The sequence below is a fragment of the Arvicola amphibius genome, chromosome 12 (assembly GCF_903992535.2).
Source record: "Arvicola amphibius chromosome 12, mArvAmp1.2, whole genome shotgun sequence".
Classification (NCBI taxonomy): Eukaryota; Metazoa; Chordata; class Mammalia; order Rodentia; family Cricetidae; genus Arvicola; species Arvicola amphibius.
The window spans coordinates 123,298,324-123,869,390 of record NC_052058.2 but is presented as its reverse complement, the minus strand read 5'-3'; the positions used below and the strand labels follow the sequence as shown (position 1 = coordinate 123,869,390).

Here is a 571,067-nt window from a genome sequence, read left to right as displayed (position 1 = left end):
GAGGAAATATTTAGAACCTTCAGTTAGGTCCTTCCATGTGTACAGTTGACAAATGTGTACAGACGTACTAAAGCTGTATGGGCTGGGATTTTTTTTATTCTTTACAGTAAAAATAGCATGTTTTTTACATGATTAATCATTTCATGTATTAGAGGTGAAATAAAAATTATCCCAAAAACAATTACATTTATACTCAAACAACTTGTTAGAGATTAACCATGTAGGCAAGCAAGATATTCTTCTCAGTCAGGTCTGTATTGACAGGCTGTATTTTGCAGTTACAAAGAAAGGACAAATCACTTTGTTGCTTATTTTGAAAGGTAATCTTTTAAGAACAATTTAAAAAAAAATCACAAATCTAAACTTTTTTTAAAAATTATTTTTAAAAGCTGCCTTTTTCATTTTACGTGTGAAATCCATCCCTCACTCCCTCCCCTTCTCCTGCTACTTCACCTCCCCCACCTTCCATCCCACCCACCATCCAATCCTCAGAGAGATTAAGACTTCCCATGGGGAATCAACAAAGTCTAGCACATTGCCTTGAGACAGAAACAAGGCCCTCCCCCTATGTCTAGGCTGAACAAGGTATCCCTCCAGAGAGAATGGTTTCCAAAAAGCCAGAACAAATGGTAGAGATAAATCCTGGTCTCAGTGCCAGTGGCCCCACAGTCTGCCCTGGGCTGGTGAGTTTTAAATTTTAAATTTACATAACCTAGAATTACCCGAAATGGGATTCTCAACTGAAGATTGCTAGATCTGATTGGCTTGTGGGCTTGTCTGTGGGGGTTGTCTTGATTGGTAAACGAGGTGGGAAGACCGGCCCTGACAATGAGTTGTTCCCTTTCATGTGCTGGGTCCTTCCTAACTGTGTAAGAAAGAAGAAAGCTAACCAAGAGCCACAGCAAGCAGACAGCACGAGTGCATTCATTTCTCTCTGCCCTTGACCAGCTGTGGTGTAGTGAGCTGTCTACCCTGCTACTGCTGCGACTCCCTGCAGTCATGGACTGCAACCTAGTTTGTGAGCCAGATAAACCCGCTCCTCCTCTGTGTCTCTCTTCATCGGGGTGTTTATCCTGGTCACAGAAATGAAACTAGAGGCTGGGTGGGCACTGTATAGGTAACAGGGATTCCTTGTAAGCAACTACAGTGACCAAGCCCTTGACCTTTAGGAGTCTGGCCTTTCAGAACTGTGTCCATGTTTAGTAGGGTTTCTATTGGTGTGAGAAAACATAACCCAAAACAAATTGGGGAAGAAAGGGTTCATTTCAGTTTACAGCTTGCAGTGTGTCATCAGGGTAGTTGGGGCAAGGAGGTAGGAATTAAGAAAATGAGTCAAAAGACAAACATTTTGGTGTAATTCAGAAAAACTCTATTATGAACACGGCAGCTCTTGACTCAATACGCTAACTTTTCTTCCTTTCTGCTGCTGGATCCTGAGTTCAGGGCCTCACACATGCTAGACAAGCACTCTACCACTGAACTGTCGTCCCAGCCTGTGGCTGTTTATTTACAGGAATGATTGAGCAAGAGGAATTCTGCCAAGCTGGATTTAACAGGGCTCTTCTTATCACTGTTGGAGCCAGGAGAGAGCGCAGCTGCTCCATGGCCGCTTGGTCCTAGCGCCCTATGTCCTCTGGAACTTCAGCTAGGGAAAGGGACTTAGCTGGCACTCCTTTCCAGGGAACGTTGCTCTTGTGCTCCTGAGAACAACTTCATATAAAGTTGGTAAGTTCTAATTGGGAACAATTATGTTTTCTGGTGACTTTCCCCCTGGAGATAGGGTCTAATGAGGCCCATGCTGGCTTGGAACCAGTTTCATAGCTGTGGATGGACTTAGGCTTCTGATCCTTCTGCCTCCACCTCCCGAGTGCTGGGAACAAAGGCCTGTGCTGCTGGAATTGCTTTGTGTGGTGAGGCTGGGGATGGAAGTGTGGGCCTCAGACATCCTAGGAACACAGGCTATGGACTGACAACTGCATGGAGTGCATTTCTGTGTCACTGAGGTCTCAGCGGAAGAGGGACTCTGGAAAGGCTGTTGATCAGCTTTAGTCAGCTTCACTACGTTCAAGTGGACTGCAAGCCAACAATTCCCTGAAACTCTCGTTTATTCAATCAGTAACCTGGAAGAGAGTCCTAAAGTCCATTATTCTCATCCTTGCAGCAAGGATTCAGAGATGAAAAATAAAAATGCAGGTTAGATTGTTTTTACTGCTGAAAGTACGGATCTATCTGTCTTTCTTTGAGACAAGGTGTCACGGTGTAGCTCCAGCTGGCCTAGTACTTGCCTAGAAGACCAGGCTGGCCTTAGAGTCTGAGAGCCACGTGTCTCTGCCTTGGGAGTTCTGACTACAGGTGTGTGCACCATCAGTCTGTAGGTCTGTTCTCACGACACTGCAGCACCATGAGGCTTGCCACAGTCCTTGTCTTCTGCTCTTTGTTCATGGGAGTCAGTGGTGATGGCTGCTATTCGTTCTTCAAGGAGGCCATACAAGGTAAGAAGGAAGAGGTGATGGGCACAATTAACTGTTCCAGGACGCACGCTGAGCAGAGGCCACATTGCTGTCCAGTGCAGGTACGCATTTAAAACCTAGAGCAGAGTCAGGGAAGGACTGTGGCTTTATGTGGCTTCTTGACTCTACACTGGTCACTTGGCACCATCTGAGGGATCTTCAGACAGGGCCAAAAGGTCCATTCTGTGTTGCTGATACTGATCCAGAGGAGTCGGGACTTCCAGAGAGTGTCTTCCACAGAGCAAAGTTACAGACAGCAAATTTACCAGTGTTGGAGTGCAAGTGAACACTCAGTATGTCCTAGAGACACGAGCTTAGTAAATGTGCACACACCTGCAGATAGTTATTTCTACACAATTCCTCCCCTAGTCTAACAACAGCCAAGAACAAGGAAGTAGGAGTCCTGGAAACTCAACATTGCAAGTTCTCATGCATTTCAATACCACAGTTTACTAATGTATTCTACACTGGTCACCCTGCCATGTGTTCTCCTCAAACTGTGAGACAAAATACAGCCCACTTCCCTAAGTTGCTTGTCAGAGATTTCATCACCACCATGAGAAAAGTAGTTAATACACACTATTGGTTGTGTTTTTCTTAGTGGCCATGGTTAAAATGCACTCTCCATCTCTTCTCGTGCACAATCTTGTCCCTGACTCTCATGCCTGGGATGTCAATGTCACCTCTTGGTTCTCTTATGTGACAGGTCCACCCTTCATTGTGTAGCGTGCACACAGGTCCATATGACACCCAGCCAGGACTCATCATCTCTCAATCAGTCCAGGCCAAAATAATCCTTGGAGGAGTGCCCTGCTTATGAACACCATGGAAGACATCCCAAGGCACATACACTCGCCTCCATGGACATTTCAAAGGATTATGCTGTCAAGGGGTGAAATATGAAAATCCACAGAAAGTTTGCATTCCTCCACTTCTCCAATGACCCCAGGCTGACCTTTGTAATTTTCCTTCCTTCACAGGAACTTGGGACTTGTGGAGAGCCTATCAGGACAATCTAGAAGCCAATTACCCAAACTCAGACAGATACTTTTCTGCTCGGGGGAAATTTTGAGGCTCAACAGAGGGGAGCTGGAGGCATCTGGGCTGCTAAAATAATCAGGTAATGGTCCTGCTGCTTCCTGCCTCTAACTGTTCCTACCCGTGGCCTCTCCCACTGTCTGTGCTTGCAGGGTCTGGGTGGTCTGGAGAGCAAGAAAAGGAGGGAAAGGATGGGGAGTGGGGATGGAAACACCCACAATGACACAGTGAAGACCAAGATGCGGTCTCAAATCCATCTTGTCACAGGGCGTGAAAAGGACAAACAGGCTGAGGACCTTCCCCAAGGGACTGATATTTCCTCTTTCCTGTGGCTAAGTTTTTACTCCTCCAGTATTTTCTGGGTCATTTCCTGATAGGTGAGGAGGAGGGACCTTTGAGGTGGGACTGTCTCACTCTGGCATTCATATCCTGCCTCCCTTCCTTGGATTTCAGCACTAGCAAGAAATACATTCAAGGGCTCCTAAACCGGTATTATTTTGGAATGAGAAACTTTGGACTGGAAAGCCTGGAGTCTACCAAGAAAGCCGAGGAATGGGGCCGAAGTGGCAAGAACCCTAATTACTTCAGACCCAATGGCCTCCCGGAGAAGTTCTGAGCCTCCTACACAGGCTGCACTGAGAAGACTAGGCCATAAGATGTATTCCCCTACCCATGACAGTATGTCCTTGTTCTCAGTGTCCACAGGAACCGCAGAGAAGCTAGAGATAGCCAACAAATACTTTGCGGATCGAATGGAATTTGTTAATGGAAATTGGGAACTCTCAGAAATATTTTCTGCGAAGAATTGCTATGTATCATCACATAGAAGATTAGTAGAGGAAGAGCTGTGAACACTGGGCACCTGCCTAAAGCCATGCAGGCCCCTTACACAGCCCCACCCAATCTGCTCCAGCCATTAGCCCTATCAGCAGGCCCCTTACATAGCCCTACCCAATCTGCTCTAGCCATTAGCCCTATCAGCAGGCCCCTTACACAGCCCCACCCAATCTGCTCCAGCCATTAGCCCTATCAGCTTCCCCTGTCAAGCACTGCCAACATTGTCAGGCTCCTCGGCAAGTAGAGTTTGCTCTGAGATGAGCCCTGGTCTGCTGACCATCAGTTTCCTCTTTGATATAGATCAGATGTGTGTCCCAACCCCCAACATCTTCTGGTCATACCCAGGCCTCTCTGATTTTGTCATTGTTGTTCCCAGGCTTTTCTGTGTAGTGAGGCCACTCTGCCTCATCAGTCACGACCTGTGGGCAGTCTGACTCCAGACCTTGTCATCTGTGGTCTCTTCTCCTATAGAGAAGAGCACTGCTTTGAGAAAGCCTCATCCTACCCTAGGAATCCTAACCTAGACACTGCACTGGGGACCACAGGTAGATCCCAGTTTACGAGCGCCTGCATAGTGCGCATGCATCCCTAGAGGTGTCCCCAGAGCCGTACAAACCTGGTAATTGTGCACACTTACATTCCTGGCACTGGGGTTGGTAGAGGCTGACAGACCAGAAGCTCAAGGCCAGCCCTGGTTGTATTGTAAGTTGAGGCTAGCCTGGGATATACGATACCCTGTGTCACAATAAGACAGGCGCGCGCGTGCGCGCGCGCGCGCGCGCGCACACACACACACACACACATGCTGTTTTCTCACAGGGAAGGTTATCAGAAACATAGCATGTAGGGGTGGCACACTGTATTTCCTTAAAGTGTGAAAAATCGAAGCCTGAAAGATTCACACTTATACACACACTGGCAAGAAAAACGTGGTTCCTATTAAACTAAGATAATGGGCTCTTATCATTCAGATCCTTTATATTATACTCAATAAAATATATCTTATTAATATAATGAGTCTGTCTTAGTTGTTTTTGAGTATGTTCAAAAAGAAAGTGTGTGTGTGAGCATGTGTGTATGTACGTGTGTGCGTGTGTGTGTGCATGTGTGTGTGTGTGCGTGTGTGTATGTGTGCGTGTGTGCCTGTGTGTGTTCATGTGTGTCTGTGTGTGTGTGTATGTGTGTGAAAGCATGCCTGACAAAGCTAGAGGAGCAGACTGAAATTTAGTTCTCTTTCCCCTCACTGTTTATTATTTCTTTGAGAATTTCCAATAATTTACTTTATCCTATCTTTCCATCCTGACTGACCTTTTCTCAATTGAAACAAGCTAGAATTTCCTGGGAAGTAGTTCAATTGAGAATTAAGTTCTCTCTCTCTCTCTCTCTCTCTCTCTCTCTCTCTCTCTCTCTCTCTCTCTCTGTCTCTTTCACTTTTTCTTTATTTTAAAGCAAATTCTCACTATGTAACCGTGGTTGGCTTAGGACTGACTATATAGATTACGTTGTCTCCAAACTCACAAATATTCTCTGAATGCTGGGATTAAAGTGCAGGTCACTTTGCCTTGCATTGTAGGGCATTCTCTTGATTATTGGTTGGTGTCAGAGGTCATAGGCCCCTGGGACAGTGTTGTCCTTTGGCAGGCCATACTGGGTTGTATAGGAAAGCGGGGCTGAGCAGGGCAGTGGTGCTGCATGCATTTAGTCCCAGCCCCCAGGAGGTAGCAGCAGGTGGATCTCTGTGTCCAAGGCCAGAATGGTCTACAGAGTGAGTTCTAGGACAGCTAGGTCTCCACAGAGAAACCCTATCTTAAAAAAAAAAAAAAAAAACAAAGACAGACAGAAAGAAAGTGGGCTGAAGACGCCATGGAGAATAATCTGGTAAGCAGCATTTCTCCATGGCCCCTGATGCCAAGTTACTACCTCAAGTTCTTGCCTTAGTTTCCCCTGAGGATAAAATGTATGTAACCTACAAGCCATATAAACTCTCTCCACCACAAACTACTTTTGGTCATTGTTTTAGTTACTTTTCTATTGCTGTGAGAAACACCGTAACATATAAGACAAATTATAGAAGAAAGCATTTAACTGGGGACTCACAGTTCAGAGGGTGAGTCTATCACAATGTGGAACCTGTTGCAGGCTGACCATCATGGTGTTGGAGAAGTAGCCTAGAGCTTACATATTAAGATAACAAGAGAGAGAGAGAGAGAGAGAGAGAGAGAGAGAGAGAGAGAGAGAGAGAGAACAGAGTGTACTCACTGGGAATCGTGTGTGGGCTTTTGAAATCTCAAAGCCCACCCCACACCTTGTCCAACAAGGCCACATCTCCTGGCACTTCCCAAACAGTTCTACCAACTGTGGACCAAGCATTCAGGTGTATGACCCTGTGGGACCGATTTCATTCAGGCCACCCCAGTCATGGTGTTTATTACAGGGACAGCAAACACAATAATTCTCTTCCCCCAACTCCTCCCAGGCCCACCCAGCCTTCTCTACCAACCCACCTTTGTGTTCTCTTGGATTATTTTAATCCACTAAGCCCAATTTGTTCTGCTCATATACACTTGAGTGTGTGGCCGTTCACCACAGCATGGCTGACTTAGTAGGACCTGAATCCTTAAAGAAAAGCCACTCTTTCTCTCCCAGCGCCTATCAGTTGCCATTAGCTCCTCGGCTGGGGTGACTTTGTGTCTATCTCCCCTCTCCACACGGAGATTTTGTCTGGCCTGAGCGCGTGCCGATACTGAGCATGCTGTCACTCTCGCTACTCTGTGAGTCCGTACGTGCAAGCAGGGGCTGTGTCTGGAAAAGAGCTTCCTTGCAGTCAGGCACCATGTGTGGATCTTGCAGTCTTTCTGTCTCCTCTTTTGCAATGGTCTCTGTGTCTTGGGGGAAGTGGTGTGATACAGATGTACCAAGTGCAAAGGAACGTAGTTTGAAGAATGGCTACCATAACAGAGCCAGCTCAGGAGGCTTCACCACCATGTGCGTTTGTTTTCCCAACACTAGTTTGACTGTGAAGGTAAAATTCTCTTCTCTGTTCATAACACTGGGTCACGAGTGGCTATGGAAAGTCCCTGCAGTCCCCTGCAGTCCTGTTTCAGCTCCAGTGGCAGGCCTGCTGTAAGATGCCCCCCAACATTATGAGCTAGTTGGCTGTTGGGACACTTGGGGGAGTGAGGGCTCTGGGCCTCCCATGCAAGGGACTTGGAGGTATCTTGCCACCAGGCCTCCCAGTCATAGGACTTAGGGAGGGGAATGTCATAGAGAGGGAGTATTGCCAGGGCCTCGGTGGAGAGTGGGGTACTCCTATTCACGCTGACATTCTCGGCTGACCTGTGAGTCTCTGCAGGAATGGCGTGCATGGCTGCTCCTGAGAGGAATTTCACCTTCCCACCAGTGCCCTCAGCAATGGAGGTCATTCCTGGAAAGAGAAGCAGCTGCATCCGCTGCTCCTGGGATAAGGTGTCGATCCCTTCACCTCGCCAGTGTCTTCACTGGAAACTTAGTGGTCTTCCAACCCGAGTGAACAAGTGGCAGAGGTGAACAGAGCATCGCCCTATAGCCTGGCGTACTGCTATCCCCCTCACCACACTCCTGTGTGTCGGGCAGGGCATGGCGTCTGCTAGCAGGCTGCTGTGCAACCTCTATACAACCTCCTGGGGGCTGAGGACATTTATCCTTCTTTTCTGGGCACATGAACGTATATGAAGAGATCTAGCTCCACAAATACCTTTTTCCTCACAGAAGGACAACTCTGCTCCTGTCAGCTACTGAAAATCCCTGCAGTCTCAGTTCAACTCGAAAATGGAATGGCAGGTCCGTCTAAGGCGCCCCTCAAGCATTGTGGGCTAGATCCCCCTCCACTCCCTCAGTCCTTTCCATATGCACAAAACAGGAGTGAGAGGTGAGGAGAGGCTGGGCCTGAGAGCCTGTGCTCCTGCCTCCTCACAGACCTTGGGGCTCTGGGGTCTGGCTCAACTTCTTGTATTAACTCTCCAGGATGTGGACCAATCAGAGCCTCTTTGTCCTCTCAGCTGCAGGCAACAAGGAAAGGGGCTCATCAGCAGAACTACAAACTTGGCTGCTAAAGAAGACATTGCATAATTCTTAAATTTCCCAGGTTCACATTTTGAAATTTCTAGTGAGGAAGAATTCAGGCTCACACTCAGAGGACATTTTGTGCTACATCTAGACACAAGTTCATTATCTATGGAGTCCTTCCAAACTTGCAGGCAATAACTCAATGCTGTGGAGTACTCCGTGGGAAATGCAGGTTGCGCCCACTTACAGTAAGTTGGTGTTGGGTCTGATGTGGGATGCTCCTGCATGTGCTGGAGTGATGCAATGCACTGTGCGCCCATCTGTGTTTATTCCAAAACGGCATGCTTCTCTCAAACATTTGCAGTCCTTTAAAATTCCCTTCCAGTTTCACCTTTAAGTAAATAAGCTTGCAGAATGCACTCATCTCTCCATATTTATTTACCAACTGCTAAAGGAACCAAGCGAGGTGTCTGGATGATAGCAATACAAGGCAGACAGCGGCCTTCTCCTGAGATCCCATCCCATGGAGACACATTATAAATGAACAAAAGGCAACTGTGTGTGATAATAAAATGAACAATAAAGAAAAGTATCCCTGGACATACCCATACACCCATCCCCCAACACCAGGCATCTCTTGGAATAGGGGCCAAAAGAAAGGGAGAAGTGAAGGTGGTGGATGACTTGACAGACAGAGTGGTTTCCACACGTGACAGGGCGGTTGCCCAGGAGAACTCACAGCCATTGTGGCAGTGTTAACAAGACCAGTGCAAGCTCTAAGCAGACAAAATCCCAGGACGGAGGGGGCTAGGTGGACACAAAATCCATCCCTTGCTCAGAACCCATTGGCATTTGATTGCTTCTAGAAGAGGAAGGTTGTAATGTTGTGACCCCTTGTTGACCAACCTCTAGGGAGACCCCATTCCCCAAGAGTAGTTGTCTAATAAGAACTGGACTTGATGAAGGGGGAAAGAAGAGATCTTTAAGTCAGGTGGGTAGGGAGGTGAGCGTGGAGTTGTGGATGAAGAGTGAATGCGATAAGAACACACTGGATAAAATCCTCAGAGAGTTAGTTAAACTGTTCATAAAGAACAAGTTCATACGAAGAGCTCTTCTTACTAACAAAGTCAGCTAGGGTTCCTGGATTGGGGGAACACTAAGGCTAAGGAAATATCAGATGAAAGGAACTGAGACAGAAACACAGGATAGAATCGGGAGGTCTGATTGGTCATGCTGAAACCGCCAAACAGCCCAGAGTTTATTCCAGGACTAGCTTATAAGCAAAGGCAGAAAATTGCGCAGCACAGACGGTCAGTCAGTAGCTAAGACCATTCTTGTCCTTGAGTGAGCAGCCTCCTCTCTAACATGAGCTTGCTGCTCAGAAGCAGCCTTACTTTCTATACTGATGTTCCTGAGGTTTGGTGTCAGCCGTATTCTTTCTAGTAGATAGAATGTTCTTTTCTCATGGGCAAAATGCTCTTTCCCATGGGCTAAATCAGGAGTCTCTCACAACCCTCTAGATTATTGGAAGAAGCAGAGCAGGCAAGCTTGAAGTCGAATGCCTCATAAGTCAGAATCGACTCCAGATGGAAACTGGAGTGAACTATGTGAACTACCACAAACACCTAGAGCTGCTTCTTCATCTCCAACAGCTGTTTCCTGATGTTTTCTCCCAGCATTCCTGTTCTGTGCCACTTTCTGCCTGAACCCACTGTAGCATAGTTAACAACCTGTGGGCCTGCTTATGGTGTCTTAGTTCTTCATGACTTTGAAGCAAATTCCTGTATTATTGTTTTGTGTTCCTGGCTTATTACAATATCCAAATTAATCTGTTTTATTATCTCTCTTAGCGACTGCTCATGAATAAACACTTGAGTCTGGAGAAGTCCTTTCCCAGTGCTGAGTTCACCATGTGGATGCCAGAAGTCAATTTCTTCTGTTCTTTCTCCTATTTAACAGCTTAATTTTGAACTATGGTTTGAAAGGACATAATCTTAGGCTTTGGATTTGACATGTACCGCCATGATTATTATATATTCAGATTTCCTTAGACACTGGCCTTGCATGATTTGACGGAAAGTCCTTACCTTGATTATTCCCAGTCAGGATGGGGAAAACTCTGGAAGCTCCACATGCCACATTCCTGAGCATAGGTAGATTGCACAATCTGGGGAAAGCCGAACTGTGTCAAAAGAAATCTTTATATTCTGAAAGATAAGTATGGCCAAGTAGGATTATGCAAGATCAAACAGGGGATTTCCTCACTAGTCAAAGGACAGTATATATAGGTAGCCCCGGCCACATCTCCTCAGCCAGTAACACAAGCGGCTCACCCGAGGTCTCAGCAGGAACTGACAGCCCCAGGTGAGGACCAGTCAGAACTTTCCAGCATTTGCTCTTTGCAGACTCTGTTCCTGTCAGCATTCACTGGCTGTGTTTTCATGCTTAGTCTCTCTCCTGAATCTACTAGATGCATTAGAATCCACAGGAGGCAGTACTGTTGCCATGGGGATTTGTTGTCTGCTTCTGTGTGAATTCAGGAAGGGTGGAGTCAGCCTTCTACAAATAGACTGCAGAGACCTATGATGTCTATAAAGTCCCCACATCCCTCTCCAGAAGCTTCCTATACAGTTGGGTTTTGGCTGGCAAGATCGGAATGCAAAGTGCTCTATACTAGGGGTCCATTTGCAAACTCTCAGGCACCGGGAGTCAAATGAAACTTGTAGAAATGGGGAGCTAGAATCTCCCTGGAATCCACTTACATCATGTCTCTACATGCGTGTGGATTTCTGTATAAAATCCAGTGGAATTTGGTGCTGGCATACAAGAACAGCTCAACATTATAGAAGCATCCTTCACCCCATGAAATGGCGTGTTCATCCTTGTGTTTCCCTGACCCTACAGCAGGATGAAGCCTTCCATTGCCATCGTTTTGTGTCTCTTGGTCCTGGGAGTTGACAGCCAAAGATGGTTAGAGTTCATCAAAGAAGCTGGTCAAGGTAAGAGCAAAGGATGGGGGCAGGAGGTTGTATTTGTGGATTCCAAGTATTTACCAGAGCAGGGACCATAAAATTCAGGGCAAACATTCTTGTGAAGTATCCTGGATAGGGGAGCATTGTCGCTCTTCCTATGTAGTTCTGAACTTTTATGGTCAGTGTTGACCTCTTTCTGTGAGGATCCCAGGCCTGAGAGCACATAATGTGTGTACAGCAGCTTTTTCACAGGAATGTAGGAGCAATCTGTCCTTGAAAGATGCAGATTCGCCAACAGGAGAGGGGATCTGCTGCCCCCTTGTGGAAGGTGATGAACAGCTCACCTCTGTCTGGTGGCTTGAAATGAAGAACATCCCAAGTGTACAGTGTTCCTGGGGAGGAAGAGGAGAACCAGTAGAGTCCCCAGACACAGTAACAGCAGCGAAGGCTAACTGAACTCTTCACAAATGAAAAGGCATTTAAAAATTAAAATTTTAATTTAACCTTGTGGTGTAAGAGCCCCATCTATCTTTTAAGAAAACTGAGGCCAAAAGCAGACATAAACTAACAAAAACCCAACAAGGAGGGGGCTGGAGAGACAGCTCAGAGGTTAAGAGCATTGCCTGCTCTTCCAAACGTCCTGAGTTCAATTCCCAGCAACCACATGGTGGCTCACAACCATCTATAATGGGGTCTAGTGCCCTCTTCTGAACTGCAGGCATACACACAGACAGAATACTGTATACATAATAAATAAACAAATATTTTTTAAAAAAAAAACAACAAAGAGCAGACGTTATCCCAGGTTGGCCAGCTTCTCAGAGTCCACTAGACAGCTCCCAGAACAGAGTGAGGACTTCATGAGCACACACTCACTCTTTACCTGAGAGCGGCAGGTCATGGGTTGGGGAAGGCAGCTGCCTTTAAAGGAAGCTTCAGATCCTCCACCACCGGCAGGAGACCATGACTTATTTACCTGGATACAGGTCTGCTGGGGCCGAGACACGGGCAGGGAACTATCACCAAGTGAAAGACATCCCACCAGCCACAGCACAATAAAAGTTAAATCAACCTAGATATTGGCCTTGCCCTTTTTCCTTAACTTGTTACTTACGAAGATGTTCCCCATTTAATGTCAGCTGGATCTGATTCCTTCACTGCGCAGCTCACCACTCCTGTCCTTGCTTTAGACCTTTTGCTCTTTGTGGCACCTTCTTGGGGAGCAGGGAAGTGAGAAGACGATACTAGATGGAGTATCTTCCATGAACACCCCACGTGCATTTTCTCGGTTTTTCTATGTAACCACCAAGGTGGCTAATACTCTTCCCTGTTCTTGGAGAGGATGTAGAAGTTTTAAGCCTAGGTGTCCTTTGCCACCTGGAGTTTCTGGTGACCCAGCTTGTTTCAGTCTGTCAGAGATCGCCCTGCTGTCTCCTGCTGATGGAGTGCTGGGAACTGCTCAGGCCACAGGAGATCCTGGGCATCCGTGGACTCACAGCAGAACTGCACTCACTCTGCCTGGAGAGCAGGTTCTCCTGCTGCCTGTGCTGGGAGAGAGCTGTGGCTGCAGTGGTGATTGTAGCATTTGGGAGGCTGAGGCAGAAGGATTGTGGGTTTCAGGTCATCCAGGGTCATATAGAGATGCATGCTGTCTCTAAAGGAAGAGAACATAAAGAAAGGAAAGGAATGGAGAAAGGAGAGAGGAGAGATGAAGAAGAGAAGAGGCCTCATGTGCTCACACCATATATAGAAGTTTCCCTGGATCATTTCAGAGAGGGCTTCATTATCGTATGGTGAAACACCCCCTAGAGATCATCTCTCCCCTATATGCTTTCTTGAGCAGCCAAAGATCAGTAACAGCAGAGCTAAGACAGGAATCCCTCAGAATAAAACTCGCTCCAAATATGCTTCCTCACAGACATGGGGAAGTAAGAACTATTCATGTCAAGCCATAGTGCTCTGGGCTTGTGAAAGGCTGAAGTCATTGGGATGAGTTGGACAGTAGTTTTCACCCTGCTTTGCCTAAACACAATCTTCCTTGCCATTCTCTTCCCTCTCCAGGAACTAGAGACGTGTGGTGAGCTTACTCTGACATGAGAGAGGCCAACTGGAAAGACGCAGACAAATACTTCCATGCTAGAGGGAACTATGATGCTGCCCAAAGGGGACCAGGAGGAGCCTGGGCTGCTAAAGTGATCAGGTAACGGAGGTCTCAGTGAGCAGAGCTTGACTGCTTTGGACATTGAGGAGGGGCTCTCCTCTGCATCCTGTGCACACTGCCTGTTATCCTTCCTCTTCTCTGTGTAGAGTACTGGGAACGGTTGGCAGTGATATATGAACCCCACCCTCTCTCCCTTGGTGCTGCTCGTCCAGCATGAGGGTGGAATCCTGGGCTGAGTAGGTGCTTACTCAGGCAGGATCAGTACCATCCTCTCCTTCTCTGGTGTTCCCGGGCTTCTAGTACAGCTATCTCTTGGAGTCCAGAGTGTGGAGCTATTGTCATCAGCTTGTATGGATCTTCTTGTCTGTCTTGATGCAGTGACGCCAGAGAGGGCATTCAGAGGTTCACGGGACGTGGAGCAGCAGACTCAAGCTTTGACCAGTTTGCCAACATATGGGGCCGGAGTGGTAGAGACCCCAACCACTTCCGACCTGTTGGCCTGCCTAGTAAATACTGAGTTTTCTCTTCATGTTCCCAGCCGTGCAGACCCCAAGGAAAGAGGCAATTACTGAATTGAATTAGTTCCTAAAGTCTGGATCCCTAAGCACCCCCAAAATGTTGAATAAATACTTGTGAAATGCATCTTGTCACTGTCATTTTGAAATCGCACAGGAGTGTGGGACATGGGAATGACCAAGAAACACCACACCAGCCCAGCTCTCCCGTCGTCGGGAGCATCCACCCTCTGAAGTTGTAGCAGTCGCCGGCCAGGCTGCTCCGTGGGCGGTCGGTGGGCGTGCGGGGGAGAGCGAGGGCGACGCTGCAAGGATCCGGGCGCGAGTGGTCGGCGGCGGCTCGCTAGGCCCCGCGATGGGAGCGCCCCGGAAGGAGGCTCCCGGCCCTGAGGACAGCGCGGCAGAGACCGCTGTGACGACTCCGGGGCTCTGCGCTCAGGGAACGTGAGGCGCGCCCAGGGGACCGCAGCCGCACTCCCTCGTCCCAGCCGTCCAAACTTCGGGCTCCCTCCGCCCGCCCGCCCGCCCTAGGCGCCAGGGTCAGCGACTTGAGCGGCCCCAGCCTCCCCTCTGCCAGCCCCGGAAGGCGGGGATGCGGCCGTGAGATGCTGTCGGGGGAGGGAGAAGCAGCTCGCGGAGCGCGGGGGCGGCGCGGTCGGGGCCCGGGGCGCAGGGGTGCAGCCTCGCCTCGCCAGTCCCTCTCCGATTTCCCGGACCAGCCGCGGCGGGAGGCGCCGGGCGCCGCCGGGGTCGCAAAGATGTCGTTGCGGTCTCTGCCCGCGCCGGTTGCCATCTCGGCCTCGGAGAAAGTGAACGACTTCCCCCGGGAATCGGTGCTCGCGAGCCCAAGGCGCAGAGGCAGAAGTGCTCGCAGGGCTGGTCGCAGTTCCCAGTCAGGGTAGCCAGGCAGAGCTGCACCCCTGCCCCAGCTCAAAATGCCACTTCAAAAGAACAAGAGCCTTTCGGTCAGAAGCTACAGCGGTGCTGTGTACTGTTTGATTTCAGTGACTGTTTCAGACTTGAAGAGCGAAGAAATTAAAAGAGCAACACTGAATCAACTGGTTGAGTGTGTTTCAACTAGTAGTGGTGTAATTGTTGAATCAGCGTACTCTGCTATAGTAAAGATGATCAGTGCTCACATCCCCCGTATCAAATGATAATCCAGATTTTGATACAGAAGACGACGAGTCCACTCTTGAGGCCTCTTGGCCTCACATACAGTTGGTGTATGAATTCTTCTTGAGATTCACGGAGAGTCTTGATTTCCAGCCCAGCATTGCAAATCGATACATTCACCAGAAGTTTGTACAACAGTTCCTGGAGCCTTTTGGTAGTGAAAACCAGAGAGAAAGAGACTTCCTGAAGACGGTTCCACATCATATATATGGGAAGTTTCTTGGGCTGAGAGCGTTCATCAGAAAGCAAGTTAACAACATTTTCCCCAGGTTAATATATGGAACAGAACGTTTCAACGCTGTGGCTGAACTCCTTGAGATCTTAGGAAGTATCATAAGTGGCTGGGCATCGCCACTGAAAGCAGAACACAAGCAGTTTCTAATGAAGGTCCTTATTCCTATGCATACTGCTTTGTTTCATGCTCAGCTGTCACACTGTGTCGTACAGTTCCTGGAGAAAGGGCTGCATGGCTTCTCACTGACTCTGCCTTCTTTCTTCCAGCATTCAGTTTAGTTTTCCTGCTTAGCTCTATTCTGCTAAGCCACTGGCCAAATAGACAGAACTTCTCCCACACCGGCCCCAAACACTTGCCTTCTGAGGCCACGCTGCAGAGATTAACATAGCCAGAAAAAGACAGAGAGGCCCTAGCAGAAGAATCCAGTTTCACCTTGTCCAGCAGTCCTTTGAAGGCGGCAGAAGAGAGTTTCCTGATCTGTCATGGTCTGTAGCGCCCATGTGCAGATGCAGGCGGCATCCACACTTTGATGAGCAGAGCATGCAAAGCATGGATGGCAGCCCCACCAGGAGAGCAGCCATCATCCTTGAGCTGCCAGTGATGCTGAGTCTAGTGTATCTTTGCTGTCGCCAGGAGGGCCTGGGCCTCCACCAGATTGTCAGGTGCCTTGAAAGCCCCATTTCACACCAACATCTGCCAGAGTGTTCAGGATTCGAGAGCATAGCCAGGTTCACTACCACTGAGCCCTGTGACAGCATGGATCACATCTTCCTCCACCTCTGGAGGAAATGAGCCGCTCTGTGAGCCTGACATCCTCCCCCTGAACATGAGTGCACGTAGCATATGCAGTAACCCCATCTCGCACATGGCTGGGGTGTTGGTCGTACAGTGGATGACTTTGGAAGCTGTCATCTTCTTTTTAATGGAGTTGATGATGGCCCTGCCACAGAGGACACCGCAGTGTGCCTGACCTCAGTGTTAGGACCAGTTTCATCCAGGATGAAGGGATTGTGTGTGGCATCACTGCCAAGAAATGTACATTACTATGGCACACTGTCTCTTTGTTGTGGGGTGTCAAGTTAACCCCTGTCCTCCAAAGGGCAGAGACTGTGACTTGGTCCATGCCTGGGGAGCTGGCCATTATCTTGTGAGCAGCAAGAACACCTGCTGCTGTGAAGCCCTCTGCATTTTTCTTTTTCAATTTTTGTTTTCTAGTTTTGTTATGTAGACCAGGTTATATTTGAACTCGTTATTATTATTATTATTATTATTATTATTATTATTATTATTATTACTGAGCTCTACATTTTTCTCTGCTCTCCTCCCTACCTCTCCCCTCCCCTTCAACCCTCTCCCAAGTTCCCCATGCTCTCAGTGTACTCAGGAGATCTTGTCTTTTCTACTTCCCATGTAGATTAGATCCATGTACGTCTCTCTTGGTGTCCTCACTGCTGTCTAGGTTCTCCAGGATTGTCATTTGTGAGCTGTTTTCCTTGAACTCTTTATCTTCCATTCCAGCTTCTCAAGTGCGGGGATTATGGGTGAATCTCAGCATGCCAGGTTCCGTTTTTTAAGACAGTGGCTTGATATGTTGCCCAGACAGACTTTAACTTTCAGGTTTCCCTCCACCCCCCAGTCCCTTGTCACCCCCTCATGAACACGCCACCAGGCTGGTGCAGTTCTCCACTTTCTTCTCTTCCTGCTTGAGGTTTCTACCCTGGGACTTTCGATCTCAATACACACTGCATATCCCCATAGAAGGCCTTTGCCCACAGCCGGTCAGCCTGAGGGTTAGCCAGGAAGGGGAGCATCACTTACAGCTGGGGGCCTTTATGCATCCTCAGGCACCCAGCCCCAAACAGGGTGGATTCTCAGACCTCCACCCTCCAGCTTCCTCTGGAGCTGCAGCTTGTGTTGCCTTCACTCTCCCTGGTTCCAAAGTCAGTTGGCTTAGCAATGGCCCCTTTCCTGTGACCCTGTCCTTTCTGTGGGGATCATTACTCCCAGACATCCTGTGCCTCCTTCCAGTCACTTAATCCTCTCCCAATGATCCCACTGGGCATTTGGGGAAAGGACTTCTCAGGCAGCTGACGGGACTCCAGTTTGTTCCTGACCTGGCTCACCAAACACTGGTGCTACTTGTCCTTGCCTTTCAGTTGAATAAAAAAGTCTTCCCTGCCCCCAAAATATTTCAAAGCTATCTCTCTTCGCTCTTTCCTCTCTCCCTGCTCTAGATTAGGAGAGAATCTTACCTGCAGCATAGTAGGTCTACAGCCTAAATCTTCTGTCCCCATAGCACTCTGTCCAGGCCTTCTTCAAAATCTGTTTTCCTATGTCAGAGTTTGTACTGAGTGTATCTGACCTCCTGCTCTAACACTAGACAACAGCTGAATGACTTGACTGGCTGTTCCCATTCCTGTCTAGATGACCACTGTTCTTTATTTTCCTATTCCATAGAATTCTTACACTTTAATTACCCCCCATTGGCAACTTTGGACATAAACAGCTTACATCACAAATCCAAGTCACACAGCTAGTTTGAAGCTAGACACAACATTCTTAATGATTTGCTAGAACTATCAATTGTATTGCAGTTGACATTTTATAAACCACTTTCATAGGCTGGGAGTGTATCTCAGCAGTTGAGGCATTGCCTACCATGCCCCAGGTTCAATTTCTAGCACCTTGGAGAAAAATAACAGGGAATGCACACAGGCAAACACACACACACACACACACACACACACACACACACGAAGTAGGGGAGGGTGTCAGCTAAAATGACTGTTAGGCCCAGAGAACACAGAACCATCTTCTGAAATTTTCATAGGTTTGGCTTTTTCTCCCTTTCCCATCTCACTTCTGCCTGCCCCTTCTCCTTCCAGGAGGGGTCAGAAAGTGCAGCTGGCTATCTGTGCGAAGAAGAACAAGGAATGGAAACAAATCACTGCCCCTACCTACAGAGCCTATCCAGAATGAGCTAAATTAGGAAGGGGGAGAGAAAATGCAGTGTAAGTGAACAGGAAATCCCAGTCACATGACCCCGTGGTGCAGTCATCATGGTTAATTAACATAAGTTTTCAATGTTATGGTTTAAACTCAGGCGAGATGGTTGACTTCCTACGAGTGACTGGAGAGGCAAGAATTGACTTGCGTTTTCATTCAAGGTCAACAGAAAAGGGTATTGGGGAAAAGAAAAGAGATAAAATAGCTACTTTCTGGTTATAGAAAGTAATTCTGAGAGAGAAGGACCAGGAAAGCTTGGTTGGATAATGGCAAATCAGAAGATACTATAAACAAGAGTCATAATTAATTCCATTTCCTGCCCCTGAGATTCTAAAAGAAAAGAAAATTCACAAAGCATGTTTGCAAAATCAGTGTAGTAGTATGACCCACAGAGAAAAGAATTTAAAAAAAAAAAAACAAAAACGAAACCTAACTTGAATTTTCTGGCATGGTGGCACCTGCCTATAATTCTGGCTGCTGGAGGTGGTGGCAAGAGGATGGCGAGCACCAGGCTTTCCTAGACTGTATAGCTTGACCCTATTCAAAGAAAGAAGCAAACAAAGGTAAAACCCACAAGTGGATGCTGAAATTTAAGGTGATGTAATATATATAAACTACTAATGAATGGTTGATATACCTCAACATGGCAGTTGTTAAATAGATCCCTCCTCCAATCTGGTATGTGTGTGTGCACAGTTTTGTATAATATGTGCGTTTGCTCTGTGTGTGTGTGCAGTGTTTGTGTGTGGTGTGATGTGTGTACAGTGTATGTGTGTGTGGTGTATGTGTGTGTGATGTATGTGTGGTGTGTGTGGTGTATGTGTGGTTCCGTGTGTGTGTGGTGTATGTGTGATGTATGTGTATGTATATAGTTATGTGTGTGGCATATGTGAGTGGTATATATGTGTGTGTGATGTGTGTGTGATATATATGTGTGTGATGTGTGTGTAGTGTGATGTGTGTGTAGTGTGATGTGTGTGGTGTGTGTATGTGTGGTGTGTGTATGTGTGGTGTGTGTATGTGTGTGTGTTTGTGGTGTATCCATGAGTGATGTATGTGTGTGGTGTGCATGTGGTGTATGTGTGTGGTGTATGTGTGTGTGATGTATGTGTGTGGTGTGTATGTAGCAAGACAGAAGCTCTATGAAACACCTGCATTCTGTGTGCCACAGAAATGAAAGTTTCATGAAACAACGCTAAGATTTGGTGTGTATAATGGCCTCTGGTATATTTCATTTTGGCCTAGTCTTGTCTGCATTCTTAACAATGTGCAAGCAGGACGCACTTCACACCTTCCAAAAAGGTCACCAGTCTTGAAATGAAGTAGTTGATCATCCTGTCCTGAAAAGTAATTGTGCTAAGGTGAAGTCTCTCTTCAGTGTGGAAGTTCTCCCTTCTCCACTGTCCTGTTTACACTCAGAGTGGTCAGATTTCAACCGTGTGAATGCAAAGCAGTAGCTTATACTAATAAATTTACATTTCCATGGGATTTTCTTATCTTTGTAAATGGTGATTGAAGCTAGGGCCTTGCGCATTGTTGGCAGACATGTGTTCCTCCACTAAGCTCCATCCCCAGACCTTCATCCATGTTAAATAAATCAGACTTGGAGATCCTGTTAATAGTCCCTTCAGCTTTGTTTCCTGTTTTGTGAACTGTTCTTCCTTTGTTCTGTCTGTTTTCTTAATGAGTTGTCTCTTTCTTACTGGTTTATTTGTTATTTATAAGATTTATTATTTTTGATATAGAGCCTACATTTTTACAGATTAATTTTTTTCTCAATTTGAAGACATACAGATCACCATTAGACAGGGTCTTGTTGTGAAGCATAGACTGTCTTAAATTTGTGACAATCCCCTTCCTTAGCCTCGCAGGTACTAAGGTCACAGGTGTGAGCTACCATGTCCAGCTGAGGCTTTTACATCTTATCTGTCTTACATAGAACAATAGTGAGAAGTGTAACAATTAATTTTTATGTATTTTACCTGTATGTGTGTCTGTGCATGTCTGGTGCTCAAAGAGGGCAGAAGAAAGTGTCGGATCCCCTGGAACTGGAGTTACAGAGGGATGTGAGCTGCCATGTGTGTGCTGGGAACTAGAACCAGATCATTGGTAAGACCAGTGAGTGCTCTTAACCACCGAGCCATCTCCGAAGTCTGAGAAACATGGCTGTTTCTCACAAAGGCGTTGTGCGTTTTAAGAAAGCCCCCATTCTCTGAGGTCATAAAAGGTCCTTTACAGTTTTTTCTACATCTAAAACCTTTAAAAGTTTTGTTTTATACATTCAGTTCTTTATTCAGATTCAGCTTGTATTGAAGTCCCACATACAAGCCATCTCCGTCCTCCTCCTCCTCCTCCCTGGCTGAGAATCTTTTCTGACTCTCTCTCTCTTCCCTGACCCCTCTTCATTCCAGACAAAGATAATACTGACGTGTGTTTCATGCTCACTGCTGGCCCTAGGTGGACACTTTCTGGGAGTTCCCACCTGTTCCACAGGTTCCTGGACCATTCCGGAGCCTGACAGCAGGGGGAGCTGTGGGGAACGGCGAGCTGGGCCCATCGGGCTCTCTGGCACATCCTCTCGCCTTCTCCGGGGCTTCCGGCGCCTCTCTCGGGCGCCAGCATGGACCGTAACCCGTCCCCTCCTCCGCCTAGCTGCAATCAGGAGGACGAGGAGGACCTGGCAGGGGGAGACTGCATTGGGAGCACGGTCTACAGCAAGCACTGGCTCTTCGGAGTACTCAGCGGACTCATTCAGGTGGGGAGACTCGTGCAGGCGTCCTCCGAACCAAGGGAGCGGATAGGATGCTGGAGGGTCGGGGTGCCAGTTTCCTAACTCTTCCCGGAACACCACCGCACACATACTTTACTCGGATTTTGCTCTGCAAGTCATTGTCACTTTTGAAATCAATTTCTGTTTCGTGGGCTCTCGTCACAGTGAAGCGCATAGTTCGGAGTCAGACAGCCGTGATCTCCATCCCATGCTGGAAGTGTGATTCGTTAACCCAGAACCTCGATTTCTTTCACAGTTTCTATAAAATAGGATAACCAGTATTATCGTACACACGGTTTTTGTGTAGATTGAGATGATAATGATAGTAGAGTGTTTGAAATAGTGTTTGTTTTATAGGAGGCTATCAGATTTTTCTGCCTACTGCCTTCCATGCCGCCAATTCCTGTTTTTGTTTTGTTTTGTTTTGTTTTGTTTTCAGAGACAGTTTCTACACAGTGACCAAAACAGTCTTCCTTTTTTATTATTTTTAAAGGGTGTTTTTGTTGCTATAAATGAACACTTTCTACTTCCTAACTGGGGATCCAAGGCTGGTTAGCTCAACCTCACTTAACGATTCTTAACCTACACTTAAGGATAGCTACGTTATGCTCCGTGACCAGTAGACTGGTGGCCATCTCCAGTCATGCACTATGCTTTGTAAACTCTTGTACTCACCTCTGAATGCTCGAGTCCTACCCTTCCCATGAGATTTCACTTTCCTCTTTTAAGAAAAATGTCTTTCTCCTCCCAGGGATAGGTCAAAGTCCTTCATCTTTCTACCATAGCTCTTTTCACCAGCTCAGCAAAGTCAGCCTTTTCTATTGTGACTGTCTGTTTACATGGCTTTCCTATACTATCTTAAATCATTTGAAAGCAAAAGTTCATATTGTTGTCATTCCTGTTTTTTCTCTTGCAGTGCCTGCAGACAGTGTTTCCTCTAAGAATGCTGACTGTAAATCATCCAAGGCACTGCAAGGCAGTTTTTAGAAACTCTTTTGCCAGAGGAAAAGTACTTTAGGGATATTCTCTTGGAGACATCTCTGTGGTATATTACTTGAAGAACTCTGAGTATTTTAACTGATAATTTTTTCTCCATGTGTCTGAAGATTGTCACACCTGAAAGTGCCAAGTCCGGCTCGGATTATGATGAGCAGCAACAGATGGAGCTCGCTGAGGAAACGGAGAATGAAATCTGCAGAGTCTGGGATATGTCCATGGATGAGGTATGAGGAATCTGCACAGTCTGGGATATGTCCTTGGATGAGGTACGGGGAATCTGCAGAGTCTGGGATATGTCCTTGGATCAGGTATGGGGACTCTACACAGTCTGGGATATGTCCTTGGATGAGGTACGGGGAATCTGCAGAGTCTGGGATATGTCCCTGGATGAGGTATGGGGAATCTGCAGAGTCTGGGATATGTCCCTGGATGAGGTACGGGGAATCTGCAGTCTGGGATATGTCCATGGATGAGGTACGGGGAATCTGCAGAGTCTGGGATATGTCCATGGATAAGGTATGAGGAATCTGCAGAGTCTGGGATATGTCCCTGGATGAGGTATGGGGAATCTACACAGTCTGGGATATGTCCTTGGATGAGGTACGGGGAATCTGCAGAGTCTGGGATATGTCCTTGGATGAGGTACGGGGAATCTGCAGAGTCTGGGATATGTCCTTGGATGAGGTACGGGGAATCTGCAGAGTCTGGGATATGTCCATGGATGAGGTATGGGGAATCTGCAGAGTCTGGGATATGTCCCTGGATGAGGTATGAGGATGGAAGTGAAATTCTGGAAAGACTCTAGAGTGAGAAGGCGTTTGAAAAGATTCATTCCAGATCTCTGGCTAGCCTCATAATGGCTCCCTCGATCAAGATATTCTTTCCGTGCTCTCTGTCTCTGTCCTTGCCCCATCTTGACTATGCCATTCCCTCAAGTTCTTCTCCCCACTCCCCTTTTCCTCTCCTCCTCTCCTTCTGCCCTCCCTTTCCCCCAACCCCATGCTCCCAATTTTCTCAAGAGATCTTGTCTACTTCCCCTTCCCAGGGGGATCTGTATATGTTTCTCTTAGGGTTCTCCTTGTTGCTTCTCTGGGGTCATGGTCTATAGGCTCGTTATCCTTTGCTTTACAGCTAGTATCCACCTATGAGCGAGTACATACCATGTTCATCTTTCTGGGTTTGAGTTACCTCACTCAGAATGTTTTTTTGTCTAGTTCCATCCATTTGCATGCAATTTCAAGCTGTCATTGTTTTTTACCCCTGAGTAGTACTCTAACGTGTAAATGTGCCACATTTTCTTTATCCATTCTTTAGGTGAGGGGCATCTAGGTTGTTTCCAGGTTCTGGCTATTACAGATAATACTGCTATGAACATAGTTAGAAAAAAATCCCAGGAATCCACAAGGATGACCCGAACTAAGACCCTAAGCAATAATGGAAAGGGTGCCTGAACTGACCTTGCCCTGTAGTCAGATTGATGACTATCTTAAATGTCACCATAGAACCTTCATTCAGCAACTGAGGGAAACAGGCAGAGAGTCATAGCAGAGCACTGGGCTGAGTTCCCAAAGTCCAGTTGAAGAGTGGGCAGAATGAGAATATGAACAAAGAGGTCAAGGCTGTGATAGGGATACCCACTGAAACCTGAGCTAATGGGAGCTCACCATATCCAGCCAGACAGGGAAGAAACCAGCATGGGACCAAACTAGGCCCTCAGAATGTGGGTGATAGTTGTATAGCTGGGGCAGACTTCGAGGCCACTGGCAGTGGCACCAGGATTTATCCCTACTGCTTGTACTGACTTTTTGGAACCCATTCTCTTTGGAGGCATACCTGATTCAACCTAGATATAGTAGGGAGGGCTTTGGTCCTTCCTCAAAGCAACGTGCCTTACCCTCTCTGGGGAGGGGAGAAAAGTGAAGAAAACAGGAGGAGGGGAGGGACTGGGAACTGGGATTGGTATGTAAAATAAAAAAAGATAGTTTTTTTTTTTTTTTTAAATAAAAGAAAAAAAGGCTCATTCCTTCTGGCAAGGCCTTATTGGGTGACTGTAGCCCGTCCAGTTTGTGGTTCAGGGTATGAAGATCCAGGAGCTATTAATGTTAAACTCATGCCTTGAACACAATACAGTTTCATCCTATGAGCCCCATAGTGTATTTAACATAAATGTGAGCTAAGATAGGTATGACATCACTAGGGAACATAATTTCATAGGACTGTTGACATACATACGTACATACATACATACACACACATATATTTAGTCATCATTGACTAAAGCTTTATTTAGTTTGTTTAGTTTTAGATGTGTGTTTTTTAATAGGCATATCCCACAGCTAACAGATTTAGCTTTTGTACCTTACACTCCTATGTGAGAACCCTCTTTCTGCGGCCGCATGTCCACTCAAGGTTCACCTGTGTGGTGTGCCCCCTTAGGTGATGTGGGTGGAAGAAAATCTCTAGGGAGAAAGTTCCAGACTGTTGTAGTTACACTGTGATCGGAATTCTTTTTGTACTAATTGAAGCCCAAGTCCCAATATCGAATGTAACCCAGTAGCATTTATCTCAGTTTTAAGTTCTTACAGGGTAGGATTTAGGAGTTGACTCTTCCCCCAGCTTCTAACTTAGTATCTGGCAGTCAGCAAACGTGTTTGGGTAAGTTATGAGCATTCCAGGTTCGTGCCGAATAGAAGGAGGGCTAGCCTCTGGTGTGTCACTGTCAGGGTCAGATTGACTTATGGGATCGTTCTACTGTCTTGGTACCAGGTACCCCAAAGACTCTTATGTTACTTTTGTCTTTTTGTTTGGTTGGGTTTTGTTTTGTTTTGCTTCTTCAAGACAGGGTTTCCCTGTGTAGCTCTGGCTGTCCCGGAACTCACTCTGTAGACCAGGCTAGCCTCAAATTTACAGATATCACCTGCCTCTGTCTCCCAAATGCTGGGATTATAGGCCTGTGCCACCACTGCTTGACTTACTTTTGTCTTTTTGATACAGTTCCTGATCTTTGATTTTTCTGTTATGGATGAAAGGAAGTAAACATGAAATTAAACTTTTAGGGTTATCTGAGCTATAGAGCTTGAGCAGTATGCAGCATCTAAATTGCTCATCATTTTTGTTTATAGGATGTGGCTTTATTTCTACAAGAATTTAAGGCTCCTGATATATTCATGGGAGTGCTGGCCAAATCCAGGTGTCCTCGATTAAGAGTAAGTATATACAGTTCTGCTCTTCTCTTGTTTTGCTTACTGACTATAAGCAAATAAATTGGTGTACATATGCTATTGGACATTCTTAGGTAACACACTCCGTGAAATAATTAGATACGTAGAATTTTAGGTTTGGATTAGATTTGGGAGATCAATAATATCTGGAAGCCAGATAAACATAGCCATGCTAGGCTGCTGCTCTGTGGCAGGACAAGAAGTAGTGCCTAGACCTGCAGTTTATCTCTCTGTTCACTGTGCCCACAGGCTGACCATGAGAACCCTCCACTCCAAAATCTCCCCATATGCTCCTCCTGGTCATGTCTCCCTTGCTGGCCTTCCCTTCTCTTTCTCTTACTCAGTGCGGCACTTTCCTGCCTGTGGTCACTGCCGAGAGCAAGCTCCCAGGAACAGCAGGTGGAACCCAGGAGCAGTGCAGTGTCCTGAGTTTTACTGCCATTCAGGTCTCTGCAGTGCACATGATATAGGACTGTTAATATTGCTGAAGGATGGCAGTTTATGAATATCTACTCTCTACTGTTTGCCTTCCTCCTCCTTTGAGACACACGTAATAGATAAAAGAACTGAGTCTCAGACTAAGATAATATGTCCAAAGTCACACAGCTTGTAAAGATGGAGCCGGAGTTTGAGCTTATGCCCAGCTCTATCATAACCCTGTCGTTGCTTCTTTTTCTTTGAGATAAAGTGGAAAATTCCATAGAGTGTATTACAAATTGAATGTTGAATTAAGGTTTTTATAAATATGTTTATGTATTTCTGTCTATGGATGCTTTGTCTGCATGTCTGTCACACACCAGAAGAGGGCACTGGATCTCATAGATGGTTGAGAACCACCATGTGAGTGCTAGGAAGAGCAGTCAGTGCTCTTGACTGCTGAGCCATCTCTCAGCCCCTTGAATTAAGATTTTTATTTAGGGGAATGCTCCGCCCATATTGGGTCCTTATATTTACATAAAGTGTTGGTGATTTTATGGCATTCCTTCCTTGATGTTACTATTTTTTTATATTAGTCATGATAAGTTCAGGAATTAGGCACACTGCTGTAAATGTGTCCTGGTCACAGCCTGCTACAGCCATGGTTCTCAACCTTGGCCTTATGAGGAATCACTAGTCTAAATGTCAGCATGGCTCAGATCACTGGTGCTGAGCCCTCCTCAAGAGCGTCCGGTCCAGTAGGCTGGAGCAGGACCTAGGTGTCTGCTGTGGTCCCAGGTGATGTCAATACTTTAAATCAGGGCCATACTGTTTTCAAAAACTTTGTCCTGGAGGACTTTCCAAAGTCATGCGACATCTCCATATGCGGCATCCTAAGCAGTTTTCCCCTCTACCAGGGGTTCTCCTATGCAGCCTACACAGGAAGTTGGTCTTCCACGAAAGTTCACTCCCTCTTATAAGAGAACGTGTGTTTTCTGCCCCGAATCGCTTGCTCTTCTGCCAGTGTTTGAACCATCTGCACTTTACTGAAGCTCTCTTTAGTTCCTCTCTAACTTTCCTCAGCTTTTATCCCTTCCTATTTCTTCCTGTGCCTGAGTCTGGACTCTGTCCAGAGTGAACACCCCTGTTCTCTTTACAGCCAATTTCTTAGTGAGTCCCAGCATACTTATTGTGGGGATTTGAGCTTGCGGTTTCTGTCTCAACCTTCAAAGTGCTGGGGTTACAGGCATGTGCCACCACAGCCAGCTTGGTGCCACCACAGCCAGCTTAGCTCCCTTTCTTACTCGCAGAAGCCACAGCTCTATTCCTGCAATGGCGTAAGCCCCGACTCCCCTGTTGGTATCTGGTGTCACTTCCAACTTTCTTCATGAGTTTTCAGCCTGTGTATTTTCTAATCCTATATCCATCCTCTGTTCTAATTCAGTAATTATCACCCTGATCATAAGAACTCCTGTGTACTTGGTAAACACTAGCTACTGAGGCTATATGTAGCCTGGAGATTCTGATTCAGTGGAGTTGATGGGGCTTGGACACTGTCGACAATCTCCGGGTGCTGAATCCCAGCAAGTTTGGAATCCCTGTTCTGTGTAAATGTGCCATGCCCTTCCATCTTATTTTTTCCTGTTGATATGACTAATACTTCTGCCTTACACTCCCTCTTCACGTTCTCACAGATGGTTTGCCATCCCCTTTAGTGCCTCAGTCCTTTTCCATGCCTGCCGTTACCCCTCATTGATAATAGCAGCCATGTCTTCTTGGGCGAGTACCCTGGAACATGACAGCTCTGGGTTGCTGCTGTCTTCCAGTTGAAGATCTCAGGCAGCTTGCTGGACTTCCCTCAGTTCAGAAGTGGGGACAATACAGTCCCATCTTGTAAATACTGTGTAAAATGATGCGTGGACAAATGTTTCAGTGTGTTGTGTTCCCTCTTTGAGAACCTCCGTGGCTCCAGACACCATCCCATATTAAGTCTAAACCCTTTGACACGACAGTCAAATCCTTTCCCTCTGCTCCGTTTCTCTTGTGCTTTCTTATGGTTCCTGCATTCTCTCCCTTAGTCGCCTGTGTTAAGGATCCTTCCACGCATAACGCTTCTTCATCTATGACTTTTGTTTTGTGTCTTCTATTCCTTCTCAACTGTGTGAGTTGTATAAGCCGAGTATGTAAATCTGGATGCCAGCTATAAACGTCCGTATCCTCCCCTCAAACTTGGTTCAGTAGAAGTTTTTGTTCAAGTTGTTATTCTTCATGGCTTTTACCTCACAGCCAGTGTGACCTGTGTTACTTGGTTTGACAGGAAATCTGTGTGGGAATTTTAGGGAATATGGCTTGTTTCCGGGAGATATGTGTGTCCATCAGCAGCTGCGAAGATCATGGGTAAGTCCTACTACCTAATAGCTGTGTTTCTCTGGATGGGTTCCAAGTTTCTATTCCAAAGGAACCCTTGAACCTAGGAGAGGTGGAAGTGTGAGGTGTGCTGTTTCATTGTCTCAGGACACCTTGGGTGCTGATGTGACTGAGACTTCTGTACTAGCTAGGGACTTGACTTAGGACTGAGCCTTTGCATCCACGGTAAAGCATGAGTTATCACAGTGAGTAAGTGGATTAGGCAAAGAATATGTAGAGCCTAAATTGGAGCTAGGGTCCGCTGGTCAGAATCCAGAACAATTTAAGCATGGAGAATCCAAGGATTCAGAACTAGTCTGGGAAACTCAATTGCTGAACAGTTTTGCTCTGAGAACTTTGACTTAAATAGGAGACTGGGACTTGCCTACGGACCAGAAGATAAAGAGTTGCCTCTAGGATTAAAAGGCTGTCAGACTTTTAATTAGAGGCTAGTTCTTTTCTAAAGCCAGAAAACTTTGGACAGAGGGCTTTTTAATAGTGGAGTCTCAGGTGGTCGGTTACCATAGTAGATCTGAGAACGTGGTAAATTTGATGGGCATATTCATTTTCTTGGAGATGGTTCATGGCTGTTGACTTAATGATCTAAAGAAGTCTGTGTCCAGCGTACATTAAAGTGATTGTTCTTATTAAGGGTTTATCCCTGTCTTCAAGGGCCTGGGCCTCTTGAATTGTTTCTGTTACATTCACACACAAGGTGTTCCATGACGAATTGAAGAACACGTGAACAGTGATATGTGTCACACAAAGCAGATAAAAAGATGCTCAGATAACTAAAGCATATTTTAAGGAAAAACTATAGCTGCTTTTATATAAAATTAAATGCAAAATCAGAAATCTATTAACAAAACTATAGAGCAGAGCAAGGAGATGATCTCTGGGGAAGTCAGGGCCACCTTTCTAGGTGGGAGAGGAACACGGTGGGCAAAGGCAGCTACAGGTGGTCAGCTCTGCTCTGTACCTTAGAAACATGAGTTCTCAACCTTTAGGTCATGACCCCTTCTGTGGGGGGGGGTCATAAATCAGATATTTACATTACAATTCATAGCATTTATAAAGTTGCAGTTACAAAGTAGCGATGAAACAATTTTATGGCTGGGGGGTCCCCACATGAGGAACTGTAGGAAAGGGTTGCAGCGTTAGGAAGGCTGAGAACCACTGCTCTAGAATTTATGAAATGCATTTATGCTTTGTCTCACAGTAGAAACTGTCTAAAGTGAAATGAAAACTGGTTATTTGCAATGATTCTCATGGCTCACGGTGTCTCGGCAGGCAGGTGCTTCTGCAGTGTTTGTGCGACTCAGACCCACCCACTCTGCTAGAAACCAGCAGGTAAGCCCAGAGATCACTCATCAGAAGCCCTGGGAAAGCAGAGTGGACTCTTGACTGTGGTGGCCCTTGCTGTTGCCCACGCAGATATTGAGCTCACATTTGTCATGTAGGTTGTTGCTTACTTGCCTTTCCCAGGCAGAAGTGGCCAGTGTCTGGGTTGAAAGGATCCGGGAACATCCGTCCATTTACACTAGCGTCTGCTTCATCATGTCAAGTTCAACAAATGGTAAGTTACCATGCACTCTAGGGAGAAACATTGGTGCATATCCTGGGAAGCCACTTTAGACTTTTCATTTTAAAAATTTTATACTTTCATTTTTTAAATTTATGGGTGTTTTCCTGCATGTAAATCTGTGTATCTCTTGCATGTTGGTATGTGCCTGCTACCCACAGAGGCCAGCAGAGAGTGTCAGATCCCCTAGGACTGGAGTTCCAGACAGTTGTGAGCTATTTTCTGTGTGGGTGCTGGGACTCAAACCTGGGTGCTCTTAATGACTGGGCCATCTCTTCAGCCCCAGAAAGCCACTTTGCACTGAAGGAAGATCAGCCAATTTAAATAGGCTCCTGCAGACACCTGGGAGGAAGCGGCACCTTGGCAGATTTGGCTCTTAGAGGAGCTTGAGGAGTTTGGCTCCCCCTTGTGGCTTCAGACGCTTGGGTTCTCAGTTGAACACCTGTCTTGACTGCAGTTGACTTGTTGGTGAAGGTGGGGGAGGTCGTGGACAAGCTCTTTGACTTGGATGAAAAACTCATGTTGGAGTGGATTAGAAATGGGACTGCCCGGCTTCCGGACCAACCCCAGGAGGACTCTGAAGAGCAGCCAGTATTTTCTTTTGTACCCAGTATACTGGAAGCTGCCAGACAAATACGGTAGGTGAACTGTTGTACAGAATGGTCTGGAAAAATTCAGTTGTTCTAAACATCCTTAGATGGGAGAGTCTTAGTTTCAGTAAGCAACCAGTCTCTCTTAGGTTTGTGGTGGCAGAGTATTTCCTCTGCAAGAATAGTATGGGTTCATAGCATTTGCTCCAGTATGGCTTGTCATAGCTTGCTATGGTAACTGACAGCAATTTTATGTATTTTAAATAATCAAGGAGAAAAGATTATCTTGTTTTATTTTACATTGAATGTGAAACAACTCATTGAGCATATTTGTTTTCTCCCTGCTTCCTCCTTGTGTGTGCACACCAGTCTGTATAGATGATCGGCTTGTGTGTGCACACCAGTCTGTGTAGATGATCAGCTTGTGTGTGCACACCAGTCTGTGTAGGTGATCGGCTTGTGTGTGCACACCAGTCTGTGTAGATGATCGGCTTGGGGGCTTTGATGTCTTGTCATGAGAGGCGGTTGTTTATGAGTTGTTAAAACAATGTAGCACTGATAACTGCAAGATTAATGTTTGATTGATCTGCTTAGTTGTTAACAGCATATTCTCAGAACTTATTGGGCTATGTTAAAAGTTATTAATTTTATACCTTTTATCAAGTGAAGATTAAGCCACACACATCTCTGCCTCTTCAGTGTTTCCAGCAGTGAATGATGTTGCCAGTGTCCCATCTAGAGAAGGTGGGAGAACTGGAAAGTCCCTCCTGACTTCCCTGTCCAGCTCCTTCCTCATGGCCAGTCGACTCTTACTGTGATCCCATCCTGGCAGCCAGACCTCTTCTCCCTTGCTTGGGCAAGTGCCACACTGTCTGCCTTCTGGGCTGCCTGTCTTCTGGCTTGCTTCTCCCGAGCCTTGCAGCTGCTTCCGTGGTGTACACCATCCTGCTTCCGTGGTGTACACCATCCTGCTTCCGTGGTGTACACCATCCTGCTTCCGTGGCGTACACCCATCCTGCTTCCGTGGCGTACACCCATCCTGCTTTCATGCTCCTGGCTTTTCAGTGACCTTCCACAGGAAATAGTTCAGATTTTTAAAACAAACAAAACTGGCACACAGTTCTCTACACAAGGCCTATCCATCCTTGTTCTTGCTTTGTCTATATATAATTCCATTCTGCGGATGAACCAGGCTTTCTTGTTTCCCTGCCTTTGCTCAGGGTGTCTCTCCAACGCCACAAACACCTGCCTCTTCAGGTTCCTGTGGAAACACCATTTCTCTCAAGATCTCTTCCCTGACCAAATTCCCTGACCAAAGTGCCTGGGCCTTCTAGTGTTGAATTCATTTTGCTTTATGGTTATGGCCCTTTAATTACTTCTTTCCTCTTAGACTGTTATAATCTGTGAAGGTGGGTGTAACATCTTAATACCATCAGTCTTTCCAGCCCCCAGCAGTAAGTGCCCCAAAATGATAGATACTTCAGTAAATATAGCTGGGCCATTTAATTGTTCATGTTTTTCACTTAACTGTCTGGTTGAAGAAACAGTATTTTGAGTTCTATGAATACAAACTGTTGAACAAAAGAATTAGGTTTTTATGTTTCTGCTTTCTCAGATAGGGATCTAGGATGGTCTGTGAACTCTAACAGCATCAGGATCGTGATGTCTGTGCTGTAGACCTCACATCCCTCTCATAGAAGTATCAGTAGCATACATGTGTAGACTCACACATGCACATACATGTGCATATACTCACATACTCCTTCACTTACATGCACTCACACTCATGTACACATACATACACACTCACATTCACACACTTCATATATATGCTCACACACACTAATTCACACACAAACATATGTCCACCTGTACACATCTATACATTCACATACATATATACTCAAACTCGTTCACACACTCATAATACATAAACACCTTTTCTTCAGTTTTCCCATATCAATGTCAGTGCTAGTGAGCAGGGTGTACTTGGCTGGCCATTTCACGTTCTGCACATTAGTACAAGGTAATAAACCCCTGCAGAGCTAGTGAGCATTGCTGTTCTCTAACAGTGAAGTTAAGAGTGCTGTGCCATTTCTGTCTGCTTAGTTCTGAAAACCTGGAAGGGCTGGATGTCTACATGCACATCCTACAGCTGCTCACCACAGCGGACGATGGGATTCAAGCAATTGGTAAGGCGGGTTCTTGGGGCACGCTGTCGTTGCTTGTTAAGTGTTCACATTTTTAAATTACTATTTGTAAAAAATATTTCTTAAGTACAGTGTCCTGATACTGGAAAAGACACATGGAATTTACTTTTTGACCTGGTTTGCCATGAATTCTGCCAAGTTGGTGACCCGCCCATCATACTGCAGGAGCAGAAAACAGTGCTGGCCTCTGTCTTCTCCGTGATGTCTGCCATCCGTGCTTCATGGGCTGCACAGGAACACCCCAAGAGGGAAGAAGGCAAGTGCAGTTCCCTTCCACCAATTAAACTGGCACCCACAGATCGTAAGTGCCAGGCCTGTGTCTGCTCTTCATTGGGTTTCTTTTTCAATTTTTCTCCATTTAAAAAGAAAATATCCTCATTCCCCTAGTAACATAAAATGTTAAATGCTTAATACAAAAATATTACAAAGTTTCTAAGAGGCGTCAAGGGTACAGCTCAGTAATGGGGTGCTTGCTTATTAGCATGAGGGCCCCCTGGTTCAGTTCCTAGGACCAAAAAAGGAAGCAGCACCAAACAATGTGGCTCTGCCCAGAAGAACCACCCCACTTTTATCAGAAATACTCCCTAAAGTCCTCTGTGTTCTGCTGACTCCATTGCACTCACAGCTCATCCCCAGAGAAACCAGTAAGGTTTCTGTCTCAGTACCCAGTGAGGATGGTCTCTATTCAGTCTGATGTCTCAGTATCTCTGACTGTTCGACTTGTTCAGTGCTGAATTAGGGTGAAAAGGTCAAAGGGTCAAAGCCCCATGCGCTTCCCGATGCTTTCATTGTGATTGTGTTGAATGTGTGGTGTGTCTAGGAATGCATTGTGTGGGTCTGTTTCAGAAGTGCCTTGAGGTTTTTTAGTGTACAGATCCTGCATTCTTATTAAGTTTATTCCTGCGCGTTTTAATTTTCAAGTCCTAGTCTCTGTTACATGCTTTCTTCTACTGATGATTGTTAGACTTTATGGAGGCTGTGGATTGTTAACTTTGATTGTGGGACCTTTACTGACTTGCCTGTAGTTTGTTTTTGCTGTGCGTGAGGTGGGACTCAGGGCCATGCACCTATAGGTAGGAATCCTCTTGCCATATCCACATTCCTGTCTTACTGTTCTTAAATCTTGTCTGATGTCTGTCTATCTCTCTATCTAATGTGTATGGGTGTTTTGCCTGTGTGCACACATGTACAACAGATGTCTGGTGCCTGTGGAGATGAGAAGAAGGTGTTGGATGCCCTGGGTGGGGATTATAATGGGCTCTGAGCCAACATAGGGGTGGTGGGATTTGAACCAAGGTCCTTTGGAAGAGCAGCTGGTTCTTTTAACTGTTGAGCCATCTCTCCAGCTTTTGTCTTACCGTGTTCAGTAGTAGTTCCCATGATAATCTTTAACTTTGTCTGCTATCAAGTCACATCTACTTTTGTCATTTTCTATCTCTGACTTCTTTTTCCTATCTAAGTGGATTGCTTAGTGCCTGCTGGAGACATCTTTATCTTCTTCCCGACTGTTGAAAATGGCACTAGAGTTTTGCCATTTAGTGTAACTGTGCATACGGTGCTTGTTTTTGCCTCTCAAGGATATTTTTTTGTTTTTGTTTTTTGTTTTGTTTTGTTTTGTTTTGTTTTGTCCTGAGACAGGGTTTCTCTGTAGCTTTGGAGCCTGTCCTGGAACTAGCTCTTGTAGACCAGGCTCTCACGGAGATCCGCTGACCTCTGCCTCCCGAGTGCTAGGATTAAAGGCGTGCACCACCACCACCTGGCTCAAGGATGTTTCAATCTCTCCGTTTTAAGCTTTTTGTTTTGTTTTATAAATAAGCACTGTTTCTAAGTGCCAATTCTATATTTCTGGAGATGTTATGTCACTGACCAAAGGAACCCCGAGTACCTGCTGAGGGAGCTGGTGGAGGCCGTCGTGTGAATACTCCAGAGGAAGCACGGCAGATGGAGACAGGCATGCGTGAAAACACTGGGCACTGTGCTGGAGGAGCAGGGCTGAGGCTCTGTGTGGCGAGGGTGGCTTGAGAGTAAAAGGAAGGAAAGCAGCGCAGCTGCCAGGCAGTGGAGTGTGGAGGGCAGGACCTGCTAGGAGGGAGGTCCTACCTGGGTAGGTGTGGCTGTGATAGACAGCCAGGGGCTGATAAAGGTCGGGAGCCGTGCGTAAAATGGGGGTAGAGTAGGCAGGCTGTGCGGCATTGAGGACAGCAGTGCTCCGGCCTTGCTCAAGGCAGGAACAGTAGAAATGCGGAAGGATAATACCAGGCTGTTCCCTGTAGAGATTGGGAGGGTGAATGGGTAAAGCAGCTGCCACTCACTGAGACAAGGATGACTGGCTTTGAGTGTGCTGCCTCAAGGGGTCTGAGTGCGTGCTAAGGGACAGTTTAAGTCAGCAGTTGGGGGAGGTGTCATGGTGTCTGCTAAACCTCAGAGATTTCTTGGACTTGCTCTGACGTGAGAAGCGAGGGAGTCCTTACCACAGACATGTTTGTCTTGTTCTCGGTCGTCATGCAGTTTGTCCATGAGTGCCATCATGCTGTTGTGGGTGGTATCTTTCTAGAAACCTGTGGGGAGCTTTTCCGTGAGACCAGGAGCATCCCACTTGTTGCTGCAGCAGGACTAGGCGTTTGTTCATACTGCTGCCTGCTGTGCCACCCAACTTCATGTAGTTTGTATGTTTACGCAGAGCATGGACATCCACGTTAACTCCTTCACAGTTAGCTCTCTCCTTTCCTCACTGTTAACTCTCTGCTTGCCTGCTTCAAGCCTTTCAGAGAAGCTCTGTGGAGTTGGGGTTATTCCAGTTTTGTGTGATGCTATGATACAACACTGACCATGATCAACTTGGATGCAGGGAGGCAGTCTATTTGAGCTTATAAGTTACAGACCATCATCGGTGGAATCAAAGCAGGAACCACTCTACCTATCTGTGGTCGTGAAAACATATGTGGCACTAGTTCAGGGTGAGTGGATGGACAAATGAGTGAATGGGTGAATGAATGAACAAATGAAGGAATACTTACCTGGCTGGTTTCATTCTCTTATTCGGTGCAGTGGATCTTCCTCTAATTGACAGCCTGATTCGGGTGTTACAAAATATGGAACATTGTCAGAAGAAACCAGAGAACTCCACAGAGTCCGACCCAGAGGAGCCTACAAACTGTGATTCAACCCAGGATGAGTTCCATATGAAGATCCTGAAGGATATTTCGTGTGAATTCCTTTCTAATATTTTTCAGGAGTTAACAAAGGTAGGAAAGAAGTATTGGTGGCTTCTTATATAGGCGTGGGTTACTAGACGTGCTGAACTTTAGGCTGCTGTGCTCTGACGGAACTGAGACCCCAGCCGTGATGGAGAGAGGACCTGGGCTTAGTGGCTGGGCAAACTCTGTTCCACTTGTTGTGTTCTCAGCTCCATTATTATTTTTTGTGATATTGAAAAAGATTTCTTTTCTCCTCCCTTCTCCTCTGCCGCTGTGATGCTGGGACCTGGGCCTCATACATGATAGGCGAGTGCTGTGCCTCTGAGCTGCAGCCTCAGCCCTGCTCCCGTTTGTTTTCATGGGGGAAGGTGCACATGTGTAGAAGTCAGAGCACAACCTGCAAGAGCTGATTCTTCCCTTCCACCAGATATACATATATACATATAAAAGTAGTAAGATTATTTGACTCAAAAGTATTGGGGAAATTTCATTATTTTTAGTCTTAACTGGTCTTGTATGCGTGTGTACACACTTATGACACTAGGCATATCAACAGACTATATTACTAAAATTTATATTGATAATTTCTGATGTGTAAAAATGTTAGTTTTGTTTGATTCTTATTAGTGGATATTGTAATTTTATATTAATTCAACAGGTGAAAATTTGTGTTCTGTTATGATTTACATGTTTTATTATTAGTGAGCTGGATTATCTTTCCATATATTTGTATATTATTTGTGTTTACTTTTTATAAAGATCTAACTTTTAAAGTTTCATATTTTTGTGATGCTTAGAGTCCACCCCAGGGCTTCTCACATGCTAGGCAGGTGTTTCCCCTTTGAGCTCCATCCCTAGACAGATGTATTCATTTTGTGGTTTATATGAATTTCTCCAGTGATACTTAATGTCTCAGTTGCTATTCTGTCAATGTGAAGAGATGCCGTGACCAAGGCCACTCTTAAAAAGAACGCATTTAATCGAGGACTTGCTAACAGTTTCAGAGGTTAGTCCATTGTCATCATGGAAGGGAGCAGGCAGGAGAGGTGCTGGAGAAGGAGCTGAGAGCTACATCCTCGTCTTCAGAGAGGAGGAGACATTGGCTCTTGCTTGGGTTTTTGAAACCTCAAAAACCTCACAGTGACACACTTCCAGCAAAGCCACCTCCTCCGGCAAGGCCATTCCTTCTAATCCTAATCCTTTCAAATAGAGCCACTTCCTGGTGACTAATCATTCAAATATGTGTGCCTGTAAGCGCCAGCCCCATTCAAACCACCACAGCGTCTTTTTTATTTTGCTTTCAGATATGTTTTCGATTGTTTGTCATTGCTTTAGGTTTGGGAGGAAAAGACAAGCCTGTTCCTTTGTCTTTAAGATACAGGCAAATAGCAGGAAGGTGTGTTGATTAAAGACCCGATGGCATGTCATGAGACTCTTAGGTTCCACTTCAGGGAATTTGGGTTTAATCTTGAGGAAACTGGGGTGCAGCTGAAGTTTTCTTTCTTTTTATAAGCAAGTGATAAGATCAGTTTGGAAAGATTCTTCCAAACACAGCAGGCATAAAGAAACTGAGTTGAGGGCTGGAGGCCAGGAACCAGCCAGTAGGTTTATAGGCAGTAATCTTCAGGAATAGCCTGGAAATGAGAGCCTGGGATGAGGGGAGGTGCACGGGAGGGGCCAGCAGGCAGGCTTTCGTGGGTGGCATCTTTCACTGAGGTTAGCCGTGTTCGGGGTACTCAAGGCTCTTCATGGCAGCTCAGCTGAGGGTTTTAAATGCCAGTGGGACCAGTTGTGATTGTGTACACTGATGTTTATCTGTTTGCCAGATGCAGCGTTGGACATTTTCCTTTTCTTTTGTTTGTTGTAGGAAACTGTGGCTCAGGGACTGAAGGAGGGCCAGTTAAGCAAACAGAAATGTTCCTGTGTGTTTCAGAGCCTCCTGCCCCTGTACAGCCCTGTGGTGAGTAGGATGAATGCACGGGGGCTGATGCTCTGTCAGAGATGGTGGTGTACCTTACAGGATTCAATGTCTTGTGCCTTGAGATTAATTATAATCTCAAGAGGAAGGAATCAACATGGGTTCATAGTGCCCCTTCCTATTATGAAGTAGACAGCCTGTATAGTAAATGAAAGTCTAAATTTTTTAATTAAAATTTTTTGAGATTTATTTGTGAGCGTGTGTTTTCCCCTGAGTATATATCTGTGCAGCATATGTGTACAGTTGGCTAGAAAGGCCAAAAGAGGGTATTGGAACCCCTGCAACTGGAGTTACAGATGGTTGGGAGCTGCCCTGTGGGTGCTGGGAATTACATCCAGGTCCTCTAGAAGAATAACCAGTTCTCTGAACTCAGGAGCTAAATTGTTCTTCTCTCTCTCTTCCCTGCCGTTCCCCCACCACCACCTTGTGAGATTGGGTTTCACTGTTTAGCATAGACTGGTTGTAACTCTATAGTCCAGGTTAGCCTTGAACTCATAGAGATCTGCCTGCCTCTGCCTCCTGAGTTCTGGGATTAAAAGCATGTGCCACCATGCCTGCCCCCAAAGCTAATTTTTATGCTTTTTCACACAACACTATTTATTACCATTGAAGGCAATTTCAAAATAAGAATTTTTAGGAAAATGAGCTGTGGAAAATGAAAGCATAAGGGACTTGTCAGCAGAGAGGGTTATGATAGAGTGTGTGCAGAGAGGGTTATGATAGAGTGTGTGCAGAGAGGGTTATGATAGAGTGTGTGCAGAGAGGGTTATGATAGAGTGTGTGCAGAGAGGGTTATGATAGAGTGTGTGCAGAGAGGGTTATGATAGAGTGTGTGCAGAGAGGGTTAATAGAGTGTGTACAGAGAGGGTTATGATAGAGTGTGTGCAGAGAGGGTTATGATAGAGTGTGTGCAGAGAGGGTTATGATAGAGTGTGTGCAGAGAGGGTTATGATAGAGTGTGTGCAGAGAGGGTTATGATAGAGTGTGTGCAGAGAGGGTTATGATAGAGTGTGTGCAGAGAGGGTTATGATAGAGTGTCACTGGGGTCTGTTATAGCTCATGGGGGAAGAAGCTGGTCAGGGCTGGCACTTCTAGAGTCACTACTAGAGTATTGTCGGTGACTGCAGGAAGTCCCGTGGCTGTCACCTGTGAATCTGCTACATGCTTCTGTCGGCTTCAAAAGTCCCTGGAGGAGCATTTCCATAATTAACCATGAATGTCTGTAAAACTGCTTGTTCCTCCACTACAGTTACTTGGTTCTTTGTGTGGTTCACAGGTGGAAGACTTCATTAAAGTCCTACGCGAGGTTGATAAGGCTCTTGCTGAGGACCTGGAAGAAAGCTTCCCCAGTGTGAAGGCTCAGACTTGAGACCCAAGTTGGAGTTCCTGCTCTCTAAGGAATAAACTGTTTCCTATGGTTTGAAGTTGGCATTTGGAAGATTTGTACGAATGTTGTATCAGACCGTGTACTTCCTGATGTCCCTCCTCCCCATTGATCCCACTTTCGTTCACGCCCATCACTAGAGTTTCTCCACTGTCACCTCCCTCCCTTTGCTCTGTTTGTTATAGCTGTGTAGTTGATAAAGAGGAGATCCAAGCTTGTCAAAGCAGAGGTTCTTTTTCAAATAGAGTAGGTAAAGATTGTCTTCATAAGTATTAGTTTGTGTCCTTTAGAAGTATTTTTAGCTGCAGCAACAGAAGCCCTCGTATGACAGCTTCTCCGGTATCTGTGTGTATCTCATGCATGAGTACAGAGACCATCAGCGCAGACCGTCCCCTTTCCCAGTCCCAGTGGCCCACCGTGCAGATCTTTGCACTTATTCATAACCATGAGGGCTGTGCTGTTCCATCCAGGGATGAAAAGGAAGAGGCATTCTAGAAAGTTCTGGCAGCTTCCCCTGACCCCTGTTCTGTGTTATATTTAACGTCCCGATCCTCCCCGCACTCTGTAAGAGGTAAGGTGTGACTGGCTTAGAGAGCTAACCTTCTAATACACTGTAGTGGTTCTGTGAGCATTTAACAAGCTGTGTAGACTTCTCCAGATTGTTAGTGACAACTTGGAAGCATTAGTTACGGTTTTAGTTTGGCTATCTATTGCTGTACAGAGACACCATGCCCATGGAACTCTTATGAAGGAAAACATTTTATTGTGGCGGTTCACTTACAGTTCAGAGTTTAGTCCATTGTCATGGTGGGACATGGCAGCGTGCAGGCAGACATGGTGCTGGAGAAGGAGCTGAGAGTTCTACATCTTACAGGCAACAGGAAGTTGACTGAAACACTGGAGTAGCTTGAACATAGGTGAGACCTCAAAGTCCACCCCCACAGTGACACACATCCTTTGGGAGCCATTTTCTTTTTCCTTCCTTCCTTCCTTCCTTCCTTCCTTCCTTCCTTCCTTTCTTTTTTGTTTTTTTGAGACAGGGTTTCTTTGTGTAACAGTCCTGGCTGTCCTGAAACTTGCTTTGTAGACCAGACTGTCCTCAAACTCATTGAGATCTGTCTGCCTCCCAAGTGCTGGGATTAAAGGTGTGTGCCACCACCACCTGGCTGACACCACAGTTACTTTGCCTTTGTTCCCCTGAGACTCACTGTGGTTCGCAGCTGGAGGTGGAAATGCATGGTTTTGTTTCAGAGAGTGATTTACTGGAGCAGATTGTAGATGATATTGAGGGAACATAACAGCCTCTGCAGTCTGTCTCCCTGGTGCTTCGTCCCTCCGACCGGGGCTTCCTGATGAGGATACTAGCACAGCCAACCAGGTGCTTAGGATTCAGCCCGCATCACTTCAGGTACTAACTGGAGTTCTTCATTGGCTTTTTAAAAGTCTCAGTTATACACAATAAGGGCAGCTTTATGAATCCATCTCAGTTCTCCTCAGAACCTTTGAATTTAAGGGGATGTTCTTTGTGCTCCTTGAAGGATTTGTGTTTATAAAATGTATAAAAATTATCTTTATTATCCCAGCTAAACTGTATGGAGACTCTTGCCCTGAGGAGTGTCGGTGTCTTCTCATTATGAAAACTGAGTATGTGGTTTGGCACTAACACAGTCTTGTTGGAGGTCTTTAGTGGTTTTGTTGTATAGTAGGTAGGGAAAGAAACGATCGGAATCTCAAACATGAAAAGTTTTTAAGATATTGCTATTCTCAGTGCTTATTCATTGGGTTAGTCAAACCTACAAGCTGGTCAGACATTGTCCTTGTGGCCAGGTGTAACACAAATTCTAGTTGGTCTTATTAATAAAAACCCGGAGTCTGATATGGGGTTAATGCTGAAAGATCAGAGAAGCAGAGCGGCCAGCCACTAGTTCTTACCTCTACTGAATCCTCAGACCAAAGGGGCGATCCTGTCCCTACAGATCATCAGACTGAATGCCCTGAGCTCTTGTCTCCTCCCACCTTATATTCCTCTCTCCACCCTGCCATGTCACTCCTGTCTCCACCTCCTTAATGCTGGGTTTAAAGAGATGTGATCGGAAGTGCTGGGATCAAAGGTGTGAGCTCTGTTTTTCTTTTAGACTAATTCAATCTCATGTAGCCCTTGAACTCACAGAGATCCATCTGCCTCTGTCTCCCAAGTGCTGGGGTTAAAGGTGTGTACCACCATTGCCTGGCCTCCATGGCTAGCTAGTGTGACTAGCTCCACACTCTGATCTTCAGGCAAGTGTTGTTACAGCACTGTTGACCAAGGTTGTTGTCCCACCTGGTCCCCCAGCCATTCAGTTCCAAGAAATCCCACAGAGGTCTAATTTAGTTATAAGCTGATTGGCCTAGTAGCTCAGACTTCTTATTAACTTTTATAACTTATATTAACCCATTATTCTTGTCTGTGTTAGCCACGTGGCTCAGTACCTTATTTGGCAAGGCAATCACATCTTGCTTCTTCTGTGGCTGGGTCACAACTGCAGAGAGAACTTTCCTCTTCCCAGAATTCTTGTTGCCCCACTTCTACTTCCTGTCTGGTCACCATGCCTATACTTCCTACCTGGCTACTGACCAATCAGCATTTATTTAAGATATAATTGACAGGGTACAGACCATTGTCCCACAGCACTTCCCCCCTTTAAAAAAAAAAGCAACAAGAACTCTGAATCTAATATCCTTTGTTTAGCTTTTCTCCTGACCATTATCCATAACAACTTGTAACCAACATTCTAAACAAAGGAAAATATCCATAGTCCATTTTTTGGGAATGTGGGCATAGTTTTCCAGGCTACTTCCTGCTGATTGGGGGTGCTGATAATCTTATGGGGACCTAAAGAAAATTTAGAGTTATGATCAAGTAATGACTGGACTATCCTGTGAGGCTTGATCATCTCAGGCGGCAGTCTTAGATCTATTCTGGATGTAGAACTCAGACATCTGGGTCACCTGTTCCTACCAGAGATCTCAGGTGGTCTTCCTTGGTCAAACCTGATTTGTTTAACTCAGAATAAATCTACAGCCTCTCATTTTCTGTGGAATCAAAAGTAAAACCTCTTCTCCAAAGTAACATACCTTTTGACTTCAATTTTGAAGTCAAGGTATTTTCAAAATACTTATCTTGGATTAATTCAGCAGCATTTATAAACAGATATCTTTTAGCAGCTGTTGCTCCTTCCTTATCATTTAAACAATTCAAAGAGAACATAATAACATACAGTATCCAGATTCTCTTTTTGTTTTTTTATCTTTACATGGCTTTATTTTAACCTCTATTTTATTTTTATTTTTAAATTTTTGGCTTTTTGAGACAGAGTTTCTTTGTGTATATTTGACTGTCCTGGAATTCACAGAGATCTGCCTGCCTCTGCCTCCCAAGTGCTGGGATTAAAGGTGTGTGCCACCACACCTTGAATTCACAGTTGTTGCAAGGAGGGGCTGCTTGTTCTTCCTGGCTGCTCGGCTAGCCCCGAAATAACCACACAGAAACTGTATTAATTAAATCACTGCCTTGCCCATTAGCTCTAGCTTCTTATTGGCTAACTCTTATATTAATTTAACCCATTTTTGTTAATCTGTGTATTGCCACATGGCAATGGCTTACCTGGCAAAATTCCCAGCGTCTGTCTCTGATGGATCCATGGCATATCTCTCCTGACTCTACATTTTCCCTCCCAGAATTCAGTTCTGTCTTCCCCGCCTACCTAAGTTCTGCCGTATCAACTAGGTCAAGGCAGTTTCTTTATTAACCAATAAAAGCAACACAAAGACAGAAGGACCTTCTACACCACAGAGGTCTGTCTGCCTCTGCCTCCCAAGTGCTGGGATTAAAGGTGTATGCAACCACACCTTGAATTCACAGAGGTCTGCCTGCCTCTGTCTCCAAAGTGTTGGGATTGAAGGTGTTTGCCACCACACCCAACTACTCTCTTTTTTATTTTAAGGACTTTAACTGTTTTCTTTTCTCTCCCAAGCCTGTATATATTTTAAACACACTGCAAACCATGTAGAGGTTTTCTTCTTCTTTGAATCTCTTCTTACTGTATATCTTTCTCTTTTTGTGACTACATGAGTCTTTAATTTGCTAAACAATATGACTAGGATTAAAGCCATGACTTTGACAGCTGGATCTAGCCCATTTCTTAGCTTTCTGAGATTCCAGCCTCATGGCAGAGGTACCACCGGAGCCTTGTTTATTGCCACTACTCAATGGCGTTTCAAGGTCCCTGCCACCACCAAAAAGCATGCAGTCATCTTTTCATCAACACCATTTAAGTGTTTTGTTAAAAGCTGCAGGGTTTTGCAGCTAAAGCTGAGTCAGGAAGCCTCTCTTAAATGAGGGCGCTTGCCTCTAGCAAGTGGAGTCCATCCAAAAATGTGCTCTCATCAATAAGCCGTGCTTTACTTTTTTTTTTTTTGTCTAGAATTATTTCCCAATCTCTCTCAGGCTTTATGTGGATGCAGCTGTCCATGTGGGCACCATTCTGTTGACTGAGGTTTCTGTCCTACCTGGTCCCTGTAGACCTCAATCCCAGATATCCACCTGCCTCTGCCTCCCAAGTGCTGGGATTAAAGGTGTGTGCCACCACACCTTGAATTCACAGAGGTCTGCCTGCCCCTCAGTCAACATAGCACAAACAAAATCTCACCACAGCTATTCCTGACTTAGAGTAGTGGGAACCATGGGAAAACAGTAGACCCTTTGTGGAGATGGTGCTAGCTTTTGTTCTGTGGTTCATTTTTTATCCTGTCTGTGCTGCATATCTGCAGAGAATACAAAGCCTGCATTGATAAAATTGTGTAGTATACCTTAGTTTAATTTGTATGAAGTCAAATTTGCTTAGATCCCATCTTGGACAGCCCAGGGAGCATCTGTGAAATATAAGGAATCTAGATTTCTAGTGCATTTCACAGCCAGAGGTATGGGTAGACCTCCGTGACCGAGCAGCACCACAGAGCAACAGGTTCACCCTGACTGTTTATACCTCAGGGTTCTGGCAAGGAGCACAGTTCTAGGAAAGGCTGTGTGACTCTGGACCCAGACCTGGAGGAGTCTGTACTCATCAACAGCAGCTACTTTGGACTAAGTATGTACTTCAAGTACAATCCACTAAACAGAACTTAATTGAGCCTGATACAGAATATATGTAAGGGTGAAGAAGAATGTGGCACACACAGGACCTAAGATTCGTGATAGAAATGATCCCCATTGGTTCAGGCTTTACCATGTGGCATCCACTGTACTAACATATTTATGTTATTCTATAATGATTCCCGAAGGCAACACTCGTTATTTTATAGATGGGAAAAGGCTAATTCAGAGTGTCTGCACACGTGCCTAGTATCACACAGTTGGCAAATAAGGCCTTGGAATCTACTCTAGGTTTGCCTGGCCCTAAAGCCAGCCTTCTTCATCATATGATACTAGCAGCCTATACGTAAACATGGATTAGATTGTGAAGGGTTTCTAAAGGAATCTACCTATCTGCGTCCCCTTCTCTGTCACTGAGCTGCCTGCATTCTTCCTTGTTACCATGTCTGACAGAAGGGGAATGATGTCTGAATAAAGCTTGGCAAATGAGGTTGGCTCAGGGGTACCAGACTCAACTTGTAACTTGTAAGGCTGGGGATATGGTCTGGGGCAGCCAGTCAGCCATTGAAGACAGATGAACAAAACCCAGAGGCAGCATTCTGAAAAGACCACAGTGGACAGAGCAGACAGAAGTCTTGCCCAGTGAGGGCTCATACTCTAGATGTATAAAGATTCAGGCAGATGCTGCAGACTGCACAGGGGACAGACGAGGTAGACAGCTGTGGGCAGATCCTTTCAGCTTACCTCTGTATCTGTCCTCGCTATGCCTCCCTGGTGAATGAAGCATGCTTTCCTGTCCCTTGACTTTGAGCTGACCCAGGTCACTAAGCAATAGAATGTTAGGATGCTTCTGCGCATTCAGCCTCCTGCATTTCTGCCATTTGCTGGGAGGAGAACATGTCCTGGGTAACTGTTAGTCCCTGCAGGACAAGAAATGAATGGAGTAAGTACATGCTCGGTCTGTGACCAGAAGTCTGTAGATGAGTGGTTCTCAGCCTTTTTAATGCTGCAGCCCTTTAATATAGCTCCTCAAGTTGTGACCCCAACCATAAAATTATTCCATTACTACTTCATAACTGTAATTTTGCTACTGATATGAATAAATATGTGAAAATCTAATATGCAGGATATCTGATATTCAACCCCCATCCAAACGGATCCTGGCCCACAGGTTGAGAACCATGGCTGTAGTCTACTACCCTGACACACATGCAAATGAGTAGGAACTAAAATGCTTGTTTTGAGCCAGTAAGTTTTGGAGTGGCTTCTTACTCAGTGCTAATGAAGTAGCTTTCTGAAACAGCCCAAGGGAGCCACTGCCTTGGTGTTCAGGTGCTCTCTGGCTTCATATTCCATCTTAGGTCTTCAGAGTAGTTCCTGATTCAAGTCTGTGAGTATGACTGCTCCCTGTTGTAAAGTACCCTGGGCGTGAGTCCTCTTCTAGACAGTCATTTGCATTCTAGTCTTTTTTTTTCATTAGTCTGAACTGTAGCACAAGGCTGGAGGCTGAGGCAGAAGGGTCATGAGTTCAAGTCGAACCGGGTTGTAAAACAAGATTCTCTCTCAAACGCAGTATTAACACACACCTATATGTATTTATAAGGTGTAACACAGTTGTAATACATTTACATAAGCCACAGAACAGTCAGAGAAATTGTTCTGTCTCCTGTTTATCATTGCTTTTTCTTGAGAATTTAAGAAAGAAATCCTTTTGGTTAGCTAATTTGAAATATGCAGCTAAGTAGTTACCTGGCTGTGTCACAGAACATTAGACGTGCGTTCCGCCCAACTGCGCTCACCCCTGAGCCCCTCTACTCTGCACCCAGCTTCCACCACCTCTGGGCACCATTATCTCCTTTATTATGAAATCATTTTTTCTTCCATGTCACCTTTGAGAGCTTGTGGTGTTTGCTTTTCTGTGTCTCATTTTTAACAGCCTACATTCCATTCTTGATAGATGTAGGGAATAGCAGGCACAAGAAACCGCCTTGGCAGTGGGAAGGCAGGCGAGGAAAAGATGCTACCAGACCCTGATTCTGGTTCTGAAGAGCCACCACAGGACTCCTCAGGATGCCCCTGTCCTCAGTGATACATCACTTCAGTGGGTTTGACCAAAGGCAGTGAGAAGCCTGGCATCTCATCACAGGCCAGAAGCTTTGGTGACAGACAAGGGGACTAATGTGAGCAAGTATACATCAAGAATCAACAGGATTCGGTCACTGACTTGAGGCGAGGCAGACTGGAGAGTATGTCATGCTCTCTATTTCTCCGTGAGCCATGTTTGTAGCAAAACTTTCAGAGCTCCTTGGTTGCAGCCTCAATGTATTCCTCCGGCCTCTAAACACCTTGCCTTGTGAGACTCTTTGAAGGAACCTTAAATACCAGCTTCCTCTTCCACTGCTCAGTATATGTTCATGAAAACTCCCTTGCTTGCTAGGCACCTGTTAATTACTTACCAGCCTTGTATCAATATTGGGCCTGTTGACCTGCAGGCTCTTTGCAAGTGGAAGACCATCTGCCCAATGCTGTCATTGGGAAGGCTTTCCCTCCAGCCATAATGAAATCACTAAGATCATTTCCTGTTCCCAGCCCTTGTTCAGGGCTTCTATCTACTGTCAATACGAGGTTATTAAAATGCTTCAGTAAAGTCCACATGTCCCTTTCATCCTGTCCCACAAAGATTTGTGTTCTAGTGATGGAAACAATAAGTAACAGGTGACGTCAAGCCTATTGTAATAAAGAAGGCTGTTTATTAAAGTGGCTGCCCCAACTGTTTTTCCTTTGACATCATGGGGTCTGTTTATAATGGCTTTTGTGGTTTTCCCCACAGCATCCAACACTCATGATTGCAGGAGACACCGAGGTTTGGAAACAAGTCTCTTCAATACGAATGGTACTTTCCTGCTCAGGTCCAGTTGCACACAGGCTTCAAGGATAGAATATGGGAAGAAAGTTCAGAAAGGATGGAGAGGTTGTATATTTTGAAGGAATTTGACTTCCTCAAGTATAGGCTTTCTGCCTGCAGGGAGGGTGCATTGAAAGCTCAGAGCGTGGGTGGGGTGGGTACTGCATGTGCAGCCACAGTGGACAAGTCCAGCACCATGACTTTATTGTGCCAGTCACCGTCTCCATTAGAACCAATCAGCACTAGATCCTAATGCTGCCTATGGACACCTCAACATCTGAAGAATTAGCATCTCTGGGGAGCCACTCTTCCCTGAGCCTGTATTTGGGAAAGGTGTGTGAGGATGTCCCTCTTCCTTTGAGTCTCTATTTGGAAATGCTGGGGAATTTGCAAATCCAGAAGCATGCTTTTTTCAGACTGTGGCTGCTGTCCGACTTCTGCTTGTAACCAGGGACAGTTTGCAATTAGAAAGCAATTCAGCAATTCTCCGGAGGAAAAAAATTCTCTAACTTCCCCCAACAGAGAAGGGAAGAGAAACCCACTGACATGGATCCCCAGAACCAACTCTCTAGATGAAACTCATTTCTTTTCATATCTGTTTTAGGTTTGAATAAAATAGATGACTTGTTTTAAATGACCTCAATTACTTTCATTTTTTTTTTTTTTTTCGAGACAAGGTTTCTCTGCAGCTTTAGAGCCTGTCCTGGAGCTAGCTCTTGTAGACCGGGCTGGCCTCGAACTCAGAAATCCACCTGCCTCTGCCTCCCAAGTGCTGGGATTAAAGGCGTGCGCCACCACTGCCCGGCTACTTTCACTTTTTTAATTGTAGTATTCAATTTACAAAGAAATATAGACGGCTTGCCCCAAATATATTCTATGACAATGAACAGGCTTGAACAATGGAAAATTCACATTTTCATTTGAGTTCCCAGTGATATGAAAGCATTGGTAGTCAGAGTTCCTGTTTGAACCTGTTTTCACGGGGCCTGGCTGTTCCTTTAGAACAGTGGAGGGGAAGTACACGGAGCAAATACCAAGTCCTGGAGATGCGTTTTGCTTTTAGGATGTTGCTGGCCTCTTGGAAGGGTGTTCTCTGAGTATTGTAAGCCCTTTGGAAGAATATGCCAGCTGCTCTGTAACCATAAGCCGCCTCTCCTTAGATGGGGAGATTAATACATCCCATAATCATATCATCCTGCTTACTCTGGGCCTAGAGTTTACTCAGCCTTGAAAGGAATGGAAATTAATTAAAGAGAGAAAAAAATATTTCTTATTTCCTCTCTGAATTCATCTAGAAAAGTGATTGAGAAAGAAACTCAAGGGCCTGTTGCTGACAGGAGCTAAGAGACTTGCTTCCCTTTGCAGTTCTGGAAATTTTAAAAACTAGAAGAAAGCCATTCGATGGCTGCTGAAAGGTAGGCATGGGAAGAGCTGAGCTCACGTGGTCCCCCCAGAGCAGAAACTCCGAGGGATACACAGGGAGTGCCGTCCTAGGGAGGACAGACTTACGGCCCTGGGGATCCATGTGGCAGGAGCAGAAAGCAGGTGGCAGCTGATGCCCATCACCAGAGGAACTGCATTGTCCAGAGCTGTCCTCAGTCTGTCTCTCCCACAACACATCTAAGTTTATTTGCCATGTGCTGGAGTTTGGGGAAACCTAACTTTGGTGTTAGTTTTTCATCTTATTCTAAAATTTAAACTCAAGGATTTTTTGTTTTTGTTTTGTTAGGGTTTTTTTGTTTTTTGTTTGTTTGTTTGGTTGGTTTTGGTTTTTGTTTGTTTGTTTGTTTTGGTTTTTGTTTTTGTTTTTTTGAGACAGGGTTTCTTTGTAGCTTCAGAGCCCGTCCTGGAACGAGCTCTTGTAGACCAGGCTGGCCTTGAACCCACAAAGATCTGCCTGCCTCTGCCTCCCGAGTGCTGGGATTAAAGGCGTGCGCCACCACCGCCAGGCATGTTTTTTTTTTTTTTTTTAAAAAAAAAAAAAAAAACCTCCTATCACCAGCTTTTGGGGGAGGTGAGACAAAGCCTTGCTACATGCCCAGGCTAAATGGAACCCCAAATCCCGTCTCCATGCACTGCGTGTGTACTGCCAGCCCTGTTTCTTCATTCTTGTGTTGTTCTCTCCAGCTGCACTCTAGCACTGGTTTCCACGTGGCTTCACGAGCTTCTGTGGGCAGAGGGCTGGTCCACTGTGGAAGAACTTGTATATTAGCATGGATTCTGTTAAGATGCCATCTCTTCAGAGACCTTTGGGGTGTTATCCCTAAGTGCTTTGTTGATGTTTATAAAAGAGGTAAGATGGAAACCGAGCTGTAAGGGACGCTTACTCATTCATTCCATAGTCTGTAATGACCTGAAATTGACCTTGTGTAAAGTATTGTGCTGTTTGTGGGACTAAAGAGGTGGGAATTCAAGATAGGAGAGAAACAAGGTGCTAGTTAGCACCTCCTCCGTCATTGAAAACCACGGTCCATGCCACTGCCTCTGATCAGTCCTCCAGGTTGAATGTCCGGGGCTCCAAGAGGTCCACAAGTCCTTCTTCCTGCAACTTCTGTGCAGCCCTAACACCATCCCACTGCCTTCCATCTTCGTGACAAGATCAGCAGCTAAATGTCTGTCCCCACTCATCTAGCACAGAGACGACTCTCTAGATGCTTGGGGCTCAGCTCTATCGTCTGCAAAGGGAAGCTCCCAGTTAGCTTTCCAGAAGTTCTCAAATTGAGATGTGGGCGATGCCAACAAGCCTGCCACAGCAGAGGTGGGAGGGGAAAAGCCAATCCAGGTTGTGTGCAGGGGACTCAAGGGGCCTAAGCGGGGAAAGAAATCAGAATCTGGAATTTATCTTAACTGTAGAGCACAGCCTTAAGTGAGCAGAACCCTCAAAGCCATGAGGGGGTTAAGGAGAGCACAGTGGGTCTCATGAGGTGGGCCTCGTAGCTACCCTTCTGCACCTGACCCTATCATAGGAAAAAGCCATTTAAAATGTGAAGTTCTTTTCAAATTAAACACAAGGCTGTTCTTAAAGGGTATTTTTAAATTCAATAGGCAAATTAAAATCAATAGGGATCTCTGTTTTATTACTTCAGGGATGGGGGTGTGTGGGCGATTCAAAAGAAATATCTAATGTGTTGTGGACAAAATGCAGCTGTTCCCTTCCACCCCCACATTTGAGAGTAGTGCATGGAGTGCTGAGACCCTGTGACATGGGTGCAGGTAGATGGAGTTGCCAGCGTTGCAGCTGTGAGGTGAGAATATCCAGGCATCTTCTGGATTCTCCGTAGGAAGGTACACTTACCATCCCTCCACACACAGATTCACTCCCCAGGAAAAGAGAGATCAAAGACAGACCAATATGTCAAGAGGCTTGTTGGCCTCTCCCTTCTCCTTCCCCCCTCTCCTCACTTTTTTCTAGTCCCCAGAACTTGCGACAGACTGGCTTCCTGTATCCCTCTAACAAACGTTTATTGATTGCTGGCTGTATGTACTTAATTCTGGGAGTACGGTGTTTGGTATATGGCATTCTCTGGTGTTAGCTATATAAATGAATGAGCACCATGCCTCCCTTTTGAAACTAATGAAGCTAAGCTTATAGCAGATTCCCAGACTCCTAATAGGCCTGGAACCAAGCCCACTAGGGGGATTTCTAAGACCTGATGCCAGTTCTACCCTAGACCTACCAATTTAGTTGGCAATGAGACACAAACTGGACCTTTATACTTTTGTAGGACAGTCTTTAAACTTGCTGAGTAGCTAAGGTTGGCCTTGAACTACCAAACCTACTGCCTCCACCCCTGGGAGTTGTTATTATAAATGTGGGTCACCCTCTCTGGCCATGCATTAGGTTCTGGGTGTTTGTTTGTTTGTTTGTTTGTTTGTTTTTAACAAAGCTCCCTGAGTGTTTAGCAAAGTTTGGGGATCACTGATTTAAGAGCCTCTTACTTGCTGGAGCCCCTAAGACTCTGGGAAGTGCCTTGTCATTTTGAATTTGTAAGCTTACATTATTTTTTTCTAACAGGGCACCTACACTGAATAAGCTTCAGGTGGCACAAGTGGCTCTGACCTTCCCTGTCCTTGAATGCTTAGTCCAGAAACTGGTGGCTGAGCCAGAATGAGCTTTTCAGAAGTGTGGCTTGGCTTACGACACAGATTTACATCCTCTTATGGTGCTACCATGCCAAGCTAAGCCTTTGCAAGCTACAGCTGACCCCTCTTGCATCCTTGACTCTGTCTTTGGTTGATGACCTTGACCGTGGTTTTTGCAGTACTTTCAGGAGGAACTGAACTGCACTAGAAGACTCGGTTGACTGCAGGTAACAGGGTTTTACTACATGTTATGTTACATGAATTGGATTGTGTGGTCAAACAGATTTGTTTCTCATAGCATTTCCCATACAAAGTTTTAGGGAGTGACACTATGGTCCCTTCCTGTGTTCCTGCAGTTCTGTTCCTTACTCAACCACCCCCCTACACACACACACACACACACACCTTTTCTGGGGGAGTTGCATAAAGACACATATAAGGCTGGTTTACAACACTGCAAAATGTATTTCAGTGACTTTATTCCACAGGCAAGCAGCCATCCCCACTACCCTTGTGGGTGGGTTTCAGACAAGCTGACCAGGTGTGAAGCTTCTTCTTCTGTGCCTTTGGCCAAGTGAATTGCACTCAGGTGTGTGTCTCGGGGTGCATTGCACTTGGGTGTGTGTCTCGGGGTGCATTGCACTTGGGTGTGTGTCTCGGGGTGCATTGCACTTGGGTGTGTGTATCGGGATGCATTGCACTTGGGTGTGTGTCTCGGGGTGCATTGCACTTGGGTGTGTGTCTCTGGATGCATGACACTTGGGTGTGTCTCAGAGTGCATTGCACTTGGGTGTGTGTCTCGGGGTGCATTGCACTCAGATGTGTGTCTCGGGGTGCATTGCACTTGGGTGTGTGTCTGGGTGCATTACCTGGCTTCAGCGGAGGGAGCATGACATCGGCTGAAGGGGGAGAAATTGGAGCTCGTGGTCTGGGAGATCACAGGGGCTCTCAATGGCTCTGAACTCACTGAGTGGCTGTGTGTTTACTCTTGTCACCTATAAAGCACAAAGGCCAGTCTGGGGTACCCTCAGGCTTCCTTTCTTGGCTACACCTGGCTGAGAGTCCCCTTGGCCCATTCTGCATAAGAAGCGCTAACTTGGCAAGTCAGATTCATTATGTGTGTGTGTGTGATTTCTAGTGATTGTTGTCTAGTATGCCTCTTAGAGAGCCATGCGCTAGAAATGCTGCAAAGGAAGCCAAAACAAACCCCAACTGTGTAGAACATGAAGTCCAGTCAGTATGCAAAACCCTATGAGCTAGAATCCTGTCATGTATACCAGGCAATTCTAGGCACATTGGCTTCCCTCCTGAAAGCATTACAAATGTCTCATCATAAATAGTTAGTATCCTTCTCTAGAGAAGAATAAAGGCCAATTAAGGGCTTGGCTACTACCCTCTGTAGGGAATGGCTGGGGCTGTATTGATTTATTTTCCCCACACTGGAGTCTATAGAGCATCCCTACATCTGGCACATCTGGGAAAGTACCTCATGAGACTCTTCCAGGTGGGGTCTGGGGCACTGTAGACTGCATTTCCTGGAGATGAGAGGAGAACCCTTTTCTGTTCTGAGACTAGCCATCCTTGTCCCCACAGGCACATTTTCTTCTCTTGGTCCTTCCATACGGTCACATTTTCTTCTCTTGGAGTCTTCCTGACTGCTGTGGAAGGCAGGCTGCTCCACCAAGCTCAATTACAGAAACAATGAAGAGAGGCTAATCATGTTGGCTAACTTCCCCTGATGCAGACTCAGTGAAACCCTTTTATAAAAGGTTCTCTTCAGAGATCATTAAATTAGACAAATGGTCCAGGCTTTGTGTTCAATGGTCCCAACAAACCCTGTTTGACTTGCTGCTTGGAAAAAGGATTGGCAGCCATGAATGAGACAGTGATAATGCCTCTGTACACAGCACAAGCAAACAAGACAGCAGACATGGTGGGCAGCGGTGTCCAAGCTCAGGGCCCGTCTCCTTCATCACAATGGATACTCATAGGATAATCTCTCCATCTTAAAAGCCCGAACAACCACTCTCCTGGTGATTCCCAACGATTCTGAGCACTGTGCTTCCACAGGCAGAGGCCCTTTCTCCATTTGCTTGGTTGTCTGAGCAGAAAGGCGCATCTTGAGCACCCTTCTTGTCCCCTTTCATCTAAAGGGGACACCATAAGCTACAGTCTAGGTTCTTCCAAGTGTAACTGAGTACTTAAAGTTTGTTAAAAGACGTATTTTTATTTTCTGTTTATGTGTTTTACTTGTATGTATATCTGTGCACTATATGCCCTGTACCTAAGGAGATTAGAAGTGGATGTTGACTCCCCTGAAACTGGAATTACAGATGTTGCAAGCTGCCATGTGGATGCTGGGAATTTAATTCAGTCCTCTAGAAGAGGAGCCAGTGCTTTCAACTGTGAAGCCTTCCTTCTTTTAGCCCCTTGAGTACCTGTAAAACTATCTTGGGAATTTTAGGAGGGATCTGTAAGATTCAGAACACAAAGTTAACAAAGCCTACACACCCTACAAAACTAAAAATGAAGCAATCATTGTATTCTTTAGTCTGAATTTTGAAAACTCTGCAGCACACTGAGACAAATGTTTTCTGGGCTACAGAGAAGCCTTGTAAGCCTCCCCATTCATGTGTTTTTAGGCCACCGCAATACACAGTGAATGGGAGGCCTTATCATGACTAATTTAGGCTAATTTCTCAATGAGTTTGGAATGAGCATCGTTTGGGGGAGGGGTGATGTGATGGAGCAAAAATGCTCACATGAAAAACATGGTTTTCAGTATCATTGTTTTAAAACTACTAAAAAATGAATTGTTTTTGAAATAAAGCATGCATTATATTTAAGCAAGTTTGTCCCCAACTCTTCTCAGTAAAGCCATGAGATGTTATCTGCCATGGGAACTTACTGAAGACATCATGTGAAGGTTATTGTACTCGCTTGTGTGTGACAGTGGGGAGTAGATTTAGATCTGAACTCTGGTGTATAGATTTGTGCCTAGATCTTCCCACAAAACCTCTGGGTGTTATCAGACGCAAGCACTTGCCTGGAACATCATGTGAGGATGATAGTCCTTCTAGGGTGGGGATTTTTATAGATCTGGATCTTGTGGACTCCAGAAAATTTGTCTCAGCCCGACCTCTCCCATCACCCATTTGTCCCTCTTCTGATTAAATCTGACATGGGTTCTAGTATCTTGTGGTGTTTTCTATAAACATGTGTTTTGTGCCCAAACCTCCCTGGTGAAGAACAAAAAAGAATGTCTTGCCTCATCGTCCCTTCATTTCTCCCAAGTCCACCTGTGCTTTTTTGTATTCCTTCTGAACAAACACGTGCGGTATTATGTTGGTTTGAGAGCGGTCTCTCACATGACTGTGCTGGAACCTACGCTGTCTCTATAAAGCACACAGTTCTTTCCCTGAAGGAGTTTGTAGCATTGAGAAAAGCAAGGAAGCCAATACTATGTCAGAGCCAGAAGAAGCTGAAAGAACACAGCATACAGCTATGGTTTCTGGGGGTGGTGGGCTGGCATGGCTTGTTTCCAGTCTCCCTCAGTTAAATGAAGAAATTTAAACTGAGCACCTATAACTCAAATGCCCTTTAGTCTTAGAAGAAGTAACACAAAGGGTAAATACAGAGCTAAGGGGCAGCAGCTGCTTCCAGCTTCCGTCCTGATGTAGAGCCTTGGAAGGTCACTCAGCCATTCTCAGTCTCTGTTAGTTTAAGAACCAATGTAAACAATACGAAGATACTTTGCTAAATGAAAAACACTAAATAGATTTTAGAGATTACCAAGCCCATTTATTTACTCGCTAGGCTGTGTGTGCCCAGGAGTCTACTGTGTAGATGAAGAGTACACTGTTTTACTTTAGACCTTTTGTTTGTTTTGTTTTCAAAACACATTTTTATCTAAATGGATTTTTTCCTTAATGGCCAACAATATTTAATATATATTAAATAATATTAAGTATTAAATAATATTAAAAATAATTTTCTTTGACCCAAATCTCAAGACTCAAAACAATATGGACATTGGACTCTCAGTCTCTGTGTAACATGGAATTAAATTCTCATGGGGAGCTGCAGGGTGCCTCAGATTAAGAGCACTGCACTGCACTGGCTGCTCTTGCGGAGGACCCAGGTTTGGTTCCCAGCACCCACATAGTTGTTCACAATCATCTCTAACTCCAGTTCCAGGGGATCCTTTGACCTCCAAGGGCACCAGGCACGCACATGGCGTACAGACAAAAATGTAGACTTTTCTTTTAAGGAAATTCTGAATAGACCAGCCTGAGAGTGACCTCACTGTAGTGCTTCGTCTGGGTCTGAGTGCTGCATGATGAAGGGACACCCTGTGCTATCTGTACACCTGCGTTTTACTATTTAATGATTCAACACTTAAAATTCAGCAGGAATTTTGCTGTCTTTCTGGTGAAAAATTCCAGCATAAATGGGGGAGGAGCTCCTAGACCCTATCCTGGATGAGGAGCTTTTGCCAGTTGCTGGCTCTAGGGGAGGGAAAGTCAGTCTTCTTTAGGGGTGTGGCCCATGGCGGGTTGCCTGTGTCCCAGTGAATGGGTCCGCAACCACGTATGTATGGACAGCCCTAACAGGTGATGTTTAAAAAGAAGACAGGCACGAGTTGGAAGATGTGTTGGGATGGAGGGAATCTGAGGGAATGGATGGTGGCTATGATCAAGATAGACCACATACATGTAAGAAACTAAAAATAAACAAGCAAATAAAAAGTCCAAACAGGAATGGGGATTTTCCTCATTAGTTGGAACTTTCCCGGAAAGTGTGAGGCCCTGGGTTTAATCCTTAATTCACAATGAAACAAAAAGATAAATAACAACAAAGTCAAATATAATGTCTTGTTGATAACGTAAAACTTACTGTACAAAATAATGGGCCTTTTTATAATATGTTCATGTGAGTATATAATGTACTTTGGTCATTTGTATGCCCTCCTCCCATTCCCTGTACCTTTTCTTTTTCTTAATTAATTAAAACAATTAATCATTAATATTGGTCTACTTGATTGGATTGAAAAATGCCCAGGAGATTAGGAAGAGCTCGGAGTGTGGCTGCAAATGTGCCCAGACGCGATTAGATCAGGGGCTCTGTCCTGGTCAGTGGTTTACTGCGTCAATAGATTAAAAGTCTGAATTTACTTTGGGGAAGTAATAGAACTGTGCAGGGTGGGGCCTACTTGGAGACAGCTGGGTCACTGGGTCACTTTGATGAGTATGTGTTGGCCTTGGTTCCTTCCTGTTGCTTTTTGCTTCCCAGCCCACCATATTGAGCACCTTGGCTCTCTTACTTCTTCCATTGTGATATTCTATCTCTGTGATCCAGAAACAATAACAGCCAGTGCTAGACTTGACGCCTCTGAATCCGTGAGCCGAGGGAAACACTTGCACCTTGAAGTTCTTTCCCTCTGGTGTTTGTCTTTTGGAGTTAAACTGTGCAGCTCTTGGTATGGGTGAACTAATTTCCATTACTAAAAGATGAATGTTTTCCTTCATAGTTTTATGATCATCACAAAAGAAACCATTAATGCACACTGTGAGAAGGCGCCTGACAGGGAGAGAAATAAAGGCATGGAAAGCTAAGCTGCCTGCTGTCTCACAGCTAATGAAGTGGCTGTGTTGGGCCCCAGGGTCTTCTTGGAGTCCTTATGCTGTCAGTGCACATGGGGAAAGACCTTTACTTCCTATGGAGATGATTCTGAACTTTGCATATTTGCTCCTCATCTTCTTCTTCTTGGCTTATGGGAAGACACTTTATACTTCTACAGTAAGAGAGGGCAATGTGACTAAGTGGAGCCAGGGGATGTCGGAGCATCTAAAATCTGATATTACATCCCAAAATTACTATCCGTTTTGGTGATGCCTCTATTCAGATGACACAACCCTAAGGTGGAAGTTTACAAAATCCCTGAGCAACCACACAGATCACACAGAGAAGAACAGCTGGAGAGTCACTCAAAGACTGTTGAACAAGAGTGAGAGAGGAATACACTTTTATGGTGTTGACATACCAAAGAGACAATTGAATGCTGCCTTCGCTGTCCTTACCACATATTAGTCAAATGGAAAAATTTACCTTGTTTTATATTTAAATGGGACACCCATAAGACAGGTGATTCAGAGCCCCACCCCAGAAATCATATGTGCATGTTCTCTACCTCCTTTGCAATAAAGCAGAGAAACACATACACACACACACACACACACACACACTCATGCATGCATACAAATACTTTCTTTTCCTCTCTCTCTGTCTCCCTCTTTACCCCCTCCCCTATTTGGGTTGTTCAGACAGGCCTTGAGTGACCAGGAAAAGATACCTTTCATCAATTTCTCAAGTAACTACGACTACAGATATGTCCTACCACACCTGGTGTGTAGACCACACACAGTTTAGAAGTATGACCAGAGGGAGAGAGGAAGGAAGGAATGAGGGAAGGGAGGGAAGAAGAGAACCTCATGAAAAATTTCAATCACTCTCTGGGAAAATAGTAGCTGTAGAAAGGCCACCTCATCTTCATCTGTAGGCAGAGGATGCTTGTTCATTCCCGGCTCCCCAGACTCAAAATAACCACTTAGAAACTATATTATTTAAACCACCGCTTGGCCAATCACTTAAGCATATTTCTGGCTTTCTCTTATATCTTAAATTAGCCCATTTCTATTAGTTTGTATTATACCATGAGGCTCATGGCCTACCAGCAAGGTTCCAGCTAGCAGCTCGTGTCTTTCCCCTCTGGCGGCTCCATGGCGTCTCTTGACTCTACCTTCTTTCTCCCAGCATTCAGTTTAATTTTCGCTGCCTAGCTCTACTCTACCCTATCACAGGCCAAGGTAGTTTCTTTATTCATTAACCAATGAAAACAACACATATACAGAAGGACCTCCCATACCGTTTCCCCTTTTCTGTTTAAAATAAAAGGAAGGTTTTAACTTTAACATAGTAAAATTACATACAACAAAACAGGTATCAAGCGAGAATTACAGTTACAATATTTATATCTACTTTATCTTTTATCATAACTAAGGAAACTATAACTATTTTTCAACTCCATCAAAGACTCCAGAAGGATATAATATTACCAAAGTTAATAGGAAGTGCATTGTAAGCAACTTCCAAAACTCTAGAATTGACAGAGACATCTCTCTGCCTGGACAGTCACCCAAAGTTCTTATGTACTTTTGGGGCATCCATCTTCAGCCCACAGGCCCATAGTATCCAGAAGACTTTTCCACGAAGCAGGAAATTTCAAAGACAGTTCCACCTATATTAGTAGTTTGTCAGTCACATTTTTCTGTGTCCTGCAGAATGTCTAGCAGACTCTTTCATGAAGCGGGAACCCCGAAGGACTGTCTCACCCTTTGGCAAGTTCAGCATTCATTTCTCTGTGGGTCCTGCATGTCTAGTTCATACACATAGCTAACATCAAGCTATCCAGGCAAGAGCAGTTTCTTGCCCAAATGGAGCCATAAGGAGCCTCTTCAGTGACCATCATTCTCTTGAAATAGATTGGTGCCGCCAGGAGCACAGATGTTCTCATTGTCATGAAAAATCCTAAGTTTTTAAAACATCTTAAAAATCCATATTCTGAAAGTCTCTGAAAGATTTAAAAAATACCTTTCTAACTGAAATATATCTCTATATATTTAGAAAACCTAACTACCACATGACTACACACTTGACTATTATAGATGATTATCTATTAACCTATATTTCTTAATTATACATTGTATTTTAAAATGAATTGCACAATCACAATACCCTAATCAAGAGCAGAAACATACATATAACAATATTGACCCAAAACCTGCATCAATAGAACAAAATTCATACCAATGCAAATCATTCGTTTCTATATATTATTCATATCCCCCTTTAAATGTAAACAAACATTTATAAACAATCATTTAGGGAATTTGGGTGTAGTTCTCTCCAAATTGCTTCCTTCTTTATGTTGGGCAGAGTAATTTTTTTGGGGGGGGAGGTGTTCAAAATGACTTTTGGGGGGGGTCTTGGTTCATCAAACAACATTAGTCTGGAATTAATCCACAGGTTCTCATCTTCTGTGAAAAAAAAAAACAGAAAAAGCAGAACCTGTTTTCCAAAACAACAAATCCTTAGACCCAAATTTCGGAATGAATATACCTTTAAAATATATAGGTTGGTTTAGCTTAGCAGCCCATACAATAAAATGCCTCTCTGTACTCTCCTTCACAGTGAAAAAATTAAAAGAAAACACAATAATATACATAATTCAGACTCTCTGTGTATTTTCCATTTTTACGTGGCTTATTTTTATTACTCTATTACTTCTTTTACAAGTTTAATATTTATTTTATTATCTTTACTCCTTTAATCTATGACCGTAATCTTTTATATCACATTTAATGTCTCTTTACTCTTTTTTTTCTCTCTCCCAAGCCTACATACACTTTTTAAACACACTGTGTCTTGTTTAGAGTTCTTTTACGTCTGAATCTGTCCTATTGTGTATCTGTAATCCTTTTCTGTCCAGGAGCGCTTCTTAAAATGCTAAGCCACAGCCTGACTAGGACTAAGGCTGCTTTGACTTTTGGCTCCACCCAGTTCAACATGTCTGAGGGGACATCTGTTCATTGTCTCTGAGAGTCATTCTCTCTGCCTCAGATCCAGAGTCAGGTCGCAGCAGGTCTGTGTTGCCATTAAGCAAGTTGTAGTACTCTGTTCACAAACCCCATTTAAATGCTCTTTTCCTCCCGAAAGAGTCAGAGTTCATTCTAGCAGCATGGCCCAGGAAGCCACTGTTTCAAAACTGCGCATTTTTTTTTGCTACCACTGAATAAGGAAGACCTCTCTTAAAGGAGCTGCAGCACATTGCCAGCCAGCAAACAGAGCAAGAAGCTGTGTTAAAGTCTGGTGTGTGTGTGTGTGTGTGTGTGTGTGTGTGTGTGTGTGTGTGTGTGTGTCTAGAATTCCTTTTTAAGCTTTCTTGAGTTTTACGTGGATATAGTCTACCATGTTGGTGTACCATCTGTTGGGGGAAGGCCGCTTGTTTTTTCCCAGCAGCTCAGTTCTGAAATAACCACACAGAAACTGTATTAATTAAATCACTGCTTGGCCAATAACTAAAGTGTATTTCTGACTTACTCTTATATCTTAACCCATTTCTTTTAGTTTATATTTTACTTTGAGGTTCATGGCCTACCAGCAAGGTTCCAGCTAACAGCTCACATCTTTCCCCTCTGGCGGCTCCATAGTGTCTCTTGACTCCACCTTCTTTCTTCCAGCATTCAGTTTAGTTCCCCCCTCCTGCAAGCTCTACTCTGCTCTATCACAGGCCAAGGCATTTTCTTTATTCATTAGCCAATAAAAACAACACATATACAAAAGGACCTCCCACACCATTCATCCCAAGGCAAGAAAAAAGGTGGGAGAACTTTTAAAACCATTTTTTAATCTTCTAACAATTACACACACACACACACACACACAAACACACACGTCTTGACCATATCCACCCCTACACCCCATTCTCACTGATCTTAACTTCTCCACATGCCCCTCCGGAGTGGGACATTGTGAACTCATTCCACACCAAGATAAATCTTATCCAGAAAGGCAAAGTGATTTACAAATGAAAGAGAACTATGCAACCATTCCAGGGAATGGCAGTAGCTCATTCAATAAAAATTAGTGTGTATTTCTGCAAAGAAAGAGAGAGCCTCCTTTTTAGACTGGTGAAAAAGAAAATCTAGTTAATATGATACTTATAGCAGACATGGTTCTTTTAAATTAAAAAAAGATTTAATTTTAATTGTGTGTGTGTTGTCAGAGGATAAAAAAATAGTTTTATGTTTTAAAAGTGATCAGGAGTTACAGGTAGAGCTGCCTGATGTAGGTGCTAGAAACTAAACTCGGGTGCAAGAACAGCAAGAACAGCAAGTGCTCTGATCTGATGAGCTATTTGTGCAGCCCCCAGGGGACATGGGGGCTGTTAACAGAAACATTAGAAATACTCCCACAAAAAGCTGGAATAGATGTCTATGAATCCGTGGAACATGTTCCCAACAGCCCTAACACACACTCTATTTTCAATTCTCCTCTGTGTTTCTCGGTCACAGCCCCTGCCTTACCTAGGAGCCACTGTCTTGATGTTCCTCAATGTCACTTGCCTGAAGAGCTGTGATGTCCTCAAGTGTGTTTCAGGTGGTCTGATTTACAAAGTTAGGGGGCTTTCCAGCTGACCCATCAGAACTGATGAGGGCACCCCCTCTGTTTCCTCTACCATCACCTCCTCTTGGTGGAGTGTTCCAGCTCCACTCTATGTTATCTTTAAGAAACATCAATTTTTAAAATCCTCCTTTACCCTGGAATCATCCCAATCTGTTCCTGTGTTTTTCTGCTTCCTATTTGTATCTCTGGAAGCAGCAGCCATCAATCAGTGGCCTAATCAGAAGGTTGCTTTGACTAAGAAACAATAAAAAATAAGTTGTGAGGAACAAAAGGCTTTAAGTGAATTTAAAGACAAGCAGAAGGTTTTGGTGGTGGCAACCAAGATCCATAATTCCTAGAGCCCATGTGCATGCCACCCAGGGGGCACAGCTCCTTAGTCCAGGGCTCATGAGTCTGAAGCTCCCGGGGCCCCAAAGTATGACAGACCTGCTCAGGTGACATAAGGAGAAACAACTTGAGCTGCACATGTGAAGGTGAGGGTGAGACCTCAGCTCAGCTAGTGATGACGAAGGGCTGCTGAATTGCGAGTCCTCTGCTGGCCACACGGCAGGCACTGAGGAGAGCATCCACATTGTTAAGGCTGGAAGGGCCGTAGACCCTGTCCAGTGGGAATATAAGCTGGTGTAATACTTCAGAAGGCAAGTGGGCCTTCCACATCTGGAATCCACTCTTCAAAAACGGTGTGATAAAAGTATTTGTTTTTGAGGCAGACTTTCACTGTGGAGACCAGGTTGGCCTGGAACTTGAGATCTTCTGCTTCTTCTTTCAGTGTGCTAAGATGACAGTGCCGTCATGCCCGGCATATCTGCTTTTATCGAAACTTAAGGTCTATCATTTATTTGTAATTCATTTTATGTATTTACTTATATGTATGTACAAGTAAGTGTGTGTGTGTGTGTGTGTGTGTGTGTGTGTGTGTAAGGTATGTATGGTATGTGCATGTGGCATGTGTGTGTACAGGTATGTATGATCTGTGTGTATGCTTATGTGTGTATAGGTTTGTATAGTGTGTATGCACGTGTGTGTACAGGTTTGTATGGTATGTGTATGTGTGTGTAGGAGTGCATACACCACAGCACATATGGAGGTCAGAGGACATCCTGGGGTGCTGGTGTACCTCTCCCCTTTGCTTGATGCAAGGGGAGTCTCTGTGTTGTTTATTGCTGGGTCCGTACACCAGGGTAGGGGCCTATGAGCTTTCAGGACTCTTTGGTCTCTGCCTCCCATCTGCCGCAAGAGCACTGTGATTACGGTACAGCTTTCCCACTCAGCCATCTCCTCAGCCTGCCACAGTGTTTTTTTTTTTTTTTCCTGAAACAGAATCTATTTATTTATTTGCTTGTTTATTTATTTATTTTGTGGTTTGGAACCCCAGGGATCTTCCTGATTCTCCCTCCTCTGAGCTGGGATGATGAGCAGGTGCCCGAACACTTGGGTTTTTCCTTGAGTTCTGGAACCTGAACGTAGGTTCCCATACTTGCAGGGTAAGTGCTTTTCTGAGTGACCCATCTTCCCAGCCTGTCATTGAGATGGAGGTCTTGATAGGTTGTAAAGATTGGTCTTGAATTACTGGAGTCAGATGCCTCAGTGTCCCAGGTTGCTGTGACTACAGATGCATACCCTGTGCCCAACCTCCCACAGACAAGTACTGAGAAAAAAACTGCATGTCTCTGTGCCAGGCACTGGGCTAGTTAGTGAAGATTTAGCATAAAAACCATTCTTTCCTGTGTGGGAGATTTGAGTAATAATCATATAAAGAAATCTGTAATGACATAATTATGTGTCTTCTATGGGAGAGGGTGAGCTCTTCCAAGTAAAGAACAAGGGGCCCTGAATCTAACAGGCCAGTTTGTGCAAAAATGTTCCCAGCCAGTAGGTTTCTCCCAATGTGTCTTGAAGTTCAAAGCCAGCCTGGGTTACAGAGCCAGAAAGACCTTGCCTGGCCTCTCACACAGACTCTGCAATATACACACAATCAGCCATGCAACTGATAATATATGCAACATGAAGTTCAAAAGCATTGTTATATGTGCCTGGAACAAAAGCCAAGTTAGACTGTATAATACATTTTTCTCATTCCAGAGAAGATAAAATAATAGGGACAGAATCAAATCAGTGATTGTCCCTGGGAAGTGGGTGCAGGTGGTGAGAAGTTTGAGGCAAGCAAAGACTTTTTGGAGATGAAAATATTCTATATTTGATTGTTTGCATGGTGGTTGCATACTGTTTGTCAAGACTCAGAATTGTACACCTCAAAAAAAGTGGATATTCAACCATACATGCTGGCTTATGCTTGTAGTGTCAGCTCTTGAGAGGGAGAGGCAGGAGCATTGCCAGAACTCTAGGCTAATTTGAGCTATGTAGGGAGTTCCAGGCCAGCCTCAGATACAGCATAAGACCTTGTCTCAAAAAAAAAAAAAAATCCCTCCCCTCAGAAGAGTGGATATGTCTTTGCTTAGTTTATGCACTGAACATTTAACTTAGATTTCCAAAATCTGGGGAGGAGAATACCCTATAATACTAAGTGTTGTGTATACACCTGCCTCTCCTCTTCCAGGAGAATACCCTATGATACGAAGTGTTGTGTATACAGCTGGCCCTCTTCCAGGAGAATACCCTATAATACTAAGTGTTGTGTATACAGCTGGCCCTCTTCCAGGAGAATACCCTATGATACGAAGTGTTGCGTATACACTGCCCCTCCTCATCCAGGAGAATACCCTATGATACGAAGTGTTGCATATACACTGCCCCTCCTCATCCAGGAGTCACACATCAACTCTTACCCTGCATTGAAAGAGATGGTTGTGTGGAGGCTGGGGGTTGCTTCTGCAGACTTTGTTTCCTTGTCCTTAGTCAATGCAACACTATTATATTTACATAGCCGCAAAATTGTGTTGGGTACTGTAAATAACCTAAAGATGATTAAAGCCTACAGAATACACACATGCTATAGCACATTCCTTATAAGACTGGAACATCCCCCAGACACTGGAGTCTGTAAGCGTCCTGGGAACAGTCCCCCAGGATACAGAGGGCCCACGGTTTGGAGCTGTAGTATAGCGCCTAATAATGGATTATCAACAGATACATGCTATGTGGATTCTGTGCCATGTTCATATAGCGGGGAGAGTGATATTTCAGTAAACACAGTATCTTTATCTGTGTGCATCCTAAACTTCTTTTTTAATTGCAGGAGTACTGAGCACTTCTAAAAAGTTCAGTGGCTGTTCTCTCTAAAGGAATAAGGTTCTACACTAGGACAAAGATGAGGCAGGCGCAGGTTGTTAACCTAGAAGCTCAGGGATAAGCCAGACACGGGGTGGGGGGAAAGGGGGGAGTCCTGCACTGGTTTCTAATCTTGGAGCCTGGGTCCAAGCCCGCGGGAGGTCACTGTGTCAATAACAGGTGTGATGCTGGTTTGGAGGGAAGTTCTAAACGGATTGTTTGATCTTACTCAGACTTTTGTGGCTGAGGATGAGTCAACATTAACTTAATTAAAACTCCTGGAGAATAGCTGCGAATGAGAGGTCCGCCTGGGCTGTGGCCAGAGACTCGAGGTCAGCGCTGGCCGCTCCCGCCCACATTCGCACTGCTCCATCCTCATTAGCCGCTGGCCCGTGCGCCCGGCACCCATTGGCTGTTCAGACAATGTGCTTCTCCTATAAGAGGCGGCTCCTCTGGTCTACCAGCGACCCTCTGAACTCTGGTGCCTCTGAGGTGAGTGGAGTGAGTGGGGTGGCTCCTTCTCGGGAACCCGTTGATGAGGTCTCCGGGTAAGGACAGGTCTAGCCTCCAGTAGGAGCCTGGTGGAAGTCCTACCCCTGTTGGGTTCCCTCTTCTTTCCTTGTAGCTTTTTTGGGGACAGCAGATCCTATTCTTTAGGACCTTCTTCTATGTGCCAGGAGCAGACTCTTTCCCATGTCAGATTTGGGCTTTACAGGGAACCCTGTGAAGTAAATGCATATTGCATTTTATAAATAAGGATGGATCTGGGGGTTCCGAATGGGAACCCAAGTCTGTGTGACTCCTTGCTAGCAGAAACAAACACATTAACCTTTCTTTTCCATTTAAGTGTAGCTCTCTTTTCTTTCTCTCTCTTTGAAGGGAATCCTTCCTTATACTCCACCAAAGGGGAGTCTCAGATGCTAGGCCTCTCAGCACCACACCTGCACTTGGTACCCCGTCCCAGGTAACAGCTGGCAGAGGCATAGGTCCTTCCTTGAGACTCAGGGCTTGTTTATAGTGCAGGTAAACTTAACCATGAGGAAATGTAACTGTCTGATTTTCAGAGGTGTGAAGTGAACCCCACTGATGTGTGTCCTGGCCATCTTGGAGTGGAGGTGGAGGGGACAAGCCCCAGGTGTGCCTGTGGCATGACTGTTCCAGGGTCACACACTTGGTCACTGGAGTTCCCCTGTGCATGTGTTGTAGCTACTGCCCTATATCACTGCAACCATCTGGAGGGAGGCAGTTCCGCCTTGCCTTTCTGGACGGTTCTTTTATCTTCAGTGTGCTTGCTTAAGCCTATTTGTTTGTATTCCATCTCCACTTCTTTCCCATCTGGAGAAGAAAATCAACATCCCTGGGGATTCTTTCCAAACCATTTCTCCATCTTAACTTAATCTTAACTTCAAATTGCCCACACTTTCGAAATCCTCAGCTGTGCTTCCTTGATAAGTCATGTACTGCTGATGAAGCTAAGGAAGCAGAGTTGGTGTGTGCACACCCTTCGCTATGCTCTGCTGAGGCCCCTGGTCAGCTGACCTCCTTCTTGGCAGGTCTTATTTCCAGTGCTGGGTCCTGCACACTGGGGCATCTTCATTCAGATGAACAGGGTCCCTGTCGTTGAAACTGACTCCTTACCTTCCAGGGTGATCTTCTGCCCTTGAGGGCAAACCTCTCCCTTTGTGGGTGACCCTCCCTTTTATTTTACGTAGCTGCAAAGGGGCTTGAAGGGGAGTAGAAGGCTAAACCTGGAAAGAAATACCAGAGAAAATGATAAGGTTCTGGCAAGGGCTTTGGGATTGCTGAATGAATGCCCTTAGGCTAGGCAGATCAGCAGTGCTGTGGGAATGTGGCTGTCAGCACAGCCACCTGAATACACTAGGTCAGGCCTCAAGTGTTCAGGATAGGAGAGGGATGTGTGCTGTCAAAGACCCAGTGTCAACATGCGTCCTCACCTCCTACAGCTGTGTGACCATAGCTATGTTAGTCTTTCAAAGCTCTAGTTGAGTTTACACATAAACAGAAGGCCTGGTCCCCACTTTGAAGGAACTTTACTTCATTTTTGGGTGCAAGACATATATGTATGAAGCAGGTGGGGAAGCCACCCAAATTCTGATGGGAGACGAGATAGACCTTCACAGAGGATTTAGTTTGAAGCTTGAAATAACCAAGGAGACTGCCAGAGGCTGGAGGGATTGATCAGTGCCCTCCGAGGTCAGAAAGAAGAAAATGGAAGGTTCTGACACCCATCAGGTGCCCTTGCCTTTCTGGGCACTCTGCTAGGGGGTGTCTCACTTTCTGGCCCCACTGCTCCCTCAAACAGCCTGTCAGATCCATGGGTTTTGCAGGTGAAAAAATGGGAGCAGGGAGGTGGATGAAGTCTCTGCTGCTGCCCTGCTGCTCACCGCTGTGCTCAAGCCTCATCTGAACTGTCCCTGTCCAGACACACCATGATTGAAGACAAGGAGAACAAAGACCGTTCCTCGGAAAGGAGCAGAGTGACTCTCATTTTGTCCCTAAAGAATGAAGTTGGAGGACTCATAAAAGCACTGAAAATCTTCCAGGTATGGCTTTCCCATAAACCCCATCTGAAAACCAGTCTCGGAAATACTATTGAGAGTGTAAGGTACTCCCAGTCAATTCCTCAGAGATGGCCTTCAGAAGTCTCTTTTTTTAAAATTGATTTTTATTGAGCTCTACATTTTTCTCTGCTCCCTCCCTGCCTCTCCCCTCCCCCCCCTTCAACCCTCTCCAAAGATCCCCATGCTCCCAATTTACTCAGGGGATTTTGTATTTTTCTACTTTCTACTTCCCATGTATATTAGATCTGTGTAAGTCTCTCTTAGTGTCTTCATTGTTGCCTAAGTTCTCTGGGATTGTGATTTGTAGGCTATTTTTCGTTGCTTTATGTTTAAAAACCACCTATGAGTGAGTACATGTGATAATTGTCTTTCTGTGTCTAGGTCACCTCACTCAAAATAATCTTTTCTAGCTCCATCCATTTTCCTGCAAAATTCAAGCTGTCATTATTTTTTCTGCTGTGTAGTACTCCATTGTGTAAATGTACCACATTTTTCTTATCCATTCTTCGGTCAAGGGCATTTAGGTTGTTTCCAGGTTCTGGCTATGACAAACAAAGCTGCTATGAACATAGTTGAGCACATGTCCTTGTGGCACAATTGAGCATCCTTTGGATATATACACAAAAGTGGTATTGCTGTGTCTTGAGGAAGGTTGTTTCCTAATTTTCTGAGAAATCGCCACACTGACATCCAAAGGGGTTGTACCAGCTTGCATTCCCACCAGCAATGCAGAAGTGTTCCCTGTTCCCCACAACCTCTCCAGTATAAATTGTCATCAGTGTTTTTGATCTTGGCCATTCTTACAGGTGTAAGATGGAATCTCAGAGTTGTTTTGATTTGCATTTCCTTAAGTGTCTTTCGGCCATTTTAGATTCCTCTGTTGAGAGTTCTCTGTTTGGGTCTGTACTCAATTTTTTTTATTAACCACTTACTTTACCTAAGTGTTGTTCAGGGAATGGAGACACAGCTCAACAGGTAAAATTGCTTTCTGTTCTTGTGGAAGACACAGGTTTAGTTCCTAGCACCCACACCAGACATCTCACAGCTGTCTCTAACTCTAGTTCCAGGGGATCTGATGTCCTCTTCTGGACACTGCACACCGCTGATGCACAGCACTCAGAGCAATATATAAAATAGATGAAATATTGTGCAGTTCTAAGAAATGGGTAAGAAATACAACAGCCTAGGAAAGAAGAGACAGAGCTAAGAAGGAGATCGGGGGAGGAGTCACTGCATAAATTTGAGAGCTTTCAACTAAATAAACTGTTTTACACCTAACAAAATGCCTAACCATGTAATATTGATATTATTTAATGATATGTTAAATATTTTCAGGTGACAAAGTAGCAAGAATTCTGCAATTGTCATTTCCTACTTTCAGAGCCTTAGTACATATTGTCCTCAAATATGTTTTTAATGCAGCATAGGGAGACTGAGGGCTAATGTGTTTTTATGATCCTTAAAATGTTCCTATTTAAAGTTTTCTTTTTATTTTCTGTGCATGTGTGTGTGTGTGTGTGTGTGTGTGTGTGTGTGTGTGTGTGTGTGGTATAGGTGTGTGTGGTGTATATACACATGTGCAGAGGCCAGTGGAGGATGTCAGGTGTCATTCTTTGTCATTCTCTGCCTTATGCCTTTGAGACAGGGTCTCTCATTGAGCCTGAATCTAGGCTGGCAGCCAGCAAGCCCCAGAGACTCCTGTCTGAAACCCCATAGTGTGGGGGGTGTTGGCAAGTGACTGCGCCAAGCTTTTTATGTGGGTGTTGGGGATTCAAACTTGGATCCTCATGCTTGTGCAGCAGACACCTTCACCCACTGGGCCATCACCCAGCCCCTCTCCTACAATTCTCCTGATGAAATATGTGTGAATCAGGCAGAGCACACATGTTTATGGAGCACTTGCTATGCGCAGGGTACTGGAGATAACACTAAGCATGTGGATCTGAAGAAAACAGACATGCTACCTTTCTTCACAGAGAGTATGATCTTGAAAAAGAGGCAGACATTAAACACTTTAGTAAGTACAACACACTCACATACTTACACACAGAAAGAGAGATACCAGGTACAGTAACTTCACTGACACTGGAGACTCTAACACAGTTTAAGGACAGAGGAACACAAAAATTGATTTCTTTTTTTTTCAAAAATTGATTTTTAACAAACTGTGTGAAGAGGCTATGTTATGGTGCTTGCACACCACATGGCTGGGCAGGTTCTAGAACAGACTGTGTGTATACAAAGCCCTTATGAGCTGGGTGGTCATTGACGTTAATCTCTCTGCATGTCTTGATAAAATAAGAGAGAACACTGCCTACCTCATGTCATTAAGAATTGATAGTTAAAGTGTTCAAAGTAAACGGTCAATAAATGCTGACTAGCATTATAGAACAGGGTTGTCTCCATGACTATCAGTTAGCCATTCAAAGACTAAACATGGACATGCAGACACTGCTCTAGAAGAGCATGAGAGAAGGATCCTGCCACACGGCAGAGCCTCAGCCACCTCTTCAACCTGTTGCTCTCTTCCTTCTTTAGTAATGAACTATGAAAGACCAGCTTTGCTACTGTTCCCTCCTTGCACTGTGAATTAACTTTTTCTCAGTGTGAGCAATGATATTGATACCATCTCCCTTTGTTCTTTTACCCCTTCCTCCCCAAATTCAGTACTGTATTATTATTATTATTATTATTATTATTATTATTATTAATTATTGACATACTAGGAGTTAAACTGAGGGCTTTGAGCATGCTGGGCGAGGGTTCTGTCTCTCAGGTGTATCCTCAGCTCTGTTTACTTATTATTTTGAAAGAAAGTCTAATTATTCTCATCATTCAGGCTACCCTCAAGCCCATGATTCTCCTGCCTCAGTCTTCCAAGTAGCTAGGCTTACATTGTTATTTGTGTTGCAATTACCTCTGGACCTCTGAAGTCTATACCTTTATTTCTTCTTCTATCACTTTTCATTTTTATTTATTGTTAGGGTTTCTTACATGATTAAAAATTCAACATACTATATTATAAAGAAAGTACCAGTCTTTTGCTCTGTAGTTTAGACTGGCCTGGAACTTCTTCAGGCTCCTGAGTTCAGTGCCTGCAGGTGGGAGCCACCACATCTGGCTCATTCTTAAATGTTGCCCAATTTCTCAGAGAGCCTCGGATGTAGAGCATGGCAGACGCTTTCTGCATGGAGTCTTCTCCCCAGCCCCACATGGTTTCCTCGCTTGGCCTGCCCTCCCCTCCTGCCGTCTTTATTTCCGTTTCATCCTAAGGTGCACTGCCACTCCTGTTCCCTTGGACCCACGCTTTTGTCTCTTCGATGGGTATCTGTGCATCTAAACCTGCTGCTTGTGTTTCCTTGTGCTCTCCAACTAGACGCTAGATGGTGATTGTTCCCCATGTTTGGCTTTTGTGTCTGAAGTGCTTTTTCCTCAGATACTCAAATGTTGTCCCCTGAGGCTTGCACATGTGGTACTCAGATCTCAGACTGACAGGGAAAGGGATGGAAAGAAGCAGTCTGCCTCACCAGTTACCGTGGCTGTCCATATCATTTTGACATTTTGACATACATGACATTTTCAAAGAAAACTTCTGTTTTTAAAAGTAACAATAACATCACATTCTGAAAACTAATTTTATTGAATTTCTCCAAGATTCTTTCATCTCGGCAATTTGATGTTTGAAATTTTTTTAAATTTTTTATTTATTCTTAAATGTTTATTCTCTCTCCCTCCTTCCCTTTCTCCCTCCCTCCCTCCCTCCTCCCTCCCTCCTTCCCTCCCTCCCTCCCTCTCTCATGTGTGGGGAGCTGTGTGTGTGAATGTGGAGGTTGGTGTGAGGAGTCAGTTCTCACCTTCCACTTTGTGGGGTCCTGGGTTTGAACTCAGGTCCTCAGGCTTGGTGGCAAACACATTGACTCACTGAGTCATTTTGTTGGCCCATGTTTTAAGTTTTTTTGAGAAAGAGACTATGGGAGCTAGGAATTTAGTTTAGTGGTAGAGTGTAAAATGTACAAGGTCCTGGGTTCAGTACTTAGCTCTGACTGAACACACATATGCACAGGAACACACACACACACACACACACAGAGAGAGAGAGAGAGAGAGAGAGAGAGAGAGAGAGAGAGAGAGAGAGAGAGAGAGAGAGAGAGAGAGAGAGAGAGAGAGAGAGACTGTAGCCAGGGTAGCCTCAAAACCACTATGTTTGAAGTTGAAGAAGACCTTGAACTCAGGACTCTTCTACTTCTTGAGTGTTGGAACTCTAGGCATGCACCATCACAGCTCAGCACTTGATGCTTAGATCTGAGTCCTAACCAACCCTGTCCATTTGGGGGGGGGGGGGCTCCTGTGGTTGTCACTTCACTGGTTTTTAAAGGGTATGATGAGTTTTCACACTTTCATCTAATTTTACAGGTTGCAGCAGGGAATTATTTTGCCATTAGTAGCACTAAACCCACCTTCATCCCCCAGTTGGGCTAATTCTGATAAATGTTACATTGTTTTTGTGCTAATGAAAGTATTCTCCTCGGGCTGGAGAGATGGCTCAGCGGTTAAGAGCATTGCCTGCTCTTCCAAACGTTCTGAGTTCAGTTCTCAGCAACCACATGGTAGCTTCTGTACTACATACTACATACTACATCTGTAGTAAGGTCTGGTGCCCTCTTCTGGCCTGCAGGCATACACACAGATGGAATATTGTATACATAATCAATCAATCAATCAATCAATCAATATTTTTTTAAAAAGATTGCCCAGATGTTATAAAAAAAAAAGAAAGTATTCTCCTCAACAATCATTAGCAACCCAGGTGTGTCCACTCAGTCTTTACCCTCTATTTTACATAGGAGAAGCATGTGAACCTGTTACATATCGAGTCCCGGAAATCAAATCGAAGGAATTCAGAGTTGGAGATTTTTGTTGACTGCGACATCAGCAGAGAACAGCTGAATGACATCTTTCCCCTGCTGAAGTCCCACACCACTATCCTCTCTGTGGATTCCCCAGATCAGCTCACTGGGAAGGAAGATGGTATGTTTGAAAGGGCAAGCTCTCGATGTCTGTCCAGCCTCCTCTTCATCTTGAGGACACGGAGACAAAGACAACTCTGTCTTTTTAAAGTCCTCATAGTGCGGTAGTGAAGGAAACACAATGACAACCGATCAGAATTCTAGGGGGAAATCCTGAGGCAGCATTTTACGGAGGATGGAGGATAAAGGAGCCTTGAACACGAGAAGGGTGGGTTGGAGGTTGATGCTCTCTCTTAGCTCCTCAAGCACTCCCAGATTCCACAGCCCTGGTCTGCCTCTCCCCTCACTCTTCATAGGTCTCTCGAGTGCCTTAATTGTCTTTAGTGCCAGACAATTAAGCGGATATTTGAATTTGGGGGAACATTGGCAATGTTTGACATCTGAGATCTGAAACTTACTATAGACCAGGTTCCCACCAAAAACCTGCTCAGAGATAGAGCCTTCTGAGATTTCAGATGGAAAACATGGAGGTGAAGTTCTTCATTTCTGACAAGAAATTATTATAATTTAGTTAAAACAAGAGACAAATGGATTCATTTTGTTACTTTGGATTCAGTAGTCTCTTCAAATTACGTCACAATCTTCGGAGTGTGACCAGGGCTGCTGTTCATATGCCTTCATGTTCTTGTTGAATTGGATTCACCTCCATTTCTGGCTGGCAGGGAGCAACTTCCCTGAGTCCCTGAGCTCTCTTCTTAAACAGAAAGGACAAAGCACTGAAGAAGGGCTGACTTCCATGTTCCTCCTCCACTGGCCATGCTTACCTTCGGTAGGCTGCCTTGGCATCTGCAATCTGCTGACCTCACCTACACAGCAAAGAGTTTTCTAGAATGCTAGATGGTTCCTTTGATATTAATGTACATCAACTCAGGTCAGATCACAGACAGACAGACACACGCACACACATACACACACATACACCTGGTAACTTATGACTCCAGTTCCAGAGGATCCTACACCTCGGCCTTCTTAGCACCAAATACTCATATGTATGCATGCATGCACACACATATACTGAATTAAAAATAGTTAAATAAAAACTTTTCAAGACAGGGCTTCTTTGTGTAGCCATGACTGTCCTGTAACTCGCTCTGTAGACCAGACTGGCCTCAAACTCACAGAGATCTGCCTGCCTCTGGATCCGGACTGCTGGGTTTAAAGGCGTGCACCACCACCTCTGCCAATTTTTTTTAAATCTAGAAATTAGATATTTGGACATGACACCCTGCTTCAAACAAACACTGCTATTAAAAGCCTTTCCTGGACTTGCACGCTGGTCTGTAGAGTCCTCGTCTGCCTTCATAGGACAATTATATATGCGAGTTAAAAATGTAAACTTTAGCACTTGGGAAATCAACCTGAAGATTAATTTTTTAAGAAAGTAAAGCTGATGATTTTAATTAAAATATAATTCCTGGAAATAGAGCAGTTCACTTGTCTTATATACGAGTCCCACCCAGCTGCACTTTCCTGAACGTCTCTTTATTTAGATCATCTCCTCAAACCTCAGTGGCTTTGGGGTTTTATTTTGCAGTTATGGAGACTGTTCCTTGGTTCCCAAAGAAGATTTCTGACCTGGACTTCTGTGCCAACAGAGTGCTGATGTACGGCTCCGAGCTCGATGCAGACCATCCTGTAAGTTATCTTTTTAAAACACCTCCGTAAAAATACTTTAAGGCAAACTAAAACATTAAGGACAATTTAAAAACTTTTAAACATTGATTTATTTATTATAGTTTTATGTGTGTGGGGGGGCGGTGTTTTCCCCTACATGTATGTATGTGCCTGAAGTGTCCTCGGAAGCCAGAAGAGGGCACTGAATCCTCTGGAACTTGAGTTACACATGGTTGTCAGATACCATGTGTGTGCTGGGAACCAACTCTGGATCCTCGAGAACAGTCAGTGCTCTTAAAGGCCAAGTCATCTCCCTAGCACTAGGGGTAACTAGTGTTTTTCAGACAAGTTAATAGCATATATTAACTATACAAAATACTGAGTTTCATTGTGATATTTCATACATATATAAGATATCTTGACTATACTCACTTCAATTGCCCTGTTTTGTTCCTTACCCCAAATAACAAGGGCAACTTGATTGTGGGAAAATCCTTTTTCTGAACTAAGTAGAATTTGTTGGAATTGGGATTTCAGGTAGCAGAGCAGTTCTCCCCAGAGGTAGAAGTGAGCCAGCAGAGAGGAAAGTATCTAGTTCACTGGCTCCAAGATCTGCCCTGTTTCTAGCATTCCGTCATAAAGCTATGCCCAGAGCCGCACAGCTGAGTGTGTTTGTAGTCAGTTCCTGCTAAAATGGGCCTGGGTGTTTGAAATGCACTAAAGGGAGTCAGAAAACCCCTACCACCATGCTGCCCAGTTTGACCGATTAGGCGGTTGGTGACCCAAGAAGTTGTTTCCTTGGAGAACTTTATAGCACAGCCGTGAGCTCAAGAGCTGGAACCCAGAGCACTGGACTTGTGTTTGATTCTCTGGGTTCTAGGGAGGGAAGAAGAGAGAATGCAATTGTGGAGTCTCACAGATCTGGCCTGCACATTAGCGCCTCCTGCTTTCTAAGCTGCATGAATGTGGCCACGTAGCATCACTTTAGATAGCCTCCAGAGGCCCCATCTGTTTGCCAGATAATCTTACCAAGTAGCTATTGGCAGTGAAATGGGCTGCTCACCCTCAAGAAGCTGCAGCCTAGTTGAGGACGAGCATGTCTTAACATATTGCAAGATAAAATGTACAAAATGTGCCAGAGGACATTAGCAAGTCGAACATACACCAGAGAGCAAATGCTTCTGACTGAAGGCATCAGAGAAAGGTGACATTTCAACTGGATCCCAAAAGATTTCAGCAGGTGAGAGATGGAAAGAAAAGACAGTGGGGTGGGGGCAGGGCACAATGTGAGCAATGGTTCTGAGGTGAGAACCCCCGGGGCATGTCAATAGAAAGGTGAGTACCAGTTTTACACGTGTCTACGGCTAAGGATGTTCACCTCCTTCATAGTTTAAAATTTGTTTCTAATTTATCATGATTGCCACATCTCTTAGTAGTTCCCCTGCCTCCATCCTTGACACCTTCACACCCATGATTGAAATCATTAGACTGGAAGCCTCAATATGACCATTTTCTCTCCTCTTCCACACATCACCAGTGGTTGGTCCACATAGCATGCTAGACACAGTCCAGTGTCCATCAAACTGAGGAGCAGACAGACAATGAACGATCGGCAGAGCTAGGCGTGGACTATTAGTGGCCGTACAAAGGCACAACAGATGGTAACTTGGGGAATCTGAGGCAGGATGAGTACCACTAGTTTTAGGTCAGCCTGGGAAACATAGAATATGTCTCACAAAACAAAATGAAACAGGCATGGAATACCATGCTACAACATGGGTGAGCCTTGAGTGAAGCCAGCTACAAAAGGCCTCATGTTTATGATTCCATTTACCTGAAGTGTCTAGAAGAGGTAATTAACAGAGGCAGAGACTAGATCCCTGGCTGGCAAAGGATGGGTTTGGGAGGGGGATGAGGAAGAGATAGCTAGTATGATGTTTCTTTTGGGGGGTGACACAATTTTTCTGAAGTTGCTATAGTCTATGACCACACCACCCTGAATACAGCCATGAAATCAGAGGGTAAGGATGGACACAGTGACAGATGCCTGTTGTCTCAGCTACTTCCAAGCCTGAGAATTGCAAGTTTCAAGGTTAGCCTGGACAACACGGTGAGATGTTGTCTAAAAATATAAAAAAAAAAAACAGGCCAAAAATATGATCATGGCTTTGAGTTTCTATGAATGGCTGTTTCATGGCATCTGAGCTGTATCTCGGTATAGCTGTTAGTTTGAGAGAACACCAACATAGCCCTGAGGTCAAATCTAAATCCCCGAACAGCCCTGTAATCTGAAGGCCCTGAACTAGTCATCAGCACCATCCGTGCATCATACAAGTGCCAGAAGCAGGGTGTGGCTTGCATTTTTTGTATCCTGAGCATGTTTTCCTTCTCTGTGAAAGTTCTGGTGACCCCTCTGTCCTCCACGTTGCTCATGTCTCCACATGACAGACACAGCTTGGGGGTCACTGCTGGGAAGTTTAGTTCAGTTAAGTCACTATTTTAAGTATTCATTTTGATTTTAGTATTATTTACAGAGTTCTAGGCAGACTCTCTATTGCCAAATTACACCTCAGTCTTTTTATTGCCAATTCTGACCATAGGTAAATATAACTGAAGGTCCAGTCAAATGGTTAAGGAGAACAAAGTAAGAGAAGAGCTATGTACCTAACTAAGATGGCATTCTCTAGTCAGCCTTCATCTTTGTACTCACTGTGGCATCTTTGTATAAAAAGTATTATTTCTTTTTATCCATGAGATGATAAAACTGTCACAGAACTACTGACATCAAAATTAAAATGCTCACGTATCTCTAAGCATTGTTTGCGTGTGGTAACAATTGTGCTGTTCTTTGATATCTCCACTCAAAACAATGAATTGCTTCCTAAGTGTCATTTTCAAGTATTTTTGGTTTTAATATTTAATTACTTTTGATTATCAGGGCTTCAAAGACAATGTCTACCGTAGAAGACGAAAGTATTTTGCAGACTTGGCTATGAACTACAAACAGTAAGTATATTACAAGCCAACATATCTAACTTTGAGATAACAAAATAATGGAATAAGGTGTGTTTGCATAGTAAGTAGAAAGTCAAGTAAGTGTAACTACCTAACTACAATGCAGAATTCCCTCATCTTGATCTCATTAGTGGGGACCCCATTCCCAAGATTGAATTCACGGAAGAAGAGATTAAGACCTGGGGAACCATCTTCCGAGAGCTGAACAAACTCTACCCGACCCACGCCTGCAGGGAGTACCTCAGAAACCTTCCTCTGCTCTCGAAATGCTGTGGCTATCGGGAAGACAACATCCCACAACTGGAAGATGTCTCCAACTTTTTAAAAGGTAGTAGCCAGCAGATCTGTGTAAGAGGGTGTTGATCTGCTTCAGCAGGAACAGTGTTGTCTGTGAGGAGTGAATTCTAGTTACGTGGAAGGGCCAGAGTCTTCTAAACTCATCCTGGAGGACTGGATACTTTAGTGGTAACTTGGAGATGTAGAGACTGTTTACTAAATGTTTAAACATTTGACATATTAGAATCTGTTTCATATAATAGAGAGATTACTATACATATGTATATATTACTATATACTATATTACTCCTTTTTAAATAAAAAGAAGACCTTATTAGAAGAGTCATGTGAAAACAGCCTTGCAAAGTGTTTAGATCTCATTAACGAGGATGTCTGTACCAGACCTCTGTACCTGCCTTCAGGGTTGTATAGAGGAGACAAGGGCATCTGTGCACTCTCTGACACTGGGTGGTCTCTGACGCTGGATGGTCTCTGACGCTGGGTGGTTTCTGACGCTGGGTGGTCTCTGACGCTGGGTGGTCTCTGACGCTGGGTTGTCTCTGATGCTGGGTGGTCTCTGACACTGGGTGGTCTCTGATACTGAGTGGTCTCTGACGCTGGGTGGTCTCTGACGCTGGGTGGTCTCTGATACTAGGTGATCTCTGATGCTGGGTGGTCTCTGATACTGGGTGATCTCTGACGCTGGGTGGTCTCTGACGCTGGGTGGTCTCTGATACTGGGGGGGTCTCTGATGCTGGGTGATCTCTGATACTGGGTGGTCTCTGACGCTGGGTGGTCTCTGATACGGGGGGGGGGTCTCTGATGCTGGGTGGTCTCTGATGTTGGATGGTCACTAATGTTGGGTGGTCTCTGATGTTGGTGGGAGTCTCTGGTGACTGAAGGATTTCTTGAGCCTTTTTCCAGACTAAGATTCTATGATTTTTTAGAACAAAGAAGTGTGTGAAACTAGAATAAACGAAAGGTAAGGACAGTTTTGTTTGATTCAGGCCTCTTTAATTTTTCTAGCTTATGTAGAGAGTAAAACAATCATGGATCATGATCCAGACTCTGCTGTGCATAAGAAAAATCAGTATCTCCGTGTCTCAGCAAATCAGAGACCATGGTGAGAAATGCTGCTTTGTAGTGTTGGGAACTCAGTGCAGGGTCTGTGGGATGCTAGGCAAGAGCTCGTCTCTGAGCTGCACCCCTCAGCCCAGAAGTTATGTTTTTGGTTCATATTGTTAATATTTTTTTTCCTGGCATAAAGTGTTGTCTGAGTTTCTTAAACAGTTAACAAACACCTTCCCATTTATTCAACCCTTTAATTCTCCTTATTTAAAAACCATGCATAAAAGCCTAAAGGAACTGAGCAGGGAAGCACAGAATGTTTCATGAGGACAGGAATAATGTATGTGTTTCTGATGAAAAGCTAAGGTTTGAAACATGGCACAAAAGCACTGCAGGGGTCCTTGCTGGACTCATGCAACCGCGTGAGTCTGTGTCACAGGCGTCGTTCACTCAGGCTTGCAGGAAGCATTTTGTAGATATGAAACTGAGGGCTGCTCGCTTGGGGTCTGGAGAGGGACTGGCCAGAGAGCCATTTACTGTTTGAAAGGCAAGTGTCAAAGAAAACAAAATTAGAGGACAGTTCAAAATCTCAGGTAAGGACACCAATACCACCCATCATAGTGGTCATTGGACACACATTGCTTTTTACATAGTAAACAATTAAATTGTACTTGATCAAAATATTAGGGTCTTGGCCACACCAGCCATGTATTAAGTGCTCAGTAGTGACAGATGGCTGTTGACCTATTGGGCAGGACAATAGGGAGCATTTCCATCAAGAAATGTAGAAGATTCCATTGGATGCCTTTCTGCCTATCAGAGTGGGGGCGAACTTGCAGAGCAACTGGATGGATCTGGAGTGCCAGTGTTGGAGGGTTTAGGGTTAGGTACAAGACAATGATCTCCTGAGCTGCTGGAGCCCAGCAGCCACTTTTCTATACCCAGAAGACAACCTTGGCATTTGGGTGAAAGAACCAGCCAGCTTATCTGAAATAAAAAAGAACTATGGAAGATAAAAATCACTTGAATAAAAATGACTATGATTGAAAAAAATACTTTTAAAGTGAATTTCTCAAGCATCACACTAAGTAATAGACTTTATTATGGTATTTTATGCTTATGTGCCATATGTCTGGAGCCATTGTCCTCTACTGCCCCTTTCTTCTGAATGGTGCTGATTCTGCTTTCATGCCACATGCATCCCATTATACTCTCTTCCCCCTCTTCCCCTTCCCTAAGACCCCTTCTCCTTCCTCATAATCCCCTTTCAGTTTCATGATCTACACATACACACATCCACACACACACATAGACACACACATATGGGGATTTCAATTTAGGTTCCGCATATAAGAGAAAACATTCAGTATTTGTCTTTCTGAGTTTGGCTCACTCTTACTACGATGAACTCCAGTTACATCCATTTTCCTGCAAATGCTATGACGTCATTTTTCTTTATGCTGGGATGCGATCCCACTGTGTGTATGTACTGCCGATGGCCGTCTAGGCTGACTCCGTGTGACTAGCGCAGCAGTCAACACAGATGCACTGTATCTCTGCAGTGCGTGGTCTTAGTGCCCTTTGGAAATATGCCCACGCGTGGTCTGCCTGGGTCATGTGGTCATTCTATTTTTAGTTTTGTTTTGTTTCTTTTTGAGAAACTTCCACAATAACTGCCCCAGTAAAATTTCTACTGTCAGTGTGTAAGAGTTAAACTGCCCTGCACATTTGAAGGAGGGCACCAAGTGTAAGCTAAGGCCTACTGAATTCGTGTTTCACCGTTATCATCTCCTGTGCTCTTTGAGCACATTATTAAGTGTTTTATACCTTTTACAACAAAGAGAAAAATCCTTTTATAAGCGTGCAAGAAGGTGTGGTATGTAAAAGGATCACTGCCTGTTCCTGGGATGTGCTTAATAATGCTTAGCTTACCATAGTAGACACAGGCTACGTTTTCGTTTCCACACCCCTTGGAAGTGCTGCCTGGTGCCACTGGCCAGTGTCAGTGGTCTGTGGCTGAGGTAGACATTTTCCATTTTCTACTTTGTTTTGCAGAATGTACAGGGTTTTCCATCCGCCCTGTGGCTGGTTACCTCTCACCAAGAGACTTCCTGTCAGGGTTAGCCTTTCGAGTCTTTCACTGCACTCAGTATGTGAGGCACAGTTCAGATCCGCTCTATACTCCAGAGCCGTAAGTACTCAGGTCATTCATTCATCAAGTAGTTGCTTATAGTGATGGCACCCACTTCACAAAGCATCTTGTAAGTGCTCATTGAAGCAGCATATGTCAAGCCTTTAGGGGAATGACTGGCATCATAGCATACTCCATAACAATAAGTTATTAGTAATATTAATAATTGTTATGTTAATTGTCAACTTGTTAGATGCCAGGTACAGTTCTGTGCACAAGGGGTGTAAAAATCAGATAAAATTATTGTCTTCATAAAGTTTTATTTTGGGGAATATATAAATGATAAACAAGTAAATGCAGTATGTTTCATGTCAGATGATGGTATGTGCCATGGGGAAAAAATAAAACTAGGAAAGAAAGGATACAGGCATGTATATGGGAGTTGCTTTGGGAAGTGTGATCAGATAAGGCCTTTTTGAGGAAGCGTGGCAGGAGAGACTAGAGTTAAGTGGGGGACTTGGGATATCAGCGGAAGCGTGTTGAGAAGACAAGATTTGGAACCAATGGTATTTCTGTATTCAGTTAATATCCCTTATGACCTATCACTCCTGATCAACTAGAGTAAGAGCAAGGTTGACCTTGGGTTGGATTCAACAGTAGTTGATGCATTTGTGCCAAGCATCAGAGCGTGACAGATTGTGTCTCCGTTTCAGAGATACCTGCCATGAACTCTTAGGTCATGTTCCTCTCTTGGCTGAACCCAGTTTTGCTCAATTCTCCCAAGAAATTGGCCTGGCTTCGCTTGGAGCTTCAGAGGAAACTGTTCAAAAACTGGCAACGGTATATATCTGGAAAGAGCTGTATAGTCCAGTATTCTCCACTGGGTGTGGTTGGGAGTATTTGGGTAGTTTGAAGTCCATGTTCAAGGTAGCCATTAGAAAATTTGTTTCTACTTTAAATGTTTATTAATTTAATAATGTTAAATGAAGTTATAAAAATTTAAGGTTTCTCCAAAAGAAACACAACATTAAAACAACACAGAAACGCACAAGATTGATTTAATATACTAATTTTTAGATTTAAAAAATGAGTGATGTCTTATGAACCAGGGAAGGAAGGAAGGACATATTAGGATGAGGCTTAAGACAGGTGAATATAGGCTTGGTACCACTGGGAGCTGCTCAAGGGTGGAGAAGGGTTGAAAATAGACTCACTGGTTATGAAGTTGTGGTTTAGGGATGTTAGGCATCCCTGAGACCTTTTGTGGAGTCCTTGAGGACAAAATTATTCATAAGTAAAAGACACATAGTGTATTTATAATGTGACAGACAGGGCTCAGATGCCACATTGAGTCTGAACTTTAAGTGACCACCATATGCTGAGTGAGGCAGTTAAATAATATGCACATTTCTTTGAAGAGGGGAGCCAAATGCCTGCCCTTTTCTAACTGCATAACCGCATAAAGCTGAGTTTTCTTCATATACTTGAACCAAGTACAGTAGCAGATATGGCAATCCATCTGCCTCCCCAACAGACATTAAATACTGTCTAGCTAGACAAGATGTGAACAGTGTGGGATTAGCTGACTCAGTCCCTCCACACTATGAATGCATAGGATTGTAATTGTTGAAAATTAAAATCAGCATCAGCAAGAGGCTCAGTGCCCCCAAGCCTGATGACCTGAGCCCCACAGGTGTCCTCTGACCTTTCACAGGCGTGTGTGTGCATGTATGCACATGCACATACACACATACATACACACACACATGCAAATAAATGTAATAGAAATTAAATTAAAGTTAAAAAGATGCTGGCACATAGTTGGGAGCATTCTTCCTGCTCTTCCAGAGGACTCAGGTTTGGTTCCTCTAACTCCAGCTCCAGGGGATCCCATGCCCTCTTCTGGCCTTTGTAGGTGCCCACATACATACACATAAGTAAAAATGATCAAAATAAATTTAAAAGATGAATAATAATTTAAAACAATGCTAGTCTTTTGTTACTTTTTGTTTTGTAAAATATACTTTCATTAAGTGCTACTTATGTAGCCATACAATGGGTTTACCACATTTAAAATAGATTTTTAAACACCTTTATTGTTTCTTGGTTTTAACTTTAATATGGTCAGTATAACTATGGGTAACACATACACACAGAGAGATCTTTGAACTCCTAAGTAATTTTCAACCCTGTATTAGAGTCTTTACCCCAAGTTTAGAAAGTCCTGGTGCACAACAGGGCCAGATTGTAGAAAGACTTGGGGCCTAGACTTGAAGTCCTGGGCTTAATGCTGGGTGTACTTTGGGCTGGTGACTAAGAACTGGAATTTCTTTAAAGTGAGATGTTCAGGTTGTGAACATGACATTGGCATCCTTTTGCAGTGCTACTTTTTCACTGTGGAGTTTGGTCTGTGCAAACAAGATGGACAGCTGAGAGTCTTTGGCGCTGGCTTGCTTTCTTCCATCAGCGAGCTCAAAGTAAGAGACATCAGACTTTGCACACAACTGTGTCCACCAACACATTCAACATGTGTGGAGGCAGAGCTTGCATCTGACAAGCCTTTACTGTGGCAAATTTCTAGAAAAAAATGTGTCTTTTAAGTAGAAAGTGTTTTAAAGCTTTAAATAAATTTCTGGGATGCAAGCAGTAAATTCTGAACCAAGTAGGGAAGTGAGACCTGGTTGCCTAAGAGAACAATGAGAGAGCTCTGTGCAGTGAGCCTTGCAACAAGCGCTGTCCAAGGTACTGTCCAGTGCTAAAGGAGGCTGCTCTGTGGTGGTGGGTAGAAGCGTGCAAGTGACCAGTGGAGGTAGACGGTAGGTGTCGTAATGCATACATAAATAAATGAATAAATAAAGATACTTGGGTTCCTCCTATGTGGTGAAGAAAGTTAAAATAAAACCCTTGAGATGGTTTTGAGTCATTTGTGGGGGACAGCAAGCCTCTTTTGGGCTAGACTGGGTGAAGCAGCAATGTAGTGAGTCAGTCTGGGGTTGCAGACAGGTCTCTTGCATAACTCAGATCAGAGGTGTGTCAGTTGCTGCAGTCATGAATTCTGTGAAGATAGAGGCAGTATTTGGTCACCATGCTTTGTCCCCCAGCATGCGCTTTCTGGACATGCCAAAGTTAAGCCCTTCGATCCCAAGGTTGCCTGCAAGCAGGAGTGTCTCATCACAACCTTCCAGGATGTCTACTTTGTATCTGAGAGCTTTGAAGACGCAAAGGAGAAGATGAGGTAAAAATCTCTCTCCCTCAAGCTTCCATTTACTGAAAAAATAATGTCCAAAGATACAACAGTCACAGGTATAAGCAAGTAGGTAATTGGATGCCCACCAGGAGCTTTCTACCTAAGGCATATCTGTTGTTTCTGTTGTTTAGAATAGGTGAATATCATATATTAAGCAGTTGCATATGGGAATGGGATACATTGAGAGATTGGCTCCTTCCCATTCCTTCCCAGCAGAATTTATAGTTTAGCATGGAAAAGTGACTATAGACACAATACTGTAGTAATAGGGAAGTGATGAGAATGGAGACAGAGAGGAAACACTGTCTTGCCTCCATTGGTCTCCTCTCCAGCTGGAGAAGCACAGAAATCTTGGAGGCAAGTGAGACAGATGGAAGACTAGCTAGAACTGAGACGCATCAAGTTTTGGGCTGAAATGGCATGGAGAAAGAAAGAGTGATAGAAAGGCATGGGGATATTTCAGTGCAGTCAGATCTCCTGCTTTGTCACCAGGTAAGCATGCTGTCAGGTGGGGACAGCTGGAACACAGCCACTTCAGATACTTTTGAACTCCAGGTGAAAGTAAAATCTGGACTAAGATAGAGGTAGCAGGGAGGAAGTGACTGTGGAAGCAGGATCCAGAAAATAGCATGCAATGGAGGAAGTCAGGAAGCCACACTGTGAGGACAGGGGGTTGCAGGGTTGAAGATAATGCTTATCTTCCAGGAGCTTGTTATGCACAAAATCAAATAGCAATAGCAGCTGTGCTTCCTCCAGCACAGATGGCGTCCTTAGGCAAAGCTGCAGTGGTCCCCACTGAGGAGACAAGATGGATGGGAGCCTGGATTCTAGTACCCAAGCATGTACACTGGTTCCAAGCTGTGCAGTTATCCTTTGGGGTTTTGAGCATGATTGTTCTGTAGGGTACCAAGTAAGAGGTTCAAATGTTGAGTTGATAAAGGAGACAGATTTTAAACCATGAGGAAAGGGTGGGGGGATTAAAGTTACTTGAGAAGAAGCTAGAAACCTAAGCTGAAAAAAATTACACAAGTATGGGAAGCTAGGTCTCTCTTCTCTCTCTCGCCCCTCCCCATCCTGTCCCCTCTTTTTATTATGTAAAACATAGCTGAGGAGTGTCTTACTTTGTGGCTCAGTACTGCCATTATCTTCTGACATACTGACAGATCAAGCTACTGTGGGTGATGCCCTTAGTGAAGTCAAGAGGTCAAAAGATGGGCTGTAGATCACTTCCATGACATAAGACATGGGATTAGTGCTCAGTATGGGAGAATGGAGAGGGGGAAGAGGGAGAGGGAGAAGGAGGGATTGATATTTCCCTCCAAGGCCACAGTAGATGGTGTTGAGGTCACTAATGTCAGGACAGAGAAAGCAGGTGTGTGTGTGTGTGTGTGTGTGTGTGTGTGTGTGTGTGTGTGACCAGGTCTTCTGTCCTTTGTTAGGGTTTTGTAACTTACACTCATATAAATTAACACTCCTTTACTTGTTGTCTTAAATAGAGAATTTACCAAAACCATGAAGCGCCCATTTGGAGTGAAGTACAATCCGTATACTCAGAGTGTTCAGGTTCTGAGAGACGCCAAGAGCATAACCAGCGCTGTGAATGAGTTGCGGTATGACCTCGATGTCATCAGCGATGCCCTTGCTAGGGTCAGCAGGCGGCCCAGTGTGTGATTGTCTCCAGTCCGAATCCAGAAAGTCAGTGAACTTCAGTTCAGAGCCAGGGCCATCTCTTGCTTCCCCCGAAGACCTGCTTGAGGAGGACACCAGCTCCCAGCTTAACAAAATTTCTCATCTCTCTAATAAATCAGCCACTGTCTCTGAAAATGCACACCTGGATGCTTTAGCCACCGCTAACAATAACAACTTCTTCTTCTTCTTCTTCTTCTTCTTCTTCTTCTTCTTCTTCTTCTTCTTCTTCTTCTTCTTCTTCTTCTTCTTCTTCTTCTTCTTCTCCTCCTCCTCCTCCTCCTCCTCCTCCTCCTCCTCCTCCTCCTCCTCCTCCTCCTCCTCCTCCTCCTTCTTTTCTTGTCTTTTGGCACTTGCTTAGGGAAATATAATTCACATACCATGTGATTCACCAAATGCCCATTTAAAATATTTTATTTCATTAAAATATAGTTAAATCTTCTTCCCCTTCCATTTCTTTCCTCCAACTGCATCTCCCAGTATCACGGCCTTTCTTACTGAATACCCACTTTTGATGAGCAAGTTGTTTGACACTGGTCAGAGTTGGTCTTACCTTGATGCTGTTTCCACCAGTTCATCATCAGCAAATGGTCACTTTGAATGCCCTGACAAGTGTATCTGTAGCTGTTACTTGTCACCAACTTTGTCACAGCTTAGGCACATTCACAGACCAGCTGTCCCCACTGCTAGCATGGACAGACGTGCAGACAACTTGGCCCTCGAGCATGACTAGTAGAGCAAGTTGGCTTCAAGTGCAGTGTCAGACGAGGGTATAGAAGTCACCAACTCAGCCAGGCATGGCAGTGCCTGCACTTCCAGGTCTCCCTGGTGCCTTATTTCAAGGTGTCACACAGAACATAAGAACATGAGAAGGCAGTGAGGGAAGAGGGTAGGAAACGGGGAAAGAAACAGAGAAGGGCCAGGGAGAGCAGTCTGGTCTGAGAGTGTTGTGTGGGGACTGTGAGGATGGAGGGTAGTGATGTCAGATGTGGAGCATGAGCAGAAGCAGCTGTCTGAACTCTTCACTACTGTAACAGAATGCAGAGGTAACCAATGTATAGAGAGGAAAAGTTTATCTTTGCTCATAGGTTTGGATGCTCTGGTCCATTAGAAGTTGTTCCTGTGTTCTAAGTCTGTAATGAAGCAAGGCATTGTGGGAGAATGTGGCAGAGCAAAACTATAAACTTCAAAAAAGATAGAAAAAAGAGAGGGAAGACTTGAGATAAGGAAGAAGGTAGAAAGAGAGGGAAAGAGAGAGGGATAAGGAGAGAGAGACAGAGAGATCCTATAGTACAATTTAGGAGTTCAATACTCCCAGGGTAGGACAGTGGGCTCAACAGTTAAGAACACTAGCCACTCTTCTAGAGGGCCTGGGGTTGATTCCCAGTGCGCACATGGTGGCCCACAACCATCTGTAACTCCAGTTTTAGGGGATCCAATGTCTTCTCCTGGCCTCCATGAATAGCAGGCAGGCATGCAAATGGTGCACAGACACACATGCAGGCAGAGCGTCCATACACATAAAATAAAGAAATTAAAAACCTCTATTTTTCACACTAATAGTGAAATCAAATACCATTGAACATGCTTCATTTCAAGCCCACTAGATTTTTTACACTGGATTTTTTTTTTCAGCCTTTTAGGACATCAGAGGAAATTGTTAACAGCTGCACTGTTGTCTCTTTCTTCCTGGACTTTGTTTGGCACCGCCAGCCCCCAAATAATGACAGGAAGACTTATTATTAATTACGAAGACTTGGCCTTTGCCTTAGGCTTGTTCCTAACTAGCTCTTATAACTTAAACACCCATATCCATTAATCTACACTCTGTCACATAACTTTTTACCTCTCCTCCATTCTGTTCCTACAATTTGCTCCATGTTTTGGTGGCATCTTCTGTCTGTCTAGATGCACCCCCTGAGTTCTCTCTCTGCCCAGAAGTTCCACCTAACCTCTCCTGCTTAGTTATTGGATGTTCAGGTTTTTATTAAAACGAATCACAACAACACATCGTCACACAGTGTACAAATGTCCCACAATGCTGTATTCCATCCCGTGCTCTTCGAGGAAGCAGACTGAGGAAGGGTGACTCAGCCGTCTCAGCTCTTTATAAACTGTCGCTTTCACAGCTACTGAGCATCTATATGATGATGATATGTGAGCCCGTCTGAAATCATTTGAAGTGCAGACCAGCTAGTCTGCTTAGTCACCAGGAAAAGCACTATAAAGAAATCATAACAGACAGCATAGAGATCCCATCTGCTGCGTCTGCTTATTTTCACAAGACTTCGATGATGCTGGAGAATCACAGTTGGTGGGTTTTTAAATGACGGTGCTTAATATTTGCTCTGACTAATGCACTTTAAAATAAATAGCAAAGCCACAACCTTAACATTAGTAGCTTCAAGATAGTGGAAATATTTAGTGGCGGCCTTGACTTTGTCTAACCTCTGGATCATGATATTTGACAAATCAGGGATCCAAGAGTTTTAGAGTTTTCAAAATACCTAAAAAAATTAAATAATTATCCAAACATCAGGACAGAATAAAATCAAAAGTATGGCTTGCAGTTCTTTACCAGAGACTTATTCCTGACCACAGTAGCATGTTTGACTTTTCAAAGAAAAGAGAAATATAAATCATCAGAATGCCTGTGTTCATTAACTTCATGCTTTGGCATTTGGAGTTACATAAGTTGCAAGGTACAGTAAAATGTGCGGAATCATTGATAATTTGTTAGTTGGCTTCCAGAGAAAGAAAAAAGCCAGGACTTCACAGGAGCAATAAATAGCAGAGACCACATGCTAATGTCTATGAAGTGGATAAAGAAAATTGTGATCCATTTCACTCTTGTCTTCATCACACTGTGTAATGTACATTTATAATTTAAAAGTTTGCTATTCTACTATATAATAAACTCAAAGTTCATGTTCTTAAAAAGTGTTCTTTTAAGTACATTTTATTATTTTATTTTGTGTATATGTATGTGGGCCCCGGGAATCAAATTCCAGTTATCAGTCTTAGCCATAAGCACCTTTAACTGCTGAGCCATTTGCCCCTCAACAACTATTTTCTTTTTTGTCCATCATACATTAAAACAGATTCAATTTTATATTCACAATCATTTAGTTTAGAGACCCTAGCAGTGGTGATGGTTGGTACAAAGAATTAGCCATGGGGGAGGACAATGAATTAGAACAAAGAATAAAAATGCCACAATGGAACCCATTACTTTGTATACCAACTCCAAACACTTTTTAAGAAAGGGCAAAACATAAAATAAAGACCTGGAGAAAATTACCTCACATGAGGCTTTGTAAGAAGCAGATTTATGGTTCCAAAGAGATGGCTTCTCATCAGTTAAGAGCACTCACTTCTCTTACAGAGTACCTGAGATTGTCTCAGCACCCACATCTGCCAGCCCACAGCTGCCTATAACTCCAGCTCCAGGGGCTCTGATGCCCTCTTCTGGTCTTCACCATATTATTTTCTTCATGTAAAGAAGCATTAGCAATAACTGTTTTGAGCAGGATTCCCTCACATCTTCTGGATGATTCTGCCTTCCTCCAGAGAGAATAACTGCTATTTCTAGCAGTCAGTGCATTTATTATGGCATGGGACAATCTTGGTCCACTTAGGGATGGAGCCAACGAGAAGCTGAGCTTCAGCTTGGTTAGGCTGGTCTACTCCCAGGTCACCTCTGCTCTCAGTCTGTAGCGAAGCACGACTAATTAAAACTCAGAGACAGATACTGGGGTTCAACCTGAAGGTCAGAAAAGCAAAACATTCAGCCACTGCCTCTACCTCAGTCCAAAATGGCGATCCTGCCTCCAAAATTCTCAGAATAAGACTGAGACTGAGAGCTGTCTCCTCCTGGATTATAATCCTCTCTAGTTCTGGGGTTAAAGACATGCACCACTACTGCCTGGTTTCTATGGCAAGCTAGTGTGGCTACTGGGATTAAAGGTGTGTGTTACTGCTGCCTGATCTGTAAGGCTGGCCAGTGTGGCTGTTTTATTTCTCTTATCCTCAGGTAAGTTTTATTTAATAAAGAACAAATGAAATGCCACTACAGTGTAGCCCTTTAGGGGTCCCACTAAGTGTACATCGGGGGACCTGGCTCCCTCATTGCTCTTCCTACCCCCTCCCCAGTACTATAAAATCATGGCTCAATTTCTCAACTGCTACTCTCACCTCAGATTCTCAGACTCCAAGCCATTGCTTGCTTGCTCTCTTAGTAAGGCTTCTAACAGAGCATGACCTCTCCCTGGTGCTTAGCTGGCTTTTGGTAACCTGTTCCTCACGCGCATGCGTGCACATGTGCACACCTGACCCTGCCTCAAGAGTAGGAGCTCTGGTCCTGCTTCAACTTCACAGGCTATGCTTTGTGCAAGCCCATGGGAGGCCTGCCCCTTTATGAATGGAGATGGAGGAGGAGTGGATGGGGAGGGGTAGATAGAAAAAGGGAGGGGGTGAGAGGAGAGAAGGGAGGGGAAACTGGTAGTATGTAAAATAAATGAAAAAATGTTATTTAAATTAAAAAGAAAAGAAAAATAATGTTTAAATGTATTTTTTTAAAAAAGAAAGAAAGAAAGAAAAGTGGGAGAAACCAAACTTGAACTTGTGAAGCAGATCTCGAGAAATCTCGATGGATTCCTGCCTAAGAGATGAGAGAGGCTGAAAGAGATCCCAACCGATATCTGGCTACTGGCTGAGAGTGTGATGTGAACCCCACCCATTTCAGCTCCAAGGAAAGATGCTGCAATGATACAAAAAAATCTGAATTGGGGAAAGTCTGGCTCATGATGAGAAATGCAATAGCTAGCCACCAGACCAGGACTGATGGTTCAGAGATCCTGAGACTGGGGAGGAGAGGGGTCTCTGCCAAAGTCAGCACTACCTGAGTCTTAGACTCTGATGGAGAGCTTTTAGAGGGATAAAATGATACCCATGGGACAGTTGGCCACTAGATCCCCAGAGACTGATAGAGATGAAGCTAATAGTCCCTTAGTCAGAGACACCAACATCAAGAGATACACAGTTGTCACACACATGCAGAGATCCTAGGCTGGTTCCATGTAGGTTCCTGGACTGTTGGTCCAGTGTCCATGAGCTCCTAGAAGCTTAGGTCAGCTGTCTCTGTGGGTTCCCCCATCATGCATGACTCCCTGGCTGGTACAATCCTTCCTTCCTTTTCTTCTTCAAGATTCTTACCCTGTGCTTGTCTGTGGATCTCTGCCTCTGCTTCTATTAGTTAATGGATAGAGTATCTCTGATGGCAATTAAGGAAGTCACCAATCTGCTTACAGTAGATGGCTAGTTCACGCACCTCTCCATTATTGCTGGGAGTCTTAGTTGGGGCCATCCTTGTGGGTCCCTGGGGTTTCCTTGGCACCAGGTTTCTCCCCAACCCTGAAATGGACCCCCCCATCAAGGTGTCTCTTTTGTTACTCTCCCCTCCATCCTGCTTCCAACCCACCTCCTGTTCCCTGCCTGCCCAACCTGCTTCTTCTAGTTCCCATCCCTCCATCTTCCCAACCCCTGCCCCCAGTTTACTCAGGAGATCTTTTCTACTTCCCCTTCGCAGGGAAATCCATGCATCCCTCTTTGGGTTTTCCTTGTTATCTAGCCTCTCTGGGGCTGTGGATTGTAGGTTGGTTATTCTATGCTTTACTCCTAATAACCACCTATAAGTGAGTACATATTATGTTTGTCTTTCTTGGTCTGGGTTACCTTGCTCAGAATGATTTTTTTCTAGTTCCATCCACTTGCCTGCAAATTTCATGAGAGTATCTTTTACAGCTGAGTAGTACTCCCATTGTGTAAATGTACCACATTTTCCTTATCCATTCTTTGGTTGAGGGGCATTTAAATTGTTTCCAGGTTCTGGCTATGATAAATAATGTTGTTATGAACTTAGTTGAGAAAGTATCCTTGTGTTATGATTGCACATCCTTTGGGTATATGCCTAAAATTTGTATAGCTGTGTTTTGAGGTAGATTGACTCCCAGTCTTCTAAGAAATAGCCATACTGATTTTTAAAGTAGCTGTACAAGTTTGCACTCCCACCAGCAGTGGAGGAATGTTCCTTTACTCCACATTCTCTCTAGCATAAGCTGTCATCAGTATTTTTGATATTAGCCATTCTGACAGGTGTAAGATGGAATCTCAGAATCATTTTGATTTGCATTTCCCTGATGACTAAAGATGTTCTTTAAGTATTGTTTGGCCATGTGAGATTTTTCTGTTGAGAATTCTCTGTTTAGATTTGTACCCCATTTTAATTGGATTATTTGATATTTTAATGTTTAGTTTCTTGAGTTCTTTATATATTTTGTAGATCAGCCCTGTCAGATGTGGGGTTGGTGAGGATCTTTTCCCACTCGGAGGCTGCCATTTTGTCTTATGACAGTGTCCTTTGCCTTACAGAAGCTTCTCAGTTTCAGGAGGTCCCATTTATTAATTGCCAATCTCAGTGTCTGTGCTATTAGTGTTATATTTAGGAAGTGTTCTACTGTGCCAAGACACTTGAGATTAACTCCACTTTCTATTCTATCAGGTTCAGTGTGGTTGGATTTGTCTTTGATCCACTTGAACTTGAGTTTTGTGAAGGGCAATAGATATGGATTTATTTGTTTTCCCTACATGTTGGCATCCAGTTATGCCAGCACCATTTGTTGAAGATGCTTTCTTTTTTTCATTGTATAATTTTGGCTTCTTTGTCAAAAATCAGGTATTAATAGCTTGTGAATTTATGTCAAGATCTTTGATTTGATTCCATTGATCCACATATCTGTTTTTATGCCAATATCAAGTTGTTTCTTTTATTACTATAGCTCTATAGTAGAGCTTGAAGTCAGGGATGGTGATGCCTCTAGAAATTCCTGTATTGTACAAGATTGTTAAACATTATTTAAAAAATTTATACAATATATTTTGATTATATTCTTTTCCCTCCCTCAAGTCCTCCAGGTCCCCTTCACCTCTCTCTTATTTCCTTTCAACACCCCCAACAAGAAAAACTAAAACCCAAAGGTCAACCATCAAGCCATACCACCACCACCACCAAACAACAACAACAACAACAAAAAAAACACACATGAAACATGAAGTCTGTTTTTGTTGGTCAACTGCTCCTGCCCAGGAGTTCGGTTGATACATCCAGTCCATTCTGTTGGAGAAAACCGATTTTTTCTTTCCTATGTATCAGCTGCAAATAGCTTCTTAGTTAGGGGTGGGACTTTTGTGCCCACTTCTCCTCGGAGCACAGAGACTGTGACAAACATGTTATGAGACCTGATCAGATCCACCTTAGTTTGTAATATGTGAGTTATTGTCATGTATTGCTTTGGGAACTGCTGAAAAGGAGAGAGAATGGTCCGGCTACACCCAACTGTGACATTCTGTAACAACATGCTGGAAAGGAAAGCTGCAACAGAAAAGCAGTAAATACTGCCCTGGATCTCTCAGGACTTCAGGAGCAGAGCAGCTGTGCCTGGCTTGCCTGTGTGCTCTAGGCAGCACCATCCACCTTCTCAAGATTTCACAGTTTTGGGGAGAAAAGACCAGGGGCTGTCTTCACAAGGTCCAGCAGGCAGTAACAAGCAAGGAGTTGGAAACGTGAACAGGTGAGACCTGGATAGTAACTTCCCGGAGACACTTTCCAATGTGAGGGCCAGGCAGGCAGGATGAAGTCCCTGAGACCTGTCTGCAGAGAGGCCAGAGCTGTGAATGTAGATCATTGCCTTAAATGTGACCCTATCTCCCCCGACTCCAGGTTCTGAATGCCACTTTCCCAGTGCGCAATTGTACGTTGTACTATTTAATTCCCTCCAACGTCTTGACATCGTCGATAAAAGCCATATTATATCAAAATCTATCTTGGATGAGAATTATTCATACTGATGATCAGAATTAGGGCAGGCAGTTGCGGAGGGTGGGGACAGCGCAGGGACACAACAGACAATAGCCAGTACTAGGGGTGTTACCAGGGGCGCATTCCCGTCATGAGGCTAGGCTTAGAATGCGACCACCGCCACCCAATACTCTCAGGTTCCCACATGCACAGAGAAGAGGGCTAAGGCAGCTCCCGGAGGACTCTGCACTGGACCCTTCTCTCCTCCGGGCACAGCTCCCTTCCCCACCACGCTGTGTTATCCTTGTCAGGTCTGCCCTCTGGGCAGCATGAGGTACGAAGAGAGCTTTCTGAATGACTGAGTGTGATGCGGAATTACCAGCGTGGGTGCAGAACACATTCCCACACGGGTGTGTTGTTGCCTGGAGGCCTCGAGGTCCGGTCTGACAGCGTTTTGGCTGAGTTCCTTCGTGCTCGGGGGGGTGGGGGGGTGGGGGGGGGAAAGAGAACTGGCCCCAGCATCCTCCCATTCCAAGCCCACTGGCCCCGCCTAGTCCCTCGATTCCTCCCGCAGGCCGCGCCCAGCTACCCCCGCCCCCTGACGTCCGCGGCCCCGCCCCGTGCCGGCCCCTCCCGGAAGTGCCGGTGGAGCGTGTGCATGGCGCGCGAGTCCTGTGTCTCGGAGGCTGGCTCTGCAGCGGCCGCGCTCTTCGGCTGGGTACGTGACTCCGCCCCCGGGCTCGGGAAGCGACTGAGGGGCGCGGAGACCTGGAGCGCCCGGCGTCTGCGTGGGTGACGGGGTAGCTGAGAGGCAGAGGCCCAAGCCAGGGTCCTGGGTTGAGCACTCCGGGCTGCGGCCGGAAGGAAAGGGTTCGGAGGGAGGGTCTCCCCGCGGTGCCTGAGGGGCCTGCTGCTAACTGGGGCTTGAGGACTGGAGGGACTGAGGCTCTTCGGGTAGACCCTACCTTCAGGGCAGAGCATCCATTCTGGGAAAGCTCTTGGCTGCCTGAGCGCCTGGGAAGACAGCGTGGAGGCTGGACAGAGAGAAGACCGCTTGGTGCCAGAGCTGGTAGGGCCACCTGTGTCATCGAATCTTTCTTTTGCCTGGAGGATGGGAGGCTCCTTCCAGCGTCATCACCCTGGGGAGCATCCTGTGGATGTGAGGCCTGTGGAGTGTGGCCGCGCGAGGCGCAGACCCTGCGTATTTGCTGTTACTCTGCTCCGACCGGATCTTACCTTTTCTGGGGTCGTGGAAGTCTTGGCTGCTTAGGTTTGACACTGAACTTTTGAGAGAATCCTTATGCGTGACTGGAGAGAAGGCTTTATGCTCGTGAATGTGGGGGACATGCGTGGCAGGAAGCATATGTTGGGTGTTGCAGTTCTTAATATTAAATGCCAAAATTGTAATAGGATGCATGATTTGTTAACGGCAGTCTCCTTGGCTACAGTGGAGGTGTTCTGAGAGTGAGTACTGAGCTAGTGGTGTTCACATTGGCTCTCTTGGTGCCTGGCATCTTGTAGACTCCAGGGAAATATTTGTTGACTAAAGAATGAATGAATGAACAAATGGATGAAACAAATGACTACCTGTGTGCACAGCCATGTGTAAGGTTTGGGAAATGCCTATATGTAAAGGTGTTCCAGTTCCTCTGCTAGAGGAGGCTATAGCACCTATGTTTCTGCCAAGATTAGTATTTATTGACATACCTTTCACTTGTTGAGTGTAAGGCTGTTTGAAGGGAGATCTTGGCATGGCCTAACTGACTCAGCTCCCTGAGGTAGCCCTTGAGGTGGGGGCGGGGTTAATAACTGAATGTGTTGCTGCCTGTCATTTTCCAGCCAGGAGACTATTGTCTTTCTGGCAGAGGAGAAACATCTGACAGAAAAAGCCTTTCAGATGCGGCCTTAAATGGACAGAGGCAGAACAGGGTTGAACCTCACTTTTCTAGTGTGCTTGGAGGCTTGCTGGCATAGTCTTCCTGTTGCGTATTCAGGGTGCGTGTATTATTTGGCTTCTGCTGCCGTGACAAAACACCTCAGGCTGGGTTCTTGAGCAATAGAAATTGATTTTCTCATAGAGCTGGAGGCTGCAAGTTCAAGATTGAGGTGTGGACGGTTTTGGTTTCTCTGAGGCCTCAGGTGGCTGTTTGTGGGTGGGAATCCTTGGTGTCTTAGGAAGAGACTAGATGGATGCACTAGGGCCCCACCCTTACGGTCTCATCAGTTAACCTTAGTTACCTCTTTAAAGTTTGCGGCTCCAAATAAAGCCATATTGGGATATTTAAAAGGTTAGGGCTTTAACGTAGAAATTTTAGTGGAACACAATTCATCTCTCACAAGGGTGTGCGCATGAGCTCTCTGGATCCTTTGTAAAGAGGGAAGGTATACATAGTTGTCATAAAGTATATTAAAATTTCCTTTATCCAGCTTGGGTTTAAGGCCTCTTGATGCGCTAGAGACTGGTACATAACGTGAACCTGGGGTTGTTCCTGCCTGTCTTTTCCCTCCAGTATTTCTCATCCTGCAAGGCTGGTGATGGGGCAACCCGATTGGATAGAGACCCCAGCACATGCTCTCTGCTTCACTCTGCAACAGTGTTGCATTTGACCTTTCCAGGGTAGAGCCTTGGACCTGACGTGGCCAATGCAGTTTCAGGTTTAGGGGAGTAGCTATGAGCAAGACCAAGTCCCTGCCTTCATGGTCTATCTCTAGGAGAGGAGGTAGACTAGTCAAGTAGGCAAGACTCACTGTAGTGCCGAGGAAGGATACAAAGAAGAGAAAGGTGCTGAAGTGCTGGAGGTGAGCAGCAGTCCAGAGTCTGGCTTACCCTCTGGGCTGCCTCGAAGTACATCCTCATTAGACATGGTAAGAGCTAATGAAAGAAGCGGACTCCTGACTTGGTTGTGTAACTATGGATCATTACTTGAGCCTCCCTAGGCCTCAGTTTCCTCATCTGTAAAATGAATGCTAATGCTCCTTAGTTGTGAGGATTGAAGGTGTCTGTCGTGTCTGCAGAGAACACTTAGTAGGAGCTGTATTGTTCCCAAGGGTCTCTTGACCTGTGCCCTTCCCATAGCTCATTCTTCATCTTGGAGCCCTGCTGCTCAGGGTGACTGGAAATACCCAACAGACAGGAGGGTTTTACACGTGTGTTTGCATTCATGCCTTGGGAGTTGTTTCCAGTCACATGTTCTCATTCAGGGGTCCTCAGAAGATGGATTTTAAAGGCTCCACAACTCACCTCCAAAAGAACCAGCTTGGGAGTAGATACTTGAAGAGAGGAATTTCTGAAGTATTAAGAACTGTAGGTTTACAGTTCCTCTTCTTTAAGTGAATATGGCAAGCTCTAAAAACTTAGAACATTTTGGGCCTTCGGCTCCTTACAGTGTGTATTCACTATTGTATTTATATCTTTTGTTGCAGAGATGTTACTGTTTCACTTAATGGACATTGCCCTCTCTTTACAGCATCTTTGTGATATGTATTTGTATATATACTGAATTTTATTTCGGTAACCAAGCTGTAAACATTTCAGATTAGAGACTTTTTTCCTCCAGTGTTGGCGATTGAACCTAGGAACATGCTAGGTAAGCACTCTGTTGCTCTGCTGTACCCCTAGACCTGAGCTATGTATGCAGTGGATAGTGTAGATCTACAAGGGAGATCTGAATCTTGGAGTCGTCAAATGCTATACTTGAAAAGGTCCTTTAGAGATCCCTACCTAGGTCTTGTACCGGACAGGTGAAATGATGATGCTTCCTGCTAGGGATACAGCATCCTTAGCTAACTGAATAAATACAGAAAGTAATTGCCTGCTTCCCACTGAGGATGTGGGGAGGGGAACACAAACCTAACTCCGGAGTGTTTTCTGCTAACTTTTTCTTTATCTCTCCCTCCCCACCAACTCTTTTTCTTTTCCCAGCTTTCCTGGATAATTAGCTTTTATCAGAGGGCTTCCTTGGTCTGATTCCCAAAGGCAGTTTAGTCTTGATTGGGTTTTATTGCCCGTGTGATGCTACATAGAATTGCCTAGGAAGAGAAATGTCAATGGAAGGCCTCAATCAGATTGACCTGTGAGCACGTCTGTGAAGAGACTATCTTGGTTGATGATTGATGTGGAAGATCCAGTCCACCATGGGTGGTACCATCCATTGGTCGATGGGCCTGGGCTTTCTAAGAGAGTCAGTGGAGAGAGGCAGAGAGTGAGTCACAGGCAGTGTTCTCCATGGCTTCTGCTTGAGGTCCTGCCCTTTCCTTCCCTAAATCAATCTCGGTCTTCTCTTCTCCCAGCAGCAAACTAGAACAGTGTTGTATTCATGAAGGGAAAGATGAGCCACATGGTTGGCTAAGTTGTGGATGCCAAAGATGCCTCTGAAATAGGAATCACAGTGCTCACAGATGGGCCTGGTTTCTCCATGTAGATTGGCAAGACAGCCTCCTAAGAATAGGTGTGTGAAATGTCATGGGCTCTGAGAGGTGTGTTGGGGCGAGGGACACTGATGGCTGGATGGGTGCTGACAGTTGGGCCTTCAAATTGCTTTTCTTCTGTGTTGTATTTTATCCCCAGGGTGCAAATAGCTACGGGCAGCTTGGCCTTGGCCACAAGGAAGATGTGCTTCTTCCCCAGCGACTGAGCAACTTCTGTGAGCCTGGGTGCATCAGGAGTGTCACAGGAGGTGGGGGCCATTCTGCAGCTGTCACAGGTAGCTCTCTTCACAAATGGATAACCACTCACTTTTGTATTGAGGTGTTTCCCCCTTGGAAATAAAAACCTTGCCATCTTTTAGTCTTTTGTACTTCTCAGAGAGCGGCATTTGTTTTTGTGAAAGAGCCAAATAACCATTAAGGGAATTCTAGCTTGCCAGAGCTTGAACTTCTGAGTTCCTTACTTTCCCTTTCCCTACCCCCTTATACAAATAAGGCTCAGAGAGGAAGGCTTAAGGTCATAAGGCAAGTTGGTGAACGTGTTACAACTTGTTTGAGTTTTACTTTGAAACCTTTGTAAGTAGGTGAAATATCCCTTGAGATCAAGAACCTTACCTTGTCCTTAATTTTCTGTCCTAGTGCCGAGAGAGTACCAGGGGCCACACATACTTCAGCTTAGCAAAGGCAGTGTATGGCATCTGATTAGGAATGGGAGCTGTGGCTCAAACTCCCGGGGCTCAGGTGCTTGTTCTGTGGTTCATTAGCTCTACGGCTCTGGCAAGCATCTCCCTATACAGCAATGGTCTACTCTTTCTTCTGTTGTAGTGATAAAATGCCTGCCCACAAACCTCTGAAGGGGAAAGGATTCTATTTGACTTAATATAGGTAATGTGTCTTTATTGCAGGGAGTCAAGGCAAGAACTTAAAGCATCACCTACACAGTCGAGAGTAGAGGGAAATAAAGGCATCTTTGCCCGCTTGCTGCTTGGACTCTTTATTCTAACACAGTTAAGGGCTCAGCCCATGGAATGGTGCTGCCCACATTCAGATCAGTTAGAAGTCAAGACAGTCCCACAGACGTCCACCTGCCAGCCTGGTCTGGATAATTCCTTATTAGTACTCCCCTTCCAGGCGACTGTAGGTTGTGTACATTGATAGTAAATGCTAACTAGCACACTCAGTTTTCTCTCTGTCCTGTGCGGATAATAACAGTAGATAAACTTAGGGTATTTCCAGCGCTGTTTTAGGGCTTTTACAGGCCTTTGGTGCTCCTGTCATCGTGGATTCCTCCCTTCCTTTGTAAAGAAATGCTAGAAATTATATTTTACAACTGTAACTATACCTAAGAATGATGGCATTTGTACTATATATGAATTATTGTTACATTAAAATCAACTAAGAACAATGTGAAATTAAGACAGCTTAATTAAAGGCCTACGGTCCTTTCGAAGTATTATGGGGCCTAGGTAGGTGTGGAAAGGACTTCTGTGCTCAGCTCATAGGACAGCTCCTGGCACATTCTGAGTGTTGAGTTGATGTTGGCGTTCCTGTGATCATAGATGCTCCATTTGGCGATCTTGGCACTTGTTACAGAACTGGGAGTTTCCATTCATCCATTAGATTTGAGGCCCTTGGCCTGATTCTTTGGTTCCAGAACACATTAGCATGCATCAGTTAATAGCATTAATATGGCCAAGAAGTCTATGTCTGTGGCTCCAAATAATACATGGTAACCCTTTCTTACGTTGGGAGTCGTGGCTCTCTCCCTGGCATCCTGGAGCTTTGTTGCTTTAACTTGGTCAGAGTGGCTGTGCCTTAATCTACTGCTCTTATTTCCGCCAGCACTTTCCTCTCCGCAGTTGCGGCCTGCTTCTTTGGAAGCGGTCTGGCCACTCCGCCCACAGCGTGGTGGGAATTTTGTTCCTGTGGATGCCACTAACTGGAGCTTTAACTAAATCTCTGTTGTTCTATTTCTAAATAAGACTTGAGATACGAAGGCTAGGGTGAAAACCTGTGAGCTCAAAGAGGTGAAGTAACAACTAGCTAGCCCTCTCTCCTTGCTGGTGTCACCCAAAGAGAATGTCCATATGCTCAGCTGCACCACTCCAATCCCTCCCAGCTACTTCCTGTGTGTCTCTCTAACTCTTCCAAATGCCCTCTGATGCACCATGAATACTTTCTGTCAACTGCTTGCTTCCTCAGCCTCCTGTCTCAAGGTTAATTTTATTTAATTAATGCAAATGCAGACTTGGGGTTCACAGTGTGATCAAATATCTCACATCACAGTTTTCTGTTTTGCAGATAGAGGAGGACTTTTTGTTTGTGGCCTAAATAAAGATGGGCAGTTGGGGCTTGGCCACACAGAAGATGTTCTTTCTTTTACCATCTGCAAGCCTCTTCTTGGTTGTCCAATCAAACAGGTGGCCTGTGGCTGGGATTTTACCATTATGCTCACAGGTAAGTTCTCTCTTGAATAAATATCACCACTAAGGTTTTTGGGTGATAGCAGTGTAGTGTGTGTGGGGGGGGGTGGGGAGGTGGGGGATGATTAAATAAGAGCCTCTGTACTTTTGAAGAAAAACAAAACAAACAAACAACAACAACAACAAAAAACCCACCCCCTGAACCAGTAAGTGTTCTCTATTAGGGAAATTGCAGGGTACCTTTTATAAGGAGAATTTTAACTATAAAGGAGATCAGGCCGGAATATACATTTACCAGAGACTGGAGGATGAACCGGATCTCGTTAGGTGGTCATTTCTAGTCCCAAACGCTCATGAGAGCTGTGTGCCTGGTCTAGCTGACCAGGAGTGCCATTAAGAGTTATTTATTATGTGCTCATCGTCTTAGTTAGCATGTCTACTGCTGTGATGACACGCCATGACCCAAAGCAACTTGGTGAGGAAAGGGTTTGTTTGACTTACACATCACTGTTCATCATTAAAGGAAGTCAGGACAGGAACTCAAGCAGGCCGGCAACCTGGAGGCAGGAGATGATGCAGAGATCATGGAGGAATACTGCTTATTGACTTGCTCAGCCTGCTTTCTTATAGAATCCGGACCACCTGACCAAGGATGGACCCACCCAAAATGTGCTGGATCCTTTTCCGTCAGTCACTGATTAAGAAAATGCTCTATAGCCATATCTTAGGGAGGCATTTTCTCAGTTGGGTTGATGTAAAACTAGCCGTCACTATAGAATAATGAGGGAGTAGGGACCTCACGGCAGTAGAAGCAGGTCTTTTCCACCAAGAGGCTTCCATGGTGACATTACTGAGGCTCAAACCCAGGGCTTCACATGTGCTAGGCAAAGGCTCTACCACTGAGTTATTTCTCCATCTCCCCTTCAAAACATCTAGTCTCTACGAAGACAGGTAACAGAATGAGTTATGGCTGAAGGGTGCTAGAATAATTCTTTTGGAAGCAGTTGGTTTGTTACTCTATTAATTGATTTCTCTGTTAACTTTGTCCTTTCTAGCTGGCTGGTCTGGGTTTAAAGGACACCTGTAGTTTCTGTCTCTTCATGCTTGTGGATCCTTAGATGTGTAGTGAAAGTCCCAGGCCTTTGCACACAGCCTTCTACAGAGGCTCCTGTGTCTGCTGCCTTCTTCTTACTTGCCAGACTCCCTATACTTTTCTTTGTTGCAATGCCCAGTGGTCCCTGCTTCAGAACATGCCCTGTTGTGCGCTCACGAACCATCGTCCAGTATTTCAGTCTTCCTCGGCTGTCACCATTTCTCTTTTGCAGAGGAGTTCCATATGTATCCAGTTTGACAGTAATCATCAGACTCCAGATGGGCTATAGAGGCAGCTTGCTGAGCATACAAGGGCCTGACTAGATTAGCTCTGAAAAAGAACCTCTTTCCATATGAAGAATTTCAATGCAAGATGTTACTTTGTGAAGTACTTATTATGGGCCACGTTAGGGTCATAAGAGGCAGAAGGGAGCACTGTTTCCAACACATTGCAGTAAGTTGTGAGAAAGGCACCAAGCAGTCACAGCCGGAGAGCAGACGATCATATTTTTATGGATGAAGGTTAAGTTGGAAGACAGGGTTAATTATGAAGACAGGTGTTTCTAACATTCCTCTGGGACAAATTTGCCCTCCAAACTTTAGACTTGTCTCCAGGGGAAACCCTTACTTTGCCAGCCATACATGTCTTGTCCTTTCCCCCAGACTCTTCAGGTGAGTGATCAGGGAAGGGCAGGGAGGAGAAAGGCCCAGAGCATCACAGTGTGCAGAATTTGTTGGCTGGAGACATGGGAAGTGGGAAACATGAAGAGGGAGTCAGTCACTTCAGTACTGGGCCCTGAGTTAAGTGCTCTGCACAGGTAATCAGCCATTAGGGCTACAGGTGGCAGATAATCTTTAGTGTGGAGTATCTAAAGAAGGACAGTGGCCAGAAGGCTTTGAGGCACAGGATGCCTGCTGTATCCTCTCATCCCTGCTTCCCGGTTGGTCACAGGTATCTCACTTCTTAGATTTGTAATCTGAATGCTTATGTTTTGCAGAAATAGGTCAAGTTCTGTCATGTGGATCCAATGCCTTTGGCCAGTTAGGTGTGCCGCACAGCCCTCGCAGATGTATGGTTCCACAGACCATTGAGGTGAGGACATCCCAGTTTTAGTTTGTTCTATCTTGCTATTTCTAGGCTGTTTCTTTTATCCTCACTCATATGAAAGACTAGGTAGGTCCTTGAAAGCCCATGGAGTAATAGAACTTGAGTTGAAAATAAGTTCTTCTGTTAAAAATCAGTTTTAGGGGAATCAATGCTGGGTGGAAATTTTTTTCATCTTCATGCACGTTATAAGATTTTACAAACTGGAACAGCAGAAATGCATCTCGTATGCTCATTGTTAATATGGGAACTGTGTTACAGACAGGTCCGAGTAGAAGTGACCTGCCTCATGACATTAAGTCAGGGTCTGGGAAGATGGCGTAGTGAGGAGAGCACCTGCTGTGCAGCCATGAAGATCAGAGTGTGGATCCCAGAATCAGTGTAAAGCTGGGTGCAGTAGCACAATCTGTAACCCTGGTGCTCCAATAGGAAGGTAGGAAGCTGAGACAGGAGATTGCCTGAGAGCTCCCAGGCCAGCTAGCCTAGCATATGAAGTGGCAAACAGCAAAGACCCTGTCTAAAGCAAAGTGAAAGGGGTGGAACAGCCCTGAAGGCATCCTCTGACCTCCTTATGCTTGTGATGGTGTGTGTCTGCATTCACAGGCATATGCGTACACACACATACACACACACATGCATGCACGCACGCACGCACGCACGCACGCACGCACGCACTCACGCACACAAAGTAGATTCAGCAAATGGTAGTCCAGTGCTGTCCTGCAGAAGTATCAAATGATTGAAAATTTTCTGAAAGCTCCATTTAAAAACAAATAAAAGCTGAGATTGATTTTTAATAATAACTTTATTGAGATATGATTCAGATACCATTGAATTTGCCCCTTTGAAATGTATACTTCAGTGTTTTTCAGTATGTTCTCAGTATCTTCAGTATGTTCTGCCATTGTCATTATCGAATTCTAGAACATTTGTGTTATGGCTAAAAGGAATTCTACACTCAGTAGTAGTGGCTTCCTGTCTTCCCCTCCTCTAGCCCCTGGTGGCTGCTAGTCTACCTTCTCTGTGGATTTATGTGTTCTAGCCATTTCATATAAATGTAATTTTACAACATGTGGCCTTTTGTGCCTTTTGTGTGTCTCTCTTCATGCACTACTTTCAAGTTTTATGTGTGCAGTGTGTGTGTATACATACATACATACATATATATACACATATATATGGAGTTTTAATGACATTTTAAAAAGATTATTTTTATTTTATGCACATGTATGTTTTACCTTCATGTGTCTCTGTGCACTACGAAGACCAGAACAGTGTATGGGCTTTAGTGTTATGATTGAGCATCCTTTTTGTTTATATACCCAAAAGTGGTATTTTTGGGTCTTGAGGTAGATTGTTTCCTAATTTTCTGAAAAAATGCCATACTGATATCCAAAGCAGCTGTACCAGTTTGTACTCCCACCAGCAATGCAGGAGTGTTCCCTTTATCCCACATCCTCTCCAACATAAGTTGTCATCAGTGTTTTTTGATCTTGGCCATTCTAACAGGTGTAAGATGGAATCTCAGAGTTGTTTTGATTTGCATTTCTCTGATGGCTAAGAATGTTGAACATTTTCTTGGGTGTATTTTGTCCATTTTAGATCCATCTGTTGAGAGTTCTTTATTTAGGTCTATACCCCATTTTTTTATTGGATTATTTGTTCTTTTGATGACCAATTTCTTGAGTTCTTTGTATATTTTGGAGATCATTTCTCTGTCTGATGTGGGTTTGGTGAAGATCTTTCCCCATTCTGTAGGCTACTGTTTTGTCTTGTTGACCGTGTCCTTTGTTTTACAGAAACATCTCAGTTTCAGGAGGTCCCATTTATTAATTGTTGCTCTCAGTGTCTGTGCTTCTGGGGTTATATTTAGGAAGTGGTGTCCTGTGCCAATGTGTTTGAGTGTTCTTCCCACTTTCTTTTCTATGAGGTTTGGCGTGGTTGGTTTTATATTGAGGTCTTTGATCCATTTGGACTTGAGTTTTGTGCATGGGGATAGATATGGATCTATTTTCATTCTTCTACATGGTAATATCCAACACCATTTGTTAAATATGCTTTCTTTTTTCCATTTGATATTTTTTGCTTCTTTGTCAAAAATCAGGTATTCAAAGGTGTGTGGATTAATATCTGGTTCTTCAGTTTGGTTCCATTGGTCCTCTTGTCTGTTTTTATGCCAATACCAGTCTGTTTTCATTACTGTAGCCCTGTAATAAATAGAGTTTGAAGTCAGGGATTGTGATGCCTCCAGAAGTTCCTTTATTGTACAGGATTATTTTGGCTATCCTGGGTTTTTGCTTTCCCATATGAAGTTGAGTACTGTTCTTGCAAGGTCTGTGAAGAATTTGCTTGGATTTTGATGGGCATTGCATTGAATCTGTAGATTGCCTTTGGTAAGATTGCAATTTTTACTGTGTTAATTCTGCCTACCCAAGAGCATGGGAGATCTTTCCACTTTCTGGTGTCTTTTTGAATTTCTTTCTTCAAAGATTTAAAGTTCTTATCATAGTAGTCTTCTACTTGTTTGTTTAGAATTAGTCCAAGATATTTATGTTCTTTGTTGCTATTGTGAAGGGTGTTGATTCTCTGATTTCTTTATCAACCCATTTATCATCTGTGTACAGGAGGGTTACTGATTTTTTTATTTAATCTTGTATCCTGCTACATTACTGAAAGTGTCTATGAATCTTAGAAGTTCCTTGGTAGAATTTTTGGTATCACATATATAAACTATCATCTCATCAACAAACAGTGAGAGTTTGATTTCTTTTCCGATTTGTATCCCCCTAATCTTCTTTTGGTGTCTTATTGCTCTAGCTAGGACCTCAAGTACTATATTGAATAGATATGGAGAGAGTGGACAACCTTGTTTTGTTCCTGATTTCAGTGGGATGCCTTTGAGTTTCTTGCCATCTAGTTTGATATTGGCTGTTGGCAGTCGGTGCTTTTAACTATCTCTCTAGCTCCTTGGCTTTTTTTTAAAGTATAGCATGTCATATAGCACAGGCTGCACTCAGACATATTACATAATTGAAGCTAGACTTGAACCCCTGCTCCTCCTGCCTCTACCTGCCATGGCTTTGATAACAGATGCATCACCACACCCAGCATATCTTTAGAAACTTGAAAGCTAATTTAATCTATTCAAGCTGTTGTCATTTATATAAACATAAATGTAGCATTTGTGAGTCAGGTATTTTTCTTTCCTTTTTTTGTACTGAGCCTCTGAACTCTGTGTGCATGTTTTACTGGTTACTTTGAATCTAATCATATGCAAAGGTTCAATGTCCACATGTAGCAGTGACCATGGTAGAGAGTGGGTAGGAAGCAGTACATTTGGCTTTTTTTAAAGACCTTTTTCTTATTGACTTTTTGTGGATTTTACATCATGCATCCAGATCCCATTCATTTCCCTGTCCTTTCATATCCATCCTCTGCCCTTGCAAACCATGCCCCCCTCAATAAAATAAAATTTAAAATAAAACCAAAACAAACTAAAATACAAAAGAAAGAAAGCAAGAAAGAAAGCAAGAAAAAAAGAAAAAAAGAAAGAAAGAAAGAAAGAAAGAAAGAAAGAAGAAAGGTCAGTCAGTCTCAGTGTAGAAGCTGTAGTGAGACACAGTGAGTCACACAAAATACCCTTTAGTCTGTACATCTTTACTTGCAAGTGTTCACTGCAATGAGTTATAGATCTGGTTCGAGGGCTCTGGCTTCTGCTACACCGTTTATACTGTTCTCACCGGGACTCCTCTTGGATATCCTGTCCTTGCTCCATGTCATGGAGATCCTGCAGCTTTGGATCTGCAGGCCTGTCCCCTTCACATGCTCCAGCAGTTTATTGATAAGGTAGATGTTGGGGTGGACCAACTCATAACCCGGGTTCTGGGCCTGGGTGGTAGTTGGGTTGGTCAGCCTGCCAGCTTTCCCTCATCAACAGTATCTACACTATCAAGGTGAGCTCTCCAGCACTGCCCTGGCTAGCTCATCCATTGCAGTAGGCAGCAAGGAACCGGGCCAGTTCTGCTCACTCGTTTGGGGCTGGCTCACCCACACCCACAGGGACAGCTCTACTGTTTGCCTCAGTCGAGGTGCAGGGCCTGGGCATTTGGCTTTTGTTAAGAGCTCTTTTTATGATATCCCACATTACAGGTTTGTGAAATTTATGTGTATCTTACTTTGCTTTGTATCCCTGTGATTAGCATCATGATCAAAAACAATTTAGGGAGGAAAGGGTTTATTTCATCTTACACCTCTCCACTTCATCACCCAGGACTGAGGCAGGACAAAGTGGGGACTTAAAGCAGGAACCTGGTGGCAGGAACACTGCTTTCTGGCCTGCATTCAGCTTCATGTTCAGTTGCCTTTCTTCTACTTCCCAGGACTCACTGCCCAGGAGTAGCCACTCACATTGACCAGGCCCTCCCGCATCAATCGATAATCAAGAAAATGACCCACAGACTTGCCTACAGGCCAGTCTTATGGAGGCGTTTTCTCAGACGTGGTTCCCTTATCCTATATATCCTAGTTTGTGTCAAGTGGGAATAAAAAGTAAAAAGCATAATCCTGTAAATGGTCGTGATGAGAATAGGAACAATTTCAGGAATACACAGAAATCAAGAACAAGTTTTACTGCCTCGACTTCCCTTCTGCCACGTTACCTCTGATTAGAAGTGGAAGATGCATTTTCATTGGAGGGTTCAGATCAGCGTCTGTCATCTTGTGGAGTTCAGTTGCTGCCCTGCGGTCTGTTATTTGGGGGTAATGGTTCTGAAGGGCTGCACTGAAGTCTAGTTCTACAGAGCTCTGGGTCCCCCCTGTAACTCCCAGGAGCAAATAGGTGGCCTTTAAGAACCTCCATATGTTATAATTAATTTAACTTAATTATAGTTGATATAATTAAAGTATACAGGAAGGGACAATGGTTAAAATATGTTGGATGACAGAGTCAGTAACTAAGAACATTTTGATGGGCTGTGTCCCATGTGGCAATGGGAGGGATATACCAGAATGAGAACTGTTGGAGACTCTATTTATGGATGGCGCTGCAATGTCTGGGCACTGGATTTGGTCGTGAGTACAGCCTGAGAGGTTTGTAATTTAGTGGCACATGATAAATACATGCAGTGTCATTGTCATGCCAGAGTCACGACAGATGCTCATATAGTCCCAAGGGAGAAGGATTGGACTCTTATCTAATGGGAAGTTTACCTAAGTCCTAAAGTTGAGTTAGGTTTCCCTGGCTTGGGCTAACAGGATACAGAACATGTGCCAAAGAAGAACATTCTAGGCCAAAGGAACAGTGTGGATGATGATGCCAGCAGGTGGTCAGGCTGGCATATGGGGAAAAGTGGAAGTACTGAGGTGGAGTGGGTACACATAGGTAGTAGTAGCACATAAGATAAAAGCATAGAGAGATGAGCCTGGCCTGTTGGTTATTTTTAGGAAAAAGAAAGGAAGGCAGGAAAGAAGATGCGTTTAAAGAACCATCTACTCAAATTGTTTTGGCAGTCAGATTTTATTTTGCCCGAGGCTAATGTGATTGGAGACACCAATGTCAGAAGTATAGTCTCCAGAAAGGAGCCAGAGCCTTGCTCTTTGTGCCAGTCAGATTGATCTGGTGTGATCTCTTGTGCACTGGAACACAGATTCTAGGCATAGTGGTCCTTAAGACTTGTTCTTAGCCTTTACACTGTTCTTGGAAAGAGAATGACTGAGGGACAGGGACACAGCTCAGGTGGCAGAGTGTTTGCTCAGCATGCAGAAAGCCCTGTGCTTAATCTCCAGCATTGCCTGAACTGGACATGGTGGCACATGCATTTAATCCCAGCACTTGGGAGGCAGAGGTAGGAGGATCAGAAGTTCAGTGCTTTCTTTGGCTACATAGCGAGTTTGAGGCCACCCTGGGATATATGAGGCTACAGGGGAAGGAGAAATCCAGAACCTATACAGAGGAGGGAAACATAGTGATGGCTGCTGCAGCTGGGAAGTTTGTCTAAAGGATTCTTCATTAGTTATCTACTGCAGTGAGACAGTAGCTAAAACAAACATTATGCCACCATTTTTGAGGGTCTGGAATGGGACCTCTGAGCTGATTTTTCACAAAGTAGCAGTGAAGACATAGCTAGGTCTATACATACCTCCATGGGCTGAACTGGGGTACAGACCCATTGCCAAACTCTTACGATGCTTCTGGTGGGAGTCACAGTTCCTGCTCCGTGGACCGTTTTGTACAACTGTTCAGACCTGGCAGGTGGCTTTCTTAAGAGGAGGCCTCGGTGCCTCTGACTCACTCTGCTCCTTTATTCTTTCCATTAGAAGTGTGTCAGTAAGCCCAGCCCACACAGGGGAGGGGAATCAAGCTCTGTGACTTGAAGGGAGTAGTATCAAAGAAATTGAGGACCTATTTTTAAAACCGCCACATGATGTATTAGAGAGGACATGACAACTGTCTTCAAATATTTGGAAAGCTTTGTCAGAAGCTAAAGGCAGCTGGGTTTGGCTCCATCTAAAGAGATACATGGAGAGGTGCAAGGATGGAGCAGGTGCCTAGGGAGGTGGCGAGTCCCATGTTACTGGAGGCAGATTCTGGGCAGGGGTTGCATGACCATTTAAGGAAGAGCTTCTAGCCTTGGCTAAGGATCAAACTGGGTCAGGAGGGAACAGTGAAGCCCTTGCTATTTAAGTCTTATTGGAGCACAGCCATGCTTTCTCATATATAGCTGTTTGATGTTACAGAGCTGAGCTGTGTGGCAGGAGCCATATGGTATTTGGCTGTTTTGGGGAAATGTTTACTGGATGACTTTGGAGGTCCCACCCCGCTACCCTTGAGAGGCAGTGCAAGGTGGTACTATGATACGATATTTTTAAAAAGTTATTTTTCAGGGTTAGGAAGATGGCTTAATGGTAAGAGTGCTTGTTATACAAGCATGAGAACTTGGATTTCAGTCTTCAGAACTCATGCAAAAAATGCCAAAGCAAGGGCAAGAGAGATGTTTCAACCATTAAGAGTAGTTGTGGCTCTTGCTGAGGACCTAGATTCAGTTTGTAGTACCCACAATCGTATGTAACTCAAGTTCCATGGTATCTGATATTCTCTTCTGACCATCACAGGCATTAGGCATGCATATGGTACACATTTAGGAAGAACAGACATACACATAAAATAAAATACATATTTAGAAAAAGCCAGGCATGACTGTGTATGCCTATAACTCTAGCACTGAGGGAGTTCAATAGCCACTGAGCCTCGCTGAAACAGGGAACTTCCAGTTTAGTGAGAGACCCTGATTCAAGGCAGTAAGGCAGAGAGTGATAGTAGAAGATACTCAGTGTCTTCCTATGGCCTCCTTGTACCCACACACTCATGTGCATGCGACACACACACTCAAGTGCATGCAACACACACACACACTCATGTACATGCAACAGACATACAAACACTTGAGTGCATGTAACACACAAACACACATGTGCATGCAATGCATACACACACAACTACACTCAAGTACATGCAACACACACTCATATGCATACAACACACACTCATGTGCATGCAACACATACATTTTCATCTGTCATAAATAAAGAAGCATTTCTGAGTGAGCATATTGGGTGGGGTTGCTTCAGGCTGAATTGAGTTTGTGCGAGTTACAGGATATTTTGTAAATGAATGATTCTGAGAGTAAATCCTGTTCTTTCTTTTGGACAGCTCCTGAGAGAGAAGGTTGTTTGTGTCGCTGCTGGACTGAGGCATGCGTTAGCCACTACAGGTAGACCACTCAGCCTTTATTTCTCAAGTGAGCCCATTCTGAGCAGTAAGAAACTTTGTAAAGAGTGTCGGCAAGGGGCCAGCTGTGCTGTAGCTCCAGCTGAGAGACCACAAAGTAGAAGTTATTGGAGAGTCTTCGTCAGGGCAGGAAGGGAGTGAGCTGTCTGACTCTCTTTGTTGCAGACATGCTGCTAGGTTTTTCGTAACTTTATTCTCTTGTTCAGTACAGCCATGGAGTGGTGTGAGTTAAAGTCTCACCCACAAGAGTTTGTGGAAGCATGTGTGAGGGAGGGAGAAAGAGCTAGAGACCGTCAGTGTGGACTCTGCAGCCAACTGTGTTGCCTTCCTGCTGGATTTTAACATTGGTTGATGGACAAGCTTTAAGTGCATTGTCTTCTGTACATGAGTGGGCAGCATGTATAGGGCCACTGGAGGGCAGGTGACATTAAGGTAAATAGGACCCTGGCCTTGATTTGAAGATCCTAAAGGTTAGAAAACAATTGATACATAGATAGCTCTTTTTAAAAAGAAGGTAAGGTGGGGAGATGGGTCAATAGTGACTATGATTGCCTTAAAAGCATGAGGATCTGAGTTTAAATCTATAGAACCCATGTAAAAAGCTGGACTGGGTGATGTTAATGTTAGCAAGTGTGAAACAGAGGCAGGCAGATCCCTGAAGCTCGCTGGCAAGCTAGCCTAGCTTACTTGATAAAGTTCCAGACCAGTGAGAGACCTTGTCTCAGTTAAAATTGAAGATACTTGAGGAACACTACCAAGGTTGAACCCTGACTTCTACATGCACCTGCACATACATGCACACATAAATATACATGAGAGGGAACAGATGCTTGGGAGAAAAGGGAGAGGGAGAGAAGCTAGGGTATAATCAGAGGAGAGAAACTAGGAAGGGGAGGAACTAGAAACCCAGGGATGGGTGGAGACGCTTCACCCTTCAGATTCTGCCCTTGCTCCTCTTGTGATGTCACTGTGTTTTTCTCCTGTGACTGGTAACTCCCCATGCCATGTGAGTCCAGGTGTGGGTGGGTGAGGGCAGAGAGGAGAGGCAAGGAGGAGGCAGTGAAACTTCGTGCTTGCTCCAGTCCTGCGGCTTACTGCTGCTCAAACCTTCTCTTAAAGGGAGATATCAGTTAGGAGCACCAGCTGCTCTTCCAGAAAACACAGGTTTGGTTCCCAGCACCCACACGACAGCTTATAATAGTCTGTAACTCCAGTGCTAGGGGATCTGACACTCTTTTCTGGCCCTCATGGGATCAGGCATGCGTGTGGAGAACAGACAAACATGCAGACAAAACATTCATACACAAAAAATTTTTAAAATGTGAAATCTTGTGTTTTGAGAGAATTATAAACCCACATGAAATTGCTAAAAACAAACTAGATCCCTACAAGTTCTTTTTCCAGCTTCCTTCAGTGGTAATACCTTGCAGAATTAACAGTGCAGTAGCTCTCCCAGGATGCTGATGCTGATACAGTGAGGATGCAGAGGAATTTATCACCACGCGTTTTCTCCTGCTGGTGTTGATGGCCATACTCACTCCCTGCTGCTCCCAGCCTTTTCTTAGCCCTCAACAACCGTTCCTGTTTCCCATGTTTGTGATGTCACCTCTGAAATGCCCTAAGATGCTCCCATACAGTACATGACCTTTAGGGGTTGGTGTTCCTGCACAGCATAGTTCCCTGGGTATCTGTCTGAGCCATGTGTGTCCATAACGGATTCCTTTTCATGACGAGTGGCGTGGTATGGACGTGGCACTAGATGAGCCTGCTAGAGCTGTTGTGGCACAGTACTGTAGCCCACATGGCTTAATCGCCACACCCTCACTTTCTCCCTGTTCTAGAGACGGGGGCTCAGGATGAGTGTCTTTAGGATTGTTTCCTTGGCTTGTAGATGCCCGCTTCTCACTGTGGCCTAACGGGCTCTTCCTCTGAGCATCTGTGCAAAGACAGCTCTCTCATGACTCATACGTACAGGTGCTAGTCATATTGGACTAACCCCACTTCCCATAGGTACCACTCTGCTTTCCTAACCTCTGTAATGCCCTGTTTCCAAACAAAGCCACACTAGAAATTAGGGATTCCACACCTGGATGTTGGGGAGTGTGGCACAGGACAGTTTATAAGAGCCAGTTTGTTTAACTAGTTATCCACTGAGGAATGTCAAACTTGTTTCTAGTTTTGGCCTATTTTCAGTAAACATTCATGGACAGTTTTTTTTATAAGAATGTAGATTTCATTTCTTTGGATTAAGTGGGTTAAGGAGGGTGACTCCTGAGCTGTGTGGTAGTGACTACTTGTTTATAGATGGCTCTTCTCTTAGAAATCTGCTTGGCAGTGGTGGTGCACACCTTTAATCCCAGCACTTGGGAGGCAGAGGCAGGTGGATCTCTGTGAGTTTGAGGCCAACCTGGTCTACAGGAGCAAGTTCCAGGACAGGCTCCAAAGCTACAGAGGAAAAACCAAAAAAAAAAAAAAAAAAAAAAAGAAAGGAAGGAAGGAAGGAAGGAAGACAGACAGACAGACAGACAGACAGAAAGAAAGAAAGAAAGAAAGAAAGAAAGAAAGAAGGAAAGACAGACAGACACAGGGCAGTGCGGCTAGAGAGAGGGCTCAGTGGGCAAAAGCACTTTCTGCACTAGTATGAGGATCTAAGTTCAGTTCTCCAGCACCCTACTAGAGCAAGATATGGTTGTGTGTATCTATAATTCTTGTGTTTCTATGCATGAAGTGGCCAGAATCCCCAGAAGCTGACAGGCAGTGAACCTTGTGTATGCAGCCAGTAGACAAAAGACCCTGTCTTAAGCAGGGTGGGGAGGGACATAGTTTGAGGTTGTTCCTGATCCCCCTGTTAATTCTTCATATAGAATGTAGAGGTTCAGTTGCTATGGAAAGCAGTATAGTAGTGCCACTTAACTAACTGTAGCTTTTTTTTGTTTTTTGTAGGTGAGTCTAACAATATAGCCCTGGCTGGCCTAGAACTCACTATGTAGACCAGGCTGGACTTCAGCTCACAGAGATCTACCTGCCTCTGCCTCTGCCTCTGCAGTGCTGGGATTAAAGATGTGTGCCACTACTCCCAACTTGACAAATAAATTTTATAAAAGGGAAAAAGGAGGGAGGGGTAACAAGATCAACAGTGTATAGAATGAAAGACACCAGCTATAACTGACACATGCAACAGCTGAGACAGAAACAGTTCCTCGGGTGCCCATTAACAGGTGAATGGGCAAGCACAATGGGGCGCGCACACATGTATAGACCCCCATCCCTCCCCCAGGGGTAGTATGACCTTTAAAAGATACAGAACTGTTGAGAGGCTTCTCCCTAGATGAACATGGTGCTGTCCTGTCATAGGCAGGACAAATGCTGGCATTCTCTTCATATGAGTAGTCAAAATTAGAGATGCTGAATGGCAGCCCCATGGCAGGGGACCAAGATAGGGAGTGAGTTGGGGCAGTCCACTTCACTGTTGCAGGATGAAGCAATTTGGAGCTGGAAGGATAATGGTTGCACACCACGGTGACTGTGTGGTACACTGGGTTAGACACTTAAAATGGTGAAGGTGATATGTTTTACGCTGTACATATTTTACAATAAAATATTTCAAGGAGAAGCTGGAGAGACCACTCATTGGTTAAGAGCACTGACTGCTCTTGTAGAGGACCCCACATGATGGCTCACAGTGGTCTGTAAGTCCAGTTCAAGGGAATTGACATCCTCTTCTGGCCTCTGTAGAGATCAGGCACACGTGGTGCAGTTGTTATACATGAAGGCCAAACTCTCATACATATAAAATAAAAACTAATATCTGGGGAAATTTTCAAAGGGAATAATTCATTCTTTGAGACATCGTGGACATATCAACCAGTTGTATGCAGGGAAATTCTGCTCTTGGAGATTATCTGCTGGTTGTAGTCTTGGTTTATTTCAGGCCTCTCCTATGCATTGTTCCCAGTGAGCATAGCTGCTGCTTCATAAAACAGGCTTGTCTTGTTGCAGTCTGAGAGTGCTGGCTGTAGAATGGTTCAGAGGAGCAGACCTTGATGTTGGTGTTAGCTGGTGGATCCATGCTGTGCACATCTGACTAGCTGCCAAATGCATAGGAATTTATCTGTGCATTTCTATGGGGTTTGGGATGTGGGTACATAGGTTCAAGCGGCCATTCTACTGAAATAATGACTGCTGTGCTGTCTTGAAGCCCCAGATACACTTGTATTTTACAATAGAAAATCCGAATTCACCTTGGGATAGAAAGGCACTACCTTGAGTGTCAGCTGAACCCCAATGTTTTTTCTGCTATTGATTCCCCATGCAACCATGGCCAAATCACAGTCTCTTTTCTGGATCCTCGATTTCTCATGTAGTGAATGTGGGGTGTGGACTCACTGGCCTTCAAGCTTCCTTTCAGGTTAGCCATGAGCAAGTTAGCATTCCAGGGGCATAGCTGTGGCAGTGCCTGGGACTTTGAGAGGAAGTTTTACTACATTGGAGTTTTCTCGTGGTCTTAGATTGTCTGAAAAGCTGCATTTGTGTTTGGCTCAGAGGTAATTCCTGTGGCAGGTCACAGGCCCTTGAAGCAGCCCCTGTGTAGCACTCACCATGGCTGTGGCTCCATTGTGAATTTCCTGTGGCGATGAGGGTCTAACAGCAGTGCAGTTTAACCTGACACACATTTTCTCTTTTCCTTTCGGCTCTGCTGGGAAGTGAGTGGCAGCGTGTTCCAGTGGGGGACTGGCTTGGCATCTTCTGGACAGCGCTTGTGTCCTGGGCAGACTCTGCCATTGTTTTTGACAGCAAAGGAACCAAGCAGAGTGACAGGTGAGCTCCTTATTTCTTTATAGTCTTTGATTACTCTTTGTGAGGAAGGAAGTAGACCTTCAGAAAATGGGTAAGTGGAGTTTCCTTCTCTCATTATTTTTCTTTTTTTAAAAAAATATTTATTTATTTACGTATGCAATATTCTGTCTGTGTGTATGCCTGAAGGCCAGAAGAGGGCACCAGACCTCATTACAGATGGTTGTGAGCCACCATGTGGTTGCTGGGAATTGAACTCAGGACCTCTGGAAGAGCAGGCAATGCTCTTAACCTCTGAGCCATCTCTCCAGCCCCCTCATTATTTTTCTAAACATTGACTTTATTTTGTATGGCTATCTTGCCTGCTTGTATGTCTGTGCATCACTTGCATGCCAGGTGCCCGGTGGCCAGAAGAGGGTGTTACATCCCCTGGAATTGGGGTTAAATATGGTTGTAAGTTGCCATGTTGGTGCTGAGAACCAAATTCGGGTCCAGACAGTACTCTTAACTGCTGAGCCATCTCCTTTGGTATTTCTTGATCTTTCTAATGCTCTCTGTTGGTTGGGATGTCAGTATTTTTGTAATTTTTGTGGCCCTAGGAAACTTGCTATCTTTGCCACCAGAGTCTGGGACCTATTGATTGATAGATGCCTGGCAGGTAAGTGGAGACCAGCAAGGAACTTCTAGACTGGGTCATAGCTACTTGGAAATGATGTAGGAGTTTGGAAACAGGATGTAATTATCTAGTGAGTCTGTGCAAGTCCTGAATCCTAGGTGCAAGTTACCCACAAGGCATCTGGGTGAGTGCTCAGAATCAGCCCTGCTGAGTTTCCTGCATGGCCAAGAGGACAGAAATGACCTCTCAGCGCAGGCAGTTATACTCCACAGAGAGGACTATTGGCTGTGCCTCTGTGCCATTCCCTTCTGCCATAAGGGAAGCAGGAATGTAGAGCAGGCATGGGGTGTCTCCGTATGGAAACACAGTAGGTGATTTGCACTCTGCTCATGGGTCTGCTGGTGGGTCTTATTTTGATTAGTTGATCTATATGTACCACCCCCTCCTTTCTTTTCTCTTCTTTGTTTTCCACTCTCAGGTCCTCTTCAGCTCTTTGTCTCTGTCCTCCACTCTCTTTGTAGGCCTTTCTGATTTGTATATGGTACCACGTCTACTCTTCTCTTCTCTGTAACTCTGACTCTAGGGCCCAATTCGCTGATGGTTGGCTATAGGAAAACCCTGTATGAAGACCTCCAACTCTTCCCGAGCTCTAAACAAGAGAGGCTGGGGGGATGGGTGTCGGGGAAGGATGGGACAGAATAGAGACTGTAGTGATAGTGAGGCACATGTGCGTTGGGATCATTCTGGTTGTGTGTGCATATATTTATGTATGTACATGTATGCATGTGAGTATGGAGGCCAGAGGACAGCCTTGGCTCTTGTTCCTTTGGCACTGTCCACTTGTTTTATAAGGCAGGGTCTTTTACAAGCCTGCAGCCCACTGAGTTGCTCATCTGCTCCACCTCCTAACACTGGGATTATAAGTGTGCTACCATGTCTGCCTTGAAAAGGCTTGAAAATCACAGCCTTTCTAACCTCCCTCCCTCCCTCCCTCCCTCCCTCCCTCCCTCCTTCCTTCCTTCCTTTCTCTTTCTGTGTGTGCTTGTATCATGAATACAAGTGTGTGTGTGCGCGTGCGCGTGCGTGTGTGTCACAGGTCTCACTTCCCAGATCTCCTTATTTCAGCAGGATGGTCAGCCCAGCTGATTTGCCTTGTACCTGTAGACAGACTCTCAGCTCTGCTGGAAGTGCTCTTCTTTCTCTTTCTTTGGAAAGCCCTGGGGTTTCCTCAAGGTCTGACTCAGATGTGACTCTCTCAGTGAAGACTCCCCACCTGGCCTGCATTGCCTTCCCTTTGTGGATAGCACTGTTTTGCTATGTGTTAATGGTTACCAGTGTCCTCCTATGCTAGTTCAGGGCCAGTAACTGGAAGGCATAACAAAACACTTCAACTTAAACTGCCAGTGTGGGATCTGGAACGACAGCCCAGGTTGTCTGGGGAGTTTTTGGATGGCCCTGAATGACTCATCAGCTTTCTGCCCTCGTAGTCCAAGTCCGTCATTTTGTGTTCTTCTGTCTTCACTTTGCTACCCTGGTACCCCTAAGGCCCAGGACCCCTTGCTGGTAGATATGGCTGATAACATCTGCTTTGTTCTGTTTATTCCACAAGGCACTTAAAAATGTGAGATGCCTTTTAATTAGTTAGTAAAACAGAAGTTTCTGGAAACAGTTGCAAACTTGACTGTGTTTTCTGCAGGCTAGACCATAAATTACCACAGGCTGTCCCAATTTTTAACAGGATGGGTTGGGATTCTGCCATAGTGGTGGAAGAGATGTAGCTCAGGGAGGTAAATGACTGGGCTTGGAGGCCAGAAGTGGGTTCAGAGAACTCTGCTGTGTGCTTTTCCAAGGCCTGGTTTGTGCTTGAGTCCTGCACACAATAGGAGCTGAGGGCTTGAATTCTTTTGCCTTCAGCCTTCCTCAGCAGGTAGAGCTCAGAAATACATACATACATTTCACATGAATTTTCTCATGTCTGTGCGTCTGTTTCTCTCAGAAACCTGAATTTACACTTACTTGTTTGGTTCCAACTCATTACTGCATGATTCTGCTGGCTTTCCTGCCGTTCATGTTTGTACCTTTCCTTTGTGATAGTGAGGACTGTGCTACTTTATCCTTAGTCCATCGACTTGTTCAAACTCCTTTACGTCACTGTCTCCATCATGCCAACCAGCCTGCCAGTACTGTTGCTCACATTTGCCTGCACTGGGTGGTTTTTCCCTGTGCCTAGGTAATGCTGGGCCCTGGAGTCCACTCTCCATGCAATGTGTTCTAGCCTAAATATAGCTCAGAACAAACATATTTCCTTTCCAGGCCTTGAAAATTCCACAGCAGTATGTGTCGTTGCCGGATCTGACCACTCAGCCGCATTAACAGGTAGGTACCAGCTCTTCAGAGCTGAACGTGCCATTCAGCGTCCTGCATCCTGTGGTCTCTGAGTGAACATGAGACAGCCAGGGAAGATATAAATTTTGGAGTGACAGTTTTGATACCATTCTTGACATAATTTTAGGGAAATTATCTTTTGAGACCATCTCCTCATCTGCTAAGTACTTATGGGCAGGTGTAAAGGCTGAATTTGATATAAAGCTCTTCCTTCAAGCTGAGGCTCATCGCTCATCGTCTGAGTTTTTTCAGTTATACAGGGTGGAAATCATCTTCCCTTTGGGGGAGTTGTGATGGGCAAATCATGATATCAACAGTATGTTTATATATCGCTGTGTATTGCTCAGTGATGGGGGTGTCATTGCCTGAGCATCAGGGAGATACAATCTACTGCACACCTAGGCTGTATGATATGGCTACCATTGTGTCTGTAGCTCATTGTTGACCAAGTGTCAGGGAGCAAGTACTTGATCATATAGCATACCGCTCTTTTATTTTGTTTAGCTTTTGAGATAGTCTCACTCTGCAGCCCAGGCTGGGTTGGTATTCGCTATGTAACCCAGGATGGTGTCAAACTTACTGAAATTCTTTTGCCTGAGTTACATGAGGAAAAGCACGCACGCACGCACGCACGCACGCACGGCTGGCTTTAGAACTCCTGATTCTCTTGCTCTCATCTCCAAGTGTGCTCCACCATGCTCAGCTCTTACATCGTAGTTTTCTGACTCACCATCTGTGCTAATGCAATGTAAGTTATCCAGTGGCCTTTCTTCAGGAAGCCATGCCTCATGCAGGATGACCTGGATTGTCATGCTAAGGCAGGGTAGACTTCAGCCTGTACCTCTGAGGAGCTTATCCTTATTAGACCTCTCACATGGAGTCGAATGCCTTTCATTTTAAGCAGTAAGTGAGGACTGTCATACTGCTATGTTTTGTGTGGAAATTCATGTGTGTACATGTCTGTAAACTCACAGCCTAGCATGGTCCAACAGAGCTGACAACTAACTGTTGGCATTTACAGAGTACCGGAGACAGTGTGAAAGTTTAAATACTTAACAAATTCTGAGCTGCCAATAAACTATTGTTCAGTGAGTCTAAAACAACTAACCAGCTGACAAGAGAGACATTATTTGTAGCCTGCGTTTCACTTTGGTGATTGGTGAAAGTGTTGAGTTGAATGCTGGCTTTTGAGTGACTCCCTGCACAGAGTCCCCCTCTTCTCTGGAGACACAGGATTGTAGGTGCTTTGTGCAGCCCACAGCTAGTGATAGCAACTTTATACTTGTTGGAGTAAAACACATTTATTTTCTGCCCTAATTGATGTGAGATGGCTGATGGTGTACAAGCTTAGAAATTTTTGAATTAACTGCTAACGTCAAGTTTTTAAAAAGAACAAAGATATGCGATTACTAAATGTATTATTTCCTACATGGCCACTTTTTCCTGTGGTGCCTTTTATACCCAGACTGGATTTTCTTTTCTTTTCTTTTTTTTTTTTTGGTGGAGCTATAATTTATATATGATATTCACCATTTTAAAGTGTCCATTTAATCATTTTTAGTATAGTCACAAAGTGAATTGGCTTTTGATATTTCGAAAGTGAGTTAAAATTGTCAAGATTAATAGCCCTCCTTTCTCATCTTGCTTGGACTGTTAGCACACTGGGTTTTGTTCAGTGTTCTTTAGGCCTCTTCTCTGGAGTCCTTGTAGATTATGTAGCCATCTGGCATTGCAGCAGAATTTAATTTTACCTGCTGATGCAACAGTGTAACTATCCCCATGTGGAAGACAGTCTGCCTTTCAAAAAGATGGCTTAGATATTCTGAGTCACATCGGCCCCACACTCCTGGGGCCTCTGTGGCTCTCCAGCATGTACTGGGCTGATGTTGTGTGGGATAAGGTATTGTCTCTGCCCTCCTGTAAGGGATTCTTAGACCTCTGAACTCTGACGAAAGCCCATTGCGCATCATAGACCTGTAGGGTGTCAGTGTTTCAGGGCCACCTGTGATGGGAACTGTGTCATAAACATCCTCACCTTAGAGGTAAGAGATGGTGTCATAGTGTGCTGTGTCCTGTGTCCCACATCCAGTGAGTGTCAGGTGGAACTTAGAAATTCCTGAGCTATGGCTGTAATGATCCTATTTGACCTTTGATCAGTTTTGGGGACTATGAGACCACTGTAGGGCAAGCAGTGCTGTAAACTTTATAGGGAACTCACTAAATGAAACAGGCCTGATTCCTTGTCCTTTCACTGGCTGTGAGTCCTTGTTAGCCAGGTGATCTGAAAGAATCTTTAACATTTCCCAGGCTTGATTAGCTTATCTTTTGGGACAGTTCTGTGAGCCATATTCCAAAAAATGAAACAGATAAAATTAATCTTATTAATGCCTTTTCTTTAGAATATCCAAAATATTATTTAATATAATGGAACATTACTAATGAAGTATGCTTTTTGGTGATAGCTCTGCAGTCTGTTGCATAGTCTCATGTGTGCCAGCCACACTGCAGGTGTTGGTGGCTAGTGCTGTTGTTTAGTGCACGTGGAGACTGTCACACTGCCAGGACTGGGGAAGCTTATGGAGGGCTGCCGACTGATGTCTTACAGGCTGAATTACAGCCTTGGCTTCATTTTATTTGGTTTTTATCTAAAAATTATCTTTGAACTTGAGCACCTTTTAGACAGGCGTGCGTTCTTTGCTTGTCATGCTCACCCACCAGTTGTTTTCTGGTCAGCAGTGATGTTGGTTGTATCTTCCACCCTTTTGTGCCAGCAGCCCTCCCTTCCCATATTCAGCTGGTGAAAGCAAGGCTTGGAAAGGAAGTGATTTGTCCAAGGTCAATAGCTAGTTAGCAGATCCAGGAATAGCAGCGGAGTCACTTGACTCTGCTTGGCTTCCTTCTCCTGTTACATCACTGCCAGTCACTTCTGCCTCAATCACAGGAGTACAGATGAGCTCAGGGGCTGCCCAGATGGGCAGTGATAGCTCACTCTTTTCTGATGGACGGTGCAACTATTTTATTTTAAAAGGTTTATGCTTAAATAGCACATAATTTTTTAGCAGTGTCTTCTGTAGTCCAGGCTGGCCTTGAGCTAACTATGTAGCCAAGAATGACCTCAAACTCCTAATCCTTCTGCTTCTGCTTCCGGAGTTCTGGGATTGTAAGTGTGCACTATCACACCCAGTTTATGCAGTGCTGGAGATTGTGTGTGCCAGTCAATCACTCTGCCAACTGAGCCACATCCCCAGTCCCCAAGTAGTGTATCTTCTGACCTGTTATCTTAAAAGTTTAAGGATGTCCCACGTAACAGAAGGTAATATATATATATATATATATATATATATATAGTTTTACATTGAAAAAATACAGACAATTGGCTGATGAGACTCAGTAAGAGTGTTTGCTGTGCAAGCATGAGGACCCCAGTTTGAATCCCAGCATCTCCATAAAAAGCTGTGTTATGTCCACACCTATAACCCTAATGTTGTGTGGAGCAGAGACTTGGAGATTGCTGTGGCTTCCTGGCCAACAGCCAACTCCAGCTGCAGTGAGAGAACGCCTCGAAGGAATAAGACAGAAAGCAATAGAACAGGACATCTAATGTTTTCTTTCAGGCTCTCTACTCATGGATACATGCAACTCCTCCATCCTCCAACTTGTGCATATACCACTCCCCATGATTTATTATGTGCGCATGCATGTGAGCGCGCGTGCGCACACACACACACACACACACAGATATTATATACACTAGACCTTGCATTATGTACAGAATTTTGTAAGTTTTATATTTGATTATGTTCTACATAAATTTTGTATTGTGCATGGCACACTAAATCCTGTGGTGTAAGTAGGAAACCATTCCGCTTTACCCATTTCTTTTTCAGAGTTGTCTCCCACACTTGTGGGCCATGTTCCTCACCTCCCGTTCTCCTCTGTTTCAGATACAGGAGAACTGTATGTCTGGGGCCGGAACAAGCATGGGCAACTGGCTTCCTTGGCTGCATTCCTTCTTCTGCCCCAGAGAATAGATGCATGTTGCTTTCAGAATGAAAAGCTCACTACTGTCTGGAGTGGATGGACACACCTGGTAGTTCAGACAGGTGAGGGTGTGGCATAAAATTTGGGGTTGGGAAGGGCAGTTGTCCAGAACCTCATGAGTTAAAGAGGGGGTGAGGGACTTTAAATACTGGAAAGTGGAGGACTTGGTATCTCCCGCCATCAGCCAGATGTGGCTTTTCCTCTCTGGATTACATCTGGAAATGCAAGACTGGATTGGTGAGCTCATTCTGCTCCTAAGAGACCTGGATGTTTTGAGAGGACATCCATAACAGCCAACACAGCCCAAAGGTTGGTCCAGGTACTGGTGAGTTCTTGCCTGGCCATGGCTGAAGAGATGGCTTTATTTTTATTTCCAGCTGATCTGAGTTAAAACATCAGAAAGTATTGGTAAATATTTCAAATTGAGTTGGTAGCCGGTGCGGCATTCTGATTTAAACCCCAGTTTGACTCTGATGCACTGTGTACATTGATTGAGTCCTTGTGTTCCTCAGGACCACCACATGCCTGGCAATTCTGGGCATCTTCGCCTTTCCTTGAGTTGGTTTTCATCTCTTCCTTAGGTCAGATCTTTCTTGGCTATTATATTCCTTTCTTCTTGGATTTTGGTTTTTCATGGCCTCTCACTCCTGCTATCTAGCAGTCCCCACTGATCTACAGTTTCTCAGACAGTTTGATACCATGTCAAGGCCTTCTAAACTTCAGGGCTTCTCAGGAGTTCTCTGGCTTTGCTTGCTCCATCTCAGGCCCCAAATCCCTGTTGACCATTTTTCTAGAACTTTCCGGCTCTCAGGTTTTTCTCATAGCTTCAGCTCTCTTCAGTAAGTCACATATGCCATGTGCATTTGTACTTACGTTTTTGTGAGTACTCGTGTCTGTGATGCTTTTAGTTGATCTTTTCAAAATGTTAGTAATCATTTGGAAATGGTGGCCTGCCTAAGGAAGACACACAGTAACCTTCATGTTGCCAGGTGAGGGGATGCTCTTAGGAAGATTATCCATTTGAAAGAAAGTTGTTTTTTCCTCAAAGAGCTTCAGGTTTCTTAAACATAGCAATAGAAAACTTCATCTGCCTTTCCATCTGTTCATCTATCCATCCATCCCTATTTGTCCATTATCCAACCATCCACCCATAAATGTCTGTTTACGTGCCCTTAAGGAGCCCTTTAGGAGAGGCAGACCCATATCAGAGAATTCAGCACCGTTACAGTATGGGGCACGCAAGCACAGAGCCAAGTATGCAAGACAGTGAGTGATTAGGTGTTAACAGGTGGGCAGCTCACGAGTAGTCATCAAACGGTACAGTGCAGCAAAACACTCTTGCTACCATGCAGGAGTGAGTCTGTGAGTAATCCCTGTACCTGGTTAAGTGGCTGACTCTGAGAGACAGAAGTGGTGCTTCTTTGAAGCACTGTAGTGGAGTGGACCTCAGGCCGGGCCTGGAGCCCAGCCCTGGGGTGGGAGTTGGCAGCTGCATTCTTGCTAACACTGAGTCACTCCAGCTGCTTGGAATCTCAGCTTTATGATTCCACCTCCACTTGAGCATGATTTTTTTTTGGAAAGGTTCAGCTGTTTAATTAAGTTGCTAATTCAGCTTTCTTGTATATATGTACCTCACTCTGTTCCCCTTTCCCCCAAGTCAAGAATAGTTAAAAGCTGGGGTGTTTGGATATCTGGGTATTATATTGAATTGGGGGTGAATGGGAGGATCCTGATTCACCACTCTGTGCTCCTTGTAGCAGCCATGACAGTCTTTGGTCCGGCTCGATGTCATTGAGAAGAAGCATCCGGAGCTTCCATTTAACCAGACTCAGCTGCTCACAGTTATAGGATCAAGTTTTCCTTGCGGGGTCTCAAGCGGCTCATGAGTGCAAGACAGAGTTTGTTTGACTGTGTTCCTGAAGCTGCAGTGGAGGACCACAACAGCGCACAGCTGCTTGTGGGGAGGCATTTGTTGTGTGATACTGATCCAAGAGTGTGTATAGTGTATATGACATGGAACAGAACAGGGCACTTTGCCTTTCTCCTCCATAGTCTCAATATTGAAGCTTCCCCCAAAGGTGACTTTGGTCCTGCTGTGGACGTTTGCGATGGCTGGGGACACTATGGGCTATGACAACTGGGGGTTGTTACTGACATCCCAGTGGGTGGAGGTCAAAGAAGCAGCTGAATATTCTAACCTTGCAAGATGCCAAGGTGCCCCCTACTTGGTACAAGAGAAATAGGCAGTTCAGGTACTTGTATTGTCCAGGTGGAGACACAGTGCCTGGGACCGACGTTCCCATTGGCAGGTGTGTGGCCAGGGCAGTTTGGATGGCACCCGAATAAGTTCCCAGATGGTTTGTACAGAAGTGGGGATGCACTCTCTGCACTCCTGGGGTTTACTGCCCGCCTGCAGGTTTGCAGTGGAAAAATACTTTTCTGTGTTAGTCAGAGGCACTTGAAAAGAGGCCAGGAGGACCTGTTCTAATCTGGGAGAGTTGGCAAGGGTACCTGTGTCTCAGGCTGGTGAAACTGCATTCTAGAAACCTTTTCTGAGCTTCTTAATGTCCCCACCATCATTGTTCTCAGGAACTTCATGGGACTCCTGGGTGACTTTACCCAGCCCCGGTGACCTGCAGCTGTCTCAGAGATGTTCCGTTTCCTGACTGGAGATGTTAGACAAAGCTGGGTGGCAGAGTTGGGTGTTTCCTCATTTGGTGACCTTGTCTCAGCTGTTTCACACATCCTTACTCAAGTAGGATAGTAAACCTTGTCTGCTACATAGTGTGATTGTGTGGTTGAGAAAACCAATCTGTGAATGGTCGCAGTTAGCTATGAAGTGTCTGCACTAGTGGAGCTCCCTTGAGGCTGGACTGTGTAAGCTGATTCACTGCTTGGTCTTGTTTTAGAAGAGCTTCTGCTCCAGCAGGTCTGTGGCAAGATAGAAATATGCTGTCTTCTACACCGAGGACTCCTTGGCTGGCCAGGCCTGTGCCGCTCCCTGACAGGCTCTGTTCCCTCAAGTCTTTCACTCACGTACAGTAGGCTAGAGGCTTTATTGGATTTTCAAGGCTCTAGAAGTCCTCTGACCTCGTAGGTAATTTACCTGTTGAATTTGACCCATTATGGTTCTCTTCCCAGTCTGCCATTGCATACATCTATTTGTCTTATATGTTTAATGTCTAGGCTATAGATTCCATGAGAACTCGTTTAACTCATGGCTGTACCCTGGCACAGGGCTGCCACACAGTAGATGTTGAGTAGCTAATTACCTAGAGAATAAGTAAATGGTAAGAGGCACAAAGACATGATTTTGTTGTCACATGAACCTAGGTTTGTGCCTTGCTCCTGCTTCTCCCCTCCTGTATCCATTGGGTCACCACCATGGTTGCCTTGATACTTTTGTCCTCATGGTACTGTGGCCCTCCCTTTGTTTTGTTTATTTATGTGACAGGGTCACCTGACCTTGAACTTGTGATCCTCTTGCCTTCTCCTAGATGCCAAGATTACACCGTTCACAGTTTATGGGGTTCTGGGGATTGAACTCACAGCTTCATGCATGCTAGTCAGGTTCTTTACCAACTTAGCTATCGATTTACTTCTCCCATGATGAGAGCAGGTGAGTGCTTATCTTCGCCTGCCACTGTCTCTTCAGTTCTTAGCCCAGCACTTGTCATTCAGGAGGTCGTTAGTTGATACGTGTACAAATGAACAAGCCAAACTCCTACAAATACTTTCCCACATACATGTACAAATGAACAAGCCAAACTCCTACAAACACTTTCCCACATTAGAACAATGGAAAATTGCCAACCTGGCTTAGGATTAAATGAGTGGCACGGTAAAGCATAGGTCTGGACCCACATCTCCAACCACTCAGTCACACCAGCTTTCTCTGCTCTTTTGGAAAGCCCAGAGCTCCCTGGACTAGCATGCTGTGTTTTTCTTCATGAGCAGAGGTCTCTGTAAGTGCTCTGCATAGCTGATTCCACATTGTCCTGAGATGTGTGGAGACATCAGTGCTTACAAATGCCAAGTGCTGGCTGCTGCCAATTTGTTAGACTTTCAAGGGAATGCTCTTCACAGGTTTCAAATGTTATTGTGGGGTGGTCAGAATGTCTACAGTTCTTTGCTTTCCGGAGGCTGGAAGCTTTCCCTGAACCATGCGACATCCTAAAAGTAGCTTTGTGGTCTCCAAGGGATATGGATTGAAAACGTGAAGCCAAATGCAGAGAGCTCTTTGACTTTCTTTACTTTTCTGTGTCACCCAAGAAAGGCTTGGAGTATTGGATGCTATAGAGAATTAGAGATGGAGGAAGCATCTTCCTCACCTGAAAGGTGAGAAAACTAAAACCAAACAGAGAAAGAAGATTGGAAGCAGCCTTGGAAGCCCAGATCAGTTCTGCTGCCTAGGCAGTCTCATCTCTTCCCTTGCTGTCCTTCCCTTAGCATTTACCCTGGAACTTCTAGCTTGCCCACCAGAGATGGGAATGCAGACTCTTAAAAGGCGAGGCTGAGGAACCAGGAAGGGGAGTACAGGGAATGGGTGAAGCAGGATCAGAACTCAAGCCTCATGACTCTCAGTCAAGCACTCCTTTGACCCCATCCTTCTCTTTCCAGAGATAGTGAGATGTGCGTGATGGAAATCCAAGGGCCTGGCTAGACTTGACTCTTTTCATACAGGAACCTGTACTTCCAGAAGGCCCTGCTTCCCCCCAAATGGATATGTGTGTGGAAAAGAGCCTGGGGACAAGGTGCAGGAAGCTATACTGGGGATCTCAGAGGCAGTGTTGTTCCCTTCCTGATGGTTCAGCAGCAATTCCATGGGCGGCTGTCATTGTGATCACTATAAAGTGTGTGCACAGACACTTTCCCATAGAAGTTGTCAGCTGAGTATTCTTTTATTTATTTATTTATTTATTTATTTATTTATTTATTATGTATACAATATTCTGTCTGTGTGTATGCCTGCTGGCCAGAAGATGGCACCAGACCTCATTACAGATGGTTGTGAGCCACCATGTGGTTGCTGGGAATTGAACTCAGGACCTTTGGAAGAGCAGGCAATGCTCTTAACCTTTGAGCCATCTCTCCAGCCCCCAGCTGAGTATTCTTATCCTAACTTCACAGGTGAGTCCCCAGTTGATCGCATCGCTCTGGTCCATGTGGACGGACAGATCTTAAGCTTGAACTCACTCTTTTTGTTCTCATATGTCTCAGAGTATCTAGCTCCATACCTAAGCTGCTTTTATTCTTCAAAACAGAGCCATTCTCTAACTGTGGCCAATGGTATTTCATTGTCCCGGACTCTGAAGAAGGACGTTTAGCTATCTTGGATCCTTTAGCATTTGTCTATAGGATGTTGACTGTAGGTTGCACTCTGCTACGGAATGAAGGGAACACTGAAGCCCATAACTACCTTCAGGAAGCTTGTGGTTGGATGTACAAATTAAATATTTAGTAGAAGAATAAAGAGAGTGTGGCAGGAGGCCAGAGGAGTGGTCAAGACCTCAGGGGCTCTAGGGTTTCAGGAGAGATGGTGTCCAGAGGGAAGGACAAGCAATTGTGGTTGGGCTTTTGGAAGGTCACATTTTAATAGGTGGAGTGTGTACAAGTTGGTTCTTTTGCTTTTTCCTTCCCTCTGGTAAGACTCTCAAGCCTTCTGGCTCCTTTTTTACCATGTGCCAATAGGAGGTCTCAGACAGGATGACCTTTTAAAAAGTTTTTTTTTTGTTGTTTGTTTGTTTTTGTTTTTCAAGACAGGGTTTTGCTGTAGTTTTAGAGCCTGTCCTGGAACTAGCTCTTGTAGACCTTTTTTTTTTCTTTTTTTTTTTTTTTTTTTACTATACTTTATTATATGTGTTGCAGGACAGCTGCAGGGACTGCACATGTCATGGCATCAGTGTAAAGGCCAGAGGACGACTTGCAGGACTCAGTTCTCTCCTTCCACCACGTGGAACCTTGGGATTGACCTCAGGTTGTCAGATATGGTTTGAGGGACCTTTACCTACTGAACCATTTTGCTAGACCTGTTATTTTTATGGCCATCCTGGCTCCATAATTATATTCTGTGAGACATAACACTTGCTTAAGGAAATAATCAGCATAGAGAGATATGTTCAGACAATGATTATCATGCCATGCCCAGCAGCCTAATGTCTAATGAGCAAACACGTGAAACGAAGGGAAGTCGGTTAAAGACCTATGCTGTATACCAGGACAACATACTTACTGTCCTTTAGAGAAGGAGGCTGAATGTCAAAGGATAACCTTATACTGTCGTTCCTAATTCTTAACTCATGTTTTAAAGAGACTAGGAAGAAATATACCAGGTTATTATCTCTCATGGGCTAGAATAAAGTGCATATTGTTTTCTATGCTAGCAAGACTCTTATTCTCTCTGGTTCCTCCTCTTCTGTGGCTGGTAAGAGGTTGCAAATATTGGGATTCTTTTTTAAAAAATTCTTAATTATACTTTATTTATTTATACTTTATTATGTGTGTTGAGGGTGGGGGAGTGCACACATGGATGGAGAGATCGTACAATCTGACTGTATCCTCATAAACACTATTTCAAAGTTAAAATGAAAATGGCTCCCTCCTCAGTCCATGGGACTATCCTCTTACAGTGCAGTATGAATGTCCTTGGCAAGTTTTTCTTGTGGACCTCGGTTGAGAGGACTATCCCCTTACAGTGCAGTATGAATGTCCTTGGCAAGTCTCTCCCCATGGACCTTGGTTGAGAGGTCACATGGAAAAGAGGCAAGAGGCTGTAGCAGGAGGCGGGAAAAGTGGCCTCTATTTTTGGCTCAGTCATGAGTCAGCTTGATCAGCTTGGGCACTTTTGGACATCCGTGAGCCTTTGTTTCCTCATCTGCAGAGGGGAGCTGAAAGTCATAAAAGGTCTCAGTGCTCCAAAGTACATTTGTTCCTAAGGACAGATTTCCTTCACTCCTGTGGAGCCAGCTGAGGGCTTGAGCTGGTTCCTGGGCTTGGTCTTCTTTGGGGTTGGGCACCTTTGACTGGTGGCCAGCGCAGGGTGGGATAATGGGAGCCTAACTAGCCTTCTAATCTGGGAGGATGTAGAGACTGCATCTAGTCACTAGAGGGAAGCATTGTTTGATTTCATTCCCTGAGGAGCCTTGGTCTTTGTGTGGGACCCAGAGTCTAGTATTTTTAAAACACTTTGGAAATCACTCTACAAAATGTAACTAGATTGTAGATGTGAGCTGATAGAGGAAAGGGTAGCCAAGTGGTCTATGTAAAGTTACACATTGCTTTTTTTAGCCTGCTTATAAAACACAGAAAATGGCTGCAGACAGCCAAGAGTTTGAGAAGCAGGTCCTCTAAAGAGCAGGCGTGACCTGTGAACCCAAGGGATTTAGCAGCACAACATTGCAGAGCTCCTCTGGCCAGGTGCAGCAAGGCCTGGAGTCAGAGAAGAATAGATGTCGTCCTGACCAGAGCAGCTCATGTCTTGAGTGTGTGATGGAGTGCAGGAACTATGCATGCATACATGGCTGCTCCTGTCTTTCTTCTCCCATCTGATGTCTGCCTAGGCTGGGACTCAGCTTGTGGTGGGGCCCTGGTACTGCCCCAGGAAACCCCTGCAAGATGTTCTTGCCATCTTCCTCTCAAGGTCCAAGGACAGCAGTAGTTCCCAGTTATTTTTCTAGGTAGTACCCATGCTATCTATGTTCCTATTTTTCAGGGTTTGCAAGGAGTCCTGACAGTTTGCTTCCTACCTTCCAAAGGCTTTGTTTCCCCAGCCTCAGGCTAACTTCAGTTTTGATTTGCAAATGCCCACTCACACTAAACAGTGCAGTGAAGTGGAATTGTGTACTGTCCTGGGAGCCAGGCAGCCGGGGACCCTTGGGCAGGCCACCTCGTCTCTCCTCAGAAAGATCAGTTACTAGCTGCTGCTGTGTCATCTCTCCTAGAGGGGAAAACAGGCCATTGTTTCTGATTTGTGTTTAGCAAGGGTTACCCATTGATCTGTGACCTGGAACAGTGCAGGGTGTGTCCACCTGAGCCACCTTTGGAGTAGGTACATTCATTCAAGGGGCTTCAGTGCTTAGCTAATGCCAAGGGCAGCAGGGCCTGCAGGCCACCAGATGGCAGCAGTGGGCAGGCAGACAGCCTTGGAGACAGGTAGGTGGGGACAGTATTCAGAGTCAGAATTAGCAAGGTCAGAGCTGATGGGACCTCAAGTTCTTGCTAATCTTTGCTTATGAAAGGAACTGAGGTTGGGGTGGCCTCTTTAGCTGGCTGCTCTGTAGGAGAGTCAGAGATTGGGATCTGAGGCAGGAACAGGGTGGGGGCAGATGCAGAGTTCTTTGGCTCTCTTGATTCCTACTCTCCTACCCACAAGGGCAAGACTCTCCTCTCTTCTGACTAGTCCTTTGCTCATTAGTTCTCCTCCCAGCAGGCTGTGTTGTGGATGAACTTTGGGGCTGTCCTTTAGCCCCCAATACCCAAGAAACAGCTAGTTGGCATGGCCTTGCTGGAGACACACTGCAGAGAGTAACACTCAAGAGGGCAAGGCTGAGGCACAGAACCAGTGTCTGCCAGGTGCCCTTCATACACTGCTACTCTGCCCAGTTCTACTTTGCCGCTTGCAGGTTTCTCAGTCTCCTGAGCAAGGATCCAGATGCAGTCAGGGCTTAGTGGGGTTGAATGCCTTTTCTACAGTAGCACCGTTGCTTAAGAAACAGAGAGGACCTGTGAGTCCTGCTGTCTGAGGTCACTTCAGGCCATGTTATCCCCCTAACTGTGACCTCTCTGGGTGGGTAGCAGGTGCTTGTTTTCACTTAGGTAACTGGATGGCTTAGAAATAGCTTATTTCCCACAGTCCAGATCTCAAAAGTCTTACCAAGTGCTGGCAGATTCCCCTCTGAGTCTATTTTCCTGGTTTCCCCTGATGTGTCAGAGGAAAGAGCACTGATTCTCTTCATGACCTGGTTGCCTTCCACAGGCCATCCTCCCTTACGTCAGTACATTAGGGCCAGGATTTCAGCTGTTTCAGGGGGATGCTGACATCCAGGCTCTCACAGTTTCCTCGATCTTAGGGTGGGGAGGAGCGAAGGCAAAGCCAATGGAAAAAGCAGAGTTGTGGCAAGGCTGTCAGCCCTGCTTAGACTCGCAGATGGCCTGGAAGGCCCAGAGGTCACCGGCAGAGGGTTTGGGAGCCATTCAAGGAACTCTCCTCTTTCCTGGTGAGGATTGATTTGTTCCAGGAGCTTTCAAAGTGAGCATTAAGTGGCCAGGCTGTAATTTTGTCATCATTTTTAGGTTCTTGACACATGACACCATGCTTTACCCTTTCTTGGAGACCTTGCCTGTCCCCGTGGAGCGCGCTGTAATCAGTGACAGCCAGTTCCTTGAAGCGTTCTCAGTGTGTGCCAAGAAGACAGTGGTCCATTTGGAGGAATCTTGGAGGAATCAGCTCTTTTACAATCTGAGAAAGATTTTACCTTAGGAAGCTCTGAGGAGCAAGCTCCAAGTTCCAGTTTGCAGTTGCTGGCACCCTGGAAAAGCCATTTAACCTCCCTGGGCCTGTATTTCTCTGCTTGTGAAATGAGAGCCATGATCACGAACTTCTCTGCCTCACAGGGATGTGCTGTTCACTTAGTCATAGTTCCTTCCTGCATCCCTTCACACAAATATTTGGATTGACTTAGGCTAGGGAGGGCATTCCAGGCAGGGGGAAGACTGCCTGGTGTGGCCAGGCAAGGTGAGAAGTCCTTGGACACTTGTGGGTGTGGTGGAGTGTGTTCTCATTCTGTGAGGAGACAGTGGGGGTTTCTGTGAGGGACGGGATGGATGGTTATCAGAAATCACACAAGGACTCTTACAGGCTTCTCTGCCCAGGCCTCAGACTTGCTCTCTGCTTCAGGTCTTAGGTGCACTGGACTCTGAGGAGAGCCCTTTCCTCCAATCGGGGGTAGCTGTTAATATCCACGACACAGGCTGAGACTGGAATCACCTGACTCCCTGGTCTGTTTGTTTGACCTCTGGTCATTTAGCAAGCCATCACGTTACCTCCCATTTCAGAAATTATGTTTTATTTTGCGTGTGCTCTGTAAGTGCATGCGTGTGTGCAGGTGTCACAGCAAACATGACTCATGCAGAAGTCAGAGGACAACTTTCAGGAGTCAGTTCTTTCCTTCTACAATATGACTGCCTGGGATCAAACTCAGGTTGTTAGGCATGGCAGCAGGTACTTTTACCCGCTGAGCCCTCTCACTGGGGCCTTTGAAGCGTCTAGTAAGGACTTGAAAATGGCCATCTCTAGGGCTTCTCCCAGCAGCTCCCTGAAGAGGTAGAGGTGTGTGAAGAAAGGACCCCTCATTTATCAAGGTTAGTCATACTGTTAGGATTTATATACAACATTTCTTTAATTCCTATGGAAATATTGTCAAGGCCTGCTCTCATCTGTCATGTGAGGGACTGGAAAGAGGGTAGGAGAAAGGGTCACCTGTCCTGGTTACTGGGCCTGGTTTTGCTCAGTGTCAGCTATGAGGGAAACCATCATCTTTACAACTGTGAGGGTCAGACAAGGTGCTGGGTGTGAAGGGCCCATGTGCTTGCCAGTGCTATGTGTATAGGCAGGGCCTTATGTTCCTATTCCCAGCCACACTCTAACCTTGATTCCGTGGGGGCCTCCCTCCTAGTTGATGGAAGGCCCCGACCTTTAGTTCCATCTCTGCATATCCATCTTCCCATTTGCCACTGCACAAGGGGCAAACTTGTTTGTTTGCCATTTTGGTGAAAATACTATAGAATTTTAATGCTCCAAGGAGCCCTCTCTCTCTCTCTCTCTCTCTCTCTCTCTCTCTCTCTCTCTCTCTCTCTGTTTTAATTGAAAAAAGCAGAAGCCTAGGGGAAGGATGGCTTGTCCCCACGTTCCCACAGCTAAGGAACAGCAGAGCCAGGATTAGCACTCAGTGGGCCCTTGTCCAGCACCTCTCTACTCTCCACATTGCCCCTTTACAGGGAGCTTTCAAATGCGTTGTCTCCTTTCTGGCGGAAGAATCTAGTTTAATAAACTTCATTATCCCAGGCCCTTATGTAACAATGCTGTTTCCGGGTCCTGGCAGATGGCCCGTAGTAATAGCACCTCACTGATTCGGTTGGAGCTGAGCCTGTGACAGGAAAACTCCAGATAGTAGGTGTCTCTCTCAGTCTGCAGTAATGGAGAAGTCACCCTCTCTGAGGGAGCCACCACAGCTCTGCTGCTAATGGTTTCTGCTGGGACCAAATGTGACTGCCAGGTGAGGTAGTCTGAACCCGTGCCCAGGTTTTACACACGTTGCACCAGTGATTTGGAGGTTCTTGGCAGGTGGGCTGCTGGTAATGGAGGCTTGTTCTGGGGCTTGAGGGGCAGATGGGAACAGAGAGCAGAGCAGATTGAGAACGGAGGGCAGGCTGCCCACCGTGGACCTTCAGACAAGCCCTGTGCATTTAAGAACTGTGCTGGTCACACTGTCCACCAGCTCACGGTGGGCCTCTATCCCAGCCTCTCCCAAGCCCTTCTTTGAAATGACTGAGGTTCTGAGGCTTCTAGTTGGTATTATACACAATGAGTTCTCAGTGGCTCCTTGTGGTGATGCTCATTGCTGCCTCCTGCCCCATGTGGCAAGTCCTCAAGCCACTGACAGTACATCACCTGACTGCCTTGCTGCTCAGCTTTGTTAGGCCTCTACTGCATCTTTATGCTCATCTCTCTTAGAGAACCAAGGGCAGTTTTCCAGGGTTGGGGTTAGAATAACTTAAAGAGGTATCATATGAAGTCATGTCCACAGAGGTTCTCAGTGGTTGATCACAAATTGGCATCCCAAGGTGGGCTCCTGACCCTCTCTGTTCTTGTCTTGGTTTTTTTTTTTTTTTTTTTTTTGCCCACTTAAACACTGGTCACAACCATTGTCTTCCCAATAGGAAGATTCTAATTAGATCTCTCTCATTTATAAAAAGCCAGTCCTTGGGGAAGCTGAGGGGATAGATAATGTATTGAGGAGGAATCTCTTGAGTTTTCAGAAGTAAGATGCTCCCTTCCTCACACAGTGGGTATGTATGCTCTATAGCCTTCTCTGGCGCTAGCCTGTTCTTCCCTTGTACAGACTGAGGCCTCAGGCTGGGCTGTGTGAAGAGCTGTACAGTTTTTGCTGGAGGATCACCAGCTCTTTCTGCATGCCCAGGCTGCAATTTTCTACCTCTAGCCTTCGGCTGTGGCACTGTAAGTCCCTGTCATTAGTGGAGACAACGGCATCCCTGGCAGCAGGGCATAGTTCTTGGTCATTTTTCTTTCCTTTTCTCTCACTTTTTTTTTTTTAATTTCAGAAATAAAAACTGCTGATAAGGTATTTCTAATGGACAAAAACTGAAGGTGATGCCCAGGGCTGCAGGCATGCCTAGGTGTGGAGAGGGGAATTTGGAAAGGATTAAGGGGGAGGGTATGTGTTTGTCCACTGTGCAGTCTCTGGGCCTCCTAAGTATCCATTCTTAGAACATGGGCAGTGAGTAGGGACACACAGATTTCACTTCCCTGCTCTTTCCTGCTAAGAAGCTTCCAGGGAAAGGACTGAGGTAGGTAGTGATGGCGTGAGACTGACTGGTAGTTTTCTCTGAAGCTGTGGACAGCGTGTGCCAGGATCAGGGCAGCCCGGGCTCTTCTCTTAGATTTGCCCTGCTTGACCTTGGGGAAACTAATGGACTTTCTTTCTGGACTGACTGCATACGGAGTACTTAAGGTCCCTTCTTGTCTGGTGCTGGTGAGGCTGCACTAAGGGTGAAGAACTTTGAAGAACTTTCATGAGTGCTTAAGAATTACAAACCAATAGCTCTTTGTCCAGATAAGCAGGGTTCTGTTCTTGGGGTGGGCTCCCTCACATGGGCTCCATGCCTGTTCTCTGAAGCCCTCTTCCAGTCTGTTTTCCTACTTGGTGGAGGGCCACTGGGAAGTAGCAGACTGGAGTCCTGGCCCAGGCTCTGCCAGCGCATCCTGTGTCCTTGGAGGATCCTTCCCTTCCTTAGCCTCAGCTTTATTTTCTCTAAAAGCAAGTACTGAGACTTGCTTCTTGCCTTCATTGCACGGTATGCCCCTCCCCCACCTCGAGCCTCCTACCAGCTTTGTTCAGGGTGTGATTCTTAGCTGCAGAAGCCCTAAGGGTATAGTTTCCTTTCATGCTGGGAGGGAGAGAAGCAAGATTATTTTTTTTAATTACACAGCTAAGATTAGGCAGCAATCTACATTTTAAAGTGTTATTAATAAGAATCTAAAAGTGTTGGAAGAAGCTGTGGCGTTTGAATATGGAATGAGTTGGGAAACATCTGCAGAGGCACTGGCCTCAACCAGGGCATTTTCTTCCTAGCCAAGTGTCTTTTAGGTTGATTGGCAGGCTCAGGTACTGTTGGACCTCAACCTTGATCCTAAGGATCAGGAAGCCCGAGGGCCCAGTAAAGACTTCTCAAAGCCTGAAGACATGCATTCATCAGAGCAGGGTCTCATCATGGCTATTTAGAGAATAAAAGTTACAATGTTACTAACACTTAGTTTGTATTTAGATGTTGCTAAGTGCTTTAGTGTTTATTGGCTTTTATCATGGGCCTGAGAGTTAACTGTTACTGCTATGTGGATTGGCTAAGACTTTTAAGTTAGGGTTCTTCCTTAAAGAAGGGTGGCATTTGAACACTACAGAATATGTATATGTATGTATATATCATATGTATATATGCATATATGTACCAAACATAACGTGATACCCTACCAACATTCGCAATTTTTATGTCAGCTAGATAAGCAATTTTTAAAGAAGAGAGGAGGAGGGAGAGGGAAAGCAGAAAATGTGGTTTGCTATAGGGAAGTCCAAGCACATGGCCAGAAGTCGGTGCTGATCCTGGGGCTCCTCATGCTGCCTGTTCACTGTTCCTACTTTATTTCTTAGTAATTCATAAAAAAACCCCATATGTATGTTTTGTAGGTTTAACTGTCTTCCATTGGAATGGACTCTCCATGAGGGGAGGGAGTTGGTGTGTGTTCAGTGCAGTACTAGGTATGGAAGAAGTGCCTGTTCTGTAGACCTGGCTGGCCTTGAACTCATACAGAACTGCCTATCCCCCCCCCCCCCCCCCCATCCCTGTGCTGGAATTAAAGGCCTGCGCTACCACTGGTGGTCCAGAAGTGTTTATTGTGTATCATCCTCCAGAGGATACAGTCCATCATGGTGGGGAATGGCATGGTAGCTGAAATGCCTGGGTCTATTCTGTGGGATGCTTTCAGCGCAATTACATCTCTGTAGACCAGGAAACAGGAGAGCTCAGGCCAAGATTCAGGTAGTGCTTTACCCCTCAAAGCCTGTAGTTCAGTGACTCATTTCTTTCAGCTCAGTCAAATCTTCTAAAGTGCCACAACCTTCCAAGACACCAAAGATCAAGTGTTCAAACACACGAGTCTTTGGGGACATTGCACGTTGCCTGACCAGAAGGCAAGCTACTAAATGAGTTAGGATTGGGGATCCTTGGAGGCCTTCCATCGGCCTGGAGCTTTGTTCTTTCCTGTTTTTGTTTGGGACTCTGCATGTTGCAGTCAGATCTGCAGCCCCGTCTGGCCCATCCTGATTTCTGATTTGGTGGCTGTTGAATGGAGTAGCTTTCTGTAACGTCTGTGTCTTGTAGGACTCTGATCTTTGCCGTATGGTAAGAATGAAGATCACCCCTGGCCTGGCTCCCTTTGTGCCTCTGACCCAGGTCTGTGTCTTTGTGACTGTGAACACCCTGAGAAGAGGCAGTGTGCCTAAATGAACAATGACTAAGGGATGCTGCCTTTGCTGCCAGGTGACTAGGTCTCTTCCTCACATTGCCATGATAGCTGCTGGCTCTGTGTCCAAGACCAAACCTCTCTCTGGGTATTTATTTTCTCATCTCAGATGTGAGGGTCAGCCGACTCATTGGGTGCTTCTGTGGGTTAATTGTGACAGTATGCATAAGGATGGCATGGATTAAGTGCCTTCAGAGTACTTGCTTTAATATTACCGATGCTTTCCCATTTGCAAGCTCTGTGGTTTTGATCAGGTCATTTAACTTGTGTGACCTGTTTGTGAAGTGGGAGTGACACCTATCACCAAAGCAGTGTTCCAGAGTCAGCATCTCATGTAGCTCAGGCTGACCTCGAACTGTTGTGTAAGCTAGAATGGTTTGAATTTCTGCTCCTTTTACCTTCACCTGCCTTGTGCTGGGATTACAGGCATGCCTCATTTTTATGGGATACAGGGATCAAACTCAGGGCTTTATGCATGCTAGACAAGCACTTGACCGACAGCTCCCTCCCCAACCGAACAGTCCATTCTTGATAAGTAAATTCCCACCATGCTCTCACCTTTTCAGGTAGTCTCTTTGCAAGATTGTCTTTCCTTTGAAGTTGAGAAAAGCACAAAGGAAAGTTGTATTCCTGTATTAACCTTTCCTATGTGAGATTGTTCATAATGTGACTTTGGAAATTTGGGAAATTTTACTAAAATTAGAATTTATCATCGAATCTCAATTTTTATTTGAATTATCAACTATATAGGTGGCCTTCGAAATTAGAGTGAATGTCTCATTTTATGACAGACTGAAGATTCTCAAGGTGTCAATAAAATTAAATAGCACATCACTCATTTGACCCTGAAGAATTTGAGCCACCATTATTGAAGTTTTATATTTGCATATGTCTGAGAAGTTATCTATTTGAGCCTCTTCATTTTATGGATGGGAAAGTCGGACTTTAGAGAGAAGGGCTTTTTCCAGGCAATGCAACCTGGGATGAGGATCTGGTCTCATGAGCGTCTCATGAGCCGTTGGCCAAAGCTTCCTCCCTTCCCTCCTGTCCTGTTCCTCTGCTCCCCCTCCATTCCCCTTTGGCCTCATTCCTCTTTCCCTTTCTTTCTCCTTCCCTCTTCTCTCCAGTTCACCTTGCTTTATATCTCTTCTGTTTTCCCAGCTTTAGTTGATCTGTATCAGAGGCTTCTGGTGTGCCACTATGTTGAATCTGGGGCAAGGGGTGGGAGGGAAAGAAAGGAAGAAAGGGAGGGAGGGAGGAAACATATATGCAGACAAAACACCCAAACATATAAAAGTAACTTTTAAAGAAACAAAGGAAGGCGGTCCTGAATCCTGTGGTGAAGCCTTCATTTCTACTCTTCGTGGTAGTGCCTTTGACTCTAAGACTGTGCTTGGGGATGGGGTTGGCTGAGAAGATTTGCTGAATTGCTAGCAACTGTGGGTATGATCATGGGCATCCTTGATCAGGCTGTGTTACTTACTTTAGGAAGCTAATACTGACATTGGCTCATATTGCCATATATATATATATATATTTTTTTTTTTTTTTGGTTTTTTTTCGAGACAGGTTTTCTCTGCAGCCTTTTAGAGCCTGTCCTGGAACTAGCTCTTGTAGACCAGGCTGGCCTCGAACTCACAGAGATCCGCCTGCCTCTGCCTCCCGAGTGCTGGGATTAAAGGCGTGCGCCACCACCGCCCGGCTCATATTGCCATATTATCGCTGCCTTAGTCACTGTTCTATTGCTGTAAAGAGACACTATGACCTTGACAACTACTACAAGAGAAAGTATTTAATTGGGGGCTCGCTTACAGTTTCAGAGGTTTAGTCCATCATGGCTGGGAGCATGGTGGCAGGCAGGTAGGTACTGGAGCAGTATCCTGCTAGATACTGAGTGCTGCATCCCTACCTGGCAGGCAGAGAGAGATGCTGGGCTTGACATAGCCTTTTGAAACCTCACAGTAACACCCTCCACCCCCACCCTTACTCTCCCAGTGACACACTTTCTCCATCAAGACCCCAGCTTTTAATCCTTTTAAAAAGTTCTGCTCCCTGGTGACTAAGCATTCAAATATATGAGCCTATGGGGACCATTCTTCTTCAAACCACTGTCTGATTCATGCAAAAGTACCCTTGAAGTAGCCCTTCAAGGGCCATGTTGTTATTATAATTCTGCAGATGAGACTTAGGGATAACATGTAAAGTTGGAAAGCTCAGTAGATGTAAAGGAGAGGATGATTAGATTCCTCTAGGAAACAGGTACTTCTTGAGTACCAACTCTGTGCCAATCTCTATTATCATGGAGCTGGCTTTCTAGAGGAGACAAACATTAACCTAACAGTTCTTCCAATGCATATATATTTCTTTGTTAAGATAAATGCTCTCAAAGCCTTGAGCGGGGATTCTCTAGGTTATTGCACAGACACATCTGGTTTGGGTTAAGGGGTGAAGGTGAGTAGGAGTTGACCAGGTTAGTGGGCTTTATATATAACCTGAGTGACAAGAGGAGCATAGAGGATGGGGGCCTATGGGAAGTATTGGGGCACATAGGATGGAAGCTGTTTGGCTTGCTTGCTGGCACCTGAAACCCTCTTCCCTATGCCTATATCAGTGGGTGATGCTGGGTGACTTAGTTTCCCTCCTGCTTGCTGTGATAAAGTGCTGTTATAAAAGCAACTCAAGGGAGTTTGCTTTAGCTCACAGTTCAAATTCCAGACCATCATGGGGAAGTCAAGGCAACAGGTGCTTGAAGCAGCTGGTCACATGACATCCACCATCAGGAAACAGATAAATGTGCACTAAAACTCAGTTTGCTTTCCCCATTTGATATAAACCAGGTTTTGAAAGGCTGTGCTCACAGTTAAGATGAAAGAGCAGAGAATGAGTTTAACAAGGTCACCCTTACCTTCCTTCCAAGGGCGCAAAGCACATGTCACCAGAAAATGGCTAACTACAACCAGAACAAATTCACAAGCTGACAGTGACTTTTCTTATGTGCACTTTCCAGAAGGACTCATAGCTCCCTGGGGAGCTGGATTGGGAGGACTGAAGAGAGAGTCTTGCCTCTGTCTGACCCATGGATTTCCGTTTGGCTAATGTCAAATTGTTATCATCAATGATGGTCTGCTTCCTTTTTGAACAGTCTTTTAAGAAAATATGGATGTTCCTCTCACCCATCTTTCTGTCACTTTAAGACCCCTTCTCTGGAAGGAGTGCCTCTTTGCCAGGAGCTCCTGGTAGCAGCCACAGCACCTGCTGTGACCGCAGGGCAGACAGTCCTGGATGGGTGGGGTAGGGTGGTGAGGACAGAGCTTTACCACCTTCTTCTGACTGCAGAGGGCTCCCTATCCCTGATTGTTTGCTTTGAGACAGGGTCTCATTGGGTAGTCCTGGCTGGCCTAGAACTCATTATGTAGACTGGACTGGCCTCAGACTCACAGATCTGCCTGCCTCTGCCATCTGAGTGCTGGATTTAAAAGGAGTGCACCACCACTCCTCGCTACCACCTTCCAGCTTTGTGCCTGGTTATCTTTCTCCCACTTAGGAGCATGTGATATTTGGTGAAATGTTTGCCAAAGCTCTCAGAACAGTTAAATAACTTGATAATGAGATCATTTTTATGACTTATATGAGTGAGACCCTTGTTCTTGCAACTCTGCTCTACCACCTCCCACCAGTCATGAAATGGTGAAATCTGAGTGTGCTGTTCATCTCCTCTTTCTCATCTAATGTGGGGTCAAGATGTGACCGTTTTTCCTCTTTTCCCCTTTTTCCCTAGGAATTCCATCCTGGTAGGCCCCGGCATATCCTAGGCTCTGTTTCTAGGCTGGTTCCCTTCTTTAACTTAAAACTTCTGAGGTTTGGGTGCCATGTCCCTGTCAGTACATCTCTGCCTCCTTCTCATGCCTGGGTGGAGGACCAAACACTGTGCATTCAGCATATAGAGACGATGTGCTTAGAGCAGTGCCCAGTGTGCTGTCAGTGCTACAGAAGTGCTGGATGCCAACTGCCTCCTCAGGACGTGGGCAGTCCTTGGTCGGAGGATGGCCACCCAGGCATTCTTTCAGGAGGCCCCATACTTGCTTTAGGCCCGCAGCCTTCCCAGGTCTAGCTGCAGCGGTTTCTGCAGGGAGTGTGAGGGACCAGGGTGTGATGTGAATTCTGCCACTTCTTTTCTAGTTTTCTCATGTTCTTTTAAATTTTCTGAGTTTTGGGTAAATTTTATTCTCTCTATATACATATTCTACACAGGGTCTCACACTGTAGTTCAGGTGAGCCTGGAACTTCCTGTGTAGTCCACCAAAGCTTGCCTCTTAGATCAATCCTCCTGACTGCAGATACAGTGTCAGTCACTGTGCTGGGGTTATCTTGTATATTTTTAAATAAGGATACATAGCCACAATTTATAAATGGTGAAACACAAGTGTACATTGTAATAAAATAACTGAAAGTACATATATTGGCTAACAAACCTTATCACTAATAAAGGATGGCAAGCAACTGAGTTTAGGGACCACTTGGTCTTTTCCTGTGGCCAAGTGAGCCTGTCAGTCCTGAAGCCCAGACTTCATCCTGGGAACCTGCTCCTGCTCCACATGGGGCTATGAATTTCTCTGCATTGCTTATCTCTTTCTTGTTCTTTCCTCCTCTTTTCTAGTTTCTTTTCTTCCTCAGAAGTTCATCTTAAATGGCATTTATCCCATCACCAGAGACATTTCCAAGTTCCAGCTTGAGTGGAGTCCTCCCTGAATGTTCTCTGTAGTCCTTACTGCTCACTCAGCCCTGCTGTTTTCTGTGTCTCTTTCCCATGTATCATCTCACATGGTCATGCCTTTACACCAGGTCTCACCCTCTGACTTCTCTTTGAGCTCCTTTGGCATTTCTCTCTCATGTATCTTTTATTTGTAGACACATACCTAAACTTTGTGGATGATCCTAATAGACTTATTTTTTTTAGCCACATTAATACATAATTCTTCACTCTGAGGAAAAGGGTCATTTGTTAGCTCCATGACCCGACCTCAGCTTAGGGCACATGTCTGTCTGCTGCACACTAATGATATATATATATATATTTTTGGTATAGAGATTATTTTTCTTTGGCTCTGGGTGACATAAAGACATAGTCTAAGTGTTGAGTACAGCTAGAGTTCTGAATTCTTCATGGCCCTCTGGAAGTGTCTTGCTAGTAGGAGAAGCTGTGGAGCACACAGAGCATGGCACTGCCTCCTTGCACGTGGATATCATTGTTGTATACTCCATCAGACTCTGGGTCAGTGTGTGTGTGCATGTGTAAGTGCTATGTAGTGCAGGTGCCTCTTGAGGTCAGAAGAGAGCATTAGATCATTTGGAGCTGAATTTACAGGTAGTTGTTAGTCACTTGATGTGGGTACTAGCAACCAGATACTTGTAACCACTGAACAATCTCTGCCTGCCCCATTGTTTTAAACCTTGATCCTATAACCTGCTGTTGGAATTCTACTGAGCTATTTAACTTCTCAAGTCATTTAATTATCTTAGTAATCTATGTCAGAGTTATGAGACTTCTTTAGACTGGTGTCTTAGGACAGTACTGTCTCCCTAGGAGGCGCCCTTTACTTTCTCTTTAAAAGAGGAGTCCTCTTCTTCCCTTGTGAGCCCTCTACTCTACAGTGTTTTTAGTATAAACAGACTCAGAAGAGGGTATTCTAAGCTTAGATTTGAGGCTGTTGGGTTGGCCTGCTTTCTGCCTGTCTCTTCCAGAATGTCTGTGGCTTCCCCAGAGAGTATGAAGATTAATTAGTTAATGTTTGTAAAGTGCTTTAGGTGGAAAGTGCTATGTAAGTGGAATAACAGTTGAGTTGCCATTGGAGATGAAATGATGATGGCTCCATAGTCTGCCAGTCTTGCCTGTCTCAAACATCAGTAATCAATAGCAGAAAGTTTTAAGATAATTTGCTTGATTTGAAAGAAAGGATTCAGTTTGCCATTTATGATAATACAGTTCTTTCTATGGTCCTGCAGATAGCAGTTTGCTACTTCTTCCCAGCCAAGAATGTTGGAGTCCTTAGGAAGCAGTGGTTGAGCTCAGTCAGTAAGAGGCTTGCTGTATGAACATGAGGACCTAAGTTTGATCCTCATTCAAAAAAGCCAGGCACAATGGTGTGTGCCTGTAATTCCAGTGCTGGAGAGGCAGAGATAGGAGGATACTAGCCAGTCTAGCCAAAGTGGCAAACCCCAGGTTTAGTGGGAGACTCTGACTCAAAAAAATTAGGTGGAGAACAATTGAGAAAGATGCTATCCAACATACACACATGTATGCACTCGCGTGCGCACGCACACACACACACACACACACACACACACACACACACACACACACACTGGTCATCTTCAAGACTCTCCTACTAAAGCAGTCTGATTATAAATTCTGACCAGCGTAGATAGAGGGACAGCTGGCCAACTGGGCACCAGCTATTTTCAGTCTAATCCACATAAGTGAGGGAGGAGGGTCTCATGATTGTTCAGTGACTTGAACCATAACAGATGCAGCATAGGCAGCTTATCTGTGTGCCCCTATGCAGGTCACTTCTGAGCTTAATTTTCTTAACTGTTCCATGGCAGTGTGGCAGTTAGAGAACACAAAGGTGGTGAGTTTAATCTTTTCTGGGAAAGTTGAGGGACCAGGAAAGGTTCTTGGGACCAACAGTATATACGTAGACTCAGTAGGCTGCAATTGCCAGGTTATGAAGGGCAACTGGAATAGAAGTTCTCTCGGTTAGGAAATGGTAGCTGCAGCAAAAGGAACAGCATGTGGCTGTGCAGGGTCCAGTGCTCCCAGTGTCCCATTCCCAATTGCATAATGTTTCCAGTACCCTGTGGGCTGTACAGACTTGGTTCTTGTCATGGTCAGTGTTCTATTGCTGTGAAGAGAGACCAGGACCATGGCAATTCTTATAAAGGAAAGCGTTTAATTGGGACTGGCTTCTAGTTCAGAGGCTTAGTAGACTCATGGTCATCATGGTGGGAAACCTGGTGGCACACAGGCAGATATGGTGCTGGAGAAGTAGCTGATAGTTCTACATCTGGATGAGCAAGAAGCAGGAAGCAGGAAGCAGGAAGAGAAAGATACCGGGCCTGGCTTAGACATCTGACACCCCAAAACCTGCCTCCACTGACATTCTTCCAACAAGGCCATACCTACTAATATTGCCATTCCCTGGTGACCAAGCTTTCAACTATAAGAACCTTTGAGGGCCATTCCTATTCAAACCACTACAGTCCCCTATCGTAGGAAGCCTGGAAGATTTCTGTGTATCTGTCTTAGTGCCTGCTACTAGGCTGAACCTGAGAACTCATCCCTACAGCATCCCATATGTCTGTGGTCTCCTGACTCTTCTGCTATCATCTTGGGCTGTTTCTTAGCTGACACTGGAAGCCATATGTTTTGTGTGGGGCCAGATGAAGCTTTGATACCAAACACAGTAGCTTTGTCTTGGATTTAATATGCATTACTCGGTGTTTTGTTTCTTAAGCAGAATTTTCTTTGTTAAAATAAACACAGATAAAGAATTTATATGGCGCACATGGTTATGCATATTTATTGCAGAGAATCTGTTAATAATCTATGCCTTGTCGGATTTTGAAATTCTGTTGAAATAACAAAGGCAGCACTTGGTACAACTGAATGAATTTGGTGAAATCTCTCTTATCTGGGGAATGAGAGGCCGTTGCTCCTTTTCCAAACCTCATTTTCTTCTGTCATCTGCAGTGCTGGCTGGCTTCCCACATGGTGCTGGGGAACTGAATGCATTTCTGGCTCCAAATAGCTCTTTACAATTTTCTCTCTTGCTCCCTTTATTCCAGCACACAGATATGCTTGCCTTGGACTGTTAGGATTGCTCCTTTGGGTAAAGGAGGAGTCCTTATGTTGCTAGGAGGGGCAAACATGAAACCAGCATTGAGTTGGGGGAAAGCTCTGAGAGATTTGAGGAATGGGAAACTTCAGTCAGGATACAAGGCCCTGGATTGCTTAGGAGGGAGGAAAGTTGAGACCAGACATCTGGGCAAAGCAGAAGGAGGGGTGGTGGGTCTGGGAGAGAGTGGGTGGGCCACCAGCATGGCTGGCATTTACCCATGAAGCCATCTCTGTGCAGGAGCATCATAGGCCTGAGACTCTTCCTCTGAGTCTGACTGTGGTCCTCTCTACATGTTTGTTTTTGGGAGAATTCTTTAGTTTCTCTGAACTTTAGTTCCCACTTATATGAACAGATAAATATTCAAGACTTCTTTTTTTTTTAAAAAAAAAAAAATCTCTACCTGTGTGTATATGCATGTGTGCTCATATGCACGCACCTGCATGTTTGCGAGAGTGTGGGCCATGTGCCATGGTTACAGGCCTATCTTGGGTGGTCTTCCCCTTTTCCCTGGTTTGAGACAGTCTCTTGTTTACTGTTGTGTGTGCCAGGCTGCCTAGCCTGTAGGCTCCCGAGCATTCTCCATTACCTCCTTCCATCTCTCCATAGGAGTGCTGGGATTGCAGATGTGAACTACCTCATCTGATTCTTGACAGAACCTAGGTCCTCATGCCTACATGGCAAGAAATCTGAGCTACCCCCCAACCCAATGCTTGTAGATGGAAATTTCTGTCCCGCCGATCCACAGCCATTCAGTCTCAAAGAAACACACAAAGGCTTACATCAATTATAAACTGTTTGGCCTATTAATTCAGGCTTATTATTAACTATCTCTTACAACTTAAATTAACCCATAATTCTTGTCGATGTTTAGACACGTGGCTTGGTACCTCATTCTCATCTTGCTTCCTCTGCATCTGTTTAGTGGCTGACTGTCTCTCTCTGCCTTTCCTCTTTCCCAGAATTCTTTTAGTCTGGTTTCCCTGCCATACTTCTGCTTGGCTACTGGCCAATCAGCCTTTTGTTAAGCCAATACAAGTGACAAATCTTTGCAGTATACAAGAGCATCTCACAGCAATGCTCACGGTCTTTATGGAACATGATGAATAAACATTCACATTTTCCCAGTGACCCTTCGCTTACCCTGGAGAGCATCTGGAGAATGTAACCTTCATTCAAATTGTGTTTGTTTGTAGAAACTGGCAAGGTGTTTACCTGGGGTCGAGCAGACTATGGTCAGCTAGGGCGGAAGTTTGAGTCTCCTGATGGCCACAAACCCGACAAACTAGATTCATCGCTTGCCTTTTGGAGGCAGCAAAGCAGTGTGCCTTTGCCTCTGCACTGCCTGACAGGAGCAGCCAAGGTAAGTGGTGTCTTCCTGCAGAGGCAGTGTGGTGCTTTTCTTGTCTCACAGTGAAGGGTTTCCTGGGGGCCCACTCTACATCAGGTGTTATCATCTGTTCATACAGGAATCTGAAGGGGTTCTTGCTCACAAGAAGCTAATGGTTTAATATAGTAGAAAAGTTGGGTTTTGGTTACTTAGGTATCACTCACTATAAGGCAGACTGTGTAACTCATTTAATGAGGTTCAGAATCCAGTATTCCAGGTACACTGGCAGGAGAAGTTGGATTCAATTGGAGGGATTGACTTAAGTTTGAGAATGGCATGGGTTTGAAGTAATCCTTGGGGGATGGATGGGACTTAAGCAAGCACTTGGAAGAGAGAGGAGGACTTTTAGGGACATAACAGCTTGAACAGTGATGCAGGGTAGGGTGTGAGGAAAATGTATGAGGCCTCTAACAGTTAAATTGGCTAGGGCATGGAGCCCTGAGAAGGTAATATCTAGAGTTGGGGAGTGGCTGAAACCCAACCTAGGAGGCCTTAAAGACAAGCTAAATATTCTACACTTCTGTTTATCCTAGAGAAGAAACCATTGTAGTCCACTTGCTTATTCAAGCTGCTTTGATTCTCTGAAGCATCCTCAAGTTCTACATTTAAGGCAGGAATCTTAATTTCTCCAGGTTGTATGTTTCTGGCTCTTAATTTTACTTTACTGGTGTCTTTTTGTTTGTTTGTTTGTTTTCAAACATAATATTTTTATTGATTTGGGGGGGGATTTCACATCATGCACCCCGATGACTCACTTCCCAGTCCTCTCAGGTCTGCCCCTCTTCCTTGTGACATACCCTCCAAAAAAAGAAGAAAAACAACAAGAACAACAGAAAACAAGCCCAATTTGTGCTACTCATATACTCACTGGAGCATGGCCAAACTCCCAGTGGCCAGACCCTTAAAGAAATCTGAGTCCAAAACTGAGTCCTAGGTGATTAGAAGAATGGGCATCAAGAACTGTTGTCTCTGAACTGGAATTAGTTTAATGAAGGAATTTAGTCTTCACTCAGAGTCTGTCAGAAAAATTAATAATCTAGTAAGATTTCTGAAATTAGCATAAGGCTAATTACAACCTTCTCTACACCTGGAGGGCTTCCCTTCCCCAGGGCCACCTGGCTTGAGATGGACTCTTGGGTTTGTCAGATGGTTCCATTTATTCTTCGCATTCTAGCCTTCATTCTCCTTAGCCTTTCGTAAGTGCAAGCTTGAGGTTTTCCTTTTCTTTCTTCCTCTCTCTTTGACTAATAATGCACTAAAAAGACAGTATGTATATAGCAATAGCAATAACCCCACTTGCAATCTTCTACCCTAATAAAGCACCTTCTTCTCACATGTACACCAGTGAGTACTTGTTAAAGATCACATAGATAGTATTTGTTATTCACTCCAGCCTTTGTTATTACAAATACTGTTTAATTTCCTTGCGGTCTTAGAATGATTATTTAAAACAATTACAGAGAGCCAGTGAGGTGGCTCTGTAGGTAAAGAAGCTTGGGGCTGGAGAGATGGCTGAATGGTTAAGCGCACTGACTGCTTTTCTAAAGGTCCTGAGTTCAATTCCCAGCACCCATATGGTGGCTCACAACCATGTGTAATGAGATTTGGTGCCCTCCTCTGGCCTGCAGGCAGATATGCAGGCAAAACACTGTATTAAAAACAAAAAAGAAGCTTACCACCAAGCCTTGCTGACCTGGGAGACCCACATAGTGGGAGGAGAGAACTGCTCTGACATACAGGTCAACACATACATACACACAAAATAAATAAACATTTAAAAAGTTTTTATAAAGGGATATCTTACATTACTGACTGGAAGGTTCTGAGACTTTCTAAACCATTCTTTGTTTATTTGCTTGCTATTTTTTTGAGACAGGGTTTCTCTGTGTAGCCTTGGCTGTCCTGGAACTCACTCTGTCTACCAAGCTGGCCTTGAACCCACAGAGATCCTCCTGCTTCTGCCTCCTGAGTGCTGGGATTAAAGGCGTGCACCCACCACCACCTGGCTCTAAACCAATCTTTAGACAGATAATTTCCTTTTTTATTTTATTTATTTATTCACATCACCACCGTTGAACTGTGCTGTGAAAGCCGGTTGAACTGCTCGCTTGAGATGGACTCTTGGGGGTGAAATTCAAGGGCAGCAGCCTTGAGTATCTCTGTGATGCCTACTGTATCTCTCTAGGTTCTGTTTGGTTCTACTAGTGAGTGAGTGAGGGACTGGAGTATTTAATCTCTTCTGCATACTGCAGTCAGCTGCAGAGAGCCTGGTACATAGTGTGGTAGCATTTATCATTCCTTGTCCTTCCCATATCACTTGAAACTTTGGGTGGCATAGTAGGAAAGGCACTGGGGCCTCATCATTTTCTCTGTGTTTGGTTCTGTTGGCAAGATGAAAGTCATAATTCCTAAGGTGGACCTTGTGTAATCCACAGTGTGTTGGTGAGGATAGCGTGCATAGTTTGTGGCAGGCAGTGAAGATTTGGTAACTGTTGGTTACCCTGTCTTCTGCAAGAAGCCTTCAGTGACCTGTGTTGGCCCAGTATGCCACCTGCTGCAGACACAGGCAGTACAAACATGGCCCCTGTGAACTTGGTGTGACTTGACTAGGTACAAGTACTGAGGTTGAACCTAGGGCCTTGTTGTGCTTGTACTTGCTAGGCAGGTACCCTACCACTGAGATATATCTCCAGTCCTTTTTATACTTTTTATTTTGGAATGGGTTCTCACTAAGTTGCCCAGACGGGCCTTGAACTCATGGTTCTTCTGCTTTGGCCTCTTAAAGAGCTGATATTATAGGCCTGCGCCACCAGGCACAGCAAGATAAGGAATTGGCTTGAATCTCCTTTCTTTCCCTTAGCAGCTACATTTGAAGTTTTCTTCTCCTTCTTTGTTCCAGGCTCTGGGGTTGGTATGCACCCTGGGGGTTTCTATGCAGGTTCAGACTCCAGGCCACCAGATGTTAATAAACTGTTTGTGTGTTGTCTCCTGTCAATACCTGTATCTGGCTTTAGCATCTGTTTGCCAGAGGCCCATGGAGAGTGAGGCTGGTGGGCTGTTAGAAATTGGTAGGTTTTGGTGGGTTTGTTTTAGAGGAGATAAAAGCCATATTAAGCTAGGTGCTACCATGGCCAGGGATTTGGATGGATATAGGGACATCTGGAGAGGCATGATCACCCTGGAGTAAGCTGACAGTTCCTGACCTTTAGGGGCCTAAGTGTGACATACACAGCCGACCACTTGATTTAATTTCCATAAATTATTTTTCATGTCCAAGGGATAAGAGGAAGGAATGAGCTGTCTGTGTTGAAGCTGCATAGGACATCTGCAGAGAAGGGTCTAGAACAAGAGCCCAGTCAGGAGGGAAATCATAGGCAGGTAGAGCTGAACTACAGTATAACTTTCTTTTCTGGTGAGCAAGGACAAGTAAACATAGATGAGACTGTGCACGCTAGTCAAAGCTTTGTGAGTAAGGAGTGCAAGACCCAGGATGGGGCTTCAAAAGTGGGCCAGGACTCAAGGTCCCAGTGACACTTGCATCCCTTCTCTTTAAGTGAAGCGCATCCTTTTAAAATGTGCCTTTCCTGGATGAAAGTCTCAGAAGTGTGGGTGACAGAGCCTCTAATGCCCTGAAAATCTAGATTCTCTCATTCTAAGCAATGTCTCATCTGGGGATGGAGCTTACTTGAGATTATAGTCTGGGTGGTTTTCCTTTAACATGGTGAGGTTGTGTGTCTCCCACACGATCTGTTTTTACATGCTGGGTCTCTAGCCTCCCTTGGGCAGTTCCCGGTGTCACGCAGTAGTCAGGACTCACCTCTGAGCACATGTCAGCACAGTGTGTGAGAGGCTTTGTGTAGAAGGAGCTGCGGGCAGGCCTGTTTTTCGTCCTACTCGGCTCCTGCAAGGCTAGCTTAGCCCCGGAGATAATAACACGGAAACTGTATTCATTTAAACACTGCCTGGCCCATTATTTCTAGCCTCTTATTGGCTAACTCTCACATCTTGATTAACCCATTTCTAATAATCTGTGTAGCACCACAAAGTGGTGGATTACCGGGAAGATTCTAACCTGCGTCCATCTCTGAGAGGAGAGCTATGGCATCTGCCTCATTGCCTTCTTCCTCCCAGCATTCTGTTCTGTCTACTCCACCTATCTAAATCCTGCCCTATCAAAAAGCCAAGGCAGTTTCTTTATTAACCAATGAAAGTAACACATAGACAGAAGACCCACCTACATCAGCTTTGTGTGTTTGTGACTGTGAGCACACATCACAGTAGCCTTTTGCTTCCTAACCTCCAAGTGGGCTGTTGCACATTTCCCATGGGCACTGGCTCTAACTTGTACCCCAAGGTGGAGCCCTGCATTTCACAGTTGAGGAGAAGTACTTGGACTCACTTAGTGGGATCATAGGGGCCTCCGCAGCTGGAGCTGATAACCTGGCTTGCCTTTGGGGTTCTGGGGTAAGAACCAAGCTGTGAATTAGTGTTGGGTCTCACTCTGATTCTTCCCTGATGGTGAATTTGGGTAAGCTCTTCTTCTCCTGTGTTCTTAGTGTCCCAGGATGCAGGTTGGTCCAGATGATTCTGACTGAGTCTCTTTTATCTCCCTCTTTTATTTCTTGGTCATGATACTCCTGAAGCTCATGACAACTTTGGCTTCTGGGGCTCCTAGTTTGAAGTCAGCTTGACCCTGACAGACCTGGGAATGTTAGTCACTCCAGAAGCTCTGGGCTTCAGTGCCATGTTGGTTTGCTTTGTCTCTTTGTCCTCTCTCCTTGTTTCTGATCCACTTATGTTGAAGGACCTAAGATGATGCCCTGTTGCCAGTGTGGGCTTCAGAAGGACACCTGCTCTGTTCTGTTTGATGCCCTCTCTCTCTGCATGGTCTACCCAGAGCTCCACTGTGGGCTTCAGAAGGACACCTGCTCTGTTCTGTTTGATGCCCCCCCCTCTCTGCATGGTCTACCCAGAGCTCGCCGTTCAGCTTTGGCTCTTAGGCCTGTAGTTTGTTGGTACCCCCTGTGCAGACCTCGGGACCCTGCCCTTTTGTTTGTTTTTAGTTTTTATATGTTCTACCTTTCCCATTCATCTGGATTTCTCTGACATTTATCTCTTTCTGGACTTTGATATCTTGTCCTTTCCCTTGTCAACTCTATAAGCATTAGTGCTCAAAGAACTCCCCAGTACCTGAGTAAGCATGGCACTGTACAGGGTTAAAAGTGTCGTAGAGATAGGTGCAAGGAAACAGTGAAGACAGGTTGACCAGTTCTGAGGACACCAGCAAAAAGGAATTGTTGTTTGACCTAGGTTCTCTAAACCAAGTTGGTGTGTAGCAAAGACACTGCATGCTGAGGTGAGCGTGAGCTACAGCATGCACTGCTGTACCGTCCCGTGCCTGAGCCTAGTTCTACTTTGTGACTGCCTGTCAGACCTGTCCCACTCCCCGGCACAGCAGCAAAGACAATGCAGAGTCACCCATTGTCACACTTGATCCCAGCATGGTGCTGTGAAATAGACCTTATGAGGAATGATTATTTCCACTTACAATCAAGGACACTGGGGCCCAAAGAGGCTTGCTAGGAGGTAGGAGAGGACCCAAGACAAACGACCTGATTGCCAGTGTTTCTGAGGGCTTGCCTGGGCTCAGCCTGCACTCACAGCCCTGAGTCATGTTCCTGGTTTAAATTCTGCCCACGTTGGGTTGAGGAGCACCAAATCTCAGCACATACAAGCACATGTGTTTACACATGGGAATAGGAGCCATGGAATTAAACAAGAGTTGGGACAGAGAGTAGGCCGCTGAGAAGCTCAGGTACCACCAGCCCTCATTTTGCTGCAGGACAAAAGCTGCAGAGGATCAACCTGTGCACAGGGTCGAAGTGAAATCTGTCAGAGCGAGTGGGAAAGGAGCTATTTTTAGTTTGCCGAGTCACTCACTCAGCTGTGTTAGCTGAGGATTGAGCCTGTCCCCTATGCTTTCCACTGTGTTATTTCTGAAGGAGAAATACCACTTGAATGCTGTGTAAAACCTATTAATGAACCTGGAAGTTTCCAGGGCGCCTTTGTCCTGCAGCTCTCCCAGAAGACTGCCTTTCCTGAATGACCTTCCTCCTTTCCTATATTTAATGCATTTCTAATTTTAAGTTTGTGTCAAGACCGTGGGACTTCAGTGCCCCAAATAACACAGAAATCTACCACCAGCAATCAGCTGAGTCCAGAGGGCTCTGACAGAATTGAACACAACCTGAAAAAAAGCATCCCCGAGTGACTCCCTGGCAGAAACCCCTTAGCATTCATGCTGTTGCCAGAGGAACCTGAGGTCGTAGACTCTAGGGACCTGACAGCCCTAAATCTTTCCCAGAAAAGGGCCTTTGGTGCCCTCTGCAAGACCATAACAACCAAGCAAAGCTTGTTCTGTTGGGGATTAGAAATTAACACATGGGTGCTGGGCATTGCAGGGAGAGATAGAGCAAACTGCACAGCGGTGGATCTGCCCATGGGAACATGCAGGAGGGAGCCACTGGACAGCACAGCCATGCTGGAGAGAGAATAGGGAAAGAGCTACTAGGATGCAGCCACTGCCTGCTTTTTTTTTCCTTTAGCATCTTGCTTTTTTTTCACTAGAATGCAAAGGAGAACAAAGGCCTTGTCTTTCATGTTGAAAGTTGCAGTCTCAGTATCTAGACTATTCCCTGTACCTTTGATGTGCTTAGTGGATGTCCTAGTTTCCTTTCTGTTGCTGTGATAAAACTCTGGCAAAAAGCAACTTTGAGTCAAGGGGAGGAAAGGGTTTATTTCATCTCACACTTCCAGGTCACCATCTATCACTGAGGGAAGTGAGGCAGGAAACTGAAGGCGGGAATATTTGCTATTCCACAGTGTTATTTCCTACCAAGGATCTCACTCACAATGAAGGTACAGCAGAAACTATCGACTCATACAGGTTCATGCTCTGCTTGCTTCTTTACATGGTGCAGGACCACCTGCCGAGGCATGGTACTGCTAGCACTGTTACTAATAGATTGGTCCCTTCTCCATCAATTAATAATCAAGGCAATCCCTCACAGACATGTCCACAGGCCAGTCTGATGTAGGCAGCTTCTTATTCATAGCTTTCATCTCTCCTGACTCTAGGCTGTGTCAAGTTAACAGCTAAAGCTAACTAGAGCAGTGCTGTTTACTGGTTGACCAGATGGAAAATGAATGGATTAGAGGTATGTGCCCCTCCTTACCTCTCCTGTCTGCTAGTCTGTGCTCTTCAGCTCAGAAAGTTGGGAAAGCGTGGTTCCTCATTTTGAGGCATTTGGTCATCCAGTGGCCTGCAGAGCACAAGAGAGGCTTTGCCTACACAGGCACTCGTCCCTTCTGGGGCTTCATGTGAAGAGGCTCACAGTGTGTTAACACTTTATCATTTACACCTGTTTAACACGCCTGTCTCTGAACTCCATGGTAGCAGGTGGGTGCAGGTGAGTGGAGCAGCTCCTGTGTTGGGAGCTTGTGAGTGAATAGGAGGCTCAAGTTCATGGCAGGGCAGGCAGAATGTGACAAAAGCTATGGAGTCTGAGGGTGAAAATATGATTGTCCTGCCCCATATCCATGGGGACCTTTTCTTTCCTGACATTTCAGTCCCTGTGGTTTTGTTGGATGCTGAAGGGTTAGGGTGAGGCTGGTGCCTGGAAAGGCTTCCTGAGTTGGAAGTCTTGACGTTAAATTAGTTCTCAAGGGAGCTAATGTAAGTAGCAGGGGAATATCTTGGCAAGAACTTGTATTTTGGAGGCAAGCGGAGGAAGAGCAGCAGCCAGCCAGACTGAGTATTGATAGGAGAGAGGAAAGTGTCACAGCAGTGTCCCAGAAGCTGGGAGGTCAGGGAGGTTGAGTATAGAGAAAAAGGCCACTAGCTTTGGTGATGGTGAGGGTACCAGAGCATGGCAACTGGTGGATGATGGTATGTGGGGGTTTAGGCTTCAAGTGTGTGTGCCCCTTGCAGAGATGGATAAAGTAGTTACTGGAGACAGGAACAGACTCAGCATCCCGACAGGAAGCCTGGCTCTCATAAGTTAGAACAGGGAAGCCAAAGTATGCCTGAAGGGAGGGAGAGAAAGCTTGTGCCCAGAGATGTATAAGGGAGGGAAGTCAGAGCCCAGCCACCATCACTGTGAAAGGATCAGTTCCAGGAGGAGAGGTGTTCTTTCAATTTAGTAGTAGACCACAGGGGATCTGAAGACAGAAGCTTTGACACAGAGAAGAGAACGCCTTGGTAAACTCTATTTTCTGAGCTCTTGCTGCATGGTGTATTTATTTACTTCAGAATGTTTATCATGTCCTACTGGGTTATATCAAAATAAAAGATGAAGTTGATACCAGTTCTACAGAGCAGTATTTACTAGTACTATAGAAGTTAGTATGTCTTTTCTTAAATTAAACTTGGGTTCTTTAAGGAAAGGAATGGCCCTGTTGATTTTTGTATAATTAGGGCCAGTCTGGGAACAGTGTATGTAGGTGGTAGATTGTGTGCCAACAAGAGTAGGAACTCATGGTGGGTGGCTTAGATCTTCTTCATTAGATCAAACACCAGGAGTGAGGAGCTCAAGGCATAAGCTCAAGCCACTAGAAGGATCAACTGACCTTATTCTGTAGTGGGTTCATCTAGCACAGTCTAGTGGCTCTCTAGAGATTATTAGTGCTGAATGGTGGCAAGGCCACAGCCAGTCTAGAGCTTAGGAAACTGCAGTCCTGAGAGAAAGCTCACACTCATTTGCAGTCACAAAGTAGTTAATAGACTGGGGACTTGGCTTTCCCTTTCTACACATTCTTGTCCTGTTCCTCAGCAGCTTCCTTTTTGACTGTCTTTGTTTTAACTGGGTGGTAGGTAGTCCTGGTGGCCCTCTCCTGGCTTTGGATTGCATTTTCTGAGGAAGAGAGCTAGGACAAAGATAGTCTCAGTAAGGGCTGCAACATTAACTCATGAATATCGCAAAGCATTTTGCTGGCTGGAGTTGGAGGTGAGATCTGATACACAGTATCTTGAATGTGGAACAAGATCTAGGTTGGACTTTCTTCTCCATACCTGTCAATCACATAACTTTGTATCTATCCAAGTCTTTCTCAGACTTAGTTTTCTCAACTGCAGAGTAACTATATTATTTACCTTGCTCATAGGATTTTGGAAAGATGCAAATAAAACGTTCACTGTAAAATACTATATAAAAGTGCCTTTATTGGGTCAAAGCCACTGTATGTTTCAGATATGGGTTTTCTTAAGTGTGGATCCAAACTGCCCTTTTGTCTTAATCACTGGGAATTTTAGGTATAATCTGCTATCTCATGGTGAATGCATTGTGAGAACAATGGGGCCTGGATAGTCAGTAATCCACAATCAGTTTCTACACAAGTCCGGACAGTGTAACACTGTTGAGGGAGCCAAGCCATCAGTGTCTGTACCCAGGGTGTCTCTAGCTTGCTTTCTCAGCAGCAAAGAAAACTTGTCAGCGCTGATTTAAAGCCTCTGTGACCTCATTTGTCCCCAGCACACTCTGCAAAAGTGTGAGTGGCCCAGGTCACCCTGGAGCTGACCAACCATCTTTTGTTGTATTTGACCTTGAAAACTGGGCTGGCCCAGGGTGAAAGTGAATCTTATAAAAGTTTAGGGAGGGTTTGAAGGAGGCAGCTAAGTGGGTTGTGTAAGAGTTGGCTGGCCAAGGGCTGACACTGTTGTCTCCCAGTGCTTCTACTGCCTCACCTTGGTTACAGTGCTGTAGTTGGTAACCTGTTGTTTCTAGTTTCTCCTCACTTAGCTAGCCCCACCTTGTTGCCAAAGTGGAGACTAAAAATAAAAATTTTGTCTGTTCTATTTGTTTAATATCCTTATTAAAGAGAGAGAACAGGATTGGAGATACAGCTTGGTGGCAGAGTACTTGCCCATGATGCACAAGGCCCTGGGTTTAATCATTAGCGATAAAAACAGAAAGAAGCTAACAGAACTCAAAATACCTCCAAACGTAAGACCCACAAACCCTTTATTCCCCCACCCCCTCAAAAGACCATCAACAAAAAATACAAATTTCTGTAAGGAACATTTGCTGGATGTTTAATGAAGACTGTTGGAGACTATGGGGGAGGGAGGGGAGGGAGAAGGAGAGCGGGAGGGAGAGGGAGATGGAGAGAGAGAGAGAGAGGAGAGAGAGAGAAGGAGAGAGAGAGAGGAGAGCGCGCGCGCGCAGCGCGCTCGCAGAGGGAGGAGAGTTAGTTCTGGCTCCTGCTTCAGAAGGTGCCAAGCACAGTCCACAGCCTCAGCCATGTGCGTTGAACTAGGGTGCCAGGATTGTGGTTGATCTTGCTCACTACTGTGTCCCCATCACCTTGATTACTGCTCTGCACACAATATTACAGGGATGTCCTTGATTTCCAATGGTTTCCATTCTGGGTGAAGTTCAAATTTTCAGGCCTGTCATAAGAAGCCTTCTGGACTCAGTCCTGTCAAAGCACCCTACTGGACTGATGATGTCATTCATAGCAAACCAGAGCAGGTGCCATGCCATTCAATATTTCTGGTGCTTCCTTTCTTTTATCCATGGCTGCTTGGATGACTCCTCCAGTTCTACACACTTACCTTTGCACCTGCCAGCCACCAGACACATGGCTCTTGTTCCCTACTGAGGTCTGTTGTTTGATTACTGGTCTTACCTATTCCCACACTTCCTCTGTCTCTTCTGTCTTTGGTCCTTTTATAGAGTTTTGGTCTAGAATTTGTTCAACTTAGAGCTAGTATCTTATTTCTAGACTGTGATGACCCCTAACCTCTCTTTTGCCCTTACCAAATACCTTCTTTGGTCACATCAGCCCAGTCTGTAGAAGTGGACCTCCCCAACTGTTTTCAGCTGTTTGCACAGAATCCCTAACCAAAGCAGTGGTCTGTAGTCTGTCAGTTCATTGCCCCGGGATTGAATTCTGTTCTGAGTGCTTAACCACTGTTTGGAACCTTGTTCTCAGTGATTGGTTATTCAGTTATCAAGCTATCATCATGGATCTGGTGGTTACTGCTGCTTGGAGCTTCTTGCTTGAAGGCTTTTCTACCAGTGGAACCTTTCTCTTCTTGGCACTGGCCTGAATCAAGTCTTTCTGTGCCAGGCTTTTGGGGTACTTTTTATTGGAGGCTACCTTAGGAGCCAGACCTACATTCACTTTTCTTCTCCAAATGTGTTCACCTTCTGTTCTTGCCTCTGCTTTGCAGTGTCCTGAGCATTAGGAGAGGCCTGAGTGTACTCTCAAGGGCAGCTAAAGTGAAAAACCTGCTCTTATCACTTCAAAGGAAGCACAACCAAACCCTACCTCTTTCTATCTCTCCCTTTCTTTCTTTCCTTCCTCCCTCCCTCCCTCCCTCCCTTCCTCCCTTCCTTTTTTCCTTTTTCTACTTATCCCTCACTGTCCTGAACTCACTATGTAGACCAGGTTGGCCTTGAATTCATAGAGATCCACATGCTTCTGCCTCTGGAGTGCTGGGATTAAAGGCATGCACTACTATGCCAGGCCAGGCCCGGCCCATGTGCAGCCATCAGAACCACAAGGCCCCACGTCAGTTGTATGGGCCACTGAGTAGAGACTGGAAGGGAAAGGTTAAAATTTGCCTGGTTCCATGTTTGCATAATTCCATTCTGTGCTGCAGTGGTTCCCTGTGTGAACACTGTCAGTGCTGATGGCCATCTCCTGTAGCTGCAGATTGCTGTCTGGAAGAAAGCCTTCTTATTGGCTGTTTGTTGTCATCCAAGTGGGGAACTGGATGTAGGGTAAGGAAACCAGCCTTGGGTAGCAGGAATGGAAGCAATCAGAGATACCTTAGCAAATGAACAGCTGCTATGCAGTTGATCACAAAGCCTCTGGCTATTCAGAGGGACCAGATGTTTGGGGGTGTGGAGGGCAAAGCAGAAGACAGAGCTGGGGGAGTGTTGACCACAGATGCAGGGAGGCCATGTAGGGACATCTTCTATGGACCACATTAGGAAATCCAGCTGGCTTGGAAATGTTGCTCATGGTTGCTGAGCAAAATATATGTGTTTCTATAGCCAGCAAAATGAGACTGAATAAGGAAAGTTCTTTACCAGGAAAAGTTAAGGTGGTCATTCTGAGCATCTTCTCCATGGCTGTGCTTCCTTGCAGTCCCTGTTGACTACCAGTGTGAACATACACACAGCAGCATTTGGGTGAGAAAGGACAGGATGGGGCGAGGACTATAAGCGGAGCCTGCATGTTTGTTTCCTGGCTTCCCAAACCTAAATAACCACACAGAAATTATATTAATTACAACACTATTTGGCTATCGGCTCAGGCATATTTTTAGCTAGCTCTTACATCTTAAATTAACCTATTTCTATTATTTTATATTTTACCATGAGGCTCGTGGTTTGTTACCTCTTGCTTCTTGGGCAGCTATATGGTGTCTCTTCCACTCCACCTTCTTTCACTCTATATATCTCTGTTCGGATTTCCCACCAGGTTTTATTTTGCTCTGCAATAGGCCAAAGTAATTTCTTTATTAACCAACGGCAATAAAACATATTCACAGAATACAGATGGAATCTCACATCAGAGAACTTAAAGATCTTTATACTGTGGGGGTAATGCAAGCTAGTTGGTGTGCATGCACAATCCCCGGCTTTGATTTCTAGCACCTCATAAGCCAGGTGTGGTGGTGTATGCATTCCATTCTAGCACTTGGTAAGTGTTCGTGGTCATCCTAGGCTATGTAATGAGTATGAGGCTAGCCTGTGATATGTGAAATACTGTCTCAAAAAAAAAAATCCTTCCCAAATCCCCCAAAATGTTTATACTCTGGCTTGATCCTTGGCAGTCTACATCTGTCAAATAAATATAATGTCATTTACTGGGTTTACTGCCCAGGTTGTTGTCAGGTGATTCCATGAATGTAAGAATGTTTTATAAACCATGAAGCAATAAACAAATATCCAAGTGTACATTTTGTTACTAGATTGCCTCAGGTTGCAGGGAACTTTAATTTCTATGGTTCTTGGGGAAATACAGTTAGCTCTCACAGCGCTGGAGCTGGCTGTGGCTCTCTTATACAGTTAGCTATCATCACAGCGCTGGAGCTGGCTGTGAATCTCTTGGGGAAATACAGTTAGCTCTCACAGCACTGGAGCTGCTGGCTGTGGATCACTCCCATGGCTCTTGTGTTCTTCTCAGTCATTCATACTCAGATGCTCAGGGGCAGTGGTTATGTAAGGCTCTTGAACTTGGCATGGGATAGTGAGAACACAGAGCCCTAGCATTTCCCAAAGGAGCGGAACTTGTAGAGAAAAGCCCTTTAAGAGAGAGGACACAGGTTGAACTTGGTGGAATGGAGAGGCGATTGTGGAGCAGTGCTTGTCTCAGCTCTGACATTGGATGGTTCCAGATGAGTCGAGCCCCAGCACAGATCCTGCCTCTCTCCCTGACACACACTGTAGGTCTGAGAAGAGCCACCTTAGGCTTTCTTCTTCCCTGGAGACACTGCAGTAAAGCTGGGACAGCAAAGGTGAGTTGGAGACTCAGGAGGTTCTTCATTGTCTTGTTACTGGGAGAAACCCTGACAGAAGCAGCACAAGAGAAGGGCTTCCTTGGGGCCACAGTTCCAGAAGAGATGCAATGCATCATGCTTGGGGCATGGCAGCCAGAGTCTCAAACTGCCTGTCACTTTGCATCATGGATCCAGGAGCTGAGGGAAAAAGGAAATAGGGTCAGGCTCAGAAGCCTTCAGGCCCAGCCTCAAGGAGCTGCTTCCTCTAGCAGAGCTCCACCTCCTGAAAGCTCCACAGCCTTTTACTCCGCACCATCCGCTCAGCTGGGAACCAAGTGCTGAAACATCGGAGCCTATGGAGGCCACTTCACTTTCTAACCACATTGTAGAAAGCAGGCTTTTGAGGTCATGGTGAATTAGCAAAAATCTCTGCTCAGAGTGTGCTTCCCCTGTTAGTGTCTCATTGTACTGTCTCATCTGTCTATTTCATGCATGGTGGCTTTCAGGGTTCCTCAGAGTAAGTGGTTGCTATATTTTATGAATGTCATACCTGTGAGGCACAAGGTCAGGGGCTCAGTCACACAGTAGGTACTCAGAGAAGCCATGGCGACTTCAGAGCCCTCATCTGAAATAGGCTTAGATGAGTCTCTCTTGGGGTAGCTGTGTGAGGTGCTGACAGAACTATGATCAGGCTTCTGAGGTAGACTCCACATGAGGGTCGTAGAATGCAAACATCTTTTCCATTCCTCAGACATCTACTGAGATATAAGAGCACACAGACACATACATGGTACAATTCCCTTTGCATATCTTAAGGTAGAGTTTCTTCTGCTGTGTGGGATTATGGGAGCTCTTCTACCCTTACAGCTGTACACTGTGTTCCTCATTCTCCTCCCATGGCACTCTTTACTAAGCTGTTCCTTCCTATACTTACCAGCTCTGTGACAATAATGCTTGTGGTGGCCACAGTCTCCCCAGTCAGGGTTTGTGGTGTGGTGTAAGCAATGTATTTGCTGTTAACAGCAACAGGTAGCATTCTCCCTGGTTGGCAGGTGCCCTGCTGAGTACTTTGTAGATGCCATTATCTCTTCAATTCTCATGACAGTAATGGCAGAGTTGGGATAATTGTTCCTTACTTTGCAGATAGGAAGAGTGAGACTCAGAGATGGTGGCTAGTGACAGAACTCCTATTGAAAGTCATGTCCTGCTGCAAAGCCAGTATTATTAAACGCCAGGATTCCCCTTGGTGCCAGCTCCATCGGTGGGACTTTTACTTTCTCTTGGCTGCAGTTTCCTCAACCTGTAATAATAAGCAATACTGAGAAGCAATATTAGTTCTTCCTAAATTTCTCAACTGACGGCGTTCTGCTTTGGACAGAGCCCATGCCCTCCTTGAGACTGGTTCCTTTTCCACTCTGAGATGTTTTTGTTTGGTTTGGTTTCAAGGGGTCATGTTGAGTGTTTAGGGTTTTTTTTTGTTTGTTTTTTTTCCAGTAGCGACACTGTCAGGTAGCAACAGGAGCACTGGTATAAAATACTGCTGTTAGTGCTGTCCATACAGCTGTCTGTGGTCATCTGGATCATTCCAGCATAGCAGCCAAGACCCTGTGTGTCTGATGAGAATGGAGTTAGTGTGACCCATGAAATGGATTTTAATGTCAGGAGCCACATAAGGCTGATAGCTATCATACTGGGCAGTGCACATACAGAGAATAGAGTCTTCTGTTCTTACCTTGTTTTTTCTCTTGCATTCCCACCAAGGCTTCTGATTCCTATGGTTTCAGATGTTTTCCTGAAGTTCTGTTGTTCTTCTAGATTCCAGCACATCCAAACATATATTGTTACGTATTTTCCTGACCATGGTGCATAGAGAAAGGATGAGTAGAGTTGTGTATGCCTCTCAGGTAAGGAAACTGCGGTACACAGAAGTTAAATCTGGGGGGATTAGAGGAGAACCTTCCTGCATGAGTAAGTGACTTATCAAGGCCAATTTTGGAGCAGGAAAACCAGGACTAGAGACTTCCATATTCTGATGTTCAGCCAGTATTTCTTCTGCTTTCCCTGTCATTGGTGTGCCAAGCCTTGCACAGAGAGGCTGCTCATTTGGATGATTTTTTTAATGTTAGGCAGGGAGCTTTTTCTTTTCACTGTAACCCTTTCTTACTACATATACTTTTAATTCTATGGCTGTCACCCTAAGCATAATCAAATAGGTTCTTGGAAGGACTTTGTGAAGTGTTATAAGGCCCCATAACGGATCTAGTCCCAGTTTATAGATGCCAGAAGCATCGTGCCAATCAAACAGATGGGCAGGATTTCCATCTGGCTCTGGTCAGGAGAGACTGGGTCTCCTTCCTTCATTCCTGATGCCTGCTGGAACAGTTGCTGTCAGACCACCCCCACCCCCCAACAGGTGAAAACTCACAGGCAAATAAAAAGCCTTCTAAGGAATGACTCAAAACATTCTTCACTGGAGTCACGAAAGTCAGAAAAAGAAGGTGCTGTCCTGTTGTCTTTTGTGAATGCTGACAAGAGAAAAAAGTATGATTTTTAAAAAATTTGAGATTCCCTCCCTAATTTTTAGTACTGGGACCTGAACCTAGAGCCTTAATTATACTAGGCAAGCACTCTACCACTGAGTGACATCCCCAGCCCCTTTTTATGTTTAAGACTGGATCTTGCGAAGCAGCCTGGCAAGGCCTTGAGTTTGTGACCTTAGCCTCCCAAGATCATATGTAGGTGGTCTTTCTTTGGACTATCAGCTCCCAAATAATGACACATAGACTTCTTATTAATTATGAAAGCTTGTTCTTAGCTTAGGCTTGTTTCCAACTAGGTCTTGTAATTTAAATTAACCCGTTTATATTAGTTAGCCTACATTCTGCAACATAGCTTGTTGCCTCTCCTCAGTACCATGAATCCCATTTCCTCCATGTCTGGCTAGTGAATCCCATCTTTCTTCTTCCCAGAATTCCTATCTCTCTCCAGAAGTCCTGCCTATCCTTCTTGCCTAGCTATTGGCTGTTCACCTCTTTATTAAACCAATCAGAAGGTACCTAGGCAGGCAAGGTAAAACAGCAGCACATCTTCAAAGTGTACGAAAGGATTATCTCATATCAGTCACATACCTGGCTCTGGTGGTGGGTAGGCTTATATTTTAACACTTTTGACCCAGGATTGGTTGTATCTACAAATACAGAGCCCATAGGTGCTGAGGGTCCTTGGAGGTGAAGGTGTTTAGTTTTGATGGTTAAATTCCTAGGTGGTATGCTGTTGATGTTAGTGACAAGCACACCCATGGCGGATGGTGAGGTGCTGGATCGCTCAGAGGTCAGAATGAAGAACAGTGAGAAAAGGAGGTCGATGAAATGGAATGCTCAGATCTGGGTGTGAATGAAGGTGGGCAATATTTTGTATACTTTTGCAGCTTTTTTTTGAAGTGACTTAAAAATTTCAAAACAGGGCTGGAAAGTTAGCTCTAGTGGTTGCTGTTCATTCAGCACCCACATTGGGCAGGTCATGATCTCTGTAACTCTAATTCCAGGGCCCTGATACCATCTTCTGGCCTCTATGGATTGCTCACATGTCACTCACATACACACATGCACATATACACACATTCACATGATAAAATATATCTTTGTAAATATTAATTTTATGTGCATGAATGCTCACATGTATGTCTGTGTATTATATGAACTCTGAAACTGAAGATATGTACACCTGTATAAACTGCCGTGTGCCTCTGGAAGCTGAGTCCACACACTCTGATGGATAAACAAGTGCTCTTAACCACTAAGCCATCTCTAGCCCCAGTACCCTTTTAAAAAAATCTTTGAGGGCTCCAAATTGAGGAGCAGTTAAAGCAGCACGTTCCATTTGCAGCCTGCAGCTAGAGCAGCATTTCAGACATCATCCTAGAGAAGGGAGGAGCAGAAACTGGCATTGAAACACCAAGGAAAACAATCTGAAGGAGCCAGAAGGAACTGGCTAATGAAGGGAAAAGCAAAACTTAGTGAAATAACATAAAGTAAAAGCCAAAAACAGTTCTTTGAAAATCAGCAGCATTGATGAAGCTCCAGCTGACTTCTAAAGGGAATAGAGGAAGGGACACAAAATCCTAATCTTAGGATGAAAGTCATTATAAACTACAGATTAACTACTTATTAAAGGATGGTAAGGAAATGATACAGTCTTATGGTGAAAATTCATTGACTTAGATTCAGCAGGCTAGTATGCGAAAAGGAAAATATACCAAAACTGATACAAATGAAAGACTGATTTTATGTGTATATATGTATCATCCTTATATATACACACATATTATATAATATATATTTATATTTGATACAAAACTGATACAAATAACAGACTGACTTTGTGTGTGTGTGTGTGTGTGTGTGTGTGTGTGTATCATCCCTATATACACACACATATATATTATATAATATATATTTTGTTTGGGACAGCACCACTCTATTCAGCCAAGACTTGTTTTGAACTCTTAATCCTCCTATCTCAACTTCTGAACTGCTCTGATTACAGTGGGTGGAATCACACCCTTTAAATATCACCATATCTAATAAGGAAATCATTTACCTATCAAAATCATTGCCTATAAAGAAATTATCAAGGTTGGAGAGTTGGCACAGTAGTTAAGAGCACTTGCTGCTCTTTTGGAGAGCCCAAGTTTGGTTTTCAAAATTCACATCAGGTGGCTTATTATCACCTATAATTCCAGGTCTCTCATGGACTCTTATAAATATGCAGCATGCATGCATGCACACAAACAAACTAAATAAATAAATAATTAAATCTTTAGAAAATATTCTCCTTTGTGGCGTGCCTTTAATTCCAGCACTCAGGAGGCAGAAGCAGACAGATCTGAGTTCAAGGTCATCCTCGGCTACAGAGCTAGTTCCAGGATAGTGAGAGCTACACAGAGAAATCAATAATAATAATGATAACAACAATAATAAAAATTTCCCGTAGAGAGCTCTGTAGTCTAGCTGTTTCATTGATAAGTTTTACAAAACATTTAAGGGAGGAGACTTAATATTAATCTTTTCAGAGGATAGAGGACACTTCTTACCTTAGTTGAGTTAGTGTCATTCTGATATGAAACCCCATTGAAGACATTACAGGAAAAGAAAATTATAATATCTCTCATAAGCATAATCAGGAAATCTTTAACAAAGCACTTAAAAATATAGCTGAGGGAGGAGGTAACTTAGTGGTAGGCTCCTAATCAGCATGAGGTCTGAGATTCCATTTCCATACACATTCCCCTCACCACACACACACACACACACACACACACACACACACACACACACACACACACCAAGCCTTTTTATCTGAGGAAGGAATCCTAACTTTTACATGTGAAAGTCTGTGTAATTTATGTATTAACAAGATGAAGCAGAAAGACTTGAGTAATGATGTCAGCTGATGCATGAAGATCTTGGACAGCACTTAACACCCATTTGTGACAAATCTTTAGCAGATTAGAAACATTAAGGAACATAATGCAGTTTAACAAAGAGCATTTGTAAAATGCTGTCATCATAGTTAAAAGAAGCAATGTAATTGAATACGCGAGTGAGTCTTCTCTCATTGTTTTCCAGTACTAACACTGGTTTCAGGTTCTGTCCAGTGTTGGAGAACAGGAAAAAACTTATGAGAGGCCTGAAATCAAAGATGGGGGGAAAGCTGCTCATGGATTGACCTGACTGTCAAGGAAGAAAACCTGGATATGTGAAATACATATTAAGACCAAGAAAGCAATTTAATTTAGTAGTATCTAAAACCAGGACTGAAAGGTCATTTTTAAAATATATAGTAGCATCAAAGAATTAAAAACAAAGCTTTAAAGCAATGTCTTTTATACTTATCTCAAAAATTGTAAGCTATTTAGAGCATAAACTTGAATAAAAATGTACAACCTAGAGATGACCTTGGACTGGAGGATCAGCTCTGTGGGTAGATGACACCTGAGTTTGCATTCTCCAGAGCCATATCACCTCGCCCCCAACAGAGGCTGAGGCAGGAGAATCAAGGGGGCCTGTGGACCAGTTAGCTTGGCTTGTGCAGCAGTGGAGAAACTACCTCAGTCAGGGTAGAAAGGTGAAGGCTGACATCTGAAAGATGTCTTCTGGCCTCCACACATGCTCTGTGGCATTTGCATGCCTGTACCTACAGACCAGAATATGTTTGCACACTTGTCCCCTCAGACCTGGCCTAAATAAATACATGCACACGTTCCCAATGAGGAGGGTGGTGTGTGGTAGTGCTGCTAGACTGTCAGAGCCCACTGAAGAACTGGAAGAGGGCCTGTGATGGAGACAGCTGTCATATCCCTGAGTGGTGGCACAGTGCTGCTGAGGTTTTATCTTTCCCCAAGTTGATTTGTGGATGTGATGCAGTCCTAATTAAAGTGCCACAAGGCTTTTGGGGACATAGAAGTTGACAAGCTGGCTCTAACATACATGTGGGAATGTAAAGGACCATGTATCCACGGTGGTTTTAGAAAAGAGAAATTGGGGGCTGGAGAGATGGCTCAGAGGTTAAGAGCATTGCCTGCTCTTCCAAAGGTCCTGAGTTCAATTCCCAGCAACCACATGGTGGCTCACAACCATCTGTAAAGGGGTCTGGTGCCCTCTTCTGGCCTGCAGGCATACACACAGACAGAGTATTGTATACATAATAAATAAATAAATATTTTTAAAAAAAGAGGAATAGATTTGATGCAAGCTGCTGGGATCACATCATATGACTTCGTCATTGCTATAAGACTCTGGTGTGTCAGCAACAATTATAGAAACAGCCTGACTTTTGAAAAGGCAGAGACATTTTCCCACATGACTAAAGAGCCTAGGAAAAGATGTGCAGAGCGAGCGCCCTGGAAATGAAACTGAGATGAGATAGCTAATGCCTGTTTGCCTGTGACCTAGTGCCTCCTCTCTGTCCTTCTCCAGCGTGAGGCTGAAGGTAAAGCAGAAACCAGATGCAAATGTGTACGACTGGGCAGACTGAGCGCTGGTGAGACTCCTAAGTAGCACTTACTGTGTGTGCTGTCTCATTTATTTCTGTTAATCATATTAAATGCCTGTTAGTGTCTCTGTCATACTCATGGGAGCCTTAGAACTCAGAAGCTTAGCACCTGGCCCCAGTTGCACAGTGGTCAGCAGGCAGAACTGGGCTACCACCCAGACATCTTGCCTTGATTTGTCTTTTCTGACCCTAGGTGGCCCTGTTAGCATCAGGGACATTGGAGGGAAATGCTGAGGGCACAGATCAGCTTGAGTTTCCTTTGATACCTCTTTATGGTCTGAAAAATGTAATTCCAACATTCCTGTTGAACCTTCTAGAGTGGACCTTGCTGGGTTGCTAGAGCCTTCTAATTCAGCTTTTGTCCTCTTTGCTAGCCTGAAAGTGGAAATGGGAGCCAGACAAGGGAGTGCACTTCTTAATTAGAAAGATTTTTCTGGGGCCTGGGGATATAGCTCATTTAGTTAGGTACTTAGAGTACAACAAGCAGACTGAGTTCGATCCCCAGAACACACATGAAGAGCTGGGCATGGTGGTACATGCTTAGAACCTCAGCACTCAGGAGGTGAAGACTGGCAAATCCTAGGACTCAGTGACCAACCAGCCTAACCTATTCAGTGAGTCCTAGACAAAAATGAGAGGATTTGCCTCAAAAAATCAAGGTGGACCACCCCTGAGGCATGATACCTGAGCTTGACCTTTGACCCTCTCCCCATTTTCCTGTGACTTCCTTGCAGTTAATGTAGGACCCAGCCATGACAAGTTCAGTAGAGGCCCGAGCCTCAGTAGTTTACCCTCAGGCAGTACCTGGTTCCAAGAAAGACCATTTAAACTGAGACTACCCAGGCACCACCCAGGAAGAGACCATCCTAAGGAAATTCCTAACATTCCAAACATTGTAGATAGGATCACTTGCCAGCACACACCTATCATTTTTCACCAGGACACCCCTAGACAAATATCAGCCAGTCAGGGGTCCTGAACCTTAGAAGTCCCTCAACCCTACCTTTGCTACTATAAAAACCCAACCATAACTGAGTTCGAGGCTCTCTGATTACTCCAATATGTTGGACACACGGAGAGTCTGAGTTTGCAAACTTGTGTAAGATTAAAGGCTCTTTGCTTTTACATACAGGACTCGGTCTCCTAATTGGTTTTGGGGGGGAGTCTGTGATCTGGGCATTTCAAGCAATTAAATATAAAGAAAGTAGGCCCATGAATCTGGGCCTTTGTCATTTCTTTTTGGGGATCCAGAAACTTTCCAGTGTCCCCCACAGGGGCCCCCTCCTGGGGTCAAGCCCTTTCTAAACCTCATCTCCAGCCCGTTCTGCCCCAGCCAGCCCACTTACCCTGGTGCTCAGCCCTTCTGTTGGGAGCAGATTGGGGCAGGAGGGCTAGTATTGCTGTTCATACTTTTTATTCCACTGGCTTTGCTCTGTAGAGCTTAACTTCATTCTTCCAGATTCTTCCCTTCTGTAAAGTGGACATTGCCAACTCTGTGTGTGTGTGTGTGTGTGTGTGTGTGTGTGTGTGTGTGTGTGTAAATATGCAAATGAATATGCATATATTTACTATATTATTTTTGCCTTTATGTGTTCAGGCAAGACAAAAAATAATCTTTTAAAGATTAAAAACTAAAACAGATTACGGCTCCTTCTTTTCAAATGCTGAGACTTCAGCTCTTGTTTGCATACCCTGGCTGTATCTGAGCATGAGGTGTGATTTGAGAACAAGGCTGACAGCACCATTACGGAAGGGGTTTTCTCCAGGGGAATGGCCAGGTCTAGAATAGAACAGCCATCTGCTGCCAGATGGCCAGCATTCCACCGCACTGTGGGTTTGACCCAGAGGCTGGCCTTTCCTTTATGTTGGCATCATTGGAGTATATATACCCCCACGCCTTTGCTCCCTCCTGGCTCTTGGACTCTCCTGGCCCCTAAGGTCACCTCTTCTCTTAGAGGTCACACTTGCTTGTGATGGCCTGATGCTGGGGACACCTGGATGATCCAGAGGAAGCCAGCAGCACACTGTATTCATGCAGTGAGGTGGCACCTCAACATCACAATACCCAAATTAGTTCGCCGTCATTAGCAGCCCTCCCAGCTGAGAAGCCCTAGCAGGCAGTTAGGAGTGTTCCAGGAGGGCAGCTGGGGAGAAGTGGACGCTTCTCCCATGGTAGTCTCCTGTCTGATTCACCTTGATACTTCATTATTTTGGAAGCTGGCAGGCTTGGGAGGAAGGTGGAGATGGGTGGGTGGGTGCATAGAGAGGTCAGTGTAATGAAGGAAAGGGTGAAGGAGGTACGGATGCTCTCAGCTGCTGTCCTTGCTCACTACTGAAAGACTTCCCTCTACCTTGATTTTCCTTCCCCCTCCTGCCCGTTTCCTCTCCTACACTATGGTCTTTTCCCATCATTTTGAAAGATGGAATGGTAAGAAAAAGACGGCATAGCAGACCTCTGCTTTGGTGCTAAAGTCACCACCAAAGAGGAAGTGTGCCCTCCCCTCACTGAATTATTGGAGTGTGAGGACAGGCTACATTCAAGCCAAGCAGCAGCAAGAAACCAAGATAGGAGTACCACCTCCGCAACCACTACCTCTTCAGCATCCTCTCTTTTCTTTCTTTTTCTTTTTTTCTTCTTTCATTTTTTGAGGGTCTCACTTTGTAGCCTTGGCAGGTCTGGAACTCACACTGGAGACTAGGCTGGCCTTGAACTCCGAGTGATCCTCCTGCCTCTGCCGTCCGAGTGCTAGGATTAAAGGTCTGTGCTATATTTATATCATTTCTCACCTCCTTCCCTACTCCCCAAATTTATGGATTTCTTTTCTGTAATTATTATTTAAAATATATATATATATACACACATATACACTATATATACATATATATGTACACATACATATCCATCCGTCTGCTGAGTTCATTTAGTGTTGCTTATATGTATATGCATGCTTTAGGCCTGACACTTTTACTCTAGTGCCTATTTTTTGCTCTGGCCTCCTCTGATCCCTGTGACGTATCCGTACTTTGTTTGGTGAACCCTATGGACAATCACTTTATTCATGTACTTATATAACATCATTTCCTATTTATCTGCTTGTCTCCTCTCCCTGCCCTTTCCCTTTTCTTTCTTTTCTTGACAGGATCATGCTACATAGCCTAAGATAACCTCCACTTATGATCCTTCTGCCTCAGCCTCCTGGGTGCTGGGATTATAGGTGTGTATCACTACTGCAGCTGCCACTTTGTTTATACAAGATTGGTTCTGCATCACCCAGCATCCTTACGTATTCTTAGGATGCCCTTTCTTTCTCTGCTCACTGTCAAATACGCATGACTCCCCACTGTGCGCTTCATGTCTTCATGTCTCTGTTACTGACAACTTAATCCTTGGCAAAGGTACACATAGGAGGCGTAAGAGCCTGGAACCGCTCCTGGTGTCAGGTGCTCGAGTCCTTGGAGAACCAGAGACCCCACAAGGTAATACATTGAAAGTGGGTACACTGGGTTCTATCTTCAGGTAACCGACAACTGTCCTCCTGGCTTTTGGCGAGCCTCTTTCCTCCTTTGCTCTCATTTTTCTGTGTTAAACTTAGGTGCCTGTAAGTTTATTATTATTAGGTGCCTGTAGGGATATTAATGTGCTTAAATCGAGACCAAGCCTACCTAAGTATATTCTTTTTGGGGGGAACAAGATACTGGGTCTCAGTATGTAGTCCTCCTGGCTGTTCTGAAAGGGTATGTTGTTCTTTAAAACAATGGGCCAAACCAATGATGGGGCAAACAAAATGTTTGGGGGTTATTTCAACAGCCTCCCCTCCTTTCTTGTATTATGGTGGCATAGTGAGATTTAGGATCAGTATGTGGTCTCAGGGCCAGCACTACAAACACAGGGCCTGGCTCGGAGCCTGTGGCAGAGATCCAAGTATCATGTTTTCTGGGCAGAATGGCCTTTGGCACTTAGAGGATGGGAGCTGGTGAAGGCAAAGCAGCCGTTAGCTACTCAGGCTTGTCCCCCATTTCTTCTCTGCCTGTGAACTTCTTGCTTTACCCCAATCAGGTGTGTCGTTGAGCAGAATGGCGGCTATAACCAGTCCTACCTTTTCAGGACACATCCGGAGGCAGAACTTCAGGCAGAACAGAAGTCTCTAAACCCCAGGTCCCTGAAGGCTAACCCAGAGACCTAGGGATTTCATTTTAGGGTAAAAACAAGCTTATTCTTTTATTAGCTTTTATTATTGCTTTGTGAGGTAGGCAGAATAAGGATTATTTTTTAAAAATAATTTAAGTTTCTTTTCTAAAAATAGTATGTGCTGGTTGTAGAGCTGCATATACTTTAACCACCCCAGAGAAAACTGCTAATAATATTCTAATATATCTTTCTACGTTTTCTATAGTATTTCTAAAAATACGAGGCATTGCCTTGTGTATCGTTACCTTATAATCTAGATTTTCCTACTTACAATAATATTGGTATCATTTCCCCATATTAGATAGCCTTTAAAACAGTTATTTAACATTTTAAAAACAATATTACTATTTGAATATGTCACAATTTATGGGATTGTTTTTAGAAATTTAGGTTGTTTATGTATGAGGTTTTGCTATTAGAAGTTAGGCAGTTTAATCCTGAAATGTTTGTTCAATTATAATTATTTTCACTGTACTTTTAAATTTTATTTTTAAAAGATTTATATATAGGTATTTTGCCTGCATGTATGTCTGTATGCCACATACATGCCTGGTGTCCTTGTAAGTCAGTAAAAGGCTTCAGATCCCCTTTGACTGAAGTCACAGACAGTTGTGCGCTGCCATTGGTGCCAGGTCCTCTGTAAGAACAGCCAGTGCTCTTAACCATTGAGCCATCTCTTCAGCCCACACTGTGCTTTCATGTGTATGGGTATTTTGCTTATATGTCTGTACACTATGTGCATGCAGTGCTCTGAGGGTTCAGAAGAGGGCATCAGATCCCTGGGGAGTACAGTTATGGAGTAACCTGTTACTTGGGTCCTTTGGAAAAGCAGCCAATGCTCTCAACCACTGAACCATCTCTCCGGCCCCAAAGAATAATTTCTGGAAATAAAATAAAATAGCTTAGGAATTCTTTTTTTTTTTTCTCCAGACAGGGTCTCATGTAGCCTAGGCTAGTCTTGAACTCAGTGTGTAGCTGAGAATGATCCTAAGCTTCTAATCTTCCTTAGCGCTGGAATTGTAGGCCTGTTCCAGCACACTGGCCAAGCATACAGACTTTTAAAAAGCCCTTGGCAATATGTTTGGTATAGCAGAATCTTTCAGAGTTGTGTGCTAGTCCTGGATTCCTCTGCTTATGACTGGTACAGCTGCAGGTGTCTGAGCATGCTAAGCATCTCACTTGGAAAGCCCATGCCCTTAAATGGGGGCATGGGTTTTAAAGGCTCTTGCTAGCCTCATCTTTTGAATAGCACCCCTACTTCTGCTGGTCCCTTTGTGAGGTTCTTGCTTGTTTCCTTGGCCAGAGTCTGGGTAGAGTAGACCACACAGAGCAAGAAACTTGAGGGCCCAGCCTTCCTTATTAGGGCATGGAAAGAATGCCAGTCTATGGTCTGGTCTCAGATGGGGACAATGCATTGTGATAGCATTGCGAACACCAGGAACCAGAGGTGCCACAACTCCTTCTCGTTCATACCCTGGAGTCAAACAGTATGTGCACATGATTACTCTTAGTGCTTTGGGAATACCTGAGGGCTTTCATAGTCAGATGGCACATGAAATCTCAGAGAACATCCAGCCTTGGCTCCTTATTCTACAGGTTCAGAGACAGAAGAAACTCAGAGACTCTAATGCTGCTCCTGTCAATCAGCAGACTAAGCCTGGCAAGTGGATCTCCGTGCTCCTGTCTCTGATCCACATTATTGCTCATGTGTTTCTCCAGTTCTGCTTCATAGATTTGCCCAATAGTTTTAGAATCCTGCTTGTTGTATTATGATAATTTGGTTTTCATGGCATTAAAAGCAAACAAATGGAGTCCTGGGAAATTACAGTTGCTCGACTGGATAGTTTCAGCGTCTGAGTTAGTAAGCCTGGATCTTGGGAGAGGCAGCACATACACATGTCCTCATCAGGCAAATAAGTACCTCATGACAGTGGACTTTGTGGAAATTCACCGCTGGACACCTTGAAGCCCAAACCCTGGTGTCCACACATCCTGGCTTCCTTATCTTCTAGTACACCGCTCAAATCCTTGCTGTGCATTCTGCTTACGTTCCTCTAGCCTTCAAGCACCATGAAGCCTGGATTACTTAAAACTTTATTTTTAGCTGTTCTTGCGGGAGCGATTGTCTCTACATCTGTATGTGCACTACGTGTGTGCCTGATGCCCTGAGAGGGCATTGGGTCCCCTGGAGCTTGAGTTACAGGTGGTTGGGAGCTGCCATCTGGGCGTTAGTATCTGAACCTGGGCCTTCTGCAAGGACAGCCATTGACCTTGACCACTGAGCCACCTCTCCAGCTCCTACAACTTCTCAACCATCTTCTCTATCAGTGCCTGCACAGAATAGTATTTGATGATAATTACTGAATGAATGAATAGTTTCTGAACTAGGAATAGTAGGGATGCAGGACTGAAATCTAACCCTATTTTTAATTGCCTGTGGAAGCTTGGGCAAGTCTCTCTTATGCTTTCCTCTTAGCATTGACTAATATTCTTTCTGGTTCCAACATTGCATAAGTCTATTCTTGATTTTTAAGTATTTGGCAGAAGTAGAGCCTTTTTTAAATTTTTAAATAAAAATTTGTACAGAACCTCAAAATTCAAACTATAACTTCTCTGATTGAATTACGAATAGGGCTAACAGGGCTAGACTCCAGTTCTAGGGAATCCAGTGCCTCTTGGCCTTTGAGGGTTCCAGGCATGCATATGACACATAGACATATTAGATCAGGATGGTCTTAAACTCACAGAAACTCACTTGCCTCTTTCCTGCGTGCTGGAGTTAAAAGCATTTGCCATTGCTATTGGAGGTCACATAGGAATTTGAAGGAAATACTGACTATTGGAAAAGATATGATGTGGCAAGATGATAGGTGAGTTTTTCTTTCTTTAGATTCTTTTGCTTACTATTATACAAAAAAATCAGGCTAATTTTTTCTTGTGTAATTTTATTAGCAATTCATTTGGTCAAGGTTAACCAGTATACTTAAACTATTCTTCTAGTCACATTTTTAATCATTCTATATATGTTTGGGGTGAGTGCATGGGATGGGGCTGCACTGTGGCATATGTATGAAGGCCAAAGACAGCTTTGGGGCATTAGATCTCCCCTTCCACACAGATGGTCAGGCATGGAGGTTTACTGCCTATCCATCTGGCTAGCCCCACCTAGTATGCTTTTGTCTATAGTTTTTTTTTCATGAATACAGATGTCACATGACCTGAAGATCTGCTTGCTCTGGAATTAGCAGGGAGAAAGACCCCTTTACAGTTGGCTCCTGTATTCAGGCTCATCACTGCTCCATCGCACTGAAGTGGACCTTTGTTGAGGTGAATAGGGAGCTTCAATCTATGTGAAGCCATGGGTCTTATTAGAGGAGGTTGTCAGATACGGGAGTTCAGTAGGTCAGTGAGTTAAAATTCAAGGTGAGTGACACTGCATTTTCTTTCTTCTGAGTGTGTAGCCACACTGAATTCTGGGTTAGCAGCTGGGAGGCAGGCTAAGCTAATATTTACCCAGCTCTGTAATCTGAACTGTTTGAGGAATGGTTTAGCTCGTTTGAATTCGAATATCCAATAATAATCAAGAGAGATGGAAAGCTTTTGTTTTGTCAAACACATATTTACCGTGTATTACATTATTTTTTATTAATACAGCAGCTAAGGAAACATTCAAATGAAATTGTCCTTCTCTTGTTTGGATTTACGGGCCTTCCTGGATGACAGCTGCAGGACCCATGTGATAACTTTTCTTTAAGGCTTTCAATACTTAGAAGAACATCATTATGGTTTGTTTTGTTTTGTTTTAGTTGTTTTATTGAGCTATACATGTTTCTCTGCTCCCCTCCCTTTCCCCCCCCCCTCCCCTTCTACTGTCTGTCATGCCCTCCAGGCTCCCAATTTACTCAGGAGATCTTGTCTTTTTCTCCTTCTATGTAGATCCATGTATGTCTCTCTTAGGTCCTCTTTGTTGTCTAGATTCTTTGAGGTTGTGGACTGAATGCTGGTTTTTCTTTGCTTTATGTCTAAAAGCCACTTATGAGTGAGTAGATATTTTATTTGTCTTTCTGGGTCTGGGTTACCTCACTCAGTATGTTTTTTCTAGATCCATACATTTGCCTGCAAATTTCAAGATGTCATTCTTTCTTTTTTTTTTTTTACAGCTGAGTAGTACTCCATTGTGCAATTGTACCAATTTCTTTATCCATTCCTCAATTGAGGGGCATCTAGGTTGTTTCCAGGTTCTGGCTATGACAAATAATCCTGCTATGAACATAGTTGAGCACATGTCCTTGTGTTATGATTGAGCATCCTTTGGGTATATACCCAAAAGTGGTATTGCTGAGTCTTGAGGAAGGGTGTTTCCTAATTTTCTGAGAAATGGCCATACTGATTTCCAAAGGGGATGTTTGCACTCCCACCAGCAATAGAGGAGTGTTCCCTTTACCCCACATCCTCTCCAGCATAAGTTGTCATCAGTGTTTTTGATCTTGCCCATTCTGTCAGATGTAAGATAGAATCTCAGAGTTGTTTTGATTTGCATTTCCCTGATGGCTAAGGATGCTGAGCATTTCCATAGGTGTCTTTCAGCCATTTGAGATTCGTCTGTTTTAGAGTTCTCTGTACCCCATGCTTTATTGGATTATTTGTTCTTTTGATGTCAAGTTCCTTGAGTTCTTTGTATATTTTGGAGATCAGGTCCCTGTCCAATGTGGTGTTGGTAAAGATCTTTTCCCATTCTGTAGGCTGCCGTTTTGTCTTGATGACTGTGTCCTTTGCTTTACAGAAGCTTCTCAGTCTCAGGAGGTCCCATTTATTAATTGTTGCTTTCAGTGTATGTGCTACTGGGGTTATATTTATTAAGTGGTCTCCTGTGCCAATTCATCAAGTGTATTTCTCACTTTATCTTCTATGAGATTCAGTGTAGCTGGCTTTATGTTGAGGTCTTTGATCCATTTGGACTTCAGGGTTTTTGTTTTTTGTTTTGTTTTGTTTCATTTTGGTTTTTGAAGACAGGGTTTTTCTGTGTTACTTTGGAGCCTATCCTGGAACTAGCTCATGTAGACTAGGCTGGCCTTGAACTCACAGAGATCCGCCTGCCTCTGCCTCCCATGTGCTGAGATTAAAGCCATATACCACCACTGCCTGGCTGGACTTGAGTTTTGTGCATGGTGATAGATATGGATTTATTTTCATTCTTCTACAGGTTGACATCCATTTATGCCAGCACCATTTGTTGAAGATGCTTTCTTTTTTCCATTTTATAATTTTAGCTTCTTTATCAAAAATCAGGTGTTCATAGGTGTGTGGATTGATATCCAGATATTTGATTCTATTCCATTGGTCGTCATGCCTGTTTTTATGCCAGTATCAGGCTGTTTTCATTACTGTAGCTTAATAGTAGAGTTTGAAGTCAGGGATGATGATTCCTTCAGAAGTTCCTTTATTTGTACAGGATTGTTTTGACTATCCTGGTTTTTTTTTCCTTTTCCATATGAAGTTGAAAATTGTTCTTTTGAGGTCTGTGGAGAATTTTGCTGGAATTTTGATGGGCATTGCATTGAATCTGTAGATTGCTTTTTGTAAAATTGCCTTTTTTATTGTGTTACTTCTACTTACCCACAAGCATGGGAGATCTTTCCATTTTCTGGTGTCTTCTTGAGTTTCTTTCTTCAAAGATTTGAAGTTCTTATCATTTCACTTTTTGGTTAGAGTTACCCCAAGATATTTTATGTTATTTGTGGCTATTGTGCAGGGTGATATTTCTCTGATTTGTTACTCAGTCCATTTATCATCTGTATAAAGGAGTACTATTATTTTTTTGAGTTAATATTGTATCCTGCTACATTACTGAAGGTGTTTATGAGTTGTAGGAGTTCCCTGATAGAATTTTTGGAGTCACTTATGTATACTATCATGTCATCAGCAAATAGCGAGAGTTTAACTTCTTCTTTTCCAGTATGTATCCCCTTGATCTCCTTTTGTTGTTTTATTTCTCTAGCTAGAACTTCAAGTACTGTATTAAATAGATATGGAGAGTGTACAGCCTTGTGTTGTTCCTGATTTCAGTGGGATCGCTTTGGGTTTCTCTCCATTTAATTTGATGTTGGCTATTGGCTTGCGGTATATTATATTTTTAATGTTTATTTTTGCTTTATTATGTTTAGCTATGTTCCTGTATCACTTTTTTCTCCAAGAATTTTATTATGGAGTGTTGAATTTTGTCAAAGGCTTTTTCAGCATCTAATGTTTTTTTTTTCTTTCAGTTTGTTCTGTTTGTTTATATGGTGGATTACATTGACAGAGTTTCGTATATTCAACCATCCCAACATCTCTGAGATGAAGCCTACTTGGTCATGGTGGATGATTTTTCTACTGTGTTCTTGAGATTTGGTTTGCCAGTATTTTATTGAGTTGTCTTTTTTTTCATCAGTGTTCATGAGGGAGATTGGTCTGTATTTCTTAGTAATGTCTCTGTGTGGTTTGGGTATCAGGGTAACTATAAAAACAGTTTGGCAATATTCTTTCTATTTCTATTGTGTGGAACATTTGAGGAGTATTGGTATTAGTTTTTCTTTGAAAATCTGGTAGAATTCTGCACTAAAATCATCTGGCCTTGGGCTGTTTTTGGTTGGGAGACTTTTGATGACTGTATCTCCTTAGTGGTTATAGGTCTGTTTAATATGCTTACCTGGTCTTGATTTAATTTTGGTGATACTTATCTGGGTAATTGTGCATTTCCTTTAAGTTTTCCGATTTTATGGAGTACAGATTTTTGAAATATGACATGATGATTCTCTGGATTTCCTATGTGTCTTCTGTTGTTATGTCCCTGCCCCCCCCCCCTTTTTTGTTTTCGTTTTTGTTTTTCGAGACAGGGTTTCTCTGTAGCTTTGGAGCCTGTCCTGGAACTAGCTCTTGTAGCCCAGGCTAGCCTCGAACTCCCAGAGATCCGCCTGCCTCTGCCTCCCGAGTGCTGGGATTAAAGGCATGCACCACCACCGCCTGACACTTTTTTTGTTTGTTTATGTTCTCCTTTTCATTTCTGATTTTTTAATTTGAATATTCTATCTCTGCTTTTTGGTTAGTTTGGATGAAGGTTTGTCTATTTTGTTGATTTTCTTGAAGAACCAACTCTTGGTCTCATTGATTCTTTGTATTGTTTCTTTGTTTGTATTTTGTTGATTTCAGTTCTCAGTTTGATTATTTGCTGTTGTCTAGTTCTCCTTAGAGAGTTTGCTTCTTTTTGTTCTAGAACTTTCACGTTTTGTTAACTTGCTAGTGTGGGTTTTTTTTTTTTTTTCAGCTTCTTTATGTAGACATTTAGAGCTGTGAACTTTTCTCTTAACACTGCTTTCATTGTGTCCCATAAGTTTGGGTCTGTTGTGCTGTCATTTTCATTGAATTTTAGGAAGTCTTTAATTTCTGTCTTTATTTCTTCTTTGAATTTTCACTGGTGATTCAGGTGAGCATTGTTCAATTTCTATGTGTTTGTGGGCTTTCTGAAATTAGTGTTGCTGTTGAATTCAACTTTAAGCCATGGTGATCCAATAAGATACATGGGGTTATTCCAATTTTTTTGTATCTATTGAAGTTTACTTTGTTACCAAGTATGTGTCCAGTTTTTGAGAAGGTTCCATGAGGTGCTGAGAAGATATATTTTTTTATGTTTGAATGGAATGTTCTATAGATGTCTGTTAAATTCATTTGAGTCATATCTGTTAGTTCCCTTGTTTCTCTGTTGTTTCTCTCTGGCAGACCCGTCCAGTGGTGATATGGGGTGTTGAAAGTCTCCCACTATTAATGTAAGGGGCTTAATGTGTAATTTAATCTTTAGCAATGTTTCTTTTATTTATGTGGGTGCTGTTGTATTTGGGACATAGATCTTTAGAATTAAGATTTCCTCTTGATGGATTTTTTCCTGTGACAAATATGAAATGTCCTTGTTTGTTTTGACTGATTTTAGTTTGAAGTCTATTTTGTTAGATATTAGGATAGCTACACCTGCTTGTTTCTTAGGTTCATTTCATTGGAAAAATTTTTCCCAACCTAAGGTGATGTATGTCTTTGTGGTTGAGGTGTGTTTCTTGTATGCAGCAGAATGATGGATTCTGTTTTCATATCCAATCTGTTAGCTGCTGTCTTTTTGTAGGTGAGTTGAGTTCATTTATATTAAGGGATATTAGTGACCAGTGATTGCTAGTTCCTGTTACTTTAGTTTTTGTTGTTGCTGATTATATTGTGCGTGATTTTCCCTTCTTTGGGATTTGCTTTTTTGAGATTATCCATTGTCTGTGTTTTATTGGGGTTTTCCTTCCAATACTTTCTTTAGGGTTGGATTTGTGGATAGCTATTGTTTAATTCTGGTTCTGTTGTGAAATATCTTTTTTTTTCTCCATCTATGGTGGTTGAAAGTTTTGCTGGTTATAGTATTCTGGGCTGGCATCTGTGGTCTCTTAATGTCTACATGATGCTTAACCAGGACCTTCTGACTTTCATTGTTTCCATTGAGAAGTCAGGAGTAATTCTGATAGGTCTGCCTTCATATGTTACTTGGCCTTTTTCCTTTGCAGCTCTTAATAGTCTTTCTTTATTCTGTATGTTTAGTGTTTTGGTTATTATGTGGTGAGGGGCCTTATTTTTTGTCCAGTCTATTTGGTGTTCTGTAAATGGAGAAGGGGGATGCAAACTAGTGCTTAGCTCATCTGATTCTGTGCAGTTCAGCACTCTCACTCAGGCCGTGGTCCCAAGAGACCCATCTCCTGTGAGCATTTTTGTTACATGGTTCTTCATATATTTAAAAACAGAATCAAACTCTTATGCTGTGGCTACTGATTGAATTAATATTCGTATAACAACTCATTGCCCTATATGCATAAGCAACCTTGTTTGTCAGTGCCCCACATCTCCAGTTGCTCTGCATCTCCATTCTTGCTCTGGCCAGTATGAAACCCAGAAAGGCCGTCTCAGTTCTCTGATGGACACCAGGCTGTGTTGACTTCCTCTTACTCCCTGTTGGTAGAGGTCAAGAAATGCCTGGATAATTCTCCACCAACCCTTTTCTCCTTAAACTCTTTAATTTATTATTCAGGGCTCAGCAAATCCCACCTTGAGCAATCTCCTATGTGTCCCCACATAGTTATTTCATCTTCCTTAAAAATCTCTCTCCAGTTTTTGAATTTAGTGACTGAAGTGGTTTATCTCCATTGTTAACTAACTGGAAAGGACTTGAAATCACCTAGAAAAGCCCCCCCGCCCTGTGTGTGTGTGTGTGTGTGTATGTGTGTGTGTGCACATCCATTTGCAGAGAGGTTAACAGGAGTGAAGACCCACCCCAAGTAAGAGTGGCACAATCCCATGGGCTGGAGTTCTAGGGTAAATAAAAAGGAAAAGTGAACCTTCATCTCTGGCTTCCTGACTTAGGGACTCACTCTGGACGGGTGCTCATGTTCAACCCCCAGTGTACCTCCCAGCATGGTGAACTGTATTTCTTTAAGCCAAACTTCAGCCAAAATAAACCCATCCTCACATTGTTCTTGTCAAGTATTTGGTCTCACCAGTAAGATAATAACTAAGTCAGGAACCTCATGTACATTCATTGCTCCATCTGCTATTTAGAGTGCCTTCTCCAAGGAAGAGAAAGGAGACTGGAAGGTGTTGTGTGCAGGCCTGAGAAATGCATGTGAGGGGAACACCTTCTGAAGTGATGGGCACTTAGCCTCAAGGGCTTCTGAGCGCAGCACCCCCGCTGCACAAGAACCAGCATTTCTGTCTGTCTTCTCTACCCAGTAAACTTGCCTTTCTAGAATACCAGCATCTAGGATCCAGTTTATGTGTTGGAGGAGAAACTGGGGGTGTAGCTCAGTTGGTAGATTGCTTGCCTAGCATGGATGAACCATGGCTTCCATCTGCAGCAATGTGTAACCCAGAACGGCGGTACATTCCTGTAATCCTAACAGTTGAAGGGTAGAAGTTCAGAAGTTCAAGTTCATCCTTGGGTTTGAGGCCAGCTTGAGATACATGAGATCCTATCTCAAAATAATGCTTGTTTGTCTGTCTTTCCCAATGTTATTCTTTTTTACTTGCTTTTATTTTATGTTTGTGGATGTTTTGCCTGCATGTATGTCTATGTACCATATGCATGCAGGGCCTGCAGAGGCCAGTAGAAGGTGTTGGGTCATCTGGAACTGGAATTATAGACTATAGTAAGCCACCATGTGGGTGCTGGAAATTGAAACCAGGTCCTCTGGAAGAGCAACCAGTACTCTTAACTACTGAGCCATCTCTCCAGCCCACCAATGTTGTTGATAGATTTATGTAGAAGGAGCAGCGGGCTGCGTCCTGTCATCCGGCTAGCTTTACACGCAAAATAATTACATGGAAACTGTATTTTTTTAAACTTTGTCTGGCCCATTATCTGTAGCCTCTTATTGGCTAATTCTCATATCTTGCTTTAACCCATATTTAGTAATCTGTGTAGCACCACGAGGTGATGGCTTACCAGGAGAGATCTTAACCTGCGTCTGTCTTGGAGAGGAGAGGCATGGCGACTGCCTCACTGCCTTCTTCCTCCCAGAATTCTGTTCTGTCCACTCCACCTACCTATGTTCTGACCTATCATCAGGCCAAGCAGTTTTCTTTATTGATTAACCAATGAAAGCAACAGATAAACAGATGGCCCTCCTACATCAGATTTAGTTGACAGTAAGTTCTCTGTTGGTTTTATTACTATTCACATAGAAGTTTAAATGTTCTAGAGCAGGGATTCTTGAACATCAGCATGTATGAGGATTTGTTAAAATGAAGATTGCTTGAATCCCAGACTTTCTGTTTTGTTACGATGGAGCCTGTGAATTTGGTATCTATCAAGTTCCAGGTGCTACTGGTACTGCTGGCCTGAGCTCCATGTTGACATCCCTGCCTCAGGATTATGTGATCTTCTGCAGTGGGGCTCCTGGGCAGTGTTTTCCCCAGTCTGCTCTTTGGTTCAGGTGTACATAAGAGTTTCCTGGACTGTGAACTGAGTTTCAGGGTGCTACTTCTTTCACTGATTGGGCTGTTTGGGCTTTAAAACCAGACTTTGTTTAAAGACTGTAATCTTATTTTATTACTTGGTTTCTCTAGCTCTCCAAATTAAGTAGGGTGTATGAACTGGATGTTGGGTGTGTGTTTCAATGAGGGTGGGTTGTATTGCAAGCCTGGCATATTGGACATAATTTCTAGGCCTTTCATAAAAACAAGGCCCTGGCTTACGAGTAGAATACATTATTCTACATGACACTGTTTGTGAAGTAAGCCTAATATTTTACCCCCAGGTCCCTTCTAGTAGTAGCCTGATCTTCCTTGTAGGTCAGCAATTCATTAAAAGTATTACTTTTATTGCAGTGGAAAGCAAGGAAAAGGGAGAATTATTTTCTTGGTAAATTTTACTTGGCAGTATTACTGATTGGTCTTTATAGTACCTGAGCTAGTCTTAGAACAAATAACTGAATCACTGGGCAGGTAGCAAATGCTTGCTGCTTCTGGGCGCACAGTGATGGTGTTATCTAGTAAACTGCAGAAACAGATGGAGCAGGCACAGTGTTGAACCAGGAGACTGAACAGAGTGAGGAAACACTTTGTAAATCCTTCCTTGAGACTGTTTTATCTGCTCTGTGAAACAATGCCACAGACATCACCGTGGTGGGGCTGACGGGCTGTATCTATCACCCTTTAAGGGCCCTTAGCTGTCATCATCCTTTAATCCTTTCAATTTACGGACGGTAAACTGACACTCTGATAAGGGAAACACTTGCTTCTGAATTGCACACCTAGCAGGTGGTCTGGCTTTGCATTGAGTCCTGAACTCTGCCTGGATTTGGCCTCATTGCGCAGTGTAGCCTTCCCTGACTGGTACTACTTCAACTGTGTGTGATCTGTAGCTCCCTCCTGAGTTACTTCTGGGCAGTAGAGTTAAGAACAAACTTTGTATGAATTGTCTGTGCTTTTCAAATACCATGTTCTGACATGAGGAATGGATTCTGTTTGAGTCTTCTTCCCACGACTGCAGCTGTTGTTTTCCATCTTTAGGGCAGGGCCGGGCCAAGTCTTCTTTGGTCAAACAAATTAAATGATGCAAGAGCTTTATCTGGGCTGTTGTCCTTGTCTGCCATCCCCAAGTTCCATGCTGTCACTAATGTCTGATTCCTGTCCTAATGAGTTCCTGTAAGGTTGAGTCCTGTTCTAATGCTATTGATCCTTTCTTAATGGTGGGGGAGTTTGGGGTTCAGGTGAGGACAGGAGGGTAACATCTGTTAGGGTCTACTCTGTGCCAGTCACTTCCTCCATACCCTGTTGTTTGATCTGCACCGTATCTCTGTGAGCATTACTTGCTATGCTGACAGGACTTGATTGTTATAGGGACACAGGTAGTAAGTGGTGGTATTGTACTCTGGTTAGGGTTTACTTAAACTCTAATCCCGTACATATTTCACTGTACTAAGGGCTTAGAGTTTGCCCTGTAAGCTTTATTTCCAGGGTATTTATTAACCATTACTAGTCATAGGTGAGACAGTCCCCATCCACATGGTTTTCCCTATCTGACAGAGAAGAGAAATCATGAGTATATAAAATGTTGGAGAAATGATACAGGGCTGCTGAGATGGCTCAGTGATTAAAAGCACTTGCTCTTAATCTCAAATAGCTGTATTTGAGCCCTGGGACTCACCTAGTGGAAGGAGTGAACTGATCCTCTCGTGTTGTACACACACACACACAGAGAGAGAGAAAGAGAGAGAGAGAGAGAGAGAGAGAGAGAGAGAGAGAGAGAGAGAGAGGAGTGATGGTATGACCAGGCCAGCCTGATTTAGTCCAGGTAGGGTGCCAGTTGTGGGAGACTTCATGGTAGGGGAAGCATTTAAACCAGATGCAAGACAATGGAGCGTGAAAGATCCACACAGACAGGACAGGGCCACTGTGGGAGTGGCCAGTGTTCTGCTGCCTGCCTGTCACAGTGCCTGGCACATAATGGGTTTCCCATGGATGTTTGCTGAATGAATGCATGAGCAGGGTGATGGAAAGCTCATTTGCTTCTTACATAATAACTTACGTTGTCTTAGAACACGTCACCATTCCAAATAGTCCCCCAGCTCCTCCTTTTAGTCCATTGTTTTAGGTTTCCTTGCTATATTTTGAATGTCCACATATGTGTCCCATCTTTCCTTTATGCCATGGGAGGGGGTCTTTCTGCTTCAAAGAGATCAGAAATGGAGCTGTCCTATTGTCTTCAGAGTGCCTGTGTGGAGCATGAGGTTCAACATAAAGGCAGTGATTTGATTTTTCCCCTCTGGGGATCTGACAATTGAAAACAAATGTAGAAAAAGCCCCAAAGGAGGTTTTTTTTTTCTCCCCTCAGGGCCATGTGAGATGACAGCCCTGGTTATTGGTATGCTTTGATGCAGTTATGTAAGTGAGTAGAAAATACAGGCTATTCCACTGGAGTCAACTTGCCTTACTTAAGTGATTTTACACTCCCCAAAGTGGGTGGCCCAGAGAGGCTCTAGAACTTTTCCTTTGCAAAAGTCCTAGTTCCTGGCATAGAATTCTGTAGATTGGAGTTCAGCTAATGTTAATTCACACAATGAAGCAACAGAAACATAAACACCATTCAGTTTCTCAAAAGTAAGTTCTGTTCTGAAAATTCTGCTAAGCACACATTACAGGGCCTGATAGGTACCGAGCCAGCTTGTTAATATATACTTTGATCCAGGAAATATTCCAAGGCTGTGAGCCCCAATTTTCCCACATTGCAGTCTTCTAATCCCCTGGGATCTTCTCCTTCCTTTCATGTCCAGCTCACAATAGATTGAAGTACAGTCTTGACAGCTGTCAGTGAAACTGAGTAAATAACCACTGACTTTCCGTTGCTGCTTGGGTTTGCACATTGGTCACTTCATAAGAATTTCTTGAAGAACTTCTGTGTGCATATGTGTAGGCCATCATAGTTGGAGACTGGCTCTGTCACCCTTTCGTCACAGAGTTTTACAGTATGGGTGGGACAGATGGAAGTGTGCAGCACAAGACAGTGTGCCTGTTGACAGGGATGCCTGACAAACCCAACATGTCACAGATCTCATTCTAGAGACAGTGAATCTCAGACCTCTGCCAGGGTCAGCTCTTAACATTGACTCCCGAGGGCAAGCATCCCCCCTGTAAGTGGCAGTCCCTGACGCCTAATGATGATGCTCATAGTGATCTTCTCATACCCTACTGCACAGTAAGAGAGCAGCAGTGATCAGTTCTGTCTCCTCTTTCTTTCTTAGATTCTACATAGAGCTGGGAGATTTTGGAGATGGATTGGGGGAAGCTGAGTAGAGCTGTGACTAATGACTTACAAAGGACCTCACAGTCTCTGTGAGGTCTCTACTTGTGGTTTCCAGGAAAGTTGGTAAGAAAATCAGGTCCTACACAATCATGTGATCCTGAAGCTATGAGCTAGAGGGGAGGCTTCAGTATGTACAAAGGGATTTCCGGAGCCTGACTTTCAGGCTTGTTAGGTTGTGTGTGTGTGTGTGTGTGTGTGTGTGTGTGTGTGTGTGCGTGTGTATTTCCATCCTATAATATAATAAAATAATATAATAACACCTATTATACATATGTGTATACACACACACACACACACACACACACACATTACTACCCCTTTCTTACATGCTGGAAACTTGCATGGTCAGCAAGCCCCAGCCTCCTTTCCTCACATTGCTGAGAAGTGGGGCATTTAAACTGTGCCCTCACGTAGGGGATCATGTGGCTATGGTGAGCAATTCTAAGCATATAGTAGAACTCAGGTCAGGATTCATGGTAACAGAGCAAATAGCCACCTCTCATCTGCCGGGACAGGGAGAATCCAGGAGGCTGCTGCCCAGCGTCCCAGAGTACCTTAGTGAGCCAAGGATAGACTCCTGGCCTGTCTCCACATCTTATTGGCTGAGTGAGTCTTTCTCAGCTAAAGGTTCACCAAGCCAAAAACAAGGTCTGCTTTGTAAAGCTGTTTGGTGGGGCTTCTTCCCTGCTTTCCTTTCTTTTTCACAGGACTGGCTTCAGTGGGTTGTGGCCCCTACCTATGCTGGCCACCCAGACCTCGCCTTTCTGTAGTAGCCTGCCAGAGGGTCCTATGGAGAGTGGTCTTGTCCATTGGATCCCAGTTGAGACTGAGGTTCTGGCAGGGGAAAGCTGACCTGTGACCAGGGTGGCGGTCGGTAAGAGAACTGTGGTTTCTGAGGTGACCTCTTAGCTGATTTTAGAGCTGCTCATGCCAGCAGGCAGAGTTCCAGGACAGAAGGAGCTCTAGAGTCACTAATACTTGCCTCGTGGTTAGACTTCTGTGCATAATTAGTATTTCTAAGCCTATTTTAGCTAAAGATTTCAAATTTAGAGACGGTTAAGTCATTGATGATACTTTCTGGACAGCAGCTGTGTTTCAAAGGTTCGTGCAGTATTTCAAACAGCCATTCCACCATGATCATCAGTTACTAGTCACTCAGTGAATGCCTGTGGCATGTATCCCTTCTTCAGCTTCAGCTCCTTGTAGAGATATCATAATCTCCCAGGCTCAGCCTAGGTCATTCTAGAGGCTCTGTTACATACAGAGCATGATCTATTATATTTTCATTTTGGATGAGTGTGTTTATTAAAGAACAAACCAAAGTAAAAGAATTGAAGCAGAAGATAGGTGGCAAAATACCATCAAATCACAGTTCCAGGTGTCTTTCAGAATCTAATGGGAAAACCCCTTTAAGACAGCCAGGTAGAGTTCCAGTTGAGCAAGAACTAAGCAAAGCAGTGTCTCTAGAACAAGACTTCTATGTAAAATAACAAATAGAAATCACACTATGAAATTGGGTGCTTGTGACATCTGTCGGAAGCTGACAGGGAAGCTGAGGCAGTCAGCAGAGTTCTCGATTGATCTCTCTCTCAGTGGTTGAGAGTCCTGCTTGGCTGAACTCTGCACTGTATACTCTTACCTCATGGGATAAACAATAGTAACATCTGCTAGAAACAGTTCACCTTCCAGCTGTTCTCCAGAGCATGGTGCTTTTATACTTGGGCAGATTTGCTGTTCTCCCTCTGTGTCATGGGGCGGGAGGTGGAGGGTTCTGGCCTAATCCAGACAAGGGCCTTGGAGGACACTTGAATCTGAAATGGGGCTGGGGGTCTGCTTCTAGGTTCAGTTCCTTGGTAAGCTTGAACAGCTCATGACAGTTTACAGTATAATTACATTATAGTGTAGACTAGTAATATTCAAACATGAGTGCTAAGTTCATATTGACTCTTATTAAAATGTGGCTCTACACTACTAATATGCTTTCAGCAGAGCTGGTGCTATGGCCTGAGATTTGTGCTTGGGTAGAGGGACAGTTGCTGAACATCAGGCTTAGAAGGGATCTTACATATGGTCCTCCTAGTCTGTGCCTATGGTTCCAGAAGGAGACAGCAATTCAGAGCAAGACACCAACTTGGCTGAGCTCACACACTGAATTAGCAGAGGAGATCACAACTGAATCTTAGGTTATCAGTTTCCCTTTGTGTTGTGTGTATGCTTTTCCTTTGCTGACCTGATTTCTTTGAGACAGGTCTTGGTTTGTAGTCTAGGTTGGCCTTGAACTTGTGATCTTTCCTCCTAAGCCTGTAGGCATTTCCCACCCATGCCCGCTCCTCTGCTGAGCTGGAAGATGAAAGGAGCAGAAATGAGGTTTCCTAGGTTCAGGGCAGCCTCACAGAACCGAGGGCTGTATCTGGGTATGCCTGGGGTCCTTCCTACTTGACTTCTCTGTGTGGATCTCTGAGTGCCCTCATGCCAGGCTTGATGTTCAACAGTGCATGTTGATGAGGACTTTAGTTTCCTCCTCACTGAACAAGGGGAAGTGGGTGGTGCCAAAAGATACCAGATGGCTAAGTATCGAGATTGCACTGACTCTCAGATTCTAGGAACTAATGGGGTCTAGGCCACCAAGCCAGTCACTAGACTTCAGAACATGGTCAGCAAATCTAAATAGATTCTCAGAAAAAAAGTACTGAATGGCAAAGGGGGCATCTCGAGAATGGGACTGGTGAGTTTGATTTAGATCAATGTGGCTAGGGACCTGGAGCATCAGGCAGTAGTTCATTCATCAGGAAGCGAGTGTGATTGGAGGGAGGAGCTTAAGAGTAGACTCTGCATTATTTTAGGCACATAAGCAGACTCCACTCCATACATATTTCTTGTGGGTTTACTGTTCGCTAGATGTTAAATTGTGCTGGGGGACATAGAAAGGAAGCCCTAGGTGAGCTCTGCTCTCAGTAGGCTCTAGGGCAGATTCTGCACTTAGGTCCTCTTTAGAAGTAGAGGCAAAACAGAACTTTGGTCTTACAGGATTGAGATATGTAGAGATTCAGAGAGGAAGCAACTCAAAGGTCATACTTTCTCAGCCCAAGACTGGATCTGGATTCCTCAGTGAGACAGATGTATCTTGATAAAAACCAAGGAATAAGGGCAGCACAGGGATGGAAGCATCTGAGACTTAAGGATTCTGTCTCTCTGTGAAGGTCAGGGATGGGCCTGTAGAATGGCCACCTACTATGCTCATGAAAACAGGCACTAGGTTGCAAGGGGGAAGGCTTGCACTTGCTTACGTGCTTACCCTTTTATTTTTGACCCTGCTTGTGAACCTACCTTGTTCTGGAAGTTTCTAGAAGCTACTGGAGCAATAGAGATGGCACATAGCCCGTCCTATCATCATCTGTACCAGTATGTCCTGGAACCTCCTAGGGTTGATATGTCATTAGGTATTTTCTTATGCAGGCTGATGACTAATATAGTAACTGGGGAGGGGAAAAAAAAGAACTGTAATGCACTTCAAACCTCAGACCAGCCAGAACTGGAATAGACACCTCAAGGCCAAACTGGGAGAATTGCAGTACCGGGAATGCTATTAACAGTTGAGGGGAACAATGCCAGACACTTAGTAGGCCTGCAGTAAATGTTTGGTGTCTGAGTAGTGTTAGGAATATTCCTAATGTGAGCTCTCTGCTGACGCAAAAATCCCAATCAAGCTAAATCACAACAAGCCAAATTAAAGGATATCCAGGTTTAATGGGATTCCTGCGCTCTCAGGTAGCCCCGAGGGAAACCAGGAAGCCATGAAAGCAATGGGGTACAGGGACAGGACCTGCAAAGATGGAGGCCAGAGACTGGGACTTATAAGTAGATCTTAGCAAAGTCCTTTCCAGTCTGCTGAAGACTTTCAGACTCACTGTGTTCCTAGCCATTGGAGTCTGGAGGCACTTTGCACCTCCACATAGCACAGCAACCAGGAAGAATGTCCCCTCTTTGCCCAAGAGCACATGGCTGGAAGTGTGCGGCTGCCACAGTAGCTCAGGTTCTGGCCTCCTGCTCCCTCTCAGACAGCTCATGAAAATGTAGGCAAGATGCTGCCTGAGACCTTTCTGTTGCACACCGGAGTCTCGGCTCTTTGTAAACAGATACTGTTTTGAAGAGTGTGTGTGTGTGTGTGTGTGTTAATGCAAAACTTTTTAAAAAGGGAAATGTTCCTCTCTGTGTGCATTTTTGTCAGATTGAACCCATGGGTCTCTTTATTTTTAATACAGAAGAAACACTGGGGTCTGAACAGCTGAACCAAGGTACCACTGCTGCCTACTCATTAGTTCATTCTGTCTAATTAGACTGAAAGCAGGGAAGGAAGCAGTGGCGGCAACCATTTCATGTGGAGCAGGCACAGGCACGTGCAATCTTAAACCTGCATCTTCCTCCCTCCCTCCTTCACCCCACTTTCCCTGCACAGGGCCACAAAAGTAAGGCTTTTTTTCCAGTAGGCAGTGCTGTTTCTTCTGCCAGGAGTGTGTGTCTGATGAACAGCTGTCGGGCACATTTCTGGGATTTTAGCGACATTGTGAATTACTCTCCTACAGTTTTGTAGGACAAAGAGGGCATTCCTTTATCTTTGAGAAGAGATTAAATGCAAACATTTTTCTGGAGTACCCAGAGGACCTTGGGTTCCTGTAAACGGCTTTAAAAAGAAGTACACCTGAAAGGTTTTGTTGCTGCAGCAGCTTGTGCTCTGAGTTTGCATGTAAGTGGAAAACTGCTGGCCCTGATTCCAGCCTGGCCTGTTGGAGGTGGTTCTGTCCACTCATCGGTGGTGACTGTGAACTCTGGGATCCCTCACTTTGGTGAGCTCTTTCTGCTGGAATTTTCTATATTCACTCTACTCTGTGGCTACTCTAATGGGAAGGGAACAAGCATGGAGAATGGAGCTACACTGGACATGAAGGTGCAACTCCCAGGGTCAGCTGTGGTTTCTCTGGGATGCTTTCTGCTCTTGGAGCTGCCTTGCTTCATTCTTCCTGTTTCTTCATTGCTTTTTCCTTAGCCCAAATGCAGTTCCTTTATTACTGTTTGCCTCTGTTTATTCACACAACCCCCAAGTGTCTGTGCTGTTGGTAGAACCCTATAGGGGTTCTCAGCATCACAGGGAGAAATTAAGGATCCCAGGCAAAACAAGAAGGGCTTGGCTCCTTCTGGTCTCCTTCCCTATAGTAGGACAGATCCTCTCGTAACTGGAAACACAGTTCCCAAACATGAAGTTGTAGTGCTGGCCTCTGCAACTGCCACATGTGCCCTTCCTTAGACCCCATTTAGTTCTTAAGATTCTATTTCTTCCTCTCTGATATTTTTCATTTATGCCAAGGGGAAACTTGGTGCTTGCTTTCCACTGTGTTCTGACTGTAATTGAGATGCATTTCCGCTAAATTATTTATCACATAATTCTGCAGTCATTTCCTTGAACGTTTATCACATTCTCCTACCTCAAATTCATTATGTCAGCTCCATTCACTTGCTAACTGTTGTTGAGTGGCACATTGTCTCTTACACTAGGCTAAGTAAAGGCTTCCCATATGCTTGCTCATCCTCCTTGAGTGTAGAGGTTGTTATCATCTACACGTCACTCACCAGGAAACAGGCTTGGAGGTTTGAGGGCAGAGCTGGGTACCGGGGTATGCTAGCGCCATGTGAGAGTCTGAAGGCCAGTGTGGCACAGCCTTCTTCAAGGAGCTTGCTGTCCAACATCCTAGGATGCCAAGTTCATGCTGAGTATTTTGTGAACCTTTCTTGGGGAGACACAAACATTCACTTACCTAAGTCAGGACACCGGCAACAGAAAAGACTCATAGCGGGCCAGAGAGTTTAACTGGGGTTTCTTCCTTAAGTATGGGCTACTTACAAGTGCTGTACCACTGAAGGAAAAAAAGTCTCTCCCGGAAAGCATTAACTGCCTGTGAATGCTCAGGGGGGAAAGTAGGGCTTCGGGAGCCTTGGGCCAGAGTTGCAGGTCTCCTGCAGGTGGTGACAACTGAGACAGTTGCGTCCATCGTGCTCTGAAGACTCTCACAATGAGGCTGTTTCGGGTACTGTGGAGGCAGGAGAGGCTGGGGCTTACTTTGTGCACATGCATCGCTCAGCACTGTATTAGACTGGAAATGTTAGCCATTTTTGCTCACTTTCCAAAGCCTCCCTGGCCCATGGACAGCAGCACCTCCTTTCCCACCTCTGCCCTGCCCCATAGACCCACCCTTGGTGTGAGAAATGTATATGAGGGTATGAAGGTGTCTAGAGTGCTGGACGTCTCTGGAGATTGCCCTTCTTCAGCTCATTAGTCATTGTCTAGGCTTCCTGGAGTGTGTCCATCCTAGGGAATTTTTTCTTGGCCTCAGGACAGAACTTCTAAGAACATGTCTCAGTACCGGGCCCTCTGGCACTGTGTCCCTCTCACCCTACTAGTGCTGGCCAACCTCTGGTGTGCTGGATCCTGCCCTGCTAGTGGAACAGAGGGCACTGAGGCATGGCCCCTGCTCTCTAGGGATGGCTTAAACTAGGCCAGGGACAGAATCCCAACTAAGCCTAGAGGTGATCCTTGGGCCCGTTGCAGAGTTAACCCAGTGAGTGTACAACAGTCAGTAGACAAAAGGAGAAAGAAAACAGCAAAATGCCAGCTGTTTGTCTCACATTCTAAATACTCACATGTCCATACATAACCTCTGCCTTCCCAGGAGTCTGGACTACCTCTACCCTAGTTCACAGATCCACTGTCAGCCAAAGGAATATGTCTGAGAGTGTGGATCAGCCAGAGAGAAGCACAAATAGTATTGGGAAGGGTAGGATGTTTGAGATGGGATCCAGGAGAGGTGTGAAAGAGCCATCTGTGGACTCATTAGCCCTTCCTTGTCATTAGAAAAAATACCACAGCCAAAGTGTTAAGCCAGGAAGAGGCCCCACAGGATAAGGGTTTTATTCTGTACTCAAAAAGAAAAAGAATCAGCTTGGTCGATCACCTTCCTGGACCTGGGGGGAGTTGGGAGGACCTTGGACTTAGCATAGAGTGGGGAACCCTGATGGCTCCTTGGCCTTGAGAGGGAGGGAGGGGAGGTATGGGTGGAGGGAAGGGGAGGGAAGGGGGAGGAGGAGCGGAGGGAGGGGGGAGGAGGAGGGAATGAGATGGAAATTTTTAAATATAAAAAAAATAAACCATGAGGAAAAAAAAAAAGAAAAAGAAAAAGAAAAAAAAGGTGAAGGGCTAGGGAGGTGGCTCAGCTAGTAAGGGGCCTGCCTTCTGTTGCTGGCATCAGAAGAGCCTAGCATGCTAGTGCACATCTGATCTGTAGCCCTAGCATTAGAGGGCTGGAGACAGGTGGATCCCTGGAGCTTACTGACCAGGCCTAGGGAATTATTGAGCTACAGGTTTAGCGACTCTCTCAAAAACAGATGAAGGGCTGAGAAGATAGCTCTGTAGGTAAAGTGCTTGCCATGCATGAGAACCTAAGATTGCACCTCCAGAACCCACATGAAAAGCTGGTCATGACCACAGACATCTGTGACCTCAGTTCAGGGAGGCAAGAAGAAAGAGGTGTGCTACGCCCACGGCTGGTTCCTATAGCTCGCTGGTCAGCCAGCCTACGCTGAAATAGCTCCAGGTTCAGAAGACACCCAGCATCAACCCCTGGCCTCCACATGCATGTGCAAACATGTGCACACATGTGCACATATACCTGCATCACACACACACACATACACACACACACACACACACACACACACACACACACGATAAACCTGGGTCCTAGTTAGGAAACTTCTAATTTTCTGGGACACAAAAGGAAGGAATAAAGAGGATGAAGGACAGAGTATAACAAGGAGTCTCATAAACACATTATACCCAGTGCCCAATGGATTATTATTTAATTTTCACAGCCCTGTGAAGGAACATTTATTGGTGGGGAAACTGAGGCTATAGAGCTAGTGAATAGGAAAGCAGAATTTGAAACCAGACAAGTCCAGACCTTGTCCTAGTTTGTGCTGCTTCCAAGATCTACAGGTCGAGAACTAGGGAAACTCCTGAGGGCCAGGTGCCCACCAAGGAGCAAAGTTAGTGAGGTGTTTTCCAGCCACACTGTGTTATGCCCAGGATACAGCCAGTGCTCTGCAGAGAACCAAGTTCTTTTACTTTCTTGTCCTTGCTCTGAGCATGGCTGTCTCTTTTATAGAGGATCTGCAAAAGCTCTTGTCATAGTCTGATCCTGAGACCCCCAGAAGATTCCTCCATCTTCCTCTGTCTAGTGACGATGGGGATAAATAAACCAAAGACCATTTAGACCAGGCTGCCAGGGCCCAATCTGAGCAGGTGATCGGTCTTCTTGTCACAGCTCATTTGGACTACTTTAATAATTGAAGGCCCGTGTTAAATGGTTCAGTTTATCCTTCGTAGACAGGAGCAGTTCCGTGTGTAAGCAATACTGCTGCTTCCCAAGGACACACTTTCCTGAAGTACAGATGATTCAGCATGACCCAGTAGCTTGGCTTTCATTGAGTTTTCTGTTAAAGCCAGCTCCCCGTCTCATCATTGAGACTAGCTGCTTGGAGCTTGGTGTCTATGGCTAGAGTTCCTTGGCTGGGACTTCTTTAGGTGAGGGAGAGGGGGCTGTAGAGACATTTGGCCACTTAGTGTTATACGAAGGAGTCTACATTTTGTCCCCTTAGCACAAAAAAGAGGGGCCATGGCTATTCTGAGTGCCATATCTCTTCCATGGGACTGTCATCCTCGGCTGGTTCTAATTGGTTTCCCAGAGTCCCTTGTCCTTTCTACTTTCCCAGCCTTTGCTTGAACTGGTGTCTCTGTCTCGTTTTTATCTCTCCTCACTCTGCTGACCTCTGCTTGTCCTGCCCAGTGCAGTTCAGGTCTTGCTCTCTGCAACCCCGTACCCTCTGTCTCTCTATCTCTTGGCATTTATCCCCTGTGTGGGAATTGTCTGCATATGTGCCTCTTCCTCTAGTGGACTGAAGATTCCTGTCTCGAGGAGTGAGGAGACTGTAGAAAGAAGAAACAAGTGAACGATTTGAGATGCTTGGAGACTTTGCTACCAGGAAAAGAACACTACTAATTAAGGCAGAAAATAGACCTTTCTTATTCTGCCCAAGCACTGGCCTTGATGCTTGCTTAGGCTATTTCACCTTCACAGTGACCTTGGCTTGCAGATGTCAGAGGTCACATGAAGATGGTGGGTTTCTTGCAGCCTTTCATGCCTGCCTTCTGGTTTTTTTTTTTACTGACTCATCACAAATGACCAACTTTATAATTTAATAATGAGTAGGTTTGAATTTTTAAAGATTTCTTTTAAATTTTGCAGATTCACAGTTTAGCATTGAGTACAATAATGTATCAGATGTCTGTCAAAATGTAGAACCAACTCTTTTGCTGGAAATAATTACATTTTGCCAAACCCATTTATTCTGAGAAACTCCAGTGTATTAATGTAAGACACTATAAATGCACGCCTTGTGATGTGTGGTTTCAGAGAGGGAGGGTTGGAATGGCAATTAAACCAAGTCAGAGGCACTGGATGGGTGGTAAAAAGGGAAATAGAACATGTCCCTTTGTTAGATACATTCCCCCAAAGATAAGTTTGTAATTTGACAATCTAGGCAGCTGGAGAAATTAGCAGCCGCTTCGCTGGAGAAGCTGGCCTGATTCACCAAACTTGCATTTAGAAAATGGAACTGTTTGTTCTCTTTGTGATCTCTGGTTAGAAAGCTTGTTTTTCAGACCACAGGCAGGACTTAAACAAATAGTGTCAACTCCTAGCCAGGACAAGTGCACTGTCTTTGAGGATGGTTGCTGTTGGCTATATCTGACATCATCTCAACTCTTGGTCAGTCTCAGGTGAACTTAACCTTTATGCCACAAAGTTGGACAGATCTACTTGAACACTGGCTCTATGCAAGGAACCCTCGTTTCCTTTCTGTATGTCAGTGTGTTCATGTGAACATAAAATGGACATTAAACAGTCTTAAACTGAAGCACCCAACTGACACCCATGGGTGTTCAGCAACATGAAATGCTGGACAATGGTTTAGGCAATTGAAAACTAGACAGAAATCCCTCCCCTCAAAAAGCTTACATTTTAACGAGAGAAGACCTCTATAAAATCTATATATGATAAATAGTGTTATACTATGTTGGAGACAGTAAAAGAAAAAGATGGGTTAAGGGTTTAGTACAATTGGTAGAGGGCTTGCCTACCGTGCAGGAAGCCCTAGATCTGCTCCCCAGGGCCACATAAAACTGGGCATGGTGGTGTATGCCTGTAATTTTAGCATTCAGGGGATCAAAGTTCAAAGTTATCCTCTGCTACTTACTAAGTTTTAGGACAGCCTGGGCTATGTGAGATTTTATCTCAAAAACAAAAAACACAAAATGAAGAATTAAAAAGAGAGTAAGATAAGGAATCTGGGTACTTCTGAGAGCAACCTGGGAAGTATGGGTTGTAGTTTTGCTGGTGCTTACTGAGCTGGCGACAACAGGGAGTTGCAAGGGACCTAGATGTGTAGGTATCTGGGTAAAGCCCCAAAGGGGAGCAACCTGAAATATTATAGAACAGCCAGAAACCAGTAAGACTCCAGCAATCACAGGACAGAACAGTGGAGGGGAGAAAAGCAATTCAGTCAAGATATGATGGTGTTGAGATCCTCAAGTTCTTGAGAATTTGATGAACTGACATCTATAAAGCACCTTGTTTTCTGTTGGGCTTTTCATTTTCTGATCTCTGTCACATTCCTAGACACAGCCTCCAAACCCCTTTCTCCTGGCCCTGCTGTCAGTCAGTTCTTGTCATCTCTTCCACCCCTCCCTTTTCTCTCGTTTCCTTTTTCTTTAACCTACTTGGTGGCTTCTCACCTGCTCAGTCACACCAGCCTCCTAAGCCTTATGCCTGCCTCCCATCACCACCCTACTCTCACCCCCTTCCTTTCCCGCCATGATGCAATGTGAGGCATTTCTCTCTTGCTCATCACCCCCAGCTGCGAGGCTGTACTCATTTATTCCTTCCTTTGTTCACACATTCAGCATCTTCTGAGCATCTACTAATGCTCAAAATCATATGAATCCTCTCTAAGGGAGGAAGCAGACTTGGAAATAATTTTAGTACCAATTCAGAAATGTTTGTTTTTGCCCCAGATCGTCTCTAAAAGGGCTTGGGGCTTAGCGGTTTGTTATGTATTCTGATGAGTAATCCAGAGCAGCTGTCTGTAGATGTCAGCGTAGAGCCCTACTGTCACCCCAGCAGGGGCAGTCCTGTGGTGGGACCTTCTCCATCACACCTTCATGTGTCCCTGCAGCAACACTCATGTTGCTTGCTCATCTGTGTTCTGCCTCCCAGGTTCAGCTTAACATGTTGAGCCCCGGTCCCAAATAATTTCTCCCTTCCCTAAACTTCCTTCACCTCTGCCTTTTGTCCGCTGCTTGAATTTAAGATAGGTGAGCATGGAGGGAAAAGGGAGAGAGCTTTCTTGTTGATTTCTCTTATGAATTCCTTGAGGCAGGGATTAGGTCCATCTTTACCACATGGTACCACTCAGCAAGGCACCTTTCCCAGAGGACACACTCAGTAATCTTTGAGCAAAGAAGTGAATGGGGGTCGGGTGTTCCTAGCATCAGGGGACAGGGTTTCACTGTGTAGTCCTTGCTGTCCTGAAACTTACTCTATAGACCAAGCTGGCCTTGAACTCACAGGGACCCACCTGCCTCTGCCTCCCAGGTGCTGGGATCAAAGGCATGTGCCACCCTTGCCCAGCAGGGGACAGATTTTCTTTGCAGCAGTTTCTCTTATAAATAAAGGTACTGAGTTCCTGAGGTCCTGCTGGGAACTGCTGCCTTCCAGTCCTTCTTGTGCTATAACCTGGGTTCCAGATGCATCTTCACAGCCACAATACAGTCCTTTATACGAGAAGTTCCAGACTGGCACTGATGACTTAGAAACATGTTTTTTTGCATACTTATTCATTCAAAAGTTGGAGATTGCCTTTAAAAACAAAAACACAAAACCTTCCTGAGACAAGCCCTCCTGCAGTTCAGGCTGGCCTTCAACTTGTGATCCTCCTGCCAGCCTCTGGAGTGCTGAGATTATGGTAGTATGCTGCTGTACTCTATTCACACCCCAGGGCAGACGGTGAGTGCTTAACCCACAAGTCATCCAATACTACCACAGGCAACCAGAGGCTGTATGGCTAGGTGACCTTCAGCAAGTTTTTAAAGCTGTAAGATAAGAATAAAATACCAGACTGGAGAGACGGCTCAGAGGTTAAGAGCACTGACTGCTCTTCCAGAGGACCCTAGTTCAATTTCCAGCAACCACATGTCAACTCACAACTGTCTCTAATTCCAAGATCTGACACCCTCACACAGACATACATGCAGGCAAAATACCAATGCAAATGGAATAAAAGTAAATAAGTTATTTTTAAAAAAGAATAAAAGTATCAGTGGGCTGAGGAATCACTCACCATTCAGATAGTAGTAAATAACCTTTCCCACTTGCACCCCCTGAATCCACTCAGGGGTCCTGGGAACTTCATTCAAATGTGAGAGTATGCATTTCTGATATTCTTATGCTACTGACCACACTTTGAGTAGTAAGATGTTAGGGCAGTGAGTGAGGTATAGTGGCACATGCCTGTATTCCCACTCCAGAGGCTGAGGCAGGATTGTGCACTAAAGACCAGCCTTGTCTATGATAGATAGATAGATGATAGATAGATAGATAGATAGATAGATAGATAGATAGATAGATAGATAGATAGATAGATAGATAGATGGTAGATAGATAGATTAGATAGATAGACAGACAGATAGATGATAGATAGATAGATAGATAGATAGATAGATAGATATAGATAGATAGATAGATAGATAGATCTCACACCTATGGCCTGTTTCTTAATCACCTGGAAACCATGGATTTCTGGCCACAACTTTAGTGGTTTATTCATTCATCAGATCTGACACAGGCCTAAGATTTTACATTTTTAATTTCCCAGCTGATACCTAACTTGCTGCTTCAGGGATCACAGATTATCTGGCTAGGCTTCAGGATATATTAATAATAACTACATAACAACAATAGTTAGCACTTACTGTACAGTTATTATGTGCCAGACTCTTTGCAGAGAAGCTTTATTTAGTTCCATTTAATTATTTTTTTCAATTCTTTTTCACTTTGTGTGTATAATGTGTGTGGGGTGTGTGTAAATGGAGGCCAGAGGACAACTTTGTGAGTAGATTCTCTCTTCCCACTTTTTTCAGATGACCAGGTTCGTGTGGCAAATACCTTTACTTGCTGTGCCTCCTTGCCAGCACCTATTTAATTATGTTTTAAATTTATTTTTAATTGACAAGTCATAATCGTTTATATTGGGGCCTAGGAGATAGCTGGAGATCCCCAGCACCTATGTAAAAATGCAAGCATGGTACTGTGTTGGTAATCTTAGCACAGAGAGCCGGAGACGGAGGACCCTGTCGAAAAGGGACTTCTGGCCATCTAGCCCATCACTGAGTTCCAGGTTCAGGAGAGATCCTGTTGTCTAAAAACACATAAGATGGAGAGCTTTGGAGGAAGACCACCAACTTTTGACCTCCACCACTACATGCACTACATCACATATAGATGATAATTTAAAAATAGTTGTTTGCATTTATGAGTCAGTGTGATGATATTTTAGTGTGTGTTTACAATGTAGAATGATTGAATCAGACATCAAATTCTTCATCTCACATACTTAGTTGTCATCATGAAAATATTAAGGTCTCTTGTAGCAGTTTTCAAACACATGGTACATTATTATTTATTGTGGTCACAATGCAGGGGGTGGTTGAAATCTGACCCCCTGTCTGACTGAACAGTTATTCTGCTTACCCTGATTATCCTGTGAAGTGGATCCTTTGCTTTCCCCACACTACCAGGTTCCTAAGAATCCTCCAGTACACTTGTTTCATGTACAGATTTCTGGGTCTGCACTTTGATCCCAGTTTGCCAAGCTAGAACTGGATCCCAAGTTATTTCCAAGGCTCAGACAATGCTGGAAGTCTCTGCTGTGGTGAATAAACATCTTTCCTTTGCTTTCATTTATACTCAGTACAAAGTGTCAATTTGGAAAAAGTCACATATCAATATAGCATAATGTACTTGACTCTGAAAGTCGCACTCAGCCAAATTCTTCTTTAAAGACTCAGAAAGTGCTTCAGGATCTCCAAATGTCTTAAAGCCTTCAGTTTGTCCTCTCTTCCTGGTGGCAGAGGCATGGAAAGGTCAGGTGAATGGCTGTTGATGTTCCACCAGCCCAAGGAGTCCATACTGACTGGATCCCATCTGGCTCAGGAGGATTTTGTTGGGATGGTAATCTAGGAAATTAGTCTTAACTGCAACTAGATGAATTGTGAGCCCACAGGATGGTAAGAGAAAGAAAATGCTGTGCTTGCCTCTTTGGGTGCAGTTTGCTTATTCATACCAAGGCTGTCCTCGGTACTCAACTGGAGCACAGAGATCAGTGTCTTCCCAGAGTATGTGCTCTTTCTGCTGGCTGGGCCTATAGCTCATACCTGGTTCCATATCCTTTCCACTTAGCCTACAAGGAGGCCGTTGCCTATTACTTTGTTGCCCTGCCTAAGGATAGAAGAGAGAAAAGGGTCAGAGTTATGTTATGGGAAACTCACCAGCGCCTTGCCTGCCATGGAAGGCCCTGTCAGCTGCGCTTGCTTGGTGTGGGTGATGCAGCATGATGGTGATGTGCAGGAAGGTGGAGGATTGATGTTAGGGGCACCAGCTTGGAGCCATCAGGAAGGGTTATTCTGAAACCTCCTTGATGCCCACTTGAGATACCTCATGGTTCTGTTGAGTTAACTGACTTCAAACAATGTTGTGATGCTAATGGCAACAGTGTTTCAGTTGGATAAAGCTTGTATTTTTAGTTTTTAACTGTCAACTTGACACAACTTTGAATCACATAGCTGAAGTGGGTTTCAATGAGTTGTCTGCGTCAGACTGGGTTGTAGGCATGTCTGTGGGAAATTATTTTGATTGCTAAGGTAGGAAGACCCAGACTACTATGGGCAGAATTATTACCTAGGCCTGGACCTGAATTGTATGAATGCAATGTTATCTAGCTAGAAAGCAAGCAGGCAAATAGCAGGCAGCATGGGGTGCCTTCATTTCTCCCTGCTCTTGACTGTGAATATTGTGTGACCAGATCTCTGTCTCATGCTCCTGCGTCTCTGGCTTCACTGCAGTGATGGGCTATAACCTGGAACTGGGAGCTAAAGTAATCCCTTCCTCTCCAAAGTTGCTTTTTGTCAAATTTTGTTTATTTGTTCTTATCACAGTAGCAAATAATGAAACCAGAACAAACTCTAACTAGAAGTTAGAGTTGCTGAGGACTCCTGTCAGCTTTCCCTGTAGTGTCTGTGTGTGCGCGTGCTTATGTGTTTGAGTGTGTGCACATGGAAGTCAGAGGTTGATCTTGATTGTCTTCCTGTGTTAGTCAACCCTTCATTTTTGAGACAGAGTCTCCTTGGTTGCATTGGCTGGCCAACGAGCTTCAGAGGTCTACCTGTCTTTGCCTCCCCAGTGCTGTGATTATGGGTGCATAGCACTGCCCCCAGCTTTTTGCATGGGTGCTGGGGAGTCCAGCTCATGTCCTCATGCTTGCACAACAAGTGCTTTCCCCGAGCCATGTCTTCAGCCCTCTTCTGTGATCTTGGCCTATTGGGTCATCATCTCTCTGGACATGATTTTATCTTTGAAATGAAGAGGTTGGCTTCAGGGCCTCAAGGTTAACTTGATGCTCCATGATTGTGTGCTGATCTAGTCCTGGGAAGTGTGCTATCACAACATCTGTCCCCAGTGCAATGAGTTTTTCCTATCCTGTCAGGGCTTGTTGAATAGCCGGTGTGTTTCAGGTACCACCCTGGGCATGATGAGGGTATGAAGGAGGCAGAGTGAGCCACTTATTACTTACTTCATTTGTTCGTAACAGTTGTTCATACAGTAATCACATATGTTCATACAATAATATTGCCAAGTAGCATACAAGAAGCTTTGAGAGACACAGCCATGAATTGGACATAGGCTTTGTTGTCATGCCATGTGCTGTCTTAATGGGAGTCGAGACTGTATTAAGTGAAGCTGTTCCTAACCACCTCTCTGACACAGGACTTCTCTCTTTAGCCTCCATCCCCTTCTCTTAGGACCATGGAGGAAAACTGCATACTGGCTTGCTCCCCACACCTTGCTCGGCTTCTTTTTATACAATTCAGGACTACCTGCCCACAGAAGGCTGGCTCCCCTCTCGTCAGTCATCATTCCAAAAAAATATGTATAGGCCAATCGGATGGAGGAAATTTCTCAATTGAGGTTCTGTCTTCCAAGGTGACTGTAGTTTGTGACAAAAAAAACCCTCACCAGCACAGCTGTTATTACCTGACCTTATGATGCAGCGCCTGTTACCTGACCTGATATTACCCTTAGTGTTTGTCCCCAAAAGTGCAAGCTCTCTGAGAACATGCGTTCCATCCTATAACTGCTCCATTTCAGTAGCTGGAACAGTGCCTGGCACCAGACAAACAACACTAAACAATTTTTAAAAATCTCACAAGATGCTAGGAATTATGTGATGTGAGAGAATCGTGGACTCTCCATGAGAGGGTAAGGGGAGAGATCCCATGTAACAAGGCCCTGGTTATGACTCTAATTGCATCTAAAAAATACTTTAAATGCTTCTGAAAAGGTTCATTGCCCAGGCGTGGGTGTGATGCTCAGATGTCAGTATTTGCAGCTGTTCACCAGTTAATGGTCATACAGGGAGGGAAGGCAGGCGAGGACACTCCTCGAAGCTTCATGGAGGAGGTGGCATTTGGCTGGCTCATCCAGGTAGGATTTGGATGAAAAGTGCTGCAGATGGAGAGCACAGCATGAACAAAGCACAGAGGCAGGAAGCTCAGGATGTGTCCAGGGAGCAGGGAGCTCATTTTGGCCAGAGCCTGAGTTGCACAAGGGGAATAACAGAAGTGGCTCCTTAAGGGTTGACCACAGCCAATTTCAGAAGGCTCTGAATGCCAGGCCGTGGGTCTGGGCTCCATTTGGTTATGTAGTGAGTGAGAACTGAGAGTGGTTTTTGAACAGAAGTGATCAGAGCCTTCCCTGATCATCTGCCATTGGCAGGTGGCTTAGGAGCCGACAGGGAAAACAGTCCAGAGGTCATTACTGTAGTCTGAATAGTGTGGGTTCAGCCCACAGCTGCTCCATGGACAGTGGGGAGAAGCACCGAGGTAGAGTCAGACATCCAATGTGTAAGGCTGTCCTCACCAGCCCTCATTTTCCTTTGTCCTGGTCTATCACTGGCATGGAGATCAGAGCATCTCTAGCCCAGCATTTTCCTATGTGTGGCTGAGGAATCAGCAGATTGAGCCCCTTCCTGAAATGAAAGCTAATTGTATCCGGAAAGCACTGCTCCAGGCAGAAGTCATTACCTTCCAAGCTACCCTGGACCAGGCATCTTCATTTGCAGGGTGTGACTCTGCTTTGGTAGCTAGTTGCAGTACCATGAGATCTAACAGGATTTAGTGCTGCTCATTCTGTTTAAATTATTATTACACATATTTATTTATTGTACATAAATGCCACAGTACACATGTGGAAGTCAGAGGACACCTAGTGGGAACCAGTTCTCTCCTCTCAGGCTTGGTGGCCAGTGTTCTTACCCATTGAGCCATCTTGCCTGGGGCAGCTAATTACTTTTAAAACATCTTAAATATATATGGACATTTTGCCTACATAAATATCTACAGAAGCAAGAGGGTATGGAGTTGGGTGAGACTGGAATTACACACGTGGGAGTTGGAAACTAAACCTGGGTCCCCTGGAAGAGCAGATAATGCTCTTAACTGCTAAGCCATCTCTTCAGTACCTTATAGTTAGTTTTGTTTTGAGATAGGATCTTACTGTGTAGACCTGGCTGGTCTTGAACTCACAGAGATCTGTCTGCTGTCTCCTGAGTGTGGGATTAAAGACTACTATGGCAAGCAGGTTTTTAAGCTCTGCTATCTTAAGGCCAACCATCAGCCTAGCTAGGGGTCTGGGGCTGGGAGCCAGGGTCTATTTTAGTAGCTTTGTGGCAGAATGCTATAGGCATAGGGCATTTGCATAGACAAGAACACCATGTATGTGTGAGGCTAGGAAAGTTGCAGCAGGGGAAGGGAGAACGGGTGTAATGTTGCTGAGACAAGCTTGTGGGAAGAGGGCCGTCTATTCTCAGCCAGCTGGTGCTGGTACCAGTGCCTCGCCAGGGTCATATACTGCCCAGAAGGACAGGCAAGCAAGAGTGGCTTATAGAGACTCTTGTATAGAGTGGCTTATATAGACTGTTTTCTCTTTGCTCTGTCTGTTCGACCTAGACCGACCTTATTCACAGTTTCTAAATAATGTCTTTGAGACAGTCTTGACCGTTTGTGAGATTTCATACCCTTTTTGTTTTTGGAATCTGGCAGAAACTACCAAATTAGGGCAGGAGTTATTGCTGCATTTCACCTATGAGAAAGTTGGGTCTGGGGTAAAGTATGGTGGCTTACTCTAAAGTAATATAGACAGAGAATGTGGAAGCTGGGGCTTGTTCAAGTGAGAACTCAAATGTCCTGGCTGCACACACAGGGAGGTTAGTGGTTTGCTACTTTCATTACCCAGCTGTGTGTCTTTGGGATGTCTCTTACTAAACATCTCATCTGCATGAGCTATAAAATGAGAATTTCATCTTTTTAGGATTATTTGAAGATTAAAATGACAGTTCATTACAAAAAAAAAAAAAAAATGTCTGACCATATCACCGTTGAAAGCTTCTGCAATCTATTTAATTATACTATGGTAGAAATATTACAGGACACATATGATATTCCCATAACTTGGATGTTTATAGGGCTTGCAATTTTTCTCATATTTGGTTTCTCCCTTACATGGTTTGAAAATAGAAAAATGATAAAGTCCTTACAGAATGAAACCAGGATTCTTAGGACAGAGGTTGAATGCTTAAGAAAGGGCACAACTGTTTTGAGTGACAACTTTAAGTCGGTCGAGGTATTTGCAAAAACAATTCAGACTGACACCAAGAAAGAGTTTGAAGGTCTCAAGGAAGGGAATAGGGCTTTGTCTGATATGACTCGGTCAAATGAGCAAAATTTAGAAAAACTACAGTCTGATATTAAGGAGAGACTCATTGCTGCGGAGGAGAGAACAGCTGATTTGGATCGTAAACTTCAGTCCCTGTCTGAAACATTATCAGAGAGAATTAAAACTGCTGAATGTGAAAATCGGATTTTGTCTAAAGGATATGACAGATTGGCTGACAGATTGTCAATACAAGAAGGCACAATTCATGCCATGAAAATTCTATCCAAGGATGAGATACTAACTCTACTGGACAAACTTCATGTTTTGGAATCCTCCATGAAGGCCTTGGAGCATAATTCTGGACAGGAGATCCAGGCCTTACAGAAGGCAATAGTAAGCAGATTAGAAAAGATTGAGGAAATTATAGAACAGGAGCAAACGGTACAAAGGCGAAATTTAACTCCGTCAATGAGTAAAACTCTCAGGGATAATTTCCATAAAGTTCTACCTGCCTTTCCAATAGTAACGTCAGAAAAGGTGACTGGTTCCAAAAACCCTAAAGTCATCAAGGAATATACATGGGAACCCGTCCGTATGAATGATCTCAAAGAAATTAAACAAGCTATTATGAACTTTGGGCTACATTCGTCCTTTGTCAGAGAGATGCTCAAAACATGGTCTATAAGCAATAAGGCAACGCCCCATGATTGGGTACAATTAGTATCAGCTGTTCTAGAGAGTGGGTCACAATTAAATTGGAAATGCATGTTCAGACAAGAGGCTAAACTTTTAGAACAGCAGGAAAGAGCAAAGGGAATTGAGATCTCCCTAGATCAAATTCTAGGTGAAGGACTTTTCTCCGATCCTCTGGAACAAGCGAATTATGATGAACACACCTTATCCATATGTACTACAGCAGCTTTAAAGGCTTGGGACAGGGTTCAAGACCCAGGACAGAGACTGGAATCATATATCAGAGTCAAACAGGGTCAGAGAGAACCCTTTAGTGATTTTTTACAAAGGCTAACTAAAGCTGTACAGATAGGGATATCTGACCCAGAAGCAAGACGTATAATAATTGAATCTTTGGCTTATGAGAATGCCAATGTGGAGTGTAAAAGGATCCTGGGGCCTTTAAAGATGAGATCAGCGCCCTTGGACGAATGGGTCTTACATACAGTGAATGTTGAATCATTTGACTATGGCACTGAAGCATGGGTCGAAGAAGCAATTTCTAATGCAAAAAGGAGACATCAAGTTACCAAATGTTTTAACTGTGGCAAGATGGGACATATTAAAAGGAATTGCAGACAACGGATTTTCAGAAATAATAATAATAATAACAATAATAACAATAATAATAATAATAATAATGCCTCTTCTAGAAATAACAGACGTAGGAGGACTCAGCCTTCAGGTATATGTAGGAGATGTGGAAAAGGCAGACACTGGACAAATGAGTGCAGGTCAACAAGAGATAGACAAGGCAACCTGTTGCCACTGGGAAACTCAATGGGGGGCCTCTCGCAGGCCCCCATGGCGAATGTGGTCCAGTCATTTCCAGTTACTGCCGAGAACATGCCTCGTCAAGAAAATTAGAAAGCCCCATGCCTGCTGTTAAAAGCAAAAATGGCCTGAAAGATGAGTTACGTGTATTTTGGCAGACTTTTATAAATGAACAAAGACCAAAGTTAAGAGTATGTGTAAATGGCGTTTTTATTACTGGCCTACTGGACACAGGTGCGGATGTAAGTATCATTACTCCAGAATCTTGGCATCCGTATTGGCCTCTTCAGGATGTAAATGTTCAGTTCCTGGGAATTGGAACCCTATCTCAAGTAAAGCAGAGCACGAGATGGGTTGAATGCATAGGGCCAGAAGGACAAATAGGAAAATTAAGGCCATATGTAGCCAATATTGCAGTGAATTTATGGGGCCGTGACCTGTTGCAGCAATGGAATACCCAAATTAACATTCCTGCTGCTTCTAGAGCCTCTATCACCGAGGGAAATATTAAAAGATATTACAGAAGGCGGAAACCGGCTGTTCGGGCTGTACAAGAATGCAAAGCAATTGATGGCCCTTCAGAGATACGAACAGCACTGCCTCTAAAATGGTTGACTGAGAAACCAATATGGACAAAGCAATGGCCATTAGCTGAGGAAAAGTTGCAGGCTTTAGAACAGCTGGTACAAGAGCAATTAGATGCTCGACATATAGAAGAATCTACCAGCCCTTGGAATTCTCCTGTATTTGTTGTTAAGAAAAAATCTGGTAAGTGGAGAATGGTGACAGATCTCAGGGCTATCAATAAGGTTATTCAACCTATGGGCTCTCTGCAATCTGGAATTCCTCTGCCATCTTTATTACCAAAAGGATGGCCTCTCATAGTAATTGATTTAAAGGATTGTTTCTTCACTATACCTTTACAAGAAAAAGACAGAGAAAAGTTTGCCTTCACAGTGCCTACTTATAATAACTCTCAACCTACAAGGAGATACCAGTGGACCGTCCTCCCACAGGGCATGTTGAACTCTCCCACCCTGTGCCAATATTTTGTAAATCAACCATTGCAAATAATACGCAAGCAATTTCCCAACTCTATAATTTATCATTACATGGATGATATTCTGTTATCTGATTCAAACATGGCTACTTTAGAAAGACTGTTTGAAGAAGTAAAAATACTTTTACCTAAATGGGGATTGCAGATTGCTCCTGAAAAAATTCAGAGAGGAGATTCTGTTAATTATCTAGGTTATAAAATAGGTTTACAAAAAATTAAGACACAAAAAGCACAAATTAGGAGAGATCGGTTACGGACTCTCAATGACTTTCAAAGGTTGTTAGGAGACATTTCCAGCTTACGACCAGCTGTTGGCATAACACCTGATATGATAATTCATTTAAATAAAACCTTGGATGGTGAAAAAGACTTAAACAGTCCCAGAGAATTAACAGCTGAAGCAGAAAAGGAGCTGAGAATGATTGAAGAGAAATTACAAGAGACACATGTGGACAGGGTGAATCCAGAGCTCAGTTGTATTCTCGTCATATTGCCTTCCAAAATTTCTCCTACAGGAATTTTAATGCAGAGAGATGATATTATCTTAGAATGGATCTTTTTACCACATAAACCAAGTAAGAAAATAAAAACTTATGTGGAAAAAGTCTCTGAATTAATTATAAAAGGCAAATTGAGACTTCGTCAACTAGCAGGCATAGACCCAGCAGAAATTATAGTTCCTTTCACTGCTGATGAACTAAAAAAATTGTGGGAAGATAACGAACCATGGCAAAGAGCTTGCGCTAATTTTTTGGGAGAAATCAATAACAACTATCCGAAAAGCAAGAGGCTTAACTTTATAAAGAGAACTTCTTGGATTCTCCCCCGAATCATCCGTGATGCTCCAATAACTGGAGCACGTACATTTTATACTGATGCTAATAAATCAGGGAAAGCAGGTTACAAATCAGAAGATTTGAGTAAGGTGGAACAAAGCCCTTATGATTCTGTCCAGAAGGCAGAATTATATGCCATTCTTATGGTGGTAAGGGATTTTAAAGAACCGCTTAATATAGTTACTGATTCACAATATGCCGAAAGAGTAATCTTACATATTGAAACTGCTGAATTTATACCTGATGATACAGAACTAACCTCATTGTTTATCCAGGTACAAGACATGATCAGGAACAGGCTTTGCCCTATGTATATAACACACATCCGATCTCATACGGGTCTGCCAGGTCCTCTAGCAAAAGGTAATGCAGAAATTGATCAATTGTTGATTGGTAGTGTGCTGCAGGCCTCTGAATTTCATAAAAAACATCATGTCAATAGCAAAGGCTTGAAGAAAGAGTTTTCTATTACATGGCAACAAGCTAAGGAAATTGTAAAGAAATGCCCTACTTGCTCTTTTTATAACCAAACACCACTGCCTGCAGGGGCTAATCCAAAGGGCACTCAAAGGAATGAAATCTGGCAGATGGATGTGTTTCACTTTGCAGAATTTGGCAAATTAAAATATGTACACCACACCATTGACACTTATTCAGGTTTTCAATGGGCAACTGCATTAAGCTCAGAAAAAGCTGATTCAGTAATCACTCATTTATTAGAAGTTATGGCCATCATGGGTATACCTACACAAATAAAGACAGATAATGGTCCAGCTTATGTCTCTAGGAAAATGAAACAGTTTTTTGCTTATTACAATATTAAGCATGTTACAGGTATACCATACAATCCTACAGGTCAAGCAGTCATAGAAAGATCAAATAGAACTATAAAGGATATGTTAAACAAACAGAAAGGGGTGGAAAATACCCCTAGAAATAGGTTACATAGTGCTTTATTAACCTTGAATTTTCTCAACGCTAATGAGAAGGGGACAACGGCTGCAGAAAGACATTGGATAATGGAAAAGTCTGCTGAATTAAATCAACCAGTTTATTTCAAGGATGTGCTGACCTCGCAGTGGAAGCCAGGAGATGTGCTGCGTTGGGGAAGGGGTTTTGCTCTTGTCTCCACAGGAGAGGAAAAATTGTGGATACCGTCAAAATTAATAAAGGTTCGGTTTGAAGAGAAGAAGCCCCTTGGAAAAGAAAAATAATTCATTCACAAGGATGATGATCATACTGATGGTAAGAAAAGCATATAGGTTGGGGGCAGGGTTCTTTTCTTATCTCCACAGGAAACCACTCATCTTCAAAGAACTTAAGGGACCCTGGATATTTAAATACTGATTCATGGACACTAGTTACAACCTAATATGGATCAACACAGAACCCGAATATGTTTAGTAAGTATAAAACATTTTTTTACATATATACTGTGCCTTTATTTATATGTATATAGAGCTGGTTTTGGAGTTGGACTATGGCTCAGTCCTTCTTCAATTCCAAGCCTGTTTATAAGAGATATCTCAGAGTTTCTGTCTCAGGTCAGGAGCCATGAAATGGGACAGAATAATAATAGTAATAATAATAATAATAATGATAATGATGATGATGATGATGATGATACTTGATAAACTTTCTTTGCCTTTCCTCATATCTGTGTCTGTCTTTATTATACCTTCCATCGAATATATATGTCTGTATATGTCTTTGTAGATAATGTTTACCTTTCCTGTAACAAACAACAAATTTTCCTTCAGTAATCTTTGAAGTTTCCAGGATGAAGATGGGGCCCCACAACATCAATTTCACCTGGTTACTATGACGTCATGTTTTTAATAGCGCTAAAATTAGACCTTTTTTTGGTTTTTTTTTTGGTACCAACTACACAAGACAGTTTCAAATGGTGTACAATTTTGACAACACTCTGGCCGGACCTCCTCAAAACACTCAGAGGCTAGTTACAATTTCCTCGACAAAATGTTATTCTGGGAATTTTACCATCATTTGCTTTCATGGAACCCCCTGAGAAGAACGTCGCCCCCATGTCAGCTAGAAGCAATCTTAGAGGACGACGCCCCCTCTCCCAACAGAGTTTGCCCTCTGGTTTAGGGACATCATTTAGTAGATGGTATAGGGTTGAGGGGATGGGGGAGGTATTATATGGACTCAGGGGTGTTTATGAAAAAAAAAAAGGGGGGGATTACCTGGTTTGATGGGATGATTAGTATTTGTGAATTATTGTTATTAGAAAATTGCATTGGTGTTGATTCTTGTATATTGAACATTGTATGTGAGTATGCTTCTACCTCTATTGTATGAGAGTATGCTTCTACCTCTGTTTAAAACAATTGTTATATTGAGATATTTATCATATTGCAATGTACATTTCTACCTCTGATATTATTTGTATAATGACATTGTTTACGTTTGGGGATATTGTCCTCATTTATTGCACAGTTGTTTTTCAGGTTTTTTAGATACATAGAAATCATATTTAGTATAGATAGTATAATCTTCGACCTCTTTGAAGAGCTGTAGAACATGGCCTTTAATCTAACCTAGAGTTTGGTACTTATGAGACACAATCACTCCTGGCAACACCACTCTACTCCCGAGAGAATGTTGAGCACCAAAGACACTCCACTGGGAGCTTGTCTTCTTCTTGGCAGAAGTGGCCTTTAGGCAAAGAAAAAGCCCATACCTCGACCACTGACAGAGTTTCAGAGTATCCGTAAATGGATAAAAACAGGATTGTCTTATCTTGCCAAGACAGGGTTGGACAGTTCTACAAAAAGTTCCTTGCCTTTGAAAAATGTTATGTCAGTTGTGTTAGGCCTTAGCCAAAGTTGGTTGCCTCAACATTGTAAAACGAAACTTTGGGTGACTGCCCAGGTAGTTAGTTGTCTCTGTCATTTGTTGCACATTTTGGAAGTTTCTTGTTTGTACTTCCTGGTTGCTTAAGTAATATTACTTCCCTTCTCAGATCTTTGATGGGGTTGAAGATTAGATAATTGTAGTTACCCTCTACATTATTTAGACTCCTTGAAATAGAATGCTTAGTAAAACTTTTGTTATATGTTTCTTCTTAATATTGTTTGTAATTTTATATTTATTATTTGTTCTTATTGAATATAGTTGTATTTGGTTTGGTTCTGTCTTATTTAGACAAAAGGGGGAGATGAAGGGGAAGCCTAGCCCAAAACCTTGTTTTGTAAGGCGTGTCCCCCTTGGTTTAAAGGCGTGTCCCCCTTGGTCTAAAGGCGTGTCCCTCTTAGGCGTGTCCCTCTTAGGCGTGTCCCCCTTAGGCTAATATTGACTTATAAAATCTTGCGGGCCTGCGGCCTGCCTGCTCTTTGTTTTCCTGCCCTCCTCGCTGGAACCTTGGATTTGTAAGTTCCCTTTCCTTTCCTTTATTAAAACTGACTTATATATATTAAAGCTTGTCTGGTGAATCATAACTGCTGATCAACCACGCACCTTCAAGAAGTCTTTTCTACTTATCCAAGAGCACACGGCCCCTGACCACCTTCCCAGTCCCTGCACTGATGTCTGTATTGGTGTATTTGACAGTGATCCACAGTCATATTTTTATTTGTTTTTTTTTTTCAAAGTTGCTTCTTTATGTGTATTCTATCCTTTTAATATATTGGACATCCTGGGGGGGGGGCACATGTCATTTCATATTGTTTCTTCCTCTGTTTTGCCAAGCAATGTATTTGCCAGTACAATAGATGCTCTTATACTGGATCAATGGATGGATGGTATCCACACCTTACAGACCTGGCTCTGGTGTGTTCTTTCTCTAAGTCTCAGGATACACCAATTCCTTAACCACATCTGGAAAAGGCATCCATACCCACGCCATGATCACCCAAGCTATCAACTTTATCCTGAGTCACCCGGCTGGGGCATTCCAGCTTGAAAGTTCATTCCTTGTGCCATTTTTTTGAGTTAGCATTGCCCTTTTCAGAAGTGTCTCCCCTGGGATTTGTAACACACTGCGTCCCTTGTGTCCTTCTGAGTACATCCTTTATAGACACTGGGGAGTCTAGGTTCACTGGTGAGTACTGGACACCTTGGGAAAGAGGAGCTCTGGTCAGCACTCAGCAGTGGGTGCCAGGTGCATTGTTTCTGCATCTGAAAAGCACAGTGTGACTCCTGTGTTTCTTTAGAGGATTCCTTGAGACAGTGCTGTGTTCCTATTTTACCAGTCTAAGGTTTCCAGACAAAGAATAAAAGGCTTGTGCAAGGTCGCAGTGCTAGTGGGTGGTGCCTTTCCTCCATAACTCTTCCAGGCTCCTCCCAGCTGTGCTTTCTTTTGGCTCATTCTGGCTTTAGCCCTAGGCTTCTTCTGTGATTATAGGTTAAACCTTTTATTATTTTGTCTGCTGCTTCTATACTTTTTTCAGTTTTGAGAAAATTTCATAGATCCCAGCAGGAGTTTGTTCATCTCTGACTCTGAGGTTCTCAGGCTTTCCAGCTGGCCCTAGAGTCCCACCCGTCATCCTGAGCACCTGCTGGTCTCTGCTTTCATTTCCCTGGCATCAGGTCTGACCTTGCTTGGTCTCCTAGTTTGTCTGTGTTTCTTAATGCTTTTGTCTGTCTTGCTTCTTTGCTGATAGAAGGCTCCCTCTCTCATCAAGTGGTCTCAGTTTCCTTTTTTGTGTACCCAGCACTCATTCATCAACTATTTCTTTTTTAAGATTTGCATATTTTATGTGTATGAAATGTTTTGTCTGAATGTATGTTTATGAACCCCTGGAACTTGAGTTAGAGATAGTTGTGAGCCACTGTTTAAGTGCTGGGAACCACTTTAAATGTTTTTAAATGCAGGTTTTCTGTAAGAGCCACATGTGATCTTAACCACTGAGCCAAGTCTCCAGCTCTATCAACCATTTCTGAAATGGATGCACTGTATTTAAACTTTGGAAGGTCCAAGGGCTTCTAACATGGTTGAAGAGACCAAGGAATAGGGGCTTGTTGTGCAAAATTATTTTAAGATGTGTTATATTTGTTTATGCTGTGGAACATTTGTTTAATGATGCAATTCTTTTATTTGTTTAACTTTGTGAAGCTATGTTACTTTGCCTGTCTAAAACACTTGATTGGTCTAATAAAGAGCTGAATGGCCAATAGCAAGGCAGGAGAAAGGATAGGAGAGACTGGCAGGCAGAGAGAATAAATAGAAGTAGGAACCTGGAAAGAGGATGAAGGAGTAAGAAAAGGAGGGGCCAGCCACCCAGTTATACAACCAGACATGGAGTAAGAAGGAAAGAAAAGATATATATAAATAGAGACAGGTAAAAGCCCAGAGGCAAAAGGTAGTCAGGATAATTTAAGAAAAGCTGGCTAGAAACAAGCCAGGTTAGGGCCAGGCATTCATAAGAAAGAATAAGATTTTATGTATTGGCCTGGAGAGATGGCTCAGAGGTTAAGAGCACTGGCTATACTTCCAAAGCAACCACATGGTGGCTTACAACCATCTTTAATGAAATATGATGCCCTCTTCTGGCCTGCAGGGACATATGCAGGCAGACCACTGTATACTTAATAAATAAATAAATCTTTAAAAAAAAAGATTTCATGTATTTATTTTGGAGCTGGGTAGCAGGCCCTGCAAAGAGCCAAAAGATTAAAATTTTTAAAAAAATTTAAAAAAAATAAAAATAAAAACCACCAACTGTAGAAGGAACGGCGGGCTGCGTCCCGCCACCCGCCACCCGGCCGCCGGCTAGCTTTACACCCAAAATAATTACACGGAAACTGTATTCTTTTAAACACTGCCTGGCCCATAGTTTCAGCCTCTTATTGGCTAATTCTCACATCTTCCTTAACCCATATTTAGTCTGTGTAGCACCACGAGGTGTGGCTTACCAGGAGAGATCTTAACCTGCGTCTATCTCGGAGAGGAGAAGCATGGAGACTCACTATGGCGAATGCCTGAAGCGTCTCCCCAACTCTACTTCCTTGTTCCCACAATTCTGTTCTGTCTACTCCACCTACTTAATTTTCTGTCTCTTAAAGGGCCAAGGCAGTTTTCTTTATTAATTAACCAATGAAAGAAACATAGACAGATAACTCTCCTCCATCATTTCCCCTTTTTCTGTTTAAACAAAAAAAGAAAGGCTTCAACTTTAACATAGCAAAATTACATATAGCAAAACAGTTATCAAGCAAGTATTACAGTTACAATATTTAAATCTATTTTATCTTTTATCATAACTAAGGAAATCTATAACTATCTATTTATTCTTCAACTCCATCAAAGACTCCAGAAGGATATAATATTACCTAAGTAAACAAGTCATTTGTAACTTTCAAACTCTAGAAATGACAGAGACAACTCGCTGCCTAGACAGTCACCCAAAGTTCCTCTGTACCGTTGGGGCATCCATCTTCAGCCTTCAGGCCCATAGTGTCCAGCAGACTTTTTCATGAAGCAGGAAATTCCAAAGACAGTTCAGTCACTTTCTGCTGTGTCCTGCAGAACGTCTCGCAGACTCTTTCATGAATCAGGAACCCCGAAAGACCATCTCACCTTTAGGCAAGTTCAGCAGTCCTCTCTCTGCGGGTTCTTTGTGTCCAGTTTATGGAACAGTCCAGCCAAGAGCAGTTTCTTGCCCAAATGGCTAACAAACTCCATAAGTAGCCTCTTCGATGCCCATCTTCCTCTCGAAGTAGATTGGTGCTGCCAGGAGCAGACGTGTCTCATTGTCATGAAAAACCCTAAGTTATTAAAACATTAAATGCCATATTCTGCAGTCTTTGAAAGATATGAAGAATGTCTATCTAACTGAAATATATCTCTACATATCTAGAAAATCTAATAACATGACTACAGCTTAACTATTATCAATGATTATCCATTAACAACCTATATTTCCTAATTATACATTACAGTTTTTAAAATGAACTACAATCACAATAGCTTAATCAAGATCAGAAATACATATACATATAACAAAATTGACCTTAAAATCTATACCAATGCAAATTCATATCTATATCATCTCCCCCTTTAAATGTAAAAGAACATTTATAAACAATATTTGGGAAAATGGGCGCAGTTTTTTTCTCTCCAAACTGCTTCCTGCTGAATGGGGGCGCTGTTATTTAGGTCTTTTATGGTGTAACCTGTGTGCTAGGTTCCTCTCAGTTGGCAGTTGAGTGAAGTAATTTTTTGAAGATGTTCACAGCAACCTTTCAGGAGGGCGTGGTCTATCATACCATATTGGGATAGAAGCAATCCACAGAGTCTCGTCCTCTGTGAAAACAAAAGAAGAAACTCTTTTCCAAAGCATCATGTTCTTAGATCCAAATCCTGAAGTCATACCGTTAAGATGTCCATTCTGGTCTAGCCTGGCAGCCCATATAATGAAATGTCTCTCTGTACTTAGCTCCTTTACAGTCAAAAAAATCAAAGAAAACACAACAAAATACATAGTCCAGACTCTCTGTGAATTTTCCATTTTTACGTGGCTTATTTTTACTCTATCACTTTACTTCTTTTAATCTATAACTATCTGTACTCTGTCTCTTTAAAGACTTTAACCTTTTTTTTTAAGGCATTAACTTTATTCTCTATATTTTCTTTTTCTCTCTTTTAAGCCTACGTGAGCCATTTAAAGGCCTTCTATGTCTGAATCTTTTCTATTGTGAATCTGTAATTTTTTACTATCCAGGAGCACTTCTTAAAAGGTTAACCACTTCTTAAAATCTTAAGTTGCGCCAGGTAGAGGTAATACGGTACCGCCTGTGCTGTTATTATGGTAATTGCGATAGACCTGTCTGAGCTCAGCACAATTCAGCATGGCAGAGCAGAGCCAGAGCTGCTACTGCCTCAGTCATTTGGTGTCCCTGAGCTGCACACAGTTACAGGTACACAGCAGTCCACATTGGAGCTGCACTCAGCAGTTTAATTTTGATACTGAGCGTGCAACACAGAAACTCTTTTAATCCAAGTCACAGCCGAATCTGACGTGCAGAGCACCGCGCAGTCTGAAAACACCTCTCTCTCTATGGCGGCAGGAATCCGCAAATGCTGTTCCGCTCGCCTAAGCCTGATTCCGCCATCTGCCCAGGTGCAGGAAGGGAGCAGTGAGCCATTGGCATGGTCTCAGAGTACTTTCTTTCCGATCCCAAGCGGGCAAGGTTGTTAAGTGGATTTAGTCACCACGTTGGAGCGCCAATCTGTAGAAGGAATCGGAGGGCTGTGTCCGGCCACCCGGCCGCCGGCTAGCTTTACACCCGAAATAATTACATGGAAACTGTATTCTTTTAAACACTGCCTGGCCCATAGTTTCAGCCTCTTATTGGCTAATTCTCACATCTTCCTTAACCCATATTTAGTCTGTGTAGCACCACGAGGTGTGGCTTACCAGGAGAGATCTTAACCTGCGTCTATCTCGGAGAGGAGAAGCATGGAGACTCACTATGGCGAATGCCTGAAGCGTCTCCCCAACTCTACTTCCTTGTTCCCACAATTCTGTTCTGTCTACTCCACCTACTTAATTTTCTGTCTCTTAAAGGGCCAAGGCAGTTTTCTTTATTAATTAACCAATGAAAGAAACATAGACAGATAACTCTCCTCCATCAACCAACTATAGGATCTCTCAAAATTGCAAAAGTTGTGATGGTAAAAATGGAAGATGCTTGTTGAAGTGCAGAAGAGGTCCATGCAATTCAGATCCAGGGATCAGAGATGTCTCCCAACAGCAGATTGTATCTAAACCGAGCCCATGGAATGAGTTGAAGTTGCTTCAGTGAGTGGGTGGATGGCAGTAGTGGTTGGGGAATTATAGGTAGGCACAAATAGGTATGTATATGAGGACAGGGTATTGCATGTTCAGAGAATGACCAGCTCCTCGGCCTTGACAGCGCAAGGATGTGGGAAGGCTGAGGAATGAAGCAGGGAGGTGATATGGGTTATACCGCCCAGGAGGTCTTCTTAGAAAGCTGCAGTGCAGGAGTTGTTGGCCCTCTGCTTGAACAGTGCTTAGGGAAGACCGCTGATGTCAGGGTGAAGGGACTGTGGCAGTGACTGAGGCCCAAGTTGAGCTGAGGTGTTGGTAGTAATAACAGATGTATGGATTCAGGTGTGCAGGGGGTGGGTATCGAGATGCTCCTACTGATAGATTAGCTGTCTGTGCCTCTAGTGCTCTTCTGCCCCACCTTGCATTTCTCTGCCTCTCTGTCCCTTCCATCCACTTCCTTCACCTGACAGTCACATCTTAGCTGGTTCTGCAGAGAAGAGAAAGTTGGATATGGGACACTTTAATCAGTGGTACTGAGAAAATAGGGCTGACGTCCTCAGCCTTTTATGGGATGGAGTAGAGCATTGACGTTGGAATTTCCCCTTTAGAGTCTACCCAACCCCGTCTCTTCTTCTGATGAAGACTGACATTTCTAGGAGTCGTGTGGTTTGCCCAAGGTCACACAATAAGCTGGCAGCCAAAATGGAACTAGAAAAGAAGTCTCTGTTTCAGTTCTTTCACGAGTTCTGGTGACAGTATGTGGGTTTTGTTTTGGTTTTGTTTTTTATATTTTTTTTGTCATAAGTTTGACAATCTAGAGAATAAGACTCACAGGCTGTTTTAGCAACATTCTAGCTGATAATTCCTCTTTTCTCCAAGTCAGGAATAGCTTGTCCAAGGTCACGGGGTGAGGTAGGATAGTACAGCCTGCAGACTTGTCCTTTCCTGCACTTTCAGAGTCTCACTCGGGGCTCTGGACTTGGAGAACGTAGGCTGCAAAGGCTCCTTCAAGTGTCTTACAACCACAGTCAGCCTCACCAGCCCCCAAACTCATGGCTTCTTTCTTTCTCTATTTTTCATCAGTGTTATCTTTTCTTGTTTGACTGTGGAAATTGCGTCAGTTTAATTAGGGCTGCTCAGCACAGTACTTTTCCACTGAGTTTACTAGGAACTGTGAATTTGTTGTAACAAGCTGCACCACCGGCTGCAGTAGCTGATTGGCATGCCAGGAGCATCACCAGCGAACAGCTAAATAGAGAAGGGGAGGAAAGTGGGTCAGGAACCAGGCCTCCGCTACCTGCAGAGGCTGTGGAAGGCAGAGCAGAGGCGGCAGGTGGCCACAGCATGGCACTGTCTCCTACTGCCTGAGCCTCAGAGCACCCTGCCCCCACCCAGCTCAGTGCTGCAGCCTCCCCTCCCCCTTTGCAGGTGATTGTTCCTGTGGCCATTTTGCCTTCTGTTTCTCTATGGATGGACAAAGCTTTTATACCTGACAGCCTGGGGGCAGCGGCAGGAGGAGGGGGTGGTTTCTGGCTCAGTAACAAATGCCAGAGACTGATTCAAATGAAATCATTAGCCACTAGTTTTCTAAACCATCAAAGCTTTTGGATTTCCAGAGCTGGTATGTTGAGAAGCTGGCTGGCAGGGTTTGAGAGCAAAGGGGCCAGCAGTGTTTCTGTTTGCATGTCTCCTGTTGCCCCCTCCTTACCTCATCCTTCTCATCCTCAGTATGTTATATTCTTGTGCTGAGCTCCCAGAGAAAGGGGTGAGTAATTTTGCCAGAAGGACAGGGGAAGTTTCTTGACAGCACTGAGGTTGGTCAAGAGATGAAGGGATAGAGGAAAGATCATCAGAGCTTCTTGCCATGCAGATCTCAGGACTGCTTTCTAGATGCCAGTGACCTCCTTGGTAGTGTGGAGCTGGAGTCTGTCTCAGAATAGGAGACTGCCTGGGCCCCTAAGAATCTATCTGTTCATCCACACTACCAGCTAAGGCATAGACAGTGTTGTTAGAATCATGCCATGCCCATTTGTATATGTGGTCTTGTTTCTAATGCCACTCTAAGAACATTCAAGTCTTCTTTAGGTTTTAGTCCTGTGTGTAAAGTCAGTGTTTACCTGACATGCTCCACCCATAAATCACACACTAGGGAAGGAGCACCAGACCCAGCTAACCTCAGATCTTAGGATCTCAGGGTTATTCAGATCCCAGCTGTGCAACTCCCCTCCAGGTCAATCCTGGCAGGCTGGTGTACACCTTCTGTTTAGCCATGGGTCTTCTTGATAATACTTAGTAGACATGTGTCTCAACTCAGTGAAAAGGCAGGTTCTCAGAACTGAAAAAGCCCAGTGGCAAGAACCCAGACTGTTGTGCCTTTATGTAATTCTATGAGAAAATTTGGCTCATTTTGTAGAGAAATTGTTTTCAATAATTTCTACTTAAATGTACTGAGATTTGCTTTAATGACAACCTTTGTTCGAACACTTTTACTCTACACGGTGTATCTTTCCCTTTTGAGGAGAAATCAGAGGGTGGAATAAAAACAGTCTGTCTAACAATTTCCCCAATATCTTTTGGAGGACTTTAACTCAGCATGGTATCTTTCGACCAAGTATTGAGGCACTGAAATGAAGGACTCTGTGCCCATTTGCTGATAGATGTACCAAATGAACTATTTTGATAGGATCTTTCAAGGCCAACATATTGTGGGAGATAATTGGTCATTCATATATCAAGTAGTCTCTCACTGGACCAAAGTGGAACACATGGACAAAAGAGTCCACCAGAATTGTCCTTAGCCGTTCTGGTTGTGAAAATGGGTTTCCTGTGACCTTGGGAATAAAGTGATGGGACAGACAGTGGCAGGCCTCACACTATTGTCATCTATACTGTGTTGTCTATGGTGTATTAAATGATGCCCTGAACTTGGAAAGTTATCCGCTCGCATGGGAGGCCTTGCCTGGAGTGGGGCTTGTTAGAGGAGAGGCAAGGAGAGGATGGTGTCTTAGCATCTAGGAAGGGTTTCACAGAGGCCAATGCCGTTACAACATTTCTTCATATTCTCATTTTGAGGTTGCATCAGAACTTGTCACTGGAGTCGTGTGAGCAGACCTGGTCGGAAGGGGTAGAGAAGAGAGAGGTCACATAGAGGGCAGCAAGTTGAGGATCTGCAGGGAAGGTGCCATGCACACAAAGGCTTCATAGTCTTTCCTGAGCTAGGCATGCCTGCCTGCAGTCTCTCTGTCATGGACACTTGTTAGGGTAGCTGGAAAAGCCTAAAGCCTTTCCCTTGAGAACTTTCACTCTGCTCAGCAGTGGTCTACCCTCCTTCCTGTGAGAAGAAGGTGTATGGTTCACTAACCCAACACCGGACCCAAGGCATCTCCTCCTCACACTGCTTTGCTGCAACCTCAACTCCTGAGCACGTCCTAGAATAGAAATCCACCCGTCCCAGGTTCCCCTCTTCCACGCTAGGCTCAGAGCAGAAGTGGTCATGCCATCAAGGTCTGTTTCGCAACATGAGGGCAGGATTATGGTGTTCACTGCTGATGGCTGTGAACCTTGTACACTTTCAGGACATAGGCACATAGACTCCCCATTCCCTTCTCTTTGTGTCTTTCCTCGTGCCTACTGTGCTGACCCCACCCTCCCCAGACCTGGTGTGGTTGACAAACCCAGGTACTTTATGTGTAACTTGTCCTTCCTTATGTATCTGTTCTCTTAGTAAATCCCATGATGTTAGCCCTGCAGTGCCCATGGATCTATTCCCATCTTGTCATTTCTGCTGCCACCTGCTTGATTACAAATGGGTCTGTCCTTTGTGTTGATTCTCCAGTGTCAGCTTCTGCTGCTGCCTGCTCAGGCTGCTCATCACCTACTTGTTTACATCTCAGGCTCTTATATTAAATGTTCATTAAATGTTCTATGAGCCATCCAGAACAACCTTGTCAGAACAGGGAGGGAAAAAGCACATATCTATCTTCTGTCTTGTCGTTTCTCTCAGATGAATGAATTGAATATTTTTATTGCATTCAAGATTAATTACCTCCCATCCCCAGGCCAGCTTTAATATTCTAGCTATAGTTTCTTGTGACTGGGGCCTGACAGAGTGTCTGCCCTTCCCCTAAACTTCCTCCTTCACCTGTTTCTCGTTTCTTACAGCCTTGGCTTTGCAGGGAGAAGGCTTTGGATAACCTGCAGAGTTTCATACACCTCCTGAAATTGCCTGGATTTTCCTAGTGTATGGAATATGGTTAATGTGGTTACCGAATAAAGCACTGGAGACCTGGAGAATTTAAGTGACAAACCCAAAGCCATCCAGTCAGTACATTTCAGACCCTGATGCTGCATTGGGTTTTAGGTATTTCCTTTCCAAACTAGCCAACTCTTAATGTGGAAGAGGCACTGACACTCTGACTTAACCAATCTAGGACCCCTTTTGGGAGCACCTATTGGGACATAAACATGCCTTTTCAGGGTGAGGAAGGAGAGGCCACTTGGAAATTCCCTTCTCTGGGCAGGTGTTGTCTGGTGCGTAGTCGACATCCCTATCCCCAGAAAGGGACTTGCTCATCCTTGAAAGTCTTCATGTTCACAAAGGTCTTTTCAGTTGTCTCTGTGATGGCTTCAGAGAGGCTGGTGTGTGTGTGTGTGTGTGTGTGTGTGTGTGTGTGTGTGTGTGTTAGGGGGCGTCTCCGTTTATGAGGTGCCTGTCTCAGAAGCATGAGGACCTGAGTTCTACCCCTACAACACACGTAAAAAGGCCAGGAAAGGTGGTATGTGCCCATAGTCCCAGAATTGGGAAAGTGGAGGTGAAGGAGCTCTGGTTCTCCCTGGTCAGCTGGCTGACCTGAGTGGTGAGCTCCAGCCCATTGAGACCCTGTCCCAAAGGTGGGTGACATTTCTGAAAATGATGCTCATGGTTGTCTCTGGCTCCCACATGCATGTATACACATGTGCACCCCCCAAAACATACATATACACATGTACTTACCTCCCCCCATACAAACATGCATGAATGTACACACACATACTGATAAAGTGGCTTCTTGGTCACTCACAGTGATCAAACTGCAGTTCCCCATTCCTGTCTGTGTATGTACCACCTCCAGACAATATGTTCTCATGTTTCCTTACATGCACTGCTTCTCCTGTGCCCTCCCCACCCTCCAGGAGCCCTCTGTTGTCCTGGCCAGCCTGTTCCAGCTTCCTAGGCCTAGAGTCCCTATGACTCAGCTTGGGAAGAGTCCTCTTGTCATGGAGTCTTTTCGGCACTTCCCAAATCTGCCATCTTCCCCCTGGGCATTTCTTGGAAGTTTGGGTGTTCCTGTCTGTCCCACAGTGGGTGGGCATGCTTTTTGTCCTGGATCACTGCATCACCTTTTAGTGACTTCCTAGGCCTTTAAAGTTCTTCATCCATTGTGGACACTAATAGGCTTCAAACACTGCCCTGCTTTTCAGCTTAAATTCCAGGAATTGGGCCAAGCTTGGAGGTTCATGCTTTAATCCCAGCACTCAGGAGACAAAGGCAGGTCTATCTCTGTGAGCCTGAGACCCTGTCCCCAAGCAAATAGACAAAGAACTCTAACTCCATCGTGGTGCGTGTTCTTGCCCTTTCACATTCTAACCCTTCATCTGCAGGATGAGTGTCCCCAGCATGAGCCTGCCTGTGTGTCTCCTGCAGACTTTAAGGCCTGCGAGGCTTTAGTTTTGGGAGACCTATGCTGCAGTGGTGATTGACATCTGGATAGTCTTGTGAGCTAAATGTCTTTCAGCCAGGAGTCCAGGAAGACTTCATGAAGTTAGATTCCACTGAGTGGGAGGGCGGCAGTTTTCCCCAGCAGGGGCTGAAGTGAGAGGAGCATGGAAAGGTGAAGCCAGCGGAGACACTGGGGTCACCAGTGTACTATCCACTCTGATTGCATCACAGAGCTGGTAGGAGACGCAGTGAGATATGAGGCACTGAAGGTGAGCTGTGCCTGTTCATTGATGAGCCCGGAAGTCTCTGGCTGGAGGATTCACGTAGGCACAGGGGAGCCACTGGCAGGCTCTGAGCAGAGGAGGTGCTAGCCTGAGCTGAGATTTACAAAGGTTGCCTTGGACCCCAGAGAGTTGCAGAGAATTGTTAGCATGCAGAGAAAATGCTAAGACGCTGTTGCAGTCATCCAGGACACGTGTTCTCAGGGCTTCAGTCCAGTGGCAATGAGGAGCAGCAACAGGACCCAGAAGCAGAGTGGCAGGACTCAGTGGCTGCCCTTGAGGGGATGAAACAGAGGTGACTGGGGGAAAATGGAGGTGCAGGAACTGACTGAAGGCAGCCGGATGTCGGACTGGGAAGGAGAGGTAGTAATTACTGTTTTGAGCATTGGAACTTGAAGTGCAGATGAACTGCCTGTTTCCCGTGGTGCCTAGTGTTCTTCAGCATGGCTGCCACCAGTCACAGGCCCCTCTGTTGTTTCTCCTTATTTATACACGTGTCTGCCTTTTACAGGGCAGCTGAGGGAAGCTCACGGCAGACCTTCTTTTCTCTGAATTTCAGATGGGTCCTCCATGTCCCTTTACATATCCTAGGTCCAGTCGCCCTCTTGTGTGCATCTGCACATGGGAAGAGCCCTTGGTGGTCATGTTCCATGTAACCTCGCAGTTCATGTCTGAGTATTTACACGAGAGGAAGCACTTAGAGTTGCCTTCCCCACCAATCTCCTAAGTAAGGTCCCTGAACCATTGACTCAGTAAGCTAAAAAGGTTACTAGAGAATAAAATAAACCTTAATGATATATACATTGGTAGCCACTAGGACATAGCAAATAGGAAAGCCAGGGTGGTTGTCAGTTGCTATAAGAAGTTAGAGGCGGTTGGATGGGATGATCAAATTTAAAAGTATACTCAGCTGTCAGAGCTGAGATTGATGTCTTATGGGTGTTAGGAACAGCTGTCACATCCTGGGTGCTTTCTTTGTGAAGATTTTGCTGTAAGCATTTTACATGTACTAATAAACTCAAGTCTCATAAAAACCTAGCAAAACAGCAACTATTTTTATTGCTGTGTTTGGGGTGAGAAACGGAGGGCACTTGTGCAGGGTCCATATAGCTTGTTCATAGTGGAGTCAGGATTCAAACTCGGACTTCTAGTACCAAGACCTTCACAGTTACCCATGCCACGCCCTACTCCTAGCTCATCTTCCAGCCAACTTTGAACTATTATTAATTAGTAAAGCAGGCATTAAGTCGTTCTTAACTCCTAGGAGACAAGAACATTGTCATCATCTTTGTATCCCTGTGCTGTAATGGTACCTGGGCACATGGTAAGTGTTCACTAAATGTACAGTGAGTGAATGTCCTTCCAATTCTCTTCCATAAAATGAAAAGAAAAGGGGTCTCCTGGAGCTTCATACTTGTTATGTGGCCAAGGATAACTTTGAACTCCTGACCTTCAGCCTCCACTTCTTGAGTACTAGGATTACAGACATATGCTGCCATTGTACCCAGTTTGTGTGGTATTTATGGTCAAACTTAGGGCTTCATGCATGCCTGGTGAGCGCTATACCAACTGAGCTATATCCTCAGTCCAAGTTAAAAAAGATTTTAAATTTTATTTTTTATGCATATGCGTGTCTTGCCTGCATGTGTGTTGGTGTAATGTGCATGTTTGTATGCCCATGGAAGCCAAAAGAGGACACCTGATCTCTCAAGTTAAAGATGGCTGTAAGCCACCCCCACCATGTAGGTGCTGGGAATTGAACCCAGGTTCTCTGGAAGAGCAGCCAGTGTTCCTAACTGCTGAGCCAGCTTTGCAACCCCACAAGTCCATTAAAAATCTTTTGTGCACATTTTCGCTGTTACTTGCACAGATTCTATAGTTCACTGAAGAGATGTCTTGTGGTGATAGGACTTCACCTCTGTTATAATCTGGACACATCACTGAGACTCTTTCTGAAATAAAACCATTGTAGTAGCTGATAGAAGCAGTTTTGTTCATGAAGCTGTAATGGCTAACACATAGAGAGTTAAATTTTGAATGTTTGGAAGAGTTATTTTTCTTTTCTCTATAATTTTTGTTAATGAAAATTAAAACAAAAACAGTCCTGGGAAAATGTTTCTTTCCTCTGCAATTTTACACTTCCGTGTTATGTCCTCAGTCACATAGCCAGTAGACAAAAGGCAGGTGAGCCTGGGTATGAGCGCCTGTCATACCCAAGATGTGTGAGGAATTAAGGACAATCATCAGGGAGTCTTGGGGTTGTTACTATGGTTCCTGTTACACGTATGAGGAAACTGGAGCTAAGACAGTCACAGTGACATATCCAGGTTCATAGAATGAATAGGTGATAGGGTCAGAAGTCAAACCTGCTGTCACCTGGACTCTTACGGTAGCTTTCTGACTGACTGAAAAGCCAGGTCCTAAGGCCACGCAGTCTTGCGTTTGTAATTCCTGATGCACCTGGCCAACAGTGGCAGTGTGGGCAGTGGTATGTAACTCCAGTTCCAGAGGATCTGAGCCCTCTTTTTGTATCCCTGGGCACCAGGCATGCATGAAGAGCATATACATGCATGTAGACGGGTACTCACACATACACATAAAATAAAAACGAAACTTTAAGATATATGTATTTGAGCTCTGGCAGGGGCTATAGCCCAGTTGATAATGTACCACTCCCTAGCTTGCAGGAAGCCCTGGGTTTGATCCCCAGCACTGCATAAACCAGGTGTAGTGCCATGTGTCTGTAATCCCAGATCTTAGGAGGTGGAGTCAGGAGGACTAGAAGTGATTCAAAAATAGAGTTGAATTATTATGGATGTGCAACACTCCCTGATCTATATTAAAAAAGAACTTGAAGAGAGAAATGTGTGTGGTGTAGCTTTTGGAAGGCTCGGCTTGCCCCCATCACAACGTGTGTTTTAGGGTTTCCATGTGTGCTCTTGACAGGACAGATTGTTTACTCACATGAGAGCTCAGCCAGGCCGTGTTCTTCTCACAGTGACAGAAAATCAGTACATGTGTAGCAGTTTGTCTAGTGAGCAGACTCTCCTACAAACCCTCCAGTGTTGGGCTTGGGGTATAGGAGGAAGCAGAAGAGTCCAGAGGAAGTTGGTCGGCCTGTCGCCCTTCCCCACAGACCGGCCCTTTTGTCACTGACCCCTCCAGTTGTTGTCCTTCATGCCGGGTGCTGCTGAAACCTGCCCGTTTCTTTATCAGTAGTCTTCCCTCCTTTCCCCTGTGTGGATGTGTGTCTGTTCAGGGTATCAGAAGTCCTGGGGCTGGAGTTACAGACAGGTGTGAGCTGCCATGTAGGGTGCTCCTAACCACTGAGCCTTCTCTCCAGCCCCATCTTTCCCTTCTTGTTTCAACAGTATGTATTTGTCAGTTAATAGTTATAGAAGTCAGGAGTCTGGGTGGAGCCAGCTGTGTTTTTGGATTATGATTTCACAAAGCCTAAATCGAGGTATCGAGGAGGTATGTAGAGGCTCTGGGGAAAATGTGTTCCTGTGTTCTCTCAGCTCAGCAGCCAGCTTGAGTTCCTTGAGACCACAGGAGTGAAATCACGTTCTGTACTGTCAGCCTGTGGTTATTCACAGCCCCTGCGAGGCATGTCTGTCCTTTCAGCATGACACATGATGTTGTCTACAGAACTGTGCAGTGGAGTTATAAAAAAAATCACAGAGATATAAGGTTAAGTAAGCTTATGATTTTGTGTTGGTCCAGACTCAGAAAAACAAGTATCACATGTTTTCTGTCACATTCAGAATCTAGATTTAAAAGAAAGTCATGAAGGTAGAAGGATTATTTGGGAAGAGTAAGGGGCCAGGGGGACCAACAGGAGGCAGGGGGAAGAGATAATGTAAGTACATTTACATGCATGTGTGAAAATGTCAATGTTTTGTACGATTAATGTGCATCAATTAAATTACAAAATGCTAGCTCATGATAATTTTAGTTTGCTCCTGACCTTGTGGCTGGAGGTTAAGGGCAGCCACACTGAAGGAGAAATGAACCCCTCCCTAAGGGAAGAGCCTGTAGAACGGGAAGTGTTTGTGCAGGCATCGTGGAAAATGCAGTCTGCTGCATGTGTTATTCCAGAACCTCTGCAATGCAGTGGCTGACTAGCATGCCGATGAAAATGTGTCAGCAATGAGGAAGGAGTTATTTTGATGTCAGGGATATGTAATCAAGCACGGAACCCAACAGTTTACAACTCTGGACCAAGAAGGTGCCTTGAGGATACTAGCCCAGGGCTGACCTGCAGGCAGTGGGGCTCCCACAGGATGCCCCTGGGGACAACAGCAGCGTGCTTATCTGTTGACTTGGAGATTGTGCCTAGACCGAAATCATCAGACCAGGTCACTTCACTTTTAATTTTAGCAAGAATGTAACTTTAGGATCTGATCTCAGTGATTCTGTTTCATTTTAATTTAAAAAGTCAAAGTGCTGGCTGGAGATACAACATAGCTAGCTGGTCTAGAGCTTGCCTGACATGCAGGAAACCCTGGGCTCTGTACCTGGCACTGCATGAACCAGGCCTGGTGATAGATGCCCAGAACTCACAAGGTGAGGGCAAGAGAATCAGAAGTTCAGGATCGTAGAGCCATCCTTGGTGACATAGTAAGTTTAAGGGTAATTGGAGATACAGGAGACTGTGTTTGGTAGAGGGGAGAGGCAAAAGTAAAATTTCCTTACCATGAGGGGCCTGAGAGCATCACAGACCCCTCTTGGTCAGGGCCACATTCAGTTGACTTGCGCGTTGGTTGGCAGTAAGCTCTGCTGAGAAGCTGCAGCAGAAGCAAAGATTTCTGAGTCTTGTGCACAAATGGTTCATCCCTGCAGCAGTTGCCTGTTCTTGTGGAGAGAATTGAGATAGCAAGGCAATGTGTGCTGCTGCCTCCTGTTCGCTATAGCCGGCTTTCTAAGTGCCTCCACCTTGTGAGGTCATCCAGGGGGCTTTTCCTCAACTTTGTGAGATCTTCCTGCCAGGTCTTAGGCGACCTTTCTGTTAGTCCCTGACTTAGATTCTGAACATATAAATGGTCATCTGAATTCACCCATTATTTTTTATTATTATTATTATTATTATTATTATTATTATTATTATTTCAGTTCTGTAACTGAAAGCATTTGCCAGAAACCATAAGGAGTGGGCAAGCTCAGAGACAAATGCTCCATGCACTCCATTAGCATCTGCAGTGGGAAGTACACAAATGGTGGACTTCTACCCAGCAGACATCTGATAGGACCTACTGTGTGCCTGGCACTGTGCAAAGCTCTGAAGACAGAGATGATGAGGTCCGGTTATCATCTGCATAAAGTGTGATGGACATGTGAGAACCACTTAGTGCCAAGGGGAATAGTGCTGTCTTGATGGCAAGGCTCAAAAGATGGAGCAACTGCTTCTGGGGTGGCTTGGCCACTTAGTAGCTCTTTGCTTTTTCTTAGAGTATTTACCCTAAACCAGGTGATGGTGGCACACGCCTTTAATCCCAGCACTCAGGAGGCAGAGGCAGGCGGTTCTCTGAGTTCAAGGCCAGCCTGGTCTACAAGTGGGAATTCCAGGACAGGTTCCAAAGCTACAGAGAAACCCTGTCTCAAAAAAAAAAAAAAATTACCCTATTTCTCAACTAATCTATAAAGCAGAGCTATAACAAGTTAATCCACACAAAGTACATAGAACTGGGTTTAGTTAACTAAAGTAAGCAGCATCTTTTCTTGTGAGCTCCCTCTCTCCCCTCCTCAGAATTACAGTGAGTGGAGGACACAGCCTGAGTTGGTGTGCTGGAATATGGTGCTGTCCATGGGGTAGGGGTCTCCATGAGAGTAGCATGCAAGTTATTTGTGGATAATTCCACCAATTCAGAGAGGCTGGAGAGCTGTGCTCAGTGCCCAGGGTCCTAAGGAGTTTGGGCCCAAGTAATGGAACACAGAATAACCTCATGGATTTTCCAAAGGACATTTTTGACAGAGGAGGGAGAGATTGGGTGCAGCAGAGAATCCAGAAAGCTGTGACAGAATTCCAGGGGGCTGCCTAAACCAGAACCACACTTACCAACTCTCTCAACATGTAGAGGCTAAGGGAGATTCAGGTAGGGCTTTTGTTGGTAGAATGTTGGTTTGAGCCCTAGTTTGTCCCATGTAGTCATAAATCTTAATATTCTGACATCATATTCAGCCCTCTGACCTCAAAACTGATCCTGACAGACAGCTGCACACATGGCTTTGGATGGGGTTGAGTGGATGTTTGAACCTTCCTGCTCATGAACACCACTGGGCAGCTGTGGAGCCTTTTGAATAGGAAATTGCCTTGGTGTTGACCGTATATAAAGATAAGCTGACTGCCTTGGGAGCTGGAATGGAGTCTATTCAAGTCCTTCTGCTGGGTGGGATTCTTCAGCAAAATGATCTCATGTAATCTTTGCAGTCTTGTCAAGTGAATATCACTATCCCATTTTATCATGAAGAAGGCTCAGAAATTGCAGGTCCCATAACACGGTCAGATGGCTTACAAATGTCAGACCATGGACCATGCTTAGTGTTCATGAGCCTCAATTTATAAAATAAACATCGTAATAAAACAAACACCAAGGGATGATTTATGTGTCAGAGGAGATGCTGAATAGAGAAAAAAGAAAAGATGCCATGTAGAAGGGGAAAATGTGTAAGTTTTTGTCGTACTGTGGCACTGCAGTAATGGTTTGCCACATGTCTACGCATTCGTTTCCTTTAAATTTTGTTAGTTTTGTATATGGATGTGTATATATGGAGTGCTTGCTCAAGTGTGTGTGTGTAAGGACAGCTGTCCATATTACCTGCCTTCCTCTGTTGCTCTCTACCTTACATTTTGAGACAGGGTAACCCCAGAGCTTGCTGTGGACAGACCCCCAGGACACACATGACTCTGACTCCTTAGTCCCTCCCCCACCCTCCGTGCTGGGCTACAGGTGTCTACCGGCTCCCCTGACCTTTCCATATGTGCTGGGGATCCATACTCAGGTCCTCATGCAGTGGCAGGCACTTTGCCACTGCCATCTACTTGGCCACATCTGTGTCTCTTCTAGACAGCGTCCCTCTGCCTCTCCCTCTGTGGAAAGCCTTCCCAGTTCCTTCCCGGTTGCCTCAGTGATATCTGTCCTAGTTGTTTTTCCTTTGATCCTGGACACAATCCTGGATCATGCTTTGCATTTAGTCTCTTTGCCTCCGTTAATCCAGGATAGCTTTACTTTGTCTTCCCTGACAGTTATGTTTTTTAAGTGTACAGGACAGTTCTGTAGCCACATATTATGTCCCTCAATTGGTTTTACCTGATTTTTCCTTGTGATTAGATTTCACCTCTGCCCTTTTGGCAGTAATACTAAATAACTGATGGCATGCCTGCTTTTAATACGTCCTCGGAGAAGAAATCTGATTTAAGTTTATCCCATTATTAGTGCTGTTCACTCAGGTCTTCGGGGGAAGTGGTGTCCACCCCTTTCTTTTCTGTTAAGCTGCTGTCTTTCCCTGTGTAACTAACTGTAATGGTAGTGAGAAGGCTGAGACTGTGAATGTACCACTCCTCTTGGACTTTTGCTCAGCAGTTTTAAGATGAATTAATGATTCATCCTTGCATTAACTATTATTGTAATGGTTGTAAAACTTTTCTAAATCAATTATTCCTTTTATGTTTATTATTTATGACATCCCAGTATAAGGAGATTTCCCTACTTCCCTATTTATTACTCAGTATATATTCATGGATTTTTATTTTATTCAGTGTATTATAATTGAGTGTGGTCATTATTCATTTTAATGCTCACGTTATCTCTAACCGGTGGGGACCCTGTCAAGTGGCTCCAATGTCCTTTTCCATGTCCCCATCACTCTGACTTTGTAGGACCTCTGTGTCCCCTTACTTCCTGGCCTAAAAGGGTGCTTAGTTTCCAGTTGTTCTTTCCTTGTCCTGACCCTGTAATTTGCCACTTTTTCAGGAAGCCTGATTTCTCTTAGTTAAAAAGGATTTAGGATCAGAGATCTGTACAGTAAGGGAACTCACTCCTGCTGGGGTGGGGGTGGGGTCACTGCTTCCAGGCAGTTTTGCACTGGCTTAAGCAGTCTGCACGTGTGGGTATGGGACTGTATTTCCCATCATGCCTTGGGTTCTGGTCTGATGTTTGCGGGGCTGTTCTTTGCTTCCCCAGTCCCTTGCTTATGTTTGCAACACTGTTAATATACTTTTCCATCTGCACAGTCCAACAGTGTGTACAAAATACCTTCAGAACTGACACACATTCTGTGGAGGAAAAGGGCCTACTATGTAATGTAAGATGTTTTGTAGTTCTTTTTCTGTTTGATTTTGTTTTTTCGAGAACAAAAACAATTACTATTATTTAGAATTACTTAAGATTATAATCCCAGAAAACAGATTCACACAATCTTTTTCTTTTCTTTTCTTGAAAATCTGTCCCTGCTTCGTTTTTAGCAAGAGATTGCTGAACCAGAGTACTGTGTCAAAGACCACTAGGACTAGCTCCTTCATGGTCCTTTAAACAGTTAGATTTGTATTTAAAGTAAGTTTTGCCTTTTTTCTGTGTATATTTTATATTTAGCTTACACAAATAGAATCATACAAATGTATGATTGCCTGTGTTTGGTATCTCTTATTTAGTATTATTCTTGAGGCTCTGTTCATGTTGTGAATGTCATTACCATTTCCCTGCTATGAAATGTGTACATCAGTCACTTCTCTGTTGCTGTGGTAACTCCGCAATCATGGAAACTTAGGGAAGAAAGGATTTATCTGTGCAAACAGTTCCAGAGGGACAAGAGTCATTCGTGGCAGAAAGACATGGCAGAAAGTGTCAGGCATGGTGGCAGGAACAGGAAGCTGAGGGCTTAAATTTTGAATTGCAAGCATGAAATGGAGAGAATGAACAGTCTTAACTCTCAAAGCTCACCTCTAGTGACATTTCTTACAGCAAGGCCACACCTCTAAAACCTTCCAAACAGCACCATCGATTGGGGGCCAAGTGATCCAGTGCCCTAAACTTACGGGGTGTCTCATTCAAACATGAACTATCTCCTTTCCTGTGAGTTCTGGGTAATGAGCCAGGGCTTCGTGCAAGCAGGGAAAGCATTGTACCTCTGTACTACATACCTAACCACTATAAAGTATTCTGCATGGACTACATTTTCCTGTTACACTAATGCCAAATCTTTCTTTAAAAATATTTACTTTGGCATGGAGGAGCCAGGGTCTTGTGTTCTATCAATCACAGAGCTATACTTCCATTTTTTGGTAAGTGATGTACGATGAACACTCTGTGCATGCCTTTTGATGCAGATGAGCAAGTATCAGTTTGGGGCACTCGTGTTTCCTGGCATACACACACACACACACACACACACACACATGCTTTAAAAGTTATTGCCAGATTATTTTTTAAAGCAACTATTGAATTTCACTCCTGACAACAGTGTGAGACTTCAGCTCTTACACATCTTCCCCAGCACTTCACCTTGTTAATCTTTTTAATTTTAGTGTATGTGGTGATTGGGGCAAGAGTTAAAGTTTTTGAGAAGAATGCTCTACAGCAGTAGTTCTCAGTCTGTGGGGCACAGCTCTTTGTGGTTGGACAGTTCTTTCACAGGGGTCACCTAAGACCATTGGGAAACACAGAGATTTACATTACGATTCATAACAGTAGCAAAATTACAGTTATGAAGTAGCAACGAAAATAATTTTATGGTTGGAGTCACCGCAGCATGAGGTTTTACAGCATCACAGCGCTAGGAAGGTTGAGAACCACTGCTCTACAGGGTTTGCCTGTCCCAAAGCTATTGATTGCTTTGAGTTTAAGCAGACTGGCTGTCTTCTGCACACGGCTTCTTCCATGTTGTTCCCAAGGGTGTGATGGCATACTTTTGCTGAACCCAGATGTATTGTTATATTAGGTTCTTTCAATCTGCAAGGATCAGAGATACTTCATATCATAAGGATTGTGGCGGACTTTGGCGCAGAGGGGAAAGCAGGTGAAGTAAGTATCTTATGAAAGATCAACGGGAAAGTCATTCAGGACAAGAGCAACACAGAAACCCAGACCCTGGACCCAGCACAGGATCTGTCACTTCTTCCTGTAGAGGTCTCATACTGCTCTTTCTTGCGGCTTCTGCCCTCATTATATTAATCTTTCCAGTAGGGGACTCGTCCCTAGAGCCTGTTTTCACAGGCTGCAGATAGCCCCTAAACTAGCTATCTTACGTCTTGGAAGCATATCTTTAGAAAAGAAGTAGAGTCTTTTTCTGTAGATGGCAAGGTGCTTGTGTGCGTGCGGTAGGCTGGAAGGTTGTGGTGGTCTGGTTGAGATGGGTCTGGTGGTTAGTATCCCATTTTCAGAGACAAGGAGGGGGGTTGCCACTGGCTAGGGAGCAAGAGTGCCAGGTTTTCTAGACCCTTCTGCATTTTCTGCTACCCCATACTGAGTGGTGAGAGTATTGGGAATTCAGAGAAGATTTGATTAAAGCAAATTATAGCTAAGGTGAGAGGTGAAGGGAGCCAGGCCTCCCATGAGCTGAGGTGATCCATGGGGCAGTATATTTTAGACTATGTCTGTGTGTCTCTTGGGTATGGGTATGGACTGGAAATACAGACACAGGGAGGGGACTTGTCCTGCTGAGCTAAAGGTCATAGGAAAAGAGAGACTAAGTGTGGGGGACAAGTAGAAGATTTTAATGCCATGACAATGTAGAACTTAAAAAAAAAAACTCAAGTGCAGTGCAGTGAGAAAAAAACAGTGGAGTCACATAGGGGGTTCTTAAAAGAGTGGGGCTGGAGCAGGAAGGACTGATAGCATTCCAGTCTACTTTGGGACTCCCTGAGAAACAGAGTTAATAGGCTCTGAGTCTAAGAAGATGCGAGGCAGGAAAGAGACCCGCTGAGGCAGAGCCTCGCAGTCTGAGGAAGGTGTCCTGAGAATGTCAGCTCTCACCTAGGTGACCCTGGCTCTCCTGCCCGCCCCACCATACAGACCTCCCAGGTGTAGTTCTTTGCTGAGTCAGTTCCTCCAGTAGTCAGCAATGGATGGGCAGAGCTGCTCACCAAACAGGACGGCTAATGCTTTTAGAAAGGGGATCTCTTTTTCTCAGATGAGGATACACGGGAGCCTTGCTATGGGGACACTGATGTTCTCCTGTACTTTATCCTGTTCGCTATTCCCTCTTTACTGAAGTCAACATGCTGAAATAAAACCTTGGCGAATTCTGAACCGTAGTCTTTCCACTACAAAAGGCATGCCAGGCTTCTTTAAGACTTTTGAGATTATCCCAGTCCCAGTGACTGTTCCAATTCAGCTACACTTGGGTTCCCAGAGAGGACCCTGCAAATACTTTGAACCCACAGGAGGAGGAGCTATTGAGAGTCACATCTCAGATGTCTCAGTGAGTCTAAGAGGAGTCTTCAAAGGAGGAATGCCCTGCTGCTCTCTTCACCCAGGTAGAGTTTGGAGAAGGGAATGAAATTGCTCCGCTGGCAGCTGGCCAGGGCCCTCAGCTAGAGGCAGATAAGCAAGTCACTTTCACTCTCCTGTGTTCACATCTAACTGGCTGTTTCATCAGTGGTGGTGGGAGGTCCAATCCCAGGGTCTTGAACTTGGAGAAGCAAGTCCTCCACCAGTGAGCCACATCTCCAGCCCCTAGTTTACATCTCTTCAGGAATGCCACCTTAAAGACTGTGCCCATACATACTAAGGACTATTTTGTGCTGGCCTCCCCTCTGCTCCCATTATCTTGTAGTCGCCCCTCACTTCATGCCCTGCACCTGAGCTGTGAGCAGACACTAGGCACATAGTCTATTGGATGATGGAGGGACTGAGGTAGGTAACACAGCAATGCCGGTGAATAGGCATCCCTAGTGGGAAGGACCATGACACAGAGCGCCCTTGTGGAGCAGCCAGCTGGGGTTGGGAGTTGATGTTTACACAGTTCTCCAGGGCTTACTAAGTAGACAGTGGGAGACAGGAAATCCCAGTCAAGGAAAGTAGAATGCATGTGAGCTTGAAATGACATGATGTCCTTAGAGAAAATGTGCATCATGAATGGAAAAAGGAATCCATTATGTGGGGCTGAGAGTTTATGAGCGGTGGATGGGGACGACCTCACGCTGACCTAGTAAGTCGTGCTTTGTAGTTTCGACCTGCCCTCCCAATAGAGTGGCAAGCAGCACTGAGGAGGATTTTCATCAGGAGTCTGATTTTTTTATAAGGCTGGAGGGCCCTTTGTCCTCCAGCACTTCTGTAAGGCAGACAAGACACACTGTCACCTTTAATATCTGAGAACATTCAGGTCTCGGAGGTTAAAATCTTGCCAGAGGTCTCAGGAGCTAGAAAGTAAAGGGCCTAGAAATGACTTGGCTTCCTTGCTTGGGATCGCCATTCTTAATAGTCTAGAAAACTGCCTGCTGCTGGGTGCAGTAAGCACTGGCAGGAGCAAGGTGAAGCAAATGACCTCTCACTGAAATACGCTCTCACTGAAGGAGTGTGATGTTCAGGGCCCCCACCTCTATGCTGGAGCACAGAGAAGGAAAGGCCTTGAAAGCTCCATGCTCACAGTTGGGCTCTGGCCTGACAAAGTCCACCCATCACTGCGTCACTCCTAAATGCACTGCAGCAGCTGTGGTGTGGTGCTAGCCTTTATCTGTCGGTGGCTGGCTTCAGATCCCTGGTGCTAGTCAGCTCCAAGTCCCTGATCCCAGGTGACCCCCAACCCACAGGAACAAGTCCTTTTCCTCTGTTTTGTGAAGGGTTTTTTGTTTTGTTTTGTTTTGCATTTTTGTTTTGTTTTATTTTTTCTTAAAGCAGCAGTGCCTGTCTTTTTCACCAAGGAGCAGCGGTAAAGGATGGTAGCTTGTAGATCAGCCAAACCCAGATTATAATTCTGTTGCTGTCTCCTTAACTAACTGTGGAAGTCTGTGGAAATCATTGAATATGTATGAGCCTCAGGCTCCTCATCTCTAAAATGAGCAAAGCCAAACATACCTGGAAAGATGTCTGTGATGATTAAAATGTGCCAATTTTCAAAAGTGCCTTGGAGCAGCCTGGCACACATGAGTCCTTGGGTTATGGCAGATTTAATTATTGTTCTTATCACTGTCACCACACCACTGCTGCTGCTGCTGCTACTGCAGTGAAAGAATGTTCTGGAAATAAAGACTAGTGGGAACAAAATGCCTTCTAGTCCTACTACCAGGAAGCAATTGCCCTGTTAATTTACTTCTGTATCCTTTGGAGCCCCTCCCCCAGTTCTAAATACACAGGCTTTTATAGTCAGTTGGGGTTATTTTCCTGTATGGAAGGAATGCATCGTAATGTTTTTCTTATATTTAATAGATTTCCCCTGCCCCACAATTATAAAACTATTGTATAAGACTCAACAGAAAGCAAAAGAAAACCATATTCCTAGTCTTCCTCACCCCCAGACCAGAAACAGGCACTAATGTCTCTCCTCTCAGTCATTTTTATTCATGTTGTATTATAGAGTGAATATTGTATTGTGGATACAATTTTTATGTGATTTTTACCAGTTCACATGATTCTTGAAATATTTTCTTCGTGCAAGCACCATTCCCTAGGCTGCTTAATAGTTCACCAGATAGCTCTACCATAGCTTCTATAAAGATTTGCTTAGTAGTTCACCAGATAGCTACCACAGCTTCCATAAAGATTTGCTTGCTGTTAGACAATGAAGCTTTTCCTGGTCATCAGTCTGAGTTGCTCCCTGTAACAAACAGACTTAGGGAGCCAGCCTCAGTACAACCAAGAAGCTTACAGTGAACTCTTACTGTGCCACTAGTCCCCAGTAAGTTGTCATGGGAGATTCGGGTCAATGACAAGCCACCTCAAGCTGAGAGACAGTCTAGAGCCACTTCTCAAGGGGCCTTCTTTGTCACACTCTGTCAGAGTCCATGTAATGTGTGTAGCCCCTGTATCCCGTTGAATCTGGGACATGGGATCCCAACTCTGTGCAGGGCAAGACCCAGGAGCCCAGGCTGCCCGTGTGACCCACAGCACTCAAAGCCTTGAGCACTTCCCTGTGATCTGAACTTTCATGTCCACCAGAGCATCAGGACAGGAACCTGTCAGAGTACCAGAGTCACACTGGCTCTACTATTTTTAATGTTGTAAATTGAAAAAGCACTTCGTGTTTATGGGAATACTCTGCTTGTATGTATGTGTGTGCCTAGTGCCCATGAACACCAGAAGAGGGCGTCAGACAGATCTAGAACTGGAACCACAGACAGTTGTGAACCATCATGTGGGCGCTAGAAATTCAGTCCAGTTCCTCTGGAAAAGTAAGCCAATGTTCTTACTACTGAGCCATTTCTCCAGTCTCCCCAGTCTTTTTTTAAATTAACAGATATTGTTATATATATTTATCATGTACAACATGAAGCTTTGAAGTAAGTACACATTCCAAGCTAATTTCTGCATATCTCACATACTTTCATTTTCTCTGGTCGGAAAGCTTAAGATACACTCAGTATTTTTCTTTTCCCCCTTCTCTCTCTCTGTCTCTGTCTCTCTCTGTGTGTGTGTATTCATGTTTGCATGTAAGTGAGCATATGTGTATGTGGGCATTTATGTACATGTATATATGTGTACATGTGAAGCCCTGAGCCTAAGAATCATCTTCCATTGCTCTTCCACCTTACTCACTGAGGCAGGGTCGCTCAAACCAAATCAAAAGAAAAGTTTTGCAGTCCACCTTGCTCTAGGGATCTGTTCTGGGGATCTGCATTCCAGTCCTCATGCTTGCACAGCGAAGGCTTTAACTCCTGCCACTCAGCATTTTCAAGAATATAATGTACTTTTATTAATTACAGTCATTGTGGGCTCATATGGATGAACCCAAAGAGCCAGGTGCAGAAAGGCTGGATGACCTCACTCTTGTGGAATCACCCCTGTGATCACGAAAGTTCTCACACTCAGACTTGCCCTGGAACCCAGGATAAACCATGTCCTCTTGCCAAGCCTCCACTCTGTTCTAATACTGTAGCTGATGTACATGGCCTGCCCACATCAGCTGAGAGTACCTGCCCCCTTCCCCAGGCCTAGGGTTAAAGTGAGCGTCTTGATACAGGTCACACATGCTTCTTCAGAGTGTAGAACTCCTAATTAGCACTCAGGGAGCCATCTATGCTTTTCCACCCCTGTCACCTCCTCCTGAGACCCAAGGGGTAGAAGTATCTGCCAGTGGCTGGAGAGACTGGATTCAGAACCCTAAATGACCAACTGTTCTTACTCTGAGGCATTCTTTCTTTCTTTCATGCACATGGTGCCTGTATTCATTCTCTCATTTGTCAGATGTTAGCTGAGCCCCAGGCTTCATACATTTCACAAGCTCAATGCAGAGGAGGGACACAGCTGTGTTCTCAGGGTACGTGTGCTAGTGCAGAAACCAGCAGAAATACTAGAAGACAAGATGCCTGCCGCAGTGTGATGCTGATAGATGGGCAGGGTGACAGGGGTGCTTGAGTCAGCCTACATGCTGTAGCCAGAGTTCAGTAGGTGCTCCAGGTGAAAAATGAGCAGCCTTCTGTGTAGGCAGTGGGGTGAGGCCATGCTGGGTGGACGAACAGGCATAGATAGACTCAAGCACAAGAGAACACCATGTGTTCAGAGGCCACAGAAAGTCGGGACTGGAAGGGGAGGGGACAGAACAGAAGCATCTGCTTCTACTGACTTCTTGGCTCATTTTATCACTAAATGACAGTGATGGTCTTTTTAATTCAGTATTTGAAAACTGTTATCTTTATTGCTATTTTTCCAGAAAGTAACATATGCATTATAGAAATTTAGAAAAATGTACTAGGTGTGGCAGCCCAGTCCTGTAATCTCAGCACTTAAAAGATAGAAGCCAGAGCTTAAAGCCAGCTTTAGCTACATGAGACACTGTCTAAACTTCTGTATGTGTGTGAGGGGTGCTAGAGAGATGACTTGGAGATTAAGAACATTGACAGAGGACCCAGGTGCAATTCCTGCACCCACGAGGTAGCTCACAACTGTCTGAAAACCCATCGCAGGGGATCCACCGCCCTCTTCTGACCGCTGTGGTTACTACATGCACATGGTGCACAGCCATGCATGCAAACAAAAGTCCATACACGTAAAATAAAATGACAAAAATTAAATCAAACTAATTAAAAATTTTAAGTAAAAAGGAAAGTTTGAAAAGTAAAAAGCAGAAAGAAAAATATCACTGGTAGTCTAGCTAAAGACAACTTTAACATCTTGATGTGTTTCTATTCTATGTTTCTTCATATATATATTCATCTATATTCATATAGCTGTGAATATGTTATAATTATAATTTTAACCTTTGTATGTGATGCTCCTTTCTACATCTAAGATTTGCCAAAATGAATGTGCATGCCATTATAAAATAACTATGATCATAAAATTTACCAGCTGAGATATATATCCATTTTTTCTAATGACACATTTTCTTTACTTTTACAGATTTCTTGTGGCTCAGAACACAATTTGGCAATAATTGGTAAGTAACTTTTATAATGGTAACAGTTTATTGTGAAACCCATGTAAAAGAATTGGAGAAAGTCTTTGGGGAACCAGGCTTAGTGGTGTGCATCTGTAACTCCAGCATTCCAGAAGCTAAATGCAAGCTCTAAACCACTATATATACTGGGATATATAGTGAGACCATGTCCCCTGTGTGTAGGGGGGAGATACTGGAATATATAGTGAGACCATGTCCCCTTGTGTGTGTGTGTGTGGGGGGGGGAATACTGGGATATATAGTGAAACCATGTCCCCTGGGGAGGGGGAAAAGATACTGGGATATATAGTGAGACCATGCCCCCTGTGCGTGGTGTGTGTGGGGGGGGGAGGGAATTTGGGGGACCATTTTTGGTGACAAAGCATTTATTAGAAGCCCATTTTATGAACGTTTCAGACTATATCATTGAGTATTTTTTGAAGGTGCCTGAACTGCCTCAGAAAATAATATTTCTAATTCATATTCATGGGCATCATGTATAGACAGCAAGACATAAAACCAAGGAGTGAGTTGAACACTTCTGGATCTCTGGATAAACCCATTCTAAAAAGTTCTTTCCTCTTGATCTGGCTTTCTTTCGGAAACACAGGGCTTGACTCACAGCCCCTGCTGCCGGGTATACAGCTGCACCAGCACACTCCCAGTCAGACACAAACCTTTTAGATGGCTCTGGATAATGCAAGTTCACGGTTTTCATGATTATCCCCAAGAGTAATTAATTCAGGAAAGCTGTCCATTGGTGTCCCTGGTCAGTTCAGGCTGAGCTGCACAGTGGGGCAGAGTGGACTTCTTAGACTCTCACTGCTCGTGACCCCTCTTCACCACACAATTCCAGGTACACGCGTGTAAAAGTACATATACAAATCAGACAAATACTGGCAGTAGTGCTTAAAGAAATTTGTTTGAAAAACAGTTCTTTGGTATACATGAGGTTTTATTATTAAAGGGCAAAGCAGACTTGTGTATTGATGAGATGGGTATGCATATTTATTTTTACATACAGAGTTAAATCTTGGTTGAACGTTTGATAATCAGTGCCGTCAGTGCTGAGTACACCACTTCCCCTAAATACCCAGTACAAGACAGCAGTGTTTAGGACCATTTCAAAAATTGCTGCAAATTCTGTCCTCAGCCAAAATTCATTTAATGTTTAAAACTTAAGTTAGGTGTGTGTGTATATGTGTAGGCACACACAGCACTTGTTTCTGGGATCAAAACTCAGATCTTTAGGCTTGGCGGCAAGAGCTTTTACTCACTGAGCCATCTGGCCAGTTCTGTTTAATGACTTAAAAAAAAGAAAGAAAGAAAGAAAAGAAATTCAAATCAGCAACTCATAGCAGTTCTTAAAATCAAACATCTTAACGTAGTACAGGCCAAAGATGTACTACTTTGGTACTGCTGAGGCGTGACAGTGAGAAGAGTTAGAAAAGTCTTTGTTTTCATACTTTGGCCATCATGCTTCTAAAAGCAGAAACCAATTTCTATCACAGGGAGTCTGACCTGGGTTTTCAGGCAGTGTTTGTCGACTCATCTTGTGTACAGAATCGAGGCTGCAGTGAAGTCACAATCATGATACAGCATGGGCAAGCGCTGCCATAACACCTGACTTTGTTACAGAATTGGTTTTGAAATAATTCCTTTATTGCTGTGTGTTCAGAAACTTTCTACTCCTGCTCAGTTTCTCATAACCCCCATATTCAGTCACTGTACCCAGATGAGGTTGTCATCACGGACTACAGTATAGTGGCAAGGGTCCAGAGTTCAGTGCAGGCTTCTGTACTGGTGGGAACTCAAACAAGGCATTTAACCCCCTCCCCCCCACTGCCTCATTTTCCTTGTCATTAAAACAGAGGTGGCGGCAGTGCCCTGCACGTAGTGTTAATGTGATAGAGTATGCACTGTGCTTACAGAGAACCCCAGTTTGTATTCCAACAATCATGTCCAGCAGCTGACAGCCACCTGTAACTCCTGCTCCAGGTGATCCAAAGCCCTCTCTGGCCTCCATAGACTCTGTGCTCACTTGTACAAACACATATGCACATAATTAAAACTGAAAGTAAAACCTTTTTTTAAAAAAAGTTTAAATTTTTTTTAAAGAAATGTTAGTTGCTGTTATTTGATATGATTAGTTCCCTGGGTTGTCTTCCTTAGACTTTAGCTCTCCTACCTGTAAATTACAAGGTTTAAAGCCGAAAACCAAGTTTCTCTCAAGTCTCCACCTGCCTCTTGCCAGTGTTTTGTTCTGTTTTTGTGTCCTAGCCTCGGACTTTAGGCTTCTGGAAGGGAAGCACTCTGTGCCTCCTCCTCCCCTCTCTTGCCTTTTTCACAGCACCGTGAGCACCGTAAGCAGAGTCATGAGCATGCTTGACTTGAGCTAGACTCCGACAGCGGCCTGGATTGGAGTGGACTGAGTATTTGCCCCAGTGTCATGTGCAAGAACCAAGGAGAACAGAGAAAGGAAGCTGCTGGCAGCAGTGGGGAGCTAGAGGAGCTAGAGGCAGGGAAAGCTAGGAAAGCTATCAGTAACCCTGCCTGCTTTGCAGCAGGAGCAGGTATTTTGCACCGGAACTGCTGTGGTCTGGCTGTAATTAAGATGAGCTAATGAGAAAATCTAAGGCGGCACCCAGTCGCTGCTGCTGTCACTGGATGGAAGAAGGCAGTATCCCCTGGGACCAGCATGGACAAAAAGGTTGAAGGTAATCTATACACGAAGCAGCCCAAGCTAGCAGAGTTGGAAGCTGACTGACAGAGGCAGCCTGGGACCTGGAAAGAGCAGAGCCAGCTAGCAGACAGCCATGTTTCAAACCAGCACCATCTCTGTGTGAACTCTATTTCCCTCCTCATCCATGCAGTGGGGATCATAATTCCTTGTTGCGGGACTACTGTGCACATTGGGCAGGATAAAGTATACAAGTTGCCTCGTGTGTCTATTTCTTTGTTTCTGATTTTCTTTGGTATGGAAAGTGGTAGAGAAATGTTCTAGTGACATATTTCTTCATTAGGAGAAGGAAATGAAGATATTTTAGGGAAGAGGAGTCCTGTGTTATCTCAGTGAGGCTGTCAGAGTCAGTGTGTGGGGACTGGACAAGTGTTTGAGTCATTTGAAATCAGACATTGTTCTTGGTTTTAGCTTAGAGCTTGATAAGAATACGTGTCTCATATGCCTGAGGCTCTGGATCTGATCCCAATACTATACACAATAAAAATATAAATATAAGTAAATACATAAATTAACTGGGCATACTGTAATCCCAGTATGTACTTGTAATCCCATCATGTGGGAGGCCGAGTTGGTAGAATCATTGCAAGTGAGAGATCAACCTGGTTTACATAGTTACGCACATAGTAACAATTACCATAGGGAGACCCTATTCCACCCCACTACAGTAAATGAAATAATAATAAAGAGAAATGGGATTTTAAATTATTCATTCATTAGTGTGTGTGTGTGTGTGTATATGAAGGTATATATATATGTATATATATGTATATATATATATACCTTCATGAGTCTATATGTACCTTGTGCCCACAGAGGTCAGAGGACATCAGATCGTCTGAGTTTCCTGATGTTGGTGTTAGGAGCTGTTCTCAGTTCCTCTCTAGCCCCACAAACATAATTTTTGTTTGGTCCTTAGTGCCTAGGACCTGGCTCAATGTGTTAAATGGAGAACTCCAGGGTCACAGTATTCTCAGATGTCATTCTGTTTGGGAGCTGAGACTTGGGTGCTTTGAGATAATATAGTCCCCAAAGGGTGCCTTGCAGAGTGCACGCATTGCAGGCAGAAATAACAAGAAGCTGCTGCCTGTTCACCCTGGCTGGAGGCCAGCAGAAGAGAGGCAAGCTGGAGAAGAACCCTAGCGGTTTGAGTTCCTGCTCCCAGCTGCCTCCTCCCCCAGCCCCATTGCCATTGCTGTACCGCACAGACTTCTGCCTCCAGTCCACTCTAAACCCAGCACCAGTACCTGGTACTATATCCCACACAAGATAGACTTGGAGTACTTCCAGAGTAGACTGATATAGAATAAAAAGAACCAGACTTTGTTCATAAGCAGGAGCCTTAATGGCTAACAAATGTGTTCTGACCAAACAGCCTGGAAAGGGAAATGAGAGAGAGAAGGGGGACAGTCTGGCATGGAGGATGTACTTTGTCTTAGAGTAAGCACAACTCCACAAAGTAATGTGTTCTCACCCACTTTATAGGCAGCTGAACCTCGGGGGTTAGGTGGGCTAAGCAGGTTGCTCAGAAGTGCACATGGTCAAACTTCCGGCCTACCTCCCAGACTATTCTTTCCATGCACCATGTCCTGTGCCTGAAGCAGTAGCAGGTTCTGGTTACATTACTGACCTCACATAGTTGTTAGTTAGACAGTTAGAAAACTGTCTGATACAAAATTCAGGGTGCATTGTTAGCTGTTAGTTTATCTGTTATGACCTCATAGAAGGGAGTGATTGTAATTGACTATAAGGGGACTGAGACCCAGGGGCCCCCTGAGAGCCATAGAGACTAGAAAAAAAGGTGTCTTTATCCTGCATGTCAGTGTCCTGGACAAAGTCTGCATGATAAGATGAATCCTGCCCCTATCTGAGATCTGGACATCACAGGAGCTCTTGAGACAGTGCCAACCCCAATTTGTTCCGAGTCAGGATCCTGCTACCCATTTCCCAAACAGGGACCCAGCCTAGGGCAAGGTTCTTGGCAGCCACTTTTCAGCTTCTTCCAGAGAAAAGAATTCTACATCATGACTTTATCTGCATCTAGGTTTCTTTCTCCCCTTCTTTGGCCATTTAGATGAATTTTTCCCTTAGTTTCCCAATTAAGTCTTTCTTGCTGTCTGGTGCTTGCCACCAGGCTCCTGTGGTGAGGCAGGATGGCAGGTGGTGCGAGTCCCTGCCTGGGAAGGACTATTAGATCTAGCCCTGCAGGTGCTTAGATGACAGCTGAGGAGAAAACCACTCAACCTCCTGCCTCCTGCAGTTACCCTGCCGGCTGAGCCAGATCCCCAGTCTGTAACCTCACCATCTTGATGCCCACCCCAGGAGTGGGACTTCCTGAGTGGCATAGGCATGCAGAGTTTGTGCTCTGTGCCTGCACACCTTAGGTACCTGGGCTGATGCTCACTGACCTGGCTCATTCGTCTTCTCTCTTCATTTCTTTTCACCCAGGATTTCCATCCGTAGCTTCCATTGTAGACAGGCTGCTTTTGGCTTAGTGTGCAAGGTCACATGGCCACACTTCTCAGAAGACCCTAGCTGGGAAGGTGGTTCAGTACACAAAGGACCTGCCAACTGTTCTAGTTACTTCTTTCTACTTGACAAAAGCAACTGGGCAGGGTATATTTTGGCTCACAGTTCTAGGGGTCTTGGCAGGAATTCATAGCAGCTAGAATAGAAGGCAACTGTGCACATTGGGCACAGGAAGCAGAGACTGATGAATGCTTGTGCTCAACTCACTTTCTCCTTTTCCTTATGTCTGAGCCCTCAGGCCATGGCACCACCTCAGTTAGCCTGATGTAGATAATCTAGAGCGACCGTCACATCTTGCGCCTGTTAGCCGGCCAGTTGTCTACTCTGTGGCTCCTGTTGCAAAATAACAACATGGATGGCTCCTGGGGATGGCATTTGAGGTTGTCCTTGGACCTTACATACATGTTCATGCAGAGGAGCCCATACATACATATGCATATACAAAAAGAAGAGGGGGTAGGCAGGCAAGGAGAGCCTTTCTCTGCACTCACACAGACCCTTTGAAAAGGATGCTTTTGGTGCTGGCTTTCTGAAGCACAAGGCTTGCCAGACAGCCTTTGTTAAAGGGTTGTATATTGGCAGGACACATGGTCCCTACTTTTTCAAGTAAAGCCAATTTCTTTACTTGTTTGTTTATTTGGTTTTGTCTTTTGAGACAGGGTTTCCCTGTAGCTTTGGAACCTGTCTTAGAACTAGCTCCTGTATGCCAGACTGGCCTCGAACTCACAGAGGTCCACCTACCTCTGCCTGCTCAAGTGCTGAGATTAAAAGCATGCATCACCACTGCCTGGCCTCAAAGCCAGTTCTTGTACCATATTGAAATGATAGTCTATGCATCATTTTACTGGTGATTTCCAGCTGTTGAACCCCTGAGCCTTTATTAGATGTATGAGAAGCATCTGACCTTGGCCTGACACCCATCAAACAGGGCCATGTCAGAATTTAATAGAGAAAAATGTAATAGAGGAAAATTACTTTTTTACTTTTATTTTATGGCACCAGCAATGATACCTTTGAACCCTGGGGCTTTGTAGAGTGCTTTGAGGTATGTTCAAACTTGCGTGTTCCTCTGTGGAGAGTGATAGCCTGGCTATAAGTGCCTTCTCTGATTATGCCGTTTTGTCTTCATAGCTAAGTGATGAGTCGGTACTGCCATGAACATTGTTACATCACTGTGGGAAAGTGTACTTATAGGATAAATTTCCAAAAGTGAAATTATTATACAAAGGGGGAATTGTATTTTTGATTTTTGCAAGACATTGCAAGATTCGCCTCCATGAGGATAATGTTTTTCTTTCCAGTCTACAATATGCAGCAGTGCCTGTTTTTTGCAGTGTACCTAATAGAGGGCTGTAAAGACTTGAATTTTTTTTAACCAGGCTTATGTGACTGGTGAACAATTATTCAAGGTGGTTTTTAAATTATGTTTGTTTTGAGACAGTTTCTCTATATAACCCTGGCTGTTCTAGAATTCACTGTGTAGATTGGGGTGGCCTTAAATTTACAGAGATCCACCTGCTTCTGCCTCCTGAGTGCTGGGATTAAAGGTGTGCAGCACCATTCCTGGCTTTTTTTTTTTTAACTTTATGCACTTGAGTATTTTTCCTAAATATATATTTGTATGCCACTTGCTTGTCTGGCTCCCATGGGGCCCGGAAGAGGGAGTTACAAAATGTCACTAGCCACTCTGCAGATGCAGGGATCTAACCTGGGTCCTCTGCAAGAATATGCAAATGCTCTTAACCACTGAGCCACTCTCCAGCCCTCATTACTTTTGAACTTGAATCACATTTATGGACTGGCAAGATGACTCAGTAGATATAGGCATGCCTCCAAGCCTGGAAACCTGAATTTCAGCCCCATGGCTGACTCTGAGCCCCGGAGAACTGACACCTGCAAGTTGTCCTCTGACCTCCACACCTGTACTGCACACACACACACACACACACACGCACGCACGCACGCACCACAGATGAATGTAGCATTTGTGATGACTAATCTTGGTAGTCAGCCTGGTTAGGTTGGGAAGTAAACAAGTGATTACTAAGGCAACTGACATTGTTCCTATCTGAGAGGGCCTCTGTGTGAGTGTCTGTGTAGTGGAAAATTAGACCACAGGGGTTTTGACCTCATGAATGGTTTAATCCATTGATGAATTCAAATTTTGAATAGACTGTTGGGATGTGATCTGTGAGTGGTGAGACCCGCTTGGAGGAAATGGTAGCTTGAATGAATTCTTAGGGCTGGATCTTGCCCTAACCACTGTCCTGTTACTGCTCCAGTCTGCTTCCTGTCTACCATGATGTGAACTGCTTTATCGTGCCCTCCTTGATACAATGACCGAAGTCTCAGACATCATGAACAAAACAAATTCTTCTCTTAAGTTATTTGTTGAGTCATAGCACTGATAAAATTTATAGAACAGATATAATGGATTTAAATCCAAAGGATTTGGATTGATGACTTTTCACACAAGTTTGTGCCCAAGCAACTACCACCCAGGGCAAGATACAAGACATTTCCAACACTTCAGAAGGTGACCTCATGCCCCACCCCAGCTGTAGCTCCCTAGACAGGAGCCTTTGTTCTGTCCATGTGAACATCATATAAAGAGCACGCTCCTGCTGTTTGGCTTGTGGCAAGCACATTGTATCTCAAAGAATTATTCATGCTGTATGCAGCAGCAGCTCTTTTTTGTTGCTTGATTAGTATTTCTCTCTGTGCTTGTACCACGTCTCATTTCTCCATTTAACGGTTGGTGGACATCTGGGTTTCTGTGTGGCAGTTGCACGGAAAGCTACTGTAAGCACGGCATAGATATCTCTTGCGTGTGTAGCTGAAAGGAGGAGCTATAGATCATGTGTGTAGTCAAAGACACCTGTGGTGTTTGGATGAGAGTGTCCCTTGGGGGTACATATGTTTGAATGTTTGGCCTCCAGTCAGTGGGACGTTTTGGGAAGGATTGGGAGGTGTGACCTTGTTGGAGGCACTAAGTGGGCTTTGAGGTTTCAAAATCATTCTAGCTAGTTTTCTGTCTGCCTCGTGACCGTTGTAAGCTGTCAGCAACTGCTCCAGTGTTGTGCCGGCCAGCCTGCTACTGCCGTGCTCCCTGCCATAATGGTCATAAACTCACCCTCTGGAACTGTGGGCTTCAGAATTAAATACTTTATAAGACACGAGGATATGGTGTCTCTTAACTGCAATATAAAAGTAACTAACACAATACTTACTGTTTAAACATTTTTTAAAGTAGTTGCATCGGCTCATACCAGTAATCCATGGGTGTTCCGTTGTGCTGTGCTGTCAGCCTCAGGGCCGTAGACCATTCTGACGAGTGTATGGTGCAGCATCTCACACAGTGCTGCAGCTGATGACAGGGAAAGTATTTGCCTGTGCTTCTTTTTCATAAAGTTCTAAACCCCCAGTCCAAAGATGTTAAATCTTTGCCCACTGTTTTACACTGGATTGTCTGGTTTTCCTTAATTATTTGTGGCTTACAGAGTCTACTGTTTATCGGAAAATAACATTGCAAATGTGTTTTTATAGCCCTTTGCCATCTTCGTAATTTCTTTTGAAATTGAGTAAATTTCTCTGTCTTAGGGAAGTCCAGATTATCAATCTCTTCTTCAATGCTTTGAGGTATTGGTACCCAATTTAAGACATTTAACCCACTCCAAGGTTATCAAAATGTTTTTATGTGAAATTTTGTTTTACCTTTTACACTTAGAACTAAAATTCCATCTCAAATTCATTTTTAAAATATTGCTTCAGAACTATCTATTAAAAAGTTTAATCTTTAGTCACTGAACTGCAGAGACCTCTTAGCTAAAGATCAGGAGGTTGCATATACATATGAGTGTGCTTTGAGATGAGTCTTTCTTTCTATTATTATTAGTTTTGTAAGCTCTCCTACTTTGTTATCCTCAAAGATCATTGTACTATCCCAGCACTCAGATGGCTGAGGCAAAGAGGATCACTAGTTCGAAGATAACCTGGCCTACATAGCAAGACCCTGTCTCAACACACACACACACACACACACACACACACACACACACACGTACATACACACATGCGCACGCACACATGCACATGCACATAGTGGCCTTTTTAGTTTCTGTCATCTTAGTTATTTTAAGTGAGATTCGGCATCCTTTCCTATGTTGAGGCCATTCACATTCCCCATGAGAAGGGTTATTTCATCCTTGTTCTGGTTTCTTCATTGCTATTGTAATAAGTTACTACAGAATTAATGGTTTCAAGTAACATTGTCTTAAGGCTGAAGTCAGAAGTCTGGATAGATTTCTGGGCTGAAGGGAGGATGGTGATTTGTTTCTTTCTTTTCTGGTAGCTTTAGAGTAGACCACCTGTTTAGAAGTGACTTCTAGCCCCCTGTCTTCAAAGCCAGCCATGGCCGATGTGAGCTTTCTCCTCTGGTGACCGCTGACCTGACTGTTTCATCCTTCCCTATCCCCATTTGGCCTCATGATTATACTGGACCCACTTGGATAACTTAGCACAATTTTGTGATGTTAGCTAATCAGTTCCCTTCGTTTGTGCATTCAATTCACCTTCGTCATCTAATCCTACATTCACAGGCTGTAGGAGTTAGAATGTAGGCATTCTTGAATAGTCAGTGTTATTCTTATCATGGTACCCTGTCCCGTGTTACAGGTCTGGATGGCTGTGCTTTCCCTATTTCCCACAGTCATGTGTTAAAATTTAACCCCAGTGTGGGGACATTCAGATATGGGAGATAGGATTTTTGAGGGGTAACTAGGTCATGACAGCTGTCCCATAAGAAAGATTAGTGCCCTTATAAAAGAGGCCCAAGGGAACTTATTTGTTATCCATTTCCCCACATGAGGTCATTTAGCAGGTGCCATCTATGAGAAATAGCTTCCACCAAACAAGAAGCCAGTTTTGACCTTGGAGTACCCAACATCCAGATTTTGAATCACCAAGTCCTGTTTAGAAGTGACAGCTAGGGCATTTTATTAGAGCAGCCCAGGCAAGCTGATAGCCCTCCCCCACCAGTGGACGGTTGGCTCCTAAGAGCATCCTACATAAGAGACAGCTGTCCTTTCTCGGTGGTGTTATTGCACAGATAATTTCCTGAGTTTTTCTCTTTCATTTTTACTTTGGGGGTTTTGGCTTATTTTGCCTTTATTATTTTTGCCATGTAATCTTTTCTGTTAGCAGGGATTAAGTTTATCAGTCCTTTCGATATGACTTCTGGATTTGAAGCTGGCACAGTCCTCCACAGGTATGTGTGGAGGCACATACATGAGAGTCCAGAACTTAACCTCAGTGTCAGTGCTTAAGCACCCGACCTCCCCCCCCCCCTTTTTTTTTAAAGACAGGGTCTCTCGTTAGCCTGGTAGGTTGCCAAGTAGGTTAGGCTGGCTGGACACTGAGCATAGGGATCTGCCTGTCTCCACTTTCCAAGAGCTGCGATTACAAGCATTGCTTTGCCTATGTGGGCTCTGAGGATTAAACTCATATTCTTTACTGACTGAGCTATCTCTGGCCCTGTGCTTTTTATTTCCTTCTTCTTTTAATATGTTAGGTGTTGATCCATTTGGAATCTATCCTAGTTTAGAATGTCAAGGTGTGGATTCAACTTCATTATTCTCCAGATGGCTACTCAATTATCTCAATACTGTTGATCGAAGTCTTTGGCTGACTTCCTGGCTCCTGTTGCTACCAGAGTAGCCCGAAGGCTCAAAGAGAGGAAGGAACTCCCCAGCTTGCCAGTGATGGAGTTAGGATACACTATAATGAGTGCTGCTTAGACAGGGGCTTCCCAGGCTGTGTACCAAGCAGAGGGGATGCTGTTGGCTCCAGGCCTCAGGGCTGTGCTCAGTGCCCTGCCCCTGATCCTCACTCTGCTCTAGAACTGATTGATTTGTTTCCTTGTCTCACCTGATGGCTTGGATACCATTTTCCTCTCCACCAAGCCAGAAACATAATCAAAGCTTCTACATCTGGAAGATGTATTTATTTATTGTTGGTGGTGGATGGGGGGAGTTGTTTCCTGCTATTTTTTCTGAAGAAAGAATGTTTATATTCCACAATGGGAGTCATTCTAAGTGACATGGCAAGGTGAGGCTGCCAGGCTTTGGAAAACGCTCCTGTACTTGCTAAATTACTCTGTCAGGCTGGCCCTTTTTAGCACAAAGGTGGCCATGATGTTTTTGCGTATTTCTCTGGTTCTTTTAGAGTTGTTTAGGGTAGCAGAAACTGCACTTGTGACCTTCTGCACTTATAGATACAGAAGCCAATTGGGAGCTTTGAGAAAGTGTTTCTAATAATCAAGGTGAATTTGAGGCAAAATTTGTGAAGAATTGGAGTAAATTAGAATCCTTCTGCTGTGTAAGGGCTGAACTCTGGTCCCAGCAGTGGCTGACACTGCAACCTTAGGCAGTTAGTTATTTGGACAAGATAGTTTCTGAAATAATCTGCACCTCTCAGCATCTATGTTTGTGTCTATGACCTGCATCACCATTTTAATAAAGCTAAGCAATATGCACATACCCCCAAATGCTTTTTAAATATTGACTAAATAGAATAATCTTCCCTATCTTCCCTTCCTTTGGTTTACTTGCCCCTGATAACGTGCCACATGGCATTCCGGATACTTTGGATAAATATGGGATTTGCGTGTCTTGGAGAACTCATATATAATGAGAAGGAGCTTTGGATAAAATCTGGCACATGCTTTGCTTGTAAATACTGAATGGATGAGTGAGTGAATGGGTACAGAGTAGCCAGGATGAGAAATAGAAGAGCGAGTAAAGAGGCAGTGGGTTAGTTTTGGAGATCTCTGGGAGAGAGGTAGGGCCTAAGTATGGAAGCAAGCGTTATATGTAAGGGTGAACATAAGCAAGGGTAGGAAGGCTTTAATGGGGATTCAAGGTCAAGGGACAAGTGGGTGACTGTCAAGACAGTTTAGGGTTACGTTGGGCCAAGTCTTCATTCACATTGACTCTACTGTTCAGAGTGGAGCCATGAGGCAAAATACTTCAGAAGCCAGCTAGCATAAGAAATAAAAATTACCTGTAAAGGACAGTGCCTTTTTACAGAGCAGAAGTACAGTGAGAGTGGTTGAGTAACTGCTAAGGACTGGTCACTCAGAGTCGTTTGCATGGATCATTGCAGTTAGTTATCATTTGGGACTAGGGATGTAGCTCAATGGTACAGAACTTTGCCTAGCATGTACGAAGCCCTGGGTTTAATGCCCCCACACACACCTTTGGGAGGGGAGGTAGAAGCTCTTTTTGTCATAAAATAGAAATTAGATAAGAATTGTCTCTGTTTCTGGTGGAAAAATCCAGGCTTAAGAGGGAGCCCAGATTCCAGTTTCTGACTCTATGGGTGTGCTTTTCTCTTCTGATCCCTTTAACTATCAAACTTTGCTTTTAGTGTGAGCTTTTAGTGTGCATGTGGCAGAAGGCAGCAACAGCAGAGCTGCCCTGACTGACAGCCCTTGTCTAGAGGCAGAGGCCAGGCACAGTTCTCCTTTGTCACTAAAGCACAGCACTTCCAAGGCCAGTTGTGTGTAGCAACTGGGCAGCTTTGACAGTGGCCACACAGTTGCACCAGTGATCCAGTGAGTCCAACCTTGGGCAAAGTCTAGGGGCACATCTGTCTCCCTGGAAGCATCTGGACCCATGTGTGGCTGCCCTGCATGCGCCCTTTGCTTCTGGAATCCCTGTGCCTTTCAGGAGCATGTGCAGCTCTTCCATGGGGGAACTGCTCAGACCATTGGGTCAGATGCAATGACAGAGCAAAGCTTCCACAGCATTGCATTTCCCATTTGGCTCCCTCAGCATTTGCTCACTCATTAAGAGGCTAAGACCTGAGCAACAGACAAGTCATCGTGGTGGGCAGATGACCATCTTCCTTTTCTTTGTGAACAAATTAAGAGACTTGGTAAGATATCTTCAAAATCCTACCCAGAGCTCACACTCCCCAAGACTGCCCACAATTGCACTCCCAAGACTGCCTGCACTCACACTCCCGAGACTGCCCACACTCACACTCCCAGACACTACCCACACTCACACTCCTGAGACTACCTGCACTCACACTCCCAGACACTACCTGCACTCACACTCCCAAGACTTCTCACACTCACACTCCCGAGACTGCCCACACTCACACTCCTGGACACTACCTGCACTCACACTTCTGAGACTTCCCGCACTCACACTCCTGAGACTGCCTGCACTCACACTCCCGAGACTTCCCGCACTCGCACTTCAAGACTTCCTTTTCTCACACCTTCACCCTACCAAAAGAAGCTTCCCAGGTGATCTTTGAAGTAGGAGAAGAGAAGAGGCTTCAGGGAGTGAGGCAGAAATGAACAAAGGGAGCAAGGGTATGAGGAGGGTAGAGCTGTGATTGCAAGACTTGTGAGTCATTTTCCCCAGGCAGCACCTCTGACATGATTCCCACATGTTAGGGAGTGACATGTCAGGGAAGAGGCAGAAATCTTACCAAATGGCATTACAGAACAAGAAGAAAAGACCAGACAGGGCATTCTTCAACAAATGCCTTCTAAAATCTGAATTTTGAGTGTTGCCAGATGAAGCTGGCCAAGAACTTCAGCTACAGGAAAGGGCTGCTTCTCATGCCAACGGAGGGTTGCAGGCTCTTAGTAGATGTGATGTGAGAAGATGCCTGGCTCAGAGAACCACGGGCTTTAAGCAGTTTTTGACATACATGAGCACTGGCTTGGTTCCTCTGAAGAGAAAATTAAGGCAGAAGTGAGGAGCAGATTTGCCCTTCAGACCATAGCACCATGAGCACTTTGCTGTGGCTTGTTTCTGGGTACCTTCTGCTGTCCAAACAGAAGAGGAGTCTCGGTCTTCATATCCCCCACCCTGGTCACTGTAGTCCAGTGCTGTAGGAGCATAGACCTAGTTTCTTTTATTTCCTCAATATTTTATCTCCCTGAGGTTGTTATAAGGATTCAGTTGTAGTTTAAAAGAAATTAAAGAGGGACTAGGTAGATGGCTCAGTTTGTATGGTGCTTGCCATGAGAACATGAGGACCTGGATTTGCGCTCTAGAACCCACATTTAAAACAAACAGAATTAAAGGGGTGTGGTGGCATCTCTTGATGTTCCTGAAACTAGGGAGATGGACTCAGGCAGATCCCTGGGGTTCTATGTCAAGCAGGCCTAGCCTACTTGGCCAGTTAAGGCCAGTGAGAAATTCTGTGTTAAAAACAAGATGAATGGCTCCTGAGGAATGACACCCAAGGTTGTCCTCCAACCTCCACACATGCACACGCACACACGGAGAGGGAGAGCTGTTAATGACTTCAGTAATTTGGCCTTTGGGGTGAAGTAGAAGGAAATAAGATAAGTAGAAGGAAATAAGATTCTAGAAAAATAATGGCATAGCAGATTATCAAGCCTCAAATATTGACTGAGCCATACTGGTTGTAATAGAGCAATAGCTGACATTACTGGCCCATGTTTACCTTTACCCACTTTACATGTGTTACTAATTGATTATTCATAGTCCTAGTAACATGTGTTCTACCATACAGATTTCACAGACAAGCACAAGGAAGAGAAGACAAGTGAATGAGGGTATTGTCCTAGGTAATCTAGTGTAAGGAGTCTGAAGCCCAAGATGGTGAATTTATTATAATTCTCGTTCATTGATCTACTGATAAGAGCTGCTGCCATTTAAAAGTTCTAGCTCAACCCCACTTTGTGAAGTTACAGAAAGATAGCATTCTACCTCCTCTGATACCAGAATAGTAGGAAGACTTGTGTCTCATGAAATGACAAAGTCAGGACCTACTCAAGGGTAGACATGTAAGCTGAGGTTAACAGAGTAGCGACAATGGGGGGTAAACCTAAGAGAGGCCCTAGTGGTAGAAACCTTAAGTGTTGGGAGCTGACTCACAAGGCAATCCCTAGTCCGGTCTGTATGTGCTAAGGAGACCAGAGCATGTGCACCCAGCCCCAGGAGCCAAGAGGGTGAGATTGTGGATCCTATTGCCTTTGAGCTATCACTGGGGACAGGCAGTGGTCTGGTCTGAATACCATCAGCCAAAGGGCTCTTCAGAGGATGTTTATGGGTAAGATAGGGATATGGTTCTGAGTGTCTTGGGCTCCAGCACCACATCTACGTGCTGTTGCCTTTGTCCATTCCAGAGAGAGCCTGCAAAGAGCAGGTGCCGTGTTTTCTTTGCCAATACTGAGTGTATAGAACTAAAGAGGGGCAGAGCTGGAAAGGCCATCAGAGGCTATTTCCACCCCACCTGTACCAGAAATGTCCAGGTCTTAGAAAGGGCAGTGCTGTGAGCCAGCCAGAGCAGGAACCTAGGCACTCTAAGGAAGCAGATCGCCTACCACTCTGCCTGAAACCTTTTGCTTCAAGCCATGTTTAACAGCTGCTTACCCTCTGGGGAAGATAGCTTTTTAACCTTTACAACATATTCATAACCTTCTGTCGGTCTTATCATCTGGCCACCTTTGCCTCTGCCGTGCTTTATACAGGCTTTAAAACAATATTTTCTGTGTGTGAGGGTTTGCATGCATGTATGTATGTGCACCATGTGTGTGTTTTGTGTTCATAGAGGCTAGAAGAGGATATCATGTCCCCAGGAACTGCAGTTAAAGGTGGCTGGGAGCTACCATGTAGGTGCTGCTAGGAATTTAACCTGAGTAACTGAAGGGCAGCCATATCCCCAGCCCTATGTTGTTGTTTTTTGGTTTGGTTTGGTTTGGTTTTGGTTTGTATGTGTGGTTTGGGATTTTTTTTGTTTGTTTGGTTGGTTGTTTTGTTTTGTTTTTGTTGTTGTTGTTTGGTTGTTTGGTTTATTTTGTTTTGTTTTGTTTTTTGGGTTTTTTTTTAAAAAACAGGATTTCTCTGTAGCTTTGGAGCCTGTCCTGGAACTAGCTCTTGTAGACCAGGCTGGCCTCGAACTCACAGATTCCCCTGCCTCTGACTCCCGAGTGCTGGGTGTAAAGGTATATGCCTCCACCACCCAGCTAAGTTAAATTTTCTTATACGGATGCATGCGTAAAACTATATTCATGTAGTTGTAAGAGGGAGCATTAAATCTGTGAAAGAAATATAGTTCTATTGTTCTTTAGTGAGTTTACACTATTTTTAAGAATATTTGTTTATAATACTTCACCTAAGTTACATGAGACCCTGTCTCAGAGAACACTCACTCTGAGCGAGTAAAACCCACCTTGAGTTCTGCCTCCCTGTAGGTCAGGAGGTGGAGAGCAGCAAAAGTCATATGATGGCTGACTCTCAGAGTGCATGGGAAGGGCCAAGCTCACTTCCCGACCCACACAGTACCAGTACGTAGAGCTTTCTGTTGCTCCACGTGCTTCACAAAGCTTGGCCTGGTCTGGCCGTTGAGTTTTACTATCTAAGAGGTTCTATCAATAGAAGAATTCTCTTTAGAGATGAGTGTGCCTTAGCCAAGGTTCCGTCAGAGAAACAGACTCAGTGTAAATGAAAGAATTTAGGGTGAGACTTGGTGTACGCAGCTATAGGGACTGCCCAGTCTGTTCTTACGGTACACGTCAGGAGGGGTGTACTGCAAAGGAACAGTGGGGCAGGAGCTGAGCCACACTGGACAGGCTGCACTTGGGGAAACCCCTCTCTTAGGGCCATCAGTTTCCCTTTTGTGAAAGCCACCTAATTGCATTACCCACATCTACAGAATACAGGCTGGCATGTGAAACTGATCATCACATGGCCCAGTCTCCATTCTAAGAAAATCATTCCAGGGACATCATGGAAGCCAAACTGGTTAGAAGAGGGTTGGAAACACAGAGTCATGGAAGGAGAGGGGGCTGTTTCTTTATTGGGAGGGCAGAGCTCAGTTTGTCAGGAGCAGTGGCTCAGATTCAAGGGGTGGTGCCGATTTTCTGCTTGGTGGACTGGAGAGATGTATCACCATTGAGAAGGGAGCACCAGAGCACCAGGAGAGGGGAATGAGTGGGTTGTGAGTAAGGTTTTAAATGCAATTGAATGCAAAATAACTGACTACCCAAGGAGAATCTCTTCTTGGGATGGAGACCATTAGCTGTGTGAGGAGGTTGAGAGCCTTTCTACAGAGGGAGGTGGCGACACAGGCCCACTGCAGCCCAGTTTTTCCTTCATGGATACATGGGTAGTGTTTCTGCCATGTGGTCCTGCAATAGAGTGTGTATCAGGATACTATTAGCCATGCAAGAGCAGCATGTCTAGTGGGTGGGTCTTTTATTCTTGCCCATGACTCGCCTGGCCACCATTTACAAGGAACCCTCCCTTTTCCATTTTTCCTGTTATGTTTCCATTATTGTGATAAAATATCCTAACAATGGCCAGGCGGTGGTGGCACACGCCTTTAATCCCAGCACTTGGGAGGCAGAGGCAGGTGGATCTCTGTGAGTTCAAGGCCAGCCTAGCCTGTTACACAGAAAAACCCTGTCTAAAAAAACAAAACAAAACAAAAATATCCTGACAAAAGCAACAAGTGAGAGAGAGGGTTCATTCTGGCTCATTGTTCAAGCATACAGCTCTGGGGGCGGAGCGGGGATCACAGCAGCAGCAGCAGGGGCTGGTCACATAGCGCCCATAGTCAAGAAGCAGAAAAGGGCCAATCATGCTGCTGCTCAGCTTCCTTTCTCCACTTATACAGTCCAGGATTATGGCCAGAGAATAGCAACACTTACAGTGGACAGGTCTCCCCACCTCATGTAGCACAATCAAGATAATTCTTGTAGGCATGCCCAAAGGCCCACCTCTGAGATGATTTTAGATCCTGACACGCTGACAACACTCACCATCACATAGCCCTTCCTGGTAGATGTTCTTCTAGATACCAAGAGGCCCTTTACTCATATCTCTCCTGACAGTGTGTCAACAGTGTTTCCATATATGCAAACCTCTTCCTGAGGGAAGCCTGGAGGCATACAATGCAGGCATGATTGATGGCTGTGTGTAGTGACTCTCATTGCTTCATACAGTCAAGCTGCTGGGATAAAGTGTTCTGCTTTCCTTCTTGGCCTCCTCTCACCCAGTTTGCAGATAATAGGGACTTAGTGCCCCACAAGATACTTGCTGAGCGCCAGGCAGCATGCTGGCACCTGTTTGTAGGACAACTGACTTCACATCTGAGGGTCACCTCAGTAAGTACCATCCCACACCATCAGTCTCTTCTCTTCTCAAGAAGCAAGTGCTCACACAGGGCCCTGTGGCCACACCATGACTGTGAGAACATGAACCCTGCAGAGCCTCTGTGCTCTTGTGTCTTAGATGGAGCTCCTTGCATTCTTTCTCTTATGACCTCCTGTGCACCTGAGATAGTTTTATGTGACCCCTGGCATCTAAGTATATAAAGTAGGTATCGAATATTTATTGATAAACAAAAAAACTTAAAATAAGTTAGATAGCTCTTCAGTCCATAGATAATTTTATATTTGTTAACTATATAAGCTAAATTACAAACTAATGGGTTGTACTTGGTTGTGTATTTCTATGAGAAGAATTAAATCTTGGCTGAGTCTTGATATTGCAGGACATGAAACATCCCCAGTGCTTTTCAGAGTTGGTTTATAACTGCCAATGCTGAGAATACCACTTCACATAAGTGCATAAAACGAAACACCAGAATGTGTTTAGGGCTGTACATACATTGTAAGAAATACTGTCCTAATCTGAAGCCCAAATTCATTTAACTTAAAAAAAATGAAACTCAACAACTCAAATGACACTTTTTTAAAATACAGCATTCTAACACAGTAGAATCCAAAAATGTACTAATTTTATGCTTACATACTGAGAAATGACACTAGGAAAATATTACAAAGAAACCATTGTGGGTTTTCGTAAGAGCAGAGAACTAGGTGTGCACCGTAAACACACCACAGTTTATAATGTAAAGTCATCTCAAATCTAAGCTGAGGTGTTTGGGATGTCGCCACTGGTTACTGGGTGTTATGATGGCCTGCACAGTGCAGAGTATACCTGTCGTGTGCTCAGAGTCAAGGAGACCATGAGGTCATGTGATCTATCTAAATTTTGGTCATTGTATACTCATAAACTTTTTACTGTTGCCAAGTTTCTGTGACCCTCCACTTTAGTTACCTAGCCCCCAGTTTAAAGAGCCATGTCTTAGAGAAGAGGGAGAGACCCACATTGTCAAGCACCCAGGCGGCATCTCATAGTAATGTCTCATAGTAATGTCTTCTCATTTTTTTCTGTGCAACAGCTCTTTGGAATGTGTACGCGCCAAATGTACCGGCAAAGGTACCAGCGGTTATAGGGGTTAGTGAATAACCATGATAGTCCTTTATAATAAATCAGTTTTAATATAAGGGAAAATAAGGGAACTTACAGAACCAAGGGTCCAGCGGAGCAGAAGGTACGCAGGGGAGAACCAAACGGGGCTCCTTCCGGCGCCCGATCCTATTTAAGGGGTATGTTACTCCGCTGGGGCAGCCACGCCCCTGAACGCAGGGATTGGGCCAGCTGCCCCAACATCTCCCCCTTTTGTCTAAATAAGACAGATTTAGAAACCAAATACAACTATATACAATGGGAACAGATCATATAAAATTACAAGAAGTAAACAATATCAGGCGAGGAGTATATAACAAAAAAATTTTTTTAATCACTCTACTTTGGGAAGTCTAAATAATCTAGAAGGTAGCTACCATTATCTAATCTTTAACCCCATCAAAGATCTGAGAAGGAGAGTAAAATTACCAAAGCAACCAGGAAGCACAAACGAGAAACTTTCAAAATGTGCAACATAAGACAGAGACAATTGACTACCTGGGCAACCACACGAAGTCTTGATAGCAATGTTGAGGCAACCAACTTTGGCTGAGGCCTGAAAAAACCTGACATACCATTATACAACGGCAAGGAACCTTTAGTAGAACAATCTTATCCTGTCTTGGCAAGATAAGACAATTTTGTTTTATCCACTTATGGATATTTTGTAGTTTAGTCAGTAATGGAGGTATGGGCTTTTTTTTGCCCCAAGGCCAGTTCTGCCAAGAAGAAGACAAACTCCCAGTGGAGTGTCTTTGGTGCTCAACGTTTTTTCGGGAGTAGAGCATTGTTGTCAGGAGTGATTGTGTCTCATAAATACAAAACTCTAGGTTAGATTAAAGGCCATTTTTTTTTTTTTTTTTTTTTTTTTTTTTTTTGGTTTTTCGAGACAGGGTTTCTCTGCAGCTTTTTTAGAGCCTGTCCTGGAACTAGCTCTTGTAGACCAGGCTGGCCTCGAACTCACAGAGATCCGCCTGCCTCTGCCTCCCGAGTGCTGGGATTAAAGGCGTGCGCCACCACCGCCCGGCTAAAGGCCATGTTTTACAGCTCTTTAAAGAGGTTGAAGATTATGCTATCTATACTAAATACAACCTCTATGTGTCTAAAAAAACCTGATTGTCCTAAATATAAATATGACCAACATATAATTTTTAACATTTATGTAACTGTATGACTAATAGAATAGACAACTGTGTAATAAATGAAGACAATGATTTTCAAATGTGAACAGGGTCATTACATAAATAATATCTGAGGTAGAAATGTATATTGCAATATAGTAAACAATATCATTACATAAATAGTATCAGAGGTAGAGATGTATATTGTAATATAGTAAACAATGTCAATATAACAATTGTTTTAAACAGAGGTAGTATCATACTCTCATATAATGTTTAATATATCAATATACAAGAATCAACACTCATATAGTTTTTTTTTAAAAAAAACAATAACTCACAAAATTTAATTATTTCTTTAGATCACCAGTTAATCCCTCCCCCCCTTTTTTTATATTTATATATATACATACATATATATATATATATATATATATACACATAATTTATACCCCTGAGTCCATGTGGTTGGCAGTTGAGAGCATAGGTTCCAGTCAAGACTAGAGTTTTGAATCCTAAAATGCTAACTGTTTTATGTGAACTTGATACAAGCTCAAGTCATCTGAAAGAAGGGAATCTCAATTAAGAAAATGCTTCCATAAGATGAGGCTGTAACCAGGCCTATAAGGCATTTTCTTAATTAGTATTTGAGGAAGGGGCAGCCATTGTAGTGTTACCATATCTTAAGGGCACCTCGGAACCCTTAAGTAGACTAAGCAAGCCATGAAGGGCAAGCCAGTAAACAACACCCCTTCATGGCCTCTGCTTCTGCCTCCAGGGTCCTGTCCTGTTTGAGTTCCTGTCTTGACTTCCCTTGATGATGACAGTTATGGAAGTATAAGCCAAATAAACCCCTTCCTCCCCAATTTGCTTTTTGGTCCTGGTGCTTTGTTGTGGCAATAGTAACCCTAACTAGGACACCTATCATGAAAGTGTAACAGTTGTATGGCCCAAATTACTTAGCTCTCTGGCTGTGGTTTCCAGTCTATTGATGGAAATGATAGTGCCCACCGCAGAGGGCTGTGAGGACAAGAGTGTGGGAAAGCCCTCAGCACAGGCTGCGCACAGAGAGTATTCAGATGGTGATGGTGATGTTGGCTTCAGAGCAGAAGAAACGCTGTCTCAGGGAGACTCGCTGCACATCATTGCTGTTTGACATAAAAGGAAGAAAGTGAGGCTGGGCATCTTGTCGACTGTCGCACAACCAGTGAGTAGAATTGTTGGGCCACAGTCCAGGTCTCCTGATTCTTCACCAGACACCTCTGAAAACTGAAATAAATGATCTTAACTCATTTGAACTAACCCTTGATAGAATCCAAACCCCAACCCCCTTCCTGCTGAATCCTGCTTTTCTTGAAACAGCCTTCCAGTGAAAGGTGGGTGGGATTGTGAGTACAAGCCAAGCACCTGAGTGATAGAGCAGAAAACATTCTGAGGAACCATGATTCCCCAGGGTGCTCCCAGAATGCAGCATTTTGGTTAATGGATTTTCTCAGAGTATCTACCTCTTCTTTCTGTTCTTCTCTGAAAGTCACTAGGAACACATTGTAGCTACTCAGTTCCTGCTGCTGGAAGGAACTGAATGGTTCAGGACAGCAGCTAGTCTCCTTAGATGGCAAAGGACCTTGGTGAGGTGTTCAGCTGCCAGGTGTAAGGTCCAGGACACTCCTAACTGCCTGTTCATCTGTCTGGGTCTTTCACAGGTGTGACACTGGCCAAACATGACAACCGTGCTGTGTGCACTGAGCCGAGGGGCAGAAAGGGAACAGTTATCTCATATCACATGTGAGGAGACATTGGTGCAGAGAGCATGGGTGTCCACTAGGACCTTGAGTCAAACCAGAACTGGAGTGGTGTTTGCTGAGACGGTATCGTAAGACAAGCATACCTGGCTTTGAATCCTGGTTTTGCCACTTAGTGATAGCATGGCCTTTGAGCATGTTACTCTTAGGTCCGAGGTTTTCTCATCTGTAGAATTCAGATGATTTTAGGGACTTCTATACAGCTCCATGGTGCAGTGTGCACTAGCACACACAAGGCTCTGGGATCAACCCCCACTACCACCAGAAAGAAGGAGGGAGATCATTGAAATGATGTTACTTTATGAATTCTAACAGAGAAATTAGCATTGTGCCTGGTCTGAGAGGTCCTCAGCACACAGAAGCTCTTGTTTTTGTCTTCCACTTACCTCAGTCTACCAGGATACCTGCCTCTGTGGTTATACAAAGCAGGAATTGGATGTCTGCTCTGATACCATCAAACTCTAGAAGTCTCTTTGAAGTAGATCTACCCTTCAAGCGTTAGGGAATGGCATTCTTACTTTTCCTCTTCCTAGTAACATGAGTCAGCGAGATTTTATTCTCTAGGTAAAGCAGTTTTGTATCCAGAGGTGCCGCAAAGTCATAGGCTGATGGCTATGTATAGATTTGGTGACAGTGAACACCATGGTCTGGAAATGTTTGGGGGATCCTGTAAGGCAGTCTTCTTAAGACTTGTACAGGGTTTGAACATGAGACCAGGAGGCATGTGAGATGAGATTGGACACATTCAGGTGGTGTGGCTGTGGAAGAGAACAGGAAACATTTCAGATGTTAAGACATAATAATCTTGGCTACAACAGAAATTTTCATTGGTGTGGGAACATTTGTGTATATAAAGATGGGGAAATCTACTCGAGTATAGACCTTCATGTGTTTATGTAAGCAGGCGTGTATTGCCTCATCTACCCAAGACGATTACTAACCTAAAGCACTAGCAGTAGAAGCCATCAGAGGCACTCACCAAAACCTATCTTATTGCAGATTCGGAGGCCAGAGTTGCTCTCATCTCACCCATGTTCAGCATTGTGACTTGGGTAGCATGTGACTTCTCTGTGGCTTACCTCCTCACTTACAGAGACAGTGGGCCTCTTTTGGAAAACCTTTTGGCAGCATTGCCAAGAGCATTGAAGATATTTAGTTACTTTAATTTATTGACTCATATCCTCAAATTCACTTCTAAGGAAAGCTCTTGAATTTGGAAAACTCTGGGCTAGAGTCCAGCTTTTCAGAGCTTTTGTGTTCCACCTCCAATATCATTATGGTTTTATTTTGTATTTTGGGTGGTATTTGTTTTGTTTGTGTGTATGTGTGTATTGTTGTTTGACACAAATTCTTACTATGTAGACCTGACTAGCCTGGACCTCATTATGTCGGCGAGGCTGGCCTTGAGCTTTGTAGCCGTCTCTCCTGGTGCTGCCTGCGATTATAGGCATGTACCGTCACATTTGGCTTCATCTCAATGTTTCTATGCTTTGGTAAAATTAAGAGCTACATAAATATCTGTAATCCATGTTGGATGCATATTTTCTAAGGAGCATTTCACTTCTGAGAGATAAATATGAAGTCAAGCTATGGATAAAAAAAAAAAAAAAAAAAAAAAAAAAAAAACCACAGGAGAGTCACAGCCCCAAGTACAGGAAACACTACAGCTGCTCATGCCCCTCATGACAGCTATCCTCTTGTGTGTCATGTGTACAGTTCCCTCAGTACAGTGACTTTCAGGACACCTTCCTGATAACTACTTTCTGTCCATGCATGCTTTCCTATGTCCAGTTCATTCCTCCTGAACTGTCCTTCCCTGTTACCTGGCAGCTGCCCACCTCTCCTTTCTGCTCAGTTCTTTAGATTCCCCTTCCTGCTAAAATGACATCACTTCCTCCCCACACTTGTTCCCGCTGACTGCTCTAACATGTGTGCTTTGAGTGTGTGTTTATGTCTTACCTTCATGTCTCTCATTTGCTTCTGTATACATAGACTGAATGTTCCATGAGTGTGTGATAACCAAGTTCCTACGGCTTGCTAAAAGGCCTGGCATACTCTTTAAGTACTCAATACTGATTGCATTTTCACTTTGTACCTTTCAGTTTTCTATGTTTACTGCTCATTTCATAATGCCCATGCATTATACTTGTAATAGAATAAACATAGCAATAATTCATTTGTTTACTTACGTGCCCTTAAAAAGTAACTACCTCAAAGGTTCTCAAATCTAACAGTGCATCAGAGTCACCTGTCATTTTATTAAAATGCAGAGTACCTGGCCAAGAACCTTCAGCTGTTATCTGGTCACCCATAGCACCTCTCTGACCCTTTCAGCTTACCAGTCTGTGTGTGTGTGTGTGCACATGCGTGCATGTGTGTTGCTAATATGATCACAGAACTGTACAAATACAAGGCAAGTCATCTATGCTGAGCCCTTTCTCAGACCCATTTCTTATGTTAGGATGGATGGGTCCCTTGCTAGCCCACCTGTGAGAAGCTCCAGCAGGCAGGTCTTACTAAGCAGCAGGCCAGATGGTGAACAACTCTGTGAGCTTCATTACCAAGCACCTCTTCTGTGCAGAGACTGCTTTATAAAGCAGTTTTATCTGCATAGCAACACTTGAAGGTTACTTTTATTATCTCCAGTTGATATATATATATATATATATATATATATATATATATATATATAGCCAAGCAAAGAAAAGTTGTGACTTTAGCAAGGCACGCCACCTACCTTAGCTGTGTGCAAGCACATCCATCCCATGTCTAGGCATGACAGATCAGCACACTTGGTGGGTAGCACTGCACCGTCAAGTGGATCTCCAGCTCTCCAAAGACTCTGTGGTGCCCACCCACCTGCTTCCAGGGTGCAGTGAAGCAGTGGAATTCAATTTGCTGTGGTGACCTAAGAAGGGCTATTTTTAGTAAGAAAGTAGGTCAGGGGCTGCAGCAGGGCTGCCTGAGAGAGGAGCAGCCTCCCCTCTCAGCAGGACTCTTCCTCGTTTCTCAGGCAAACAGAGTGGAGGTGAGGAAGGCAAGGCTGACATCCTCACATGACCACCTCTGTCATTGGCAGAGTGGGACTCCTGGGGCACAGCACATATACACGTAAGACATAGGAGGTTTTCTAGGATACCCTGGGTACCACCAAGATTCCCTTTCAAGAAGCACTGTGAATGCTGCACACCTGCTGCATGTCAGCCCCTGTTCTGGCTTGATACGATTATCTCACTCAGTCCTTGTAGTTGCTTTCAGGGTAGGTATGAGACTTTGTGGAAAACCTAAGAGATTGCTCAAGACTACACAGTTCTTGCAGAGCAGAACCAGAATGGGGTTCAGTATGAGACTCTAGTACCGTGACTACATGGCCAATCCCTCATAATTACCACCTGCCTCTGACTCGTTTTCCTCAGTACTTCAGAGAAAGAAGTACAAAGCTGGCTTTCTCCACATGAACTTACCAAGTCAGGACTCCCAAGGGTGCCCAGGACCCTTCCTCCAGTACTACCTGATCATGGAGGCCTATGAGAACCAAAACCAAGCCAAAAAATATGATTTCTTTAGACTCACAGTGTTTGAAGTCCTCAGTCTAACTCAAACCTAGTACATAGCACTGCAGAGCTGTGACAGATTGTCGGGTGCTTGGAGATGCATGGGCCAGTGCAGACTTATGAACAGAGTGTAGTAATTTACTATCATGATTCAGTATGTGTAGTACAGAGTACTCTGGTAGACACCCACTCCCTCCCTGACCAGGGGCACTGGTACCGTCAGCCTTGAGAGTTTGTTCCTGGCTGTATTCTGACATTTCTGCTAGAGAGTCCTTCCCTTTTAGCAGCCAGTACAACCTGAGGCCTCTTCTACCGTTTCTGGACCCAAGGCTAGGTGACTTTGGAGGAACCATATTCATTCATTCATTCATTCATTCAACAAGCACATTTGAAACTATGCTAGGTATGCAATTAGGAAGATCATTTCTACCCCCACAGAATTTATGACCTCTGGTCCTTGCTTTACTTATCAGATGAGGAGGGAAGAGGAGAGAGGTCAATTTCTTCTATCTGTGAGGCTTCACAACCTCCTAGTTATAAACATCCATCATTGAATTACACGGTCACTCTTACTCATTTGCATCTAATGCAAAAAAGAACAAAATGGAAGCTGCCAGTTTCAGACTTGGGAGGGGCAGTAAGGACATAGGCTAATTTAATTTCCTAATACACAATGGGGAAGAGGAGGCTATAAAAAGGGTGTGCCTTGTCTGCTTTTTAGTGATGCCAGGATGGGGAGGGCAGCCATCCAAGGGTTCGGTCCTGTGGTAGCTGCTTCCCAACCTCCAATTGATGAACCACTCCCAGGAAGGCTTCTGGGGTTCTGCGACAGTGAGCTGTCCAAAGTGTCACTGCCCAGGCCCCTTGCATCCCAGGAGAAGGGGGATGGGAGGTAGACTCTGATCACTGAACCCCAGAAGTGAAATAAGACTGAAATTGTATAAATGGAGACTGTTTTTTGGTTTTTCAAGACAGGGTTTCTCTGTAGCTTTGGAGCCCGTTCTGAAACTAGCTCTTGTAGACCAGGCTGGCCTCGAACTCACAGAGATCCGCCTGCCTCTGCCTCCAAGTGCTGAGATTAAAGGCATGCGCCACCTCCGCCTGGCTGGTGGCCTGTACAGAGACTGAACCACGACCTTGTTTGTGTCAAGACTGCCACAAATCTGGACAAGAAGTTGAAGCAGGGCATGGAGAATTTGCTGACAGAGTTCCTAAAACAAGTAGACAGGCATGGACAAGATAACTTCAAAATAAGACTGGGTAGAAGTAGCTGGCAGGAAACTACCATGAGCTCACCTGGGGGCCTACAGAAGGGCCAGCCTCCCCTGCTGTCCTCAGAACCTCCTATGCTTTTGGACCTTGCCTACTGCCCACTTGCAGCCAGTGCTTGGAATCTGAAGCTGGAAGGACAAAGGATGGGCCAGCAGCAGGAGGCCCATCTCTTATGCAGGAACTGGGACAACCCCACTTTGCACAAGAAAATGCTATGTTACTGCACAGCTTTGGCAAATACTGAAGCACCTGCTTTTCTCTCTTCTCCATCGCTGTCTGGGATTGTTGAAACAATTCCCTTGGTGAATCAATAGCATTTTCTGGTTTCTAGTGATTCCTCCCTTGGAAGAAGGTATTCAGAAGCCAGAGACAGCGAGAGCATCATCCTTGGTTATGAAAACCCTTGTCCATTCTGTATTTTCATTTGTAATTTTAATCTCCTAAATTGGCTCATGTTCCATGCTTTATTATATTTAAAAAAGCAATTTCCAGTAGACATATAGCATTGTCATTGAGAACAGCTCATCCATGTATATAAAATGCCATGTGGGAGCTCACATAATGTACGGTCCCTAAAATAAAGATACCTTATATCTCAGACAAAGACTTCCAGGTGAGTGTCTGAGTCTGCAGCGTTGACTCCCTTCCTCTGCTAGCCATTGCTCTCAACCTTGCAGAGAGGGCTGGCTCACTGAGCAAGTCTGATGACTGGGAAATTCCAGTTGTGATAATCTACCTAATGATACTGGGTGATGCAGTTAGGTTTGGAGATGTCTTCCAAGGACTCCTCTGACTCTGTCATCTTATGTCCCTTTCTCTCATCTCTCTTGCTCAGTTTACTTTTTTTTTCTTGTCCTTTTCCTAGGGAACCCCTCTGACTAGTTCATAAACAGCTCAGGTGCTGGGCTCACATCTTACTGTCTCTGTGTCACTATATCCAGCACAGTGCCTGATGCCTGGGCAGTACTCAGCCAGCACAAGATGATGAAGGGGAGGAGACAAATGCATTTTCATGACTTCACTACTGCTGTCATTCATGAAGCATGGCAACCCAAGGCCTTGTGGGTCCCCTGGCAGGTGGGAGACGGACAGATACACCATGCAGAGAGAGCTTGGACATAGAGTTTATTTAGTGGGTATTGGGAATGCCATATGAGTAAAGGATTGTGGAGGAGGGGGGACAGAAGAGAAGAAAGAGGAAGAAAAGGAAGGGAGAGAGGCAGAAGCAGATTACAGCAACTCCTATTAGATCTATCCAAGTAATCTTCATAATTTGTCCTGAAGGCTCAGTCATAAATTTCTTCTGACACAGACCTGACAAAACAGGGTTTAAGTCTCAGCTCCCCCTCTTACTGTATAGTGATGAGTCTCTCTTTTTAAATCTGTGTGTGTGGCTGTGTGTACAGCTATGTGCGTGTGCATTGTGCACATGTGAAAGTCATAGAACAGCTTCTGATGTCAGTCCTTATCTTCCACTTTGTTTGAAACAGGGTATCTTGTTTGTAGTTGATACAGCAGGTTAGCTGGCCGTGTGCTTCTGGAAACTCTCCTGTTCTACTATGGAAACACTGGATTTCAGATGTAAGCTGTTGGGTAGATTCTGGGGATTCCACAGGTCCTTAAACTTGTGCAGCACGCTACCGCCCCAGCCTGTTATCAGAACCTCTTGTTTAACTGCGGTTTCTCTGAAGAGGATTATGCACCAGCTGCTCATGCTTCTTGTTGAGATTGGCATACTGAAATGTGGTGTAAGAATGCCCAACATAAAATAAGAACATAAATATTTCAGTTCTTTCTCTTTTTTCCCTTGTTCGGTATTGAGTGATAGAAAGAGTAGTGATGGAGGAGGGTCATCTGTCTATATGTTACTTTCATTGGTTAATAAAGAAACTGCCTTGGCCCTTTAATGGGACAGAAAATTAGGTAGGCAGAGTATACAGAACAGAATTGTGGGAGAAAGAAAGCAGACTCAGGCAGACACTTCAGGCAGTTGTCATGACTCTCCTGTCCGAGACAGACGCAGGTTAGAATCTTCCTGGTAAGCTACTACCTCGTGGTGCTATACACATTAATAGAAATGGGTTAAGAAAGATGTGAGAATTAGCCAATAAGAGGCTGAAACTAATGGGCCAGGCAGTGTTTAAGTGAATACAGTTTCCATGTAATTATTTTGGAGCTAAGCTAGCCGTGCAGGAGCCGGGCGGGAACACAGCCCGCCGCTCCTTCAACAGAGTAGGAAGAGGGACTGGGAAGGGAAGGTTCTCTCCAGGTTGCAGCATAACAGATGACACTATGGTGCAATGTCAGCTTTTGGCTTCCTGAGGTTCTGACTGGGCACCTTGATGGATCCCCACTTACTCAACCCTGAGCTCAGCAGGGTTAACAGAATAACAAGAATCCAAGAGACTCTTGCAGGCAGTTCCCTGTGCAGCCCTGTTCAGTGTTTGGGCTTGCCTCAAGAGACCCCAGGCATTATAAACTGCTGGCTCTGGGACTAGAGATCTGGGCACTGGTTTTGTGACAGCTCTCCTTCCATGCCCTGGCACACTGCTTTCATAAGAGGTTTTTTTTCTTTGAACTATAACAAGCTGTTTCAGATCCAGACAGGAAGCTAGGCTAGTTTGTTCTGAGCAATTGATAAGTGATGAAGCCTCTCAATGCCTCCAGCACCACAGTGATACCAGCTGCCACCCTAAGTGCCGAGTATGTGGAACCCTTAAGACAGCACCATGAGTGGGCATCATCCATCCTGTTTTGTAGGGCAGTGGTTTGTGGTTGAGAGTTCTACCAAGGTTCAAATCCTGGCCCAAGCGTGTTAGCACATCCTCTCTCAGTGCTTCTCCAGCAACAGAGTCTGACTAATAATATACTGTAAGGATTCACTGAATTCTGCCACTTGGCATAGTGCCTACTGCGTGCTTAGTCAGTCCTCAGTAAATGTTACCATGGTAATAACAGCAATGGTGGCTTTGCCACTCAGCTCTCCATTGCTCTAGCAAAATACCTAAAGCAGTAAACTTAAAGAGGAAATGTTTATTTTGGCTGGTAGCTTAAGAGCTTTAGTCCATGCTCCATTGGTCACAGGCTTTGGAGTCTGTGATGACGTAGTATAGTGATGTGAAGCCTATGCTGTAGAAAAGTTGTTCTCCTCATAGCAGGCAAGATGCAGAGAGAGACAAGGAACTAGGGTGCCCAAATTCCTTCAAGGCGATGCACCTCATGACTTAACTTCCTCCCACTAGGCTCTCCTCTTAAAGGTTTCACTATTTTCCAGTACCACCAAGTTGAGAGATAATCTTTTGGGGGATATATGGAGCTATAGCATAGCCATGTAAACATCACAATCTCCTCGCCCCATAGAAGACAGGCCACTATGTGCATATGAGAAGTACTCAGAGGTGTGTCTGGAGGGGAGAATGAATAGTTTCTGTTAACCTGCACAGAGCCCCTTGGAATGGTATGAGAAAGGGCCCTTGTATGCTTGGATAAGATAAATGCAGAGATAGACCACATTTTACTCCTGCATTCAGTGGACTGCTTATTGACCACCTCCTGTGCACCAGGTCTTGTGCTAAAAGCTGGCTATGCTCTGGTGCTAAGACCACTGTGAACCCTGAGCTGGAGTCTTACACTCATCAGGGAAAACAAAGCCTATGAAAATGGTTGCCGCAGCCATATACAGTACAAACTAGGGAAACATTGTGGAAGAAAGGGACAAGGTGACATGAGAGAATAACAGGGGTCCTGGTGTGTTTCAGGCAACCAAGGAAAGATAGCTTTGCTAAGGAAAGGAGGTGAGGGATGACAAGGAGGGAGTAGATATGGCCTCTGGATAAGAGGCAGCTCAGTGCTATGAGAATGGGGAGGGTCTTGAGTGTGGAGAAGAAGATACCAGTCCTTGTTAGGCACTTCCCTCTGTCCTCATGGGGACAGTTGGAAGATTGAATCAGAGTTGGACACGTGTGTGACACATGTGAAGAGGACCATGTTCAATCTAGCATTTGCAGATCTCCCACACTGGTCCTGAGCATGGATGCAAGGCCAGGTGTGGGCAGCAAGATGAGAGGAAGGGGAAGGCTTTGTGCACGATTCTGGGTACGAACTGATGCTGAGCTGGACTAGAGGGACAACAGCAGAGGTGAGAAGAGCATGTGATTTGAAAACAAATAATTAGGCACTGTTTTGTTTTGAGACAGGGTTTCTCTGTGTAGCCTTGGCTATTCTGGAGCTCACTCTGTAGACCAGGCTGGCCTCCAACTTAGAGATCTGCCTGCCTCTGCCTCCAGAGCACCAGGATTAAAGGTGTGCACCACCACCACCTGGCCTTGGAAAATAATCTTTTTAACGTAGAAGGTGATTAGGTTTGAGTAGAAAGATTTTGATTAGAAATTGATGACATTTCACTAGAGGTGACTTTTAAACATTCAAATATAGATAATGGGACATGGTAGCTTTAGATGCCCTTTAGATGTATAGTCTAACCTTCATTCAACCTCTTTGGGGGTCAGGCTCATTTACCTTGTTCATTGAGGACTCATGGTTTCTTTCTACCCTTTGTGGTTCTCTTTCTTTTCCTGAACATTCAGAAAAGGGATGCCATGGGAAATGAGCCAAAAAGATGTCTGAATAGTCTAGAGAGATTCTCCCTCTTAGGAAGCAGCTCACATAGTTCTCTATGTTCTGATGTTGCATTCAGACTTATAGGTATGGTAGTTCTGTTTAATGAGTGTACTTTATTCATTGCTTAACCAACACGCCATTAAATATGTATGCGCATGTCGAAGGCACATTGTGAAGTCAGAGAAAGACCCCTGATTCTTGGGTGTGACACCCTGCATCTATGTGACATGGATGATTTTTATTATTATTATTATTATTATTATTATTATTATTATTATTATTATTATTATTTTGTTTTTCTGTAGCTTTCAGAGCCTGTCCTGGAACTAGCTCTTGTAGACTAGGCTGGCCTTGGACTCACAGAGATCTGCCTCCTCTGCCTCCCGAGTGCTGGGATTAAAGGCATTTGCCACCACCACCTGGCCCACATGACTGATTTTAGAGAAACCAAGGAAGGTGCTACCCTTTTTCTGAATACTAAGTGTGCAGGTGCTGGGCTGCTAACTTTCATTAAAGTGATGCACCTTGAATCAGAAGGCTAGTTTCTTGGGGCTTCCTCTACAGCTGCACTCCTTAGTCTGTCCCTGGAGGCTTCTCTTCTCCAGAGTCCCCTAGACAATAGCTACTTCCAGACCCCTAGTCGGTATTTTCTGGTCTCTCTGTGTTCTCCTACAGAGTGGCTGGGGGCGGGGGCAGGGACTGATGGGCAGTGGAGTCACTCGTCCCAGCACCATGTGGCAAGATCTGTGGATATCTATGAGTAATAGATATGTATTCTAGGAACATATGCCTTATGAAACCCAGGCTCACAAGCCACATGAATTCTGACTAGGGATTGCCATCACACAGGGTGGCTAGCTGTGGGTAGTCCTGTGTAGTGATGAGACGAGCAGGCCTGCTTTTCATCCCGCCCGGATCCCACTCGGCTAGCTTTACACCCAGAATAACAACACACAGATTGTATTCATTTAAACACTGCCTGGCCCATTAGCTCTAGCCTCTTACTGGCTAACTCTCATATCTTGCTTAACCCATTTCTAATAATCCGTGTAGCACCACAAGGTGGTGGCTTACAGGGAAATATTCAACATGTCTGACCTGGTGGCTGGCTTATGAAGGCAACTGTCTCACTGCCTTCTTCCTCCCTGGATTCTGTTCTGTCTTCCCCACCTACCTATGTTCTGACCTATCAGCCAAGCAGTTTTCTTTTTTAATTAACCAATGAAAGCAACAGATAGATAGAAGACCCACCTACATCAGTCCTGCTCAGTGGAATGAAGGCAGAGATATTGAACAAGATATTGGCAATCAGGAAGCTGGCATTTAGACTCTGTGGAGCCCAGACTTTCTTACAGCTGGAGCAGATAGTGACTCTTGCTAGGGACAGTTGTTCCTGCAGAGACTGGGTGACCAATTGTTAGGTGGGGCAGGGTACTCCAGCTTAAATGTAATGACATTTCACATGTATTTTAAAAAATAAAACTTGCCTGAGGATCAAAAAAGTAAAACAGCCACACTGGCCAGTCTGATAAACCAGGCAGTGGTAACACACAACTTTAATGCCATAGAAACTAGGCAGTGCATCCCTTTAATTCCAGTGGTGTATGCCTTTAATCCCAGCCATAGAGAGGATTATAAAATGGGAGGAGACAGCTCATAGTCTCAGTCTCAGAGATTCCTTGAGGCAGGATCGCCATTTTCAGACTGAGGTTGAGGTAAGAACCAATGGCTGACTGCTTTTCAGGTCTTCAGGTTGAACCCCAATAACAGTCTCTGAGCTTTGATTAATCATGCATCACTTGGGATCTTTGATTCTTGGCTTTGCTTTATTTATTTATTTATTTATTTATTTATTCATTTATTTGTGGTGTGTATGTGTCTGTGTGTGTGGTGTGCATATCTATGTGTGTGGTGTATGTGTCTATGTGTGTATGTGTGGTATATATGTCTGTGTATCTGTGTGGTGTGTGGTGTGTCTGTGTGTCATGTTTGTGTCTCTGTGTGTCTTGTGTGTATGTGTATGTTTGTGGTATGTATATGGTGTATATGTGGGGTGTGTGTGTCTGTGTGGCATATGTATGTGTGGTGTGTGTATGTGGTGTGTATGTCTATGTGTGGGGTGTGTGTGTGGTGTTTGTGTCTCTGTGTGTGTATGTGTGTGTGTGGTGTCTGTTGGGGGACAGTGGTTAAAATGAGTTCAGCCCTGCAGCCATCAGCCAGAATGCAAGGAGGGAGAAGCCCATGGGCCTCTGAGCGCCTGGCAGTTCTGTAGCCTGTATATGTGGCTGGGGACACATGACCTGAGGAAGAACATTTGCGGCTCCCCAGAGCACAAATGCAAGGCATGCCTCAACTCACTGGCAGCCTCGAAGACCAGGACACTCTGTCCTGTTTCTCTCTGAGGGCTGACACCCTTTTAGCACAGAGCCCACCTGGCTTGGCGTCCAAAGAAGGAATCCTTACAGGTGCCAATGGCAACGTGTCTGCAATCTGATCCCCAGAATAATTCAGTCCATGTCTCTCCCATGCCAGTTCTCTCCCAAAGTTGATCGTTCTGTGTCTTAGTAGATCTATGCTGTTTTATTCTAGGACGAGTGTCAGCAAGATAGAGACTAGATTTTGGTTGGAGCTGGCACAGTCCTTGAAAACTGGAGGCTACTTGCTGCTTGCAGAATCCTTGACACCCCAAGCAAGGCTCTGAGTCCAATGTCACCACCTAGCACACCACCTAGCCAGCCTGAAGACGTTTGTCCCTATTCGGAAGTGTCCGCAGCAGCTGTCCAGGGTGCATCTGTCCATGTGACTCAGTTTCGTGTTTACTGGCTACTTTCTCCACCCAGCACCCCTACAAGCTCTGTAAGGCGGAGTTTCCCAGGCCCTCTGTTCACATTAAGAACATGGCTGTGCAGGGCGCAGTTATGTGCCTGATTGTTGGCAGCACCGTTTCTCACATCCCAGCCTGACACGGTAAAATACCCTTGAGGAGTTCTGGCCCTACACATGCTAGTTGTTAATATTCTGTGTGGCTGGTAAGAAATCAAGGTGAAGTGCGCGGTGATGCAGCATGTGGTCTACACTGGGACTCAGCTGTGTTCTCACAGCAGACCTGCAGGAGAGCCTTATTACACACAAGCGTCCTGAAAATCAGGCTGCTGAGTGGCTCCCTGTCCGAGCCCCAGCTTTCTGTCAGTGAGCGTGTGACTCCTAGCACCATCTCCCTGGGAGGGCGCAGTAAGAACAGAGTGCTGAGTGGGGCTTTATGTGCACACTGCCCAGCACAGAGCCTGGCATGGGAGGGCCTTGAGCCAGGCCTGCTTTCTTTCTCTAATCCCCTCCACCTTTCCACAACACCAACACCCGACTGAATACATTTAGAAGCTGAGGTCATGCTGAGTCCTCTCCATGTGCTCACCCCTCCCTCCCAGAGGCTACTCAGATCCCTCATCTTCACTCTGTCAAATGCCACCTGTTTGGTCCTGTGCCTGTCCTGGGAATACCATCCTTTACTTCCATAAGCATCACACCCCTGACATTTGCCCTAAGGCTGGGCTCTAGCTGGAGCCTTGCCCTCCCTCTCAGTCCTGGGGCTTCCCCTTTCCTCACTGGCTCTAGGGCAGGTGCAGAGACTCCACTTCCTGCCGTGCTGGACTTAGAACTTTTACGCTACTGTGTTTCATGAGCAGTTAGGAACTGGCATAAACTGGAACCCTGGCTGGGTTCTATGCCATGCTCTCAAGCTTGCTGACTTATGTGTAGGGATTAAGGAGAATGTGTAACAGGAAGACAGTAGCCCCATCCTTGTCCTCCATTTGGAGAGGGGAGATGGCTAACTGGGAAAAGAGCTTGTTGTGCACGCCCGAGGACCTGCGTTCAGATTCCCCAGAACCCATGTAAAAGCAGACACAGTCACGTGTGTGTGAAACCCCAGCTCTCCTGCAGCTGTATGGGAGGGAGGGACAGAAAGATCTCTGAAAGCTCCTGGGACATCTAGGCTGACAAGCAGGAGATAAACAAGGAAACTGAAGGCCACCTGAGGTTGTCCTCTCAGCTCCACCTATGCTTCATGGCACATGTGCCCACTCTCGTGCTCACTCATACAAACACTTGGATGTACATATGCATAAACACAAAGATTTCAAAGTTAATAATAAGTAAGTTTATCCATCTGGCTTTCAGGGAATGTTCATTTGCTTAGCACCTAGTCCCAGCTATCCCCTTGTTAGATAGGTAGTGGCTGCAAAGGAGGCAGGCAGCTCTGATTTTCATGGCCTTACATTCTAGTGTGGGAGATGGTGACAGGAACAGAAACAAGTAAAGCAGTAAGATCATTTCATGTCTGTGCATGAAATAAATATGCTGCTGCAGTAGTGAGTATCTGAGAGCTGTTTGCTGTACTCTGGTGGGGTGGGCAGGAAAGGACCGCCTAAGGAAGTGACATTTTCTAGTTGAAATGTTCTCCTAGTCTGTTTCGTGCTATTGTAACAGAATGCTAGAGACGAGAAATTTATAATGAGTAGAAATTTATCTGCTCATCGTTGTGAAGGTGGGGCACTGGTGTCTGGAGAGGGCCTTTTAACCACGTGATCCCATGGTGCAAAGGCATAAAGAAAGACTGAGTCAGGTGTGGTGGCATACACCTGGGATCCCAACATTCACCAAGTGTAAGAGAGTAAGAGGATCAGAAATTAAAGGCCATCCTCTACTCCATAGTAAATTTGAGGCCAACCTCAGCTCCGTAAGACCCTGTCTCAGAGTTCTGTATTGGGGGCAGGCAAGAGAATGAGTTGGCAGCATCAGACCTGTTTTTGCAGTCAGCATTAATTTGTTAATTAATGATCTCAACACCTGCTTTGAGGATGAGTCTTCTAGCACATTTTTGGGGAGACATGACAGATTTCAGATGAAGAGCAGAGCACGGGCACCCAGACAGAGAAAGTGCTGAGATGGTGCCACCACAGGAGCAGATGTGATCTTCAAAACTGAGATCACTAGCCAGGCGGTGTTAGAGCACACCTTTAATCTCAACTCTAGGAAGGCAGAGGCTGATGGAGCTCTGTGAGTTCAAGGCCAGCCTAGTCTACAGAGTGAGTTCCAGGACAGCAAGGTCCACACAGAGAAACCCTGTCTCAAGAAACAACCAAAAATCAAAACAACACAACAACAACAACAACAAAACCCTGAGATCCCAAGTGGGGAATTCATTGACAGATATAAAAGGGGATGCTGGCATGCCAGGATGGCTGCTAAAACTATTCAAGAAAGTGGACAGTGGCCGGTACCAGGTCCAGTGTGTGGAGAAAAACAAACATATTGGTGATTATGGTGAAATTAGGACATCAGGGCTTGATGAAGGATTACATCATCCACTTAGTACTAAATTAATGCAGATCAAAGTGACACCTAGCTTTTGGTCTAAACTGGGGATGAGAAGAGTGAGAGGGCATGTCCTGGTGGCGAGTGGGCTTGCAAGGTGACAGACCTGATTGCCAAGACAGAAGACTACAGATAGTGGCTAGTTCTTGTGCCTCTAAGAGACAGCTCGGGGAGGAGGCTAGTTCTTGTACCTCTAAGAGACAGCTTGGGGAAGTAGCTAGTTCTTGTGCCTCTAAGAGACAGCTCGGGGAGGTGGCTAGTTCTTGTACCTCTGAGAGACAGCTCGGGGAGGTGGAAAGGGTAGGGTTGTGAAGAGTTCTTCATTCAGCAGTCCTTTGGCAAGTACCTCATCTGGGCCTGGTGTCCTGGGACAGTGGTCAGAGGCAGCCTGGTCCTGTTCTTTGGACCTCCTGTCTTAGGAGGGGGCAGATGTATAGAGAGATGAATCTGAGGGCAAAGGGGAGGAAGGGTAAGGAGCTCAAAAAACAGGGTTAGCTTTTCCTAATGTAATGGAAATTCTTCACAGAGAACATCCTAGAATTTGCAAAGGCTCAGAATCCTGGGGAAAGAAATGTGTCCAAGAACTAGAGCCAGGTTCTGGTGGCATATGTCTGGAATCTCAGAACCTCAGAGACTGAGACAGGAGGAAATGCATTAGAACCCAGCCTGTGATATATAGCAAGTCCCAGGCCATGTAAGACATGCATAGTAAGAACCTTTCTGAAAGAGAGGGGAAGCATTTCTAAATACCTTCATGTGGGATGGTCATCAGTCAGCTTTCTCCCACTGTGACAAATTCCTGATGCAATCATCTTCTAAAGCAAGAATTTGTTTTGGCTCACAGTTCAAAGGTCTCAGTGTCTTGTCAGCTGGCCCTGTTTGCTTTGGGCCCATAGCAGTTAGTGCATTACAGCAGGGAAGTAGAAAGACAGAGTTGGCAGGGTCCCATTATTTCTCTTCAAGGACCTACCACCAGAGACCTAGCTTCCTCCTATTAGGTCCCACATCTACCTCCCCAACTCCCAGCACCACATATTGGGGATCAAACTTTTAATATGATCATCTTGGGAGACATTTCAACCTGGATTGTAACAGAGCAGACTTAGGCCAGTGTGTGCGTGTTAAGTCCCCAGTGAGGGACTCGGTATGGCATGTTGAAGGTGTGGGACTTAATCCAGAAAGTAACCAGCATCCTAGAGTCAGTGTCTAGTTGATAGAAAGCCAGTAGCTGCCACAGAACACTAACCAGCCTCCCTTCCCCCCCACCCCCACCCTGAATCTGGATGCAGCCACAGAAACATTCTCCACACAGCACTCCAGGTAGCCACTTCCAGTCAGAAGTGGAATTGGCAGGAGATGAGGCCCATTTGGCATTCCCAAAAGAACACGCATCTGTGAATCTGCTTAAAGAGCTCTAAGACCTCATTCTTCCTTGAATTGCTTCATTAGCTACAACTCCATGTTGCCTACTTCATGTGAAACACAGTGGGAAACAGGAGTGGTGGGGAGGCCCAGGACCCCTGCCAATGGGTGACCATGGTGACCATGGCGCAAAGGTGGAAGACCGTAGAAATGTGTTTCTGAGTGTGGTCATGTTTATATGAATTTGAAAGGGTCAGTACTGAGACAGGAAGTCCAAGCTTTCAAGGAAATCCAGCGGCCCTTGGTTGTTGGGAAGGGGAATGCCCGAGCAAATGAAGGAGGAGGTCCAGCTCCTGTGAGGAATCAGGAGGTCGCCTTTAGTCTTCCAGCTCAACAGCAGCAGTGATCATCTTTGTGGACTCCCAGAACCTACAGAACCAGGAGTGCTCAGTGAATGGTTACATAAATGAAGGAAGGAAGGAACTTAGCCATCCTACCAGCTGACCCTGCAGCCTGGGTCCCGAGACCTGCTGCTGAGTTCTCAGCTCTGCTACAACTCAGATGTCTCCACTCCTCTAAATATTACAGAACAGAACAGCTCCCAGCAAACCACATTATCACTTGTTTCTGAAATGTCTCAATTTCATCAGCATAAAATATCAAAAGCAAGCACAACTCCACATCTCAGATCTGCCTTCTAAAAGCAGAACCAGTGTCTATCTCAGAGTTGTGAAGAAAATGTATTAGGTTGTATTAAACAGTAAGATTGTCCTTTTTGAGGAAAAATGAACTAAATCTTATTATCCTGGCTCAGGATTTTAATTGGAATTTGAGTCAGTTTGATCTAAATGTGAGCATCTATCTGGAGAACATTATTGGCATCCGCTGTGAGCAGGACTCTGTGTGAGGCATGAGGAAAGAGGACGATGAACAAGATACATCCTCCCAGACAGAACTGATGGTCTAGCCTGGGATAAAGCATACATGCCCTTGACTGTGACCCAGGTGGACAGAGCATTTATGCAGCAATGGTCCAGGTCCTAGCCAGTAAGGGAAGAGATCACCACCAAGTTCACTGTAACAGGTAGGAAGTCTGCCTTGCTCCACAACTCTACGGGATGCAGAGTTCAGAACAAGTCATGAAAGGGTGTGCTCTACAGCTGTCTGATGCTCCCAGTCACCTCCAGCCACCAAGCTGATCACCTGCCTTCTGCTATGCTGTTATTGGCAGTAAGAATCACATCAGGCCTTTATGAGCGTGCTGTGCTGTACCTCTGTGATCGGTGGCCTCTCCTAGGTAACCTTTCTGGGGGCCGAGTTCAAGAAAGAGCTGTTCCCTGCCACAGGAGTTAGTATTCCTTCTTGTACCATCCTTTGTACTGTCAGTTTAGCACGTGACCCCTTCTGCTATGGTTGCCACTGAAACTTAGGACCCAAGTATAATTGGTCCCTTTGTTCAAGCACTACTGGTCAAACTTGTGTCTGTGTAGGACTCTGTGCTGAGCTGATAGGAGACACATGCTGGTCCTGCTCTCTAGGGATGGTGTGGTTCAGTCCCAGAGGTGCTGCGGTTGCACCTGGGAGGAACTTTTATGGATTCTGGGGAGAGAGATTGCTTCTAGGTTAGGCCAGGAAAGGAAACTCACAAATGTACTTGATTGGGTCTTTGAATAAATGCACTGATGCTGAAGCTTCAGGTAGGTGGAGTCGTGAAAAGTGATGAAGCATAAAACCTCCAGGCATGCTTGTGGACATGGGGCGGCTTCAGACTCACTAAAGCGACTAAGGCTATAGCAAAAGGTTTCATGCTTAGATCTAAGTTCAGGCTCTTGCCTTTTCTATAGGTCGTAAAATGTCAGTAATAGTTTTAGAACAGACTGTAATATAAAATCCTGGGGTTAGAAAGACTTCAGATGTAATGAGTCCCACTCTACACAATAATACTGAATCCCAGAGGAATGTTAACCCAGGGTCAAACAGCTAGTGCCAGACCAGATCAGTGTCTGCACATTCTACGACTGTCTCAGTTAATGTCCTGTAGCTATGAAGAGACACCTGACAACAGCAATTCTTATAAAGGAAGTCATTGAATTGAGGCTTGCTTACAGTTCAGAGGTTTAGTCTATTATCCTCATGGAGGGGAGCATGGTGGTACTCAGGTAGCTGAGAGTTCTATATCGCGATCTGAAGATAGCAAGGAGAGAGCAAGACACTAGGCCTGACTTGAGCATTTGAAATCTCAAATTCCACCTCCAACAAGGCCACACCTACTGCAACAAAGTACACCACACCTCCTAATCCCTGTCAGTGACACTACTCCCTAATAAGCAAGCATTCAGATACATGAACCTGTCGGGGCTGTGCCTGTCCCCCCACCACAATGACGATACTGTATACTTGTAGGATGACAGTTAAAGAAGATGCGAGGTCATTAGTCTGGAGGTGGAAGGAAGGCAGGGGCTGGTGGGTAAGAACACAGAGGTTCAGCTAGTGGGGCTTGGATGGGGAAGCAGATCGACATGAGATCCACTCACTGTCTGTGACTGTTCCTTATGGGGTTCCACCATGCTCCGTTTGTGGATCTTTCTCTAAGTAGAGAAGAACTAAGATCCGAGATGAGTGTAGCTCCCACACTGGGGTAGTTATTCTGTTGTTCCTTTTGTGTAGAGTGCCCAGTCACTCTCCCTAGGGTTCTAATGTGATATTTCAGATCTTAGGACCTCGGAATGTGACTGTTTATAGCCACTCTTCTGCCGTCAAAGTTTTATGCACAGGATCTGGGAATTGCCATCATCACCTAGGTGTCTCAGGTTTTGAGTTTCCCACCAAGCCTCCTATCCTGTGACCCTAAGACCAGAGACCTCAGATGACTACACACCATGCTGAGCCCATAGCCTGAGGGAGTACTGGGCTGGACTTTAGTCAATGCAAACCTTGTCCGGGACTGTTGCCCATCTGCCTTGGAACCACCAAGCAGCATCACTGGGAAGATTTCCGTACTACCTGCTGAGTCACAACTTCTGGAGGCAAAGGCCAGGAATTGGTTTTTAATGTTTTTATTTTTATTTAGGTGTATGTGTATTACCTACATGAGTTTATGTATACCACATGTGTACAAGTGCCTACAAAGACCAGAAAAGGTCATCAAAGCCCCTGGAAGTAGAGTTGTAGACCATTGTGAGATGCCCAATGTGGGTGCTGGGAACCAAACCCAGGCTTCTGCAAGAATGATAAACATTCTTAGCTGCTGAGCCATTTCTCCAGCCTAAGAATCAGTATTCTTGACAAATACTGCAAGTGACTCTTAATTACCTAAAATTTGATGCTCTACCTTAAACCACTTAATATTTTTTCCTAGACCTGAGTTTCTTGGTCTGAAAATAATAAAATTATATATCTAGGAACAGAACTGATGTGTGTATGTATGTATGTATGTATATGGGGGAATTTATTAAAGTGACTTACAGTCTGTGGGCCAGCTAATCTAACAATGGCTGGCTACCAAGGGAAAGTCCAGCTTGTTTAGAACACAAGGCTGGTCTCAGTTGGTCTGAGGTGTGTACTGGAATCCCGAATTTGGAGGCTCTATACCTGAAAAGGGATTTATTTGACAGCAAGAGCAATCAGGCAAGGAGAGAGTGCATCCTTCTTCCATGTTCTTTATATAGGCTGCCAGCAGAAGGTGTGGCTCAAATTAAAGGTCTATCTTCTGCCCTAAAAGATTCAGATTAGAAGTGGGTCTTCCTACTTCAAATGATTTAATTAGGGAAAAAAATCCCTCACAGGTATACTTAGACACTTGGGTATTAGCTAATTCCAGATGTAATCAAGTTGATAACCAAGCATAGCCATCACACCAGGTTACTGTGAAAATACAAAAGTGCATTGGAAAAATGCTAAAAGTTGATACATATTACTATGTGTCATTAAGGTTTGCCATCTTGACATAAGGAAATATGATGTGGTTTTTAGCATAAAATATACTGAAATCTTGTAAAGGGTTAGGAGCTCCCACTTGGAAGATGTGTGCTTACTGAGTGAATGAATGAATCCCTCTAAGAGAGGGAAGCCCTGAAGAGAAGTTGGCACACCTTTTCTCTGATATCCTCCCCCTCCTGCATTCAATCACTGTCATTTCTAGGTGCCCATTGCAGTCCAGGGCCCTATGCCAAGCTGGGAAGACAAGAGGTAATGAGATACGGCACTAGCCTCAAGAGCTTGAGTGTTTGGCATGGTGTCAGAGCAGGCAGAGTGGTGGGCATCAGGGCTCTGGTGACAAGAGTAGGAAGTAGTTCTCTTAGGGCTGCCAGGAACGTTGTCACCCTCGGATGTGGCCCCAAGCCTAGGATTGTGTGTATCTGCAGGCCAGAAGAGGGCACCAGACCCCATTACAGATGGTTGTGAGCCACCATGTGGTTGCTGGGAATTGAACTCAGGACCTTTGGAAGAGCAGGCAATGCTCTTAACCTCTGATCCATCTCTCCAGCCTCCCTCCCCTTTTTTTAAAGATTAATTTTTATTTTGTGTGCCTTGGTCTTTTGCCTGCATGTATGTCTGTATGAGGGTGCCAGATCCCTTGGAACTGAAGTTACAGACAGTTGTGAGCTGCCATGTGGATGCTGAGAATTGAATCTAGGTCCTCTGGAAAAGCAACCAGTGCTGTTACCCATTGAGCCATCTCTCCAGCTCCAATATAAGGCATTTTCTTTGTTAGTAATTGATGGGAGAGGCTTAGCCCATTGTGGGCGGTCCCATGCCTGGGCTGGTGGTTCTAGGTTCTATAAGAAAGCAGGCTGAGCAAACCAGTAAGCACCACTCCTCCATGACATCTGCATCAGCTCCTGCCTCCAGGTTCCTTCCCTGTTTGAGTTCCTGTCCTGACTTCCTTTGATGATGATCAGTGCTGTGGGAGTGTAAAAGCAACCCTTTCCTCCCCTGCTTGCTTTTTGGTAATGGTGTTTCTTCATAGCATTAGAAACCCTAAGTAAGACAAGTGGTAATAGGGAGAGACTTATTGGCAACTTGTTTTGTCCAACCTTTTTTTATTTTGCCAGATATAGTAAGTCAGGCTTTACTTAGTTACAAAGGATCCACATTAATACCAGTGTAAGAGGAATTGTGTGAAAAAAAAAATGGCTCCTTGTGTTTTTGGTAAAATAATAATGATGAACACTCAGACCTCAAGTGCGTATAGCCCTTCATAATTCAGTAGTTCTCTGCCCATCACACCCTGATGCTCTATAGGTGGTCCACAGGCCAGTGGTCTAGGCAGGTACCAATTAGCAGAACCCCATCTGACCTGAGAACTGACCAACTGATCAGGATCTTGGTTCTGACTTGCTCCCTGGCAATCTCTCCACACATCATAGTCTGAGAGACATTGTGAAGATGGTGCTTTATCTCTGTTGATTTCTCAAGTAACCAAGATTTGAGACTGGCCTGTTTGATTCCAAGAGAGCATTGAGTCCTCTCTGTCTCTGGGTTTCCTGGTGCTGTGTTTGAGAGCAGTTCTTCATAATCATGAAGAGGGGTGAGTGTGACATCTTATCAAGGTCCAAACGTATCGTCTTTGGGGATTTACATGAGATATGAAGAACCAGAGTGTACATAGTTAATCTTGACTATACCCAAGTGGGGAAGCTCTGCCTGGCAGGACACCACTGCATTTTGCAGATGGGGGGAGCCCTCAGCATTTTACAGAGCATGACAAGTGTGTAAGGAGTTAGATGTAGTGAACAAGGGCCATACAGAGGGCTGTTTCTAATTCCTCTCCTTTGCTGAGGACAGCCTCTGATTTGAGTGATTGGATTTGGTGGCCAGCCAAAGCCAAGAACTCAGGCTTTGGTCACTTTATCTCCTCTTGATTTATGAATGATTCTGTCTTGTAGAGTACAAGTGGTTTTCCCAAAGCTGGGGGTGGGGGAGAAGTGGCTGGAAAGAAGAGCTGAAAAATCAAGATAGCAAAATGTGTTATTTATAAGGGCCAAAAATAAGTACCAGATCCTCCACTCAAGGGAGCAGGCAATGGCCAAGCTCTGTGTGGAGTAGAGCAGTTGGCTCCCCTGGATTTACAAGGCTCCACACCCAGCTGCGATCCCTGCAGTCCTAAGGGCTCTTTGTAGGAAGTGGCTCCATATAGGATAGCCTTTTTAGCTCAGACAAATGAGCCCCAGCTTGCAAACTTGAAGAGGAAATTCTTGAAAGAAAAATGGGAGAAAGTCAATGAGTTTCTGTGGATTGGTGAACAAGGCCACCACACACACCAAATGTCCTTAGGCTCAGGCATACTGGGCTTCCCTGCAGGCAGGAGTCCAGGTATGCCTGAACTCAGTAAGGACAGCTTAGCCCTCCTTTCCTGCCCCACCTCCCACCTGCCCCAGATCCCCCCAGATCCTTGTTAGAGAACCACTGCTGACCTTGTGTGGAACATGTCCATCCAGGATTGGCCACGTCTTACTGCTTACTCCAGGCCTGTCTTGTCAACCTTGAGGAACTTACTATAATTTTTCTTCTTTTGCCTGTTTGCAAACATCTCTTCTGTGTCTGTAGGAAGGAAGGAAGAGAAAGAGACAGGGAAAGGGGGAAGAGGGGAGGGAGAGAAGGAGAGAGAGACAGAGAGAGGAGCTGGGGTTTTTTGGTTTGTTGTTGTTTGTTTTTAAGTGAACTTGGGCTCTATGCATCTCCATGTTTGCCCAGAGAAGAGAGAGCAGCACCGGTATCTGGGGCTTTCTGGTAAATAGCCAGCATCTCCCAGATGCCCATCTCTGACTCCAGCCTGATACCTTTGTTATCTGGCTGTTTATTAAAGCCAAGGGTTCATTCCCAAATCCATTTTCCACTGAAGGCAAAGTTCAATAATGAGGGAGAGGTCACTGAAGAGGGAGCCTTCTGAGGGCTGGGCTGCAGTCACAGGCGTGGGCAGTCTGTGCTCCCCAGCAGAACAGCAGGCCAGAATCGGAACAGAAGCTGCAGACTTCAGAGTCACCTCACCCATCTCAGATCCTCCCTCTGCTTCAGCCTCTTCCTTCCTTTTTGTTTTTAAAATTCCTCTCCTGGGAAGTAATAACTGCACCATGAGGGGAGATGCTTTGCATAGCTCTCTGTGCTTGAAGCTTGCTGAGTGTTCTCTGCTGGCTGACTGCTGCCTCCGAAGCCATCAGTCCAATGTAGTCATTCTCCTCTAAGCATCAACCTGCTGTTACTCTGGTCTGACCTCAAGGGTCTCCAGTTTCCTCCTAATAGAATGGTTGTCTCTGGGCACAGGATGCCTATTCAGTGGGCTCGGGTTTGCCTTTGTGCTCTGGCAGTAAAAGGAACGTCCAAGAAGATGGACTTCCTACTACCCTTTTTGCTCCAACTCCTTGTTATGGAACCTGAAACTTGAAAGAAGTTTTTAATTTTTTAATATTGTTTTATCTATCTGGATGTTTTGCCTTCATGTATGCCTGTGCACCGTGTGTGTGCAATGCCCACAGAGGCCTCAAAAAGCAATGGATTCCCTGGAAATGGAGTTACAGACAGTTGTGAGCTGCCATGTGGGTGTTGGGAATGGGACTCAGGTCATCTGGAAGAGCAGCCAGATGGTCCTATCCAGTGAGCCATCTCTCCAGCCCCATCCCGGCAAACATCTACTTCATGTGTGTGTACAAGACAGCAAGGCCCAGAAGGAAGAGACTAGCTCAACTCAATCTCATCAGCCCTGCTCTGAAGCTGTGCAGCCCTGGGCTGGTCGCCTAAACTTCTAATAAAGGAAGGATTGCAGGACTCTGAAGAAAAAGGGTGATGCAGATAAAGGGCCCGAACACGATGTACTTAATGATAAGTAGAAGGGAATGCCGTGACTGTGCTGTAACCCAGAGGCTTGCAAGCTTTTGCAGAACATCTGGATTCGTTCAGTCTTTGCCATATATGATCTTTACTCCTTCAAGCCCCTCTGAGGCTTCCATTGCTGTTTTATTGTGGTAAAACCACACACTATATGCCGTACTTTTCTGCTGCTATGATGAAACGCCGTGACCAAGACAGCTTACAGAAGAAAGTGCATTTGGGCTCGTGGTTCCAGAGGGATAGAGCTGATAGCAGTGTGAGAGTATGGCAGCAGGAACAGGAAGCTGAGGCTCATGTCTTCAGCAGCACATGTGGAGATGGGGCCAGTCTGTTAACACTGAATGCCCTCATCCCACCCTCCACCCTGATGACACGCTTCCTTCAGCAAGTACCACATCCCCAAACAGCACCACCAACTGAAAACCAAGCCTATGGGACATTTCTCATTCAAACAACCATGCACACCATAAACTGTGCCATTTTATTTAGCCTTTTGAAATGCATGGGTTAAAGGGATGAAGTACAGTCATGGTTTTGTCTAGCTGTCACTCTCATGCAGCTACAGAATTGTTCACTTGCTTGGTTTTTGTTTTTTGTTTGTTTGCTTTGTTTTTTATAATATACATACTGATTGGACATTCTTTTTGTTGTTTTGTTGCTTTTGGTTTTTGTTTTTCAAGACAGGGTTTCTCTGTAGCATTGGATCCTGTCCTGAAACTAGCTCTTATAGATCAGGCTGGCCTTGAACTCACAGAGATCTGCCTGCCTCTGCCTTCCAAGTGCTGGGATTAAAGGTGTGGCCACCACCGCCCGGCTGGACATTCTACTGGAGGTTTACCTTCCTATCTCCAGACCTTTTCCCTCTTCTGATACCAGAACTGTACCCATTCCACTCTGAACTAATTCCACGCCCCCATCTTCCCCGCCTGGTCACAGTCTTTGGGATCAGATGCCCCTGCTCTTAACTCTTTTCTCTCACCACAAAAGGGGTTTCTTTCAGTTTTCTGATTTCCATTGAGACCCCCAAGAGCTAAATGCCTGAAAGAGTTCACAGCCGACTTTTCAAGAATTTTAGACAGTTGCAGAATGGTATAGTACAGCTACTTTGCCTTGGCTGGATCTGGCAGAGAACCTTCTAAAGATTAGTACATTCCTTTCAAAAATACCAAGGGATACAGCTTGACATTGTGTTGGAGGGAAACTCACAGTTTGTGATTCCTTCCAAAGCATCTAATTATGGTAAAAATGAAATAATAAACTCATAATAAAGGTGCAGTGCTGTGGCTGGCTCAGAGGACCTTATCTAGGTCATTGATACTATAATTGTACCGTAAGAGACTTTATGTAAATGTTGTCTTTATTTCATTGAGAAAACTGAGGCTGTAAACCCCAAATTGCAGTGCTAATAAACAGCAAAATCAGTCTGGGCTGAAAGCAAACTTTCCTAAGACCCCACCTGCTGCCTCATGCAGACAGCATCTCTGGGGTGTGTCCTAAAGACTACTTCTCAGGGACCTGTCTTTCCCCTGTTTCTTCCACCTGACATGCAAGCTCGAGAGCTTTCTGGCTTTGCACTTTCCTGCTCTCTATGCCAATTTGAAATAGTCACTCTATGTTTATTAGAATGTTCTGTACAGGAACCTGGAACCTTGGGCTGTCTACTTTATGGAAACTGATGAAGCGGGCGGGCGGGCGGGAGGGAGGGAGGGAGGGAGGGAGGGAGGGAGGGAGGGAAGGAAAGAAGGGAGGGAGGGAGGGAGGGAGGGAAGGAAGGAAGGAAGGAAGGAAGGAAGGAAGGAAGGAAGGAATGAAGGAAAATAAAAGCTTCTATTTGACTTCCAAGCATGATTAGGATTCTCTTCAGGAATGAAGAAGGCCACTCTGGCTCTTCCTCATGGTGGTAGGAAGCTCAGCTCAGTCAGAATGCTCAGTCACAGATAGATAACTCCTCTGCTTGTGTTTTCCATGCTGCTCAATTTCTAATTCTATTTTGCTTACACTATGACAAGGTGCCCTTTGGTATAAGATATGTCTGAAGTAAGTAAATCAATAAAGACTGTAAATACCTAGACATTGAAGACCACATTCATTTATCGTCATGCCCCCAGCCCGTAGCCCAGTATCTAGAACGTAAACAATCTGCAGTAAATGTTTTTCAGGAAAATGTTTAGTGTTAATAGATCAGCATTAAAAATGACTTTTGAAAGATGATGTCTCTGTGTTTGAGCTTGGATTTTCAGCTCCGAAGGCCATTAAAATAGAATTCTTAAATGATGTTCCTAGGATTTTGGAGGGTCTGTCATTAGGGAATCGTGTGTACATACTGATAATGAATGGTTTAAACAGGAAAGCAGCCTGTTTCCTCTTCCTGTTGAGGACTCGATTTTGCCCCTTGTAATTATCAGGTAGGAAGTCCAGTGACACATGTGAGGTCTAGAATGAGGTAATGAAGGTTAAATGATGTCAGAGAGAATACATGTCCTTGTTAGAAAAGGAAGAGGCACCAGAGAACCACCTCCCCGACCCCCATATGTGTGCACAGAGATCCATGAGGGAGCACAGCAAAAAGCAGCCGTCTGCAAGCCAGGAAGGGGGGCCTCCCCAGATACCCACTCAGATGGTATCTTGGTCTTTAGCCTTCAACTTTAGAACTGTAAAATAAAAACAAAAAAAAAAAAAAACATGATCTCTATGGCTTCAGCCACCCAGCTCATGACACTTTTTTTGTGGCAGCCACAGACAAATCTTCCACACAGGAGAGGTCTGGTGCTACCTAGCCAAGGCTAGTGCAATGGCTATCTCTCACTTTCCTCTTCTGTTTCTTCTGTTCTTACCTCCTCTCTTTTCTTCTCTATCCTCCCCTCCCTGTTCTCTTGCTCCTTCCTCCCTCCCCTCCTCATTCTCTCCCTCTGCTCCTGATTGGAGTCAGTGACTTATACATGGACTCTGTCCCCAACCACCCTACTTGATTCTATCTCTGTTTCATTAGCCTTATTATCTTCAAGACGTTCTTACAGTCCAAGATGGCAGGAAGCAGATAGAGGAAGGAACAAAAGAAGCCCTTGCCTGAATGACTACCAACAATGTCCATTTTTAACCCCATGATTACAGCCTGTTCTAGAGGCACACATAACTATAGTTGCCTTAGGTAGGGTTTCTATTACTGTGATAAAGCACTATGACCTACAGCAACCTGGGGAGGACAGGGTTTATTTCACCTTACAGCTTCGGACCCCTTAACTGAAAGGAGCCACAGCAGGAACCTGGAGGCAGGAACTAGAGCAGAAGCCTTAGAGGAGACTCGCTCCCCAGGTTCACTCAGTCTGTTTTCTTATACATCCTGTGGCGACTTGAATAAAAATGGACCTCATAGGGCCATAGGGTAGGAGTAGGTGTGACCTTGTTAGAGGACGTCACCGGGGGCAGGCTTTGAGGTCTCAGGTGCTCAAGCCAGTGTGTCAATCTGTTCCTGCTGCCTGTGAATCAAGATGTAGAACTCTCAGCTTCTTCTCCAGCACCATGTCTGCATGCATGCCGCCGTGCTTTCCACCGTGACAGTAATGGTAATGGACTAAACTTCTGAACTATAAGCCAGCCCTGATTAAATGTTTTCCTTTATAAGAGTTGCCATGGTCATGGTGTCTCTTCACAGCAATAGAAACATCCCAAGACCATATGCCCAGGAATGGCACCACCCCCTGTAGGATGGGTCCTCCCACATCATTCATTAATCAAAGCTTGCCTACAGCCAGTCGTAGCGAGTCATTTTCTCAATTGTAGGTCCATTTTCTCAGATAACTTTTGTCAAGTTGACATAAAGCTAGTCGGCACAAAAATGAAGGCTGGAAATCAAGCTTTTAACTGTGAATGTGGCTGCCCTGAGTAAAATGTGGAGTCTTTTACTAGCAAAGGAAGGCAGAATGGATCTAGAGGCAAGATGCCAGCAACCCGTGCTGTTAGAAGTCTGAGCACAGCTGAGGAATCACAAGGGAATGGTGCCCCAAATGTCCAGAGACAGACTATGAGAGGAGCTGGCTCTCTGCTTGCTGGGGCTTAGTCATTTTGCCTCTTCCTTCTCCCCTGTTCCTAGTACCTTCCCCATGTCCCATTATTAGAACCTGCTTGCTCTCACCTGCCCTCAGGACCCTTAACCTGGGATGGTTTTTGATACCTTAAGTCCTATCCATTCCTCCAGGCCCAGTCAGAATCTCCCGGAAGCACCTCCCTTCTGTCAAAGTGTTGAGCCTGAAAGGAAACTGGGCTGGGGTTGGGGGAGAATTCACAGAGCAGCATGGAAGACACCAGTGGAGGAGTTATCTGTCTGTGACTGAGCATTTTGACTGAGCTGAGATTCCAACCACCATGAGGAAGAGCCAGAATGGCCTTCTTCGTTTCTGAAGAGAATCCTAATTATGCTTGGAAGTCAAATAGAAGCTTTTATTTTATGATAAAATGTGTTCTTAGTATGTGCCTTTGATGTATCAGTGATGATGAGGGGTCTTTACCTCTGTAGACTTCCTCGCAAGCCATAACCCCAGCTTAACTGTAGAACACTTGCAAGTGGTCAAAATCATCAAGATAATAAAAAAATGAGTAAAGTTGGAAAAACATTAATAGGCCAGAGGAGCTTAGGGTACACAACAGTTAGATGTAAGGTAGAATAGGAAGGGGTATTAGAGGAATCCAGCATAGCATTTAGCGTGTAGTTATGTAGCAGGCCTGGGCTCATAGCACTGTGTCATAGTAACTTACCATGCTAACTGTGGGGAAACTGGGGAGCAGTGTTGGTGTTTGGGGAACTTAGCACTAGCTTTTCAAACTTTCTGAAAATGCAGAATAAAAGCTAATTAAAATAAGTCCTCACTGCCCTAGTTGTTGGTGGTATGACATGGGCTCTTTCCTCTACTGTTAAGTTAGTGTCACCCCATACCTTCACCTCAGGGTAGAGAGCGGGCTTCAGGAGTCTACACATGGCAGTGCTCTGACTCCTGACTGTCTTCTGAGACATTGAGCCTTCTATCAGCTTGAATGTATATTCTCCCTCCTGCCCCTCCAGGGCTACCCAGAGAGGCGCTGTGGAGGCTCCATGGCTCAGCAGGGCCCTGCCTCTCCCCTTGTGGAGTTCCTTTGAGCTTTGAATCTGTGTGAGGAAATTTCCCTTGACAGATTGCTCTCATGGAGCGAGATTGCATTTTTATTTGCATATTTCACTCCATTCTCCCTTACCCCATTGAATTTAGCTTTTCTCTTTAGGAATCAGCATATGAGTCAAACTGCCAGTTCTAAATTTAGTGATGCCTGTGGTATGGAGAATGGGTTCGCTGCAGCCTGCGAGATGTATTTGGAAACAATGGTTTATTTATCCACATCCAGTAATTTTGACTGCCTGCTGGGTTCTTTCAGGAAAGAGTTTGTCATCTCCTTCCCTCCTAATGATGAAATGTTGCCTGTTTGGGTCCCAGAGGCCCAGCCTGAGCCAGACGCTAGTGACTTGAGTCTCCGTTTAATTAAGCAATGCTGTCCGCAAGTTCCTGCCACCAGGAGCTCTCTGCAAAGCTTCTGTTCCAAGGAGTTGGAAGCAGGTCTGGGACAGCCTCTTGAACTAACTGGAGCATAGGCTTGTCTTTGCGCCCCAGCCTGGTAAGAATTGTCCTTTAGGGGATGAGTGGATTGCCCCTTTGTGCCAGAATATATAGTGTGCTCTGTGATTTGGGTGCAGAAGACACAGAAGTAAAACACATACCTCCCCGCCCTCTGAGGAGACCATCCCAGAGGATGGCAAGGAGAGAAGGCGGACTGGGCCAGGGCATGTGGGGCCTACGGTGGGTAAATGGGAAGTGGGTGGTTATGTGTGCACCTCCACAGCACAGCTTTCCAGTACAGACTAGTCTTCTTGGGTGGACTAGAACACTGGGCAGGTGGCAGCTTTGCTCAGTTCGTGGTGACTTTCTTCACAGAGTGTGATGTTGCTTTGGTATGTATGGAAAGATTTTTTTTTTTTTTTTTTTTTTTTTTTTTGGTTTTTCAAGATGGGGTTTCTCTGTAGCTTTGTAGCCTGTCCTGGAACTAGCTCTTGTAGACCAGGCTGGCCTTGAATTCACAGAGATCATCCTGCCTCTGCCTCCCAAGTGCTGGAATTAAAGGCGTGCACGCCACCACAGCCTGGCTTGGAAAGATCTTAAAATGTTCAGACATTAGAAAGGAGTCTTCACACCCAGATATGTTGACAGTGAAACATGAGAGCCAGGTGTAATAAGATCATAGGAGAAAAGCACTGTTACAAAACTGGATTCTGTGGGAAGCTGGATGTACACTAGGAGAACTCTGGGGAGAGGTGATATTTGGGCTCCAGTCTCAGAGACAGTAGTTGACTTCATTTGGAGAGGGCTGCAGCTACAGGGAATGTCCAGGTGTCAAGGAACAGTTAGATGGCTTAGCAGGTAAAGACACCTACCCCCAAACTTGACCACCTGAGATCTGTCCCTGAGATGTTCATGGTTGTCCTCTGTCTTCCACCAATGCACACCCACAGAGCTCGGGCCTCTGGCTCACACTGCAAAGCGCTGCTCTCTGTCAGAGAGGACATGTGAATAGAGGAGCCACGGGACTAGGCTGTCTTTTCAGAAAGATCTCAGCTTTAGTGGCCTGGAGGTTGGAGGCTGAGGACTGTGAGGAGGAGGCGGGGATGAGGGAGGGCACAGGACTCACTGCAGAACTAAAGCTGTGAGCTGCCCAGCCTGGGCAAATCACAAGTCTACTTCCTCCGTTTCCCTGTCCCCAAAATGGACAGAATGCATTTATCTATCTCATGCAAGTTTTGTGAAATATAAACAAGATGCATACAACACAGCACCTGAGGGCTTAGTAAATGTTTCCTTTCTTTGATGTACTTCAGCTTTGGTTTGTTGTTGTTGTTGCTTTCCCTTATTATCACCTCAGGAGGAATGATCTCTTTGTTTCATTCTTGTTTAATTGATAAGCGAATTGAAACTCTTAGAAATTAAGAAATTTATCTAACTCTCCACAGGAAGTAGATAAAGGTCAGAGTTTTGTTTTTTTTTTTTAATCTTTGCCCTACTGGGAGACACAGCTTCCTGTATTTAGGTCTTAGTTACAAGTAAATTCCTGAGTGAGACCACATATACAATAGCCCGAGTACAAAAAGGACAGTAAACACTGTAACCAGTGTGCATGCAGCAATAAGGACATATGTGCCTGATCACAAGAGGCTGTCTCTCCTGTGCCCAGGTCTTTGTCCTTCTTAGGAAAAAATGTAGGAACTTCATGCATCCAAAGACGGCTGAAGAGTCTCCTTTCCATTGGTGATTGACTGCTGGGTCTGTGTCCCTCTATCAAGGACACATAAAGTCAGCTGGCCTCCTGAGGTCAGCCTGCAATTGCTGCCACAGACTCCTCTCCATCGAGAGCTTGAGAAAGATGCAGCCTTTAGGTTGAAAGCCATTTGGGTGGCTGTGTGATCTTATTGGGTGTTCAAATATCAACTCTTTGCTTGTTTGGTTGGTTGGTTTGTTTGGTCTCCATGTAACCCAAGTGGACCTCAAACTCCTAATGCCCTTGCCCCAGCCACCCAAATGCTGAGATTAGTGGTGTGCACCTACCACTCCAAACCTCCCATCAAGGTTTTCCTTTGCTGCGTTTGTCTTTTTAGTTCTCAGGATCAAACACAGGCCTTCATTCATGATCAGGAACACTCTACCACCACAGCACCACAGCGTAGCCCCAGCCCAGCCTCAGCCTGGAAAACAAGAGGATGATGCATACCTTGCAGCACTGCTGTTTGAATTGGGTACTGTGGTGGCATCCTGTCCAGGCCTTAATGCCAGCTGTACCCACTGACTGCCTGTGGAACAGTGGGCTAGTGATTTGGTTTCCATCCTGGTTTTCTTTCCTGCAAAATGGGTTTAATGATAGGTCCTACTTCTAGGTTGTGGTGGAGATTAGTATGTTAGAGAGGTGACCGGAACACTGCTTGTTCTATGGTAGATGTTACTGATTATTCCCACCTATTCCTCTCATGGAGCTCTAGCTGCTGATCTCAGGCCGCAGAGGTTTGCAAACATGCAGTGGTCTCTTAGCCACAGAAACACCGGCTGTGATGAAGGAGGCCCTGATCTGCCGCAGACACAGAGAACATGCCTCCCTGGCAGGCTGCTCTGGTCCTGGCAGAACTCCTTTTGTATAACATATAAGTTTACATCTCTCGAGAGGATGGAGATTTCATGTGACAGTCAAGCCCCTTGACTATCACCATGTCCCAGCCCCTGAAGGGGGAGCATGACTCAAACTATACTTCGGGACTGACAGGCCAGCAGGAAGCAGATTGACTGTGGATTTCTCATCTCTGGCCTGTTAGTGGAACAGGATTTTCTACAAGACAGTTTTCTCAAGCAGGTCACCATGACAGTGGTCCTTTTTGCACCAGGGGCTGGTTTCTTTCAGGCCGCCTAGTGACTCTCCATGACTCCAGGTGCCTTTATGTGTTGGGCAGCACTGTTCTGATAACTCATCCCCTTGAAGCCAGTTTAAAAGTGACCAATAGGAAACTGTTGTGAGTTCACACAGGAGAGGCTGCTCAAAGGCTGTCATCTCTGTGTGTCTGCCCTTAGGAAGAGGTGAGACTTCTTTGATAGCCTGCTTGCTGGTGGGTGTTTACATTATTGTGGCTATTCCTTTCCACTACCCCCAGCATTTAGGAACTTCCTGAAAATGCCTCCATTCTCAGCTCCACTAAGCAGGGTGGGTCGTATGGTGTTGAGAGGGTTAAAGGACAGGGTCTGTAAGGACCCTCCATGGAGGATCTCCAGGAACCTAGACACAGAGCTCTAGAGAGGGAACTAGAGCTGGAGGAAGCAGAACTAAGGCCTCTTGCTCAGTCTCCCCAGCACTGCCCATGGCTCATTATTTCAGCCTGCACACTCTCCCTACCTCTCAGCAATGGATCTCTGGAGCATCCTGAAGCCAGGCTACTACTCATTTTCTGCCCAAGCACCAGTTTCCTCAAGAACCTGCTTCCCTGGATACTAAATGGTCAGGTTTAGATATGACAAAACCGTGAAGAACTTAGGAAGACCAGAACTCTCTCTCTGGGACAGATCCCAAGGGGGTCCCATGGTGTGTTTGAGAACATGAGTTGTCCTGCTTGAATAAGAACTACCCAGGCCCACTGCAAACAAATACCAGAATAGCAAAACCTGCTTCCCCAGGTCATATGGAACATCAAAGCAGGACAGCTAGGTGAGACTCTGCATGGGGCCCATTAGAGCATCTGGTCATATCTCTGTCTCCTCTATCTGTGCAGGAGGACAGGGGGCTAGAGAGAGACACAAATAAGCCTGGAGGAATTCAGGAGAGGATTGCAAATCCAAAAGCTGCAGCAAGCCGCAGAGTGGAGTCAGAAGGCTGGAGACTTGGCGGCACTCCAGAGACAGAATTCTGTCTTCTATAGAAGCCTCAATCTTTGATCTGCAAGCTTCAGCCAGCTGAGTATGGTCCACCACATGAGGAAGGGCAATCCACTTAAAGTCAAACATTTTAAATGTTAATTAACTACATCTAAAAGATGCCCTTACTACACATACACCCTAGCGTCTGTCCAAATAGTGGTCTCTACTAGCTTGCCATGTTGACACAGGAGTAAGCGTTACAACATGTAAAGGTGGGGGCTCTTTTTTTCTTTTCTTTTCTCTATTTTTATTTTTATTTATTTATTTTGGTTTTTCAAAAGAGGGTTTCTCTGTAGCTTTGGAGCCTGTCCAGGAACTAACTTTTGTAGACTAGGTTGACCAAGATTCACTTGCCTCTGCCTCCCGAGTGCTGGGATTAAAGGCGTGCATCACCATCACCCTGCTAAGGTGAAGGCTCTTAATGAAGACATTCCGCCACCTTCCACCCACTTTCTCTTCTTTGAAGTCCTTGCTTGAAATCTAAAGAAGCACCACCATTCAATGTCACCTCTAGCACATGAACTCAGAAGCTGTTAGCATCTGAGTATGGGACCTGTGGGTCCCTGCCATCTTCTTTGGGACTGTTTCTGCTGGCTTTCCACTCTACGGCCAGCTCTAACTGACCACTGTGCTCTCCACTGAGGTCTATGCTCCAAGCCATCCCAGTCCTCCACCCCATGTTCCATCCAAGTTGTTGGCGTTTCTCAAGCACCTGCAGTGTTGCCTTAATTAGGCCAGATGACATGAGCAGTGAGTGTCATACTGAGATTATGTCAGCTGCTAGGGTGGCCTCCCTGGGATGTGCCAGTTATCAGTGACTGAGGGACTGAAGAGTGCTTTGGGTAAGTGGTAGTTCACTTCCTGCCTCAGATGTCCTGAGTGTCACCTGACTACAAGGACAGCTGGACCTCCTTCCATCTCAGATTTACATGCCACAAGCTACTCCAGAATCTTCTTGATTTTATTAGTTCTGCATGCATACAAGTGTACCATGTACATGCAGTGCCCACAGAAACCAGAAGAGGGCATTGTAACTAGAACTGAAGTTTACAGGCATTTGTAAGCTGTCTTGTGGGTGCTAAGAACCAAACCCAGGGCCTCTGCAAGAGCAGACAGTTCTCTTAGCTGCTGAATCTTAGCTCTGAGCTCTCTCACATCCCCAAAATCTTTTTGTTTTAATGGTATGTGAGATTGCTTTTGCTGAAATTGAAGAATACCTTGCTGGGATCTGTAGGGCAGCATTAGATTGTAACCCTCCATCCCTACTTCCTGCATGATCTGGGCAAATGCCACTTTGCAAGCTTAGAGCCTCAAGACCTGAAACAAGACCCTGCTTTGTGTGGGTATCTTAGAGAGCTTCCAGGGCTCTCTTTGTCACCATTTCTGCTCCTCATATCAACTTCCTGAGGAGGCAGAATGGAGGCATGGAAATGGGCTTTTCCCTTTTCTGGAAAGGATATTAAGGTTCAAAGAGATGATTTGTCTAAACTCACAGATGGTAAGTGGAAAGTGTGGGCTTGAACTTGGGGCCCCTAGCCCAGATCACTTGGTGCACCCTTGTGACTGATACAAACCAATCTATCAAGCATAGAAATCATACTGGTGTTGGCAGGGCCGTGAAGGCATCCAGCAGAGGAGGTGCCCCCTCAGAGCCCTGGGACTCAGGTAGGCAGGTGGGCTGGGATAACTGCTTTGCATTGGAAGATGCTGTTCTCTAGCCATCAAATGTAAATGTTTTCCAGTACTCTTGACCTAATTCTGAAAGCATTTATTGAGGCATTATCCTACCTCAGATTCTCTGCTAGGGGCAGAATAATAATAAAAACTAGACAGGTAAGTTTTCTATTTGAAATGTAAACAGAAGGCTTTGTGTTTACAGGAGAAGGTTCGATTAAGTCATTAATTAAGATAGACAAAGACAAATACTGCTTAGCCTCAGTGCCTGAGTCACGACTTAGACATTAGGAGACAGGAGCTATGTGCTGTCTATTCTTTTCCCTTGACCCCTGTGCCACAGACACCAGTAATGCAGACTACTGCACTGTGTATACACAGCTGGGGACGGCCCAGGCACTGTAAGGACCCAGCTATGGCAGTCTGCTGCAGGCTCTGCCATCCCTTGTTGTGCAACACAATGCCTGAAGCATTGACTACAAAGAAAGAATGTACCCTACAGCCCAAGAAGAGTATAAGGTAGTAAGGAACGGGCACTCGGGCTGCACAGGCGACGGGCAGGCCTGAAGCCACAGGGAACAGACAGGCCTGAAGGGACGGACAGGTATCAGGACTGGGAGGCAGGGGGTTGTTGTGTTGCAGGCAAGGTTTTCTATCCATAGTGTTTTGTATCATGATTTTAAAACCTGCCCTTCAGTATCCTGTGCACTATTCCATCAGCTTGTTGCTATGGAGAAATGGATTGGGGCTAGGAACTTTGTCCTTCTCTGTCAGCATTTCTGGACCTACCAGCTGCCTTCTGCCCCTGTGCAGACGGAGGGGAGCCAGAATAGCGCTGTTCTCAGGCTCTGTCTCTGCAGGCACAGGTGCTGTCATGTTCCCCGGGCCTCTCACTGCATTCATTCATGCATTGACTGAGCTGCTTACACCAAGTGCCCTCTGTGTGCTGGCATTGTGCTGTGCCTCACTGGGGGAATCTGCCTGCCTGTCTTGCTGCAGCGTCTCCTTGCCTGCCCTCCTCAGCATCTCTCTTTCAGCCTTTAGAATTGTTTGTTGAGGAGCTTTTTGGAGATTACCTCTTGTCTCTCCATTCCTAGATCTTGCTCTGTTTTTGTAACCCCATCATCTAACATAAAGCCAAGGCATAAGAGGTCCTCATTCAGGAAGTTCCTCAAGGAACCTCTCAATGTCTATTTGTCTGCCTTGTCTTTCTTCCTCTGTTCTGAGCCTGTGGTGTGTGGAACAAAATAAATAAGTGCGAAGAGATGAAAGGCACACACACACCCTTTTTTTGGACAGGGTCTTATGTAGTCCAGCTGCCCTTGAACTCACTCATAGTCAAGGATGACTTTGAAATTCTGATCCCCGTTTCTTCCTCTAGAGTTGTAGGTCACCACAACTTGTTTGCACAGTGCTTGGGATCACGCGTGGTATAGGCAGGCACTCTGTCCCCTGAATTCTACTCCAGTCCCGCCTGACTTCTGCTTTTTCTAAGCTGTATAATTTCAAGGAAGAGGCTTAATGCAATACTTGTATCGCCAGGATATCAGTAATTGAATTTTGATTTAAAAAGGTAAAAAATATTGGTAACCTTTCCACATGCTTTCCAAGTAGAACTCTAATGAGAAAAGTGACCCCGTAATATGATCAAGAGACCCAAAGCGTGGCTGTGACTTTGGTCAAGTAAGTGTCTCTTTCTACCAAGATTTTGATGCAATGTCCACATTGGAAACATTCTGGAGTTAGATTTTACCATCTTGAATGGTTATTTTACTCTCAAAGTCTGAGAATTCCATTAAGGGAAAAGAAGTTTCAGCTTGCCATCCCCATCAGCAATACATCCTCAGCTTGGAGGCTGACCTCAGCTTGACTCCTGCTGCCAGCTCTGGAAACTGCTCTCCCAGGAGGCTCTGGACCAGAACACTGACACTGAGTGTAGAAATGTCTTTCAGATGGAGATGTTTCCTTCGGATGCTCCTTTTCTGCCCCTCCCCCAGTGCAGTGGCTGAGCTTGGCCTGCATCCCAGAACAGTGAAGGATTGTTGGAAGGAGGAGGCTTTTTCCCCTTCACCTGTTGTCTTCCTGAGCCTTTGATTGTTAAGGTTTCTATTTTCTCGGCCACCTGCAGTCCACTGCTCTGTGCAAGGCTCTGTGCAGGATACAGAACGACAATAGCCATTATCCTCACACACTGACAGCCTGTGACATGGACAGGTGAGAGAGCAGAGCTATAGAGTTCCTGGGAGGCTTGTCTGGGAAAGGCTGTGAACCTGACTGAAGAGAGGACCGTCTGGGTCTTGTCCCAGGTTTTGCCTCTTTCGCACAGCTTCAGGGTTGGGCCAGAGGGTGAGCTCTAACTAAGTCCCTTTACTGCCCTGAAGCTTATCCATGGCAACCGTTGCAGACTTTATAGAGAAAACAGGACTTGAGCTGAGCCTTGGTGGCCTTCTGAGGATTCAGAATGGCATGGGAGAGATGGGTGAGTGTATTCAGACTGAAGGACAAGACATGATGCTATCTATGTACGCCAAGGGGAGAACAAGATGAGAAGTCCTTATATTAGGACAGAGAGATGTGGGAGGCACAGGGGGGATTTGGTCTCAGAACAGGCAGCCCTTATATTCCTGAGTTCCTATAGACTGAGAACCCACCCAAAAGATACCTGGCAGGATAAAGGAGCAAAAAAGGCAGGTTAGAACTGGGGCTTATTTCTCACCTGGAAACCATACTCCAGCACATCTTATGACAGAGAGATCTTCACTAGCATGGCACTGGGGTCCCTTCTCTGGATTCTCACCTCCACCCCAAACAGTAGGTTCTAGGTTGGTAGGACCCAGATTGCCTGTTGGGGAGTAAATCTTCCTAAGGTGTCTGCCCTTGGGCCATAGGCTGTTCCTTAGCAGATGTTTCCCTGAGCTTGGAATAACAAAAGGATGTTTTGATTCTGTTGGGAATCGTGAGTCTAGATTTATTGGCTTAGCCTAAGAGTCCAGGAATCTGATGTCCTACACCTACCTGTGACTTCCATCTTTGCAGTCTCCTGTCTAAGGCTTCTAAATTTAGTTGCTTTTCTAATGCTACGGCAAAACACCATGACCAAGACAACTCGTAAAAGAAAGCATTTAATTGGGCTTGCAATCTCACAGGGTTAGAGTCCATGATGGCTGAGTGCTCACATCTTGATCCACAAGCAGAGGGCAGAGAGAGAGAGAGCACTGGAAATGCCATGAATCTTTTGAAACCTCAGAGCCTGGCACCCAGTGACACACGTCCTCCAGCAAGGCCACGCTTCCTAATCCTCCATAAACGGCTCCACCACCTAGGAACCAAGTATTCAAACCTCTGAGCCCATGGGACTATCATTCAAGCTTCCGCAGCTGCCAAAGTCCCTTCCTAGCACCATCAATGCAAATCCTCTTGGCCCTGCCTCTATAAGGGTCTGTCCCTCCATCCTTCTTCTGTGTCCCACTGTCCTTGAGGTAGCTCAGCTTCATTTATCCTGGACTTTACATTGGCCTCCAAACTGATTTCCAGTTTGTCATTCAACTACATTAAGCCCAAAGTGTCCAAGGCATAAGATTGCATAGGTGCTTTATATGTTTCCATGGCAACAATGATGAAATGCTGATGATTCTCCTTACCTGATGCCTTAGCAGCTTCCAATTAGCTGTCTGATACACTCCTAAATCTATAGTCAGGCCTTTGAAGACTAGATCTCCTAAGTCATTTGCAGTGATCTGCCCCCTACCTATCAGCCAAATTTCTGCTACTTTTTACACTTCGATTTCTCCCACCAAATGTAACTACCTTTGTTACCTTGGCAAGCTCTAGAGCCCTAGCCCCCTAATCTCTACTCACAGTGTTCTCCAGGTTTGGAATGTCCTGGTTCCTATCACACCAGTTTTTCTTCATCCATTGGAGATATCTGTTGGTCTCCTAGACTACTTATTTGGGTGGTTGTCATGGATGGCTCAGATAAGGTGCAAATGATGTTTTATTCATTACTTGAAAGACCTGGCTTATCTCTGAAGCTAGAGTTTAAGTCAGGGAAGTTAAAAAGGGCCATATGTCCACATCTCAGAATCTAAGCCTTGAAGGGTTTGGAAAGTTTCTCCAGTGTCTGTGGGGCAGCCCTAGCTCAGCCAGCTGCACAAGGATATGGCCTCAGCATGTTACGTACAAACAAATGGGCTTGTCCTCTGACCAACTGGCCAAAGAAGGTGGGGATGTGTTACTAGATGAGGGTCAGGAAGATCACTCAGGTATGGCCCATTTACAAGAGGCTCCAGCTACACAGCAACTTGGGCTACCTTAGGTGGTAGAAGTCAAGGGAGTGTAAACAGAGTCAGAGTTCTGATCACCTAGTCTGAGCTAGTTCAGGTCATACTGGTCCTAGAGCTGCTCCAAGCAAGGCTCAGCCTGGAGGGTATCATGGGGAAATGGGCTCTCTTTCTGCATCAGGATGATTTGGGAGTAAGTATGGCATCAGTCTAGAAACACCTTCTGATCTTCCATTCTTAGTAGCTTGGGCTAAAAAAGACAGTGACTGACAGGATGTGAGGCCTGGCTCCTCAGGCCTGGGCTTTTATTTCAAACTCATGCCATGAACATGCTACCCTCTGGGCCACCATTTGGAAAAGCCAATCTCAGCCTGACACTCACTGCCTATAAATGGCGTAGAATTAGGCTAATCAGTGGCTCTTAATTTCCCAACAAATGCGGGTGCTGTGCTAATTGCCAGGGTCCACACCAGCAGATCCCCAGTTGGCGGCATCAAATAAGAGAAGTGGTAATTTGGGGGCTGGAGTGGGGGAGGGCCGGCTTTGTTGGCTGAGCCAGTTAAAACTGTATTAGACCGCATGAGCCAAAGCACAGCCAGCCAGGGCCTGGTCCTGTTAGTCAGCCAGGAGATTGGGTGAGTAGCTCCCAGAGTGTGTGCAGGAGCTGAACCTTATCCGTGAGTAGATTTGTTTTGTTCTTATTCATGGAGGAAGATTTCACCAGCAGCATGGCATGGTACTGCCAGAGCGCTCATCAGGGATAAAGCATCCCCAACCTTGGTCTGTTACCATGGTAACATGGCATTTCCAGACTCTCTAGGCAACCTTATGGCATCTGCTGCTGTGAGTGATTCACATGGGAAAGGGTCACTGTTCCTTCTCTGTTCCAGAGAGAGCAGGTTGTGGAGACAGGGCACTATTCGCCGAGGACCAGGTTCTTAAAGGAATATGGTGTAGCACTGTTGTGGGGCCTTGGGATGACAGCTTGTAAGTAGTTCTTCAAGTCTGCCTGTCTGCTCCAGTCTAGGGAACGGGTACAAAGCTGCCAGGTCAGAAGAGACCTCCTAGAGGAAAATGAAGGGAGTTGGACAAAGGACACAGCACAAAGGCTGGCGAGTGGGGAGTCATGCAGTATGTGCATGAAGCTGATAGTTAGGCCAGGTGGTGGAGCAGACACTAGTGGATAAGGCAGGGTCAGTTCTGCCCCCACCCCAAACCTTCCACTTAACCTCTGCCTGGCAAATCCCGACCGTATGTATTTCAGCTGCACTCAGATTATGTGACTGAGTTCCCTTCCTGAGCTGCTGACACATCACGCTGTCCTTTGAGTGGGTGTTCCTCCCTTCTGTCTTGGCTCACTGTCATGTGCCATTACTCCTGTGCTTACTAGACTCATGGAACCACTACTCTTCCTCTATGGGGATAGCGAGAGGAATATGCTTGCTCAAGGTCAGGCCGGGATCTAGAAGCCATGAGACACAGGGAAGAACTCAGGATCCAAGCAGGCTGATCTGGATTATTTCCTGATTTTACTGCTGGTTTTGAGGTGAACCTAGGCCTCCGCTAAACTTCATTTTACCCCACCTTCTTCTTCAGGGGTAAAATGGGGGTCCTGAACATCCTCACCCCAGGTTCTTGGGGTAGTGAAATGGCAGAACAAAAGTGGGTCAGACAGAAGCCTAGATATTAGTGTGGGGTATTATTAAATGCTAGTTATTTTCCTTAAAAATGGAGGCTCATTCATCTTCACACCTTCCTCTGCCGTGCTTGCACATCCAAGGCACTTTATCTGGAGTTGACATCAGTGGATGTCATTGCCGAGCTGGCTGCACTCGTGGTGAGCAGCCATCCACATTGGTGGCTGTACACTCCTGTCTGGTGTTTGCAACTTTGACGCTGCATGATCTCTGCAGGGCTGGAGCCATACCAGGTGGAGTCTGTCCTGTAACTTAGCCTGCACTGTAAACTGTGTGCCCATCTGGGTCCCATATCAGATGCCGCACGGCCTAGGACTTCAGCTATGGTCTGGAAGACCATAGCTTCTTCTTCCTTTGGGAGCAATAGGTATTCATAGTCCCTAACATCTAATTTTTTTAAAAATTTTGTTGACTTTTATTGAGCTCTACATTTTTCTCTGCTCCCCTCCCCTTCAACCCTCTCTCAAGGTCCCCATGCTCCCAATTTACTCAGGAGATCTTGTCTTTTTCTGCTTCCCATGTCAATTAGAACTATTTATGTCTCTCTTAGTGTCCCCATTGTTGTCTGCATTGTCTGGGATTGTGATTTGTAGGCTGGTTTTCTTTGCTTTATGTTTAAAAACCACTTATGAGTGTGTACATGTGATAATTTCTTTCTGTGTCTGGGTTACCTCACTCAAAATGATGTTTTCTAGCTCCATCCATTACCCTGCAAAATTCAAGCTGTTGTTATTTTTTTCTGCTGTGTAGTACTCCATTGTGTAAATGTACCACATTTTCCGTATCCATTCTTCGATCGAGAGACATTTAGGTTGTTTCTAGGTTCTGGCTATGACAAACAATGCTGCTATGAACATAGTTGAGCACACCTAACATCTAACTTTGTAATCTACAAAAGATTTCCATTGGTTGTCCTGAAGTGAATAGGGCACTGGAACTGTCAACAGTGAGAACGGCCCATTCAATGGATCAAGACACTGCATCTCCATCACAGGGCTCTTCCCATCTGAGCCCACACCGTAGGGAGTCTGGAAAGGGCCTTCTTCTTACCTTCTGATCGCAACCCTGTTGCTCTTCCCCATGACTGAAGGCTTTAGCATTTGTAGTTCTTTACATATGATCCCAGTGAGATAAAGACTAAGAAAGCTTAGTCTCAGAACATTTCGTGTTTGATCATGATGCCATCACTTCCAGCTGTCAGTCATTCTCCTAAACGTGCTTACTTGCTATCTTCCTGCTTCAGGTTTGCGCTGGGACTGATGGTGCCTGGGTGGGTCTGATACTCTGAGTGATAGGAGAGGAGGCATTTCTTCGTGAACCACTCCAAGTCAACAAGGCTGCAGGTGCAATTGGGTTGAGGCTACACAGCCTGGTATATTAAGAGTACTCCGTTTTCAGGAGGCACATCCTGTCAGAGCTAGAGAGGTACTTGGGGGCCACTGAGGCTGATTCTTCAGATGCTGAAACAGAGACCCTGAGTGAGGCCACTACTCATGTAGGCTCACATACCAAGTGAGTATAAAACAAGCCTCGAATCAGAGATCAGCCTTCGGGTCTCATAGCACCATACTGCTGTGACAGTGGTGGGTGTCTGCATTCACCTGACTCCATGGTGTGTCATTGGAATTGATTTTAAATCATTAAGTAAAGAAAAAGAAGGAGTCTGGGGAGGTGGTTCAGTGAGTAAAGACACTGGCCCTCAAGCCTAGGGGCCTGAGTTCAATTGCAGAACCCACAAAAAGTGGAGGAAATAACCAACTCCCAAAAGTTGTTCTGTGACCTCCACAAGCACACCGTGGTACATGCATGCAAACATGAGCACATATATGTGTGCATGTGTTTGCACATGCATGCACGCCCCCCCACAACCACACTCTTAACTAATTAATTTTTTTAGAGAAAGGAGTTTTTCAGAGATATATGCCTCAGACAGTATTTAAACACACTTTTAAAAATGTGTTTTTATAAAAGTAACATATGAACATTGAAGAAAATAGAAAAGAATTTTATTTAGAAGTCAATAAGTTAAGCAATATTCTTAGTCTTCAAAAATAATCTGACAAAGAGTGTCGTGTCCAGTAGATGAAGGAGTGGACTGGTAGTTCCTCAAACCCTCCAGGTTTGACTCTGGGAAATAGGACGATCCAGAGAGATACGTGGGGACTAAACTTAGTGCTATGAACTTCAGAGTCACATTTTACTATAACTAATCCTAGTACGAATAAAACCCATTTGCATTGGCAGTCTCTGCTCAGTAACTACTTCTCCATAAGTGTTCTCATTTAACTGTTGGGTCATTAGGAAAAGTCTGTAAAGTAGTAAAATTATTCTCATTTTGAAAACGAGAAATTTGATCTTGAGAGAGATTAAACAACTTGTCTGGGATCCTAGCATAAGAAGCAATGGAGCCCCTGACTTCAGAGAGTTGGCACCAGAAGGCAGGGTACTCAGTAAACATCTGTGTATGAACAAATGGCTGGATGCTTGCTCCCCCTCAGAAGAATCTAGGAAGCATCTGGTCCTGTGCTTAGAGTCCATGGAGCTGGGGCAGTGAAGGCTGAGTACACAGGGCTCATGCCCCTCACCACTGCTCCATACAAGGCAATATCACAGTGCCACTTTTGTGCCCTGAGATACTAAAGACAGTTTAGCTAGCATTTCTCCTACCACAGTGGCTGCCTTTCTGGAATGCATCAGAAGCTCTCCCTGGAGAGCTGTTCTGGGGTGAACACCTAGCCTCTGGTGAACAACTAAGAAGGTTGTCAGGACATTGTCGGGGTCCTAGTGGCCTGCTTCTTGGAGCTGGAGAAGCAGGAGTCACCCCAGGTCATGCCATCCTGTAGAAGACAGGTCCTCAGAGTCTAATATGCATGCCGCATCCACAGCCCTTCCCCCTGCACCACAGCAGCAACTGGGCCAGCAAACAAATGACACAGCAGAGAATAACAAAATGGTTTCCATAGCGATGCTTAGTGCCTGTCAGCATGCTTCAGACAAACCCTAATCTGAGCCCTGGCTAGAGCAGTGTGAAATGTTACCTGCTCCATCCATGGCAAGGAAAGGTTCCAGAGGGTGGCATGATTTTGTCCTGTGACTGTATACTGGGGGATTTCTTCCAAGTTCTCTAATAGCTGCAGCAAGTTAGACCAGACCAAAGAGGAGTAGGAATCGGATCCTGGGCATGAAACAGGACCATCCAGCAGCAGATGAAGAGTGCCAGCTGAGCAGGTGTCATGTGATGAGCTCTGCTGAGTGCTGTATGTATCTGTTTACAAACAACAAAGACAAGTGAGAGATGACTGTCCTTGTTTACAGGTGATGAAGCCAAGACCTAGGTACACACGCCCATGACATCAATATCAAATCCAACCCAGCTTGCCCCATAGCTACTGAGCAGCAACAATTGATTCCAAAATCTCCGCTCCTTCCTCCTGAGTAAGGACTCAGGCTAGGTCCTGGCCAGTGGCCCCTCCTTATCTCAGGAGGGAGAGGGTTGGGTCATTGAAGAGCTACAGTGAAGTTGTCCTGGCCAGGTCTGCCGGAACAGGGAGATCTAGAGGAGACATGGAGATGGTCTAGTCCTTGCTCTGGTATCTCCTATAAATACATCAGTCTATATATATATATACCTGCGTGTGTGTGTGTGTGTGTGTGTGTGTGTGCGCGCGCGCGCGCACACACACACACACACACACACACAGCAGTTCTTTTGGTGAGGAGTGCTGTCATTGTCCTGCCCAGCTCTTCAGTCTGGCTTCCTCTCAGGAGACTGAGCTACTCTAGGGGCAATTGGCATTTAGGAACTATTCATGCCAGAAACAAATATTTACCAAGCACCTTTTCTGATATATAACTTTTTTAGTTCTATGATAGAGCTGTTGAAAAAGAAATCTAGTTTTTTTTCTCTTGGAGCTTTGCATTCTAGCAGAGACACAAAGGTTCTGGTGAGCTGTTACATGGTAGGAAGAGAAAGGCCTCAAGCTCCCCAGGAATTAGACGGTATCCCCCAAGAAAGCCTGGCCACAGGGACCAGGCACTTCCCCTCAAATATCACACCTCCTGCTCATGCCACTCCTCCCATGACAGCCTTCAGGAGAGAACTGCTGGACTATGTCCATGTCAGCAGCCTGGCCACTCACCAGGAGGAAGAACACTGCTTCCCTTGGCTCAGGGCTTGCAGCTACATAGAATGGCAAGTTTCCTTTCAAATATGCAGTTTTATGATAATAAGGATAGTCACAAAGAAAATGTATATGCATTAATCCATATAGAATTATAAAGAGTATATTCACTTTGTTCATGAAAAGCAAAGCATGGTTCAGGACCCCTGAGGACTGTGCTAGCGCCTGAGGCCCATCTGCGTCATACTGTTTCTCACTTGGTTCTCAGGTTATACTCCCGTAGGCCCACCACGGGGCTTTCTGCAGAGTGTGTTCATTCATGTGTGTCTGGCAAGGACCTCTGTTATTTTTTGTTTTGAGACAGAATCCCTCTATGTAGCCCTGACTCTCCTGGAACTCACTATTTATACCAGGCTGGCCTCCACCTGCTTCTGCCTCCCAAGTGCTGGAATTAAAGATGTTCACCTCTATGCCCTTGGCACCTCCATCTTAGACTGCCCCAAACAGAGCTCCTCATCTTCTCCCCAAAGCTGTTCTTCTCCCAGGTTTCCTCTGCTTCACGGATACTGCTACTGTAAGGAATATGGGAACCCTATATAAGACTTCACACTTTGGGCTGTGGCAACATGTCAGGGTTGGTCCTCAGAGGCAACAGAGGGAGGCATCACCCTGTATTGTATCTGCATCTGTCTTGACCTTGATTGAACTTAGCACCAAGTAAGACACGTGCTGGGAGATATGTAGAGGTGCTCAGAACTTCTGACACGTGAAGACCTAGGGGCCATGATAACACCACTGGTGTGCTGGGGAGCCCAGGAGAGCCTAACATGATCCATATTAAATAGCATCCTGGGTATTAGGTGGGCAGCAGTTGGCAAGCTATAACTGGGTCTGACCTGTGGCCTACTTTTGTATGATGACATAGTAGTTCTTTTTTAAAAAAAATAAATTTTTTCATGTATTTATTTTATTTGCATGTATTTGCATCCATGTATGTATATATATTATGTGTATACCTGGTGCCCACAAAGGTCAGCAGATAATGTCAGATCAGATTCCCTGGAACTGGAGTTAGAGATGATTATGAACCACCATGTGGGTGCTAGGAACTGGACCCAGGTTCTCTGCAAGAGCGACAAGTGCTCTTAACTATAGAGTCATCTCTCCAGCCCCACAAACCATTCTCATGGGTGGGACTGCAGAGACGGCTCCATAGACATTGTCCTTGCTTTACAAACGGGGTCTTATTCAGATCTCCAGTACCCATGGAAAAGCCAGGCATGGTAGCACATGCTTGTGGCCCCAGCACTGAGAAGTGACAAAAAGATCCCTGGTCTTGCTGTCCAACCCCTCTAGCCAATCAATAAGCTCCAGGGTCAATGAGGGACTCCATCTCAAAAACTAAGGTAGAGCGAGATGAAGGAAAAAGACCCAACGTTGATCTCTGGCCTCCACACATGCATTCCCATATACATGTGCACACATCTAAACAGCACAGGTATAGAGAGAAAGAGGATGTGGGACAGCACACCAGTTGGGCCCTCAAGCCTAAAGTACTAATGTATGGAGTTCAGCAGTGGTGGGAGCCCACTCCACATTCTAGATGTTCAGCCTTCTCTTCTGGAAGATGAACACCATCCATGAAATGTGGCCCCCCTCACTCTACTATCACAACCTGAACAGATAAAGCACACAACCTGAAACACTCTCCTCAGAGGATCAGGGAAGAGAAGCCTGGGCTTTTGCCAGACTTCTACATCCAACAGGCATGAAAGTCCTGGCTCTGGGCCTCATCTACCCAACCCTCAGTGTAGCTTCCTCAGAGTGAGTTCCCTTTGGCAGGAGAAGAGCATGCCAGCTGCCCATTGTGCTGTGTCCTGTGGCGAGGTCAGCACTGTCTTCCTCCCACCCCCACCCCTGCTTCCCACCTCACCCCTGCTGAGGTCAGCTGCGCTTCTCATCAGGGCCAGGCACTTGGCCCATGCAAGGTGCCAAACTGAGCCCTAAGATTCTGGGCCCTTCCATCCCGCTGCTTCTTCCTTCTTCCCTGCCCCACTTTCCTGCTCCTGATCAGCCTTCAGAAGTTCCTGCTCAGCCATAGGGAGGAGGGGGAACCACTCTTTCTGCATGTGTTACCTCACCTTGCCAGCCAACCAGAAGATATATGTATATATATTTCCCCAGATTTGAGCCCTAAGGGCAATCCGCTTAAACCAAGCTGGCCTCCCTCTCTTGAAACAGTGGTCTGTAAAACAAAATTTAGCTATATAATCACATAATTGTAAAGATTTAAACATTTGGGTTGTGGGAAAATCAGGAGGATTTTCTGACAAAGGTGGGCTTTCAGTTTGCACACACTGCTGAAGAAACTGAACTTTATAAAAGGCCACACTGAATGTGCTGGGTGTGATGGCACACCTGGACACCCAGCACTCAATGGGTGGAGACAGGAGGATGCAGAGTCAAGATTATCCTTGGCTATATAGTAAGTTAGAAGCCAGCCTAAACTTCATGAGACCCTGACCTCCCCATCCCAATTAGTCATAAATATATCTCTGTTGAAAGATCTAAAACAAAATTTTAAGTAAAAATAAAAAAAAACCAGGTTATCTAGCTTTTGTGTTTGAACACTTAAATGGTTTTATATTATCTGAGGTGGGGAGGGGGATTATAGGAAACAATATACAAAAGGGGAAAGAAAAGTATCCAGTAAACATAGGGTGATACGTAACAGTGAGATACCATTTTGTATTCAAATTGAAAAAGATTCTTAAAACCCATGATGTAATGAACACTAGTGATGTGGGAGGGGGCAGAGATGCCCATAGATCACCAAAGCCATGTTCAGGCAGCTTCTCTGAAGAGTGTCCTGGCAGTCCTGAGACAGTCCTCGGGAATCTCCAAGATGGCAGTACCCACTGACTGGGAATCCCCATCCTACAAATCTAATTTGAAAAGGTAATTAGAGGGAGTGACAAAGATTCACGCTTAGAGGTGTTCATGCACTGCTGTAGGAAAATGGGAAATTAGAAACAACCTGAATGTCTGATAATGGCCGGCACGTTAAGTAAATTATTTAATCTTCATAATGTGCAATTAGGCAGCCACTATAAATAAATTGCTTAGCAAAGGACTTCATAAACAAAAAAGGGTAACACACCCCATACTTCTGGGAGAAGACACTGGCAGTGTGTAGAATCAGGTGGAAATGTATGAAGTCAATAAGAAAGAGGCAAAGAACAAGAAGGCTGAGAATGTAAGCATGTGATTTGTCTCCGAGTCATAAGACAGAGCTCACTCCTGTTAGCAGGAATGCAAGCTAAGTGGATATACTCACCAGCCCAGCAGTAGTCTACAGGGAGAGGTATGGAGGAGTACATCCGTATCCATAGTGGTGGGAGTGCACCTACTCCGATGAACTCTGTGGCCTATACTTAGTAAAATTAAATGTGACCCCTCCTCCCTGCATGACTTGTATATGCTTCTGAGGATCACCCTGCACAAACATCATTTTCTACCAGGAAACATGTTCACAGCAGTATTTTTTATAATAGTCATATTGGTGATGTTGTATATGTCATAATATGTCACACATTGGTGTGTATAGCCCAGTGGCAACAATGATTACTAAAAAACTGGCTGTCCCAAGGACATGGCTAAGTGGAATACGACTTTACATAATGAGAGGCTATTAATGCGCTACATTGATAAAGTACTGGCTCAGATAAGTGTCTAAAGCAATGTCAGATGTAAAGAATAGGTCATATAAAAGGTATGCATCAGCAATATGCTTTCATAATTCTTTAAAACAAATGGATTAGTACATAGTATTTAAGGGCATGCATGTATATCTAAATATATGTGTATAAAAGTGTGGGCACCAGCTTCAATACAGTGCTTACTGCTGCAGGGAGAAGGCCCAGAGGGAGGTCAGGCTTAAATATTTTCTGAGTTGTTTGTTTGTTTGTTTGTTTGTTTGTTTGTTTGTTTTTAAGGAAAGGATTGAAGTACATATGGAAAATTGGTAACTAAAGTTTTGAACTTAGATTAGGATGTTGTACATTGGTTTCCATGCTTTTCTGCAAACTAAGGTATTTCAAAATTTCAAGTAGTTGTCTTAGGCAGGGAGGTTGAAACAATGTCTTTCTGTGCAGCCTTAGCTGGTGTGGGACTCAGTGCCTCCCTCCACTTCTCAAGAACTGGGGTTATGAGTGAATAACATGAGAGTCTATGGGAAGTAGCCGTGGCCCAAGTGAGAAGCTGTAGCCTGAGCCAGAGTAGTGGCAGCAGAGATGGAGGGACACAGGAAAGATTGGAGCTGTTCTTGGTGGGGGAATTAGCAGGGCTCAATAACTGGTCACATGTTGGGGTGATGGTGGAAAGCCAGGATTGGAGCATGAAGAGCTGTGGAACAATGGGGTTCACTGACTTGAGGTGGGGACAGGTAAGGTGGGCCTTGAGCATACCCTGTTAATGGCCACAAGCTTTGGGTGTTATGGTGATATCTGTGCCCTCTCTCCCACAGGTGACAAGTGTTGTGCCTGGGGCTGGAACGAACATGGCATGTGTGGGGATGGCACTGAGTCCAATGTCTGGACGCCATCTCCAGTGCAGGCTCTCCAGTCAGCAAGACTCCTCCTTGTGGGCTGTGGGGCTGGCCACTCCTTGGCCTTATGTCAGCTGCCAGCACACCTTGTGCCATGCCAGGATCTCAAGGTCTCCTCCCCACTCCACACCGCCCCAGAGAACACTGAATCTCAGGATGCCATGGACAAAGATAAACTGGAAGGATAGATGGTCGGAAACTTCAACCCAGAGCAGTTCTGACAAGATGAGCCATGAGTGCCTGTGAGAGAGCACCTCTAATAAAGTGATCCCAACAAAGATCCCTGGAGAACCTTTCTGTCAGTCAGCTCGAGAGGGACTCAGTAAGTCCTGATGGCTGGGCAGAACCACAGACCAGAGCAGTAAGGAGGGCTTACCCACTGCTCAAAGAGGACTGAGCTGTGGAGACAACATCTTTTCTCCTCAGCAGATGCAAATGAGGAAGGGATCCTCACTAAAGGACTTACAAAGTGATCTCAGCCCAGCTCTATGGCTGTGCTCTGGCCCAGCGGCCTTCGGTCAGAAGACAGGGCTTCTAGGATATGCTTAGAGCAGCGTACTATCCCTTCTAACTTGGGGGCTTATTTTCCGTCCAGAGTCCATTGCCTCTTACCAGGTCCTGTGCCTTGAGACCCTGAAAGGAAGGTACTCACATCTTTATGATCAGGGCCCCAGCAAAGGCTTAGGGTCGGGTGGGGAGAATGAAATGAGGAAGTGGAGAGTATGCAAGGCTTCTGAGAAGATGCAGCAGAGAAAATCCCAAGTGCAGACAGGGTGTCTGGAGCCAGGGAAACTCTCAGAAGATGGATAAGTCTTCCTCCAACCAGGCAGGTTTCTGGGACTGCTGTAGCAGGTAAGCTGTTTAGTCTCTGAGTTGGGATGCCTGGACTCTACTGGACATTAAAGCTGAGGGACCTTCCATCAAAATATAGTTGAGAGGCCTCTAAACTACATCCTGCAGTCTGGCATGGTGGCACATGCCTTTAATGCCAGCACAGCACTTTTTTTTTAAAGATTTATTTATTTATTATGTATACAACATTCTGCTTCCATGTATGCCCTCACGCCAGAGGAGGGTGCCAGATCTCATTACAGATGGTTGTGAGCCACCATGTGGTTGCTGGGAATTGAACTCAGGACCTTTGGAAGAGCAGGCAGTGCTCTTAACCCCTGAGCCATCTCTCCAGCCCCCAGCACAGCACTTTAATGCCAGAGCTAGAGTTTAAAGCCAGACTGGTATACATAGCGTGTTACAGAGTGAGACCTGTTCAGAGCCTTGGGCATCTCCTTGTAGACAGTACCACCTCCAGGTTTCTTTAGGCAGTGTTAATTTTGTCTTTATATTATGTATTGTGAGATGTATAAGATTATATTTGATAAGTGGGTCCTTAAGAAATTGAAGAAACTGCTGATCTTATTCAACCATTCTTGTTTTTCATCAGGAGAAAATGGCGGCTATAAGAAGCGGGAAGGGTCACCACGAGCCTCACTGCTGATCTAGAGTGACCCAGCCAGAGCCCTGAGCTAGGCAACAGTGGATAGGAAGTAGCTAAATGACTAGGAGTGGGTTCTGCTCAGAAAATATGGATCAAGTCAGTTCCAGACTCCACAGGCCTGAGCCTAGGCACCGCTTGCAGCTACAGTCTGACCTACAACCCAGTGATTCAAGTCTTGCTCCCGACTTTTGGCCCAAGAACTATGCCCTGTTCCATACAACCCCACCGCCCAGGCCCAGAGGCCCATTGCAGCATTTGTACTCTGATATGCTCAAGCCCACAAAAATGGAGCCATCACTCAGGGGTAAGCCATACTGGAGCAAGCTCAAGGTTACTGTCTTCTAGGCTGAATAGTTGGCAAAAACCAGGCCAGAAAACATTCCCCTGTGACCCATACCACCTCCAGTTTCCAGTCACAAGAAACAACACCGTCTTGCCCAGAAGCCCACAAGGCAGAGCTCCCTCTTCTCTCTTTCAGCACTGCTGGAAAAGCTCAGGGCCCTGTGCTTCTGCTGCTTTAACCCAGCACCTTATTTGCATGAGGCAGAAGCGTCTTTGCGTCCTGAATAGAATCAGCACATCAGCACTAAGTCCTTTGATCCCGAACCTCAGATGCTGACAAGTGTGTCAGAGCCTTCTGGCTGCAGGTGCCTGCAGGAAGGAGTGGCTCCATGGCCCACCATCTCACCTCAGCCACTCCCATCCTGCACTTCCTGATGGCCGTGTGGTCAGAGACCCTTCTTACTTCACTGCCTATCTCCAATGAGGGAAAGCACTTATCAGAGATGAAGAAGGATGTGCCTGGATTTCCCCCCTGCATCCTTTGGTGGCTATTTGCCTTTCTAAGACTTTGTCCAAGTTCCCTTTCCTGGCAGTCCATGAGGGAGCCAGCTCCTAGTCAGTTTAGAACTTAGCAAACTGTAAATGAATGATCTTCTCAGTGTCCCTGTGGGTCACCATGGAGGGAGGAGGTTAACTGAGCAAGCTCTGAGATCCCACCCTTATCTGCCCTCCACTTTATTACTCTGTTTACAGCTCTCTGAGAAACAGTCTCCAGGTCCCATAGCCATTTGATAGTTCCACTTCACCTGCCATGTCATTAGGGGCATAGGAGCTTACTTGAATAAGAACTCATTTTAAAAAAATTCATTTTCTTGATTGACTAAATAAATTTGCCTTCCTTTCCTACCTCTGCCCTCATGAGAAGAAGAACAACCCCATTGTGCACTTGCAGGCCTTTGACCCGGCCCTGGAGTAAGTGTTGAAGACCCAGCATGCAACAGCTCTGCCATCCCTACTTCCCACACCCACTCTTCCCTCTGGTCATGGATACCCACCTTCCCTTGACACATCTGCCTGTGAAGTCCATTAAAATAACTTTGGATGGTGGGCTGGCTAGTCTTATGTCAACTTGACACAGGCTAGAGTCACCCGAGAGGAGGGAACCTCAGCTGAGAAAATGTCTCCGTAAGACTGAGTTGCAAGCAAGCCCGTAGGATATTTTCTTAATCAGTGACTGATGAGAGAGGGCCCAGTGCATTGTGGGTAGGACCACCTCTGGACAGGTGGGCCTGGGTTCTATCAGGAAGGAGGCTATGCAAGCCATGAAGAACAAGCCAGTAAGCAGCACCCCTCCTCGGCCTCTGAATCAGGATCCTGCCCTGTTTGAGTTCCTGCTCTGATTTCCTCCAAAGATAGACTGTGGTGTGGAAGTGTGAGCTGAATTAAAAACCCTTTCCTCCCCGACTTGCTTTTGGCCATAATGTTTTATCGTAGCAATAGAAACCCTAACTAAGATGGGTGGCACGTCCCTGGGGACACTCTGGATGAAGTGAGTTGGTGCAGAGGAGCTGCAGGTAGTGTCAGACCCCCGAGTATGGCTGCTGCAAGTCCAGAGCCGCAGCACGGGGTGGGCAGGCGGGGGAGGGGAGCGCTGGCCTAGAAAACCAGCTGAGGGAGGCAGTGTGAGCATCATCCATTAGGGTAGCAGGGTGTTTCGGCGGGAGTGAGCTGGGCAGCTGTGGATCAGGAGAGATCTAGATCAGAACATGAAGTGGCCCCTTCTGTCACACCTATGGCATTCTGTGAAGGAGGGCAGGAGGCCAGATCCAAAGAGTCCTAGATTGAGAACCCATAACTTCAGTATTTCACCATCAAGGACCAGCCCCACAAAGTCCTTAGCTCAAAACAGCCCAACCTGAATTCTGGAGTCAAACCACCCACATTATGATCCTGACTTCACCTTAGCTGGGATGTGTGGCTTTGGGGCAGTTGTTTTCCCTGTCTGCGCCCTGTTATCTCGGATGTAACATGGGGTGATTGGGCTGTTCTGAGCTGGCGTTAGGCAATGTTTGTGAGATGCCCCTACACCGTAGATCCTCTCTAGCTGTGGTGTTCCTAAGCCTATACTGCAGATGACTTTGTGTTATTCAGCAAAGCCCCTTCTTCCTAGCAGATCTCTGACTCATGTCGACACTGGTCTTAGGCTGCTTCACTGGGGTATCCTGAGACTTGGCTATGAGATGCCTGGGCCTCTAGAGGCTCCACCAACCCCAGCCCCTGGGTTCCTGCACTGGGTACCAGGAAATTGAGACAAGCTCTTAGAGAGGTAAGAAGCTAGTATGTAAAACTTTGTCCCACCCATCCATGGGCTCACAGATGCTGGCTGTGCTGGGAGGTGACATCTTTATGCTGATGGCCCTGGGCAGCTTGCCGCCTTCTCTGGCCTTGTCTCCTCATCTTCAGATGCTCAGGGGCTGACTGTATATCCTCTGGAGTCTCTTTCCATATGAGCATTCTGAAATTCTAATGGATGAGGAAGAATCAGATCTTCCATTCCACCCAACACCCAAACCTGCAAGTGAGTTTCCCCAGAGCAGATTGTACTCTTTCCAAGGTGTGTCCAGGCTGAGAGGAGTATTCGACGAGGTAATCTCTAGACCAGGCCCTGCAAGTTGGCCAGGGCACCTAGACCTGACAGACCCAGCAGTAGTCCTATCAGGGAGGTGCTCATGGCTGCACAGGGCAACTAGATGCTCCAACATGGCTTAATGTAAGGATCCACAAGATGAGTCATAAAACCATCCAGGTGACCCCACAGAGAATGTGCTTTTATCCCTTAGCCCAACAGTATCTGTAGCCCTACCCTGCAGGGAACAGCATCCACAGCCCAGCGACACCTCAGCTTAGATGTCTACAGTAGTAGTCAGGCCCATGACTGGCTCAGTCGTACCAGAACAGAATGGAGATCTGCCTGAAGGCAATAAAAACTCAAGTCAGTGCTTCATCTCAGAAGTCAGCTTTTTATTTCCAGGGCCAGGGCCCGGGGAGGGGAGGTTGCTGTCTTTCCAGGAAATGTTGCAGTGGAAACTTGAGATGTTGCATTTTTTTTCAGCTTGAGCATGTGTTTTTCAAAAATATCATCCTTTCCCCACACACACTAATTTTAGAATCAGACCAAAGCCAAGCTACTGTCCTCTGTTTCTGTTGGGAAAATACTATATTTATTCAAGATGCAGGAGCGCGTCTCTGCAAACCTCCGATTGCTTCGGAAAAACAAATCTGCTTTAGACTAGACAGAAACCATGTTACAAAATTTATTTCATGCTTGAATCTCTTTGCATAACATTGGGCATGCAGTTTTTGTTTTTTGTTTTTTACGCTGAAGTACTAAATTGCATACAATGCCAGGTTATGCCTTAGTAAAGGTGGAGGGGAGGCGCCCCTCAGGTGGTCCTGAACTGGAGGTTCTCTACATCCTGGCTTTAAAATGACATTGGAAAATCCATATGGTGGAACTATGAACAATTCGTTATGAAACTTGGTTACACTGGATCTACACACTGAGATGAGAATCAACCTAAACTAGCCGCTTGTCAGGGTCTTGGGGAGACGTCCGCTGGGTCACAAGCATGCCAGAGATGGAAGAGAGCGGCAGTGTGAGTTCCCACAGTCCTATTCGGAGCAAAGTCCTCTGTTTTCCGCGTGAGAGATGAGCTACGAAGGTGAGGTCAATGTGACCAATGACTGACTACCTTTTTGAAACCTTTCCTCTGGGTCTTGTGTACAAAAAGCAATCTATTACCCGGCCCCATCCTTCTTCCCTGGCCCCCCACTCCCAGAAATGTACAGATTTCTACCGAGCGCCATTACAGTTTGGCTCCGACGCCATGTGTCAAAATAAAGAAGGCTGAAAGAAAGAACCCTTGATTTCTCTCCATTCATGGTGGTGGTGAGGGGAATCATACAGTCACAGCAGGGGCTGGTGGGTTTGGTTTAGCTGGGTTTTCTGTTTAACCATGCAAGTCATGCTAAGGCTTCCCTTCACCCCCCTCCCCAAAGAAAAGGTAACTTCTAAGAAAAATGAAAAGAAAGAAGGGCGATCCTCTACGGTCAGTTACCAATGGCCGTAGAAAAAGCTACGTCCGTCTTAGTACAATGCCTGGGCCACTCGGACTCGTCCGGCAAACCTGCATGGCGTGAATTTACTCTGTCCGAGGGTGAGGAGGGGCTGCAGGTCCACCCAGATGCTTAATAGCCACCAGTGTCCTCGGCCAAGCCGCCTGGTCAAGTCACTCTCACAGCCTCTGTCGGCATATACTTAGCAATGACAGGGCTTTCTTTGCAAAGATCTGTATGTAGAGAATACAATTAACACTTGAGCTCCTCTTCATGCCTTCCCCTCCCGCTCGGTACTTAGTTGTTAAGGAAGGAGGAGGAAAGACTGAACAGCCGCATGCAGAGGCAGGCAGGTTCTTCTCCAGCTGGCTTGTTTCCCATGCAGCGAACCAGCCTAGCAGCCTCTTTCTCTTCCCTCCTTGGGGGGACAAGTGAAGTCCCTACTTCTGCTCTGGACCTGCAGACCTAAAGGGCTCTGAATCAGCCAGAGCAAAGCAAATTCTCGTTGCTCTCAGGAGCCATGAGAGCCGGGCTGGGTGAATGTGTGTGGGGCCTTCACCCTTGGTGCCTCCCAAAGAGTCCAGCACCCGAACCAAGGTGGGTTCTGAAACTGGGGATTGCCTATGGATGGGGGTTGCACTCAACTCCCTAGCACTACCGGGAAATGAGGTGCTTCTGGAAACACAGTAGAGACACTCTGTTCTCTTAGGCCACACCAACCGATCCAGTATCCAAGACAAAGGAGCCAGGCAGCCCGTGGGGCTTTACTGGGCAGGGCACAGCCGTGGAGATAATTTCCCCCTTATTCTTCAGGGTGGCCCTGCTCCTTGGCATTCTAGAGGCTTTACCTGGAAAAAAGCCAGTTGCAAAGAGAGCAGCGGACCCATCCATGTCAAGGATGGGGCCCTTCTCAAGACTGGTAGCCCTCTGCCATGCAGCATCATGCAGGGAGTGGCACACCGCACTGAGGTCCAGGGGACCTCAGGCAGGGCAAACAAGCAGAGACCAGCCTGAATCGGGTGGGCATAACTAAGCAATCGTGCGCAACCCAGAGAACTTTCCCTCGTCTTGGTGTATGCTGCCTCTCCTAGGTCTGCCTTTGATCCTCGAAGTCTGTCTTCTCCTTGTGTCTGGTTTAACTGTTTCCAACACTAGTACAGTTGACAAAGGCCACAGACTACACACCAGGTGTTACTCTCAGGAATCTGACTCCTGTCTGCCCTACCCTGCTTGCTGTCAGCATGCTTCTGTGTGAGCATTTGAGGCACAAAGATGCGTGCATGCGCTTCCCAGCTAGTCTGCTGCACTGAGAAAGGCCCAGGCCAGTGCCTGCAGCCCTGTGTGGACTGTCCTAAGCTCCTCCCCAGCACTCAGCCCGGCCCATGCTAAACCTCTCCAAATCCTGACTGTCTCAGCCTTCACCAGTCACAAAGGGGCACTGACCACCCATGGGTCCGTGGAAATGTGCTCTGGCGATGGAAAGGGCTATACGAAGTCCCATTGATATGCCTTGTCTTGGTAGGTTTTCTTTTTCTCATCTTCAGTATTCTGACTGTCCACACAGCTTACCTCTACAAGGAGAGTGGCCTTATCCCCTAGCTCCAAAGCCACCTCTCTATGAGGCCTTCCTTTCCACTTGGCCTGCAGATTCTCTTAAAGGGTACTTCTTCCATAGCACAACCTGAAGACTAAATTCACAGGGTGGTGGCCAAGCCCTCTACAACTAAAGGCTAGGGAAGAACACTGCCGTTGGATTTGCTCTACTGCACAAGAGAACTCTGGAGGAACTGAGACTCCCCCTGTCTCCTTAGGTACCCCCTTGGCTTGGGTTTACAGCCCATGGTCATCCACCCTGTGCCAAGCCCCTTTCTACCATTTATCTAATACCAACCTACAGCTAGCTACCTGGGCCTCAGCCTTGCTCTCAACCTGGCATCCCCCTTTGGAAAGGATTCTGACCTCTAGAGGCCAAGCTTGGGGGACTCCCTCTATCCTTGCCCCCTTAGTGTACCTGCCTACCCCTCAGCACCCCTTGCCCGCCTCCCTGCCCACCCTTCTGCAGGAGCGCAAGGCGGGCCCAGCCAATGCAGAGAGCTCCAGCTTCCTCTACATACCCTTTCTCATTCCTCCACCAGGTGGGCACGCGTACTCCCCAGTTGATAAGAGGAAGCAGGGTCCGTATCTCTCGCGGGTGCCCGAGCGGGTAAAGGGCAGGCCCTCATCGGGAGTGAGGGCCTGGTCTATGTGGGGGCAGTCTTCGTTCGCCAGCGCGGCCTTCGCCACCTCCCCATTCAGTTTGGAATCTTCAAACATATAAGCAGAAGCTATTGAGACACTGAAAACTGTTTAGTGAGAGGGGGTGACAGGCCGAAGGGAGGGCATTTGACAAAGAACTCCTGTTCCTGAGGATGGAAAGGGGCGGTCCGTCGGGACAGTGCACGGCTGGGGCGGACTGCTGACAGAGCAGGGAGGAAGACACTCCTGGGTTTGCTCAAAGTTTGCAAAAAGATGAATTGGTGATGAACCTGGCAGGTGGGCCCAAGGCAGGGTAATGAGACAGGATGATGTGATGTATTCATGGGGAGAGGGTCAGACACATAGCTCAGGGAGAAGACAGACACTCAGAAAGGCCCCAGTCCAGAAAGGTAGCCTTTCAGAACCTCCCCCCCACACACACTTCTAACGAGCCCCTGGCTGTCTCTCAGCAACATTTGCCCTCGGCCCAGCTGGACGCCATTTGACCTCCCTCATGCCTCCTCATGCCGATCCCATTGCAGCATCTGGTTCCTGCCGAATCCCCAAGTCTGATCACTCAGCTTGCTCCCACCACTCCATTTGGACCCAACTCATCCATCAAGGTGCCCTAGCCTTCTTCTCTGTCCCCACAGGACCAAATCTGGTGCCTCTATAACTTTACCCATACAGACTAGGCCTGCTCACACCTTCTTTCCTGTATGCACAGGGACACTCTGGTCCCTCAGATTTCCCATCCCCTCAACAGGCTTGCCTGGACACATATTTTACCATGTTGTGCCCCATAGGAACTAAACTGGCCATACCTCTGTTTTGTCCTCACAGGAACCTGATCTTTTCTCTCTGAGACTGTCCTCTACACAGATTAAGCCTGATCACGCCTTCTACAATGTTCACACAGGTGCCTCTGAAACTACGTCCTATACACAGATAAGAGCTAGCCACACCTGTACTGTCTCTACAAAGACCCAATCAGGTCACTTCAGTTTCCCGTTCCTCACACTGACTAGGCCTGGTTACACATTCCGCCGCCCCTCTAAGGACCCAACCTGATGGATCTGCTCCATCTCTCCATGCGGATTAATTTCCTGTGTACCCTCACAGGCCCAATTAGACCACTCCATCTGCTCTGTCCCCGTGCAGACCTACACTACGCCCACACACATCAAGCAGTGTCTCCACAGACCCCTCCAGGGGACCTGGTCAGCTTGCACAACAAAGATAAACGCATATGCATGAGGCCGTGATAGCTGGACACGGATGTGGGAGGGGCTCCCATTGCTGTGCCTTCTGCCAGCATTCCTGGCAAAGCAGAGCAAATGGGTGTGCAGGAGGCAACAGACGCTGATGGCAGTGGGTGGGGAAATTTGAGGCTTGGCCTCTGTAGTGGCCTAAGGAGGAACCTGGGAGGGAGTCACAGGGGAACACGTATGGTGGAAGGCAAAATGTGGCCACAGGCAGGCACCCTGGCCCTCTTAACTTCAAAGATCTGGAGGCCTTCAGCACATGGCAGAGGTGACTCTGACTGACCTTTGTCCCCCATCTCTGTCCCTCTTGGGGACTCTGCCAGAGTGAAGCCCACTCAAATGCTGCACATGGGGGAAACCTCATATGAAAGCCCGTTGGTGAAGGAAGGAAACCAACCTGGGAATGTGTTAGGGGTGGCTCTCTGAAGGAAAGCTAAGGGGAATCCCCCTGGATTTGACCCTCTCCCATGATCCTGTTCACATCATGTAACTACACGCAGGAGTGCTCCTGCATGCACACACGTGGCATGCACGTGGGTGGGATCACCACCGTCATGTCACTACAAAGAGGCAGTCAGTCAAAAGAGAAATGGACCAATCAGGTTTATTCATAAAGCAAATCCAAAAAAAAGTTTCCCATCATAATTTTGGAACTTAAAAAAGTCTGTCGTACAAGATGGCAAGGCATTTCACGTACAGTGCATTCCTTGAAGATCCCAGGGCCTTCGCTCCTGATTGACTCTGAACCAGAAAGGCCAGTTCCTAGGGAAACTCTGGCACCATGTGACAAGCTGGGGGCTGCCTAGCAATGGAGCATGTCTGTGGGCACACACATGTGCCTACGGACATGCATATCCTCCCTTACATTCCATTTGGCTCTCGTCTCCCTCATGGAGGCTCTGTGGGCTGGAAGGACAATGTTGGGGCGATGGGGGATGTGGTATGGTGAGGAAGGGGGTTGGAAGCTGGGGTCCATGTGCCTCGAATGACTTTTTCTTCAGGGGAACATTAGTGGCTTCCAAGTGCATCTTCTCCAGGTGGCGAAGATGCTCTTGAGTGGGCGTCCACAGCCTGCTCTTCTTGTCCAGGGTCAAACAGTGACTGTTCCTTTCTGCCTCTGCCTCCATAGAGACAGCGCAGCCTGAGTCCCCTCCTCTGTTGCCAAGTCTCTGCCTATGTGCCCCCTACCCCTGGGCTCCCATCTTGAACTGTAAAAGGTTTGAAAGTGGGGCAGATCCTCGGGTGTGGGGGGGGGGGGCAGAGGCAAGGAACAGCCATCCGGAATCTAGGGGGACAAGATGATGGGCAGTTTCCAGGATGTCCCTGGAGCCTGCTTTTTCTTTCAGCCTCAACCTTTGGAAAGGGGTCTATGGCTGAATGGCTGTTGTTTTACCTGCAGTTGAAGATGCTGTCAGCAAGCGGACCATTCTCCAGTCCCAAACTTCAGTGCGGATGGCCAGAAGAGAAAATAACTAAAGAGGCCAATTGTCTAAACCTGAGGAACCACGAGAAAGGCCACGGGTACAAGGTCGCTGAGTCCCCACCCACCTGCTCATCTCTCCCGGAATGAAAGGGCAGCTAGCATCCTAGGTTCCCACATGCTTTCAGAGACCTGGGTCTGCCTCCCCTGGCCCAGGACCCCACAGGCCTGCAATGATGAAATGACAGCGTGGGCAGCGTCTCAGAGATGATGTCATGATGTCAAGGCTTTGAAATGAACTGAGATGAACATCTGTGACAGGGTCACTTTTTTAAAACTTTGGAGCAAGGAGAACCTACATGGCCAGGCCCTCTGTCAGCAGGCCTGCTTTTCTGCCATCTCCAGACACTTCCGACATACTTACTGTTCACATCAGCAGCGGGCACCAGCAGGCACACGCAGGACTGGACAGGGGTTAGTTGGGCTGGGCATTGCCTTGGGTTTGCCCCAGAGGGGTCTGCTCAGCTGGGACTCAGGGGAAACATCTCAGGCTAAAAGGGGACAAGCTGTGAGAGACAGTTGTGGGGACCACCACACTCAGTCAACAAAACAAGAGAGAAAGACATGATTAGCGGAGAGGGGGAGGGGATATGAACAACACAGAAAAGAGCGCCCATGCCAGCCATTCCAAAGTCATCTCATTTCTTCTCAGATCTCCCTTTGCCCACTCGGGCAGTATGGACTCCACTGAGGGTCCAGGCTGCCAGCCCTACAGCTGGATTCTCTTTAACCACCTATCTGGCCCCATCAATTCTGTCCCCTCCTTCCCTCGAGGTCTAGCCCTAGTCCCAGGCTGTAGCCCAAGAGAGGACAGCTGGAGGGCCCAAAGAGAGGGGACTTTAGATTCTGATGCTCTCCCCACAAAGAACACCCTGAAGCTGCAGCGGTAGCTTCTGGGGTGAGGGGTGTCTCCGAGACATCACTTTGGCTCCACATACTCCCAGTCAATGAGGGAACCAGACCTGGCCACCTGCATCCGTCTTTACCCCTTATGCTGGGACCCTAGAACCCTGGACTCCACACCACAAAGGACGGACCCACCCCACAGGAGCAGACACAATAAGACACACAAGAATGGACATGGCAGGACAGGGGACAACAGACATTCCAAGCTACCCAGAGCAAGTTGTTGACCCCACTGTAAATAGGGAAGGGAGCCCCTTCCAGGAGAAGGGCAGCTTCTCCAGGGAGCTCAGTCCCAGACACTCCTTCCCTGTGTCTCCCTTGACCAGGTGAGATCTGAATCCTTGGAGCCCCTCAGGGAAGATCCCACAAATACTGAGGCCATTCAAATCATGGCCCAAAGAAAGAGATCACCACGTCCCTGGGACAGACAGACTGTGGCTTCAGCAGTGACTGAAACGTGGTGGGGAGGGCAGAGAGCTAGAAGCCCAGCATTCTGGCTCAGTCCCTGGCCCAAGAGTTCGAAATGGAAGTGGAGAAAATTCTGGGTAAGGGTCTGCTCGACTGTCTCTGCTGAAGGACCCCACAGGACCTCATCTCCCACACCCCCATAAGGTCTGTCTCTACTCACCATGTGTGCCTTGTCGAACTCTGGCTTCTCCCCTTTCTCACCTCCACCCCAAGCCCATCCAGGTGTATAGTTACGAGAAGAAAAGGAGTTGAATGAGAAGGGAGGTGTGGCACAAGGATGGCTAAAGACAAGCCTAGGAAACTCATGTGCCCCTGACAATAGATAAGCCTGGTCTCACTCGTGTTGGAGGTGAGCAGTGTTCTGGTGAAAGATGAGGTCTAGGTGGGACTGGAATCTTAGAGCTGAGGAGCTGGACTGGGCTGAGCACCAGGACAGCACCAAACAGCAAGGGAAAGAGAAGGGAATAATGTGTGTGTGGAGTGGGGAAGGAAAGGAACTTGAGCTTGGAGAGTAAGTCATAAGACTGCCCAAACCAGAGCTCTCTGTGTTCCTGAAACCTGGAGCCAGGGGCAAGGTGCTCTCAGGGGAAGGGCTGAGGAACCCAGAGGAAACCTCACAGGAATTCACAGGCTCTGTGGATCTGCTGCAGCAACATGAGGAAAGAGCTAATATCCCTAGGACTAGCTGAGTGTGTGTGTGTGTGTGTGTGTGTGTGTGTGTGTGTGTGTGTGTGTGCGCGCGCGCGCGCGCATGTGTGTATGCATGTGCACCCTCGGTACATGGGAAATTATGTCACTGAGTGTGCAGAGCAATATCTGCTTGGCTAGAATGAGCTGGGGTCACCAATGGGTTGACCTGGGGCTCCATGTCTAGAGCACCAATACTGACTGACAGTGTTGGGGAAGATGAATCAGAAGGGTTGAGTAGGGTCATGTAATGCCCCTCTGGCTGAGCACTTCCTACCGGGCTGCACAGTGAGGGTCATCCAGAGCTGAGGAAACTGGCCTTGCCCTGCTGGTGGCTCCTGGGGCATAATGGCTAGCTAACTCAAATCAAAAGGTTATACCTGGAGCTTCCCATAAATGGAGACATGGCTAGACCAGGAGGTCTCTACCTCAGACCTCCTGCACTCCCTGCTCCAATCTAGAACACAAGTTACATTTTACTTATGTGCCTAGAGCAAACTCAGAAAAGAGAGGGCATGGGATTGGGTGAAAGGGCTGGAATGACCCATGGCCAGAGAAGTAGGCCATAGGACATTGTTTAGGCTGCTCCAGCCAGTAGGAGAAAGGACTTTGATGGGAAGGTGAATCAGATAGCACACAGCAGTGAAGGACATCAATCACCCACTGAGGGAGGTCACCCACATGAAAGAGACTCTCTCACCTGAGGCTGAGCTATCTGGCAGCCCCCTAGGAGACCCAGGCATGGGGTGCTCTCCATAGACTAAATGAATCTAACAGTACACACCAACCTCACACTCACCAAGCGCCTCTTAGATCAGTGTCACCATTCTTCTCTGGGTCATCTGTTCCTTGGAGATCCCTGTGTCCTCAGAGTAGCCAATGGGATTCCATGGGTAGAGGTAGACTATGGGTTTTCATCTTCAGACCAGAGCCCCATGGTCAACTTTATGTGCTATGTGCAGGTTCTCATAAAACTGAGATAGTCCCATAATGAACCACTAGCCATGGAATATGAGAATATATCCCTCGGTGACTAGTATTGTTTCCCTCCACCCCCACCCCATCTCCCAGTGAATTCGTGGGTAAGCGGTTGGGATGTCTTGTATTGCTGCTGCTGCAGTCCCTACTGCTAGATGCGGGACAACTCTCAGTGGTGGGAGGTTGTTGCTGGTCCCTAATGCTTTCATCTAAGCTGCCCGGGGTGTGGCCCCCCTCTAGGCCTTTGCTCACCAGCCTCTTCCATCAGAAGGTCGCCAGAAACTCCCACTGGACCATCAACCCAAACAGACAACGTGAAAGCCAGAGTCACTCAACAGATTCCTAAAGATAAGTGCTAAGCTCTAGAGTGGTGGCAGAGGATGAGTTGGTTTGGCATGCTATGGGGTAAGTAAGCTTGTCACAGGCTAGGGGCAACTCCTAGCAAAGACCTGGAGCCACGTAGCAGGAGTCTACTCAGCTACAGAGACGGGTTCTGCTCGGGCTGAGAATCCTGACTGCTGCCTTTGCAGGGACCTGGCTGGCCAGATCTCATGTACCACTCTGCCAGTTCACAGCCTGAAGGCATTCATGTTAAAGACCAAATCAAAGGCTGTGTGGTGTCTCTGAATCACATCCACTCCCTCCCTGCCCACCACGGGTCAGTAGCCTGACAGAGACTTATGCCTGACTCCTCCTGACCAAGCAGCAGCCTCTGGGCTCCTGCTAAGAGTCCTCAGCAAATGTCTGTGGGGGTCTCTTCAGAACTCATGAGACCAACCACGTCAACCTCCTTACCCAGAGCCACCAGTAAGGTTCCTCTAGCAAGCTCTTGACTTCCGAATTTGGCCGCCAAGCATCTCCCTGGGGCCCCAGGCTCCATACCTCAAGACTGGGCACAGAGTCCTGGGTCGCCCACAGAACTAAGGAAGCAGTCTGACTGAATCTGGAATCATTGCTACAGGGGGCAGAGGTTAAAGGTCAGATCGACATGCCTCTAAGAGGTTTCCTACCTGCTCTGTTAATTTCTAAAATTTCTTCCTGGGCCAGCGGACATGTGTCACTCTGAGTACTGTGGTGAGGAGAGTTTACGACAGATTTACAGTAATTGGGAGATCCCAGCTGTGGTGCTCGTGGAATATGCTTCTTTTTTTTCTTTGGTAGTTTCTGCTTAGCCATGGCTAAAGAGTAGTACATCCCGAAATTGTTCACGATGACGGGCACCGGCATGGCAATGGTCAGCACTCCTGCCAGAGCACACAGCGCTCCCACCAACATACCAGACCACGTCTGAGGATACATGTCTCCATAGCCCAGTGTTGTCATGGTGACCACAGCCCACCAGAAGCCAATGGGAATATTTTTAAAGTGTGTGTGCTCGCTGGCACTGGGATCGTTGGGCTGTGCCCCTATCCTCTCAGCGTAGTAGATCATGGTGGCGAAGATGAGCACACCCAGGGCCAGGAAGATGATAAGCAGCAGGAACTCGTTGGTGCTGGCACGGAGCGTGTGGCCTAGGACCCGAAGGCCCACGAAATGGCGGGTCAGCTTGAAGATGCGCAGGATGCGCACAAAGCGGACAACGCGCAGGAAGCCCAGCACGTCCTTGGCAGCTTTAGAAGACAGGCCGCTGAGGCCCACCTCCAGGTAGAAGGGGAGGATGGCCACAAAGTCAATGATATTGAGTGAGTTCTTGATGAACTCCACCTTGTTGGGACAGAAGACAACACGCATGAGGAACTCGAAGGTGAACCAGACCACACAGACGCCCTCGATGTAGGTGAGGAAGGCCTCGGTTTCTGCTTCCCGGTAGTATCGCACTTGGGTGCCATTTTGAACATTCTCAATCTCCGTCTTGTTCACGATGGGATTGAACCGCTCATGGGTCTCCAGACAAAAGGTTGTGATGGAGACCAGGATGAAGAAGAGGGAGGCCAAGGCCACATACTGTGGGCGAGAAACACAGGTGTCAGAGTAAAGGCTTCCTGCTCAGGGTGGAGAAACCTGGAGTGTGTTGCGTTGGGCTCAGGCACACCGCCACATTAGGAGCAGGCCATGCACAGAGCTCCTTCAGCACAACCCAGGCCAACCTGCAACCCTAGCCTCCTCAGAGCCCTGAGGGGTAAGTGCTGCTGCTGAGCCAGGCCTGCAAAGCCTGCATCCCTGTTCATCTGTTCCTCCTTTCCCCTGCTGCCAGCCAAATCATAAGAGGGAAGGAGCCTGGCTACATTAGGATGAGCTGTCAATAAATACTCTGATGAGAAATAAAAACAAAAGAAAATAACCAAAATCTTGTTGAGCCACTGAATTCTGAGGTGTCTGTCTTGGCATTTAGCTACATTGACTGACACTGGGACAGAGGTGTGCAAAGAAACACAAGGAAAACGCTCTACTGGACCCAGGCCTTTGGGAAGCTGTGTTTATTTCCTTTGACTCCAGTTCATTTACTTAAAGACACCCCACCCGCGCCCCACAATTAGCAGCAGGAAGTCAAGCGCCTTGGTCTTAGTTTTGGTTAACCCTGGCACTCCTCCCCATCCCATGTGCTCTGGGAGGCCCAGAATTGCTAGGTTGGGTTAACCAAAACCCTGAGTCCTGGAGCACAACCTGCCAAAGGATCTGGGCACCAAGAACTAAAAGGATCTTACAGATCATGTTCTGGGTATCAGGGAGGGGAGAGAAGAGTAGGAAAGACGGTGTTATGGATTGACAGCAGTCTCGTGAGACGATGCCACATGCTCCCCGAGCCCACAGACAGGAAGAGACCCGTGTAAACTGCTGCCCACAGCTGCTGGCATCCTGTTAGCTTAATAGCAATGCAATTTTCAGAACCTTTTCTCATAGGCTACTATCAAATGCAATCCATTTGCATCCTTCCGTGAACCGAGGTCTCCTTGCCAATCACCCATCTTCCTTCCGTCCTTGCCCCCGCTTTCCCTCCCTTGTGCCCATTTATCCACCCTTTTCTCCATCCATGCACTCATCCATCTATCCGCTCATCCTTCCTTCTATCCTCTGCTCCACTCCTTCCTTATTTTTCTTCCCTCCTTCCTTCCTTCTCCCTGCCCATATACTGCTCACCATCCTTCAGTTCACCCATCCATCCTTTCTTCCCACCATGCTTCCCCAGACACGGGCTCTCAGGGAGCTCCCTGTTCAGTTAAAGAGGAGGACACACACAAAGACAGAACAAAGCAGTGGGCTGAAAGTATGAGTCCCTGCACCCTGTGAAGCCTTCGGGGCTGGAAAAAGCTGAGGGAAGCAGGATAGAAAAGAAGTCTTCTCAATCCAGGAAGCTCTTCTTTCAGGATCCAGCTCTTCCAGACCTGGGATGCATGGAGGACAAAGCAGGAGAGCAAAGTGGAGGCAGGAAGAGCCATTTACCTTCAGCCCCAGCTCACCAGGAGCGGCAGCCCTTCCAAGGCATCATGCATTTTCATCTGCTATACATTTGGCCTTGGACTTCCTCTAGGTCTCTTCTTGGAACTTGGTCTTCACAGCTTAGATTCCCCAGGGGCAGGCCATGCTCCCCATGCAGTGACCCCTGCCATAGCCTTTTCCTTGCATCCTCTCTCAACAGGACCACTGCTATCAAAGCTGGTTCTAGGCTTCAGTCCCAGCCACACAGCTACTGGTCCCAGAGCTGCTCATGCCAGCTACCACGCTGCCCACAGGGAAAGCCCGGAGTCCTTAGGATCACTGTGCCCTGGCTGCACTTGCTCTATCGGGGTCCTCACCCTACATGTACCCAACATTATTGCCACATGTACCTCCTCTGGTGGCTTTGCACCCAAGGGTCCTTCTTCTTGAGAGACTTCTGGCCATGAACACTGTGTTCATGCATGATTCCATGCATCCTCACTGCCCCGTTGATAGCCCTTCCCCTGGGGCGAGGCTCCCACTGGCAACAGTGGTACTCAGGAGGCAGCCTGCCAAGGCTCTCCTCAAGGAATCTCTACACCCTCCCAGGGAGGCCATGAGTCTGTCCCCAGCGATGGCTCGTTAGTGTTTGCAAAGGCTCATGAGAATAACCCCGACAGGGCATTGATCTCCCAGGAGATCCGCAAACCCTCAGAGCCCTCCTCTCATTTGTCCCCTCGTGACACTGATCTTCACAGGGACAAGGGGTTTCAGAATAAGACCAGGTCTTATTAAGATTAGCATAGAGGGGCTGTGGAGATGGTTGGTACAGCGCTTTCCATGCAGACATGGATCCGGGAGTTCCATCACCAGAATCCATGTTAAAAATAGAGCTGGGCATGAAGGAATGGCTCGGCAGTTAAGTCACCCACTGCGCTTTCAAAGGCCTAGGGTCAATTCCCAGAACATCCATGATGGTTCACATCCGCAACTTCAGTCTTAGGGAATCCAGTGCCCCTCTTCTGGCCTCCACAGACACCATGTATGCACGTGCATGTACATGCATGCAGACAAACACTCATACACATAAAATGCAAATAAAATAATCATTAAAAAGCAAGAAAAGGAAGGCATCAAGTGTGGTGGCATGTGCTTGTAATCCCAGAGTTGAGGAGCAGAGCCAGGTGGATTTCTAGAGCTTACTGACCAACCAGTGTAGCTGAATCTGTGAGCCCCAGGCCAAGTGAGAGATCTTGTCTCAAAAAAAAAATAAGGGAATGAATTAAAGATGATACCAGAAATTAACACACATACACATACACATGCACACACACACACACACACACACACACACACACACACACACGGACACACACAATTAGTACAGGAAAACCCATGGTTATCCAGGCTCAAGGTGTAGCCTGGGCCTCACTGTACAAAGAATGGAGGCTAGAGGGTAGGAAGTGAGAACCAGACTGGAGCCAGACAGAAGACTCCATCCCCGGGTAGAGCGTGCTAGACTCCCTGCAGACCTGCTTTCTCAGCCTCTACTGCCACAAGCAGGACCCTGAAGACTCGGGGTTTGTGGAAGAAGCTGATTCTGGCTTGCCAAGATACTCCAGTGTTCTACTGAGCTCAGGGGCTAATAGGAGGGCAGCCAAGGCCCTGTCAAAGCCAAAATAACCCCTTTCTTTGCCTGACCCAAAGTTGGGAGGAGAGAGAAAAAAACTACCAAAGTTCAGGGACCTACTGTGTGCACTGTCTTGGTAGAACAGGTAGCATATCTCTACTGTGTTAAAGGAAAGCCAGGAACAAAGAGGTCTGGGGACAAAAGTGAGGCTTCAAAGAGAGCAAGGGAGGTTAGACAGAGGTGCAGCGCTCTCTCAGACACTGAGCGCTCTCACCACTGCACTGCCTGCACTTTGCTCACGGAGAAGCCAGCCTTGGATCAGACCTGGATGGTTCCAGGCCGAGGATGGCCCCCACTTCCCAGACTCCCTAAGAGCAGACTGTGATCTTCCCTGAAACCGATGAAGGGCAGAGGCGACTAGAACCAGCCAGATGTGACCGTAGCCATACTCGAGTGGATCCTAGGCCTTGGAGCACGGACTCAGTAACTCTGGGGCAGAAGCAGCCTTCTGAGGATGAACGAGTGATGAGTGTCTTTGGGTGGTCCAGTCTCTACCCTGCCGAGCCTGTAGCCGTGCTGAGCCCTGGTAGACAAGACCTCACAGATTTCAGAGCACATCTAAGAGGGAGAGGTGGGACGTGGTGTCACTGGCCCTGACAGAGAGGCAAACTCTGCCTGATAGTCCCAGGAGAGCAAATTCCAGAGCAATGCTGGGGTTGTCACCCACAGTGCAAGCACTGGGGTCTGTGTTCTATGTGACTTGTGTGCCAACAGTCACACATAAACCACAGATTCAATAACCCAGAGGACACACCTAACCTTTGTTAGACACAAATGCATAGTCATGGAGAATACAGCTCGGTGCCTGGACCACACAGAGGATGTGAGCAACCCACAGAAACCTTAACAAGACATGTCACCTCACCCCAACCAGCCACACTCTGGTAGTGTCTACACAAACAACTTACGTGTACACACCCAGAGCAGCACATGGAGAGAGTGGTGACCGCACCACGTAGCATATAACCTCCTCCCCGCCTCTCTCCAGGAACACACACAGATTGCAGGCACTTGGGCCCAGCCGCTCTGCTTCTGGTGCTTTCCCCCCTTCTGCTTGCAGGTCCTGCTCCACCCTTTACTCCTCCTGGTCCCCGCTAGGGGGCTACTGACTTTCCCACAGCTCCGGCAGCTCCAGCCTGCCTTGGCTCTCTGCCCCCTCAGCCTTCCCTGCCGCCCTAATACTGCCATTCCTGATGCATGCTTCGTTTTCCAGCCCATCCCGGAGCAGCTGAGTCCCACCATATCCAGGACCAGGTCAGCTGATCTCTCCTGGGATTATGACCTGAGGATGAAGAGCTCTGTCAGGCAGCCCAGAGGTGGCTGCCCCAGCCTGGCTAACGCAGTGGCTGCCTTGTGGAATTTAGGGCACTCAGCCGTGATGACTTGATGCTGCCACACAAACACAAGCTGGTAGTTTCTGCCTCTTTTTATTTTATTTTATTTTCCAGAACAAATCACAAACCATGAGACCCACCAATTGTGTTCTAGAAAGTGGTAGCCATAGCAACAGAGCAAGGCATCCCATTTCTATGGTAACCAGGGTGGTAAGGCTGCTGGCTGTAAAGTCAGACAAACCTACTAGGGATCTGTTGACTTAAGACGTTTTATAAATCAGCAAGTTATTTTTAATCACAGCCACACCCCTGGGAACACAAATCAGAAAGGCACCCTACTATCTATTTAAATGACCAATATGTGCTATGACTTTCATTTAGGAATTATTTATACCACAGTAGTCCTTAGAAAATTGTGCTTGTCTTTCGGAGCTGCTCAGGGGTTCACTGTGGGGATTCGTCTTTTTCCCATCTGCATTTCAGGGACAAGTGTCCGGCCGTAACACGGTGCAGGGACTGACATGACCTGGCCACTAACTTCCTGTATGACCTCAACCACTCCCTCCGCCCCACGGTGAAAGTGAAGACTTAGACTTGGTCCCTTTTGAGGATTCTAAGGGGTATCAAGGTCATAGGCAGTGGGAGCCCATGATGACTAATCAGGGGAGCCCTGACCTACATTTAGGCTTCAGGCCCCCAGAAACTGCAGGTCAGGTTTGCTGCCTAATGGAATCTGCCCCATGGGGGTGCACAGCATCCATTAGACGGCACTGATGCAGAGCAGACAGGGCGGCCAATTGTCTTAAATAAATTGTCAGTTTGAGTTGGGTTTAGAAACTGAATTAGAGTCATCCGGACTTCCTTAGGTTGGGCACACCCACAGTGTGCTGGGCTGGCCAGGGCTGCGGGACTGAAGAGCTCACGAGGTCTATCCTATTTGTTTGTTTTATCTGCATCAAGCCCAGGGAGGTCCCAGTGTCTGCTTGGGTCCTGACCACCATTCCTGCCCCATACTCCTCCCCTGCTGGCACCTGTTCAGGGAGTAGTAGGCAGAAGGAGCTCCCTGCAGAGCTATGAGGTGGTATGAGCTGGGGAGTGTATGTGTGTGGCAGAGTGTGCCATGTTTGGAAAGTCTGTGTGCTGGAGACGACAACCAGTGAATTGCCAAAAACAAAACGAAACAAAACAAAAACATCGGAGCTGGTGTATGCATGGTAAAAATGTGGTGGCTTTGTATAGTGCATGGGATTCCTGTGTGTTGGAGAAGTATGCTTGAGGAGACGCGTGGGGCATATGGACGCATCTATGTTGTATTGAATGGTACGTGCATAGGGTTGTGTATGAAGTATAGAATATATGCATGAGTGTGCACATGTATGAGCCATGTGTTGTCTATGGTGTGCTTGTGTGCAAGGGACAGGCATGTACAAGAATAGGTATGTGCATGTGTGGGTTGTAGCATGTGTGCACACGGGCAGGCCATCTGTTGTAGTGATCAGTCTTGGGCTAGTGTATCAGTGACCAACTGGAGATTCAGTCCATGGTTCAGACCCTTTTCCACACCAGAAATGGTCACTCACACACCAGCCCAAGGAGAAAGAGCAGACACGTGGGAGTTAAAGGGAGCCCCCAAGCAAACCCAGCAGGGAGGAACGGCTGTCCACAGTGCAGAATCTTCGGTTGGGCCCTTCCTCCTTAGCTCCAGTATTCTCCATCCAGAGGGGCCAGGATCAGGAAAGGCAGTGCCCAGGCCTCACAGAACTCGGGGGCCAGAACGGACACCACCCCTCGTTAAATCACGCGCAGGGCCTCTCCTTGATCACGCCCACATCAGGCCATGCTGATAAATGTGCAGCGAGGTCCTAAAGTGGCAAAGGTTGCCATGTGCTTTCATCTCAAATGAATCTCTTACTTTCACCTTTTGGGCGATAGTAAACCCTAACATGCATAAATCCTTAAAAGTCTGTTTCTCCCATACCCTGACTTCATGCCACCGCACTTAGGATGGATCTAAAGCTGATTCAATCTTAAAACTGTAGAGATGTGGTTATTAGAGACTCCAGGACAGGCAGAGGTCACCTGCAAGGGCTTCTGTGAAAAGCCACTCTGGGCATGAGTGGGGACAGAGGCACAGCCAATGGCAGGAGCCGCCTAAGGCTGAGGGACCCTTGACAAGAGCCCCCGATGTCACAGTGGGCTCCGGCATTGGGTTCTGATTGCCATGAGTACTGAGCCTTTACTTTGTCAGTGCCCTGCTATGCCACCTTCTTCCAAGTCTCTCAACTCCAAGTGCCCCGCCTTCTCTTCCGGGGCTGAGAGCAAGTAGCTTGGGTCTGTTGAAGGAGACAGCAGCTGGGAAGAAACGACAGACATGACCTTGAAGTCAACCAGCCGGAAGTGCACTCCCAGTTCAACCGGGCGGTCCTGACCTCAGTCCCTTGCAGACTTTATTTCTCGCAGCTGACAATGCTGGGATAAGACCACACACGGGGACTAGAGCCATGTTTCTCCGGGTAAAGCGCTTCCCACCAAGCCTTACAACCCGGGTTTGATCCCTGGAGTACACATACCTGCTGGAAGGAACTGACTCCCTCTGAACTCCACAAGCAGACTACGGCTCACATGTGCACACACACAATAGATAAATAAATGCAGAGAAGGGGAAGAGAGGGAAGGAGAGAGAGAGGGTGAGTAAGTGAGAGAGCACGCGCTGGTACAAAAGGAAGCATGAGCTGAGGGACATTCAAATGTGCTGTCGGCCTCAGACAGCCTACCCAACTCACCATCCACCTGGTCAATCCACTGCTCAACGTCAGCTCATCTCGCACACAGAAAAGCCTGGCAGTCGACAGCCATGGAATGGGGCCATTGAGTTGGGGGTCACCATGGAAACTGAAGCACAAAACACCCCCACTATTCCTCAGAGAACCTGGTTAATGCTCAGCCCATGGGAAATGAATGAGCTCAAGGCTATCTGAGTGCTCCGCAGAGTGACCAAGTCATACAGCAACAGAAGCTGACGGGACCAGCCTTGGTCCCAGTGTATGGGGTGAGGCTTCTACTTAGGGCACAGCCTGGTAGACATCTGACAGACTAGGTCGGAAGGCCCCGGGACTTAGTAACAAGGACAAATGGTTGGCCCCCGTCTCCCTGGGAGTGTGGACAGAAAGCTCCAATGACATCTGGTCACCCTTGGATGTAACATTCAAGCATTCAGTCGTTCAGTCATAAAACAGTATATTGACTGAGCACCCACTGCGCACCAGACATCACATTACAGAACCCCTCCAGGATAACAGCTCTAGCTAATGCTCCCAACACAAGCTCGGGCACACAGTAGGACTCACTAGTGGAGATGAAAACATCTACTGTCTACTGACGTTCTGAGCCACGCCCACCTCACATACCTCGTGTCTCATCTTCAGCCCTATGCTGACTCTAAGGGTCACACATAGTTGTGCTTCCTCCAGCCCCATGTGTGTGTTGTGTGTGAGTATACGTGTCCGTAGGTGCCATGGGGGTCACAGAAGGACATCAGGCGTCTTGTTTGCTCTTTTACACTCCCTACTCCCTTGAGATGGGGTCTCTCATTGAACCTGGAGCTATGCTGGCAGCCGAAGCACCAGCCATCCTTCCATCTCCACCTCCCCCTTTCAAGGACGAATCTGGTAAGGGTCAAAAGAGGTGGGATGAGCAGAGACTCATGTGACAGAGGTGACAGTAGAGGCTTTGGGGAGACTGAGAAAGCAGATGTACACACACAAAGCCATATGAATGAGAGCAAATGTTCTTTTCATTTATGACCCAGGTGACTTGAATTTGGAGTTTATGGGACAAGATGAGACTCATACCTCACATGGCTCTGCTCTTTAAGGAGACATATGAAGAGAGCCTGGGAAGCAGGTCACCTGGTGTGGCTTCCATCCAGCACAGAGTTCAAATCCTAGCTCTGCCATGTCTAGTCTGACAGCAGGGTGGTAACCTCTGAGGAATTAGTCATATGGTCCTTAAAATGGGACAGTGACCAGCACTCCAGGAACCAAAACTCAATCGAGAGGCATGGAGGAAATGCCCTGAGGCCTGGGACTTCCCAGATTCTGGCGAGAATTATGCAGTGCAGAAAGCACCAAGACGTAAAACAAGAGTCAGGCCACAGTTCCTTTTCAAACAGCATTTAGGGGTTTCTTTTCCCCAGATTACCCGAAAAGGGGAGAAGAGCTAGAGAAGGAGCTAAAGGGAGAACATGGTACTTCTTGTGTTGTCCTTTTCCCCTGAATTTGTCCTGCTCCTGTCACCACCTGCCTACTAACTACAGATCAGGAGCAGGAGACAGCCTCGGTCTCATGAGAGCTGAAGGCACAGGCCTCACAGTCAGCACTGCATGGGTCACGCTAGGTGGGCATGACCAGCAAAGAACGGGATGTCCTCCAGGGGACGGAACGTCCCCCAGAGGATGGAATGTCCCCCAGAGGACAGGACCCAACACTGCAGTAGATACTGGCTTTCTGCATTGAATGCCTGACTTGGAATTGGGAGAACTTGGGACTCAGGGTGAAGGACAAACAAGGTCACAGGATAAATGGGGGCTGAGCCAGAGCTGCCAACTACAGTAACAAGATGAAGGACACCAATAGCCAATGGTTGTCTGGTAGGCCCTGTTCTTCTGGTTTTTTTTTTTTTTTTTTTTTTTTTTGCACACATAGCCATATAAACCTCTGAAACCCAGTGAAGCATTTTCTTCAGAGAAGCAGGAGATCTCTGGAGAAGAATCTTGACCCTAAAATTCAAGTTCTCAGCGGTATGTCATTTCCCACTCTGCCTCATGGCCCCGTGCTTCCCTGAATCTCATCAGCTCCTTTATGCCGCCAGATGGACTTGGCCATGTGACACGAGTCATCATGGCTGTGCCCCCGTGAATCCATCTGGACTTTAGCACAACTCTGACCTCTGTCAACCACAGGTAGGCTGAGTGACAGAGGCCCATGTTCCAAGACACCTGAGACTCCAGGAAAGCATACTAAGGAGCAGGCGGTAGCAATAACAGGTGGCCTTCTCTCGCCTTCCCGGTAATATGTCAAACCCTTCCTCAGACGCCAAGACAAGCATGTCTCCTACTCTGTGGACTTATCTGCCTGCTGTCTGAGAGCCCTGAGTCAATGGCTGTTCTTTCATGCCGGCTGCCTGAGAGCTCAGCTAACTCTCTGCTGCTCTGATCTGGGGATGTGTCTTACACGCCTCAAGCCTTTTCTAGAGGAAAGTCAGACTGGAATAGGTAAGTATAAACAACATCCCCAGATCAGGAAGTGGGACCTCCAAAGGGGGCACTCTGTGATCCCCTCTGCTAGTGAGCCTGGAACAGACTCTCTGTTGGTGACCACCTGCTATGAGTCACTGGCAGAGCCACTCACTCAGCCTTTGGATGCCTCCAAGAGAAGGATTTATCTCTTGTCTAAATCAACCTCCACCCCTTCCTCTCCAGCTCTACCCACTGGAAGGGACAGATCACATCGCTTTGCCTCCTTACACCACTGGCTACGCCTGGAGGTGCTGGGACGCACCTGAGCAGGTTGCCTTCCCACCAGGCCTCCTTCACACTCCACCTTTGGGCCTCCTCATGCTGTCTCAGGCCTGCTGGTGTTACTCACCCACAGCGGATGGCTAGGAATGGCACACGCCACCCTCTAGATCCGCACAGCCACCCGAGTCCCAGCAGCACACAGCTCCGTTGAACGTCATCGTCCTAACGGCATGCTCATAGAGGGCAGGGCTATTCACGTCTCTCTAGGAACCTTTACCCTCCCCCCCATTTTATAGAAAAAGAAAAGATTCAGTGTGCCCGAGACATGTGCAGCAGAGCCCTGTGCAGCTTGGCTGTGGCAGGCAGGGTTTGAAAACAAACCTGTGTCTCAGCACTCACTCTTTCTACGCCGTTTTCACATCTATCCCAAGTGCCCTTGAAGGGAGGCATTTGTCTTTCCACCATGGCAGCAATGGACACAGCCTTCTACCATTTAACATGCATCTTCCCAGTTTGATTCTCATGTGAGCAACACACACACACACACACCAAACAAACAAGCAAAATCCCAAAACACTGGGTCATTAGCACTGTAGTTTCAATAGCACCCATTCAGCAAATGAGAAAACTGATGCTCTAAGCTCCATGGAAGAGGTAGAAAAGAAGTTTATCAGGAGTCCACTAGAGAAACTCTCTCCAGTATCCACTTTATGTCATATGAAATCCTGACTCTGTGTGCGCGCGTGTGCATGTGCGTTTGGGAAGGGAATTAAAGGTGACTCTAGAGGGCAGGCCTTGAGAGGGAAATGGGTGGAGTGCCCCCATTCTGTAAATAGCTGTTGGATATTTACAGGGTGTAGGGGACACTGACAATAGGGGAAGCTGGATATTTACAGGGTGTAGGGGCACTGACGATAGGGGAAGCAAATGTGTCTCTGGCAGGTGAGCTGACGTTTATTAAGCAGTCATGAAGAGAAAAATGCATCTGCAAATGGTGACAAGGCCCCAGCAGGGAGTGGACAAGATATCCAATGGGCTTTAAAAAGCTTCCAATTGGAAGCATTGTTTCGCAACAGAGGCTGAGGGATGAACAAGACCAACTGAGGCAGAGAATGGGGCAGTTGTCCCTGGGGTTCGTGCACAACCAGCTGCTTCTGACCACTCAGTCCCTTCTGTTTAACTTCTGGGACCCCACTTCTCCAACCAGTTCTCCATGCCTGCTCCCAGCAAAGGACACCTCTGAGAGCCATCCTGACTCCTCTTCTCCATCTCCCCTCACTCCCCTTGGGCTGTTTCAGTTATGACTTCAAGTCTGGTTCCTAGCAGGAGAGCATCACACAGCACATTCCCCAAGGCTTCCCCGTGAATACAGGTCTCCTGTGCCCACCTCCCTGGCATCCCCAAGTGGTGTTCAAGTATCCCACTCAAGCTTAACCTGGTAGCTAAACTTCTGAGTACCCGTCACCCCCACAGGCTTCTCCATCTCCATCCTTCCAGGACATTCTTACCCCAAACCTGCAGCTATCCTCAACATCTCTTTCTGTCACACATTTAATCTAGGTAATTCTTGTGGGTCTGCTCAAGCCCAACCCCCACTCTGAGCCCTTCCCACCCAAATCCTGCAGCCCACCACCACCACCCCATTATCTTTCCCGTGGTTTCTGGCCATGGTCTGCGAACTCATCTCCAGTTCCCAACATTTCTGGTGCACACAGCATCCAGATGAACTTTAAAGCATACATTCAATATTCAGTTGTGCCATTTCCCTGTTGAGAAGGCAGCAAGAGCTCCCATTTCTCCTGTAGGAGACGCCTGCTCCATCTGAGCCCTCGTCCCCTTCCAGCCTTCCTTCCTACCAAGGTGCACTTCTTTCTCCCCTCGCACACCTGTATCTTCAGACATGTTCCTCAGATGTGTTGGACACATGTCTGCCTTATTCCATCCACACCAGCTGTGCCCTCTGCCTAGAATGCCTTGTTCTCAGCATCTCCGTGGTCATTCCCTCGCCTGCGGATGAGGTTAAAATCTGAACCAGCCTCCCCTTCTTCTCTTCCCAGGGTACGCATGCTTCATCTTCTAGCACACTAACACAGCGTCACCGAGCTGTGGTTTATATACAGTAACATCTGTCCACATTCTGAGTCCAGTTGGAGAGGGGTTCGTGATTTACACGCTCTGGATTGGTCATCACGAGGATGCACAGAAGGAGGCATGGTCTTGGAGGTAGCTGGCCTCATACATCTTGCCTGGCTCTGCCTCAAGGCTCAACCCAACTCTCCAATTAGTAGGAGAAAGAAAGACCCTTCCCCAAACCAGGGAACACTGATAGTCACAAGCCATTTTCCCATCTGTGCCTCTGCATGTGTGTGGTCATGGGCACACACGCATGCTGACTTGATTCATGTGCTTCAGTCCCCCATCTGCATCTCTCTGCAGGAGCGTCTCCCTGCAACCTTCTGAGGAGGTGAGCCAGTACTCTTGTCTACACATGCAACACACACAGCCACGGGTTCACGTGCGCTGCCGTCTGTGTTCACATCCGTACACACAATCACAGGCTCACAGGCGCTGCCGTCTGTGTTCACACCCGCACACACAGTCACGGGCTCACAGGCGCTGCTGTCTGTGTTCACATCCGTACACACAGTCACAGGCTCACAGGCGCTGCCGTCTGTGTTCACATCCGCACACACAGTCACAGGCTCACGGGTGCTGCCGTCTGTGTTCACATCCGTACACACAATCACAGGCTCACAGGCGCTGCCGTCTGTGTTCACACCCGCACACACAGTCACAGGTTCATGTGTGCTGCCGTCTGTGTTCACACCCGCACACACAGTCACGGGCTCACAGGCGCTGTCGTCTGTGTTCATACCTGCACACACAGTCATGGGTTCATGTGTGCTGCCGTCCGTGTTCACACCCGCACACACAGTCACGGGCTCACAGGCGCTGCCGTCTGTGTTCACATCCGCACACACAGTCACGGGTTCATGTGTGCTGCCGTCTGTGTTCACACCCACACACGCAGTCACGGGTTCGTGTGCACTGCCGTCTGTGTTCACACCCGCACACACAGTCACGGGCTCACAGGCGCTGCCGTCTGTGTTCACATCCACACTTGCCATGGTAGCACATCTGTCTCCAAACTGTTGAAAGGGTTGTTGCTCCTCACAATTCTCTGACTGAAGTGGCCACAAACACCATCCCTAACCGCTCTATATGCCCCCATCATCAGAAGCAGGCACACTCAGCCCCCACAGAGATTGCTGGGTAGTCAGCAGGCTCCGGGACTGAGAGCAGACCCACGTCTGTACTGGCAACTGGGGTGCCAGCTGAGGGTTCGCCTGTGCTCACTGGCGGCCAACACAACCCCTTTCGTCTCCTTGACAGCAGGAGCGGTTGCTACACTAAGACCTCAGTGTCCATCAGACATAAACATGACATGAATCACGCATGGAGGGAGATGCCGGGTCACCGGGGTACCTTTCCAGTGAGGAGGGTGACCAGTTAAGGTGTTTGTGCTGTTGTTCAATGGCATCTGACCCATCCATGCGACAGAACAGCAATAGAACGAGGAAGCCAAAGCCTGGACATGGTTGCTAGAGTGGGGACTTCGAAACCTGGGCACCAACACTGGAATCTGGGACGCACGGGGAGTTGATGAGACCATGTCTATTCCCAGCATCCTGAGATCACTCAAGGTGAGGAGAGACATGGGCTGTGTGACTCCCAGTGCCACCTACTCCCTCCCCACCCCACACCCAGGCCTGGCCCAGCCAGTCTGGGCTTTAAAAAGCACAAGGAAATGTCACTTTCCTTTTGAGGAGGTGTGATGGGGGGGATTGCCTGGGCACTTTAACAGTCGGTTTATTCAAAGGTTGGGAACAGTGACAGGGTCTCCAAATCCTGAAGCTTGTTTTGTACCCAGGCTGGACCCGAGTCCCTTCCCCAGCAAATAAACGCAAGCCCACCAGGTGCCAAGCCAAGGGCCCCAGCCCATCTGACATCTGCACCAGTTTCTGCCAGAGCCTGTGGAACTCCTGTGTCTGCCCACTCTAGCACCAGAGCTGACTCTGGTTTGGGGGGTCCAGCATCCAGCTGCCTGCAGCTCAGGAGCTGCTTCTTCAACAAGCACCACCCACTCTTGCAGGCTGGCTCATGGAGGCTGCCTGGGCTCCTGCCACAGACTGCTACTGGCTTGAGACGGACAAACGTGGGTGGACCCTCCTGGGAGGAGAAAGCTCCAAGGACATCTGGCCACCCTTGGATGTAACATTCAAGCATTCAGTCGTTCAGTCATAAAACAGTATATTGACTGAGCACCCACTGCGCACCAGACGTCACATTACAGAACCCCCTCCAGGATAACAGCTCTAGCTAATGCTCCCAACACAAGCTCGGGCACACAGTAGGACTCACTAGTGGAGATGAAAACATCTACTGTCTACTGACGTTCTGAGCCACGCCCACCTCACATACCTCGTGTCTCATCTTCAGCCCTATGCTGACTCTAAGGGTCACACATAGTTGTGCTTCCTCCAGCCCCATGTGTGTGCTGTGTGTGAGTATACGTGTCCGTAGGTGCCATGGGGGGTCACAGAAGGAAAGTCTCGTTTGCTCTTTTACACGCCCTACTCCCTTGAGATGGGGTCTCTCACTGAACCTGGAGCTATGCCGGGTTAAAGCTACTTGTGTGAGCACACCAACTTTCCCGTGGGTGCGCAGGATTTAAACTCAGGTACTCCTACTTGCACAACAACCGAGGCATCTCCCTCGCCACCATGGTGCCTTCTCAATTTTACAAAGGAAACTGAGGCTCAAAGAATCTGAATAAGTCAGCCAGGTCCCAACTGGGCAGCAATGGCTCAGTCAGGGCTGGAAGCTCAGTTTTGTCTGGCTCAAGAACATTTGCTTGTGACCACACTCCTTCTCCCTCAAATGACATTTACTGAATGAGTGAGTTAAATAGCAAACACTGTGTTGGTGCAAGTGTGTGTCCGTGTGTGCATGGCCACCGCTGTGCGTGAGTGTGGGAGCATGCGTGTACAGCTGTATGGTTGTCTGCATGTGGGTTTTTTCTTATGGAAAGGCTTTCCCTGTTGTCTTGGTCTTGTGTGTGCAGGAGCTATACTTAGCCACAGCCGTGACTGTAATGAGCAGTTAGCTGAGCACCAGGCACCCACTGGGACCTGGTTTCCCAGGGAGATTGCTGGGCCAATGTGTGTGTGTGTGTGTGTGTGTGTGTGTGTGTGTGTGTGTGTGTGCAGGGGGGTGCAGCTTGGTGCTGGAGAATGCTAGAACAGAGCTGGGGGGGTGGCTGGAACTCACATTACTGTGCTTTGTGCAAACTAACAGCCCTAGCTCCAGCTGGAAAAGCATGCTCCATACTGCAGCACCAAAGCCTTATCCAGGTCCTGTCAAGCTCACTGATTGGCCATTCGTGCCCACAGTCCCTTTATTGCCCTTGCTAGGCAACTGGAATAGAGTCTTGGGTCATTGCTAGAGTCTGGGGATGGTAGCAAAAATGACAGGAAGATGGCAGAACTAGTCTAAGCAAGGCCTCCCTGGGCCTCAGGAAAACCTCATTGTCAGTGCCATGTCCCCCACCAGCAAAGCTGCCCTGCATAGTGTGCTCGCGCTGCCTACACCGCTCATCCAGGCTGGCGACCTGGAGAGATAGCCTCCCCTCGCCCCTTAACAGAATGAAATTATAGCATGCTCACGTGTCCCAGGGTCTAAACGCCAGACCCCACTCTCTATTTGCCTTCTAGTATCTGTGGAAATGGCAGGGCTGACAAGGTTTGTCCTGTCACACAGCTCCCCAACTTGACCGTGGCTTCGTGTTCTCCATCAAGCCCTCTCCTTTAAGACCAGCCTGTGACCCTAGCTCCTTCCCTCTCCTTCCACCTGTGAGACCACCTCTGCTCAGGCCATCTCATTTTCTGCACCTTGTGCCCCACTGCTCTGTCCTCAAGGCCTCGGCTTTCAAACACCATTTTCTAGGATGTTTTCACATGATGGGAGTCAGTACGTCCCCTTTAGCCTTGAAGGTCAGAAACAGAAATCTATCCATTCGGACAGCAGGAAACCAGATGTCTTCCTCCTGCCTCTGCGCATGTGCTGGAGGCTGAGTACCCATCCCCATCCCATTCACGCGCACTGCTCCTCCTGCACAGAGATACACACTCACAGGAGAATAGCCATTCATCCTCCCATCTCCACATCCATCCATCCACTTCTCCATCCCTTCACATCTCCATATATCTGTTCACGTCTAAGTCCATCCACCTACCCACAGACATATATCATCCCACTAACCCACCCACAACCCATCCCCCTCATTCCCACCCAGCTGTGTGTCTCTTTGTATGCCCCTCCTTCTATCCATTCATCTGCATACACTCACAATTCATCTTTTCATTCATTATTTCTTTCATCTGTCACTCATCTGTCTGTCCAACATGCCATTCTTGACCATAGGACCTCCCATCCCACGGCAAGAACGAACACCTACTGGCCCTCCTGCAGATTACCTTAACTTTCAAATAAGATCCGAGTCTCTTATTCTACTAATTACCAACTAGATGACCTCTGACGAATAAGTTAATATCTCTGGACCTTATAATTTTCATTTTTCCTTCATCAATAAGATAGGCATAATGTCAAATCATTCTGCCTCAAAAGACTATTTGGAAACACACGGTGTGAATAAAGATCTATTGATCTCCTGGTCTATCCAGGCACTCTGTGGTCTTAGGGGTACTTTGTACCTTTGTGGGTTTCTGTTGAGTACAAGAAACCTATACCCCAGTAGAGCATTTGGAAGACTGAAGCAAGGAAAATTCTCTGGAAGCAGCAAGGACAGAGCAGGCTGTTCTGGAAGGGAATCTTGGGAACTACTCTACAAAGGAGGGGCAATCAAAACTTGCCGGCAAGGAAGCATCCAAATTACAATGGGAAGGAGGGTACACTTGTCGCAGGAAACAGAACTCAAGGGTGGGCTGGCAGGCAGGCAGGCAGGCCAGGTGCTAGAGGAGGCTGAGGAGCCTGCAGGTGGAGGGTGGGTGGGCTGCAAGAGCAGAGTGCACAGGATTTCAAGGCTTGTAGCCGCCAGGCTTCAGAGAGGGCTGAGGACACAGGAAGCCACCATGATTCCTAACGGCCAAGCTTGCACTCAAATCCCCAGACTGCAAGACAGAAAAGAATACATCTGCCTGGTGACAGCCAGGTCTCAAGAGACACAACTCCTGCCGCCCAGAAGGGAAGCCAGTGCCTGGCATTTCTGACCTTCGTGCCACTAAATATATCATTGGTGATGGTGGTTCATGCCCTGCGGCTGTGAGGCCAGCAGGCTTCCACATTCTGCATCTCTGTGCCTCAGCCAGGGCCTCGCTGTATACCGAGGAACCTAACCAGGCCCAGCTGGTGCTGCCAGATCCTGCCCTCAGCAAGTGCCGTTCCAGCTGCCAGGAACCAGGCCAGGGGCTCTGCTCCTCTGAGGCACACCCTGCCAGGGATGCAAACTGCTATTCCCATTTTTCACTTGAAGAAACAGATTCTGTTAGGTGTCATCTGCCCAGTTCCACCCTGAGGCAGCGTAAATACCACAATGCAGTCCTGGCCATGACCAAAGGCCCTGACTTCCCTGCATCACTCCCTTGCCCTTGGCATGGTGGTCTCTCCCCATACCTGGCCTAACTAGGAACCATATTCTCTCCCTGAGTTCTTTCTGCCTCTGATTGTACTGGATTCTCTAACCCCACTATGTACACGTTCCAGCTCAGGAAATGAAGGCCCAGAAATGCACCAAACATGTAGGCAACTAAGTCAGGAGTAGCTGGCGCCATGAGGAAGCACCCTGCAGAGAGCTCACCTTCAGTCCCACCAGGGCTCAGGCCAGCTCCCCATGGCCCAGTGGGCAGCCATGTTCCTCACAGCTGCCCAGCAAGCTCCTGGGGTTGAACATACAAATTTGTCTTTAATGAGCGTGACACCGGCCCTGGTGTGCAGCTGAGCTCTGAAGTATGTTTCCAAGCCTGACCTAGCAACAAGGCTCCAGAGCAGGCTCCTCTACCCTCTGAGCGGTCAGAAAAAGGTTCCCAGGGAATCTGCCGGCAGGCCTGCGACTCCGCGGATGTGACTTCAGCAATACCAACTTCATTGTAGATGTTAGATTTGTGTTCTAAGAACCACCAAGGCTAGTGACTTCAGAACACCCCCCCAAAACACCCTCCTGCAGAAACGGTGAGAATGATCTAATTTGCAACTGTGTTGGCTGCAAAGCTCTCTGTGTGTTAATTCACTGGAGACCCACAGTGGCTTTCTGTTTACTCCCACTGGTGAGCCAGGGTGGCTGAGGACAGCAGAGGTCACACACCTTCTCATCTGCAGCTCTAGGATGGACAACAGCCTCTGCCTGAGTCACTTTCACTGCATACTCTGTAGTGGGAAACTCATGAGCAGCCATGGGGCAGGAAGCGACGGCAAGCTTTGTGTGACAGAGCCCCTCACCCACTTTCCGCTGGCCTCACACCCAGCTCAGGAGCCAGGTCACCATCCCAGTCTGGTGGCAGCTGGGCATGGCTGGTTTTCAGAGAGAGCCACCCTGCATGGGCAGCTGTGGCCATGGAGTGGGGAGGTCAGAGGAGGTCACTGTAAGCGCAAAGAGGGCTGAGCTCTTGAGCTGGAAGGCTCAGGAGGGACACCAAGCAGAACTCCAGCCTGTGAGGAGCACAACCCTTTCTGGCCTACCATTGCCCCTGGCTTTGGCTACGCCTTCGCTGTGCGTATAGCCCGGTACATGCTTGCCCGCTGACAGACTTTGTATGTCTAACTTGCTCTGCTGCCCAGATGTCACGTGGTTCTCTCCGGCACTTCCTTCACCTCCACCTCTGCTGAAATGAGCAGCCCCGTGGCACTGGTTCCCCTTGGGCACACTGCACACCCGCTGTTCAGTTTCTCACACTGGCATGTAAGCTTCCAAGGACACCTGGACGTTTCCGACCATTTCGTTCTTGGGTTGATTCCTAGCATGGCCAGCAGTGCCTACTACCACTGCTGTTCCCACTGCCTCTCCATATCTGCTGGGTAACTAAATGAATACAGAGCACTAACAGTAGGGCCGAAAGGTTCTCTCTGTGCAGGTGAGGGAAGAATTCCTTCATTCACCATGGTGGAGGGAAGGGAAGGTGTGGGATGCCATGGGCTGTGGAGAAGGCAGGAACGGGGCTGGCAGCCACTGGGTAAGAGGTGGAAAGGGCATTTGAGGCCCTGCAGAGGCTAGTAAAGTTTCCCTTGTCTGCCATGATGCTGGCTGCAGTGGCCTCCGTCTGGGCACAGTGAAGCTGGCTCCTGAGGCCCCCTGAGTTCAGCTGTCCGGGGCTGCCCCTGCTAATATTAGCTTGTCCCCACCCAGCCTGGCGTCAACTTGGCGGGGTAACCCAGTCTGAGAATGGGCACTATCCCTGTCCACTGGCACAAACAGGGATGAGCAGCCCTCATCCCTGGTCCCAAGATCTGGCAGCTCTTAGGTCCAAGGGACCCCTGCTACCACCCCTCCCTGGGGCCTGAGTATTTCCCGATGCTGGGGCTATGGGGTGTGGCCTCCTCCACTGCCAGGCCCACCATAATGGCACCCTTGTCCGCATCTTAGGACACTGAATTTGGCTCTTGGCCAGAGTCTGATGTCAGCTGCCTGCCTGTCACCCTCCCTGTCACCCAGCAGTTGGAAGTTCTGTCACCTCCCTCTAGAGAAGGAGGAAAAGCAAGCAGGAGTGGCCCATTGCAATAGACAGGGAGACTGAGGTTCAAGGGGAATGTGACCTGTCTGTAGTAATGGGGGTCTCAGGAAAATCCAGATCTGTCTCGCTGAATGACATCATGAAAGCCAGATCCTGGGAGATCGAGTCTGGAAACTAGGGTCCTATGGGCCAGGGTAGGTAGGGCGATCCCTTGAAGAGGGGATATTTAGGGATTTAGAAATTCAAAGAAGAAAGTAGGTGGGATACAGGTGAGGGTTCGAGTCTTCTAGGGCCACTAGTTGGTGAGAAGATAATGAAACCCACAGTAATTAAACACTGATTACATTCTGGGTTCTGGGACAAGTGCTTAACACATTTAATCCTCCCAACTTCCCTATGAGTCAGGAGCTATTAATAACCGTCTCTTGAGGCACAGACAGGTTAGGGAACTTGTCCAAGGTCACACAGCTGGTGAGTAGTGGGGCTGAGATTTGAACTCAGGTCTCCTCACTCAAGAGGCCTGCCCTAAGGAGAAATGAGCGTTGAGTCCCATTGCCAGGGTCAAATAGCCAGGAACTGATGATAGAGAGTTGTCCACATTTATTTTCCTGAATATATGACTGAGGTTCCAAGTAGAGGAATTTGAGGTTAAAAAGCACCCTTTCTAGGCTTTCAAGAGAAGGGAGTCTGTTTTTGAAATCCAGGGTCTAATGTCCAGGACTTCCCACAAATGACAGAATAAAGAGGACAGAGTGGGGGAAACGTGCGGAGAAAGAGTCGGGGCTGGAGAGATGGCTCAGTAGCTGAGAGCACTGGCTGCTCTTCCAAAGGACCCAGGTTCAATTTCCAGCCCCCACATGGAGGCTCACACATGCCTGTAACTCCAGCTCCAGGACGCTACCTCCTCGCACAGGCAGGCAAAACAGCGATACACATAAAAATAAAAAATAAGAGAGCATTGCAGAGGGTGGCTTAGGCTGAACCATCCAGCTTAGGAGTTTTTCTGTGTCGGTCTTGGATCTCTGGTTGGGAATGTCCGGGCTGATGCAGTGGGAGACGGGAGTTTGGAGAGGGCCCTGGATGTGAACACCTTCATCTGTAGCCTAGAGTGCCTGCAGTGGCACAGGCCACCACGCCTGGACAGCAAAGCAATTCATCAACACACCTTGGCCTGTTCATCATGGCTCCATGGGAGAGGGAGGGATTCCCAGGTAAGGTAAGGAAGAAAGCGGTCCAGTGGAGGGTGCACTCAAAGGGATGGCCCCTGTCCGGTCTTGAACTCAGATCTTACCATTGCTTTCTTGATTCAATAATTTTGTATTCAGATAAATAATTTTGTTTGCCATGTAGCCTAGGATAGCCCCACCAGAGCCCCTCCTGCCTCTGCTTCCTGTGTGCGGGGTTACAGGCATCATTGCTGCCCCTCGAGACCCAGATTCCTTGACCTTCAACCAATATTTATTTAATACTCATCCTGTTCCGGGTACTGCTCTGGATTTAAGGGATGTGACAATTGGCAAAGGAGGCTAAATTTACTGGCATCATGGAGCCTATGTGCTAGGAGAACACACAAACAAGGCGAGTAAGGAAAACACAGGATGTCAGATGCCCAAGAGAAGACTGTGGTACCAAAGAGGAGAGGACCTGGAGGGAAGTGAGAGGAACACGAGTGAGGGAGACCTGGGCAGGAGGACATACGAAAGAAGGTTGGAGGAGCTACTCTTACAGAAACTTACAGTCCCTGGAAAGAATTAGGTTTCTCCTCTGGAAGCCCAGAATCCCGAGTGAGACAGAGCAAAGGACTGATGGTCTCCAGTAGCCTTGGTTAGGGCTTTGGGCAGAAGAGGGTGCCCAGGGCTGAGGTAAGGACAGCAGCTGCAGCAATAGTCTACAAAGGTAGCTTCAGCTGGAGAAGTCAGGGGTGGTGGGATGTGGGTGGACTCTGGGTGCGTCTGAAGATGGCATGTGAGAAAAGAAAACCAGAGGAAACCCCCCAAAACTTTGTGCCTGAGTGGGGGTCTCACCCCCAGACTTCATCATCTTGCCACCAAAAGGGCTGCAAAGAGGCTCAGAGTCACAGAACAGCTCTGCCAATCTACACATACTATCCAGCGGTCCATGAATCCTGACGCTACCTTCTAGGCTCCGACCCTCTGCCCCTAGGCAGACCTCAGCCTCAGCACATACAAGTCATCAGGGATCCTGTCGGATGACAGCTTCTAACTAGGCTGTTGGGGCTGGGCTTCATTTCCAACAAGCCCCAAGCCAACTGCCATCAGCTCATGTTGACTTTGGTCAAAGGGCCATGCTTAGAACAGCAGCTACCCATATAGTCCCCATGACAGGGACTCTCCCCTGCTACCCAGGAATGGACAGTTCTAGGAGTGGAAACTTTGTAGGACACAGCCCAGGAATCTGAACTTCTTGAAGCCCCCCATGTATTTCTCAAGGGTCAGCCTGGGCAGGAAGGTTTTCCTGCACCTATCCCTGAGCCTCCACGATGGCCAGCAGCAAGACCCTTACCTTGTCCCACACAGCATTCCTCTACTATGGCCCTTTCCCCAATATAGTGTGATACCAGAGGTCCCCTCTGAAAGACTTCTTGCCACTCCCTGAGGTCTGAGAGCCAAGAAATGAGCCCACGGAAGAGAGCTGGTGCCCACTGAGCTGGAGAAGCACACCACGAAGCAGTGATCTGAGCCTGCCACAGAGCTGGTGACCTACCCCGCAGGGAAGCAACGAAAGTGCTATGAATGAATGAATGAATGAACAAGCACAGGGTGAACGTGCTAAGTGAAGACCCTTCCCCTGGGCTCCTTCCCACTTGGAGCCAGGACCTGTGTCCAGAGACCTCATCTTTGTCCTGGTGTGTGGAAGGAGCAAGAGGAAGGACTCACTTGACTTTCATCTCCTTTGGGAAGATGAAGTCTAAGATTCTTAAACTTCCAGGATGCCATGGCTAGGAGATTCTTAGTGCTCACTGAGATCAACCTTCCTGAGTGACAGATGGAGAAACAGCCCCAGGGCATTGGTTCTGCCCAGAGCAGTTCAGTAGCTTTAGTATCAGGCTATAAATCTTGTTCTGGTCTAGTTGTCCAATGCCTGCAACCCGGAGTTTGTGATCTCATCAGTGCATAGCTGTGATCTGTACATCCCTAGCTCCAGGCCTTCAGAGTTTGTGATCTTATCAGTCCATATCTGATAGTCTGCAACATCCCTAGCTCCAGGCCTTCAGAGGTTCCCCAACCACTAGTCTAAACTGTGTGAGCTGAGGGCCTCGGTACCCAGGGCCTTCAGTCCAAATGGAGGAGGTTGGTGCAGGCTGACATGCAGGCTAAGAGCTGGGAACTGAGGAGGGTAGATGAGGCTCAGGAAAGAGCAGAAAGCACAGTATGTCGGGTGGGGTGGGCAGAGTAGATGAGCAGAAGCCCATAGGTGAAAACAAAGTCTAAAGACCAGGAGGCTGGAGGGAATCTGATCAAAGTGGAGTAGGAGACACAGTCCAAAACCAGAACAGGCCTCAAACTCAGATCCAAGGAGCAGCCAGCATTCTCTCCGCACAATGCTTCACACAAGCTAAGTTTCCATCTTCCCTGGTTCCTCTGCCATTTCCTGAGGGACCTAGCTTCTACCAATGGGGTGGGAGATGGCTGGGCACTGTGGGAACACTTTCTTCTTTGAGAATACCAGAGAATTCCTTTAGCCCCTCTGGGACATCCCCCACCCCCCCTGCCTCCCTGCTATGATCCAGGACAGGGCTTGTCTAACAGGATCCATGGACAGGTCTGGAAACCAGACGGAAGTACAGGTCTGGAGCACTAGGCCTCAGACCCCAGCATCTCTGCAGCAGGGACAGGAGGCAGACCCCGAATGCTCACTGCTCTGCTCACGAGCTAAGGAACCTTGGATGTGTGACCTCACCTTGCTGTGGCAAGGGCACGGAAATAATAATGTAGTCCTGGCAAATGTTGTGAGAACTGGATGAATCTGCGAATCGGCCCTTTAGACCAGGTGCCGTGCGTAAGCACGTTGATAAATGGTGGCACCAAGAAAGGGAGATGATCTGCAAAATTTGACTTGGGAGATGTGAGAATTGGGTCTGGGAGGGGCAAATAACTGTCTACCCTACCTCCATCTGGAGAGGAGATGGGGGTTAAGAGGACAGACAGACAGTACACCTGGATGGGTCTGCTGTTCTTTACAACAGGGAGCCAAGAGCAGCAGTGAGCTTCTTTGACACGCGTTGTGGTGACTTGTGCCTTCCTCTCACCGAGTCTGCGTCATCTATCCCAGATGAGAAAGGTGGCAGCGATTATTCCCTAGGACCCTCCTGCTAGGCCCACCTGTGCACTTCCTGTAAGATGCCACATTAGGGAAAGAATTTCATTAAACTGACGTGGTCTGACGCCCTCCACGGTACCTGATCACTCCCATCCCTTTCTCTCATCAGGTTCTTCATCTTCCACCACTCCTGGTGATGTCTGGCCTGGCTTCAGTGAGAATTCTGTTACAGCTGATCTAGCCTTACGTTTCCTGATGGTGATTTTCCATTCACTGACTCCCCTACCCCCACCCTCACCCTGCCCCTCAGCTACAAACTCCCACCTGCCCTAGTGCTTTCTTCGAAGAGGAGCCCAATGTCTAGCCCCCTACTGCAAGGTCCCATTGCAGGGGTCCCTGTACTTATTGTCACGGTCCTGAATACAGGCTGCTCTCCTATAGACCTGTGCTTTGATCTATGACCTTGAAGAACTTTTTCTTTAACAGTGGTGGCTGGAGGTGTCCAGAGAGCAGCTATTTAGATGCACCGAATCCTATGCGCATGGAAAGTCCCTTCCAACCAACTACTTTTCCTAAACAAAAACTGGCAGCCAGCTGCCCTGGAGTCTCTTGGGCTCTCCTTTGCCTCCAAGCCACCTTCACAGACAGGAGCTAAGACTGGGGTGGTAGCCAGGCTGACCCAGGAGTGACAGCAGGGTGCGGCTTAAGGCCCTGACCTTTTGGTCCAGAGTGGAATACACTGGTCATGAGACTGCTCAGAATAGCCAGAGGCACTAAATTCAGCTGTCGTGGGAGGCTTGAGGTCCCTGGCTCAAACAGGGGCCCTGGAATGAGCCCCTACCAAAACCCTCCCCCACTTCTGAGACAAGTCTTGTCTTCCCTGAGAGATTTGGGCCAACAGTCCCCAAAGTTTCTAGTAGCAAATGTCAAACCTCCAGAACACTGAAGCTGCCCCAAGGGTGGTAGACTCCAAACCCTCTCCCAGATGGGACTCCAAGCGCCTGCTGACCTTGGAGTTAGATGATGGGGTTCCCAGACAACCTGCTCACCTGTGACCTTGAGATATCACTCCTCTCTGGGCCTCAACCTTCTCTATCACAATAGCTCCTACAATATTAAGTGTAGAGGAAGTTTAGAACCTGTAGTATATAACCCTAAATTGAGTAAGGCTTCTCATGAACACCCAACTACCGATCAGATTGTTGCTATGAAGTGGGGGACCCTGGGACTGAATCCTGATCCACATCTATCAGGGCCAGGAAGGATACCGCTAAGGAGCTTCTTTTTAGGTGGGTGTGAAGAGCAAAGATAGGGGAGTGAACTAAGAAGAAAGAGTCCTCCAGGGGGAATGGCCATCATCTAGCAACCGTAAGCAACGAAGCCAGGTCAGACAATCATTCCTTAAACCATGACTAAAGCCAGGCAAGAGCACATTGGAGAGTCAGGCTGGATCCAAGAGGCCCCAGAATGAACCTGGGACGCCTTGCAGGCTTTGGTAACCCGACCAGTTTTTCATTTGAAAAGGCCTTTGTGTGTGCCAAACGGAAAAATGGACTAGAAGGACCTGGGACTAGAGATGGGAAAATAGTTCGAGCCTGCTGGAGAGGTAGGCCTGAGGGAGCCATGATGGTTGGAAGCACAGTGGTAGCCATGATGACAGAGGAGACGATGAAGTTCGGAGATGGTTGTGAGGTAAGACACAACAGAAACACCGGCAGCATGTAAGCCTCAATAGCAGCCCAAATTTCCTGTTTTCTCTGTGCCTATGGTCGCCGTGGTTACCTCAGAGATGCTCTGTGTGAATTTCTATGAACAGTCCTCCCAGTAAGTAGGCTCATCAGTGATGGGGCTGAAGGACTCCAACTTACCAGATACCTAGTCTGTGGTTTTCTTTACTGAAAGGGCCTTGGGGGCTTGGAGGTACAATAAAAAAAAAAAAACACAAGGACTCCTGGCAAAGCAGTGACCGCTGGGCCATGCTGCCATGGGTTTCCATTACACACCACCATATCTCCTGGTGTGCCCTGTCCTGAGCAGGAACAAGCTTCCTAAAAAGTCCTTGTTAATAGCTTCGTCTGCCTCATGTCACAGTCTGGCCTCACAGAGTTGTCTTAGAAGTGGGACCCAGGGAAAGAAGAGAATTCTTTGTCTGGGCTCTTTACTGTAAGCGCTGGGTGACCTTCTCCCCAAAGAGCTAAGAAGAGGTAGGACTACACGCCCCAAAGACTAAGGGTCAGGCCGAGAGGCCGAGAAAGATGGAGTCAGAGGAGAGATGAACAGTAGAGCACACTGAGGTGGGGCTTCCCCAGCTGTGCGATCACTGGCATCATCAGGCCAAGTGACCTGAGGGGACTGAAGGCACCACATCGACACACATACACATATCAGGAACATTCCCTTGCCCGAAGCCTGGAGACCATCTTCGCCTTGATATGACACTGAACAATGCTCCTGGGGACATGTAAATCACAAAGACCTAGGGACCCTGACCTCAGCTGACTCTCAGGAGGTGAGGAGTGCAAGTCCTATCCACCTGCTCCCACACCTCTGCAACTTTCCGTACAAGAACTGCACGCGCTTATTCTGCCTGCCAACACCAGCTCGCCCCTCAGTGCCTGTCCAGTGTGACCTCAGGAGGCAGCTTATCCCAGGACGCCTCATCTCCGCATCCGCAAAGTTACATCACCACTCATGCCTTCTGTGTGTCTGAGGCTGCAACACCCCCGAATCCAGATTACAAGTGGGGCCCAACTTGCCCGGCTCTCCTCACTCCCAGCCCCCACTCTGGAAGGACAGGGGACTAGCTCTTCTGGCCAGCACATCCAATAAGATGTCATATTCCAACCAAGGAGCTCCTGTCTCCCACAGCCAACATCCTGATAGCTCCATGGGGGAAAGTGACCTCGCTGCTGGCCCACACGTCCACACTTGGACTGACTGGGACACACATCTTCTGAGGCATGGAATGCAAGGAGTCAAGGAGTCCCAGGAGAGGGATACAGGGAACCTACGGATATCACCTTCTCCAGGCACAGCCAGGCCACACAATCTCTCTCACAAGCTATCCCTCTCGTACAAAACACACATTGTCACATGGTCTCTTAACACATAGCTGCACATACTCTGTCACACAGAATATACACACATAGGCTCACACATAGCTACAGCTTCACATGTACACTTGCACACCTGCCCACACATCCCGCAGAGATCCACTGACCTGGATACTCATGTGCAGCATTTCTCTTACACATGCATCTTCTTCTTTTCTTATTACACAGTTCTCTCTCACAGGGTCTCTACACACACACACACACACACACACACACACACACACACCAACACACATACAATCTCACATCCAGTTATCCAGTTTCTTTGACACAAGGATCTCTCTTCCACTCATAGTGTCAACACACACACACACAAACACACACACAAACACACACACACACACACACACACACACTTGAACACACAGGAACACACGTGTGTGTCCTCAGAGTCTCACTAACATTTTTATTCTTGCACACGAGGAGTCTCTCAGACACAAGCTTTTCTAGTTTTTATTCCACACACACAGACTATATCACACATGAGATTCAGGTCTAGAATCTAGAAAAAAATGAATGCTAAACCCAGACCCACCAATCTGAGAAGCCTTTTCCAGGCTGAGGGGGAGTAGTAAACAGAGGTAACAGCGGGGCAGCATCAGAGCGAAGATGGAAGTGGGGGAGGAGGCAGGCAGCGGGCTGGTCTCTGCGCGGGCTGCAGAGAGGTAGCGCAATGCAGTTAGGCTGGCCAGGCGAGCAGGCAGGCAGCAGGAGCCTGGTTCTAATCCCTTTAGGTCTCCACCCCTCTGTGGGTCTCAGTGTCCTCATGTGGTACCCATACAAGCGAGAAAGGACTACAGCCTCTCTGTGAGGCTACCAGAGAAAGTCTCACTGCTTTTCAGGGGGCACCTAGTAACACCCACCTGTACCCCAATACCCCCACCTGCCCCTGCTAACTCTCCAGATTGTCCCTGCATCTGCTCTTCAGTGGACACCCATTTGAGAGTTTCTCGGCTTAGCCTTGTGGTCTTAAACTGACCTCAAGCTGTCCTTAGGCGTTCTGTTTGTCTCCAGTGAGCGAAGGCCACCCCACAGCCTAGGAATGACCAGTGGGTGGGAAGAGCAAGTGCGGGGGGTGGAATACACCCTACCGACCCTCACCTGCCCTGAAATATGGGTACACTGACCAGAGCAGAGTCCAAGGTGGCAGGCTGGAGGGGCCCAGCCCTCTGCCACTACCCTAGAGAAGTTGGGCCTGCTTGGCCTTACCTTGCAGGGGTCAAGGTCAAATGTAAGTGGAAGGGTTGCTCTAACTCAGGCCTTGACCTAGCCTGCTAGGCAGGGCATCTCACTCCCAGCCTATACTGGTTCATTCTCTCAGTCCCACGTTCCAGCCCTTCCTCACAGCTCAGCATAGCCTCTAGTTACATAATCCTCTAGCCGTAGTGGTCTCTGTCATCAAGGAGAGCAGGAAAGAAGACAGGCCTCCTCTACACGGTCCTAGGCCACCCTGGACAAAAACGGAGCCAGTGGCCAGCTCAGGGGAGAACAGAGTCCAGGAGACTTTGATTCAAGTTTTACTTGGCCCCCTACTTTCAGGTTGACCTTGGCCAAACTCGTCAGTGGCGACTGGGAGGCCAAGTGCTCTCTCTCCATCCCTACCCCAGCACCTGGCCTAGGATTCAAGGCAGAGTTTTTAGACAGCTGTCCCCACCCCACACGTCTTTGTTTTCTCTCAGCATCAAATTTGTCAGGTGTTTGCCTATACAGCCCTTCTCGCTCTTGGGCACCTGAGACCCCTCCCCCAACTCTTATTTGTCTACTGACTCTCTGTAGATTCCAACCCCTCCTCATGCCCCCATACCCCAGCTCTGGCTCAGCCTCCAGGCCAGCAAAAGAGAAGGGACCTGTAGCAGGAAAAGGCAGCTGGGCAGAAGCAGAGTTTTTGCCTGGGAGTGGCGGAGGTGCCTTACAGATGGGGGAGGGGCTGCTTCAAATTCCCAGCTCTACACATCCTTCTCTTAGCAGCCAGGAGAACAGAGTTCTGAAAGACCCAGAGTTTGTCTTCCAGGGTAGGTGTCTCTCTGGAGTCTCTTTTGGGGAGATGGTCCATCAAATGGTCCCTACAGTTCACCATTCTCCCAATTTTACACAGGAAACTAATCCGCGTAGGCCAAATCCGAAGGGCCAAGGTCAGCAACAGGGTGTCTTTTCTCTCTAGTAACAATTTGCTGTTTCTAAAGGGGTGTGTCTGAGGAAGACACGCCCACTTCACACACTTCCTCTGGGTACAATTCCCCTTCAGGTTTTCCTCTCTACTAGCCTCTTCCCAGGGGCCAGAGGAAGCAGGTGGTTAAGGCCTTCTTAAACTTTTCCCCCAGGCTCTTCCCAGACCCAGGAGGGCAGGTGTCAGCACGACCACCATTCTCTGTTCCCCACCCCCAGCCCAGACCCACACCAATCATCAAGCTATTAATTAGCTACGTGCATTCCCAAGACCACCTCATCAGATGGCTTAAGGAAGGTCCCTGGGGAGGGAGGGGCTGCCTGCCTCTATTTTCCCAGCAGGCTAAGACACCTTTCTACTCCAGAGGCTCCCTAACCTGGGAAGAAGGAAGGAGTTCCCCACTTCCCCCAAACCAAAGGGCAATTCACACGTTCACAGTGTGCATCTGCTAAAGGCACAGAAGGGCAGTAACAGGAATGTGACGTGTCATGTACGTTCAAACACACACATATGCTCACTTGTTCCCACATACTTTACCCATCCAAATACACACCAGGATACTTACATAAATATGCATGCACAGTCTACTCAAGCAGACACACAAACACCCATTCATATGCTCTCATACAACCACCAATACATACTCATGTATACAAACCCAGTCACCATGGCAAAATCACCCCTTCTCTCTTACACACGTACACGTACACACCAGCTTCAGTTCAGAACTCTCTGGGCACTCACTGCCCATTGCACACTGCCCGCGGGAAGCGGCAAAGGCTGCCTTTCCGGGTCAGGTCCTTCTGATGGATAAACTGTCACTTACCCGCGCATAGCGGGATGAGTAGGGGTCCTCGAACAGCGCCCAGATGCGCGGCTGCCAGCGGCGCCAGAAGCCGCCCGGCCGGCCATCTGGGGAGTCACTGAGCGCCAGTCTCTTGGTCATCTCCAGCTCGTCCTCGCCGTCGCCCGAGTCGCCGGGGCCGTCGGCATCCGCGTCGTCGGCACTGTTGTCCAGGGGCGCGCCGCCAAAACTGTCCAGTGCCTCCTCGGCGTCGCGGTGCTGGCGGTACGTCATCCAGCAGCAGGGCTCCACGTCCGTCTCGTCGATGCCCCAGAAGGCCAGTTCCTCCTCGTAGAGCGGCCCGCACACGTCGGCCGGGCAGTGTAGCTTGCCGGTGCGGTAATAGTTCAGGATGTGAGCGAAGACGCCCGGGTGTCGGTCGAAAAAGAACTCGTCGGCGCGCGGGTCATAGTCGAAGTGGCTGTGGGCGTCCGGCTCCGCCAGCCAGGCAAGCCGCGTGCCGGGCAGCGTGCGCAGCGTCGAGCGGTACGTCTGGTGGCGCGTGCCGCCCACGTTGATCACGATGCGCTCGCTCTCGTCCCCTTGGCCCATCGCGGCGCCCCCTTAGGCATGGCGCGGCCCAGCGACACCCATGGGAGCTGCCGCCAGGGGGAGTTGGCGACGGGGAGGGGGGCGCAGGGCCTCTTCCCCCCTCCCCCCAGCCGTCGGGGGGCACAGAGGACCGCGACTCTGGCTTCCCACCCCAACGAGCGACTCAAGCTCCCTCGAGGGGAGCTGGCAGTCAGGTAACGGTCCAGGGGTGTGTGCGTGGGTTCCCAAGGGTCTCTAAGGCACCTAATGTGAGAGGGAGCTGGCCTGGCTGCGGAGGAGGCAGAGGAGGAGAGGAAAGAGGGAAAGAAGAGGGGGGAGGAAGGATGTGGGGCGGCGCTCAGCGACGAGCCCCGGGAGGAGGCGAGAAAGGGTGGGGGGGCCGGGCTCCCGGTACCATCTCAGCGGGAAAATGGTGAAACCGACACAAAGCTTTTTAGGGGAAGGTCAGCTGCTCCGTTCTGGGAGCCGGACCAATAGACCAGCCCCAGCACGGGAAATAAGAGGAGGGGGGGCGGGAAATCCGCGCTCGGCTCTGCGGTGGTCGCCGCAGCGCGCTCTCGGTGCGGTGGGGATTGATGGAGGCTGCTCTCCTCCCTGTGTGGCGGGTCCCCTTAGGCTCTTCTCGCCTGGCTGCTTGCTTATTCTTCTCGGTGGCGAGTGAAGCTGCCCGCCCGCCCGCCCTCCTCGATCCTTCTCCCCGCCTCCCGGAGGAGATGGCGGGTCCCTTGGGCTGGGGCACCTGGGTGCTGCCCCGCGGGGCGGTCGCTGAGCGCTGCGCCTGGTGCGCTCGGGCTGGGTCAGGGGTTCCGCTGGGCTGCGCTGGGACTCGGGTTTCCGCGGCGGTGCTGAAGGGACAGCTCCCGGACGGCTGCGAAGCAGCGCAGGGCCGAGCGAAGGTTCTCCCGGCCGGGCTTGCTTGGTGGGGCCGGCGGACACTGGCTCCGGTGTCTCTGCGCCCCGCGCTCCGCTCCCTGATCCGGGAGGGCGGGTGGCGCTGGAAGCCGAGGCGAGGGGCGCTGCCGAGGTCGGGCCCGGGAGGCGGGGGTGGTAGGTCCGGGCGCGGCGCAGCGAAGCTGGCGAGGCCAGGGAGGCGAGGCGCAGAGCGGCCACTGCCGCCACCGCCGCCGCCGCGCCGCTGCTGCCTCCGGGCTGCTGCTCCGCTGCCTGCTCGCTCGCTCGTTCGCGCGGTCCGCGTCCAGCCCGCGGCTCTCCGGACACGGGCACACGGCGCGCGCAGCCGCACTCGCCCCCGGAGGGAGGCGCCGCGCTGGGTCCTAAAAAGCCCTGGTTCTGCGCCCCCCTCCTAGGCCCACACCGAACCCGGCCTCCCTCAACCCCGGCACTGGGGGCGCCCGCCCTTCCTTGCCTCTTGCTCAGTGGGGACCCGCCGACGCTCCGCCCTCGGGGAGCTCCACTAGTTGGGCGGAGGCTCACAACGACGTCTGGGCCCCGCGCCCCCGGGTCATACCGAGGTGAGAAGGGCGTCGGCCAGCTCCTCTACTTCTAACCCAGGAGCCATCTGATCCTCTGAGCAGGCAAGCCATTCCTTGACCAGGACCAGTACTGACCTCTCAAGGAATCTCTTAATACCGATCCTTCCCAGGGAACCTGAAGGCCCCATGATCCTTCCAGAGTTAGCCTCTTCCACGGACTGCAAGAAAGTATCTTTCTCATCATCCCCCTATCCCAATTCTCTATTAGTGATTAATCCTGAGCGCCTCTTAATCCCTTTGAACCTTTTCAGACCCTGGACCCTTTCAAACTCAACAGATCTCAGTTTACCCAGTAATCTGAATTACCTTATGAAAAGAGGTGCAAAGACCGCAGGGCTCCAAAAATGCCAACAGCCCCACTTCCCCCACAGCTTTAGCTGCCCTGGGTGGTGAGCCAGTGTGGCTAGGGGCTGTGGGTCCTACAGATTCGAAGTTGATGCTTTGAACAGAGATTGTATTTGTGACTTCAAAGTTTTCCTGGCTTGTGCCTGCCACCCGTCCCTCGGTGGTTTATTTAATCAGCAATTAACATCATTCATTCCTTACTTGCTCCAGTTTCTGTACAAGTCACAAAGGACAAATCAAACCTACTGTTGACCTCCAGGCGCTCCCAGCTTTTGAGAAGTGGGCAGTGGAATTGAGAGAGACTGGACGGTCAGGTCCAGCTTCAAAGGCTACTGTTGTGTGAAAGATGCTCACTGATTGGCGTCCATCGCAATCAAGCACAAGCTGCCCTGGCAAAGGGGATTTAACTAAGAAATGAGAGACTTAATTACTTGTTGGCAGTTGCTAACTGTACAGACAACTGTCTGTCTATACTGACCCACAGGAAGGTCTGCATGTCATGGGGGAAAGTGTGGAGAGGCAGATAGGAGCAGGAGTCAGGACTAGGCATGAGTGGTGGAGTCAGAGGCAGAGTTATCAGAAGAGAGCAGAGATGGACAGACAAGGGGAGGGTTCTACGGAGACTCCTCCAGAGGAGCCTCGGAGTGAGGCAGGATGAAGAGCAGTTCTCAGTGTCCTTCTCACTCTGATGAGTGTCAGTTCCATCCTCTGACCACAATGAGGTCAAGTGTGGTACACTGTGTCCTGGCCCCAATTCAGATTCCCAGGATCCAGGCTCTCAGGATGCTTTGCCCACCCCTAGGACTGATAGATAGGGAAAGACACAAAGACCCCAGAAGTGGGATTTAAAAAAAAAATGTGTGTGGAGACAAGGGCACATACAGACCCAGCTGTGAGCAGTCAAGATGAGCTCCAAGAAAGAGGCCTCCTTGAACTTTTTACCTCCCTCCCAGATAGAAATCCAGGGTCTCTTCCTCAGGAACCCTCTTCCCTGTCTGTGAAGCCACCTGGGATCAGAGCTTGGTTCTCCAAATGTCTCTCTGGCTCATCTCACTTCTGTCAAAGGACTGCCAGCGCCTCTGGGGCTCGCTTCTGCTCCTCTCCACTAACCCTAAACACAGAAAGCCCTCACTGAAGTCTAGGTGATTTAGGAGATGCTAGGAATGGATTTGGGACCCTAGACTCCAGCTTTAGAGACTCTGGATGTCTAGACCCCCAAACTGAGGCTGAGTCCTGGATGGGGACTTACCAAGGGTCTCCGAAGGGAGGGTACTGGGCACCCTATTTCATGGTGAGCACTAAGGGGAGCCACAGTATGACCTGGATGTTGGGAGAAGCAGGGAGAAAAGGGATCGGGTCTTGGAGAGACAGAGAAAAAACTCCTCATAGGGGAAAATTAGGTAGTGAGGACTCTTAATCACAGAAGACTGGGCTGTGGCAGGACTGGAGGAAGAGGCACAGGAAAGGGGGTCTAGCACACTCCCAAGAGGTAAGCAAACTGGGGATCCCCCATAAGGGCCCCTCTTTAAAATTCTCACTTTGTTCCCTGTTGACACCCTCTGGTCCTAGGCCTCAAGGAGCACTCCCTCTTCTGGGCCCTAAAGAGGACATAAATGTCTCTTCCTTTACCTCCCTTCACACCAAGAGAAGCTGACATTCGCAGAAAGCCCAGAGCAGCAAGATGAAAACACGTGAAAAAATTAAAACAAGCGACAGAGAAACCAAGGTTGCATGGAGGGGAGAAATTGCTGACCGAGCCCAGCTTCTTCCTCAGAAATACTAAACCTTATCCTTTCCCCGCTTCAAGCTGTTCCCAGCATCGCTGCCTGCCCCTCACAAGGGAGGCTTACAGTCCTGTATGAAAATGTCTTTGGTAGCTGTATCTGTTTGGGCATTGTCTGTCCCATCTCAGGGTTCTGAGCACGAATCAGAGCAGACAGCCTAGCTTCCGATCTCTAGTGGCCCACCTTTGACTAACTGTGACATCAGGCAAGCTTCTCAACGTCCCTGCGCTTCAGGGGCTTACAACTACATGGGAGTAGTACCCCTCTCTGTGTCCTTAACTGCTCTGGGTTTTTTTCTCATTCAGGCAGGAGAGGAAGGAGTGCTGGGATACAGGAAGACCCCTGTGGGAATAACTGGGCCAAAGGGTGAACTGGCCTGGCTGGGAAGTAAAAAAAAATCTGAGGGGACACCTGAAGCCAAGTTGTACCTATGCTGTCACACCTGGCACCTGCAGGCCTTAGGTCTAGTCCTGCTGGGCTCAGGAACTGGCCAAAGTCCAACCCCTCGGGCCTTTGTCCTGGTTGGCACAGGGTCTGGACCACTCTCCCAGGTCAGGAGCCTCTGTGTTCCTGGTGGGTTGGACTGCCATCTTGTGGCTGGAGCTGGAATCTACCCTAAACTGGCTGTTTTGACTATCTTCTTGCTGCCCTGTTAGAATGGGCCAAGGAGCTGGCAGGTGTTCTCTTTCCAAGTCAGACTTCTTCCCTCTAATGGGCAAGGGAGAGCAACCCTAGAGACACCATCATGGGCAATGTGTGATTTAGCTTGGATGGTGATCCTGGTGCTGGGCTGGGCTGCATGCAGCTGAGGCGGAGGCTCCAGAGAAGTCCAGAAAAAGGCTGAGGTGAAGAACACTCAGGGTGTGTGTGTATGTGTGTGTGTGTGTGTGTGTGTGTGTGTGTGTGTTTAGACCAGGGCCTCTTAACCTCTGCACTGAAGATAATTGAGCCCTGCGCCAGAGAACCGGGGTGTTGTGCTCTGTATGGCAGGAAAATTGCAGGTTCTTTCTAGCCACTAGATGTCCTTAGAAGCTACTTTCCCCCACCATGGGCATCCAAAACATGGATGCCCATCAGTCCCTTGTCTCCTCTGGATCACATTGGATGGATTATCTTGGACTACACATTAAATTGGAGGGTGTCTGTGGGTTACGGGAGCATATATGTTTTTATTTTGTGTGATATTCCTATGCCAGAACCATGCAACTAAGTTAGCAAAAAATCGAAAAAGGAATCCTACAATATTTTAAGTAAATTCGGGAATTTTGTGTTGGGCCTCATTCACAGCTATCCTGTGATCAATGAGCCACAGGTTGGACACCCCCTGGCCTACATCTCCACAAGCTGTCCCTGGGGGGGTCTAAAAAATCTCTGGGTGGGTTTGGTTGTAAACATTGCTTCCGCTGCTCACTTGCTGCATTAACCAGGCAGCTCTCTTCTCTGGGCTTCTGCTTTCCCGTCTGTGTGATAGGTTTTAATGAGTTTGTGTTCCGCGCTCCTCCCTGTTTGCCTCTTCTCTCATAACCCCATCCATCTCTCTTCCCTAGATCCCTGCCAGCCCATAGCCATAGAGCGTCAGAGTGGCTGTGGGACAGGACATCAGCCCTCCTTGGGCTTGGTCTTTGGGAGGACAAGGACTTCACCACCACCACCACCACCACCACCACCACCTTTCCTGTTGGCTCCAAGAATGAAACAGGGAGCTGGGATGAGGAAGGCAACTTGCTGGAACCCTAACTGGGGGCAGCAAGGAAATGAAGAAAGGACAGACGTGCAGACACATGTACAGGAAATGTGGGGTCCATATGCGGGATGCACTTGGATGGAGGTTGCCTACTACTGCTGGCAGCCGGGAACCTCAGCCTATTTATGAGGTACAGCACAAGTTGGGGGTGGGGCTGGCTAGTCCTTCTAGAAGGTCTCCCGTGGTGAGCTGTCTCAGGCTGTAAACATTCAGGAGCAACAGCTGCACTGCTAACTTTTGAACACACTGGCCTTCTCTCCTACACTCCAACTTGGGGGAAAGCATCACCATCACACTCGAGCCTGACTTTTTTTTTTTTTTTTTTTTGGTAAAATGGCTTTGCAAGCTTCCCATGGGTCCAAGGTCTTGGTTTCTGTCATGACTGCATGTATGTCAATAATACACATTCATTCCAGACTCCACACAGGACTACCGCTCCCTACCAAGGCACACAGGGATGGTGGGAGAGCACTGGGCAGTGCGGGATGGTGGCCGCAGCACTGTTAAAAGCATGCTCCCAGAAGCACGGGGCAGGGCCCCTGGCTTTCCTTTACAGAAGTAGCTGGGGATTCTGCATTCCTCCAGAGCGTCTCTCTCACTCTGTAGTGCCGCTGAGGTCCTCCTTGGGGTGCCTTGTGGCTCACTAGTGGGTGCCTGGGTGTCTATCAGCCTGAAGGTGGCCAGGCTAGCAATTATGGATGGGCACGTCTAGGAGATGCTGGGTGGGCCTGAAGCTAAGGCATTTTTAAGGTTACACTTTTAAAAATAGCAAAAAGAATAGAAAATTGGAGATTAAAGGAAATTTTTACTTATATAGAAAATAAATCAGGATGACATTTAAATTTTTTGAAAGCTGATAAAAATTAAGTGATATGTTAAATATGCATAACATTTATTAATTCAGAGCAAAGCTTTGTTTCTGAAAAAACTTTTCATACACACACACACAGAGAGAGAGAGAGAGAGAGAGAGAGAGAGAGAGAGAGAGAGAGAGAGAGAGAGAGAGAGAGAGAGAGAGGTCATGGCATGTACATGCAGGTCAGAGGACAGTTCGTATGTTGTATCCTGTGACTGGGGGTTAAACTCGAAGTCTTCTGGTTTAGCAGCAAGTGCTCTTACCTGCTGAGCCATCCTGATGGACCCATAACCATACACTTACTAATTGTCTAGCAATACTTCAATCAGTTCTATTTACGCAGAAGCTTTCAAATTCAGACAAAAACGTGGCCAGCTTTATTGACAGTTGCGGGATGATACTCAGTACAAGAGGACAGATATGCAGACCAATGAGTGGAACTGGGAGCACAGCGTAAACCCAGAGTTACAGGCGAGAGTGTCAGAGCAGCTTAGCAGAGAGATAGTCTTCAAGGAACAAAGCCAGGGCAACTGGAAATCCACACAGAGCAAAGCAAATTAGAATCCCTGTCCTGTTTAAACAGGCCATGTTAAAAAAAATAACTAAGAGTGGACCAGATTCCAAGCTGTAAGATCTAAAACTATATAATTCCCGAGCTCGAGGTAGGAAAGTTTTTATTTATCCGACATATGAACAAAAGCAAAGGTTGAACTTCATTGGATAAGAGAAATTTGTGCTTTAAAGAATACTAATGAGAAAATGAAGAGACAACAGAATGAGATATGTCTTTAGGCCATGGAGCCACAGAATGAGACACGTCTGTAGGCCACGGAGCCACAGAATGAGACACGTCTATAGGCCATGGAGCCACAGAATGAGACATGTCTGTAGGCCACAGTGCCGATGAGGTTCTAGCATCTAAAACACAGAAGGAACTCTTACAACTCAATACAAAAAGAACCCAATTTAAAAGGGTAGGTTATTTGCAAAACCATACTAGAAAGATGGTATGGACAGCCAGTATCGTTAACACCATTAGTTAAACTAACATTTGGATCACTCTGCGTCCTTTAGGGTTACAACAAAATAGACAACAACATGCTGTTAGGGATGTGGAGAAATCAAAGAATTTCAGTTTTAGGTGTTGTAATAATTATTTTTCATGTTTATCAAAAAGTAACTGAACTGTTTGCCCTCAAATTGTGTGACAGGAGGATGAGAAGGTGGTCGCATCGCCTCTGCATGCAAGGTAGGGAGGCAGACAGACAGAGAGAGCCTCGTCCTGGGACCCTTGGCATTGAGATAACCTCACCTACACTCGTCTCCCTACTTCAGTTGAACCTCCCTGGAAACACTCTCAAAGACATGCCCAGGTTTTTTCTTACCCGGTTCAAAACCCCTGAAGCTGATAAGATTGGCCCCGACAGATGTATACATTTATATACAAACCCTTGTGATGCTCACAGTTGCTCATGACAGCTGGGAAAGGGAAATAGCCTAACGTCATCAGCTGATGAACAGATAAAATGTGATACTCCCATATGACAGAATTCTACTCGTACATGGTAGTCACGCCCTAACATGTATGATGTGAATAAACCTGAGAAATCTGCTGAATGAGAGAAGCCACACAGTGTAATTCTACCCACATAAAATGTCCCCAAACAGGCAAATCCATACGGATAGGTTAGTGTTGCCCAGGGTTGGGGAGGGAGGTTAGTGGTGCCGGACAGCTTATGGCCACATGTTTCTTTGGAGAATAGAATGCTCTGGAATTAGATAGTGATACTGGTTTGTGACACAAAACACTGAAATATGAACTTTATTAGAGTTTCTATTTATTTATTCATTAGTTTTTTTTTTTTTTTTTGAGACAGAGTCTCATGTTGTAGCCCAGGCTGGCTTCAGTCTTGTGGCAATCCTCCTGCTTTACCCTCCTGAGCATAAGTAGAAGAAATTAAAGAGGTAGATTTTATATTATGTGAGTTTTATCTTTGAATAGTACTTTTAAGATTTATTTATTTTATCTTATGCATATGAGCATTTTCCTGTATGTATGTACACGTGTGCAGTACCTGTAGAGGCCAGAAGAGGGTGTTAGCTCTCCTGGAGTTAACGATGGCTGTAAGCCACAGTGTGGGTGCTGGGAACTTAAGGAATTTTCTGCAAGAGTAGCCAGTGTTCTCAATTACTGAGCCATCTCTCCATCCTCATGAGTTAGTTATATATTAATAAAACAATGGGACACAATAAAGAACAGTGACCAGGAGGCTAAAAATAGCCGCTGTTGAGAAAAAAACTCAGTTGCATGGTCTTCTGATTGTTTACATGTAAAAGTTCTAGTTCATTATATTTTCCTTTTTCTGAAATGCTTAAGTTGAATTTCAAAACACGGATATACCTTTCTCAAAATATTTATTAAGTGTATTTATCTATGTGTGTGTGTGTGTGTGCGCGTGTGTGTGCCCCGTAGCACACACGTGAAGCTCAGAGGACAACGCGGAGGAGTCAGTTCTCTCCTTCTACCATGTGGATTCTAGGGATCAAGTTGAGGTTCCAGACTTGGTGGAAATCACCTTAAACCATTGAGCCATGATGGAGGAGTGTCTATGTGTTACTTTCATTATTAATAAAGAAAACTGCCTTGGCCCTTTAAGAGAACAGAAAATTAGGTAGGCGGAGTAGACAGAACAGAATGCTGGGAAGCAGGAGTTGGAGAGACACTTCAGGCAGTCACGATAGTGAGTCTCCATGCTGCTCCTCTCCGAGATGGACGCAGGTTAAGATCTCTCCTGGTAAGCCACACCTCGTGGTGCTACCCAGATTACTAAATATGGGTTAAAGGAAGATGTGAGAATTAACCAATAAGAGGCTGAAACTATGGGCCAGGCAGTGTTTTAAAAGAATACAGTTTCCGTGTAATTATTTCGGATAAAGTTAGCCGGTTGCTGGGAACTGGGCGGCGGGACGCAGCCCCGCCGCTTCACACTACAGAGCCATCTTACAAGTCCCAATCTACCTTTTAAAATCATTAACTCTGTCACAAAGAGAAATCTCAAGTCCAAATATGTGTACAATAAAGTGGGCTCTGACTTCTGGCTCCATATGCATGCACACACCCCACACCTTATTTTTGTGTCAGGCTTTCTCCTTGGTCCTGGAGTTTGCTGATCAGGCTAAGTTAACGGACCCCTGAGCCTCAGGGACTGGAGTTATAATACACATCTCAGTGCTTGACTTTTATGTGAATGCTAGGGATGGAACTCAGAGCCTCAGGACAGAAGGCAAGCACTTCACTGACTGAGCCAACTTCCCCAGCCTTCAAATGTAAAATTTTAAGATAGTAATGGCTTGTATGCAGGCTGTTCAAATGTTTATCAGACAAGAAAACAAAAACCAAATAACCAAGAATCACTATCCCATTATCCTCATCCTTGTCTGTATCCTCCTTTGTTCTCTCTCTCTCTCTCTTTCTCTCTCTCTCTCTCTCTCTCTCTCTCTCTCTCTCTCTCTTTCTCTCTCTCTCTCCCTTTCTCGTCTTGCTGTATAGTCTTTCAGTCTTTTAGAGATTCTATTGACAATGTTTCCTTCCATTATTTTTTCATACAGAGAGTCCAGTGTTCATTCAACCTGGTTGATCTTGTTTTGCACCATTGATAATTTTAGGATATTTCTTTTGTGCTTACAGCTATGTTGGAAACATCAAGTACATTTTCAGGATTGGTATCACATTTGGAGAAACCTCAAGTTTCTTTCTTCCATAGACTGGGGATTCAAAGAATTTTGAATTTTCTCATATAGTGATAATTTTAAGTATTGCCTGACTGATAATTCTCATAAAAGTTTAGTTGATATTGTTGAATTCTTGCCATAGTGGCATCTTATGAATTTTATGTTGTCTTGTTGATGTTAATAATTTATGCCAGATCAGCAAAAAATATTTTCCTAATATTTCCATATTATTTGCTTTTCTTCCTCAACTGGATTAACAACCAGCTCAAGAGTCTTTAACATAACTCCATTGAAAAGTTTTTTTTCTTTTCTGCACCCCCCTGCCACTTCTTTCTTTTTGTAATGGATATCGATTTCAGGGCCTTGTACAGTGAGGGTTTCACACTGAGGTACACCCCAAGTCCTACAAGTGAGGGTTTCACACTGAGGTACACCCCAAGTCCTACAAGTGAGGGTTTCACACTGAGGTACATCCCAAGTCCTACAAGTGAGGGTTTCACACTGAGGTACACCCCAAGTCCTACAAGTGAGGGTTTCACACTGAGGTACATCCCAAGTCCTACAAGTGAGGGTTTCACACTGAGGTACACCCCAAGTCCTACAAGTGAGGGTTTCACACTGAGGTACACCCCCAGCCCTACAAGTGAGGGTTTCACACTGAGGTACACCCCCAGCCCTACAAGTGAGGGTTTCACACTGAGGTACACCCCCAGCCCTACAAGTGAGGGTTTCACACTGAGGTACATCCTCAGCCCCACAAGTGAGGGTTTCACACTGAGGTACACCCCCAGCCCTGTGCTTTTCTTTGCATTCAATATCACACTGAGGTACACCCCCAGCCCTACAAGTGAGGGTTTCACACTGAGGTACACCCCCAGCCCTGTGCTTTTCTTTGCATTCAATATTTCTCTCGCTGCCATGACCACATACCTCAAAGGAGGGAGGGTTTGTTCCAGCTTACAGTTCTAGGGGACATAGTCCGTCCTGGAAGGGAAGGCATGGAATAGGGGAAGAAGGAACATGGTCCTGTGCAGCCACAGTCAGGAAGCAGGAGGTGAACAAGAAGTGAGGTCAGCTAAAAATTCCACAGGTCCGAATCCCCTACCCCTTCCCTTGCCGCCAGTGACATACTTCCTCCAGCCAGGCCCCACCTTCTAAAGGTCTCCCAACCTTTTCAAACTTGGCCACCAGTATTCAGACACAGTTCTCTAAACATATATTTTAGATACAGTTATCTTCACAATGTCAGAATAATTTCAATTTATTTTACCATTCAATGTTATTGTTTCTGTTTTATATTCCATTTTTAAAAATATATTCCACCCAACCCAAATGAGATTAATTTATTTAGGTAGGACTTTAACATGTTCATAAATGTCACTAAACATAGGCGTAATCCAGAACAGAAAGATACAATGGTCACAACAGATTGCTTAATGTAACTTATTCTGAAAATGAAGAAACAGCTTAGACCATTTAGGTGTTGGAAGTGGCTCATGCATGAGAGGGAGCCTGAAGCCTTAATCTCTCTTAATTAATTGTATGCATGCTGTTGTGGTGGTTTGAAAGAGTATGAATCCCAGAGGCCCATTTATTTGAATACTTGGTCCCCAGTTGGTACAACTATTTAAGAAGGACTAGGAGGTGTGGCCTTATTGGAGGAGATGAGGTGAGCTTAAAGCTGGGGTGAGCTTTAAGATTTCTAAAGCCTATGCCGTTCCCAGCTGACCCGCCCTCCCTTCTCCCAAGCCCCGACTGACACTTCACACTGGTGAGTAAGGGTTTAAGCTCTCGGCTCTTGCTCCAGCACCACCCTGCCAGCCCCCTGCCGAGCTCCCCACCATGCTGGTCAGGTACTCTAACCCTCTGGACGGTGAGCCCTGGGTAAACTCTTCCTGCTGTAAGCTGCCTGGATGCGATGTTCCTTCACAGCAATGGTAAAACAGCTAAGATGGCTATCATGTGAGCACATACATGTAGTGTATGTATACACACTGGGACTTGCTGGATGCAGCCACACAAACATGGCCCCAGAAGCAAGGGGTTTCACCTGCACTGGAAACAGGATGGGCAGTAGGGGCTTCTGAAGTGACTGAGACAAGGGGCAGACAACAGGGACACAATTTCCATTCTCCAAGGTGTGATCCAGCTTCCAGCCTCTCCCCTCTTCTCAGCTGTCTTCCAACGGACTCTGCAGGCCATAGCACAGGACAAGAAGAGCGCAGTCACTGGAACCCCGTGGTCTCAGGACACATGCCGGCCCAGATCCCCTCTGTAACGGCACCTCAGCCCGCTCAGATGCAAAACCAAGGTCTGAAGTCATGGAGATGGCTTTCATCAGATGAGATGAAGGCTTCCACACACCAGCCACTGGGAAGTGTTGTGCAGACTGTTCGCTTCCCGAGTGCACACGGCTGGCAATGAGCAGGGCCAGCGTTCGGCCTGTCCTCTACTGCTGGACCATAAATCCCGATGCCAGGGCGGTCTGCGGGGGTGAGGGGCAGCTGGTTCCCAGTACAGAAACTAACCCGCCTTTCACCTGACAGTCCCCTCTAAATACACCCCCTATTTTTCTTCATAATATTTTCACTCCACGCACATATGAGTTGCTAATACATATACACATACACACGTGTGTGTTATAGTTACTCACTTAGTTCTTTGTTTAATGGGAACATTCCCTACCACTTTTAAGTTATGCGACAGTGGGGCTGTTCTAAGTTCTGTAGAATTCTTCTGTGGGCCTGTAATACTTCCACGTTTTTTTGTCTCATCCAAAGCATCCCTGGTCCAGCGCATGCCATGTATCACCCTAACAACCCCAGCAGCCCCTGGGCTGGTCCTCTATAATGCAGCTGCTTCATCAGCCTCAAAAGGATCATTGCCAACATGGAGCAGCACACACCTGGACCAGTAGCCATAACAACAGAATAAATAGGCATTTGCATAAGGAAGTCCAGTGTGGTGGTTCATGCCTGTAATCCCAGCTCTGGGGCAGGCTGTAGAAGGAAGACTGCCAGGAGTTCGAGGGCAGTTCAGACATAGTGAGTTCTAGGCTAGTCAAGCTACGGAGTGAGACCCATGTCAAAAACAAAACGAAAACTAAAATAGCAGCAAAAATCTGTATCGCTGGTAGCTAGGTCTCTGGAAATGGGGCTGCGAATATTTGTTCCGGAGAGAGGGAGGAACGGTCACAATATCCATATTTGCCCCTCCCCCAGATTCTAATCACGTGGCCCCCGGGCCCAGCATAGAAGCTGAAACACACAAGAAGGGCTAAGTGGTAGAGCACTTGCCTAGCAAGCTCAAGGCCCTGGACTTGATCCTCAGCTGCAGGGAGGGTGGAGACAAAATAACAAACAAAAAAAAAAAAAAAAAGGAAGAGCCAGAGAGATGGTTCCATTGGAGGAATTAGCACCCATGTTAGGCAGCTTACAACCTAAGCTGAAACAACTTGTAATTTCAGCTCCAGGGTGTGTGGGAGCTGATGCCTTAGCCTCTGGGACACCTACACACACATGAGACATGTAAAAATAAAATAAACCTTTTAAAAAAGTTCTGAAGGATATAGGAGGTTTAAAATAAGTGCTGGGGGCTGCAGGTAGAGGCGCTTGCTGTTGGGACTGATGACCTGGGTTCAGTCCCTGGAACCAGCAAGTTGGGAGGAGAGAATGAATTCCTTCAAATTATCCTTTAATCTTCCATACACACCATGGTATACACACATTTGCACACACACTTGAAAACACACACTCATGCACACACACATGCAAACACCCAATAAATAAATATTTAAAAGAAGATTTTATTTTTTTCTGGAAGTGGGGCTTCACTGTGTGTCTCCCCACAAGTTGCCCATGCTTCTGTAGCAATCTCAATATATTCATTTATTTGCCACACTGGAATAAATGGAATCTTTCTTTGGGTTGTTGGCTCCTTTTTTATATGAGGTGACATTTCTTTGCATCTCCTCAAGAAAGTCACAAAACATCTTCCTGTCTTTTTGTGGTTCCCTCCTGTCTGTTTTCCCAGTCCAAACAGAGCTTTCTATACTATATATTATTTTTGTTCTTCCCCTGTGTTGATTCCTCTGGGGCTCCCTGTTGCCTTCTGGATGCAGCTCAGGGGAGGCCCATGTGGTCCTGCCTCCTTATTCTCAATCTCCTCAGCTGCTTTCCATGAGCATCTGTGGGCTCATGAGGCTGCCCCTTCCCTCCCACTTGGTGCTCGCTGTGTCCTCAGCTTTGGGCACTCTCTCCTGTCCAGTCCCTCCAGGACTCTTACTAGGGGTGACACCATGTGGGCTGCCCCGTCCTCACCCAGTCTGTGTTCTAATGCTTAATCACCGTGTGACCAGCTGTGGAAAGATCCAACCCCTAAATGTCGGGTGTGTCCCAAAGGTAGGGGATGTGTCCAGTGGTATCTTTTCCTTCAGTATAGGACTTGGCATTCATCTGACAGACAAAGTCATGACATCCCTGAGGGGACTTGAGGGAGTGGGTGTATCTGAGATGCCCTGGGGAGCATCTGAGAGGACAGGTTGAAGCCTTGAGTGACTCCCCGAGTACGGTGTTGGGGGAGCAGAGCCCACTGTCGGGATGGAGTGGTCCTTCCTGAATGTGTCTTTTCTGTGTCATGAACCTGGCCTATGGGAGTTCAGGGACAGGATCTGTAGGACAGAATGCAGGAAGCACTGAGGCTCTGGGGACGAGCGTGTGTGAGGACCAACTTGTGCCAGGCCATTCCAGGGGAGGATAGAGGTTCCTGTGAGGGTGGAGGGCAGGCACCAATAGCTTTGCTGTTGCCTGTTGCCTACTCTTGTTTCTCCCGACACATCTGAAATAGTGCTTTGTCCGGGAAGCTCTCCTTGCAGTATGGCTGCACCACTAGCTTCCTCTCTGTCCAGACTACACAGCCTGGTGAAAGCACCAATGCAATAGACCTAACGCTGTTCTGAATGCCCTTCTCCTCACAGGCTGCGAGCCTCTGCCTTCTTATGAGGCAGTGCAAGAGGCTCTGAGTGTAGGCTCCCGACGGCGCTGTCTCTGTGCAGGCTGCCTCCGGGCAATCACACCATCACAAGAGCCTGCATGCACCACACAGTGTGCAAAGCATCTCCCAGGCTCTTTAGCTCTCTCTTCCTGCCCTGGAGCACCCCGCCCTCCTCCACACTTGTGAGGGTGTTGAGTGGTTCTAGGACCACAACCTCCCACAGAGCCTTCTGGACATGCTGTGCGTGTGAAGGAGAACTATTCTCAACCTTACACACACTTCAGTGTCCCCAAAAGGAGATTTTAGAAAACAGCAATAGCTGGCCCTGGGCAGACTTATTCTGCCAGGATTTCAAATAGGTGGTGCTAGATTTTAAATCAATCAATCAATTTATTGGCAGGCTTTCATGTATCCAGGGCTGGCCTGGGACTTGCTGTGTAGCTGAGCGTGACTTTGAGCTTTTGATTTTTCTGTGCCACCTCCAGGGTGTTGCACCTCCCAAGGCAGGTGTCTATGGTGCTGGGGATTGAATCCAGGGTTTTATGCATGCTAGGCAAGTGCTCTACCAACTGGACTACCTCCTCAGCATGACTGTTAATTTTTCCTTTAAAAAGGTTGTTTTGGAGCAAGATCTCCACTTTTTACCTAGGCCCGCATCCATCCTCCTGCCTCAGCCTTCCCAGTGCTGAGATTGCAGAGATGAGCCACCATCTCCGGCTTTTTATATTTAAACTTACATTAACCTGTGCATCGTTCCACTATATCCTGTTTTCCTTGCTTGGGGTGACCTGCGGTTTACAGGCAGGCCTAGCCTCCTTAGTAATCTAGCACCATCCAGCCTCTTTGCTGCCCTTATGCCGCCTACAGGGGTCGCTGCGACACAGTGCGCCCAGATTGTATTGTTTTTTTTTCCCCCCATCCCCTTGGCTTGTCTAGGAAAAGCCAGAGTCACTGATGTATAAATTAGCGTCTTTATTTCCAACACCTGAGCGAGTGAGTCCTGAGACTCGCCCACCAGAAAAATAAACATACAAAGTTCTTGTTTCACTACACAGCATGCCTCAGAGATAAATACAGCCCGGGGGCTCTGGCTCTGGCCAAGCAACTCTTATTTACACGAATAGATTATACAAGTCTTATATAAAAAAATAAGTGGTCCTGAACCGCGCGTGGGCCGGGGAAGGGTGGGATATGTTTACACCTGTTACACACGGGACTGCAGCGGCCTCAGCAGGCTGTGGGAAAGACTGGGTGTCGGGAGACCTCCGGAAAGTAGGGATCGTGTCTCCACAAACAACCGGGATGTGGAGGGAAGGGCTTAGGTGCGCGGGGCTCATCCCTGCGCGAAGAGCAGTGAGGAAGAGGAAGAAGGCCTGGCCTTTCAAGGATCAGCTCCGGCCCGCTGAGGGACAGCACGTCTCTGTGAGTCGCACGAAACAAAACAAAACAAACAACGTCAAATGGATAGCGTCCTTTCCTTGGGGACCGATGTGGGATAGACTTCTGTTCCGCCCTTTTGCAGCCTCTGGATGTGTGACTTTGAAAGGGCAGTTGGGAAGAGTGTCATTTAACCTTCATCTTTTGGGTGTGAAGGACCCTAGGGACCCCGGAGTGTAGGCGGTGCATCCTCTCTTGCCTCAGCCGACCCCTCAAAGCACCTGGTAAATCGGATTGGGGTTCATTCCTACAGGACACTGCGGGGTGGCGTCAGGGGAAGGGGTCTGGACCTCGTGTTCTGTGTCGCTTGGTGATGCACCCTCTGGAGGACCTGGAGGAGATTCTGGTGGTGCGTCTGCCAATAGCAGCGCAGGCGCGGCGGGGCTGTCTGTGGTGATGCGCTCTACGATGCTGGATAGGCAGTCAAGACTTGATACCGCCGCACTCTTCCCTGGCCTGCATTCTGTAAGGGAGGGGAAGGTTAGTAATGCAAGCTGGAGTCCCTTCACGCCTCTTATCCCCGCCCAGCACAGAGATTTGGAGCAAAAGGGAAACTAAGGACTTGCTAGACTACAAGGAGAAAGAAGAGGAAGGTGCACGTTGTAGTTTTACTCCCCAAACACCAACACGCCCGGCCCAGCCATCCCAAGATACAAGTGTGTATGTATAAGAGGCAAGGAAGGAGTACTATTAAGCCTGGGGAGCGAGGACATCTTCAAGAGGAACACGGAAGGCCAATGAACGCCTGCTGGCTGGGAACAGCTGAGAATACGCACCGCTGGACGCCTGGTTGTAGTAGGCTGCGTCGAAACCGGTTTGCCGCCGGGGCCCACCCGGGGGGCCGCTGTAATCCATCTGTGAATAGCAAGAATGCCCGAGAGTCAGATCCACGAGGCGGCTGGAACACTACTCCTTGTCACCGCCCCTCCCTCACTCCCCTAGCTGTGGCTTACAGGACTGGGTCAGCCCTAGTTAGGAGACGGGAGCAGGGTCAAACTGAGCCTGGATGGTCACCCAGGAACAAAAATCTGCACTTGGGTAATAAGGATTTGAAAAGGAAACATATGTCCTGGGGTCTGCGCAGCAGTGTTCTGATGGCATGCATCCCCAACTGAGCAAATCTTAGATGCTCAGGGTCTCCAAACAGACCCCAGTGCCAGATGCCAGGGACACCTGTGTCTAAAGGACTCCCCCGACACCAAGGGCCTCAGAAACGCATTGTAGATACCCCAGGTGTCGCCTGCACTCGTCCTTTTGTGTCCCGGGCCTTACCATGCCGTCCGAGCAGTTGGAACGCGGGCTGGAAGCGTCCGAGTCGCCACTGTAGTGTTCGCTGCCTCTGCCTGGGGGCAGCGGACCGGGCGAGTAGAAAGCGGCGGCCCCAGGGGGTGCTGCGTCCTGGTCGCGCAGTAGAGCCTGCAAGCCTTCAATGTAGCGGATGGCATTGCGCAAGATTTCCACCTTGGGCAGCCGCTGGTTCGGGTTGCTGGACGTGCAGCGCTTGAGCGTCTCGAAGGCTTCGTTCACTTTGCTCAGGCGGCGCCGCTCGCGCATGGTGGCGGCCTTACGGCGATCAGCATTGGTGGTCTTGCGCTTGCATGCCTTGCATGCCCACAGTAAGCAGCGCCCAGCCTGGTGGTGCCCGCTGGGCGCGCGCACATGCTCATCTTCGCGAGCGCCGGGGCCTGGGTGCACCGCGGTGGGGAAGTGTGTATGCTCCTCCGGTTTCAGGAGGGTCCCCACGTGCACCAGACGCGGGTCCAGGTCCTCGAAAAAGCGCAGATCTGGTGAGTCGAAACACGGGTCATCGTAGAAGTCATCGGCTGTGGCAAAGGAGCAGAGAGAGCCGTCGGGGCCTGTCAAGTCTACGTCCCGGAGTGGAGGCGACAGTAGTTCCATATTCTAGCTCCTAGACTTCTCGGTCCTGCCTCTCGTTCAACCCAATTCTCAAGAGTCACCTTAACTTTCTGTCACTTCTGAACCCCGACGATGACAAAATACTGAGGGTTGGAATGTACACCGGCAGTCCTCTACCTCTCCTGCCTGTCCTGTCCCGTCCGAGTTGCGACGAAGAAAGCGATCGTCCTGGGACTTTTTCCGACCCCAGCTTCGAGCCAGGCGCCCTGGGCTATTTATTCTGGGTAACCTAAAAGCCCGGGAGCTGGAAAGGAAGACTGGGGGCGGGGGCGCCCCAAACCAATAGGAGTGCAGCAGGGCGGAGCTTGGGGTCCCCAGGGTAGCCTCTGGGGCCAGAGAGTGCCCCCTCCCGCTGCTCTGCGCTGGGACAGAGAGGAGGGCAGAGACTGGCAGGCATACACCAGCCGTTCCTTGCACTTGGCTATCTAGTGCAGCCTGCCCAAGTCTCTCCAGTGCCTACTACAACCTCAGTGAAGCTGGCAACAGCGATCACATTGGAGCTGACCTTGGACCTCACTGTCTCCTGATTTGTGGGGAAACGAGGCAGAGAATAGACGTTAGAAACCTTATTGCAGGAGATCTGGAGAGAGACACAAGCAACAGGGCAAAGAAACCTCTAGAGAAGAAGCAGCGAAATGGTGACACACCAGAGAAGTGGATCCAAGGACGCAGCGCGCTAGAGACAGCGAGACTCGCAAGATCTAAGTGGGCAAGCCTGAGACAAACGACTTGGTGGCAGTATATTTGGCTCATTCCCAATCTGGGAATGGCTCAGAGAGCATCTGGTCTTGCCCATCTTCCACAAGAAGCTTAGAAATCCATTGCAGTCTATGCGGTAGTTGGGGGGATTGTCACTAAAACTTCAAGCCATACTAGTCAAACTCAGGGTGGACAGAGGGAAGAAAAGAGGGAGGAAGGAAGGAAGAGTCTCTACTCAACTTACCCCGCAGGATTCCTTCTGTGGGTGTCTAGAGAGCCGACGGGGTCTGGGTTGATCTATTTCTCAGCTAAGATGAAAGCTGGTTTCCGCAGGTTTATGTCATCTTGTTTTGAGTGGAGCCACAGGAAGTGCCTTTCTTAAGGGTCATGATGACCAGAACCTGGCCTGATGACCTCACCTGCAGTGGAGTCTGCTTAACTTTCTGGAGGTGACCTCTTCCCAAGTCTGTCTCCACTTCACATCTAAGGGTAATGACAATGTCGGAGAATGACTGTGAGGTGGAGAATCCAAAGGGAGGAGGGCGTGGACATGTCAGGGGAGGCGCAGGGCTGTGCCAGCAAGAGGGCACGCCTCTGACTCCAGCACCTGCCTGCACAGTGTTAGCCTGGACCGTGGGGGACTTGGAGTCTCCAGGCTCTGTTCCTCTGGAAACCTAGCTGTGTCCCGTCATAGCAGAGTCACTGCGGAGGGTAGGAGCGGAAGGAGGCAGCCCCCTCCCCGGAGCTCTGGCTCCCCTACCAGCCCCAGCACACCCCACCCCTGGGATGCTAATGTCTTTTGGGGCTCTGGCTAGGACTGGGTAGTCCTGCCATGTCTTCTCTCCTGGATGTCAGAAATCTAAGCAAGGGTCATACAGATGTCTTTCCCACCAATGTCAGGAAATTATCTTAGCTGGCCCTCTACAAACTGGGAAGCCCTCTGTGTCCCTCAGACTCAGACATCTCCTTTGAAGTCCCACTCTTTCCCCCTCTCTGACATGGGCAGTACTGACGGTCCCCTTTATAAAGTGCTCACCCTCTTTGCTCTTTTATTTAGTCATCCAGTGTTCATGGTGGTTTATCTACCAAACACCAGCTACTGGTCCAGGTATTGGGGACACAGCAGTGAACAAAGCCAAAGACCCATTCACATAGTGTTTACATTATAGGAGAGGATGGCAGATAAGCACTCAAGGAACTGTGTGGTATCAGAGGTTTATAAATTCTACGTAATAATAATAATAAGAAGAAAGCAAGACAAGAACTAGTTTTCATTCTAGCAGGCAGGGATGTCCTCTCTGGGATGATTGTACTAGTGAAGTGGCCTGGATGAAGGGAGACAGAGCCACCACAAGCAGGCACTCTCTAGAGAGAGGGACAAACATGTGCAAAGGTCCTGGGACAGGGCTGTCTTATTCTTGCTGCCCTCCCCTTCAGTCCTCCTCCCTGGGCCTGCCCCAGGATTGGCTGTTGGGTCTCAGCTCAGACTTACTTTACCAGGAGCTTCCGTTGGCGGAAGGCAAGGACAGAAGAAAGGTGAACAATTCAGAGGGCATTACAGCAGTCCAAAGGAGTGATCATGGCCACGCAAATGGTTGCTTAACTTTGGGAGGTGAATCCGGTGAAAAGCGATTGGATTCCAGATAGACTCTCAGGATGCAGCTTGGCAGGCTTGCAAAGATGAGGTGCCTCAACAGTTAAGAGCACCTGCTGCTCTTCCAGAAGACCTGGACTTGAATCCCAGCACCTACATGGCTGCTCACAACTGCCTGTGACCCCAGTTCTAGGGGACTTGATGACCTCTTCTGATCTTGGAGCCTCACGGACACAGATGCAAGCAAAGCACTCACATACATATAAACTTTGAGTCTATAAAAACAAAGATGGAGCTTGGCGATGGTGGTGCACACCTTTAATCCCAGCACTCGGGAGGCAGAGGCAGGCGGATCTCTGTGAGTTCGAGACCAGCCTGGTCTACAAGAGCTAGTTCTGGGACAGGCTCCAAAGCCACAGAGAAACCCTGTCTCAAAAAAAAAAAACCAAAGATGGGGAGAAGCAGGATTTATTTGTGGTTGGATGTGGGCACAGGGACAAGAGAAACGTTAGAGATGACTTTGGGAGGAAGGAACTGGGAAAAGTGGGTCTGTGAGTGCCAGATGCGGTTTGGCCAGGGGTTGAAATTCAACAGTAAACATCCAGGTGGGGATGTGGTGTTGGGGTGGAACTCATGAGGCTGGGGGTCCCGAAGGCATGATGAAGCCCTGTCCACTCTTCCTGTAGGACACCCCTAGGTCTCTCATTTCTAAGGTCACTGTATAGACTATGCTAACTCCTACAGTTTGCGGCTTAGATGGCCACACTAAGGTGTCTGCTATCCTGTACAAGGACACTTGTCCTGGCCCCTGCACTGCGGCAGAGAAATGGCAGAGGTCCCAGAGCTCTTTGCATTCATCATTATGCTCAGATGAAAATCTCATCTCCTTCCCCAACTACACGCCATTCGGGAACCCTACTCCGTGTGTTTTTACAAACGTCCCCTGGAGTCACTGTCCCCTCAGTTGGCCCTATCTGGTTAGCCAGCCGCCTTCCTTTCTTTCAGCCTTCCACTGCCTCCTTCAGAGCCATAGAGTCCTGTGCCTGCTGTTCCAAGCCTACTGCTCTCTCTCCTGGCCCTACCCATGACCAGCAGCTTTTAGAATCCCAGGTCTCAGGTCTCAACTCCACTGTTGCCTTCTTGGATGTCTCTGGCCGTTTCCTCCCAGATGGCTACATCTCAGGGCTTTGGGAGATGTCACGAAGCCAAGTCACTCTGTAATGATCTTGTCCGCTAGTTTGTCACTGAGGGACATGAAGGCAGTCTTGAAACAGGAATGTTTTGTTCACCGTGGCATCATCAGAACCACTGCAAGGGTGGTCCCACAGGGGGCAGGCACTTGGTAAGTGTCAAGTGAGGGAAAAAGCAGCCTTGGGGTCTGCTAATTTCTACACTTGGATTTGAATTTTGCAAAATGTCTCATAAATCATCCACTTTCATTACAATTGGCACCGTGTGCGTGATTATTTGCACATGCTCTCATGCTGGCTCTTCCCAGGTGAAGCAGAGGCTCATCTGCCGGGGAAATGCTTCTTCACACTATGCTTGCGCCTGTTGAACCATTGTAGCGGTATGCTACAGAGAGATGCGGAGGCATTCTAGGTGTCTTTTCATTGGACTTAAACTCACAAGGAAGAACATACATCATGGGTGTCCATAATGATTGGGATGGATGCGTTCCTCCCTCTTTCTGAACCTGGATTGGATGTGCTCAGCACATAGTAGGCACTCCTTAAATATTTCTTGGCTGACGAATGAGCAATTCCACTCAGCTATGCAGAGCTTTAGCATCTCCAAATAAGCGCTTCAAACTACTTCCCTGGGCAAATCTCAGTTCTTTCCCCTCAAACCTGAGCCAACAAAGAAAATACAGAAGTAAATTTTGTGTGGAGACTAAATGATTACAACTTTGCCTTTTGGTTTATGGTCATCTAGACTTCCCCCCAGTCGCCCACTCTAGGAGACGCCATTGGCTACGGGCTGAGGCATTGTCCCTTCAGTGTAGGGCCTCTTGAACTACAGGCCCAGTGACCTGGAGATACATACAGCTCAGCCTTTGGCCTTGGTTTTCCTGTGTCTCTAGGAGGTTCCTGTGATTCTCCCTCTGACCTTCCCAGGCCTTGCTGCTCAGACCCCTTGCTGATCTGCCCATGGGCTATAAATGGAGAACTGGCTTCTGGGCAGGAATGCTGGTCTGGCTAGGCTTCTAGGGTGTTGTTCCAGGGGGAGCGGCGGCAGCCTTTATATATATATATATATATATATATATATATATATATATATATATATATATATATAGCCTTTAGAAACCGGATCCAGCTAGCACCTGCCCCAAGCCTCAGGCACCTCTGCTCTATCCAGGCAGGACCTGTGGCCTCCACACTTGCTGGTGTAGGCAGCATTGCTGGCTTGGGTATAGGGTCTGAAGGGCCAGGAGATAAAAACATGGGTGAGTCAGAAAGAGCAGGGCCATCCCTAGGTCCAGTCTCTGTCCCTAGGCTTTTCTTTCCCAATCCAAGCATTCTACTCTCTTCCCTGCCAATTTTCTTCCCAGAAAACCCGAAACTGCCTGCCACCAAGTAAAGCTCTGGTTAATTTATCCTGATCTGGAGGGACTGTGATATTGTCAGTGGGCACAGACATGATCCTCATCATGACCAGGGTCCCAGAGACTCTTCATATGTCCCACTCTGGGGGCCCTTAGACTCCGGTATGTGCAGGACCTTGAAAGTCCGGCAAATGAGCTAGTTGATGGATGTCACATGGTCTCACAGAGCAGTAGAGGACAAGAGAGCCGAGAAGGTACGGGGCTGTGGTTTGAGAAGTGTGTGCCCTGTGGGAGTGCATGACCAGCGAGCTCTATGGTTCATCGTCTCATTTGGTGAACAGGTTTTCAGGTGCTGGGCATACAGCATGTGGTCTCTTGGAGCTCATATGCTGGCAGAACAAGATGGACAGCAAAAATAAAAAAAATAAAAAATAACCACACCAATTAGTAAACTTTACAATACACTGCAAAGGGGGGCTGTGTGGTCAAAGACACTAAAAGCAGAGCAAGGTGAAGGGATGGGTGTGTGGTGTGGGGCTGTGTGCTGACCAGAGTGACATGGTGACATTTGAGCTAAAACTTAAAAGAAGGTGTGAGACCAGCCCAAGTGACTCTAGAGAAGACTGTTCCAGGCAGAGGAAGACAATGGAGCACCTTCTGTGGGAAAGATGCCTCTTCTGGGAGTGACAGGAGGCCTGGTACAGTGTCGGGTGCGGTGTGCGTTTGGTAAGGGCATGCAGAGGCAAGAGAGAGCGCAGCACAGGGCTGGGTGGGTGGTTTGTCAATCGAACAAGTTTTCATTGCCAACCAGGAAATTCTCTTCAACTTGGTTTAGTGAACCGGAGTTATCACTACGTACTTCACTAAGAACTGCCCACCATGCTGACACAGCTCTAAAACTGGACGTTGGTTTTCTCAAAAGGGATTTTTCTAGCTAAGAAGTTTTGCTTTCGTGATAATGTCACCAAGAAGTAAACTTCAGTTCAGCTCCACATGGAAGGAGGTGGGAAGCCACCCAGGAAGAGGGCAGAGGGCAGAGGGCACAGGGTGGCATGAAGTCAGCATTGGAGGGTGCCACAATAGTCCTCACTACCCAGGCCACTCACCAGCTAGACCTCACATGCCACCGACACATGCTCACAGACCGTGTACACACAGTGGACCCTGTATTTATCACATGCCACGTGCATCTCACATGCCAGACTCATGTCAGGTGCCATGCATGCCTCATCCTATACACACCTGATGGATGATGCACACAGCGCTTGCGTAGAATACTCCATATGCCACACATGCATCATGAGTGAGCATACCCACATGCCATTCAGACTCCACAAGCCATGAAGACCTCATGTCCCTTCATACTTCAGCTACCTTTTACACCTTATAAACCATCCCCACTTGTACATGCAATTTACCCTTCACATGCCATTCACACTCCATGTGAAAATCACTTTGTTCATGCCAGGCACATGCCATACACACCAGACATGTTAATTGTACCCTGCATGCCATAAACATCTTCATGCCGTGCACATCCCACATGCTATTCACATTGCACATGCCATTTAACCCTCACATGCCATTCATACTCCACATCATATGCACACAGTACATACAGATCACACTCACCTGCCTTTTACACCTTACATGCTATTCCCACTGCATATGTCATTCACACCTCACATGCCATTTACACCCCACATGCTGTTCACATGCTGCATGTTATTCACACTCCACATGCGATTCTTGCTATTCACACTCCATATATCATTCACAGCACACATGCTCTGCCCATACTGTAATGTCTCTCACTTCCTAGTTCTTTCCCAAGCCTAGGAAACTCAGGCAATGAAAATAGACAGGACCTGGGGCAGAGTCCGAGGCCTGTAAGGACCAGCTGTGGCTTGGCTTCTGGAACACCCTAGGGGTTTATTTCTCCAGTCTCTCCTGCAGGCTTATTCTTCATATAGCTGAATGCTTTTCTCTGCCTGAGAGGCGAGATCAGTGGTACTGGAGCATAGATTTGTGGGATCTCAAATATAAACCCACTGAGTTAACAGAAACAAGCAAAATACGAAAGTGGTGTGCCTTAAAAACTAGAGATGCTAGTGAGGCTCATGAGAGTGAGGAAAAGATATTGGATTCTTGGGGTAAGGAGAGCTACATGAAAGGAAACTATAAAGTACCAGGAAAAATGTACACAAGGGATTAAGTTAGACAAAAGAAATAGCATTACCAGAGTGGGGTGTGAATGACATGTAAAGTGTGATCAGCATGTGGGGTGTGAATGGCACATAAAGTATGAATGGCATGTGCAATGCAGATGGCATGTAAGGTGTAACAGGCAGGTGGAGGTAATCTGTGTGTACAGTGTGCACAGTCTACGGAGTACAAATAGCATGTGCAATGCAGATGGCATGTAAGGTATAACAGGCAGGTGAAGGTAACCTGTGTGTACAGTGTGCACAGTCTACGGAGTACAAATAGCATGTGCAATGCAGATGGCATGTAAGGTGTAACAGGCAGGTGAAGGTAATCTGTGTGTACAGTGTGCACAGTCTGCGGAGTACAAATAGCATGTGCAATGCAGATGGCATGCAAGGTGTAACAGGCAGGTGAAGGTAACCTGTGTGTACAGTGTGCACAGTCTACGGAGTACAAATAGCATGTGCAATGCAGATGGCATGCAAGGTGTAACAGGCAGGTGAAGGTAATCTGTGTGTACAGTGTGCACAGTCTACGGAGTACAAATAGCATGTGCAATGCAGATGGCATGTAAGGTGTAACAGGCAGGTGAAGGTAATCTGTGTGTACAGTGTGCACAGTCTACGGAGTACAAATAGCATGTGCAATGAGGATCAGTATTGTCCTTCAGCTGAGCTGGCATGGCAGGATAGGAAGGTCCCAATGTTGCCTTCCACTCATGTATGTGGGGATTCGTGGTCACTAGAGGGTGTCTCTCTGTGTCCTCTGCCTGTGCTGCTCCACGGGGGTGGCCATAAGAGACAAGCCATGGGCCTGACAGAGATTCTAGGTACACTTGCTTGCAAGGACTGTTTGTTCTCGCACGCCCACACGTTCACATCCCTCGTTGAGTATCGCACGTATCATGGCCATCTCACACACTGTGTTCCCCTCACGCTCTGCTCCCCTTTCTCCCGCAGTGCACAGCCCTTGTGAACGCCTCACATGCAATGAACGGATCACTCTGTGAACACTTCTCACATCAGTGTTTCTCACTCCCTACGTAACACAGCCTCTAATTTGTGCATCTCTGGTACAGAATGCACACTTTCACGTTCATGTGCACACCTTAACCATGCTTGCTCCCACTGTGTGCACTTCACCTTGTGCACGGTGTACATCTGCCCCAGTTAGTGCATACCCTGTGCCCCGTGGACATCCCATTTCATCTTAGTTCTCTCACACACCATGTGCCTCATTGTGAAGATTTCTGTTGCCGTGATAAACACCATGACCAAAAGCAACTTGGGGAGGAGAGGGTTTATTTCAGCATTTAGCTCGTTGTCAATCATCCAGGGAAACCACGGCAGGAGCTCAAGGCCGGAACTGATGTAGAAGCTATGGAGGAGCGTTCACTGGCTTGCTTTCCATGTCTTGCTCAATCTAATTTTCATACCACCCAGGACCACTTGGCTGTTGGTGGCACCACCCACTCTGGGCTAAGTGCATCACAGTCCTGCCCATCAGCTAATCTGGTGGGGGTGTTTTCTCAGCTGGGGTCTCTTCTTCCAAAATGACTCAGGCTTGTGTCAAGTTGATTTAAAACTAACAAGTACACCATGCACATATGTGTCACAATCTGTGTACTTCTTTCATTGCACACATCCCAACTCTCACATGTTACATGTACACCACACTGTGTGCACCCCCAATACCGTGGACACCTCATACACCATACATCTTTTACATGCTGTACCATCACACCTGCGCACAGTTCAAACACACACACCACACACTTCTCATCCTGTGCACAGATCTCACACTGAATGCCCCGGTGCCACACTGCTCCTCCATGTGCGTCTCCATTCTCTGCTTTATCACAGGTATAAACATCATACAGCGAGGGTAAGGAAACCGCTCTGGCTCTTGCCCTCTCCCGAGATACACGGAGAGAATGTACACTCTGTACAGAAAGAATGGTCGCTCTGAAGCCAGGGAGCTTCACTTAGGGTTTTCAGTTTCACTGCGAGGAACATATTTGCGCATTTACCCATCAAAGAAAGAAAAAAATTGTGACAGATGAAAATAGAAAAACAATTAGCTTTGTATCCTCTCTCATAGGTCAAGCGTGCTTTTCATCCACATTATCTAATATCACTCTCTCTTCATCTTCATATGTATGTTTGTATGTACGTATGCATATGATGAGATTCACATATGAGGGAGAACGTGGCTTCTTTTTCTTGCTTATTTTGGGTGACTTCATTCTCATATTCTGTCCCCCCGTCCACACAGGACATACATTTCACATATAAGTGTAGCTCACACACAGAACACATTACATATCTTCCATACTGTGTTCCTAAACATTATCCCTCATATGCTATGTGTCCTTGCTCACACGTATCTGCCAGCCTGTGTATTCTGTACCTGCACAATACCCCTCACATGCCAAGTACGTGCCACATGGTTGCTGTTGGTCTAGCTCAGGCTCTTCCACACCTTAGTTCTGCTGTGGATTTTTGTCTGCACTGTTGTCTGCCATCTTCTGCCCAGCCTGGAGGAAGACACTAAGGGGTACAAGTCCATGGCTCTGTCTCTTCCTTACTGTCTCCAAGTGGAGTCCTGTACACAAGCTTTTTCTGCCCAGAGGAGCTCAGGTGTCCAGTTAGGGCTGATAGAGGGGTCGCTCGGGACCTAGGGGAATCATGGTGATTGGGAAGGCATACGGGGCAGGATCTGCAGTAGTGCCTCGTTCCTGCCTGATCAGCCCACCTGCCCTCCTGGGGTGTTTCAAGGGGCTGAAATTAAGGCACACACAGCCCCTGGACTCTAGGGACAGGCACCAGTTGCTGCCCACAGCATCTGCCCTAGCTACCACATGCCTTTGAGGAAGACTGGTTGATTTTCTCTCCCTAACCTGCCCACCACTGACCAGCAGGAGTAGGAACAGAGGTTTATGGCCTGGAGGACAGAGGGCTGAGGAACTCAGAAGCCTCTGACTGTCTGGGTGCCTGTTGCCTGCCTATGCACAGATCCTGCCTGCCTCCTCCAGGAAGCTCTCCTGGCTTGCTGCTGCCCACTGGCTGGGTAAATTGACCCATGTGTTTCCAGCCCTTCAGATGTCTCCTGAACATACTGTTCCCATGCCCCAAGCCAGACACTGAAGCAAGAGCTGAGGGTAATTCAGACAGGGCCTGGCCTCAGAGAGCACACCTAGTGGTTGGAGTGGCCCACAAAGGAACCATCTCAGCATCCCAGAGAGCACTCAGAGGGCTGTGGGTGTGGCTGTGGGTGTGGCTGTGGGTGTGCAAGACTTCCCACCAGAAGTGCTGGTGTTTTTCTTGGCACTAAAGGGCTAAAGGGAAAGCCATCCCAGGCTTCGAGGACAGCATGTTTGACAGCCAGGAGACACGCCACATGCTCAGGGATGCTTGCTGAGCCCGTGTTCAGATATGCCTCTCTGTGCACCGGAGAAGTAAATTCCCCTTTTAGAGTTTCGTTTTTTGATCATTTAGGCCTGCCACCTCAGCTCTCTAAAGGGATGACGGAGCTCTGTCTGAGGGGAAGCCTGCAGACAAGGTTATGAGGGAATATAAGACATGTGTAGAGGAACTACAGGGACCAAATGGTCACCTTAGCATTGGTGAGAACCTACAGACCTGGGCTTTCCTCTTCCTGTGTGCTGCTCTGCGGCATGGCCCTCTCTGGGCCCTCGGATGCCCATTCCCAGATTCTCCATATGAAGAATGCAGGCATTGGATAGGGGTTCCGCTCATAGTCGGGCTTGGGGTCTGGCAGGGGACCCTGCTTCTCCCTGGCTAAGGTCTCTCTCTTGGAAGTCCCTCTCTGAGCAGGACAGAAGTTTGTGGCCCTATCCACTTGGCCTCACAGAAGACTGGTACACAGAGAACCTAAGGTCTGAGGCTGGGCTCACTGAGAAGTTTGCTCCCGAAGAATTTGAGGGTTCCCACCTGAAGGACCCCCAGAAATTGATGACCACAGCCTGTCTCTTCCTTCCTCTTCAGATGCAGCTCCCAATCCTACACCCCACTGAACTTGGCCTAGTGAATTTCAACTTGGAATTGACCAGGTCTGACAGGGCAGCTGGACCCCCAGGGTTAAAGTTGCACTGCCCAGAGGCCTCCTATGGCACTGGGGATCTGACAAACTGCGTTTGAATAGAGCAATGCCTCTCTGTGCACCGGAGAAGTAAATTCCCCTTTTAGAGTTTCGTTTTTTGGCAGCTATAAAATGTACCTAGTTAAAACATTTACCATATAAAGTCTCAGTGGTCAAGGCGCGTATCATGCCGGGGTCATGCCTGTCTCATGGTGCATGGTAGGAACTCGGGAATAGTTTTGCCTTAGATAGAAGCTCTTGGCAAGCAATGGGTGGGGTGGGGTGGGGATGAAGCAGTCAGGAGCCTGGCTGGTTTTTCTAGGCTCAGGACCTCTTGGAATTGGGGGCCATGGTCTGGTGGGAGGCGTCTGTCAGTGTGGGAGACGAGGCAACCTGTGAAGTGTTGTCTGCAGCAGCAGGCGGCAGGGCCTTCACCATGCACAGCCAGGCAGGCAGGCAGCCACCCCCTAACAAAGGCTGGCCCCTGGGGAGGGAGCAAACGCTGATGACAGATGGAGAGGGGCTGGTGCAGGCAGGGCCCGGGAGGGGGCAGGGAGGCATGAGGAGGCAGGGTTCCATGACTGCATACCTACAGAAGGCTGAGGCCCAGCCAAGTCCACATCTCGGTGTTCAGTGCCTCCATCCTGCCATATGCCAGACACCACATGTATCCTAATTCCAGAGTGGGAGTGGGGCAAATGAGACTTAGAGAATGTGTGTGTGTGTGTGTGTATGCACGCGTGCGTGCCCGTGCCCACGTGTGAGCATACATGTGTATCTGCGTGCAGGCAAGAGATCAACTTTATGCCTTAGGTGCTATCCACCTTATTTTTGAGGCAGCCTTTTACCTGGAGAACACCAATTCATCTAGGCTGATTGACCAGCAAATCCTGGGGACCCATCTGTTTATGCCTCCCCAGCACTGGGGTCACAATAGACACTACTATGCTGCCTTTGAGGGCTTTGTTTTCAAGATGTATTTTGTTTTATATTTTGTGTATCGTGTGAGTGTACATATGCAGTGTCCAAGGAAAGCGAAGAATTCAGATTCGCCTGGAGTTGGAGTTACAGGAGGTTGTCAGCTGCCCCGTGTGGGCGCTGGGAACAGAATGCGGGGCCTCTGCAAGAGCAGTGTGTGATTCTAACAGCAGAGCCATCTCTCCAGCCCCATGCCTGGGTATTTATGTGGGTTTGGTGCTGCCTATTGAGCTAAGATCCTTATGTGTGTGAAGAATCCTTGTGTTTATGGCACTGACCAACTGAGCCCCGTCCTCATGTCTCAGAAAGGCTCATTCTTGGTTCATGTCTCTAGCCAACTAGCACAGTCTAGACCTGGAGCACAGGGGAACGGGCTTGACTTTTACAATAGATAAAAAAGATGAATACTTGATTTCCTTGATATAGGGACACTCCAGCCGGGTGGGCAGAGGAAGGCATGGTCACCAGGAGTTGGTGCTGACTTGGTTTCTCTGTGGTCAAAAAGTGGCCTTTCTTGCCATCGCCTGACCTAAGTTATCGGATCTGGCATCTTGACTGTCAGTGTCTCTGATTTCGGAGTGGGAGCTCAGAGTGGGGTTGTCCCCAGGAACAGAGAAGTGAGAAGGGGAAGGAAACACGGAGAGTAGTATGTCTGCTTTGGGGACTTTTCCCAGCCCTCCAGACGTGCTTTGCACCCTTTTGGGACCTCCTTGCCCTTTACCACCTCCCTCTAGCCAAGCCCACTTCAGCACGGCTATAACAACTTCAAACATGGTGAAAATAGACAGGATAATAGAGAACCCATCACTAGCTCCCAACCTGACTCACGAAAGCCCCACATACTCCCTCTTCTTTTATTTTGAGGCAGATTTTAGACATCTTCTCACTTCATTTGCATATGTTTGATGACATGTTTCTAAAACATAAGGGTTTCTTTTTTAGCAGAGGCATATCATTATCAACACACTAAAAATTAAGACATTCCACATACCATCAAATATTCAGTCAGTAACCACAGTTCCAATTGCCTCATATACATAAATTCTGCTTGCCTGCATTGGGATCCAAATGGAGTCCACATACCGTGATTGGTTGATTTGCATTCTAATCTTTTAAAAATACCTTCATTTATATATTATTTATCATTTGAGAATGCATATGTGCACTTACACACTTGTCATGGCATGGGTGTGCTGGTCAAAGGAAGTCAGTTCTCTCCTTCAATCTTGTGGGTCCTGGGGGTCCAGTTCAGGCCATAAGACTTGACATAGAGATCCTTGTCAACTGATCCATCCTGCTGGCCCATAAATGTGTGTGTGTGTGTGTTTGTGTGTGTGTGTCTGTGTGTGTAGGGCCAGAGGTCAATATCAGGCGGCATCTTTCTGGGTCATTCTCCCCCTTATTCTTTGAGACAGGTCTCTCACCAAATACAGAGTTCATCAATTAGGTAAGGCTGAATGTATCATGATTAATAGAAATTCAGAGGCACAGATATTGGGGTTCAACCTGAAGACCAGAAAAGCAAAGCAGTGAGCCACTGGGTCTTAGCTCTACCTGAACCCCAATGTATGTCTCTGGGTTTTTATCACTTGCGCTACAGCTGTGCTGCCAGTGAGCTCCAGCCACCACACTGTCTCCACCCACAACTCCCAGAGCTGGCATCACATAGACGCATTCCCAAGCCTGGCTTGTGCATGGTGCTGGGGAACTCAGGCCCTCGTGTATGCGGCGGGCATTTCCCCTCCCGAGTTATGTCCCCAGGCCCTATTATGATCTGTCTCCACGCTTATTTACTTTTGCTTTACAGGTTGTTTATTGACAAAGATGGCTTTCTATTTTCTGAAATATGGAAGCTGGATATAATCTCGGCCAGATTCAGATCTGATTTGTTTGGGCCAGATGGCTCTGTAGATGGCATTGTAATTGACCTTTGGGGATCTATAATAGTTAGCTATCTTCAGTTGAGTCTATGGAATGCCCATTTCTTGGTTCCTCCTCCTTGCGTCTTCCTTCTTGCTAGCTTCCCAAAGACAGGCCTCAGCTGACACCTCTCCATCAAAATGGCCACCAATGACATTATTGCTGGGGGGACGTTTATTCCTCTGCATGCAGGACACTCATTAAAGTCACTGTTGATTCCATATTTTTTCAAAATGACCTATTGCCTTAGTTCTCAGTCTTCTCATGTATCCCTGCCCCTTAAAATCCCTAAAGTCCCCACTGAGTTCTACCCTATGCCTATTCTCTAATTTTCAAGATGGCCACCATGTCTACATGAATGGATCGATCTGTATCTGTGCCCAGTCACACCTCCTGTGCCACCCACGTACTTACCCATTCAATGACCAGCATTCATCAGTGCTCAGATGTCTCACGCCCCTCAAATTCAACATGTCCCCCAAATGTGCCTGTTACCTGCTCCAGGAATCTAGCCAGTCCTGGAGAAGTAATTTGTCTTCAATGCCGTCTCTGATACCTAACACAGGCACCTTGGGTGTCTTTTCTGACCCCTTTCCCGGCTGTATCCTCTACTGACCACCAAGTCTTACTGATCTCATTTCCCAAACATCCCTCGATGCGTCCCTTCTCTACTTGTGTGGACTCTGTTGCAGGGCAGTCTGTGGCATCTCTTCTTTGGTTTACAACCTCATCCCTGTCTTCTCAGTCTTGAATCTCAAAGCTTTTTAAATCCACCCCTCCACTGAACCCAAGCATATGACTCTAAAGCAGAAATATAGCAGGGTCCAGCTGTGTAACACCTTTACATGGCTCCTCATAATCTCTCGGATAGTGTCCTGGCACAGCATTCAAAGCCTTCCCAATGTGTCCCTGCTTGTTCTCTGATCCCATGGTTTAATGCACCTGCCCCTAAGAAGTACCATGAGTTCCTTTGACAGGATGGCTCACACACTCACAACTTTCCTTCCTTCCCTTCTTCCAGGGAGGCTCCTCTCCTTTTTATGGACTGCTAGTCACTTGTCCTTGATGACTCAGTTCAGATGGCACACAACAGAAGCCTCTTGAACACCCCAATCCCTGATTTCTAGCACCCAGAATCCGTTCTTCAGTTTCCTCATGTGTAAGGAGTTTTGATGTGAGTGAAACATCTAACTATGAGTGCAGAACGCAAGTCAGCAAGCAGCGAGAGGCGCAAAGTTTCCCAGGACTCCAGATGGCTTTCTGTATCACACCGAGGTTGTTTTGCTCAGTCTTCTACCCTAGTCACAGAGTCTCCCCTCACTAGCACCTTCCTCAGGCGGGAATCCCCATGGCCTGGCTCAGTCCCGCCCACCCAGCTGGTATTACCCACTCATCTTTCTGTTGTTGTTAGAGACATGGCAGAGACCAAGGGCTATTCCTCGACATTCACATTTTGTTTTATTTTTATAAGACAATATAAATGTTGTTTAGAGCATTGTGTATTAGTCAGGTTGGGACTCTTATAACATGATGCTGAAGATCGTGCAGCTTAAACAACCGTTCTGGAGGCTGGGAGCCAGTGAGATGTTGGCAGGGTGTTTTTTCTCCTGAGGCTTCTTTCCTGGCTTGCAGACAGCTGCCTTCTATGTGTCCCCACATGGCCTTTCTCTGTGTATGCAGATCCCCTTGTCTCTGTCCTTATGAGGACACTTTTATAACCCCATTTAACCTTAATCACTTCCCCAATGTCCCTGCTTCAATATAAGAATGTATGTTAGGGCTTCAGTATAAGAATGCAGGTGGTTCTTTGTAGCGAGGTGTTTTAGGAGTTAGCTACATTTCCCAGATTCCCTTGCAGCTAGATGTGGTCGTATGACTAAGTCCTGGCTGGTAGAGAACAAGTGGAAGCTCTTTGTGTGTACCTTCTTGGTTATGACTTTAAGAGACAGCAGCTGTTTTCTTTCCTGTCTTCTTAGTGACTGGGAAACAGGTGGAGCAGCTGTCTCTGCGTGTTAGACAAATTAGTGACTTTCCCCCAAAATGCTCATATCTGAATCCTCAGAGCCAATGAAGAGATTATCTTAGGTTGCAAAAGGAAGTTTGAAGATGTAATTAAGATTGAAGCAGGAAACTTAACCTAAATTATCATGGAACCCAGTGTAGTCAAGAGAGTCCTTATAAAGGGGGGGGGGAGGGCAGGACCATTGATCAGAGCTGAAGACACAGTCGTAAAAGCAAATATTGGAATGCTTTGGTTTAAGCCATAAGCCAAATAGTGTAGGCAGTTTCTAGAAGCCAGAAAAGGCCAGGGACAAGCTCTTCTGTGGAGCCTTTGTAGTGACTGATGATCTGTCAGCACCCAGATCTTGGCCCACAGGACCCACTTGAAGGGCATAGCTTAGTTTGTACAGTGCTTGCCTGGCATTTGGGAAGCCCTGGGTTTGGCTCCTAGCACTGCATAGATATGGCATGGTGGTGTACACCTAAAATTCTAGCACTTAGCAGGTAGAGGCAGGAGGATCAGGAGTTTAAGGCTATTTTTGCTGGCTACATAGTGAGTTCAAATCTAAACCGGACTACAAGAGATTCTCTCTAAAAACAAACAAATAACAAAAACAACAATTGAGGCTTCTGACTTCCAGGATCATAAGACAATAAATGCATCTTATTTCAAGCCACTACGTTTATGGTAATTTCTTTTACCACCAGCAAGAAACTAACCCTTAGCTTAGATGATGTGACAGAAGCCATATCTTAGCAGTGTCTTCAAGATCTGGAGTGTGGTGGGGGAGAGACTCTGACTCCAGCATTGCCAGGCTGTCACACAAACACCAGAGCACATAGCATAAGAAAGGAATGGATTTCTTTTAGCTGACTTTATTCTCATCACAGCAGGGCAAGCTACATCTTCATTAACACGCGCACCTACTGTGTGTCTGGAAGTGATGCAGGCACCAGTATCACGCACCTGCTAAGTGCAGTACCGGGGATGTGCTCAGGAAATTACGTGAGCAAGTCACAAAGGACACAGAGGCTATTTGTTGAATTAAGCGGGCCATAGCTAGGCAAGTTGGTTCTTTTCCTTATGTTGCAGACAAGGCTGGGAGACCTTCCCAGGCAGATGGCTTGTCTCAGAGGGTGAAGGGGAGACTCTGGGATAATCTTTGGGGAAGGTGAGAATGAAAAGCCACTTGAATGGAGCAGTGACCGCGTTGAACCTGTTGGTCCTTGGTCACACAGCCTAGGCTGTGCTTCGGACTCTGACATCAGCTATGACTCTGACCCCTCAGAGTTTTTGAGCATCCACATTGGGGAAGTGGAGCTATGGGTCAATGCTTTTCCAAGAGCTCTTGTGGGTGTGAAGTAAGGGAACACACAGAAAGGTAAGGACAGCAGATGGGGACACGTGCTATTTCTTAGGTTTTGCCTGCCTGCTCTCTGCTCAGCAGTCTGTCATTCCGCCCCCCCCCCATGCAATGCTGCAGAGGCTGAGGACCCTTTAGTCTGTGGGTTCCTAGTATTTAATTCTAAGTCTCTCACACAGAGTCTTGTAGAATAGTTACAGCTACCAACTAATATTCTCTGTCAGGTAAGAGAGGAGGTGAAGGGTTCGACACTGCCCACCACCTCCTGTGTCTCAGGCCTTTGACAATGAGGAATCTGAATTTAACCAAACTAAGTTCAACTGTTAGCAACTATGTAGGATCCAGGGAGATGTCTGTTAAACATGGCTCCCACTGACCTATCTCTGGTTATTATCTCCACCCAAGGCTCTCAGGAGGAAAAGCAGAATGGCGCTAACAGCCTTGCTTGTTGCAGAAGGTCCCAGATGCTACTACACTTGCTCATTGGTCTCTCAGGAAGCCACACACTTTTCATCAAATGGAATGAGACTTCCCTTTTCTGTTAAGCCACCCACATTCTAGAGAGAAAGGAAGATGGGAGAACACTTCCTGACCCCCCATAGCAGGTGAAGTCCATGCTCATGGGAAAGACCATGGCAGTCATTGCAATCAACAAGAATGACTACTAGGTGGTCATTCTGAAAAGACATTGGATCTTGGGTTGAACTCAAATTCCAAGAAGCAAATAAAAGAGAAGGAAAGAAAGGAGGGGCGAATGGAGAAAGAGGAGAAAAAGAGAAAGTAGAGAGAAGCCTTTGCTGTTGGGCATGATCCCAGTCAAAACTTCCTTTGTCATAAAGCCGTGAAGACACAGTTCTGGCAGTAACCTGTGAGTTTGGAAGTGGATTTTCTCTGGAGCTTCCAGGAGAGAACTCGGCCCACCCAGCCCATCAAGCTGAAGAACTGGCTTCATCCTCTTGCCACCCTTACCGGAGGACCCAGCCATGCCACAGGCATGTCCCAGGCCATGCATTCAACGCACTGAACCATGAATTGAGATGCCATTCCAGGTAGTTGTGTATTTAAAGCAGCCATGTTATCCAGCAAGGGAAAATGAATACAGATATTCAGGAGTTACAATGCCCACTCTCCTGTGAGATTCAAAATGTGGAAATGACTTCAGTGGAGGCTGCCTTCCCCCTATTCTCTAGTTTGGGTGTGTGCTGAGTCTGCAGTCTCCATGGAGAAGGAAGAGACAAGGGAGGCAGGCACTGCTCTAGTTTCTGAAGTCAGGGATCACATGGAGGGCGCCATTTGAAAGGTTGCTCCTTCTGCTCTGGTTTCTTCCGCAAGCTCTTGGATACTCAGTGATATCTCTCGCTTACATTTCTGTTCCTTGACCCCTTGCAATGATCTGCTTTTGAAGGTTAACTGTCAGTTTTCTTTTGTTCTCTGTACAGCCTTGAGGATAAGCGCTAAGACTCCCCATGCTGGCCCTTTCTTACCTGTGGCCCACAGAAAGTATTCCTAAATACTTGTTGGACATTTCTGGGAATGCCACCTTTGAGTCTATCTTCTTACTCAGTCATTTGGTCTATTTTACTTGTTTGTATGCATTTCCCATCTCAAATATCTGCTACTATATCCATCAAATATCAGGTGAGAAATGGTAAGATCTCCAGGTATCATAGACAGGGGCCTTTTGACTCTGCATAGATGGAAGCCATGAAAAGGCAAGGGACGAACTTACTAGTTGTTGACAGCCCTGACCTCAACTAGGGCCCAGAGGCTTCCAGGACCAACGTTTAAACCTCAGAAGTTTATGATTTCTAGGCTCTGAGCACTGAGACGCCAAGCTCTCAAAAGCAGAGGCTATTGCTGTTGGTGCCAAGGTTGGAGCAAGCTCTGGGCCTGTTCAGTGAGTGGCTTAGACTGGACAGCTAATGTTGTAGCTCCTGACCTTTGGGTGTTGGGAACCTTGACTCCCAACTCTCAGAAGCTCTATGGCGTTCACTTGCTTTAGTCTTACTCAATGCTCCTCATGCTCTTTGTATTTGCACAGTTCTCCACGGTTGCATCAATACTTCCTGGGGACTCATCACCCACTTTCTGGTTTCTGAGGAAGCTGAAGGTGTACAACTTGAGACTCCAGGAGACAGCAAGTTTAAGGAGTTACTTTCCAGCTACCTTCCTCCTGCTTCTGCCAGATACCTCAGGCTGGAAGCCCAACAGTTTACCTGTTTTCTGTTACTTTCTCATCCCCCTATGGCCTTGAGAAAGAACACAGATAAGCAAAGAATCATTCAGAAGAGCTCTTATTGGCCTAATATGATATCCCAGCAAGGGAGCGTATGCAGGGGAAACCCCCAAAGACTGAGACATGTCCTTATAAAAAGTTAGGACAGCAAATGATATGCTTGTTCTTGGACTGTAACTTCACCAGTCACAGCCATATGACCTACAGGTCCACTAATCACAGGCCTCCTTCATGGCACAAACCGTAGACTTCTTCGTGAGGCATCAGGGAGACACTTTCCCCACTGAGTGAGAAGCGTTACTTCAGTGAGTCAAGTCATTTAAAGTCTCCAAGGCTTTTCTTGTCTGGCATGGATTCTTCCAAAGTGAATGTAAGTTTTCTGGAATAGTTATGGCCACAGCAAGGTCTCCCAAGGTGTCAGTCATGACTTCAGCAAAAGTCACGGTTGTTGTGGTCTTTGTAACTGGATTAGAGTTTCCTCAGCTTGATTATAGAGTGCTCAAAACTGACTTAGGGCCCGGGAGTGTAGCGCAGTGGTAGAGCGATCACCTAGCATGCTTGAAGCCCTGGATTTGACTGCTGAGACTGCAAGGGAAAGGGTGATGCCTTCAGGGCATTCTAACCCATTGCTAAAGAAGGGACTGCTTGGCCGACAGGTCCTGGCTTAAAGCAGGCGTGTAAGAGAAGGGTCTATTCACTCAAAGGACCAAATAACTTATTCCCAATAGTTTTACTTGTTCACTCACACACCAAACAAAACAAGTAAAAACAAACCCAGTAGTATTTCTTTATTTTTGCGATATATTCCCAAATATAACCTACTTGGTCTGTATGTTGCCCATATGAATGCTTGCTGGGCTGACCATTTGGTATCGGATATTCAGCTGCTGTGCTTTTTCTTCCCAATCTCAGCATTCCTTAGTTGCTGTAATCCTTTATGCGTGGTCGAGGGCTTGTGGTTTCTCCTCTGTCCACTCTGGCATGCCTCTTGTTGTTGTCCTTGTTCCGTGTGCATTTAGACCTTCAAACTGGTGAGACTTGACGGAGGCAGCTTCTGACGTTACTAGGATACACAGTCTCGTAGCAAATTGCCCGATCCTGGCTCTTACAATCTTTCCATCCCTTCTTCTGCAGTGTTCTCTGAGCCCCATGTTTGAGAGTTGGTTGTTTTGTCGATGTATCCATTAGAACTGGGCTTCACACCTCTGCATTTTGATTGGTTGTTGTTTTCTGTAATGGTCTCTGTTTATTGCAAAGAGTAGTTTCCTTGATGATGGATGAGGATTATACTTATCTCTGTGAATAAGGAAGTGTGTTTAGAATATGTAGATAGGGATTATGCTGGTTTAGTAAAGTGATAATTTTTATTCTCTTTCCAGACCCATGACTTCCTTAGCCCTGGAGAGCTGGCTAGGCTTCAGTACAGGCATGCTTTGCTTAGAATGTAGATTAATACGCAATTAATAGTCTCAACAGTACTTAAAAGCACTTAGTCTCTAGCCAAATATAGGTGTACTGAGCCCTCTGATCTGTCTCAGAATTAGTCTCCTTAAGCCCCATGCTCACACTGGATGCAATGGCTCAGTTGCTGAAGTACCTGTCACCAAGCACGAAGACCTGAGTTTTATCCTCAGAACCCATCTTAAAATGCCAACTGTAAGAACAAAAGACCTGTTTTTAAAGTGGAAATGATTAAAGAAGAACCCAGTGCAACCTCTGGTCTCTGCATTAACACATGTATGTGCAAATGTGTGCATGTGCACACACACACACACACACACACACACACACACACACACACACACACACACCTTACCTTACCCTTGAGGTGAAAGGAAAAATGTACCATTTTTGTAGGAGAGTGGTTTTCACTGAAGAAAGGCCTCCCATAAGACTTCAGTATAGTCAGGCATGGTGGCATATGTCTTTAATCCTGGTATTCAGGAGGCAGAGACAAGTGGATTCCCTGTGAGTTCAAGACCAACCGGGTCTACACAATGAGTTCTAGGTGGTCAGGGCGCTTCAGAGGGATTCTGTCTCAAAAAACCAATCAAATAACCAAACAAAACAATCTCAATACCCCTAAGTAAACTAGTTAGAAATGCTTGCAATTACTTTGCATTCTCACATAAGAATGGCCCCAGCATCAGCCACAGGAGCCATTCAAAACAGAGACCCAGAGAACTTGCATCAGTGAGTATCTTGGCTGCTTCAGGAGGAGTGCAGTGGGGAAGGCTTCATAGAGATGCATTTGAGTTGGCTCCTCCTCATTAGTCCTGGCTATCTTGCTGGCCCCATTGTGTTTTCCTGTTTGTGGATACAATGTGGCTAGCTGCCTCCTCAACTCTATAGCCATGACTTCCACACCACGATTGTACCCTTGAAATGTGAGCCCAAATGAACCCTTCCTTAATTTGATTTTACTCAGCAATGAGACAAGTCAAAAAACATACCCCATGGGCCATAGCAGGATGCATGACCAAATTGAGAGTAGAGACTTGGAGAAATAAACTGTTTACTAAAAAGCCACATTTTGTAAGATGGAGCAAAGAATGGGGCTGGTTAGAGTAATTATGTGACCACATGGAGGTAGCAGTTCATGTACCCCTGGGCTCACTGCAATGGCTAGAGATGGCTGGACATAATGCCTCACCCACATTTATAAAATGATTAAGCTATTTGGGTGTTTGTGGGACTTTTCAGGTGAAAGGAAAGATGCTAAGAACCCTTCGGCTGCAGCAGCACCTTTAACTCATGACTGGTGATCAGAACAGCTACCTGAGGGTTCTCTATCACAAGTCTGCCATAGCTGCTTCTTGGTTGTTTTCCCTACCACACGAGCAGTCACCTGCCAGTCTGTCAGCTTCTCTCCCATCTTCTGAGCAACAGTGAGTGATGCTGACACCCCTAATAATATCTGTAGCCCCCTATTTACTAAGCCAGCAAAGCAGAAATCTCATCGGTTCAGTAAAATACTAACAATTACTATTCCCATTAAACAGGGAATCTGAGGTTCCAGGAAGCTATTTATCCAACAAATGACAGGGTTGGTACTTGAACCCACGTCTCCTTGACTGCACAACCAACACCCGACCTGAACTTTTCTCTCCTAAAGGCCTCCCGTTCATTCTGCTGATGTCAAGCTGGAGGGCATTCAACAGTGTGCTGTTTTGAGCTCTCCAGCCGTTCTCTATGTGTCCTGTCACATGACAAGGAATGGCAGGTCTTCCGTGAGAATGTCATGAACAGAAGCAATTTCTCTGGATCTGTAGAGGTGAGGCGGGGACCCTAGAGTCAGGGTCCACTCACTCTCTCCCGGAGCTGCACCTAGAATCAGGTCTGTGATCTTGGTCAAAGTCAAGGCCCTGGAACTGGCCTTCCTCCCGGAGTGCTGACCTCTCCTGGCTGGCATCTAGGGGCCACTGAAGCCCTGGACTCCAGGAAGGAAGATGAGGCCCCAGCCTCAGGCCTGAGCTAGAGAAACCAGAGAAGGCCCCAGAACAGCTGACTCTGGACGCCACGTTTGGAGGCGGCTGTCCCCTTCCCCCAACTGGCTGCACTGTGAGTCATGGGTTTTAAGCTGAGCACTCTGGGAGATTAACCAGCTTTGTGACCAGCTGCTGGAGGAGGATACTTGGCCTAAAGAAGCAGGATAAAGTTACCCTCTCAGAAGTTTATAGGAAGGCCCATAAATGCCCCCAAATGCTGTGGGGCCTATGTTGTAGGGTTCTCCAAGGGGTCTCCCGTGCCTAGGATCTAAGTGACCACACTTATGCCCCCTGTTTTTCACCCACCTGGCAGGTTTTGCTAATCTGTCACTCGGGGTATTCCTACCCCTTTGGGGTATTGTGGTTCCAAGAGAGGTCTTGGGCAATGGGTGACAACTGTTAGGAACTGAGCCCATCCTGGAACCAGTAGGAAGGGCCTGGCTGCTGCCTGCCTCAGGCTTAGAGCAGAGGCTGCTGGGAGATGCCTGGAGCAGGATGGTGGGCCATAGGCACAGGACAAAGACAGATCTCACCCCAAGGTTGGAATGCAGCCTGTTGAGGGTTGACAATTCTCATCCCTGGAATGGAGACTCAGGCTCTGCTACTGATTCTCTGGACACAAAAAAGAGACTGGGCTAGACCAGCCATTTCAAACTATAGATGTAGCACACTGCCAATTTGGAGGCTCAGAGTTGCAGGTTCATAGGGATCTCCAGTTTTTACTCACATTCCCACTCTTCACAAGGTGTTTATCAAAATGGTCTTATTCCACTCCCAAACCCCGACTGGTTGGCCAACTCCTCATTCAACAGTTATGTACTGAGCGGCTCCTCAGTACTAGGCACTGCTGTAGCGGATGGAGGACAGACAGTACTGTACTTTATCTGAAATGAAGAGTTAGCCACAGGACTATGAGTACCTTTGGACCTGCCAACCTGTTCTGTGTGTCATTGTCACCAGAGGCTGTTCCTGCAGAACCTCGGTCTGAGAGGAGCCTCAGAAGAGGTGAGAGAGGTCATCAGAGACCAGGACACCCACTAGTGTGGGCCTTTCTCTCTCTGCTCTAACTACACTACCCAGTCTCCCCTGACACCAGCATGGGTGCTGCCCTTGGGTCTAAGCCATGTACCAGTCCCCATAATTCTGGCCTTTGTGTGTTATCAGCCACATTTTCTGGAGGGAAAAACAATGGAAGGCCCTGCTGTGGTCCAGGCCTGTGCTGAGGCCCAGAGAAGCAGCAGAGTGGGAGAGAGCCCATTTATATTTACTGAGGGCAATAGCCGAGCATTAACTCACAGCGAACCCAAGTTAACTCGCTGAACACAGCTGATTTATTATTACTATGCCCACTTTATAAATGGGGCAATTGAGGCAGAAAGAGAAGTATTCAGCAGCAATAAAGAAGGCAGATAGATGCAAGACCCGACCTCCTACATTCGGCCAATCTATCTGGCCACTATGTTGTTTCCCTGAGAGCCAAAATGACATCATTCCTATGCTTTCGCTGGGACAACTGAGAGGGAAGCACAGTGTTTGCTCATTCCTGGCTCTGTCTTTGATTTGGGCTATCACTGGATGACAGAGTTATCACCGAAGGCAAGGGGGTAGCACCTGGAGTCAACAGCCGAGAACACAGCCTTGAAAGATGGCATGTGAATCCTGGCTCTGCCGGGGACCATCGGCGTGGTCTTGAACAGTGAGGCTAAGCTCTCTGAATGCCTCCTTCCTGCCTCGTCACCCTTCCACATCCACTCGGGGTGGCACAGGTGTCGCTAAGCCATGGCAAGTTCTGTGAAATGCCCACATTCATACTGCTGAGGTGCAGACCCCATCCAGGGGGGGGGGGGGCATCAACAGAAGACTAGCACAGAGTGCCGCGTACACACCAGTCATCTTCTATTTAAAAGAAATTATATCCTTGGAAGGAAAATAAAGAGATCTGGGGATAATCATATTAAGTGAATTAAGTCAGTCTCAGGAAAACACACCTTGTATGGCCTCCTCATTTGTGGTTCCTTTTATTAGCTATAGGAAATCGTGCGTGCATACAGGACATGAACATAAAAAGGAACTGTCTGGGGTGGGGGAACAGAGGAAACAAGGAAGGCGGGGGTGAGAAAGGGGAGAGCGGAGATGTAGAGCCATGTGGTCAACATGGACCACCTACATGTGTTACAATGTGACGCGGCACCTTGCTAGTGAAAATGAAATGAACAAATACGCAAAACCAAAACAAAGATTGGTGATAAGCACCCAGCGCATGGCTGTGGGCTTGCTGGCAAATCTGAGGAACAGGCTGGGGTTAGTGATGGTGAGCTCTGTTCTTTGCCAGAGGCTGACCCGCTCTGCCTAGACTCTCTCTAACCCAAGCGTGTCCAGGCACCTGCTGTGGGTGCTGGCATCCCCAGGCATGGTCAGGGACTGGCCAGGATGAGGCAGGAGGGCGGGTAAGGACAACCCATCCTAGTTTGTCACTGCTTGGGGAGTGTGGTTGTGGGGTCAGGGATGCTCCTGACAGCTGGGGGCCTCGCTGGAAGAGAGGGGGCATATTCTCAGTAGTAGAGTTAGAACCTGCTGAAGCTTCCTTTCTATACCCTAGAAATGAAGTTCCTGCCGGGATGCTTTCTTTAGGAGACGGTAGAAGGGACCAGATGCATGGCTCTGCCCTTTCAGGGTCTCAGCTGTGCTGATAACCAACATGTACTGCTGTTCTCAGGGGTCAGCATCTGCTCCCGAGGGTAGAGACAACATCGGAATAGGCCAGGCCAGGTACAGTCTAAGGTTTTACTAAGAGAAGGAAGTCTGGGATGGAGTGGGTTACTTTGAAAAAGCTTCCCAGTGTGGGTGACGCCTAAGCTCTGGGAACTGGAGGAAGCTTCTCCCAGGAAGAGGGAAATACAGGCACAAGGGCCTCTGAGTATGTCCATGGCACCAGATACAAGCTCCCAACTCTCATAGAGGCAGTGTTAGGTTCAATTGCTCCAGTAATCAACAGGAACAGCATAGCTGGGGTTCTTGAGCTGGGGAGTCCTGGAGAAGTTGGCAGGACAAACCCTAGTTTGGTCAAAGATAGGGGAGGCAGGGCTGCACTCCTGTACCCTCTGTCTTAATACCATGGATTTGGGGTCTGCAGGGTTTATGACCCAGACTTCTGTGTAAAGTAATTTTTCCAGACACCTGCACCCCTAAAGCTCTATCTACAAGGGGAACTTGGGCAGCAGGGCCCAAAGAGGGTGCCAATTCTTTTCAATACCAGTAAACACAAACTTAGAATATGGAGGTGTCTCCAAGAGTCCTGTGCAGACAATATGAGCTAAGGTTCTAGAAATGGCACAAAGTGAATCCACACACAGTGATATACAGCCCCGTTCTCTCCTACCAAATCACCACCCTCCCAAAGCTCAGACCCAGAATGACTTTTACACAATATAGGGACACATCAAGTGGCCTGCAGTTAACCCTTAACGTCCCACACGGTGAGACCTTTCAGATGGCTGCTCCAGCAGCGGAACTCCAGGAATCCTCAGGCTCGCGCAGCCGGTGGCCGTCAGCGACAGCCGCAGGGCCTCCGTGGCACACGTGCGCCCGCCGCCCGCCACACACACCCGCGCACACGCCGGCGAGGGCTAACGAGCCCACAGCCCTGCACGGCGGGAGGGAACCAGTTGTCGGGCGGGGCAGCCGCGGTCACACAGCATTAGCCCTGCTGCCGCCCCGCCAGGTGCGGCCACTGCCCCTAATCCCTGGCCCACCCCGCTAAGCCCGGCCTGAGCAACGCCACAGCTGGGGGCGGCCGGCCACGCGCCGCCCATCACCGCAGCCCCACTCCTCCCCCCTCAGCGTGTGCCCTGCGCCCCGATCCCTAGATCCCTAGCCCCATACTGCAATCCGACTCAGCCGGCCACTGACCCAGCCTGTCTCGGAGCATCCCCACTGCTCCACCACAGTGCTCCCAGCTCCTATCTCCATCCTTTGTCACAGTCCTGAAGATGGATGGCTCTCCAAGTTAGGATGTCAGTCCTACCCGAGCCTGGCCAAGCCTCCACTCATCTCCATTCCCCGCTCTGCTCTTGCTCAGCTCTCAAGAGCTGGGGTCCTTTCTCTGTCTGTCTTATAATGTCTGGGACCCCACCCCGACCCATCTTTATCTACCTGTTTATGCTATACTTAGGCAAGATGCACATCACCGTTTATTCAAATTCTGTATCCAGATGGGATGAATTCCAAGATCTTTGTGTTAGGGGTTGGGGATTCCCAGGTCTCTTTGAACCCCACATTTACTCACGTGAAAAATGAGATTTCTTTTACATGACTTCTGAGAATCTGTTTTCCTTTTTTGAGGCAGTTTCCCACATTTACTAGGCTAGACACTTGAGCTGAGGATGATCTTGAACTTCGATCCTTCAAACTCCATCTGAGACGCTGAAATTACTGGTGTGTCACCACACACAGATTTAAGCAGTGCTGAGCATCCAACGTGGGAAACCATTTCACCAAGTAAACTACATCTCCAGTCCGAGGCCGGTTCTGCTGTTCTTGTAGCCAGGCTGATAATGACAAGTTCACTCATCTGATAGAAAAGATGGGTGAGTGTGGTGAGGACCCCATCTCATTACTCAGTTCCCTGCTAAGTCAAGACAGCTTTATTTCCAGTGTGGGGAACAGTAAGAAGGGATGGTGTGGAGTTCAAGTCTGGGCCAGGTCTTGGGGTTGGCGGGGAGGGGTCTCTACCGCTTTGCACATCCTCTGGAAGGGTGCTTCTCTAGGCCTGGCCTGCTGGTGGTCCGCTTCACGGCTAGTAGTGGTGCTGATGGACAGCTCCGGCAGGTGGGAGCCGGCTGGTCACCCCTGACAGCTCTGCCCACCTGTCACTCTCCTGCTCGGGTGACCAGCTGCCTGACCCACTGACCAACTTCCCGCCGCGTCTCAGCACCCTGGACAATGTGTGCAGCGTCCTGCCTGCTTCCCTTCGGCTTTTCTCAACAACTTGCTCCTGTACATGGCTGCATGTGTGCATGCCCCATGTGACACAGGGCCACGTGATTAAATGGGGCAGACATACCTCAGCTGTGTAGAGATCTCTGGGCTGAGTCCCAGCTCACAATTGCCCCTTGCTATCTCCTTCTCAAGCAACATTAAGAGCCTAGGCCGTGCCTGTCGAGATCTGTATTAGTTATGATTCTCACTACTGTGACAAAACACGCACCAAGAACAACTGAAGAAAGGAAGGTTGGTTTGTTTTTGTTTGGTTGCTCAGGCTTGGGTGTATAGTCCATCACGGAGAAGCAGGCATGGTGCCAGGTGTGTGGGGCAGCTGGTCACATTGCACCTGCAGTACAAAACAGAGAAACAGAGAGAGGGGGGATGGGGTGGGGTGGGGGACTGGTGCTCAGTTCATTATCTCCTTTTTATTCATCTCTGGCCACTCACATTCAGGGTGGCTCTTCCCTCCTCAGTCAAACCTTTCTGGAAACACCCTCACAGACATACCCAGAGGTGTTCCCATGGGGTTCTAAATCCCATCAAGTTGGCAATCAGGATCAACCATCACACCCTCCAGAAGAGAAGACAACAGTCACTCCAGCTCAGAAAATGACCTCTCCCACTCTGAGCCACCACTTCAGCTTCTACCTCATCTCAAGTGCTTCTGGGGGGCAGAGCTGTGTGCTTGGGCCTAAGGAGAAACAGGTCTTCCTCAGGAGAGTTCTGAGCTCTTGGACAGTCCTGGCCCATCCCACCACTTCTTCAGTCTTCTCCCCCAGACTCCGCCCCATCCTTGGCAGCATCTGAGAAGAGAAGTAATGAGAGACTCACAGAGCCCTTTGCGGACAGTGGGTGCGGGATGAACTTGGAAAGCCCCCTCTGTTTCCTCATGCATTTCCCCATCTTATCCCACGTGGGTTCTCTCCTCCCCAGCTCTCTTCTCAGAAGCTCTCTATTTGGTCAAAGTCTGGCAAGGAGGACTCAAAGGTAAAGATGCCTTCTACCATGCTTGGCCACCTGAGTTCCGGCTCCAGGACATGGTGGAAGTACAAGTAACAGACTGTCTTCTCCACATACACGCCACGGGCACATGCACACCTGCACCCTCCACACACAAACACTAAATAAATAAAAATGCGAAGCCCTCTTTGCCTCAGCTTCAGGCGCGCGTCCTGCCTCTGACTTTCCGCATGTTTTATGATAGCGATTATAATGTATAATAGCCTTTATGTTGCCTTTACTATGTTGGCCATCTATGCTGCGTGTGCAGCCACCCCATATTTAGCAGTTTAAAGCAGCAAATGTTTCATGTTTTCTACGGCGAAGTTCCAGAGCAGCAGCAGGGCTGCGGCAGGACACACGGCCTCTTCCAGGTCACAGGTAGAGGTGTTGACTGGGGTGGAGGTCATCTCCAGGCCTGGCTGTGGGAGGAGCCATGTCCGTGTGACTCCTGTGACTCCTGGTTGGGAGCATCGGTTTCTTGTCATGGGGGCGGCTCATAACATGGCTGCTGGCTTCTCTTTAGAGTAAGTGAAGTAAGATAGCATGCCAGTGACAGAGAGCCCCTGAAAACTTTGGGTGTGGTGCCCCCATTGCTGCAGACTGTCAAGAGGGAAGAGATTACATTACACCAGGATGCAGACAGCACAAAGGGCCATTTTACAGAGCACCATGGTCCTTCAGTAGACATGTATCTAATGAATGTGGCCATCAGCAACCACCATTCCTGCTGGCTACTATCCTCATACAATCCCTCATTCCCCCCCCCCCTGTCCCACCTAATTTTTCTTCTTCATCGATACTGTTTACAGTTTAAAAATGTATTTTAATCTCAAATACCCCATTCACTCTTATGAATGTTTATCTCCATTCCCCATGTTGTGGAGTTGTGTCTTCCAAAACTGGCTGCACACTTGAGTATATCTCATTCAGTCAGCTCCCGTGACTACCACGAGCTGGAGTGTCATTTTGTTTCCTTCTGAGTTCCCATGGCCTCTCCATCTAGTAGGTCAGGCCCACTTCAGGAAAGAGGAAAGCCCTTGCCTACATTGCATCCTATCATGCATTCTTCCCACCGCACCTGCCTTGGTAATGAGTCTCTGGAGCTTCTGGGCTGTATGGACAGTTCTGCCTTCTCAAGGGATGGATACTACAGCAAGTGTTCAGTGGGTATTCAGTGTGAACACACCCAGCGCAAGGACTGCCCAGAGACGACTCTCTCTCTCTCTCTCTCTCTCTCTCTCTCTCTCTCTCTCTCTCTCTCTCTCTCTCTCTCTCTCTCTCTGTGTGTGTGTGTGTGTGTGTGTGTGTGTGTGTGTGTGTGTGTTTATTCACGGAACTCATAGATGTGGCTGGAACAGGTTCTCATGGCCACCCTTCTTGAAAGACCACATTATCCCCAGGTCTGCCAGGATAATGGTCAGGCCTTAAAGAAGCAAGATTATGTCATGGAGTCTGTGTTAGGTTTCTGTCACTGTGGCAACACACTTGAGACAAGTTAAAGAAATCCTTAGTTATAAGAAAGCTTTATTCTAGCCATGGTTTCAGAGGGCTCAGCTTTGTGGTGAGGCTCACCTACATCCTGGAAGAGGTCGTTCTCATGGCAGCCAGGAAGCAGAGAGAAAGTTCAGAGTTCCAGAATCTCTTTCATGGCGTGAATCTGATAGCCCAATTTTTTTCTGCTAACTCCCATCTCCTGAACATCCCAGAACTTCCCAACCATTCTGCAGAGTCTGGGAAATCCAAAGCATAAGAAGGATACAGTGAGCCTTTGTAGGTCTGAAGATGGGGTCCTTTAAATATGGGTACATAGAACTTTAAAGTGGAGAAGGGCAACAGCGAGGAATGTGGACTCTAGGTCTTGTCATCAAAGGACTGGGTTCTGCCAACAGATTGAGTTGGAAGAATCTTCTTAGAGAGCTCCTCCTAACTGTCCTCTCTCTGACTCTTTGATTTCAGTCTTAGGAGAATGAGAGCCCAGACAAGCCCACCCAAACTTCTGCTGGACAGAATTTGGAGTCAATTAGTAAGCGATTAGAAGCCAGTCAGTTGACTTTTTAAAGTCAACAATCTGTAGGGTTTTTAAAATTAATTTTAAATAATCACAGAATTATACAAGCATCGTAACTTCCTCTCCCCTGAATTGATTTGATTTACCTACTCAGGAGATTTTATAAAAGTTGCACCATATAATAGATAATATTTTGTATCTTTCTTTTTTGCTCAGCATAATGTTTTTCCATACGAGCTGTAGTATATGTGGGTAGGCTTTTTGTGACTGCTGCTCATATGGTAAGGAGGTAACAACCATCCATTCCCCATCTTTGACTGTGATGAAGATAGCTGCCATGGCTTTTGTGAGCAGATTGTTGTATGAGCATGAATTTTCAAGTCTCTTGAGGAGAAACCTAAGTGAGAACTTTCTGAGTCCTATGAGAACTCTGTTTATTTTTTGAGGAACTGCAAGAATGTTTTCCAAAATGTCCGTCCATATTTACATTCCCTCTGTAAGTGATGGTGGGAAATATTTATGCCAACTTAAAGCAATTCAAGCTACTCTAGAGGTATGAAATAGAACCCCACTGTGGTTTTATTTTAATTTCCTTATTGCCATTTGATCTTGAGTGGGTATTGTTTTTATCATTTTTGGGACAGACTATCATCTTCTTGCCTCTACCTGTGAATGCCGGAATTCTGGGTATAAGCCATCATCTCTGTCTTGAAAAGGTGAGAATTGAGGAAAGACTCAAAGGTGTTGAGGAATTGGGAAGGTAGCTATCTGGCAGAAGAACGTTCCAGGCTGAGGAAATCATGACAACAAAGGCTGTAAGGCAGGATGGTGTTTGCAATGTTTGATGCACAGTGAGACGGCATACCTGGAGCCCTGCATGGGGAAGAGGAGGCCAAGTGTTAATGAAACAAGCCTGCATACAGTCTTGGAGGCTTTGCCAGGGTCTCGGCTTTTTCTTTGAATGATGGGGAGTCTTGAAGAATTTGAGCAGAAGATATGTGAGACTTAGTGTCCATCTGGAGACGTGCACTGCCATACTGAAAATAGCTGGGGCAGGACTGTGGGGTCAAGGGTGGAAAACTAAGAGCTGTAGAGATAGTTTTCACTGCGAGCATTTCAAACAAAAGATGGCTGTGACTTGGTTCAGAGTGGCGATGGTGGTGAAATAAGCAGCTGGCAGCCCAGTGCAGGATTTGAAAGCACAACTGACAGGCTCTCGTGACAAACTGGGTAGGGTGGAAGTGGGTAGAGGAGACAGAGAGCAGGTTAATACAGCCTCGAGGGTTTGTATGGACAATGTGAATGATGGTGTTTCCCCATAAGTAGAGATAAGAACAGTGTGTGGAGAAAGTCTCTGGGGGTTTTGGTGGGTTAGGTTGACAGCCATGATTAAGTAGACTGACAAGCATCAGTTTGGAGCTTTGCTGAGTGATCCGGACAAAAGTTGGAAATGAGGCAGTTCCCAGCCTGTGTGTGGTATTTAAAGAAATCTACACATTGCTATTTTTTACATATAGGATTACTCATCCTTCCCTCTGAGCAGATCCATTTTGTGACTATGAACCATTTCCACTCTATTTCTGAGGAACGAGTCTCATCCTCCTGTCTCAGTCAAGTCTAAAAGGTGATGTTGGCATTGCAGACTTAGTAGCTGAGGTTTGGGATGAGTGTGGACAGAAAAGGCAAGAAGCCTAATTCTCGGTTTGGAAAGGGTTTATCGGTTTATCATAATGCTGTATCCGGAAACCCAGGTGACATCTCCGAGAATTAGGCAGCACCTCCGCATTGTTCTTGGACTTAGGTCATATCTATGGATGCTATACCAACTGCTTGTAGTCCTCTCTCCATCATGGCTTGTTGGTAGACTGGATTCAGATCAGGAAGTTCTCAGAATGAGTACCAGTGTCTGCATCTGGAGCCTTGGATGGTGTTTTTAAGACACAGTGCTAGAAATTTACATTGTTTACATAAATCATGTAGTTTATGCCCTTGGGGCCTTGTGCCACCACTTCAACACAGGGGCTGGGGATGGACTTTGGGGTTAGAATTCCTATACTTGATAGTTGACCTGATTTGAATGCAGAATCAGTATCACAGACTCAGGAGTAGGTATGGCATGTGAAAGACATGGGTGTATAGACTCTGAGCACGACAATCTCATGTCTGGGCATTCCACCCTATGTCACTCTAGTGAAGGCATTTGGGATCTCACAGACTCATAAGGAAGGCGAATGAGCTAGAACACCATTAAGAGTCTAGTATAGCTCCTCTCTGTAAGCCTTTGCCCTTTCCTGTCTCTCGTTTCTTGCTTCCTTCTTCTCTCCAGCCTGGTTGTCCCTGCCTCCTCCTCCCCCAGCTTAAGTGCAGAGGGGCCGATTCAGGGCCCTATGACTCAGGCGGGGTGGGGGAGGATGTTTTGGATGCCGCTCTGCTGACGTTGGTGCCCTCTGTTCTTACATCCTCCTTAATTTACTGCCTGAGGAGGGGGCCAGGGCTCTGGAGAGGGGATTAGATGGTCCACACTGATCTGAGGCAACAGCTGCTGGGCTGGCAGCCGAGGAGTGAGCAGGAGGCGGGGGAAGGCTCCTGTCTCCACCAGGGCCGGAAGGGAACTACGCGGGCATCTGGGTGGGGCTCTTAGACTAGTGAAGTTCTAGAAGTGGCTGCCTGTGGTCTGAGGGGTAGGACTATAAGGGTTAATTTGCCATTAAGGTCAAGTCCATGTGTCACAGGAAGGCCTAGAGGGCCATCTGGTCAACCACCTTATCAGTTCCCTGGAGAACATTAGAGTATGTTTTCTTTCCTTCAATCCAGAGATAGGGGCTCTGTCACTCAGACAAATGGGATATTTTTATCAAGTCTTAGGTGGCCATTGGTTGTGCAAAGGGTCTTTTATATTCAAATCTTCTCTCTATCAATTGGTGCAATCACTAGACCACAACAATGTCTTTGCCTAATTCTCTCTCCACTCACAGGGCAGAAGCAGACTAGAAAACAACACTTCCATTTGACAGATGAGGGATCTAATACCAGCACGAGTTCAACACCTTGTCATGGGTCCCACTTGGAGTCAGTGGCATGACTAGAGTCAGAAATCAGGTCACCTTCTGAAAAACAGGGTACAGTAATCATAACCAGCATCGGGGGCTATTTTCCATTCCCTCAGGTGATAGCTTTATCTGACTAAAAATGAACCAGGCATGAGAAACCACAGCCTGGGCTCTTTTAACTAGTCCCCTTCGTGGGACTTGGTTTTTCTGTCTGTATAATGGATAAGATCTTGAATTGCATTGTCCCCCAAAGCATAACTAAGTCTCATCTTAATCACCTAAATTACAGAAGAGGTTTTGAGGATCATTTAAAAGGCCAAGGAATTGGAGTCTGAAGTTAAAATCTAATCTCAGTCACTGTCTACTCTTGCTAGCCCTCACACGTTTCTTCCTGTCCTCCAGTGCTGTTGTATTATCTGTTAGAGATAAGGGATCCTGACACCTGCTGGAGCAATGACTAAAAGAGACAAGGCTCCCTGGGAACCTAGCACTGTGCCTGCTGTGTAGCCAATGCCAAATGATTTTAGGAAGACCGGAAGTGGTAGTACCTGATGCTTGCTGGCAGATGTAGCCATTACGCTCATGCTAAGAAATGGCCTAGTGAACGTTTAGGGCAGTGGCTGTCACCCTTGGCTGACCAATCAGGATCACTGTTCCGGAGGCTGATGGATAGCACAGTCACTGAATGACCCTCAAAATCACCGAGTTTGAAAATCACTATCACTGGGGACCTGCTTTGAAGGCTAGATCATTGACATATCAGTTGTTTATAGATAAGCAGGTGTTCAGCCACTTAACAGTTTAAACACTTTCCCCATTGGCAGTTTCGCTACTAATTAACTCCTAACAAGCCCTTCCTTCTCTGGGTCATGAGCAGGAATTCCCCACTGGGGGTTCCCAATTAATGAGGTTTACCAGGCATGGGGACCCCTAGGAAGCAGGCAAGACTAATTATTCCCTCCCCTTCCTTACCGCTCCCCCTGACCCCCTCCCCACACACACCTTGGCCAAACCTCTCCCTGTCCCTCATCAATCTTGTCCTAGCCTCCAGCTGGCTTGCATTAGCTCTGGTTTTCCAGCCCCCATGGCTGCTGCTGTAGCAGAAGGGTTTTGCCAGTCCAGGCTGGAAGGATCTGTCACCCGATCCCAGGTCTGTGCTGCAGCCAGTCTTGGAATCTGGGGCAACGTGATCCTGCCCTGCAGGAGCCCCTAGCCAAGCCAGGGACTCTGTGGCGAGGCTCAGAAAATCCCTGCTGTCTAAAGACCTCTGCTCAAGCCCCCAGGGATCACTTCCACACATGCCCAAAGCACATCCCATCTAAGCTTCTCACCTTAAAGAAAAGGAAACAATAGCCCCTATCCCGAGGCACCTGCCCGAGGTCATGATGGCAGGAACCGCTCCACTCCAGAGCTCTGGCCTCTGTGGTCTTTGCCGGCCCGGCCGCACTCTCCCTGAAAAGGAGTCCTCTTGCGGACACTGGTTCTTGTACACATCTCTGTGCGTGCTGGACAGCTCTGTGCAGAAGCACCCATCCATCCTCAGACCCTCAGGACAGAGAGCATTGGGAAAAGTGATTTTCAGACTAAATATGTAATTCCCTTGGCCCAGATTGAAGAAGTCATATTTCAGGTAATTTTGAAGGAGAAATTTGAAGAGTTCCGGGTGTCCAGGATAATTAAAATAGGAGCAGTAAGTAAATTTTCCAATGCCTTGTGTCGATAGCACAGCTAGGGACACCCTCCCAATGGAGACTGGCTTTCTTTATTCAAGCACTCTGCACGTTTCCCCCAATAATAAGGAAACTCAGACCATGACACAGAATACACCAGAAACTCTGTTGAGAGCCTGGGACAGTTTGCCAAAGACTGATATTTTCTGCATGGTTCTACTATTTTGTCACCTGGACCTCAACATCACTAGACTGCCATTTTTTACCTCCTAAATTATTTATTTAAATTTATTCATGTGAGTGTTTTCCTGCATGTATGTCTGTGTACTGTGTGTGTGTGTGTGTGTGTGTGTGTGTGTGTGTGTGTGTGTGCCCTCGGAGGCCAGAAGGGGGCCTCAGATCCCTTGGAACTGGAAGAACAAGGCTGTGAGCTGCTATGAGGTTGCTGGGAATCAGATCCCCATGCTCTGGAAGAGCAGCCAGTGCTCTTAACCACGCAGCTATCCCTCCAGTCCTGTGCCTCCTACATATCCAAATCTCTAACCAAGAAATGACTTTGCCAGGGTTCTAACTGAGGACCGCAAAACCCCATATGGCAGTTTGGTTTTGGCCTTGAGGGGCCAGGAGGTCTGGTCTGCTGAAGACGAAATGGCTGCTCCTCCACAGAGAGCCTGAAGCTCAGAGGTGGTTTCTGGGCCTGTGCAGAATGTGCCTGCTTATTAGTGCACTTCCTGGTTTTTATCAAGGTCTTCCCAGGTTCTTAGGGCCCTGCATAGGATTGTTTTACAGAATAAGCATTTTTGTCCCCTTTGTCCACTTCTGGAAGCTGAGGTTCTTGAGAAGCAGGCTCAGATCCCTGCAGTTACTAACTTACTTAGTGATAGAGCCGGGGCTTGAATGCACGTCAGACTGGGACCTCAATTGTTCTTTCCTGGTCTTTCCTCCAATGTGAGATATGTCATACCTCGGTTTGAGGAAATAAATTGCATCCAATTTCTTGCTCTTTGAGTCTATTTCCCTGATGTGCTCCTTTGGAGATCAGAAAGCTGTTCAGGAAGGTTCCAGTAAGTGTGTCGTGCCCAGAGCTTCACCACCAGCCCCTGCCCCACCTCTGATTTCAACTGTTGCCCAAATGGACAGTTCTATGAGAACACAAACTTTGATGTGGTCCTACGAAGGCCTACATGCTGAGTGCTTATTCCCCAGAGTGGCACTACTGGGAGGTGGTACACAAAGAAGGGTGGGGCCTAATGAGAAGTCTTTAGGTCACTGGGGGCATGACTCTGAAGGAGTTTGTAAGACCCCAGTCTTCTTCTCTTTTGTGTTTTGGTCACAAGACAGGCAGCTTTGCTGCATCGCAGGCTCCCTGTTCTACTGAGTTGGCCACAAGGAAACCTTTCTCCTTTCTAAGCTCATTATCCGTTGTTATAGTGACGAGAAGCTGACTAACACAGACTCATTCTCAAAGCCCTACCTCAAGCAGGAGCCAGTCTCTCCAGACTCCAGTGACAGGTTTTTCCTGCAGAGAGCTTGTGTATAGCATGTAAACTCTGCTGTGAATCTGAAGGCACTTAGCTTCCCCAGGGGCAGCAGTGAGGGAGAGGAGGCACTGGGTTAAGATTCTAGCCATCTGTCAGATGGACAATTCTAGAAAACAGTCTGTTTATTTCTCACCCCCTCATCTATTGACAGGACCCCAAGAACACACACAGCCTGTCCTGTCCTCCTGTCTAATTCTTTCTATTCCATATTTCTTTTTTATTTTATTGATTTTTATTGAGCTCTACATTTTTCTCTGCTCCCCTCCCTGACTCTCCCCTCCCCTTCAACCCTCTCCCAAGGTCCTCATACTCCCAATTTACTCAGGAGATCTTGTATTTTTCTACTTCCCATATGGATTAGATCCATGCATGTTTCTCTTAGGGTCCTCATTGTTGTCTAAGTTCTCTGGGATTGTGATTTGTAGGCTGGTTTTCTTTGCTTTATGTTTATAAACCACTTATGAGTGAGTGCATGTGATAACTGTCTTTCTGTGTCTAAGTTACCTCACTCAAAATGTTGTTTTCTAGCTCCATTCATTTGCCTGCAAAATTCAAGATGTTATTTTTTTCTGCTGTGTAGTACTCCATTGTGTAAATGTACCACATTTTCCTTGTTAATTCTTCAGTCAAGTGGCATTTAGGTTGTTTCCAGTTTCTGACTATGACAAACAATGCTCCTATGAACATATTTGAGCACATGTCCTTGTGTCACGGTTGAGCATCCTTTGGATATATACCCAAAAGAGGTATTACTGGGTCTTGAGGAAGGTTGTTTCCTAATATTCTGAGAAATTGCCACACTGACATCCAAAGGGATTGTACCAGCTTGCATTCCCACCAGCAATGCAGACATGTTCCCTTTTCCCCACAACCTCTTCAGCACAAGTTGTCATCAGTGTTTTTGATCTTGGCCATTCTTACATGTGTAAAATGGAATCTCAGAGTTGTTTTCCTTGCATTTTCTGATGACTAAGGATGTTGAGCTTTTCCTTAAGTGTCTTTCAGCCATTTTAGATTCCTCTGTTGAGAGTTCTCTGTTTAGGTCTGTACTCCATTTTTTATTGGATTATTTGTTCTTTTGATGACCAATTTCTTGAGCTCTTTGTATATTTTGGAGATCAGACCTCTGTCTGATGTGGGGTTAGTGAAGATCTTTTCCCATTCTGTAGACTGTCATTTTGTCTTGTTGACCATGTCCTTTGCTTTACAAAAACTTTTCATTTTCAGGAGGTCCCATTTATTAATTGTTTCTCTCAGTGTCTGTGCTACTGGGGTTATATTTAAGAAGTGGTCTCCTGTGTCAATGCGTTTAAGTGTACTTCCCACTTTCTCTTCTATGAGGTTCGGTGTGACTGGCTTTATGTCGAGGTCTTTGATCATTTGGACTTGAGTTTTGTGCATGGTGATAGATATGGGTCTATTTTCATTCTTCTACATGTTTATATTCAATTATTCCAGCACCATTTGTTAAATATGCTTTCTTTTTTCCATTTTATATATATTTTTTGCTTCTTTGTCAAAAATCAGGTGTTCGAAGGTGTGTGGATTAATATCCAAGTCTTCGATTAGGTTCCATTGGTTCTCCTGTCTGTTTTTATGCCAATACCAGGCTGTTTTTAGTACTGTAGCTCTGTAGTAGAGTCTGAAGTCAGGGATTGTGATCTATTCCATGTTTCTGCTTCCTTGGCCTTTCATCTGAGCAGACAGCCAGCAAGCGGTCCTTGTCTGTGTTCAGGATTCAATGTAATAGTAAACAAAACAGTGTATCTACACACTGACAGCTGTGTGAACGGGCAGGGTGGGGGCTCACAGTTGGAGTAGTAGGAAGTAATTGAGGCTGGAGTAGAAGGTAAGTGCTAAGGGACACAGTTTATAGGAGGCTTCTATGCCCTGGAGACTCTCCACATACACTATCCCTTGGGCTCTGAAGTTTCTTTTCATAAGAGAAATGTCACATGGCTTGAGGGCTCTGGAGACATGATTTCTTGACATTTTTGAGGTCCTGTCTTGTCTCTAATTAGGGATGTTCCCAGACTGTCAGTAAGCAGGGCTGTTTCAGCCAGTGACTCTCAGCAAGGCTGGTCTTAAAAATGACCCCCAGCCTTGGTTTCAATGCACTAATTAGTTGTGGGAGGGCTGTTTTTACCTGATACTGTTTTTGGACCTGCTATCCCAAGTAGCCTAAGCCTCTGTCTAAAAACAAAGGGGGGGGGGGGCATTTAACCAGCTGGAAAATTGATTTAAATATTTCAGAGAAGCAGTAAGGCCTGAAATTGTCGCCTCATTTTCCCAAAGTGAATCACACAAACCGTTGCTTCATGGCTGATCTAAGAGCAAAGGCTCCCTAGCACTTATTGCTGGCACAGGAAGGGTCTCAGAGCTGACTCCTGGAACCCTGGCGCCACTCGGGCCACAGAGTGGGCCTTTTGCCACTAGGAAGTCAGATTACATCTCCAAGAAGTCACCGGCTTGGCTGTGAGAGTCCGTGGTTAGCCAGGTCTTTTGACTGAGCCTCCTTTCTCAGTTACTGATTGGCTGGTCTCATCAGCCACCCAAGATGCAGCTCCCATTAACCGATTCCAGAGCTGACATATCTCTGATTAGTCAGCTCTGCCTCATACTCTGAATTTGTGTTTCTCTCACCCAGTGTGGAATGCTGCTGTTTCTATCTCCTTCATGTCCTGCCCAGCTAGGGACACATGTTTGAGACTGACTAGGACACCAGTTTGAGTCCTCCCCTGGGCATTTACTAGATTCACATCTGTGGGCCAACTCTATCATTTTTCTGTGCCTCGATTTTAATCTGGAATCTAGCAGATGCAAACCATGATACCATTAGGTGAATTTTTTTCCCAAATAGGTTTCTTAATTTCTTAATTTTTCTCCCTTTGGTAATAAAAGGACTATTGCTCAGGCTCTTCCAGCACAGAAGAGGCCATGACCAGCCTTCATGGGGCCTCCCAGTCCCAGATGACAATGAACCGAGCTCGTGACTATGAACTATTTGACACCTAATTTAGTACATGTTCCTTATTTTTCTCATATTTAGAGGAAGGGGTTTTTGGGGACTAATAAGGTCCTAACCTTGGCTTTAGGTGACTACGTGTTCGGTTCTGAGGTCATTCGGTATGTAGACCCTGACGGTGTCAGTGATCTCATAGCTGTGCCTTCTCCCTTCCTAGGCAAGAACAAGCCAGCAGCCAGGTCCTACCTGAGTCCAGGGAGCCAGGGGCCCAGAAGAAGGAGGACTTCAAAGACAGTCTCCCTGGTACCAGTGACTCTGGGATCCGCATGTGACAGAACTGACAAGGCCATTGACTGTAGCTGGTACACAAGCAAGACGTCGAAAACTCAGCATGGGAAGAAACGTATGCTTCATTAGGATTCAAATATAGGATTTGGGATCTGGGTTTATGCATATAATGACACTATTAGGATGTGTCACAGCATTAATGGTGTCAGGGCAGAAGGAAGAGCTAATGGTAACAAAGTGCAGCTTTCTGAGATCCCTAAGGGTCACTTTCCACCAGTTATCCAATAACAATTACACAGTTTTTAAGTGCTTACCTAGCTGCAGGATTAAAATATAACATACTGATAAAAATTAAAGTAGTACTGATTTTTAAAACACATACGAAATTGCCCTGGTAGTCAGAGCCAGCTTTTAGAATTTACCCTTCATTTTGCAAAGGAATGTTTCTCTTGTAATTATTGTTCTCAAAGACATTAGGTTAAGCTATACTGTAAGTGGAGTGTACAAGTGTGTGTGCAATGCATGTATGTGTGTGTTTGTGAGGGACAGAGGAGAACTCAGATGTGTATGTATTTGTGTGTGCATGTGTGTATGTGCATGTACGTGTGTTTGGTTTGACTGTGTGTATGTGGGGGGCAGAAGAAAACTCAAATGTGTGTTTGTGTGTGCATGTGTGTATATGTGTGTGTATGTATGTGTGTGTTTGGTTTGTGTGTGTATGTGAGTGTTTGTGTGTGTGTGTGTGTGTGTGTGTGTGTGTGTGTGTGCAGGTGCTTCTCTCACTCTTCACTTATTCCCTTGAGGTAGAGTCTCTCACTGAACCTGAAGCTGGTCACTTTAACTAGACTTGCTGGCCAGCAAGACTCTGAGATCTGCCTGTCTCTGCCCACCAACACTGGGCTTGCAAGTACACATGGCCATACTGGACTTTTATAGGGGACCGGGTATTCGAACCCTGGCCCTCAGGATTGCATAGTAAGCACCATTATACACGGAACCATTTCTCCAACCCCTGAATTGTTTTTCTATATGAAATAACATAGATAAATTAGGTCAGTGGACTGGGAGGCCCTGTGAAGGCTGGTCATTGCCTGTTCTGTGCTGGGAGAGTGACAATACTGGGTTACTTCTTAGCAGAGTCTCTAAGAGTGTCAAAGTCATAGGTCAGGCATTGCATGCTGTTTAAAGCCTCTCCTTGTGAGGTTTTTATTCTAAGAAGTTTGAACCTGTGCCCTGCAGCATTTCCACCATCTTCTTCAGTTGCAGGCTGTCCTGGAAAGGAGGTAACGTAAGGACCACCCCTTCAGACAGGCAGAGGAAGCAGAAAGCTCTACTTGGGAGACCATGGAGCAGAAAGACAGCAGACACTCCAGCAGCTTCAGGGGCAGCAAGGGTCAATTTGGCCTTGTTTTTTCCTCTACCCCGACTCTCTGCTGCTGAACGTGATGAGACTGGCATCTGGACGTGGTCTTCATGCGCTCTGGAAGATTTCTAAATCCCTTGCTGTCTGTGTGCAGGGAAAGTGGGTGAGAGCTAAGAACCAGCAGGTCTACCTGAAGGTTCCCATGGCATGGAAGCAACAAGACCCCAGGGCTTAGAATTTTAAGAGCCCCATGGCCAGGTCTGTGAGTAGGCAACCGTGAGCTGCAGCTGACTCACACAGGGGCAGCAGCTCAAGCATGGGTCTAATAGCAAGGCAAGAGGGCTATCTTTTAGAATAGCAACCCCAAGAGAGTTTCCTGTCCCAAGAGACAAGAGCAATACTGGCCACCGGCAGATGATGGAGAATGGAAGTTCAGAAAAACGGGACCAGCTGGGCTGAGCCATCTCTCCTCCCACTGGACCAAGGTGACAGACAGGTCCTCCTCCATGCACACCGGGGCCCCTCAGAGTGTCTTCTTGGCTTTTAGGGAGAAGGGAGGGAAGGGAGCAGTGTTCAGGGGCCGTTTTCATCAGAAGACCTGAGCAATAAATTTCAGAAATTGTTTCTTTGCAGACTTTAAAACAAGATAAAAAGTATCTAAGGTAGCTGTTCCCGAGCTGGGGCCAAACAAGCCTTTCTCAGGGGCTGCATAGCTTGCATTATCGGCTGTTTAACATTAAGATTCATAACAATAGCATGATTACAGTTATGAAGTAGCAACAAAAATAATCTTCTGGTTGAGGTCATCACAACATTGAGTAACTGTATGAAAGGGTCACATTAGGAAGACTGAGAGCCACTGATTTAGAGACTAATAAGGAAAATTATACTTTCTTCTGTAGCAATCCAGTTAGAAAATGTACAGTAGACAGTGTCGTTGCCCTAAAGACTTTCTAAAAACCAACAGCTTCACATCACAGCTCCTACATAAAACTCTCCGGGTTGAAAGGATAATACTCTAAAAAAAATTTATGTCATGTGCTCTAGAGCATATATGACGGTCCTCTGATCTGCAGATTCTTTAGGGGGAAGGATTAGTGTGTGTCATTTTTCATCCTGTAATTGATACGGCAACTGCCCATTGAGACAGAGTTTTTCAGAGGCAAAACGAAGCTGTGGTTTTGTTTGCATTTCTTAGCCCATTCCATTAAGAATGGGCGAAGAGTCCAGAGCATGAAAACGATTCTCAAGTAACGTTCAGAGGTGTCAGTAATGCAGCACTGTGAACCTCCTAAAGCCCGACTGGCAAAAACTCCCAACTGTGTCTATTGAGGGGTCTACCGTGAACTAGTGTAAGCCGAGTGCCTCCATTTCTGGAGTGTAGGCTGTAGTCTCAGCAATCCCTTGCCTTTTTGTCTTTGGGAGATGTTCTTTATCCAAATTAAACATAAACACTCTTCCAGAAGCTATGGGAGACATCTGCAGTGTGAAATATCTTACCAAAAGTCTAAAGTTGGAAGCCTCCCTCTCCCACCCAGGACCGGCTTAATCAGACTCTTACCTTGGCAATTTGTACAGTTCTTCATACCAAGGGGTTAGTGTTTGGGTGTTTATATTGTGAAAACTTATTTCACATATCCATATTTATTTAAATGGGGCGTATTTTGTTTGGAGCCATGAATCAGTAGGACCACGGTGATCAGAAAATGCATTTGCCTAGTTGGGATAACAAGCCCTGTAGCACTGGGCAGAAGGCACATTAGACCACACATTGAGGCAGGAAAGCTAGAAGGCCTTGCTGCTCTTAGAGATGGCCTGGAGCTTCCATCCTTACAGCCCTGTGGGCTAAAGCACCTGCACTGTGAACTGTCCTCTCCCCGGTGAGGCAGACATTGAAGGGTAGAACCCAGCAGGAGGAGACAGCCAGGGGACTGAGTACCATCCTCAGTGAGCATGACAGGAACTGGACAAACTCATGTGAAATTTCACTGCTTAAAAAGAAAACAACCACCTTTTTAGTTAAGTGTTGTATTTATGAAGGGCACATATATATACTCATAATTTGATACCTGTGTAGTAAGCGCCACCCCCAGGCCAGTAGAGCAGAACGTAGCAATGTCCCAGAAGCCTTCTGATGTCTGTCTCCATGAAAGGGCTTTGGAGTCTTATAGCATAAACCCTGTCTGGACAGTTTGCACCATTAGCTAGTTTTCCCTTCTCTTGCTAAATTTTCATGTTGGAACATTCATAGGCTCATAAGAAATTGTGCACACCCTGTAGAGAGCTTCTGTGTGCCCTTGACATGGCTCCCACCATCCCACAGTACATAGGACTGTGACAGAACCATAGGACCCAGGAATTTGATGCTGGTATAAAATACATTACTTAGCTACAGACCTGATGAGCCATCACCAGTTGTTACATACACTCATTTTCTTGGTCTTTTTGGTGTATAGTTTTATGACATTTCATCAAGTGCACAGATTCATGTAATTATGATCATAACAATACACAAAAACAACCCACCATAGAATTTTGGACTTGGGTTTTGAATTTTATCTAAACGCTCCTGTAAATGTTTGTGTCTGGCCGTTTTCAGTGAGTACTGTGTTTATCAGCAGTGTGCCGTTGCCACGTGTAATCGGGAACTGTCTACTTACTGTGGTCTGGATGGTGTCTCCTACATGAATTATTTATCTCTTCTACTGTCATTGGCTATTTGGTAGTTTTCAGCTTTTGCCTGTGACCAAAGTACTGCTGGGGACATTCTAGCATCTTTATGTGAACATGTGCCTTTCTGTGGGGCATAAACCAAGAAGGGGATCTGTGGGGCCATAAAGCCCCTACTTTCACTACTGGTCAGCAGAACCTCTTTGCCTTTTACTTGTTGTAGGAACAGCCAGCATTCAAGACAGGTTGTGGGTCCACTCACTCCCAGACATCTTACCAGCAATGGCTCTATTGCCAGGGTCATATCTGTCTCAGAATCCAAGACAATTTTGCCCAGTCTTCTTGGTCAAGACATTAAAGAAAGTGATGATAGTAGTGTTCCTGGAGGCTCATGCCTGCTGCCTCTGCCCATAGGCTTTCTCCCAACTGTGTCTAGGGCCCACAGGGAGAGCAGAGTCCCCGTGGATCCGGGCCTGCTGGCTGCCATATGTGAATGATGTAGATGTTTTCTGTCAATAAACAGCTCCATTGGGTTCTTGAAAATATGGAGATCTTGGACTGCAGCCATGGTGGGGGGGCCAACCAGACTAGGTCATGAGTCTTGTCTGTCACAATGCTCTTGATGCAGCCAGACTCAACAAGGAAAGCCCGGTTTACCCAGAACAGTAGATCTCTGCCCTCACTCTGCCCACTGACCAACACCCACAATGGCTCGTGTGCTACCAAGCGCAGCCTCAAGAACTACTTCCAAAATTATGAATGAAACTGCAGTAAATGTCTGCACACAGTTTCTGGTGGACATACTGTCAACCTCTCTGAGTAAACATCGTGAGGGATGACTGCTGGGTCACATGGTGAGGGCATCTTTAGTCTTATAATAAGCCACCAGGCTTCTCCAACTTGTCCTTACTGTTTGTGATCTGCAGACAGTGAAGGAGCTCCTGCTGTGGTAAGGGACAATTCTGTATTCTGTCAATTATGTTTTAAATAAATGCTGATTGGCCAGTAGCCAGGTGGGACAACCAGACAGGAAGTAGAGGCAGGACAATGAGAACAGGAGTATTCTGGGAAGACGGAAGCTCTTTCTGTAGTCCTGTCCAGATACTGAAAAAGCAGGATGTGACCTGCCCTGCTGAAAAAGGTACTGAGCCATGTGTCTAACATATACTAGAATAATGGGCTAATATATGTTTTAAGAGCTAATACGAAGCCTGAGCTAATGGGCCAATCAGTTTATATCTAATGTAGACTCTCAGTGTGATTTTCTTTGGGACATACCAGCTGTGGGACCTGGGAAGGACAGAAATCCCAACAAGCGAGCCCTCATGTTACATTGCTGCTCCATGTCCTCAGCAGAATCTGATGATGCCAGCTTAGAGATTTGACCCTATGGGGGTATGTCATGCCCTCCCACTGTCTAAACCTGCATGCATGAAGAATGTATGTTGCTAAGCCTCTTTCAGATGCTGGTTTGCCATTTCTGTCTTCTCTGGTGCGGTGTCTGTCCTATCATTTATCTAGTTTTAACTCACTTGTTTATAGTTCTACTGTTAATACATATTTTTTATTTTAATTTTTATCCATTTGTATATGAGTGTGCATGTGTATGTGTGTGTGTTTGTACACATGTGTGTGCAGGTGCCCAAAAAGGCTAGAAGAGGGTATCAGATCCCCTAGAACCGGAGTTATAGGTGATCGTGAGCCTCCCTACCCGAGTACTTGAAATGAAACTTGGGTCTTCTGCAAAAGCAATCAGTTTTCTTAACCACTGAGCCACCTGTCTCATCTCTTACTGCTAAGAATGTTTTGTATATTTTGGATAATAACATTCTATCAGATACATTTACAAAAATATCTTCCCCAACTCTGCCACTGATCTAATGGTTCTCTCCTGTGTTGCATTTTCATTCCCTTTATGGTCTCTTCTGTTAGCAAATGTTCTTAAAACTAAAGTGATTTCATTTGTATATCCCCCTGCTTTGGGCTAGGGCTTTCTTATGTCCTCTTTAAGAAGCTCTCGGCTTTACAAAGTCTTACAATTGTTTTCTAGGTCACCCTAAAGTGTTATTACTTTACTCTCTTCAGTTAGCTTTGTTGTCTGGCTGCGCTTGGTGTGTGTGGCGGGAGGAACAGGGAGATCAGCAATCTCTTCCTCTGTGGCTGTCCAGTTGGTGAACACTATTTATTGAAGACATCCCTATTTCCTATTGCACAGTGGTATTGGCCATAAGCTAGGTGGTCTTCTGTGAGTGGTTCATATATGTTCTTTATTCTCCATAGCAGCTGCTTAGATAAGACTTAGGAAGTCCAGGAGTTTTCTCCTCCTCCTGGCTGGTTCAACAGAGACTGTCTGGGAATTTTGTTATTGTCTCTTGAGCTTTGGGATCTGACTAATGGGCTTTTGAGTGCTCTATGGCCTTGAATAAGCTTGAATTCTTCAAGTCTGTTTCTACAGGTACAACAAGAATAACAACCATTTCGACTTGGTACCTGAGAAGCTGAGATCACTGAATGGTTAGTAGTTTTGTTGTTATTTGCTATGTTAAAGATGCTGATGCTAAGGCTGCATGATACTACGAAATCGCCTTAAGTGCCTTGGTTTCTGTCCTCACCCAGCCCCATTCCCATCTGATTCAGGAAGTACTTAAACTAACCTTCTTGTGAGGATGGTGGAATGGAAAAGACTTTGAAGGCTTGGGGGAAGTCAGGGGAGCCCATTGCTTCATCTCCTCAACTTTGCTCCTCTCTGAGGCCATTCCTAGCCCTGCTTCTTGCAGACTTTGTGAGTGTTGGACATTCCAAAGTAGGCACAATATTCGAGGAAAGGACAGCCAGAAACTCCCACTTCATTAACGCGGCTCAGTAGACAGCCTTACCAAGACTGTTGAAGACAGTCTTCACCGAGCCTTCGATTCTCAGACGTGGTGGGTGCAGTGGTTCTGTCCTGTCTCTCGTCCTCTTCATTGCTCATATTCTGTGTCTTCTTAATGAGCTGTGACTATTGATTTGTACTAACCTCCAGGATGAATACATAGAGGGCAAAGACGAAGCTTATCCCACCCAAAGGACCCATCATTACCCAGAAGAGGGCACACAGTCTGATTGCTGTTTTTTCTCACTTATCCCAGGTAAGAATTTTTAATTAAGAGATAGCTTCATTCTCAAAGATATCAACCACACCATTGCTTGTTACAGGGGAAACAATTGTTTTGCATTGCACTCTACTTGAGGCTGGTTGGACTAGTCTTCAGGAACCTAGAGTCTGCAAAGAAGAATAAAGTAAATGGTGACTTGGTCCAGAAAGCAGCCACTGCTCTTAATATAGGATCATGTAGATGTCAATCAAATGTATTTGATCACTCATTATGCTCCACATCCTGAGTTGAGGAGTGGATGGCTCTTCGAGGATGAACTGGGTACTATTCTTCCTGCCCTTAAGGAGTTCTAAGAAAGTGGAACCAGAGCAGTGAAGTAGAGGCCAATGCAAGCACTGCACTGGGAGCAGAAGAAAAGATTAGTGGGGACACATAGAAAAGAGAAATTCATTTTTCCCGAGGGACTAGATGGAGACTTTGTAGACGAAGTAGCATCTCCAGAACTTCCAGATGAGAAACTAGAAAGTAATTTCAGGTATCAGGAACAAAGGCATGGAGTTATACCATGTGACTGTACTTTAGGGTGCATAGGGTGGGCCGGAGGGTGTGTGGAGTATGTTGTAGATTACATGAAGTGGAGTGTAGCATTTGTGGCAGTGGAATAAAGACAAAAACGGTGAAGAAGCAGGACAACAATCAGGACAAACAGGTCAAAATCAAATGGCCTCAAATGCTAGGTTAGGTAGCGCTAGCTACATTTCATGATGGTGGAGTGGATTGGAGACAGCAACAAAATGATGATAAGGTAATGCTTTTGAAAAATGAATGGGTAAGCACAAGGATGAAGGTGGATCAGGCAAGAATTGCTCAACAGTTTTCCAGGAGAGAAAGCAAGAGGTACAGGGCCTGAGGCAATTCAGAATAGAAAGAAGCAGAGTTCAAGAGCAATTTATCAATTTAGAAGCCATAGTGAAAAGCTTTTTTTAACTGAGAGGCTGTGGGTACTCTAAGAAGTCTCAGATTTCAGAGAGTGGCAGGTACATAAATAGGGAAGGGTATCATTTACTGAGCTGAGAAAGCCAGTGAGTCAGTGACTTCTCTATTGACTGTGAAGAGACATCATGACCAAGGAAACTCTTACAAAAGAAAGTGTTTAATTGGGGGCTTGCTTGCAGTTTCAGAGGTGAGTCCATGACCATCATGGTGGAAGGCAGGCAGTCATGGTGCTGGAGCAGTGGCTCCAAGCCTTAAATACTGACCTGGAGGCAGTGGGTGTGGGGGGAAGAGAGATATAAGGGGAGGGAGAAGAGGAGAGGAGAGGAGAGGGAGAGGAGAGGAGAGGAGAGGAGAGGAGAGGAGAGGAGAGGAGAGGAGAGGAGAGGAGAGGAGAGGAGAGGAGAGGAGAAAGATACTGGGCCTGGCATGGAATTTTAAAACTTCAAACCCACCTCCAGCAACACCCCTCCACTAACAAGGACACACCTCTTAATCCTTTCCAAACTGGGAACTAGGCATGAAAATATATGAGCCTATGAGGGCCATTCTCATTCCAACTACAGCTTCCATGGAGATTATTGACAGTAGAGAGGGTTGTGTTAACATTTAAGAGCCAAGGAGGAGATAACAGGAGGCAGATGGGTGGATAAACCAGAGGCTCAGAAAGAGATGGAGGCTGGTGACATTGCTGGAAGCCTCTTTAGCTTCCAGCAATGGTGTTTTAGAAGCTTTAGGGGGGGCATGAGAGATGGCAGCAGTTAGAACTTGCTGCTCCTTCAGAGCACTGCAGCTCAGATCTCATCATCCACATGGTGGCTCACAAACAGCTTTAGGGGGTAGAAGACCCTCTTCTGGCCTCCATGGGCATCTGCACACACGTGCACACACATACATAAAAATGATAATACATCTTTAAAAGCCTTTGAAAAAATATATATTGAGAGAAAGAAATAAGGAAAGCATAAGAGGGGTCCCCACAGTTACAGGAGGGAAAGAAAAAGCAGACAAGGAAGAGATACCAATAAAGGAGGCAGAGGAGAACTGGTCAGGGGAGACCAGAACAAGCGTTGCTCCTGGTGAGAAGGGACAAGGGAGCAGTTGTCATCTCTCACTGCTGAAATCCAGGAGGTGACATGTCTTACATGTAGTGGGAGCTGCAGGCAGGCAGGCCTGCTTTTTGTTCCACCCAGCTCCCGGCCACCTGGCTAGCTTATGCCCCGATATAACAACACACAAATTGTATTCTTTTAAACACTGCTTGGCCCATTAATTAGCTCTAGCCTCTTACTGGCTAACTCTCACATCTTGATTAACCCATTTCTAATGATCTGTGTAGCACTATGAGGTGGTGGCTTACCAGGAAAGATTCAGCATGTCTGACCTGGTGGCTGGCTCCATGGCATCTGATCTCATTGCCTTCTTCCTCCCAGAATTCTGTTCTGTCTTTCCCGCCTACCTATGTTCTGACCTATCAGGCCAAGCAGTTTTCTTTATTGGTTAACCAATGAAACCAACAGATAGAAGACCCACCTATATCACTTACATATGACAACAAAGTGGTCAGAAGAGGTGGGGAGAATGGAATCCAGAAGGCAGGAGTGCGGAAGACCAGAGAGCACTGAACGGAAGACTGGTGTCTCAGGAGCCTAGCTGGGAAGAGAACGCTTGCACATGCATAGTGTTGGGGGCATGGAGGGAGGTTGAGGAAGGGAATGAGCTAGAGTGGAGGCCAGGAGTCTCTTTCCATAATTCTCAACTAGGACCCTTCTCCTCTGGACAGATTTGCCTCGGACTAATGTGTCTGCTTTCTTCCCTTCCTGTGTGGGACTGTTTGTGGGTGAGTTCACACTCGTGTGTGCATGTAGCGAAAAGAGCCTCTCTGGAGATCTCTGTCTCCTGCCTGATCTGGAAGCAGCCTGGGGCAGCCCAGAGTTTTCTGAGGTGAGAGTGTGCATGGAAGTAAGAGCCACATCTTTTCCAAGATGAGGAGGTGTGTGAGAGGCAGGGTGTGGACCATCAAGATCTTCCAGGAGCCCCTGCAAGTTGCCCATCACCTAGGACCTATCAGACAAGCAGAGCCTTGCCAACATAACCTTGGATGAGCTTGGCTCAGCTTGCACTCTTTTCTCTCTTCCACCAGCCCTTCCTTTACAGCTCCTCCCCACGAAGAACTCAAAAGTATTGTAATTTTTCCAATACACCTGGGGCCAGCAAAAGCTTTGAAATTGGAGAAAAGCTCAAGGAAGGAAAGGAGAGGATGCCAACGTAGCAGGTAGGGAGAACAAGGAGAGGGGAATGACCAGAAGGGCTTCCAAGGAACAGGGAAAAAGCAGAGATCTCTTCCGTGAGCAGGTTTCACTCCGCATCCCAGCCAGGACCTCTGATCTTTTCATTTTCACCTCCTACACATACCTGTCCCTAACCTCACTTTCTCTGTTTGCCTCACATCCTAGGAAACCATTACCTAATACTTCATCCATTCTCCTGGGTGTCTCTACAGACTAGAGCCAGGTCTTCTGGCCCATCAGGAGTTAGTTTAGGCAAATCCCACTGATATATCTCAATCCAGTGATTTCTGAGTCCATGATCCAGGGACTTTGGGAGCATCTATCTTTGCTTTCCCACATTCATCACACAGAACAACAACAACAAGCGTTAAATGGCTATGCTAAGTACAAATGAAGTGTGGGTTGACCTCCATAGGCAGGGTTTGATGTTTTCTAGTGCCGAGGAACCCTGGATGTCAGAGAGGGCAGACACCTTGAGAGGCCTTGAGATATCTCATCTGATATAGTTATTGCATCCAGAGGAGCATTAGTTCCTAGAGAGGAGAGTGATGTCACTGAGAGGTCAGGATGAGAACATGGCAGCTAGGATCTCATGGGACGTACTCACATAAGGTTTTACAACAGGCGCAGATCCTAACCCAAGGGCTTAAGTTGGCTCCATAGTCAATGGAGGTCAGGGATGTCATGAAGATAACTCATAACAGATCTAGGCTCCACAGATTGGAGATGAAGGATGGATGAAGATGAAGAAGGAGATGAAGCCAAAGTTAAGGACCTATTTGTGAGAGGATTAGGGTTGAGGAGCTATTACATGGCCCAGGACAAAGACAAATGTGGTCTTAACTGGGTTCCTGACTACATTAGCCTGCCTATTTGCATAAAAAAGAGATGTGTTCAGTAATGGAAGGCATTGCATGCGTACATAAGTATTAGCTACACAAAACACCTAGTTCAAAACAGATCAAGCCATATGACCTTTATTAATTTATAACAAATACAGAGATAAAACAGGCTTTGAACTGTTTGACTCAGTCCCTCAATCTTGCTTGTTACCAAGGATCTTAGCTTTCCCTTCCTCTATTTCGTTAGCTCATTGACTTCAATTTAAGATGGCCTCCTATAGAAAAATGTGATATCTTTTTTTCCCTTTTCTCCAATTTAATAGGAGGGGATAATAGTGAGAGAAGTGGCAGCTTTTGGTCACATGCCTGCCTCCTAAACAAATAGTACTCGTTGGGAAACCTGTGTGTGTGTTGAGGATAGGCAAGCCACAGTCCACTGACAAAATCCAGGCAGCCACTTGACTATTTAAAGGCCACAAGCTAAGACTAGTTTTTCATTTTAAATAGCTACATTTTAATGGTTATAAATATCCACCCAAAGCCTAAAAGAATTACTACTTAGCTCTCTAAGAAAAAGTTAGCACTCTCCCAGCTTAGACTAATTATATTTATCCCTGAAGTTGAAGATGAGTTCAGCTTCCTCTGAAGCCCATGACTTCAAGAAAGGTAGGTGGACACCTCCATAAAATTATGAAGGGAAGGTTGCTAGGCCTGGGGAAAAGCAAACACTAGAATCTGTTGTCAAGGAAGAGCCACAAAAGACTATGAAAATCAAGAAGCAATAGTTTGAAAAGATTCATAGATCTTGAAAGCCACTCAGAAACTGAAAAGTCATTCACAATCCAATATAACCTCAAACCGTCTTGTCCAGTACAAAATACTGTGGTTTATTCTGTGCCAGGTAATTACCAAGCACACTCTCGGAACTGTTCCTCTTTCCATATATAATAATTCCTGCCTTCTGTTTACTAGGTTTCCTGCTGATTCTCGGCTTCTGCTGACTCATGTTGCTACTCATTCATGGCCTGCTGACTCATGCTCCCATTCATTCATGACCTGCTGACTCAGGCTCCTATTCATTCATGACCTGCTGACATGGATTTACTCATTCATGGCCTGATAAGTCATGATTCTACTTACTACACCCCCTCCTCTTCTGCTTCCCAGCCTTCCACATTCTGCTTCCACCACCAAAATAACAAATTACTTTTACTCTATACCACCTTCAAAGATACTTTTATTATTAATTTGGTTAAAATGTCCTATAGCCAGCATTGTAAAATGGCACAAGTGACGATCCTGGCGGGTGACAGAATACACCATGCATAGACAACTGAGTGTGGAGTTTATTGAGAAGAGGGTATTGGGGGCGGAGGGAAAGGGAGGAAAGGGAGAGATACAGAGACAGAGAGAGAAAGAGAGAGAGACAGAGACAGAGAGAGAAAGAGAGAGAGACAGAGACAGAGAGAGAAAGAGAGAGAGACAGAGACAGAGAGAGAAAGAGAGAGAGACAGAGACAGAGAGAGGGAGGGCTGAGAGGGAGAGACACAGAGACAGACAGAGAGAGACAGAGACAGGGAGAGGGAGGGAGAGAGAAGCCAAGACTGCTTGCCTCAGCAGGAAGAAAGAGATGGGGAGTGGGCGGAGCTTGTCTTCTACAAGGATCTTTGCACCTGTGGGCAAACTGACCTGCTTTCCTTATACAGAGGGGTGACTGACTGTGCCCGGTTTCCAAGGGATGCCAGGACAGGAACAGCCAGACCTTGTGCAGTCTCCGCCTTGGCTCAGTCTGTCACATTTCAGAGAGAAGTTCTTATCTAAACAACAAGGCTCCGGGTAAGCTTTGTAAATAGTCTCACAAAGCTTTCTTCACATCACTGGGTATGCAAGCCACACTCAAGGGCAGGCCCATGCCCAGTGCCGCCAGAGAATGAATGCAGCAACATATTTTTGGAGATTTTCTTGTCTCATATTATTTTGTTTGGACATTTTCTTTTTTACCTTTCTTGTCTTTCCCTTGTATATTACGGTTAATGGTTTTGTGATTTGTGTGTGTTTCCCCTGCTCTTTGTCCCTTTTATTTGCCTGTCTGTTTTCTGAAGAGAGAGAGATGCCTGGAGTTGGAAAGTGGGGTAGATCTGGGAGGAGATGAAAGATGGGAAACAGTGATAAGAATACATTGTATAAAAATGGCTTTATTTTCAATAAGAAATAAAATTTAAAACACCTATTTGCTAGTCCATTGTGATTTGGAAAGGGTCTGTACCCAGGAGAATTCATAAATAATCCAAAATAGCACATTTATTTTAAAAGGTTTTGAATATGGAAGTTAAAGACCTTTGTGGAAAAGATGGACAGTATATATGAACAGGTAAGAGCTGTCAGCAAACAGCTGGAAGCGGTAAGAAAGCAAGCGACAGAAATGTGGGAGTGAGAAATGGTGGCAATGAATACAGGTGACGAGTACTGTGAGGGACCCAGAGAGCAGACGGGACATTAGGGACCCAGAGAGCAGAGGGGACATTAGGGACCCAGAGAGCAGACGGGACACATGTAAAGACAGAACCAACAAGATGATGGTAAGTTTACCAGGCTGAAGCTCAAGGAGAGGAAAGAATGGGAACATGGAGCGAAAGGGAGCATTCCACACGTTAAAACAGTGTGTAGTTGGACTCCCAGGAAGAGTAGACAGAGAGCGGGACAGGAGATGCATGAAAACACACTGACAGCGTATTTTCCAAAGACAATGAAAGATGCCAGATCACAGATCCAGGAAACTCAGAGACCTTCAAGCAAGAGAAGTGCCAAAGAACTGACCCAAACAATTCTAAAAAGACTTCATATCTAAACCTACTTAATTCAAACTGTTGAACATCAAAAATAAAGAATCTTTGAAGGGAATCGGAGCAAAAGGGACACATTAAGAACAAATTGAGACAAACAGAGTTCTCATCAAAAGTTATGCACGTTAGAGGATAGTGGAGAAATGCCATTAATATGCTGAGAGAAAGAGAACACAGACCTTTAAAATGAAGAACTCTTAGGTGAACAAAAGCTGACATACTCCATTGCCAACAAAATGAACAGGAAGCATTAAAAAAGTCTGAAGGCAGAATAAGTTTGATATCAGAATGAATCTTTGATTCTACAAGGAAAAAATCAAAAGCAAAAGTGGAGACAAAATGAAACCATAAGCAAGTCTATGGCAACACAGAATCTAGTTTTTAAAAATGGACAAAATAATACCAATTCTATACAAGTCTTACAGGTATTTGATGAAAAGGGTATATACTTTCTTAGACATTAACTTATTGATTTATTTATGTATCCTAATTTTGTTTTTAAAAGAAATATAGAATACATTCTGGTTATTAATCTTACCACTACTTTCCCTAGAATCATGATATTTGGTTTGATTCCATGGCCCATTTATTTTAACCAGGACCACTTGTGTGACCACTGGATCACAACTACCCATTGGAGCTTGTGGAATCACCAGTGGTACACAAGTAAGGCAATAACCCCCTCTCCCCAAAACTGTCAACAGCAAATAGCTCAACAGTGAGGAGCAGAGTCACATGAGCTTCTCCTCCATCCACACCTGACTGCTGATGGGCCCATTCTTGTGCAGACCCAGCGTAGACTGCTGTAAGTGGGTCTAATGGCTGTATGGTGCCCAGACGATGGCATTTTGGTACCATTGTCTCTATTTTAGAGCTCTAACATTCTTTCTGTCTCCTCTTCCGCAATTTTCCCAAGTCTTTGAGAGAATGGTACAAATGTCTATTTTTAGAAAATCTTCTTTCTTTCTTTCTTTCTCTTTCTTCCTTTCTTTCTTTTTTTCTGTCTTTCTCTCTTGCGTGGGCGAGTGAGTTTAGGATTTATGGCTGCTCTTTTTCGGGTTTCGTGCATTATCTTCTTCTTTCTTTCGTGCTGTCTTTCTCTCTTTCTTTTTCTCTTTCTTTCTTTTTCTCTCTTTCTCTTCTTTCTTTTTCTTCTTTTCTCTCTCTCTTTCTTTCTTTCTTTCTTTCTTTCTTATTTCTTTCTTTCTTTCTTTCTTTCTTTCTTTCTGTGTGTGCATGTACCCATGCATACAGGTGCCATGGAGGCCAGAAGAGAGCATCAGACTCCCTCGGAGCTGAAGTTAGAGATAGTTGTGAGTTACAGAGCATGAGTGCTAGGAACTGAACTCCAGTTCTCTGAAAGAGCAGTGTCTTAGTTTCTATTGCCGTGAAGATATACCATGACCAGCAGCTCTTGTAATAAACATTTAATTGTGGCAGGCTTACAGTTTCAGAGGTTTAGTCCATTATCATTATAGTAGGACATGGCAACGTGCTGACAGACATGGTGCTGGAGAAGTAGCTGAGATTTCTAGATCTTGATCCATCAGCAACAGCAGAAGACTGTGTGCCATCCTTAGAGCAGCTTAAGAATATGAGACCTCCAAGATCACTACAGGTTCGCCCACTGAAGCAGTCGACCTGAGCTAATGGGAGCTCACATACTCCAGTTGGACAGGGAAGAAACAGCATAGGTCCAAACTAGTCCTTTTGAATGTGGTTGACAGTTGCATGGCTGGGGCAAACTGAGGAACCACTGGAAGAGGCACCAGGATTTATCCCTACTGCTTGTACTGACTTTCTTGGGAACCTATTCTCTTTGGATGGATATATTTGCTCAGCCTAGATATAATAGGGAGTGCCTTGGACCTTCCCCAAAGCAATGAGCCTTACCCTCTCTAAGGAGTGGATGGGGGGTGAGGTGGGGGTGGTCAATGGAGGGAATAGGAGTAGGAAGAGAACGGGAATTTGGATTGGTATGTATAATGAAAAAAGACGGCTTGATTTCTTTTTTAAGAAAAAAAAGAATATGAGACCTCAAAGTCCACCTCTACAGTGACACACTTCCTCCAACAAGGCCACATCTCCTAATATTGCCACTCCCTATTGGCCAAGCATTTTAACACATGAGTCTATGGGGCCATTCCTATTCAGACCACAACAAGAGCCAGCCTAAACAGGGCAAAGATGTCACAGCATGTGGTGGTTTGAAAGAAAATGGCCCCACAGGACACTATTAGGAGGTGTGGCTTTGTTGGAGAAGGTATGGCCTTGTTGGAGGAAGTGTGTCACTGTGGAGTCAGGCTTTGAGGTCTCATATATGCTCAAGCCACACCCAGTGTCTCAGACTACTTCCTGTTGCCCATTAGTCAAGATGGAAGGACTCTCAGCTACTGCTTTCGCACCATGTGTGCCTACATGCTGCCTTACTTCCTGCTTTGACAATAATGGACTAAACCTCTAAACTGCAAGCCACTACCACAATTAAATGTTTTCTTTTATAATAATTGCCACGGTCATGGTATCTCTTCACAGCAAGGGAAATTCTAGCTAAGACACAGGGGAAATAGTTATCCGTGTTCCTTATAAAAATAGTTTTAGACATTCTTAACAAATGTTGCCTATGTGAATTCAACATTCTACAATAATAATGTGTAATGAATAGTGGGGTTTAGGCTGGAGTGAAAGGATGGTTTGTAATCAGATATCATCAGCGTAGCTTATCACATTAATAGAATAAAGCCATGTGCACACAAAGTTTTGATAAACTCATATTCTTGTTTACTTAATGTGTGGGTGTTTTACCTGCACTTAAATATATTTACCACATGTACACCTAGTGCCTGAGGAGGCCAGAAGAGGACATTAGATGCCCCTAAGACTAGAGTTACAGAGGCTTAATGCTGGTATGTGGGTGCTGGGAAGTAAACCTGGGAGCCTGGGTTCTCTGGAAGAGCAGGAAGTGCTCGCGACAGCTGAATCAGCTCTCCAACAACTGTCTTTATTTAAACAAACAAACAAACAAACATCTTCTAGCAAACTGAAAATCAAAGACAGCTTCTTCATCTGGACAAAGGGCATTAAAGAAAAACCCACAGATAAAGTCACACTGAATGATAAAAAAACAAATTCTTTCTCCTTATGCTCGAGAACAAATCTAGGATGTTCTTTGTAACGACTCCTGACTGACAATGTACTGGCGTTCTAGACAACATCGTGGGGCGGGAAGGGACAAAGCGCAGATGTGAGGGACCACAGACAGCACTTTTAGAAATGTGCTTCCTCCACTCAGTATAACACCGTCTGCTCTACCTAGCGATCGTGGGATACACAAAAAAGTACATGACCTTTGGGACTAGTAAGTAAATCCCACAAGGTGACTTGATAAAATGTCAATATGTAAAAATCATTATAGTCAGGGATGGTGGTACATGTTTTTAAACCTAGCACTTGGGAGGCAGAAGCAGGAGGAGCTCTGTGAATTTGAAGTCAGCCTGGTCTACAGAGAGAGCTCCATCCAGGGCTACAATGTGAGACCCTGTCTCAAAAAAAGTGAGTTATACATCATACTTCATAAATAAGCAAACAAAAGTTAAAACATTATATATTTATGTCTTTACTTCAAATTATTGGGGGTTGGATGTAGGAGCTCATGGATGCTTGGTAACTATTCTTATCCCTGAGTTATGTTCCCAGCCACAACTTAGAATGCAGAAAGCATCAGAATGGGAAATACTTGAGATAAATTTAGCAAACTGCATGCAAGACTTGTACACTAACAACTGCAAAACAAAACTGCCGAGAAAGGAATGCAACCTGTCGTAAATCAAGCATTGTCCTGGGTTCATGGCTCAGAAGATGGCAGTGCTGTTGAGATGCAGATTACCACCATGAGTAGGAAGTCCCAGGAGCCACTGCTCAGCACTTCCCTCCTGAAGCCTCCAGTCTACCTCCTTCTGCATAGAGGATGTTTGCCAGTGACGTGATGTGGGCATCCTAGATAACTCTTGTACCCGATGGCCATCTCTTTCTCTGGATTTGAGGAATTTTATGCTGTATTTTATCATATATATTATATTCAATATACATTAAAATCTTGTATGTTCTGTTCATAAGTAATTTTTATTTACCTTTGCTGTTGTATGAATGTTCTAATCCATCTGCCTGGTCTTCAATACCTGATATTGTATCTACCTCTGATCCATTCTTTTGTGAGCCTTTCTACCATGCATTGAAAATGTTGGTTTTATGGGTGTGTGTATGGGGTACGTGTCTAGGTCCCTGTGCCTGTGCATGGGCACACATGCAAATGCATGGTGAGGCTAAAAGCTGATATTGGATATCTTGCGCATTTTCTCACTGCTTTGTTTTCAGAGTCTCTCACAGGTTCTGGAGCTCATCAATTCAGCACGACTAGCTGGCCAGAAAGCCGGGCTTCTCCTCTCTCTGCCTCCTCAGCACTGGGATACAAACACATGGCTTTTTACATGGCTGCTGAGCTAGCTGTCCAGCCCAGTTGGTGGAGTTTTTCATTTGACTTACTATGTTTTCATTTCTAAAATTTCAGTTTGGTCTTCCCTGTGGTTCCCTTTTTATTGAATTCCCCTTCCAGACCTTGTGTTGATTTGTTTTTTTTCATTTGGTTGTTGTCTTAGGCAGTCTTCTTTTGCTGTGAAGAGACACCACGACCACAGCCATTCTTAAAAAGGAAACCGTTTAATTGGGGCTTTCTTACAGCTTCCGAGGTCTAGTTCATCATCCTCATGGTGGGACATGGCAGTGTGCAGACAGATCTGGTAGTTGAGCATTCTACAGCCTGACCCACACGGAACTGGAAGGGAAGTAATACTTTCAAATAGTGCCACTCCCTGGAGACCAAGTAGTTACATCACGAGCCTATGGAAGTTGTTTTGATTTAAGCCACCACAGTTGTTTATTTGTAATCGTCTTAATTCAATCAGGAGTTTATATCATGTTTGATTTTATTTAACATTTTTATGATTTTGAAAAATTATTTGTCTGTGATTTTTATCTAATTCACTCTCATTGGAATCCATTGCAATGGAAGTGTTGGTTTTCAAAGGTGGCACACGGCCCCGCCCTGTCCTGTTTCTGTATTTCTGTGCTGGGCCTTGCCCATCTGGGATTAGGCTACTAGCTGGACTTTATTTATTTATTTTTGTTTTTTAGAGACAGGTTTTTTTTTTTTTATAATAGTCCTGTCTGTCCTAGAATTCGCTCTGTAAATCAGGCTGACCTTGAACTCACAGAGACCCGCCTGCCTCTGCCTCCCGAGTGCTGGGATTAACGGTGTGCGCCACCAGCGTGCAGCTGGACTTTATCTTTTTGTCACCTGTATTGTCTCAGATGAAGTATTTTTAGTGTTAAAGTGGGACTAGATTGTAGTGGGACTGAGGTATCATTCCTTCCAGGATTAACAGGTAGAACTTATAGCAAAACCTTCGGCCTACATGCTCAGGTTTGGCGACAATCTGTAGCAGTCATAGGAAGTGGGATGCCAACTGCAGAAACCACCCCAGCAGATGCAGCTGGATACCCTGTCCTGCCAGTCTTCTATCTAACATGTCAGTGGCCTCAGCTTGAGTACACTTGTCTGCTGACTTTCAGGTCAGTCTGCTCATTTGATTGGTGTGCACGGTTCTGTGTCTCTCTTGGTTTCATACTCTTAAGGGTTTTGAGGGGATGCTTTGGGGCTCAGAGATGTAGTTCTGTGGAGTTTCTTTCTTTTTTACAATTCCCAGCAGGGAAGTTTGGCTGTAGTTTCTCTTGGATCTGCTCCCTCCATGGCCCAGTGTAACAGGTATTATTTGGAGGATGGCAGGCACTGGGGGGAGGGGGGATTTCCCAGTTCCTGCTTCATGTGGATTATGAGTCTGTTCTCTGTTCTCCATTTTTTTTTCTATTTTTGCTTCTGGGGATTTTTCTCTCATTCTTTGTTTCTGTACTCAGAGTTGGCGGGTCGGGGGCTCCTCACCCTCCTCTGATGCTCTGTTTTTTTTTTTTGTTTTTTTTTTTTTTTTCAAGACAGGTTTCCCTGTAGTTTCTAGAGCCTGTCCTGGAACTAGCTCTTATAGACCAGGCTGGCCTCGAACTCAGAGATCCGCCTGCCTCTGCTCCCGAGTGCTGGGATTAAAGGTGTGCGCCACCACTGCCCGGCTCTGTTTTGTTGTTTGTTTGTTTTTGTTTTTGTTTCTGTTTTTGTTTTTTTGCTCTAGGTTAAATGTTGTTATTTTCCTCATAAATCTAGAATGCTATACACCTGTATTTCATCTAGTTTCTCATAGCTGCTGTTTATTGCAATTTCCCCTTGCCTTTCCATACTTCTCACCTCTTTTTGCAGCCAAGGATCAGACGTTTCCTTTTAAATTTGTAGAGGTACAGGTCTGGAGAGATGTCTCAGTAGTTAAGAGCACTGGCTTCACTTCCAGAGGACCTGGGTTCAATTCCCAGAACCCACATGGCAGCTTGCAGCCTTCTAACTCCACTTCCAAGAGATGACATCGTCTTCTGACCTCCACAGGCAGCCAGCAGGTAATGCACAGACACCATGCACTCTCCACACACGTTTTAAAAGACCATAAGAAAAACATTAAAGAAGAAATAAGTGGGGGGAATACAACCTGCTCCTATTTCATCATCTTCAAGGTTTCTTCTCCAGGCCTGTTTCTATTGACTGATTTTTCTCTTTGCTCTATGAGTTACATTCTGGTTTATATGTGTAGTAATTTCTTACTGTAGTCTGTACATGATTATTATCACTTAGATGAATGTCTAAATTTTTTCCTTGAAAGAATTTTTAGATTCCAGTGTGGCTTGTGCTTAATTTTTTTACCTATCAGAAATGAATTTGGACCTGGTTTCAGTGCTGAATTGGGTTAGTTTAAGCCCTTTACTCTAGGGATAATTTGACTTTACTTTGTGGTCTGCTCCAGATTAGGTGTGAAATCAATCCTCATAGCCCCATGTATGAGGAACTGCTCAGTTCACCACTCAGTGTTGCTTAGCCCAGCTGTGTGGGGCTCTGCACTACAGGAGTACAAGACATAATTCAGCAACTGCTTTAATCTGTGCAAATTTGGGAACTCTTTCTCTGCCTGGCTCCCTGTCTCTGGTACTCTGCCCTACAGGTTCCAGGTACTAAAGTCTGCTTGAACTTCGTCTCATCTCTGCTTGAATGTCCCTTGATGTTCCTTATTCCAGAACGTGGTATGGGAAGATATTGGAGCTGTCTAGTAAGAATTATTGGATTTGTTTCCCCTCTTTTGGGAGCCCCAGTTTTTCATTGCCTTTTTTCCAAAGTCGGAAAGCATATTTCACATATTTTGGCCAATATTCTAGTCATTTATCAGTTCTGGTACCAGGTGCTCTTTGTGATGGAAACAGAGATCATAGATGGTTTTAATTTATAAAAATTTTTGTGTGTATGCTGTTTATATACTGTTATATATCAGCTTCCACATACATCAATAACATCTTCATGATCTCAGGAACTGTCAGTTGGGATAGCTTCCTATTGACTGATGGGCATCCATCCACCCTTCCCACTCAAAGACACCATTTCAGAGAAGTCCCTATTTTCAAATAAATGATGGCCATATGTATAACTTCCAGAATTGCTTAATCAGAATCCATGTGCTAAGAACATTCTTTCCAACAATGTTGGCAGGTGGGAGGGGGGACACAGTATAACAGGTCACTTAGAAGTGACACTGGTTTTCCTGGTCCTGCCCTTTAGCAGTAGGATCACAGGGATGCTTGCCACAGATGCTTTCTTCTAATCCCCTTGCAACCCCTGACTATCACAACTATTCTTCCAATTTTCCAGTTGAGCCAACTGAAGCTCCAAGTGGGCCAGTAATCAATAACCAGAGTCAGAACTGCCACTCTGCAATACCTCCTGCTTACTTTACCCTGGAATTTTCTGGAAAATTCTAGAAAATTTTCATTTCTGGGCTTTAATGGAATTGTTTCCCATTTTCCAAAACAGGTACAGATATTTTCAAGTTCTATAACTTTTTTGGTCATTTTTTCCTGGCTTTGCATTTTGAAAATATTTTTAACTTTAGGTTTTTAACTTAGTAATGATAGCCACCTTTCCCATGCTGTATGCTATTTCTTTAAGACAGATTCTTTGATTTAATGTCCTCAGTAGAACTACTGAGACAAGAGATAGCTATATACTTTGTAAAATAATATAAAATTCCCATATACTTTATCAACAATGCCTGAGAATTCTAGCAACTCTATGGAACATTATTTTTAGTTGCTATCTTTGGGTGAGCCGAAGTTTCAAGACGTCTAGTGGTGGAATTTGAGGTACAATGACATATGGGCAGAGGAGATATTTTTGGGAGCAATCCCTTTCCTGTACCTCTCAAATCCCTCACAGACCCCCCTCTCTCCTCAGGCAAGCCCCTCCTGCACATGTTGGGGGGGGAATGGGCTTGGGGCACCACTGCCAGGATCTGGCTGATCTATGTTCTTGCCTGACACTCGGCAGCTGTCGTGGAGGCGTGGGCTGCAGGCGCTGTTCCCCATGGGCCGTGTGCAGGCCTCAGGCCTGGGAGCCTTTCCCGCCTAATCCAAGGGGCACTGGCAGCAGGGGGGGGGGGGGGGGAGACAGCTGGGTGTAACTGATCCGCAAAGGAATGGAATGGTTCGGGCCTCCCATTGCTGAGCTGGTCTGTCTGCAGGCTGCCCACTCCAGCCCTGAGCTTTTAACCCTTCCTTCACTTTCTTTTCTCTTCACTACATCCTGGGAGTTGATGCCATCCTCTTCAGAAACGTTCTAGGGAGGCCCTCAAGGAACTGACTTCCATGGCTAGGTCCAGATAGTAATGCATTTGCAGGAGACCTGTGCAGAAAACTGTGGAGTGGGACCTACTGGAGATCTCCCTGTCTTAGGAAGAAAGGTTCCCGGAAGCCCCATAGCTGACCAGCAATAGAGGCTGTGTGGCCACAACAGGGAGGGTGTGCTGGGTGGGTGGAAGACTCCACAGTGGAGGTGTGTGCTAACACCAGTCTGGGGGCTCTTTCTCCCCTGTGGAGGTGTGTGGTAACACCAGGTCTGAGGGCTCTTTCTCCACTGTGGAGGTGTATGCTAACACCAGTCTGGGGGCTCTTTCTCCCCTGTGGAGGTGTGTGGTAACACCGGGTCTGGGGGCTCTTTCTCCACTGTGGCTCAGTGTGGTGAGACCTTGGGTATGCCATGCTCTTTCCCAGAGAGTCGCTCCTGAAAACGTGGAGCTTAAGGACGACGACAGCCTTGGGCCAGTCTGGAGGATGGCTCAGCAGGTAAAGATGCTGAGGACCTGAGTTCAACGCTTGGAACCTACATGGTGATAAGAGAGACTAGAGTTCCCAAGGTCCACATGCACACAGAGACCAGAGACCACACACACAAAATATATACACATTACATATATATATATATATAATATATTGTATGATATATATATATATAGTGCATATGGTCTCTGCATGCATATATATATATATATATGTGCATGTATGTATGAGATGAGCTTTTCACTTCTCACACAGTCATAGCAATTCATTAAACCCATTACATGTTGTCTACAAGCCAGAGGTATGAGGAAGCTAAGTCTTGGTCAGGATAAATCAGACAAACAAAGCCACATTCTGATCCCACAGTCCAGTCTCTTCCAGTGCCTCCTGCTCCCTCGCCATCTCTAACTATCTGTAACCAGTGTCTCTGTCCAGGAGGAACTGAGGCAGGATGACATGGTTGGCTGGGGCACATAGCTAAGCACTGAGTCCTAAGCCTGCTGGACGGGGTGAGCTGGGGCTGGTCAGATCCTGTGCTCCCGCTTCTCTCTTGTCCTGAACCCAGCTGGGATAGGATCCCTGGCTCAGAAGCCTCTGCAGTTGTCTGGCCTTTCCCCATCCATGATCTCACTTGACCCTCATGCCAACCCGGGATGTAGAACCTGTTGCTCCCCCTCACCATGAAGGATGGTGGCTGTCAGTGTCCTGTAACTTCTAACTGACCAGAGAGGACCCAGAGCTCTCTTTCCACTGCTCCCTCCAGATTCCCAGAGGCAGGGACGTCCAGCACTGCTGTACCCACCAGCTACTGGGACCCCAGCATTCCCTTGCTCTTTCCCGACTGAGAAGGAAGGCTTGAAGATGGGGCCTGTTTTAACAAGTGTGGGCTCAGCCCTGGTTCCCCTACTCTCTGAGTGTGTGCACATCTTACTCTTACATTCCTGCTAACATGGTGGAGATGTGGGTGTATGAAGGAATGACTGCAGGAGTAAGCCTGCAGGCCCCTCTCCTGCACAGAGCATGGAGACAAACATGCATGAACCCCAGACAGACAGAATCTAGGCCGGTGTGATGGTAGGTAGGGTGATAGATGCCAAAGGGAGCGAGTCTGTGCACTGGGGTTGTGCAGCTGTTCTGAAGGACAGGCAGGGAAAGAAGGAACCAGCCATTCCAGGTGAGACAAGGCACAGAAGCAGGAATAGATACCGTTCAGGAAGGAACAGCATTAGAACACAGGTTTGGATGGCTCAGGGTAGCCTCTGGCCAGAGGGGCGCACGTGTGCGTGTGCGTGTGCGTGTGCGTGTGTGTGTGTGTGTGTGTGTGTGTGTGTGTGTGTGTGTGATGACAAGTGGGGGATGAGCAGCAAGCCTTGAGAGCTTTTGAAAATGGACTTTCCAAGGGTGCTAGAGATGGGCTGGTTCCCCCACCAGGCTGACTGCCCAGTGTCGCCCACTTTTACCCAATCCCTTGGCAGCCCAGATCCCTGGGCAAGGGGCCTGGGGCAGCTGGGGGAAGGTGCAGTTCCAGCTTGGAAGAGACAGCTGTGCAGGCCTCCTGCCTGTTGCAGGGGATTAACTAACACAGCCACAGTGTGTTGGGGGGCACCTGGCTCTCCAGTTCTGCTAACCCCATCCTCTATTAACTCCTTGCTGTCCAGACTTTTCACCATCCAGCTTACCGGCAGACTCATTTCTCTGTGATCTTTGTGTTGGAGATACAAATCAGTAAAGAGCCACGGCGGCGGTGTCTACCCAGCCAGAGGTTCTTGGCTCCATCATAATCCCTCCTTACTCCAGCACTGTGACTCTGGACTTCTCTCTAAAAGTCCTATCTTAGCTTTCATTTCAATCTACTGCTTTCCACAAAGAATAAAGAAATCCTTCTATGGCCACAAGACCTGACTTTTCTTTGTCATCAAACTTCTCAGTAGCATCTTCTTCACTGTCTCTGTTTCCTACCAAGACTCCATCCACCAGACACGTTTTCCTCTTCCTGGGCACGCAGGTGGACTACATCTCCCAGCTTCCCTTGCAGTTAGTTGTGACCACAAGCCTCTGTTCAGGACAGTGTAGTGAGAACAGCAGGAAGTAATCCTCTAACCACTTACTGCAGCATCCTCTCACTCCTATGAAGAATGGTCTCTGAGCCCTCAGGCCCAGGTCTGGCAGAAATGGGCAGAGCTACTGTGAGAGAGTTGGCTGAGCCATATGGTTCCAGAAAGAGAACCAGGGTCTCTAGACAATCCTGGATACAAAGTTGTAGCTTTTCAGGCCCACCTAATTTGAAAGCGTTTTTTGTTTGTTTGTTTGTTTGTTTTTGCTTTTTGTTTTTTTGTTTTGTTTTATTTTGTATAAAGGAGGGGAAAATAAATTTCCATTATGTTTAAATCAGAGAAAAGATATTGCACACACACACACACACACACACACACAGAGGAATTTAGTTTCCCATCTCCTCCATCTTTTCACATGGACAACCACGGAAAGGCTGGAACTTGGAGCAAAGCGTATCACCAGTTGACAAAATGGGCTGGTAAAGTTATACATTTTATTTCAACTTGAAGCCATTGCTGGATTTGTCATCTGTCTTCCACAAATGGCCAAAACCTCAAGACCTTGGGGAAATGCAAAAGATGGGCCACATAGGGAGTGCAAAATCCTTGGGGACCCGCACTTGGAGCTGACAGGAGTGACAGGCATGGTGAGGAGAGGGTTAAGTAATCTGTGCACGGGATTGGCTCCCCTCCGTGAGGGCACTAAAATCAGCATGTCGCCTCCAATTTGCTGCGGCCTGACCTTGAACGTGAATCATTCCATCACAATGTCCTCATTGATTTCCACAGGAAGAGGATTAAGCCCTGAAAATCAGGGCAGGGAACTTGAGCCTGCACCAAGGAGAATGGGATGGCTCCGCAGCTCAAAGCCCCTCGCATTTGAAAAGACGTCATGGGGTTTGCAGGCTGGGCAGCCACCCGGCTTGACCACCAACCCTCTGAGTGAGTGGGTTGGTTGTGGCCTTGTTTCTCCACCAGTGGCACATGTGGCTTCTGGCTTTGTCTAGTTTTATGTCCTGTGCTGAGTGAGGAAGAATGGGGGGGGGGGGAGGTTGCATATGTCCCTGGAGTCTTGGATCTCATCTGATCCATGCATCTTGTGCACAACGATGCCCACTGAGTCCTGGAACCAATGGGCTATTTCAGCACCAGAGCTGCCATTGAGGGACTTGGCTAGAATAGCTAGGAAGGGTCATACTTGGCTGTGAAAACCCTTCAAAGGCATGAGACTGTGTGTCCCACATACTGGCAATGAAGGAGGTAGGTTCTGGGGGAACCTACCCATAATTTGCCCTTTTCATGTAACGTATGCTGGAAAGCTCAAAATGTCAGTAGGCTAGAGTGGTACACAGTGGTCTCTAGTGTGGCTGTTGTTCCAGCTTATTTAATTGTTCCCCACTGATAGTCAGCTGTGACCACACGCCTCTGTTCAGGACAGTGTGTAGTGAGAACGGCAGGAAGTAGGAACCTACCATTGGTATCTGCTCTCAAACCTGGGACTGTGTTACCGCCTGCACCCTGGCTTGGCTTTCTTTGTTGGGTTTCTGTTTTAGATGCTTTTTCCTACTGCAGCTGCTACAGAAAAAAAAAATCAAATCACAGACTTAGGGCCTTAAAGCAATGCAAATGTATGCTTTCGCAGTTCTGGGTTCCTGGCCTCTTTGCCCTTGATTTGAGCCTGGTAAGGCCAGAAGGCTTGTGTTCTTCCTGGAGGCTCTAAGGAAAAGTCACTTTGTATGAATGTGTGTGCATGTGTACATGTGTGTATGTGTTTGTGTGTGTGTTTATGTGTGCATGTGGGAATGTGCACATATGTATATTTGTATGTATGTATTGTATATGCATGTGTGTAGTATACGTGTGTATATGTGTGTGTATCTGCACATATATGTGTGTAGTGTACATGTGTATATGTGGAAGTGTATATGTACTTTGTATGTGTGCATATGTGTATGTGTGTGCATGCGTATTCGTGTGTGTGTGTATGTATAGATCAGAGTTAAGCCTCCAGTGTTGTTCCTCATCAGAACATGGGTCTACACATTTTGAGACAGAGTCTCTTACTGGCCTAGAGCTCACTGACTAGACTAGGGTGTCTGGCCAGGGAGCTCCAGGGATCTGCCTGTGCCCACCTTCTCAGTGTTGGGACTACAAACATACCCCATCACACCCAGTTTTAAAAGAAGTTTTCTTATGAGTATTCTGCATGCATGTATGTATTGCGCCACATGCATGAACTGAACCTAGTCTTCAAGAGCAGCACATGCTCTTAATTGCAGTGCTACCTCTTTAGCCCCCACGCCTGCCTTTCTGAAGTGGGCCAAGGATTGAACGCTGCATGCCTGCATGGCAAGCACTATCTACTGAGCCATCTCTCCAGCTATGGTGTTTTCAACGAGAATGGCCTCTATGGATTCATATGTTTGAATACTTAGCCTCTAGTTGGTGGAACTGTTTGGGAAGGACTAGGAGGTGTGGCCTCATTGGAGAAGCTGTGTCATTATGGGTGGGCTTTGAGATTTCCAGATCTTGCAATCCCCAGTTCTTTCTCTCTGTCTTGCTGTTGTGGATTAAGATGTGAGCTACTGGATGTTCTTTTGCTCCACAGCTATGGAATCAAACTCTCTGAAACTGTAAGCCAAATTAAACACTGTCTTTCCTAAGCTGCCTTAGCCATGGTGTTTTATCACAGCCATAGAGAAGGAACCAAGAAGCCCAGAAGCCACCTCTTGAATTCACTTTCTAGAAGCCCCCTGGGTGTCCCCACTTCCTCCTCCTTTGAAGAAGCTCACTCCACCCTCCATGCCACTATCTCTTCTCTGACTCTGGCCTTCCTGCCCCCTTTCTAAGGACCCATTTGAGTAACCCATACTAATGGCCTCATCTCAGTCACACCTGGAAAGGCTCTTTGTCATATAAGATGACGACCTCTTTACAGGTTCCAGGGATATGCCACATCTCTTTGTAGGGCCACAACCAAGCTACACTAGTTACTTAAAAGCATTGCGACATATCAAAAGATTTTCTTCTCAACCAGCTTTCTGAATTCTGTGCATGCTCATGTTTGCACTACCGGTCTTGTGTCTTGGTGCTAACTGGACACCACTACCTGTGGTCCTCTGTCCTCATCCCTTGCTGTCTACTCCACAGTATGGGGCACAGTACAGGACAGGGTTTGTGATTTGTTTGTCTGTGTCTGACATGTTTCAGACTGGAATAGTTGGTCTTCCCAAGAGTGACCCGACAGTAGCACTGGGAGCATGAGCTGGAAGGCTAGGAACAAGGGCAGGCAGTCATGGGTGCCTGGGTGGGAGCTGGGGTACAGTCAGGCAAGTTGTAGAAGTCCACCAGACCCCTGGGGCCCACAGAGATGGTTTTTCTCATAGCTGATGCTCTCCTGTATCCGAGGCAGGCCTGGCATCCGCAGAGATGCTTGCAAGACTTCTCGCAGTTTATTGATACATGAACAAAATACAGAAGTGTTACAGAGGCAAAGCAGATGTAGGGACCATCCCAACACAGTGCCTTTACCCCATAGGGGCATCAGGGCAATACTGGGACCGGAACAGCATCAGATCATGACCTTTGAGACCCCAGTAGCACAAAGCAGTGCAAGAAGGAGGGGACCTGAAGAGTGGCATGTGGATAGGAGCTCTGGCCCTGGCTTTGGGGGGAGTCCTTTGGTTTGGAGACAAGGCTCTGACAGACACTCAGGGCCACTTGGGCTGCACACTCAGATGCTGCATTTTCACAGACAGACACTCTCCATCAATGAAGTGCCAGACAGCACTGAGACCGGAATTGGCTGAGCCACAAACACACATGTAGGCCCTTGCACAGACACACTTGGCATGCCCTTGGAGAAAAGGCACAGAACTTCAGGCCGGAAGAGCCACCCACAACCTAGAGCTACTTAGAAGGGTGTCATGGATACCTGGGCCCTGCTGAGAAGACAATCTTTCATACATCTACAAAGCTGGCTTGAGGGTGAGCATGTGACACACAGAGGCACAGACCTGGATGTTCCAGAACATCAGGGAACCCTCTGGGGCTACAGAAGTCTAGACTACTCCACAGCCTCTGAGCAAACCTTCATAGCTCTCCAAGCTCATCCTCTTTGCTTTGGGAAACCTGAATGTTACCCAAATCCCTTTTCCTTCTACTGTGCTCCTCCCATTGTTAGGACAGCCAGGAAAAAAATGAAGCCACCAAATCTCAGCCCTAAGACAGCACTGGTTCCACTTTAATTTCAGTGTCAGGAAAGTCTCAGTCCCTCCAATAAAACCCAGGCCAGAGTCACAGATACACCAGGCCTTCAACCACTGGGTGTGCAGCTCCTTCCTGACCTCAAGCCATGTAGGCTCGGATTCTAGAAGCCCTGAGAAATGGCAGTTTCCCACAAGCAGGTAGAGAGACCCAGAGAGGAAGCCAGGATTGACAAGGGGGGCGGCTACTCTGGTCCCTTGTGGATGCTGCTCACCATCCCACATACACAATACAGACAAGCTCTCTCCCCTTAGTCACCTAGGCCAGCAGGAAGGAGAACATGAGAGTGGTAGGGGTGGCCCAGACAGCCCTGACACCCAGGCCTCAGGACCACTGGCAGGCACAGTCCGTAGGCTCCTGTACTGTGTAGGGCACCCAGGTGGCATTGGTGGCACAGAAGAGCTGCACAGAGCGACGCTGCAGTCCCACCTCACGGCAGCACTTGCAGAAGCGGGCATAAGTGTTGATGTTGTGGTTGTAAATGCTGGCAGAAGGGCACCTCCCATCACAAGACACCAGGTTCACCTGGGAAATGAGCATGTCGGCAAGGTGGCCCAGGGAAGGCCTGCCTCCCCATTCCCTCTACCCCCCGAGATACCCATCCCCCATTCCCTCTACCCCCTGAGATACCCATCCCCTCACGCACAGGGGTGTTACTCCTGCAATCGTTCTTGCGGATGGTCATGCGGATGGTCACCTTTTTGCAGGAGCGCCCATCTTCCTTACCTGGTAAGGGCAGGGTAGATACAACAGTTATGCCCCAGACTGGCATCAGGATGGTACCTACACATTAATGTCCCTTTCCATCAAGGGGAAACCCTTTCAACCCAATGCCCTAGAAAAAGAAGGCACCAAGAAGGGCAGCGGCATGAGCAAGTGAGACAGAGGAAGACACATGAACAGACAAAGCCTCGGGGCTCTGCACCATAAGATCCGAGACGAGGGCAGCTATCTTCATGCCCAGGCCCCAACACTTATTTGTCACCCTGCTGGAGCCCCTGGATATAGTGCCACACCCTGTCTGAGCTCCAGTGTTTCTACTCTGAGAGGGCATCTCAGAGTAAGATTCTGTCATGAGTGGAAACCTCAGGCCCAACTAGGATGCTCCTCACAGCAAGACCCATGGGGCTTCCACAGCTCTCAAGTGGGGGTTAGAGACAGAAATTAGCAGTATAGAGTTTCTTCTGTCTGGATCACAGCTCTCCCAGACGGCCACTCAAGAGACCTTCTCTCACCTCACCTCTGTAAGCAGTTTTCTCCAATACCCCCTACAAAACCCCCAGTGAGAACCCCCCCCCCAGGGCTTCTCTTCTGGAAACTGCACTGTTGTGGGAGGCTGCTCATTCACTTCAAGAAGATGCTGGTTCCAAGCAAAGTGTTCAGGGTTCCAGAAACAAAGTGTGAGACAGAGGTTTCCCTCTGACAGTCAGAGGTCTGGAAGCCTAAGTCTCCACAAGGAGGCACCTTCAAGACTAGGGTTCATGGCGACAGAAGAGAACCATGAGGGGACAGAGTCTTCATTAGGGACAGAAGGAAGCAGATGACTTCCTGACTGGACTGGCTATTGTCTTTTATCTCCAGCAAGAAGCAGAGGCCTGGTATTGGGACAAATTTCATGAACATGTGACTTCTGGCCACCTAATTGTTTGTGTCGGTGCCATGACCTTCAACTTGTGGGTCATTCCTTTCATCCCCTGAGATACCAGGCTGGTATCACAGCCTCTTGGCCACCTATGTGCCCCACCCTCGCACACTGCACCCCAGTCTCCACCCCATGCTCACTTACATGTCCTACAGCATCCTTCCAAGGATGGTACCACAGAGCCGCCAACCTAGAGGGAGAAGAGGAGGAGGAGGTGGGAAATTCATGTTCCAGGCCAGGAGCCAAGATTCCAGTGATAGGCAAAAACAGTCTTAGAGAGCTGGTCCATAATCCGAGGAGGATATCTACAAGTTCTAGGCCAGCATGGACTACATAGTGAGTTCCAGGCTATCAGGAATACAAAATGAAATCTTGTCTCAAAAACCAACTAAATAAATACTATATAAAGAGTCTAAGATAGTCTTCCTCCTGCAGCACCCCATGGCTCTGTAGGAAAGACTGAACCTAGAGATTCTGACTTGCTAAGCAAGCACTGTACCTGTTGAGACACAGTCTTGTGTATCTGTGACCTAAAGAGTCAAAAATCTTCAAATGTCTATTATTAATCTTCGGAATCTTATTCGTTCAACTGCAACCCCATAATCCTCCAGGGACCCTCTTCTCAAAGGTGTGTCTACACCGATAGCCCTCTACACCAGGCTGGAGACATGTCATCATACCACAGGACTAAACTTTGCATGTAAGTATAAGCTTGGTACACGTAGTGCAAAGACTGTGCCTATCTGCAGGTGTGTCAGTGTGTGGTGTGAGCACTGGCATGCTGAATGCACTGATGTCCCTATGGAGTATGAGTGATACCAACCTGGGGTGAGTCCTGGAACACTTGATAATGCGACTGCATGCCTTGGTGTGTGGTCACATGATGTTTGCAGATATGGGGTGTGATTGAAAAAGATGTACATGTAGTGCTGACACAGGTTCCAGAACACAGGATTCTGACACAGGCCCCAGCCCCAGGTAAAACATGGTGCCTTGGCATGAAGGGGAAGACACTGACCTTGGCACACTCAGTTTCATTGAGTGGGGGGCAGCTGATGGGCGAGCGGACAAGTACGGCACCCAAGGGTGTGCTGCCGCAGTGATGGCGGGCACAGTCTGCAATCCAGGATGCGCCAGGCTAGAAAGTACAGGGATGGACACTGAGAACTTCTGGCCAATGGACAACACAGCCTGAGGACTTGTCCAGCTCAGGGCTTGGCACTGCTGTTGCTCATGAGTACCAAGCTCCAGTGTGGGGCCCAGAGAGGACCCTGCTCTTAGTGTCACTTCCTAGGACCGATTCCCAGGTGGGCTTAGGGGCTGTTTACCAAGAAGAGGGAAGTGGTGCCATTGGGGAAGGTGAAGAGGCAGGACACATTCCTGCAGGAGCCACAGCAGGCTGCCAGGTCCCGTGGGTGGTCATACTCCTGGTTCTGAAGGCCAGGGCAGAGAAAACAATTTCAGCCTCATGCCACATCCATCCTCCTGGTGTCTGATATCTTCTTGTCTCTGACAGAGTCCAGGGCTTGAGCTCAAAAAGGAGACCCATGGCCTCCCTCCACTGTGATCAGGCAGGCAGGTCTTCCGTGTTTACCTGAGGCCCCATTCCCACCAGCATTTAGACCTAGCCCCAGGGAACAAGGAGGTGCCCTGCAGAGGCAACACTGTAGTCACCAATGGTGGCAGCTTGGTTCCAGACAGACCTCAGTTTGAATCTCAGTCCCTGCTGTGCTTTTGATTAAGAACTCAACTTCCCTAGGGCTCACTTTTCCCAGTTGAAAGGTGGGAATAATTCTAATCCCTTTCATTCAGTCAGTATTTATTTAGACTTTGGTAAAAGACAGGCTTTAACTTAGTCCCTTTGCTATTGTTGCTACCCCACCCCAACTTGGGCTCCTCTCCATCTGGGTCTCTTAAGGCTACTCTGATGCCTACTCTCTAGACTCCATTTCTGGAGCTGATGAGATCTTACCAGCCCAGCCCTTCTGACTACACGTACCCCACATTGCCCCTACCGCCTCGCAGTGCATGTCACAAAGGACAGAGGTGATGTTGATCTGGTAGAAGCTGGTGAGGGGGTCCAGCACATCTGTGCATCTGGACGTATGGCACACACCATCCGCTGAGAGCTCTACCACCGTCTGGCCTGGCTGCATCACCCCCAACTCACGGCTCAGACACACGGGGGCTTTCACTGGATGGGTAAAGGGAGAGGAACTGTCCCAAAGAGCCCAGTCACCCACCTGGCCCCTCCCAGCTGGCCCGCCTGAGGTTCACCACCCTAGTCCTCCCGTATCTACCCGTCCCCACTCACCACACTCATACTTGGCACAGCCACACACGTTCTCCTCACTATGCATGAACCCCTCATCCAACTGGGACTTTTCCCACTGTGGGTGACAGAGGAAGTCAGCATTCAGGGTAGGCAATCCAACCCCACCCTCAGGAACGGCCCGCTCCTGGGCCTGCACTGGGCAGCTTAGAGTCCCTCAGCACCCAGCTCAGCCACTCTCCCACTGTCCAGCTTCCTGTCCTCAGAGCCCCACTTGGCTTACACCTTACCCATGTCCTAGTTTCTTTAGCAGTTTCAGGGAAGAAGAATGTATGGGGAGGGGAACACAAGAAAGAAAATATGTGCCGGGACAACACACTCAGGGGGACCATAATCCAGAAGTCGCCTGCCATCACTTTACACATATGCTGTGACAGCCATGCAGCCTAAAGGCTAAAGGGCCACAAGATCCTAATCCTGGCTCGGTGATTTGCCAACGTCATGACGTTAATTTCAGCTTCCTTGTTCATATAACTAAGATCATCGCAGACTCAGTCAGTCTCCTGAACTTGTCATAACAATAAGATAATTCATTTAAAAGACCTGGGAAGGCTCAGGCCTACAGTAAGGCCTCAGCAGCTGGCTCTGTGATTATCACTAGAACCACCATCATCACCACTGTCACCATCTACATTAGCATCATCACCACCTCCATCATCTTCACCATCCCAACCATCCTCCCTCCAACTCTGTATTAGGTTTGGTAGAGTCTCCAGGAGAAGGGAAAGAGAAGAGAGAAAAGGAAAAGAGAAGCCGACCAGTAAGGGTGGGGAAAGACAGGGTCTCCATACCAGATGGCATCTGGGCACAGGGATTGTATCACAGTCACACTCTGGAAAACACAAGAGGCCATAACCTACCTCACCAGGGACGTTCAGACACTGCACTGCAGACCAGTCCCTTCTGAGGCACAACTCTAAGCCTGGTCTACCCAGGGAGGTGGGCAGAGAAATACCAGCCACTTCTCACCCCCACAGGCAGGGGACAGAGTGGTCCTGCTTAGGTGGGCGGGCAGTCTTGACTGTCCCACTCCTGACTGGGTGTGGAGGGAAGTGAAGAAGGCAGACAGAACATGCGTACAGTTTCCTTTCTCTCTCCTACGTGTGGGACCTCTCCAGGTGCAAACACTGCAAGATGCAACTTCCTTGCACGTGTGTTTTCCACAAGTGAGTTCCAGCAGCTGAGCTCTGCCAGCACAGTCTTGACCGGGAAGCTCTACCTGTGCACAGTGGCCAGGGGCACCCGGAACTAATGAAAGGGGCATACCAGCTTTAGCTTTGAGGAGCAAGGGTTGCAGGCCAGAGAAGCTGGGAAAGTCCTTTCTGGGTCTCTAGCTCATACAACAAGGGGACTTATATGCTCCCTAGATGGCTGGCTTGCTCTGTGCCCTGAAGGCATGAGGAATAAAGCTGAGTATGATCCTGCCCTCACATAGCACATATTCTAGTGAGGTCCAAAAGCCATCAGCAGAACGCTCTCCTGGTTTGCTAACGTACCTTTCAAGCTTTGTGAAAAGCTCACCACTGTTCACTACTAATCACTGACGTTCCTATTGGTCTTCAGAGCAGACCCGAGTCTCTATGGACTACCGGGCAATGCAAGGATGACACTCTGAATGAGAAACCATTTGTGATCCCGGGGAATAAACTGTCAGGTTCTACATGCTCAGAGTGAGGCAGGAGGAGATGAGTCCTGCTCACAGCTTGGGGAGGCTGATCTCAGCAAAGCTGATGGTGGTGGGGGCTCTTTCCCCCACCAATATCTGACTGAAACTTACCACAGGACTTGTAGGGGCAGCAGCGGTCTGGGCTCCAGACCTCCACCAGGGAAGTGCCCATGCCACACTGCACCTGTGGGCAGCGGAAGCTCTCACACACTGGGGAGCATGCAGCAGGAGTGGGAGAGACAGGTGACAAATTAGTCTCAGACACCTCAGACTTTATGTCCCCTCAGGATGCAGTGCTGGTCAGATGGGGTACCTCCCAGCCTGTTTGTACCCCTACAGTGTACCCCCCCCCCAGGGCAGGCCTCTCTCACAGAACCACTGTCTCTCCACACGTGGGACTCACCACACTGGTACAGAGGGCAGCAGAGCTCCGTGGTGTTCCTGTGTACAGTGAGCGCCTCTCCTTCCTGACACTCGGGGATGGGATCTGGACACTCACCACAGCCTGTGGAGATGGAAAGGCCACCGCTGTCATAGAAGTTCCTCTCACAATGAGGGAGCAGGGCATCTAGCCAGCCAAAAACAGCATTTTGGGGTCTCAGGTATCCTGGCATCAGAACCTATGTGTTCTTCTATGTCAACCCAAAGTCTGGCCCTGAAAACACACTGATTTCTTATGCTCGGTAACCTACCCATTTTTCTCTTAGTCCTGCATTGCTTTCCGGGTAGTGGCTTCATCCTTCTCCCTCTACCCCCTCATACAAATGCCCCAGCTTTTCCTCTTGGTCACCACAGAAGTAGGAATGATAGGAATGAGGAAGAGCTGATGTGCCCCCCCCCCCCCCAGCCACTCACTGCAGAAATAGGAGGTACAGCAGGAGTCCCCTAGGCGGCCCGTGATCAAGATCTGGTCCTCGCGACAGGCAGGGACCTGCTCAGCCTCACACAGACCAGGGTCACATTCTGAGGAGAGAAGAGAATGTGAGCTCCAAAAGCAGCCCTGCCTAGCCCTCTGCAATCTCCATCGTGGACTCAGAACTCAGAGCACAGCCCAGGCTCCACAGGTCCACCCACTCTTCTGTCCTTCTGTCCCCACCACTCACCGCAGCTGTAGCTGGGACAGCAGGAGTCCTCCTGGAAGTGAGTGATGAGTCTGTGGCCTGGGCGGCAGGTGGGCGCGAGGCCCTCACATAGAGTCTGGTTACACACTAGGCAGCAGGACACAGAGCCTGTTACCTGGAGGCCAGTGTCCTCACTGCTCACTAGGACCGCTGGGTGCCTGCACACTTTGGACTCCTCACAGCCCCTCCTCACCCCCACTCTCAAATGGCCGCAGAGACTGAAGGGCAATACACATTCATCTAGGTGTACTGTGTGTTAGCGTTAGCATCCGCACATCAAGGTGGGTGCCAAGAGCAGCCGAGCAGCCTCACATTATGGGAGAACCAGGGCAGCCTGTGACCGTGATTACGGAGTTAGTCTACAGGGGGATGCTAAATAGGATGCGATCCCAGACCTCTGCCTACTACACGCCAAGCCAAGTGTCTGCCCCGCCCAGCCTGGTTCTTACTTCCCCCATCAACATCCCAAAAGATGCTTTAATTTTCCAGCCTGCCCTGACAGTTTTCCAGTTGTCACGGTCATACAGCAGGCACAGCTAGAACCTGTTGCTAGCTTACAGCTGATGGCCAGGAAAGTTGAGAGCCAGGCTCACCGCACACACTCCCCAAGCAGCAGGGGTCCTCTGTGGGCTGTAACAGGATCACTTCTCCAAAGCGTGGACAGCTCTCGGGTCGAGCACCAGGGCAGTCCAGGTCCATGGCTATGATGGTGTCTGGGGCCTGGCACTGCTGCTGGCAGCAGCCGCTGAGGGAACTGTTCCAGGTTTCCCCCAAGGCTCGTGGCACCCCTGTGCTGTCAGTGCAGGCTGCAGTGGGAGCATGTTGGGGCACAGGGGACTAAGGACCAGACTGTTTCAGGCTAGGATCCCTCTCATCCAAACATGAACCACCCCAAAGCAGCCCTGGAAGAATGCTAAGTGGCCTTTGCCATGGTATGCAGGAAGTAAAGGAGGCCCTAGTGTAAGACTGGGATGCGGGGGGGACATCTGGGGAGGGCAGGGACCTACCACACTTGTCCTCAGGGATGCAGAGTGCAGAATGTCGCCGGTGCAGAATGGTACCCTCCAGGCACACACAGCCCTCACCCAGAACGTGGCACTGCTCTGGGTCCAGTGGGCCTAGTATCCCATCCTGGCATGTTTCGGGGGGTTCACACGCTGCTACGCATGCCTGGTAGGTAGAGTCACTGGAGCACAGGAAGGCTGTAGGGGTAACATGGACATCGGGCCTAGTCAAGTTCCCAGTCAGGGTTCCCTGATGAGGGCAGCAAGAGTTGGAAGGTGTGAGGAGGAGCACAGAGCACCTTGCCTTAGGAGAACCTAAGTCTGTGCCTTAACACTGGACATCCTTCCTCTAGATCAGGAATCATCAAGGGACCACTTCCTAGCCTAAATGCTGCCAATTGTCTGCTTTTCAAATAAAGTTTTATTAGAGCACAGATGTGCCCATTCATTTGTGTAACTGTCGGTGTTGCTTTGGGTTTGTTTTTTGTTTTGTTATGGTTGAGTCAGGCTTTCATTACTTAAGGCAAAACTCATTCTCCTGGCTCAGCTTTCCAAGCACTAGGACTGCATGTGTCAGCCACCATGGTCTATTCATTTATATGTGGCCTTCGTCTGTCTCTGCACCACGGGGGTAGAGCAGGGTCCTTCAGAAAGAGATCTTACGGCTCACAAGACATGGTATTCACTATCTGGCCCCCTGAAAAAGTTTGCCAACCCTTGGCTTTAGATCGGTGTTTTCCAGCAGTCTTGACTAGAGACAGTGGGTCTGTGGTTATGGTCCAGGAAACACCAGCCTTCAGGACAGAGTCCCATCCCACACCAAGTGAGCCTCCAAAGGAGCCCGGTGCTTTCCCAAGTTCCCCCCCGTGACCAGCTGGATTAAAAATTACTGTTGAACTGAAAAAAACTTTTTACTATGCATGATATATACTGTATTTCATATTTCATTGCATTTTCTTTTTTAAAAAAATGCTAGTGTTGCTCTCTTCAAATTGGCTGCACACCCTCTGTGTCGAGATCCACAGTTTGAAAAATACTACTCTCTATATGAAAAATCTTTTCCTTTTCACCTGCCATGTGTAGATATGCCCTCTCAGGAGCTGTCCCAGCCTTTCTGGAAATCAAAATGCTCTACCCGCTACCCCTGACTGACTCCAACAGAATGAAGGTGAGGAAGAAGCAGGGAGGAAGAGATCCAAAGACGAGAAGGTAATCGGAAGCTAAGCAAAGGGAGCTACCCATACAGCAATCACATGACAGGTGGGTGTGGAGAAATGGACACCTGACCCATTATATCCAATTGACCCGAGGAGCAAATATTGCTGTCCCCACTGCTGTACAGAGAAATGACTCAAATTAAAAAAAAAAACTTAAAATAAAATTATTCCTCGTTCATTTATACAAATATAGCAAAAGCTCATTAACTAATATCAAATGTGTTGCGTAGAGCATAAAATTCAAATACAAATGTAAAATATTTCTAAGCTCGTTAATACAATTAATGAATGAAGTCATGACTAAGCTTAGGGAAGGAGCATCGGTGTCAGGAAGCTCTGGGAAGACAACTCGAGAAGAAGGTGCCCAGACCCCCACTCACGGCAGTAGTCGGAGCCCCGCCACTCGATGCACACGTGGAACTTGTGACACATAGCCACGTACACAGTGAGTGCCACACAGGGCTGCTGCACATACTTGGTGTCCCGGATCCACAGCTCACAGAACGACTCTGGGGAAACCTGGACAAGTGTATTAGGCAGTGAGGCCCACCCTGGCGCCCCACTTCCCAGGGCCCAGCTCTGCCTCGCTCTGTCCAGAAGACCACGGTGTCTCTGCGGGTGGCTGCTGCCCTCCCCAGCCCAGCGAGTCTCCCCACGCTGCACTCCACGGGCACCTACAAAGCGGTGGCAGGCGCTGAAAGTGCGGTTGGACACCATGCGAAGGCAGGGCGAGCAGTCAGCCGTGGCACAACTGTCTGGGCGGAAGCGGGTCTGACCCTCTGAGGTCAAGGAGCTGGGCACCTGCCAGCTGTCCAGAAAGGGAGCAGGGTCCTCTGCCTCACCCACCACAGAGCCATCCTTCAGGGTGAGGTCATTGGCTGCATCTCCGTCACAGATACCTGAAAGGGCATAATGGTTCCAGTAGGCACAGAGAACACTGCCTCCCCAGTTGGCTCTCACTCAGCAATCTTCAGATGGTTCTGAAAGGTGTCACTGCTCCCTGCCACGTGGCAGGTGAGGAAAGTGAGGCACAGGGAGCCAGGGCACCTGCTGTGTAGGAAGGTACCCACCAAAATGTTTAGGGATGAAGGACATCGTGTTTTGAACTTACTTTAAAATGGTCAGGGATATATGCATACATGCCTATATATGTGTGTGTATACTACATATACATATTACTCTGTGAGTATGTGTGTGCATGTATGTGTGTGTGTGTGTGTGTGTGTGTGAGAGAGAGAGAGAGAGAGAGAGAGAAGCAAAATGTGAGCAATTTTTCCATCTATGTAAAAGGCAGTGGGAATCCTTTGCTCTACTTTTCAATCTCTGTGTCTGCCACATCAGAATGAAAAGCCATTCCCTAAGAATCTGCTCCAGTAGAGTCTGCGAGCTAATCCCGACAGCTGTTTCCTTTTCTTTCTGGAATCAGGAATCCACTTTCCCAGACTCTCTTGCAGTTGGATGTGACTATGACAGGCCCCGCCAATGGAGCGTGAGTTAAGGTGGAGGGTACTTACGACCTGGTCCACAGACCCTACCCTTCTGTGAGGCTGGGAGCTCACTCTGAACATTAAATTAGGAAGGAATCTGGAGCATGACTTGTCACTAGTCATGTGGGAAGTCATGTTCTCAGGAAACATGCCTCCAGTGTGTCGGGCCCTGAAATGAGGGCAAGGATGTGGCTTATCCGCTACAACTCCTCCCGCTTCCCATGCCATCCCTCTCCTCCACAGGTGCTTTCAGCTTCTCAGTCGCCTTGTCTTGCCTGTGGCTTTGTTTGTGCTACTCTTCCTGCCTGCAATGCTTTCTCAAATGTCCTTCCTCCCGGGGTGCCTCCCATCCACCCATCTGCGACCTTCCTAGGTCTGGGCACAGCCACCACTTGCAGGAATGTGTCACAGGGCTTCTTTTCCAGGTCTCACGGATCTCAGCACTCCCTGTTGCCTAGCAGGGGCTCCCGTGTATGTATCAAGGGATAGTTCAGACAGAAGAGACATGAGAATGATCTGATTTCTGCTCTGACATTTCCAACTACTGCTTCTGCAAACATAAGTAAAATATTACTCGAGGCTAAATTCTTTGATTTTATTAATTTTCTTTTTTTTATTTTTATGTGCATTGGCATTTTGCCATGGGTGTCAGGTCCCCTGGAGCTGGAGTCACAGACAGTTCTGAACTTCCATGTGGTGCTGGAAATTGAACCTGGGTCCTCTGGAAGAGCAATCAGTGCTATTAACCCCCGAGCCATCTCTCTAGCCTGATTTTATTAATTTTCTTAGTAGTGACACTTTGGTCTGGGTTTGGAATCACCAAGAGATATCCCAAAGGTATCCCAGGGAAAACATGGCATGCCTGGATCCTGCCATCTTTGCCAGAGACGAACAGAGTATGGAAGAAGAGAAAAACGCGGTGGCAGTGGTGGTGACTATGATTGTGGTGGTGACAGTGGTGATGGCGGTGGCTATGTCTGCGGTGACAGTGGTGATGGCGGTGGCTATGATTGTGGTGGTGACAGCGGTGATGGCGGTGGCTATGTCTGTGGTGACAGTGGTGATGGCGGTGGCTATGTCTGTGGTGACAGTGGTGATGGTGGTGGCTATGTCTGTGGTGACAGTGGTGATGGTGGTGGCTATGTCTGTGGTGACAGTGGTGATGGCGGTGGCTATGATTGTGGTGGTGACAGTGGTGATGGCGGTGGCTATGTCTGTGGTGACAGTGGTGATGGTGGTGGCTATGTCTGTGGTGACAATGGTGATGGCGGTGGCTATGTCTGTGGTGGCAGTGGTGATGGCGGTGGAGGAGGTAATGGTGATGAAAGGAAAGATGTCTTATCAGTAAAAATGTCAGCTCCATAGAACAGAACTTTATCTGTTTTGCTTCCCAGAGGCTGTCACTTAAAGGAAGGAAAGAGCCAGTGCCTGTGTCACCGACTGCCACAATCACAGCAGCCTGCCATGAAGAGTCTGTGCAGGGGGCAGCCACCTGCGCCCAGGGTCCCCCTGCACTGTGTTCCTAGTCTGCAGCCATGCTGTGGATCGGGAACCCTAGTTGTGCATGTCACAGCACCTCTGCCACGTGCCATCAGACAGCCACTTGACTTCTGAGCCCCCGCTTGTCTCTGGTTCAGCGAGAACGCCGAGGGCCACTTCCCAGGCCTGTTGTGTGGGTGACCTGGAGTGAATAATCTTCAAGAGTGGAACTGTCTGGCAAAGGCCCCAGCACATGCAGACAGGAAGGATTATCTGGCATTAGGGAGCCGTCAGAGATGCTGACAGACAAACCTGGCTGAAGTGACAATTGGCAAACCCTGCACTATGCCCTGTTAACAGCCTCGGCCCCACACATGGACACCAGGCCTTTCTGCACTGGCAATTCTGTTGGCTCCATCTCTGGCCTGACACCTGTCTTAACATATCCTGATGCAAGGGAACCTTCCTGGTGCCAGAGAGGGACCAGGGACCACTCTCCCCCAGCTGGGTCCCACCTCACCACACAGGCCACGGCCCTGGGCCTTGCCGGTTTTGCTGGCTTCCAGGATCATGAGTCCTGAGCTGTGGAGCCACTGGATCTGGATGTGTGAGGGTGTCCGGATGATGTACATGTGGCCTGTATCCTCAATCCGGAACCCATATCTGCTCACTGGTGGCCACACAGCCTGAGAGTCCACAGTCACCTTACAGGTAAGGAGTTAGAGAACAGCTCATATGTCTGTCTGTATTCCCACACACCTACCCAACTCATACGTCCATTTATCCATCCTGCTTATCTATCTACACCTCCATCCGTTCATTTGTCCACCCACCTACTCACCCACCCATCTATCTCTTCATTATCATCTGTCCATCAGTCCTTCTGACAAACACTTATGAGGCACCTCTACATGCCAGGCTGTTTGGGGCACATGTATCCAAGGTTAGTCCAACAAAACATGGGAGAATTCTGAAGCTATTTTATGGGGAAAATCTAATAAAACCAGAACTTTAACAGCAGAAAGCAGACTGCACCTCACTTTCTGCACAAACACAAATTCCCATCCCTTTGAATGACTTCCTTATCTGCCGGCTCCGCTCAGATAATTTCTCCTGAGGTATTTTACAGCCTTGGGGCTTAGCCATCCTCTGAGGCATCAGCTCACTTCTGTGCTGACCATCAAGAAGGAATGAAGCTCTTCCCTAGCTAACCATTAGATCGTGGTTTTCTTCAGGGCAGAAACTATGTCTGCCTCTTTGAATTCCCAGCACTTGCCTTTAGGCATCATTTGGGGGCCCCATCATTATCTGTTAAACAGCACACCTCAGTTCTCACAAACACTCAGGCTATAACTTCTACTACAAACTGACAAGGTTAAAAGTGTATGTAACATGGAGTAAGAATTAAGTTTTATGCTATAAAACTAAAAGACAGAAAAGATTAAGATTATAAAATATTTATCATGATTTACCATCCTCCCTTCAGGAATAGACTAATTACTAATCACTCCACAGATTACCCAGCATGTGAACTACTGAGCTACAGGAAGGAAAGCCTTCATTCAGGAGCCAAAAAACTGACTTTGGGAAAGTCCCCACTCTCTGATACCTCGAGCCTTCCTATTGTATTGCCAAAGGTTTAAACTCCAGATTATTAGTGTGGCCTTACATAGCAGAAGCTTCCACAGGCCTAAACAAGGAATAATAAGATTGAAGCAATCATTTAAGTCTCCCAAGAAAGACGAGCTCAGAACTGTATAGATCCATGTCCAAATTCTGGCAGAACCTTAAAGAATGAATGCCAATTCTCCTCAGACTATTCCCAAAAACAGAGAGGGAAAGAATGCTATCAAACTCATCTTACAAAGCCAAGTTGGTTAAGAATATGATCAAAACCAAAACAAAACTATAGGTTAACTCCCCCTCACAACAAAACAAAAACAAAACAAACAAAAAACCTGAAAAAGAATCTTGCAAACTAATTTAATCATACAATGAACATATCATCATATACCCGGGTCAAATTGGTTTCATTTCAAAATAGCAAGGATGATTCAACATACACAAGTTAATAAATGTGATACAGTGCATAAAGAGACTCATGGGTAGAAATCACAAGATCATCTCAACAATGCAGAAAAGGCCTTTGATGAAGCTCAGTATCTTCTAGAGACAAAGGCCCAGGAGAAATTAGGAAAACGAAGAATATGCCTCACACAACAACGACTAGACTCTAGGCCCAGAGGTAATGCTGTATTAAATGTGGAAAAAACAAAAGCATTCCTTCTAAAGTCAGGGACAGACAAGGGTGTCCACTCCCTTGGCTCTTATTCAGTTCAGAGTTTGGTTCTATCCAGAGCAACAAGGCTAAAGAATGAAACAGAAGCAATCAAAATAAAGGAAGCACAAATCACATTATCTCTTGCAGATAACACAATCCCTTATCTAAAGACTACATCAGAATGTTCTGGGCCTGGTATTTCAGCCACATAGCAGGAAAGCAATCTCATTCTCAACAGCCTCAAAGAAAAACAGAAATATACTTAACCAAGAACGTGACTATATCTACAATGAAAACTTTAAGCATCAAAGAAAGAAATTGAAAATAGAATCCATGCTTACAGATTTGCAGGATTAATATTGTGAAAATGGCTATATCACTAAAAACAATCTATAGATTCAACACAATTCTTATCAAAATTCTGTCATTACAGAAATAGAAAAACAATCCTAAAATTCATATGGAAGCACAAAAGTCTCTGTATGGCCCAAACAATCCTGAGAATAACAGCAATGCTGGAGGTACCACAGTATCCAAGTACAAATTATACTCAGAGCCATGGTGGAAAGAAAAAAAGGAAGGAAGGAAGAGGAAGAGGAGGAAGAGGAAGAGGGAGGGAGGGAGGGAGGGAGGGAGAGAGGGAGGGAAGAAAGAAGGGAGGGAGGAAGGGAGGGAGGGAGGGAGGGAGGGAGGGAGGGAAGAAAGGAGGGAGGGAGGAAGGGAGGGAGGGACGGAGGGAGGGAGGGACGGAGGGAGGGAGGGAGAAGGACGGAAGGAAACAAGAAGCAAACAAACCTACCCCAGCACAAACACAGAAATAGATGGGATCAACGGAATAGAATAGAGGACCCAGAAATAAAAACACAGACGTTTAAAACAAGCATTGAAGGAAAGTCAGCCCCTTCAACAGACGGTGTGGAGAAAACCGGAGATGCACGTGCGGAAGACAATAACTAGAGCTACTGCTCCCCGCACAAAGCTCAACAGGGATCAAAAGCTCTGAAGCAACTCTGAGGAGTTGAACTGCTGGAGGAGAATGTAGGAAAACTGCTCCCGACACAGGCAAAGACCTTCTGAAAGGGCTCCAGCAGCAGGGAAATAATAGCAAATCTGATAAACGATGTTTCATCAGATTAAAGAGATCCTGCACAGTGAAGAAAACAGTTGCCAGAATGAAGATGCAGCCTGCAGAATAGGGGTGAATCTTGCCAGTCATCTAAGAGGGACATCAATACAGAGACTATCTATAGAACTCAGAAAATAAGCACAAAACACCAAATCATCCTGTCAATAAAAGGAAAATGAATTGGACAGAGAATTCTTTTGACAGCGATTATTTAAGGTCTTGTCAGTCTGATGTTGCCTGTTACCTTCTTCCCCGTGGCATTAAAACTGACAAAGCATGCTATATTAAATAACTTTCAAATGTACCTTATTTTGCTTTATTTCATTCATTTTTTGAGCAGAGTCTCACTATGTAGCTCAGAACGGCTACACAGAGGCACCAACCCTCCCTGTTACCTCCTGGTGCTGGGTACAGGCATGTGCCATCATTTCTTAAAAGAGGGTGTCTCCCAGTCCCTGGCCCTAATTACAGACAAGTCCCAAGGCTCTTACTCCTGTATACCCTGTCCCTGCCCTGCAGGCCACTTCTCCGATGTACTTACCTTCCTGTTGAAGCGGTCGACGGTGACATGATGGGCCGAATGAGTCACATTCAGTATCACCAGACAGAATGGGGGCCAGTTCAGGTGTCCCTGCAGAAACCCCAGCCTCATCAGCCCAGAGCCCTGCCCTGAGTTCCCCTCCAACTGTGTGGATAGAGGAAATGTGGGCACATTTGTAGGCCTGGGTAGATGGTACTCAGAATCCTACCTGACCTCATGCAAGCCCAGCTGAGGGAAACGGGAAGAAGAGAAGAGGAAGGGAGTGAGGAAAAAAGGGATGGAGGGAGAGAAGAAGGAAGGGAGGAGGGAGGGAGGGAGAGAGGGAGGGAGGGAGGGAGGGGGGGGGAGGGAGGGAGGGAGAGAGAAAGAAAGAGGGAAGAAGGAAGGAAGGGAAGAAGAGAAGGAAGGGAGAGAAAGAAAAAAGGAGGAAGGAAGGGAGGGAGGGAGGAAGAGAAAACGGAAGGGATGGAGGAAGGGAAAGAGGGAGGGAGGGAAGGAAAAAAAGAGAAAGGGACGGTGTTTCCTCTGTCCACTTGGCTCATGGGGCTATCTTAGCAGCAAGCCCATGCAGCTGGCACCTAGGACCACAGGCCACCACCTTAGGATGGGTTCCTTGCTTCTCTCTACTTAGTGTCAACCCTAAGGCAGCTAGAGAGTTGCAGGAACTAGGAATGGAACAGATCCCAGGAAGGGCCAAGAGGTGGCACACTCTGCTCTGCTAGTCCCCTCAGTCACCTGGCCTGCTAAGAGATTGGCTACCACTCCAGGAACCCCCTGGGAGGCAGAAGGAGAAGGGAGGATGCTGCCATGGCCCCCCAAGACCTAACCTGACTTTGGGTGTTCACTGAACTCCAGTCTCCCCTCTGCCTAATTCAGGTCTCAGGCTCTGGCAGGGAGAAAAGCAAGGGGCATTTACCAGGTTGGCACTCTTACAATCCAGGACATGTACGGAGATTATTTCCTCTGGGCTCTGACTGAGGATATAGATGGCCTCCTTGAACAGGGCCACATGGCTGCCATCGAAGGTTACAAAGCTCAGGTCTGGGAAGATGGAGCATCGGCCTGGAAGCAGGGGCAGGGAAGAACAAGCTGATGGCTTCAAGGCCACCTAGGAAGATGGGCAGATGAGTCAGAGATTCTGGGGATTGTTGAGTCCCTAAGACCAGGTGTCTCACAGAGTTCAGAGGTCACAAGGGTAGTAGTCACAGTGTGATGGGATTTCCTCCGGAAGTGTGGGAGAGAACACAGATTAGGGAGGTGGCATGCTGGAGCAGGGAAAGAGGCGGACAGAGGCTTGGGCAGACCTGATAACTCACAGGCACATTCCCAGAGTGGGCAGCAGCGGTCTCCACCCACCCGCACAGCGAGGCCTAGCACGCCACAGTGAGGGCGTGCAGAACCCTGAGGACAGTGCTGGGACTGGTTCACACGTATTAGCTGGCCTTCTAGGCAAATGTGCCGGACGCAGTCTTGTTCGGCGATGGGCTGTGGCACAGAGCACAGTGTCAACACGAGTACCCCTCAGAGCTCTGGTATTACCTACCTACCTCAGCCCTTTCGGAACAAGTCACATTCCAGAAGGGCAGGTGACCTCGAGGTAAGAGCTAGGGAACTAATGCCCTGGATGGCTGGTTCCAACAATCAACTTGAAACAACAGAGAGCCACTTGGGAAGAGAGTCTCAGGGAGGGGTTGGATCAGGGTGGCTGTAGATGTGTCTGTCAGTGAGGGGTTGTCTGGATGCTGGTCTGTGGGCGTGTCTGTGGCGGATTGTCTGGATCGGGCTGGACCTTGAGCATGCCTGTCAGTGAGGGGCTGTCTGGATCAGGGTGGACTGTGGACGCGGCTGTGGTAGTTTGTCTTAATTGATGTGGGAAGGCCCAGCTTGACCATGGGCGGCATCATTCCTTAGTTTTGAGACCTGGACTGATCAAGTGTAGAGAAAACTAGCTGAGTAGCAAGCATGCATGCATCTATTCTTTCTCACAGTCCAAATCACATTCTCACCACACCCTGCAAAAGCACACCAACTTGTCCAATCTGGCCCTGGACCCAAATAGGCAGGGTGAGACCCTGCTGTGGTTTCAGGGGACCAAGAAGACCTGGAGATTTTTGAAGTACCAGGAGCTTGAGATAGGGGTTAAGTAGGGTCAGGGACACCACCACCATCTTGGAGCAGAGGGTGAATGGACAGATACCTCAACAAGCACAGCATATGACCATACGGTGGTGCCCAGCTTAGTGGCAGGGAGAAGGCCAGGTCTTGGGGAAGCACTCACAAACACTGACAAGGCACTCACCACACAGGTGGCAGAAATGTTCCCTTCGATCTCCACCGATCCCTCTGCTATGCTCTGGGCTGGAGCTGAGAGTCCTGACTGCTCCGTGGTGGCCTGGCGCCCTAGATCCTCTTGGGGCTGGAGCCCTGCTGGGGTCCCGTGGGCTTCTGCCAGCGGAGGCAGCAGAATCAGTGAGCCCTCCCGGGAGGCCGTCCTGGCTGATACCCGGCTTAGGGAGTAGGATGTGGGCACCAGTGGCACTGTGCCAGCCTGGGGGCCCTTCGTCTCCATCACCAAGGGAGTAAGAGTATGGCTCACTATGGCTGTGAGCTCTGTGAACCCACCCTGGGCAGAGCCAGAGATGAAGGTGGGTGGAGACACTTTCTTAGACAGGATGACTGCTTTAGGGGTGGTACTCTTCCGTGGGACAACAGACACTGTGGAGGGCACCCCGGGAGTCACAGCTGAGGGTCCAGAGCTTGCCAATGTGGCTCCCAGAATGAGGTCTGAAGCCACACCTGTTGTCTGGGGTACCATGGGGCTAGGTGTGTGTGTCTGGTCCTCCACAGCGGACACGAGAGGCACTGTCAGACTGAGTGTGTGAGCAGATGCTGTCACAGTCGTGGTCACGGCCAGAGTGGTGCCCTGATGCTGAGGTGGAGGGGTGGTGATAGAGCCTTTGGGGCCTGGTGTGGCCTCTGGGGCAGATGTGCCCACTTTAGCCAAGGGCAGGCTGGTGTCGAGCGGCAGGCCAGAGAGAAGCTGATGTGGCTGAGTTGACTCTAGAGAAAGTAAGGCTGTGGTCCCCAGCCTATGAACATCTGTGAATGAGGTGCCAGTAGCCAGGGTCCCCAGTGACAGAGCTGGGGGCCTGGAAGCTGTGGTGGTGTGTTGGGCTGGATGAGGCAGGTCAATGGGGCCTGAGCTCAGATGCGGAGACACTGACAGCCCTATAGGCTGGCTGTGCCCAGGCTCTTTCTGCTCTGTAGCTGGCACCACCTCCAAGCCCTTAGTGACAAGAGGACTGACAGGAGCGGTTTGTGCTGTGCTCACCACAGTCAGGGGGTGGCTGGGTGAAGTGCTCCGGGCCTGGACAGATGGGGACATCACTGTCTTATTTGTAACCTTAGTTACTGTAGTTGTCAGGTGGGATCCTGGGGATGTGGGAGGCCTGGAAGTTGCTCCAGGGGAAGTCACAGGTCTGGAAGAGGGGCTTGGGAGCCAAGAGGGCTGCAGGGGTGTAGTCCTAACAGGAAAGGAGTCATGACTCATGGCAGTCACAGCTTTGGTCATGAGTGGGAAGCGAGGGACAGGGGGTGACCGGGAGGAGACCGTGGTGTTGGGAGTCCCTGCAAAGGTCACAGTCACTTTGGTTGTCTCTATTACACCTGATACAATGCCAGATGTGGGTGTCTGCAGAGACCCGAGGGGGGAGGACGAGGACCCTGGGAGGTGAGGGGTGGCTAGGAGGCTGGCAGCTAGGGCCTCTGTGTGGTGGGCAGAAAGGTTAGATGTTGTAAGCCGCAGTGGGGGCTGCGGCGTGTGGTGGGCAGAACCTAGAGACTGTACTGGTCCTTCAGTAGCAGCCATTGGTGGGTTTGGGGCTGAAGTCAGTGGAGCTATTGGGACAAGGGCAGGCCCGTGGGTGGGGACTCTGGAAGGCTTCTGGGGGAGCTGCTGCTTGTCACTGGGGGTGGGCAGCGCTTGTCCAGGTGCCAGGGTCTCATTGCCACGCCCCTCCGTGGGACCCTGCAGGGCTGGCTCCACACCTGGGGCAGACAAAAGAAGAGGCTCATAATGAGGGTGACGGCCCCTAGCCATCCTTATGGGCAGGGCTGAGGTACAGGGCTAGAGGACTGTTACCCTAAGCCATTGGGCAAGCATGGCTTCTGATACCAGACAGCCACGGCCTCTGTCCACAGAAGCCAGCAGGCTGGACTCTGTCCACTTGCCTAAGCCTGGCTGTCCTGTACATTCAGCATAAGACCCCCAAGCAAGACCTCCACCCCTCGCTTTTCCTTCTTCTGAAACAGGGACCAGACAAAACCTTGCCAGCTCTGAACCCTTTCCTCCCATAGCCCTGTGCTGACTCTGCTGCCATAGGATCTGGGACCCTGAGCAGAATTTCCCAGAGACACCCTGGAGACTTGGAGTCAGGAGGAGAAAGGAGAACACCAGGGTGCTTACAGTCTTCCAAATAGACACATCTCTGTGTGACTTCATCCAGGACCTTGGGAGTGGGGCACACAGGGACACAGCCTTCCACCCTAAGGACAGAGCAGGGAGCTGGCTAGTGATGGAGCACAGTGCTGCTGGCCTCCCTCTTCTTTATCACGTGTGTGTGTATACTTGCTTATCATGCACACTCTCATGTGTGCTCTACAGAGAGCTAGTCACACATGCGTACAATAGCACCATGTCCATACTCTTATTTCCTGACCAACAGTGAACCACACTTGCACAATGTGTGGCTATGTGCACACCTGTCATATGCTCAGGCTCTCCACATAGGCCCATTCTCACACAGCTCATGGGCTCTCTCCAAGGCTATAAAAAGCTAAGCTATATACATATTGTATACACACGTATGCATCTGTGTAGATACCCACAAATATCAGCTTACACACACACCATGACATTTTCACTCACACTCAACTGCATATAATCAGCTCACGCAGGTGTGTGAATATAGCTGTGTACAGCCCATACATACTTAATACATTAAAACACAAGGTTCAGCTGTACCCACATCATGCACCAGTATACAGTGTGGAGTATATGACATTTATATATGGCACACACATACTGTGTGATTTGAATGTGAACCCCCGCTCCCATAGATTCATTGTTGAGCCTTCCCACAACAATGGCTGATCCCTTCTTAAACTGTGGTCCCAAATCAACCCTTCATCACTAAGATACTCTTGCCAGGTATTTGGTCATGGCAGTGAGAAAAATAATTACGACATACATAAAAGTACATTTCCCCAACACACACATTCCTATATTCAACTTAGTACACACTCCTACACACACCCTCACACGCATGTCTACATACATGCTCAGTGTGCTGAGACTGTTTTCTAGGCATTGACTCCTGCCCACTGCCCCTGGCCTTACCTGGGCACATCCTGGCAGCTGGCTGCCCGTGGGTCCCGGCATGTTTGGAAGCAGGGACTGGCACAAGCGTCATAGTGCCACTCGCAGATGGGGTAGGCAGCCCCTAAGGGCTTGGCATCTAGAAAGACAGTGAGAGACCGAACACCAGAGCCCGGTGTTTCCCCAGCTCAGCCCATGCCTTCCCTGCCCTGTAGTGAGGACAAATGACCACAGGCAGAGAAAGAGTCAGAAGCCAGGCAGAGGAGGTGGCATTCATGATGCTGAGGGCCTGCTGACATCTCAGCTTGTGTCCCCAGGGGTGTAAACTTCTGGGGTCAGCGTGTGTTCTAAGGCAGGAAACTGGAACCAGGCATTACGTGAGCCCCCACTAGGCTCCCTTCCTCACATGTGCACAGGCCATGAGTTTTTACACTACACAATTAACCTGTAGCAGGAGGTGAGACCCAGCAAGATGGCTGGGTCTCAATCCACTCTGCCACCACTCACTAATCTGCCAATATGGACATCAGACCACCTCCCATTTCAGGGGTAGCCCCAGGGGGCATCCCCCCTTTCCAAAAGGATGAGGATTCTGTTCCTTGGGGACATGTGGACAGGAAAGGGGGACCGGGCAGGAAAAGCAGCTGAGTGAGGCAGAAGCACCAGACTTAAGAGCAACGGTGGGGCAGACACTTACCCAGAAGGCGGAAGAGTGCACCACCACGAAATGCCTCTGTGTGCTCGTATGTCCTCAGAGCCAGCTCAAGGCCTGATGAGTGGAGGAAGGAACCAGGCTTTGCCAGGGACTCCAGAGCCACCAAGCCTGCCTGCCATGTCCCCTGGTGCAGGGAGAAGGAGGCGTGCTGGTGGAAGGGTTCATCACCACGCCACTTTGCCATCCTTACAGACCCATTGGCTAGGGTGTGCAGGAAGAAGTTGGGTCTGTCGGCTGCTTCCAGGGACACAGCGTCAGGGTCTGCAGAGCCATGGGAGTTAGGTCAGTGTACAGACAGAGCCAGATGTGGGGGTGCAGCACACGAGCACAGATAACACGTGGCCAGTGGGTGGGGAAAACAGCTCTCTGGGGACGAGATGAACCTTATTCTGTCACTGCTTCTTTGACCTTCCTCCCTGTCCACTGACCACCCTCTGCTCGCTCATTTCTTGGGGTAAAGGTAGGAGGTTACAGAAGCCCACAACTGTTCTCTCCTGTCCTGCCTCTCCTCTCTTTCTGTTGACTGAGGTTTCTGTCTTACCTGGTTCTTGTCTCATTAAGTCCCAAAGAAATCACACAGGGGTCTACATTAATTATTAACTGATTGACCTAGTATCTCAGTCTTCTTATTAACTCTTATAATTTATATTAGCCCAAAATTCTTGTCTGCGTTAGCCATGTGGCTTGGTACCTTTTTCAGCGAGGCAGTCACATCTTGCTTGCTCTGTGTCTGCTTCCTCTCTCTGTCTGGGTGACGACTGCAGACTGAAACTTCCCTTTTCCTGGAATTCTCATTGCCTCACCTCTACCTCCTGCCTGGTCGTCACCTTGCCTATACTTCCTGTCTGGCTACTGGCCAATCAGCGTTTACGTAAAATACAAGCGACAGGGTACAGACTGTTGTCCCACAGCACCTTTCCACTGGAAAACCAGGCCTGTCTCATTGCCTGCTATGCCAGGTACCAAACAGATAGGAGCAGTCCTCTGCAGGGTGACAGTCCACAGAGGTGGAGACAACTGGGTCTGTGATCCAGCAGGCTCTTTCCTCACAATGTCTAACGCTCTCCATTTCTTCCTGCCACCATGAATTTCCCATCCCTCAAGACCCTAAGCTAGTTCCCCCATTGCTGACCCCACAGCGAACTCTGAAGCACTAAGCTAGCTCTACCATTGCAGACCCCACAGCGAACTCTGAAGCACTCTCCTAGCTGTCAAATGCCTTGGGGCTGGAACACCTGCTGGACAGGCCCTGAGTCTCTCAATGTTTCTGGTTCCTGTGCTTGCCCTGTGCTCAAGGCTCAGTGAGAGGGAGACAGGAGAGAAGAAGGAGGGAGGAGAGGGGGAAAAGGAAACGGGAAGGCCGGAGAAAAGGATGAGAGAAGAACACAAAAGAAGGGGATTCTCTGAAACAAGAGCAGGGGACAAAGTTCTGTGTGGGTCCTGTCCTAGGCGGTGTGGGCTCACAGAAGTCAAGAAACTAGTCTGAACTGGGAGCAGAGCATGGGTCTCGAGCCCTGTGGGTGGCTTCAGGCTTCAGCGTTCCCTCCTCCCCCATTTTCCAGGACAACCTTTCCTGAAAGGGCTGGACTGGAGCCAGAGGGTGGGCCTTACCATGGGCCTTGGCCTTGTATAGAGCAGCTGTCAGCAGGAAGCTTGAAATGTCTCCTGGCGCCAGATCCTCTGCCCTCACAAGGGCTATGTCACTATCTACTGCCTTCGTGGCCACAAGAGTGCCGCCAGTCGCCACACTGGACAGCTGGTAGGGACCCTTTCCTAGCGCTGGAGAGAAGAGCCCCTGTTACAAGCCCCAGCAGGCAACCCACCTGTCTCACCCATCAGAAGTTCAGAAGAGGCAAGGCGTTAGAAAGGGACTCTTGGTGACCACAAGAACTTTAGTAGGTATGATGGGTCAGGAACCCCAGGCCAGAAGCCCCTGAAAAAGATGGACCCTCCCTCTGTGATTAGACCATTGCATAGGGAACCCATGGCAGTTACCCCGTAAGCATGAGCCATTACCATGAGAGATGTTGCTCCATCAGGGACCCACACCCAGTCCTGAGGGATGACAGCCAGGACCCCAGAGCTCAAAGTTTGTGTCTATTTATTTCATGCACATGTCCCATTTGTGCTTGGGAGGGCTTTGGTTATAAGGTGGGCATAGGGTGGAGGGGATATGGATGTCACAGACAATTGCAACAACTTTAAAAACGATCTTCTTGTCTCTAGTGTGTCCCATAGCTGTCTGGGTCACTTTCCTGGCCACTCACCTCATCCCTAGATAGAATCTCAAGCACACAGCTTTAATTCAGGGCTCTTCCAAAGCAGACCCTACCCCTCAAGGGCTCCCGTCACACTGGACCTCCTTCCTGCTTTATAGAAAGAGCCACATGGCCATCCTAGCTCACCTCCATCATGCTGTCCCTTCTCTCAGAGAAATTCTCCTCCTTTTGTGCCTTGAGACCAGCTCAAATGTCACCTCCTTAGGGAAGTTCTCCCCGCAGCCTCTACTGCCACCCTCCCCGTGCTCTAGCAGCTCTGTGGTGTGGCTCTGCATCGGGGCTCCCACCTGTGTCCTTCAGTGGAAAACAGACAGCCTAGTGTGCGGGGAAGTGGTCAGCAGCCAGCGCTCAAGAAGCAGACAAAAGAAGTGTGCCACATGGACTGGTTTCTATGGTATGAACACTCAGAGCTGGGGCCAGTTGCAACAAATGCGGGGTGCAGAGCACACACGTGGTGCTGGGATGCTCCCTCGCACCTCCATAAAGGTCCACTTTCCCAGCACCCCATGAGGCCTGGACCACAGAAAATGCTGGGAGAAGAGCTAAGCAAGGATCTGGGTGAGTGGGTGGGTGGGTGGGTGGGTGGAGATGCTAGAAGCAGCTTGTCCTTTGCCAGTTACTGACACCCAAAATGCTGCAGAGGGAGAGAGCTGCTCAGAACTGCTGCTTAAATGTCTTGCCTGATGTCACAGGGACCCTCCTGCCCCAGGGAATGCAGTTCTCCTGAGTCACTCCTTCAGGCCATCAGCTGCCCTTGGACCAATGGCTATGCAGGACCTTCTCTTTGAGCTGCCCTCTTCACAGATCCCGTGTCTTATCTATCGTTTTCTTTCCCTAGGTCATGGCTATGAGGTCTTAAACCCGGGACAAATGGCTAACTGGGATGCCTATTGCTACATCAAAGCTGATGCTGGCTGCCAGGTTCTCCCAGCATTCCTCAGTTCCTACCTGTTATAGCAGCAGTTCTCAACCTGTGGGTTGTGACCCCTTGGGTGGGGGGTCAACCTTCACAGGGGTCACGTAAGTCTATCTACATATCAGATGCTTACATTACAATTCATAATAGCAAAATTACAGTTGTGAAGTGGCAACAAAAGTAATTTTATGGTTGGGGTCACTGCAACAAGAGGAACTGTATTTTTCTTTTTCTTTTCTTTCTTTCTTTCTTTCTTTTTTTTTTTTTGAGACAGGCTTTCTCTGTAGCTTTGGGGCCTGTCTTGGAACTAGCTCTTGCAGACCAGGCTGGCCTTAAACTCACAGAGATCTGCCTGTCTCTGCCTCCCGAGTGCTGGGATTAAAGGTGTGCACCCCCACACCCAGCTGAGGAACTGTATTAAAGGGTCGCAGTAATAGGAATGTTAAGAAACGCTGTGATACAGGATCCTCCTGACTGGCATACCCCATCCCCTACCCTAAACTTCTCCAGCCCAGGGGCTGGGCTTTCCTTCCCCTCCCCCCCCCACTTGGCCCCTGGCTCTCCTCTTCTCCCTCCTCACATGGCCTTGCTCAGGGTCTTGTTCACTCTGGACTCTTCCAGATGCCTCTGCCTCTAACTGCCTTCTCCCCATGTCTACAATAAGCCTTCTCCACAGTACCTTTTTACTCCGTTTAATAGTCTGGCCAGGAAGATGCTTCTCAAACCCAAATCAGCATTGAAATGTGCTCGAAGTCTGTGCCCATGCCTGCATGGGCCAACTCCTCCAAGGTATGGCTGGGAGGAGACCTAGGGGCTCAGGTGTCAAAGGGCACTGAAGGCGCGAGCGGATGAAGCTGGATGCTGAGAACTATTCTGGCAGCCATCTCGGTACAGCCCATTCAGCCTCTGATCAAACAGATTAAATGGCTCTAATGCTGGACACTAAGCTCCCTTGGTCCTTAGCAATGACTTGTATTTTCATCTTCATTAATAATCTAGATGCGGGTGCATATCTTGGTTCCATGAACTCTTTGGTATCTGAAGATCCCACTAGGTTTTCAGCAGCCTTCCTCAGGGAAAGCAGTCTGCACTTGGTTTTGACAAGTCACGTCTTTAAAGAACCCTGGTCATACTCGATGGGCTTATTGGGACCAATTAGAAACGCTGTGGCGTGGGCATGATACCAGTGGCCTTCTGCTGCCTGGTGAAGCTGCCCTGAATGATGAAAGGCCTGATGAGGCTCCTGTCCTGGGCCTCACACGGAGCTGCAGGGACAGCTGTGGACAAAGTCCTGACATCTCTGAGCTCTGCACCATCAGACTCCCCACCACACAGTCCCACTCAGCACATCTCAGCTATTCCAGGGCCAGCAGCACCTCAGGAAGTCAGCACCTAAGTTAGCGGTGCCCCAGGCAGGCTTCCCTTGGGGAAAATTTGGCTTACCTTTGTTGAAGAAGTCACAGTCATACGCTAAAGAAGAAAGAAGAGAGATTTCCCATGAGCAAGGCACCCGGACCCAGGCTCCCCCCTCATCAAGGACTGGATCTGGCCCTACTTCCAAAACTCCAGGATTGAGGGATAAAATTGGATCCAAATGTCTTTTTATTTGTTTGTTTTGTTTTGTTTTTTAAGACAGGGTTTCTCTGCATAGCCCTGGCTGTACTAGAACTCGCTCTGTAGACCAGGCTGGCCTGGAACTCAGAGATCCACCTGCCTTTACCTCCTGAGCACTGGAATTAAAGGCATGCACACCCGCAGATCTATAATAGGTCTTAAGAGGAGGAAATATAGTGGTCCTCCCTCACACCCCAGCACAATGCTCAAAGCCTGGCTTAGAGTAGCATTCAGCGATGTGATGAATGAATGAATAAATGAACAAACAAACAAATGAATGAATGAATATTAGATAGAAGAGTATGTTTTGTGTGACCACAAAGGTCAAGAACAGAATATGAAGGCGTAGGATTAAAGACGTAGCCCAGTCAGTAGAGAGCTTGCCTAGCATGTATAAGGTCCTGGATCCAGTGGTTCTCCAGCATTGCGTTGTATGGTGTGGTGGTGTGCACCTCTAAGCCCAGCACTCGGGAGGGAAGGGCAGAAGTATCAGATCATCCTTGGCTATACAGGGAGTTTGAAATAAGCCTGAACTAGGGATCCTATCTCAAATACAATAAACAGAACCAAAGTGTAGAATATCTGATTTGATATTTTGCAGAAGAGCCCCAAAGAAGGAATGCAACCATGAAACAGAAGTTCCTCAGCCTTGGACAGAATGGGATGAAGGGCCTCCGGGATCCCAGGCTCTCCACAGCCTTCTATGCAGTGTCTGGCTCCCCTGAAGTTCTTTTAGGCAGTAAGGAGCCCCTAAAGCACGGACCCATTGCGCCCTCTAGTGGATGATCTGCATCTGTTCTTTGGCATCTCCCTTGCCGATTTCAGTCGGCAAGGGGTGAGCTGTGTGGACCTTGTCAGATAAATCAACCAAGAACAAAACTGTGAGGAACCATCTGGGTGCCTCTGGGATAAAGGGTGAGGAAGTGTCTGCCTCACACACAGGGATGGTATGAAGAGCGTCGTCATCAGCTCCTAGTACACCCGAGACCCATAATAAACACATTTGCTTTTGCCCTTTTGCGAGGTCATTAAGCGTCAGGAGATAAAGTCAGGTGTGGTGGCACACACCTTTAATCCCAGCACTTGGGGGGCAGAGACAGACAGGTCTCTGTGAATTCGAGGACATTCTGGTCTATATAACAGCCAGGACTACATAGAGATACTCTGTCTCAAAAACCAAAAACAGAGTGAGGAGCTGGCTTGTCTTGAGCCTATGGGCACGCACTTGTTTTCCCCATTTGAGGACATGGAGTGCTGAACTGTACATTTATGAGGGGGTTGGTGAGGTGACTCACTTGGTAAAGCGCTTGCCTTACTAGCATGAGGATCAAGTTCAGCCCAGCGTTGGAGACGCAGAGGCAAATGGATCTCTGGGGCTTGTTGGCCAGCCAGCCCAACAGCTACATACGGATGCATGAAACACTTTTGCAGGGACTTTACCCCAGCCTTTATTTCAGGTGCACCCACCTGTCCAACCTTGGACTGGCAGGACTTGCCATTGGTCTTAACACCATTCATTTTAATGTGTTAGCCAAAGACTTTTCCGTTAAGCTACTTGTTTATTGTGGGGATGCAGGTGACGTGGCGTACCTGTGGAGGTCAGTGAACAATTGAGGGTGTCAAGTTAAGCCACATGGATCCTGGGGATGAACTTGGGTTGTCAGGCTTGGCAGCAAGCACCTTTACCGCTGAACCATCTCACTGGCCCAGGATTATTGATTATAAAATATCTTGTGTAATATTTCTCATGTTCCCATTAAACCCCCTCCTTGCCTCATCATCCCATAAACAGCCTAGTCGGGCCCATGCAGTCCCACTGTGCTATTCGGATACTCACTAAAAGCCTTACTAATCTCTGGAGAAACGGTCTCTGCTTTATTTAAGCCATTAGCTAATTCTACTTTACTATGACATATCCAAATCAATACAAAAAGTTCATAACAAACACAATATCAAAACATTAAAATAAGCAGTAACAGGGTCTCATGGAGCCACTGTGGAACCTGGACCCAGGGGGAACTGATAATACCGACCTTTGATATTTGTTCATTAGCAATATTTTTGCAGTGAGTTTTAGTTTTTAAAAATCCTACACTAAAATGTTATTATGCTGGATCCCTGAGTTTTCTGGGGTCCCTGTAATCGTCACAACCCTGGAAAAGTGCCTCAACTGCTTTACCTTAGTCCTGATTATTACATGAGACGACATGCATGTAGCATGTTATAATAGGTCCTCTATAAATATGTGTGTCCCCTTCTTCCTGAAGGGCAGTTACGGAAGCAAGGAGAGGGACCCAGCACCTATGCTGAAGGATCTGGCGGTGGGGGAACAGGCAGGGGAAAAGGAAGCAGTGCAGAGAGGGGAGGGAGCGCCTCCATCTTCTCCCTGAGGTCCCCAGCCTGGAGCTCTAGGGGCTGGGGATATGCCAACACCCCTGTGTCTATTAACAGTGTTGCACAGCACCAAGCCAGCACTGCAAGCTGTGTCACTTGTTCCCAGCATCTGTGAGGTGAGAGTTTAGCTTTGCTCCCGTGCTGTGAAGAAGGGATGCATCCAGGCCCCGGTTGGTGGAACTGGGGTCTGAAACAGATTATCCTCCCTTGTTGAATCTGGGCACTCATCACTGACCCCAACACGAGGTCAGGAAAACCTGACTGGGATATTGGAATCTAAAGGAAATCACCTTAGATTTTAGGAAATTAATTTAATCTTCTATGCATTTTATTTTACCTTTTACTTATTTTGTATGTTTTATGCTATACATTTATATTCACAATAGTATATGTTGCTGTAGGATAATGTTCTTATACACTGTAAAGATTTGTCATTTATATTAGTTTAATAAAACACTGATTGACCAGTAGCCAGGCAGGAAGTATAGTGGGGCAAGCAGACTAGGAGAATTCTGGGAAGAGGAAAGGCAGAGATGCAGCCACCAGCCAGACACAGAGGAAGCAAGATGAGAATGCCTCACTGAGAAAAGGTATCAGGCTACACGGCTAAACATAGATAAGGATTATGGGTTAGTTTAAGTTGTAAGAGCTAGTTAATAATAATCCTGAGCCAATAGGCCAAACAACTGATAATTAATATAAGCCTCTGTGTGTTTCTTTGGGACTAAACAAATGTGGGACCAGGCAGGACAGAAACTTCTGTCAACAAATGGCACCCAAACATTTGACAAGAATTTTCACATAAAGCCTGAGAAGGCTTTTTAAAAAAAAAGAGGGGGACATTCTAGACAGACAAGAACAGAGTCAAGTGCAGCTTCTTGGTAACCATCTTTTCTCCAGTAGGCTCTGTTTACTGGTGGTAAGAAGAGGCACGGCTCCTTTAAGAGAGGTTTTCTGACTCAGATTTAGCCGAAAAAAATCTCATAGCTCTTTTAAGAGGCTCTGCTACCAAACACTTAAATGGTGTCTATGAGCAGCCAGTGGTATGCTTCTTGGTGGTGGCATGGACCTAGAAACTCCACAGCTGTGACAATAAATGTGGCTCCCACCAGCACCTCTGCCATGAAGCTAGACTCTCAAAAAGCTAAGGAATGGGGTGGAGCCAACCACCAAAGTTGCAGTTTTAATTCTAGACATACTGTTTAGCAGATTAAAGACTCATGTGGTCAGAAGACGATACATTCAAACCGGGGGAGGAACCTCTAAATGGTGTGCTTGAAATATACCTAGGCTTGGGAGAGAAAAGAAAAAGTATAGAGAAAGTCCTTCAAAAAAAAGAAAGAAAGAAATAGACTAGCTGGGCATGGTGGCACACATCTTTAATCCCAGCACTTGGGAGGCAGAGGCAGGAGGATCTCTGTGGGTTCAAGGACAACCTGGTCTACAGAGTGAGATACAGGACAGTCAAAGATACACAGAGAACCCTGTCTCAAAAAGCCAAAAGTTAAAAATAAAAATAAAAGAAATAGAGCAAAAAAAAGCCACCTAAAGATGGAAAATACACAGAAAGTCTGGATACTGTATGTTATTGTATTATCTTTGAATTGTTTGACTGCTGAGGAAGGAGCAACAGCTGCTAAAAGACATTTGACTATAAGTGCTGCTGGATTAATCCAACCTATATATTTTGAAAATGCCTTGAGTTCAAAATTGAAGTCACAAGATACATTACTTTAGAGAAAAGGTTTTTCTTTTGTTTTCACAGGTAATAAGAGGTTGTGGATTCATTCTGGGTTAAGAAAAATAAGGTTTGATCAAGGAAGATGCCCTGAGAAATCTCCAATGGAAGTGGATGTCCCAGATGATCCAACATCTCAGAGGACCTCTGTTGCAGTTTCCTCTGGGTTCTGCATCCAGAGCAGCCTCGAGACTGCTGGCTGAGATGATCAAGCCTCACAGAATATTCCAGTCAGTATATGATCATAATCCTAAATTTTCTTTGGTAAGAATTTGGTAAATTTTCTTTCTAAGATTTCCAGCACTACCAAACAGCAGGAAGTAGCTTTAAACTATGCCACACTCCCAAAAAATGGATTATTGATTGTTTAGTGTGTTTATTACAAGTTGTCATGGACAATGGTCAGGAAAAAAAGCTAAACAAAGGAGATTAGACTCAGAGATTTTATTTTGAAATGAAAAGGGGGAGATGCTGTAGGATAATGTCCTAGTACACTGCAAATATTTGTCACTCATATTAGTTTAATAGAACACTGATTGGCCAGTAACCAGGCAGGAAGTGTAGGTGGAGCAACCAGACTAGGAGAATTTTGGGAAAAAGAAAGGCAGAGACAAAGCCACCAGCCAGATTCAGGGGAAGCAAGATGAGAATGCCTCACCGAGAAAAGCTACCAAGCCACATGGCTAAACAGAGATAAGAATTATGAGTTAACTTAAGTTATAAGAGCTAGTTAGTAATAAGCCTGAGCTCAACAACCAAACAATTTATAATTAATATAAGCCTCTGTGTGTTTCTTTGGGACTAAACAGCTGCAGGACCAGGTGGGACAGAAACTTCTGTTTACAATATGTATATAAGTGTGTGTACATGTGTGAGGGTGCACATGTGCATGTGTGTGCTCAGAATAGTTCTGTCTCAGAGGCCTCAATCAGCAGCATCCATAGGCCCACAGTGTTTTGAGTAAACAGGACCTCTTTCCACAGCTCAGCTGGCCAAAGTTTTTTATGTTCATTATCTTGTTTGAGTTTACAGAAAGCCAGTTAGGGCCTGTCTATTCCCATTTTTCAGGGGATAAAAACTGAGGCTCAGAGGAGTTGGGCAGTTTGTTTGGAGTCACACAGTATGCAAAAGCCAGCCTGGCCTTGGATCCCAGGGCTTGGGACTCTTTTAGCAATGAGGTTAAGAACCAGCTCTTCAAAGATGAGCTCCAGCTACCCTATTCTCCTGAGAGACCTTGAGCATGGCTCGCACAACTCTCTCCTCTCTTTGCCACAGGCTCACCAACTGCAACACAGGGATATAGGGTCATGGGGTGTAGTCTGGAACACTCACGGCAGAGGCGGGGGGTCCGCCAATCAATGACCACTCCATGTTGGCAGCACTGGTGGGCATAGGCAGACACGCTGGCACAGAAGCACTCACAGTCACCACCCCGGCTGCAGCCACATGTGTCTGTCAGGCAGTTTGAGTAAAACCAAGTGACATCAACCTAGGGAAGGTCAGAGGATTCTGAATTTCAGGTCTGCATTTCTTCGGTGGCAGCACAGCATGAAGATGCTCGTGTACTCTGTCCGCCTGGGATGAGGGCTATGCGGCGGGGCAGGCAGCTCAGAAAGGACAGGCAGATACCCACTCTGAGAAGCTCGTCCTGAGCCCAGAAAGTTGGACTCAGGGGACTGAGGAACTGCTAAAGCCCAGACAGGATGTGCTACCTTCCCAGCCAGGCTGGAGACGCAAAGGCTAGGCCGCAATGGTCTCCGAAGACCTAGAGGAGCCCTGTGGGGCAGAGCCCCAACCTGTCATCTCCATGGAGAGCAGGGGAAAGTCAGGGATGCAGCACCAGCTCAGTGTGCACTCTGCAACAGAATGTCCCCATGAGCAGGGAAAGCCAGGCCCAGCTGGACTTGCAGAGAGCACAGATGCTTGACTGGCTGTCTCTAGGTGTCAGGGATCTAGACCATCTGAGCAGAGCAGAGGCAGGAGAATGGTGGATGAGAGGTGGGTCTCCCTCTTTAAAGGGAGTTTTTGGGAAGGAGGGGTCCTTGGAAGGTAGGAGGGACTTAGAAGGGGCCAAAGCACACCTACTTAACACAGGGAGACACTTACCACGGGGTGGCATGTCTCAAACACCTCACTGAGCAGAATACCACACTCCTTCCTGGCAAATGGTTCTCGGAGAGGATTCAGGGCACACGTATCCCTGGGGTCAGGAGTATCTGGGCACTGCAAGATAAAGGGGGAGCTGCACCTATGGCACCAAGCAGAGAAACCTCCTATCCCTCCAGTTCCTGTGCCCACAGGGAGGGCACTCTCTGAGTGCCCTGAGACTGTCTTGGAGGCATCCACATCCTTGTTCAATCACCTCCCCTGGAGAGTGGGAGTTGCCTCCAACCTGCTTCCAACAAGCAGAACACCAAAGGTTCTGGGGGGACACCAGGTTGAGAGTCATCAGATGAGGTCCCAGAGCCCACCTCACCAGAGCCTAGCCCTCACTGGCTGTGAGGAAGCAGACAGCTATGTTGGGAACTCCACATGACAGGAAGTGAGGGGCCTCTAAGAGCTGAGGGTATTCTCTGACCAATAGCTACTGAGAGCTAAAGTTGTCAGGCCTACAGGTCCAGGAATGGAGATGACCCACAGGCACCCACATGTCCTGGATGTCACCTTGTCTGCAGCCTGGGGGACACAGAGAAGAAAACCTAGCCTCATGTTCTGATTCCCAACCATCAGGAAGTGAGGTAAGATGTGCTTTTTGTAGTGGTGTGGATTGAACACTACCATTGCACAGCGAAGGGTGATTAACACAAATTTCCCCAGAGCTGGCCCTACTTCCCCAGGCCGATATTGTTATGCACTGCCTCCCCAGCATGCCTACAGTTATAAGCAATAAAGAAAATTGGCTGGTGGGGAGACGGTCCACAAATACAAAGTTAGTCACCCATTTCACCCATCCAGCTCTTCTAAAATGTGGGTGCCATGCCCATCAGCTCTGCCTGCCCTCTATCTATCCTTCTGCAAAGAACAAAGATTCACTCAGGGCAGACAAGCGACATATGAAACAGTCATGTCACCATTGCTGCACCCAAGGCAGACATAACCAATCAACCACAGTCCTTACGTATTTCTCAGTGGCACTTTGCAGGCAGCCTCTTGGGACTGATGAGAGCTGCTATGGGCCCTCCCCAGGCACAGCGCCTTCTCTCCAACAGAAGAGTCAGTTCATCCAGAAAGCCAAGACAAGAAGCTGAGTCTGCTGCTCTCAGTCCATTGCTGTCCCCGAGAGCTCACAGCTTGGCAGCAACCCTCAGGGATGTCCCTATGCTTCTGTTCACAGCCTCCCTCCAAACATAGCCTGTCTGCCAAATTCCACCCTCCATCTCACCTCCATGAAGCATTTGCTGAGGGTTGTCTCATTCTATAGGAGTCTCTTCTCTGTGCCCTAACTAGTGCCAGAGGTGGTGATGGTGGGGAGGGTGGACAAGCCTGGCATGGTTCAACAAGCCCACCTTCCTCACTAGGTGACCACCTTGTCTAAAATAGGAACTCCAATTCTCCAAACATTACTAAGTCATGTTTCACCAAGGTTAGGGTGGGGCAGGGACAGAATCTTAGGCAGTCAGAGGCAGAGGGCTTTCCCAGGCAGAGCCTCAAACCCATGTTTTCTCCCCTGGCTTGGGTCCAGGATGCACACGGCCCATCTAAGAGAGTCAGGGGTACCGGGCAACTGGAAGGCCTTACCTCCACCGCAGCCCAACTGCTGCCAAACTCCTGGGGGTTCGTTAACTCTAGGTTCTCTGGGGTCCTCATCTCATTGACGGTTTTCAGGTCAAAGTTTCCACAAAGGCCCACCAACTGACCCTGAGAGGAGGGAGGGCACCATGTTAGTTGCCAGGATAACAAGGCTAAACTGCAGCACAAAGACTGTTGATCCAGAAGCAACTGTGGAGAGGATGGCTTAAAGAGAGTCAGGGCAAGGCCAGAGAAAGATGACAGATGAGGACAGAAGTGGACAGGACAGTGTTGTGATCCTCTCAGCCCTCAGAGAGGGACGTCTCCCCAGCCCTGGACAATGGCTGAGGTGATGGTGCTCAGGTCTCATGGCTACCTGCCACTGAGGACCGGCCTGGACATGAACAGTGGTTCTCTGATCCCAGAGGAGGGTGACATGCTCCCGTGGGAAATGCACCAGTGTGAAGAAGCCTGCTCTCCAGATGTGGACAGCTTGCTTCTCATCCAGGAAGCTCTCGGGACTCTAAAGAGACAGAACAAATCAGTCCTGAACCCAAGTGTCCCTCAACACCAACTCAACCAGACAGAGTCAGGAATCATTGCCAACCCCAGCACCTCACCAACGCGCCTCCCTCCTTCCACCGCAATCCTGCCCTCTGCTTCCCTTTATGAAGAATCCAGCCAGAGCTTCTGCCTCACCTCAGTGGCACAATGGATCCCAACCCTCTCCTGCCTCCCCACCACCAATCTGTGCACGCTCTGTACAACCTTCCCCAGGACATGGCCTTACAGGATCCCCCGAGTCATCGTCGAAGATGACGAGTGAGCTGCCCACACTGATGGAAATGGACTTCCTGCAGATGACGCCAGAGCTGTAGCAGTTCACATCTTCCACCATCACAGAGAAGCCGAGCTCTGAGGTACTCTGAGGGGAAGAGAAGGCAGGGGAAGGACTCATCCGGCGAAGAGCACAGAGGAGAAGGGGTGTGGACTCTGAGGGGCTTTTCCAACCATTTCTTTAGTGAGCATTGGAGTGAAGGTAGCATGTGTTTGTGTGTGAGGTGGCAGCAACACAGGCAGCTATGCACAGGTAATGTGGGAACTAGGTAACAACCCTGGGTGCCATTGTTGGATTCTGTCCACCTTTACAGTAAAACAAAACCTCTCACTGGCCTGGAACTCACCAAGGTGGCTTGGCTGGGCCAGGGAGCCCCGGGAGTATGCCTGTCTCTGCCTCCTCAGCACTTGGACTGCAAGTGCAGCCCAGCTCTTATGTGGGGTCTCTACTTGTGAAGCAAAAATGCTACTGTCTGAGGATTCTCCCATCCTGAATCTACATCTCATCTGCTCTTTGGCTTTGGGCAGCTTCCTTCAGTTCCCTGGCGCTCAGAATCATTTACAGCGTCCTAGAGCCGTGTTTAGCAGATGTGACCATCCCCAAAGGGTCTGAGGGATGAATGAGTGAGTGAATGGATGTGACCGGGATGGAGAGGGATGCCGGCTTACAGACAGTGTGAGCATTACGTACGGGAAGTTTGCCCGTACTGAATAGCGCCTTAAACACACATCACTTTGTAGGTAGCAATTCCATTCCTAGGATCTAAGAGATATAGTCGCACACGTGCTTGCTGTGGCATTGAAGTACTGCAACCAGCTAGAGCTCACCTATCCCTGTGTGGCACAGTACTCTCTGTGTAGAATGTTCCAGGCAGCACTGAAAATAACCTAGCATGTACTAGCAGTGTGTGATAATACCCGAGGCATGCTATAACACAGAAAAAAAAAACTGCAGAGTCTTATTTATTTTCATTCACGTAAACTAAACAGAGTGTACGTGTGTGTGTGTGTGTGTGTGTGTGTGTGTGTGTGTGTGTGTGTGTGTGTGTGTGGTGCAACTCTATCTCAAAACTAATTTTAATTTTAATTAGTTTTGAGATATGGTCATTCCCTACGGCTCCCGTCTGTATTCTCTCTGCTCAAGAGGTCGTGGTGGAGACACTCAAACCTGAGGGTCTGAATTCATCTTGGACAACATGGCAAGACCTTCATCTCAAAATAAATGGAAAAATAAGAGCCTGAAACGGAATGGCACAGTGCAGTGGTTGTATCTTGTGCAGTTCCTGAAATGACACAAAAGACTCCAGCGCGGTGCTTGTCCAGAGACAAGACCCCATGAAAGGTCCCGCTTCACCTAGCACATGCAAGCCCTGACCACAGAAATCAATAATAAATACACTGTGCTTATCTGCCCTGTATTTGTGGTTATTGCCGATACTCAGACGATGAGATGATGGGCTAAGAAAATCAATGTTCCCAGGAATACTGGCACTGCCCCACATCCCGCTGGTACCCGCCTTCCTCTAGGGAACACTTGCCTTCACTGTGCCACCCACATCCCCATTACTCTTCCTCTGTACGGACAAAGACTTTTAACGCATGACTCCTGCCGGCTACCACTTCTCTAGTCCTATTTGCTGGTTCTGGGCCGCCTAGCTGTGTTACCTCGAGCAAGTTCCCTAGCTTCCCCAGGCCCATGGTCTCACACCTGTCACACAGGGACAACTAACATAATCCGTCCACTGCTGTAAAAATTAAGTGAGAGAATCCATAGAGATGATATGTAAATCACCAGGCACCATTGCTACCGAAACTTGAAAGGCATGAGCTCTTTCTACCACAGGAACAAAAACAAAAACAAACAAACAAACAAACAAAAAACTCACTGGGACTAGCGGGGCAAGGCTGCGATGGAGAGTGGACTGGTTTCCTGCACCCTGACCTGTGGAAGTTGTCTCTGGAAGCTGCGGGTTTAGCTCGCCCCCCCACACCCAATTATGCAGCATCCTGGAGTTGAAATCATCCACACATCTGACAGGTCTTGCTCCCTGGCTATTCTGGGTGCCCGTGGAGGCAGCTGGGTAAGTGCGCCCAGGAACTCACCTTGATCAGGTGCACTTTGCATGCTCCTACGAAGTCAAAAGGAAGACCATCGAATGTACGGTAGTGTCGGTCCCCATACACAGTGCAGGTGGAGGCGCAGGGGTGCAGGGTGCACTGGAACGAACCCCATTGGCACACACTGAAACACACACAGAGCCCGCTCATAGAACACACTTTCTCCCATGCTGGAATGCCCCCGAAGCTTTTGCCCGCTGGATGCTCATGATGTGCTCCTGAAGAAGGAACTCAGCAAACCTAGCAGCCTCTACTCAACAGACTGATGGTGATGGACGCGTCTCAGGCATTCTCCCAAGAGTCTGAGAAGCATCAGTGAACAGAGCAGAAGGGAAATTGGCTTAGTGAAACTTGTTTCCCAGAGAGGAAGGATGGACCCTGTCTGTTTTAGCAGGTGGGCAGTACTATGGCAGGGGGTGGGAAACGGAGGGAGGGAAACAGGATGTGTTTAGAAATGTGCCACATTTTAAACAAGGTTATCAGGGACATGGGAGCAGAGACTTCAGGGAGCCCAGAAAGTTAGTTATAAGGACATTTGGAAGAAGAGCATTGTGGGAAGAAGGTACGGTCTATGATGACTTTGAAGAACATTCAGGTGGTAATAGTGGAGGTGGACAGCCCAAGGATAAGAGGGTAGAGAGGTTCGCAGGGCAGGGGAGAGTTGAGTGGTACATGTCCAAGAAGACCAGTGACGGTGTGACCTCTTCCTAGGAATGACAGGAAGCCCCAGGAAGACCAAGGTGGGGATGGTTCCACTCGGGAAGCGATGGCAGTGGATTAGAGACAAGAGGATGGGTGCTCAGTGCAGAGCCACAGCAGTCGAGAGATGAGGAGGCGGTCAGACTTGAAGTGTGTTTTATAGGCAGAATCAAAATATCTGAAGACTTTGCTCCCTGACAAGTTCAAGCCAATGAGATTCAATATCAGCTCTGGGGAACAGTCATGAACTCCAATACTCGAGCACAGCTGCAAGGGGCTCTGGGCCCTGACAGTCTACTCTGGGACTTCCTGAGTCAGACAGCCCGGGTTCTGTTGGTGCGCACACACACACACACACACACACACACACACCCTGGTGTGTATGAAAACAATCTGGTTGCTCGGCCTTGACTGTAGCCAGGCTACTGACGCTGGAGGACATGTAATGCTCATCCTTGGGGCTGAAAATGCAGCATTTCCACCACAGAGAAGACAGAAGCTAGAAGCCAGCTGCTGCTGGCTGGATGACTCTCTGGGAGTCTCTGCTAGGTTCCTGCCCAGTCTGTCTCCACTGAAACCAATCCAATCCAGGTGCACACTTCTGTAAATGTGTGCTGACATTACCTGAATGGACAGTGTGAAAATACACCCACATACACATTCATTCTGAATATGAGCATTTCTGCATTCACAGACAAAACACAAATCACATATTCACACACTTATCCATTAAAGTAAATGCAAATATATATTTAATGCAAGTCACTAACTTGGTACATAAATGTGCTAAATAGATGCATATGCATGTAAATATATATAAACACACCAATATACATTTGTAAATTCCTAACTGCTATATTAACGAATTTATTTAGATCTATGGCACCTGCCTTTTTATGTTTGTTCATATATGTTCACTCACATGCCTTTATTCATACCCATTCTCATATATATATATATATATATACATACATATACATATATTCATCTAAATATGCAAACAAGTTTTCATGATTACAAACATACAAGTATGTATATTCACAGACCTGTCTGATCATTCATCAAATAGTCACAAATATTCTCAGTATTATTTCACATACACATACTTGTGTGTAAAATAGTCACCATGAATATGAACAAGATGAAGGAAAAATCATACCCCTTCCAGCAAAAAAAAAAAAAAATGAAGCCAGTTTGGGGGACTTACCAAGTGTGGCAGGAAGATACTACCTGGTCCCCAGGGAAATACTCCTTCCCCTTCCAGGTACACGGACACTCCTCCGGGGGTAAGCATGCATCCCCGTGTCTGAGCAGGCTGGAGGGACACAGCAAGCAAGTGATCAGAAGAGCACTCCTAGATCTGTGATGATCTAGGAAGGCCCAGCCCCTGTGGGCAGTGCCATCCCTAGGCAAGTAGGCCTGGGCATGTAAGAATGCAAGCTCTGCATGAGCCAGAGAGCAAGCCAGTAAGCAGCACTCCTCCACGACTCCTGCTCCAGTCCCCGCGGAGTTCTTGCCCTGACTTCTCTCAGTGGTGGACTGTGACCTGCGTCTCTCAGTGATGACTGTGACCTGGGTCTCTCAGTGATGACTGTGACCTGGGTCTCAGTGATGACTGTGACCTGGGTCTCAGTGGTGGACTGTGACCTGGGTCTCAGTGGTGGACTGTGACCTGGGTCTCAGTGATGGAGTGTGGCCTGGGTCTCTCAGTGGTGGACTGTGGCCTGGGTCTCTCAGTGGTAGACTATGACTTGGCCTTTGTTTCATTTCCTTTGGTTGTCAGACCAGAGCCAGCCCCTCCCCCCAGGTGGTCACTAATTTTAACACAGACTGAAGCGACAAGCCTGTGCTGCCAAATCATGGGATGGAGTGGTTCACAGGGCTCTCTTTGACCCACACCTGAGAATGACACTGGCTATTTCAGGGACACCTTTCTTTACCCAAAGGCTCTGATCAGGGACGGAGGCTAAGAGCTGACCTGGGTTTACTTGTACATCCTCCACCCTGGGCTCCTCACAGACACCACAGCCACACTGCCTCCTCCATCCTGGGCTCCTCAGACACCACAGCCACACTGCCTCCTCCATCCTGGGCTCCTCAGACACCACAGCCACACTGCCTCCTCCTTCCCAGGCTGTGTGAGGTCTTCCACGCCCTCCCCACCCTGAAGTCCTTGATCTGTCACTGTACAGACAGAGTTTGCAGTGATGTAGATCCATACCCCTGAGGACAGGCACAGCCCGACAGGCAGGGCCCATGTGCTGCCATGCTCAGGTTCAACAGCTGCTGTTCACAAGTCCTCTCCCTGCTGAGCTCAGGGTCTGGGTGCAGGTCGCTGCAGTTCACGAAGACCTGGCCTGCTGGACAGACAGCCGCTAGAAGGAAAGCAGTAGATGCTGCAGACCCTTGGCCTGGGCTGGGAGTGGTGCCGTGTGGGTGACTGGAGGAGTTGGCTTCTGGGTATAATGCGGGTTCCCACATCACAGGACAAGGTATTTAGGTTCTGCCCCAGTGCAGGATAGGCACCCTCTGCAGAACCCATTATTAAACAGGACCTTTGTCCTGACGGCTGCCACGTGCTCCCTGCACACTCATCTATGGCAAGTGGTGTGCAGGTGTCCCCACCTGCCTTCTCACGCGATATCATGAAAGCCATTCTGCTGTCTTAAGGCAGTGGGAACTGAAAGGAAGGACCCCAGAAGGACCAGGAGAAGGACCCAAAGATGGACAGCCAAGCAGTCTACAAGGGTGGCCAGAGGTCTTTGAACAGAGTCAACTCCCTCCTTCTTGCTTCTCCAACACAACCCCCCATCCTCTTAGTCAGCGAAGTCTGCCATGCACAGTCACACTTTGTGTGAGTGGTTGTTTTAGGAAACCCAATAAAAAGCAGTTAAGTTTCAAGGCCAGGATGGAGCAGAGCAGAGAAAGCAAGAGCCAGATCTCAAAGAGGCAGAAGTCCCAAGCCAGAAGGGACCAAAGTAAAGAAGCTCCCAAGAAGGTACAGAAAGTGAGGGTAGGCTAGAGAATTCTGGATTATCTGTGAAAGAGGAGATGAAGGCTCAGAGAGGTGAGGCATGTCACCCAGGGCAGCACAGCTGCAAGGGCAGGTGAGGATATGAGCCCAGCTGACCCAACCTCAAGGCCTGCTCTTAACCACCAGCCAAATGTTCACTGTTGCTCCCCTCGGTGCCAACCCCTGTCCTGTTCTCAATGGCTCCTCTGCTGAGAATGTGCCAACCTTCATGTAGAAACACCAACATCCAAGGCAGGGCGAGCTAGAGTAGCCTGCCCCTTCCCGACTAGGACCCCAGTTCTTCACCCTTCTCCACAGTCACCTCCCACCAACTGGAGTCCCCACCCACCCAAAGCTCCCCCTTTCATCCCTGCTTACCTGGGACTTGGCTGTCACAGCTCATGACCCCATTTCTGCAGTGGCTGCAGAAAGTTGGGGGGATTATATCAGCCCTGTCAGTCATTCAGGGCCCACCTAGTACATGTTATTGCCCTTGGCCCTGTGGGCTTCAGACAAACATCCCCACTTATTATCCCTGGTCCCTTCCACCACCCCACGCAGAGAGAGAGGGTGGGTGCCACTTCTCATGCAACCGATACCCAGGAAGCTCACCAGTGCCCTAAGGAAGGGATGTCGCTGTCCCCAGGGGGATAGTCCACTCCTTGAAAGTGGCAAGAACATTGGTTCCTAAGGAAATCAGGAAGGAATAGAGCAGGCTCAGGAGTAGGGATGGAGCCAGCCAGGGCAGGAGCCCACCGTCAGGCAGTGTTAGGCATGAGGACGTGGAGAGAGGTGGCTGCGGTTCCTGGCATGCGACACACTTCCAGAGGACCAGGAGCCCCCCTGGTGCTGAGGTCAGAGGCAGGACTCAGTGCCAGGTTGGGGGCCATATGAACATATGTAATCACTGTTCTCCCAAAGATAATCTAACTCAGAGCCAAGATCAGAGAGGTGATCTGCTCAGAGCTCCACCTCCCAGCCCCAGTCATTGTTCTGGGTGGCGTCAGAGCCCTGCTGGCCCAGCACCTGTCCTGGCTGGTCAGTGACTCTTTGGATGCTTGACCTGAGACTCAGGCCAGGCCCTCCCAGGCACTGTCTCCTGAGTTCCTCTCTGGGATCCTGGGATGTAAGGATGTTACTGTCTTTGAGATCACAGGGTGTATGTTCTTATCACACAACTCCCACAGCTGATTCCAACACTGCTGGTCTTAGAGCAGAACAGGCCAGGGCTTGGGGGTACCCATGGAAGGGACTCCAGAATATTCTTTCTCAGTACTCTCCAATTGCTCCTTGTCTTTCTCATGTAGTTTACAGAGGCTTTTTATTAAGGGTTAGTGGGCACTCAGCTGAGACCTAAGGAGGATTCTGCAGTGTGACAAGTCTGAGCGAGCCCTCTGTGCCACCTAAAGGGGGTGACTCCTTCCCCACATTACTAGAAAACCTCCAAGCAATTAACAGACCACTCCACAGACAGAGAAACTGAGGCCAGGACTCCAGGGGCCTTTGTCAGTCATTCTGGGATCCTGCGGAATCACCATCAACCACTCTTCCCCCTCCGCCTCCAGCAAGGCTACAGGCTGCTTCTCACCTCAGGCTCTCTCCCTGCCTTCCTGTACCTGGTGGTGGGGAGCACTTAGATGCTGTTTCCAGCAAGGACCTCCCCACCTCTACCTCACCTGTGTGTGACAGCCCAGGACTCCTGGCCCTCCCTCCGTGTGGCTTTCCTGCTCTTCTAACCACCCCTGTCCCCTAAGTGCCTGTTTTGGGGGGTTTGTCTTGCCAGCTTACATTGTGGACTTGGGGAGCTAGCTCCTGTTCACTATTGAATTCTCAGAGTCTAGAACTGTCCAGAACATGCTAAGAGTACACAGATGTTCATGGAAGAGGAGAGCTGGGGAGAGCGAGGTGCTGTGCTCTGGTTTAATCTGGTTTGCAGGAAGGTGAGAGAAGCCTGAGAATAGCGATTCACCTCTGCTAACAAGGCCCAGGAGAGGGTGACAGGAAGTAGGGGTAGGAGAAGCTCAGCCCAGCTGTCCAGAGCAGACCCCAGTCTCACTCCCCAGTGCACCCAGGCACCAGGCTAGCCACTCACCTGGGGACACAGAGGTCAGCTTGTATGTCCAGATACATGTCTGGCGGGCAAGTGCAACCCTCCACACATTCATCCCTGCTGAAGTTCCCACCACCGTTAGCCTCACAGACATCAGGGCTGGTCATGTCTTGGCAAGTTGGTGCACACGGGGCCACACACGGGCTGTATTCCTTAGTGGCCTCACAGGACAGTGCTGGTGAGAGAGAGACTAAGTTTAATCTTTCTTCTTCCCACAGCCATGTGGGGCAGATTTAGCATCTTGACAAGAAAAACTGAGAATCAGAGGGTAAGATATTTGTCCCCACCCTGCTCACATGGCTGCTCAGGGTCAAAGATGCCTCTCATTATACTGAAATGTCAAACATCATCTATTATGCTTAGCCTGGAAAAGCAGGCAACACACACACACACACACACACACACACACACACACGTTCCTCATAGGTATGTGAACATGCACAGGCTTATACCCTTCACTGTGACAATCATATACTCTCTCCAGAAGCTTCTTCAGATCTTTGTCCCAAGCCTCAGGCCTGCCATCTCCTCATGGGGCCACCATCCCACTCTCCGGGAACCTCCCACAGCACCAAGACCAACTTGGAACTGGAACTGCCAAAATTAGCTATTCCCACCCCAGGCTGCTCATCAAAGCCGCTCAACGTGAGTTCCTCGACACTGCAGATGTCTGGAACCCTCAACCAGAGTGATGTTCTCACCGATACAGGATGTGGACAAGGTGTGAGCATTTTTAAAAAGATCCTTGTGCCTCTATGCACAACCTGAGTTGGGAACCTCTGGCCCTGTCCAAGCACCTCTGTGGACACTGATTCAGAGTGGAAGAGCTTTGTGCAGGGCTACACAACATGCTGCCCACCGGGCTGGAGTAGAACTCAGAGCCTCTGACACCCAGCATGATTCATTTTTCTCTCTATCTTTGCAAAAGCTCAAAGGGAGCCAGGCTCTATGGGGCTCAGGGCAGTAAGGACTAAGACCCAGAGAACAGTGGAGGGTCACACACTAATGTAACCTCAAACCAGCCTTAGAGCCAGTTCAGAGAACCCATTCTTCTGCAGTGAGAAGGTGGGTCTGCCTATGGAGATGGCAGAAGACGAGGTGAGAAGTGGGCTAACTTGTACTTGGCCAGACTGACAGGGCTTGGACATGGACTGGGGCATGGATTAGAGAAGAAACACTAAGCAAGGGATTCTGAGAGTCAAGCCTAGAGACTGTGGTGGCAGCAAGAGAAGTGGACTATGGAAGGAAATCAGGCTGGAGGAGACAGGACATTGCGTGAGAGCATGTAGGGGAGTAAGGGACACCTGTGTCTGGAACCTAGACTTCTGTGGATGTACGGGGGTGGGGTACTCACCACAGGCTGGCAGATGGGCACGGAAGTCAATCAGGAGCCCATGGCGCCGACACAGGTGGGCATAGTGGGCCAGCGTGGCACACAGGCAGGGCTGCCCACAGCGGCAGGCATCCCTGCGGCACTGCTCGAAGTAGGGTATTGGGCTCAGATATGCAGAGCAGGGTGCAAAGAGCTCCCCTGTGAGCACGCTGCAGGACTCTAGTGCGTAGGAGGCTGGGATATGAAGAGATGGTCACTGAGCAGGTCCTGACTGCCTACTGCCCCAGGACTCGGCCTCCCTCCCCCAGGGTCTGTAGAGTGTGTGTGTGTGTGTGTGTACATGCGCACACGGACGCATGTGCACACACATGTTCATTCGTGTGTGTGCATACATGTATGCATGTGCATGTGTGCTTCTATGACTACTACATGAGTACATATATGCACATGTGCATGCACACAGCAGGGGTATGAACAGATATTCATTCAACTTCATGCCAGGCAAGGATCTATCTGCTAAAGGAAACACAGAAGTGAACGTCGCTGGCCAAATTCCATAACCTCAGGTAGCCAGACTGGTGGGAAGAGACAGTCAGTAAACAACTTCACTAGTCAGTAGAGCATGAACCTGAGGCACGAGAAAACTAGGGAAGGCTACATAGCATGAGGTGGGCAGAGAGGACGACTGTTATTTTAATTCAAGTGGAAAGGAAGGCCTCAATAAGAAGGTAATGTTTGAGCAAAAGTTTGAAAGAAGGGCTGAAGTGAATCTCATCCTGAGGTAAGAGTGTGGCAGGGGTGGGGGGAAGCCACATGAGTACAGAGGCTTGGGAGGAGGGCAGACCTGGTTGTTGGAACAGCATGGAAAGCAGCTGGAGCAGACTAAGGGCAGTGCGGGCAGGAGACAAAGCAGGAGGCTGGGTATGGACTGGGGTCTGGAGGGACACTTCTGAGGATGTGGCCTTTGTCTTGAGATGGGTATCAGTACTGAGGTGTCGGTGATAGAGCAGGAAGCTTCCCATCTGCTGACCGTCCCCTCCCTCCTGCCCCCTCCTGTGGCTCCCCTCTGCCACCCCTATGAATCTGCCCATCCAGTTGCTACCTCACCTCTTGCAAACCATTCTGCTTCTGCTCCCCCCCAAGCCTCCCACCGCCCTTTCCTCACCAGCTTGCAGATGCACATCACAGGGGTCCAGCAGGGAGCCAGGCACCAGTGGGGAGCAGGCAGACAGGGTTTTCCAAGAATTGCCGAACAGTTGTGGGGTGCTCTCAGGCACACCCACTGGAGACCTGTGGCAATGGCAAACCTATAGTTGCACACTGTTCAACTGGGGTGTAGGGATACACTAAATATCTACCCACACAAGCAGCCACTTGCTTACATCTAAACACATGGGCACGGGGTAGGGATGAGCATGTACTCAGAGCCGCTCTCAGGTGAGCACACATGGTCCTGTATAGACCACTTGCACACATCGACACACAGAAATATGCATGTATCTGCACATACGCACAGCATGCAAGTGCATGGCAGATAGACCAATGGTCAAGGTACTCCATATAGCCATAATTGGACGTGCACATAGATAATCACACTTAACAAGACTCAAAAGGCTCACAACGGCCTTAGACTTTCAGCACCTCCCCCCCCCCCAGCTCTTCACGTAAGAAAGAGCAATGGGAATATCAGACCTCAACCGTCTCTGACTTTCTCCATGTCCCCCCTGGGAGGAAGGTAGCAAATGGGTCATGTGTGGGAGAGGGGGAGGGAAAGCTGAGACAAAGCATCCTTCCACAATACAGCCAGGGGTGACAATCAGTAAAACCCAGTGTGAGTATCACAGCCAAAGACCTGTAGTCTGTGTGAGGGGAGGTTCTGCCTGACAGCCACCATGCCTGCATTGCTGCTGCAGCTTGTGAGTTTTCTAACGACACAAGGCAGGACTCGCACACACCGGGAGGGCTTGGAACAGCCCACACACTAAGCCAGTGTCTGCCTCCACCGCTCTGGCCAGCTGCCCAGTCACCAGCCCTACTGACCAGGGAAGCTTCACTTGCACATGCGCACACACTGCGAAGCCAAGCCCCTCTTCTGGCTACAGAATGCCTCCCGTGTTTCTTTCTGTATCATGTGATGCATGTATCTTGAAGAACTGGCCAGATTTTCCAGCCTCCAAATCCTGTCCTCTTTTGAAAGGCCTGACTGCTGTCTCCTCCCAAACTCATAAACTGTGACCACACCCAGGAAAGTCATGCTCTCAGCCACCAACTCAGGGGAAATAGCCTTCTTCTCAATCCTGGGAGGCCTTCATTGTACAAATTCAAAAGCAATCAGACACCATAAAGGAAGAGTGTACACGGGCCTGCTGGGACCAAAGGCAGGGATACCTGGCTTATGGGGCTTATCTTCACCTCAAGGTGTTCACAACTGGTGAAACCAGTAAAGTGTGAGACCAAGCAAAGCCAGCATTCCTCAGGGCACAGCCCACCTACCTCAGTGGCTACAGCTGTGGGACCTACTTGTGGAAAAGGAGGATCTCGTGCCATAAGTATCTTATATGAGATTTTTAAAGAGTGGCACCAAGCAGTCAGTATTTAAGCATATTCCCCAAGTGATCTTTCTACACAGAGAAGACTATGACCACCATTTTAAACAATTATACTTCAATTTAAAGGTGGAGGAATAAATAAGTGTGTGTGTGCCAGGCAGTGCCTCAGGCTACCTGACCCTAAGGGGCCCATGGTTTCCCTGTCCTTCCTGTTCTGGGGTAGGGACACATACAGGAAGTCGTCCTGTGTGTTGCCATTGAAGGTGCCACAGAGGCCCACAGTGTCCTCCACCCATCGCTGGTCCACTTGCAGGTAGAGTCGCAACCCTTCCCGGTCATAGAGGACCCGCACGCCCACGTTGGTCCTCACCCTCAGGAACACGGAGGACAGCCTCCGAATCTCAAAAGCATCTGCCAGCAAAATGGGAAAAGGGATGTCAGTAGTCTTTTTAGTACAGCCCAGCCCTCTCCATCACCTGTCAGCCGACTCCCACATCTACACCCACCCCTGGCTTCATCCTGCAGAAACCCCGTGCTTCGGGACTGGCTTGCCAAACCCTGGGAAAAAATACTGAGAAATGTCACAGAGTGGGTCCCAATAACAACCTGGTTTCCCTGGGGACTGCAATTTCTTGCTCTAACACAAGAAGAATTCTGTAATGACTCATTTTTGCAAGGCAGGCTTCAGGAAGCCCATACTACAATCATCATTGATCACATTCAATGGCAACACATCTTCTGTTTTTTGACCCGGTGTCTCACGTAACCTAGGCTACTTTGAACTTACCACAGACACGAGGATGACCTTGAATTCCTGAGCTCCCTGCCTCCAGTTTCTACTCCAAATGCACCTAGACTTCACAGTTTTCATGGCCTGCATTCCTGTGGGCTTTTTTTTTAAATCCCGACTCAGCCCTGCTCTTCTTGATGCCTAAGAGTGGCTCTTCTCTCTTCACCTCTCTCTTCCTTCTCTCCCTTCCCAATTCCTTCTGGTTCTGGATCTTACTTCTTGGTTGTTTTGTCTTTTCTGTTAAACATGTTTCCTATGGGTTTCCTGCAACTCGTTGTTGGATTAAAGAATCAGCAGGGAGACTAAGTACGGAGTCTAGATACTGGAATCAGCCCCAAGCATGAGCTAATGTCAGGAGGAACCATCACAATGCTAGACCACTGGATGTTGGAGTGGGGGCAAAGGCACATTTTAGGGGTCTGCTTTCCTGAATCTAATGTCCCCTAACCTGATCCCTGTGAGGGATTGTTCTTGTAACAGTTCCCTTGGGTAGAGGAGCTGGGGAAGGGGCCTGATCTACCAGCTCCCAGCTCCCAAGCTCCCAAGCTCCCTCAGGACCATCTTGAGCCATACCGTCTGAGTAGGGCGGGGTGATCTTGTACTGGTCAAACAGAAGGACATCTCCTGACTGGGTCAGGGTCACCTGTCTCCGGGGGTCCTGGTACAGGATCACTGATACTGACTGGACACAGGCTCCATCCTGGTTCTAGAGAAAAAGAAAAATAAACGGGCAATATCAGTTGGTTCTGTCTGTCCTGGTGGCCCAAACAGAACCCTCCACGACAGAGTCCCAGCCCAACTTGAGGAGCAGGCTCCTCAGAGTGAGAAGTAGAGCCCCAAAGGGCGTCAAGATTTCCAAACAAAGTAATCTCATCTAGGAGTGCATCAGGCCCAGAAACGGACAAGGTTGGCTGCGAAAGTGGAGAAGGAGCATAATGAAGAAGGTGATTGACTCTCAGCTGTCCACACAGAACAGGGGCAGCTCCCGGACAGTTTAGCCTAGCCTTGGAAACCATTGGAAACCGCGGCTCTCTCACACGCTTGCAACCCAGAGCTCTAATTTCATCCTTTTGCAGGTCTTACATGGAGTTTTGCTATGTGTCATATCCTGTACCCCACTGGAAGACAAAGCGGGAAGACAAGTCTACTCAGGAAGCTGACACAGGAGGGTAACAAGTTCAAGCCTTGCCAGTGATACAGTCTGAGGCCATCCTAAGTCACTGTGAAAGCCCTGTCTCAAAGGATAAAATTTAAAGGCTAGTGCCATATGCCTCTAATAGGGAAGATCCTTCAGCCAATGGCCTTTGGGAGGCTGGACCAGGCTGGGGAGTAACTTTTGGGTACCCAGAGAAAGTCATGGGCCTGCCCAGCTCTCTGTCCTTTGAGCACTCCACACCTTGTGGTTGGATCCCTTTCCTGTTCCCCCTTAAAAAAAAGACTCCCACTCCCTTGCGTTCAGCTTCCTCTGGTGCCCCATCATGGGACCAGTCCACGCTTTTCAGGAACACCCCCACCCCCGCGCATGCTTCTGGTTCACCAGCCACGTGGTGCTGCGTTGGGTACTGACTCTCCCGGCCACAGCTCCAGTCCGGCACTCAGAGGCTGCACGCATCACACTGCTGTTCAGCGCTCCCCGGCTGGCAACCTACACTCTGCTGCTTGGCACGTTCCACACGTGACCCACCCGGCGTGACCCACATGCTGCTGCCTGCTGTCATGCTCCCCCCACCATTATGTACTCTCTCTCTGCAACCATAAGCCCAAATAATTCTTTCATAAGCTGCTATTGGCCATGGTATTCCATCACAGAAAATAAAGAAAGCACCAAATATGCATTAGGTAACAAGATGTTAACAAGGGAAAGGGGGTGTGTGGGATGAGTTATATCTTTACAAGAACGCTGTAACATTCTAAAGCCATTCTAAAATACAAAGCTGACTTTTAAAATCCCTCGAAGACTGTAAACACCCCAGTGCATACGAGGTGGGTGTAATGACTGTGATAATATCCAAACTTGGAGACAGGTAAAGAGTTAGTCATGAAATCCCCAAGCCTCCAAGACCAGCCCATCAAATTTAAACAGGATAGTAAGGTTCAGAACCTTTGTGTGTACTTGGAGTAGCTGTAAGAACATTCTACATGGGAAGTAGAAAAAGACAAGATCTCCTGAGTTAATTGGGAGCATGGGGACCTTGTGGGAGGGTTGAAGGGGAGGGACGAGGCAGGGAGGGGAACAGAGAAAAATGTAGAGCTCAATAAAAATCAATTTAAAAAATTAAAAAAACACTAGGATATTAGTCAAAGTTCAGAGCACTGGGTAAATGTGTCGTGGGTACCATCTGTGACTGTGCCCAGCACACTCCATTGTGGCCGTTCCAGGGTCGCTGCCTCTCTGGTATGATCAGCTCTCAGTGTCTTCCTCCTTATCCGTATTTATCTTTGCAGGGACACCTTTAGGTTGAAGTCACCTCTGCCACATGGCTTTCCTTTCTGTTCTGCTAACATTCAGGAGTATTTCTGCTGCTGTTCCTTTACACCTCTGATCATCTTGTATATCGCACCACCCAAGTGGCCTGCCTTAAAAGCTGTGATCACCCGGAAGCGGGCTGGGTATGTTTCCTCTATGTAGCCCTCACTGTGCTCAGCACGGAGCTGGCGCAGAGTAGGGCGCCCATGGGTTCATCGTGCGAATAGAATCATGAAGAGGGACCCTATCTGGAGGCAACAAAAAACTCGCAATCAAGAAGCACTATCCAGCAACGAAGCCATCTGGACATGCTCAGGCTGGCCAGCTGCCTGTCAAGGACATGGCAGAGAGGGCTGGGCAAGGCACCCCGGGTCCCCACAGTCCTCAGGTGCTCTAAGACTCTTGAGCAGCATGGATGGGAGACGTGGGAACTGCTCTGTATCTTTTTGTCCTCCCTTACTTCCCACCTTCAAGATGCCACAGAAGTGACCAACCTTGGAAGACAAACAGTCTCCTGCATGAAGAACAGCCAAAGGTGGAGAAGAAGTCACTCAGGACAAAAGAAGAAAGCCAGCCTCCACCTCATCCACAGTCCCTAGACTGTATCCCTACACTACTCCTAGCTGGGGTCTGCTTACATTCAAGGTCTGGGACTGGAGCAAGAATAGCAAGCACGCCAGGTGGGAGGGAGCACTCTGGCTGGGCATGAAGCCCTGGTTCTGCTGTGCAGACAGGACCTTGAGCATAGCCCAGAGGAGGACCTGGGGGTTGGCTCAGCACTGTGAGCCCAGGAACAACGCAGTCAGTACCAAGACAGACAAATGCACACCTGCCCCACCTGTTGTGGCCATGGTCACAGGTGACACAGCTCGGGGATCTCCTCCTTCAGGAAGCACTTCCTGGCTTGGTGCCCAGGTAAAAGACAAAGTCACCCTAGACCCTACCCTGCCCCACCACATTCTCCCAGCGGCTGTGGCAGCAGGACTTGAGTTTGGGCTCCTGCCTGATAAGCTATTGAGCCCAGAAGACAGAGCAATCTCAGACCGCAGCACAGCTTCGGACCCCAACAGGTTTTCAGTGTTTGATGAATTAATTCATCAAACAAATATGTCTTCCTGACATGGAAAAAGTAAAAGTCAACAATGCATAAAAGATTAAGAGTTAGACCCACTCTAGAAATGGCTTTAAAATGGAGCCCAAGAAGGGAAATGGTCTCTCAGCCAGCAGAGGGCCTGGGCTCAAACTGTCTCTGGATCCAGTTCTGTGTCCCAGAGAACAGAGGCAGCAAGCAGCTGGGTCATGGAAAGGCCTGGAGTCCTCCCCCAAGCTCTCAGACCTGTGGGAGTCTTATGTGAACACAGATCCAGGCTTACCAGGCCACACGGGGCGTTCTGCAATGTCACTGCGAAGGTGCCTGAGGAGCGGCTCTTGGCTAGAATGTACTGACACGTGGCAGGGAATGTATACCGGCGCCCATCAAAGGTCGTGAAGTGGATGTCACCAGTCACCGAGCATTCAGCTGAGGGAGAAGGACAGCTTACTCATGGAAGCTGTCTGCCTACAACTGTTCCTCTTCCTGACTGGGGTCTGTCTCAGCCTTACAGATCCAAGCCTAGGCAGGATCTGCCCTCTGCCCTCTGTCCTCTGGAATTGAACAGGCTAGGATAATTTTTTTCTGAGAATCTTCTCAGGAGAAAGCTAGAGACAGCCCTGCTGAGGAGAGACTAGGTCCTAGGCATGGGGCCCAGGCTCAATGCAGTCCTCTAAGTTCAGGCGAGAGGTGTGGAGGACCTAGTAACACTTTGGGCATGGACCAGAAGAAACCCTTAAGGCAGGCAAAGCAACAGAGGATGTAAAGGGAATCAGCTTTAGCTGGTTGAATCAAACGCCCCCAACTAGGAATGACCCCAGAGTGTCCCTGACCCAAACCTATGAGACCAGTAGAAGAGGGCAGGGTCCAAGGGAAGGGTCAGACGTACCTGGGCAGATGGAAGAGCTGCACACCCACTTCCCTGCGGTGCACGTACTGAAACAGAGATCATGAAGGTGACCTACCTCTCCTCAGTGCCAAGATACCGTCCCAGGCCTCAGTCCACAGCGTCCCATTTCTGAAGTGGGTGGTAGAGAGCACCCCCGCCCCCCGTAGATCTAATGACATCCTCTTGGATCTCAAAGAGGCTGAGTGAGGAGCCCTTGCCTTTTCAGGGCTCCTCAAGCCCAGGTAGGCAGTCTAACAGAAAGCCCTGGCCTCCCCAGACCCCTCCCTCCAGGCAGTGAACACAGACCAGGCATTGCAGTCTTCCGTCACCACAGAGCCAGGTGGGTGCAGGGTCCCGTGGAACTCGCAGGGACACTCAGCTGGTGACATGCAGCCCGTGTCCTCAAAGATCAGCCCTAGGGAATGATAGCAAAGGCCCACTTACCCCTTCCCTGTTCCCAGCCACTGGGCGGCTTCCCAGGGCCTCAGTAAAGAACCCATAGGCACTGCTCTTTCACTTCTGAGCCCACTTTCAGGCCCACTCCAAATCCTGGCTCAGGCAGGACAAAAACCCCCTTCTGGGCAGATTTCACTCCAGGCATCACCTCAACTACACACAGCCGCATTTCTCACCACCTCTTGAGTCCTGCCATGCAGTCTCTTACTACTCCCCCCCCCCCCCCCAAACATTCCATGAATCCCCAGATCTCTTCTGGCCCTGTGAGGCAGCCTTCACCACATGCCACCTTAGGCTGGAGTGAGGAGTTCCTCATACCTGTAAGCAGTCTCTGTTCTTTAAAATCAAAGCCTATCGCTTCAAGTTTTTGAGACAGCATCCCAGTGACTCAGGATGACCTTGAACTCCACTGAGGTTGACCTAGACTGTCTGATCCTCCTGTTTGCCCCTCCTAAGTGCACCGCCACGCCCAGCTTAAGCAATGCTGGGCTGGAATCTGGGCTTTGTCATACTAGACAAGCACTCTGCCACCAAGCTGCATCTCCAGCCCCAGCTGCACAGTTTTTAATCTCACCTTTCCACTGAGCCAGGTTACTCATTCATCATAAACATGACATTAAACACAGGAAACACAGGAAAAAAGTAACTATGGGTGGATGCTTAAACAAAAAATGTGCATATAAATGAATGAATGAATTGCTTGTCTTCATCTGAAAACCTCAGTCCAAATGAACTCAAATTCCTTGCCATCAAACGGTCAAGAAACGAAGCTCTGCCCCTGCCCTCCAGTTATTCGCTTGTTGGTCTAGTTGTTTGCTCATTCATTCCACAAGCAGACTCTCCCCGAGACCCTGACTCCCACTGATCCATGCCAGGAACACACTGCCGAGCCCCCGCTGCCCTGCCCCCAGCGAACCGTTGGGGCAGTAGCAGCCATCCACACAGACGATCTCGCTGTCCACACAGGAAGCACGAGACTGGCAGGAAGCTGGGCAGCAAGCGATGCACTCGTTGTAGACGAAGGCCTTCTCTTTGCAGTGCACAGCTTGGAATGGAAGAAAACTGTGGTCTCAGTATTTGCCAGCACCCACCCTCACCAGGTCCTGGCATGGGAATGGGAAGATGCTCCTGCCCCTGATCCTCCAATTCCAGGTACATTATTTGGTGCCCAAGAGACTGGTGAGAGTCCAGGTATTCTGAGAACCACCTTCATGCTCCAGCCCCAGACCCAGCCTTCATGCTCGACCTTAGATCTCCTGCGTGTCACAAGGACAGAACCTCAGAGCTTAAGGCTCTGACAGCTGTGGCTGTGGGCCAAGAAGACAGGGCATTGAGCTGAGGCCTGTGGCTGCCACTCACAGCCCTCATGGGGACTCATCCAAACCCCTTCCTTCCCACCTCCAGCCTGCACCTACTGCATTGTGGGAGTTGGGTCCTCCAGCCCTGCAGAGGGCGCCCGGCCTGTGCACATGCCCGGGCATATTCCATCAGTGCTCGGCACCAAGTGGCATCATCGCCTCCTGATCTGTACAATGAGAGTAAGTGTGAGACAGTCCAGCCTGTCACTGGCCCCACCATCCCATAGACCAGGGTGCCTCATGGTGTGGTGACACTCAAGCATAAAATTATTTTGTTGCTACTTTGTAATTGCAATTTTGCTACTGTTATGAATCATGATGTAAGTATCTGTGTTTTCTGATGGTCTTAGATGATCCTTGTGTAAGGGTTGTTTGATCCCTCAAAGGGGTCTTGATCTACAGGTTGAGATCCGCTACCATAGGTACATTCAGAATTTCAGGGCACCATCACCTAGGAAGGCACCCAGCTCCACAAAACCCCAGACTCAAAGCAGGCATCCTAGATTCAAGTCCCAGCATTGCTGTCAATTTGCAGTGTGACCCTGAGTGAGTTGAGCCCCATCTCTGGGTTTTAGTTAAATGGATTCCATCTTGGTAAATGGGAATTTCAGAGCTTTGGTAAACTGCTTTGTTATGGCCGAGAATTATTAGGCTCAGTGGCCCACACCCTGAGGCCTCATCCTAATGCAGGGAGGCATTCCCCATGACCCAATACCACCTACCCTCTGCCAACTCACTGGCAGAGGTCACTGGTACAGCTGGCTGTGAAGGGCAGAGGGCTGACATAGGGATGGCAGGCGTCGAATGGAGGTCTCAGCAGTGCCTCACACCGCTCATACACACCCTGGGTGGGGTAAAGGCAGGAGCTGGGCTGGGATGACAACATGGCTCTCCTTCACCATCCCCAGAGGGAATCAATCCCAACTTCAGCACAGGAAGACAGAGAGAAAGGGAGGGGGCTGTGGGTACGAGCCATCTTGGGCCCTTGCAACCAAGAGCTTGCTAATGAGGGTAGTGGGAGGGGAGAGGTCTTCCCCAGGACACAGACCTGCATGGATGCTGGGCTCTGCTGCAGGCATGGTGGTCGAGGCAAGGAAGAAGTCACAGGCCCTAAAGGGCTGCTGGGGGCTTGCTCCTGCCAGCTGTGCACAAACTCCCCCACATCGTCAGTCAGCTTCCCTGCAGGGAAATGAGAGCTCTGATGAATGGGCGGTGTCTGGACTGCGGGAAGTGAGCAGGAGAGACCAGCCTCCAGTGCTCCCATCCTGTCTGGATTCCCAGCTGAGACAGAGGCCAGTCTCCAGTGCTCCCATCCTGTCTGGATTCCCAGCAGGAGAGACCAGCCTCCAGTGCTCCCATCCTGTCTGGATTCCCAGCTGAGACAGAGGCCAGTCTCCAGTGCTCCCATCCTGTCTGGATTCCCAGCAGGAGAGACCAGCCTCCAGTGCTCCCATCCTGTCTGGATTCCCAGCTGAGACAGAGACCAGCCTCCAGTACTCCCATCCTGTCTGGATTCCCAGCAGGAGAGACCAGCCTCCAGTGCTCCCATCGTGTCTGGATTCCCAGCAGGAGAGACCAGCCTCCAGTGTTCCCATCCTGTCTGGATTCCCAGCTGAGACAGTCTCTCGGGAAAGCTCATCAGACAAGGTGAGGATGTCCTAAAACCTGCACTGACTCATAGTTACTCCACACTCAACAGAGGTAATATGGTCTAGTCAAAAGGGCCAGTGTGCAAACTTGAACAAGAACTCACGCTCATCTTAGCCTCAGTTTCCCCATGTGCAGAGCATAGTCCTAATCCCCAGGGAGACTGTTGCCAGGAACTACAACTGCAAAGTCCTTAACACATGGTGGGTACCCAAAAGGGCACCCTTGACCTTCTGCCTGGGCCACCATGCTGTGCCCTGAGCCCTGTTCCTCTCACAACCTGTCCATCACAGACTTTAGCTTCAGTCTGGGCTTTTCTTTTCCTAGTTCTCTTTGGTCCTCAGATTCCACTTTCTCTGGAAACCTTGTGAGGTCAAACTCACCTAGCAAAGTGTGCAGTGGCTCTACACACAACCCCAAACGGGATTCTTTATCACAAACCCTTTACAGTTGAGGAGATTGAGGTCCAGAACATGGCTGAGAACATGCCTAACATGACAGCTTTAAAAGCAAGCCCTATCCCCCACTGGATTTTCCCTACCATGAATGGCCATGCATTGGAGGTCTGGCCAGAGCAGCTGCTTCCACCTTGACCCAGTCTCCACCCCCAGAAAATATCCCACAAGGCACCTTCCCTCGGACTCACCATAGCTGGTCACTAGGTCATCCTGAGGGTCAGCATTGTTGTTCCCACACAGCCCATGTGTCCAGCCCAGAAACTCTGGGCTCATCTTGATGTAGATGGCTGAGGCACCATCCCAGGCCAGCGTGAAGGCCAGTGGATGCCGCACGATGACATAACCAGCCAACTGCTGCAGCTGCACACCCCCTACCGCCTGCGGCAGCTGGAGCCTGAAAGCAAAGCCCAGGGCTGCAGGGTGTCCACAAAACTCCCACGGGCCCTGTTCTTCACCCCAAGACCAGCCACCCCTACTGAATGATATGAGCTCTTTATGTCCCCACCCTCCAAGTTCCCAGAATCCCTAAGTGTATCAAAGTGCATCAGGGTTCTTTTATTCTCACAGGGTCTTTCAAAATCATAATGTGGTTGGCCGGGATAAATCTTGAGAGAATCAACCCACCAGCTCCTTGCTCATAGACGGGAGGGAGAGAGATGATACCATAGAAGAAGGCTTTCATTTTACTGTGTTGGTCCAGAACAGGAAGAGTGGCAAGAGAAGAGGAGAGAGGAAGAACAGAAGGTTGAAAACAGAGAGGATCCTTACTGTGCCCCCCCCCCCCCGTTTTATGGCCATGATGTCTGGAATCTGGAAACTCCCACCCAGCTGGCATCCAGCCAAGGGTAGGTCTGAACACCACTTTATTTGCAGGAGAAACCCCTCCAGCCACAGGCTCTCTCTCTGCTCCAGGAAGCTTGGCACAAGGCTTCTAGGTCCAGAGGGTCGGGGCAGGTGCTGGGCTTGGGATGGGGGAGTTTGGGGCAGCAACTGAGGACATCAGACAGCAAAGAAGGAAAGAACATTGAGGAAAAGAACAAGGACAATCCAGACAGGGGCTCACTTTGGGGTCATGTGGTCCCTAGGAATCCCCGATGGTCCAGCATGATACCTTTCATTCAAAATGGCCCTCTGTCCTCAGAAAAGGCTAAGTATGTATAAGTGTTTGTTTGGAGGAACTGTATGTGAACTCAACAAAGATTTCTAGTAGGAAACTCTCAGTTTTCTAGAAACTTTTACTGTTTTCCTAAAGATCTGTCAGGAAACCCACTACATCTAATAGTTGCTGAGAACGAGGAATTATTTATCAATTTGCCAATGCCACAGGCTAGGCACATACTGACCAGGTGTGCACCCCTGCCCTAGAGTAGGAAATGATATCTGTCCCTAGTTCCCAATTTCCCTTCAGCTCGACAGGGACAGATATCCTTTGCCCGTCAGGGAGGTGGAAGGACATAGTTACCTTACACCTCCATGGGTGACCTCCGTGGCCAGGCGGATCTCATGTTCACCCGAAAGGAAGAGGCTGACAGACCTCAGGCAGGTGTAGTGGGCAGAGCCACATTGTGGGTCATTGTGTACCTGATGGGGGGCAGGTATTCAGAGGGCAGTCTGCAGCAACTGCCACAGGCCAGCCTGAGCTTCATCCACCAATATGGGGTGATTTGGGACCCCTGTGTACTGAACACTTTTCCTCCATGGCCCTTGCCACTGCTCCCTTCTCACACTGCAACAAGGGCAAAGCTCTGGCCGCCTGCATTTCAAGATTGTCTGAGAGATTTGGGATGAAGGCCACATGCACACAAGACTAGGAAACAGAGAAGATGGAATTCTAACCCAGATCTGAATGGAGGATCACCAAAGTCTATTAAATCAAGAGGCAAGATAAGCATTCACATTGCCTCACATATATGCACACACCCAGACACACATGCTCACAGACACTGTTGATGCACACGCTCTATACCCCATACACTCCTGGCATGCAGAGACTAGCTCTGTCCTGCACACGTAGAGACCTTCCTATGCTGCTCATTGCATGTGCATCTTCTCGGGCCCCATTCAAGAACCCATGCTTTAAGGGCCATAGATCCAGAGGTCAGCACAGGATTCTAGGGCCTAGGGAAAAGATTTTCTAAAGGTCACCTGGTATGGGTGGAGACACTCCCCAGGAACCAATATTCCACCCCATTACCCTTAGACATGATGGACCAGCCTGGAGACTCTTCTACTGACAAGGAGAATTATGAAAGCCACCCAGGTTCTAAGTTAATGTTTTCCAAGCATTGCTGGTTTTGTTCAAATATAGTGTCTTACAATGTAGCCCTGGCCAGCCAGGGACCAAGCTTAGCTTCAAACTCCAGAGATCCACCTAATTCTGTCCCTCCATCCCTCTGTTCTGAGATTTAAGGTGTGTGCCACTATACCTAGATCAAGAATTTCTGACCATGACTCACAGAAAGAAGTATTGATATAAACACAAAACAAAGTTCTTCAACATCTTCGTATTAATGGGGCGTGTGTGTGTGTGGTATCTTTTCATTCACGCGTATCTTTTCATTCTCTCCTTTTATGACGCAGGGTGTAACTCACTACATTGATTATATAACTCACTCATGTGACATCTATGTAATTGCAGCATATCTGTTATGAAAAGGATCCAATTACAAAATACCCTGAGATATGATAGATCGAGAAGTAGGAAGTGATAATTGCCATGGCACCCAGACATACAGGACATTCTGCCTCCAGTCTATGTCTAAGGCAGAAGGCTCACAGCCAGCCAGGAAGGGATGACCTTGAACAAGCACTAAGCACTCCCTAATCTTCTCCCTGCCAAGGTGCCCTCATCAGAAGTGACGATCAGGTCTGCTGGAAGCCAACTCTCATACAGCATACAGGTGTAAGACAGACTTTGACCAGACGCTCCTTTAGGTTCAGGGAACAAGCCCAAAAGACATGGTCTGGCCCAGGGACATCCCATGTGGGAAAGGAGATCCACCAGACAAAAGTCTTTGTAAGAAACCTGGGGGCAGTGCTTTTACCCAGAGTGTCTCCTCTGCTGCTTGGGATGTCAGGAGACACAGGAAGGCTCTCAGAGGAAGGAAGTGTACATAAGATCTCCCAAGATTCCCATCAAGCTCTCTGAGACACCATTTCTTCCTTAACATGAACATTCCTGTCTAGAATGCCTTCTGCTACCCTGACCCCCACTTCTCTTCTCTTGGCTACCTCCAATGAGTCTCCTTTTCTATCTCAATATATGTCACTTCCTATAAGCAACCTGTCATCACTATCCCTCACAGAATCCAGATCAGGTGTCCGGGACACTACAGCGCCAAGTGCACTTGAAATAACTAACTCATTTATCATTTGTGGCGGTTTCCCTAATAAAGCGGAGTTCCTTAAGGACAAAGGCCACATCCGTGCTGTTGTCCTGAAGCCATCCCACTGTGAAATTTCATACTCAGGAAAAGATACAGTATGCACCATGGATGCCTGACTGGACGACCAAACAGCCAGAGGCAGCCAGGGGTGAGTGGGTGAGCAGAAGCTTAGCACAGTCCCAGGAGCTGGGGAAAGTGCAGAAGAAAGGTCCCAGCCTTCCCCAGCTCCCAGGGCCTGGCAGAGCCTGCATGGACAAGCAGGATGGAGAGAGGAGGCCTCACCTGGATGGAAAAGCTCTGACTCTCAGGTTCGTGGTGTCCCACCAGCAAGTAGCTGCCCTTTCCAGAGAGGTAGTAGTACAGCCCGTCAAACGTCTCCACGTGGTACTGCCCCCAGGACCGGCAGATGCTGTCCCGCTCAGGGCCGGCGTTATACACTGAGACAAGACAAATGGAGCCTAGATCTGTCTGAGCACTGGCTGGAGGCTGGTGGGCTCCAGATCTGGCAGGGCCACCTTTGCTCCCCGGGCACAGCACTGCTCTCGGGTCTTGGACCTATAGCTTCTCCTGGGGCTGGAGAGATCAGACCTACCCAACTGGCAACGAGGCCCAGTGGCATTGAAGCGTCTGCAGTCACAGAATGCTGGGTGTACACACTCGCCGCCATTGAAGCAGGAGAACAAGTCTGTAAGGGGGACACAGGGGCGTTACCCACTGTACCAGACCAGCAGAACCAAGACACACCCCTCCTCCCAGCAGAGAAGAGAAGCCCCTGCCCCAGGCAGCCAGCCTGATGGGAGTCACACGGGTTGTGTAGGCCACAGCACAGTGCACTTTTTGACGGACATTCAAGGTGCAGTCTTAGAGCCTCAACCTTCATGATGCATGAAATGACCCTGAGGCCACTTGACCTGGGACTTCAGTTTTCTAAGTTAAGCTTCTGGCTAGCAGAGCAGGCAAGACAGCAAGATCAAGACGATAAAGGCTTTGCGGGGTGGGAGTGGGGTCAGGGAGAGACCGCCTTGAGATCCTTGTGCATTGACTGTTGGAGGAGAAGATGCCAAAGTATGCATCGGGATGGGCATGAAAACATGGAGGAGAAAATGACCACAGATTAGGAGGAGACAGACTGTGGGAGGGAAGGAGTTGTAGACAGGACACAAGCATGGGACTCTGATGGGAGCAGCACAGACACAGGACATGCGACTGGATGTAAGGGGGAGGGTTGGGGGTGAGAAGGCCTTAGAGACAGGAGAGCTGAGGAGAGAGACCACAGGAAGTAGCACACTGAAGGACCGTCCCACAGACAGTAGGAAGTAAGACCAGAGTGTGAGGTGACCATCAAAGAGGCGCAATCTCACAGATACTGTGTGCTGGAGCCCGGCCACAGGGATGTGAACAGGGATGTGAGCAGGACACAGAGAGGCCCTGCAGACCAAGCTGGACAAGACAAGAAGAGTCTCCAAGCATGGAAAGGGGTACCTTCCCACACTCTGCATGCATGGCCGCAGGAAGGCTTAACTTACAAGATGGCGCACACTTGGCCCGGTGGAGTCGCCTTTCCCATGAAGACATGGCCACTGTGTCTAGAGCTTCAACTTCCTTTGAGGAACAGAGAACAATTAGTTCTGAGCACAGGAGTATTGGGGTCCCATTCTTCTTTCTCAGCATCTAAACATGCCCAAGATGAACCCAGCTTCCAGCAGAGGACTCAGAGCAAAAGGAATGTTCAGAAGCCTAGAACCAGCCAAGCTCGCCTCTGCTGCCCCCTCACCCCCCCCCCCGCCTGGCACCTTGGCAGGTTAAATCTGACTTCCTAGCCAACAGGTGTTGAAACCACCTCCTTCTCACTGCTTGAGAAGTCCTTGACCAATTCTCTGTCAGTTTTCCGTGTTCTCACCCTACTTTGACCCATGATTCCCATGCAGCTCCGGGAACCAGGTGTCCCACCTTTCTAGCAATCCTCAGGGCTTTCAGAGACCATGGGGAATGGGGGAGCAGTTGCCGCCCGCCTCCCATGGTCTCTGGACAGCTTCTAATTAATCATAACCTTTGTAAACGCAGCTATCACACCCCCTCAGATGCAGCTTCTAAGCCCGAGCTATGAACAGGGGACAGCCAAAGCTACAAAGCACCAAAGTCATTTCCTGGAAAGCTCTTGATTTTACTGGATTGATATTTAGCCAGAGATAACTTGGAATCCTGGCCCTCCGGCCTCCACTCCCAGGTGTTGGAACTATGGGTGCACACTGCCACCCTGGATTGGAGAATTCTTTAAATCCTCTCCAAATAATTCGTCTTCAGGACCGAGCAGGGCTTTGTGCTCATTCTTATGTCATGAACCCCTTTAGCCTTTAGTGAGGCCTGTGGTTGCAGCTTTGCACAAAAACGTGTACATACAGAAAATGTAAGATTACAGAGGAAAACATTACAATTTAATGTAAATATGAAAATGTTTTATGGTAAAAATGCACACCTTTAAGAACAGAAAACACAAATGCCATCTCCTGATGCCAGGAAACACCTGTGGTCCCCACTGGTAACTGGCACTGCTAACTCTTGTGGTTACAATGGCAATAATGGATAGTAAACAAAACTTCACTTGGTGTCTGAAAGAACAATATCTTTTTCATCAGACTGTTCATGGCCCCCTGGTTACACCTCTAGTCCTTTGGAGAACACCTGAGTTCTGCAGAGGCAGGTGGATGTTTATGAGTTCAGGGCCAGCTTGGTCTACATAGCAAGTTCTAGGCCAGATACAGCTACAAAGTAAGGCTTTGTCTCAAAAAATATAAAAGAAAGGAAGAAAGGAAAGAAGGAAGAAGGAAGAAAAAGGAAGGAAGGAAAGAAAGAAGGAAGGAAGGAAGAAAAGAGAGAGAAAGGAAGAAAGGGAGGGAGGGAGAGAGGGAAGGAGGGAGAGAGGGAGGGAGGGAGGGAGGGAGGGAGGAAGGAAGGAAGGAAGGAAGGAAGGAAGGAAGGAAGGAAGGAAGGAAGGAAAGTTTGCTTGGCTACTAGCCTGGGACCCATCCCTATTTTCTTAGACCAGGCATTCTGAATAGAAATCCCAAAGCATCTGCAATGGTGCCCTCAGATCCCATTACTGTATAGGGAGACCACTGTCAATCCTTTCAGCTCTGTGGAGTAACTGGAACTATCTGCCTGCAACACCTCGGCTAGATGCTCAGGACCTGTTTCTGTTAGTTTTATGTCAACTTGACCCAAGCTGGAGTCATCTGGGAAGAGAGACTCAACTGAGAAAATGTCTCCATCAGATTTCCCTGTGAGCAATTCTATGGAGGATTTCTAGACCGATAATTGATTTGGGAGTTCTCCGCTTCCTGGAGCAGTGCCACCCCTGGGAAGGTGGTCTTAGATGGTATAAGAAAGTGGCTGAGAAAGCCAGAGGGAACAAGCTAGTAAACTCCTCCACGGCCTCTGCTTCTGGTCCTACTTGACATCTCTCAGTGATGAACTGAGAGCTGTAGATGAAAATGAGCCTTTTGGTCGTACTATTTTATCCTCGTAAGAGAAACTCTAATGCAGGACCCTTCTTAGTGGAAAAGGATGAAGCTGCCTAGCCAGGAAGCCAGCCAGAGAAGCATACTGCCCACTGGGAATGAAGTGTTTGGGTGTAGGAGTCCTTAACTCTGTGAAGATGCACAAACTTCTAGAGTCCCGTGGACAGAGGGGCAGGCCGGGGCCCAACAACACTTTGTTCTACCTGCTCATTGTGGGGTCCCAGAAAGTCAGCTTCCCTATCTACAAGAAGAAAGCTCTTTCGACTTCTATTTTTCAAGTCAATTTGTATAGGACTCAGATCCTGAAACCAGACTCCTGGAAGAGCAGGCCAATGAGAGAAAAAAAACAGGCATTGGACAGGGGCATGCTGCCTGTGCCCATGCTAGGCCTCTGCACCTGGTCCTGAGGGCAGAGAGCAAAGGCAATTTTTATAGTATAAATTATTCCCCCCTAACCCACTGACCCACAGAGATGAGGGAGGAGCCTTCTGAGGGAACCTTACCATAGATGGGCTGTGTAAACTGTCTGTGGTGACAGAAGAAAGAAGAGAAATGTAAGTCAGGACTAGAAAGAGAGCCCGAGTCATCCAGTCCATAGATCACCAAAGTTTGGCAAGTGGAGAAAACAGACCTTCAAAAGCAGAGGATCCCTGGAGGGTGAGTCCCAGGGGATGATCAGGAGTCAGCAGATTGTGTGGTATGTGTGTGTGTGCTTGTGTGTCTATGAGTGTGTGTCTATGCATGCATGTATGCATGCGTGTGCATGTACATGTGTGTGTGTGCACGTGACAATGCCAGGTCAGAGGACAGCTTCAAGTGCCCTTCCTCTAGTTCTATCCACCTTTCTGGCTTTTGCTCCTTAGCCAGACTTTCCTTGTAGCCCCCAGCAGGTGGCCCAGTTTTTGCCTTGCCTCTCAGAGTTTTGCCTTCCTGGGGCACTGCACAGGGAATGGAGGGGGGCTGGGATAGGATTTTGAGTTAGACAGGGAAAAGAATGCCACTCTCTTAAACCCTCAGCTGCTTGCTATCCTCTGGGATGGAAGGGAACTCAACTGTCTCCTGGAAAAGGGCCTTGTGCCCACCTCTTAAAAAAAAAACCCACTAGGGACCTAAGAGACTGGGGAAACAGAAACAGACAGATTTCATGATTTTGCACATTAAGACACCAGGAGTGTTTGCTGTTCTCCAGAAAACACCCAAGAAAGATCTTTGATTACCTCGGGCTCAGAAAGAAGCCTCTTGCCCAGTGACAAGGCTTTCCCCGGGGCATCTCTTACCTGGCCTTCCATCAGTGTTGTGACATCTTCTGCAAGGGGCATCTCCTGCTCGGTGTGGCTAGATGAGAAGTGAGCTTGCCATAGGTGGGGAGTTAGGAGCAGTCACGCTTCCACCTGCCCACAGCCCAGCCCGCCCCCTGTGCTAAGCCCCTATAACAGCGGGAGAGGCCGGGGATAGCCAGACTCACCTGGGCTCAGGAGCAGGCTCTTGTTGCAACTCCACACCGGCTTTCCATGTAAAGGCTGATGCTGGGAAGAGACGCGGTCTCCACTGCAGGCCAGCCCCTTCGCTAGGGCCTCCCACTGTGTTCTCCCTCCGACTGGGAAGTCTAACCCCCTCAACCCAGCACTGCCTGTGCCCCACACCCAGCCTTCTCAAGTCCTTTCTCTGGCTCCCCGGATTCTTCAGAGAAGGTCTTCCTCTTTCCTTCTACTCCTTGGACCTCAGTTCTCTCTAGTTCTCCTCCCTGGGTCCCTTCGCAACTAACTTAAAGCCATCTGGGTTCCCGGCATGGCTGTCTCAATACCTGCCTCCCCTCTCACGGGTCTGCCTTTCCTCACACCACCTCTCCTCTCTCTCTCTCTCTCTCTCTCTCTCTCTCTCTCTCTCTCTCTCTCTCTCTCTCTCTCTCTCTCTCTCTCTCTCTCTCTCTCTCTCTGTCTGTCTGTCTCAAGCTGCCCAGACCTGGTCCCCTAAACATCCCCGCAGCCCCAGATGGACTTCCCCAGTTTACACTCTCTTCTCACCCTGATGCTGCACCCGCATGAACTCCACAGCAGGCTCAACCCTGAACAGACAGAAGCAAGAGAGAAGCAACCAGAGTCTGGTAGCAGGGACTCCCATCAGGGTGCCAGGGGACCAAGAGCCTGGTGCAGGGCTCTGCTCCTAGGTGAGTCACACCTCCGCTCGCAGCAGCTGCCCCTCAGCTCTCTGTCCCGCAGCTCCCTGAGGCCCTCCTTCCTGGCACCAGACTCCTCCCCAGGCTGGAGTGGCAGGACTGCCCAGCTCATTACCATAAGTTAAGAGCCAGGCTATAGCCCAGCCCCTGTCCTTCACTGCCTTTGTAACTACCTCTCCCCAGGGAAAATTACTGGGGAGCAAGGAGGTAACCCGTGCAACTCCAATTCCCTCACCTAAAGCCTAGAAGCCCCTTCCACTGGAAAACAGATACTCCGGTACAGTCCGGATCTACCTATCCTCTCTCCTTTTACAGAAGGCTACACTGAGACCTGGGGCGTGCCACTCAGCAGTCGGTGGTAGAGACAGGGCTCGGGCTTGCAGAGTCCAAGTCTGGATTTCCATAGCTCCCCACTGTGGCTTCCATTTGGGCCCCAAGTAACCACCACCCTATCCCCCATAAGGGCTCAAATGAGGACAACAAAGACCAGAGTGATGACAGCAACTTTGTTTTTAGGAACAAGAGGTATTTTCTGTCTAGGAAGAATTGGCCCCTCACAAACCCCTGGGAAGGGGTATAATTTGGGATGAGAACATTCGTTTAGCAGATTTGTTGAGAGTCTATTTTGTGCCACTTACTGCTCTAAACATATGGTGTGTACGTTGGCCTCTTGAAGACACTGGCTGAGAGTCAAGGAGAGTCCTGCAGAATACAGGGTGGTCTCAGAAGACAGGAAATTGTAGAAAGGGAACCAGGACCCAGTGCCTCAATAAAAATCAAGGAGAGGGTAGTTTTTAAAAGATGTCTCTGGTTACCAGAAAGAGGGGCCAGGTGGCTGTGGCTATGTTCTTCTGGGTAAGGACATTCTTTGCTCTGGGTTCTAAATATAAAATCAACATCCACATGACATAAGACATGCAGAAGAGGCTGGAGAAATGGCTCAATGGTTAAGAGTACTTGTTGCTCCTGCAGAGGGCTGGGGATCAGTTCCCAGCACCCACACGGCATACAACTGTCCATAATTCCAGTTCCAGGAACCCTCTTTATTATTTGAAGACACCAGGCACACACACACACACACACAGTATACATACTTATATGCAAGCAGAACATTCATACACACAGACACACACACATAAACTTTCAAAAGAAAAGAAAAGAAGAAAGTCAGAGGGGCTGGAGAGATGGCTCAGAGGTTAAGAGCATTGCCTGCTCTTCCAAAGGTCCTGAGTTCAATTCCCAGCAACCACATGGTGGCTCACAACCATCTGTAATGAGGTCTGATGCCCTCTTCTGGCCTGCTGGCATACACACAGACAGAATACTGTATACATAATAAATAAATAAATATTTCAAAAAAGAAGAAAGGCAGAGAATCAAAGTCATAAACCGAAAGAGGACTGTAAATGCCTCACAGATCTCTCTGACTTACCTAGTAAACAGCAAAGAATCTTAGTTTCCATTAACTGTCAACTTTAGACAACCCAGAGTCCTCTGAGAGGAAAGCCTTGACTGAGGACTCGCTGGGTCAGGTTAGCCTGTGGGCTTGTCTATGGGGATTGTTTTGGTTATTAACTGATGCAGAACAGCTCAGCCCACCTTGGGCGGCACAATCCCTAGACAACTGGTCCTGAGCTTTATAAGCAAGCTGGATAACTGTGCGCCGGGAGCAAGTGAGCCAGAGCAGCGTTTCTACAGAGTTTCTATGTGAAGTGCCTACTCCAGTTCCTGCCTTTGCTTCTGTCAACAATGGAATATGACCTGGAAGCAGAAGATGGAACAACCCTTCCCTTTCCCATGTTGCTTCTGGGCAGAGTGTTTTTCACAACACCCAAATAAAGTTAGATCAGAAGGTAAGAATACAGATCATATTTTCCAAGTTATCTTCCCAGGCATAATTTATACCTTATTCTAGGCCGTAATTTAGCCCCCATGAAAACAGCCTGCTTGCTAAACCCTGACAAATGGCAGAGGGATCTAAAGAGCTTTCTCATGTCTCTGAAGTTATAGCTGTAAGTACCTACCTGCTCTGAGCCATGCCGGGCACCTCCTCTGTTAACGTCGGGCACAAGGACCACAGGCCCCAGGACACCCCAGTGAATGTGCTTGCTGGGTTACTTCCTGTTCTGTTGGGGACAGAGCAGCTAAGGAAGCTGGGAGGGAAGGGAGTCAGTGGCTGGGGGCGTTCCTCCACAGTGGCAGGCCCCCATGGAACACAGCAAGACCCAGTCTGAAACGCCCCTCAGGAATTTTGTACTGGGAAGAGGCCTGGGTGAAACATAGCCCAAAGTACGATGCATATGGAGTCGGGGGTGGGGTGAGGTGGGAGGAAGCTGGGGTGAGAGTGGGGGTGGAGAGGCAATGGCTTCTACCTGTGAGCCCACCTACATGAAGAGTCTCCGAACCTCTAGGACAGCGCCACTACAGAAAGCTCCAAACCTCAGCTGGACACATTGGTTTGTGATCCCAGCACTTGGGAGGTAGAGGCAAGGAGATTTCAGGATTTCAGGGCCAACATTCTTGGCTACATATTGAGTTCAAGGCCTGCCTGGGTGACATGAGACACTCTCTCAAAAAAGAAAAAGAAATTCCAAACTACCTCCTACCCCCTCTGCAGGACGTCTCCTCTCCTCAGTCTTCTGCCTTAACTACGTGTGGGAGAACCACTCCAAAAAATCACCACCCTCACTAACCAAGCCACCGTTAGCACATCCACAAAGCTGAGACCCTTTCCTTTCAGAGCTTGAGTACAGAACTCCAGGACAGGTGACCCCGCCTCCATGCTGCCCTTTCTCCTCCAAGCCCCGCCCCTGCTTCTCCCAGGACCCGCCCCAGCCCCGAAGAAGGCCGGCCCTTGGTCTGGCTGACCCACCCAAGCGGCACAGACAGGCATCCTAAAGAGCCGGGCATCTTAAGGAGCGAGTTGAGCTGCGAGGCGACTGGATCAGGCTCAGCCATGGACCGTAAGGTGGCCCGGGAATTCCGACACAAGGTCAGAGCAGAGAGGTGCCCCGAGCGAGCGCTGGGAACTGTGGAGTGGGGTCGGGTGGGTGCGAGATGGATAAGAACCCTATCTTCCTTGTCTGAGGGCCCTGGGCAGGCTTGGACTTCTGAAAGTGGATGTGGGGTGTCCCCAGTAAAACGAGGAGGGAACACTAGGAGTCCTTCTATAAGGGTTTACTAAACTGACCCTCTCCAGAAAATGCTGGTTCTCCTTTGGCCCTCCAGTGCCTGGGAACTGGACAGAGAACCCAACTAGTGGGCAAGTCCCTTCCTTATTGGTGTCCTCAGCCCAAGAGTCTGTTGGACCCCAGCAAGTGTCTGGACCAGAAGAGAAACTAAGCCTTTCGTTGCCCTTTGACCTCCAGAGTAACTGGGAGCCCCCTGCCAGCATCCAGAAAGTTCTACAGGTGGAGGGACAGTTTTAAACCAGCCAGGCTCCGGGAAAGGATCAAGGAGGGGCTGAGGGTGTGAAGAGCCTGGCTTTGTTCTGAGAGATCTTTGTTAGTAGAATCCTGCTCCCCTGGGTATGTCCCAGTGAGGGGCCACACTGCTTCTTTAAAATCCTCCAAGAACTTCCTAAAGTGTTTCCCAGACTGCAGGATCTGTGCAGGCTACAGAAGAAGGCCACCGAGAGGCAGGGACCCAGTGGTGGACCTCCTCCCAGGCCCCAGATGCGGGGAAAGTCAGTGTCAACAGCTACTCAGAGGCCCTGCCCAAGGAGTAGGGAGCTGCTGCGTACCCTGGGGCTTGACACCAAGCTGAACCCGCTTCCCAGTCTGAGGGGTAGAGTGTCTGAAACAAGGACTAGGTGCCCCCCTCCTGCTTCCTTGCCACAGATGCCCAGAAGCCGACCACTGTGGGACCACAGAGGTTACAGGCCAAGAGCTTAGGTCCAACGGCAGGGATCAACCCTTCCCTTAAAAAATGCTCTGAGCACCCAATTTGTGTCAGACTCAATCTGTTCCCTTACATGGCTTGGCGTATGGGTGGGAGACAGGCCTTGGGCACAGAGCATTGGGATCAAGGTTTGGTAGGGGCAGCAAGGGTGGATGCCTTGGGCATTCCTGCTCCCACACCCAGGAATAAGATATGACTGAAAGTTGAGCAGAAATGGGGAGCTGGTGGACGTCAAGGGATTCTGTTTGTGTTCAGTAGTGCTTTGTGAGCCCAGGGACGTGTGGAGAGCCATCTCAGCTGCAGCTGACGTTGGCTGAGTGTCGGGTTCAGCAACCCACTCTAAAGGCTCCTGTCCCAGGTCTGAGCTTGAATTTCCCTTTCCTGGCCTTGAGCTAGGAGAAACTTCAGCTTTTCTTTTCTTGCAGTGTTGTTCCCTTCCCTATACCTCTTTGGAGACAGTCGCCCCCAGGGTCTCTGATGCCTGGCTTGGCTCCACAGACACCCCTAGTCTTCCTTTCCTGGTCCTAGAGGGCCTCAGGCTTCCTCATTTCCCCATCCAGGCTCCGCCTCTGAGTCATTACCTATTAATGCTCCCATGTCCCAGGCAGGGCAGGTATCTTAGTAAGCAAGGCCGGGGCTGGACTTTGTGCCCTGCTGTCTCAGACACAGCCACAGCTTTCCCCTGCTAGGATGGGATCATCTGGAAACTGAGAGGGGAGATTCGGTAGAGACACAGGCGACCTGAGTGGAATTCTCAATTCCTGTTGCTTGTTCTAGAGACTCCCTTCCTAAGTGTCTATGGCAAATTCACTCCTAAACAGAAGTTTGCAATCTAAATCTTTAGTTGGTAGACACAGTGTTTAAGGTAATGTATTGTCATGGATGACACTAGAGTGACCTAAGTTACTTGTCCTCTGTGACTCAGGTTTCAAACCTGTGAACTGGGCAAACTGTCTAACTAATAACATTACAATGATGGCTGAATGAGACCTATGTATGTGTAGGAGACTTATGCAAATTGGGGCTTTGGGGGAATACCAAGACTAGGGTCAAGTCTCACCCCTGCCACTCACTAACACAGAGACCTAGAGCAAGCCATTCAATCTCTGAGCTTTTGTTTCCTTCGCTGTGAGAGTGTGTGGTGCCTATATAAGACAGGATAAGGGAGGAATTTGAGTCTGGATGTTGGGGTTCTTGGCCAAAGTCTGCATGCATTACTGTAAAGGTTAACTCCAGTGACGCTTCTATAGCTTTTCACTGTTCTGGTCCAAAAGGAACCAACAGCACTGAAAGCCATAGGAGGGGACAGCCTTGGGTTGGGAAGAGCTAGGCCAGGGTCAGGGTCACCGGGGACTAAGGTCTCTCCAGAGTGGAGCACCAGCTTTTTAAAGCCGCCTCTTTGTTCTCCCAGCAGTGCCTGAGTGGCAGAAACCTGGTTACTCATTTGCTCAGAAAACGTTTATTGCCTCTCTGTCAACCACATTTATGAGCAGCTTGGGTGTACCCTGCCCCAGGCTGGGCAACCAGAGGCCAACCAAGCCAGGGAGGAGTGGGATGAATAAGACCAGAAGAGCCCCTGCCTTCTAGGGTTTGCTATGCATTCGTTCATTCATTCATTCATTCATTCATCCATTCATTCATTTATGCATGTGGACAATAAACACTCTCTTGTCTCCTAATATATGCCAGGCAGAGGTCTAAGCACTGAAGAGCAGAAAAAAGCCCTGCCCTCATCAGGAGCACGCCCAGGTGGGGAAGACAGTTAGTTACCAAGGAAACTGACAGTATCTTATGATGGGGTACTGTGCTGGCTGTTGGGGGGGAAAGTAACCCTGGTGGGGGGTGGCAGACAGAAACAGGCAGGTGGTGTGCTGTGTACCATCTCCAGGAAGGCCTCTCTAAAGAGGTGACATTTGAACCTGGAAGAAGAGGGAGGCACCATGTGGTGTATGTGGACGAGGGAGTGGTGGCCAAGGGAATGGTGGCTAGGATAAGGGAAGCATCTGCCTGCTGCCATAGCAGGCAGGACTGTGAGAGAATCTGCAGAGTGGAGAGTGCTGGGGGAAGGCGGGGGGAGGGGGGTGAGGTCATAGACAGAGTTCAAAGGGTCAGGCTAATTGAGAGTGGTTTACATTTAAATATGATTGGCCCTGTGGCTCTCCTGGTGGAAAAAGGACTTCACTCAGTAGGATTCCGGCCCCTACCTGTTGATAGAGGTAGGAAGTGGAGCTGAAAGGCTTTACTTGTGGACTGACTCTCTCTCTCTCTCTCTCTCTCTCTCTCTCTCTCTCTCTCTCTCTCTCTCTCTCTCTCTCTCTCTTTCTCTCTCTCTGTGTGTGTATGTGTGTGTTTGTGTGTGTGTGAGCACTCGCATGTGAGAAGGGGGAAGGGCATGACCACCTGCTGTGAGGAGCAGGATAGAGGGGACAGAGCAAACCTGAGTCCCTTTGGGATGTCAGAAATTTGAGGCACCCTGTAGCCATATCTGTTGGAAAGGACTGTGGGAGGCTGGAGGTGAGGGTTCTGGAGTTCCAGGGGTAGGAGCGGGATTTAAAGTTGGCTGGTGTGGTCACTCAGAAGAGCAAAGATGGGGAGAAGACCCAGAATACCACCAGGTCATGTAGGGGAGCTAGAGGTGCAACTGGAGTCTACACCTGTCACACTCCCAGCCCCCTATTATTTTTGGTTTGTTTTGAGAAAGGCTTCTATGTAGTAGCCTAGGTAATTTGGTCTCACACTCCCTGTGTATTGGAGGACAGACCTTGAACTTCTTTTGTTTGTTTGTTTTGTTGTTTGTGTGTGTGTTTGTTTTGTTTTGTTTTTGTTTTTGTTTAGAGACAGGGTTTCTCTGTGTAACAGTCCTGGCTGTCCTGGAGCTCTCTTTATAGACAGGCTGGCCTTGAAGTCACAAAGTTCCAGCTACCTCTGCTTCCCAAGTGCTGGGATTAAAGGCAGGCACCACCACCGCCCGGACACCTTGAATTTCTAATCCTCCTTTTCCCACCTCCCGGGTACAAAGCCTGTAGACGTACACCCGGAGGCCAGGCTCTCTTTGTACTTTTTCTTTTGAGACAGGACCCCAATGACTTGCCTAGATTGACTGTGAACTCACTCTAGCCCAGGCAGGACTTGAATTTGCAGCACTCCTGCCCCAATCCCTTGTGTATATGGGACTATAGTACTGCCCCACCAGGCCCAACTGAGACTCTGAAAAAGATGAACGTCTCGCAGGAGTATTTTCACCCCAACCTACCTAGTTGTATTCATTAAATGTAAACGGCTTTTCAAATGCCAAACACACTTCAATAAAGTGCTATTTTTGTTTTTTTTTTTTTTAAGATGGAAGATGTTCTCTTTGATTTTAAATGTCTACTTGCCACAACCTGAAATCATCTGAAAAGAGACTCACTTGAGGAACTGTGTGGATTGGATTGGCCTATGGGCTTGTCTGTGGGGATGCCCATTGTGGTGGCACCATTCCCTAGGCAGGAAGTTCTGAACAGTGTAAAAGCAAAGCCACCAGCTGAACGTAAGAAAGCTAGTGGCAGGGATACATTTCTCTGCCTTTGACTGTGGATGTGATTTGAATGTGGTTTGGATTCCAGCCTTGACTCCCCACCAATGATGGACGATAGCCTGGAATTGTGAGCCAGGTTAACCCTTTCCCCACCTAAGCTGCTTTAGGTTATTAGGATGTTTTCATCACATCAACATAAATGAAATTAGAGCAAAAGATAATAAAACAAGGGTCAGATAAAGCTGGAGTCTTATTGTGTGTAAGGAAGGCTGAGCCTTTACCCCACCTACCTTGATGGAGGGAAAACCACTGGCAGCTGCTGAGGATGTGGAACTTTCATCTTCTCTTTTACTTACTAAACACACATGACTGCCTGTTTTTCTTGGAACTGATCTCAATTCTTCCTATATTAACTCACTATATTAATTGCCCCCCAAAATAAAACTGAGGCAGGGAGAGGTACAGATGCTGTCCAGAGGGCTTTCTTTGCTGGCTTTACATCCCAGTGTCTGTGGCTCACACAGGTGTGGAATCAAGTGAGTAATGGCAGAAAATTCAAGCCAACTTGAGAGGCCTGAGGTGGAGGAGGTGGGGACAGAGAGCTAGGAGCTGATGAGAAGTACAGCCATGAAGAGGTGGAAGAGGTGATGCTGGAGGCAGGTGTTCAGGGGCCATGGACCATCCCTGGAAATGCTGAGCTCACAGCAGCCAGAGCTGCAGCAGGAAGCGGGCAGCTTATCCCTGGCCTTTATACCTGAGCAGCTTAGATAGGCAGCAAGAAGCCACCAGGAAACAAGGGCATGCTTCCTCTCTCCTCCAGTTGCTGGTCTCCTGCTCTGTCTTCCTCCAGCTGAACACAACCAGAGGGTGGCACGGGAGGCCCTGCAAAGCCTCTAGGACAAGTACAGGAGGAGGCTGGGCAGGGCACAGGAAGGAAAAGGCAGGGCCTTGCACCTGGAAGCCACACCAAGTGCTTTACTGGCAGCCTGTTTAATCCCCACAGCAGCTCGAGGAGCAAACAGAGTGCAGCATGAATTATTTAATTGATTCTCACTCCCTCTCTCCCACCCTGAGCAGTTCACCCATGGAGGCAAAGGGCCTGAGCACAGAGAGGGAGAGGTGCTCAGAACACAGTACCGGCTGCGCATCAGTGGGAGAACATTAGTACTGGGTGGACAAGGGGGTGATGGTGTGGTAGAGACCCCTAACAGTTCTTGTACATTGTGAGTGCCACTGAGGATTCTGCTCCCCATTGCAAGTAGGAGCCTAGGAAAAGAAAAGCTTACTAAAGTTATTGAAAGAAGATTGGCACCTTGTATACAGTAGGTGCTCAATAAATGCAGATTGGGCAAGAACACTCAAAGAGATACACAGGAAGTGGATACCATCTGGTAGATGGGATTTTAGAGCCAGCAGGCTTCGTCTAGAGTCTCAGTTCTGTCTCTCAGCCTCTATTTCCTCATCTGTGGAATGGGGCTAATAAAATCTATCTCCTGGGGTTGTTGGCAGGGTAAACTTGCAGTCAGTGAGCAGAGTGTGGCCAGGATAAAGGAACTGGGAAGGGGTTTTAAGCTGAATCTCCAAGAAACTCTCCCATGGGAGGAGACAGCCTGCACCTTCAGGAAAGCAGGGTTCCAGCGCAAGGAGGCAGAGCTGCCTTGCTGAGTCTGGGACCAGCTCTGCTGTGAGGAGGAAACAGATCCAGGGAGGTTGCAGACCTGTGTGCTAAGGAGCTACAAGATGATGACCCAAGGCTCAGCAAGAGGGAAGGAAGATTCCAGACCTGAGAGAGTAGAGTTCATTCCTCATTCAGCAGATTCATGGCATGTCCACTGGGTACCACAGGGAAACAGGTCACAGAGCAGGGAAGAAGCCAAGTGTTAAGACCTGCTATGTGCTGGGCACTTTTTATGTGCATAAATTTATACACAGTGCCCCAGAGCAGAGCCTCCTAAAGCTCATTTATGGACTGGTGTTCAGGAGTATTCCCCAGGCAGTACTATCTAATTAAGAAACAAGAAATATAGCTCTTGTTTTTTAATACACACACACACACACACACACACACATTGGTTTTTCAAGACAGGATTTCTCTGTGTAACCGCCCTGGCTGTCTTAGAACTTGTTTTGTAGACCAGGCTGGCCTCAAACTCACAGAGATCCTCCTACCTCTGCCTCCCAGGAGCTGGGATTAAGGGCTTGCACCACCACTGCCTGCCTGAAAACCACACTATTTATTTATGTATTTATTTATTTTTGCCTGTGTATGGCTGTTCTGTTTGCATGTATATCTGTTGGTCACATGTGTGCCTGGTGCTTGTGGAGGCCAGAAGAGGACACCAGATCCCCAAGAACTGGAGTCACAGGTGGTTGTGAGCCACTATGCGAGTGCTGGGAATTGAACCCTGGTCCTCTGCAACCATCTCTCCAGCCCGAAAACCATATTTTTAAAGGGCAGCTTAATTGATAGTGGCATTGTTACCACACAGCCAGGTTTCCAGAGACTTCCATATTTCTTTTCTCTTTCTTTTGTGCCTTTGAAAGTCTGTAGAATGAGGAGGTGTGAGAATGTTTTCAGAGAGCAAAGCCGGACTGTTCCCTCAAGTCCTTGAAGACATTTCTGGACTGGGAATGGTCCCTTTATTTGTGGAGCCCCCTGCCATTCACCTTCACATCCCTACCTCTGGAGCAGTCTGCACTAAGCAGGGCTGCCTTCCTAGCTCCTTGGTATAATGGGTGATTCCGAAAGGTCGAGTTAGAAATTATAAGAGAGGCTGGGGTAGCTGGGTGATGGTACACACCTTTGATCCCAGCACTCGGGAGGCAGAGGCAGGAAGACCTCTGTGAGTTCCAGGCCAGCCTGGCTACATAATGAATTCCAGGACAGCCAGGGCTGTTAAACAGAAAAACCCTGACTCAAAAAAATAAAAATGAAGAATAAAGCCAAGGGGGTGGGGAACCTTGGGAGGTTCCATTGCTTGTTTGGTTCCCTGAAATGCTTGTTTGGCTACAGCCTTGAGTCCTACACAGAATATGGAGATGACTCTGCAGTAGTGGATACATCTGGACAGGGTTGGTGTGAGCTCAGTGGTGAGGCAGTACTGGGCCTGGGGGCTGCCTCAGAAGTGGACCAGTAGGGTATGGCTTGTGAGTAGGGGCTCTGAATGCAGCAGCCAGTGTCTAATCGCTGTCTGATGGAGGAGGAACGCTTGTTGGTTCCCGGCTGCTCAGGCCCGAAATAACCACACAGAAACCGTATTAATTAAATCACTGCTTGGCCCATTAGCTCTAACTTCTTATTGGCTAACTCTTACATCTTAGTTTAACCAGTCTCTATTAATCTGTATATCACCATGTAGCAGTGGCTTACCAGTAAGGTTTTGGCACGTCTATCTCTAGCAGCGGATCCTTGGCATCTCTGACTCTACCCTTCTTTCTCTCAGCATTCAGTCCAGTCCTCCCCGCCTACCTAAGTTCTGCCCTATCAACAGGCCAAGGCAGGTTCTTTATTCATTAATGGTAATCACAGCACACAGAGGGGACTCCCACCTCAGCTGCACAGGACCTGGGACCCCAGGAGCAGGTTGTTTTCTAGGAAGACCATTCCAGTTGTCTGTGCTTTGCTCTAGGAAGACAGGAAAATAGAATCCTGCACTCTAAATTGCCAAGTCCTCTTTAGTTTCCTCCCCCGACTATTGCATATTTAGTGTCCTCCATGCGGACAATCCCCTGCTGCTTAAACCAAACACACAGCAGATGCAGTTCTCCAGAGAAGGGAAATTCAGTCCCAAGACATCTGCCCCTCCTGTCCCGACCAAAGGCTAGAACCTCCAACTCGACAGACAGGGCTGTTATGCTACCCCTAAAGAGCAGAAGCACTGGGGTTCAAAGTGTCACTTAATATTCCATGTTCTTCCTAATATGAACAGGTGAAGAGGTAGGGGTATGGAAGAGGTGTATCCTGGGTGTCAAACCTAGAGTCTCATGTCTGCCACTTTACCACTGAGCCCCCACCCCACCCCCCCACACCACCTGAAAGCTTCCATAACAGTGAAGAGAGTCAGGTGTGGTGGTGCATGCCTTTAACCCCAGCACTCAGAAAACAAAGGCAGGCAGATTTCTGAGTTTGAGGTTAGCCTGATCTACATACAAAAATATAATTAACAATAATAAAAGAATCATCTAAAAAAATTTCAAGCCAATTAGGCTACATAGTGAGATCTTGTCTTAACAACAATCAAAATAAACAACAGTAGAAAGGAGAGAGATGAGAATTAGATATCTTCCTAAGGCAAAGGTTTGGATGTTGGGACTCAAAGGAGACATGGGTACTCTTCACCCTAAAAGACCTAAGCCCTACTAGACATGACAGAACAGCACGAGTGTGGGCTTGGCATCAGACCTGGGTTCAAATCCCAGCTATTCTTGTTAGCTGCAGCCTTGGGTCACCGCTGTGATCTCCTCTGTATAATAGTGTGAGACTAAGGTTCTCTTGAGGCTTTGAACAAATGTCACAGTCGAAGCTCCCAGGAGCCCTGCAAGAGTGCTTTCCTTTTCTTTTCTGTCCTTATGGCTCTTCTTCCTGCAGAGAATGGGCAGACCAAGGGGCATGGACTAATGAATCCATTCAAAGCTTATTTATTGAGTACTTCATTAATTATGAGAAATGCAGACCGAAGCTGACCTCATTTTCTTCTAGTAGAAAAATTCCAAAAATTACAAATATAAGTAATTTATTATATTATGACTAGTAATGTCCCAGCAGAATTGAAATAGTTCCTGGAGGTGGGAGTAGGTTGGTTAGTAGGTGGGAGAGAAAACCTCTGTGGGAAGAAGCCAGTCATGAAGGTGAAGCAGAGAGCAGAGGACAGAATATGCCTAGACCTGTGGCTGGAGTGAGTGGGGTCTGGCTTATACAAATGAGACCCACATATTCAGGAAGAGTGGCAGGTTAGGACAAGGACTTGGCTAAATCAAGAGAAGGGGTTTGATGTGTTTTGTTTGGTTGATTGGTTTGGTTTGGTTTGGTTTGGTTTTTATTTTCCTGTGATGGCAATCAACTCTAGAGCCTTGTGTGTGACTGTCAGGCCCCCTCCAATACTGGGGTACATCTTCACCCCATGGCTTTGATTTTACACGCATCAAGAAAGTATGATCAAGCGACATGATCTTCCATATGAAGACTTTTATGGTCCTAGGGAATTCAGTACCATCTATGATGCCGCTTCCCCATCTCCTATCTGCTGGGGGTCCCTGCAGTAAGGAGGTGGGATGCAGCTGGGGGAGCTTTGAGAGTCAGTGCCACACACTCTTTGAGCCCTTGGAGCTCAGCCCGGAGCACAGCCTTCTGGGTTCCTCCTGCCTCAGTCAGATGCTCATGTGGACATAGAGGAAAGGTGGAGACTGGAAATCTGCATTTCCTGCTCAGATCCAAAACCCTGGGCCTCGGGTCCTCTCTGCACTGGGGCAGACAGGCTCTAGGATCTTCTGAAATCCTTGAGGTGCCTGTAGAGAAGGCATAGTTGTCTGGGTCCTGCTCCAAGCTCCAGGCAGGCAGGAGAGCACAGCTTTTGCACCAGCTTCTGTGAAGTGCAAAGACAGGACCACAATGTTAACTAGTTCAGGAGACCAAAGGAGAGGGGGCCCTGATGTCCCCCCAGCACCTGCCTTGCCCTGTTGCTTAATCTTGGGCTAACGAGAAAACCAGGATGCAACCCTTGGAGATTTACACTGAACTTTGCTGAAGTACAGAATTTGGGGTTCCTGGACCCCCAGCTTCCCAAGGATGGAGGTGCTGATGAAACAGCTCCTGAACATGACCTTGGAGGCCCAGCTATTGACGTCAGCAAAAGCTGTGATGGTGTAACCTAATCCTCCCCCTGGAGGGACACCTGAATGGAGAGGGAGAGGCCAGGAGGCTGACTGGTGAACAGAAGTCAAGGCCAGGCCAGGGCAAAGTGCCCCAGCATAGGCAGCACCGAGGAATCTGGTGGTAGGTGCTTCTGGTGGGTAGGATGTGCTATCCAAGTGAGTGGCCTAAATCCTTCCTCAAAGCATTTATCCACCACTATAGCTACCATCAGGTGAGACTGGGCTTCTTCCCAATACAGGTGACATCGCCGTGAGTGTGGCAGCTGTAACGTGGGAGTGTGTCCTTGTTGAATGGGGGTCTTGTGTGCTCATATGTGTGTGCCTGTCATGTTGCCTTGGAATAAGATATTTCTGGGTTAGTCCAGACTGTTCTATACAGATCTGACATGTCAAGCAATTTGGTCCCTGGTTTTCTTCTCCTCTTCCATCCTTAGCCTCAGGAACTGCTGTGGGCACTCAGGACAGTGACCGTTCCTCCAGAGATCTACTGTGAGTATGCTGGGTGCTCATGGGGCCTGCCGCTATAATTCTGCTTTTTGGACTTTCAGGTGGATTTCCTAATTGAAAATGATGCAGAGAAAGACTATCTCTATGATGTGCTGCGGATGTACCACCAGTAAGTGTGTATGGCCGAGCCCAGGAGCCCTGAGACAGCACCTGTTCCATGCTCCTGGGAGCCCGTGTGTGTGTGTGTGTGTTACTTGCATGCTCGCAGCTTCAGTGTCTGTGCACACGGACACTTCTGACGTGGCTCTGGGCTAGGGCTCAGAGGCATCCTGTGAGCAAGAAAGACTGCCCTCTGCCCTCAGGATGCTTCCAGTCTGATGGGGTAGCTGTACCCAAGTAGAGTCAATAGAATATGAATGTTAGGACAGAACAAGAAAGCCAGCTGTCCCCAGCCACCTCATCTGTCGTCTCTGGTCCCCCACCTGCTTTTGATTCTCAGTGTGTGTTTGTAAGCTCTGTTAGGGCCCAGAAGTGCATTGGGTGGGACAAAGGCAATAGCCAGGGTGATGGATGCCTCAGACGCTTGCCCACCCTCTGACATCTCCAAAGGACCATGGATGTGGCCGTGCTCGTGGGAGACCTGAAGCTGGTCATCAATGAGCCCAACCGTCTGCCCCTGTTTGATGCCATCCGGCCCCTGATCCCACTAAAGCACCAGGTGGAGTATGACCAGCTGACACCCCGACGCTCCAGGTGTGTCCCCAGGCCAGAGGCAGAGACTGGGAGGGGCCATCCCACCCCCGGGTGCAGTGCTGACTACCAGGTCTGAGCTGGGTCATCACCAATCCCCATCACTGTAACAGGAAGCTGAAGGAGGTACGTCTGGACCGTCTGCACCCAGAAGGCCTCGGCCTCAGCGTGCGTGGAGGCCTGGAATTTGGCTGTGGACTCTTCATCTCCCACCTCATCAAAGGTGGGCAGGCAGACAGTGTTGGGCTGCAGGTGAGTCAACAGAGTCAGAAGAACTGAGTCAGGGTCTCGGGTGCCCTATTCCCTCCTGATCTACTCTATGGCACAATGTGGACTCCCATTTTCCTAAGCCTTTGGGGAAGGAACAGTCCAAGTGGTATTTTGGTGAGTGAAAGTCATCAGGATACAGGAAAACTGTGTCTCTGTGTCTGCACGTGTGTGTCTCTGTGTGTTTGTGTCCCTATGTGTATGTGTGTTTCTTTGTGTGTGTGTGTGTGTGTGTGTGTGTGTGTGTCCTCACACATGCTGGGCAAACACTCCACATGAAACTCTATGCCGATCTTACCCATTTTCTAGGATAAAGCCAGGAACCTAACCGCTGCCTCTTGCCACTGTCACGGAGCCCCTCCCCAACTCCCCTGCTTCCTGGAGGAGCAGGGTTAGGGCAGGCACCTGCACCTTGATACAGGCCACCTTTTAGTCTAATGCTGTGTGATGTTTAAGAACACAGATACTGCTTTTGGACCGTCCTTTGTCTTCCTTAAAGTCATGTGACTTTGGCGGAGTGCCGCCACCCTGAGGCTGGCTTTCTTCATCTGTAAAGCCATCTGTCTCTTCAGGCTATTCCTGAAACGGGGGAGTGAAGTGAGACCAGGATCACAGCTGCCTGAGAGGTCAGGGCTCTGAGCTGACAAGGCAGTGTAAAGGGGTGATAGGTGAACCCCCCAGCGAGTCAGCACATATGAGATGGATCATTTTATAGGGTTCACAGAGGCTCAGTGGTCAGTAAGCAGCAGAGCCAGGCTTTGAACTTGGGTCTCCTGGAGCCATGTCAGCAACCCAAGTTTCTCCACTGTGGTCCCCAAACTTTTGTGTCTGAGCAGGGACAGGCAGACCTCTGGGTATCAGAGTTGTTTTTAGCTATCCAGGTAAAGAAAGTTCCAGAGATTTTGTTATCAACATCCTCATTGGGGGACAAAGCCAGGCTCCAAGGGGCTCCAGTGCTAATGGTGCAAGACACCAAGGAGGAGGGGGTGGGGACAGCAAACTGACAGATGGGCTTTGTTCGCAATCCCTGTCTCAGGGCTCTCAGTGGCGTCTGAAATTTCAACCCCTTCATTGTTCTTTCCTCTGTGGCACATTTTCCAGCCCAGAAACACAGCCAGGGGAGAGCACATAATGAACTCCCCTCTTGGCGTCAGCTGGGCCCCTTTTTTCCAGAGTGAGCTCTCTGAGGACAAGCGCTTCCCTGCAGAGCCCCAGGAAGGAGGGCAGCAGGGCACTCTCCTGAAACCCAGACTCGCAGCTTCCCACCTGCTTCTCGGGCTTATGAAATGCCAACCCTCTTTCTGGGGCGGCTGGGCCCATCTCTTCTTTGTCCCACTGTCCCTCAGGTTGTCACATACAAAGGCTCTTTTGCAGGGTTCCATGTAGAGGAAGGGGGAGAGGGAAGTTGATCCTGCAACCCTATCCAAGGGCCATGTGGGAATCTTTCTGCCTAGGGTCCTGGGCAAGTTCCTGTAGTAACAGCGTAGGAGACTCAACTCAAGAGGACCTAGGACAAAACTGCTTTTATTCACTGACTAAATCAGGGGTCAAGTTTCTCATGCTAGAAGACAACACAGAGAAGATTCTAGAGAGCAAGAGGGATTTGACCAGAGGCTGGGTGTCCTGCAGGGGATTGCTTAAACCTTCTAAAGGACCTCATCCTGGGACTTCAGCCATGCTATTCCTGTCCCCTCCTGGATACTTAAGATTTTTTACAAACCTATTTTATATTTAACCACATCCTTTACTCACAGAAGTATGCAACTGGCTGCTTGCTCATACAGAAAATGATCCTCCATGCCTTTCCTGTCCCCTCTATAAAATGGTCAGGGAATCCCTGCCTTCCCGTAGGACTGCGGGGCTCTGACCAGGTGACAGGAACCCAGGGCAGGCGAGACACAAGGGACCGGACACAGGCCCTTCTTTTCCAACGTGTGTTGTCTGTCAGGTAGACTTGACTCTTAGCTCACTGGATAATTTTGAGTAAATCACGTCACCTCCCTGAGCCTCTGTTTCTTCATAGTGCCTCTGTGGTCCGACATAAAGGCCTTTTCGGAGGTTCCATGCAGAGCAGAAACACAAGTTTCTCCTTTGGGGTCGTGAAAATAGGTTCAGGGAACTCTACCGATGTCCTCTCTGAGCTTAGTGCCCCCAGAAATGTAGGAAGTTCTTTAGTGAGCCCTCCTGTCAGGATGCTTAGAAGATGGGTGTTGGCCCCAGACAGGGGGCAGACCCTTCCCAGATAGTAAGAAGAGGTGACTACAGGAGTGTCGCAGTCTGCAAACCCAACCCAAGACCGCGTTCCCTCAGTGTCCAGCCTGAGTTTCCCACATGTGCCAGCTTGTCTCCAAGGGACCCTGCATGGGGTTTCAGTGAAGCCCACAGCCTCAGCCTGCAGAAGGACACCGGGTTCTGTTCCTGTGTGGCAGCTGCTGCCTTCGTGGTCTTGGGCAATACATCATCACCACCCCTGACTCCTGCACCCCTGATGCCCACCTCTACCCCACTGGCTCCTCTTTCATGAGATGTTGATATCCAGGGATCTTTCAGTTCTTATTGAAGAGCTCAGGCCCAAGTGCTAGGAGAAGGGAGCAGTGATGGCCAGCAGGGGGCAGTCTCATCATTGTGTGCCTCTCAGAGCTGGATCCACAGGCAGAGGCCTCCTCAATAACAACCGCTTATTAAGAAGCTGCCATGGACCGTACTGGATGGCCTTACACATCGTACACATATGTTTAATTCTCAACAGCTCTGTTGTGTTGCTGTTTTATATATGAGAGAAACTATGTTTCAGGGAAGTCAAGACACTTGACTCAAGTCATATACCTAATAAGAATTAAGAAGGAAGTATTAGAGCCCACAGAGCACAGAGCCCTGTATTCATTCTGTTCTTTCTTTGCTCCCAGAATCAAGATTCAGAAGTCAGTTTAACTTCACTGGGAGGGAACAAAAGAGACTGCATGTTGGCATTAGTGATGTGAGCTTGGGTGAAGAGTCCTAGGTCCCTGTTCTGGCTCACAGTGTGTGTGTTAGTAAGTAACAGAGACAAGAGCCCACTTCTGAGGGCAGGAAGGGACAAAGGCCATGTGGGCTGCTGGACCTCAGAACCTGATGGTACCTCAGTGACAGAAGCACCAAGATGAGGGGACAGAGTCCTGACTCCTGCATCAGCTCCACTACCTGCCCACTGCCTGCTTTTCCCAGCCCAGATCTTGGTTTGTCCAGCCGGGAACTGAAAATGTTGCCTGCCTTGGATCCCTCAGCTGTCAGAGTGGTGCTTGGCTGTGACCTGGTACTGCAGCACAGATAGAAGCTTTTGCTGGTTGTCAGCCCCTTCAGGGCTGTGGGCAACTGGTAGTGGGCCTTCTGCTCTGTTTGGCACTCTCCCCCATGTTTGTCCCGTCTCTCTGTGCCAAGGTAGGGGACGAGATCGTCCGGATCAATGGCTATTCCATCTCCTCCTGTACCCACGAGGAAGTCATCAACCTGATCCGCACCAAGAAGACCGTGTCCATCAAAGTGAGACGTGAGTGAGGCCAGATGGGAGCTTTGTGACAGGTGGGATGTGGGGATTATGGCCCCAACTCCAAGGATCCTAACGTGCTGTGTTTCCCACAGACATCGGCCTGATCCCTGTGAAGAGGTAAGCAGGTTCGTCTGAGTCGCCCTGACTCGCAGTGCTCCTGGACTGGGGGGGGGGAGGGTGCTGGTGACAGCTTCAATATTCCAGGCCCCTCAAATGTGTTTACTAGCTCGAATTCTGTGTCCCCTTCTCCTCAGCTCTCCCGAGGAACCCCTCAAATGGCAGTATGTGGATCAGTTTGTGTCAGAGTCTGGGGTAAGTGCCTAGGACTACCTTTGATGAATGTTGGGCATCTGGCCTTGAAGGAGGGATGGTTCTGTACACCCTTATGGTGTAGCGGGCCTCCAGACCCATACCCCAGGGATATGATGGCTATTTGGTCTCTGTGAATATGGAGACTTAAATCAGAAAGTCTCAAGTTTAGGAGGATATTTGAATGCATGTAGACCCAGTAACCTGTCTCTGTCCCTCCTTCAGGGTGTGCGAGGTGGCTCAGGCTGTCCCGGCAATCGGACAACCAAGGAGAAGAAGGTGTTCATCAGTCTAGTAGGCTCCCGGGGCCTGGGCTGCAGGTGGGTAGTGGGCGTGCCCAGGACTCAGTGACAGCTAGTAGACCCCAGACGCCCCGACACTTTCTCTCGCTTTTCTCACTCCTGCTCCTGAGGAGTCTTGTTCACCAGCAATGGGGTTTGTACACGGGGTTATGATAAGGAACTTGAGACGCAGGGATAGATCCACAGTCTCCATGTTTCCAGCCCCAGAAATTGTTTTATTTTGTTTTTGAGACAGAGTCTCATTGTGTAGCCCTGGCTGGCCTTGAACTCACATAGATCTGCCTGCATTTGCATCCCAAGTGTTGAAATTAAAGGAGCGCACAATTATGCCCAGCGCCATGGATGATTTTTAATGTCCGTCCTGGAGCGTGAGGATGTAGCTTAGCTGGTAGAATGCTTGCCAAACACGAAGAGAGGCCTGTTTGCAAACCTCAGCATTGTAAACACTGAGCGTGGCAGTGCACATCTCTAAATCTAGCCCTGGAAAAATGGAGGCAAGAAAACTCTAAACCAAGGGTATTCTCAGCTACACAGTGAGTTTGACCTTAGTCTTAGTGAGGTAAGACCTGTCTTAAAAATAAAAATAAAATTAAAAGTCCCTCCTTTCTGGGAGATGGTAGTCTAATTAATGTAGAAGCTAGCTAACCACACAGATGGTTACAATACTGTACAGTAAAGATGCTGGTGAATCTGCCCCTTAGTCAGGAATGGCAAATCAGTTTCTTACGTGTGTCATCCCATTGATTGACAGTGGCGTCTTTCTGTGGACGGTTCTGAGTCTGTGTGACTGGGTGGGAAAGAGTGTTGTGATTGATTAGTGATGTCTGTCACAGACGTGGGAGAGGAATTAACAGTACAAGTGCCATCCTGTTTATAAGTTAGAAGCACCAATAACTCTGGGGCAGTTAGCTTAATCAGGATCTGGTGAAAATCTTACCGCCATAAGGAATGAACAGGAAAGTTCTAGAAAGACAAAAAAAGGGAGCATGTGTGGTATATTGTAGGAAGGGCTGAGGAGATGAAATCTCAGTGCGTTTTCTGTGACTCCTGCCTAGGCTGAAAGGGAGATAGGACCAGAGGAACTCAGGCCTTGCATTTAAGGACGGCCTACATCCTACATGTTGGCCACATAGACAGAGGGCCACAGGCTGGTCATTAAAAATGAGCAGAGCTGCAAGGGACGAGCCTCACCCACATCTCTGCATCCCACAGCATCTCCAGTGGCCCCATCCAGAAGCCTGGCATCTTCATCAGCCATGTGAAGCCTGGCTCCCTGTCTGCAGAGGTGGGGTTGGAGGTACGTGCCGGGATGAGAGGGACAGGGCCACACACCAACAGATGTTGTACCTTCCCACTTAGCTTTTTCCTGGCCAGCACTGGTTGATGACTCCCTAGTGGTCTCCAGCGGGGAAGGCTTTGCAGAGAAGGGGTATTAGACTCCTCTGCTGTCTTCTTCAGCTCTGGCAGCCATTGGTCCTAAGTCTGTGCATGTGGATAGTGGGAGTTGACTTTCTGCATTCTAAGGCCTATAACAACTCTGAGGGTCAGGTACTAATGTTACCCCTACACCCAGGAGAAAAGACACTACTGGCTCTTCAAAGGCTGCCTACCTACAACATAGGGCTGGAAGTCAAACCTTCTGTGCCAGGGACTCAAAGTTGATCAATAAACATCAACCATGACTGTTACTGTAATGAGGGACCAACAAAGCCTCTGCTGTTTGGAAAGTCCAGAGTCTTCTGTCCATTAACTAAACTTTGTAAAGGAAAAGTCATTATTTAGCAATAGATAACTAATTTGTAGTAGTGTGATGTTTGATAGCCAAGAAGACCATCATGGCGGGGGGTGGGTGCCAGGGTGAGCTCGAGGCCCCCCCCCCCCCAGATCCCTATCAGAGCAGGCCACCGAATCTGTTCCCCGGAAAGAGTTAGAATTCGGCTGCTTGACCACCAGCCTTTATGTCTGGCATGCCAGGAGACCTTCCTGCACATGAATATAGGGATCGCACGCACGCACACACACTGACCCTTTTCTGTTTCTTGCCCAGACAGGGGACCAGATTGTGGAAGTCAATGGCATTGACTTCTCCAACATGGATCACAAGGAGGTGAGAGGTCCCCACCTGCTATATCTCCTCTTCATACACTTCGTCCAGCCAGTGCTGTGATTGATGGCTGAGAGACCCTTATGCTCCCAGCCTGCATTGCTCCAGTCTGACTGTCAGGCCCCAGCGGAATGACTGTCCCTGTGTCCACAGGCTGTGAATGTCCTGAAGAGTAGCCGCAGCCTGACCATCTCCGTCGTAGCTGGAGCTGTAAGTCAGAAGGAGGCAATGGCTCCCCATGACTCCTAACCCCCATGACAGGGGCAGTCCCTTCTCCCCAGGGGCTGAGCTTTCACAGTCACCCCTCAACAGGGCAGGGAGCTGTTCATGACAGACCGGGAACGGCAGGAGGAGGCACGGCAACGTGAGCTCCAACGGCAGGAGCTCCTCATGCAGAAGCGGCTGGCAATGGAGTCCAACAAGATCCTCCAGGAGCAGCAGGAGATGGAGCGCCAGTGAGTGGCCTACTGGGGACCTGCTCACATCCAGACCAAACACTTGACTTCTGCCTGCTTGTCCTGGCCAGCGGCATTCTTTCTGTTGTGCCCTCAGTGGCAGATTACAGTGTCCGTTCCGGTCCTAGACAGCCTGACTCGTTGCTAAAGAGCCCTGATTTTCAGGCACCGGTGCTATACAGAGGCTCCTGCTGGCCACAGTCAGCATGCGCCATGCATATTGTGTTGTTCATTTCTGGACTCGCTTTATGTTCCTAGTTTAGCTCCCATGGCAACCCTGGGAGGTAGATGGAGTCAATGCATTGGATAGGCAAGAAGGGCGAGGCTTAGTGAGGTGAAGCCACCTATGTCCAGGATCATAGGTGGCCAGGCTGGGATGCTAATCTATACAGTCTAGGTCAGGAGTCTGGCAGTGCCCACAGGGACACCCACCTGTGGTGATAAGTCCACCTCTGCATGTTTGAAATAGCGGGCTGAGAAAATCGATAGCACAAGCAACTCAAATAAAAACCGCTGCCAAAATGACAGCTCTGATACATTTTGGGTACTAAGTGTTTGGGAAAGGGAAGAGGGTGCCACTCCATCTCCTCCATCACAGAATCGGCCTGGTACGTGGTGCCTGCTTCACCTTTGAATGGGAGCCGACACACCTGTGGACCTGCTACCTGCTCCCATAGCACAGACTCTCTGCCCAGCAGCACAGATGAAATTCCCTCAGAGTAGAGGTCCAGACTTTGCAGAACCACTCTGGACATACACTCACACAGGGCAACCTCTGTTTGTTTTAGGAGGAGAAAGGAAATCGCCCAGAAGGCCGCCGAGGAAAACGAGAGATACCGGAAGGAGATGGAGGAGTGAGTGGGTTGGGGTCTATCCCAAGCGCCCGTGTCTGCATGTCCTGAGCTCAGCTAGTCAGAAACATAGACACCCTTGTGTCATTCCACAATAGTAGAATTTAGTGACTCAGAAGAAAGTCACAAGCTGCATCGATGTCGACAGCTCAAATGCACCAAATAGTTCCAATTTACCTCTCTTTTTCCAGCCTTAGTTACTGTCATAACTCCCACATAGCATACTACACGGTGTTACAGGAGCAGAAGCAGCAGGGACAGGTGGGGATTGCCTGGTTTGTCAGTCCCTAGATATGTCTGTCAGTCATTTAACATACCCTGGATAGTCAGGTGACCAGTCAATGGGACTGTCACCATTACAACATCAGGTGTCCTCTTTATGGGGTCCAGGTTGGGGGCCTTCACTAGTCTAGCGTGTTGGGTAAGATTCAGGGTTTGCTTTTGCCATACAGTTGTCGTACACCCATTTACCCGTATGTTCCCAGCTTGCTTGGGTAAGTTTGTAGGTGGGAGCTCTCTACTCTTGGGAGTGAGCTATCGTGGGTGGACCTGGTCACACAATAGTAGAGTCACCCACCTCTGCATTTTCTCTCTGCTGCTTTTATGATGGAGTCACTCAGGGCAAGGCACAGCCTGAAGCTGTCGTTCCATAGAAGGCAGAATAACAGGACAGGGCTCAGCCTGCTCCCAGCACTGGTCCCACACATGTTCACAGGAGTGAGACAAGCCACCTGCAGCTGCCGACTCCACTCTAAATACTCTTTTCTTGCACCCCCTCTTTAATTCTAACCAAGTCTTTCATCTCAGTGCAGCCAGAGTGCATTGCTGAGTTTAGACCTCCTTCTGCAGCGCTGATCCTAGCTTGGGCTAGAGCTGTGAAGCCTCCCCTTCCCAAGACAGTCAGGGTCCTCTGGTAGCCACAGTTGAGCCTCTGAAGGTTCTCCCTCTGATTGCGAGGGTGGTGGTCTCATTTCAGGATCGTGGAGGAGGAAGAGAAGTTTAAGAAGCAGTGGGAAGAAGACTGGGGCTCAAAGGAACAGCTTATCCTGCCTAAAACCATCACTGCAGAGGTGCACCCGGCACCCCTTCGCAAGCCCAAGTGTATGTACAATCAGTCTGGGATGGGGTGGTGCCAAGGGGCTGGACAGAACTATGGCCTTTCCCCCTCATCAGCACCTCCCCAGGTGACTACCCCAGGGATATCTGCGCTGTATTTCACTCAGGGACCATCAGCTGTGGCCATGGTAGGAGGGGTCTGCTCACCCTCCTTGTCTTGGTGTGGTTCATGCACCAGCTCCCGCATCATATCCCATGGCACAGAGGCAGCAGATGTTTGGTATGCTGTAGAGGGTACAGAGAGCTTGGCAGATGTGGGCTGGCTTATAGGGCGACTCCCTGAGCTTGCTGAATGGCATGCTGTCTTCTGGCCTGGGTCTGAACTAGCACTGTATTGAAACCAGCATGGAGAAAGAAAGGGTAGATCTCTGGTGGTCTAAGGTTGCCAGGCAGCTGGGGGGAACAGCCAGTCAAAGTGCCCCCATCACTCCACTCCTGCCATTAGCACGCTGAGGATGGAGGCAGAGAGAGGAGCATGAGACCCCCCCTCCATGTACTCTCTCGAGTCTGGGGGTATACCACATTGGGCCTAAGCTCTCCTTGCCCTCCCCATCTCCTCTTCAGCAGTTGTGTGTTCTTCCTCTGGTTTCAGCCCAGGCCTCCATCAGAAGCTTCCCAGCTCCCTGCTCTCAATCCCATCTTCCAGGATGTTTCAGCAGCTAGTGGAGGAGAGGGCCTCCAAGCAGTCCCTCATTCCTGGATGCATGTTCAGTCCCACTCACTGTCCCTTTCTAACTGTGATTGACACGAACAGGTTCTCCTCACCTTACTGTGCTCACAAGAGCACAAGGCCCAAATTGTGGGAACCTCCAGGTGGGTGTATCCCGGGACCCGAAAACCAAGGTTCCTCATTGCCATGGGGTCTAGTTAACTCAGCCAATTTGAGATCCCACCTGAGCCCTACACCCATGCCAACACCAGAACAGTGGTGTAAGGTGTCTGTCAAGATTCTTCCATTTCACTCTTCCCTGGGGCGTCCCTTCCTGGCAGCAGGGCACAGGTGTCATCTTCAGAGATGACAAAGCACACTCTCATCACCCTCGCCCAAGTTAGTTCGTATTTGCTGAGGATGTGGCCTGAGATAAATTTTCAGTGAATGATCCGTATGTTAGACGGGAGCTAATTTGCCCTTGTGAGTGAAATAGGAGCTTCAGAAGGAGAGAAATCGATTTTAATTGCTTCTGTGAAAGTAATCCGAGCCAGTGTGGTACCTTCTAGAAACTGGGTCTCCGCTTTGCAGAGAGTACGCCCTCTCAGGGATTATGGAAAATAAAAGGCCTTTCACAGGCTAGGTATTTATTTAATACTTCTTAACCAAATTGAGTTTCCTGAGTAAAAGGGACAAGAGTTTTCCCTTGCTCAGACTACAGTATCCTGAGGCAGTACACGTGCTCAGATGGATGACTTTGTCCTGGCTCCCCCTGGGGAAGCCGTTGCAGCCATCTGGCTTCACCATGCAGCCATTAGCTCCATATTTGATCCTTCTCTTGCTGCTGTGACCAAAACAATTTAAGGAAGAGCGGTTTGCTTAGGCTCACAATTTGAAGATACAGTCCATCGTGACAGGGAAGTCAGAGCAACTGGCATATGATGTATCTGGTCACATCATGTCCATAGTCTAAGAAACGCCCACACACCACACACACATATGCACACACAGAGAGAGAACACACACACCACACACGCATACACACACCTCTCACACACACCACACACACACACAGATCACACAAACCACACACACATATACACACACCACACACACACATACACACATCTCACACACACACCACTCACACAGTACACACACACCTTGCATACACTGCACACACATACCACATGCACACACATACGATACCTTGCACACACCACACATACACACCACACACACCACCACACATAACACACACCGACACAGGGAGAGGTATAGGAGCTGGTACTCAGCTAATTTGTTCCTTTTTATTCAGCCTGGTATCCCAGCCCATGAGATGGTGCTCCCCACATTAGGCTTGGTGTTCCCACCTCAGTTAACTCAATCTAGAAACTCCCTCACCGACACACCCAGGGCTTTGCCTCCCCCTGGGGGGGTATATCTTGTCAATTGGCAGCATTTATGGCTGTAACTTGCATTCAGGGCTGGTCCACAGATGCAGCCAGGCCTCTGAGAAGCGCCAGCCTGCTTCTCCCCTGCCTCCTCCACAGAGGCCACAGAGGTAAGGGAAGGCTGCACGGCCAGCAGAAACTCATCTAAGTAGCTCCTCCTTGACCACCTTCAGCTCTGGATCAATTAGCCAGCACTTAGACTTGACTCAGGTTCCTGTGCCTGTGAGGGGTGGGCTCTGCTTTTGTAAGCAACCAGAGAAGTGCCTGGGACACCTGCATTGGCATCTTGCAACCCTGGCTCCAGTGGGAGCCAGACAGCTGCCTCAGCCACCTACCCATGGCCTACCAGCCACGCCCAACACTGCCAAGCTCTCAGAGCTAGGACACACTGTCACAGAGACGCCAAAAAGACACTTTCCTAGCTTAGCAGCAGAGTGTGAGAAAGGAGAGTTTTTTTTTTTTTTAAACCAAGGACCCCTTCCCTTAGCTGGAAGACAAGGGGCTTAAATGAGACATCACTAGCCCCCTCTCCCTCAAGGATACCCCTCAATTGTTGTCCACCTAATAGACCCATGTTTCAAAAGTTGGTGGGAGTTTTCTATTAAACTAAGTAGTCCTTTGTGTCTTCCCTGAGCACCAGTGTTCCTCTGTCTGGTACTCAGGAGTGGAGCCAAAAGCAGAGCAACTGAGCACAGCCCCTGAGAAAGGAGACCTTAGGAAATAATGAAACACAGTGCTTCCTGCTGGGGTTCCAGGGAGGTCAGGATCCAGGCTGTAAATAGCTAGAATGGATAGTTGTTTCCACATGATGTTGAGACTCCTATTATACTCACAACATGCGGCCTGTGTGTGCAGCTTCCTTGGGAGGCCCAGCCTTCATCTACTGCCCACATAGCTCAGATAACCCCCAGGAGATGCAAAGCCCTAAGACAAGGGCAGTGAGAAGTAAGATCCAGTATCCCATGGAAAGCTCCTCTCCTCAATCCTACATAATTTTCTGATACTGCCAGCTTCTTCCAGCACCTCCAGCTTTCAGCTCAGTGTCCTGCAAAATGATCCTCATGCTGATGTCAGGTTAGAGGTCCCTACTGTTAATTCATTTAACAGACAGAAGAGTCCAAACTACTGAGGTTCAAAGCACTGTGTGCACCTGCCAGAGCAACAGAGCTTAGCTGGAGGCTCTCGAGCCCTGCTGCTGCTCTTGGCTCCACAGCTTCCTGGGCTCCTTCACACCCCTCTTGTGAATCCTCTTGGATCATCAGCTTGTCCCTCTCGTCCCTTGGGTAGATGATCAGGGAGCTGAGGCCAAACTGGAGCCTGCAGACCACCTGGATGGAATCACGGAGCAGGGACAGCAGGTTGGCGCCCACGCTCCACTCCCTGGCTTGGCTGCCCTGCTTGCTCTGCCCACCTCCTTCAGACATAGTGGAGACACCAGCTCAAAAGAGCAGGACCGTGATGGGAACCACTGGGGTCTGTGAGGATGCGCCTGGCTTCTGCTTGGCCTGTGCACAGAATGCCAAACTTTAGGGACAAGCTTCATGGCTAGGTTAAAAACTTAACCTGCCACTTGGCAGAACAGCTGAGCCAATGGCTCGAATACTTAAATACTGCCACCCCAAGTATCCCCACTTCTCTGGCCTTTCCCATAAGACTCCGTAGACCCCTCCCACATTAGACACTGGGCTGGTGTGCCTGATCTAATCCTGAGCTCAATACCCAGGCCAGCACCGAGAGCCAAGCATGGGCTATCAGCGCTAGCCTTGAGGGCTCGGGTCTGGGGTACTGTCCCACTGTGTTGTTGCCTAGGCAAGGAGACTATGCCTCGTTTATCTGATCTGGGTAGGGAATCTCCTTTCTGGAAGCTTATCCCCTGCTTGCTGTTAACACAATACCCTTCCAGAACCTTCTAAAATGACTGCCTTTCTCTGGTGTTTAAAGAGGGGCTGCAAGCTGTGCTGTGAGACACTTGGGCTCTGTCTGGAGCAGTTCCAGGCAGAGGCTTGGCTGCCTCTTATTTGAAGCCATTTCTCAGCTGTGGAAAGCAGGCATCTGCTTGGGGAGTACTTTTCTTGCTTTCTGCGTGGTTTGTGTTTGCAGTCGTTCTGTGATTTTGAAAAGCATGTCTTTCCAAAGGCATGGTAACCTGGAGTCTGAGAATCAGGGCAGTGCTCAAGCAGTCTCCAGCCTGCTTTGCCCAGATCCCTCGTCAGGTCAGGGAAAGTGGACCAGAGAGCATGATTTTGCTGTTGGATTTCACAAAGCCACATGTTCCTTGAGAGCCCAGTTCCCAACTGTTGCCTATGGATGCTGCGTCTCATCATTTTTCTCTGTCCTTGTAGCCTTTGGGTGGTTTTACCGTTATGATGGCAAATTCCCAACCATCCGGAAGGTAGGACAGGCCTGAGCAAGGTGCCGTGAGTCTTATGTGAGCTGTGGTCTTTTCCAAACATTTCTTCTCCTTGTTCACTTGCAAGCTGACTCTTTGACTCTGTCTGTCTGATATCTGGCAGGGGCACTGTGGTAGAGATGCCATGGAAGGGAAAGCAAGCATTCTTAGCATGAGATTTATCTAAGCCCTGGGTAGTTCTGATGGAATTGGACGGGGGCAAGCAACTTCAGACTTGGTATTCCAAGCAAGACCAGAGCCTTGACCAGAAGCCTGAGATTCGCAAGGTAAAAATGCCAGGGTGGGTGACATAAAGCAGTTTATAACGACCCTGCCAGATGCAGCTTGTGTGGAATTTGGCACCCGAGTTTGGGGAAACAGCCATATTAATTCCAACTATTCCCTAGACCTATCTCTGCTTGGGTCTAGGATTATGTATCTTTCCATTCTCTGAGACCTTTAATTTTCTATCTAAATCTTATTATACTATCTCCAGGCCCCATAAAACTCTCATCTTTTGCCTTACTAAATTTCATCAACATTTGATTATGAAAATGCCACAGTTAATATCTGTACTGTATATTAGACATTCAAGATGGCTTGGTATTTAGAAATCAGGCTGCTGGCATCAATCTGAGTTAACTCAGCTATATGACATCACTCAACCAGCTCAGCTCACTCTAGCAAGGTCCCTTAGAAACAAAGCAATGGCCGTGCGTGAGCTTGGGGAACTGGGCAGCACACGCCTGTTACACAGAAGCAGTGTTATTCCTGACACATGTGAGTTCTTACCTGTGATACCAGCTTTGCACAGCAGTGAACAGGCTTAGGCTACAGCTCCTGCAGGACTCCTTCCCACCCTGTTATAGTCTCAGAAAGTGTGTGATCTCCTAGGATTGTGCTCTCCATGCCACAGGCTAAATCCATGGCTTGAAGTCCTACTGTCCACTCTTTGACATTGTGACATGGCATTGTCACCTATAAAATTCAAATACAGTCAAGTTACAGAAGCCTTGCAAGAATAATCTCATATTTTAAGTAAGTCTATGTTTTTGTATTGGGCTACGTTTGTAGTTATCCTCGCTGCAGGCTTGAGGCTGGGCATGTTTGGGGGAGTCTCATTGAGTTAGCCTGATAATTCTTCCCTTTATAGTCTCTATTAGAACGTGGCTAAAGAGAACAGCAGATACAGTACACATATGTGTGAACATACTCATGTATATATGTATGTATATAGATTGCACATGTGTGTGCCGCACACAGATACAGACACTACACATATATACATATATACATATGCCCCTAGATTTTACAGGAAATAATAATCAAAACAAACAGGTAGGGCATGGGCTCTCCAAACACTAATAGCTGTGGAAATGTCAGTGAGCTGGAATGTTCTGCACACAGGAATTATGTTCCTTGGAAGTTGCTCTTAGTCAGTCTAGATTCCCCATAATTGTCGTTCTATTCTGGCTTCTGTTTCATTGGTTTCTGTTTCCCAAAGACAACAGTTGTTGGTAGATAGATGGAAATGGATGTTTGCCATGAATATAACTGACGATTAAGGGCACAAGACAAGAATAGCCCTCACACCAGCTCTGGAAAGCCATCTTCACTTTGTCCAGAACCACCAGACATGGTTTGTTTCTCAGCAGCTGGAGCTAAGGAATGCATCCACAGCCATGAGTATCAGTAGTCAAACCCCCAGATCTGAAAGAAGAGATCCAGGTCTCTTACGCTGGCCACAAGTCCTCTCAGTCCAAGGCCACTAGTTCATGTGGCCCCAGTCTGTGCAGGGCCTGGAGCAGTTACGGTTTTGTCCAGGACCCTTCACAAGAGCTGCTTGAGTGACTTGAGGCTGGGGAGATGGCTCAGTGGGTAAAGGTTTACTTCTCAAGTGTAAGGGACTGAGTTCAGATCCCAGAACCCACAGAAAAACCTGGTTGTAATAGCATGCCTGTAATCTTAGAGATGACCAGATGGGGGCAGAGGCAGGCAGATTGGAGATCCCCAGGCCTTGGCTGGGAAATTCCGTTCCAACAATAGAGGCTGTCTTAGACAAAAGGTGGAAGGTTCCCAAGGACCTCTACCTAAGGCTATCCTCTGCTCTCTGCACATGTACCTACAGCAACATGTGCACTTCACACACACACACACACACACACACACACACACACACACACGGAATCATGCATGGCCTAATTTGCAGGAGCTCCCAGCCTGGCAGGGAAGGCAGAATTGTGGGCATCTAAGTTACCTGTATAGGGATAGAGGAGTTTACCTATCTGCATCTGATAGTAGATGCTTTTACTGAGATTGGGACAGGAGCTGTCTCCTGTCACTACCCTTCTCAGGAGCCCACTCTAGCTGTGAAATCGCTGTAGGTTTTGTTTTCTAACTGATAGAATGGCCACTCCTATCATGGTGGCCCCTGAGGAGACCATGACCTTATTCTAGCTAGCTGCCACTTAGTAGAACATTTCTGGCTCCTGCTGAGGATTGCTGTCTGGACCTACACCATGATGTGGGAATTCACCTCTGAGCTGAGCTGGGGCCCTGGTGAGCGGGGTAGCCATGAAACAAGCAGAATCGAAGCCAAGAGAAACATTTCCTTTGGATGCCGTGGACTGCTCTGGAGGCAGGTCCCAGAGGCAAGCATTTCCAAAGCATATCAGCTGTTTGTAGTGATAGGGTTGTCTTTAGTAGGGGCAAGATGAGCCCTTCAGATGTCTAGAGACACCCCTAAATCATTTAACAAGAAAAGTTTGCTTCCACTGTTGCCCCTCATTCCGGGCCATGGACTCTGAGCAGACTCAGAGCAGAAAAGCAGGAAGCCATGATAGACAGAGGCACAGTTGTTCTGGAAATTGCCCTGATTTTGACTGGTTTTCTCTGCATCCTCTTTCTGAGTGCTGTCTGTGCTCTCTGCTGTGTGATGGGAGCAATCTCTCACCTGCTGTGTCCCTCTGCCCCCGGATTATCTGAGCACAGTGAAAGACTGGGACCTGGAGGACTCAGGCCTGGATGTCTGGCTTTGGGCAAGCGACTTGACCTGTCTGAGTTTGTGGCTTCCTCCTGACCCTGCACCCCCAAATCCTGCAGTTTTCAGTTGAAGACACAGTTTTAGAGGGAACCCCAGCTTTGGACGCTCTGGGTGAGACAGTGTTCAGATTACAGATCAAGAATGAATCCAGTGTCCCTGGCTTAAGGCCCCACGTCCAGACCAGGGTAGATGACATTTGCACAGCAGGTTGACTAGCTCTCTCGAATTTTCTAGAATCTCCCAGAATGCATCTCTAGCATCTGAACAGGAGTCACCTTTCTCCTCTGATGCTGGGGAAGGCAAGCACCAGGTCCTGGGAAGTGAATATGATGCCTTTCATTGAGTAGTCCTTTGAGATTTACAAAGCCCTTTCATAGATGGTCTTTCATGGGCACTGGCTAGAAGCATATGGGGCAGCTGTTTTCCCTCCTTTAGAGATGTGATGAGTTCAGGCCCAGAGAGATTACAGAATTTAGCCAAAAGGTCACACAGCTAGTTAGTGAACATAAGCCAGTTCTGGCTGATGGAGGAGTATGTCTCCCACTCTAGAATGGGTAGCAATGCCCTCCCTGACCTCAACCTGAGGTCCCTTGCCCAGTGTGACAGGACAGACCTGGGAGTGGGGCTCACTGAGGCAGTCTGCCTTGTCCTGTCTGGAAGCTGGATGCCCTGCTTGCTGTCCTATGCTAGTGCCAACAGCTTTTGTCACCTTATCACACGCACAACGCTCCATCTGCCCAGAAAGAGAAAGAGAAGAAGAAAGCCAAGTATGACAGCCTGCAGGACTTGCGAAAGAACAAGAAAGAACTGGAATTTGAGCAAAAGCTCTACAAAGAGAAAGAAGAGATGCTGGAGAAGGAGAAGCAGCTGAAGATCAACCGGCTGGCCCAGGAGGTGTGTGCACAGTTGCAGGGGTGTGTGCATTGTCTCACTACTTCCAAGGGCCAGTTAGGATCTTTCTCTACAGACGAGTGTAAGGACAGGCCCATCCTTCCCAGTCTAGAGATTACAACTGCCCCACCTACCCAGGCCCATCTGAGGCCAGCTCTAGATGTGTGTTAGGTGTATGTTTGAGACTAAAGCTAGTTAGTCTCCTGGCTTAGGGTCTGGATCTGAGGCTGACCTCCCTGTCCAGACAAGTCTCAGGCTTGTCACTAACACATAAGTCTGCCCCCTTTACTTTATCCCTCCAAGGTGTAATTCTATGAAAAGGCCTCTTCTCCTTAGAGCTGATCTTCTGGCTCAGAGTCTAGCTGAGATTAACCCCTCTGCCTCTTTTGAAAGGCTGGTTCACCTTCCACTCACCTGCCTTATTCAGTCCGCTCTCATTACCAAGTCTCACCAAGCTCGGTATATGCGTCCAACATTTAATGTAGATGTCGAGACTGAAACTATCACCAGAAAATCAGGCTTAGAATCGGAGGCTGCTAACTCTGTCTCTGTGTCTGAAGCTAGACCTCTATAACCTGGGAATATTCCTAAGACTAACCAGGCCAATAGTACTCTTCCAGCATGAGAGGTTTCTGTCTTGAGTGAGGTGGTTGGCCTGAGCTTCCTGGCTGCAGGCAATATTCTTTCTGCTTCTCTTTAATGCTCCCATGAATCACAGTGCCAGGCTGATTAGATTATAAAACCAGAGAAGTCCTGGGAAATGTGAAGTGTATTAGGTCTGGCACTAAGAATAGATTAGCTTCAAAATGAAGAATAAGATTGAACTTGCATTTCTGAGGACAGGGCAGCCCTGCAGGGAAGCAAGAGTAAACTTAAATCCATATTAGGGGCGAAGAGGCCACGAAGGAACTCCAAGAGCCCCAGAGTTTTGTGGCTCTTGGGAGCCAGCACCATCAGGCAATGCCTGAGTCCCTAAAGGGTTTGCTGTCACCCTGACATCCCAGCCTCTACCTCCTAACTTTTGTTCTCGGGCCCAGGTGGATTTTTTGTCTAAATGCTGGGTTTTTTTTTTTTTTTTGTCTAGATGCTGGCATGCCAGCCTGTAATGAAGGGTTAGAGCCACGCCTCTGTGTGTTGCTGCCTATCTGATTCAGCTTGCTCTTTGTCCTCTTCTTTGGACACGGGTCCTGGGTCTTAGGTATCTGAGACTGAGCGGGAAGACCTTGAGGAATCGGAAAAGACTCAGTATTGGGTGGAGAGGCTCTGTCAGACCCGCCTCCAGCAGATTTCCTCTTCCGAGAATGAGATTGCTGAGGTAACAGAACCTTCTTTCACCTGGACCTCCCTGACCGCTATAGAACAGTGCACCCTGAGCGCAGCAAGAGGCGTAATGGCCGTTGGTCATCACTGCCAGCCACACCAGTATGCAGCTCATTGTCTACAGCCCAGCCCTGATAGTTCTCACCATGTCCTGCCTTGGGGAGGGGAGACATGTCTGTATTTATGAATTTATCTTCTGGGTGCCCACAAATCCCTTCTGCCCTGAGACAGTCCCCACAGGGCCTGCTGTCCCTGCTGTAGTACCTGCTTGAGCGGCTCCCCCTAAGTGTTCACGTGTGTCCTGCTCTAGAGGGTAGACTGTCTGATCATGTTCACGCGTGTCCTGCCCTAGAGGGTAGACTGTCTGATCATGTTCACGTGTGTCCTACCCTAGACGGTACACTGATCGTGCCCAGGTGGCACAGCTGGGGCCTCTCCTTGGCTGGTTAGCTGGGTGGCAGCACCCATGGTTCTGGTCTGAGTGCTGGGGCTCCAGCAGTAAAAGAAACAGAGAAGAACATTGTTGACATGTTGTGGAATAGATAACGACAGGACTTCTCCACCCCCAGATGACCACAGGGCCCCCACCTCCCCCACCTTCTGTGTCTCCTCTGGCCCCACCCTTGAGACGCTTCGCCGGTGGGCTCCACCTCCACACCACTGACCTGGATGACATCCCCCTGGACATGTTCTACTATCCCCCCAAGACTCCCTCGGCATTGCCCGTGATGCCCCACCCTCCATCCATCAGCCCACCTTCCAAGGTCCCTGCCCCTCCCGTACTTCCTTCATCAGGTCACATGAGTGCCGCATCCTCACCTTGGGTGCAGCGCACTCCGCCCCCGATTCCCATTCCTCCCCCTCCATCCATTCCCACGCAAGACCTCACTCCTACCCGCCCACTGCCCTCAGCCCTTGAAGAGGCCCTAGGCAACCACCCCTTCCGCACTGGGGACCCAGGCCATCCAGCCGATGACTGGGAGGCAAATACCCACAGTGAGAAACCCACCAGCTCCCCTACCCCTGAGCGGAGCTTCCCACATACCCCAAAGGTACCGCTTATTTATTCTGCATGCTGCGTTTGCAAACAAAGTGGGGTGCAGGTGCTGTTTCCTCTGCCCTCCACTGCTCCAGTGAGTGGAGACAGGAGGAAACATCATCTCTGCCTCTTCCCAGGTGTGATGTCCTGTCCTGCATGGATGTGCTTTTTGCTGGTTTTGAAGTCTTGTGTTTTCATGGTGAATTGCTGTGACCGCGAAATGAGCAACAATGGGTTGGGTCAGTCTCGTTGTCCTCTTAGCTCCTGGGCTAGTGAAGGCTGGTGACCTGCAGTGTGGACCTTTCTGGTTGTGTGAATGAACAGCCAACTGTGTCGTCATAGTAACTGAGAAAGTCTCATAAGTGGGAAGTGAACCCCTGATTTAACTGGAGAAAGGAGACATGGGGGAAACTTCGGGGGAGTGCCTAGTTCTGATAGTCAGAGGATGGCGATGCAGGGCCATCACAGGACATTATTGTGCTCTTTTCCATAGCACTAGCCAGCCATGCTGACGTGGTATGTAATACCCAGACACTCTGGCCACCACCCAAGAAACATTGAAGTTTAAAGGTTCTTAGAAATTCTCAAATTTACTATTAAAAGATGAGAAATGTTTTTCTTGGACGTTGAGAGACTGAGCGATGGTATTTTCAGAAAGACATATTTCCCATCGATTGATCTTTAGCCAAAGGCTGCTTTGGAAGAGTCAGTCCCTGAGGGCCATGTGAGACTTTGATCCTAGAAGCTCATGGCCAGGCTCGTGACTCAGCTGTGGGGTTCCTGTCCACTGGGGGTGAGGTGTTAGAGATGGTCGGCAGCACCCCACCAACGGCTTTCATCAGCCTCCTACTCATTCCTGAAGGGAGAGTGGATTCAGCAACTCCAATCATCCAGGGAATTTGGCCATGCCAGGTTCCTGATGTGGCTGACAGTTCCCGGCTGGAGGGTCACAGAGGGACTGGAATCCTGTGGCCCTCTAGTGGGGACTTGGTTCCTGTAGCTCAGACAGAGAGAGATGTTTCCTCACTCCAGGAACTTCTCTCCAGAGCCAAACCAGCCATCAGGTTTAAGAGACTGTGTTAGCCTGGCAAGAAGGTCCCATCTGTCTCTGTAAGTGACCATAGAGTGGGCAGTAGCTTTTCCTCAACAAGTCTGACTCTGAGATAAGGCACTGGGCTCATGCCTTGCACCTCTTGGTATAAGAAGTAGATAAGGGTAGAGCTGAAGAAGGTCCCATGAGGCTGGCACACCTACCTTCCAGGAATTTGCCACCTGAAGGGAGAACAATACAGATACAGGGCTCTTCTCTAAGCTAGCACAGCCAAGTCTCCATCTGCAGATACTTCTGCCTTGTTGGGGCTTAGAGCTGAGCCTTGAGGGATACAGTACAGTAGGGGGCAGAGGAAGGTCATCAGAGCAGCAAGAAATGTAATGATAGCAGGAGGGACATAATGAGTCAGACCTTGTACTCTGGAATCGTGTTCTGTCATTCCCTAGCTAAATGACTTTGGGCACCTGTTACTCCTTATATGTGAGCCTGGACATCCTGGTCTGTAAAATAGAAATGCAAGTGGCACCCATTTACTGTGAGAACCAGACAAGTTAGTGCATGATGGGTCAGAGCTACTCTCAACACTCCAGAGACTGAGACAGGAGGCCCACTGAATTTGAGGACAACTTGAAGTACACATAAATTTTACAACAGCCTGGTCTACAGAGTGAGATGCCAAAACAAAACAAAAACTCCCACAAATAACCATAAAAATAAGCAGGCTTTCATGTTACCCAGACTGGCCTTGAACTCATTAAGTAGCCAAAGATGACCTTAAACCGCTATTATGTCTGCTTCTGCCTCTTGAGTGCTGGGTTTGCAGGCATGTGGCACCTACCTGCTGGGGAATTGATCCTAGGGTTTTGTGCGCACCAAGAAGGCTTGGTGAGCAGCATTACCACCCTGTCCAATTCATTCTGAGTTAATACTTAAAAGAGTGGCAGGTACTCAAGAGACAATAAGTATTGCTGTTAGGAGTTCCTAGTCCAAGTAAGAAAGAATGGAGTGATTTAGAACAAAACTGTACATGGGACAGCCTCTCAGCAAACACTGTGTAAGATTCAAGACAGGTTCCACTGTCTAACTCTCCACTGCTCAGAGAAAAGGGTAGCTTAAGGTCCCCAAGCAATGACCCTTAAAGGACTGGACCAAAAATATCTCAAGTGACAGAAAATGCAGAGCTGACTTCCACTCTTCTGTTACGCTGGCCTTCATCTCTTCTACCCGGTCCTCCACCTGTGTGCCCCTTACAAGTTTGCAGTGTGTGGATGGCAGCATGTTTGCATGGTTATCCTGCAGTTAGCAGGCCTCACTGTGTGTGCCTGGCATCGCAGCACCTGCCTGAGGAAGGTTTCAGAACCCTTTGTGTATGACCAGGCACCGCGTGGTATGCCCCATATTGTCCAGTTGTTCATATACTCAGCCAGCACATACTTGTGAAGTACCTACCATAGGCTAGACACTCTCCTAGGCACTGGGACCTACCCCTAGACTGGCAGCCGTAGTCCCTGCCCAAGATAGTCAGCCTAGTAGGAATCAGAGTAACGGGAGGGTACCCACAGGTGTCTGGGGGTGGGGGGAGTGTGGGAAAGGGGAGGAGCAACAATTTTCAAGTTACAACCTGACCTGGCAAAGCGGAACAATGGCTTCGAGGTGGCAGACCGTGATGTCTTAGAGGCTGAAGTTGGCCAGTGTGAGGAGCCTGGGAAGGGGATGGTGGGAAGACAAGAAAAGAAGGCTTTGGGAGTCAGGCCATGGGGTGTTGGCACTCTCTGGGGACTCGTCAAAGGGTTTGGGGCAGGGCTGTGCCATGATAAGAGATATTTTTACCGAGTGATCATGTGGTTAGAACAAGTATTGTCAGCTCCAGAATGGTCTGGTCTTGGACCTATCCTCACCCCAGGGCTTCTGGACACTGCCTAGTCACTGGGAACCCCAGATGCCTCATGTCACCCCACAGGGACATGAATACTGCCAGAGGAGAGAGCCTTTTAAGGAAGGAGACATTAGGTGACTAAGATGAGGGAACTTGAAAATGTGCCCTCTGAAAGACAGTGGCTGGCACTCAGAGCTGCTCAGCCACACTGAGGCAGTGGAGTTCTGATTGTGAAAAGAGCCTACCCAAGACCTCAGTCAGGACAGCTGAATCGGGCTGGCTCTGTGCATGGAGTGATTTGCATGTTTGTAGAAGTACCACGGCTATCCCTGACCACATTTACCAAGACATTACATGGGTTTCTCTTAAACTAACCCTTGTAGACATTTTGCCCGAGCCCACAGCCTCCAAAAGGCCCTGGCGTGTCCACCATCTCCAAACCTGTCATGGTCCACCAGGAGCCCAGCTTCATCTACAGGCCAGCTGTGAAGTCCGAGGTCCTGGTAAGCCCCTTGTCCCCTCTGGGGCGTTTCTAGAACAGCAAGCCAGGCTTCTGTCGCCTGGGTTCTCACACCTTCAGAGGGGAAGTAGGGCACTACACAAGGTCAGATCAGGTGTCATCTTGTCACCTTACATTTCTCAGAAGACGAATCCACATAGACCTACCCAGTAGAATTCCCGTTATCTGACTGCATGAATCCACATAGACCTACCCAGTAGAATTCCCCGTTATCTGACTGACTGCATAGGCTGAAGCTCCACCTACAGATGACGGTGTTGAGTCTGGGGGATGGCTCAGCTGCTTGAGTGTTTGCTGTGTGAGCACAAGGACCTGAGTTCAAACTCCAGGACCCACATTTTTTACAAAATTGGGCATAGTGACATAATCCCAGTACAGCGGAGACAGAGGCAGGCGGGTTGTTGGGGCTTGCTTGCTGGTGGGCCAGCCTAACCTAATTTGTGAGTTCCAGGTCACTGAGAGACCTGTCTCAAAAGATAAGGTTGGTAGCACCTGCAGAATGATGACACCTGAGGTTGTCCTTTGGCCCCCACATACGTGTACATGCATGTGCATACATGTGTACATGCACATATATGTGTATGCACACAAGCCAAAGTGAATACAAATCAAGGTGTTAATACCAAAGAGTGACTGCCATGTGTTGGGCTCAGTGTGACCTCGGAAGATGGCTCCCATCATGCCTGTTCACAGCTGAGGAAGCTGTGTGGGGAGGTGATGTTTGTCCATGACACATCTCTGGAATTCCAGAGCCCTGATCTTACCCTTACTACCAGAGCCTGAGGGATTGTGTTGGGTCTGGCCAGGCGTGAGGCACCCTCCGCGGGGAAAATGACCAAAGCAGATCCGGTGTTGTCCCCGTTTCACTTCTGAGTCTTCCCTAGGATCAGGTCCGTTCCCCACAGCTAAGGGAGCTGGGGTTCGCAGACACCCCACAGGGATCCAACCTCTGACTGCCCTCCCACAGTGGGACACAGTCATGGCAGAACCTTATTCCCTTCAAGGAAACCCTACCCAAATGTCAGGATGGAGCACTGCAGCTCTAATTTTGAGCTTTAGCTGTCTCGTCGGCTCCTTCAAAGGGCAAAGGTCATGCTCTGGACCAGCCTGCTGAGTCCACTTGTCTTCTCTGGTTCATAATGAGTGGCGTCTGCTCCCCTTCCCAGCAGCTGCTGCACGGGAGGCCTGGCGCGCTCCCCTAACCTAAGTCTATTGGGGGGTGGGTGGCAAGGTAGCCTCAGGCTGGCAGCCCCAGGGCCTGGCACCAGGGGGCAGATGATACCTATTTTTAACATGCTGTGGGGAACTTTATTCTTGGCAGCCGCAGGAGATGCTGAAGAGAATGGTGGTGTATCAGACAGCATTCAGACAAGTAAAATGACACCCATGGTAGTCCTGTGTGTTTGGTCCTCCTCCACTGTCTCTCTGCGCCTGACTCCTCCTTCTCCACTCCAGTGTCTGGAAGTTTCAAGGTTCCCCAAGTACCACCTGCTGGGAAGCCTCAGGCCAGCACTGTGTCTTTACCCCTCACCCCCAGCAAAGGGGACCCCTGGCTTTTCAAAGTTAAGCTCTGACAATCGAAGGCTACCAGCAGGAATACCATCCTTACTCCATAGTGCGCCAAAGAGAAAGTGGGACAAAGGGGACCCTGAAGGCCAAGATTAGGAGAAGCGAAAGGGGTGGGAGTGGGCCAGCTGGATCCCTCCTTGCTCCTTTAGCCTGCCCTTGTTCCTAGCAGATTGCAGTTTTCCTGAGCCACAGGAGATGGTGGCAGCTTGGCTCCTCAGTTTGTCTGGGGTCCACATGGTCTTGGCAGTCTTTGCTGGCATCTGAGTTGGGTGAGGCAGGATAGCCATTTAGCTACCCTACATCCTGGGACTTCCATCCACAACCACCTACTGGATTGACAGTCTCACCACCAATGAAAGAGATCCCCAAATCAGTTTTTCCTACTCCCCCACTCAGCAGCTTATTTGATAGGCAGAGAATAGAAGTGGTGGGGGAGGGGTCATAGGCAGAGTGTCCGTAGGCGACTGCTGACAGCCCAGGGACCCGTGATGGACAGTGGACAGCTAATCCTTAGAAGGTGAGCCGTGCTGTGCCAAGCTCTAGTTCTAAATTCACCCAGTGTCTTAACTCAGTCTTCACAGCATCTGGGGATGGAGGAGCGTTATTGTCTTCCCCGTGCCACAGACATGAAGCAGAAGCAGGGAGTGTCCCTACTGGTGTCAGAACCTGGATTTAGACCAGGACATTGTGTAGTGATCTACTCCATTACGTCACCTGCATCTCAAAGCACTTCCCTTGCCCGGTAGGCACTGCAGGGCAGGTAGCTAGAGACACAAACAACCCTCAAAAGGACAAAGACAGCAACTCGGGCAAGAGGCTTCAAGCCTGCAGTTAAACCCTTGACCTTCTCCTCTGTCTTGTGACCTTAGGCATCGTTGTCACCTCTCTGGCCTCAGTTTCTCCATCTGCGGAACCAAGGGTGTAGCTCTCTTAAGGCAAACCAGCAGTAATGTTTGTAAATCTCAGAATTCACACAAGATCTAAGCACAGTGCTCAGAGTCCCACAGCGGGGGTGGGGGGGTATGAACAGCATGGCCCAACGTTCCTGAAGGAACAGCCCAGAATAGTTGGGGCCTCTCTTGGCGGCAAGGGCGCGGGTCCCAGATTCTGCCTAGTAACCTATCTAGTGCTTAGATGAGCTGTGTCCCTTGTTCTGTGTGCTGTCTGACATACAGAGACTGGCCAGACAGATACAAAGTCTCATTGGGATTCAGCCTGGAAAATAAAAGGCCAGGGGAAAAGGGTGCAGGCAGACATCCAGGGACCCATCTGCTGAAGTTGGGCTCTCATCTTGTGCCCAGAGTTCCGTAGCTGCAATGTGGGAGGGGCAGGATCTCTGGCCTGCTCATGGGACTTGGCGAGGCCTAGGAAACTGTGTACCCACCTTTCCAGTAGGGACTGACTGTGGCTTTTTGTGGTCGCCCTCACTTGGCTTGCTGTTTGTGACTCCTGGCCCACTTGCTCTGGATTCTCAGCATGTTGTTTCTGATTCCTGCCCATTTCACCACAGCAGGCCCACTGAGCCAGGGCCCCGGAGCTGTGTATCCCTTTCATCTCCCTTGGGGAGGGAGGCCTCTTTCCTCCAGATCTGCCCCCAATCTCACCACGGCCTATCTTCTCCCCTTATAGAGTGCCACTTGCCTTCCCCAGGCCCTGGCCAAGCAGCCTCCTCCTTGACCTCTCTGAGGTCAGAGCACTGGGTGGAGAAGCATGGCTTCACACGTATGGCCTGGTCACATCCTCCAGTGAACGGAGAAGGCCAGCCTGGGCCCCAAAGGCCTTCAGAGTGTGAGACTTTCTGTGAGGCAAGGTCCAGATGTCCAGATCCCAGTGGTGTCCCTGAAGCCACGGCTGGCCACCTATTATAGAGCAGAGACAGGGCCATGCTCTTCCAAATGCTTCCTGCAGTTTCCTGCTGGCCCCTAAGCGGGTGCTCCTCTGTTGTCACTGCCAGCCTTCTCCCTCTGCCCCCACCCTGACCACAGCTACTCCTCATCCCCTGCTCACTTCTGCTCCCTGGAATCTGGCCCGCTTGTCCTCTCCCTTGCCTGTCTGAGCTTGCATTTGTAGTGTGCCTCCGTTGCCTCTCCTCTCCATCCTAAAGCCCTCTTTTACTTCCAGGATTTCAGAAAATATGAAGAAGGCTTTGACCCCTACTCCATGGTAAGAGGGAGCTCTCCAGCTCAGGGAAAACAGTCCCCCAAGTGAGAGGAACTGGAGCTTTATTCTGAACCATGGGGCATACAAAGAGTCCCAACAGTGCCCCAGATGCCCTTTCCTGCAAAGGCTCCATTTAGACAGCCTTTCAGTGAGAACCGTGGTATGTGTGCTGCGCATATATGTATACAAATGCACATGCATGTGTGTAATACATGTACAAGAATGTGTTGCATGTATGCAAGTATACATAAACACATGTGTACACGTGGTATGGAGTTATCATAGCAGCTACACTTGCTGAGCGAGCATTAGCTTTTTGCCAGGCACCTTCCATGTGTTCACAAGGCTCTTTCTTCCATCACCCTAGTAAGCCTAGAACAGTGGGGCTGGGTCTTGTGGCTGCGAGTGCATGTGTGTGCGCATGTGTGTGTGTTTGCCGTCAATCAAGGCCCGGGTACTCACACCCTTCAGCAAGCTCACAGCTGTCCCCATCCTGGTTTTTGCCTCCAGTTCTCACCAGAGCAGATTGCAGGGAAGGACGTCCGGCTTCTGCGCATCAAAAAGGTACCTGGTCACGGAATGTAGGCTGGTCACCAACCTTCTCTACCCTTGCCATCTTGGTGACTCTCCCTACTCCTTGTGGGGAGACATACTCAACCCAGGCCTGCTTTTTGCTCTGGTTCTGCCGTGGCCTCTGTACTGCATGGTCCATGCCTCCTACACTCTGTAACCCTGCGGGAGACTTCCTGGTGCTTCACGGGCTGCTGTCTGTATGGTCAACTAAGACCCGCTTTCCTCCACCCAGGAGGGGTCTTTGGACTTGGCCCTGGAGGGTGGAGTGGACTCCCCTGTGGGGAAGGTGGTCGTCTCTGCTGTTTATGAAGGGGGAGCTGCTGAACGGCATGGTGAGTATGGAGCGACTTTGCCTATTTGAGGGATGGTGTGGGGCTAGACCAGATGCCCCAGAGGAGCAGACGTCTCCTGGCTTCAGATGGCCTTACCCTTATTCAAGAATGTCAGGCCCATCCAGCAAACCATCTAGCTAGTCTCAGACACTGCCTGAGTGCCATGGTGCCAGGACCTGAGGTGGTAATGCCCAGGTGCTACCCGGCCCTCTAGGGACTCCAAGGCTAGTGGCAAAAATGGGCTCAGAATCACAGCTTCTTACAGTAGCAGGATCATCAACCAAGGACTGCTGGGGAATGATGGTGGGGCAGAAGCCGTGAGAACTCAGGGGTATGGGGTGCAGTGGAGCCTACAGAGCTGAGTGCCACAGCCTGTGAAGGAGAAAAGCACATACAGAGAGCAGGAGACGCATCCTGGCCGAGGAGGGGTCTGAGGAATGAGGCACACATCAGGCACTAGTTAAGGACCTGGTCCACAGACCTGGGCCTAAGAATTCCATGACATTTACTCACTGAATCCATTCACAACCCCTAGGTATGCACCACAGTGATTTTAATTTTACAACTGTGGCATGTTGAGATCAAGCCACTTCTTCAAGGATTCCCAGCCAGAAAAAGACGTAGACAAGCTGACCATTTGGTTCAGTGCCCAGTATAAGTTGTGCCTCTAGGGAGGTCTTCCCCAGCTTAGCCCTCCACAGAGCCAAAGACATCCCAACACTCCCTCATACACACTGACTCTCCAATGTCTTTCTTCCCTTTTAACAACACCACGCTCTGCTGGGGCTGAGGTGTAGCACAGCTGGTAGTGTTTGCCTAGCATGCGTGTAGTCCTGAGTTCCATCCCCAGCACTGTATAAATCAGGATTGTGGCACATGCCTGTAATCCCAGCACTTGGGAGCTGGGAGCATGTGGATCAGAAGTTCAAGGCAACATAGTGAGTTTGAGGCCAGCCTGGGCTACATAAGACTTTGTTTCAAAAAATAAACAAAATCCCAGAACCCACCATTGACTCAGGGCCCAGGCTGTCTCTTGCTCCAAACTATCAACTCACTCACCTGTTCGCCTTTGAAACCCTGTGTCTCAGACTCATTGTTACTGATGCTTCTGCCACAGCAGGAGGGGCTTCTAGAGTCCAGATGCCCCTTCAGTCCTAGGCTAGCACAGGAAATCCTAGGACCAGATCCCTTCAGGCTACAACAAGACCCTCCCGTGGCCAGAGTTGTTAGGGTGGAGGGGTAGAGGACCAGAGCCTAAAACAGACTGGCTGGCAGCTGAGCTTCTGCAGTTACTGAAGCCAGGAAAGCACCCTGGCTGCCTGGGTGCTCTCCAGCCCTGCTAATGATGGCCTTGGCCTCAGGGAGCCTTCCCACTCAGAGCCTTTATCTCAGTTCTGCTCAGCAAGACCATTTCTGTGCAACCTGAAGGACAGTTTGTTGCCTGGCCCACCTGTGTCTGTCAGGGAAGGACTGAAGAAGGACCTGTGCTACTGCCTGGTTCCCTTATGGCCTTACTGAGAGTCATTATCCTCAGTCCCTCCGCACAGGGGAGTCTGCTGTCTGGGGTTTGGTGGCACGCAGGTTTAGACATACCAGGAACACAAGGTCCAAACTATGTCTGCCACCTCGCTGACTGACACACACCACATTCCTGTGATCTTCACACTTCATCACTCCCAAGTGACGGATTTCCATGTAGCCCAGAGTTTCGTGCACGTCAACCAGAATTCTGTCCAAAAGGGAGGTGTGGTAAATCTGCTTCTTTACAGACCCATGGTGCGTATTTTCATATCTGAAACCCTGACAGGTCTTGCAGTGGGGAACATGTTCAGTCTATACTTCTTCCCTTCCTAAAGTCACGCCATCCCAGCAGCATGAGTCAACTGCGGTCTTTGCTTTAGTGCCCCTGTTGCGTCCCTGTTTGTGTTAAGTGCTGTGAGAAGTGCTCAGGTGAGAGCGGTGAGCCAGGAAGAGAAAGTCCTGCCTTGTGGAGCTGGGAAGAGATGGGAGGGGTCGTCAGCGAGTGCGTGAATGGTTGCAGTCACACTGTGAAAAATGCTGAGCTGCAGGGACTCCAAGGGACTTGTTCCTGATGGAGGGCATTGGAGAGACTTGTCTCTCCTTGATGACTCCGGCTCTCTGAACTGCCCCAGAAATGCAGGCCCGTCCTGCTGCAGACTATGATGCTAAGGGCTCCACTGTCGTCTAGGGGCTCTGCAGAACCTAGAGAGCACCCATGCGAGGGGCCTTGAGGAACCGAGAGCCCAGGGTGGGGAATCTTCCACTGCCTCACAGTAATGAACCACACAAAGTCCTTAATTAAGCACATGTCACAAGTAGTCCCGGTGCCAATCTGCTTCTTCCTGAAGGTGGTGTTGTGAAAGGGGACGAAATCATGGCCATCAATGGCAAGATTGTGACGGACTACACCCTGGCTGAGGCTGAGGCTGCCCTGCAGAAGGCCTGGAATCAGGGCGGGGTAAGAACGAGCCCCTCCCACTCCTTCCTCCCTCCCTGGCCCAGACCCTGGTGCCTGAAGCCTGGCCTTACAATGGTAATGGCCCAGTCAAGGGCTAGTACCCAAGGTCTAGACAGTGGATTGGACCTGAAAGGCTACAGCTCTGAGAATTGCCACTTCTTACTCAGTCTTGAGTCCCAACAGTCAGTAGCACAGAGTCCAGAAGACTGGACATGACCATCTAACCCCCTCCCCCCCGCACCGCAAAAAAACCCTCCAAGGTCTCCTCTAAGTGTGTGCTAAGTAGGAGTCAAGAGAATGTCGGGGGTGACCAGACCAGAGAGCAGATGGAAGAGGGGCTGGTAATCTGTTCCGTGCTCAGCAGATATGCCACACGGATCAGGACTACCACATAAAGTCTCCCAGGAGGTGCGCTGCACAGTCTGAGGGGTGCCCGCCTACAGACCAGTGTAAATGGTGCCCACTCACGTTGTGCGATGCACAATGTGTGCCACTGTGTGCAGGCAGCTGAGCCTGAGGTATTAAGTTCAGTGCCGAGGAAGCTGACCAGATGGGCCTGGGACCCACATGAAAGGATGTGGAGAAGAGAAGACCAGTGGGTAACACGATGACCATCTGTGGTGATCTGAAGGGCTGGGCTAGGACAGAGGAGCAGCGCCATGCTCCGCTCCGGAGGGAGGCCACGGGGTGGGGCCAGTAAAGTGCAGTCTTAGGAGCTTTGGCGTGGGGGGAGGGGCAGTGCTGTTTCAGGACTTGCCAGTGGGTGCGCCCAAGGCCAGGGAGGACAGTGATGAGCAAGCTAACAATGGTGATGATGCCATTGAGGGGACCGAGTGTCAGGATCAGAGACTGAGACCCAAGGAGCCTGTGTTTGCTATGACTCAGGGTTATACATGTAGCCAGTCAGTGGTACACTTTCCTAGGATGTACCCCAGACTTTGAGGGGTCACCTCTATGAGTCCATATATTCTGGAGTGACTGCCTAGCCCTGGTCCATAGACTCACATGGGAACTTGGTGCCAAGTGAGGGTCTAGTAGCCCTGATTCTGGGGAAGAGCTTTCCTAGGGTATGGGCCTCCAGAAAGGAACCCCAGCATTTACTGTGCTCTAAATGACCCTGGTCTATGAAGCCCAGGAGTGGAACAGAACACCAGGCAGATGCATCACCCACCCCTCCGTGTGCGCTGTGGTCACATGGTTTCTCTCCACAGGACTGGATAGACCTTGTGGTTGCCGTTTGTCCCCCCAAGGAGTACGATGATGAGCTGTAAGTGTGTACAGGCATCCTGCCCTAGCACTCCCTGTCCTCCCAGGATTCTGCCCACCTTCCTCCAGACTCTCCCAGTGAAAGGGATGCCCTGTGCACTCATCTGCTGGCAGTCATGGGGCCTAGAACACCCTGGGCTAGAGACAGAGTCCCAGGCCTTAGTAGCTAGTGTTAGCTTGCATTCATTGACCCACCCTCCTGCCCAGCATAGCCCCCATTCCACATGCCCTGAAGAATCCGCAGTGCCTGTTGGAACCCAGGGCCTGCGCATGACTGGAGAGGCAGAAAGCACTACAGGGAGAGGCCCTGCAGAGTCTCGCCCCGCAGTAACTGGGCCTTTTGTCTCCCACTCCGCCCTGCACGTGTAGCTCCTCTCTTCCCTCTTCTGCAGCCGAAAGCCCCCAGCTGGTCCCAGAGCAGCTTGAAGCCCGTGAGGCCGTGTATAGACACGGGTTCTTCCTGCGGCTGGAGCCCACGGTGACTAGGCTGGCAGCTGCAGGGCTCTGTCTGCCCATGCTGCATGCCATGTGTTGCCCATGATCCCGGCAGGTTCTTTGGACTGGTATCTGAAGGGAGATGGAGGCAGCCTGCAGAAATGTCTCCCTTGGGGCTGCTGCCAGTGGCTGGGACACGAGAGCTTAAGGAGGGTGCACAAGGCCCAGCTGGGGGCACTGGCTTGGAACTTGGGAGCACTGGTGCCCACAGCCCTTGGGACCTGCTTTGGGTCATACTCAGAGTCTAGTGAAGCAGAGTGGCACCTATTGGACTAGGGTGGACAACATTGGAGGCACTGAATCTCCCCACAGGGGCCGCTCTTTCCCATGAGAACCCTGCAGGAGCCCTGTACCCTGCTCAAGCAGAGTCAGGCCATTCGGAGCCTTTTAAGCTGGTCCAAAGAACCAGGGTTGGTGGGTTCCTGTGATGTGTCCTGTCATGTTGCAAGCCCTGCGTTGGGACATTCTCATTGATCTCCTTCCCACCTCGATTTGCATCCTCTCTGGCACCCCATGGAGTATGCTTCTCTATCTGTGTCCTGTGTTTTGTGGCTGTGATGCTGGAATTGATTGTGGCCTGAAGCCCAAGGCAGAGCAGCTCCAAGCATGGACTTGTTAGCTGCTTCTGTTGCAATTTTCCCAAAATATGGCTCATGCTCCCACTCGTGTTTCATGTGCCAAGACAGTGGGCCCGGCCTACCATGTTCTTGATGGCCATTTGTCTCTTGCTCTTGCCAAGTGACTCCTGTTCGTCCTGCTGCTCCCATCCCACCTCATCCCCATAGCCCTTCTGCCTTCTCACTGGCTTCCTGGGTGCTGTGGCTGGTGTGAGCCCAACTGAGAGGGGCCCCTGAAGACTGGCAGGGCTGTGTGCCGCTACGTGGGGACAGAGGGTCATTTATAACGCTTGTCCACTCTACCTGTTTCCTCTCCCCCACAGGACCTTCTTTTAAAGTCTGGAGAGAGAAGCCAGCCAGACTCCTCCCTGGAGCCTGGCAAGCTCTGCACCCAGTCCCTGAACTCAGCTTGAGAAACACAGTCACCGGGTGTGGCGGCCTCCCTGAAGCTGTGCCCCACACCGGGAATGCAAATGGCCTGCCCCTCCTCAGAAGGGCCCCCAAAATGGTGCAAAGAGCAGCTGCCATTCTGGAGGTGGCCTGCAGGGGTCCATCTGCCTTTTCTTCCAGCTTTACTAAGTTGGTCCCTGCCAGCTCTGGAGAATCCCTCCTGCAGCTCCCTCCCGCCCTCTTCTCTCTCCTTTGCTATCACCGAGAACCTGACTGTGAGCTTACTAATAAACAAGATTGACACCTTTTCCAGCCTCTGGGAAGAATGTGTGTGGGCGGCAATTTCAAGGCTCAGTGAAAGACTGGAAGGTGTGGCCCCGTGCCTGTCATCTGAGCGTGACATGCAGAGAACAGATGCTGACTCACAGCTAAGGGAGGGGTACTCGGAAGCCCAAGCTGGGCTTCGGGGTGTCCCTTGCAGAGAGGTGGGGAATGAGGGTGTGTGGCAGGGCTTTGCCCTGTTCCACTCAAAGGGGTACCTCAAGGTGTAGAGTGACCCAGATGCTACCAGTGACTACACTGCATCTTCCATGGTCACCCAAGTGCGACTAGGTGGGACAAAGATGTGAGTTCACCTCCTGCTCAGAATGTGTCCCAGCTGAACCTTAGGTAAAGAGAAAGAAGGTGCCAGCAGGAACAAGACAGGGTCTCTTGGATACTCCATGGAGAGAGTTGCCATCCATATTGAACCCAAAATATACAGCATTAATCACATAAGGATTGGAAAGTTCCAGATAGCCTGTATAAAGTAGGGCTTAAGGCAGGTCCTAGGGGACAGCTGAAGCCAGAATTCAAGGGGGGACTGGGTCGGGTATGGGGGTCCCCTTCAGTGACACAGACTGCTCCCCACAAGTGACAGAACCCCTCTTCTATACCACATACTTAAGGGCTGTCAAGAGGTGCTGACTTTATTGATGCTGGCCCACGAGGCACCAGACAATCTACTCCATCCCCAGATACTCCTCAGGAAAGCTGCAGCCAAGGAGAGTGACTTGTCAGAGTCCCAGTGTGTAACACTGTCCTCTCCTCTGTATCACCCCATAGAAACACGAACCTGGAAGGCTGGGGGGACACAGATGCTCTTGACTCTTGGCTCTCAACATTCCGCCCCTCTAATTGAAGTTGCATCCCATGGCTGGTCAGGTTGCCGAGCCAGCTCTGAGCTTCACGCCTCTGTCTCTGGAAAGCTGAGGCCACAGCTGTGCCCCGTGGTGCTCCCTTTGGGCCTGGGCAGCTGGAAACCATCTTCCCAGGCAGGCCCAGCCTGCTTCTCACTCTCACAGACATCTGAGGATCTGCTTCCAGATCTCTGTGATTGTTCCCTCCTCTCAATGATTGACATTTCTTTGATCCCAGTGCCCTAGGCTGGCTGGACTCTCTGAAACCAAAAGGAGCAGAGCCAGGTGCAGAGAAAAGGCAGGTGGCTTACTTGGCACCAGAAGCCGGCAGTGAGTGGGGTCAGTCCTGCTGGGGGTTTACATCTGGCTTTAGCAGGGTTGAGATCTGCTAGCTACACACAGCCCCCTCTTCAGGAGGCCATTTATATGGTTCAGCTTTACCAGACTTCAGTCTCAGCCCTTTCCCTGGCTAGCGGGGTCTATGATGGGACACACTCTGGTAGTGTTGAGAAGGGAAGGAAGTCACAGCTCCCAAGTTGCCACGCATCAGGGTTGGGTAAGTGCCCCTGGTCTGCTGTGCGCTGTGGTGGCTATTAAGGGTTGCAAGTGCATTCCGCTCACAGTATTTCCTCTTACCATGGTACTATCTCTCGACCGGTAAGGTCTCCATGCTCCTGTGTGTTAATGCTCCTTTGTACGGTGCTACTGGCAAGTAGAAAAGCTAAAAGGGGGGAAATTTTGGGTCTTTGAGCGCTGTATGCGTTAGATTGTGACATGTCTCCTGCTGGCTCAGGCGGTTAAATGCTTGGTTCCCCCAGTTGGTGGCACTGTTTTGGAAGTTTGTGGGTCCTTTAGAAAATGTAGTGGGGCTAGGGAGATGGAGGAAGTGATTGCTGGGGCTGATCCTTGAGGCTTTATAGCTCCTAGTCCCACTTCCTGTCTGCTCACTAATCCCTGGCTCTGGAGCTGCCGCAGGGTCCCACCACCATGCCCTCCCCATCATGAGGAGCTACCTTTTCCCAGCTGGAAGCCCAGATCAACTCTTCCCACTTTTTTGGACCCAGCAGTGGGAGGGTTAGTAACGCTGGAGTGGCTTCCTAAACGAGGATTATTAGACTCCCATCTCTCCAGCTCCTCTGCGAGGTGCTCCCACCATTATATCCTGCCTTACCACAGGCTGGACAGCAACCTATCTGCTTGATCCATAGATCCTCCAAAACCATGAGCCCAAACAAATCTTTCCTCCTTTTAATTTGATTGCTCCAGGTATTTCCCTGCAGTAACAGAAAGCTAACATAGGTGGAGATCATGGGACATTAGCTGCAGTATGACTTGTAACCAGTTAAGATACTTACATTGGAGATATTTACATGGAGCACTGTACTGGGATCCAAACCTGAAATCAGTCACAATTCCATGTAAAAGACTGTAGGAGGGAGATAATGCTGCTGTCTTCCGTAGGAAACTGAGGCACCAAGCGTCCTGTATCAAGGCTGAGCTTTCACAGGGAGCAAGTGGCAAGCTGGGATGTAGGTCCAAACACCAAGGCTTGGTTCCCCTGACAGAGCATCACTTCAAAGAAATGAGAAACACATGGATGCCACATGGAGTTTGTCCTCAGGAACATCAGGGGAACCACTCCCTCGCTTCTGTTTCCCCTGTGTGTTTCATCTGATCTCCCTACCGCAGAGCGAGCTAAAACTGCAACAGGATTGTAGCTGAACTGTTTGTACAGCGTCCTACGGACAGTCCAAACTCCTACCTGGCTATCACAATCCTATATCACCTGGCCCCTGCCCACTTCTCTAGCCCTGTCTCCCACCAGTCGCCTCCTTGGCTCCGGCCACACAGACTCTGGTTTCTCTGGATCTGTGTACTTGCCTGCTTTACTCATTACATTGTCTTCAAACCCACAGAAGCTTTCTGTGCACCCTTCAAAGCCTAGACCTTCTGTGAAAGGAAGTCTGGTGTTTCTTTTAGTATGGTTGAGAACTCAGTGAGTTGTGAACCTTAGGGATGGAACTGACAGGAAAACCCAGCTCCAGAGGACAGTTTAAGTACTGGGAAAGAATCCAGGAGTGTTTAAGGAGGTCTGGAGAGCCAGATGCTGAAATAAAGGCACTGGGACCCTGCTGTGGATTCCTGTATCAGCTGAAGTTCCCCCAAAGAATAAGAAACATACATGTACACAGCGGTTTGTGCACACACAAGTGTGCATGCACACACTTGCACACAGTGAAATACAAACATTACATATAAATATATATGGAGAACTTTTAAGTTAATTTTGTTACTTTTTAAATTTTTAATGTTTTATGTGTATGTGTGTTTTGTCTGCCTGTCTGTGCAACACATGCATGAAGTGCCCTCCGCACCCAGAAGAGGGCGGCAGATTCCCCTAGAATTGGAGTTAATAGATGATTGTAGGCCTCTATGTGGGTGCTGGGGATCAGACCTGGGTCTTCTGTGAGAGCAGCCCATGCTCTAAACTGCTAAGCTATCTCTGCAGTCCTTGCTGTGTTAATTTAAAATAATAAGCACATACACATATGGGCCCAAGCATTTCTAAGATCTCTGAGGAAGGCCAGCATGGTGGGGCCATATTCAGTGCAAATACAGACTGGTCATCAGCAGAATGTGCTCTTCCTTTGGAATATCAGCATTTTTAAGTGCATGTGGGCAGGAGTGGTGGTGTATGTATACATGTACACAGAGGCACAAACTTGGCTATTTACACAGGTGCTGGGAATTTGAACATGGGTCCTAAAGCTTGTACAAGCCCTCTTGCTCATTGAGCCATCTCCCCAGCTCCTGTAAGCTTGTTTCCTGTTGAGACTGTGAACTGATTAAACAAGGTCTACTAAATTATGGAGGGCAATTACCCAGAGTCCACTGTAAATGTTAATCCCGTCTCAAAAACACCTTCATGGACTGATGGAGGAGAGTTATCTGTCTATGTTACTTTCATTGGTTAATTAATAAAGAAAACTTCCTTAGCCCTTTAAGAGACAGAAAATTAGGTAGGTGGAGTAGACAGAACAGAATGTGGGAACAAGGAAGTAGAGTTGGGGAGATGCTTCAGGTAGTCTCCATGATTCTCCTCTCTGAGATGGACGCAGATTAAGATCTCTCCTGGTAAGCCACACCTCGTGGTGCTACACGGATTACTAAATATGGGTTAAAGGAAGATGTAAAAATTAACCAATAAGAGGCTACAGATAATGGGCCAGGCAGTGTTTTAAAAGAATACAGTTTCCGTGTAATTATTTCGGGTGTAAAGCTAGCCGGCGGCCGGGTGGTGGGACGCAGCCCGCCGTTCCTTCTACAATGGACAAACACCTTCATGTGTTTGCCCAAATGTCTGAGTGCTGCGGCCTGCCAAGCTGACACACAAAATTAACCACCGAACCATCTCATGGCTCTGCCACACTCTGACCAGCTTCATTCTCAGATGCCAAGGTGGCTGCTGGTAACGACACCTCTGTCCTTGAAGCTCAAAGTAGAGTATGGCCACCTTGATGGCCCAGAGAGGTCAGCACTGCTCCTCATGGACTCCATAAAGAGGCAGGGTCTGCTCAGAAGGAAGGCAGGAAGGGAACGGCCCCCAAGAAGCTGCTAAGGGCATCTGCATAGGACCCTACCTCAGAAGGGTCTTCCTCTGCCTTTCCTTCCCTTGTCCCTCAGCCTGGGAGGAGCCTTCTTCCCATGTTTGTGTCCCCAGCTTCTGGTGGCGCAGGGGTTGTGACTTGGGACTTCAGTCAACTGCCCTGAGAAGTGAGACTTGATGTCTCACCTTGGTCACATTTATTACTCATTTTCCTGGTTCTTTTCGTCCTAAGATGCCACATAGTAGGATTGTGACAGTCAAAAGAATCAGGGACAAGATCTTTAGAAAGCCCGTGACTCATTGATCACTATTAACTTCTCAAGAATCTGGGATTCAGGCCACAGAGAGAAGGCTGGGACCATCTCATCTGAGGGTGGAGTTCCTAAAGGCACTCTCTGGACAAAAGGTAGTCCTTCATCCTGACTCTGGGCCCCACCTGCACCTGTGTCAATTGAGGGCTCACTTTCCCTCTCCACACACTCTCTTTACACACACACGCACACACACACACACTCTTATCCTTTCTCTAGGGGATATAGGGGCTTAGTGTATATGCTTACACACATGCTCATTACGTGTATGCTGGGTTTTTAAATATTCATCCTCTTTAATTTTATCCTGAATCCACAGAGCCCCTGGCAACCATCATGCCCTCTCTCTCCCTGCGTGCCTACTGGAGGTACCTCCTTCAAGTGCACTTCTACAGCATTTTGCCTCTAAGTAATAGGTTTATTTTGCTTTCTAAAATTCATCAAGTAGAAGGGAAGTGAAAAAGAGGACATGAGGAGGAGGAGAACAGAGGAAGCCCACCCCTGTGTCAGCTCACACCTGTAATCCCAGCCCTCTGCAGGAAGAGACAGAAGAACTGGCTCAAGGTCATCGTCAGCTACACATTGAGTTCAATGCATTGGGTCCAGCCTGAGCTACATCTGAGTTTAACCAAAACACACAAGAGACGGAGGGGCTGGATATTATCGAAGTGCATTAGATCCGTAAATGCAAGCCCCTAATTTTGTATGGTTAACACATATTCATAAAAATGTTTAACAGTTTTTACTACGATTTAATTTCTTCTGTGTGCATGTTTGTATATGTGGTATACATGTACCATAGTACATGTATGAAGGTCAGAGGACAGCTTTTAAGAGTCAATTCTTTTCTTCTACCATGTGCCATAAGATCCAACTCGGGTCATAAGGCTTGATGGCAAGCGTCTTTATCCACTGAGCTGTAACAACCACACACACACACACACACACACACACACACACACACGCATGCACATGCTCTCGTCTTTCACACATTCATGCTATGTGCTGGGGGTGGCACTCAGAGCTTTTATCACTGCACTGTCACCACTGAGGTGGCCCTCTGCCCGCAATTCCCTTCCTCCCTCCCTTTTAAAGCCTGGATACTGCATACCCCAGTCTGCCCTCAGCTGTGGGGAACAGTGTGAGCAGCCCCCGCCCCTGCCTGAGTTCAACCCATCCTTTGTGCTGCTCTCCACTGAAGGCATATTCAGCAGCAGGCACAAACCCCGAAGTGTGACTTCTGAGCACTTTGGGACAGAACTGTCACCTAGACAGACAGCTACAGTCTGATCCTCAAAGGGCAAAACATCTCCAGGGAAAGTAGAAGCTAAGTCGGCTGACTTCACACCAAGTCTACAGAGGTCCCAGGGCTTCCTACACACATGGGCGTGAAGTGTGCTGGTGGGAGGGTGACAGAGATCAGCAGGTCCTCAGGGGCATGCTGGGAAAGCAGTGACGGCAGAGACGCTCCCTCTGCCTGCATTGGCACAGCTGATCAGTGTGACTATAGGCTCTTTATCAGGTAAGGGGACTCTAGTGCCAGAGAGTCAGAGTCTACTGTGCAGGTCCTACCCTTCAGCTTACAGGTCCCCAGGGCCAAATGACACCTGACCCAGAGCAAAACCGTTGACTCAGTCCAGCTGCTACCCAGCACCTGGCCGCCTCCTTGGGCGGTTGTTTCCAAGTCAGAGTCAGCGGAGAGGTTTAGTGAAGGTTTACCAGTCTCAGGAGGGATGCCAAAGCTTTTATGAGAGTTTCAGAAGTGCCTCTGCCTCACACGAGCTTATATCCACCTTGACAATTAAACAGAAGAAACAAAGCCTGAAGTGTGGGGCTGGGAGATAGCTCAGTGGGTAAAGCACAAGCCGTGCAATCATGAGGACCTGAGTTCGGATCTCCACACAGTTGAGTGGACGAATCTGCAATATCAGTCATAGTGAGGTAAGAGGTGGAGAATCTCCGGAAGCTTCTGGCACAGCCTGGTCTCCACAGCAGAGAACAACAGAGGGATTTCGTACCAAAGAAGATGAGAAATGAGGACAAACACTAGAGGTTGTTCTCAGATGCTACGTGTGCGTGCCCAGACTCACACATGTAGGTATGCATAGGTATGCACACGGACATACACACACACACACTAAACAAAAACCTAAATAGTGAGTTACTGGGAACACCCCCAAAAGAAGAGAAAGCTCCTTCGATGCATACACTGTGCACCCCACTTTTTCCCCAGGAATTTGTATGCTGTCCAGCACACAGTAGGCGCTTAGTACAAATGCATCACTAAAGAGTAAACAGTGACCTGATGAAAGCAAGAAGAGAACACGCCTGATGACATAATGTACGTCAGTGAGGAAGCCGGACCGAGTTGATAAACATCCATTTTCCACTCCGCTGAGCGAGCAAACAGCTGTCACTGCTGGAGGGTAAACACCACCCCTGATTGACTCAGTCACTCATCTGTGCACTCATTCATCCATCCAATAGCAAATATTGATTGGGATTATTCAGCTCTATGCCAGAGCCTTCCTGAGTCTCAACCCAGCCCTACAGATCTCCCAGCGCAGCAGGGGAGACTGACCCAAGCGGGGACCATTGCATGCTGGGTAACGGCAGTGTTGCAAACCCAACACAGGGTTGGGGCTAGAGGGGGACCTTTCAGGGGACCCACCTTTGTATGGGGGGCAAGGAAACCTTCAGTAGGAAGGGACACTTGAAGCCAGTACTGAGAGTTTAGAAGCTGGGTGTTGGAGGGCAGGGAGAGCAGAAATACTATTCTCCCAGCAAGGACATACACCTTGGTGTCAAAGGCGACTTGTTGCAGGAGTGGCGTCTGTATGGGGAAGGCCTCACTTGGACACCAGAGCTTCAGCAATCTGTCCCCTCCCACATCCTGCTCCACGACCGTTCTCAGAGTACTCGTCATGCCAAGACTCACAAGCTTACTAGTGAGTCTGGAAAACGCATTCCAGCTCCACATGGGTGTACAGTTCAGCAGAGCGTTTGTAGTTTCCTCTCTTCACCTGGGCAGACTGGGCATCCGCCACCACCACGCTACCCTCAAGTTCCCAGCAAGCTGTGTCTCCAAGCACTGATCTCCTTCCCCTTTCTTTTCTCCTTTCCTCTTCTCCTCTTCAACACCCTTCGCCATTTATCTTCCTTTCCAAGCCAGCCCATAAGCTGAGAGCAGAGACTACCTGCTGTCCCTAGCCGGGAAGCTGTGGCTCTCACACTTCAGCATGCCCGTCACCCGAGGGCAAGTTTGGGTGCTTCCCTTCCAGACGCCATAGGTTGGGGTTGTCCTGAAAACGGACACCTCCAACAAAGCACCAATTAATGCTGGTGGCTGGGGGCACTTCAAGAGCCACTAGGTCCAAACTGGGTTCCAGCAGATAGATGTTCTGCATCTTACCAGGCTGTGTGAGCTATGACAAGTCACTTAGCGTCTCTGGGCCTGTTTCCCGAGGACACAGTACCACTCTCATTGCTGTTACAGAGGAACCCAACCGGCACACAGCAACTACCAAATGAAAGTTCTTTGCTGACTTTCTCACTGCAGTTCATAGCACCCAGCTGAACCTGGCTATTTCTCCAGTTAGACGAGCAATACCTCCACCGGATCCTATCCACCCCAGCACCCTAACTCCCATCCCCCAGCACCTAGTCTCTTGCAACTGGAGAAGAATTGGATGAATTTCCAGCTCCCAAGGAAAGGGCAGCATTTCTCTCTAAACCACCATGGTTGCTCTTCACCTTAATATTAATATTAAATATTTTCACCTATTTAAATTTTTAATGTATATATTACAGCTAAAAATAGATCTGGCTCTACATAGGTCACGTGGGAGCACTTCAACAATACAATTGTAGAGCAGATAAATGTCAGCTCATGGCTGTGAGTCAGCCTCAAGGTTGCTGTCCACCTGAGCGGAGGAGTCTTCCCCCTACACAGGATCAGTCACGGGCTGCCCAGCCTCAAGACGCTCATACGTCCACCGTCACCAGTGCACAAGTGTCTGAGTCCACAGGCTGCTGTGATAAAGGTACCATGAACTGGATGGCCTAGAACACAGCCTTATTTCTCGTGTGGTTCTGGTGGCTGCAAAGTCCAAGGCCAGGAAGCCAAGAGATTTGATGCCTGTCGAAGCCTGCTTTCTCCCAGAAGGTAATCTTCTTTCTGTAAACCACATTAGGGAGAATGTCAATGAACATTCGGGGGCATTTTATAAAGCATGAGTCTCATCATGGAGGTGAGTCCCTTGTGACTCAAAGACCCTGCCTCCTAATGCCATTGTCTTGCGCATTAGGATTGGGAAAGAGAAACATTTAGTTCTTTGCAGCAAGGAAGTTACAAGCTAAATAAGAGGCAGGGCTTGTTCTGTGAACACTGCTTCCAGAGCTGTCTTACTGCCACACTCGGTGTCACAATACAGCTGACTCCTACCCTTCTTTAGCTTTGATATTTTGCCTACTCATGCCAGATACCCATTTCTCAGAAGGATGCCCGAGAAGGAAACTGGATACAGTCACCTATTCTGAAAGGGACCTTGGACTACTGAGCTTTTCTCTTTGCCTGTTTCTCTCCTGGGTCATTATCAGGAGCTACTGAGTACCAGCCTCAGCGCTTACTCAGGGTTCAGAACAGGACTTCTGCGACAAATGAAAACTGGTTTGGACAGGATCTAAGGGGTAAAATAAACTGACCCACGCACGTTTTTCCTGCACGTTTCTTTATTCCTTGGGGAAAGATGGAAAAAGGAGAGAGAGCAGCCTAAGGGCATAAGGGTAAGGGCATAGGGGTGTTGTCCACAAACCTTTCAGTTTATATGGGCATACAGACAAGTTAACAGTCCCATTGGTAGTATAGCATACAGACAAGTTAACAGTCCCATAGGCGGCAACGATAGTACCAAGCATGCATGTTCACAGAGCCACAAGAATCCTGGCAAGTAGGCATCTTATGTCTCAGAGGGGGTGTGGCTGTGAGTTTCCCCTGCAGCTGAGAACACAGCCCTGGTAGCTATACTAACCTGCAGGCTTGATTTACATTAGCATCTAGCTGGTTGAGTAAAGGAATCTCTTCTGGGGACCCTGATTTTGACTCCAGCAGGGTGAGAATTTTTCTCTCTGAAGCTAATTTTAGTGACTCAGGCCTTTTCCCGGCATAAACAGTTAATTTCCTGGGTTATGATCCTATATTAGTTGAAACCAAGGTAAAGGCTAATACAGAGTATTAGTAGGCTGTTAAATCAGAGCAGAAGACCAGTAGATTTCATCTTCCTGAGTCTGCTGTTAGAGCAGACATACTGCCTCCTGTGTGAGGCCCCTTTCTCATCAGCGATAAAGAAAGTGTGTGTGTGTGTGTGTGTGTGTGTGTGTGTGTGTGTGACTATTTTATGTAGATTTGACTGTGAGAACAAAGGCTTGACTGAATGAATCCTTTCCCCACCATAACTTCATGGTGTGTGTGTGTGGCGGGGGGCTGTATCCAGTTGCCCTACAGGAAAAGTCAGATTTATTCATAGCTGGGATACGATAGAAGGGAGAAATGTCGCGATTTCACAAGATTTTTTTTTTACAGAATCGACAGTGACTTATCCGAAGGACAGATGTCACCATAGCTCTGCACAAACAGGTCCTCCAGGTAGAGTGTATGTGTGTTCACTTCCCGTGGAGAGTCCAGTAGCTCTGTCAGCTGTGCATTTACTATGCAATACTTGTGGGCTCGCCACAGGTCATGATATTCCCACATGGGTCTCACAGAGAGGTGGTGGCCAAGCCAGTAAGGCCGTGACACTGGGTAGGGGCTAAATTTTTAAACTCATTGTCTTAGGTATTCAAGCAGGAATGCCCCACCCTTCTGTTGTGGTTTCTGACCTGTGAGCCATGTGAGAGAGATGATTCCTCCTGCTTATAGCTGAAGCCTGGAGAGGTTGATGTGCCCATGGTCCCATAGCTAGCCATACACCCACACTCCCACAGTACAGACTTCAAGTCCAGGCGGGCTCTACTCAGGAACCTGGAGATAAAGTCTCTTTGACTGAGATGTCCAATCTTGGGACACTGAACAATGAATTGTTATCTATAGGTGCATTGGGCCTCATTCACAGATATCTTGGGGTGTATGTGCCCCCCAGTCACTATTAGACACTCTTTAGGGGGGATGACATCTATGGGAGGAGGCAGAGCGCTGGCCTCAGCCCATCTTTGGGTCAGTCCTCCAGGCTAGCACCAGAGGCCAGAGAAGAGTGTCCTCATTAGCTTCGCCTGGTGATTCTGCTGCTGTGAGGGCGCAGGCAGACCATCACAGGATCTCACATCA

At 47.1% G+C, this 571,067-nt stretch overlaps 8 protein-coding genes and 3 pseudogenes across 11 annotated transcripts; 7 read left to right on the top strand and 4 right to left on the bottom strand.

Annotated features, from left to right (window-relative positions):
• The first annotated feature begins 1,093 nt into the window (after window positions 1-1,093).
• On the top strand, window positions 1,094-5,155 carry LOC119802851 (annotated as a pseudogene).
• Window positions 5,156-10,496: 5,341 nt separating this feature from the next.
• Window positions 10,497-14,204, top strand: LOC119802850 (serum amyloid A-3 protein-like). The gene is given in 4 exon segments (XM_038314037.1): window positions 10,497-10,793; window positions 11,334-11,428; window positions 13,463-13,601; window positions 13,941-14,204. Coding segments are annotated over 4 exon segments (501 nt in total). The 5' UTR covers window positions 10,497-10,665; the 3' UTR covers window positions 14,080-14,204.
• A 631-nt stretch (window positions 14,205-14,835) lies between these two features.
• On the top strand, window positions 14,836-15,733 carry LOC119802954 (annotated as a pseudogene).
• Window positions 15,734-15,789: 56 nt separating this feature from the next.
• On the bottom strand, window positions 15,790-16,668 carry LOC119802953 (annotated as a pseudogene).
• Window positions 16,669-20,737: 4,069 nt separating this feature from the next.
• Saal1 (serum amyloid A like 1) lies at window positions 20,738-39,288 on the top strand. Of its 2 annotated transcripts, XM_038313703.2 has the most exons (12): window positions 20,738-21,249; window positions 22,371-22,487; window positions 25,386-25,469; window positions 28,219-28,298; window positions 29,598-29,657; window positions 29,768-29,883; window positions 30,347-30,527; window positions 32,589-32,671; window positions 32,757-32,945; window positions 35,738-35,934; window positions 37,754-37,846; window positions 39,141-39,288. In XM_038313703.2, exons 1-12 carry the CDS (start codon window positions 21,115-21,117, stop codon window positions 39,231-39,233), a joined length of 1,428 nt encoding a protein of 475 aa, XP_038169631.1. In that variant the 5' UTR covers window positions 20,738-21,114; the 3' UTR covers window positions 39,234-39,288. The 2 variants fall into 2 exon arrangements, with proteins under 2 accessions (XP_038169631.1, XP_038169632.1); XM_038313704.2 differs by lacking the exons at window positions 20,738-21,249; window positions 22,371-22,487 and adding an exon at window positions 22,719-22,737.
• A 28,002-nt stretch (window positions 39,289-67,290) lies between these two features.
• On the top strand, window positions 67,291-85,471 carry Tph1 (tryptophan hydroxylase 1). Its single transcript, XM_038313955.1, has 10 exons — window positions 67,291-67,404; window positions 72,267-72,450; window positions 73,984-74,084; window positions 77,002-77,069; window positions 77,210-77,406; window positions 80,478-80,613; window positions 81,267-81,393; window positions 82,935-83,030; window positions 83,655-83,788; window positions 85,297-85,471. The coding sequence occupies exons 1-10, from the start codon at window positions 67,291-67,293 to the stop codon at window positions 85,469-85,471; spliced, it is 1,332 nt and encodes a 443-aa protein (XP_038169883.1).
• An 8,498-nt stretch (window positions 85,472-93,969) lies between these two features.
• Window positions 93,970-314,629, top strand: Sergef (secretion regulating guanine nucleotide exchange factor). Of its 3 annotated transcripts, XR_005283485.1 has the most exons (12): window positions 93,970-94,059; window positions 97,909-98,044; window positions 100,068-100,223; window positions 102,280-102,374; window positions 110,095-110,155; window positions 114,877-114,990; window positions 117,896-117,958; window positions 121,912-122,070; window positions 145,915-146,081; window positions 239,001-239,037; window positions 311,308-311,630; window positions 314,091-314,629. XR_005283485.1 is itself a non-coding variant. In XM_038313677.1 (11 exons), exons 1-11 carry the CDS (start codon window positions 94,000-94,002, stop codon window positions 311,574-311,576), a joined length of 1,317 nt encoding a protein of 438 aa, XP_038169605.1. In that variant the 5' UTR covers window positions 93,970-93,999; the 3' UTR covers window positions 311,577-311,668. The 3 variants fall into 3 exon arrangements, 2 of the variants coding, with proteins under 2 accessions (XP_038169605.1, XP_038169607.1); XM_038313677.1 differs by lacking the exon at window positions 314,091-314,629 and having other exon boundaries at window positions 311,308-311,668; XM_038313679.1 differs by lacking the exons at window positions 121,912-122,070; window positions 314,091-314,629 and having other exon boundaries at window positions 311,308-311,668.
• Window positions 314,630-317,449: 2,820 nt separating this feature from the next.
• On the bottom strand, window positions 317,450-357,899 carry Kcnc1 (potassium voltage-gated channel subfamily C member 1). The gene is made up of 4 exons (XM_038313913.1): window positions 357,330-357,899; window positions 326,311-327,244; window positions 319,396-319,584; window positions 317,450-317,514 (listed from the first exon to the last, which is right to left on the bottom strand). Exons 1-4 carry the CDS (start codon window positions 357,897-357,899, stop codon window positions 317,450-317,452), a joined length of 1,758 nt encoding a protein of 585 aa, XP_038169841.1.
• A 16,595-nt stretch (window positions 357,900-374,494) lies between these two features.
• Window positions 374,495-376,181, bottom strand: Myod1 (myogenic differentiation 1). The gene is made up of 3 exons (XM_038314357.1): window positions 375,555-376,181; window positions 375,059-375,137; window positions 374,495-374,745 (listed from the first exon to the last, which is right to left on the bottom strand). The coding sequence occupies exons 1-3, from the start codon at window positions 376,179-376,181 to the stop codon at window positions 374,495-374,497; spliced, it is 957 nt and encodes a 318-aa protein (XP_038170285.1).
• A 70,712-nt stretch (window positions 376,182-446,893) lies between these two features.
• On the bottom strand, window positions 446,894-512,066 carry Otog (otogelin). Its single transcript, XM_038313922.1, has 56 exons — window positions 511,970-512,066; window positions 511,411-511,471; window positions 511,223-511,280; window positions 507,954-508,029; window positions 507,020-507,112; window positions 506,710-506,864; window positions 504,504-504,622; window positions 503,230-503,435; window positions 501,985-502,115; window positions 501,674-501,780; window positions 500,994-501,103; window positions 500,495-500,623; window positions 499,429-499,537; window positions 499,123-499,169; window positions 498,517-498,662; window positions 495,250-495,382; window positions 494,120-494,297; window positions 492,503-492,627; window positions 491,359-491,571; window positions 489,987-490,179; window positions 488,507-488,581; window positions 488,273-488,316; window positions 487,103-487,256; window positions 486,089-486,196; window positions 484,168-484,306; window positions 482,018-482,152; window positions 481,604-481,750; window positions 481,237-481,356; window positions 479,605-479,721; window positions 478,831-478,987; window positions 473,196-473,222; window positions 470,169-470,336; window positions 468,540-468,818; window positions 467,864-467,981; window positions 466,931-467,010; window positions 464,765-466,512; window positions 463,782-463,950; window positions 463,382-463,527; window positions 462,466-462,555; window positions 459,038-459,221; window positions 456,230-456,450; window positions 455,932-456,070; window positions 454,338-454,532; window positions 453,924-454,136; window positions 453,313-453,417; window positions 453,065-453,172; window positions 452,613-452,714; window positions 452,321-452,419; window positions 451,335-451,375; window positions 450,526-450,601; window positions 450,227-450,405; window positions 449,540-449,644; window positions 449,230-449,349; window positions 448,356-448,401; window positions 447,216-447,295; window positions 446,894-447,094 (listed from the first exon to the last, which is right to left on the bottom strand). Exons 1-56 carry the CDS (start codon window positions 512,064-512,066, stop codon window positions 446,894-446,896), a joined length of 8,721 nt encoding a protein of 2,906 aa, XP_038169850.1.
• A 2,928-nt stretch (window positions 512,067-514,994) lies between these two features.
• Ush1c (USH1 protein network component harmonin) lies at window positions 514,995-559,661 on the top strand. Its single transcript, XM_038313954.1, is given in 28 exon segments — window positions 514,995-515,113; window positions 525,958-526,025; window positions 526,466-526,609; window positions 526,720-526,858; window positions 530,291-530,399; window positions 530,492-530,516; window positions 530,654-530,711; window positions 530,934-531,028; window positions 532,223-532,307; window positions 533,058-533,117; window positions 533,268-533,324; window positions 533,427-533,569; window positions 534,358-534,423; window positions 535,397-535,521; window positions 539,982-540,031; window positions 543,813-543,965; window positions 545,161-545,277; window positions 545,852-546,334; window positions 549,632-549,751; window positions 551,090-551,140; window positions 553,459-553,500; window positions 554,008-554,061; window positions 554,303-554,402; window positions 556,772-556,881; window positions 558,093-558,148; window positions 558,517-558,625; window positions 559,583-559,621; window positions 559,623-559,661. Coding segments are annotated over 28 exon segments (2,733 nt in total). The 5' UTR covers window positions 514,995-515,077.
• Window positions 559,662-571,067: the final 11,406 nt, after the last annotated feature.

Coding starts and splice junctions, on each gene's coding strand:
- Saal1 (XM_038313703.2), top strand. CDS start 21,115: ATGGACCGTAACCCGTCCCCTCCTCCGCCTAGCTGCAATCAGGAGGAC. Junction 28,299..29,597: donor AGCAGCTGCGAAGATCATGG/GTAAGTCCTACT, acceptor GTGTCTCGGCAG/GCAGGTGCTTCTGCAGTGTT. Junction 29,658..29,767: donor ACTCTGCTAGAAACCAGCAG/GTAAGCCCAGAG, acceptor TTTGTCATGTAG/GTTGTTGCTTACTTGCCTTT.
- Otog (XM_038313922.1), bottom strand. CDS start 512,066: ATGGGAGTCCCTGCTACCAGACTCTGGTTGCTTCTCTCTTGCTTCTGT. Junction 506,865..507,019: donor TGGGCCTCGTTGCCAGTTGG/GTAGGTCTGATC, acceptor GTCTTGTCTCAG/TGTATAACGCCGGCCCTGAG. Junction 473,223..478,830: donor GCGGACCCCCCGCCTCTGCC/GTGAGTGTTCCA, acceptor TTTCTTCTTTAG/CGTATGACTGTGACTTCTTC.
- Sergef (XM_038313677.1), top strand. CDS start 94,000: ATGGCGCGCGAGTCCTGTGTCTCGGAGGCTGGCTCTGCAGCGGCCGCG. Junction 110,156..114,876: donor GCATGCGTTAGCCACTACAG/GTAGACCACTCA, acceptor TCTGCTGGGAAG/TGAGTGGCAGCGTGTTCCAG. Junction 122,071..145,914: donor ACACCTGGTAGTTCAGACAG/GTGAGGGTGTGG, acceptor GTTTGTTTGTAG/AAACTGGCAAGGTGTTTACC.
- Myod1 (XM_038314357.1), bottom strand. CDS start 376,181: ATGGAACTACTGTCGCCTCCACTCCGGGACGTAGACTTGACAGGCCCC. Junction 375,138..375,554: donor CCAACTGCTCGGACGGCATG/GTAAGGCCCGGG, acceptor TGCTATTCACAG/ATGGATTACAGCGGCCCCCC. Junction 374,746..375,058: donor CTACAACCAGGCGTCCAGCG/GTGCGTATTCTC, acceptor CCTCCCTTACAG/AATGCAGGCCAGGGAAGAGT.
- Kcnc1 (XM_038313913.1), bottom strand. CDS start 357,899: ATGGGCCAAGGGGACGAGAGCGAGCGCATCGTGATCAACGTGGGCGGC. Junction 327,245..357,329: donor ACTCATCCCGCTATGCGCGG/GTAAGTGACAGT, acceptor TCTCGCCCACAG/TATGTGGCCTTGGCCTCCCT. Junction 319,585..326,310: donor TTTAGAAATTAACAGAGCAG/GTAGGAAACCTC, acceptor ATATGTTTGAAG/ATTCCAAACTGAATGGGGAG.
- Tph1 (XM_038313955.1), top strand. CDS start 67,291: ATGATTGAAGACAAGGAGAACAAAGACCGTTCCTCGGAAAGGAGCAGA. Junction 77,407..80,477: donor TGTCTCCAACTTTTTAAAAG/GTAGTAGCCAGC, acceptor TTTGTTTTGCAG/AATGTACAGGGTTTTCCATC. Junction 83,031..83,654: donor CTTCCATCAGCGAGCTCAAA/GTAAGAGACATC, acceptor TTTGTCCCCCAG/CATGCGCTTTCTGGACATGC.